Source organism: Hevea brasiliensis, chromosome 6, assembly GCF_030052815.1.
Source record: "Hevea brasiliensis isolate MT/VB/25A 57/8 chromosome 6, ASM3005281v1, whole genome shotgun sequence".
Taxonomy (NCBI): domain Eukaryota; kingdom Viridiplantae; phylum Streptophyta; class Magnoliopsida; order Malpighiales; family Euphorbiaceae; genus Hevea; species Hevea brasiliensis.
Window position 1 is genome coordinate 81,064,177 of NC_079498.1, and position 576,716 is coordinate 81,640,892.

A 576,716-nucleotide genomic window follows, 5' to 3' on the forward strand; every position below is an offset into this window, starting at 1 on the left:
TCGCCTTGCCCAACTATATCTCTGATAATATGGTAGCGCCTTTCTATGTGTTTGGATTTTGGGTGAGACCTTAGTTCCTTAGCCTGTATGACTGCTCCATTGTTGTCACAGTGTAGTGGAACTGCTGACTCAATGGAAGGAACTACTGTAAGTTCTGTCATGAACTTCTTTATCCAAACAGCTTCCTTTGCAGCATCTGATGCATCAATATACTCAGCCTCTGTAGTGGAATCTGTAGTCGTGCTCTGTTTGGAACTCTTCCAACTGACTGCACCTCCATTACAAACGAACACATACCCAGAGGTAGACTTTCTATCATCGACATCTGATTGGAAATCAGAATCAGTATAACCATCTTTCTTCAGGTGTCTTTGGAGACATCTCTTTAGAAAGGTGGATACCATGTCACACTGGTAACAATCCTCTCTTGGAATCAAGCATGTTAAATCTCTTTAACACCTTTTCCAAGTATAGACTTTGGGATAAACCAATTATTCTTTTCGCTCTATCTCTATAGATGCGAATCTTAAGAATATAGGTTACCTCCCCTAAGTCTTTCATGGAGAATGTATTTGACAACCATACCTTTATAGTCGTCAACATACCTGTGTCATTACCCATCAACAGTATGTCATCCACATATAAGACAAGGAAAGTGATAGCACTGTCACTAACATTCTTATATACACATGGCTCATCCTCATTTTTGATAAAACCAAAGGATTTAATGGCTTCATCAAAACGGATGTTCCAACTCCTCGAAGCTTGTTTCAACCCATAAATGGATCGCTTTAGCTTGCATACCTTGGAACCATCTTGGGATTCAAAACCCCTAGGTTGTTCCATGAAAATGTTTTCTTCAATGTATCCTTTGAGAAAAGTTGTTTTGACATCCATCTGCCAAATCTCATAATCATAGTACGCAGCTATTGCTAATAAAATCCTAATTGATTTAAGCATGGCAACAGGCGAGAAAGTCTCCTCATAGTCGATTCCTTGCCTTTGGCGAAACCCTTTCGCTATTAGCCTTGCCTTATAGGTCTCTACCTTTCCATCAGAACCAATTTTCTTCTTGAAAACCCATTTGTTCCCTATAGGTACAATACCTTCAGGTGGGTCAACAAGATCCCAAACTTGATTCTTATACATGGAATCAATCTCGGATTTCATAGCATAAATCCATTTTGAAGAGTCTATATCTGATATAGCTTCTTCATGGGTAAGTGGATCATCTCCATGATCTACTTCTTCATGAGTAGACAACTCTTGTTCTTCTTCATGAAGAAAATCATATCTCACTGGTGGGTGAGATACCCTGGTTGTTCTACGAGGAACAGCTGTAGATGTTTCATCAACGGGTATAGGTTGACTAGATGGATCTATATCCATCTGATTTGTTGGTTGGTCAGAATTCTCCAAATCTAACTCTATTTGCCTTCCTTTGCCTCCTTCTTGAACAAACTGTTGTTGAAGAAATGTGGCATCTCTACTTATCACAACCTTTTGTGAAGTAGGCAAATAAAAATAATATTCAAAACTATCTTTTGGATATCCAACAAATCGACCTTTTTCTGATCTGGTCTCCAATTTATCAGTGTTCAGCTTTTTGATATAAGCTGGACAACCCCAAATCTTAACATGCTTAAGACTTGGTTTTCTTCCATGCCATATCTCATAAGGTGTGGAAGAAACTGATTTTGATGGAATCCTATTCAGAATATACAAAGCTGATTCTAATGCAAATCCCCAAAAGAAGATTGGCATATCAGTATAGCTCATCATACTACGTACCATATCCAATAGGGTACGATTTCTCCTTTCAGATACACCATTCAGCTGTGGCGTTCCTGGAGGAGTCAGCTGGGAAACAATGTCGTGCTCTCTCAAGTATTCATGAAATTCAGTACTCAAATATTCACCTCCACGATCTGATCGAAGAGCTTTAATACTCTTTCCTGTTTGATTTTCTACTTCAGATTTAAATTCTTTGAACTTTTCAAAGGATTCATGTTTGTATTTCATCAAATACAAATACCCAAATCTTGATTTATCATCAGTAAAGGTAAGAAAATAATGAAAACCCCCTCTAGCTATTTCTTTAAATGGATCACATACATCACTATGTATTAGCTCCAAAATATTTTCAGCTCTTTGCCCTTGTCCAACAAAGGGTGATCTAGTCATTTTGCCCTGAAGGCAAGATTCACAAGTTGGAGTAAGCTTAGAGCTCAATGAGGATAGAATCCCCATTTTCTCCAGTTTTGCAATCCTATCTTCTGCAACATGACATAACCTTAAGTACCAAATATATTTTGAACTTGTGTTGGTTTTCACCATGGCATTGCATTCATTTAGATTGCTATACTCTGGCCAGTGGAAACACTTTCTTACTGGCAATGGAAACACTTTCCTGTTGGCAATGGAAACACTTTCTTGTTGGCAGTGGAAACACTTTCCTTTGCCTTTGTCAGCTTTGGTCTTCCTTTTCTGTTTAGCTATTTTCTTGGAAGGATTAGGAATCTGAAGTTTCTTTTTCTTATTGCCCTTCTTCTTATTGGACTTTCCAGCAAAAGAAGATGCAATCAAAGCTACCTCTTTTCCTTTATTGCCCGGTATATTCTTTTGGGCAATAACCAGCATGTTGAGTAAACCAGCTAAGGTGCATTCTTGTTTAGTCATATGAAAATTTGTCACAAAATTCCCAAAAGACTCAGGAAGGGACTGAAGGATCAAATCCATCTGTAGTTGGAAATCCATGTTGAAGTCAAGATGTTCCAACTGCTCAATCAGCTGAATCATCTTGTGGACATGATCCCCAACATTCTGTCCCTCAGACATCTTCATGCGGAACAGTTGCCTAGATATCTCATATCTAGCATTCCTACTATGCTCACCATACAACTCTTGTAGGTGAAGGAGGATCTCACTCGTACTTTACATATTCTCATGCTGCTTCTGTAACTTATTACTCATGGAAGCAAGCATGTAACACTTAGCTCTCATATCATGCTCCTTCCACTTGTCCAAAGTTTCATGTTCCTCATGTGTGGCCGCTGGAGGTAAGGGACCAGGAACATTTGAATCTAGAACATATCCTATATGTTCAAGGTTCAGGATAAGTTTCAAATTTCTTAGCCAATCAGACAGATTAGGTCCTGTCAACCTATTGTGATCAAGTATGCTTGCAAGGATATTGGATGGTGGTGGTTGTTTTGTGCTCATTTTTATCGTAAAAATTAAGCTGCAGAAAATAACCAGACTACTGACTACATGTATCATGTAATTAACCAAAATGATTATGGTCTTTTAATCAAATTGGTCCTCCCACTAACTTAGCGAATCCTACACTTCCAAAGTAGAAAACGGAAATCCTAGTTGGATGGATTTCTAGTGGGTGATTGAATTCTTATAATTCTATTGATCATCCTCAGGTACATCCATTATTGGAATTATAATAAACTATAAGTGAGCAACTCCTTGCCTATCACATCTCATGTGAGGTTCAATCCTTTACCTAGCCCCTAATGCTCAAAATCTCAGGTACAACCATTATTGACTTATCTTGCATTAGTTAAGTTGATCCCATTGAGCCAGTAATTATGTAAATAATTTTAATGTCCTCAGGTACATCCAATATTGGCCACCAAACCATTTACATATTTACAACATCTCATGCTTAACAATTATTCTTAAGAAAATCTCTTAAATTAATTGCATCTCATGCAACTATTTAAAATTTCTTAAAATAATTGCCCCAATGGAGGGCCTATGTTATAATTACTTTAATTACAGCATTTCCAACTTAATCATTTGTTTGGAAGATTTTATGGTCATACTAATTACTATTAAGGTCTCACTTTGCACATTATCCATTTAGCATGCATATATCATATAATTGCATACATTCCCATACATCTCATGCATTCATGGATAAGCAGTAAATATGGTATGATCATGGACTTTCTAAGGGATTCAATTCTGAGCCACCAAGAATTGAATCAGGGCATTCCTAGGTGCATTTCATTCATTCATTTTACAAGAGTTGCTGAAGGAGTACATAATCAACACTTGATCTTGAATTCCTCTCACTGGTCCCACCAATGCTCTTGACCTCCTTGAACTTCTTGCAATCCAATATTACATGGTAATCCTTGGCATACTAAGGCGAATTTACAAGAACTTAAATAAATGAAATTACAAGCCAAAAATTATTACAAACTTAATAATACATGCCCAAAATAAATTAAAATAAATTAATTAATTTACAATCTCAAAGAAACATAAAAGAAATAAATCCAATCACATTGGTCTTTTATAGTCCATGATCATTCATCATGCATATCACTATTTAACAATTAAATAAAACATACATACTTAAATTAAATTGAATATCTCATATTCAACTTAAAAATCCAGATTTGAATATGATTCAAATAAATTTAAAAATTCAGATTTGAATCTCATTCAAACAAATTTAAAAATTCAGATTTGAATCATATTCAAACATTTTTTAAAAAATCAGATTTGAATCACATTCAAATATTTTTTAAAAAATCAGATCTGAATTTTATTCAATCAATTTTAAAAAATCAGATTTAAATATGATTCAAACAACTTTAAAAATTCAGATTTGAATCACATTCAAACAACTTTTAAAATTTAGATTTGAATCACATTCAAACAATTTTTAAAATTCTGATTTGAATCATAATTTAATTGTGTGATAAAAATTCTAATTAAACAATTTAATTAGACATAAAATGGATCTTAGATCATACAATAATTGCACATTCACCATCTATTTACCTTTGCACACCATTGTGATGCATCAACCATGCGCACCATGGTGTTCATCATTTGTGCCGCCACCTTGACTTTGCAACCAGCAATAAACTTTTGATCTCAAGTTATAACATTGAATTCAAAAATTTTCACCTAGGGTCACATGCATCATGCAAGATTTATTTTTATCTATTTGATTTCAATGATAAACAACATATTAAAACTCTTTTAATATGTTTTTGGATCTGTATTTGCCATTTAAGATTTTAAAATTAATCAGATTAATTTTAGAACCCTAGATTAAATCAAGAACGATTACACTAACCTCTTAATGTACTGCAGCGTGTCTGCGCCTTTGAGATTCGTCTTCAGGACACCAGATGTTGTCCCTCTAGCTTGTCCACACCAAGAACACCTATGGCAGCCCTTGAACAGCTTCTAAAGCTTTTTCTATTAATTAGAAATTCAAGTTCTGTCTTTTAAGAGATTAGAGATGTAAACAGGACACTAGAAACAATTTCTAGCGTTCTTAATTCAAGAGATTGATGGCTAATCTCTTTGAATTGATGAGAGATGAAGAAGAATAGATGAAAACCCTCAAAGTGGCGTGACAAAGGAGAGGAGTGGCTGCTGGTTGCTTTTTCTTTTCATAACAACACTTAAATAGCTAGGTTAACACATTAAACCCTTGCCACATGTCACCCTTTGATTAGCTCTAGGCCCAATCACATTGTGCCAAGTGTCAAACCTATATTTAATCTTGATTTTAATCATCTTATATGATTAAAAAACATTTGGCAAGCTTATGTGTAATCCCATGTGTCACCATCTCATGGTGCCACGTGTCACCATCTCATGGTGCCACGTGTCACACTGTGAAATGACCAAAATGCCCTTGTGTCTTAATTTTGAGTTCTTAACCCAAAATAATTATTTTTCTTCTTCTAATTAATTTATATCAAATATAAATTAATTAATTAATTAATCTCTATTAATTAATTTCTCATTAATTAAATTCATATTTAAACACTTTAAATATAAATTTAATTTATACTACACATCCAATAATCTAGATTTGGTTTCAAGTCATGCTAGGGACTTTGCAATTTAATTGCAAATCAAACCTATTTAATTAATCAATTAAACTCTTTAATTAATTAATTAAATCATATTTAAATAGGTGATAACTTGTGTATGTGTGTGACTTACTAGGCTCATCACTAATTGGCAATGAGACATGATATCAACTCTTAATATCATCAGAACTCTTTCTTACCATAAATGATTTCTCTAAATCATTTTATGAACCTCATAGACCATGGTTAACACCTAGCATAGCATGCCATGGCCACCCAATTAGTAATAAGGTTTACCTTAAATGAACCTATAATCATATGTTACCATGCACTAGAATATCTCTGTTACAAAATCCCAACTCAAGCTGGAGTCATGGTTTATGTCAAACTCCATTTGCTATGAATATTATGTTCTCTTTTAATTCCAGTTCTTGATTAAAAAGATTTTCTCATCAAAAACTCTTTTCTGAATAAATCTATTCGTCATAGCCAGGAACTTGAAACATCAAGAACAATTAAATGAACATAGGATTTTATCTCTATTTACTTAGAGGAACAGATTCCATCTTGATCAACACTTACCTCCATATATAACTAGTAGGAGCCAACAGATGCCCATATAGCCATACACAGTATAAATATGAAAGCAGTATCAAACTCAAACTACCTATATATAAGATAACTGTGCTATCTCAGGTCTAAAGATTATATGCACTGATATGATTTATGACAAAACATTGACAAGAGTAAACTCCATGTGCTTGTCATAAGTGTCACTGGTTCGGCCTACTTATCATTTATAAGTGCCTATCATGTTTGTTATATGGCATGAGACTCACCATTCCATCTTATTTATATCTCATATAAATAACTTGGGAACAAACATGAATACAATCTTTCTGGATAAGTCATGTCCTTATTATGAAGTATCCTCGATTGTGAACCTATTTATGATACTTTGTGCTAGAAATATTGTCACTCATATTCTTAACAACTTAAGAATAATATTTCTAACAAAATATCAATGGACCTTTTCTATTACACATAAATATATTATGTAAACGGAAAAGTGAAAATGCCTTTTATTAATAAAAATATGTACAAGATACGTACTAAATGATATGCTCTAGGGCATACTACTAACCTATCCAAACTAGTCAACTAGGCAAACTAGGGCACATTACAAATTAATTGTTTAATTCTTCATTTTTTTGAGTTTACTAGTTATCATGCAATTCACAAGTTAATGTATATGTTGACCTTTTTAGGTAATATGGATAAGTTGATTCTAGCATCAACATGTCACAAATTGTAATTCAATATGCTGCCAATATAGTGTAATTTACCCTTTTCACAAGTTGGCATTCATTGCCAATTTACCTCAAGTATCATTTTATGTAATTACCAAATTTTCAGTTTTAGTGTGCTAGATTGGTCTAGCTTATTGTCCTATTTCTCTTGGTTTTTAGCTTCTGGTCAAACAAGAAAAATTGTAGCTCTATGTCTTATTGAACTTGTGGCAAAATTTCAGGTCATTCTGAGTTGTATAGACCAAAATATGGTCAATTTACGAAAGCTGGACAGATTGCACCTTTAGTGCAAAATTTGGTCAATTTTAGGTCACATTTAATTTTGGCAGTTTTGGTATCCAAACTTGTGCAAGCTATTTGACTTGGTTCTGGCCATTTCTGGGCTTTGGTGTCTTCATAAGAATTGTAGCTATATGTCTAAGCTATCCATGGTAAAAATTTCAGGTCAATTGGACCTGTTTTGAGTGAGTTATGGTCATCCTAATGACTACTGTTCATATGGTCAAAAATCTGAGTTTGCAAGGTTACCATTCCGGATTTGGTCATTTTTAAAGTCAGTTTCTAGGCAGAATTTTTGCAATATTTCTACATGAAAGTTGGCCTATTTGGTGTCTAGTTTTACCCTCCCATTGGCCTCATACCTATTGGGTTCACATTTTTTCACTTATGACCTAATTTAGGTGCTGCCAACACACACAACTCTCCTCCTTTCAATACTTCAATATTCAGTCATGGCACTTCTATGTATATTGTACACAATTCCAGCAAAGTATTTTGAACAGAACACTCAAGTGCTCAATGCACACAATACATCATTCAAGTTCAACATTTACTTCCACTAAAATTCAACATACCTCAATATCAATATTACACATACACTTTCATGGCAATTACATAAACTGCCCACCATTCAACACTATCATATTTCATTAATAAATTTCATAAACTCACACATAAATTCATGATATTTAAGGCTGCCCAACATGGCAGTTTACTAAAGCATCAAAGTCCCACATTTAAACCCTTAATTCAAGCACTAACATACACATACTTGGACATTAATCTACTATAACTTTCATTAGAGTTAATCAACCTTAATTCTCATCCATTAGAGGTAAGAAAAACTCAACTATAACAAACCTTCATGGCTGCCGAAAATGGACAAGTTCATATCTCTATATTTCCTTCCTTTCTCTTCACCAAATTACTCACCTCAACCTAAACACAAGGTTTACTAAAGCAAGGAAGAGGATTTGGACACTTACCTCTTGAGAGCTTCCCTTAAACTTCACCAAATCTCTTCCTTTTTGTTCCCAATATCTTCCCCAAGGTGAGTAGGGAAGCTTTAATGAAGGATCCAAGTGGAAATGATGGCTCGATCATGCACCAATGGAGCTTTGCATGTGGGGCACCAATGGTGCTTTCATGGAGGACAATTCGGCTGGTTGTTTGGGAGGAAGAAGATGGACTGAATTTCTATCCAAAATGGCTTCAATAGGTGTCCCAAAGCTTGAGTTAGTAGAGCACTAACTTGAATTAATAATTCATTAATCTTAAATTCCTTAATTTGCTCATTTGCCACTAATCTTTTACTATTTACATAATGTATCTCATTTTAATTTTTCATGACATTTTCAAAGTATAATATCATTTATTTTTAATGGACATTGAGGTCAAAAGGCAACTCTTGGTGTCAAATGACCAAAATGCCCCTCTTCAGGTTGTATTCCCGATTTTTCGGTAACACCGATTTTTATCTGTTTTTCGATTTTTCATTTTTCTTTGAACTAATTTATTAATTTTTTTTTGATATTTCTAGTGTCAATTACATTTCAATAAACCTTTAATTATGTCCCGAAATTTAATTTCGAGGGTTCCCCGCGGTCCTGGGGTTGGCAACAGCCTTCCTGGTGTGGTCACCCATCTCTGCGGTGCCGGCTCGTTTAACTTAGTTTCATTTCCTCTCTTTTATCTTTCTTTAATTTTTCTTTTATTTTATTTTTATTTATTTCATTATTATATGTCTGTTCACTATCACCGAAGTGTAGTTCCAGACATCCTAACTTGCCCGGACTGACATTAGGTCACCGGAGCAATAGAATGTACAGAACACGTACAGTGAGGATGTTACAACTAGAATTTCTCTGTTACAAAATTTCAATTCGAGCTGGAGTCATGGTTTATATCAAACCCCATTTGCTATGAATATTATGTTCTCTTTTAATTCCAGTTCTTGACTAAAAAGATTTTCTCATCAGAAACTATTTTCTGATTAAATCTAGCTGTCCTGGCTAGGAACTTGAAACATCAAGAACAATTAAATGAACATAGGATTTTATCCTTATTTACTTAGAGGAACTGATTCCATCTTGATCAACACCTACCTCCATATATAACTACTAGGAGCCAACACATGCCCATATACCCATACACAGTACAAGTATGAAAGCAGTATCAAACTCAAACCACCTATATACAAGATAACTATGCTATCTCAGGTCTAAAAATTATATGCATTGATATGATTTATGACAATACATTGACAAGAGTAAACTCCATGTGCTTGTCATAAATGTCACTGGTTTAGCCTACTTATCATGTATAAGTGCCTATCATATTTGTTATATGGCATGACACTCACCATTCCATCTTATTTATATCTCATATAAATAACTTGGGAACAAATATGAATACAATCTTACTGGATAAGTCATGTCCTTATTGTGAAGTATCCTCGATTGTGAACCTATTTATGATACTTTGTGCTAGAAATACTGCCACTCATATTCTTAACAACTTAAGAATAGAATTTCTAACAAAATATCAATGGACATTTTCTATTACACATAAATATATTATGTAAACGGAAAAGTGAAAATGTCTTTTATTAATAAAAACATGTATAAGATACATACTAAATGATATGCTCTAGGGCATACTATTAACAGCCATCTCCCTATTGAACTTGAGCATAAAGCTTACTGGGCAATTCAGATCCTAAACTTTGACCTTAAAGCTGCTGGTGAGAAAAGACTCCGACAACTGAATGAGTTGGAAGAAATTCGACAGGATGCATACGAAAACGCCAAAATTTTCAAGGATAAAACCAAAAGATGGCATGACAGGCACATAGCAAGGAAAGAAATAAAAGAAGGAGATCTTGTCCTCTTATTCAACTCTAGATTGAAACTCTTTCCAGGGAAGCTAAAATTAAGATGGTCCAGACCTTTCAATGTCACCCAAGTCTTCCCACACGGAGCAGTAGAAGTGTGGAATGAAACCTCAGGTGCATTTAAGGTCAATGGGCAGAGGCAGAAGCCTTACTTTCAGGGAGAACCCATAGAAATGGGAGTCAATTGCACCATCGACCATTCTACTGACAGACCATAAATAAGCAAAGTTCAACTAAAGACTATAAACAAGCACTTTTTGGGAGGCAACCCAAAAATTTTTTTGAACTTTTCTTTTTTCTCTTTTTTCATATTGATTTTTGTTTCATACTCATTAGCATTTCATTTTGTAGGATTTTTTGGAAAGGGGAGTAGAGAACAAGAGAGGAAAGGAATCACCAAGTCAAAACCACAAAAGGAAAAATTGGACAAAACCAGGGAAGTAGCTCAATTGCTAAACTTTACATCCATTTCATGTGTTGTGATGATAAAAATTTTTCATTTGACAAAAATTTGGAAAATCAGAAAATTAAACGGATTGTGTACTGGTTTTACACACCCCGTGTAACTTTCTGGAAGTTCATAAATTTCTTGCATTTTTAACTCTGAGGGAGACAGAAAGTTACATGGGTCCATAGCCCAATTTACACGGACTGTGTAATGTCTCTAGTAGAATAACTTAAAGCTAGGGAGTTCCACGGGCCTCCTTGTATTTGACACGGGCCCTGTAACATATCCAGTAAAGCAACTCGGAAGACAAAAAGTTACACGGGTCCCAGAGCTTATTTACACGGGCCGTGTACTACAACAGAATTTAAAATTTTCAGGCAGAAATTTACACGGCCCTACAGTCGGGACCCTTGTAGTGATACACGACCCGTGTATCATGTCGCAGATGTGACTCCTGGGGCACGAAATGCACGAAACGAAGAGTTCTAATGGCTCTTTAAATGCACCCCTCGCATTAAAACCATTCATAAAGGCAAAACCCTTCATCTCCACCCCTCCCAGCCTATAAAAACCTCTCAAATCTCATCTCCCTTCACCAAACCCTACTCTTCTCCTTCCTAAAAACTCATTAATGGCTCCTGCAAAGCGATCTGCGAGAAGAATCGGCTCTTCCTTGAGGCAAAGAGGAGAATCCTCATCTTCTCCACCTCAGCCGCCACCCCAACGCCCAAGAACAAGGGTAGCCTCTCCCCAACCATCTCAACTAGCCCATCCTCCACCGCAACCCCAACCACAAGCCACTCCACAACCTGAAATCTCCATTCCTTGGGGATTCTGTGATGATGCCCATAAGACAATGTGCACCCGACTTCACACCTGGAAAATAAGCTTTACCAAATACATGGATTTTCCGCTGCTGAAGCAAATTAGGCTGCAGAATGAAATCAATGGGCTACTCGATAGCATCGGGTGGAAAAGGTTCGCCCAACTCCAATTTCCAGCATACCGAGACACCACACTGGAGTTTTTAGGCAGTTTCAAGGCCACCTTATGGCCTACCGATAGGGAGGATAGGGGCAGGATTGAATTTTGCCTCCTTGGTGTCGACCGGGTGATGAACATAGATGAGTTCAATGCTATCTTCGACTTTGACAGCGTCGGCCACCAGGAGATCCCTAAGAATCGCATGCTCTACAACAACATCAACTTCTGGAGTTCCATTGCCCCAAACATGGAGCCATATAACTCCAGCAAGTCCAAATCCACGGGCATCACAAGTCTAGCCCTGCGCTACATGCATCGGTTCGCCGCCCACACCATTATGGGTTGTGGCTACAGCCTTGGCATTGTAAACGCCAACGAGCTATTCTTCTTATGGTGTATGGTCCCTGGACAGCGCTGTAGCACCGGCTTCTTTTTGTGCAACCATCTCTGCCACCTGTGTCATCAGTCTATCGGGCACATCGTGCTTGGTGTCCTTATCACAACCATTGCCCTCCACTTCAGCTTCATTCCAGGACATCACAAGCTACGTTCTGTCACTGGAACGTTAAGAATAGATCAAACCATCTGCATATCCATGGGGATATGTAAGAAGGTAGGCAACACCTGCTACCTATTGGATGTCGAAGGGAACACCATTCCTTGGAGAGACGAAGCACGAGAAGGACCTGGCGAGACTTCGCAGCCTCAAGAAGAAGGCCAAGAGCGGATGTTCCAAGAGTCCCCCGTTCAAATGCCTCCATACACACCACCACCAACAGATCTGGTCCTCGCATACCATATACAGCAGAATGCGAGCAATCAAGGACAGCCTCCAGGAAGCCTACAATAAATTGGACATGCTAATGGAGAAGCTAGATGATGAGGAGGAGGAGCCAGCATCGCCATCATCACCATCAGAGACCTTTTAGAGCTAGGACTATAGGATAGGATCTTTATTGTAATATCTTACATGCCTTAGTCCTAAGTTGCAATCATAGGTCTCTTTTATATGCTTAATGTCCAAACTATTCAATACCTAATAAATAATATGCTTCCTTATAATCTTTGTATATTTTCTCTGATTTTGCATATTATTTTAACATTGAGGGCAATGTCTAGTTTGAGTTTGGGGGGGGGGGGGGATACAAGTGCATTGCATATCATTACATGCACATCATTACATGCACGTCATTACATTGTTTAAATTCAGCTACATTATTCTTGTGTATCAAAATTTTTGAAAATTTTTGAAAAATTTTGGACTTTAAATTGTGAAACTTAGCACTATAACCAATTTCTAGTAAGCTAATAATTGGACTCCACGAGATAGAGGAATGAACGTATATAGATAGGTAAAAAGGGATTCTAACATGTTGTTTGTGAAGAAACTAATCTCTTTAATGGAACTAGACTAGTTAAACCTCTTTATAACTATTAATTTATCAAATTGAACTTGTAAAATTAGGAGAACAATTTTTGAAATACAAGCAAACCTAAAAAATGCCTCACTAGCTCTAGAACATATCTCTTGGACCTATCAAGGCAAAATCCTAGCATATGCTTGATGAAGAAATGATTAAGGCATTCTTTGCTATAACCTCACTAAGCCTTAGCCACCCCTAATTAAAATGTATATCCCCTGTAGCCAACTTGAAGCCTATATTTATCCCTTAGAATTTATTGCTTACTCATGTTATTTACCTAGCCCCTAACCTAAACACCTACTATACCCTTTTGAGGAAGGAAAATGCATAAGTAAATAGCATATTAAGTGTAAAAAAAAAAAAAAGAAAATGAAGAGAGGATGTAGAACTCAAGAAGGAGTGCAAGTGTGCAATTGAAATCAAGAAAAATTTGCCTTTCCAACCCAGCAAAAGCAATGAGTTTGGGGGAGAGGACAAAAGGGACATGAAAAAAAAAAGAGAAGAAGTCCCAAGATAAGTATCATGGAAGCATGCTTGGCACCATAAAAAACCAAAAACCCTCTTCTCCATACAAAATATGTAGAAACAAACTTAGTATACTTGGCATTTTATGCATACATGCTATCCTCATATTGCATTCCCTAAAAACCTTTCATTGGCAACCAAGTCATTATCCCCTTAGCCCCTTTACAACCCTTTTTAAAGACCTTTTGATCTTTTGAAAAGTGCATGCTATATTAGTGGAGATAATAAATTAAGATATGCCTATGGAGTTGGAATTGAGTCTCTTCATAACAATTACTCACAATAGGGGCAAATTTGGGGGAGTTAGTATTTCTCAAATCTATCCTGATAAAACAGGTTATTTGTGGCTTATTAATGGTCTCGTATAGAGAAATAGTTAGTTGAAACACCATGAAATGAGGTGAAGTTCCAAACAGGCAGCTAATAGAACCTTTATGCCTTGAAAGAGGGAAATTGGTATGAAGGTTGGAGGAGTTCAATTCTATGCTTATTAAATTGTTGGTTATATTCCTAAGTATCCCCTGAAATATGTTTTAAAACAAAGTTTTGCTTTACTTGAGGACAAGCAAAAGTTTGAGTTTGGGGGTATTTGATACACTTGAAATGTATAGATGGTTTTAAGCACATTTTTATACTATCTCATAGCATTTAGGCAAGTATTTTCATGCATAGTAGTTGATTTCATTAGTTTTTGTAATTTCTATTATCAAGCCTTTAATTTCATGTTTTCTGCGTCATTTCAAGTGTTTGGGTGAAGCCCCATAGTATAGGAGTGCAAAAGGAAGCTTGGAAAGGTCAAGAGACTGAGTATTGCTGCTGACACAAAGTACACGGGTCGTGTAAGCCAAGCCCTGGACCTGTGTAACCTTCTGCCAGAAGAAAGCCAGATAGCCAATGGAGAAATAAAAGTACACAGGTTGTGTAATTAGACCCGTGTAATCTGCAGGGACCCGTGTAAGTCTCTGCCAGGCATAAGCTTGAAGAACCTTATGGGAACAAAAGTACACGGCCCGTGTAACCAGGCCCGTGTAGTTGGCGTAGACCCGTGTAACTCTCTGTGCCAATGCAAGACTCCGCAGTTCCACTCCAGCAAGTTACATGGCCCTGGGTCGTGTAGTGACACACAGGCTGTGTACTATGCGGCAGCCAGTTTTATAACTCGAATTCCCGCTCTTGTTTCTGATTCAAATGAGACTCCTAAAGCCTTTTGGACTCAAAATGACCTAACCCTAGAGCAACCATTATAAATAGAAGAGAAAACATTAGAAAAAGGAGGCTCTCTTTTATCTTTTGACAGCACTTTTGAGGAGTTTTGAAGGAGAGAAATCCACACTCTGCATTCTCTCTAGCTGTCTCAAGGAGAGAAACATCAGTACCAAAAGGAGTTTTCCAACTGAGCTCCACAAGATCAAAGCTGCAAACTCTCTTCGGTTCTTTCATTTCATCTCCCTCGACAGATTTTTGTTGTTTTATTTTTTTTACATGACTTTCTTTTTATTGTTTTTACCTTTTATCATGATGTTTGCTGAACTCACCATGAGTGAGTAGTTTTCTTATTCTGGATTTGGGAGAGTAATGCTTGTAATTATTATTATGGATGAAAACTAAGTTTTATTTATTCGATTTGAGATTCGTTCCTCGATTTAATTTGTTATAATCTTAATGCATGCTATGTGCTGCTACCCACTTAGCCATGATTGTAGATGTTAATTGAAGGACTGAAAGGTGAAAATTAATATTAGAAAATCAAGATCTTGAACCTAGGAATTCTGACCTAGACATAGGCTGATACCTTTATGGAACTTCAAAATTGATCAAAGATCTTAAAGGATTTTAATTAATTTGATCACCATGAAAGTTGGGTTTGAGTTAATTAGAATACACCCTAGGTGCCTTGAGAGAGGATTTAGGATAACTTAGGACTGATTTCCATCAAGGAAAATGATCATCAATTCAGTAAATAAACGAAATAACATCCCTAGTAAGATTTAAGTGTGAAATCTTAATTCCAGAATTGTTTCAAATAAATCATTTCGTTTTAAGTTTACCATTCTAGTGTTTAAGGTTAACAAACTTCATTCCTTAAGTATTCGATAGTCTAGACAGTCAAAATTACTGTGTAGATTGGTACTTACTAATCAAATTCCTTGTGGGAACGATACTCTACTCATCACTTTATTACTTGTTAGCGATCCGTACACTTGCGGGGTTGTAAAACCAGCGAAACAATTATCTTGTGTATGTGTGTGACTCACTAGGCTCATCACTAATTGGCAATGAGATATGATATTAACTCTTAATTTCATCAGAACTCTTTCTTTCCATAAATGATTTCTCTAAATCATTTTAGGCATCTCATAGACCATGGTTGACACCTAGCATAGCGTGCCATGGCCACCCAATCAGTGAAAGGAGTGGAAGCATGGTGATTTGTTCATTAGAGCACTAACCTCTTTGATGCACTATGGATGTAATTGGCACCTTTAGGAAGCACCTAGGACCCCAAGTGTTATCCCTCTAGCTTTTCCACACCAAGATCACCAATGGGCAGCCCCCAATTTACTTCTCAAGCCTTTGCCAACCAATTATAAATTGGGTTTTTGCCTTTAGAGACGTAGTATATATGTATAGGACACTAGAAACAATTTCTAGCAATTTTAATTCAAAGGATTTTGAGCAATTCTCTTTGAATTGATGAGACAAGATGAAGAGGAGAGGGAGAGAGGTGTGCCACCACACTTGAGACAAAAATAAGAGTGTTATGTTTCTTCTTTTCTTTTCCCTTTTATATAATTAGGTCATTAAGTCACTTAAACCCTATGCCACATGTCACCACCTCATTGCATCTTATTTTTAATTGACTCAATCACATTAAGCCAGGTGTCAAAGCTAGACTTAATCTTGACTTTGATAATCTTACATGATAGGAAGACAAATGACAAGCTTATATGATGCCATATGTCACCATCTCATGGTGCCACATGTCACCATGTGAAATAACCAAATTACCCTTATATTGTAATTTTGAGTTCTCAACCCAAAATCATTATTTCTCCTCTTCAAATCAATTTATATCAAATATAAATAAATTAATTAATCTCTATTAATTAATTTCTCACAATTAAATTTATATTTAAACACTTTAAATATAAATTTAACTTATACTATACATCTAATAACCCAGATTTGGTTTCAAGTCATGCTAGGGACTTTGCAATCTTATTACAAATCAAACCTATTTAATTAATCAATTAAACTCTTTAATTAATCAATTAAATCACATTTTACTTGGTGATTATCTTGTGTATGTGTGTGACTCACTAGGCTCATCAGTAATTGGCAATGAGATATGATATTAACTATTAATATCATCAGAACTCTTTCTTACCATAAATGATTTCTCTAAATCATTTTAGGCATGTCATAGACCATGGTTGACACCTAGCATAGCATGCCATGGCCACCCAATTAGTGAAAGGAGCAGAAGCATGGTGATTTGTTCATTAGAGCATTGAATTTTAAAATTTTTCTTCTAGGGTTACATGCATCATGCCACATCTCTTATGTGCCTAATTAATTTCAATGTTCAATTTCATATTAAAATACTTTTAATATGTATTAGGATCTATGGTTGCCATTCAAGATTGTGAATTAGCAAATTAATTCATTTAAACCTTAGTTTAAAAGAGAAGTTAGAGCACTAACCTTTTTGATGCACTATGGATGTAATTGGCACCTTTAGGAAGCACTTAGGACCCCAAGTGTTATCCCTCTAGCTTGTCCACACCAAGATCACCAATGGGCAACCCCCAATTTACTTTTCAAGCCTTTGCCAACCAATTATAAATTGGGTTTTTGCCTTTAGAGAGGTAGTATGTATGTATAGGACACTAGAAATAATTTCTAGCAATTTTAATTCAAAGGATTTTGGGCAATTCTCTTTGAATTGATGAGACAAGATGAAGAGGAGAGGGAGAGAGGTGTACCGCCACACTTGAGACAAAAATAAGAGTGTTATGTTTCTTCTTTTCTTTTCCCTTTTATATAATTAGGTCATTAAGTCACTTAAATCCTATGCCACATGTCACCACCTCATTGTATCTTATTTTTAATTGACTCAATCACATTAAGCCAAGTATCAAAGCTAGACTTAATCTTGACTTTGATCATCTTACATGATAGGAAGATAAATGGCAAGCTTATATGATGCCATGCGTCACCATTTTATGGTGCCACATGTCACCATGTGAAATGACCAAATCACCCTTATGTTGTAGTTTTAAGTTCTCAACCCAAAATCATTATTTCTCCTCTTCAAATCAATTTATATCAAATATAAATTAATTAATTAATCTCTATTAATTAATTTCTCATAATTAAATTCATATTTAAACACTTTAAATATAAATTTAACTTATGTTATACATCCAATAACCCAGATTTGGTTTCAAGTCATGCTAGGGACTTTGCAATCTTATTGCAAACCAAACTTATTTAATTAATTAATTAAACTCTTTATTTAATAAATTAAATCTCATTTTACTTGGTAATTATCTTGTGTATGTGTGTGACTCACTAGGCTCATCACTAATTGGCAATGAGTTATGATATTAACTCTTAATATCATCAGAACTCTTTCTTACCATAAATGATTTCTCTAAATCATTTTAGGCATCTCATAGACCATGGTTGACACCTAGCATAGCGTGTCATGGCCACCCAATCAGTAACAAGGAATACCTTAAATGAACCTTTAATCATATGTTACCATGCACTAGAATCTCTCTGTTACAAAATCCCAATTCGAGCTGGAGTCATAGTTTATGTTAAACCCCATTTACTATGAACATTATGTTTTCTTTTAATTCCAGTTCTTGATTAATTAGATTTTCCAGCCATAAACTCTTTTCTGACTAAATCTGTCTTTTCTGGCCAGAAACTTGAAACATCAAGAACAATTAAATGAACATAGGATTTTATCCCTATTTACTTAGGGTAACAGATTCTATCTTTATCAATACCTATTTTTATCAATACCTATCTCCATATATAATTAGTAGGAGCCAACACATTCCCATATACCCATACACAGTACAAGTATGAAAGCAGTATCAAACTCAAACCACCTATATGAAGGAACGGAAGCGTGAAAAACACAAGATTATACCATTGAATTCAAAAAATTTCACCTAGGGTCGCATGCACCATGCAAGATTTTTTTTTATCTATTTGATTTCAATGATAAACAACATATTAAAACTCTTTTAATATGTTTTTGGATCTGTATTTGCCATTTAAGATTTTAAAATTAATCAGATTAATTTTAGAACCCTAGATTAAATCAAGAACGATTACACTAACCTCTTGATGTCTTTGCGTGTCTGCGCCTTTGAGATTCGTCTTGAGGACACGGATGTTGTCCCTCTAGCTTGTCCACACCAAGAACACCTATGGCAGCCCTTGAACAGCTTCTAAAGCCTTTTCTATTAATTAGAAATTCAAGTTCTGCCTTTTAAGAGATTAGAGATGTAAATAGGACACTAGAAACAATTTCTAGCGTTCTTAATTCAAGAGATTGATGGCTAATCTCTTTGAATTGATGAGAGATGAAGAGAAATAGCTGGAGAGGCTCAAAGTGGCGTGACAATTGAGAGGAGAGGCTGCTGGTTATGTTTTCTTTTCATAACCACACTTAAATAGCTAGGTTAACACATTAAACCCTAGCCACATGTCACCTTTTGATTAGCTCTAGGTTTAAGTGACCCAATCACATTGTGCCAAGTGTCAAACCTATATTTAATCTTGATTTTAATCATCTTACATGATTAAAAAAACATTTGGCAAGCTTATGTGTTATGCCATGTGTCACCATCTCATGGTGCCACGTGTCACTGTAATGAAATGACCAAAATGCCCCTGTGTCTTAATTTTGAGTTCTTAACCCAAAATAATTATTTTCTTCTTCTAATTAATTTATATCAAATATAAATTAATTAATTAATCTCTATTAATTAATTTCTCATCAATTAAATTCATATTTAAACACTTTAAATATAAATTTAATTTATACTACACATCAAATAATCTAGATTTGGTTTCAAGTCATGCTAGGGACTTTGCAATTTAATTGCAAACCAAATCTATTTAATTAATCAATTAAACTCTTTAATTAATTAATTAAATCATATTTAAATAGGTGATAACTTGTGTATGTGTGTGACTTACTAGGCTCATCACTAATTGGCAATGAGACATGATATCAACTCTTAATATCCTCAGAACTCTTTCTTACCATAAATGATTTCTCTAAATCATTTTATGAACCTCATAGACCATGGTTAACACCTAGCATAGCATGCCATGGCCACCCAATTAGTAATAAGATTTACCTTAAATGAACCTATAATCATATGTTACCATGCACTAGAATCTCTATTTTAAAAAATCACAACTCAATATGTAGTGATGGTTTATGTAAAACTACATTTTCTTTTAATATTATGTTCTCTTTTAATTCCAGTTCTTGATTAAAAGATTTTCTCATCGAAACTCTTTTACGAATAAATCTATCTGTCTGGCAGGAACTTGAATCTTCAAGTAAAATTAAATGTAGATAGGATTTTTTCTCTATTTACTTAGAGGCAGATTCCTTCTTGATCAACACCTACCTCCATATATAACTAGCAGGAGCCAACACATGCCCATATACCCATACATAGTACAAGTATGAAAGCGTTATCAAACTCAAACTACCTATATACAAGATAAGCTGTGCTATCTCAGGTCTAAAGATTATATGCATCGATATGATTTATGACAAAACATTGACAAGAGTAAACTCCATGTGCTTGTCATAAGTGTCACCGGTTCGACCTACTTATCATTTATAAGTGCCTATGATGTCTGTTATATGGCATGAGACTCACCATTCCATCTGATTGATTGCTCATATAACTAACTTGGGCTCAAACATGAATTCAATCTTACGGATAAGTCATGTCCTTATTATGAAGTATCCTCGATTGTGAACCTATTTATGATACTTTGTGCTAGAAATATTGTCACTCATATTCTTAACAACTTAAGAATAATATTTCTAACAAAATATCAATGGACCTTTTCTATTACACATAAATATATTATGTAAGCGGAAAAGTGGAAATGCCTTTTATTATTAAAAATATGTACAAGATACATACTAACTGATATGCTCTAGGGCATACTACTAACAATCTCCCACTAGCACTAGAGCCATTCATTACAATATCTTAGACCTATCTTCTCAAGATGTCGGTCTAGCGAGTGCGTGACATAGGCTTAGTGAATGGATCACCTGGATTTTCGGTGATGTTATTTCTGCATGGCTACATCGCCTCGCCCAACTATTTCTCCGATAATGTGGTAGCGCCTTTCTATGTGTTTGGATTTACGGTGAGACCTTGGTTCCTTATCTCAGTATGATGCTCCATTATTGTCACGATTGTAATGGAGCTGGCGACTCAATGGAAGGAACTCTTGTAAGTTCTATCACGAACTTCTTTATCAAAGCGACTTCTTTTGCGACATCGATGCGACAATATACTCGACCTCGATGAGTGGAATCTGCGATCGTGCTCTGTTTGGAACTCTTCCAACCGATCGCACCTCCATTACAAATGAACACATATCCAGAGGTAGACTTTCTATCATCGATATCGATTGGAAATCGTAATCGATATAACCATCCAATTGCAAGACTCCACCTCCATAAATCAAGAATAAATCCTTAATTATACTCAAGTACTTAATGATATTCTTGTGACTATCGATGTTCCAAACACGGATTGGATTGATACTGCTAGTCAAACTAACGACATATGCGATATCAGGCCTAGTACACAACATTACATACATTAAACTTCCAATAGCCAAGCATATGGAATCTGGCCATCTTATCTCTTTCTTCAGGTTTCTTTGGAGACATCTCTTTAGAAAGGTGGATACCATGTCTCACTGGTAACAATCCTCTCTTGGAATCAAGCATGTTAAACCTCTTTAACACCTTTTCCAAGTATAGACTTTGGGATAAACCAATTATTCTTTTAGCTCTATCTCTATAGATGCGAATCCCAAGAATATAGGTTGCCTCTCCTAAGTCTTTCATGGAGAATGTATTTGACAACCATACCTTTATAGTCGTCAACATACCTGTATCATTACCCATCAACAGTATGTCATCCACATATAAGACAAGGAAAGTGATAGCCTTTGTCACTAACCTTCTTATATACACATGGCTCATCCTCATTTTTGATAAAACCAAAAGATTTAATGGCTTCATCAAAACGGATGTTCCAACTCCTCGAAGCTTGTTTCAACCCATAAATGGATCGCTTTAGCTTGCATACCATGGAACCATCTTGGGATTCAAATCCCCTAGGTTGTTCCATGAAAATGTTTTCTTCAATGTATCCATTGAGAAAAGGCATTTTGACATCCATCTGCCAAATCTCATTATCATAGTATGCAGCTATTGCTAATAAAATCCTAATTGATTTAAGCATGGCAACAGGTGAGAAAGTCTCCTCATAGTCTATTCCTTGCCTTTGGCGAAACCCTTTCGCTACTAGCCTTGCCTTATAGGTCTCTACCTTTCCATCAGAACCAATTTTCTTCTTGAAAACCCATTTGTTTCCTATAGGTACAATACCTTCAGGTGGGTCAACAAGATCCCAAACTTGATTCTTATACATGGAATCAATCTCGGATTTCATAGCATCAATCCATTTTGAAGAGTCTATATCTGATATAGCTTCTTCATAGGTAAGTGGATCATCTCCATGATCTACTTCTTCATGAGTAGACAACTCTTGTTCTTCTTCATGAAGAAAACCATATCTCACCGTGGGTGAGATACCATCGTTGTTCTACGAGGAACAGCTGTAGATGTTTCATCAATGGGTATAGGTTGACTAGATGGATCTATATCCATCTGATCTGTTGGTTGGTCAGAATTCTCCAATTCTAACTCTATTTGCCTTCCTTTGCCTCCTTCTTGAACAAACTGTTGTTCAAGAAATGTGGCATCTCTACTTATCACAACCTTTTGTGAAGTAGGCAAATAAAAATAAAATCCAAAACTATCTTTTGGATATCCAACAAATTGACCTCTTTCTGATCTGGTCTCCAATTTATCAGTGTTGACTTTTGATATAATGTGGACAACCCCAAATCTTAACATGCTTAAGACTTGGTTTTCTTCCATGCCATATCTCATAAGGTGTGGAAGAAACTGATTTTGATGGAATCCTATTCAGAATATATAAAGCTGATTCTAATGCAAATCCCCAAAAGGAGATTGGCATATCAGTATAGCTCATCATACTACGTACCATATCCAATAGGTTTCGATTTCTCCTTCAGATACACCATTCGGTGTGGCGTTCTGGAGAGTCGGTGAGAAACAATGCCATGCTCTCTCAAGTATTCATCAAATTCAGTACTCAAATATTCGCCTCCACGATCTGATCGAAGAGCTTTAATACTTTTTCCTGTTTGATTTTCTACTTCAGATTTAAATTCCTTAAACTTTTCAAAGGATTCATGTTTGTATTTCATCAAATACAAATACCCAAACCTTGATTTATCATCAGTAAAGGTAATAAAATAATGAAAGCCCCCTCTAACCATTTCTTTAAATGGACCACATACATCATTATGTATTAGTTCCAAAATATTTTGAGCTCTTAGCCCTTGTCCAACAAAGGGTGATCTAGTCATTTTGCCTTGAAGGCAAGATTCACAAGTTGGAGTAGGCTCAGAGCCCAATGAGGATAGAATCCCCATTTTCTCCAATTTTGCAATCCTATCTTCTGCAACATGACATAACCTTAAGTGCCAAATATATTTTGAACTTGAGTTGGTTTTCACCATGGCACTGCATTCATTTAGATTGCTATACTCTGGCCAGTGGAAACACTTTCTTACTGGCAATGGAAACACTTTCCTATTGGCAATGGAAACACTTTCCTATTGGCAGTGGAAACACTTTCCTTTGCCTTCATCAGCTTTAGTCTTCCTTTTCTGTTTAGCTATTTTCTTGGAAGGACCAGGAATCTGAGGTTTCTTTTTCTTATTGCTCTTCTTCTTGTTGGACTTTCCAGCAGAAGAAGATGCAACCAAAGCTACCTCTTTTCCTTTATTGCCTGGCATATTCTTTTGGGCAATAACCAGCATGTTGAGTAAACCAGCTAAGGTGCATTCATGTTGAGTCATATGGAAATTTGTCACAAAATTCCCAAAAGACTCAGGAAGGGACTGAAGGATCAAATCCGTTTGTAGTTGGAAATCCATGTTGAAGTCAAGATGTTCCAACTGCTCAATCAGCCGAATCATCTTGTGGACATGATCCCCAACATTCTGTCCCTCAAACATCCTCATACGGAATAACTGTCTAGATATCTCATACCTAGCATTCCTGCTGTGCTCACCATATAACTCTTGTAGGTGAAGGAGGATCTCACTCGCACTATGCATGTTCTCATGTTGCTTCTGTAACTCATTACTCATAGAAGCAAGCATGTAACACTTAGCTCTCATATCATGCTCCTTCCACTTGTCCAAAGTTTCATGTTCCTTTTGTGTGGCCTCTGGAGGTAAGGGACCAGGAACATTTGAATCTAGAACATATCCTATATGTTCAAGGTTCAGGACAAGTTTCAAATTTCTTAGCCAATCAGACAGATTAGGTCCTGTCAACCTGTTGTGATCAAGTATGCTCGCAAGGATATTGGATGGTGGTGGTTGTTTTGTGCTCATTTTTATCAGAAAATTAACTGCAGAAAATAACCAGATTAATTAGTAAATGTATCAAGTAATTAATCAAAATGATTATGGTCTTTTAATCAAATTGGTCCTCCCACTAACTTAGCGAATCCTACACTTCCAAAGTAGAAAACGGAAATCCTAGTTGGATGGATTTCTAGTGGGTGATTGAATTCTTATAATTCTATTGATCATCCTCAGGTACATCCATTATTGGAATTACAATAAACTATAAGTGAGCAACTCCTTGCCCATCACATCTCATGTGAGGTTCAATCCTTTACCTAGCCCCTAATGCTCAAAATCTCAGGTACATCCATTATTGACTTATCTTGCATTAGTTAAGTTGATCCCATTGAGCCAGTAATTATGCAAATAATTTTAATGTCCTCAGGTACATCCAATATTGGCCACCAAACCATTTATATATTTACAACATCTCATGCTTAACAATTATTCTTAAGAAAATCTCTTAAATTAATTGCATCTCATGCAACTATTTAAAATTTCTTAAAATAATTGCCCCAATGGAGGGCTTATGTTATAATTACTTTAATTATAGCATTTCCAACTTAATCATTTGTTTGGAAGATTTTGTAGCCATCCTAATTACTATTAAGGTCTCACTTTGCACATTATCCATTTAGCATGCATATATCATATAATTGCATACATTCCCATACATCTCATGCATTCATGGATAAGCAGTAAATATGGTATGATCATGGACTTTCTAAGGGATTCAATTGAGCCACCAAGAATTGAATCGGGGCATTCCTAGGTGCATTTCATTCATTCATTTTACAAGAGTTGCTGAAGGAGTACATAATCAACACTTGATATTGAATTCCTCCCCTTTGGTCCCACCAATGCTCTTGACCTCCTTGAACTTCTTGCAATCCAATATTACATAGTAATCCTTGGCATACCAAGGCGAATTTACAAGAACTTAAATAAATGAAATTACAACCCAAAAATATTACAAACTTAATAATACATGCCCAAGATAAATTAAAATAAATTAATTAATTTACAATCCCAAAGAAACATAAAAGAAATAAATCCAATCACATTGGTATTTTATAGTCCATGATCATCCATCATGCATATCACTATTTAACAATTAAATAAAACATACATACTTAAATTAAATTGAATATCTCATATTCAACTTAAAAATCCAGATTTGAATATGATTCAAATAAATTTAAAAATTCAGATTTGAATCTCATTCAAACAAATTTAAAAATTCAGATTTGAATCACATTCAAACATCTTCAAAAATTCAGATTTGAATCACATTCAAACATTTTTTTAAAAAATCTGATTTGAATCACATTCAAATATTTTTTAAAAAATCAGATCTGAATTTTATTGAATCAATTTTAAAAAATCAGATTTAAATATGATTCAAACAACTTTAAAAATTCAGATTTGAATCACATTCAAACAACTTTTAAAATTCAGATTTGAATCACATTCAAACAATTTTTAAAATTCTGATTTGAATCATAATTTAATTGTGTGATTAAAACAACTAATTAAACACTTTAATTAGTCAAAGAATAGGCCTTAGATCATACAACAATTGCAGAATTAAAAGCCAAACCTTGAACCACCCAAGGAACCATTGTTGCCGCCACCAATGGTGGCTTCACCATGTGTGCCGCCACACCTCATGATCCCACCAGCAATGAATCTCTTGATCTCATGATCAAACACACAATTAAATTATATAATCAACAATCTAAATGGCAAATATAGTGGCTCTGATACCAATTGAAGGAACAGAAGCGTGAAAAACACAAGATTATACCATTGAATTCAAAAATTTCACCTAGGGTCACATGCACCATGCAAGATTTTTTTATCTATTTGATTTCAATGATAAACAACATATTAAAACTCTTTTAATATGTTTTTGGATCTGTATTTGCCATTTAAGATTTTAAAATTAATCAGATTAATTTTAGAACCCTAGATTAAATCAAGAACGATTACACTAACCTCTTGATGTGCTGCAGCGTGTTTGCACCTTTGAGATTCGTCTTCAGGACACCAGATGTTGTCCCTCTAGCTTGTCCACACCAAGAATACCTATGGCAGCCCTTGAACAGCTTCTAAAGCCTTTTCTATTAATTAGAAATTCAAGTTCTGCCTTTTAAGAGATTAGAGATGTAAACAGGACACTAGAAACAATTTCTAGTGTTCTTAATTCAAGAGATTGATGGCTAATCTCTTTGAATTGATGAGAGATGAAGAGAAATAGCTGGAGAGGCTCAAAGTGGCGTGACAATTGAGAGGAGAGGCTGCTGGTTATGTTTTCTTTTCATAACCACACTTAAATAGCTAGGTTAACACATTAAACCCTAGCCACATGTCACCTTTTGATTAGCTCTAGGTTTAAGTGACCCAATCACATTGTGCCAAGTGTCAAACCTATATTTAATCTTGATTTTAATCATCTTACATGATTAAAAAAACATTTGGCAAGCTTATGTGTTATGCCATGTGTCACCAACTCATGGTGCCACGTTACACAATCTGAAATTACCAAAATGCCCCTTTGTCTTAATTTTGAGTTCTTAACCCAAAATAATTATTTTCTTCTTCTAATTAATTTATATCAAATATAAATTAATTAATTAATCTCTATTAATTAATTTCTCATCAATTAAATTCATATTTAAACACTTTAAATATAAATTTAATTTATACTACACATCAAATAATCTAGATTTGGTTTCAAGTCATGCTAGGGACTTTGCAATTTAATTGCAAACCAAATCTATTTAATTAATCAATTAAACTCTTTAATTAATTAATTAAATCATATTTAAATAGGTGATAACTTGTGTATGTGTGTGACTTACTAGGCTCATCACTAATTGGCAATGAGACATGATATCAACTCTTAATATCATCAGAATTCTTTCTTACCATAAATGATTTCTCTAAATCATTTTATGAACCTCATAGACCATGGTTAACACCTAGCATAGCATGCCATGGCCACCCAATTAGTAATAAGATTTACCTTAAATGAACCTATAATCATATGTTACCATGCACTAGAATCTCTCTGTTACAAAATCCCAACTCAAGCTGGAGTCATGGTTTATGTCAAACTCCATTTGCTATGAATATTATGTTCTCTTTTAATTCCAGTTCTTGATTAAAAGATTTTTCTCATCAGAAACTCTTTTCTGAATAAATCTATCTGTCTGGCCAGAACTTGAAACATCAAGAACAATTAAATGAACATAGGATTTTATCTCTATTTACTTAGAGGCAGATTCCTTCTTGATCAACACTTAACTCAAAATATAACTAGCAAGAGCAAATTCATGCCCATATACCCATACATAGTACAAGTATGAAAGCAGTATCAAACTCAAACTACCTATATACAAGATAACTATGCTATCTCAGGTCTAAAGATTATATGCACTGATATGATTTATGACAAAACATTGACAAGAGTAAACTCCATGTGCTTGTCATAAGTGTCACTGGTTCGGCCTACTTATCATTTTTAAGTGCCTATCATGTTTGTTATATGCCATGAGACTCACCATTCCATCTTATTTATATCTCATATAAATAACTTGGGAACAAACATGAATACAATCTTTCTGGATAAGTCATGTCCTTATTATGAAGTATCCTCGATTGTGAACCTATTTATGATACTTTGTGCTAGAAATATTGTCACTCATATTCTTAACAACTTAAGAATAATATTTCTAACAAAATATCAATGGACCTTTTCTATTACACATAAATATATTATGTAAACGGAAAAGTGGAAATGCCTTTTATTATTAAAAATATGTACAAGATACATACTAAATGATATGCTCTAGGGCATACTACTAACACTATATACAAGATAACTGTGTTATCTCAGGTCTAAAGATTATATGCACTGATATGATATATGACAATGCATTGACAAGAGTAAACTCCATGTGCTTGTCATATGCGTCACTGGTTCGGCCTACTTATCATGTATAAGTGCCTATCATGTTTGTTATATGGCATGAGACTCACCATTCCATCTTATTTATATCTCATATAAATACCTTGGGAACAAACATGAATACAATCTTTCTGGATAAGTCATGTCCTATGTGAAGTATCCTCGATTGTGAACCAATTTATGATACTTTGTGCTACAAATACTGTCACTCATATTCTTAACAACTTAAGAATAGAATTTCTAACAAAATATCAATGGACCTTTTCTATTACACATAAATGCATTATGTAAATGGAAAAGTGAAATTTCCTTTTATTAATAAAATATGTACAAGATACATACTAAATAATATGCTCTAGGCCATACTACTAACAATCAGTAACAAGGAATACCTTAAATGAACCTTTAATCATATGTTACCATGCACTAGAATCTCTCTGTTACAAAATCCCAATTCGAGCTGGAGTCATAGTTTATGTCAAACTCCATTTGCTATGAATATTATGTTCTCTTTTAATTCCAGTTCTTGATTAATTAGATTTTCTTGTCAGAAACTCTTTTCTGACTAAATCTATCTGTCCTGGCCAGGAACTTGAAACATCAAGAACAATTAAATGAACATAGGCTTTTATCCCTATTTACTTAGGGTAACAGATTCCACCTTGATCAACACCTATCTCTATATATAACTAGTAGGAGCCAACACATGCCCATATACCCATACACAGTACAAGTATGAAAGCAGTATCAAACTCAAACCACCTATATACAAGATAACTGTGTTATCTCTGGTCTAAAGATTATATGCACTGATATGATATATGACAATGCATTGACAAGAGTAAACTCCATGTGCTTGTCATATGCATTACTGGTTCGGCCTACTTATCATGTATAAGTGTCTATCATGTTTATTATATGGCATGAGACTCACCATTCCATCTTATTTATATCTCATATAAATACCTTGGGAACAAACATGAATGCAATCTTTCTGGATAAGTCATGTCATGTGTGAAGTATCCTCGATTGTGAACCAATTTATGATATTTTGTGCTAGAAATACTGTCATTCATATTCTTAACAAGTTAAGAATAGAATTTCTAACAAAATATCAATAGACCTTTTATATTACACATAAATATATTATGTGAACGGAAAAGTGAAATTTCCTTTTATTAATAAAATATGTACAAGATACATACTAAATGATATGCTCTAGGGCATACTACTACCAAGATAGTCCCTACTGAAATAGACTTATGTAGGAGGTTTGAAGAGGGGCTGAACGATAATATCAAGCTCATGATAACAGCTTTGGGGATTTCAGACTTCGCAAAATTGGTTGAAGCTGCACTGAAAGTGGAAAGGGTTAGAATAAATGAGCAGAGCAAAAGAGATAGACAACAGAAAAGAGGTCCGAGTCAGACCAGTTCATCCTCTGCACCCAGTAAGAAGTTCAGAGGTCCTCCTACTCAGGGTTCTAGTCAGACACTAGGTTAGGGCCAGTCCCAGAGGCCTAGATCTCAGTTCACACCTAGGAGAGGCCAGTCCACACCATCAGTGGACAGCTCTCTAGGAACGGTGTATAGGAGACCAACCCCTGCAGTCTCTTCAGCCTGTCCACGCTGCCATAAGTGGCACAAGGGTGAATGCTGGTGAGTGACTGGGGGTTGCTTCCAGTGTGGGTCTACTAAGCACCAAATCAGAGATTTCCCAAGAAGAACTACTACAGTTGCTCCAGCACTAGCAGATAAACCTGCCCCTATAGCTCAAAGGGGTAGAAGGCTGAGTAAATTTGAGGCAGCTAGAACTTCACAGAGGCCAGCATTAGAGTCAGCTGAGAGGCTAAAGGCCAGAGTACCAGCAAGGGCATATGCTATGAGGGCACAGGAGGAATAAGATGCTCCAGATGTCATCAGGGGTATGTTCTCTCTCCATGACATACCTGTGCATGCATTGGTAGATCTAGGATCCACACATTCATATATTTGCATTGAGTTACCTGTAGAGAGGGGAATTCAAGTAGAGGTAAGTGATCAAGATATTCTAGTCACTAACCCACTAGGCCACAGTGTGGTGGTAAATAGAGTGTGCAAAGGTTGTCCATTGAGGATACAGGGGTATGAGTTCTCGGTAGACCTAATTGAATTACCCTTCCACGAGTTTGATGTCATCCTTAGAATGGATTGGTTGTCACGTCATCAGGCAATAGTGGATTGTAGATTGAAGAGGATTACACTGAAAACTCTTGAAGATGATGAGATAACAGTTATGGGGGAAAGGATAGATTTTCCATCTAATGTTATCTCAGCCACTGCTGTAAGGAAGTTAATTAGAAAAGGCTGTGAAGCATACTTGGCACACGTGGTTGACACTAGGCAGGCTAAGCTTGACCTATGTGACATACCTACTGTAAGTGACTTCCCTGATGTCTTCCCTGAAGAATTACCTAGTTTTCCACAGAAAGAGAAGTAGAATTTGCTATTGGGGTATTGCCCGGTACAGCACCAATCTCAATTGCTCCTTATAGGATGGAAGGAGTTAAAAATCTAGTTGCAGGAATTGCTGGATAAGGGGTTTATACGCCCCAGTGTTTCACCATAGGGAGCTTCGGTGCTGTTTGTGGAGAAGAAGGATGGGACATTGAGACTATGCATTGACTACTGGTAGCTAAACAAAGTAACTGTGAAGAATAAGTACCCGTTGCCAAGAATTGATGATCTGTTTGATCAATTGAAGGGAGCAGGCGTATTTTCCAAAATTGACCTCAAATCAGGGTATCATCAGTTGAGGGTAAAGGATGCAGATGTGCCTAAGACTGTATTTAGGACCCGGTATGGGCACTATGAATTTCTAGTGATGCCGTTTGGTTTGACAAATGCACCAACAGCTTTCATAGACCTTATAAACCGTGTCTTCCATCCATGCTTAGATCGGTTTGTAGTAGTCTTTATTGATGATATTCTGGTATATTCCAAGAACAAAGAGGAGCATGATGAGCATTTGAGAATTGTTCTGCAGACATTGAGAGAGAAGAAACTATATGCTAAGCTGTCCAAGTGTGACTTCTGGTTGAACGAGATTGCCTTTCTTAGACACATAGTATCAGCTGATGGGATTAGAATAGATCCTAAGAAGATTAAAGCAGTGATGGAATGGAAGCCTACCAGAAGTGCAACTGAAGTCAGAAGTTTCTTGGAGCTAGCTGGGTATTACAAAAGGTTTGTAAAGGGCTTTTTTTTGATAGCTACTCCACTGACTAAGTTGCTACATAAGAATGTAAAATTCGACTGGAATAACAATTGTCAATCTAGTTTTGAGAGGTTAAAAGTTATGTTGATAGAGGCACCAGTGTTAACACAACCAGTGTTGAGAAAAGACTTTCTAGTCTACAGTGATGCTTCCCATAATGGGCTAGGATGTGTTCTGATGCAAGAGGGGAAAGTGGTAGCCTATGGTTCCAGATAGCTAAGGCCACATGAGAAGAATTACCCTACCTATGATCTGGAGTTAGCAACGATCATTTTTCCACTAAAGATATGGAGGCACTACTTGTATGGTGAAAAGTGCTACATATACACAAACTACAAAAGTCTGAAATACTTGCTAACCCAGAAGGAGCTCAACCTTAGACAGAGGCGATGGATTGAGTTCTTGAAAGACTATGATTGTGTAATTGATTACCATCCTGGGAAGGCAAATGTAGTTGTTGATGCTTTGAGCAGAAAGTCCATTGCAGCATTGAGATCCTTGAATGCCCGTTTGTCTTTAGCTCATTATGGAGCTATTTTGGCTGAGTTGCAAGTAAAGCTAAACTTGCTACAGCAGATACAAGATGGGCAAAAGATAGATGAGAAGCTAATGATTATTATGTGTAGAATCACAGAAGGGAAAGAGACAGAATATGAGGTGAAAGCAGTGTTAGTAGTATGCCCTAGAGCATATCATTTAGTATGCATCTTGTACATGTTTATTAATAAAAAGGCATTTTCACTTTTCCATTTACATAATATATTTATATGTAATAGATAAGGTCAATTGATATTTTGTTAGAAATTCTATTCTTAAGTTGTTAAGAATACGAGTGACAGTATTTCTAGCACAAAGTATTAAAAATTGGTTCACAATCAAGGATACTTCACAATAAGGACATGACTTATCCAGAAAGATTGTAATCATGTTTGTTCCCAAGTTATTTATATGAGATGTAAATAAGGTAGAATGGTGAGTCTCATGCCATATAACAAACATGATAGGCACTTATGCATGATAAGTAGGCCGAACCAGTGACACTTATGACAATCATGTGGAAGTTTACTCGTGTCAATGCATTCTCATAAATCATATCAGTGCATATAATTTTTAGACCTGAGATAGCACAACTATTGTAACATCTCTATTTGTATAGCCTGGTATATTTCACTGTTTCGGTGACCGGTGTCGGTCCGGATAATTAAGGGGATTAGAATCACACTTAAGATAACTAGATAAGCTATAAACACAAATAATTAGTAATTGTCAATTCGTTAAGTATAAACAAGAAAAACAGAACATAAGAAGTTAAACGAGCCGAGAGTTACAGTGATGGGTGACCTTCTCGGGAAGGACTGCGAAGTCATTTTAAACTCGAATTTCGAACCGTAAAATGTAATGCTGCGGTCCTTAGGACCCTTACGAACACAGTGGAAAAGAGAAAATCACGAAAAGAATCTGTAAGCTACCAAATAATTAGGTCAGGGAGCCGGAAGAAATATTGAATTATTTGCATACCGGGTTGAACCGGCGAGGGGCAATTTGGTCAATTGACCCCGAGAGCTAACTCCTGACCTAACTGTCAAATAAAATCGGAGAAAAGAAAATTTCGGAATCGAGAATTAAATTAAAAAACTAATAGAAAAAAAAAGAAAATGAAAAAGTTAAAAAGGTGATGACATCATGCATGATGCCATAAAAATAATAATTAATATATTTAATTAATTAGATTTTTGGTCTTCCTAAAGACATAAAAAAAAAGAAAAGAAAGAAAAAAAAAAGAAAGATAAAAGGTCTTCTTCAAGCTGCCCTCACTCTCCCTCTCATCTCCATTAAAATACCTCCATTGAAGCTTGTATCCAAGCTTTGAAATCCTTACTAAACTTCAACTTCTCCTATAATTGCTTCATAAAAACTTGTTCTAGTCACTTGAGAATGAGATTGGTCATCAAAGAAAGAAGAAAAAAGGAAAGCTTAAAGACACCTAATAAGGTTAGTGATTTAAGATGCAAAATTAGTTTATTTGTTGTATTTTTAGCTTGATTAACTTGTAAATAAACTTAAAATGAAAAGAAAATTTGTTGAGGGACCAAACTGAAATTCGGCCAGCATGAAGGGGAGGGTGATTTGCATGGTTTGATTTATTTGAATGGGTATATGAACTTTAATTAGTTGTATGGTTATGATTAAAGGCATTGAAAGTAGCTAAATGCAAGAGTTTGTGAATTAGGGTTTTGGACATTAGGGTTTAGAGACTAAAAATGTGAGAAACTTGTAAATGATGTTTTGGGCATAATTTGAATCGAGAAATGGTCATTTGTGACCAAATAAAGTGTGTAGGAATGGTTGGAGTTAAGGCCAAATTCGGATTGAGTGTGGTCATGCTGCCAAGTCAACTTTGAAGGACCAAAAGTGAAAATTTACAAGTCTAATTGGTATGAGACCAATTGGGAATGAAAATAGACACTAAATGACACAATTTTCATTTAGGAAGCATGCCCAAAAAGTGACCAAAACCTAGTGAACAAATTGACCAAACTTGAAAAATCACAGTCTGCCTCTGTACAAACTAACCAAATGAACAGTGATTGTTCATTTAGCCATAACTCGAGCTAGGAAGGTCTAAATGATCTGAAATTTTACCAGTGGTTAGATGAGATATAGACTAAAACTTTAATGAAGAACACAAACCCAAATTATGCCATTAACCAAGTCATTTGGCCACCCAAAATTGGTGACCTAAAACTGTCAAAACCAAAATTACCCAGAAAATCTGGGTTGAGTCCAATCCGGCAGCCATGGTTCAAATGGCTATAACTTGAGCTACAAAACTTCAATTGGAGTGATTCAAAAAGGAGAATAAACTTAAGACAATAGGGAACATTTTCTTTAAAGAAATTTTTGCCAAACTCCAACAGTAAAGTGACCAATGGAATAGTGCAACCTTAGACATAAAAATTAAAAATTTATCAAATTTACCTAAAAGACTTAGAATTTGAATAAACAACCAAAACCAACAAATTTAGTGACCAAAATGTGGTATGTGGGTGAAGTTGGAATTCCCATACCTATTAAGCCTTAGAAAGTCAACAATTTGACTTGAATAGTATAGTGAATAGTAACTCAGAAACACAAAATTTCAAGAACGTCGAGTTTAGCACGTTAGAGCTAGGTAAAAGTGAAGTTAAATTTATTTTTGGATTTATGCTAAGTTATGGTACTGAAACACTATAAAATTTTGTGTTTTAGTTGAAAAGAATACTGGAAAAGAACCCGAGGAATCGAGTCAAGGCCAAGAGGTGACTCGCTTGAGGTTTGTGCACAACATCACTATGCTTTAAAATTTATTGATAAAGTGAATGAAATATGTATTTTACTTTTGCTTTGAATTATTGAAAGTTTATTTGTGACATTATTTATGATGTTTTGATTTAAATTGTGAAATGTGTATATTTGAAATAGCAATGTTTAGCAATTTGTTAAGATAAATTTTGAAAGCACAGTGTCATGACCATATATTTGAACACCTCACTAGCATGACTAGTGGGGGTAATTAGTTTTGAATTTGATTCCTTCTCTGGAGAAGTGTTGAGGTGTGTCAGTAGAAGAGGATTTGAATGGATATCCATATATTTGAGCTAGCTAGCCTTATGATGTGACTTCTCCTTAGCCTCTGGCTATTGAGATTATATTTGTTTCGAATGGCATGATCTAACTGTGGGTTTTATGAAATGTGTTTGATACTTCGAAATGAAATTATTTGGAATAAAATCTCATAATTCAAGTTTTGTGTTTAACTTGCATGCTTAGTTCAATTTTTGAATAAATGTGATTTAAATTCTGCATAAAGATTCTTTTAGTATGTTGTGCACCACTGAGTCCTAGTACTCAGCGATAGCTTTTATTGCTGTCGCAGATATAGAGACTAGAGGAGCAGCAGACTAAGCTGCTGAGGTGTGAGGATCTATCAGCTTGAAGTTATCGGGTATAATTTATACCCTGACTGTAAATATTTATTTTGATGTATGTATTGCACATAAATGTATGGACATGTAAATTGATTTTGAGCAGCTTGTACAAAGCTTGTGTAAAGTTTGTAATAAATTTTAGTTGAATTTCTCTTAATGTAAATCTTGTAATGATGTATATAAATTGTTTCATCCTTAATGAAATATGAATAGAACTATTTTATTTAAATTGAATGAAATGGATTGCTAGTATTTTGATGATCATTGAATAGTAGATTTGAAATTTGAAAGTTGATAAATGTGTTGAGAAATTGATTGAGATTGAGTATGAATTCGAAGCAGTGGTTGAAAAATTATTGGAAGTGCCTTTTTTTCAGGTATTTGAAGAACTATTTTCTCAAAATACAAACGGAACTCTGTCAAAATTTTTATAAAATTTGCGAAAAAATAAAATGGGCCAAAAATTTTAACTAGTTTTCAACTTGAAATAAATGATTAATACCTATTAGAAAATACTCACCACTTTTCAAAAATAAGAAAATTGTTTTAAAATCCCTTGTAGGGTATTTAATGAGTTATCGGTAGGTGAAGTTCGGTAGTTCATTAGGTATTCTACGGGATCATGTTATGCCTTACAGAGGGGTAAAGTGTGACAGCCATCTTGTATATAGGTGATTTGAGTTTGATACTGCTTTCATATTTGTACTGTGTTTGGGTATATGGGCGTGTGTTAGCTCCTACCATTTCCATATGGAGATAGGTGTTGATCAAGATGGAATATGTTACCCTAAGTAAATAGGGATAAAATCATATGTTCATTTAATTGTTCTTGATATTTCAAGTTCTTGGCCAGGACAGACAGATTTAATCAGAAAAGAGTTTCTGATGAAAAAATCTTTTTAATCAAGAACTGGAATTAAAAGAACATAATATTCATAGTGAATGGGGTTTGACATAAACCATGATTCCAGCTCGAATTGGGATTTTGTAACAGAGAGATTCTAGTGCATGGTAACATATGATTATAACTTCATTTAAGGCATTCCTTATTACTGATTGGGTAGCCATGGCATGCTATGCTAGGTGTTAGCCATTGTATATGAGATGCCTAAAATGATTTAGAGAAATCATTTATAGTAAGAAAATGTTCTGATGATATTAAGAGTTGATATTATATCTCATTACTTATTAGTGATGAGCCTAGTGAGTCACACACATACACAAGTAATCACCAAGTTAAATGTGATTTAATTGATTAATTAAAGAGTTTAATTGATTAATTAAAAGGTTTGGTTTGCAATAAGATTGCAAAGTCCCTAGCATGGCTTGAAATCAAATCTAGGTTATTGGATGTATAATATAAGTTAAATTTATATTTAAAGTATTTAAATATGAATTTAATTATGAGAAATTAATTAATAGAGATTAATTAATTAATTTATATTTGATATAAATTGATTACAAGAGGAGAAATAATTATTTTGGGTTGAGAACTCAAAATTAAAACACAAGGGTAATTTGGTCATTTCACAGGGTGACATGTGGCACCATGAGATGGTGACACATGGCACTATATATAAATTTGCCATTTGTCTTCATATCATGCAAGGTGATCAAAGTCAAGATTAAATCTAGCTTTGACACTTGGCTTAATATGATTAGGTCAATTAAAAATAAGATGCAATCAGGTAATGACATGTGGCAAGGGTTTTCAGTGATGACCTAATTATAAAAAGGAAAGAATGAAAAATAAAACATCACATTCTAATTTTTCTCAAAGTGTGCTGCCACCTAAAAGGCTCTCTTTGTGACACTCCTTACCCGTCTACTGTTAGTAGTATGCCCTAGAGCATATCATTTAGTATGTATCTTGTACATATTTTTATTAATAAAAGGCATTTTCACTTTTTCATTTACATAATATATTTATGTGTAATAGAAAAGGTCCATTGATATTTTGTTAGAAATTCTATTCTTAAGTTGTTAAGAATATGAGTGACAGTATTTCTAGTACAAAGTATCATAAATAGGTTCACAATCGAGGATACTTCATAATAAGGACATGACTTATCCAGAAAGATTGTATTCATGTTTGTTCCCAAGTTATTTATATGAGATATAAATAAGATGGAATGGTGAGTCTCATACCATATGACAAATATGATAGGCACTTATAAATGATAAGTAGGCCGAACCAGTGACACTTATGACAAGCACATGGAGTTTATTCTTGTCAATACATTGTCATAAATCATATCAGTGCATATAATCTTTAGACCTGAGATAGCACAATTATCTTGTATATAGGTGGTTTGAGTTTATTACTGCTTTCATACTTGTACTGTGTATGGGTATATGGGTATGTGTTGGCTCCTACTAGTTATATATGGAGATAGATGTTGATCAAGATGGAATCTGTTCCTCTAAGTAAATAGAGATAAAATCCTATGTTCATTTAATTGTTCTTGATATTTCAAGTTCCTAGCCAGGACAGATAGATTTATTCAGAAAGAGTTTCTGATGAGAAAATCTTTTTAATCAAGAACTGGAATTAAAAGAGAACATAATATTCATAGCAAATGGAGTTTGACATAAACCATGACTCCAGCTTGAGTTGGGATTTTTGTAACAGAGAGATTCTAGTACATGGTAACATATGATTATAGGTTCATTTAAGGTAAATCTTATTACTAATTGGGTAGCCATGGCATGCTATGCTAGGTGTTGAATAATATTTCCTTTTCTCAATCATTCATTTCATATGATATTCATATACAAGTCATAAATAAATATTCACTTTTTCATTCATAAACACAATTTCCACTATTTACATTAATACCAAAAAACATTACATGAGTCTCAATTATACATGAGAAAATAAAAGTTTGATTACATAATACCAAAATGAAACCTAGTGTCCTACCAATGCACTGAAGACAGTGAGGTGACACGGACACTATGCAGAGCTGCAGAAGGTCTCACCTAGTTTGTGGTCTACTGGGCTCTCTATCGGTCTCTCCAGAACCTACGCGTGGCAAAAAAAAGCAATGCGCTAAGCAATAATGCTGTCACACCCTACCCCTCTATAAGGCATGACATGATCCCGTATTATACCTAATGAATTACCAAACTTCGTCTACTGATAACCCATTAAATACACTACAAGGGATTTTAAACATTTTCTAATTTCTTTTTACAGTAGTGAGCACTTTTGACAGGTGTTAAAATATTTTTAACTGAAGTGAAGCCAAATAACAATTTTGAGTATCAATAATTTCTGTAAAAATTTTGGCAGTGTGCCATCTATATTTTGAATAAAACAGTTCTTCAAAAACCTGTAAAAAGCACTTCCAATATGTATTTCTTCAATCCCGAACTCCAATAATAGTTCAATATAATAAATTTATCAACATTTGTCAACTCAATTCAACAATAATTTTCCAGTGTTTCCAAAAGCTGAGATAAGAGAAATATGTTACAATATTTTATAAGCCAAAATAATTTACAATTTTAGTTTACAACTGCTCAAGACCAGTACAATATGTACACACAGAGCACATACATTACAATAAAAACTACAAAAATATGGTATACTCAATATACTCGGCGAAATCTCAAAATGTAGCACAAGCAGCCTACTCTGTTGCTCTGTTTGTCTGTCTACCTGTGACAGCAATGAAAAAGCTATCGCTGAGCCAATGTCTCAGTGGTGCACAACATTAAGAAAATACAATTTAAAACCATAAACCATAAATCATATGAACTGTGGATACTTAAAATCATAATTGAATTCAAAAGACAGTGAATGTCATAAAGAATTAAACTCCATTTCACAATATCACAATAAATATCAATAAATCACACACATAGCTTAATCATGATTCCATAGTCCAATTCGTCCAAAAAGCTGATGGCTAGTGAGGAATAACATAGCTAGCTAGCAAATAAATAAGTACTCATCCTATTCGTCCTAAACTGTCACACACCTCAGCACTTCAGTTAGAGAGGGAATTCAAAACCAATTCATCCCACCAGACAAGCTAGCGAGGAATTCAATCAAATATACATGATAGCTGTGGTTTCAAATCATTTGTAATGTTTTTCAATCAATAAGTATCCATCAAATTTCCATTCAAACAATTTTCCACAATTTAAAACAATAACATACAAATTGTCATAATTTATTTCAATTGAAAATTCAAAAGAAATAACTGTTGTGCACAAATCTCTGAAGTGTAACCTCTTGGCCCTGACTCAGTGTTTCCTTCCCCTTCCCTGAGTCTTTGCTAACTGAAACACATAATTTAAAGTGTTTCAGTACTCATTTAAACTGTCCCTGACAATAAGGTTCAATAATTAATTTATTTAGTACTATTACTTTTCTTAGTCAACCTATAATGTTGACCTTTGATGCACTCTAGGTGAATTAGGTTTAATGTTACCAAAATGTCACATTTTATATTCCTTTAGTATTGGTATATGTTACCAAATTTATTTTCAAGTGTATTGCATTTTATTGCAATTTATCGAATTTCGGTATGTTATTTTGACCTAGCCGGATGACCTAGTTCCCTCAGTTTTCGGTTTCTGGTTCGACTTACAAACTTATAGGCCTATGTCTTAGTGAACTTTTGCCATAAATTTTAGGTCATTTGGAGTTTACTAGACCAAGTTATGGTCATTTTCTATTCTTGGTCAGATTGCACTAAAATGGCAAACTTAGGTCATTTTTAGGTCATTTCCGGTTCTGACAGTTTTTATACCCGAACTTGTGCAAGCCTTTTGACTTGCTTATGATCCTTTCTAGGTTTTGGTGTCTTCATAAGAGTTGTAGCTCTATGTCTAATCTATCCATGGTAAACATTTCAGGTCATTTGGACCTGTTTTGAGTGAGTTATGGCCAAAACACTAACTACTGTCCAAATGGTCAATTTTCAGGTTTTGAAATCACTAATTCGGATTTGGTCATTTCTCAAGTCACTTTCTGGATAGAATTTAGGTAGGCTTTCTTCATGAAAGTTGGCACATTTTGTGCCTAGTTTCACCTCCAATTGGCCTCATACCAATTGGAGTCACACACTTAGGGTTATAGGCTCATTTGCACACTGCCCTCTACATGCCTCTTAAATACCAAATCAAACACATTTTTCCCAACTACATCTTCACTTCCCCGCACCATTCTGCATTTGGCACTAACCATAACCATTCATTACCATATATTATAGGTCAACTTGGACAGAATATAACAATTTCACAATGCACCAAATGCAGCCATAATTCGCAAGGTCCAAACCCAACAATATATACACGTAAACTTTCTAATTATTACACATATTTCCATTATCAATTTATATCACTACTATTCCATACATGTCACACCCTACTCCTCCTAAGATGTAACATGTTCCCGTAGTACACCTAATAAATTACCGTACTTCACCTACCGGTAACACATTAAATATACTACAAGAGATTTTAAAAAAATTTTCGTTCATTATGGAATTAGTGGGTAAAATTTTTTTTCAATTATTAAAAACCTTTATTTAAAGTCCAAACACAAATCAAATTTTTGGATATTTAAAATCTCCGCAATTTTTACAAAAATTTCGACAGAGTGCCGTCTGTATTTTGAGAAAACAGTTCTTCAAAACCTGAAAATAAAAACACTACTAATATTTTTCTCAATCACAACTTCATTTGCAACCACCAAACTTCAAATCAATAACAATGGCAACACTTCAACTCAAAATCCAAATTTCAAATTAAAAATTAATAACTCAAAATATTTCATAAACTCATGCACATTGCATTTTAAATATTTAATTTTCATCCACTATTAAATTTAAAAACACAAAATCTCAAAAATAATATTATTACAATTTTATCTGTACAACTGCTCAAACTACAGAGATACATATGCATACTATCATATTTACATCAAACTAAACTACCAGGGTATAGACAATACCCGCATGCAATTTCTTCAACCGTGCTCCTCTCGATCAGAGTACTCACTCTCTTGCTATGTCCTTTTCTCTATCTCATGACAAGAAGTTAAAGCTATCGCTGAGTATAAAGATACTCAGTGGTGCACAATAAAATGTAAAATGTATAATTTAAAACATTCATGAACAATTCATAATTCAAATATTTCACAATCATATTTCAAATTTTCAAATCACATTTATAACAAATCATAATTTTCAAAGCTTAACACAACACAACTTTGATCAAATAATTCAATAAAGATAGTGTTGCCAATAAATAACACAACTTAGGCCATGACACAAAATTTCCGAATATGCCGTGTGTACATCATGACAAGGCAAACACCCCCACTAATCGAAATCAATGAGGGAGGTGGCTAGCTAGCTAATGAGTACTCATCCAAACTCGCCCCTCAGACTGGGAAGCCAGAGAGGGAGGAAACTGATCAAATATCAAACTCACCCCACAAGTGGATGAGGAACATATTAATATTGCCATGCCAAGTGTGAATTAAAACAATTTAAATCAAGTTATTCAAATATTTTATGCGAAACACAATCAATTTCTAAAGTCAAATTTTCATTCACAGGTGGCAACACCGTAGTACTTAAAACCCATAATTAACACAAAAATTTCACAATGCAGAAAATTAAACAAGCTTCATTTCAAATCTCCATTGTAAAATAGGTAGCACAACATTCTCGAAATTCATAATAAAATAAACATATTCACAATGTATAACAAATCAATTTTCATTGTAAAAACTATAATTTATAAATTTTTGTGCACAAACCTCAAGCGAATCGCCTCTTGGCCTTGACTCGGTTCCTCGGATTCTTTTCCAATATTTTCTTCAACTGAAACACACAATTTTATAATGTTTCAGTACCATAATTTAACATAAATTCAAAATAAATTTAGCTTCACATTTACCTAGCTCTAACGTGTTAAATTCGACGTTCTCGAAATTTTGTGTTTTGGGTTACTATTCACTATACTATTCAAGTCAAATTGTTGACTTTTTAAGGCTTAATAGGTATGGGAACTCCAAATTCACCCACATACCACATTTTGGTCATTAAACTTGTTGGTTTTGGTCATTTTCTCAAAGCTTAAGTCATTTTGGCAAAATTACCAATTTTCGGTTTTGGTGCTCCGAAGTTGCACTGTTCCATTGGTCAATCTACTGTTGGAATTTGGTAAAACTTCCTTCATAGAAAATGTTCCTTATTGTCTTAAGTGTATTCTCATTTTTGGATCACCCCAATCGGAGTTTTGTAGCCCAAGATATAGACAAAATACAATTACTGTTCATGTGCACTGTTCATGCTGAGATTTTGGTTCTGGCAGATTTTTTGATCCAAATTTGTTCAGTAATTTGATCAAGTTAAGTTCATAATTTGGTCTAACTTTCTTCATATGAAATGTTTCACTATGTCTTAGGTTTCCATCGGTTCAAGAATCACCTAAATCCGAGTTTCCTAGAGAGAGTTATAGCCCTTCAAACATTACTGCTCAAATGGAATTCTGCAGAATCGCAGGTACAGTAACTCAACTTTGCTCAATAATTTGAATGGGTTAATGGCATAATTTGGGGTGGTGTTCTTCATGAAAGTTTTAGATCTATGTCATATCTAATTGCTGATAAAATTTCAGGTCAATTTGACCTGTCTAGCTCGAATTATGACTAAATGAACAGTTACTGTTCATTTGGTCAGTTTGTGCAGTGGCAGCCTACTCTCATTTCACTTTGGTCAATTGGTTCACCAAGTTTTAGTCAGTTTTTGGCCATGGTTCCTTAATGAAAATTGTGCTATTTTATGTCTATTTTCATCTCCAATTGGTGGCATATCAATTGGATTTGTAAAATTTGAGTTTTGGTCCTTCAAAGTGGGTTTGGTCATGCTTCCAGCAGCATGACCATTTGACCTACGAATTTGGTTTTCATTCCAACAATTCCCACACATCTCTTTTGGTCATTATTAACCATTTTTCATCTCATAATAGACCAAAGTCATCATTTAAGCATTTCTCCAAAATTTGGTTCACAAACCCTAGCATTCAAACCCTAACTCATACATTTCATGCAATTAACTACATTTAATGGTTTTAATGCTAATCAATCAACTAAGTAAGGTTCCTACACTCATTCAAAACCCTCAAACCATACAAAATCACCCTCCCTCCAAGCTGGACGAAATTTCAGTTTAGTCCTCTTCCAATTTTTATTTCATTTTAAGGTTATTTACAAGCTCATTACAACATCACATATGCATTTAAATGGAAAATAAGAAGTTTAGCATACTAACCTTAGGTGAAATCTTTGATCTTCAATCTTTGTTCCAATTTCTCCCTTTTTCTTTCCTCTATTCTTCCTTTCTATGGTAATTTAGAAGTTTTCTAGAGTTCAAGGTTTAAATTTATGGGAAGGATTCAAGTTATTCAAGCTTGAATAACTTATCAATGGTGGACAAACATGGAGGAGGGAGAGAGTGGCGTTTTTTTTGAAGAAGACTTGTGTTTTATTTTTTTTTCTTTTCTTTTCTTTTAATCTTATCCCTTTTTGAAGACCAAAATTCCCAAATTAATAAAATAATTTAATTAATCTTTTATGACATCCTTCATGATGTCATCACTTTTGACTTTTCTAACTTCTTTCTTTTTTTTTTTTCTATTTATTTTTTTCTATTAGTTCTTTAATTTAATTTTCGATTCTGAAATTTTCTTTTCTCCAATTTTATTTGACAGTTAGGTCAGGAGTCAGCTCTCGGGGTTAATTGACCAAATTGCCCATCGCCGGTTCATCCCGGTTTGTAAATAATCCAATATTTCTTTCGGCTCCCTGACCTAATTATTTGACTGGCTTAACAGTTCTTTTTCGTGATTTTCTCTTTTCTACTGTGTTTATAAGGGTCCTAAGGACCGCGGCGTCATATTTTATGGTTCGAAATTTGAGTTTAAATCGACTTCGCAGTCGTTCCCGAGAAGGTCACCCATCGCTGTGACTCTCGACTCATTTAACTTATTGTGTTCCATTTTTCTTATTTATACTCAACTAATTAACAATTACTAATTATTTGTGTTTATGGCTTCTCTTGTTGTCTTAAGTGTGGTTCTAATCCTGTTAATTGTCCGGACTGACTCCGGTCACCGGAATAGTGAAATATACCTAGCTATACAAATAGGGGTATTACAATACACATATGCTGCCATTTTTTGTACAATACTTCAACAACATTTCATGAACTTAAACATTACCAATTTCCATTATGAGGCTGCCCAAGTAACACATTCACATCAAACTTTCATTTTCACTTTTCCAGCTTACCATTCAATCTTTATACATGGAAATCAACTTCAATACATTTAAACACTTTAATCAATACCCCAAATCACCAAATACATGAAGAAAACAAGTTAACATATTAGACTTCCATAGCTGCCGAAAGGAGCTCAACCTAACTCATCAAAACTTCAACTTTTCTTCCATAAATCAACTCCTCACAACCTTAGTTACAATTTTAATGAAACAAGAAATGAAAACAATCACTTTACTCTTTTGAAGCTTCTTAAAAACTCACCAAAACCTATCTTTCTTGCTCCCTAATTGCTGCCCAAGTTGTATAGAACAACTTTAGTGAAGAAACCTAGAAAATTGATGGCTTGATGATAAGGGATTGGCCCTTGCATGGTGGACGGCCATGGGAGACTTTGGAGAGAACTTGGTTCGGCAATGGGGAAGAAAGGATGAAGAAAAAGGTTGTTTAGTGGAGGTGGCTTTCCAAAGCTTGGTTATGTGTCAATTATCATATGTTAGTGGAGCACTAAGTGATTAAAAAATCTAATTAAATGTTAAACTTTCATTTATTCAACATTATACCCATAATTTTCCTTATTTATACAACACATAATATTTCATTTTTTTCATGGCATTTTCAAACTTTATTACTATTGATTTCTAATGGACATTTAGGTCAAAAGGCAACTCGGGGTGTCAAATGACCACAATGCCCCTATTCAAGTTGTATTCCTGATTTTTCGATAACACCGATTTTTGTCGGTTTCTCGATTTCTCGTTTTTCTTTGTACTAATTAATTAATTTTTCTTTGACATTTCTAATGTCACTTATACTTCAATAAGTCTTTAATTATGTCTCAAAACTAAATTCCGAGGGTTCCCTGCAGTCTTGGGGTCGGCTATTGCCTGCGCCGTAACTTTCCTGTGCGGTCACCCATTGCTGCGGTGCTAGCTCATTTAACTTGGTTACATTTCATTGCTATTATTTTTTCTTCGTTTTTCTTGTATTTTCTTTCTTGTATTTCATTATTTTATGTCTCCTCACTAACATTTAAATGTAGTTCTAGGCATCCTAACTGTCTGGACAAACACTGGTCACCGGAACAGTAGAACGCACTACCAAACATAGGGGTGTTACAATTCTCCCCCCCCTTTAAAATAAATTTCGTCTCAAAATTTTACCTGGCATTAGCTTCTGAACAGCTGTGGGTGCTGTCTCCTCATGTCCTCTTCACGTTCCCAAGTAGCTTCCTGGCCTAAATAATGGTTCCACAGTACTTTGACAAGGGGTATCTGTTTATTCCTTAGTTGCTTCACCTCATATGCCAGAATCTCTACGGGTTCTTCCTCATATGAAAGGTCTGAATTTACCTCAATCTATTCAACTGATAGTACATGAGATGGGTCAGATCTGTACCTCCTTAACATGGACACATGAAAGAAACTGTGTATCCTTTCTAGCTCTGGAGGTAATGCTAATTGATATGCCAAAGGACCCACTCTTTCCAGAACCTCATATGGTCCGATGAAACGAGAACTCAGTTTCCCCTTTCTGCCAAATCTCATAATCCTCTTCCAAGGAGAAACTTTGAGGAATACCTTATCACCCACTTCATATTCTATATCTCTTCTCTTCAGATCAACATAGGACTTCTGACGGTCTGATGCAGCTTTGAGTCGATCTCTGATCAATATGATCTTTTCCTCTGTCTGCTGAACAATTTCTGGCCCAATCATCTTCCTTTCACCTACTTCATCCCAACATAAGGGAGTTCTGCACTTTCTGCCATACAAAGCTTCATATGGGAGCATCCTAATGCTTGATTGGTAGCTGTTGTTATAAGCAAACTCAATCAAAGGCCAGTGTGTATCCCAACTACCTTCAAACTCAATCACACAAGCCCGTAGCATATCCTCCAATATCTGAATTACCCTCTCAGACTGGCCATCTGTCTGTGGGTGGAATGTTGTGCTAAAGTTCAATCTAGTTCCTAGGGCTCTCTGAAGACTACCCCAGAATCTAGAAGTGAACCTAGGATCTCTATCTGATACAATTGATACTGGCACTCCATGCAGCCTTACAATCTCATTTATGTACAATCTGGCCAATCTTTCCAAGTCAGAGTCCATCCGATCGTAAAAATGAGCAGACTTGGTCAGTCTGTCAACTATAACCCACACTGCATCATGACTATTCTGTGTCCTTGGAAGTCCCATCACAAAATCCATAGTTATTCGTTCCCATTTCCACTATGGTACTGGCAATGGATGTAATAAACCAGTTGAAACTTGATGTTCTGCCTTCATTTGCTGACAAGTTAGGCATTTGGAGACAAAATCAGCTGCATCCCTTTTCATACCCATCCACCAGTAATGCTCTTTCAGCCCTCTGTACATTTTAGTTCCACTAGGGTGCATAGCAAAAAGAGACTCATGTGCTTCCTTCATAATGATCTGTCTCAAGTCAACATCATTAGGAACACACATTCAGTATTGATGTAGTAGTAAACCATCATCTCTCACAGAGAATTCAGGTTTCTTGCCCTGCTGGACTTCTTTCAGTAGCTTCTGATATTTTTCATCATTCGAGCGACCATTCGACCGATCAATCAATACCGGGCTGTACATGCCATGCAACTACCTGTCATCCTCATCATCAATCTCCAAACTGGCATGCTGTGCTTTCAACTCATGTACCATGGACAAAGGAGAAACTCTAAGACTTGCCATAGTCTTGCGACTTAAGGCGTCAGCCACCACATTTGCTTTCCCTGGCTGATAGTCTATTATAGTCAATAGTTTTCCTCACATTCGTAACATTTCTTTGTTATATCAGAACCAACTGTTCAAATTTTTACTTCCATAACTCTTTTTATCTTTCAATATCCTATAACTTACTTCCTTTTTATCTTCCTTTGTTTTTCTTGTATTTTCCTTTCTTGTATTTCATTATTTTATGTCTCTTCACTAATATTTAAATGTAGTTCTAGGCATCCTAGCTGTCTGGACAAACACTGGTCACCGGAATAGTAGAACGCACTACCAAACATAGGGGTGTTACAATTCTCCCCCCCCCCCTTAAAATAAATTTTGTCTCAAAATTTTACCTGGCATTAGCTTCTGAACAGCTGTGGGTGCTGTCTCCTCATGTCCTCTTCACGTCCCCAAGTAGCTTCCTGGCCTAAATGATGGTTCCACAGTACTTTAACAAGGGGTATCTATTTATTCCTTAGTTGCTTCACCTCATATGCTAGAATCTCTACGGGTTCTTCCTCATATGAAAGGTCTAAATTTATCTCAATCTATTCAACTGATAGTACATGAGATGGGTCAGATCTGTACCTCCTTAACATGGACACATGAAAGACACTGTGTATCCTTTCTAGCTCTAGAGGTAATGCTAACTGATATGCCAAAGGAGCCACTCTTTCCAAAACCTCATATGGTCCGATGAAACGAGAACTCAGTTTCCCCTTTCTGCCAAATCTCATAATCCTCTTCCAAGGAGAAACTTTGAGGAATACCTTATCACCCACTGCATATTCTATATCTCTTCTCTTCAGATCAACATAGGACTTCTGACGGTCTGATGCAGCCTTGAGTCGATCTCTGATCAATATGATCTTTTCCTCTATCTGCTGAACAATTTCTGGCCCAATCATCTTCCTTTCACCTACTTCATCCCAACATAAGGGAGTTCTACACTTTCTGCCATACAAAGCTTCATATGGGGGCATCCTAATGCTTGATTGGTAGCTGTTGTTATAAGCAAACTCAATCAAAGGCCAGTGTATATCCCAACTACCTTCAAACTCAATCACACAAGCCCGTAGCATATCCTCCAATATCTGAATTACCCTCTCAGACTGGCCATCTATCTGTGGGTGGAATGTTGTGCTAAAGTTCAATCTAGTTCCTAGGGCTCTCTGAAGACTACCCCAGAATCTAGAAGTGAACCTAGGATCTCTATCTGATACAATTGATACTGGCACTCCATGCAGCCTTACAATCTCATTTATGTACAATCTGGCCAATCTTTCCAAGCTATAGTCCATCCAGACTGGTAAAAAATGAGCAGACTTGGTCAGTCTGTCAACTATAACCCACATTGCATCATGACTATTCTGTGTCCTTGGAAGTCCCATCACAAAATCCATAGTTATTTGATCCCATTTCCACTATGGTATTAGCAATGGATGTAATAAACCGGTTGAAACTTGATGTTCTGCCTTCACTTGCTGACAAGTTAGGCATTTAGAGACAAAATCAGCTGCATCCCTTTTCATACCCATCCACCAGTAATGCTCTTTCAGCCCTCTGTACATTTTAGTTCCACCAGGGTGCATAGCAAAAAGAGACTCATGTGCTTCCTTCATAATGATCTGTCTCAAGTCAACATCATTAGGAACACACATTCAGTCTTGATGTAGTAGTAAACCATCATCTCTCACAGAGAATTCAGGTTTCTTGCCCTGCTGGACTTCTTTCAGTAGCTTCTGATATTTTTCATCATTTTGAGCAGCCATTCTGATCTGATCAATCAATACTGGCTGTACATACCATGTAACTACTGTCTGTCCCTCATCATCAATCTCCAAACTGGCATGCTGTGCTTTCAACTCATGTACCATGGACAAAGGAGAAACTCTAAGACTTGCCATAGTCTTGCGACTTAAGGCGTCAGCCACCACATTTGCTTTCCCTGGCTGATAGTCTATTATAGTCAATAGTCTTCCTCACATTCGTAACATTTCTTTGTTATATCTGAACCAACAGTTCAAATTTTTACTTCCATAACTGTTTTTATCTTTCAATATCCTATAACTTACTTCCTTTTGTACTAAACTATAAAATATTCTAACTTTTGAGTTTTAAATCCCTAAGTAGGATTTTCAAACTTATTTCTAACAATTAAATTCTGTCCTGGCATAACTATACCAAAACAGATGTCGTTGGTAACTATTCTCATCTTGGTGTACTATTGAGTAGTACGTAGCTCTACACAATAATCTCAAGTCAGTACTGTAATCTACAGCTTATAGTATAAACATCAAGAATATTGCATAGTTACAACGATACATCCCAATAGATCAAACTTTCCTATCTTTTATCCTTTTCGAATTCACTGAAATCCGAAACTTATTCTGATTACAATATCTATTAACAATTACTAACAGTAACATCTCTGCCTTCATCTAGAGCAATTCTATTACCGTATCTTACTTTTGCATCCTCTTGCCTTACATTAAGTAGGCTCGCCAATTAGCTTTATAATTTATGGTGTGTTAGAAAATACTGTTCGCCAATAAACTCTTCCAAAACTAATTTCACTTATTATCACAATCCTTATCTTAAAGGACTAATCACTAATGCATCAAAATTTATTCCCCTGTAAAGGAATAACAACAGAACATATAGTTCTAACAGGAACATAAAAGTATGCAGACCTTAGGTCAAATAATACATAAACGAAGAGTGCCATCCTTCTTCTTAACAAATAATACTGGCGCTCCCCATGGTGACACACTAGGGCGAATGAAGCCCTTTTTAAGTAGTTCTTGCAACTGTACCTTCAACTCCTTCAACTCTGCTGGTGCCATTCTGTATGGTGTTATGGAGATTGGATCCACTCTAGGCATAACATTAATTTCAAATTGCACCTCTTTTTCCAGAGGTAATCCTGGCAATTCATCAGGAAACACATCTGGAAAGTCATATACCGTAGGGATGTCCCTCAATGCTGGACTCCCCACTTGGGTGTCTACCACATGTGCCAAGTATGCTTCACACCCCTTTCTGATCATTTTTCTGGCTAGTGCAGTCGAAATGATGTTTGATGGCAATAGCTGCCTCTCCCCATGTATTACCACATCACTGTACTGAGGGAGACCAAAAGTGACTGTTTTTAGTCTACAGTCAATCATGGCGTGATGCCTGGCTAACCAATCCATGCCCAAGATGATATCATAATCTCTGAAGGGCATTTCAATGAGATCAGACAAAAAAGTATGTCCTTGGATCACCAAAGGACAATCCCTATACATTCTATTAACCCTGACCTCTTGTCCTAACGGACTTGTTACTAGCACCTCAAAGTCTATTTTTGTACATGAAACAACAATGCAATCAATGATGCTAGCACTCACATAAGAATGGGTAGAACCCGGATCAAATAACACAAATACATCTTGATTAAAAGTTGAGAAGGTACTAGCCACAACATCAGATGTCTCGGCCTCTTCTCTCTGTCTCATTGCATAGACTCTGACTGGAGCACTACCTTGCCCTGATTGATTCACTGTGCCTTGGCTACCTGCTGGGTTACCTCTACCCCTGCCTCTACCTCTGCTGGGTGGTTGTGAACCTCTGGTGACAGGGCTCTGAACTGACCCTTCAGCAGTAGTAGGAGGTGGTCCAACTCTGCGAGTACTGGTGCATTCCTTGGCAAAGTGTCCTATGCCTCCACAGTTATAACAGGCTCCTATGGCCTTGTAGCATGCCCTACCATGATTTCTACCACAAGTTTCACTTTGGCGGGGAAAGTAGGAACTTCTAGTTGTTCGACGACTGGACCTTGGTGGTCTCTGCCTTGATGATCCACCTCTGTTATATCCATGAGCTCGGGGCTCCTCAAATTCTTTTCTCTTCCCCAAATTACTGCTTGAGCTCTGACCCATAGGTTTCTCCCTCTTCTCTATTTCATGTTGCCCTTGTGGGGGTGGGGCCTGTACTTGGGCTTGGGCTGATAGATTATCAGCCATTTGTTGAAAGAAAGTGGCCATTTGCTAGGCCATTTATGCAGTAATTTATACCGGTAAAACTGGTACAGTTGGGCCTTCGACATTTTTGTGGAGCTGGAGCCTCAACTTGTACTTCTGCTATCACAGACTGTTCTATTGTCTCATTTTTCTCTTCCATATCTTTTCACAGGATTTTTTATTTCCTATACAACCAACACAAGGAGATTTCCTCCTGTTAGTGCATAATTATAATGTAATGTACTGTATGTATCAAACAATGACATTAAGCAGTTGTACTATAAAGAAAGAATATTCAAATTATAGGTGAAAACAGAATTTAAAAACTTTGCTCTGATACCACTTAAACATGTCACACCCTACCCCTCTGTAAGGCATAACATGATCCCGTAGTATACCTAATGAATTACCAACTTCGTCTACTGATAACCCATTAAATACACTACAAGGGATTTTAAAACTTTTCTTACTTCTTTTTACAGTGGTGAGCACTATTTACAGGTATTAAAAAAATTTTTTGAACTGAAGTGAAACAGCTAACACATTTGAAGAATTAACAATTTCTCAGAAAATTTTCATGAGTGCCATTTGTATTTTGAATAAAACAGTTCTTCAAAAACCTGTAAAAAGCACTTCAAATATATTTCTCAATCTCAACTCCAACATTTAATCAACACAATATGTTTCTCAACTCAAATCCACAATAATTTTTCAATATTTCCAAAGGCTGAGATAAAAGAAATATATCACAATATTTACAAACCAAAATAATTTACAATTTATTTTACAACTTCAATGTACAATTTTAATTTACAACTGCTCAAAACCAAGAACAATATATACATACAGTGAACATACATTACAATACAAAATGCAAAATATGGTATACTCAATATACCCGATGAACTCTCAGTGTAGTACTAGAGCACAGTTCGCCGCTCTGTCATTCCACTGCGACAAAGAATGGAAAGCTATCGCTGAGTAAAATTTACTCAGTGGTACACAATAACAATTTGAAATGCGATATATAAATCTTTTATTGACAATTCACAAATCAAATAATTCACAATTCCATTTCACAATTTACAAAGTTCATATAACACAAATTTGATCAAACAATTGAATAACACAGTTTTGCCAATCAATAACACTATTTGATCAAATAACTGAATAATACAGTTTTGCCAATCAATAACACCATTTGATCAAATAACTGAATAATACAGTGTTGCCAATCAATAACACAATTTAGGCTATGACACAATTTTTCCGCACATGCCGTGTTGTACACCACGACAAGACACACTTACCCCAATAATCGAAATCAATGAGGGAGGAAGCTAGCTAAATAATGAGTACTCATCCACACTCACCCCAGACTGACAAGTCAAAGAGGGAGAAATATAATCACACTCACCCCATAAATGGAGGAGGAACATAGTAACAGTGTCATGCCAAGTGTGAATCAAAACAATTCCAAATCACAATATTTAAATATTTCATACAAACCACAAATCATATTTTATCTCAAAATTTCCATTTGCAAAGTAGGCAACATAATAATTTCCAATTAAGATTCCCAAAGCCAAAACAATAAAAAATTATTCATAACTCGTTTTTCCAAATAAATTTTCTGGTAAAAGCAGTGAATATAAAAAATATTGTGCATTGACACAATTTAAAACAATAACATACAAATAATCATAATTTATTTCAATTGAAAAATTCAAAAGAAATAACTATTGTGCACAAACCTCTGATAACTGTCTCTTGGCTCTGACTCAGTGTTTCCTTCCCTTTCCCTGAGTCTTTGCTAACTAAAACACACAATTTGAAGTGTTTCAGTACTCATTTAAACCGTCTCTAACAATAAGGCTTAATACTTAATTTATTGAATTCTATTATTTCCTTAGTCAATCTAAGATGTTGATCCTCGATGCAGTCTAGGTGAATTAGGTTTTAATGTTACCAATGTGTCATATTTAATAGCCTTTTAGTGTTGGTACATGTTACCCAATTCATTTTCATGTATATTGCATTTTATTGCAATTTATCGAATTTCGGTATACCAATTTGACCTAACCGGATGACCTAGTTCTCTCGGTTTTCGTGTTTCGGTCAAAACTACAAACTTGTAGGTCTATGTCTTATTGCACGTGGGGCAAAATTTCAGGTCATTCTGAGTTATGTAGACCAAGTTATGGTCATTTTAGTATTGCTGGTCAGAATGTACCAAAATGGTCATTTTAGGTCACTTTTGGTTCGGCTAGTTTTTGGACCCGAACTTGTCCAAGCTATTTGGCTTGGTTCTGGACATTTCTGGGCTTTAGTGTCTTCATAAGACTTGTAGATATATTTATTAACTATTCATGGTAAAAATTTCAGGTCAATTGGACCTATTTTGAGTGAGTTATGGCCAAAACACTAACTGCTGCCCAAATGGTCAATTTTCAAGCCTTAAATGCACTAATCCGGATTTGGTCATTTTTCAAGTCACCTTCCAAGCAAAATTTTGGTAAGCTTCCTTCATGAAAGTTGGCACTTTTTGTGCCTAGTTTCACCTCCAATTGGTCTCATACCAATTGGAGCCACTCACTTAAGGTTCTAAGCCAAAATACACACTGCCCTGCAACATACCCTTCATCACATACTAAGGACACATTCAACACTTACCAAATCATTTCCTTCATGCCTTTTTTGGTTTATACCATAACATAAACACATTTTACTTCACATTGTTGGTCATCTTGGCAGCTTGTAATCACACTCAATATGCACATTATATTACAGAATTTTCCAAGTCCAAATTACAAACAATTTAACCACATGATAAGCTCATTTACATGTCCAAACTCAAACCCTTATACACATATACATGCTGCCATAACAAGTACCATAATTCAACAATATAATTCCATAAACCAAACCATGAAACAACATATTTTGGTCCATACTTCAAATTGTCGATTGTAATTTTCTTCAATTAGCTTTCCAAGCTTCCAAAATCAAGTGTACTTTCACATATACATTTAGTATACATTATCCAATTTATTCCTACACACTTAAATACTTCATCAATACTTTAATCTACCATTTAAATGCAAGGATAAACTGCCCTTATTGAAGTTCCATGGCTGCCAAAAATATACCTCTCCCTTAACTCATCAAACTTCAAAAATCCTTCCACAATTCAATTACCCATAACATCCATACAAAGTTTAATGAAACAATAATAAAAAATACATACTTATCACTTTTGAAATTCTTCAAAACCTCACCAAAACTTGATCTTCTTGCTGCCTATCTACTGCCCAAGTTGTGTAGAATAATTTTAGTGTAGGAAGCATTGAAGAATCATGGCTTGATCATGGGAAATGGGAGCTCAAAGGTGGGACGGCCTGGATGTTTTTCTTTGGGAGCATTTTGGCTGAATTTTGAGAGGGTTGAAGAAGATGAGCAATCTGTCCAAATGAAGGTTTAGTGGTCCACTTAAGTGAGGTGAGTGGGGCACTAAGTGAAGGTTAAATATTTATTTATTCTAAAGTTCCAAATTCTCACATTAAGCTCCCATCTTTTGCTATTTGAATTAGGTACCACCAATTTAATTTTTCATGACATTTTCCAAGTGTAATATCATATATTTTTAATGGACATTTAGGTGAAAAGACAACTCGAGGTGTCAAATGACCACAATGCCCCTGTTCGGGTTACATTCCCAATTTTTCGGTAACACCGAGTTTTGTCCATTTTTCGATTTCTCACTTTTTCTTTATACTAATTAATTAATTTTTCTTTGATATTTCTAATTGTATTTATACTTCAATAGATGTCTATTTAAGTCTTAAAAATATTTTCCAGGATTCCCTGCAGTCCAGGGCTAGTCAACGGTCCACGTCGCAACTTCCCGGTGCAGTCACCCATCGCTAGGGTTCTCGGCTCGTTTAACTTGGTTACATTTCATTGCTATTATTTTTCCTTTTTTTTTTCTTGTATTTCATTATTTTATGTCTCCTCATCTATATCTAAGTGTAGTTCTAGGCATTCTAGCTGTCCGGACAGACACTCGTCATCGGAATAGTAGAACGCACTACCGAACATAGGGGTGTTACAAGCTTGGTCAGTGGAGAAGCTAACATAGAAAACACTTTCACAAATCTGCGGTAATATACAGCTAAACCCAGAAAACTACGAATTTCTGTGATATTCCTGGGTGGCTTCCAATTAAAGATAGCTTCCACCTTGCTGGAATCTACCTTGATCCCTTCAGCTGACACAACATGTCCCAAGAAAGAGATTTCTTTCAGCCAAAATTCACATTTTGACAATTTAGCGTATAGCTGTTTCTCCCTCAAAGTCTGCAGTATAATCCGCAGATGTCTGTCATGCTCCTCTGCATTCCTCGAAGATATCAAAATATCATCAATAAACACCACCACAAACTGGTCGAGATATGGTCTGAAGATAGTGTTCATCAGATCCATAAAAGCAGCTGGAGCATTAGTTAACCTGAATGGCATTAGTAGAAACTCATAGTGGCCATATCGAGTTCTGAAAGCAGTTTTTGGAATACTCTGCTCTTGCACTTTCAACTGATAATAACCAGATCGCAAATCAATTTTGGAGAATACAGCTACACCCTTCAATTGATCAAATAGATCATCAATGTGAGGCAATGGATATCTGTTCTTTATTGTCGCTTTATTCAACTACCGGTAGTTAATACATAAGCGGAGAGTGCCATCTTTTTTCTTAACAAATAATACTGGCGCTCCCCAAGGTGATACACTAGGGCGAATGAAGCCCTTTTGAAGTAGTTCTTGCAACTGTACCTTCAACTCCTTTAACTCTGCTGGTGCCATTCTGTATGGTGTTATGGAGATTGGATCCACACCAGGCATAACATCTATCTCAAACTGCACCTCTCTTTCAGGAGGTAATCTTGGCAATTCATCAGGAAACACATCTGGAAAGTCATATACTGTATGGATGTCCCTCAATGCTGGACTCCCCACTTGGGTGTCTACCACATGTGCCAAGTATGCTTCACACCCCTTTCTGATCATTTTACTGGCTAGTGCAGCCAAAATGATGTTTGATGGCAAGAACTGCCTCTCCCCATGTATTACCACTTCACTGTACTGAGGGAGACCAAAAGTGATTGTCTTCAGTCTACAGTCAATCATGGCGTGATGCCTGGCTAACCAATCCATGCCCAAGATGATATCATAATCTCTGAAGGGCATTTCAATGAGATCAGACAGAAAAGTGTGTCCTTGGATCACCAAAGGAAAATCCCTATACATTCTATTGACCCTGACCTCTTATCCTAGTGGACTTGTTACTAGCACCTCAAAGTTCATTTTTGTACATGGGACAGCAATGCAATCAATGATGCTAGCACTCACATAGGAGTCGGTAGAACCCGGATCAAATAATACAAACACATCTTGATTAAAAGTTTAGAAGGTACCAGCCACAATATCAGATGTCTCTGCCTCTTCTCTCTGTCTCATTGCGTAGACTCTGACTAGAGCACTGCCTTGCTCTAATTGATTCACTGTGCCTTGGCTACCTGCTGGACTACCTCTACCCCTGCCTCTACCTCTATTAGGTGGTTGTGAACCTCTGGTGGTAGGATTCTGAACTGACCCTTCTACAGTAGTAGGAGGTGGCCCAACTTTACGGGCACTGGTGCAATCTTTGGCAAAGTGTCCTGTGCCTCTACACTTATAACGGGCTCCTGTGGCCTTGTAGCATACCCCACTATGATTTCTTCCACAAGTTTCACATTGGCGGGGAGGGTAAGAACTTCTGGTAGTCTGCTGACCAGATGGAGGAGGTCTCTGTCCTGAAAATCTTCCCCTACCAGACTTTTTACCACCTCTGCTGTGTCTCCCAAAGTTCTTCCTCTTCCCAGTAGGACCACTGGAACTCTGATCTACTGACTTTCCCTCTTTCTCTTTTTCTGTCTTCTCTGATTTCTTTTTCTCTGGGGCTGCTTCTGACTCAATTCTTTCTAATTCTAGTGTTTGAGAAATAAGCTCAGAGAAGTTAGTATGTTTGAATCCGACCACCTATAATCTGATACTAGGCTTCAAGCAGGTTTCAAACTTTTTACATCTTTCCCTGCTAGTAGAAAGGAGACTCCCTGCATAGTGGCTCAGGCGGGAAAATTCCCTTTCATATTCTGCCACTAATCTACTTCCCTGTTTCAGGCTTAAGAACTCCTGTAACTTTTGGTCCACATAGGCATCTGGGACATATTTTTGTCTGAACTCCCGCAGAAAGTCATCACAGGTTAGTACTGGAGGTTCCACCAAGCTATGAGGAATGGTTTTCCACTAGTCATACGCATCTCCCTGTAGTAGTGACACTGAATACTCAAATCTGAGCTCCTTCATACAATGTAGTTTCTTGAACACCCTATCCATTCTCTCTAACCATTGTTCTGCCTCTAGAGGATCTACTGTCCTCTTGAACTCAGTAGCCCCATATTTAATCAGCTTTTTATACTACCTAGCTGAAGACTGTGGTTGTACCACTGGTGTCTGCAGTGGGGCTTGGGTAGGCATGTTACCAGCTATCTATTGGAACATTGTAGCCATCTGCTGAGCAAACTGAGCAGGAAACTGTGGTACTGTAACACCCTCCCTGTAGCAATTCCGCACATTCTACTGTTCCGGTGATCGGTGTCGATCCGGACAGCTAGAACGTCCGGAAAAATATTTAAAATAAAGTGAGGAACCATAATTAACTCAAATATTAATAAGAAAAATTTAGAAAAAATTTTAGAAATAAAATACAACCAAGTTAAATGAGCCGGTGCCCTAGCGATGGGTAACCTAGTGAGAAGTTGCGGTTCTCGCAACTAGGAGCCCTAGACCCGGGGGAAAAATTATAAAATAATTTTTGGGACTCCAGAGAAGGGTCATTGAGGTTCTTATGGCATTAGAATGCCAAGAAAATACTTAGAAAATTTTTTCAATCGTTACAGACAATTTTGGCCCGTTAAGCCAAACGGAGGGCATTTTGGTCATTTCGTCTTCAGAGATGATTTTTGGCCGACTTGTCCAGTTAAGCAAATAATTATTATGATCTAAAATATGAATAAATATTGCTAAAAATTAAATTGGAAATGAGTAGAGAAGAAAAGAAAAGAAAATGAATTAAAATTACAATTTTGACCTCATGCTTATGTCACTAAGCACTCCCACCCAATCACCACTTGACAAAATAAATAAAAGGGATAAAAATGAAGCAAAAATGAGATAAAAACAAAGAAATCTGCTTCATTTTCCCTAATCAGCCGAATCAAGAGAGAAAGAGAGAGAAAAGGAAAAGAAAGAAAGAAAGGAAGAAGGAGAAGGAGATGAACAGTAGCAGAAACAGGGGTTCAGCAGGGCAGCATGTTTCTCTTCCGTCCAGGTGAGTTTGGCTCAACATCTACAACTGATTTTTGGATATGTTTGAGGTATGTATGTGTGGAAGTTATGGTTAAAATTTGGTGATTGTTCAACGGTTGGATTTGGAGAAATATATTGTTTAACACAGGCTGTCTGTAGGTTGAATTCTAAATTTTGGCTACTGAAATTTGAGAAAAATAAATAGTTAGGATGCTTATAAAATTATGAAATTTGGTACAAATGATATTTGGGATGTTGAGGCTGCTGTGTTAAAATTTGGTGAATTTTAGACTTGTGGTTTATGAGATATAAATTGTGTTGCATGAGCTGTCTGAGTAAGACTGATTTCTGCAAAAATTCAGATTTTGAAGGGTTGAATGAATGTTTTGATATCTCATGATATAGGGATGATTTGATGCTAAAATTTTTACTGATATTGTATAGGGATGTCTTAAATATATGGTTAAAATTTGGGATTTATCTAACGGTTAGATCATTATATATATATTTGAATGCACAAGCTGCCAGATTGGATATTAATGGGTTGTGGATTTAAGATTTATGATAGGAGTTTAGTCCAATTTAAGGGGAAATGCTGTTGAATTTTTATTGGATATTTAATTTAGGAAAGTGAAGTTATAATTGATTATGATTATTATGGTTCTAGGAGAAATCTTGAAGAATAACAAGCTCAAGGTTGGTTTCAAAAAGGTTAGTGCTAATTCATCCTTAAAACTTTGTATATATATATCATGTGGAGTATCAAATGAGGGTGAAATTAAGAGAATTGAAACAAGTTTGCATGAATAAATTCCACCAATTTTGGCAGCCTTAGGAGACATTAGGGTTTCATTGATTAGATTGAGTTATAGTTGTACATGGCTGCCATTGAACATAAATTAGATACTTTGATTCATTGATTGCATGTATATGGAGAATTGAAATGGTAGAGTTAGGGTTTGGGCACAAATTTGAGATTTTGTTTATGTAATGATGAAAGTGAGTTTTAATGGTCAATTAGTGACCATTTGGTTATGTGTAAACAAGAAATGAGGTGGTTTTATTAGTGGGAATTGCAGTTGGTGTGGCTGCCCATGGTGACCTGCAGAATTAGACATGAGTCCAGCAGGTTTGGGCAGCCATAACTTAAATTGTAGAGGTTCAATTGGTGTTTGGCCAATTGGACATGAAACTAGACACATAATGGCACAACTTTGGTGAAGAAACCATGCCCATAAGACCAAACCAAGTGGACCCAAAGCTTGCCCCAATCCGGGTGACTTGCAATCTATTTCTGCAGAATGACCAAATGAACAGTGATTGTTCATTTGGCCATAACTCAGTGTAGAATGGTCCAATTGACCTGAAATTTTACCAGCAATAAGATAAGATATAGACCAACAACTTTCATGAAGAAACCTACCCCAAATTATGACCAGAACCTATCCAACAAGGGAGTTGCAGTAACTGTTCACTGCATTGTAGATATGGTCAGTCCAGAAAAATTCCAATCCGGCCAGTTGTAGTTTTTGGACCATAACTTGAGCTACAAAACTCCAAGTGGAGTGATTCAAAAAAGGAAATTAAACTAGACAAAATAAGGAACAACTTTCATGTTGATCATTTTGTCAAATTCCCACTGCAAAAATGACTAATGGAATAGTAAAGGTAAGGTATAAAAACTGAAAATTCTGCTCAATTAACTTTAAACTTATAAATGGTATTGGCAACCAATACCAACAAATTTTGAATGCAAAATGTGGTATGTTGGGAGTATTAAAACCAATGTACCTATTGTCTATGCAAAAGTCAACATTTTAGTTGACTAATGAAATGAATAGTAACATTCAAACTTGAAATTCAAAAATTGTGAAACTTAAAAGTGCAAAATGCCCTAGTATGCCTAATGTGATTGGTTTGGATAGGTTGGCATGTCAATAGGGTTTTGATAGCAGTACTGCGTATGATATATGGCTTCATTGCCATTCTGTGATGTGATAGCCTATGGCTATACTGATTATGATGTTTTACTTGGCTTTACGCCTTGTTGCTTTTATGGCTTATTAGCCATTCTGTTTGCACACCGGGAGACACATTGTGACCGATGGTGTGACGGCCCGAGGTACCTGGTACCCAGTGCTAGTTTACCCGTTTATCCAATCCGGTCAATTTGTATAGGTTACTTGGGCATGGAAAAGTATAACTGTAATTGAACTGATTATTAAAAAAAATACGAAAATTAAATATCAGGAATGATTACAATAAAATACAAAGAAGCTCAAGATCATGAAGAAAATAATTAACAAAATGCATGAAGAAGTTAATATCATAAAACATAATTAGCCCTCGACTAAACAATAAGTTAGTAATTATTCATTTCTTATGAACACAATAGCTAGGAAATTATTATTTTTATTTGCATATTATATTTTCTTGTATTATTGGCACCACTAAGCTTTATGCTTAGCGCGTCGCTTTTGCAACGGGTAGGTACTGAAGATTTGGACAGAAGGCCCAGTAGACCACAGATTGGGTAAGGCCGTTCACAGTTCTGCATAGTGTCCGTGTCACCTCACAGACTACAGTGCATTGGTAGGACACTAGGTCCCATTTTGTATTTTGTGATTTTTGTAAATTTTGTAATTAAACTCTTATTTTATCATGTGTATTTGAAACAAATGTAATATAATTTTGTATTAATGTAAGTACTTGTAATTTGTGATTATAAATAACATATGAGAATTTATTTATGATTTGAGTCTAATGATGATGTGAAATGAATGAATGACAAATAGAGGAATTGTTAAGAAATTGTTGTAAATTGATATGATACAAATGGAGTTTGTGAATGATTGGAAATTATTGGAAGTGTTTTTAAATAGGTTCAGAAGAACTGTTTTTCCAATTTACAGCCGGCACTCTGCCGGATTTTCTATAAAAATTGCGTAAAAATTTAGATTTATCAAAAATTGTAAACAAATGATTTAAAAGGGATAAATTGTAATAGAACTATGAATTGGTGCTCCGGCACACTGAGTGGCATAACTTGCTTGGCTATACTATAGTCGGGTAAGGGGTGTCACAGGTACTGAGGGAACTGGTGCGGCTGATCCACTCACATTGTGTAGGGCTGGGGCATCCCCTTGTACCTCAGCCTCTATTGATTGATTGGCAGAACGATCCCCTTCTTCCATAGTCAATTTGAGGATCTTAGACCTCCTGAACAAATAACAAAAGGAGATTTCCTCCTGTTAGTGCATATTTATAATGTAATGTACTGTATGTATCAGACAATGACATTGAGCAGTTGTACTATGAAGAAAGAATATTCAAATTACAGGTCAAAACAGAATTTAAAAACTAGCTCTGATACCACTAAAACATGTCACACCCTACCCCTCTGTAAGGCATGACATGATCCCGTAGTATACCTAATGAATTACCAAACTTCGTCTACTGATAACCCATTAAATATGCTACAAGGGATTTTAAATCTTTTCTTATTTCTTTTTACAGTAGTGAGCACTTTTGACAGGTGTTAAAATATTTTTAACTGAAGTGAAGCCAAATAACAAATTTGAGTATCAATAATTTTTGTAAAAATTTTGGCAGAGTGCCATCTGTATTTTGAATAAAACAGTTCTTCAAAAACCTGTAAAAAACACTTCCAATATATATTTCTTCAATCCCGAACTCCAATAATAGTTCAACATAATAAATTTCTCAACATTTGTCAACTCGATTCGGCAACAATTTTCTAGTGTTTCCAAAAGCTGAGATAAGAGAAATATGTTACAATATTTTTACAAGCCAAAATAATTTACAATTTTAGTTTACAACTGCTCAAGACCAGTACAATATATACATACAGAGCACATACATTACAACAAAAACTACAAAAATATGGTATACTTAATATACCTGGCGAAATCTCAAAATGTAGCACAAGCAGCCTACTCTGTTGCTCTGTCCGTCTATCTACCTGCAACAGCAATGAAAAAGCTATCGCTGGGCCAATGTCTCAGTGGTGCACAACATTAAGAAAATACAATTTAAAACCATAAACCATAAATCATATGAACTGTGGATACTTAAAATCATAGTTGAATTCAAAAGACAATGAATGTCATAAAGAATTAAACTCCATTTCACAATATCACAATAAATATCAATAAATCACACACACAGCTTAATCATGATTCCAAAGTCCAATTCGTCCCAAAAGCTGATGGCTAGTAAGGAATAACATAGCTCGCTAGCAAATAAATGAGTACTCATCCTATTCGTCCTCAACTGACACACACCTCAACACTTCAGTCAGAGAGGGAATTCAAAGCCAATTCGTCCCACTAGACAAGCTAGCGAGGAATTCAATCAAATATACATGATAGCTGTGGTTTCAAACCATTTGTAATGTTTTTCAATCAATAAGTATCCATCAAATTCCCATTCAAACAATTTTCCACAATCTAAAACAATAACATACAAATTGTTATAATTTATTTCAATTGAAATTTCAAAAGAAATAACTGTTGTGCATAAACCTCTGAAGTGTAACCTCTTGGCCCTGACTCAGTGTTTCCTTCCCCTTCCCTGAGTCTTTGCTAACTAAAACACACAATTTAAAGTGTTTCAGTACTCATTTAAATTGTCTCTGATAATAAGGTTCAATAATTAATTTATTTAGTACTATTACTTTCCTTAGTCAACCTATAATATTGACCTTTGATGCACTCTAGGTGAATTAGGTTTAATGTTACCAATATATCACATTTTATAGTCCTTTAGTGTTGGTATATGTTACCAAATTCATTTTCAAGTGTAATGCATTTTATTGCAATTTATCAGATTTCGGTATGTTATTTTGACCTAACTGGACGACTTAGTTCCCTCGGTTTTCGATTTCTGGTTCGATTTACAAACTTGTAGGTCTATGTTTTAGTGAACTTTTGCCACAAATTTTAGGTCATTTGGAGTTTACTAGACCTCAACAACATTTCATGAACTTAAACATTACCAATTTCTATTATGAGGCTGCCCAAGTAACACATTCACATCAAACTTTCATTTTCACTTTTCAAGCTTACCATTCAATCTTTATACATGGAAATCAACTTCAATACATTAAACACTTTAATCAATACCTCAAATCACCAAATACATGAAGAAAACAAGTTAACATATTGGACTTCCATGGCTGCCGAAATGGAGCTCAACCTAACTCATCAAAACTTCAACTTTTCTTCCATAAATCAACTCCCCACAACCTTAGTTACAATTTTAATGAAACAAGAAATGAAAATAACTACTTACCTCTTTTGAAGCTTCTTAAAAACTCACCAAAACCTATCTTTCTTGCTCCCTAATTGCTGCCCAAGTTGTATAGAACAACTTTAGTGAAGAAACCTAGAAGAATTGATGGCTTGATGATGGTGGATTAGCCCTTGCATGGTGGACGGCCATGGGAGACTTTGGAGAGAGCTTGGTTTGGCAATGGAGAAGAAAGGATGAAGAAGAAGGTTGTTTAGTGGAGGTGGCTGTCCAAAGCTTGGATATGTATCAATTATCATATGTTAGTGGAGCACTAAGTAATTAAAAAATCTAATTAAATGTTAAACTTTCATTTATTCAACATTATACCCATAATTTTTCTTATTTATACAACACATAATATTTCATTTTTTTCATGGCATTTTCAAACTTTATTACTATTTATTTTTAATGGACATTTAGGTCAAAAGGTAACTCAGGGTGTCAAATGACCACAATGCTCCTATTCGGGTTGTATTCCCAATTTTACTAGCTCCAAGCAACCTTCAATCAACCCAACACTTGATTCGCCTCTTTGGGGCTACCAACCAGATTTTCTTTTCACTTTTCTTCCCACTTTCCTTAGGTTTTATGGCTGGCTATGGAGGTTTATCAAGGCTGCCAACTATTTTTGTGAAGGAATGTAATGGTTTGGAAGCTTGAAATGGTGTTTTAATGATAGGAAAATAAAAGAATTTGAGAGGAAATGGAGAAGAGAGGGTTGGAAGAGAGAATGGCTGGAGAAGAAGATGGCTTTTTTATTTTTTTTTACTCATTTATGTCCTTTTTATTTGTTTATTGTTGTCTCATGGTGATTGGTGGAGAGTTTTTAATGACATCATAATGATGTCATAATTTGAGTTTTATTTCATTTTCTTTTCTTTTCTTTTCTACTCATTTTCAATTCAAGTTTTAGCAATATTTATTCACATTTTATGTCATGTAAATTATTTATTCAACTGGATAAGTTGGCCAAAAATCATTTCTGAGGATAAAATGATCAAAATGCCCTCCGTTTGGCTTATTGAGCCAAAATCGTCTATACCGATCTAAAAATTTTCCTAAGCATGTAACACCCCGAACCTTTGAGTTATGAATAGTACAATTTTTGGTTTGTGACTAGTACTATTCAAAGACACCTTGAGGATAAAAAATAAATAGAAAATTAATTGAGATAGACACAATAAAAATTCAAGTGACCAAAAAATATAAGGACTCACCGGGTATATTGTAAAAAAAGGGATTATGACCCGATAAGGGGCATTTTGGTCAATTCACTTTAAGAGTTGATTTTGACCAAAATGTCAATTTAATTAAATGAAAATAAAATATTGAATTATGAAGAAATATTGAGGGAAAAACTAGAGTAAAAGTAAAAAGAAAATAAAAGAGGCATCTTTTGGTGGAATGGCCAGGAGAGTTGGAAGAACTCCAGGGTTAAGCGTGCTCGCTTGGGAGAAATCCTAGGATGGATGACCTCCTAGGAAGTTCCCCATTCCACCTATGGGACAAAACCGTGAGGCTTATGGCCAAAACGGATAATTCCTCTAGTGGTTGGAGCCTGATCGTAACAATTCTACATACATATGGAGGAAATCTCAAAAATCTCGAAAACTTTGATATCCATGAGGGAAAATGAAGACAACCCAGAAAGAAAAATGGACATAGAGAACCAAAGAATGGAAAGAAATGCTATTAGTCAAGCATATCTGATCTTACTCTATTTCATTAGTTAAAATAATTTACACACTCTCTTTTAAATAATAATAATAATAAGGCAGATCAAAGAATCTTCTTTTACTGCACTTGCATTCACATGAAACGAAGCTAACAGGTTTTCTAGGGTTCAATTCACCACAACTATGAAAGTTAAGATCTTTTATTCTCCATGGAAATCAACAACAAACTTAAAACCTAACTAAAGATTAATGTATTCTTTGACTAGTGGAAGCTCAATAATGGGCATGATTAATTAACTATTTTTTTTTTTGGAACTTTCTAAAATCTATTTTCTAGCAATATATTCTAATATAGCATTCTTAATTTGTCATTGGTTTTTAGTAGATGACTAAATATTATTGTCTCTCACATATCTTTAAATTCATAAATGTTATCTTGTTGGAAGTGTACTTTTTACTTTGTATACATGTAAAACTATAAAAGAAATCTACCAATTGGTCAAAAAAATTTCTTGAGTAGCTATGCTCACTACAAAATTAGAACATTAATTAATAGGATTCTTGGAATTTTAAGATAAAATATAACAAATTAAAGAGACTATTCGAAGGAAGGGAAGCCCATTTTTGTAGGGTTTTTTTTTTCTAAATTTTTTTTAATATCATTCAATTCACTACAAAATAATTTATTTATTTATTTGAATCTCATATGATTCATAAAACTTGATTCATTTACATTTTTAAAAATTTTCAATACTTATATTTTTTTAAAAATTTATATATTACCATAATTGAATAAGTAATAAAAAAATATAGAATTTCAAACATTGATTAATAATAATAAAAGAATTGAAATTCTAATGATGAGATGAATGTTAATCTCAATTTTTTTTTAAATTTAATTTTAAGTTTCAACTAATTAGAAAAATGCTTGAATTTAATTATTCATTACTCATAGCATTGAAGCCCAATATTCCCTTTCTATCTATAAAGCCCAGGCCCAGCTAATCTGATTGACTTTTCAGATGATGCGCGTGGTCTTGTCAAACTCTCTAGCACAGCGACTACGTTACACGCGCATCCTTTTGTAAAGCTGTGGGCTCTTTTTGTCTATTGGGTTGGGCTTAGGCCCAAAATTAAAATAAACCTTTTGGGTTATAGATATTCTAATCTAATAATTTTATGTTTTAACTTCTCTTTTTTATTTTTTATTTTTTTAACTTTTATTTTAAATAAAAATTAATTAAATGCAATAATAAGAAATTATCCTAATTTTTCTTTGCATAAGAAAAAAATTACTATAAAAAGAGTTCATTGGAGCTTCAAAAATTAAAGCTAACCAAAGGAAACTATTTCCAATAAGAGTAGTCGACAATTGAATTCAATTTTTTCTATTATTTTCGTATCTTAATAGTACGAAACGAAAAGAAACTTAACACTAATGTTTAAAAAAAAAATGAAAGAACTCTAAATTGTAAATCATAAATAAAAATAAAAAATAGAAATAAAAAATTAAATTATTTATGGTTTTTAATTTTTTTGGGTTTAGGTATATACTCTTGTGGTGGATTTTTTTTAGGTAAATACCCAGGTAAAAGAACAACTCAACTTTCAAATGTTGGCAGTAATTCATCAAGGTATATTTATACAGATTGAATTTAGATATTCATTTTTCTAATTTGAGACTTAAAAAATTTTATCGATAAAATTTGAAGACTTATTAATATTAATTCAGTTCATTATATACATAATTTGATCATCATATGTGCGCACGTGCGCGCGTATATAGTTTGAGTGGAAGCTTTAAACCTATCTATGTATGCCTAATCCTTGAGGGAAAAAAAAAAAATCTTTATGCAAAGTTAGGGATCAACTAAAATATACTATAAAAAAAATTTATAATTGAAATCAAATGTAAAAGAGAAATATTTCATGTGTAGAAACCAGAGATAAAATATTAAAGAAAGATGAAAATGGAGATGGAAGTTTTAGTGGCTGCTTACCTTTAAATTAGATTACTTTGAGCAACTCCCCATTGTATCTTTGCCTCTAGTGATTAGTTCCCCCATTTTATATATCATTACTTTTTGAACTTAAGACTATCTCCGTGCTTTGCCGATGTGGGATTTGCCTAAGGGACCTTTCTCCCCCCCTTTCAGGATTCAGCGTCCTCGCTAAGGTTTGCCCCACCATCGCCCAAGAGGACACGCGAGCGGCTCTAATACCAATTGTAACGATCATGCTCCAACCACTAGAGGAATTGTCCGCTTTGACCATAAGCCTCACGGTTTTGTCCCATAGGTGGAATGGAGAACTTCCCAGGAGGTCACGCGAGCGGCTCTAATACCAATTGTAACGATCATGCTCTAACCACTAGAGGAATTGTCCGCTTTGACCATAAGCCTCACGGTTTTGTCCCATAGGTGGAATGGAGAACTTCCCAGGAGGTCACCCATCCTAGGATTTCTCTCAAGCAAGCACGCTTAACCCTAGAGTTCTTCCAACTCTCCAGGTCATTCCACCAAAAGGCGCCTCTTTAACTCATCAAAACTTTCCTGGCACTGATCAATCCACTGAAATTTTACATCCTTCCTAAGTAGCTTAGTCAGTGGAGATGCTAGCATGGAGAATCCCTTCACAAACCTTCGATAATACCCATCTAAACTAAGGAAACTCCGAACTTCTGTGACATTTCTAGGTGGCTTCCAATTAAGAATGGCTTTTACTTTGCTAGGATCCACTTGGATACCCTCTGCAGATACAATATGCCCCAAAAATGTGATCTTCTTTAGCCAAAACTCACATTTCGATAGTTTGGCATACAACTGCTTCTCCCTCAAAGTCTGCAATACTATCCTCAAGTGTTTATCGTGTTCCTCTACATTCTTTGAGTACACCAAAATATCATCAATGAACACCACAACAAACTGGTCCAAATATGGCCTGAAGATAGTGTTCATCAGGCCCATAAAAGTAGCTGGAGCATTAGTCAACCCGAATGGCATTACCAAGAACTCATAGTGGCCATACCGAGTCCTAAAGGCAGTTTTAGGAATACTTTGCTCCTGTACTCTCAACTGGTAGTCTCAAGTCAATTTTGGAGAATATAGTTGCATCCTTCAACTGATCAAACAAATCATCGATCCGTGGCAGAGGATATCTATTCTTTATGGTCACCTTATTCAACTGTCTGTAGTCTATGCATAGGCGGAGAGTACCGTCCTTCTTATTCACAAATAATACTTGTGCTCCCCAAGGTGACACGCTAGGGCAGATGAAACCCTTATCTAACAATTCCTGCAATTGCACCGTCAACTCTTTCAACTCAGCAGGTGCCATCCTATAAGGAGTGATGGAGATTGGCTCCACACCAGGCATAGTCTCAATTTCAAACTGCACCTCTCTTTCCGGAGGCAATCCCGGCAATTCTTCCGGAAAGACATCCGAAAAATCCCATATTGTAGGAATATCTTTAAGATCTGGACTCCCCATATGGGTGTCTATCACATGAGCTAGATAAGCTTCACATCCCTTTCTAATCATCTTTCTAGCAAGTGCAGCTGAAATGATATTGGATGGCAATAATTGCCTCTCCCCATGTATCACTACGTCTGCATACTCGGGAAGACCAAAAGTGATCTTGTCTCTGATCGATCATGGCGTGATGCCTGGCTAACCAATCCATGCCCAAGATGATATCATAATCTCAAAAGGGCATGTCAATTAAGTCTGACAGGAATGTATGTCCTTGGATCACCAAAGGACAATCCTTATACAATTTGTTCACCCTAACCTCTTGTCCTAAAGGACTAGTCACTAGCACATCATAATCCAATTTCACACAAGGAATAGCAATAGAGCATGTAATACTAGCACTAGTATAAGAATGTGTAGAACCAGGGTCAAACAATATACATCTCTATCAAAAATGGAAAAAGTACCAGCCACAACATCTGATATCTCGGCTTCATCCCTCTGACGCATAGTGTACACCCTGACTGGTGCACCACTCTGCTCTGGTTGGCTCACTGTGCCCTGGCTGCTAGAAGTGTTACCTCTACCCCTGCCTCTGCCTCTACTAGTTGTCTGTTGTCCTCTGGAAGCAGAACCTTGAACAGATCCCTCAGTGGTAGTAGGCGGCCCAGATCTACGGGCACTAGTGCAATCTCTAGCAAAATGCCCACTTCCACTACAGTTGTAACAGGCTCCTATGGCCTTATAACATACTCCTCCATGAGTCCTGCCATAAGTTTCACAAGCACGGGTAGGAAAGGAACCCCTAGATGTCTGCTGTCCGGATCTAGGTGGCCTCTGCCCTGAGAATCTTCCCCTACTAGATCCTCTGTTACTTGGTCCCCCAAAGCTCTTCCTCTTACCCGAATTGTTACTTGGACTCTGACCTGTAGGCTTACTGCTCTTCTCTTTTTCAATGGTTACCTTCTCAGATGCCCTTTTCAGTTCTATCCTTTCCAATTCAAGGGCTTGTGATATCAACCCAGAGAAGTTGTCATGTTGAAATCTAACCACTTGCAATCTCAAACTAGGCCTCGAACTAGCCTCAAAACGTTTGCATCTGTCTCTACTGGTAGTGAGAAGGCTTCCAGCATAGTGGCTGAGGCGGGAAAAGTCTCTTTCATAGTCGGCTACAGTCCTGTTCCCTTGCTTCAAACTGAGAAACTCCTGTAGCTTCATATCTACATATGTGTCAGGAACATACTTCTGTCTAAATTCTTTGAGAAAGTCATCCAATGTCAACACAGGGGGCTCAACCAAACTGTGAGGAATGGTCTTCCACCACTCATATGCATCTCCATGCAGTAGAGAGACCGAGTATTCGAACTTCAAATCATCAGTGCAGTGCAGTTTCTTGAATACTCTCTCCATCCGTTCTAACCATTGCTCAGCTTCCAATGGGTCCACTGTACCCTTGAACTCTGTTGCCCCATACTTTATTAACTTGTCATATTGTCTGGCTGGGGATGGTGGTTGCACTGGAGGTGCTAATACAGGAGCTTGGACTGGTATATTGCCAGCCATTTGCTGAAATAATGCGACCATCTCTTTGAGCGAATCGAGCAGAAGCGCATAGGCGGGGCAGTGCGGTGACCCATCGACATTACGAGGAGCCGGGCCTCCCTTTACCTCGGTATTCGATTGTTCTCTGATGTGATCCCCCTCTTCCATACTGAATCACAGGGAATTCTACTCCCTGAACAACCAACACAAGGAGATTTTCCTTCATTAGTCCATATTTATGATGTAATGCACTATATGTATCAATTAATGACAGTTGAGCAGTTGTACTTATCAAAAATTTTCAAACATGCAATTTCAAAACTTGTATAAAAACCTGGCTCTGATACCAATTGTAACGATTAGGCTCCAACCACTAGAGGAATTGTCCGCTTTGGCCATAAGTCTCACGATTTTGTCCCATAGGTGGAATGGGGAACTTCCCAGGAGGTCACCCATCCTAGGATTTCTCTCAAGCGAGCACGCTTAACCCTGGAGTTCTTCCAACTCTCCAGGCCATTCCACCAAAAGACGCATCTTTTATTTTCTTTTCACTTTTACTCTAATTTTTCCCTCAATATTTCTTCATAATTCAATATTTTATTTTCATTTAATTAAATTGACATTTTGGTCAAAAATCAACTCTTAAAGTGAATTGACCAAAATGCCCCTTATTGGGTCATAATCCCTTTTTTTACAATATACCCGGTGAGTCCTTATATTTTTGGGTCACTTGAATTTTTATTGTGTCTATCTTAATTAATTTTCTATTTATTTTTGATCCTCAAGGTGTCTTTGAATAGTACTAGTCACAGACCAAAATGGTACTATTCATAACTCGAAGGTTCGGGGTGTTACAAGCCATGTATATATAAGAAGGTTAGTGATAGTGCTGTCACTTTCCTTGTCTTATATGTGGATGACATTTTGTTGATGGGTAATGACACAGGTATGATGACAACTGTAAAGGTATGGTTGTCAAATACATTTTCTATGAAAGACTTAGGGGAGGCAACCTATATTCTTGGGATTCGCATCTATAGAGATAGAGCGAAAAGAATAATTGGTTTATCCCAAAGTCTATACTTGGAAAAGGTGTTAAAGAGGTTTAACACGCTTGATTCCATGAGAGGATTGTTACTAGTGAGACATGGTATCCACCTTTCTAAAGAGATGTCTCCAAAGACACCTGAAGAAAGAGATAAAATGGCCAGGATTCCATATGCTTCGGCTATTGGAAGTTTGATGCATTCAATGTTGTGTACTAGGCCGGATATCGCATATGCTGTTAGTTTGATTAGCAGGTATCAATCCAATCCAGGTTTGGAACACTGGATAGCTGTCAAGAATATCCTTAAGTACTTGAGAAGAACTAAGGATTTATTGTTGATATATGGAGGTGGAGACTTGCAATTGGATGGTTCTACTGATTCTGATTTTCAATCAGATATCGATGATAGAAAGTCTACCTCTGGGTATGTGTTCATTTGTAATGGAGGTGCAGTCAATTCGAAGAGTTTCAAATAGAGTACGACTACAGATTCCACTATCAAGGCTGAGTATATTGCTGCATCAGATGCTGCAAAGGAAGCTGTTTGGATAAAGAAGTTTGTGATAGAACTTGCAGTAGTTCCTTCCATTGAGTTAGCAGCTCCACTTCACTGTGACAGCAATGGAGCAGTCATACAGGCTAAGGAACCCCGGTCTCACCAGAAATCCAAACACATAGAATGGCGCTACCATATTATCAGAGAAATAGTTGGACGAGGCGATGAAGCCATGCAGAAAATAGCATCAGCTGAAAATCCAGCTGATCCATTCACTAAGCCTATGTCACAAACTCAGCTAGACTGACATCTTGAGAAAATGGGTCTAAGATATTATAATGAATGGCTCTAGTGCTAGTGGAAGGTTGTTAGTAGTATGCCCTATAGCATATCATTTAGTATGTATCTTGTACATGTTTTTATTAATAAAAGGCATTTTCACTTTTCCGTTTACATAATATATTTATGTGTAATAGAAAATGTCCATTGATATTTTGTTAGAAATTCTATTCTTAAGTTGTTAAGAATATGAGTGACAGTATTTCTAGCACAAAGTATCATAAATAGGTTCACAATTGAGGATACTTCACAATAAGGATATGACTTATCCATTAAGATTGTATTCATGTTTGTTCCGAAGTTATTTATATGAGATATAAATAAGATGGAATGGTGAGTCTCATGCCATATAACAAACATGATAGGCACTTATACATGATAAGTAGGCCGAACCAGTGACATTTATGACAAGCACATGAAGTTTACTCTTGTCAATGTATTATCATAAATCATATCAGTGCATATAATCTTTATACCTGAGATAGCACAGTTATCTTGTGTATAGGTGGTTTGAGTTTGATACTGCTTTCATACTTGTACTGTGTATGGGTATATGGGCAAGTATTGGCTCCTACTAGTTATATATGGAGGTAGGTGTTGATAAAGATGGAATCTATTCCTCTAAGTAAATAGGGATAAAATCCTATGTTCATTTAATTGTTCTTGATGTTTCAAGTTCCTGGCCAGGACAGATAGATTTAATCAGAAAAGAGTTACTGATGAGAAAATCTTTTTAATCAAGAACTGGAATTAAAAGAGAACATAATATTCATAGCAAATGGGGTTTGACATAAACCATGACTCCAGCTCGAATTGGGATTTTATAACAGAGAGATTCTAGTGCATGGTAACATATGATTATAGGTTCATTTAAGGTAAACCTTATTATTAATTTGGTGGCCATGGCATGCTATGCTAGGTGTTAACCATGGTCTATGAGGTGCATAAAATGATTTAGAGAAATCATTTATGGTAAGAAAGAGTTGATATCCTGTCTCATTGCTAATTAGTGATGAGCCTAGTAAGTCACACACATACACAAGTAATCACCAAATTAAATATGATTTAATTAATTAATTAAAGAGTTTAATTGATTAATTAAATTGGTTTGGTTTGCAATTAGATTGCAAAGTCCCTAGCATGGCTTAAAACTAAATCTAGGTTATTGGATGTATAGTATAAGTTAAATTTATATTTAAAGTGTTTAAATATGAATTTAATTAATGAGAAATTAATTAATAGAGATTAATTAATTAATTTATATTTGATATAAATTGATTAGAAGAAGAGAAATAATTATTTTGGGTTAAGAACTCAAAATTAAGACACAGGGGTATTTTGGTCATTTCACAAGGTGACATATGGCACCATGAGATGGTGACACATGGCACTACACATAAGCTTGAGGTATGTCTTTTAATCATGTAAGATGATCAAAGTCAAGATTAAATATAGGTTTGACACTTAGCACAATGTGATTGGGTCAATTAAACCTAGAGCTAATCAAAAGGTGACATGTGGCAAGGGTTTTAAGTGGTAACTTAGCTATATAAGGAATAGGATGAAAAGAAAAAATACAAGCTGCCATTCATCTATTTTGTGCCACCACCCCTTGGCTGCCTCTCCCTCTCTTCTTCTTCATCTCTCATCAATTTAAAGAGATTAGCAAACAATCTCTTGAATTAAAAATACTATAAATCGTTTCTAGTATCCTGTTTACATCTGTAATCTCTCAAAAGGCAAAACTTAATTTTCTAATTCATAGAAAAAGCTTTAGAAGCTGTTCAAGGGCTGCCATTGGTGATCTTGGTGTGGACAAGCTAGAGAGACAACATCTGGTGTCCTAGACGCATCCTAAAGGTGCAAAACACACTACAGTGCATCAAAAAGGTTAGTGCACTTTTTCTTGATCTAATCTAGGGTTCTAATGAATTAATCTGTTAATTCTAAAATCTTAAATGGCAAATGTAGATTCATAAACATATTAAAAGAGTTTTAATATGCTGTTTATTATTAAAATCAAATAGATAAAAATAAATCTTGCATGATGCATGTGACCTTAGATGAAAAATTTTGAATTTCAATTATCTAAACTTATGTTTTTCATGCTTCCGCTCCTTCAATGGCATGATTTTCCATAAACCAGTTAGAAGGGTGTTGTGCCAATTGGAGTTTTATATGCAGTGCGGTATGCCCATAGTGCATCGTCTAACTTCAGACACCAGTCCTTCCTTGATCTATTTACAGTTTTCTCCAGAATTTGCTTCAGTTCCCTATTTGAGATTTCTACTTGATCGCTGGTTTGAGGATGATATGGTGTGGCCACCTTGTGAGTCACTCCATACTTTTTTAGTAGTGTTTTGAATTGTTGGTTGCAGAAGTGACTTCCTCCATCGCTGATTATTGCTTGTGGTGTGCCAAATCTTGTGAAGATGTTCTTCTTAAGGAACCTTGTGACCACTCTAGCATCGTTGGTTGGTGTTGCAATTACTTTTACCCATTTGGACACATAAGCAACTCCAACCAGAATATACTTGCTTCCACGGGAAGAGGGAAATGGGCCCATGAAGTCTATTCCCCATACATCAAACAATTCTATCTCAAGTATACCATGTAGTGGCATTTCATTCCTTCTTTAACTGTTACCTGTTCTTTGGCATTGATCACAAGCTAGCACAAAGGATCTTACATCCTTAAACAAATATGGCCAATATAACTCTACTTGCAAAATCTTGGTTGCGATTTTTGAGGTGCCGAAGTGTCCTCCATATAGTGATAAATGGCAGTGATGAATGATACTTTCCATAGCTTCCTCTGGTATGTATCTTCTTATTAGCCCATCATTACATCTCTTGTACAGTAGAGGTTCCTCCCATATGTAACATCTCACATCATGTAGGAATTTCTTCCTTTGCTGATAAGTCATGTTTGGAGGCAGTACCCTGCATACAAGAAAATTAACAAAGTTAGCATACCATGGAGCCTTGGAGAATGCAAGTAATTGCTCATCAGGAAATGAATCATCAATTGGCAAATCTTCGAAGTTCTCTGTGTACTCCAATTTTAGTCTGGAAAGATGGTCAGCTACTACATTTTTGAATCCTTTTTTGTCCTTAATTTCAAGGTCAAATTCTTACAGGAGTAGAATCTATCGAATCAGCCTTGGTTTTGCTTCCTTCTTGTTCAAAAGGTATCGAATTGTAGCATGATCTGTGAATACAATGACTTTTGATTCAATGAGGTAAGATCTAAACTTGTCCATTGCAAACACCACTGCTAGGAATTCCTTCTCTGTGGTGGCATAATTGATTTGCGCATCATCGAGTGTCTTGCTAGCATAATAAATAACATGGAGCTTTTTATCTTTTCTTTGCCCGAGCACTGCTCCAATTGCAAAGTCACTCGCGTTGCACATCACCTCAAATGGTAGCTCCCAATTTGGTGGCTGTATTATTGATGCTGATATCAGGGCTTCTTTGATCTTGTTAAAGGAGACAAGGCAATTTTCATCAAAATCAAAGGGAACATCTTGACTTAACAAGTTGGTGAGTGGCTTAGCTATTTTGGAAAAGTCCTTGATGAATCTTCTATAGAATCCTGCATGTCCCAAAAAGCTTCGCACTCCCTTGATTGATGTTGTAACATCCTCATTTTAGTAGCCCGTACATCCTACTATTTCGACGGCTAATGTCTGCCCTGGAAAGTCGGAATGTTTGAAACTAAACTTAATTGACAGTGAGGAAGCATAAAATAATGAAATATGTGATGAGAAAAATTAAGGAAAAATAAAAGAGATAAAATGTGACTAAGTTAAATGAGCCGAACCCATAACGATGGGTGACCGCACCGGAAAGTTAAGGCGAGGACCGTTGACTAGCCCTGGACTGCGGAGAACTCGGGAAAATATTTTCGGGACCAAATTAAAGGTCTACAGAGGTGTAATTGACATTGGAAATATCAAAGAAAATTTAGTAAGTCAATATAAATAAAAACGAAAATTTAAGGAATCGGCGGTACAAGGAGTAAATCGGTAGCACCGAAAAAGTCTGAATTTGACCCGAATAGGGGCATTTTGGTCAATTGACACCTAGAGTGGATTTTTGACCTAAATGTCCATTAAAAATAAGTGATATTAAATTTTAAAAATTTCATGAAAAATGAAATTATACATGAAATGCAATTAAAGAAAAATGAGTGCTGTAATTTGGAATAATTAAAAGTGAATTATTAAACTAATTAACCTAAGGTTAGTGGAGCATAATATATATTATTTAACCTAAAGATAATGGGGTATAAAAGGGCCATAGTGGACAGATTTCTTCACTAACTATTTCATTCTTCAACCTTCCTCTCCCATGGCCGATTTGAAGTTCTCCCAAGTTCATCCATGGACATCCATGAAGCAAGCTTCATCAACCCATGATCAAGCCATTTTTTCCTATAAGTTTCTTTACTAAAGTTGTTCTACACATCATGGGTAACACATAGGGAGCAAAAAGGGCAGCATTTGATGAAGTTTGATCAAGCTCCATAAAAGGTTAGTGCTAGTTTTTCATCCCTTGCTTCATTAAAGTTTGTATTAAGGTTGAGATGAGTTGGATGGTGAAGAAATTTGAAGGATTCGATGAGTTATTGATATATTCAATTTTGGACAGCCATGAAAGTTTATTGTAGTTGAGTTTTTCTTACCTATAATGGATGGAAATTAAGGTTGAATAACTTAAATGGAGGAAGTAGTAAGTTAAAATCTAAGTATGTGCATGTAGTGCTTGAATTAAGGGTGTGTAATGGAACCTTAATGCTTTGGGCAAACTGCCATGTTTGGCAGCCTATTAAACCATGAATTTGTGTGTGAACATGTAGTTAATAATGAAATATGCTAATGTTAAATTGGGGGCAGTAAGTGTAAGTGATATTGAAGTATGATTATGTTGAAGTGTATGTGTAATATTGACATTGAGATATGTTGAATTTTGATGGAAGTGAATGTTGAATTTAATGGTGAATTGTGTGCATTGAGCACTTGAATATTCTACCCAAAAGTGTTGCTGGAATTGTGTACAATATATATATGGAAGTGTTATTGATTGAATATTGAAGTAATGAGGAGGAGAAGGAATATCAAATTGGAAGTGTATGTGCTTTGTGCAGGTTGTGTATTGAAGGCAGTACTTAAATTAGGCCATAAGTGCCAAACTATGAACCCAATTGGTATGAGGCCAATGGGGGGTGAAACTAGACACCAAATAGGCCAACTTTCATGTAGAAATGTTGCCAAAATTCTGCCTAGAAACTGACCTTAAAAATGACCAAATCCGGAATAGCAACCTTGCAACCCAGATTTTTGACCATATGAACAGTAGTCCTTGGGATGACCATAACTCACTCAAAACAGGTCCAATTGACCTGAAATTTTTACCATGGTTATTTTAGACATAGATCTACAATTCTTATGAAGACAACAAAGCCCAGAAATGGCCAGAACTAAGTCAAATAGCTTGCACAAGTTCAGGTACCAAAACTGCCAGAACTAAAACTGACCAAATTTTGCACTAAAGGTGCAATCTGTCCAGCTTTAGTAAATTGACCATATCTTGGTCTATACAACTTAGAATGACCTGAAATTTTGCCCTGAGTGCAATAAGACATAGAGCTAAAATTCTTATGAAGACACCAAAACCCAAAAATGGCCAGAACTAAGTCAAATAGCTTGCACAAGTTCAGGTACCAAAACTGCCAGAACTAAAACTGACCAAATTTTGCACTAAAGGTGCAATCTGTCCAGATTTAGTAAATTGACCATATCTTGGTCTATACAACTTAGAATGACCTGAAATTTTGCTCCGAGTGCAATAAGACATAGAGCTACAATTCTTATGAAGAAACCAAAACCCAGAAATGGCCAGAACCAAGTCAAATGGCTTGCACAATTTCGGGTACAAAAACTGCCGAACCAAACGTGACCTAAAATTGACCAAATTTTGCACTAAAGGTGCAATCTGTCCAGCTTTAGTAACTTGACCATATCTTGGTCTATACAACTTAGAATGACCTGAAATTTTGCCCCGAGTGCAATAAGACATAGAGCTACAATTCTTATTAAGACACCAAAGCCCAGAAATGGCCAGAACCAAGCCAAATAGCTTGCACAAGTTCAGGTACCAAAACTGGCCGAACCAAAAGTGACCTAAAAATGACCTAAGCCTACTATTTTAGTGCATTCTGTCCAGCATTGGTAAATTGACCATATCTTGGTCTAAACAACTCAGAATGACCTAAAATTTTGCCCGCGCGCAATAAGACATAGACCTACAAGTTTGTAGTTTGGACCGAAACCCAAAAACCGAGGGAACTAGGTCGTCCAGCTAGGTCAAAATAGTACACCGAAATCCGATAAATTGCAATAAAATGCAATACACTTGGAAATGAAATTGGTAACATATACCAACACTAAAGAGCTATAAAATGTGACATATTGGTAACATTAGAATTAACTCACGTAGAGTGCATCAAGGGTCAACATTATAGGTTGACTAATGAAATGAATTGAAAGGAATAGTACTAAGAGAAATAGGACTTTAAGCTAGACAAATCTAGCACACAAAAATTGAGAAATTGACCAAATTTTGCACTAAAGGTGCAATCTGTCCAGCTTTAGCAAATTGACCATATCTTGGTCTATACAACTCAGAATGACCTGAAATTTTGCACAGAGTGCAATAAGACATAGAGCTACAATTTTGCTTCTTTGACCAGAAGCTAAAAACCAAAAGAAATAGGACTTTAAGCTAGACTAATCTAGCACACAAAAATTGAGAATTTGACATTTACATACAATGATGCTTGAAGCAATTTGGCAATGAATGCCAATTTGTAAAAATGGTAAATTGCACTATATTGGTAGCATATTGAAATGCAAATTGTGACATGTTGATACTAGAATCAACTTATCCATGATGTATAAAAAGGTCAATATTTTCATTGACCAGTGAATTGTGTAATGACCAGTAAACCCTGAAAATAAAAAAATAAATATTTAATCTTGTAATATGCCCTAGTTTGCCTAGTTGATTAGTTTGGATAGGTTGGCATGCCAATAGGATTCTGACAGCTGTTCTGTAAATGACTTTACGTCATACTGTGTTTTATGGCTTATTATGCCATATTATGATTTTAATAGCCTATGGCTATACAGTTTGTGTTATTATACTCGGCTTAATGCCTGATTGATTATATGGCTTTTTAGCCACACTGTTTACACAGGAGATACTTTGTGACCGATGGTGTGATGACCGTGGTACTAGGTACCCGGTGCTAGTATATCCGTTTATCGATGCAGTCGATGTATAGGCTATATGGGCAGTCATTTAAAACATTATTCAATTCAGGAAGCTAAGTATAATGAAATTTCAGTACAATTAAATTAAGTATTGAATGAATGAGTAAAAGAGATTAGCAAAAGAAACATAACAAAAATATAAATTGCAGAACAGTAGAGACTTGAAATACAATACAGTTAGAATAATTTGTATACTGGGTAGTATTACTGAAAAGTTATAAACTAAGCACTTCCAAAGAGGAACAAACTAGTATATAAGATCGTTGATACTAGAAATACCGTACCAAATTAAATTGATTCTTGAGTATCCGAATTATGATTTATTTCTTTCTTTAATTATATATATTATTTCTTGTTATACTATTGCACCACTAAGCAGAAATGCTTAGCGCGATGGAATTGCTTCCTCGCGCAGGTACTGAAGGTAAAACCAGTAGATTGTTGACTGAGATTTTTGAAGTCCAGATCTGCAGAAGTGTCAGAAGAGTTCAAGATTGTCACCTTCTCAGCAATGCATGTAGATAGGGCTCATAATTATACATGTTATGTATTTTGTTCATTCTAAGTATATTGTAATTTCATTTGTATATCTTGTACTTGACAAATTTATGTACTTAATTGGAAAATTATATAAGTTAATGAAAGGTAAGAATTTTGATGTCTGAATTGATTATCTAATCATAATGATTCTGAATGAGATTGAGTTTAAGAAATTTTGAGAAACTGATGAGATATTATTGAGATAAATTGAGCTATGAATTGGAATATGTTGTGAATTGTTTTTGGCAGGTTCAGAAGAACTGTTAGTCCAAATTACTGCCGGCACTCTGCTGGATTATCATTAAAATTTTTGAAATTTCCAAATTAGTCAGATTTTGATAAACAGTAAAAATAGCCTAAACCTAAGATAAAGTTTTTGAACAAGTAAATCAAGAACTATAATGAAATCAGATAAGATTAGGTGCTCCGGCACGCCGTATAGCACGCCTTGCTCGGCTACACTGTAGACGGGTGAGGGGTGTTACAGATGTTGGTGGTGGCATGTTTTCAATGATCTCAATTTTTACCTTATCAACTTCAATTCCTCTTTCTGATATCAAATGTTCTAGAACTATGCCTTCCCTTACCATGAAGTGGCATTTTTCCCAATTTAGGGCCAGGTTTGATTCTTCATATCTTTGCAATACCTTAGATAAATTGGCCAGGCAATCATCAAAAGTAGTTCCATAGACAGAAAAATCATCCATAAAACTTCCATGATTTCTTCAATATAATCAGAAAAGATAGCCATCATGCATCTTTGAAAGGTAGCAAATGCATTAAAAAGACCAAAAGGCATTATCCTATATGCAAATGTTCCATAGGGACAAGTGAATCTTGTATTTTCTTGGTCTTCTGGGTGAATAGGAATTTGAAAGAATCCCAAATACCCATCTAGATAACAGAAGTAAGGGTGTTTCGCTAACCTTTCTAACATTTGGTCGATGAAGGGGGAAGGAAAATGGTCTTTTCTAGTAGCACTGTTCAATTTCCTATAATCTATGCACATTCGCCAACCAGTGACTACTCTAGTAGGGATTAGTTCATTGTTTGCATTTTGGATAATAGTTGTCCCACCTTTCTTAGGAACTACATGTACTGGACTAACCCATTTACTATCAGAAATTGGGTATATGATACCTGCATCTAATAGTTTTAAAATTTCTTTCTTGACTACTTCTTTCATGTTTGGGTTAAGTCTTCTTTGGTGTTCGATAGTGGGCTTACTGTTTTTCCATGGGTATCCTATGCATGCAAATTGAAGGGTTGATTCCCTTCAGGTCTTCTATTTTATACCCTATGGCTTTGTTATGGATCCTAAGTTCTCTTAACAATTTTTCCTCTTCTAACTTAGACAGGCTAGCATTGATTATAACAGGATATTTAGAAATTGAGTTTAGAAATGCGTACCTTGTTAGTAGTATGCCCTAGAGCATATCATTTGGTATGTATCTTATACATGTTTTATTAATAAAAGGCATTTTCACTTTTTCGTTTACATAATATATTTATGTGTAATAGAAAAGGTCCATTGATATTTTGTTAGAAATATTATTCTTAATTTGTTAAGAAAATGAGTGACAGTATTTCTAGCACAAAGTATCATAAATTGGTTCACAATCGAGGATACTTCACAATAAGGACATGACTTATCCAGAAAGATTGTAATCATGTTTGTTCCCAAGTTATTCACATGAAATGTCAATAAGATGAAATGGTGAGTCTCATGCTATATAACAAACATGATAGGTACTTATACATGATAAGTAGGCCGAACCAGTGACATTTATGACAAGCACATGGAGTTTACTCTTGTGAATGTATTGTTATAAATCATATCAGTGCATATAATCTTTAGACTTGAGATAGCACAGTTATCTTGTATATAGGTGGTTTGAGTTTGATACTGCTTTCATATTTGTACTGTGTATGGGTATATGGGCATGTGTTGGCTCCTACTAGTTATATATGGAGGTAGGTGTTGATCAAGATGGAATCTGTTACCCTAAGTAAATAGGGATAAAATCCTATGTTCATTTAATTGTTCTTGATGTTTCAAGTTCCTAGCCAGGACAGATAGATTTATTCAGAAAAGAGTTTCTGATGAGAAATTCTTTTTAATCAAGAACTGAAATTAAAAGAGAACATAATATTCATAGCAAATGGGGTTTGACATAAACCATGACTCTAGCTCGATTTGGGATTTTGTAACAGAGAGATTCTAGTGCATGGTAACATATGATTATAGGTTCATTTAAGGTAAACCTTATTACTAATTTGGTGGCCATGGCATGCTATGCTAGGTGTTAACCATGGTCTATGAGGTGCATAAAATGATTTAGAGAAATCATTTATGGTAAGAAAGAGTTCTGATGATATTAAGAGTTGATATCATATCTCATTACCAATTAGTGATGAGCCTAGTAAGTCACACACATACACAAGTAATCACCAATTTAAATATGATTTAATTAATTAATTAAAGAGTTTAATTGATTAATTAAATAGGTTTGGTTTGCAATTAGATTGCAAAGTCCCTAGCATGGCTTGAAACCAAATCTAGGTTATTGGATGTATAGTACAATTTAACTTTATATTTAAAGTCTTTAAATATGAATTTAATTAATAAAGATTAATTAATTAATTTATATTTGATATAAATTGATTAGAAGAAGAGAAATAATTATTTTGGGTTGAGAACTCAAAATTAAAACACAGGGGTATTTTGGTCATTTCACAGGGTGACATGTGGCACCATGAGATGGTGACACATGGCACTACACATGAGCTTGCCATATGTCTTTTAATCATGTAAGATGATCAAAGTCAAGATTAAATATAGGTTTGACACTTGGCACAATGTGATTGGGTTAATTAAACCTATAGCCAATTAGAAGGTGACATGTGGCAAGGGTTTTAAGTGGTGACCTAGCTATATAAGGGAAAGAATGAAAAGAAAAATTATAAGCTGCTATTTTGTTTCATTGGTGCCGCCACCCAAAGCATCTCACCCTCTCATCTTCTTTATCTCTCAACAATTTAAAGAGATTTGCCAACAATCTCTTGAATTAAAAATACTAGAAATTGTTTCTAGTGTCCTGTTTACATCTGTAATCTCTCAAAAGGCAAAACCTGTTTTTCTAATTGATTGGAAAATCTTTAGAAGCTATTCATGGGGATGCCATTGGTGATCTTGGTGTGGACAAGCAAGAGGGACAACATCTGGTGTCCTAGGCGCATCCCAAAGGTGCCAAACACAACTGCAGTGCATCAAAAGGTTAGTGCACTTGTTCTTGATCTAATCTAGGGTTCTAATGAATTAATCTGTTAATTCTAAAATCTTAAATGGCAAATGTAGATCCAAAAATATATTAAAAGAGTTTTAATATGCTGTTTATCATTGAAATCAAATAGATAAAAATAAATATTGCATGATGCATGAGACCCTAGGAGAAAATTTTTTGAATTCAATGATCTAAACTTATGTTTTTCATGCTTCCGCTCCTTCAATTGGTATCAGAGCCACTATATTTGCTATTTAGATTGTTGATTATATGATTTAATTGTGTGATTTGATAATGAGATGATTAAATCATTGCTGGTTGCAATGAAAAAGGTGGCGGCATGGATGGGACTCCATATGTGCGCATGGTTTGTGCACTCCTTATGGTGCGCATGGTTTTGGGCAATGTTTGTGTAATTGTTGTATGATCTAATGCTCATAATTATGTTCATTTTATGTCTAATTAAATTTTTTAATTAGAGTTTTAATCACACAATTAAATTTTTATTTAAATCTGAATTTGAATGTGATTCAAATCTAAATTTTTAAATTTGTTTGAATGTGATTCAAATATGAATTTTTAAATTTTTTTGAATCATATTGAAATATGGATTTTTAAGTTGAATATGAGATATTCAATAATTTGAGTATGTATGTTTTATTTAATTGTTAAATAGTGATATTCATGATGGATTATCATGGACTATAAAAGACCAATGTGATTGGATTTATTTCTTTTATGTTTCTTTGGGTTGTAAATTAATTAATTTATTTTAATTTATTTTGGGCATGTATTATAAAGGTTGTAATATTTTTGGATTGTAATTTCATTTATTTAGTTCTTGTAAATTCGCCTTGGTATGCCAAGGATTACTATGTAATTGGATTGCAAGAAGATCAAGGAGGTTAAGAGCATTGGTGGGACCAGTGGGAGGAATTCAAGATCAAGTATTGATTATGTACTCTTTCAGCAACTCTTATAATATGAATGAATGAAATGCACCTAGAAATGACCTGATTCAATTCTTAGTGCCTAAGAATTGAATCCCTTAGAAAGTCCATGATCATACCATATTTATTATCCATGAATGCATGAGATGTATGGGAATGTATGCAAGTATATGATATATGCATGCTAATTGAATAATGTGCAAAGTGAGACCTTAATAGTAATTAGGACGACCACAAAATCTTCCAAACAAATGATTAAGTTGGAAATAGTGTAATTAAAGTAATTATAACATGGGCCCTCCATTGGGGCAATTATTTTAAGAAATTTTAAATAGTTGCATATGATGCAATTAATTTAAGAGATTTTCTTAAGAATAATCGTTAAGCATGAGATGTTGTAAATATGTAAATGGTTTGGTGGCCAATACTGGATGTGCCTGAGGACATTAAAATTATTTGCATGTTTACTGGCTCAATGGGATCAACTTAACTAATGCAAGTAAAGTCAATAATGGATGTGCCTGAGATTTTGAGCATTAGGGGCTAGGTAAAGGATTGAACCTCACATAAGATGTGATGGCAAGGAGTTGCTCACTTATAGTTTATTGTAATTCCAATAATGGATGTGCCAGAGGATGATCAATAGGATTATAAGAATTCAATCACCCACTAGAAATCTATCCAACTAGGATTTCCGTTTTCTACTTTGAAAGTGTAGGATTCACTAAGTTAGTGGGAGGACCAATTTGATTAAAAGACCATAATCATTTTGGTTAATTACATGATACATTTATTAATTAATCTGGTTATTTTTTGCAGTTAATTTTCTGATAATAATGAGCACAGAACAACCACCACCATTTAATATTCTTACAAGCATACTTGATCACATTAGATTGACAGGACCTAATCTCTCTGATTGGCTAAGAAATTTGAAACTTGTCCTGAACCTTGAATATATAGGATATGTTCTAGACTAAAATGTTCCTGGTCCCTCACCTCTAGAGGCCACACAAGAGGAATATGAAACTTTGGACAAATGGAAGGAGCATGATATGAGAGCCAAATGTTACATGCTTGATTCTATGAGTAATGAGTTACAGAAGCAGCATGAGAACATGCAGAGTGCGAGTGAGATCCTCCTTCACCTACAAGAGTTGTATGGTGAGCACAGCAGAAATGCTAGATATGAGATATCTAGACAGCTGTTCCGCATGAGGATGTTTGAGGGACAGAATGTTGGGGATCATATCCACAAGATGATTCGGCTGATTGAGCAGCTAGAACATCTTGACTTTAACATGGATTTCCAACTGCAAACGGATTTAATCCTTCAGTCCCCTCCTGAGTCTTTTGGGAATTTTGTGACAAATTTCCATATGACTAAACAGGAATGCACCTTGGCTAGTTTACTCAACATGCTGGTTATTGCCCAAAAGAATATGCCGGGCAATAAAGGAAAAGAGGTAGCTTTGATTGCATCTTCTTCTGCTGGAAAGTCCATAAGAAGAAGGGCAACAAGAAAAAGAAACCTCAGATTCTTGGTCCTTCCAAGAAAATAGCTAAACAGAAAGGGAAGACTAAAGCTGATGGAGGCAAAGGAAAGTGTTTCCACTGCCAGCAGGATGGGCACTAGAAAAGGAACTGCCTAGGGTATCTTGCTTCTTTGAAGGACAAGAAGGATACACCTTCGGAAGGTATGTCCATATCTTGTTATTTAGATTCTGATGATACTCATAGTTCATCTACAGCTTGGGTTTTAGATACTAGTGCCAGTTCTCACATTTTTTATGATATGCAGGAACTAGCAAATTGTAGCAGCTTGCATTCTCGAGATGTTAGACTCCGGATTGGCGATGGCTCAACTGTTGAAGCTTTAGCCATAGGATCTCAATATTTTTACATGTTTGGACAAGTTTTATGTTTGGATAATATTTTATATGTACCTGATGCTTTTATAAACATCATTTTTATATATAGTTTGACTAGAAATGGCTATGAATTTCAATTCACAGATGATGTTTGCAATATTTATTTTGGAAATAAATATGTTAGTTTTGGTTATATAAATGATGGTCTTTATTATTTGGATAATAATGACAAATACAAATCGAATGCAAGTGATCTAAATGAATGCAATGCCATGGTGAAAATCAATTCAAGTTCAAAATATATTTGGCACTTAAGATTAGGTCATGTTGCAGAATATAGGATTGCAAAACTGGAGAAAATGGGGATTCTATCCTCATTGAGTTTTGAACTTACTCCAACCTGTGAATCATGCCTTCAGGGTAAAATGACTAGATCACCCTTTGTTGGACAAGGGCTAAGAGCTAAAAATATTTTGGAGCTAATACATAATGATGTATATGGTCCATTTAAAGAAATGGTTAGAGGTGGTTTTCATTATTTTATTACCTTTACTGATAATAAATCAAGGTTTGGGTATTTGTATTTGATGAAATACAAACATGAATTTTTGAAAAAGTTGAAAGAATTTAAATTTGAAGTAGAAAATTAGACAGGAAAAAGTATTAAAACTCTTCGATCAGATCGTGGAGGTGAATACTTGAGTACTGAATTTGATGAATACTTGAGAGAGCATTGCATTGTTTTCTAGCTAACTCCTCCAGGAACACCACAACTGAATGGTGTATCTGAAAAGAGAAATCATACCTTATTGGATATGGTACGTAGTATGATGAGCTATACTGATATGCCAATCTCCTTTTGAGGATTTGCATTAGAATTAGCTTTGTATATTCTGAATAGGATTCCATCAAAATCAGTATCTTTCACACCTTATGAGCTATGGCATGGAAGAAAACCAAGTCTTAAGCATGTTAAGATTTGGGGTTGTCCAACTTATATTAAAAAGCTGAAAACTGATAAATTGGAAACCAGATCAGAAAAGGGTCGATTTGTTGGATATCCAAAAGATAGTTTTGGATATTAATTTTATTTGCCTACATCATAAAAGGTTGTGGTAAGTATAGATGTTACATTTCTTGAACAACAGTTTGTTTAAGAAGGAGGCAAAGGAAGGCAAATAAAGTTAGAATTGGAGAATTCTGACCAACCAACAGATCAGATGGATATAGATCCATATAGTCAAACTACACCTGTTGATGAAACATCTACTATAATTCCTCACAGATCAACAAGGATATCTCACCCACCAGTGAGATATGGTTTTCTTCATGAAGAAGAACAAGAGTTGTCTAGTTAGAATGCGATGAGATGGTGACACATGGCACTACACATGAGCTTGCCATATGTCTTTTAATCATATAAGATGATCAAAGTCAAGATTAAATATAGGTTTGACACTTAGTACAATGTGATTGGGTCAATTAAACCTATAGCCAATCAGAAGATGACATGTGGCAAGCGTTTTAAGTGGTGACCTAGCTATATAAGGGAAAGGATGAAAAGAAAAATTATAAGATGCTATTTTGTTTCATTTGTGCCGCTATCCAAAGCATCTCTCCCTCTCATCTTCTTTATCTCTCAACAATTCAAAGAGATTTGCCAACAATCTCTTGAATTAAAAATACTAAAAATCATTTCTAGTGTCCTGTTTATATATGTAATCTCTCAAAAGGCAAAACCTATTTTTTTAATTGATTAGAAAGCTTTAGAAGCTGTTCAAGAGGTTGCCATTGGTGATCTTGGTATGGACAAGTAAGAGGGACAACATCTGGTGTCCTAGGCGCATCCCAAAGGTGCCAAACACAACTGCAGTGCATCAAAAGGTTAGTGCACTTGTTCTTGATCTAATCTAGGGTTCTAATGAATTAATCTATTAATTCTAAAATCTTAAATGGCAAATGTAGATCCAAAAATATATTGAAAGAGTTTTAATATGCTGTTTATCATTGAAATCAAATAGATAAAAAAAAATCTTGCATGATGCATGAGACCCTAGGAGAAAATTTTTTGAATTCAATGATCTAAATTTATGTTTTTCATGCTTTCGCTCCTTCATACCTTAGCGAGGAGGGTAGAGGTTTAAGCTCTACTTGTTTGGCAGTTTTCTAGAGCTTACCTTTGGTTTGTTCCTCCTTCAACTTCTCCATCTCAGAAGCCTTAGCTAAGGGTAGGGGCGGATAAGCTGCTAACTGTTGTGCACAGGCTGCTATTTCTATATTTTCATCATCCACTGTGTGGTTGTGCACAATACATGCTTCAAGAGAATCTTTAGGATGTGTCTTATGAAATTCACTTTCAACTTGTTTGTCAATTATGTCAACCTTGAAGCATTCATCAGGTTCAATTTTGTGTTTCATTGTGTCGAACAAGTTGAACTCCACTTCTTCTTCTCCTACCTTGAGGGTTAGTCGCCCATTTTTGATGTCTATGATGGCTCCGACGGTTGCCAAGAATGGTCTTCCCAAGGTGATAGGAATTTGAACATCTTCTTCCATCTCAAGGACAACAAAGTCTACTGGAATGAAGAATTTGCCCACTTTGATAGGGATGTTCTCAAGTATGCCCACAGGATATTTAACAGATCAATCAACCAATTGCAATGAGATTGTCGTGGGCTTCAGTTCTCCGATCTCTAGCTTTTTGCATATTGATAGAGGCATTAAACTGACGCTTGCCCCAAGATCACAGAAGGCCTTGTCTATTTTCTTGTTACAAATGAGGCAGGGTATGGAGAAGCTTCTTGGATCTTTCAACTTTGGAGGCAGTTTGTTTTGCATTATGGCACTGCATTCCTTTGTTAGAGCTACTGGTCCATAGTCTTCTAGCTTTCTTTGATAGAATTTCCTTAAGAATTTTGGCATCGGATGGCATCTGAGAAAGTGCTTCAGTGAAGGGGATGTTGATATAAAGTTTCTATAAAACTTCTAAAAACTTCCCAAACTGCTTGTCCAATTTGGCTTTCTGAAATCTCTGAGGAAAAGGTAGGGGAGGCTGGTATGGCTCTGATAATTTTTTTGTCTTCCTTGTTTCCTCTTCCTGATATTTCTTAGCTTCTTTCTCCTTTTTCTCTACTTGGCCTTTAGATTTTTCTATGGTTTCCTCTGTCGGTTCTACCTCTGGTTGTACTAGAGTTCTCCCACTCCTCAGTGTAACTGCCTTACAATGCTCCCTTGGGTTCATTTCTGGTTGGTTAGCCAGTTTGCCAGCAGCCTTACTTGAAGAACTTGCTTGCTGAGCAATTTGATTCTCTAGCATCTTGTTATGAGTAGCAAGTTGGTCCATTCTAGAAGTCAACTGTTTAATCAATTCATTTTGTTGTTGTTAAGCTGCTAGGAATCCTTCCATCATGGTTTCCATGGTCATCTTCAGTTCAGGTTGTTAAGGTTGGAGATGTAGTGATGGCTGTGCAAAGTTTTGACCTCTGTTCTGAAATCTAAGGGGTGCTGGTGGTTTGTACCCTTGTTACTTATTTATTGGCTGGTTATGCTTATTGGACCATGCGAAATTTGGGTGGTTCCTCCATCCAGGGTTGTAAGTATTTGAATATGGATTGTTGGGCTGCCTCTGGTTAAAGTTTCCTCCATTATTCAAATAGTTCATCTGTTCTGTGGAGGGTTCATTGAAATTGCTGTATTCTGAACTCATGTATCGTCCTCCATAGTTGTCCTCATATTGACTGTTTGTACCAACTGCATTGGCTTGCATTCTTTCGAGTCTCTTTGTGAGTTGATCAAATTGAGCATTTATCATGCTTAGAGCGTCTACTTCCAGGACCCCTGCAGTTCTCCTTACATTTCCTCTTTCATTTGACCACTCATAATTATGGTATGCAACCCTTTCTAGAAGTTCAACGGCTTGTGTCACTGTTTTCTCCATTATATCACCTTCTGCAGCTGAATCAACTGTGCTCCTTATAGAGGGTAGTAACCCATTATAGAAATTTTGCACTAATAGCCAATCCTCTATGCCATGGTGTGGACATTCCCTCTGCAGGTCTTTATATCTTTCCCATGCGTCATAGGGTGATTCTCCTTCCTTTTGTCTGAAGGTGTTGAGCTCTTGTAACACCCCAAAGTTCGGTAGTGCGTTCTACTGCTCCGGTGACCAGTGTTGTCCGGACAGCTAGGATGCCTAGAACTACACTTCAATATGAGTGAGGAGACATAAAATAATGAAATACAAGAAAAGAAAATACAAGAAAAACAAAGGAAAAATAATAGCAAAGAAATGTGATCAAGTTAAGCGAGCCGGGAAACCTAGCGATGGGTGATCAGACCGGAAGTCACGGCGTGGACCGTTGACTAGCTACTGGATCATGGAACCCTGGAAAACATTTTTTGGACTTAAATAGAACCTTATTGAAGAATAAATATCATTAGAAAGATCAAAGAAAAATTAAATAATTAGTACAAAGAAAAGTGAGAAATCGAAAAACAGACAAAACCCGATAATACCGAAAAATCGGGAATGCCACCCGAACAAGGGCATTATGGTCATTTGACATCCCGAAGTATCTTTTGACCTAAATGTCCATTAAAAATAAATAGTATTACACTTAGAAAATGAAATGAAAAATTAATTGGGTGGTACCTAAAGTAAATAACTAAAATCATGGGTTAAATGTGGAATAAGTGGGAGTTAAGTTTATAAAATGATTAAATTTGTGAGTGGACCACTAATGCATAAATTAAATACATAATAGGGCAGCTGTAACTCCACTAAATCAGCAGAAATAGTCATCTTCTCCAAAACAACCAAAGTTGCCGAATTGAGAGGAAATGAAAAACACCATGGCCATTTTTCATGCAAGCTCTCTTAACCTCCCATTTTCAACTCCAATCCTTTAAGTTCCTTCACAAAAATGGTCTACACACCACAAGGAAGATATTGATACCAATTTTGAGAAGTTTGGTGAAGGTTTAGCAAGTTACAATTAAAGGTAAGTTTGCATTTTTGAGAAATTCTTTGTTAAAGTTTATGTTCATGTTATGGGTGTTAGATTGGTGAAGGAAAATTTTGAGTTTGAAGGGTTATTGTTGTTTTCATTTTGGACAGCCATGAGTCACGTTTTTGATGAGGTATTTGTGCATATAATTGATGAGAAATAATGTTAATCATGGTGATTTAGTAACTTAGGGAATTATTTCATGTTTATATGGTGAATTATGCACTTTGATGGAAATTGGTATATGGGACGGCAATGTGATGTTGAAGAATGGTTTGTGGCAGCTTGTGGACACTTGAGTAATGGTATATATTGAAGGAAGTGTGGGCAGAATATTGACCTAGAAGGATTGATGATATGTATGTAAATTAACATTGTAAGGTGTATGTAAAGTTTGTAATGTTTTGGTGTGTTTGTAATGGTACTTAGAAATTGTAATTGTGAATGATATTTGGTGTGTTGAGGGTGATTGGAATCTGCCCAAAATAATGCTAATGTAATGTAGAAAATGCTTTTGGTAATGTGCCAAAACAGTTTGGTAGGTAAGTAAACAAATGGCAAAGGTAAGTGTGTGTTTGAAGTTGGGGTGTGAAATGCATATTGAGGGCAGTGTATATTTTAGCCTATAACCTTGAATGTGTAACCTCAATTGGTATGAGACCAATTTGAGGTGAAACTAGGCACAAAGTGTGCCAACTTTCATTGAGAAACCATACCAAAATTCTGCTTGCAAGGTGATGTGAAAATGACCAATTCAGATTAGGTACACTTGAGACCTAAAACTGACCAATTGGGCAGCAGTGAGTGTTTAGGCCATAACTCACTCAAACCAGGTCCAATTGACCTGAAATTTTGACCAAGAATAGTTAAGACCCATACCTACAAGTCTTATGAAGACACCAAAGCCCAGAAATGACCATAAGCAAGTCAAACAACTTGCACAAGTTCGGGTCCAAAAACTGGCCGAACCAGAATTGACCAATTTGACCTAAATTTGACCTAACATGGTACCATTTGACCAGCAAGAGTGTAATGACCATAAATTGGTCTACTTAACTCGGATTGACCTAAAATTTTGCAATCGCGGTCCATAAGACCTAAATCTACAAGTTTGTAGTTTCGACCGAGACCAAAATTGAGGGAACTAGATCGTCCTGTTAGGTCAAACCAGTTGTCGGAATCCAAAGAATTTGCATTACAATGCACTAAACAAGGAAATGAGTTTGGTAAAACGTACAACCCTAAAATGCCATCGAATGTGACATATTAATAACGTTAAAACCTAATTTACCTAAAACGCATCGAGGGTCGGTATATTAGGTAATTGAGCAAATAATAGCCTTGATGAATTACTTATCGAACAATATCGTTAGAGACGCTTTAATTTAGTAATCAAACACTTCAAATTGTGTTTCTCGATACCAAAGACTCGGAAAAGGGAAGGAAACATCGAGTCGGACCAAGAGACAATTATCGAGGTTTGTGCACAACTAGCTTTCAACCGATTTTGCTCAATAATATTTCATATGATTAACTGTATGTTATTGTTTTAAGTTGTGTTTGTGCACAACTAGTTTTTAATTGATTTTGTTTTGAATATTTCATATGATTAAATGACATATTTTTCTTATGTATTATGTTTAACAAGCATTGGAATTAATTCAATGATTATTGAAATTGTTATAGTATGTATGAATTTAGCTTTGTGAAATGGTATTTCCACAGATATTAAGCATTGTTATGGATTGAATAAAGTATATTTTGGAAAATTGTGATAGAACATGTTTTGAATTGTGATGGTAATTTTCATGGAAAAATGCAAATTTATGATTTGAATTGTGATGAGCATAAAAATTATTGGATATTGGAATTGAATTTGAATCGAATTATATTGTGATTTATGCTCACTAAAAGGATTGTGATATTGTTTTATATCTCACTATAGATGCTTGACTAGGTTATTACCCGTCTCTCGCATTTGTTGAGAAGACAATGGAGTTAGTTGTGTTTTGATTACCATGGTACGTGCACAGGCTTAGATTTTCCTCTGATTTGAGGTTAGATCTAAGTTTATTTTATCGTTATGGCCCTTGCGGAAGATTCATTATTGTGATGGTACTGTGCACGATGATTCGACCTCCCCGACCATAGGGAGTTAGAATCTGATTCGACCTCCCCGACCATAGGGAGTTAGAATCACATCGAATATGGCCCTTTCGGATTAGTCTTGCATATTAGTGAGATAAAGATTGATTTTTGAGATACAGAATGGCTTTTGAATGGTAAGAAATTGTGATTTCAATTATGGTTTATGTATAATTGATTTTGTTGAATTACTTAAATGGTTAGTCATGATTTGATAAATTGAATTTTGTGATCAAAGTCATTTATACAAATGATTTACATTATTGGCAAATCTAATATTTTGAGTTTTGAAATTTGATGAGTATTGATTCCCAATTTACTTATCAGAAATTTTGTCAATGTATATTGTACTATGTTTTAAATTATAGTTGTGCACCATCGAGTTCACCACTCAATGATAGCTTTGTATCTCGTCGCAGTAAGAAGAGCATAGAGCGATAAGTAAATTTCCTTGAAGATATATTCAGATCACCTGGTATATCATATGTATACCCATGTACATAGGTTTTGATGTATGCATGTAATAATATATATGTAAATTATTTGAGCAGTTGTATAGAAACTCTTGTAAAATATTTTGGTATGTAATTAAATGTAAATTATTATAAATGTAAATTTGAGATTTCATTTACTTGAATAGTTTTGTATTATATTTCTTGTATCTCAGTCTTTGAAAAATCACTGCGGATTTGAGTTGAGAAAAATGTTGTGTTGAGAAATATGTTGGAGTTGAGATTTGCAAATACATATTAAAGTGCTTTTTACAGAGTTTTTCAAGAACTGCTTTATCCAAAATACAGAGGGCACTCTGCCAAAATTTTTAGAAATTCCAAATAATTTAAATGTGTCAATTCTATCACTTGTTCAAAAAGGTTTTAACACTGTAAATAGTGCTCACCATCAGAAAATAAGTAAGAAAAGTTTTTAAAATCCCTTGTAGTGTATTTAATGGGTTATCAGTAGACGGAGTTGGTAATTCATTAGGTATACTACGGGATCATGTTATGCCTTACAGAGGGGTAGGGTGTGACATGTTTTAGTGGTATCAGAGCAATGGTTTTAAAGTAAATTTTGAACTGTGAATTTGAAATCTTTTGTCGGTAACTACAACTGCTCAAATGTTTGATACATATAGTACATTTACATCATAAATGTGAACTAATGGAGAGGAATCTCCTTATGTTGGTTGTACAGGAATAGAAAATCTTGTGAAAAGATATGGAAGAGAAGAATGAGACAATAGAACAGTCTGTGATGGCAGAAGAACAAGCTGAGGCCCCAGCTCCACAAAATGTTGAAGGCCTGACTGTACCAGTTTTACCGGTACAAATTACTGCACAAATGGCTCAGCAAATGGCCACTTTCTTTCAACAAATGGCTGATAATCTGTCAGCCCAAGCCCAAGTACAGACCCAACCTCCACAAGGGCAACATACAATAGAGAAGAGGGAGAAACCTATGGGTCAGAGCTCGAACAGTAATTTGGGGAAGAGAAAAGAATTTGAGGAACCCCGAGCTCAGGGATACGATAGAGGTGGATCATTAAGACAGAGACCACCAAGGTCCAGGCGTCAAACAACTAGAAGTTCCTACCCTTCCCGCCAATGTGGAACTTGTGGAAAATATCATGGTGGGATATGCTATAAGACCTCTGGAGCCTGCTACAATTGTGGAAAACTTGGACACTTTGCTAAAAATTGTACTAAACCACCTCGATCTGCTCTCCGGATTTCACAGACCGTCAGTCAGAGTCAAGATAGAAATAGAATTAGTACTCCTCACCACTATAACATAGTGAATCAACCCGAATATGGTAGCACACCAGTCAGAGCATCCACTATGCGCCAAGGAGAAAGAGCAGAAACTTCAGATGTAGCTGCTGGTAAGTTCTTAATTTTTGAAAGAAACAATTAGTTATTATTTGATCCCAGCACTACTTAATTGTGTGTTAGTGTCAGAACTATATGTTCTGTTGCTATTCCCTTACAGGAGAATAAATTTGATGCGTTAGTGACTAGTCTTTTAGAATCAAAACTACAATAACAAGTATGATTGACATTAATCTTGGAAGAATTGCTAGCTAAAAGTATTTTCTAACATACCATAAACTATAAAGCTAATCGGCAAGCCTACTTAATGTAAGGCAAGAGGACCTAAAAGTAAGTTACAAGAATAGAATCGCTCTAGATGATTGGGCCAAAAAAATTGTCCAGCAGACAGAGGAAAAGATCAGATTGATCAGAGATAGGCTCAAGGCTGCATCAGACCGCCAGAAGTCCTATGTTGATCTGAAGAGAAGAAATATTGAATATGCAGTGGGTGATAAGGTATTCCTCAAAGTTTCTCCTTGGAAGAGGATTATGAGATTTGGCAGAAAGGGGAAACTGAGTCCTCGTTTCATCGGACCATATGAGATTCTGGAAAGAGTGGGTCCTTTGGCATATCGGTTGGCATTACCTCCAGAGCTAGCAAGGATACACAGTGTCTTCCATGTGTCTATGTTAAGGAGGTACAGATCTGACCCATCTCATGTCTATCGATTGAAGAGATTGAAGTAAATCCGGACCTCTCATATGAGGAAGAAACCATAAAAATTACGGCTTATGAGGTGAAGCGGTGAGAAACAAGCAGATACACTGGTTAAAGTCTTTGTGGAACCATCATTCAGCGAGGAAGCTACGTGGGAACGTGAAGAGGATATGAGGAGACAGCACCCACACTGTTCGAAACTAATGCGAGTAAAATTTGAGACGAAATTTATTTTAAGGGGGAGAGAATTGTAACACCCCAAAGTTCGGTAGTGCGTTCTACTGCTCCGGTGACCAGTGTTGTCCGGACAGCTAGGATGCCTAGAACTACACTTCAATATGAGTGAGGAGACATAAAATAATGAAATACAAGAAAAGAAAATACAAGAAAAACAAAGGAAAAATAATAGCAAAGAAATGTGATCAAGTTAAGCGATCCGGGAAACCTAGCGATGGGTGATCAGGAAGTCACGGCGTGGACCGTTGACTAGCCCTGATCGGGAACCACGGAAAACATTTTTGGACTTAAATATAACCTTATTGAAGAATAAATATGTTTAGAAATATTAAAGAAATATTAAATAATTAGTACAAAGAAAAGTGAGAAATCGAAAAGCAGACAAAACCCGATAATAGAAAAATCGTGAATGCCACCCGAACAGGGGCATTATGGTCATTTGACATCCCGAATTGTCTTTTGACATAAATGTCCATTAAAAATAAATAGTATTACACTTAGAAAATGAAATGAAAAATTAATTGGGTGGTACCTAAAGTAAATAACTAAAATCATGGGTTAAATGTGGAATAAGTGGGAGTTAAGTTTATAAAATGATTAAATTTGTGAGTGGACCACTAATGCATAAATTAAATACATAATAGGGCAGCTGTAACTCCACTAAATCAGCAGAAATAGTCATCTTCTCCAAAACAACCAAAGTTGCCGAATTGAGAGGAAATGAAAAACACCATGGCCATTTTTCATGCAAGCTCTCTTAACCTCCCATTTTCAACTCCAATCCTTTAAGTTCCTTCACAAAAATGGTCTACACACCACAAGGAAGATATTGATACCAATTTTGAGAAGTTTGGTGAAGGTTTAGCAAGTTACAATTAAAGGTAAGTTTGCATTTTGAGAAATTCTTTGTTAAAGTTTATGTTCATGTTATGGGTGTTAGATTGGTGAAGGAAAATTTTGAGTTTGAAGGGTTATTGTTGTTTTCATTTTGGACAGCCATGAGTCACGTTTTTGATGAGGTATTTGTGCATATAATTGATGAGAAATAATGTTAATCATGGTGATTTAGTAACTTAGGGAATTATTTCATGTTTATATGGTGAATTATGCACTTTGATGGAAATTGGTATATGGGACGGCAATGTGATGTTGAAGAATGGTTTGTGGCAGCTTGTGGACACTTGAGTAATGGTATATATTGAAGGAAGTGTGGGCAGAATATTGACCTAGAAGGATTGATGATATGTATGTAAATTAACATTGTAAGGTGTATGTAAAGTTTGTAATGTTTTGGTGTGTTTGTAATGGTACTTAGAAATTGTAATTGTGAATGATATTTGGTGTGTTGAGGGTGATTGGAATCTGCCCAAAATAATGCTAATGTAATGTAGAAAATGCTTTTGGTAATGTGCCAAAACAGTTTGGTAGGTAAGTAAACAAATGGCAAAGGTAAGTGTGTGTTTGAAGTTGGGGTGTGAAATGCATATTGAGGGCAGTGTATATTTTAGCCTATAACCTTGAATGTGTAACCTCAATTGGTATGAGACCAATTTGAGGTGAAACTAGGCACAAAGTGTGCCAACTTTCATTGAGAAACCATACCAAAATTCTGCTTGCAAGGTGATGTGAAAAATGACCAATTCAGATTAGGTACACTTGAGACCTAAAAACTGACCAATTGGGCAGCAGTGAGTGTTTAGGCCATAACTCACTCAAACCAGGTCCAATTGACCTGAAATTTTGACCAAGAATAGTTAAGACCCATACCTACAAGTCTTATGAAGACACCAAAGCCCAGAAATGACCATAAGCAAGTCAAACAACTTGCACAAGTTCGGGTCCAAAAACTGGCCGAACCAGAATTGACCAATTTGACCTAAAATTGACCTAAAATGGTACCATTTGACCAGCAAGAGTGTAATGACCATAAATTGGTCTACTTAACTCGGATTGACCTAAAATTTTGCACCGCGGTCCATAAGACCTAAATCTACAAGTTTGTAGTTTCGACCGAGACCCGAAAATTGAGGGAACTAGATCGTCCGGTTAGGTCAAACCAGTGTCCCGGAATCCAGCAATTTGCATTACAATGCACTAAACAAGGAAATGAGTTTGGTAAAACGTACCAACCCTAAAATGCCATCGAATGTGACATATTAATAACGTTAAAACCTAATTTACCTAAAACGCATCGAGGGTCGGTATATTAGGTAATTGAGCAAATAATAGCCTTCAGTGAATTACTTATCGAACAATATCGTTAGAGACAGTTTAATTTAGTACTGAAACACTTCAAATTGTGTTTCTCAGTTACCAAAGACTCAGGAAAAGGGAAGGAAACACTGAGTCCAGACCAAGAGACAATTATCAGAGGTTTGTGCACAACTAGCTTTCAACTGATTTTGCTCTGAATAATATTTCATATGATTAACTGTATGTTATTGTTTTAAGTTGTGTTTGTGCACAACTAGTTTTTAATTGATTTTGTTTTGAATATTTCATATGATTAAATGACATATTTTTCTTATGTATTATGTTTAACAAGCATTGGAATTAATTCAATGATTATTGAAATTGTTATAGTATGTATGAATTTAGCTTTGTGAAATGGTATTTCCACAGATATTAAGCATTGTTATGGATTGAATAAAGTATATTTTGGAAAATTGTGATAGAACATGTTTTGAATTGTGATGGTAATTTTCATGGAAAAATGCAAATTTATGATTTGAATTGTGATGAGCATAAAAAAATTATTGGATATTGGAATTGAATTTGAATCGAATTATATTGTGATTTATGCTCACTAAAAGGATTGTGATATTGTTTTATATCTCACTATAGATGCTTGACTAGGTTATTACCCGTCTCTCGCATTTGTTGAGAAGACAATGGAGTTAGTTGTGTTTTGATTACCATGGTACGTGCACAGGCTTAGATTTTCCTCTGATTTGAGGTTAGATCTAAGTTTATTTTATCGTTATGGCCCTTGCGGAAGATTCATTATTGTGATGGTACTGTGCACGATGATTCGACCTCCCCGACCATAGGGAGTTAGAATCAGATTCGACCTCCCCGACCATAGGGAGTTAGAATCACATCGAATATGGCCCTTTCGGATTAGTCTTGCATATTAGTGAGATAAAGATTGATTTTTGAGATCTGAGAATGGCTTTTGAATGGTAAGAAATTGTGATTTCAATTATTGTTTATGTATAATTGATTTTGTTGAATTACTTAAATGGTTAGTCATGATTTGATAAATTGAATTTTGTGATCAAAGTCATTTATACAAATGATTTACATTATTGTAGAATATTTTGAGTTTTGAAATTTGATGAGTATTGATTCCCAATTTACTTCTTGTAAATTTTGTCAATGTATATTGTACTATGTTTTAAATTATAGTTGTGCACCACTGAGTTCACCACTCGTGATAGCTTTGTATCTTGTCATGAGTAAGAAGAGCATAGAGCAGTAAGTAAATTTCCTTGAAGATATATTCAGATCAGCTCCAGGTATATCATAGGTATACCCATGTACATAGGTTTTGATGTATGCATGTAATAATATATATGTAAATTATTTGAGCAGTTGTATAGAAACTCTTGTAAAATATTTTGGTATGTAATTAAATGTAAATTATTATAAATGTAAATTTGAGATTTCATTTACTTGAAAAGTTTTGTATTATATTTCTTGTATCTCGGTCTTTGAAAAATCATCATGGATTTGAGTTGAGAAAAATGTTGTGTTGAGAAATATGTTGGAGTTGAGATTTGCAAATACATATTAAAGTGCTTTTTACAGGTTTTTCTGAAGAACTGTTTTATCCAAAATACAGAGGGCACTCTGCCAAAATTTTTACAGAAATTCCAAATAATTTAAATGTGTCAATTCTATCACTTGATTCAAAAGGTTTTAACACTGTAAATAGTGCTCACCATCGTAAAATAAGTAAGAAAAGTTTTTAAAATCCCTTGTAGTGTATTTAATGGGTTATCGAGACGGAGTTGGTAATTCATTAGGTATACTACGGATCATGTTATGCCTTACGAGGGGTAGGGTGTGACATGTTTTAGTGGTATCGAGCAATGGTTTTAAAGTAAATTTTGAACTGTGAATTTGAAATCTTTTGTCAGAACTACAATCGCTCAAATGTTTGATACATATAGTACATTTACATCATAAATGTGAACTAATGGAGAGGAATCTCCTTATGTTGGTTGTACAGAATAGAAAATCTTGTGAAAAGATATGGAAGAGAAGAATGAGACAATAGAACGATGCATGATGGCGGAAGAACAAGCCGAGGCCCCACTCCACAAAATGTTGAAGGCCCGACTGCAGCTTTACTGGTACAAATTACTGCACAAATGGCTCAGCAAATGGCCACTTTCTTTCAACAAATGGCTGATAATCTGTCAGCCCAAGCCCAAGTACAGACCCAACCTCCACAAGGGCAACATACAATAGAGAAGAGGGAGAAACCTATGGGTCAGAGCTCAAACAGTAATTTGGGGAAGAGAAAAGAATTTGAGGAACCCCGAGCTCAGGGATACGATAGAGGTGGATCATTAAGACAGAGACCACCAAGGTCCAGGCGTCAAACAACTAGAAGTTCCTACCCTTCCCGCCAATGTGGAACTTGTGGAAAATATCATGGTGGGATATGCTATAAGACCTCTGGAGCCTGCTACAATTGTGGAAAACTTGGACACTTTGCTAAAAATTGTACTAAACCACCTCGATCTGCTCTCCGGATTTCACAGCATCACAATCGAGTCAAGATAGAAATAGAATTAGTACTCCTCACCACTATAACATAGTGAATCAACCCGAATATGGTAGCACACCAGTCAGAGCATCCACTATGCGCCAAGGAGAAAGAGCAGAAACTTCAGATGTAGCTGCTGGTAAGTTCTTAATTTTTGAAAGAAACAATTAGTTATTATTTGATCCCAGCACTACTTAATTGTGTGTTAGTGTCAGAACTATATGTTCTGTTGCTATTCCCTTACAGGAGAATAAATTTGATGCGTTAGTGACTAGTCTTTTAGAATCAAAACTACAATAACAAGTATGATTGACATTAATCTTGGAAGAATTGCTAGCTAAAAGTATTTTCTAACATACCATAAACTATAAAGCTAATCGGCAAGCCTACTTAATGTAAGGCAAGAGGACCTAAAAGTAAGTTACAAGAATAGAATCGCTCTAGATGATTGGGCCAAAAAAATTGTCCAGCAGACAGAGGAAAAGATCAGATTGATCAGAGATAGGCTCAAGGCTGCATCAGACCGCCAGAAGTCCTATGTTGATCTGAAGAGAAGAAATATTGAATATGCAGTGGGTGATAAGGTATTCCTCAAAGTTTCTCCTTGGAAGAGGATTATGAGATTTGGCAGAAAGGGGAAACTGAGTCCTCGTTTCATCGGACCATATGAGATTCTGGAAAGAGTGGGTCCTTTGGCATATCGGTTGGCATTACCTCCAGAGCTAGCAAGGATACACAGTGTCTTCCATGTGTCTATGTTAAGGAGGTACAGATCAGACCCATCTCATGTACTGTCAGTTGAAGAGATTGAAGTAAATCCAGACCTCTCATATGAGGAAGAAACCATAAAAATTCTGGCTTATGAGGTGAAGCAGCTGAGAAACAAACAGATACACCTGGTTAAAGTCTTTGTGGAACCATCATTCAGCCAGAAGCTACGTGGGAACGTGAAGAGGATATGAGGAGACAGACCCACAAATTGCTCGTAAACTAATGCTGTGTAAAATTTCGAGACGAAATTTATTTTAAGGGGGAGAGAATTGTAACACCCCAAAGTTCTAGAGTGCGTTCTATCGCTCGGTGACGTGTTGTCCGGACAGCTAGGATGCCTAGAACTACACTTCAATATGAGTGAGGAGACATAAAATAATGAAATACAAGAAAAGAAAATACAAGAAAAACAAAGGAAAAATAATAGCAAAGAAATGTGATCAAGTTAAGCGAGCCGGGAAACCTAGCGATGGGTGACCGCACCGGGAAGTCACGGCGTGGACCGTTGACTAGCCCTCGGATCATGGGAACCACGAAAACATTTTTTGGACTTAAATAGAACCTTATTGAAGAATAAATATCATTAGAAAGATCAAAGAAAAATTAAATAATTAGTACAAAGAAAAGTGAGAAATCGAAAAACAGACAAAACCCGATAATACCGAAAAATCGGGAATGCCACCCGAACAAGGGCATTATGGTCATTTGACATCCCGAAGTATCTTTTGACCTAAATGTCCATTAAAAATAAATAGTATTACACTTAGAAAATGAAATGAAAAATTAATTGGGTGGTACCTAAAGTAAATAACTAAAATCATGGGTTAAATGTGGAATAAGTGGGAGTTAAGTTTATAAAATGATTAAATTTGTGAGTGGACCACTAATGCATAAATTAAATACATAATAGGGCAGCTGTAACTCCACTAAATCAGCAGAAATAGTCATCTTCTCCAAAACAACCAAAGTTGCCGAATTGAGAGGAAATGAAAAACACCATGGCCATTTTTCATGCAAGCTCTCTTAACCTCCCATTTTCAACTCCAATCCTTTAAGTTCCTTCACAAAAAATGGTCTACACACCACAAGGAAGATATTGATACCAATTTTGAGAAGTTTGGTGAAGGTTTAGCAAGTTACAATTAAAGGTAAGTTTGCATTTTTGAGAAATTCTTTGTTAAAGTTTATGTTCATGTTATGGGTGTTAGATTGGTGAAGGAAAATTTTGAGTTTGAAGGGTTATTGTTGTTTTCATTTTGGACAGCCATGAGTCACGTTTTTGATGAGGTATTTGTGCATATAATTGATGAGAAATAATGTTAATCATGGTGATTTAGTAACTTAGGGAATTATTTCATGTTTATATGGTGAATTATGCACTTTGATGGAAATTGGTATATGGGACGGCAATGTGATGTTGAAGAATGGTTTGTGGCAGCTTGTGGACACTTGAGTAATGGTATATATTGAAGGAAGTGTGGGCAGAATATTGACCTAGAAGGATTGATGATATGTATGTAAATTAACATTGTAAGGTGTATGTAAAGTTTGTAATGTTTTGGTGTGTTTGTAATGGTACTTAGAAATTGTAATTGTGAATGATATTTGGTGTGTTGAGGGTGATTGGAATCTGCCCAAAATAATGCTAATGTAATGTAGAAAATGCTTTTGGTAATGTGCCAAAACAGTTTGGTAGGTAAGTAAACAAATGGCAAAGGTAAGTGTGTGTTTGAAGTTGGGGTGTGAAATGCATATTGAGGGCAGTGTATATTTTAGCCTATAACCTTGAATGTGTAACCTCAATTGGTATGAGACCAATTTGAGGTGAAACTAGGCACAAAGTGTGCCAACTTTCATTGAGAAACCATACCAAAATTCTGCTTGCAAGGTGATGTGAAAAATGACCAATTCAGATTAGGTACACTTGAGACCTAAAAACTGACCAATTGGGCAGCAGTGAGTGTTTAGGCCATAACTCACTCAAACCAGGTCCAATTGACCTGAAATTTTGACCAAGAATAGTTAAGACCCATACCTACAAGTCTTATGAAGACACCAAAGCCCAGAAATGACCATGAGCAAGTCAAACAACTTGCACAAGTTCGGGTCCAAAAACTGGCCGAACCAGAATTGACCAATTTGACCTAAAATTGACCTAAAATGGTACCATTTGACCAGCAAGAGTGTAATGACCATAACTTGGTCTACTTAACTCGGATTGACCTAAAATTTTGCACCGCGGTCCATAAGACCTAAATCTACAAGTTTGTAGTTTCGACCGAGACCCGAAAATCGAGGGAACTAGATCGTCCGGTTAGGTCAAACCAGTGTCCCGGAATCCAGCAATTTGCATTACAATGCACTAAACAAGGAAATGAGTTTGGTAAAACGTACCAACCCTAAAATGCCATCGAATGTGACATATTAATAACGTTAAAACCTAATTTACCTAAAACGCATCGAGGGTCGGTATATTAGGTAATTGAGCAAATAATAGCCTTCAGTGAATTACTTATCGAACAATATCGTTAGAGACAGTTTAATTTAGTACTGAAACACTTCAAATTGTGTTTCTCAGTTACCAAAGACTCAGAAAAGGGAAGGAAACATCGAGTCGGACCAAGATACAATTATCAGAGGTTTGTGCACAACTAGCTTTCAACTGATTTTGCTCTGAATAATATTTCATATGATTAACTGTATGTTATTGTTTTAAGTTGTGTTTGTGCACAACTAGTTTTTAATTGATTTTGTTTTGAATATTTCATATGATTAAATGACATATTTTTCTTATGTATTATGTTTAACAAGCATTGGAATTAATTCAATGATTATTGAAATTGTTATAGTATGTATGAATTTAGCTTTGTGAAATGGTATTTCCACAGATATTAAGCATTGTTATGGATTGAATAAAGTATGTTTTGGAAAATTGTGATAGAACATGTTTTGAATTGTGATGGTAATTTTCATGGAAAAATGCAAATTTATGATTTGAATTGTGATGAGCATAAAAAAATTATTGGATATTGGAATTGAATTTGAATCGAATTATATTGTGATTTATGCTCACTAAAAGGATTGTGATATTGTTTTATATCTCACTATAGATGCTTGACTAGGTTATTACCCGTCTCTCTCATTTGTTGAGAAGACAATGGAGTTAGTTGTGTTTTGATTACCATGGTACGTGCACAGGCTTAGATTTTCCTCTGATTTGAGGTTAGATCTAAGTTTATTTTATCGTTATGGCCCTTGCGGAAGATTCATTATTGTGATGGTACTGTGCACGATGATTCGACCTCCCCGACCATAGGGAGTTAGAATCTGATTCGACCTCCCCGACCATAGGGAGTTAGAATCACATCGAATATGGCCCTTTTGGATTAGTCTTGCATATTAGTGAGATAAAGATTGATTTTTGAGATACAGAATGGCTTTTGAATGGTAAGAAATTGTGATTTCAATTATGGTTTATGTATAATTGATTTTGTTGAATTACTTAAATGGTTAGTCATGATTTGATAAATTGAATTTTGTGATCAAAGTCATTTATACAAATGATTTACATTATTGGCAACGAATATTTTGAGTTTTGAAATTTGATGAGTATTGATTCCCAATTTATTTATCAGAAATTTTGTCAATGTATATTGTACTATGTTTTAAATTATAGTTGTGCACCATCGAGTTCACCACTCAATGATAGCTTTGTATCTCGTCGCAGTAAGAAGAGCATAGAGCGATAAGTAAATTTCCTTGAAGATATATTCAGATCACCTCGGGTATATCATAGGTATACCCATGTACATAGGTTTTGATGTATGCATGTAATAATATGTATGTAAATTATTTAAGCAGTTGTATAGAAACTCTTGTAAAATATTTTGGTATGTAATTAAATGTAAATTATTATAAATGTAAATTTGAGATTTCATTTACTTGAATAGTTTTGTATTATATTTCTTGTATCTCAGTCTTTGAAAAATCACTGCGGATTTGAGTTGAGAAAAATGTTGTGTTGAGAAATATGTTGGAGTTGAGATTTGCAAATACATATTAAAGTGCTTTTTACAGGTTTTTCTGAAGAACTGTTTTATCCAAAATACAGAGGGCACTCTGCCAAAATTTTTACAGAAATTCCAAATAATTTAAATGTGTCAATTCTATCACTTCAGTTCAAAAAGGTTTTAACACCTGTAAATAGTGCTCACCACTGTAAAATAAGTAAGAAAAGTTTTTAAAATCCCTTGTAGTGTATTTAATGGGTTATCAGTAGACGGAGTTGGTAATTCATTAGGTATATTACGGGATCATGTTATGCCTTACAGAGGGGTAGGGTGTGACAGCTCTTGCAGTCTTTTCAGGTGGAAAATACCTTGCTAGAAAAGCTTGAGAGAGGTTTTCCTAAGTGGTAAACGTTCCAGCTGGTTGAGAAAGTAACCACTTCCTTGCTCTGTCCTGAAGGGAGAATGGGATTGCTCTGAGTCTTATTGCTTGATCAGACACTCCATTCATCTTGAATGTGTCACATAGGGCAAGAAAGCACTGGAGGTGATAGTGTGGGTCTTCTGTTGGTGAACCTACAAACCGGGTTTGTTGAATCATTAGGAGCCATACTGGTTTTAATTTAAAGTTGTTGGCTTCCATTGTGGGTCTAGTGACACTGGGTTGAAATCCTTAGACAAATGGAGCTCCGTAATCTCTCAAGAGTCTTGGTCTGTCATTATTATCGGCCATGGTTGGAATTTCAGGATCTCCTTGACCGTGCTCTTAATGTTTCCTATCCCTCCTGATGGCTCTCAGAGTTCTGTCTATCTCCGGATCACAGTAAAAAATTTCTTCTTCTGGCCTTGTTCTAGTCATATACCAGATCGGGCACCTGAGAGAAAAGAAGAGAAATACAACCAGTAAAATAAAATTAGATAATAAATATAATTGCTTAAATCATCTAAATTGCCTATCGCTTGATATTACTAAAGCCAAAAATCCCCGGCAACAGCGCTAAAAACTTGTTTCGCTGGTTTTACAACCCCGCAAGTGCACGGATTGCTAACAAGTAATAAAGTGATGAGTAGAGTATCATTCCCACGAGGAATTTTGATTAGTAAGTGCCAATCTACACAGTAATTTTGACTGTCTAGGCTATTGAATACTTAGAGAATGAAGTTTGTTAACCTTAAACACTAGAATGGTAAACTTAAAATGAAATGATTTATTTGAAATAATTCTGGAATTAAGATTTCACACTTGAATTTTAATTAAAGAGTTTAATTGATTAATTAAATAGGTTTGGTTTGCAATAAGTTTGCAAAGTCCCTAGCATGACTTGGAACCAAATTTGGGTTTTAGATGTATAGTATAAGTTAAATTTATATTTAAAGTGTTTAAATATGAATTTAATTATGAGAAATTAATTAATAGAGATTAATTAATTAATTTATATTTGATATAAATTGATTTGAAGAGGAGAAATAATGATTTTGGGTTGAGAACTCAAAATTACAACATAAAGGTAATTTGGTCATTTCACATGGTGACATATGGCACCATGAGATGGTGACATATGGCACCATGAGATGGTGACACATGGCATCATATAAGCTTCCCATTTGTCTTCCTATCAGGTAAGATGATCAAAGTCAAGATTAAGTCTAGATTTGACACTTGGCTTAATGTGATTGAGTCAATTAAAAATAAGATGCAATGAGGTGGTGACATGTGGCGTAGGGTTTAAGTGACTTAATGACCTAATTATATAAAAGGGAAAAGAAAAAAAGAAACATAATACTCTTATTCTCTTCCTCAAGGTGGCGACACACCTCTCTCCCTCTCCTTTTCATCTTGTCTCATCAATTCAAAGAGAATTACCCAAAATCCTTTGAATTAAAATTGCTAAAAATTATTTCTAATGTCCTATACACACATACAACATCTCTAAACGTAAGAACCCAATTTATAATTGGTTGGCAAAGGCTTGAAAAGTAAATTGGGGGCTGCCCATTGGTGATCTTGGTATGGACAAGCTAGAGGGACAACACTAGGGTCCTAGGTGTTTCCTAAATGTGCCAATTACATCCATAGTGCATCAAAGAGGTTAGCGCTCTAACTCCTCTTTTAAACTAGGGTTTAATTGAATTAATTTGTTAATTCACAATCTTGAATGGCAAACATAGATCCAAATAAATATTAAAAGTGTTTTAATGTGCAATTGAGCATTGAAATTAATTAGGCACATAAGAGATGTTGTATGATGCATGTAACCCCAAAAGAAAATTTTTGAAATTCAATGCTCTAATGAACAACTCTCATGCTTCCGCTCCTTCATATCTTTCTCCCATATCTGCTCAATCTGAAAAACTCTCTCATATTCTGCCATTGACGGCTATCTCTGCCTCAGACTGATAAATTCTCTTCTCCTCTCTTCCAGTTGCACATTACTAACATACTTCTTTCTAAACTCTGTGAGGAAAAATTCCCATGTGATCTGATCTGGCTGTACCTCCCTGGATACTATGTCCCACCACTAATAAGCATCATTCTGAAGCAGGGACACAACACCCTCTAGGTTTTGCTCTAGGGTGCAGTGAAGTTGTCTCAGTGCCCATTCTATTCTGTCTTTCCAGTTTTTAGCTATTGGAGGATCATCTTCCTTCTTACCCAGGAAATCCACAGCCCCATATTTTCTTAATTTCTCCAAATGGGACTTATATGGTGGTGGTGGAGGTTGTGGCTGTGGTTGTGGTATAGCCCCAGTCATCTGCCTGAAGAATTCTCCCTTGAGGCTAAATAGGTACTTCTTACACTGGTGGAGCAGGTTCTTTCCTGCCTCCAGCTTCAACCATGGGTGGAGCATGACTCTCCACCTCTTCCTCGACGGCTCTTTGCAATGTCCGGTCCATATCCTAACAAAAATAATAAAAAACAAACAGATCTGCATTAGTGTGACATCAACACTTACAAACGCAATGCATGGTATAAACTCTATCTAAACCCAAAAATGCCTAAACCGCGCTCTGATACCACTAAATGTGACACTCCTTACCCATTTACAATGTAGCCTAGTGAGGCATGTCACACTCGGTGTCGGAGTACTATAACTTATCTTATTTCATTCTTAAAAATCACATTTAATTTATGTAATTTGGGGTCAATTTATTAACTGGGGAAACTGACAGAGTTTCTCCTAAATATAATAATATTTGACGTTTTCCCACCTGTTAAAAATCTCAATAATAATTCCAATAACATAAATTTTCCACAATTTCAAGCTTCATCTTAATTTTTCAAACTCAAATTTTCATTCATACATTTCATACATAATTAAAATGGCACTCACATTTATAAATAAAAGACTCCATTTCATTAATTTACATAATTTAACAAGTAATTACATAAAGTCCATAATTTACATAACAAAATGAATACATAACTACAAAATGCAAAACTAGTAATAAGCCTAAAGGGTCCTACCCAAAATGCACTATAGTGGAGGTGACAACGGACTCAACGCAGATCTAGACTTTCACCCAGTTTGAGGTCTGTTGGGCTCTCTATCTGTATCTCTAGTACCTACGCGTGGCCAAAAGTGACGAGCTAAGCAATACAGCTTAGTGGTGCTAATACATAATAAAAATAAATTAAATAAATGAATATGCAGAAATTATATTTTTATTTCATGCAGACTGAAATTTGATAATTATTAGTAATATTATTAATTTAGTACTTTTTATATTCATTATTTGGTAATAAATTATTGAGACTTATTTTGGTTGCTCAAGTAACCTATACCAGTTGACTGGACTGGATAAATGGATAAACTGGCACTGGGTACTAAGTACCTTGGGTCGTCACACCATCTGTCACATAGTGTCTACCAAGTGTGCAACAGAACGGCTAACAAGCCATAATAATCATCAGACATAAGGCCATGTATATCAAGAGTATCAAAATGGCCAAAAGCCATAATATCACAAAATGACACTATATGCCATAAATCACGACATGGCATGAATATGCAGTACTGCTATCAGAACCCTATTGGCATGCCAACCTATCCAAACCAATCATACTAGGCATACTAGGGCATGCTAACAAAGTTAATTGGTTAATTCTTTGCATTTGAAGTTTGGTGGTTACTATTTACCTTACTGTTTATACAAAAATGCTAACTTTTTCATAATTAATAGGTATGCAAGTTCTAATTCCACCGAAATATCAAATTTTTGATTTTACATTTGTTGGCGTTAGTTGCCAATTTCAATTCAAAGCTCATTGGAAGTAATTCCAAAAATTCAAATTTGGTCACTTAGGTTTACTATTCCATTGGACCAATCTACAGTCAAAATTTGGCTAAACTTTCTTCATCAAAGTCGTTTCTTAATGTGTCTTATTTAATTCTCTTTTTGAATCACTCCATTTGGATTTTTGTAGCTCAAGTTATGGCACTTTTACCATAACTAGCCGGATTGGTCCATTCCTAGATTTTCTAGGCAGATTTGGTTCTGGCAGTTTTGGTGTCCTAAATTTGGCTAGCAATTCGAATAGGTTATGGTCAAAATTTGGGTTTCTGTTCTTCATAAAAGTTGTTCTAAATTATCTAAGATTTCCATGGGTTTAAGAATCAGGTCATTTGGACCTCTCTACACAAAGTTATGGCTATATGAACAAACACTATTTATTTGATCATTTTCCAGGTCCAGAATTGGGATACCCGGATTTAGGAAAATTTTAGGTTACCTTAAGTTGGTTTTCTGAGTAGGGTCTCTTCATAAAAAATGTGGAGTTATGTCTCTAATTTCACCTTCAATTGGCCTCACACCAATTGAAGTGACACAAGTCAAGTTATTGCTGCCTAAACACACTAGACTCAAGTTCAGAATTCTTAGCACATAGGGCAGCCTAACCCTTTCACCATTCAATGTCACAATTCATTCTAAATTAAGGTCAATTCACCTCAAATGGTCACTAATTGACCATTAGAACACCAATTAACCATCAATTTAACAAAACCCTAATTTAGCTCAAACCCTAATTCCCAAAGTTTCCAATCTTGCACTACACATAAAATTTAGGATTCTAATTCACTTATTCACATCAAAAGAAATCTCTACACCATTTTAATTCAATTGAAAGTCATCAAACCCTAGCATGTTCATGGCTGCCGAAAATGTATGGTATCCTAACTTGCACATTTTGTTTCAATTCTACCAATTTCTCATCATATTCATGATCTTAACAAAGAATACATAAAGAGAGAAAAGAGAATTGGCACCAACCTTTAGGTGAGCAAATTCCTAGCTTGCAAAACCTCTCTTTTTCTACTTCTTTTTGTTGCCTCAAGCTTGTTCAAGGTGCAAGGATTAATTTTTATGAGGGAAGCAAGTAGTTTTATGGTAAAATTGGGTGGGAAATAGAGCTTGAATTGAACAAAAATGGTGATCTCTCTCTCAAATGGGTTTCGGCTAAGGCTCTCAAGGAAGAAGAAAATGAATTTTTGTGTAATTATTTCCCTTTTTTGGCTGTTATACTTAGGCTTGTCTAATGGTGATTGGTTGAAAAAGTTTTAACTGCATCATCCTTCCTCATGCTTATGTCATAATTGAGTTTTAATTTTTATTTTATTTTATTTTCTTTCCCTCTCTTCTCTACTCATTTTTAATTAAATTTTTATCAATATTTATTCATATTTTATGTCATAAATCTCACTTACTTAAATGGACAAGTTGGTCAAAAATCATCTCTGAAGGTGAAATGACCAAAATGCCCTTTATTTGCTTACTAAGCTAAAATTGTCTGTACCGATATTAAAAATTCTTTTAGCATTTTCTTGGCATTCTATTATCATCTAAACCTTAATAACTCTTCACTGGAGTCCCAAAAATTATTTCACAGGGTTTCCCATGGGTCTAGGGTTGCTAATTGTCTTTACAGTTGCTAACTGTCTTTACAGTCGCTTCCCATTGGGTCATCCTGTAGGAACGGAAGCGTGAAAAACACAAGATTATACCATTGAATTCAAAAATTTTCACCTAGGGTCACAAGCACCATGCAAGATTTATTTTTATCTATTTGATTTCAATGATAAACAACATATTAAAACTCTTTTAATATGTTTTTGGATCTGTATTTGCCATTTAAGATTTTAAAATTAATCAGATTAATTTTAGAACCCTAGATTAAATCAAGAACGATTACACTAACCTCTTGATGTCTTTGCAATGTCTGCGCTTTGAGATTCGTCTTGAGGACACGGATGTTGTCCTCTAGCGTGTCCACACCAAGAACACCTATGGCAGCCCTTGAACAGCTTCTAAAGCCTTTTCTATTAATTAGAAATTCAAGTTCTGCCTTTTAAGAGATTAGAGATGTAAACAGGACACTAGAAACAATTTCTAGTGTTCTTAATTCAAGAGATTGATGGCTAATCTCTTTGAATTGATGAGAGATGAAGAAAAATGGCTGGAGAGGCTCAAAGTGGCGTGACATATGAGAGGAGAGGCTGCTGGTTATGTTTTCTTTTCATAACCACACTTAAATAGCTAGGTTAACACATTAAACCCTAGCCACATGTCACCTTTTGATTAGCTCTAGGTTTAAGTGACCCAATCACATTGTGCCAAGTGTCAAACCTATATTTAATCTTGATTTTAATCATCTTACATGATTAAAAAAAACATTTGGCAAGCTTATGTGTTATGCCATGTGTCACCATCTCATGGTGCCTCGTGTCACAATCGTGAAATGACCAAAATGCCTCGTGTCTTAATTTTGAGTTCTTAACCCAAAATAATTATTTTCTTCTTCTAATTAATTTATATCAAATATAAATTAATTAATTAATCTCTATTAATTAATTTCTCATCAATTAAATTCATATTTAAACACTTTAAATATAAATTTAATTTATACTACATCCAATAATCTAGATTTGGTTTCAAGTCATGCTAGGACTTTGCAATTTAATTGCAAACCAAATCTATTTAATTAATCAATTAAACTCTTTAATTAATTAATTAAATCATATTTAAATAGGTGATAACTTGTGTATGTGTGCGACTTACTAGGCTCATCACTAATTGGCAATGAGACATGATATCAACTCTTAATATCATCGAACTCTTTCTTACCATAAATGATTTCTCTAAATCATTTTATGAACCTCATAGACCATGGTTAACACCTAGCATAGCATGCCATGGCCACCCAATTAGTAATAAGATTTACCTTAAATGAACCTATAATCATATGTTACCATGCACTAGAATCTCTCTGTTACAAAATCCTAACTCATGCTGGAGTCATGGTTTATGTCAAACTCCATTTGCTATGAATATTATGTTCTCTTTTAATTCCAGTTCTTGATTAAAAGATTTTTCTCATCGAAACTCTTTCTCGAATAAATCTATCTGTCTGCCAGAACTTGAAACATCAAGAACAATTAAATGAACATAGGATTTTATCTCTATTTACTTAGAGGAACAGATTCCATCTTGATCAACACCTACCTCCATATATAACTAGTAGGAGCCAACAGATGCCCATATACCCATACATAGTACAAGTATGAAAGCAGTATCAAACTCAAACTACCTATATACAAGATAACTGTGCTATCTCAGGTCTAAAGATTATATGCACTAATATGATTTATGACAAAACATTGACAAGAGTAAACTTCATGTGCTTGTCATAAGCGTCACTGGTTCGGCCTACTTATCATTTATAAGTGCCTATCATGTTTGTTATATGGCATGAGACTCACCATTCCATCTTATTTATATCTCATATAAATAACTTGGGAACAAACATGAATACAATCTTTCTGGATAAGTCATGTCCTTATTATGAAGTATCCTCAATTGTGAACCTATTTATGATACTTTGTGCTAGAAATATTGTCACTCATATTCTTAACAACTTAAGAATAATATTTCTAACAAAATATCAATGGACCTTTTCTATTACACATAAATATATTATGTAAACAGAAAAGTGGAAATGCCTTTTATTAATAAAATATCTACAAGATACATACTAAATGATATGCTCTAGGGCATACTACTAACACATCCATCGTCGGAGTTACAGCTCATTTAACCTTAGTACATTTTATTGCTTAAATTTTTCCTTAATTTTTCTTATCATTATTTGGGTTATTTATGACTCCTCACTCTAGTTTAAATATAGTTCCAGACACTCTGGTCGTCCGGTCAGACATTAGTCACCGGAATAGTAAAATGTATGAACTATCTAAAGTGAGGGCATTATAAAATGACCCTTTCAAGTATCTTAAGGTGATCAAAATGATAGCAAATGAGTTTGGTGCTAGTGACAATAGGGCCATTCAAATGGCTAGCTTTACTGTGAAATGTAAAAAGGCAAAGGAATGGTACAAGGCCTATGTTGCTAATAAGGTTGACAGCATGGCCTAGTCTCAGTTGTTGGTAGAATTTACTAACTAGGCTTTCTTAGAGAGTTCTAGGGAGCTAAAGGTGGTAAAGTTCAAATAGTTAAGATAGTCTACTAGTATGAGTGTGGATGAATACACTGATAAGTTTATGGACATTCTACAGTATGTGGGGCAAGAGTATGATACTGATAAAAAGAAGGCTAAGAGGTAAACCTAGAGCCTACACTCTAGATACTCTTTATTGATTTTAGCTGCTGAAACCCATAGTTTTCATTTGATAATAGATGCTACAAGGAAGATGGAAGCGGGGGCTATCATTGAAGGGAGTCTAGATCTAAAAAGTACCAAGGCTGAATAGTCTGCCATTTTAAAGGCTATAGATGCTAGGAGGTTTAGTCAAATGACCAAAACTATTTTCACATTTGGGACTAAGAAGGAAAAAGGAGGGAAGTGTGGCAAGAAATAAAAGAAGAATAAGTTCTGGAGCATAATCAAGTCAAACCTCGAAAAGGGAAGCATATCTAGTTCGGGTTCTGATACTTTTGGTTGTGTTAGATGTGGGAAACCTCATCGAGTACCATGTCGGTTTGGAACCTTTGAGTGCTATAGATGTGGATAAAACGGACACATGTTGAGGGAGTGTCCCAATATGGAAATAATGGCTTCTCAACAAGTAGGGTCGGGCAGTGTGACCCAACCAAAAACAAGACAAACTTCTATGGGTCCCTCATCAAGAAGGGGATAGGGTAGAGGATAAGTTTTTCATCCTCTATAGTAGGTTTAACAACATTGGCTCGGATATTTACTATGACACAATAGGAAGCCAATACTTTTAACACTGTGGTATTAGGTAACCTTTGCATAGTAAGTTTCAATATGAATGCTTTGATTGATCCTTATGCATCACACTCTTTTATTAACCCTGATACAGTCCTAAGATTAGGATTGGTAGTCTCAAGTTTAGAATGTCCATTGCTTGTTAGTGGACCAAAGTGTGACCCTTTAATAATAGAAATAATATGTTATGCTTGTCTAGTGATGGTTGAGGATAGATGTTTTTAAGCTAGCCTATTAGTTCTGGAATTAACAAAATTTGATGTCATTCTAGGAATGGATTGGCTCTTAGCCAAATATGCTATCCTAGATTATAGAAGCAAGATAGTGGAGTTTAGAGGACAAGATGGGTCAATTGCAGTGTTCCAAGGAGATCAGGTAGCAACTGTAAAGGGAATGATCTCAGTCATATGAGCCAAAAAGATGCTCCAAAAGGATTGTAGAGAGTTTATAGCACATGATAAAGAAGTTGTTAAGAATAGAAGTGGACCGAGATAAGTTCCTATAGTAAGAGAGCTTCCAGATGTTTTTTCAAAGGAGCTACCTAGGTTGCCACTTAAAAAGGAGATAGATTTTAAAATTGATCTAGTGCTTGGCACTAGTCTCATATCTATCCCTCTTTATAGGGTGGCTCTTGTAGAGCTGAAAGAGTTAATGTCGCACCTTATCCCTTGTAAGGCATGACATGTTCCCGTAGCATACCTAATGAATCATCGAACTTCACCTACCGATAACCCATTAGTTATGCTACAAAGGATTTTAATACAAACCATAGCTTTTTATCTTATCAATTCTTTTGCGGAAAACTGCATGAGAATAGTTAAAATTCCATGTAAACATTCATTGGAAATAATGATAGACTAAATATTGCAAAAGTTGCATTTTCATAAGTCTCAAAGTAAAATACAAAATAGTTACAAACTCAAAATGTGATAGCAATGCAATGCTTTTAAATACAAACTGCTCCATATTCGTACATCCATACATATAGGTACAAAATACATTAAAAGAAAATTACAGGGGTATACCTACTATATATACCCATAATCAATACCAAATGCTGCTTCCAAGTCTCTCACTCGGTAGCCTTCTCCTTTCCCTTACTTGCGATAGCATAAAGAAGCTATCGCTGAGTATATCACTCAGTAGTGCACAATTAATAACTTTAAAACTTAAGGTAAAATACAATTTGTCAAAGCATAATAAATCACATTTTTCTTAAATATGAAAACTTCACAATAGTTCTAAGTCCATAAGAGCCATTTATTAGAATAACATTTCAAATGAGAAATCACACTTCATAAATCACAATTCACAAAGCATTAGTGTTGCCAACATCAACACACAGTTTAAGCCATGACACAAAATTTCACGATCAGTGCCATATTGTACACCACGATAAAGCAATCTCAACCTCACTAACCATTATTAATGAGGGAAGGGCTAGCTAGCTAATGAGTACACATGTAGTCTTACCCCACTAACCGTTATTAATGGGAGATATAATCAATATCAATTATGAACCCCAAGTAGCTGTTACTATTGGGGAGTTCCGAAAGGGACTGTCATGCTAACTGTGGTTTCAAAACAGTTTCTAAAAATTTCCCACTCAACAATCACATCTATAAACCAATAAACACATTTAAATTCATCATAATATCCATATAAAGGTGGCAACACCCAAATTTCTTAAATGCAAGAGAAAAACCATATTTCAGTCAAAGTAAACTTATTCAAAGGAAACTCATTCAATTTAACACATTTCAAGCAATTTACAAGTTTAAAAATGAAGAAAATATTAGTTGTGCACAAACCTTCAATAATTCTCCTTTCTCTTTACTCACTATTCCTTGTCCGTCCCAACCTCTTTCTCTACTGAAAATACACAAATAGAATGTCTTAATACGCATCTCAATTGCTGCCAAGAACTCATTACATGAATGTCTAATGCATCTCAAATTAGCTTTGCAAATTTTTGAAAATTTTGGTTTTGGACAACTTGGTGCCCCAATCTTTGAATCCAATTTTTACCTAGTTTTGATCATAATTTGGTGAGGTGTTCTTCATGAAAATTGTTCATCTAGGTCTTAACTTTATTTTCCTTTTTGAATCACCTAATTCGAAGCTATGTAGCTCAAGTTATGCCCAAAACACGATTACTGTTCACGTTACTGTTCATGCTGCATATTTAGTTCTGGCAGATTTATCAATCCAACTTCGTTCAGCAATTTGATCAAGTTAAGTCCATAATTTGGTCTAATGTTCTTCATACGAAATGTTATACTATGTCTTAGATTTCCATCGGTTCAAGAATTGCCTAAATTGGAGTTTTTTAGAGAGAGTTATGGCTGTGCAAAATTTACTGTTCATATGGTAAATTTGCAATTCTGTAGATTTAGTGATTCAACTTTGCTCAGCAATTTGATTAGGTTAAGTCCATAATTTGGCCTCAAGTTCTTCATATGAAATGTTCTACTATGTCTTAGGTTTCCATTGGTTCAAGAATCGCCTAAATCAGAGTTTTCTAGAGAGAGTTATGGCCATGCAAATTTACTATTCATAGGGTCAAATTCTGCAGGTCCAGATTTCTGTCTCCAAGTTCAAGGCTCATTTCGGATAGCTTAAGGTCATTTTCGGGGCAAGGTATCTTCACGAAAATTCTAGCCCTATGTCTTAAGTTTCGTTTCCAATTAGTTTCACACCAATTGGAGTTGTGTAGCTCAAGTTATGGGCTTCCAAACACACTGAATTCAGTGTGTAAAATTCTGCCCTAAGTTAAAATTTTCATTTCTTCAATTACTTCCACTAACCAATCTCAATTCACATTTAATTCACCCAAAATGACTATAATTTAGCATTAACACATCAATGGCACTTCCTAGCACAAAACCTACAATTTTCAAACACCAAAGTTTGCAATTTCCCTAATCCTACCATTTCATTATCTCCATTCATCAACCCAATGTCAATTCAAACTAAATAAACCTCAAATGACCATAATTTAACACTACACACACCAATTTTACTCTCTAGCACCAAAACCCAATTTTCTCATGAACTCTAATCTTCCATAATTTAATTTATGCAATCCCATGAAATCTTACTACTCCCAATCATGCATTCTACCTCAATTTAACTTATATTTATCATCAATTTAACTAAAATACATCAAAACCCTAATTTTTCCTAAGTTGGCCAAAACCCTAGTTTAGGTTCCATGCATGTTTCCTTTTAATTTCTCATGAAATTTCATCATAAGTTAACTTCATTCAAGGCTTATACAACTAATCTAACATGAAAAGAAACTTACCTCAAGTGACCACTTCTAATCTTTAATTTCTTCTAACTCTTTTATTCTCTTAGCTTCTAATCTCTCAATGAAAGATAAATTTGATGTTTTCTACCAATTAGATAGAAAACCCATGGGGAAAAAGTGGAGAAAATCAATGGTTGAGAGAGGTTGTAAGTGGAAGAATGAAGAGAGAAGAAAGAAAAGAGAGGGAGAGGAGGTGTGTGGAAGGGCAACTAAATGAGGGAGGGAGGAAGATGACTTCCTTTTATACTTATCCCAATTTTTGATTTATTTAATTAATTTTAATTGAGTTGTCCAAAGCCCATTGGTCCTAAAATTTCAATTGGGTCAAAATGGACATAAAATTCTAGATTTTTTTGTTTCTTTTATTTTCCTTTCACTTTATACTTGAATTCTTTTCCTAAAAAAATTATTCCATAATTCAATTCATTAATTTCACTTAAATTAATTAACATTTTGGTCAAAAGTCAACTCTTGAGGTGAATTAACCAAAATGCCCATCATCGGTTCATAATCCCTCTTTTTCAATCTACCCAGTGAATCTTTATATTTTTGGGTCACTTGAATTTTTATTGTGTCTATCTCAATTAATTTTCTATTTATTTTTGGTCCTCAAGGTGTCTTTAAATAGTACTAGTCACGGACCAAAAATGGTACTATTCATAACTCGGAGGTTCGGGGTGTTACAGTTAAAGAAATAGCTATAGGAGTTAGTAGAGAAGGGGATCATCGGACCAAGTAACTCTCCTTAGGGTGCTCCTATTTTGTTTGTGAAGAAGAAAGATGGATCCCTAACTCTATGCATAGACTATATATAGTTGGATAAAGTGACCACCAAAAACAAATACCCATTGCTCCGTATTGATGACTTATTTGATTAGCTAGTAGAAGCTTATTTCTTTAAGATAGACTTAAGGTTCGGATATCACCAATTAAGGATCAAGGAGATAGACATTTTGAAAACTGCTTTTTGGACTAGGTACAGGCATTATGAGTTTCTTGTGATGCCGTTTGGGTTAACTAATGCCCTAACTGCATTTATAGATCTCATGAATAGGGTGTTCAGACCTTATTTGGATCACTTTGTGATCATTTTTATTGATAACATATTAGTGTATTCCATAAGTCCTGAAGAACATGCACAGCATTTAAGAATGGTTCTACAGACTTTGAGAGAGCATTAGTTATATGCCAAGTTCTCTAAGTGTGAGTTTTGGCTGAAGAATATATCCTTTTTAGGACATGTAGTGTTAGAAAATGGAATTGAAGTGGATCCCAAGAAGGTTAAAGCAGTGGCAGATTGGCCGAGACCAACTACAATAACTAAGATCAAGAGTTTTCTAGGATTTGCTAGCTATTATAGGAGATTTGTGCCTAATTTCTCTAAGATAGTTACTCTAATGACTAGGTTAACTCAGAAAAATAAGAAGTTTGAATGGAGTGATCAGTGTAATGAAGCTTTCAGAAGCTTAAGGAATGTTTGATTATAGCACCAATGCTAGTTTTGCCTTCAGGCAATGAAGATTTCAGTGTTTATTGCGATGCCTCCAAAGTGGGTTTGGGATGTGTTCTTATGCATAAGGGCAGAGTCATAGCTTATGCTTCGAGGTAGTTAAAGAAGCATAAAGCTAATTATCCTACTCATAACTTAGAAATGGAGACCATAGTCTTTGCCTTAAAGATATGAAAACACTATCTATATAGGACTAAATGTAAAATTTTCATAGACTATAAGAGTCTCTAGTACATCTTTAATAAGAAAAAGCTAAATCTCAGATAAGGGAGATGGGTAGAGCAGCTCAATGATTATGATTATATCATCTAGGGAAGGCAAATGTTATTATAGATGCCCTCAATTAGAAATCATTTGGCAATTTGGCTCATATATCCATAAAAAGGTGGCCTATCTTGAATGAGTTGTACTAGCTAATTGGAGAGGAGTTACAATTAGAGTTATTAGCTAAGGGTACCTAGATAGTTCAGATGAAGGTGACACCAGAGTACTTAAGACAAGTGGCAGAGAGGCAGCACTAAGACCCATAGTTAGTGAAGATAGCTAAAATAGTGCAAAGGGTGAGAACCCTGAGATTCAATTTAATGGGAAAGGAATATTGAGATATGGCAATAGGTTACGTGCACTAAAATGATATCGGTCTCAAAGGGGACATTATGACAGAAGCTCATAATGCTAGGTATAGCATACATCCTAAAGTCACCAAAATGTATCAAAATCTAAAGAAGGTGTGTTGGTAGCCTTCCATGAAAAAAGAGATGGCATAGTTTGTGTCTGCTTGTGAAGTTTATCAGAGAGTTAAGCTAGATCATCCGAAGCTAGCAAGAATGCTTAACCCACTACCCATTAGCAATGGATTTTATTATGGGATTGCCAATAGCCTCTAATAGGCATGACTCGATATGGGTTATAGTGGATAGGTTGACTAAGACTACTCACTTCATTCTAGTAAGAGCTAACTATTTTATGGATAAGTTGGCTCAAGTGCATGTGGCAGAGATAGTAAGGCTGTATGGAGCTTCAGTGATGATAGTCTCAGATAGAGGACCACAATTCATATTAAGGTTTTAACACTGTCTTTAGAATGAGTTAGCTAATAGGTTGGACTTCAGCACAACTTTCCATGCCCAAACAAATGGTTAGTCAGAGAGGACTATGCAGACTTTGGAGGATATACTAAGAACGTGTGTACTTAACTTTGGAGGACTGTGGAAAAAGTATCTTCCTCTAGTTGAGTTTACATATAACAACAGCTATCACTTTAGAACTTGAATGGCACCATATGAAGCTCTATATGGGAGGAAGTGCAGGTCTCCTATGTGTTAAGAAGAAGTAAGTAAAAGGGCTTTAACAGGGATAGAGTTGGGGGAAATCACCAATTTAGCTATGAACATAATCAGGGAAAGATTGAAGACAGTGGCTTATAGGCAGAAGAGCTATGCAGATCTCCATAGAAAAGAAGTGATTTTCCAAGAAGGGGATATAGTTCTTCTAAACGTTTCTCTGATGAAGGGTGTCATCCAGTTTGGGAGGAGAGGCAAACTAGTTTCGAGGTATATTGGACAATATGAAGCACTGTAAAGCATAAAAAATATATCATATAAGCTAACCTTGCCACAAGAAATAGAGAGGATCCATATGATGTTTCATGTCTCTATGTTGAGGAAGTATGTGTCGGCCTCAAATAAGGTTATCAATGAACCCAACATGGAAATTTCAGAGGATCTTTCTTATGTTGAACAACCTATATGGATTGTGGACACATAGATAATGAGGTTGAGGAATAAGGAGATACCTATGGTCAAAGTCCTATGGACTCGCTATAACATGGAATAATGCATGTAAGAGACTTGTAATTCCATGTTACAATAATATCCTCACCTATTCTAGGCATGCTTTGCTATATTTGTCTTTGTTGTACTATATGTGTTCATGTTTATTATGTTATATTCGAGGACAAATGTTCCTAAGGGGGGAAATGTAACACCCACCATTTACCAATATCAGAATTTTAGTCATAGATTCCACAGATAAGGGAAGGGTGGATGCTAGTGTGTGTGTGTGTGTGTGTGTGTGTGTGTGTGTGTTTTTAAAAATGAAAATGTTTTAAAGGTTTTGATTCATAAAAGTTTATAAGTGCTTTTCTAAGCAGAAGGAACTTCGGTAGCCGAAGTCCCTTTTACTATTCAAATTCTTTTCAGACAGAATGGACTCTGGTAGCTGAAATTATGACTTTCGACAGTCGAAAGCCCCTCGACAAGGAGGGTATAAAATGGCTAATAGCTTGCTTTTCTATTAAAAATGAACTTGAACTCTCACTTCCCTCTCCCTTCAAGCTGCTATGTCACGCAAGTGGGGTTTTAAGAGGTTTAGTTGGCACTTTTCATGTTTGAAGCTTGATTTGTCTTCTAGGAAGTCAAGTAAGAGTGAAGTTTTAGCTTGAATAAAACATTCTTCCACCTTCTAGATCAAGAAAAGAGGTAATCCTTTTTTCTATTTGTAGAATTACCAGCATGGTTATGAGGTTAGGGATAGGTAGTTTTGCTTGCATATTGCTTTGGAGAGAAATTGAGTTAGGTAAAGTCATGGGTTATGCCTTGCATATTGGGTTGTCAGGTCTTTGATGCATTATCATGTGTTATTTTAAGTTTCTGTCAAAGCTTCTAGTATGTGTAAGCCTTTTATTACTAGTCTTCTTTGATAAACTTGAGAACTTTTGTTAATGTTAGGCTTAAAGTTGAAGTAAAACCTTGAATTCTTGTGCCTAGTGGATGCATCTGGAAGTTAAGTTTAATTTCAAGTTATTTTTAGCCTTAGACATGTATGTATATATTTGGTTTGTATTTTGCAAACTTGTGGTGAGTTTCGGTACTGTTGGGAGATTAATTATGCAGGTTTTTAACTTAGGAATTCTAGAAATTCCCAGGTTCAATTGCTGAAAGCTATTATTTTAGCAGCCGAAGTATACAATTTCTAGGAAAAATCTAGAAAATCTCTAGGTTCGATAGCCGAATTCTAAGACTTCAGCAGCAGTAGTGGCTACTGAACTAAAGGCTAGCCAAAGCCTGAAACTTCAACAGCTGAAGTGGGTTCTACTAAGCCTATTCTCCCTTCCCTTCTAAAGTTTCAAAACATGTTTTTATAGTTCCTCAAGGCCTAGAATAAGATGTTTTATATGTATATAGAGTTTTAGAGCCTTGTATAACTCTTTAAGATCCAATGTTTTAGGATTAAGCTTAAGGGACTCAGAAAGTCAAGGATCCGAAGATAGCTTCTATTCGAGTTAGGTGGTTGATAGGCTACAAGAGATGAGTATCTTTAACCCTAATAAATATAAATTCTTTAAATTGAAATCACAATCATCCCCATACATAATTTCATTGTTTATTAGGGGTACGCATCTAAATCACGAATATGTTGTAGTTTGCATTTTGTTGTTGATGCTTGATGAACCTTGGATGACCCACTGGCCTACCCCCATGTTTTGTATATGTTATGTTTATGGTGTGATCATACACGATCTGTGGTGTTAAGACAAGGTGAGGCCTAATAAGCCTTTAGCATACCGCTTATAAGCAAAAGTCCTAATAAGCCTCTGTATGAGCAGGGCATATTGGATATGTTACTTATTTAAAAGGAAGTTATGAGAAGCCTCTATGTGAGTCAAGCACATTAAATCTGGGAGACCACTGGTGACAAGTTCATCCTATGTGAAGTATTTATGTTGTAAAAATTCATCTGGATGATGCATTGCATATGTATGAAATGAGAAAGATAAATTACTTATATTTGATTAGTTTACTCACTGAGTTTGTGTAAGCTTACCCCTTTCCCCTAACCCTAGATGTAGGGCTGCAGGAGTAGAGAGAGATCTTAGAGAAGATAGCAGTAGGGAGAGTCTCAGTTTTGTTACATGTTCTAGTAACATTAATTTGGAAATGTAAATATTGATGGATAAATACTATGCTAGCTTGCAAAAGTTATGTTAAAAGATGTTTAAGTTGTATGTAATTGTATGTTACCATATTTTAAGCATTTTTTGGATGTTTAATGTATATGTGAAAGTCACACTTTGAGATCTTTATGAAAGGTTCAAATTTAGAATTACTATTTCACAGTTTATGTCATATGTTTCAAGGAAAGATGCAACGTGGGATTGACATGAATTGCTAAATTTATGGATGAGATGAAAATGTTTTATGTGTAACAGGTCTTTACACTTGCTACAAGTTCTGACAGCCTTAAGCTAGCCTGATCCCTAGCGCCAGTAACGGGCCCCCACTTGGGTCGTTAGACTTGTATTTCTTACTTCATGGAGTTTAATCAGGTTTATTAAGAGCTTCATATACCCATTCCCTTAAGTGCGAATATTAAGGTTCAACAATCTTAACGTGAACAAATGGTTGTCATGAGCTTCCTTACTGGCGTACCCCTAGAATTTGACACTACTAAAACTCATATCCTTTCGAGTAATGAGCTTTCTTCTTTGCATGAGACATTCATTAAGCTTTTTCACACTGAAACACCACAGTTTGTCTAACCTATTGCTAATAATGCTTTTATAAGTCATAATGAGGCTGGACGTCAGAATAACAAAAGTGGTTATTCAGGTAATAGAGGAAGGGGAAGTGACAATCATCCTAATAATGATTTTGTTAATCAAGATTCAGGTAGTATTGTAAGCTATTATTGTCATGAACCTAGCCACAAAAAGTGCCAACGCAGAAAACATCAAAATAAAAATTAGTGAGCTTGATAAGCAAATGTTGTTACTTCTAATGGTATAGTTTCATCCTCTTAGAAAAATATTGCAGTTTCTGTAGATGAATTTGCCCAATTCTCTCGTTATTAGGCACTATTAAAGGCCACTACTCTGCCTATTAGTGCAATCGTTGAGTCAGGTAATCCCCTACATGCCTTGTTTCATGCTTATAAAAATAGGTAATTGATTTTGATTTTATAGATCACATGAAAAGTAACCCTAGCCTCTTTTCCACTTCTCAATCTCACACCACTTCTTCTAAAGTTATGTTAGCAGATGGGTCAACCTCTTGTGTTCTTGGTTCTGGAATTATTAATCTAATTTCGTCAATTTCTCTATCCTCTGTTTTAAGTCTACTTGAGTTTTCTTTTAACTTAATTTCGATTATTAAAGTTACTTAAGCTTTGAATTGTTGTGTCTCATTTTTTCCTGATCATTGTCTATATCAGGATCTTACAATGAAGCAGATTATAAGTAAGGTCATAAGTCTTGTGGTCTCTACATTCTTGACACAAAGGTGCCAAGATCCATTGCTTGTTCCATTATCTTGACCCCTTTTAATGCGCATTGCAGGTTTGGACTCTCTCCGTGTCCTCCTTAAAGAAACCAAGTCCTCAATTTGAGAATGTTTCATCATTAAATTATGAGTCTTATCAGTTTGCTAAAAATCATCATCATCCTTCAGTGTCTAAAGTCAATAAACGAGCCAAGTTTCCTTTTGAACTAGTTTATTTTGACATTGAGTTCTTGCCACATTATGTCTAAGATTGGTTTTAAGTGTTTTATTACTTTTGTTGATAATTATTCCCATATGACTTGGTTATATTTAATGAAAAGTCATTTTGAGTTATTTTCTATTTTTTGCGCTAGAATAAAAACATAATTCACTAGTTTTGCACACACTTTAAGAAGTGATAATGCCAAAAAATATTTGTCTGGCAGCATTCAATCTTATATGACCTAGAATGGCATCCTTTATCAAACTTTATGTATTGATACTATTAGTTGTATGTGCCCAGGAGCATATATTAATCTTATACCTTGTAAATGACATTGTAAATATTTTAATGGCAATTAACATTTCATTTAAATGTTGCATGTTTCATATTATATTTATTTGAAATTGTCCATTAGCAATATGTTATATATTCTATTCTTATGAGATAAGAATATGAGTGACAGAATATATGGGATATTTGCTATAAATTAGAGTTCGTAACTAAAGGATATTTTGGTGGGCATATTATATCCAAAGACCTATCACCTCTGTTTATCTCCATTGATCAGTATAAGATACCGATGTATATGGAATGGTGAGTCTCATGCCATCTGATATATGATATCGAGATAAACACAGTGGGCACTTATATGATAAGTAGGTCGAACTTGTGACATACAGATGACATGAACGTGGCATTTACTCGAGTTAGTAAAATGTTATCTGTGTCATACTAGTGCATATAATCCTCAAACCTGAGATGACACGGTTGTCTCTTATATGGGTAGTTTGAGTTTGATGCCACTTATATATCTGTATTGTGTATGGATATTTCAGTGTGTGTTGGCTTAGATTGGTCATATGTTGGGACAAATGTTCATTCAAGAGAGGATCCATAGTCTTGAGTAAACAGGGTTAAAGGTCCTATGCGGATTTGAGTTGTTCTTGACAAGATTAAGTTCTTGGCCAAAACAGATGACTTTTTCAGGAAAGGTGTTTCCTTATGGTAAAGTCAAATATGTCAAGAATTAGATTTCAAATGATTGCATAAGATTCCATGACAAGGGGTTGGACTCTACTATGATCCTTAATGGGATTTGGACATAATACAAAAGGATTTTAGTGCATGGTGACATATGATTAAAGGTTCATATTTTAAGGTATTTCTTATCACTAAGTGGGTGGCCATGGCGTGCTATGCTAGGTGTTAACCATGGTATATGAGATGCCTAAAATGATTTAGAAAAATCATTTGCGGTCTGGAAGAGTTCCAATGATATTAAAAGTTAATATCATTTCTCATTGCCAATTAGTAGTGAGCCTAGTAAGTCACACACCTACACAAGTTAACCACCATGTATATAATGATTTAATTGATTAATTAAAGAGTTTAATTAATTAATTAAATAGATTTGGTCTGCAATAAGATTGTAAAGTCCCTAGCATGACTTGAAACCAAATCTTGGATACTGAAAGTATAATATAAATTAGATTTATATTTAAAGAGTTTAAATATAAATTTAATGGTGAAATTAATTAATGAAAATTAATTAATCAATTGATTTATATGTGATATAAATTAATTTGAGGCAGAAATTATAATTTTGAGTTGAGAACTCAAAAAAAATGCATACAAGGGCATTTTGGTAAAATCACATGGTGACAAGTGGCATCATGAGATGGTGACACGTGGCACTTATAAAAGTGTGCCATTTGTCTTCCATATGATGGAAGATGACATTTGATGATTTAATCTTGGCTTGACAAGTGGATTAATGAGATTAAGACGCACTAAAAGCTAGATTAAATGAGATCTTGACATGTGGCACTCAATAAATGCCTTTTGTCTTGCATATTTAATATAAGATAAGAAGAAGACAAAAATTAATTAAGAATTCTTCTTCTTCTTCCGCAAGGTGGATGACAACATGAAGCTCTCCATCTCTTATTTTTCTTCCATTGATTCACAAAGAAAAGCTTGTTTTCTTTTGAATAAAAAAATACTAGGAAGTGTTCCTAGTTAGCTACATCCAATATAACCCTACCTAAAGCAAAAGCCCCAACATTAAGTAGTTGGCAAATCACAAAAGGGAGAGGATAGGGGCTGCGATTGGTAGATCTTGGTGGTGCTTGTGGTGGACAAGCTAGAGAACTCCAAGTGGTGTTCTTAAGACTGCCAAAGGGAGCAAGAAGTTGATTCTACACCCCAAGAGGTTAAAGTCCTCAAAAACCCCTTTTAGTTAGGGTTTAGTTTGTTTAATTGTTAAACAATAATCCTTAATGGCAAATAAATGTTTGATGCATGTTAAAAGTGTGTTTTTAACATACTTTGGGTGTTTAAGATTGGTTAGGAGCATAATACACTTGGTATGTATGCATGAAACCCTAGAAAAAATTTTGAAATCCAATCTTTAAACCCGTTATCCATGTTTTCCGCTGCCTTAAGGTACGCCCTCTCAAAAAGGGGTTGCAGAAAGAAAAAATAGACATCTTCAGGTAGCCCAATCACTCCTTTTTTAAATGAAATCCCTATACATTTTTGGGTTGATGTGATCTCCATAGCCTATTTTTTAATTAATGGAATGCCATTTTTTGTACTTAATGGGGACATTCCATATGTTGTTCCCTTTCCTTCTAAGTTATTATTTTCCATTGAACTTAGAGTTTTTGGTAATACTTATTTTGTTAGTGATGTCCAACCTTAAGTCACCAAATTAGATCCAAAATCTAAAATGTGTTTTTTTTTTGGGTACTTTCATCTTAGAAAGGTTATAGGTGTCACACCTTATCCCTCTGTAAGGCATAACATGATCCCGTAGAATACTTAATGAACTACCGAACTTCACCTACCGATAACTCATTAAGTACCCTACAAGGGATTTTAAAACAATTTTCTTGCATTTTGGAAGTGGTGAGCATTTTGGTAGGAATTAAAAACCATTTATTCAAAGTTTAAATACTAGTAAAAATTTTTGTCCATTTTAATTTTGCCGCAAATTTTATAAAAATTTTGACAGAGTTCCGTTTGTATTTGGAGAAAACAGTTCTTCAAATACCTGAGAAAAACACTTCCAAAAATTTTTCACAACTCCCAACCTCCAATAGACCTCAAATCAACTCAATTCAATTCACTTCAAAATAATTTCACAATCTAATCAAAATTTATCATCACAAAATATTTAATAATTTCATTTACAAGTTATAAAGTATGAAATTCACAAGTACAAATATTAATTTAGAGAAGGAAATCCAAAAATAATATTATTACAATTTATTTACAACTGCTCAACTTTACATTGATACATACAACATTTCTATATTTACATCAAAATTAACTACAAGGGTATAAAATAATACCCGTACAAACAGACCAGTGTAGTCCTCAATTCGATAGCAGCTCACTCTGCTGCTTTCTCCTTGCTCTTATTTGCGACAGCAAAATAAGCTATCGCTGAGTATAAAAATGCTCAGTGGTGCACAATAAAAATTTGAAATGCAATACATAAATCATTCATTGATGAAACACAATTTAAATATTTCTCAAATTATCAAAGCTCATAATAACACAATTTAGTCAAATAATTTCATAAACACAGTGCTGCCAAAATCATACACAACTTAAGCCATGACACAAAATTTCCGATCAATGCCGTGTTGTATAATACGACAAAGCAATCTACAACCCCATTAATCGAAATCAATGAGGGAGGTGGCTAGCTAGCTAATGAGTACTCATCCGATCTACAACCTCAACTGGTAAACCAGAGAGGGAGGAAAATGAATGATCTCAACCCCATAAATGGAGGAGGAGTAATGTGATACTGTCATGCTAAGTGTGAACACAAAATCAATTCAAAACAATTTATTCAAATAATTTATTGGAAATCTGGTCAATTTTCAAAATCATATTCACAATCATAAATGGCAACACAATTCATAATTAACTCAAAAAAAATCAAATTTTCAAGAATCATATATTTAAACAAAAATTTCTGTGTACAGACCTGACGTGAGTCGCCTCTAGGCCTTGACTCAGTCTCTCAGAGCTTCCAAGTCTTTTTCAGCTGAAACACACAGTTTTGTAGTGTTTCAGTACCATAACTTAGCATAATTCCAAAAATAAATTTAACTTCACTTTTAACTAGCTCTATTGTGCTAAACTCGACGTTCTTGAAATTTTTGTGTTTCGGGTTACTATTCACTACACTATTCAAGTCAAATTATTGACTTTTTAAGGCTTAATAGGTATGGGAACTCCAACTTCACCCACATACCACATTTTGGTCATTAAATTTGTTGGTTTTTGTCATTTTCTCAAAGCTTAAGTCCTTTTGGCAAAATTGTCAAATCTTCAGTTTTGGTGCTCCTAGTTGCACTGTTCCATTGGTAATTTTACTGTTGGAATTTGACAAAACTTTCTTCATAGAAAATGTTCCTTATTGTCTTAAGTTTATTCTCATTTTTGAATCACCCCAATTAGAGTTTTGTAGCTCAAGTTATGGCTATTTGAACCATAGTTGTCGGATTGAAAACAACCCAGATTTTCTGGGCAATTTTGGTGCTGGCAGTTTTGGGTCACCAACTTGGGGTGGCCAAATGACTTGGTTGCTGGCAGAATTTGGGTTTGTTTTCTTCATGAAAGTTTTAGGTCTATATCTCATCTAACCACTGGTAAAATTTCAGGTCATTTGGACCTGCCTAGCTCGAGTTATGACCAAATGAACAAACACTGTTCATTTGGTCAGTTTGTACAGGGCAGCCTGGACTTATCCAACTTTGGTCAATTTGTTCACTAGGTTTTGGTCACTTTTTGGGCATGGTTCCTAAATGAAAATTGTGTCATTTTATGTCTATTTTCATCCCCAATTGGTGCCATATCCATTGGACTTGTAAAATTTCATTTTTGGTCCTTCAAAGTTGACTTGGTCATGCTGCCAGCAGCATGACCACACTCACTCCGAATTTAGCTTCAATTCCAATCATTCCAACACAACTCATTTGGTCATAAATGACCATTTTTCACTTCACAATAGGTCAAAGATACCATTTACTCATTTCTTACATTTTTGGTTCATAAACCCAAATGCTCAAAACCCTAAGTTTCCCAAAACCCTAACTTACTAACTTGTTGCATTTAACTAATTCAAAACATTTAATCATGATCATTCAACACCAATAAGCTCACATACACCTTTAAATTCACCAAGTTCATGCATACACATCCTCAAACCCTAATTGACTAAAATTTAGGTTTGGTCCTTCAACAATTTATTTCATTTCATTTTTCCACAATTTCTAGTGTAATTCAACTACTTAATTATGAATTTAAACATAATATTAAAAACTAACCACTAACCTCTTTTGTTGAATTTCTCCCTCTCCAAATCTTCTTTCTTTCCTTTTCTTTTTGTTGTCAAGATGCTTGTCAAAGTCCAAGAACAAGATTTACTTAAAGGAGTTAGGGAGTTTATAAAATAAAATCAAGCTTTTGAAAGCTTGAGATGGGTGTTAATGGTGGAAAGGAAATGAGAGAAATGAGAGAGAAATGGGTGACGGGAATGGAGGAGAAGTAATTAAATTTTTTTTTCTTTTTGTTTTCTTTTACGTATTTTGTCTTTAGGAAGACCATAAATTCCAATTTAATTAATTATATTAATTATGACTTTTATGGCATCATGCATGATGTCATGCATGATGTCATCACCTTTTTACTTTTTCATTTTCTCTTTTTTTTATTTATTTTTCTATTAGTTTTTTAATTTAATTCTTGATTCCGAAATTTTCTTTTCTCTAATTTTATTTGACAGTTAGGTCAGGAGTCAGCTCTCGGGGTCAATTGACCAAATTGCCCCTCGTCGGTTCATCCCGGTTTGCAAATAATCCAATATTTCTTTCGGCTCCCTGACCTAATTATTTGACTGGCTTAACAGTTCTTTTTCGTGATTTTCTCTTTTCCACTGTGTTCATAAGGGTCATAAGGACCGCAGCGTCACATTTTACGATTCAAAATTTGAGTTTAAAATGACTTCGCAGTCGTTCCCGAGAAGGTCACCCATCGCTGTGACTCTCGGCTCGTTTAACCTCTTATGTTCTGTTTTTCTTGTTTATACTTAACTAATTGAACATTACTAATTATTTGTATTTATGGCTTCTCTAGTTGTCTTAAGTATGGTTCTAATCCCCTTAATTGTCTGGACCGACATCGTCACAGACGATGAAATATACCAGCTATACAAATAGGGTGTTACAATTCTCCCCCTTAAATAAATTTCGTCTCGAAATTTTACAGTATCAATCTCTCGAGCATTTGTGGGTGTTGTCTCCACATGTCCTCCTCTCGTTTCCAAGTAGCCTCCTGGCCCGAATGATGATTCCACAGCACTTTTACCAATGGTATCTGCTTGTTCCGTAGCTGCTTCACTTCATAAGCCAGAATCTTTATGGGTTCTTCCTCATATGTGAGGTCTGGATTTACTTCAATTTCTTCTACTGGTAGTACATGAGATGGGTCTGATTGATACCTCCTTAACATAGACACATGGAAGACATTATGTATCTTCTCCAACTCTGGAGGTAGTGCCAAACGATATGCCAAAGGACCCACTCTTTCCAGAACCTCATATGGCCCGATAAAACGAGGACTTAGTTTCCCCTTTCTGCTGAATCTCATAATCCTCTTCCAAGGAGAAACTTTGAGGAAAACTTTCTCACCCACTGCATACTCAATATCCCTTCTTTTCAAATCAATGTAGGACTTCTGATGGTCTGATGCAGTTTTAAGTCGATCTCTGATCACCTTGATTTTCTCTTCAGTCTGTTGAACAATTTCGGGTCCAATCATTTTTCTTTCACCCACATCATCCCAACACAACGGGGTTCTACATTTTCTGCCATACAAAGCTTCATATGGAGGCATCCCAATGCTTGATTGGTAGTCAGCATTATAAGCAAACTCAATCAAAGGCAAGTGTGTATCCCAACTGCCCTCAAACTCAATCACACAAGCCCGTAGCATATCCTCCAAGATCTGAATTACCCTCTCAGACTGGCCATCTGTCTGTGGGTGGAATGCAGTACTGAAGTTCAATCTAGTTCCTAGGGCTCTCTGAAGACTACCCCAGAATCTAGAAGTGAATCTAGGATCTCTGTCTGATACAATGGATACTCGCACTCCATGCAACCTCACAATCTCATCGATGTACAACCTGGCCAATCTGTCTAAACTGTAGTCCATTCGGACTGGCAGAAAATGAGCAGACTTAGTCAGTCTGTCAACAATGACCCATACTGCATCATAACTCTTCTGTGTCTTTGGAAGTCCCATCACAAAGTCCATAGTTATTCTTTCCCATTTCCATTCTGGCACTGGTAGTGGATATAACAACCCAGTGGGTACTTGATGATGCTCTGCCTTTACTTGCTGACAAGTTAGGCATTTGGATACAAACTCTGCCACATCTCTCTTCATACCCATCCACCAATAATGCTCCTTTAGCCCTCTATACATTTTTGTACCACCAGGGTGCATGGCAAAAGAAGACTCATGTGCTTCCTTCAAAATGATCTGCCTCAAATCAACATCATTAGGAATACACATTACGCCTGGTGTAGCAAAGAAACCATCATCTCTCGATTGAGAACTCGGTTTCTTGCCCCGCGGACTTCTTCCAAGACCGATACTTTTCATCATTCTGAGCAGCCATTCTGATCTGATCAATCAACACTGGCTGTACATGCCATGCAACTGCTATCTGCCCATCATCATTAATCTCTAAACTGGCATGTAATGATCTCAACTCGTGTACCAAAGACAAAGGAGTAACCCGTAGACTTGCCATAGTCTTGCGACTTAAGGCGTCAGCCACCACATTAGCTTTCCCTGGCTGATAGTCTATTAGACAATCATAGTCTTTTATCAACTCTAACCATCTCCTCTGTCTCAAATTCAATTCTTTCTGGGTGCCCAAATACTTCAAACTCTTATGATCTGTGTAGATGTAACACTTCTCCCCATACAAATAATGTCTCCAGATCTTAAGAGCAAACACAATGGCTGCAAGCTCCAAGTCATGTGTCGGATAATTCCTCTCATGCGGCTTTAGCTGGCGTGATGCATAGGCAATGACATTTCGATCTTGCATCAACACACAACCTAACCCATTGTGAGAAGCATCGCTGTAAACTGTATATTCTTTACCCGGTGTAGGTAAAGTCATGACTGGAGCCTCTGTCAAACATCTCTTCAATTCATCAAAAATTTGCTGGCATTTGTCCATCCACTGAAATTTCACATCCTTTCTAAGTAGCTTGGTCAATGGAGATGCCAACATGGAGAATCCCTTCACAAATCGACGGTAGTATCCAGCTAACCCCAGAAAACTGCGGATCTCTATGACATTTCTGGGTGGCTTCCAATTAAGGATAGCTTCAATCTTGCTAGGATCTACCTTAATACCCTCTGCTGATACTATGTGCCCTAAAAAGGATATCTCCTTCAGCCAAAATTCACATTTCGATAATTTGGCGTATAGCTGTTTCTCCCTCAAAGTCTGCAGTACAATCCGCAGGTGTCTATCATGCTCTTCTGCATTCCTCGAATAGACCAATATATCATCAATAAATACCACAACAAACTGGTCGAGGTATGGTCTAAAGATAGTGTTCATCAGATCCATAAAAGCAGCCGGAGCATTAGTTAACCCGAATGGCATGACCAAGAACTCATAATGGCCATATCGGGTTCTGAAGGCAGTTTTAGGAATACTCTGCTCTTGTACTTTCAGCTGATAATAACCTGATCTCAGGTCAATTTTGGAGAACACAGCTGCACCTCTCAACTGATCAAATAAGTCATCAATGTGGGACAATGGGTATCTGTTCTTTATTGTCACCTTATTCAACTGCCGATAGTCAATGCATAACCGGAGAGTGCCATCTTTCTTTTTTACAAACAACACCGGCGCTCCCCAAGGTGACACACTAGGGCGGATGAAGCCCTTGTCAAGCAACTCTTGCAACTGTACTTTCAATTCCTTTAATTCTGCTGGTGCCATTCTGTATGGCGTTATGGAGATTGGGTCCACACCAGGCATAACATCAATTTCAAATTGCACCTCTCTTTCTGGAGGTAATCCTGGCAATTCATCAGGAAATACATCCGGAAAGTCACATACAGTAGGAATGTCCCTCAGTGCTGGACTCCCCACTTGGGTGTCTGTCACATGTGCCAAGTACGCCTCACACCCATTCCTAATCATTTTTCTGGCCAGTGCAGCTGAAATGATGTTTGAAGGCAATAGCTACCTCTCCCCATGAATTACTACATCACCATACTGAGGAAGACCAAAAGTGACTATCTTCAGTCTACAATCAATCATCGCATGATGCCTGGCTAACCAATCCATGCCCAAAATAATGTCATAATCTCTGAAGGGCATTTTAATTAAATCAGACAGAAAAGTGTGTCCTTGGATCACCAAAGGACAATCCCTATATAACTTATTTACCCTGACCTCCTGGCCTAATGGACTAGTTACTAGCACATCATAGTCCATTGGTACACACTGAATAGCAGTAGAACACATCACACTGGCACTAACATACGAATGTGTGGAGCCAGGATCAAATAACACATGTACATCTTGGTCAAGGATGGAAAAATTACCAACTACAACATCTGATGTTTCAGCCTCCTCCCTCTGACGCATAGTATACACTCTGACTGGTGTGCCACTGCACCGGGCCGTTAATGTGCTTTGACTTCCAGGAGTGTTATCAGGACCCCTACCTCTGCCTCTACCTCTAGCAGTTGACTGTGACCCTCTAGGTGCAGAGACTTGGGCTGATCCTTTAGATGTAGCAGAAGGTCTAGACCGGCGCGGACTAGTGCAATCTTTAGCGAAATGTCCGCTCCCTCCACAGTTAAAACATGCATCGGTGGCCTTGAAATAAACCCCACCATGAGTTCTCCTACAAGTTTCACACTGTCGTACTGATAGAGCTCCTCGGGATGCCTGCTGGGTCTGCTGACCAGATCGGGGTGGTCTTTGGCCAGAAAATCTGCCTCTGCCAGATCTACGGGAGCTGGATCCCCCAAACTGTTTCCTCTTTCCAAAACCACTCTCAGATGCTTGTCCCGTAGTCTTTTCAGTCTTTTCTTTCTCTTGTGTACCCTTCTTCACTGCCCCTTCTGATTCTATCCTTTCCAGTTCCAGGGCCTGTGAGATCAACTCAGCGAAATTCTGATGTCGGAAACCCACAACTTGCATCCTTAGATTCGGCCTTAACCCGGACTCAAACCTCTTACATCTGTCTCTGGGGGTGGAGACTAAGCTTCCAGCGTAATGGCTCAGTCGAGAGAAGTCTCTCTCATACTCTGCTATGGTTCTATCCCCTTGTTTCAAACTCAAGAATTCTTGTAACTTCATATCCACATATGCATCGGGGACCCACTTCTGTCGAAACTCCCTCAAAAAATCTGACCAGGTTAATATAGGTGGCTCAACCAGGCTGTGGGGGATGGTCTTCCACCATTCATACGCATCCCCTTGCAACAAGGAAATAGAATACTCGAACTTCAGCTCTTCCGTACACTGCAGCTTTCTAAAAACCCGTTCCATTCTTTCCAACCACTGTTCTGCCTCCAGTGGATCCACAGTGCCTTTAAACTCGGTGGCCCCAAATTTCATCAATTTTTCATATTGCCAAGCTGAGGGCTGTGGTTGTGCTACAGGTGCTTGCACTTGAGCTTGGGGTGGCACATTACCCGCCATTTGCTGGAAAAACGCAGCCATCTGCTGTACAAACTGAGCAGGGAACTGCGGTGCTAGAGTAGGAGCTGGAGTGGCTGACCCACTCACGTTCTGGAGTGCTAGGGCTTCTCCTTGAATCTCAGCCTCAACAGATTGTTCTTCGGAATGATCTCCTCCTTCCATTCCGTTTTCCCAAAATTTCTACTTCCTGAGATCAAACACAAGGAGGTTGACCTCCGTTAGTGCATATTCATGATGTAAATACGTCATATGTATCAATTAAAGACACTTGAGCATTTGTACTTATCAAAGAAATATTCACATGCATAGTCAAAATTTATTGCAAAACCATACTCTGATACCACAAAAACATGTCACACCTTATCCCTCTGTAAGGCATAACATGATCCCGTAGAATACTTAATGAACTACCGAACTTCACCTACCGATAACTCATTAAGTACCCTACAAGGGATTTTAAAATAATTTTCTTGCATTTTGGAAGTGGTGAGCATTTTGGTAGGAATTAAAAACCATTTATTCAAAGTTTAAATACTAGTAAAAATTTTTGTCCATTTTAATTTTGCCGCAAATTTTATAAAAATTTTGACAGAGTTCCGTTTGTATTTGGAGAAAACAGTTCTTCAAATACCTGAGAAAAACACTTCCAAAAATTTTTCACAACTCCCAACCTCCAATAAACCTCAAATCAACTCAATTCAATTCACTTCAAAATAATTTCACAATCCAATCAAAATTTATCATCACAAAATATTTAGTAACTTCATTTACAAGGCATAAAGTATGAAATTCACAAGTACAAATATTAATTTAGAGAAGGAAATCCAAAAATAATATTATTACAATTTATTTACAACTGCTCAACTTTACATTGATACATACAACATTTCTATATTTACATCAAAATTAACTACAAGGGTATAAAATAATACCCGTACAAACAGACCAGTGTAGTCCTCAATTCGATAGCAGCTCACTCTGCTGCTTTCTCCTTGCTCTTATCTGCGATAGCAAAATAAGCTATCGCTGAGTATAAAAATACTCAGTGGTGCACAATAAAAATTTGAAATGCAATACATAAATCATTCATTGATGAAACACAATTTAAATATTTCTCAAATTATCAAAGCTCATAATAACACAATTTAGTCAAATAATTTCATAAACACAGTGTTGCCAAAATCATACACAACTTAAGCCATGACACAAAATTTCCGATCAATGCCATGTTGTACACTACGACAAAGCAATCTACAACCCCATTAATCGAAATCAATGAGGGAGGTGGCTAGCTAGCTAATGAGTACTCATCCGATCTACAACCTCAACTGTTAAACCAGAGAGGGAGGAAAATGAACGATCTCAATCCCATAAATGGAGGAGTAATAATGTGATACTGTCATGCTAAGTGTGAATACAAAATCAATTCAAAACAATTTATTCAAATAATTTATTGGAAATCTCGTCAATTTTCAAATTCATATTCACAATCATAAATGGCAACACAATTCATAATTAACTCAAAAAAAATTAAATTTTCAAGAATCATATATTTAAACAAAAATTTCTGTGCACAGACCTGACGTGAGTCGCCTCTAGGCCTTGACTCAGTCTATCAGAGCTTCCAAGTCTTTTTCAGCTGAAACACACAGTTTTATAGTGTTTCAGTACCATAACTTAGCATAATTCCAAAAATAAATTTAACTTCACTTTTAACTAGCTCTATTGTGCTAAACTCGACATTCTTGAAATTTTTGTGTTTCGGGTTACTATTCACTATACTATTCAAGTCAAATTATTGACTTTTTAAGGCTTAATAGGTATGGGAACTCCAACTTCACCCACATACCACATTTTGGTCATTAAATTTGTTGGTTTTAGTCATTTTCTCAAAGCTTAAGTCCTTTTGGCAAAATTGTCAAATTTTCAGTTTTGGTGCTCCTAGTTGCACTGTTCCATTGGTAATTTTACTGTTGGAATTTGATAAAACTTCCTTCATAGAAAATGTTCCTTATTGTCTTAAGTTTATTCACATTTTTGAATCACCCCAATTGGAGTTTTGTAGCTCAAGTTATGGCCATTTGAACCATGGCTGCCGGATTGGAAACAACCCAGATTTTCTGGGCAATTTTGGTGCTGGCAGTTTTGGGTCACCAACTTGGGGTGGCCAAATGACTTGGTTGCTGGCAGAATTTGGGTTTGTGTTCTTCATGAAAGTTTTAAGTCTATATCTCATCTAACCACTGGTAAAAGTTCAGGTCATTTGGACCTGCCTAGCTCGAGTTATGACCAAATGAACAAACACTGTTCATTTGGTCAGTTTGTACAGGGCAGCCTGGACTTATCCAACTTTGGTCAATTTGTTCACTAGGTTTTGGTCACTTTTTGGGCATGGTTCCAAAATGAAAATTGTGTCATTTTATGTCTATTTTCATCCCCAATTGGTCCCATATCCATTGGACTTGTAAAATTTCATTTTTGGTCCTTCAAAGTTGACTTGGTCATGCTGCCAGCAGCATGACCACACTCACTCCGAATTTAGCTTCAATTCCAATCATTCCAACACAACTCATTTGGTCATAAATGACCATTTTTCACTTCACAATAGGTCAAAGATACCATTTACTCATTTCTTACATTTTTGGTTCATAAACCCAAATGCTCAAAACCCTAAGTTTCCCAAAACCCTAACTTACTAACTTGTTGCATTTAACTAATTCAAAACATTTAATCATGATCATTCAACACCAATAAGCTCACATACACCTTTAAATTCACCAAGTTCATGCATACATATCCTCAAACCCTAATTGACTAAAATTTAGGTTTGGTCCTTCAACAATTTATTTCATTTCATTTTTCCACAATTTCTAGTGTAATTAAACTACTTAATTATGAATTTAAACATAATATTAAAAACTAACCACTAACCTCTTTTGTTGAATTTCTCCCTCTTCAAATCTTCTTTCTTTCCTCTTCTTTTTGTTGTCAAGATGCTTGTCAAAGTCCAAGAACAAGATTTACTTAAAGGAGTTAGGGAGTTTATAAAATAAAATCAAGCTTTTGAAAGCTTGAGATGGGTGTTAATGGTGGAAAGGAAATGAGAGAAATGAGAGACAAATGGGTGACGGGAATGGAGGAGAAGTAATTAAATTTTTTTTTTCTTTTTCTTTTCTTTTAAGTATTTTGTCTTTAGGAAGACCATAAATTCCAATTTAATTAATTATATTAATTATGACTTTTATGGCATCATGCATGATGTCATGCATGATGTCATCACCTTTTTACTTTTTCATTTTCTCTTTTTTTTATTTATTTTTCTATTAGTTCTTTAATTTAATTCTTGATTCTGAAATTTTCTTTTCTCCGATTTTATTTGACAGTTAGGTCAGGAGTCAGCTCTCGAGGTCAATTGACTAAATTACCCCTCGCCGGTTCATCCCGGTTTGCAAATAATCTAATATTTCTTCCGGCTCCCTGACCTAATTATTTGACTGGCTTAACAGTTCTTTTTCGTGATTTTCTCTTTTCCACTGTGTTCATAAGGGTCATAAGGACCGCAGCGTCACATTTTACGGTTCGAAATTTGAGTTTAAAATGACTTCGCAGTCGTTCCCAAGAAGGTCACCCATCGTTGTGACTCTCGGCTCGTTTAACCTCTTATGTTCTGTTTTTCTTGTTTATACTTAACTAATTGAACATTACTAATTATTTGTATTTATGGCTTCTCTAGTTGTCTTAAGTATGGTTCTAATCTCCTTAATTGTCCGGACCGACACCGGTCACCGGAACAGTGAAATATACCAGGCTATACAAATAGGGGTGTTACAATAGGTGCTACTCTACCATTCTAAATCCCTATCTTGTTCAGATGTTACTTTCTTAGAGTATACACCTTTTTTTCCTCTTCTTTTATTTATGAGAATAAGGGGGAGGAAGATTATTTACTTATTTATACTGTAACATAATTTGTCAATACTCTTGATCTCCTATTGTAGCTCTAGCACTTGTTTAGCCACCTGTTGTTCATATCTATTCTTAATTCCTAGAGACACATGACTTATGTCCTCCTGTAGGCCCTTCGCCGTTAGATCTAGTATCTAGTTATCTCGATCCTAGTCTTAATCTTCTTATTGCTCTTTGAAAATGTAAGCAATTAGTGCACTTATCTTATTTCCTCGTTTGTTTCTTATGATTATATCTCTTCCTCTTCTAGTGTGCTTATTATATTATTAGATTCAATTTCACTTCCTGTAACACCCCTATTTGTATAGCCTGGTATATTTCACTATTCCGGTGATCGGTATCGATCCGGATAATTAAGAGGATTAGAACCACACTTAAGACAACTAGATAAACCTTAAACACAAATAATTAGTAATTGTTAATTAGTTAAGTATAAATAAGAAAAACAGAACATAAGAAGTTAAATGAGCCGAGAGTCACAGCGATGGGTGACCTTCTCGGGAATAACTGCGAAGTCGATTTAAACTCAAATTTCGAATCATAAAATATGACGCCGCGGTCCTTAGGACCATTACGAATACAGTGGAAAAGAGACAATCATGAAAAAGAACTATTAAGCCAGTCAAATAATTAGGTCAGGGATCCGGAAGAAATATTGAATTATTTGCAAACCGGGTTGAACCGGCGAGGGGCAATTTGGTCAATTGACCCCGAGAGCTGACTCTTGACCTAACTGTCAAATAAAATCGGAGAAAAGAAAATTTCGGAGTCGAGAATTAAATTAAAAAACTAATAGAAAAATAAATAAAAAAAAGGAAAATGAAAAAGTGAAGGGAGATGACATCATGCATGACATCATGCATGATGTCATAAATATTATAATTAATAAATTTAATTAAATTGATTTATAGTCTTTCTAAGACATTAAAAAGAAAAGAAAAGAAAAAAAAAATTAAAAGTCTTCTTCTTCCACCAAGTTGCCGCCCCACCTCTCCCTTAACACCACCATTACCGCATCTCCATGAAAGCTTGCTCCAAGCTTTAAATCCCCCATTAAACCCTAATTTCTTCCCCAATCACTTCATAAAACCTTATTTTCTTCCTTTGAGAAAGAGATTTAGCAAGAAAGAAAGAAGAAAAGAGGAGAAAAATTGAAGATTGAATATCAAAGTTGAGGTAAGCTATTTACTTTGGAATTTTGAGTTTAATACATGTGTTTATGATTAAATGAACTTAGAAACTAAAGAAATGAGATGAAATTAAATGTTGGAGGACCAAACCTAAATTTCAGTCAACTAGGGTTTTGATGTGTGTAGGCATGAGTTTGATAGATTTAAAAGTGTATGTGATCTTGTTTGAGATGAAGAAACATATATATAGGTATTGAATTGGTTAAATGCAACAATTTAGTGAGTTAGGGTTTTGGACACCTAGGGTTTAGAGGCAAAAATTTGGAGAAATGGTGAAATGATGTATTTGATCTAGTTTGAAGTGAGAAATAGTCATTTGTGACCAAATGAAGTGTGTTGGAAGTGTTGGAGTTAAGGTTAAATTCGGATTCAATGTGGTCATGCTGCTGGTAGCAGGACCAAGGTCCCTTTGAGGGACCAAAACTGAAAATTTACAAGTCCAATTGGTATGAGACCAATTGGAAATGAAAATAGACACAAAATGACACAATTTTCATTTAGGAATCATGCCCAAAAAGTGACCAAAACCTAGTGAACAAATTGACCAAATCTGGAAATTCTCAGTCTGACCTGTACAAACTGACCAAATGAAGAGTGTTTGTTCATTTGGCCATAACTTGAGCTAGGCAGCTCTAAATGACGTGAAATTTTACCAATGGACAGTTGAGGTATAGACCTAAGACTTTCATGAAGAACACAAACCTAAATTATGCCATTAACCAAGTCATTTGGCCACCCAAAGTTGGTGACCTAAAACTGCCAGAACCAAAATTTGCCCAGAAAATCTGGGTTGAGTCCAATCTGGCAGCCATGGTTCAAATGGCTATAACTTGAGCTACAAAACTCCAAATGGAGTGATTCAAAAAGGAGAATTTAGTTAAGACAATAGGGAACATTTTCTATGAAGAGAGTTTTGCCAAATTCTAACAGTAAAGTAACCAATGGAACAGTGTAACTTAGGACACCAAAATTGAAAATTTGCAAATTTGCCTAAAAGACTTAGAATTTGAGAAAACAACTAAAACCAACAAATTTAGTGACCAAAATGTGATATGTGGGTGAAGTTGGAATTCCCATACCTATTAAGCCTTAAAAAGTCAACAAATTGACTTGAATAGTGTAGTGAATAGTAACCCCAAAACACAAATTTTGAAGAACGCCAAGTTTAGCATATTAAAGCTAGGTATAAGTGAATTTGAATTTATTTTTGGATTTACGATAAGTTATGATACTAAAACACTGTGAAACTATGTGTTTTAGCTAAAAAGAATACCGGGAAAGAACTCGAGGAATCGAGTCAAGGCCAAGAGGTGACTCGCTTAAGGTTTGTGCACAACTAACTCTTTTGTTATTTTCCAATTCCAAATTGATTTGAAATAAATTTATTGTATGATTTATGATTTTTGTTGTGTTGAGAATTTTAACTTATTGAATGAAATTGTATAATTTGAATATAAATTTTCTTATGCATTTAAGGATTTATTGCATGGTTTTGAGGATTGCAAATATTAAGTTTGATGTGTTGCCAACTTTGAGCATGAATTTATAATGATTAAATATGTTGATGATTTGTAAACACTTTGTAAATAGAAATTGTTTTGAATATGATTTGAAATCACAGTTGACATGACAAAATTTGTTGTGAATTCTCATTAGCTTGACAAGTGAGATATCTCCTCCACTAGATGGGGCGAGTTACGTCCTCTCTGGCTTGCCAGTTGGGGAAGAATTTGAATGAGTACTCATATATATTAGCTAGTCTTTGTTTCTCCCTTTTAGCCTCGGTTATTGGGAGAATGTGAAATATTGTGGTGTACAACATGGCATCTATTTGAATTTTGGGTCATGGGTTCAACTGTGTGAATTGTTGGCAACGCCCTTTATATTATGCATAATTTGATAAATTGTGATTGAAATAAATAATTTGTTAATGATTCAAAATATTTCTGTACTGTTTCGGAATTTAAAAGAAATGTAAATAAATAGTTATTAATTGATCAAAATATTATTCAAATGAATAATTTACATGAATGAAAATAATGATTTTTGTATGTCATGGATTTTGAAGAATTTAGAAATTTTAAATTTTTATTCATTATGAATTGTTAAGAATAATTTGTATTAAGTTTTAAATTATTAGTTTGTGCACCACTGAGTTCACCACTCAGCGATAACTTTATATGCTGTCGCAAGTGAAAGAAAATATAGAGCAACTGAGCGAGGTTACTAAAAGACACGGTGAGATTATCCTCGGATATATCATAGGTATACCCTTGTACATTAACTTTTGATGTAATTCTGTAATCATATGTATGAAATTTACTTTGAGCAGTTGTACCAACTCTTTTGTAATATATATATTTCGATTGTAATCAAATACAAATTATTGTAATATTATCTTGAGATTTTATATACTTATAAAGTTTTGCATTATTAAATTTTAATGCTCCCATGAATGTGAAAATTAATTTGGTTACCTCAATGAGATGTTTTAAAGTTTGATTTAATTTAAACTGTGTATTGAATTGCTTATGTTGATTTGTGAAATGAGGATTGTTTGAATTTTGAAACTTGAGAAATTGGTTGAGATTGATTGTGAAATTTAAAGAAGTTGTTGAGAAAAATATTGGGAGTGTCTTTATTTCAGGTTTTGAGGAACTGTTTTCTCAAAATATAGACGGCACTCTGCTGAAATTTTTGTTAAAATTGCGGAGATTTTAAATATCTAAAAATTAGATTTATGTTGGACTTTAAATAAAGGTTTTTAATATCTGAAAAAAAAATTTTACCCACCAATTTAAAAATGAACGAAAATTGTTTTAAAATCCCTTGTAGTATATTTAATGGGTTACCGGTAGGCGAAGTACGGTAATTCATTAGGTGTACTATGGGAGTATGTTACATCTTACGAAGAGTAGGGTGTGACATGTTTTAGTGGTATCAGAGCAAAGGTTTTAAAGTAAATTTTGAACTGTGAATTTGAAATATTTTTTGATAAGTACAATTGCTCGAATGTTTGATACATATAGTACATTTACATCATAAATATGAACTAATGGGGAGAAATCTCCTTATGTTGGTTATACAGAAAATAGAAAAAAAAAATCCTGTGAATAGATATGGACAAAGGGGATAAAACGGTAGAGTAGTCTGATACAGCTAACGTACAAGGAGAGGCCCCAGTTTCGCAGAGCGTTGGAGGTCCAACTGCACCAGTCCCTCCTATACAAATTACTGCACAAACGGCCCAACAGATGGCCATGTTCTTTCAGCAGATGGCCATGGCCATGGCTGATAAATCTGTTAGGCCAGGCCCAAGTACAAACCCAATGTAACATCCTCCCGGTAGCAACTCCGTACATTCTACTGTTCCGGTGACCGGTGTTGGTCCGGACAGCTAGAACGTCCGGAAAAATATTTAAATCAAAGTGAGGGACCATAATTAATTCAAATATTAATAAGAAAAATTTAGTAAAAATTTTAGAAATAAAATACAACTAAGTCAAATGAGCCGGTGCCCAAGCGATGGGTAACCGGAGGGAAGTTGCGGTTCTCGCAACTAGGAGCCCTAGACCCGGGTAAAAATTCATAAAATAATTATTGGGACCCCAGAGAACGATCATTGAGGTTCCTATGGCATTAGAATGCCAAGAAAATATTTAGAAAAATTTTTCAATCGGTACAGACAATTTTGACCCGTTAAGCCAAACGGAGGGCATTTTGGTCATTTCGCCTTCAGAGGTGATTTTTGGCCGACTTGTCCAGTTAAGTAAATAATTAATATGACATAAAATATGAATAAATATTACTAAAAATTAAATTGAAATTTAGTAGAAAAGAAAAGAAAGAAAAAGGAGCTAAATTGGGAATTATGATGTCATGCTTAGGTAATTAAAAATGCTATGGCCAATCACATTAAAGCAAGACAATTAAAATTCAATAAAAACGGATAAATGAGGCAGAATTCCAGAAATTTCAGCAGCCCTTTCTCTCTTCAAAAAACGTCACCAATGCTCCTCCATTTTTGGTTTTTAAAAGCTTCAATTTCCATGCTTTCTTCACCCCAAAACTCCTTAGTCCCTTCACTAAAAACTTGTCTCTACCTCTTGGGAAGTGTTTGGAAGCCTAGAAAAGGAAGGAAAGTGAAGTTTTAGCTTGGAGAAATCTGCCCGAAAAGAGGTTAAAGTGAGGTTAGTGCCTACTTATATATATACTTCTTTGATTCCATGTTAGAAGCTTGAAATAAGTGAGAAATTGTAAATTAAATGAATAAAAGTTAAGTGTATGCATCCCTTGAATTTTTGGCAGCCCTAAGGAAGGATGAGTTTGATTGTTTTAATGAATTTAGAGTGGATAGAAATGATGTTTAAGGTATGAATATGCATGGATGTTGAACTAGTGTGCTAATTGAGGTTTATGGGTAAATTGAATTGGACATTAGGGTTTTGAGAAGTGAAAAATTGACTTGGCTTATGAAATTGTTAGAGAACATTTTAATGGTCAATTAGTGACCATTTTAGGTATGTTGACCATAAATTGGACTGAAAAATGGCATGGCAAAGTGAATGTGTAGGCTGCCCTAGGACAGCAGCAGGGTGACTGAAATTTCAGTCCACTTGGACTGCCATATCTTGGGCTGTGTTGGTTCAATTGGTGTTTGGCCAATTGGACATGAAACTAGGCTTATAATGGCACATTTTTGCTGAAGAAACCATGCCCAAAAGACCAAAGCAAGAGGACCAAAACTTGGCCCCAATCCGGATACCCTGCAAACAGCCCCTGCAGAAATGACCAAATGAATAGTAACTGTTCATTTGGCCATAACTCACTGTAGATATGGTCAATTGACCTGAAATTTTTACAGAAATAAGATAAGATATAGACAAACAACTTTTATGAAGGACACCAATCTAAATTATGCCATTAACCTAATCAAATCATTGAGCAAAGTGAAGTTTACTGTACTGAGATTTCCAGAATTTTCACTTGAGCAGTAATGTTTGGATGGCTATAACTCTCTCTAGAAAACTCGGATTTAGGCGATTCTTGAACCGATGAAAACCTAAGGCATAGTAGAACATTTCATATGAAGAAAGTTAGACCAAATTATGAACTTAACTTGATCAAATTACTGACCAAAGTTGGACCAAAATCTGCCAAAACCCAAAAGTGCAGCATGAACAGTGCACGTGAACAGTAAACTTATTTTGGCCATAACTTGAGCTACAAAACTCCAAATGGAGTGATTCAAAAATGGAAATTCAACTAGACAGAATAAGGAACAACTTTCATGTTTACCATTTCCTCAAATTCCCACTGTAAAAATAACAAATGGAACAGTAAAGATGAAGCACCAAATCTGAAAATTTTGTTCAATTAGCATTAAGCTTAGAAATGGTATTGGCAACCAATACCAACAAGTTTTAAATACAAAATGTGGTATGTTTGGGGTGTTAAAACCAATACACCTATTTTCTATCCAAAAGTCAACATTTTTGTTGACCAATGAGGTGAATAGTGACACCAAAACCAAAAATTGGCAATTTTGCCAAAATGACCTAAGCTTTGAGAAAGTGACTAAAACCAACAAGTTTTGAATGCAAAATGTGATATGTTGGGAGTGTCAAAACCAATGTACCTATTGTTTATGCAAAAGTCAATATTTTAGTTGACTAATGAAATGAATAGTGACATGAAAACTTGAAATTCAAAAATTGTGAAACTTAAAAGTGCAAAATGCCCTAATAGGCCTACTGTGATTGGTTTGGATAGATTGGCATGCCAATAGGGTATTGTTTTAGCAGTACTGCGAAAGGCTTTATGCTTGTATTCATGGCTTTATGCCCGTATTCATGGCTTTTATACCCGTATTCATGGCTTTTATGCCCGTATTCATGGCTTTTATGCCCGATTATGTGATATCATGGCTTTTTAGCCATACTGACTGCATACGTGGTTGACGTTCTGCGTCCCATGGTATGACGGCCCGAGGCACCGCGGTGTGTCCAAAGGCCAACGACACATTATCGATCGATCGTCAAAGATAGGTTACTTGGGCATGGAAAAGTATAACTGTGATTGAACTGATTATTAAAGAAAATATGAAAATTAAGTATCAGGAATGATTACAAAAATACAAAGAAGCTCAAGATCATGAAGAAAATAATTAACGAAATGCATGAAGAAGTTAATATCATAAAACATGATTAGCCCTCGACTAAACAATAAGTTAGTAATTATTCATTTCTTATGAACACAATAGCAAGGAAATTATTATTTTTATTTGCATATTGTATTTTCTTGTATTATTGGCACCACTAAGCTTTATGCTTAGCGTGTCGCTTTTGCAACGCGTAGGTACTGAAGATTTGGACAGAGGGCCCAGTAGACCACAGATTGGGTAAGGCCGTTCACAGTTCTGCATAGTGTCCGTGTCACCTCACCATCCACAGTGCATTGGTAGGACACTAGGTCCCATTTTGTATTTTGAGATTTTTGTAAATTTTGTAATTAAACTCTTATTTTATCATGTGTATTTGAAACAAATGTAATATAATTTTGTATTAATGTAAGTACTTGTAATTTGTGATTATAAATCACATGTGAGAATTTATTTATGATTTGAGTCTAATGATGATGTGAAATGAATGAATGACAAATAGAGGAATTGTTAAGAAAATTGTGTTTGTGAAAGGAAAAGCGAATACATAACTGTGACTTGTACATGATTATCACATGAGATAAATGATTGAGAAATGAATGGTGAAAAATGTTGAGATTTTGATATTGAAGTTTGAGAGTGATGAGATGATTGAATATGATCATAGAAAGTGTTTTTCACAGGTTCCGAAGAACCGTTTTCTCCATTTTTAGCCGGTATTCTGCCGGATTTTCTATAAAATTCTCGGAACCTCAAATAAATTATAATTTTGATAAATGGCTTAAATAAATTATATTTCACAAGTTATATTCAAAAGGAAGAATAAAAATGAATTAAGATAAAATAGAGTGCTCGGCACACTGAGTGGCATTGCTTGCTCGGCTACACTGTAGTCGGGTAAGGGGTGTCACACCCAACCCCCTCAAGAGCAGCATGAAAAAGAGAAAAGTGGGAAACCCATTGGTCAAAGTTCGAGTAGTAATTTGGGAAAGAGAAAAGATTTTGAGAGACCCCGAGCTCCTAAGTATGACAGAGGCGAATCTTCAGGGCGAAACAATCAAGAACCATTCGTCAAAGAACCAGAAGTTCCTACCCTATCCGTATCTGTGACGTTTGTGGAAAATTTCATGGGGGTATTTGCCATAGGGCCACTGGAGCCTGCTTCAATTGTGGTGGAATTGGACATTTTGCCCGATATTGTACTAGCGCACATCGATTTATGCCACATACTACACTAGAGGAATCAGTTCAAGATTCTGATTTTAGAGGCTCATTAATAGTCAGTAGGGGTAGAGGCAGAAGTAGAGACAACACTTCGGGTAATCCTCGCACAATGGACCAACCCGAGCAGAGGAATACATTAGAAAGAAGGAACGCCATGCATCGAGGGGAAGAAGTAGAGACTTCAGATGTAGTTGCCGGTATGTTCTTAACTTGTGAAAGGAATAATTATGTACTATTTAATTCCGGCTCTACTTGTTTATATGCTAATGCAAAATTATATGTTCTACTGCTATTCCCTTGCATGGAGATAAATTTTGATGTGTTAATAATTAGTTTTTTAGGAATTACGATAATTTTAATGGATAAGAATTACGATAATAAGCGTGAATGGAATTAATTTTGGAAAAGTTTCTAGTGAGAGACATCTCCTAGACTATGATAAATTATAAAGTTAATTAGTAAGCCTAATTAGGTAAGGCAAGAGGACCAAAAAGTAAGTTATAGCAATATATCTGCCCTAGATGGAAGTAAAGGTACTACTGTTGATAGATGCCAGTAAGTACCGTAATCAAAATAAGTTTAAGATATTAGTGGATTTGAAAGAAATAAGACATAGAGAAGTTTGATCTATTGGGATGTATCATAGTAACTATGCAATATTCTTGATGTTTGTGCTGTAAGCTGCAGATTACAGTACTGACTTAAGATTTATTGTGTAGAGCTACGTACTACTTAATAGTACATAAGGATAAGAATAGTTATAAATGACTTTCGCTCTGGTACAAATATACTAGAATAGAGTTTTATTACTAGAACTGAGTTTGAAAATCCTAATTCGGGATTTAAAACTCTATAATTAGAATATCAAAAGATCATGGTTGCAAGGTAGTGAGAGTTAAAGACTCCGTTACCCTAGCATGAATTATAGTACATCAAGAATTGTTATGGGACTAGAGATTTTAGCATGGTAAAAATTTAAAAATAACACCTATAGGGCTAAGTCATCTAGTCTCCGATATGGGGTTTATAGTTATTTTGATATTGCAATGGATCTTTTGCTCAAAGTTTAGTAAGGAACAGTATTCTACTTGTGTACCAGTAAGACATAAAATATAATTTTGTTCCCCTAGAAAAGATAGGATGCTATGGATGACAATTATAATTTATAAAACAGTTAAGAAATGATATTTTACTGGTAATAGTAATTCGATAGGAACTAGTTGGCTAGGTATTTTTTAGGAAGAGCACAATTTTATTGTGCGGATCATAAGGATTAGATTAGAATTAAAGAGAAACTTTTGAATAGCATGGGAAACAGGAGAGTCCAGTAGACTCCCTTCTTAAGATTAAAGAATTATTTATGGTTGAAAAAAAAAAAGAGTAATGATCGCAAATCAGCGGAAAATAAGCTATAGAATATTGATAGATAAAAGAGTTGTGGAAGTAAAAATTAGAATAGTTGGTGCGAATGTAATAAAGAAATGTTATGAATATTAGTTAAAGTGTTGACTAGAATGGTCAGAGGACCAAATCAAAGTAATATTGAAGTATAGTGGATTTATTATGGATGATAAGAGGTGTTAAATCAGAACTCGACAGTCAAGTTAAGGAAGAAGATAAGATTGAGGAATAAAATAATTAAAGTTAAGCTGTGGCAAAAAAAAACAAATAGAACAGTAAGAAATGAGAAAAACACTAGATGAGGAATTGCCACCAGGGAAAACAACCTACTTAAGATGCGTAACGATATCCCGAACTATTTTATCAAGAAGGAAATAAGTTAAACAAAAGCAAACAAGATAGTGCAAAATGGCACATAGGCCTTGGTCATAAATGGAGATGGTAAGATAATGGTTATGGACCTATGGCCAAGAAAGAGATAAGCAGTTCATATATGACCAACAAGGTCATTTAAAAAAAAAAAAAAAGAGACTACAAAGGAAAATATTTGCTAAAACAACAGCAAGAAAAGACTAAAATATTCTAAACTAAACTGAAGGTTGCATCAAATGATCAAGAGATTTGATAAGAAAAGAGTAAAACTAAGTTCTCACCCATAGGATCATACGAGGTCCTAGAAAGAGTGGATCCACTAGCACATAGATTTGCTTACCTCTAAAATTGAAATGAATTTGAATCTAACTTATGACAGAAGCTCATAAGAAACTTGGCACACGAGGTGAGTAATCATGAGTAAATAGTATTTGTTAAAGTGCTAAGGAACCATCATTCAGGCCAGGAAGCTACTTAGGAGCGTGAATAGGACATGAGGAGACAGCACCCTCAACTGTTCAGAGACTGATACCAGGTAAAATTTCGAGAACGAAATTATTTTAAGGGGGGGAGAATCGTAACACCCCTATTTGTATAGCCTGGTATATTTCACTACTCTGGTGACCGGTATCGGTCCGAACAATTAAGAGGATTAGAACTACACTTAAGACAACTAGATAAGCCTTAAACACAAATAATTAGTAATTGTTAATTAGTTAAGTATAAATAAGAAAAACAGAACATAAGAAGTTAAATGAGCCGAGAGTCACAGCGATGGGTGACCTTCTCGGGAACGACTGCGAAGTCGATTTAAACTCAAATTTCGAATCATAAAATGTGACGCCGCGGTCCTTAGGACCATTATGAACACAGTGGAAAAGAGAAAATCACGAAAAAGAACTGTTAAGCTAGTCAAATAATTAAGTCAGGGATCTGGAAGAAATATTGAATTATTTGCAAACCGGGTTGAACCGACGAGAGGCAATTTGGTCAATTGACCCCGAGAGCTAACTCCTGACCTAACTGTCAAATAAAATCGGAGAAAAAAAAATTTCGAAGTCGGGAATTAAATTAAAGAACTAATAGAAAAATAAATAAATAAAAAAAAAAGAAAATGAAAAGGTGAAGGGAGATGGCATCATGCATGATGCCATAAATATTATAATTAATAAATTTAATTAAATTGATTTATAGTCTTTCTAAGACATTAAAAAGAAAAGAAAAGAAAAAAAAAATTAAAAGTCTTCTTCCACCAAGTTGCCGCCCCACCTCTCCCTTAACACCACCATTACCACACCTCAATGAAAGCTTGCTCCAAGCTTTAAATCCCCCATTAAACCCTAATTTCTTCCTCAATCACTTCATAAAACCTTATTTTCTTCCTTTGAGAAAGAGATTTAGTAAGAAAGAAAGAAGAAAAGAGGAGAAAAATTGAAGATTGAATATCAAAGTTGAGGTAAGCTATTTACTTTGGAATTTTGAGTTTAATACATGTGTTTATGATTAAATGAACTTAGAAACTAAAGAAATGAGATGAAATTAATTGTTGGAGGACCAAACCTAAATTTCGATCAACTAGGGTTTTGATGTGTGTATGCATGAGTTTGATAGATTTAAAAGTGTATGTGATCTTGTTTGAGATGAAGAAACATGTATATAGGTATTGAATTGGTTAAAAGCAACAATTTAGTGAGTTAGGGTTTTGGACACCTAGGATTTAGAGGCAAAAATTTGGAGAAATGGTGAAATGATGTATTTGATCTAGTTTGAAGTGAGAAATAGTCATTTGTGACCAAATGAAGTGTGTTGGAAGTGTTGGAGTTAAGGTTAAATTCGGATTCAATGTGGTCATGCTGCTGGCAGCAGGACCAAGGTCCCTTTGAGGGACCAAAACTGAAAATTTACAAGTCCAATTGGTATGAGACCAATTGAGAATGAAAATAGACACAAAATGACACAATTTTCATTTAGGAATTATGCCCAAAAAGTGACCAAAACCTAGTGAACAAATTGACCAAATCCGGAAATTCTCAGTCTGACCTGTACAAACTGACCAAATGAACAGTGTTTGTTCATTTGGCCATAACTTGAGCTAGGCAGATCTAAATGACTTGAAATTTTACCAGTGGACAGTTGAGGTATATACCTAAGACTTTCATGAAGAACACAAACCTAAATTATGCCATTAACCAAGTCATTTGGCCACCCAAAGTTGGTGACCTAAAACTGCCAGAACCAAAATTTGCCCAGAAAATCTGGTTGGTTCCAATCCGGCAGCTATGGTTCAAATGGCTATAACTTGAGCTACAAAACTCCAAATGGAGTGATTTAAAAAGGAGAATTTAGTTAAGACAATAGGAAACATTTTCTATGAAGAGAGTTTTGCGAAATTCTAACAGTAAAGTGACCAATGAAACTGTAACACCCCTAAGTTCGGTAGTGCGTTCTACTGCTCCAGTGACCAGTGTTGTCCGGACAGCTAGGATGCCTAGAACTACACTTCAATATGATTGAGGAGACATAAAATAATGAAATACAAGAAAAGAAAATACAAGAAAAACAAAGGAAAAATAATAGCAAAGAAATGTAACCAAGTTAAGCGAGCCGGGAACCCTAGCGATGGGTGACCGCACCGGGAAGTCACGGCGTGGACCGTTGACTAGCCCTGGACTGCGGGGAACCCTGGAAAACATTTTTAGGACTTAAATAGACCCTTATAGAAGAATAAATATCATTAGAATGATCAAAGAAAAATTAAATAATTAGTACAAAGAAAAGTGAGAAATCGAAAAACAGACAAAATCCGGTGTTACTGAAAAATCGGGAATGCAGCCCGAACAGGGGCATTATGGTCATTTGATATCCCGAATTGTCTTTTGACCTAAATGTACATTAAAAATAAATAATATTACACTTAGAAAATAAAATGAAAAATTAAATTGAGGGTACCTAATACAAATAGCCAAAATGGAGTGAAAAATGTGTAAATAAAACATGTAAGCTTATTATATAGTTAAAATTGAGTGAGTGGGCCACTAAAGGAATATAATAGACACATAATGGGGCAGCTGTAACTCCATTATCCAAACAGAAAAGTTCATCTTCTCCAAAACACCAAACCAGCCGAATTGAAGGAAAGGAGAAAACCTCCATGGGCGTTTACATGCAACCTTCATCCACTCCCTCATTTCACCTCTAAACACTTAGGTTCCTTCATGAAAAATTGTCTACACATCATAAGGAAGAGTTTGATACCAAATTTAAGAAGTTTAATCAAGGTTTGGCAAGTTCCAACCATAAGGTAAGTTAACATTTTTGAAGATAGCTTTGTTAAATTTTGTGTACATGTTCTGGGTGTTGGTTTTGTGAAGGAAAATTTTAAGTTTGAAGAGTTATTGAGATATCCATTTTTGGGCAGCCATGTAATCATGTATTGATGAAGTATTTGTACATATATTTGATGAGAATTATGTTGGTTATGATGATTTAATAAACCTAGTGAATTACTTCATATGTGTATGGTGATTTTTGCACTTGGATGAAAATTGATGATTGTAGGACACTTTGGTATTGAGGAAGATTTTCGGCAGCTTGGGGATTCTTGAATAAATGTGTGTGTTCATGAAGGTGTTGGCAGAATTGTAGCATTAATGATTGATGGATATGTATATGAATTTGTTGTGTAAAGTATATGTAAAAACTAGTAATGTTATGTGTATGTGTAATTGTATTTGGACTTTGGGAATTAGAGTTATATTTGGTGTATTGAAGATAATTGTAATCTGCCCAAAGAGATGTTAATATGAAGTGGAGTATGGTTTTGGTAATGTACCAAAACAGATTTGGTAGGGAAGTAAACATATTGCAAGGTAAATGTGTCATTGATGTGTGTTTGAGCAAGGTAACTAAGGGCAGTGTACATTTTAGCCAATAAGTTTAAATGTGTATCCTCAATTGGTATGAGACCAATTGGAGGTGAAACTAGGCACAAAATGTGCCAGCTTTCATTGAGAAAACATACCAAATTCTGCTTGCAAGGTGACCTAAGAAAATGACCAATTCGGATTAGGTGCAATTAGGACCTGAAAAATGACTAATTGGGCAGCAGTGAGTGTTTAGGCCATAACTCACTCAAAACAGGTCCAATTGACCTGAAATTTTAACCATGAATAGTTAAGACCCATACCTACAAGTCTTATGAAGACACCAAAGCCCAGAAATGACCATAAGCAAGTCAAACAACTTGCACAAGTTCGGGTCCAAAAACTGGCCGAACCAGAGTTGACCAAATTGACCTAAAATTGACCTAATTTGATACCATTTGACCAGCAATAGTATAATGACCATAACTTGGTCTACTTAACTCGGAATGACCTGAAATTTTGCACCGCGGTCCATAAAACATAGATCTACAAGTTTGTAGTTTTGACCGAAACCCGAAAACCGAGGGAACTAAGTCGTCCGGTTAGGTCAAACTAGTGACCCGGAATCCAGCAAGTTGCAATAAAATGCACTAAACAAGGAAATGAAATTGGTAGCGTGTGCCAAACCTAAAACCCTATCGAATGTGACATATTAATGACACTAAAACCTAATTTACCTAGAACACATCGAGGGTCGGTATATTGGGTGATTAAGCAAATAAAGGTATTCAGTGAATAATAGCTTTCAGTGAATTAATTACCAAACATTATCGATAGAGACAATATAATTTAGTACTGAAACACTTCAAATTGTGTTTCTCAGTTACTAAAGACTCAGGGAAAGGGAAGGAAACACTGAGTCCAGACCAGGGAGACAGTCATCAGAGGTTTGTGCACAACAACTATTTCTCTTGAATTATTTTCAATTGAAATAAATATTGACTATTTGTATATTATTGTTTTAAATTGTGAAAATGTATTTGAATGGATATTTATTGCTTGAAAAGCATTGTAAATGATTTGAAACTGTGAGAAATTGTTTGAATGATATGGATGGATACTTATCGCTTAAAAAGCATTGTAAATGGTTTGAAATTGTGGAAAAATTGGTTTAGTGGGATTTGTGAAAATCAAAGTTAATTATGAATTGTGTTGCCATTTTGTGAATGAAATTATGACTTTGGAAATTTATTGGATTCTCACGAATCATTTGAATAAAATGTTTGGAATTGATTTTGTGTTGACACTTAGCATGACAGTATCGTATCATTCCTTCTCCATTTATGGGGTTGTGATCGTTTATTTTCCTTCTCCATTTATGGAGTCGTGATCGTTTATTTTCTCCCTCTCTGGTTTACCAGTTGAGGTGATCGGATGAGTACTCATTATATAGCTAGCTCCCTTCCTCATTGATTTTGATTAGTGGGGTTGTGATTGCTTTGTCGTGGTGTACAACGCGGCATTGATCGGAAATTTGTGTCATGGCTTAAGTTGTGAATGAATTGGCAACACTGTATTCTTAAATTATTCGACTAAATTGTGATATTATGAGATTTGATAATTTGTGAAATGGAGTTTAAATTCTTATTGACATTCACTGTCTTTTGAATTTAACTATGTTTCGATTACTGAGATTTAATGTGATATTGTGTTAAATTCTTTATGACATTTATTGTCTTGAATTTAATTATGGTTTTACGTATCCATAATTTATTTGAATTATGAATTGTGATTTAAATTTGTATTTGGTTAATGTTGTGCACCACTGAGACATTGTCTCAGCGATAGCTTTTTATTGCTGTCGCAGGTAGAGAGACAGACAGGTCAGTAGACTAGGCTGCTAGTACCGCCAGCGAGAGATTTTTGGGTATAGTGAGTATACCACATGTGGCATTTTGTACTGTAATGTATATTCACTGTATGTATATTTTGTTGTTGGTTTTTAGCAGTTGTAAATCCAAATTGTACATTTGACTTGTAAAATAATTATGAGTGGTTTTGGCTTGTACAAATTGTATTATATTTCTCATATCTCAATCTTTAAAAAATCACTATGGAATTGAGTTGATAAATTGTTGTGTTGAGAAATGTGTTGGAGTTGAGATTTGAAAATATATTGAAGTGCTTTTTACAGGTTTTCTGAAGAACTGTTTTATCCAAAATACAGATGGCACTTTGCCAAAATTTTTACAGAAATTCCAAATAAATCAAATGAGTTAGTTGTTTCACTTCAGTTCACCAAAGTCTTTAACACCTGTAAATAGTGCTCACCACTGTAAAAGAATTAAGAAAAGTTTTTAAAATCCCTTGTAGTGTATTTAATGGGTTATCAGTAGACGGAGTTGGTAATTTATTAGGTATACTACGGGATCATGTTATGCCTTACAGAGGGGTAGGGTGTGACAGAAACAGTGCAACTTATGACACTAAAACTGAAAATTTGCAAATTTGCCTAAAAGACTTAGAATTTGAGAAAACAACTAAAACCAACAAATTTAGTGACCAAAATGTGATATGCGGATGAAGTTGGAATTCCCATACCTATTAAGCCTTAGAAAGTCAACAAATTGACTTGAATAGTGTAGTGAATAGTAACCCTAAAACACAAATTTTGAAGAACGCCAAGTTTAGCATATTAAAGCTAGGTATAAGTGAATTTGAATTTATTTTTGGATTTATGACAAGTTATGATATTGAAACACTGTGAAACTATGTGTTTCAGCTGAAAAGAACACCGGGAAAGAACCCGAGGAATCGAGTCAAGGCCAAGAGGCGACTCGCTTAAGGTTTGTGCACAACTAACTCTTTTGTTATTTTTCAATTCCATTGATTTGAAATAAATTTATTGTATGATTTATGATTTTTGTTGTGTTGAGAATTTTAACTTATTGAATGAAATTGTATAATTTGAATATAAATTTTCTTATGCATTTAAGGATTTTTTGCATGGTTTTGAGGATTGCAAATATTAAGTTTGATGTGTTGCCAACCTTGAGCATGAATTTATGATGATTAAATATGTTGATGATTTGTAAACACTTTGTAAATAGAAATTGTTTTGAATATGATTTGAAATCACAGTTGACATGACAAAATTTGTTGTGAATTCTCATTAGCTTGACTAGTGAGATATCTCCTCCACTAGATGGGGCGAGTTACTTCCTCTCTGGCTTGCCAGTTGGGGAAGAATTTGAATGAGTACTCATATATACTAGCTAGTCTTTGTTTCTCCCTTTTAGCCTCGGTTATTGGGAGAATGTGAAATGTCGTGGTGTACAACACAGCATCTATTTGAATTTTGAGTCATGGGTTCAACTGTGTGAATTGTTGGCAACGCCCTTTATATTATGCATAATTTGATAAATTGTGATTGAAATAAATAATTTGTTAATGATTCAAAATATTTTTGTACTGTTTCAGAATTTAAAAAAAATGTAAATAAATAGTTATTAATTGATCAAAATGTTATTCAAATGAATAATTTACATGAATGAAAATAATGATTTTTGTATGTCATGGATTTGAAGAATTTAGAAATTTTAAATTTTTAGTCATTATGAATTGTTAAGAATAATTTGTATTATGTTTTAAATTATTAGTTTGTGCACTACTGAGTTCACCACTCAGCGATAGCTTTGTATGCTGTCGCAGGTGAAAGAAAATATAGAGCAACTGAGCGAGGTTACTGAAAGACACGGTGAGATTATCCTCGGATATATCATAGGTATACCCTTGTACATTAACTTTTGATGTAATTCTGTAATCATATGTATGAAATTTACTTTGAGCAGTTGTACCAACTCTTTTGTAATATATATATTTCGATTGTAATCAAATATAAATTATTGTAATATTATCTTGAGATTTTATATACTTATAAAGTTTTGCATTATTAAATTTTAATGCTCCCATGAATGTGAAAATTAATTTGGTTACCTCAATGAGATGTTTTAATGCTTGATTTAATTTAAACTGTGTATTGAATTGCTTGTGTTGACTTGTGAAATGAGGGTTGTTTGAATTTTGAGACTTGAGAAATTGGTTGAGATTGATTGTGAAATTTGAAGAAGTTGTTGAGAAAAATATTGGGAGTGTCTTTATTTTCAGGTTTTGAAGAACTGTTTTCTCAAAATATAGATGGCACTCTGCCAAAATTTTTGTTAAAATTGCGGAGATTTTAAATATCTAAAAATTAGATTTATGTTGGACTTTAAATAAAGGTTTTTAATATCTGAAAAAAAAATTTTACCTACCAATTTAAAAATGAACGAAACTTGTTTTAAAATCCCTTGTAGTATATTTAATGGGTTACCGGTAGGCGAAGTACGGTAATTCATTAGGTGTACTACGGGAGCATGTTACATCTTATGAAGAGTAGGGTGTGACACTTCCCAAAATGGTTCATGAAACTTTTATCTCATCCTAGTCAACAAGCTGCTATGGAAGAGGAAATGGTGGCCTTAGATGGTTATGGCACTTCGAAATTGGTCACTTTACTTGCAAGAAAGAAAGCTATTGGATGTAGGTGTTTGTAGTAAAGGTTAATCTTGATGGCTCTATGGCTCGTCTTTGATACATGCATTTTGCATAGTCATTTAGGTTAAATTTCATGGCCATTTCATTTATTTGTTAGTCACTTTAGCTAATTTTATTAGTTATTTAGATAATTTTCTATTTTTTGTTAATTTTTGGATTAATTTATAATTTGTTTTGTTTTGTAGGTGAAAATGGTGTTTTTAAGGGACTAAAAATTAATTGTGCCAGTAAAGAGTGATTCTTGGGGCCCAAAATATCAAAATAAAGCTTGAAAGTTGAAGAATGCAAAATTGCCAAAGTCTGCATAACCTACTGCACAACTTGTGTAGTTCTGCACAGGGAGAAGAAGCCAATTATGAGCCTGTCGAAACCTGCATAACTTATTGCATGACTTATGCAAATTCACGCCCTGCTTATGCAGCTTCACAGAAACCTGCATAACTTGCCACATAACTTATGCAGTCTCACGCTTTGCTTATGTAGCTTCACGGAGGGAACAACTGCTTTGGCTGAAACTTGCATAACTTGCTGCATAACTTATACAGTTCCACTCCTCACTTATACAGCTTCACAGAAAGAGCTCCCAAACCTACCAAAACTTGCATAACCAACTACATAACTTATGCAGTCTGCTTATGCAGTTTCATGGAGGACTCCAAAGCTTAAAAAATCTACACAACTAGCTTACATAACTTATACAACATCATGGGAAGCACTTGGAATCGCCAAATTTGCATAAAATCTGCATAAGAAGCTTGCACAACTTGTGCAATTCTTAATAATAAGCTGGTAGAAAGATTTTCAAACGTGAATCTTCACCTCAAACACACCATTTTAGGGTTACTAATCAGAAAAATATAAATAGTGTCCTTATCTCATTTTGGCCATAAGAAAAAAGAACAAGAAAGTGGAAGAGGCAGAGGAAACGTCAGAAAACAGAGTAAAAGGGGCGTCACTTCCCTTTTCTGGATCAGATTTGGATTCTTCTTCTTTTCTTCACCATTTTCTATCCTTTTTTGTATTGGGTTTCTTAGTTCTTAGTATATTTTCAAGTTCTATTTCCATATTTACCCAGAATCTTTTGTAATAATTATGGATAGTGAGTAGTTTTTTATAGATTCTGGAGTTGGGATGTAATATTTAAGATATTTTATGGATTTTGATTGGGTAATCCATATTTTGTGATTTTTATGAGGTTTTATCCATTTCTTGTGTACTTAATGACATGCTTAGTGTAGGATCCTATTAAGTATTGTTCTTAATCCGTGGTTGAAACACCGAAAGGAGAAAACCCTATGATAGATAATCAAGAAATTGGACTTAATTAACTTAGATCTAGAAATAGACTAAGGATTTAGAGGATTTTCAGATTAATTAAAGAATATAATGTGTCTTGATTAATTTTAACTCCACGAAAGTAGGATTAAGTTAATTAAGGCACTCTTTGTCTCACTCAAAAGAGTATTCAAAGGATTTAAGAATTAATCTCCTTGAAACCCATAATTTCCATAAGATTGGATAACCAATTTAAAAATCACAAAATAGCTTGAATATGAATCCCCAAACTCCGGAATCGCCCTTTTATCATTGTTAATTTTTAACTGAATTTAATTTCTTATCATTTTAATTCTTACCATATTTCAATTTACTCATTTTAATTTACTGCTAATTTAGTTGAATCTTCATATTAGTAATTAGATTGTTAATTTTGCATATATAAATTTCTCACCTCAAATTCTATTAATCTATCACTTAAATTTCAAAATTAGCTTAAATTAGTCAATTTTTATATCAAAAATTCAATCATTAACACAACTCTTCGAGGGAATGATATCTTTTCTATACTACTTGTATGATCCGTGCACTTATGGTTGGGCCACATCAAGTTTTTGGCGTCGTTGCCGAGGAGTTATTTGTTTAAGATTGAATTCTTGATTATTTCAGTTGCTTATAGTTTTTATCTTTGTTATCTTTTCATTTTATGTTTGTTTGTTCTTTTTAGGTACTCTTGATCTTTTATGAGAAGAGCTAGAAGCATAAGTAATACATCTCCATTGTTTAATCCTGAAATTGAGAAGTTTTGTAGAGCCAACAAGAAAGAAACCAGATAAAGGAAAGAAGCCTTGAGAACAGCTGAAATTGAAGCAGAAATGGCTAATGAAAGAGTTAGAATTGGTGGTGGCAATGGTGGAAAAAATCTAAACAATGAAATTGCAGCTCATGGTGAAGAAGTTGTAAACGCTAATGTGCCTAGGGGAAGCATGATGGATCATGCATTCCCTCGTTTTGATGATTTGAGAGAAAGCATAGAAAGACCAAGAATTGATGCAAATAGCTATAAGATGGATTTTAGGGTACTTCAAATGATTCAAAATTCCCAATTTGGGGGACATCCTTCAGAAAATCCATACACACATCTTAAGAAGTTTTGCTATGATTTGTGATATGCAAAAACAACTTGGAGTATCTAATAATGCAGCAAGATTAAAGCTATTCTCATTCTCTTTGAATGATAGAGCATTAGATTGGCTTGATTCTCTACCTCACAATTCTATTACAAATTGGGAGCAACTTACTGATGCATTTTTTGCACAATATTTTCCACCTGAAAAAACTCAAGAATTGAGGAATCAAATGACAACTTTCAGACCAAGAGAAGATGAAACTCTATGAATCATGGATGAGATGGAAGGAGTTAGAGAGATAATGCCCACATTATGCCATTCCAAAATGGATGATAAACCAGAATTTTTACACCAATGTTACTCCTGCAATTAGAGGGATTATTGATGCTCAAACAGAAGGAGAATTTATTATGAAGCAAGAAGATAAAGCTTATGAGCTGTTGGAGAAAATTGCAAAGAATACTTATCTTTGGAGTAGTCCAAGAGGGCCAGCTCCAACTCAAAAAAGGCAAGCTGCTGGAATGTATGACCTTGATCCATTCAACATGATTAATGCTGTAACACCCGTCACCCGTCTACAGTATAGCCGAGCAAGGCGTGCTACACGGCGTGCCGGAACACCTAGTCTGTGATTATTTCATTTCTTGAACTCAATTTGATTTTAAGAAGTCTTTTATGTAATATTCATATCATGCTGATACTATTGTCATACTTTAATAAAATCAGTGTTTCAAGACTGGTAATAAAAATTTGGCAAGATGCCGTCTATATTTAGGACAAACTGTCCTTCCAAACCTGTTGAAAACAGTTTAATATGATGATATCAAAATCTCGAATATTTTCACAGTCTCTATTTCTCAGTAAAGTCAATAGACTTTTACAGTCATTAAACAGTTCCATAATACAGTCCATAATAATTTAAATATATACAAAAAATCTCCATGTTATTTAATATGTACAAAATATTACAAACTTTAGAGCTTTCATAACATTATAAAATACAGGGCTAAATTTCAAATATACAACAAAAGTACAAAATAAAAGATATCCTAAGTCCTACCATGTATGCAATGCAGTGCAGATGACTCTGGACTCCTGTGCAGATCTGATGTCTCACCCGGTCGTAGGCTCTTTGGGCTCCCAGTTTGTGTCTCCAATACCTACGCGTTACAAAAGCAACGCGCTAAACAATTTTGCTTAGTGGTGCCAAATATAAAGAAATATACACTAAAATAAGGTAAATAAATTTATGGCATCGGTGTTCTTCACAATTGTTGATTCTACCTTTATTTGCTAACATTTTAATATCTGCTAATTTTGGTAGTGTTGTATATCAGAAGACTGAATTTATTTATTTAAATTTAATAGTACTTGAATTACTGCCCGTGTAGCCTATATACTGACCAGACTGGATAAACGGATATACTGGCACTGGGTACCTAGTACCTCGGGCCGTCACACCATCGGTCACAAAATATCTCCTGGTGTGCAAATAGCGTGGCTAAAAAGCCATATAATCAATCTGGCGATAAGCCAAAAATAAATACACAATATGTATAGTCGTAGGCTATTAAAGTCACAGTGCGGCATAATAAGCCGTAAAAATACAGTATGGCATAAAGCCATTTACAGAACAGCTGTCAGAATCCTATTGGCATGCCAACCTATCCATACTAGTCAACTAGGCAAACTAGGGCACATTATTAATTAATTGTTTAAATCTTCAATTTTTGGAGTTTACTAACTATTATATAATTCACAAGTCAATGCATATGTTGACCTTTATAGGTAATATGGATAAGTTGTTTCTAGCATCAATATATCAAAATTTATATCTCAATATGCTGTCAATATAGTGCAATTTGCCATTTTTACGTGTTGGCATTCATTGTCAAAATGCTTCAAGCATCACTGTAAGCAAAATGTCAAATTCTCAATTTTGTGTGCTAGATTGGTCTAGCTTAAAGTCCTATTTCCCTTGGTTTTTAGCTTCTGGTCAAAGAAGCAAAATTGTAGCTCTATGTCTTATTGCACGCGGGGCAAAATTTCAGGTCATTCCGAGTTGTGTAGACCAAGATATGGTCAATTTGCTAAAGCTGGACAGATTGCACTTTTAGTGCACAATTTGGTCAATTTTTAGGTCACTTTTGGTTCGGCAGTTTTTGTGCCCGAACTTGTGCAAGCCATTTGACTTGGTTCTGGTCATTTCTGGGCTTTGGTGTCTTCATAAGACTTGTAGATATAGGTCTTAACTATTCATGGTCAAAATTGCAGGTCAATTGTGAGTTATGGCCTAAACACTAACTGCTGCCCAAATGGTCAGTTTTCAGGCCTCAAATGCACTAATCCGGATTTGGTCACTTTTTAAGGTCAGTTTCTAGGCAGAATTTTGGCAACCTTTCTACATGAAAGTTGGCCTATTTGGTGTCTAGTTTCACCCCATATTGGCCTCATACCAATTGGGTTCATAGTTTGGAACTTATGGACTCATTTAGGTGCTGCCTTCAATACACAACCTGCACAAAGCTCATACACTCCCAATTTAATGCTCCTTCTCCTCCTCATTACTACAATATTCAATCAACAACACTTCTATACATATATTGTACACAATTCCAGCAAAAATTCTGGGCAGAATACTCAAGTGCACAAGGCACACAATATACCATTAAACTTCAATATTTACATCCATCCAAATTCAACATACTTCAATGTTAATATTACACATATACTTCAACATATTCATACTTCAACATCACTTACACTTGCTGTCCACAAATAGACATTAACATATATCATTAATAACCATATATTCACACACAAATTCATGCTATTAGGGGCTGCCAAACATGGCAGTTTGCTTAAGGCTTCAAGGTTCCATTTCACACCTTTAATCTAAACACTACATGTACATACTTATGCACAAACTTACTATAACTTTCATTTGAATTAATCAACCTTCATTTTCATTCATTAGAAGTAAAAATAACCCAAGCTCAACAAAGGTTCATGGCTACCCAAAAATGGACAAGTCCATTTCTCACTATTTCTTTCATTTCTCTTCACCAAAACACTCACCTCAACCTAAACACAAGCTTTACTAAAGCAAGGGAGGGATTTTGGACACTTACAACTTTTGATGCTTATCAAAACTTCACCAAATCTTGTTTTTCTTGCTGCCAATATCTTCCCCAAGGTGAGTATGCAAGCTTTAATGAAGGAAGGAAGTGGAAAGGAAGGCTAGAACATGCTTGCATGGAAGTAGAGCAAGGTGTGGCAATGGAGTCCTCCCATAGTAGAAATTCGGCTGGTTTGTGTTTTGGTGAAGAAGAAGTGGTTTCTGCCCACTAATGTCTTAGATAATGTCCCAAGGATTGAGTTAGTGGAGCACTAACTCTAAACTAATTGTTTAATTAGTTAAACTTTCATTATTTGCACCTTTAGCTCAATTATTTCACTATTTACATAATGTATCACCATTTAATTTTTCATGACATTTATAAAGTGTAATATAATTTATTTTTAATGGACATTTAGGTCAAAAGCCAACTCTAGGTGTCAATTGACCAAAATACCCCACTTCGGTTTACATTCCCGATTTTTCGGTAACACCGATTTTTGTCTGTTTCTCGATTTTTCATTTTTCTTTGTACTAATTTATTAATTTTTAATTAATATTTTTAGTGTCAATTACATTTCAATAAACCTTTATTCATGTCTCAAAATTAGATTCATAGGGTTCCCCGCGGTCCTGGGGTCGGCAACGGCCTTCCCGGTGCGGTCACCCATCGCTGCGGTGCCGGTTCGTTTAACCTAGCATCATTTTCTCTCTTTCATTTTTGTTTGATTTTTCTTGTATTTTCTTTTTATTTATTTCATCATTATATGTCTGTTCACTATCACCGAAGTGTAGTTCCAAACATACTAACTTGCCTGGACTGTTATTTGACTACTGGAGCAATAGAACGTACAAAATATGTACAGTGGGGATGTTACAACTCTTCCCCTCTAAATAAAAATTTCGTCCTCGAAATTTACCTGATGTGAAGAGCTGAGGGAACTGTTGCCTCATTGTCTCCTCGCTCTCCCAGGTTACCTCCTCCGTGTTGTGGTGTCTCCATAGGATTTTCACTAGTGGAATTGTCTTGTTTCTGAGCTCTTTTACCTCTCGTGCCAAGATTTTAATTGGTTCTTCTTCATATGTCAGGTCAGGTTGTACCACAATTTCTTCTGCTGAGATGACATGTGAAGGATCTCATCTGTATCTTCTGAGCATCGAGACATGGAACACATTATGTATCTTGTCCAGCTCAGGTGGTAAGGCTAATCGGTAGGCTACTGGTCCCACACGTTCAATAACTTCATATGGGCCAATAAACCTAGGGCTTAATTTTCCCTTTTTCTCGAATCTCAACACTTTCTTCCACGGTGATACTTTGAGAAATACATTCTCGCCAACTTCATATTCAATGTCTTTTCTCCTCAAGTCAGCATAAGATTTCTGTCAGTCTGAGGCAACTTTCAAATTGGCCTTTATCAGTTTCACCTTTTCCTCTGTCTGTTTTATCAGGTCTGGCCCCACTAGCTTATCTTCACCAAATTCAGTCCAACATACAGGTGTTCTGCATTTTCTCCCATATAGTGCTTCATAGGGTGCCATTTGTATGCTAGCTTGATAGCTATTGTTATATGCAAATTTTACCAGTGGAAGGTATCTGTCCCAACTTCCCTCAAACTCAATAACATAACTTCTCAGCATATCCTCGAGGACCTATCACATATATTCGGTTATTATTATCATTATCAGTTCAATTATTGTTTACAATAACTCAATGAGTTTCAAAATTTACCTGGATTATTCTTTCTGACTGTCCATCCATCTGAGGATGAAAAGCCGTACTAAAATGGAGTTGTGTGCCCAAGGATTCTTGTAATTTCTTCCAAAATCTAGATGTAAACCTCGGGTCTCTATCAGATATAATGGAAAGTGGAATTCCATATAGTCTAACTATCTCACTGATGTACAATTCTGCTAACTTTTCTAGTGAGTAGTCAGTTCTAACTGGCAGAAAATGTGCTGATTTGGTTAATCTATCCACAATCACCCATACTGCATCACGCTTCTTCTGAGTGAGAGGTAGACCACTGACAAAGTCCATAGTGACTCGGTCCCATTTCCATTCAGGTATGTTTATGGGCTGCAACAAACCTGATGGAACTTGATGTTCTTCTTTGACTTGCTAACAGGTCAAGCATCTAGTTACATGGTCAACTATGTCCTTCTTCATACCTGGCCACCAGTATTGGAGTTTCCGGTCATGGTACATTTTTGTGCTTCCTGGGTGCATAGCATACACACTGTTATGTGCTTCTTTCAGAATACTGGTTTTCAACTCTTTATCATCTGGTACACATACTCTATCTTTATAGTACAGGCACCCATTTTCCTTCACTTCATATTCAGTTTCCTTCCCCTCAGTGATTTTGCCCATGACAGCCATTAATTTCTCATCTGTCTTCTGCCCATCCTGTATCTGTTGTGACAGATTCGGCTTCACTTGCAACTCAGCCAAAATAACTCCATCATGAGTTAAGGATAGTTGGGTATTCAGAGATCTTAATGCTACAATAGATTTTCTGCTTAAAGCATCAGCGACTACATTTGCCTTCCCAGGGTGATAATCAATCACACAATCATAATCTTTCAGGAATTCAATCCATCGCCTCTATCTCAAATTAAGTTCCTTCTGGGTTGGCAGATACTTCAGACTCTTATGGTCTGTGTATATGTAGCATTTTTCTCCATACAAGTAATGCCTCCATATCTTCAATGCGAAGATAATTGCTGCTAATTCTAAATCATGAGTAGGGTAATTCTTTTCATGTGGCCTTAACTGCCTGGAAGCATATGCGACCACTTTCCCTTCTTGCATGAGTACACACCCTAACCCATTGTGTGAGGCATCACTGTAGACTTGGATATCTTCATCGCATATGTTACCCATCGCTTGGGCACCGGCTCGTTTGACTTGGTTGTATTTTATTTCTAAAATTTTTACTAAGTTTTTCTCATTAATATTTGAGTTAATTATGGTTCCTGACTTTAGATTAAATATTTTTCCGGACGTTCTAGCTGTCCGGACCGACACCGGTCACCGGAACAGTAGAATGTACGGAGTTGCTACCGGGAGGATGTTACAACTCTTCCCCTCTAATTTAAATTTCGTCCTCGAAATTTACCCAGTGTAAATAACCAAGGAGCTACTACCTCTTTATTTCTTCACCTTTCTGTATTATCCTACTTCACTTTCTCCTAGTCTCAATCCTATCCTCAAACAGTTATGTACTCATCCTTTTTCATCTTAAATATAGTCTCCTTCTTATTTCCATTCGCTATCTCATTGTCTCTTCACTCTCTTATTCCATACCTTAACCTAAAATAAACAGGAAATACAGATCTGCAATAGTGTCACCTCGACTCTTATGAATGCAATGCATGATATGCAGTCTATCTAAGTCCAGAAACGCCTAAACCGCGCTCTGATACCACTAAATGTGACACCCCTTACCCGACTACAGTATAGCCGAGCAAGTTATGCCACTCAGTGTGCCGAGCACTCTATTTTATCTTAATTCATTTTTTTATTCTTCCTTTTTAATATAACTTGTGAAATATAATTTATTTAAGCCATTTATCGAAATTATAATTTATTTGAGGTTCCAAGAATTTTAAAGAAAATCCGGTAAAATACCGGCTAAAAATGGAGAAAACCGTTCTTCGGAACCTGTGAAAAACACTTCCAATATTCATATATTCATATTCAATTACTCTCAAACTCCAATAATCATCATCTCAACATTTGTCAACCATTCATTTCTCAATTTCAATTCTCAATCATTCATCTCGTTTGATAGTCATATAACAGTCACAAATCAATATTCACTTTTCCATTTACAAACACAAATTTGCATTATTTACATGAAAATCAAAATACATTACATAAGTTTCATTACATATGAGAAAATCAAAATTTATTACAGAATGCCAAAATGACACCTAGTGTCCTACCAATGCACTGCAGAAGTTGAGGTGACACGGACACTATGCAGAACTGCAGGATGGACTTACCCAATTTGTGGTCTACTGGCTCTCGATCAGTATCTTCAGTACCTACGCGTTGCAAAAGCGACGCGCTAAGCATAAAGCTTAGTGGTGCAAATAATAAAATAGAAAGAAATAATATGCAAATAAAAATCATAATTTTTTTAGCCATTGTGTTCATAAGAACTGAATAATTACCAACTTAATGTTTAGTCGAGGGCTAATTACGTTTTATGATATTAACTTCTTCATGCATTTTGTTTATTTATTTTCTTCCTGATCTTGAGTTTCTTTGTATTCTATCGTAATCATTCCTGATATTTAATTTTCGTATTTTCTTTAACAATCAGTTCAGTTACAGTTATACTTTTCCATGCCCAAGTAACCTATACTGAACGACTGGACTGGATAACGGGTCGTTGGCACTGGACACCGCGGTGCCTCGGGCCGTCATACCATGGGACGCAGAACGTCAACCATGTATGCAGTCAGTATGGCTAAAAAGCCATGATATTACATAATCGGGCATAAAAGCTATGCATACGGGCATAAAAGCCATGAATACGGGCATAAAAGCCATGAATACGGCATAAAGCCTTTCGCAGTACTGCTAAAACAATACCCTATTGGCATGCCAAACTATCCAAACCAATCTTGTTAGGTATACTAGGGCATTTGATACTTTAAAATTCTTCAATCTTTGAATTTTAACTTTTGGTGTCACTATTCATTTCATTGGTCAACAAGAAAGTTGACTTTTGCATAGAAAGTAGGTACATTGACTTTGGCACTTCAAACATATCACATTTTTCATTTAAAACTTGTTGGAAGTGATCACCATTACCATTTCTAGGCTTAAACCAAGGGAACCAAAATTTTCAGTTTTTGAAGCTTAACTTTACTGTTCCATTAAGCACTGTTACAGTGGGAATTTGAGGAAATGGTAAACATGAAAGTTGTTCCTTATTTTGTCTAGTTGAATTTCTTTTTTTGAATCACTCCATTTGGAGTTTTGTAGCTCAAGTTATGGCCAAAATAAGTTTACTGTTCACGTGTACTGTTCATGCTGCACTTTTGGGTTTTGGCATATTTTGGTCCAACTTTGGTCAGTAATTTGATCAAGTTAAGTTCATAATTTGGTCTAACTTTCTTCATATGAAATGTTATACTATGCCTTAGGTTTTCATCGGTTCAAGAATCGCCTAAATCCGAGTTTTCTAGAGAGAGTTATAGCCATCCAAACATTACTGGTCAAATGAAAATCTGCAGAGTTGCAGGTTTGAACAGTAACTGTGACTGCCATTTGGGTTAGGTTCTGGTCATAATTTGGGGTAGGTTTCTTCATGAAAGTTGTTTGTCTATGTCTTAACTTGTTTCTGTAAAAATTTCAGGTCAATTGACTATATCTACAGTGAGTTATGGCCAAATGAACAGTTACTGTTCATTTGGTCATTCTGCAGGGGCTGTTTGCAGGGTATCCGGATTGGGGCCAACTTTTGGTCCACTTACTTTGGTCTTTTGGGCATGGTTTCTTCAGCAAAAATGTGCCATTATAAGCCTAGTTTCATGTCCAATTGGAAAAACACCGATTGGACCTACAAAGCCAAAGTTATGGCTGTGCAAATGGACTGAAATTTCAGTCACTCTGCTGCACTAATTGGGCAGCCTTCCATTTCAGTTTTGCCATGCATTAACTCACTTCAAATTATGATTAACTTGCCTTAAATGGTCACTAATTGACCACTAGAATGTCCATTAATCATTTCATAAGCCAAGTCAAATTTTCACTCCCAAAACCCTAGCTTCCAATCCATGAATCATGCAACACATCCCAATTAAGGTCATCAATCATTCATATGTCATTATCTAAGCTTGTATTTAGATTTTAGCCCAATAAAACTCATCAATTCCTCATCCTATAAGTGCTGGCCAAAATTTGCTTCTCAATTTCATACATGATTTTCTTCAATTTCTTAATTATTTATTCATATTCAAACTAAATTTCAATAAGTAAACAAGATTAGGAAGTTAATATGCACTAACCTTTTTGAAACCAACCTTGAGCTTGTTATTCTTCAAGATTTCTCCTAGAACCATAATAATCATAATCAATTATAACTTCACTTTCCCAAATTAAATATCCAATAAAAATTCAATAGCATTTCCCCTTAAATTGGACTAAACTCCCATCATAAATCTTAAATCCATAACCCATTAATACCCAATCTGGCAGCTTGTGCATTCAAATTTATATATAATGATCTAACCGTTAGATAAATCCCAAATTTATACCATATATTCTAGACATCCCTATACAATATCAGTAAAAATTTTAGCATCAAATAATCTCTATATCATGAGATATCAAAACATTCATTCAACCCTTCAAAATCTGAATTTTTGCAGAAATCAGTCTTACTCAGACAGCTCATGCAAAACAATTTATATCTCATAAACCACAAGTCTAAAATTCACCAAATTTTAACCCAGAAGCCTCAACATCCCAAATATCATTTGTACCAAATTTCATAATTTTATAAGAATCCTAACTATTTATTTTTCTCAAATTTCAGTAGCCAAAATTCAGAATTCAACCTACAGACAGCCTGTGTTCAACAATATATTTCTCCAAATCCAACCGTTGAACAATCACCAAATTTTAACCATAACTTCCACACATACATACCTCAAACATATCCAAAAATCAGCCATAGTTGTTGAGCTAAACTCACCTGGACGGAAGAGAAACATGTTGCCCTGCTGAACCCCTTTTTCTGCTACTGTTCATCTCCTTCTCCTTCTTCCTTTCTTTCTTTCTTTTCCTTTTCTCTCTCTTTCTCTCTTATTCCAGCCCGTATGAAGAAGGAAACTGCTGGTTTCCTTTTTTTTTTTTTTCTCATTTTAAGTCATTTTTATCTCTTTTCATTGGTTTGTCAAATGGTGATTGGAGGGGGCTTTTAAATGACATCATCATATGTCATAATTAAGCATTTTCCTTCATTTTCTTTTCTTCTTTTCTCTACTCATTTTCAATTCAATTTTTAGCAATATTTATTCATATTTTAGATCATTATAATTATTTACTTAACTGGACAAGTCGGCCAAAAATCACCTCTGAAGGCGAAATGACCAAAATGCCCTCCGTTTGGCTTAACGGGTCAAAATTGTCTGTACCGATTGAAAAATTTTTCTAGGTATTTTCTTGGCATTCTAATGCCATAGGGACCTCAATAACCCTTCTCTGGAGTCCCAAAAACTATTTTATAATTTTTCCCCCGGGTCTAGGGCTCCTAGTTGCGAGAACCGCAACTTCCCTCTGGTTACCCATCGCTTGGGCACCGGCTCGTTTGACTTGGTTGTATTTTATTTCTAAAATTTTTACTAAGTTTTTCTCATTAATATTTGAGTTAATTATGGTTCCTGACTTTAGATTAAATATTTTTTCGGACGTTCTAGCTGTCCGGACCGACACCGGTCACCAGAACAGTAGAATGTACGGAGTTGCTACCGGGAGGATGTTACACCTGTTCCTGGAGAGCTAGCCATTGAAGGGGTGGACTGGCCTCTCCTTGGTGCAAACTGAGATTTGGGCCTCTGTGGATCGACCACGACTTGGTGCTCTCTCAAAACTGAGTAGGCGAACCTCTGAATTTCTTACTAGGGGCGTAAGATGTACCGGCCCGACTCGACTTTTCTGCTGTCTGTCCCTTCTGTTCTGCTCATTCATTCAAACTTTTTCAACCTTCAGTGCAGCTTCCACTAACTTGGCAAACTCTGTAATCCCCAAGGCTGTAATCATTACTTTAATGTTATCATTGAGTCCTTCCTCAAATCTCTTGCATCTCTCTGCCTCATTAGGGACTATTTGCCGCCCATAGCGGCTCATCGACAAATTCTCTTTCATATTCAGCCACTGTCACTGTCTCGCGTAGGGTAATAAACTCCCTTCTCTTCTCTTCCAAGTATACATCGCCCACATACTTTTTTCTCGAACTCGTGAGAAAGAAATCCCAAGTTATCTGCTCGTGGCACCTCACTAGTTATCAGATCCCACCACCGGTATGCATCATCTTGCAATAGTGATACAACAGCCTTCCAAATTCTCGCTCGGAGTACAATGAAGTTGTTTCAAGACTCTTCCAGCCTGGCCCAACCGCCACCGTGATGTGAATCATCTTCCCTTTTGCCCAGAAAGTCCACTGCTCTGAACTTCCTGAGTCTCTCCATATGAGATTTTTGATGTGGAGGTGGCGGTGGTGGCATAACTCCTGCCATCTGTCTAAAGAACTCAGCCATTTGCTGAAATGTGGCTGATGCATTTGGTACTGGTGGAACAGGTTCCCTCCTGTCTCCTGGTTCAGTCATAGATGGAGCATGACTTTCCACTTCCGCATCAACCGCTCTCTGCGATGTGGAGTCCATATTCTGATCCAAATAACAAAACAAATCAAAAGATCTGCATTAGAGTCATCTTAACACTTACAATGCAATGCATGATATGCAATCTATCTAGGTCCAGAAACGCCTAAACCGTGCTCTGATACCACTAAATGTAACACCCCTCACCCGTCTACAGTATAGCCGAGCAAGGCGTGCTACACGGCGTGCTGGAACACCTAGTCTGTGATTATTTCATTTCTTGAACTCAATTTTATTTTAAGAAGTCTTTTATGTAATATTCATATCATGCTGATACTATTGTCATACTTTAATAAAATCAGTGTTTCAAGACTGGTAATAAAAATTTGGCAAGATGCCGTCTATATTTAGGACAAACTGTCCTTCCAAACCTGTTGAAAACAGTTTAATATGATGATATCAAAATCTCGAATATTTTCACAGTCTCTATTTCTCAATAAAGTCAATAGACTTTTACAGTCATTAAACAGTTCCATAATACAGTCCATAATAATTTAAATATATACAAAAAATCTCCATGTTATTTAATATGTACAAAATATTACAAACTTTAGAGCTTTCATAACATTATAAAATACAGGACTGAATTTCAAATATACAACAAAAGTACAAAATACAAGATATCCTAAGTCCTACCATGTATGCAATGCAGTGCAGATGACTCTGGACTCCTGTGCAGATCTAATGTCTCACTCGGTCGTAGACGTGCTGGGCTCCCCAGCTGTTTCTCCAATACCTAAGCGTTACAAAAGCAACGCGCTAAGCAATTTTGCTTAGTGGTGCCAAATATAAAGAAATATACACTAAAATAAGGTAAATAAATTTATGGCATCGGTGTTCTTCACAATTTTTGATTCTACCTTTATTTGCTAACATTTTAATATCTGCTAATTTTGATAGTGTTGTATGTCAGAAGACTGACTTTAGTTATTTAAATTTAATAGTACTTGAATTACTGCCCGTGTAGCCTATATACTGACCAGACTGGATAAATGGATATACTGGCACTAGGTACCTAGTACCTCGGGCCGTCACACCATCGGTCACAAAGTGCCTCCCGGTGTGCAAATAGCGTGGCTAAAAAGCCATATAGTCAATCTGGCGATAAGCAAAAAATAAATACACAATATGTATAGCCGTAGGCTATTAAAGTCACAGTGCGGCATAATAAGCCGTAAAAATACAGTATGGCATAAAGCCATTTACAGAACAGCTGTCAGAATCCTATTGGCATGCCAACCTATCCATACTAGTCAACTAGGCAAACTAGGGCACATTATTAATTAATTGTTTAAATATTCAATTTTTGGAGTTTACTAACTATTATATAATTCACAAGTCAATGCATATGTTGACCTTTATAGGTAATATGGATAAGTTGTTTCTAGCATCAATATGTTAAAATTTATATCTCAATATGCTGCCAATATAGTGCAATTTACCATTTTTACGAGTTGGCATTCATTGCCAAAATGCTTCAAGCATCACTGTAAGCAAAATGTCGAATTCTCAATTTTGTGTGCTAGATTAGTCTAGCTTAAAGTCCTATTTCCCTTGGTTTTTAGCTTCTGGTCAAAGAAGTAAAATTGTAGCTCTATGTCTTATTGCACGCGGGGCAAAATTTCAGGTCATTCCGAGTTGTGTAGACCAAGATATGGTCAATTTGCTAAAGCTGGACAGATTGCACTTTTAGTGCACAATTTGGTCAATTTTTAGGTCACTTTTGGTTCGGCAGTTTTTGTGCCCGAACTTGTGCAAGATATTTGACTTGGTTCTGGTCATTTTTGGGCTTTGGTGTCTTCATAAGACTTGTAGATATAGGTCTTAACTATTCATGGTCAAAATTTCAGGTCAATTGGACCTGTTTTGTGTGAGTTATGGCCTAAAAACTAACTGCTGCCCAAATGGTCAGTTTTCAGGCCTCAAATGCACTAATCAGATTTGGTCACTTTTTAAGGTCAGTTTCTAGGCAGAATTTTGGCAATCTTTCTACATGAAAGTTGGCCTATTTGGTGTCTAGTTTCACCCCATATTGGCCTCATACCAATTGGGTTCATAGTTTGGCCCTTATGGACTCATTTAGATGCTGTCTTCAATACACAACCTGCCCAAAGCTCATACACTCCCAATTTAATGTTCCTTCTCCTCCTCATTACTACAATATTCAACCAACAACACTTCTATACATATATTGTACACAATTCCAGCAAAAATTCTGGGCAGAATACTCAAGTGCACAAGGCACACAATATACCATTAAACTTCAATATTTACATCCATCCAAATTCAACATACTTCAATGTTAATATTACACATATACTTCAACATATTCATACTTCAACATCACTTACACTTGCTGCCCACAAATAGACATTAACATATATCATTAATAACCATATATTCACACACAAATTCATGCTATTAGGGGCTACCAAACATGGCAGTTTGCTCAAGGCTTCAAGGTTCTATTTCACACCTTTAATCTAAACACTACATGTACATACTTATGCACAAACTTACTATAACTTTCATTTGAATTAATCAACCTTCATTTTCATTCATTAGAAGTAAAAATAACTCAAGCTCAACAAAGGTTCATGGCTGCCCAAAAATGGACAAGTCCATTTCTCACTATTTCTTTCATTTCTCTTTACCAAAACACTCACCTCAACCTAAACACAAGCTTTACTAAAGCAAGGGAGGGATTTTGGACACTTACTGAAGGAACGGAAGCATGAAAAACACAAGTTTATACCATTGAATTCAAAAATTTTCACCTAGGGTCACATGCATCATGCAAGATTTATTTTTATCTATTTGATTTCAATGATAAACAATATATTAAAACTCTTTTAATATGTTTTTGGATCTGTATTTGCCATTTAAGATTTTAAAATTAATCAGATTAATTTTAGAACCCTAGATTAAATCAAGAACGATTACACTAACCTCTTGATGCATTGCAGCGTGTCTGCGCCTTTGAGATTCGTCTTCAGGACACCAGATGTTGTCCCTCTAGCTTGTCCACACCAAGAACACCTATGGCAGCCCTTGAATAGCTTCTAAAGCTTTTTCTATTAATTAGAAAATCAAGTTCTGCGTTTTAAGAGATTAAAGATGTAAACAGGACACTAGAAACAATTTCTAGTGTTCTTAATTCAAGAGATTGATGGCTAATCTCTTTGAATTGATAAGAGATGAAGAAGAAGAGATGAAAACCCTCAAAGTGGCGTGACAAAGGTGTGTGGCTGCTGGTTGTGTTTTATTTTTCTCATAACAACACTTATATAGCTAGGTTAACACATTAAACCCTTGCCACATGTCACCCTTTGATTAGCTCTAGGTTTAAGTGACACAATCACATTGTGCCAAGTGTCAAACCTATATTTAATCTTGATTTTAATCATCTTACATGATTAAAAAACATTTGGCAAGCTTATGTGTAACCCCATGTGTCACCATCTCATGGTGCCACGTGTCACACTGCAAAATGACCAAAATGCCCCTGTGTCTTAATTTTGAGTTCTCAACCCAAAATAATTATTTTTCTTCTTCTAATTAATTTATATCAAATATAAATTAATTAATTAATCTCTATTAATTAATTTCTCATTAATTAAATTCATATTTAAACACTTTAAATATAAATTTAACTTATATTATACATCCAATAATCTAGATTTGGTTTCAAGTCATGCTAGGGACTTTGCAATTTAATTGCAAACCAAACCTATTTAATTAATCAATTAAACTCTTTAATTAATTAATTAAATCATATTTAAATAGTTGATTACTTGTGTATGTGTGTGACTTACTAGGCTCATCACTAATTGGCAATGAGACATGATATCAACTCTTAATATCATCAGAACTCTTTCTTACCATAAATGATTTCTCTAAATCATTTTATGAACCTCATAGATCATGGTTAACACCTAGCATAGTATGCCATGGCCACCCAATTAGTAATAAGGTTTACCTTAAATGAACCTATAATCATATGTTACCATGCACTAGAATCTCTCTGTTACAAAATCCCAACTCAAGCTAGAGTCATGGTTTATGTCAAACTCCATTTGCTATGAATATTATGTTCTCTTTTAATTCCAGTTCTTGATTAAAAAGATTTTCTCATCAGAAACTCTTTTCTGAATAAATCTATCTGTCCTGGCCAGGAACTTGAAACATCAAGAACAATTAAATGAACATAGGATTTTATCTCTATTTACTTAAAGGAACAGATTCCATCTTGATCAACACCTACCTCCATATATAACTAGTAGGAGCCAACACATGCCCATATACCCATAAACAGTACAAGTATGAAAGCAGTATCAAACTCAAACTACCTATATACAAGATAACTGTGCTATCTCAGGTCTAAAGATTATATGCACTGATATGATTTATGACAAAACATTGACAAGAGTAAACTCCATGTGCTTGTCATAAGTGTCACTGTTCGACCTACTTATCATTTATAAGTGCCTATCATGTTTGTTATATGGCATGAGACTCACCATTCCATCTTATTTATATCTCATATAAATAACTTGGGAACAAACATGAATACAATCTTTCTGGATAAGTCATGTCCTCATTATGAAGTATCCTCGATTGTGAACCTATTTGTGATACTTCGTGCTAGAAATATTGTCACTTATATTCTTAACAACTTAAGAATAATATTTCTAACAAAATATCAATGGACCTTTTCTATTACACATAAATATATTATGTAAACGGAAAAGTGGAAATGCCTTTTATTAATAAAAATATGTACAAGATACATACTAAATGATATGCTCTAGGGCATACTACTAACAATCTCCCACTAGCACTAGAGCCATTCATTACAATATCTTAGACCTATCTTCTCAAGATGTCGGTCTAACTGAGTCTGTGACATAGGCTTAGTGAATGGATCAGCTGGATTTTCAGCTGATGTTATTTTCTGCATGGCTACATCGCATCGCCCAACTATTTCTCTGATAATGTGGTAGCGCCTTTCTATATGTTTGGATTTCTGGTGAGACCTTGGTTCCTTAGCCTGTATGACTGCTCCATTATTGTCACAGTGTAGTGGGCTGGCGACTCAATGGAAGGAACTCTCGTAAGTTACATCACGAACTTCTTTATCCAAAAGCGACTTCCTTTGCATCATCCGATGCAACAATATACTCACCTCTGTAGTGGAATCTGCAATCGTGCTCTGTTTGGAACTCTTCCAACCGATCGCACCTCCATTACAAATGAACACATATCCAGAGGTAGACTTTCTATCGCCGATATCCGATTGGAAATCGTAATCGTGATAACCATCTAATTGCAAGTCTCCACCTCTCTAAATCAAGAATAAATCCTTAGTTCTTCTCAAGTACTTAAGAATATTCTTGACTATCCATGTTCCAACTCGATTGGATTGATACCGCTAGTCAAACTAACAAAGATATGCGATATCCGGCCTAGTACTCAACATTGCTTACATTTAACTTCCAATAGCCAAGCATATGGAATCCTAGCATCTTATCTCTTTCTTCAGGTGTCTTTGGAGACATCTCTTTAGAAAGATGGATACCATGTCTCACTGGTAACAATCCTCTCTTGGAATCAAGCATGTTAAACCTCTTTAACACCTTTTCCAAGTATAGACTTTGGGATAAACCAATTATTCTTTTCGCTCTATCTCTATAAATGCGAATCCCAAGAATATAGGTTGCCTCCCCTAAGTCTTTCATGGAGAATGTATTTGACAACCATACCTTTATAGTCGTCAACATACCTGTGTCATTACCCATCAACAGTATGTCATCCACATATAAGACAAGGAAAGTGATAGCACTGTCACTAACCTTCTTATATACACATGGCTCATCCTCATTTTTGATAAAACCAAAGGATTTAATGGCTTCATCAAAACGGATGTTCCAACTCCTCGAAGCTTGTTTCAACCCATAAATAGATCGCTTTAGCTTGCATACCTTGGAACCATCTTGGGATTCAAATCCCTTAGGTTGTTCCATGAAAATGTTTTCTTCAATGTATCCATTGAGAAAAGCTGTTTTGACATCCATCTGCCAAATCTCATAATCATAGTACGCAGCTATTGCTAATGAAATCCTAATTGATTTAAGCATGGCAACAGGGGAGAAAGTCTCCTCATAGTCAATTCCTTGCCTTATAGGTCTCTACCTTTCCATCAGAACCAATTTTCTTCTTGAAAACCCATTTGTTCCCTATAGGTACAATACCTTCAAGTGGGTCAACAAGATCCCAAACTTGATTCTTATACATGGAATCAATCTCGGATTTCATAGCTTCAATCCATTTTGAAGAGTCTATATCTGATATAGCTTCTTCATAGGTAAGTGGATCATCCCCATGATCTACTTCTTCATGAGTAGACAACTCTTGTTCTTCTTCATGAAGAAAACCATATCTCACTGGTGGGTGAGATACCCTGGTTGTTCTACGAGGAACAGCTGTAGATGTTTCATCAATGGGTATAGGTTGACTAGATGGATCTATATCCATCTGATCTGTTGGTTGGTCAGAATTCTCCAATTCTAACTCTATTTGCCTTCCTTTGCCTCCTTCTTGAACAAACTGTTGTTCAAGAAATATGGCATCTCTACTTATCACAACCTTTTGTGAAGTAGGTAAATAAAAATAATATCCAAAACTATCTTTTGGATATCCAACAAATCGACCTTTTTCTGATCTGGTCTCCAATTTATCAGTGTTCAGCTTTTTAATATAAGCTGGACAACCCCAAATCTTAACATGCTTAAGACTTGGTTTTCTTCCATGCCATATCTCATAAGGTGTGGAAGAAATTGATTTTGATGGAATCCTATTCAGAATATACAAAGCTGATTCTAATGCAAATCCGCAAAAGGAGATTGGCATATCAGTATAGCTCATCATACTACGTACCATATCCAATAGGGTACGATTTCTCCTTTCAGATACATCATTCACCGTATGCCCCGAGGAGTCAACCGAGAAACAATGCCATGCTCTCTCAAGTATTCATCAAATTCAGTACTCAAATATTCACCTCCACGATCTGATCGAAGAGCTTTAATATTCTTTCCTATTTGATTTTCTACTTCAGATTTAAATTCTTTGAACTTTTCAAAAGATTCATGTTTGTATTTCATCAAATACAAATACCCAAACCTTGATTTATCATCAGTAGAGGTAATAAAATAATGAAAACCCCCTCTAGCCATTTCTTTAAATGGACCACATACATCACTATGTATTAGCTCCAAAATATTTTCAGCTCTTAACCCTTGTCCAACAAAGGGTGATCTAGTCATTTTACCCTGAAGGCAAGATTCACAAGTTGGAGTAGGCTCAGAGCCCAATGAGGATAGAATCCCCATTTTCTCCAGTTTTGCAATCCTATCTTCTGCAACATGACATAACCTTAAGTGCCAAATATATTTTGAACTTGAGTTGGTTTTCACCATGGCATTGCATTCTTTTAGATCACTTGCATTCAATTTGTGTTTATTATTATTATCCAAATAATAAAGACCATCATTCATATAACCCGAACCAACATATTTATTTCCAAAATAAATATTGCAAACATCATCAGTGAACTGAAATTCATAGCCATTTCTAGTCAAACTAGAGATAGAAATGATGTTCTTAAAAGCATCAGGTACATATAAAATATTATCCAAACACAAAACATGTCCAAACATGTAAAAAGATTTAGATCTTATAGCTAAAGCTTCAACAGTTGAGCCATTGCCAATCCGGACTCTAATATCTTGAGAACGCAAGCTGCTACTATTTGCTAGTTCCTGCATATCATTAGAAATGTGAGAACTGGCACCAGTATCTAAAACCCAAGTCAGTAGATGAACTATGAGTATCATCGAATCTAAATAACAAGATATGGACATACCTTCCGAAGGTGTATCCTTCTTGTCCTTCAGAGAAGCAAGATACTCAGGCGCTTCTTTTCCGTTGCCCATCCTTTTGGCAAGTGGAAACACTTTCCTTTGCCTCCATCGCCTTTAGTCTTCCTTTTCTGCTTAGCTATTTTCTTGAAGGACCAGGAACTGAGGTTTCTTTTTCCTATTGCCCTTCTTCTTGTTGGACTTTCCAAATAAGAAGATGCAACCAAAGCTACCTCTTTTCCTTTATTGCCCGGCATATTCTTTTGGGCAATAACCAGATGTTGAGTAAACCAGCCTAAGGTGCATTCTGTTTAGTCATGTGAAAATTTGTCACAAAATTCCCAAAAGACTCGTGGAAGGGATCAAGGATCAAATCCGTCTGTAGTTGGAAATCCATGTTGAAGTCAAGATGTTCCAACCGCTCAATCACCGAATCATCTTGTGGACATGATCCCCAACATTCGTCCCTCAGACATCCTCATACGGAATAGCCGTCTAGATATCTCATACCTAGCATTCCCTTTGTGCTCACCATACAACTCTTGTAGGTGAAGGAGGATCTCACTCGCACTGCATGTTCTCATGTTGCTTCAGAACTCATTACTCATGGAAGCAAGCATGTAACACTTAGCTCTCATATCATGCTCCTTCCACTTGTCCAAAGTTTCATGTTCCTCTTGTGTGGCCTCTGGAGGTAAGGGACTAGGAACATTTGAATCTAGAACATATCCTATATGTTCAAGGTTCAAGACAAGTTTCAAATTTCTTAGCCAATCAGACAGATTAGGTCCTGTCAACCTGTTGTGATCAAGTATGCTTGCAAGGATATTGGATGGTGGTGGTTGTTTTGTGCTTATTTTTATCAGAAAATTAACTGCAGAAAATAACCAGATTAATTAGTAAATGTATCATGTAATTAACCAAAATGATTATGGTCTTTTAATCAAATTGGTCCTCCCACTAACTTAGCGAATCCTACACTTCCAAAGTAGAAAACGGAAATCCTAGTTGGATGGATTTCTAGTGGGTGATTGAATTCTTATAATTCTATTGATCATCCTCAGGTACATCCATTATTGGAATTACAATAAACTATAAGTGAGCAACTCCTTGCCCATCACATCTCATGTGAGGTTCAATCCTTTACCTAGCCCCTAATGCTCAAAATCTCAGGTACATCCATTATTGACTTATCTTGCATTAGTTAAGTTGATCCCATTGAGCCAGTAATTATGCAAATAATTTTAATGTCCTCAGGTACATCCAATATTGGCCACTAAACCATTTACATATTTACAACATCTCATGCTTAACAATTATTCTTAAGAAAATCTCTTAAATTAATTGCATCTTATGCAACTATTTAAAATTTCTTAAAATAATTGCCCCAATGGAGGGCCTATGTTATAATTACTTTAATTATAGCATTTCCAACTTAATCATTTGTTTGGAAGATTTTATGGTCTTTCTAATTACTATTAAGGTCTCACTTTGCACATTATCCATTTAGCATGCATATATCATATAATTGCATACATTCCCATACATCTCATGCATTCATGGATAAGCAGTAAATATGGTATGATCATGGACTTTCTAAGGGATTCAATTCTGAGCCACCAAGAATTGAATCAGGGCATTCCTAGGTGCATTTCATTCATTCATTCATTTTACAAGAGTTGCTGAAGGGGTACATAATCAACACTTGATCTTGAATTCCTCCCACTGGTCCCACCAATGCTCTTGACCTCCTTGAACTTCTTGCAATCCAATATTACATAGTAATCCTTAGCATACCAAGGCGAATTTACAAGAACTTAAATAAATGAAATTACAACCCAAAAATTATTACAAACTTAATAATACATGCCCAAAATAAATTAATTAATTTACATTCCCAAAGAAACATAAAAGAAATAAATCCAATCACATTGGTCTTTTATAGTCCATGATCATCCATCATGCATATCACTATTTAACAATTAAATAAAACATACATACTTAAAGTAAATTGAATATCTCATATTCAACTTAAAAATTCAGATTTGAATATGATTCAAATAAATTTAAAAATTCAGATTTGAATCTCATTCAAATAAATTTAAAAATTCATATTTGAATCACATTCAAACAACTTTAAAAATTCAGATTTGAATCACATTCAAACATTTTTTAAAAAATCAGATTTGAATCACATTCAAATTTTTTTAAAAAAATCAGATCTGAATTTTATTCAATCAATTTTAAAAAATCAGATTTAAATATGATTCAAACAACTTTAAAAATTCAGATTTGAATCACATTCAAACAACTTTTAAAATTCAGATTTGAATCACATTCAAACAATTTTTAAAATTCTGATTTGAATCATAATTTAATTGTGTGATAAAAATTCTAATTAAACAATTTAATTAGACATAAAATGGATCTTAGATAATACAACAATTGCACATTCACCATCCATTTACCTTTGCACACCATTGTGATGCATCAACCATGCACACCATGGTGTTCATCATTTGTGCCGCCACCTTGACTTTGCAACCAGCAATAAACTTTTGATCTCATGATCAAACACACAATTAAATCATATAAACATCAATCTAAATGGCAAATATAGTGGCTCTGATACCAATTGAAGGAACGGAAGCGTGAAAAACACAAGTTTATACCATTGAATTCAAAAATTTTCACCTAGGGTCACATGCATCATGCAAGATTTATTTTTATCTATTTGATTTCAATGATAAACAACATATTAAAACTCTTTTAATATGTTTTTGGATCTGTATTTGCCATTTAAGATTTTAAAATTAATCAGATTAATTTTAGAACCCTAGATTAAATCAAGAACGATTACACTAACCTCTTGATGCACTGCAGCGTGTATGCGCCTTTGAGATTCGTCTTCAGGACACCAGATGTTATCCCTCTAGCTTGTCCACACCAAGAACACCTATGGCAGCCCTTGAATAGCTTCTAAAGCTTTTTCTATTAATTAGAAAATCAAGTTCTGCCTTTTAAGAGATTAAAGATGTAAACAGGACACTAGAAACAATTTCTAGTGTTCTTAATTCAAGAGATTGATGGCTAATCTCTTTGAATTGATAAGAGATGAAGAAGAAGAGATGAAAACCCTCAAAGTGGCGTGACAAAGGTGTGTGGCTGCTGGTTGTGTTTTATTTTTCTCATAACAACACTTATATAGCTAGGTTAACACATTAAACCCTTGCCACATGTCACCCTTTGATTAGCTCTAGGTTTAAGTGACCCAATCACATTGTGCCAAGTGTCAAACTTATATTTAATCTTGATTTTAATCATCTTACATGATTAAAAAACATTTGGCAAGCTTATGTGTAACCCCATGTGTCACCATCTCATGGTGCCACGTGTCACACTGCAAAATGACCAAAATGCCCCTGTGTCTTAATTTTGAGTTCTCAACCCAAAATAATTATTTTTCTTCTTCTAATTAATTTATATCAAATATAAATTAATTAATTAATCTCTATTAATTAATTTCTCATTAATTAAATTCATATTTAAACACTTTAAATATAAATTTAACTTATATTATACATCCAATAATCTAGATTTGGTTTCAAGTCATGCTAGGGACTTTGCAATTTAATTGCAAACCAAACCTATTTAATTAATCAATTAAACTCTTTAATTAATTAATTAAATCATATTTAAATAGGTGATTACTTGTGTATGTGTGTGACTTACTAGGCTCATCACTAATTGGCAATGAGACATGATATCAACTCTTAATATCATCAGAACTCTTTCTTACCATAAATGATTTCTCTAAATCATTTTATGAATCTCATAGATCATGGTTAACACCTAGCATAGTATGCCATGGCCACCCAATTAGTAATAAGGTTTACCTTAAATGAACCTATAATCATATGTTACCATGCACTAGAATCTCTCTGTTACAAAATCCCAACTCAAGCCGAGTCATGGTTTATGTCAAACTCCATTTGCTATGAATATTATGTTCTCTTTTAATTCCAGTTCTTGATTAAAAGATTTTCTCATCGAAACTCTTTTACGAATAAATCTATCTGTCTGCCAGAACTTGAAACATCAAGAACAATTAAATGAACATAGGATTTTATCTTTATTTACTTAGAGGAACAGATTCCATCTTGATCAACACCTACCTCCATATATAACTAGTAGGAGCCAACACATGCCCATATACCCATACACAGTACAAGTATGAAAGCAGTATCAAACTCAAACTACCTATATACAAGATAACTGTGCTATCTCAGGTCTAAAGATTATATGCACTGATATGATTTATGACAAAACATTAACAAGAGTAAACTCCATGTGCTTGTCATAAGTGTCACTGGTTCGGCCTACTTATCATTTATAAGTGCCTATCATGTTTGTTATATGGCATGAGACTCACCATTCCATCTTATTTATATCTCATATAAATAACTTGGGAACAAACATGAATACAATCTTTCTGGATAAGTCATGTCCTCATTATGAAGTATCCTCGATTGTGAACTTATTTGTGATACTTCGTGCTAGAAATATTGTCACTCATATTCTTAACAACTTAAGAATAATATTTCTAACAAAATATCAATGGACCTTTTCTATTACACATAAATATATTATGTAAACGGAAAAGTGGAAATGTCTTTTATTAATAAAAATATGTACAAGATACATACTAAATGAGCTCTAGGGCATACTACTAACAATCTCCCACTAGCACTAGAGCCATTCATTACAATATCTTAGACCTATCTTCTCAAGATGTCGGTCTAACTGAGTCTGTGACATAGGCTTAGTGAATGGATCAGCTGGATTTTCAGCTGATGCTATTTTCTGCATGGCTACATCGCCTCGCCCAACTATTTCTCTGATAATGTGGTAGCGCCTTTCTATATGTTTGGATTTCTGGTGAGACCTTGGTTCCTTAGCTCAGATGATCGCTCCATTATTGTCACAGGTAGTGGAACCGCCGACTCAATGGAAGGAACTACTGTAAGTTCTGTCACAATCTTCTTTATCCAAATACTTTCCTTTGCAAAGATCTCGATGCAAAGAATATACTCAGCCTCTGTAGTGGAATCTGCAGTCGTGCTCTGTTTGGAACTCTTCCAACTGACTGCACCTCCATTACAAATGAACACATATCCAGATGTAGACTTTCTATCGTCGATATCTGATTGGAAATCAGAATCAGTATAACCATCTAATTGCAAGTCTCCACCTCCATAAATCAAGAATAAATCCTTAGTTCTTCTCAAGTACTTAAGAATATTCTTGACAGCTATCCAGTGTTCCAAACCTGGATTGGATTGATACTTGCTAGTCAAACTAACAGCATATGCGATATCCGGCCTAGTACTCAACATTGCATACATTAAACTTCCAATAGCCGAAGCATATGGAATCCTGGCCATCTTATCTCTTTCTTCAGGTGTCTTTGGAGACATCTCTTTAGAAAGATGGATACCATGTCTCACTGGTAACAATCCTCTCTTAGAAATATTGTCACTCATATTCTTAACAACTTAAGAATAATATTTCTAACAAAATATCAATGGACCTTTTCTCTTACACATAAATATATTATGTAAACGGAAAAGTGGAAATGCCTTTTATTAATAAAAATATGTACAAGATACATATTAAATGATATGCTCTAGGGCTTACTACTAACACTTACAACTTTTGATGCTTATCAAAACTTCACCAAATCTTGTTTTTCTTGCTGCCAATATCTTCCCCAAGGTGAGTATGCAAGCTTTAATGAAGGAAGGAAGTGGAAAGGAAGGCTAGAACATGCTTGCATGGAGGTAGAGCAAGGTGTGGCAATGGAGTCCTCCCATGGTGGAAATTCGGCTGGTTTGTGTTTTGGTGAAGAAGAAGTGGTTTCTGCCCACTAATGTATTAGATAATGTCCCAAGGATTGAGTTAGTGGAGCACTAACTCTAAACTAATTGTTTAATTAGTTAAACTTTCATTATTTGCACATTTAGCTCATTTATTTCACTATTTACATAATGTATCACCATTTAATTTTTCATGACATTTATAAAGTGTAATATCATTTATTTTTAATGGACATTTAGGTCAAAAGCCAACTCTAGGTGTCAATTGACCAAAATACCCCACTTCGGTTTACATTCCCGATTTTTCGGTAACACCGATTTTTGTCTGTTTCTCGATTTTTCGTTTTTCTTTGTACTAATTTATTAATTTTTCTTTGATATTTCTAGTGTCAATTAAATTTCAATAAACCTTTATTCATGTCTCAAAATTAGATTCAGAGGGTTCCTCATGGTCCTCGGGCTCAAGAATCGCTTTCCTGCATCTACTGCTTAACCTAGCATCATTTTCTCTCTTTCATTTTTGTTTGATTTTTCTTGTATTTTCTTTTTATTTATTTCATCATTATATGTCTGTTCACTATCACCGAAGTGTAGTTCCAGACATACTGACTTGCCTGGACTGTTATTTGACTACTGGAGCAATAGAACGTACAAAATATGTACAGTGGGGATGTTACAAATGCAAAGTTTGATGCACTTACAGATATTTTGGCAAAGAAGTGGAAGATTTAAGTATGTTGGTCAGTTCATCATCATCATCTGGAAGTTCACAATAGATTGCCTGTGCAGAAGAAACAATGAGTTGTGGAGTAGAATATGGAGAGCAAGCTGCATATGTAGGTAATTATGGAAACAAACAAATGGGGAATCCTTACTCTCAAACATATAATCCAGCTTGGAGGAATCATCCCAACTTTTCATGGGGAAATCAGCAAAACCAAGTCCCAAATTAGAATTTTCAACCACAACAGCAACAAGGAATTCCATATCAGCAAAATAGGCAACCATTGCCTAATTTTCAGCAAAGAAACATGAATCCTCCACCAAAATAGCAAGAGCAAGGTTCTACCACGGAAGCTTTGTTACAATAGATTCTTGCTAACTAAACTAAGCATGATGAAGAGATGAAAGAAATGAAAGCAAGGCTATAACAGATGCAAACACATAACAGAATCCTGGAAAACCAGATTGCACAACAAGCATCTTCCTCGGGTATGAAGTCTTTGAAGGAGCGGAAGCATGAAAGTTGGTTCATTAGAGTAATGAATTTCAAAAATTTTCTTCTAGGGTTATATGCATCATACCACATCTTTTATGTGCCTAATTAATTTCAATACTCAATTGCATATTAAAACACTTTTAATATGTATTAGGATCTACGTTTGCCATTCAAGATAGTGAATTAATAAATTAATTCATTTAAACCCTAGTTTAAAAGAGGAGTTAGAGCACTAACCTCTTTTATGCACTATGGATGTGATTGGCACCTTTAGGAAGCACCTAGGATCCCAAGTGTTATCCCTCTAGCTTGTCCACATCAAGATCCCAATGGATAGCCCCTAATTTACTTCTCAAGCCTTTACAACCAATTGTAAATTGGGTTCTTACCTTTAAAGAGATTGTATGTGTGTATAGGACACTAGAAATAATTTCTAGCAATTTTAATTCAAAGGGAATGGAGTGATTCTCTTTGAATTGATGAGAAAAGATGAAGAGAGGAGAGGGAAAAATAAGTGCCGCCACACATAAGAGAGAATGGAGAGGGTAGCTGATTTTTTCTTATAATATCTCTTTATATAATTAGGTCAAGTAATCACTTAAACCCTATGCCACATGTCACCACCACATTGCATCTTATTTTTAATTGACATAATCACATTAAGCCAAGTATCAAAGCTAGACTTAATCTTGACTTTGATCACCTTGCATGCTAGAAAAAAAATGGCAAACTTATATGATGCCATGTGTCACCATCTCATGGTGTCACATGTCACCACGTGAAATGACCAAATTACCCTTATGTTGTAATTTTTAGTTCTCAACCCAAAATCATTATTTCTCCTCTTCCAATCAATTTATATCAAATATAAATTAATTAATTAATCTCTATTAATTAATTTCTCACAATTAAAATTCATATTTAAACACTTTAAATTAAATTTAACTTATACTATATGTAATACCCTCCCGGTAACCACTCCGTACATTCTACTGTTCCGGCGATCGGTGTCGGTCCGGACAGCTAGAACATTCGGAAAAATATTTAAACTAAAGTCAGGAACCATAATTAACTCAAATATTAATAAGAAAAATTTAGTAAAAATTTTAGATATAAAATACAACCAAGTCAAATGAGCCGGTGCCCAAGCGATGGGTAACCGGAGGGAAGTTGCGGTTCTCGCAACTAGGAGCCCTAGACCCAGGGGAAAAATTATAAAATAATTTTTGGGACTCTAGAGAAGGGTTACTGAGGTTCCCATAGCATTAGAATGCCAAGAAAATACCTAGAAAAATTTTTCAATCGGTACAGACAATTTTGGCCCGTTGAGCCAAACGGAGGGCATTTTCGTCATTTCGCCTTCAGAGGTGATTTTTGGCCGACTTGTCGCCTTTAAATTTCGCCTTTAAATTTTTCAATCGGTACAGACAATTTTTGGCCGTCATTTCGCCTTTAAATTTTCATGCTTCCTCACCCTAAAACCCTAGTTTCCTTTCACTAAAATTTGTCCTAGCACCTTGCATAATCTTTTGGCAGCCAAGAAGAAGAAAGAAAGTGAAGCTTTCTCAAGCTTGGATTGGCATACAACAAGGTTAGTGCATATATGTAGTTAAAATACATTAATTCCATGATTTAGGCTTGTAATGAATTAGAAATTGTGAAATAATGAAACAAATTCAATGTGTATCTCCACCAAAGAATTCGGCAGCCCTAATAGAGGGATGGTTTTTGATGTTTTTAATGGACTTAGCATGAATTGGAGGTTATGTTTAAGCTATATATCTACATAGATGTTGAACTAGGGTACTAAGTGAGGTTTATGGGTAAATTGCATTGGACATTAGGGTTTTGAGGCATGAAAAATTGACTTGGCTTACCAAACTATTAAAGAACACTCTAATGGTCAATAAGTGACCATTTGAGGTATGTTGACCACAATTTGAACTTAAAAATGGAATGGCAAAGTCAAGGTGGGAGCTGCCCTATGACAACAGCAAATGGACTGAAATTTCAGTCCAATTATACAGCCATAACATTGGCTGTGTTAGTCCAATTGATGTTTGGCCAATTGGAAATGAAACTAGGTTTATAATGGCACATTTTTGCTGAAGAAACCATGCCCAAAAGACCAAAGCAAGAGGACCAAAACTTGGCCCCAATCCAGACACCCTGCAACTGCCTCTGCAGAATTGACCAAATGAACAGTAACTGTTCATTTGGCCATAACTCACTGTAGATTTGGTCAATTGACCTGAAATTTTTACAGAAACAAGTTAAGACATAGGCAAACAACTTTCATGAAGGAACCTACCCCAAATTATGGCCAGAACCTAACCCAAATGGCTATGGCAGTCACTGTTCATGCTACTGTAGATATGGTATTTTCTGCAGAATGCAAATCCGGCCAGCTTGGGTTTTTGGACCATATCTGGAGCTACAAAACTCCAAATGGAGTGATTCAAAAAATGAAATTCAACTAGACAAAATAAGGAACAACTTTCATGTTTTATATTTCTTCAAATTCCCACAGTAACAGTGTCCAATGGAACAGTGAAGTTGACTCACCAAAACTGAAAATTCTGCTTGTGTTGAGTCACACTTTGGAATGGTATTAACACTTAATGCCAACAAGTTTTAAACACCAAATGTGGTATGTTGGGAGTGCCAAAGTCAATGTACACATTTTTATTCTAAAAGTCAACATTTTTGTTGACCAATGATGAATAGTGACACCGAAAATTTGAAATTCACAAATTGAAGAATTTAAAAATTTCAAATGCCCTAGTATACCTAACAAGATTGGTTTGGATAGTTTGGCATGCCAATAGGGTTCAGTTAGCAGTACTGCACATGGCAAAAATGTCATTCTGTGATTTCATGGCTTTTAGCCATTCTGACTTTACATTGAGACTTGGCCTTGTGCCTGAGATTATTTACAGCTTGGTAGCTGTTCTGTTGCACACCGGGTGATGCATATGCGACCGATGGTGTGACGGCCCGAGGTACTAGATACCCAGTGCCAGTTTACCCGTTATCCAGTCCAGTCCTCTAGTGTAGGTTACTTGGGGCAACCAAATGAATAAAAGTGAACAATGTTAACGAAATAATGAATATACCAACACCAAACAAAGAAAGCATACACATTCTATACACATTTATTTTCTTGCTGTTTTCTTTTATTATATTATTGCACCACTAAGCATTATTGCTTAGCGCGTTGCTTTTGCCACGCGTAGGTATTGGAGATCCCGATCGTGAGCCCAGTAGACCGCAGACTGGGTGAGTTCATCTTGTAGATCTGCACAGTGTCCGTGTCACCTCACTACCTGCAGTGCATTGGTAGGGCACTAGGTGTCATTTTGTCATGTTGATATTTTGTAGCAGATTTTTACTTTCTCATATGTATTTGAACTCATGTAATATATTTTGATGTTCATGTAAATAATGAAAGTTATGACTATGAATGCAAAATTTGAGCATGTATTTATCGGTTGTATATGAGAAATGGATGTTTGAAAAATGAAAAGATTATTGAGAATTGAAATTGAGAAATATTGTTGAGATTTTGGATATTGGAGTTTGAGATGATGGAATACAAATATTGGAAGTGTTTTTAACAGGTTCCGAAGAACTGTTTTCTCCATTTTTAGCCGGTACTCCGCCGGATTTTCTTTAAAATTTTCGGAACCTTAAATGAATAATACTTTTGATAAATGGCTTAAATAAATTGTATTTCATAAATTATATGCAAAGCATGATATAAATTAATTGAGGAATATTAGAGTGTGCCGGTACACCGTGTGGCATTACTTACTCGGGTATACTGTACACGGGTAAGGGGTGTCACATTTAGTGGTATCAGAGCACGGTTTAGGCATTTCTGAGCCTAGATTGAGTCCATACCATGCATTGCATTTGTAAGAGTCGAGGTGACACTAATGCAGATCTGTTTATCTTTCTTATTTTGAATAGGATATGGACCCTTCATCTCAGAGAGCCGTTGAGGAGGAAGTGGAGAGTCATGCTCCACCTGCAGCAGCTGAGACTGGAGGCATGAGAGAATCTGCTCCGCCAGCTCAAGCAGAGCTCGCCACCTCCACAGGCCATGTTCCAACAAATGGCCGACTTCTTTAGACAGATGGCTGGGGTAATGCCAGCACCACCACCACCACCACCACCAGCTCCACAGCAGAAATCACACCTGGAAAGGTTAAGAAAATTTGGGGCAGTGGATTTCTATGGCAAGAGAGAAGATGACTCTGTTGCAGCCGAGAATTGGTTGAACAGTACAGGCAGAGTACTAAACAACTCCACTGCACTCCAGAGCAAAACCTGGAAGCTGCTATATCCTTGCTGCAAGATGATGCTTATGAGTGGTGGGACACGGTATCCAGTGAAGTGCAGCCAGAAGTTATGACATGGGACTTCTTTCTCTCTGAGTTCAAGAAGAAGTATGTGGGTACTGTATACCTGGAAGAGAGAAGAAGAGAATTTTTTAATCTGAGGCAGACACCGTCGCTGGTGAGTATGAGAAGGAATTCGTCCGATTAAGCCGCTATGGAAGGGAGATAGTCCCTAATGAAGCTGAAAGATGCAAGAGATTTGAAGAGGGACTAAATGACAACATCAAGATCCAGCTCACTGCCTTGGGAATCACAGAATTTACCAAGTTAGTGGAAGCGGCAATAAAGGTTGAAAAAGTAAGAATTAGTGAGTGGACTAAAAGAGAGAGACAGCAGAAGAGGGGACCGGGTCAGTCTAGTTCAGCTCCTGCATCAGGGAAGAAGTTCAAGGGTCCTCCTGCACAAAGTTCAGCTCAGCCACAGGCTGTGGTCGTGATCAAGGGCCCAGTTACGCTTCACCCCTAGGAGAGGTCAGTCCACACCATTAGTGGGCAGCTCTCCAGGGATGGGGTTCAGGGGACCAGCCCCTGCATCTTCTGCATGTCCACATTGTCAAAAATGGCACAAGGGGGAGTGTTGGAGAGTAACTGGTGCCTGCTTGAGGTGTGGGTCAACAGAGCATCAGTTGAGAAACTGTCCACGTAGAACCACTACAGCTGCTCCAACACAAGCGCATGCACTGCCTCCCGCACTACGCAGAGGTAGAAAATCTGTAAACTGAGGTCATTGGACCATCACAGAGGCTGCATCCGAGCCACAGAGAGGCCCGACAGCACCACCCGCAAGGGCTTATGCTATAAGAGCTCAGAGGAGCAAGATGCCCTGCACGCCATCGTGGGTACGTTCTTCCTCTACACTACACCTGTGCATGCATTGGTGGATCCAGGATCCACTCATTCATACATCTGCATCAATCTACCTGTAGAAAGGGGGATACTGGTAGGGGAGAGTGACCAAGACATTCTGGTCACTAATCCATTGGGCCACAGTGTGGTAGTGAACAAAGTATACAAGGGTTGCCCTTTAAGGATTCAGGGATATGAATTCTTGGCAGACTTGATTGAGTTGCCTTTCCATGAGTTTGACGTGATTTTGGGAATGGACTGGTTGTCACGTCATCAGGCAATAGTTGATTGCAAATTGAAGAGAATTTCTTTGAAAACTCCTGAGGGTAATGAAATTACAGTTGTGGGTGAAAGGACCGATTTCTTGTCCAATGTCATCTCAGCCACTGTTGCAAGAAGAATGATGAGAAAAGGCTGTGAAGCCTACCTAGCACATGTGGTGGATACTAGGCAGGCTAAGCCAAACCTGAGTGACATACCCACAGTAAAAGACTTCCCAGAGGTATTTCCTGAAAAGTTGTCTGGTTTGCCACCAGAAAGGGAAGTTGAATTTGCTATTGAGACACTGCCGGGTACAGCACCCATTTCCATTGCTCCTTATAGGATGGCACCCACTGAATTGAGGGAGTTGAAAACTCAGTTGCAAGAGTTGCTTGATAAGGGGTTCATACGCCCAAAGGTGTCACCATAGGGAGCTCCAAAGGTCGCTTGTAAAGAAGAAGGATGGGACTTTGAGGCTTTGTATTGATTACCTGCAATTGAATAAAGTGATCGTGAAGAATAAATATCCGTTGCCTAGAATTGATGATCTGCTTGATCGGTTGAAGGGAGCAGAGTATTTTCTAAGATTGATCTCGGATCGGGTATCATCACCGAGGGTGAAGGATGTAGATGTGCCCAAAATCGCATTCAGACCGGTATGGGCATTATGAGTTTCTCGTGATGCCCTTTGGCTTAACAAATGCACCAAATGCATTCATGGACCTTATGAACCGTATCTTTCATCCACACTTAGATCGCCAGTAGTGGTCTTTATTGATGATATTTTGGTGAATTCCAAGACTGGAAGAACATGATGAGCATTTGAGGATTGTTCGCAAACCCTAAGAGAAAAGAAGTCAGATGCTAAGTTGTCCAAGTGTGACTTTTGGTGAATGAAATTGCATTCCTTGGACACATAGTGTCACCGATGGGATTAGGTGGATCCCAAGAAAATAGAAGCGATGATGGAATGGAAGCCTCCTAAACACAACTGAGGTCAGAAGCTTCTTGGGGCTAGCTGGGTATTACAGAAGATTTGTGAAGGGATTTTCCCTAATAGCTGCTCCAATGACCAAGTTGTTACACAAGAATGTCAGATTTGACTGGAATGACAAGTGTCAGACCAGTTTTAAGAAGTTGAAGGCTATGTTGACAGAGGCACCAGTGTTAACACAGCCAGTATCAGGAAAGGACTTTGTGGTCTACAGTGATGCCTCTCATAATGGGTTAGGGTGTGTGTTGATGCAAGAGGGGAAGGTGGTCGCCTATGCTTCCAGGCAGTTAAGGCCACATGAACAGAATTACCCTACCCATGATCTAGAGCTTGCAGCAATTATCTTCGCACTGAAGATATGGAGGCATTACTTGTATGGTGAAAAGTGCTATATTTACACTGACCACAAAAGCCTGAAATATTTGCCAACCCAGAAGGAGCTCAACCTTAGACAGAGGCGATGGATTGAGTTCCTGAAGGACTATGATTGTGTGATTGACTATCATCCTGGGAAGGCAAATGTAGTTGCTGATGCTTTGAGCAGAAAATCCATGACAGCTTTGAGATCATTGAATGCCCGTCTATCTTTGGTTCGAGATGGAGCTATTTTGGCTGAGTTGCAAGTGAGGCCAAACCTGCTACAGCAGATTTTAGATGGGCAGAAGGCAGATGAAAAGTTAATGGCTATTATGAGCAAGATCTCAGAGGGAAAAGAAACTGACTATGAGGTGAAAGCAGATGGGTGTTTGTACTACAAAGGAAGACTGTGTGTACCAGACGATGGGGAATTGAAAGCCAATATTCTGAAAGAGGCACACACCAGTGTATATGCTATGCACCCAGGAAGTACAAAGATGTATCATGATCTGAAACTCTAGTATTGGTGGCCTGGTATGAAGAGGGATATAGGTGACTATGTGACTAAATGCTTGACATGTCAGCAAGTCAAGGCAGAACATCAAGTTCCATCAGGTTTGCTACAGCCTATACGCATACCTGAATGGAAATGGGATCGGGTCACCATGGATTTTGTAAGTGGTTTGCCTCTCACCCAGAAGAAACATGATGCAGCATGGGTAATAGTGGATAGATTGACAAAGTCAGCACACTTTCGCGATTAGGGTGACTACTCACGAGAAGTTAGCGGTGTATATCAGTGAGATAGTTAGACTGCATGGAATTCCACTTTCCATCATATCTGATCGAGACCCAAGGTTTACATCGAGATTTTGGAAGAAGTTGCATGAATCCTTGGGTACACAACTCCATTTCAGCACAGCTTTCCATCCTCAAACGAATGGGCAATCTGAAAGAGTAATCCAGGTAAATAATTGAAACCAATGAAATTGATACAAATATTGAACTGAAATGATAATAATAACATGAAATATATGTCAGGTCCTTGAGGATATGCTGAGGAGTTGTGTCATTGAGTTTGAGGGAAGTTGGGATAGATACCTCCCACTGGCAGAATTTGCATACAACAATAGCTACCAAGCTAGCATTCAAATGGCCCCATATGAAGCACTGTATGGGAGAAAATGTAGAACTCCAGTATGCTGGACTGAATTGGGCGAAGACAAACTGGTAGGGCCAGACCTGGTGAAACAGACTGAGGAGAAAGTGAAACTAATCAAAGCTAATCTCAAGGTTGCCTCAGACAGACAGAAATCCTATGCCGACCTGAAGAGAAAAGAAATAGAATATGTGGTTGGCGACAAAGTATTCCTCAAGGTGTCACCATGGAAGAAGGTATTGAGGTTTGGAAGAAAAGGTAAGTTGAGCCCTAGGTTCATTGGCCCATATGAAGTCATTGAACGTGTGGGTCTAGTGGCCTATAGGCTAGCTTTACCACCAGAGCTGGACAAGATCCACAATGTGTTCCATGTGTCCATGCTCAGAAGATACCGCTCAAATCCTTCACATGTCATCTCCAGGGAAGAAATTGAAATACAACTGGATTTGACATATGAAGAAGAACCTCTACGAATCCTGGCTCGGGAAGTAAAAGAATTGAGGAACAAGCAAATTCCACTGGTGAAAGTGCTTTGGAGGCACCACAACACCGAGGAGGCAACTTGGGAAAGTGAAGAAACGATGAGGCAACAGTTCCCTCAACTGTTTGCATCAGGTAAATTTCGAGGACGAAATTTAAATTAGAGGGGAAGAGTTGTAATACCCTCCCGGTAACCACTCCGTACATTCTACTGTTCCGGTGACCGGTGTCGGTTCGGACAGCTAGAACGTCCGGAAAAATATTTAAACTAAAGTCAGGAACCATAATTAACTCAAATATTAATAAAAAAAATTTAGTAAAAATTTTAGAAATAAAATACAACCAAGTCAAACGAGCCGGTGCCCAAGCGATGGGTAACCGGAGGGAAGTTGCGGTTCTCGCAACTAGAAGCCCTAGACCCGGGGGAAAAATTATAAAATAATTTTTGGGACTCCAGAGAAGTGTTACTGAGGTTCCCATAGCATTAGAATGCCAATAAAATACCTAGAAAAATTTTTCAATCGGTACAGACAATTTTGGCCCGTTGAGCCAAATGGAGGGCATTTTGGTCATTTCGCCTTCAGAGGTGATTTTTGGCCGACTTGTCCAGTTGAGTAAATAATTAATATGACATAAAATATGAATAAACATTACTAGAAATCAAATTGAAAATGAGTAGTGGAGGAAAGGAAAGAAAATGAGGAAAAAGCTTAATTATGACATCATGGTGATGTCATTAAGAAAATTTGGACCAATCATAATTTAGCCATCCATTGACTAACAAATAAAGAGGCAAATAAAGATCAAAATAACACAAAATGCAGCAGCCATCCTCCCCAAAAGAAACCAGCCGAAACCCTAGTCCCATAGCCACCTCCATGAAAGCTCTTTCAAGCTTTAAATTTCCATGCTTCCTCACCCTAAAACCCTAGTTTCCTTTCACTAAAATTTGTCCTAGCACCTTGCATAATCTTTTGGCAGCCAAGAAGAAGAAAGAAAGTGAAGCTTTCTCAAGCTTGGATTGGCATACAACAAGGTTAGTGCATATATGTAGTTAAAACACATTAATTCCATGATTTAGGCTTGTAATGAATTAGAAATTGTGAAATAATGAAACAAATTCAATGTGTATCTCCACCAAAGAATTCGGCAGCCCTAATAGAGGGATGGTTTTTGATGTTTTTAATGGACTTAGCATGAATTGGAGGTTATGTTTAAGCTATATATCTACATAGATGTTGAACTAGGGTACTAAGTGAGGTTTATGGGTAAATTGCATTGGACATTAGGGTTTTGAGGCATGAAAAATTGACTTGGCTTACCAAACTATTAAAGAACACTCTAATGGTCAATAAGTGACCATTTGAGGTATGTTGACCACAATTTGAACTTAAAAATGGAATGGCAAAGTCAAGGTGGGAGCTGCCCTATGACAGTAGCAAATGGACTGAAATTTCAGTCCAATTATACAGCCATAACGTTGGTTGTGTTAGTCCAATTGATGTTTGGCCAATTGGACATGAAACTAGGTTTATAATGGCACATTTTTGCTGAAGAAACCATGCCCAAAAGACCAAAGCAAGAGGACCAAAACTTGGCCCCAATCCGGACACCCTGCAACTGCCTCTGCAGAATTGACCAAATGAACAGTAAATGTTCATTTGGCCATAACTCACTGTAGATTTGGTCAATTGACCTGAAATTTTTACAGAAACAATTTAAGACATAGACAAACAACTTTCATGAAGGAACCTACCCCAAATTATGGCCAAAACCTAACCCAAATGGCTATGGAATTCAGTGTTCATGCTACTGTAGATATGGTATTTTCTGCAGAATGCAAATCCGGCCAGCTTGGGTTTTTGGACCATATCTGGAGATACAAAACTCCAAATGGAGTGATTCAAAAAAGGAAATTCAACTAGAAAAAATAAGGAACAACTTTCATGTTTTATATTTCTTCAAATTCCCACAGTAACAGTGTCCAATGGAACAGTGAAGTTGACTCACCAAAACTGAAAATTCTGCTTGTGTTGAGTCACACTTTGGAATGGTATTAACACTTAATGCCAACAAGTTTTAAACACCAAATGTGGTATGTTGGGAGTACCAAAGTCAATGTACACATTTTTATTCTAAAAGTCAACATTTTTGTTGACCAATGATGAATAGTGACACCGAAAATTTGAAATTCACAAATTGAAGAATTTAAAAGTTTCAAATGCCCTAGTATACCTAACAAGATTGGTTTGGATAGTTTGGCATGCCAATAGGGTTCAGTTAGCAGTACTGCACATGGAAAAAATGCCATTCTGTAATTTCATGGCTTTTAGCCATTCTGACTTTGCATTGAGACTTGGCCTTGTGCCTGAGATTATTTATAGCTTGGTAGCTATTCTGTTGCACACCGGGTGATGCATATGCGACCGATGGTGTGACGGCCTGAGGTACTAGATACCCAGTGCCAGTTTACCCGTTATCCAGTCCAGTCCTCTAGTGTAGGTTACTTGGGGCAACCAAATGAATAAAAGTGAACAATGTTAACGAAATAATGAATATACCAACACCAAACAAAGAAAGCATACACATTCTATACACATTTATTATCTTGCTATTTTCTTTTATTATATTATTGCACCACTAAGCATTATTGCTTAGAGCGTTGCTTTTGCCACGCGTAGGTACTGGAGATCCCGATCGTGAGCCCAGTAGACCGCAGACTGGGTGAGTTCATCCTGTAGATCTGCACAGTGTCCGTGTCACCTCACTACCTGCAGTGCATTGGTAGGGCACTAGGTGTCATTTTGTCATGTTGATATTTTGTAGCAGATTTTTACTTTCTCATATGTATTTGAACTCATGTAATATATTTTGATGTTCATGTAAATAATGAAAGTTATGACTATGAATGCAAAATTTGAGCATGTATTTATCGGTTGTATATGAGAAATGGATGTTTGAAAAATGAAAAGATTATTGAGAATTGAAATTGAGAAATATTGTTGAGATTTTGGATATTGGAGTTTGAGATGATGGAATACAAATATTGGAAGTGTTTTTAACAGGTTCCGAAGAACTGTTTTCTCTATTTTTAGCCGGTACTCCGCCGGATTTTCTTTAAAATTTTCGAAACCTTAAATGAATAATACTTTTGATAAATGGCTTAAATAAATTGTATTTCATAAATTATATGCAAAAGCATGATATAAATTAATTGAGGAATATTAGAGTGTGCCGGTACACCGTGTGACATTACTTACTCGGGTATACTGTACACGGGTAAGGGGTGTCACACTATACATCCAATAACCTAAATTTGGTTTCAAGTCATGCTAGGGACTTTGCAATCTTATTGCAAATTAAACCTATCTAATTAATTAATTAAACTCTTTAATTAATCAATTAAATCACATTTTACTTGGTGATTATATTGTGTATGTGTGTGACTCACTAGGCTCATCACTAATTGGCAATGAGATAAGATATTAACTCTTAATATCATCAGAACTCTTTCTTACCATAAATAATTTCTCTAAATCATTTTAGGCATCTCATAGACCATGGTTGACACCTAGCATAGCGTGCCATGGCCACCCAATCAATAACAAGGAATACCTTAAATGAACCTATAATCATATGTTACCATACACCAGAATCTCTCTGTTATAAAATCCCAATTCGAGCTGGAGTCATGGTTTATGTCAAATCCCATTTGCTATGAATATTATGTTCTCTTTTAATTCCAGTTCTTGATTAATTAGATTTTCTTGTCAGAAACTCTTTTTTTACTAAATCTGTCTGTCCTGGCTAGGAACTTGAAATATCAAGAACAATTAAATGAACATAGGACTTTATCCATATTTACTTAGATTAACAGATTCCATCTTGATCAACACCTACCTCCATATATAACCAATAAGAGCCAACACATGCCCATATTCCCAAACACAGTACAAGTATGAAAGCAGTATCAAACTCAAACCACCTATATACAAGATAACTATGTTATCTCAGGTCTAAAAATTATATGCACTGATATGATATATGACAATGCATTGACAAGAGTAAACTCTATGCGCTTGTCATATGTGTCACTGGTTCGGCCTACTTATCATTTATAAGTGCCTATCATGTTTGTTATATGGCATGAGACTTACCATTCCATCTTATTTATATCTCATATAAATACCTTGGGAACAAACATGATTACAATCTTTCTGGATAAGTCATGTCCTGTGTGAAGTATCCTCGATTGTGGACTAATTTATGATACTTTGTGCTAGAAATACTCTCACTCATATTCTTAACAACTTAAGAATAGAATTTCTAACAAAATATTAATGGACCTTTTCTATTACACATAAATACATTATGTAAATGAAAAAGTGAAATTGCCTTTTATTAATAAAATATGTATAAGATACATACTAAATGATATGCTCTAGGGTATATTACTAACAATCTCCCACTAGCACTAGAGTCATTCATTACAATATCTTAGACCCATCTTCTCAAGGTGTCGGTCTAACTGAGCTTGTGACATAGACTTAGTGAATGGATCAGCTGGATTTTCAGCTGATGCTATTTTTTGCATGGCTACATTGCCTCGCCCAACTATCTCTCTGATAATGTGATAGCGCCTTTCTATGTGTTTGGATTCTTGGGAGACCGGGGTTCCTTATCTAAACAACCTCTTTTTTTGCAGCATCTGATGCAGCAATGTACTCGGCCTTTATAGTGGAATCAACAGTCGTACTTTGTTTGGAACTCTTCCAACTGACTACACCTCCATTACAAATGAACACAAACCCAGAGGTAGACTTTCTATCATCGAAATCTGATTGGAAATCAAAATCAGTATAACCATCCAATTGCAAGTCACCACCTCCATAAATTAAGAATAAATCCTTAGTTCTTTTCAAGTACTTAAGAATATTCTTGACAACTATCCAGTGTTCCAAACCTGGATTGGAATGAAACCTGCAAGTTAAACTAACAGTATGTGCAATATCCGGCCTAGTACACATCTTTAGAAAGGTGGATACCATGTCTTACTGGTAACAATCCTCTCTTGGAATCAAACATGTTAAACCTCTTTAACACCTTTTCCAAGTATAGACTTGGGATAAACTAATTATTCTTTTCGCTCTATCTCTATAGATGCGAATTCTAAGAATATACGTTGCCTCCCCCAAGTCTTTCATGGAGAATGTATTTGACAACCATATCTTTACAGCTGTCAACATACCTATGTCATTACCTATCAATAGAATATCATCCATATATAAGACAAGGAAAGTGATAACACTATTACTAACCTTCTTATATACACATGGCTCATCAAAACGGATGTTCCAACTCCTCGACACTTGTTTCAACCCATAAATGGATCGCTTTAGCTTGCATACCTTGGAACCATCTTGGGATTCAAAACCCCTAGGTTGTTCCATGAAAATGTTTTCTTCAATGTATCCATTGAGAAAAGCTGTTTTGACATCCATCTGCCAAATCTCATAATCATAGTATGCAGCTTTTGCTAATAGAATCCTAATTAATTTAAGCATGCCAACAGGCAAGAAAGTCTCCTCATAGTCGATTCCTTGCCTTTAACGAAATCCTTTCGCTACTAGCCTTGCTTTATAGGTCTCTACCTTTCCATCAGAACCAATTTTCTTCTTGAAAATCCATTTATTCCCTATAGGTACAATACCTTTAAGTGGGTCAACAAGATCCCAAACTTTATTTTTAGATATGGAATCAATTTCGGATTTCATAGCTTTAATCCATTTTGAAGAGTCTATATCTGATATAGCTTCTTCATAGGTAAGTGGATCATCTCCATGATCTACTTCTTCATGAGTAAACAACTCTTGTTTATCTTCATGAAGGAAACCATATCTCATTGGTAGGTGAAATATCTTGTTCGATCTATGAGGAATTATTATAGATGTTTCGTCAATAGATGTAGGTTGACTAGATGGATCTCCATCCATTTGATCTATTGGTTGGTCAGAATTCTCCAATTCTAACTTTATTTATCTTCCTTTACCTCCTTCTTGAATAAATTGTTGTTCAAGAAAAAAGGCATCTCTGCTTACCACAACCTTTTGTGATGCAGGCAAATAAAAATAATATCCAAAACTCTCTTTTGGATATCAAAAAAATCGACCTTTTTCTGATCTGGTTTCCAATTTATCGGTGTTCAGCTTTTTGATATAAGCTAGACAACTCCAAATCTTAACATGCTTAAGACTTGGTTTTCTTGCATGCCATATCTCTTAAGGTGTGGAAGAAACTAATTTTGATGGAATCCTATTCAGAATATACAAAGCTGATTCTAATGCAAATCCCCAAAAGGAGATTGGTATATCAGTATAGCTCATCATACTACGTACCATATCTAATAGGGTATGATTTCTCCTTTCAAATACACCATTCAGTTGTGGCGTTCCTGGAGGAGTCAGCTAGGAAACAATGCCATGTTCTTTCAAGTGTTCATCAAATTCAGTACTTAAGTATTCACCTCCATGATCTGATCGAAGAGTTTTAATACTTTTTCCTGTTTGATTTTCTACTTCAGATTTAAATTCTTTGAACTTTTCAAAGGATTCATGTTTGTATTTCATCAAATACAAAAACCCAAACCTTGATTTATCATCAGTAAAGGTAATAAAGTAATGAAAACCACCTCTAGCAATTTCCTTAAATAGGCCACATACGTCACTATGTATTAGCTCCAAAATATTTTCAGCTCTTAGTCTGTAACACCCCTCACTTGTCTACAGTGTAGTTGAACAAGGTGTGCTACATTCGGTGCCGGAGCACCCTATTTTATCTTACTTTAATCCTTTAAAAATTTTGTTCTCGTATATTTTAATATCAATTATTTTTCTATGGAGAAACCAGTGGAGTTTCCCCTAATTCTCAAATATCCATTCATGCACATACATCAATTCAACATACTTAATGATGTTTAAGTCTCATACTCATGTTCAAGACCACCCATATACAACTTAAATTCATTCAAAACTCATCAACACTTCCATCACTAAGGCTTCCAAAAATTTTAGTTGGTCCATACATGGATATGTTCCTTTAATTTCATGAATTTCTAACTAAATCCATACACTTAACTTCAAATTTAAAGAGAAAAATGGAGAGATATAGCACTAACCTTTTGATGAGCTAACTTGAGCTTGTAATTTTTCTCAATTTCTTCTTCAAATTGCTGCTGAAGGAACAGAAGCGTGAAAAACACAAGTTTATACCATTCAATTCAAAAATTTTCAACTAGGGTCACATGTATCATGCAAGATTTATTTTTATCTATTTGATTTCAATGATAAATAACATATTAAAACTCTTTTAATATGTTTTTGGATCTGTATTTGCCATTTAAGATTTTAAATTAATCAGATTAATTTTAGAACCCTAGATTAAATCAAGAACGATTACACTAACCTCTTGATGCACTACAGCGTGTCTGCGCCTTTGAGATTCGTCTTCAGGACACCAGATGTTGTCCCTTTAGCTTGTCCACACCAAGAACACCTATAGCAGCCCTTGAGCAGCTTCTAAAGCTTTTTTCTATTAATTAGATATTTAAGTTCTGCCTTTTAAGAGATTAGAGATGTAAACAGGACACTATAAACAATTTGTAGCGTTCTTAATTCAAGAGATTGATGGCTAATCTCTTTGAATTGATGAGAGATGAAGAAAAATAGATGAAAACCCTCAAAGTGGCATGACAAAGGAGAGGAGTGGCTGCTGGTTGCTTTTTCTTTTCATAACAACACTTAAATAGCTAGGTTAACACATTAAACCCTTGCCACATGTCACCCTTTGATTAGCTCTAGGTTTAAGTGACCCAATCACATTGTACCAAGTGTCAAACCTATATTTAATCTTGATTTTAATCATCTTACATGATTAAAAAAACATTTGGCAAGCTTATGTGTAATCTCATGTGTCACCATCTCATGGTGCCACGTGTCACACTGTGAAATGACCAAAATGCCCCTGTGTCTTAATTTTGAGTTCTTAACCCAAAATAATTATTTTTCTTCTTCTAATTAATTTATATGAAATATAAATTAATTAATTAATCTCTATTAATTAATTTCTCATTAATTAAATTCATATTTAAACACTTTAAATATAAATTTAACTTATACTATACATCCAATAATCTAGATTTGGTTTCAAGTCATGCTAGGGACTTTGCAATTTAATTGCAAACCAAACCTATTTAATTAATCAATTAAACTCTTAATTAATTAATTAAATCATATTTAAATAGGTGATAACTTGCGTATGTGTGTGACTTACTAGGCTCATCACTAATTGGCAATGAGATATGATATCAACTCTTAATATCATCAGAACTCTTTCTTACCATAAATGATTTCTCTAAATCATTTTATGAACCTCATAGACCATGGTTAACACCTAGCATAGCATGCCATGGCCACCCAATTAGTAATAAGGTTTACCTTAAATGAACCTATAATCATATGTTACCATGCACTAGAATCTCTCTGTTACAAAATCCCAACTCAAGCTGGAGTCATGGTTTATGTCAAACTGCATTTGCTATGAATATTATGTTCTCTTTTAATTCTAGTTCTTGATTAAAAAGATTTTTCTCATCAGAAACTCTTTTCTGAATAAATCTATCTGTCCTGGCCAGGAACTTGAAATATCAAGAACAATTAAATGAACATAGGATTTTATCTCTATTTACTTAGAGGAACAGATTCCATCTTGATCAACACCTACCTCCATATATAACTAGTAGGAGCCAACACATGCCTATATACCCATACACAGTACAAGTATGAAAGTAGTATCAAACTCAAACTACCTATATACAAGATAACTGTGCTATCTCAGGTCTAAAGATTATATGCACTGATATGATTTATGACAAAACATTGACAAGAGTAAACTCCATGTGCTTGTCATAAGTATCACTGGTTCGGCCTACTTATCATTTATAAGTGCCTATCATGTTTGTCATATGGCATGAGACTCACCATTCCATCTTATTTATATCTCATATAAATAACTTGGGAACAAACATGAATACAATCTTTCTGGAAAAGTCATGTCCTTATTATGAAGTATCCTCGATTGTGAACCTATTTATGATACTTTGTACTAGAAATATTGTCACTCATATTCTTAACAACTTAAGAATAATATTTCTAACAAAATATCAATGGACCTTTTCTATTACACATAAATATATTATGTAAATGAAAAAGTGAAATGCCTTTTATTAATAAAATATGTACAAGATACATACTAAATGATATGCTCTAGGGCATACTACTAACAGCTGCCTCAAGCTTGCTCTAGTGGTAAGGATTAATTTTAGTGAAGCTAGAAAGGGGTTTTATGGTGGTTTTGGGTGGAAATCAAGCTTGGAAGAAGTATTTCAATGGAGGATTTGAAGAGAGGGTCTTGGCTGGCTGAAAATGAGGGAGGAAGACAACAGATTTTTATTCAATTTTATCCTCTTTTAAATGTTTTAATGTGTGCTTGTTGAGTTCTAATTGGCTAACCACTTTTTATTGCATCATCATGATGTAATAATTGAGTTTTTAATTTCATTTTATTTTGTCTTTCTTTCTTTTCTCTTTTATATATTTTTAATAAATTTTTCTTCAATATTTATTCACATTTTATGTTATATAATGTATTTACTTAGCTGGACAAGTTGGTCAAAAATTGTCTCTAAAGACGAAATGACCAAAGTGCCCTTTGTTTGGCTTATTGAGCCAAAATCGTCTGTACCGATCTAAAAATTTTGTTAAGCATTTTCTTGGCATTCTAATGCCATCGAAACCTCAATGACTCTTCTCTAGAGTCCCAAAAATTATTTTATGAATTTTCTCCCGGGTTTAGGGCTTCTAGCTATGAAGACAGCAAGTTTCCATCAAGGTTACCCATCGCTAGGGTACCAACTCATTTAACTTTATTGTATTTTATTTCTTAAATTTTTCTAAATTTTTCCTTACCATTATTTAGGTTATTTATGACTCCTCACTCTAGTTTACAAATAGTTTCAGACATTCTAGCTATCCAAACAGACATTGGTCACCGGAACAGTCGAATGTACGGACTAGCTAAAGTGAGGGTGTTACAATTCTTCCCCTCTAATTTAAATTTGGTCCTCGAAATTTACCCAGTGTAAATAGTTGAGTAGCTGCTACTTCCTTATTTCTTCACCTTACCAGAGAAAATAGATCTGCATTAGTGTCACCCCGACTCATATGAATGTAATGCATATTATGCACACTATCTCTTTCCATCTATCTATGCCTAGGAACGCCTAAACTGTGCTCTGATACCAATAAATGTAACACCCCTCACTCGTCTACAATGTAGTCGAGCAAGGTGTGCTACATTCGGTGTCAGAGTACCCTATTTTATCTTACTTTAATCCTTTAAAAATTTTATTCTCGTATATTTTAATATCAATTATTTTTCTATGGAGAAACCAGCGGTGTTTCCCCTGTTTCTATTACTATTTGGCGTATTTCACTATTCACCTACTTGAAATTTCAACAATATTTTCAAAATAAAATCTCATATTCATCTCATATTTCAATATCATCCATGTATTTCAATTCTCATATTCATTTCCATCCACTTTCCTTCATACTCCATTCACATATCAAAATTCTCATATTTCCATTAATTTACATAATTTGCAAACTAATTGAATAAATTTACAATTTACATGATATAAAAATTAATTACATATGAACTAATCAATTTATTAATTTACATCACATAAATATTACTTAAAAATTCTTAGTTTACATTACAACATACAAAATATTTATAATATATAAAATATATAAAATGACTTATATTGGCCCTATCTACATGCATTACTGAGAAAGTGACAACCTTGAACCCTTCTAACACTTCTGCAGATCTGGACTTTAAAATCTCAGTCTAATATTCACTGGGTTTTGCCTTCAGTACCTGTCACACCTTACCCCTCAGTAAGGCATAACATGATCCCGTAGAATACCTAATGAACTACCGAACTTCACCTACCGATAACTCATTAAGTATCCCACAAGGGATTTTAAAACAATTTTCTTATTTTTGATAAGTGGTGAGCATTTTCTAATAGGTATTTAAAATATTTAATTAAAATCAAAACTAGTTAATATTTTTGGTCCATTTTATTTCTCAGCAAATTTTATAAAAATTTTGCTAGAGTTCCGTCTGTATTTTGAGAAAACAGTTCTTCAAACACCTAAAAAAAAGGCATTTCCAAAAATTTTCTCAACCACTACTTCAATTTCACAATCAATCTCAACAATTTCTCAAATCTCAAAATTCAATAGTCAACATTTCTCAATTTCCAAAATTCAATCATCATTAAAATAATATCTATCAATCTCATTCAAATTAAAATAAAACATTTTCATTCATTAAAGACAAATAATCTATATATACATCATACTAAAATCTACATTGGGAAAATACAAACTAAATTTTATTACAACTTTATACAAACTTTGCACAAGCTGCTCAAGACCGAATTTACATGTCCATACATTTATGTGCAATACATACATCAAAAGAAATATTTACAGTCAGGGTATAATTTATACCCGATAACTTCAAGCTGATAGATCCACAATCCTTAGCAGCTCAGTCTGCTGCTCCTCTATTCTCTAAATCTGCGACAACAATAAAAGCTATCACTGAGTACTAGGACTCAGTGGTGCACAACATACTAAAATAATCTTTATGCAGAACTTAAATCACATTTATTCAAAAATTTGACTGAACATGAGAATTAAATACAAATCATGCATTATGAGATTTTAATCCCAAACAATTTCATTTTGAAGTATCAAATCACATTTCATAAAACCCACAGTTAGATCATGCCATTCGAAACAAATAGAATCTCAATAGCCAGAGGCTAAAGAGAAATCACATCACAAGGCTAGCTAGCTCAAATATATGGATATCCATTCACATCCTCTTCTACTGGCACACCTCAACACTTCTCAAGAGAAGGAATCAAAATTCGAAACTAATTACCCCCACTAGTCATGCTAGTGAGGTGTTCAAATATATGGTCATGACACTATGGTTTCAAAACTTATCTTAACAATTTACTAAACATTGTCATTTCAAATATACATAATAACTTTCACAATTTAAATCAAAACATCATAAATAAAGTCACAATAAACTTTCAACAATTCAAAGCAAAAGTAAAATGCAATTAATTCAATATTTCTTCTGGCTCTCTGACCAAATTGCCTCTCGCCGGTTCATCCCAGTTTGCAATTAATTCAATATTTCTTCTGGCTCCCTGACCAAATTATTTGACTGGCTTAACAGTTCTTTTTCATGATTTTCTCTTTTTCACTGTGTTCATAATGGTCCTAAGGACTGTGGCGTCACATTTTACGGTTCGAAATTTGAGTTTAAAATGACTTCGCAGTCCTTCCCGAGAAGGTCACCCATCGCTGTGACTCTCGGCTCGTTTAATTTCTTATGTTCTGTTTTTCTTATTGATACTTAACTAATTGGACATTATTAATTATTTGTGTTTATGGCTTCTCTAGTTGTCTTAAGTATGGTTCTAATCCCCTTAATTATCCAGACCAACACCGATCACCGGAACAGTGAAATATATCAGGCTATACAAATAGGGGTGTTACAATTCTCCCCCCCTTAAAATAAATTTCGTCTCGAAATTTTACCTGGTATCAATCTCTGAACAGCTGTGGGTGCTGTCTCCTCATGTCCTCCTCTCGTTCCCAAGTAGCCTCCTGGCCCGAATGATGGTTCCACAGTACTTTTACCAACGGTATCCGTTTGTTCCGTAGCTACTTCACCTTATAAGCCAGAATCACTATGGGTTCTTCCTCATATGTGAGGTCTGGATTCACTTCAATTTCTTCCACTGGTAGTACATGAGATGGGTCTGATCGATACCTCCTCAACATAGACACATGGAAGACATTATGTATCTTCTCCAACTCTGGAGGTAGTGCCAAATGATATGCCAAAGGACCCACTCTTTCCAGAATCTCATATGGCCCAATGAAACGAGGACTCAGTTTCCCCTTTCTGTCGAATCTCATAATCCTCTTCCAAGGGGAAACCTTGAGGAAAACTTTCTCACCCACTGCATACTCAATATCCCTTCTTTTCAAATCAATGTAGGACTTCTGATGGTCTGATGCAGTCTTAAGTCGATCTCGAATCACCCTGATTTTCTCTTCAGTTTGCTGAATAATTTCGGGTCCAATCATCTTTCTTTCACCCACGTCATCCCAACATAACGGGGTTCTATATTTTCTGCCATACAAAGCTTCATATGGAGGCATCCCAATGCTTGATTGGTAGCTATTGTTGTAAGCAAACTCAATCAAAGGCAAGTGTGTATCCCAACTGCCCTCAAACTCAATCACACAAGCCCGTAGCATGTCCTCCAAGATCTGAATTACCCTCTCAGATTGGCCATCTGTCTGTGGGTGGAATGCAGTACTGAAGTTCAATCTAGTTCCTAGGGCTCTCTGAAAACTACCCCAGAATCTAGAAGTGAACCTAGGATCTCTGTCTGATACAATGGATACTAGCACTCCATGCAGTCTCACAATCTCATCAATGTACAACTTGGCCAATCTTTCTAAACTGTAGTCCATCCGAACTGGCAGGAAATGAGCAGACTTGGTCAGTCTGTCAACAATGACCCATACTGCATCATGACTCTTCTGTGTCCTCGGAAGTCCCATCACAAAATCCATCGTTATTCTCTCCCATTTCCATTCCGGTACTGGTAGTGGATGTAACAACTTAGCGGGTACTTGATGCTCTGCCTTCACTTGCTGACAAGTTAGGCATTTGGAAATAAACTCTGCCACATCTCTTTTCATACCCATCCACCAGTAATGCTCCTTTAGCCCTCTATACATTTTTGTGCCACCAGGGTGCATGGCAAAAGGAGACTTATGTACTTCCTTCAAAATGATCTGCCTCAAATCAACATCATTAGGAACACATATTCTGCCCTGGTGTAGCAGTAGACCATCATCTCTGATTGAGAATTCTGGCTTCTTGCCCTGTCGGACTTCTTCCAATAGCTTCTGATACTTTTGATCATTATGAGTAGCCATTCTGATATGATCAATCAACACAGGTTGTACATGCCATGCAACTGTTGTCTGCCCATCATCATTAATCTCTAAGCTGGCATGTAATGATCTCAACTCATATACCATAGACAAAGGAGTAACTCGTAGACTTGCCATAGTCTTGCGACTTAAGGCGTCAGCCACAACATTAGCTTTCCCTGGCTGATAGTTTATCAGACAATCATAGTTTTTTATCAACTCTAACCATCTCCTCTGTCTCAAATTCAACTCTTTCTGGGTGCCCAAATACTTCAAACTCTTATGATCTGTGTAGATGTAGCATTTCTCCCTATACAAATAGTGCCTCCAGATCTTAAGAGCAAACACAATAGCTGCAAGCTCCAAATCATGTGTCAGATAATTCCTCTCATGCGGTTTTAGCTGGTGTGATGCATAGGCAATGACATTTCGATCTTGCATCAATACACAGCCTAACCCATTGTGAGAAGCATCACTATATACTGTGTATTCTTTACCCGGAGTAGGTAAAGTCAGGACTGGAGCTTCAGTCAAACATTTTTTCAATTCATCAAAGCTCTGTTGGCATTTATCAGTCCACTGAAATTTCACATCTTTTCTAAGCAGCTTGGTCAATGGAGATGCCAACATGGAGAATCCCTTCACAAATCGGCGGTAATATCGGCTAAACCCGAGCGTGAATCTGTGATATTTCTGGGTGGCCTCCAATTAAGGACAGCTTCAATCTTACTTGGATCTACCTTGATGCCCTCTTTTGATACTACATGCCCCAAAAAGGATATTTCCTTCAGCCAAAATTCACACTTCGACAATTTAGCATATAGCTGTTTCTCCCTCAAAGTCTGCGGTACAATCCACAGATGTCTATCATGCTTTTCTTCATTCCTCGAATAGACCAATATTTCATCTATGAATACCACAACAAACTGGTCGAGGTATGGTCTGAAGATAGTGTTCATCAGATCCATAAAAGCAGCCGAAGCATTAGTTAACCCGAATGGCATGACCAAGAACTCATAATGGCCATAGCCGGTTCTGAAGGTAGTTTTAGCAATACTTTGCTCTTGTACTTTCAACTGATAATAACCTGATCTCAGGTCAATTTTGGAGAACACAGCTGCACCCCTCAACTGATCAAACAAGTCATCAATGCGGGGTAATGGATATCTATTCTTTACTGTCACCTTATTCAACTGTCGATAATCAATACACAAGCGGAAAGTGCCATCCTTCTTCTTAACAAACAACACTGGCGCTCCCCAAGGTGACACACTAGGGCGGATAAAGCCCTTGTCAAGCAACTCTTGCAATTGCACTTTTAATTCTTTCAATTCTGCAGGTGCCATTCTATATGGCATTATGGAGATTGGATCCACACCAGGCATAACATCAATCTCAAACTGTACCTCTCTTTCTGGAGGTAATCCTAGCAATTCATCAGGAAATACATCCGGAAAGTCACATACAGTAGGGATGTCCCTCAGTGCTGGACTCCCCACTTGGGTGTCTATCACATGTGCTAAGTATGCTTCACACCCCTTTCTGATCATTCTTCTGGCTAGTGCAGCCGAAATGATGTTTGATGGCAGTAAATGCCTCTCCCTGTGTATTAGCACATCACTATACAGAGGGAGACCAAAAGTGACTGTCTTCAGTCTACAGTCAATCATGGCATGATGCCTGGCTAACCAATCCATGCCCAAGATGATATCATACTCTCTGAAGGGCATTTCAATCAAATCTGACAGAAAAACATGTCCTTGGATCACCAAAGGACAGTCCCTATAAATTCTGTTAACCCGGACCTCTTGTCCTAACGAACTAGTTACTAGCACTTCAAAACCCATTTGCACACATGGAACAGCAAGTGAACAGACTATGCTAGCACTAACATATGAATGGGTTGAACCCGGATCAAACAACACAAATACTTCTTGTTCAGAGATAGAGAATGTACCAGCTACCACATCGGAAGTCTCAGCCTCTTCTCGCTGTCTCATTGTGTAGACTCTGGTGCCTCCCCTTGTCTTGGCCGATCGACCAACTGTGCCTTGACTGCCAAAAGTAGTGCCTCTACCTCTGCCTCTTCTTCTGCCAACAGACTGTGAACCTATGGGAGCAGGACTCTGAATAGATCCCTTAGCAGTAGTAGGAGCTGGACCATATATCGGAGACGGAGCACTAGTGCAGTCTTTAGCTATATGGCCCTTGCCTCCACAGTTAAAGTAGGCTCCAGTGGCCCAATAGCATTCCCCCCCATGAATCTTGCCACAAGTCTCACAGGGGCGGGCAGAATGTGAACCCCTGCTCGACTGCTGTCCAGACCTAGGGGGCCTCTGTCCAGAAAATCTGCTCCTACCAAATCTTTCACCTCGACCCCTGCTGGGTCTACTAAATTTCTTCTTCTTCCTAGAAGTCCCACCAGAACTCTGTTCTACTGACTTTTCCCCCTTGTCTTTCTCTGATTTCTCAGCTTTTTCTGATTTTTCTTTTATTGGGGTCGCTTCTGATTCTATTCTTTCCAACTCAAGTGCTTGAGACATGAGCTCTGAGAAGTTGCTGTGCCTGAATCCCACAACTTGCATCCTTATGCTAGGCTTCAAACCCGTCTCAAATCTCTTGCACCTTGCCTTGCTGGTAGAAAGGAGACTCCCCGCATAGTGACTCAAGCGGGAGAACTCCCTCTGATACTCTGCTACTGATCGGTTCCCTTGTTTCAAACTCAAAAATTCTTGCAGTTTCTGATCAACATATGCATCTGGGATGTATTTCTGTCTGAATTCTCTGATAAAGTCATCCCAGGTCAGTACTGGTGGTTCAGCTAAGCTGTGGGGGATGGTCTTCCACCAATCATACGAATCCCCTTGCAGTAGAGACACAGAATACTCAAACTTCAGTTCATCTTGGTAGTGTAACTTCTTAAATACTCTATCCATTCTTTTAAGCCATTTCTCTGCCTCTAAAGGTTCCACTATACCCTTAAATTCTGCAGCCCCATACTTCAATAATTTATCATACTGTCTGGCTGGAGGCAGTGGTTGTGCCACAGGTGTCTGGGGTGGAGCTTGAGTGGGCATACCCCCAGCCATTTGTTGAAACATTGCAGCCATTTGCTGTGCGAACTGTGCAGGAAACTGCGACATTTGTGGGGCTGGTGCTACAGATCCATTAACATTCTGCAAAGCTGGGGCTTCCCCTTGGGCCTCAGCTTCAACAGATTGCTCAACTGAGCGATCCCCTTCTTCCATCTCAGTTTGAAGTTAGGGTATCTCCTGAACAAATAACACAAGGAGATTTCCCTCCGTTAGTTCATATTCATGATGTAATGCACTGTATGTAACAATTATGGACATTGAGCGGTTGTACTTAACAAGAAAGACACAAATTCTCAAGTTAAAACATACTTCAAAAATTTTGCTCTGATACCACTAAAACATGTCACACCTTACCCCTCAGTAAAGCATAACATGATCCCATAGAATACCTAATGAACTACCGAACTTCACCTACCGATAACTCATTAAGTATCCTACAAGGGATTTTAAAACAATTTTCTTATTTTTGATAAGTGGTGAGCATTTTCCAATAGGTATTTAAAACATTTAATTAAAATCAAAACTAGTTAATATTTTTGGTCCATTTTATTTCTCCGCAAATTTTACAAAAATTTTGCTAAAGTTCCGTCTGTATTTTGAGAAAACAGTTCTTCAAATACCTAAAAAAAAGGCACTTCCAAAAATTTTCTCAACCACTACTTCAATTTCACAATCAATCTCAACAATTTCTCAAATCTCAAAATTCAATCATCATTAAAATAATATCTATCAATCTCATTCAAATTAAAATAAAACATTTCCATTCATTAAAGACAAATAATCTATATATACATTATACTAAAATCTACATTGGGAAAATACAAACTAAATTTTATTACAACTTTATACAAAATTTATACAAGCTGCTCAAGACCGAATTTACATGTCCATATATTTATGTGCAATACATACATCAAAAGAAATATTTACAGTCAGGGTATAATTTATACCCGATAACTTCAAGCTGATAGATCCACAATCCTTAGCAGCTCAGTCTCTAAATCTGCGACAGCAATAAAAGCTATCGCTGAGTACTAGGACTCAGTGGTGCACAACATACTAAAATAATCTTTATGCAGAACTTAAATCACATTTATTCAAAAATTTGACTGAACATGAGAATTAAATACAAATCATGCATTATAAGATTTTAATCCCAAACAATTTCATTTTGAAGTATCAAATCACATTTCATAAAACTCACAATTAGATCATGCCATTCGAAACAAATAGAATCTCAATAGCCAGAGGCTAAAGAGAAATCATATCACAAGGCTAGCTAGCTCAAATATATGGATATCCATTCACATCCTCTTCTACTGGCACACCTCAACACTTCTCCAGAGAAGGAATCAAAATTCGAAACTAATTACCCCCACTAGTCATGCTAGTGAGGTGTTCAAATATATGGTCATGACACTGTGGTTTCAAAACTTATCTTAACAATTTGCTAAACATTGTCATTTCAAATATACAAAATAACTTTCACAATTTAAATCAAAACATCATAAATAAAGTAACAATAAACTTTCAACATTTCAAAGCAAAAGTAAAATGCATATTTCATTCACTTATCAATGAATTTTAAAGCATAGTGATGTTGTGCACAAACCTTACGCGAGTCGCCTCTTGGCCTTGACTCGGTTCCTCGGGTTCTTTCCCGGTGTTCTTTTTAACTGAAACACACAATTTTATAGTGTTTCAGTATCATAACTTAGCATAAATCCAAAAATAAATTTAACTTCACTTTTACCTAGCTCTAACGTGCTAAACTCGACGTTCTTTAATTTTTGTGTTTTGGGTTACTATTCACTACACTATTCAAGTCAATTTGTTGACTTTCTAAGGCTTAATAGGTATGGGAATTCCGACTTCACCCACATACCACATTTTTGGTCTCTAAACCCTAATGTCCAAAACCCTAATTCACACTATCTTTGCATTTACTTGATTCCATGCCTTTAACCATAGTCATTCAACTAACTAAGGTTTATATACCCAATTAAATCCATCAAACCATGCAAATATACTCCCATATACATGCTGGCCAAAAATCATTCACGGTCCCTCAACAAATTTTTATTTCATTTTAAGCATTTTTCTAAGTTAACTAAGTTACACACACAAGTAATAAACTCATTTGCAACTTAAATCACTAACCTTTGTGTAGCAACTTCTAACTCCCCTTTTCTCCAATTTTCTTTCTTCTTTTCTTCTTTCTTTGATGACCAATCTTCTTCTCAAGTGATTAAATCAAGTTTTTATGGGAGAATTTAGGGTAAGGTAGGGTCAAATGGGTGTTTAAAAGCTTGTATTCAAGCTTTCATGGAGGAATCAATGGTGGGCTTATGGAGAACCTTGGCTGCCGAAATCTTGAGATAGGAGAAGGGTTTTATTTTTTTTTTTGTTTTTATGTAATTTAAGTCTTACTTTATGTATTTGAATGGGTCAAAAATTGTGGGAATTAAAAAAATAAATTTTTGACATCATTTTGATGTCATAAGGTGATGTAATTAACTTTTTCTTTTCTTTTCCTTTTTTTTTTATTTTTCCATTAGTTCTTTAATTTAATTCTCGATTCCGAAATTTTCTTTTCTCTGATTTTATCTGACAGTTAGGTCAGGAGTCAGCTCTCGGGGTCTATTGACCAAATTACCCTCGCCGGTTCATCCCGGTTTGCAATTAATTCAATATTTCTTCCGGCTTCCTGACCAAATTATTTGACTGGCTTAACAGTTCTTTTTCGTGATTTTCTCTTTTCCACTGTGTTCGTAATGGTCCTAAGGACCGCGGCATCACATTTTACGGTTCGAAATTTGAGTTTAAAATGACTTCGCAGTCCTTCCCGAGAAGGTCGCCCATCGCTGTGACTCTCGGCTCGTTTAACTTCTTATGTTCTGTTTTTCTTGTTTATACTTAACTAATTGGACATTACTAATTATTTGTGTTTATGGCTTCTCTAGTTGTCTTAAATATGGTTCTAATCCCCTTAATTATCTAGACTGACACCGGTCATCGGAACAGTGAAATATACCAGGCTATACAAATAAGGGTGTTACAGTACCTGCGCGAAGGAAATAAATCCATCGCGCTAAGCATTTCTGCTTAGTGGTGTAATAATATAACAAGAAATAATGAATACAAATAAAGAAAGAATCAAGCATTCTAAATATTCAAGTATCAATTTGATTTAAAATGACATTTCTAGTATTAACTATCTTATATGCGAATTCGTTCCTCTTTGGAAGTACTGAGTTTATAGCCTTACAGTAATAATATTCAATATACATTTTATTCTAGGAGTATTGTATTTGAGGTCTCTCTACAATTCTGCAAATTGTATTTTTGTTATGTTTCTATTGCTAATCTCTTTTTCACATTTTACTTAATACTTTCTAATGTTTTTAATTGCTAATATGCTTAAATAATTTCAATAATTTACACTGCCCAGGTAACCTATGACAGGCTGACTAAACTGGATAATGGGTCGTTGGCACTAGACACCGCGGTGCCTCGGACCGTCATACCATGGGACGCGGAACGTCAACCACATTTGCAGTCAGTATGGCTAAAAAGCCATGATAACACATAATCAGGCATAAAAGCCATGAGTGCGGGCATAAAGCCATGAGTGCAGGCATAAAGCCTTTCGCAGTACTGCTAAAACAAGACCCTATTGGCATGCCAATCTATCCAATCTGACACACGTGTCTAGGCAATACATGGGCACATAGTACCATTAAATGTTAATAAATTGTGTTTTATGATTTTATTATTTCATGACGAATTCCAATTATAATTTATAACATTTCAATTCTATTCCTAACAGAAGTATAAATTTTTAAAATACATTTCTACATAAATTTTGCCTTCATCATAATTCATATATTTATTCATTATATCATTTGTGTTGATCACAATTCACAATAATGGTTCTCATCTACCATTGTACTCAAAGTACTTCTCCTTTCTACAATAATGAGAACTAATGTCTCATTCATACATTAACATGATCCATTTATTCATTACACTATTTATATAATTTATCATTCATATTCCAAGTAATCCATGAATATTTCATGAATTTCAAATTTAGCTAAATTTTCCTTAAATCCTAGTATCACTCAAATTCAAAAATTTAAATCAACTATTTACATTATCTATATATTAACCATTATAATAGCTTTCTAATTTATTATACCCTTTCCTGTATCATTGGGGTCACTCAACTTCACCATTCACAATTTGCCTACCACATCCTATATTAACAACTATAATGGTTTTTATAGTTTGCTTTTCTATTTCACATAATTTAGTGGTTACTATTCATTTGACTATTTCCATTCAAAGGTTGACTTTTTGATTCATAATAGATTTGTTAAGCCTAAGTTCATCAATATACCATATTTTACATTTTATTTTTGTTGGCGTTGGTTGCCAAACTCAATTCCTAGTCTCCTAGGTTTTATTTCAAATTTTCAGAATTTGAGGTCCAAATTCATTGTTCCATTGGACCTTACTACAGTAAAAATTTGACAAAACTTTCTTTATGAAAGTTGTTCCTTTATGTGTCTTCTTTAATTCCCTTTTTTTAATCACTCCATTTGGAGTTTTGTAGCCCAAGTTATAGCCATTTTACCATAACTGGCCAGATTGACCTATACCCAGAATTCTGGGTAGAATTGGTTCTATCAGATTTGGTGTCCTAACTTTGATGGGCAATTTCATTTAGTTCTGGTCATAATTTAGAGTTATCGTCTCCATGAAAGTTGTCCTAAATTGTCTAAGCTTTCCATTGATATAAAATTTAGGTAATTTGGACATTTCTACACTGAGTTATGGCCAAATGAAAAAACATTGTTCATTTGGTCAATTTCCAGGACCAGTAGGTTGGTTACCCGAATTCAGTCAATTTTTAGGGTATTCTAAATTTGTCTTCTGGGCAAAGTTTCTTCATCAAAGTTGTGCCATTATGTGTCTAGGTTCATGTCCAATTGGATTTGCACCAATTGAACTTACACCACTCAAGTTACAGCTGCCCAACTTGCTGGACTCATATCCAACCCTACAGCTGCCCGACTTGCTGGACTCATATCCAACCCTACAGGTCACCTAAGGCAGCATACCTAACCTCAATTCCATTGGCATAAATCACTTCAATTCCTCATCAAATGCAGCCAAATGGTCACTAATTGACCATTAGGACTCCAATTCCACAACACATGAACAAAACCCTAACTTCATGCCTCAAACCCTAATTCTCAAATATCCATTCATGCACATACATCAATTCAACATACTTAATGATGTTTAAGTCTCATACTCATGTTCAAGACCACCCATATACAACTTAAATTCATTCAAAACTCATCAACACTTTCATCACTAAGGCTTCCAAAAATTTTAGTTGGTCCATACATGGATATGTTCTTTTAATTTCACGAATTTCTAACTAAATCCATACACCTAACTTGAAATTTAAAGAGAAAAATGGAGAGATATAGCACTAACCTTTTGATGAGCTAACTTGAGCTTGTAATTCTTCTCAATTTATTCTTCAAATTGCTGCCTCAAGCTTGCTCTAGTGGTAAGGATTAATTTTAGTGAAGTTAGAAAGGGGTTTTATGGTGGTTTTGGGTGGAAATCAAGCTTGGAAGAAGTATTTCAATGGAGGATTTGAAGAGAGAGTCTCGGATGGCTGAAAATGAGGGAGGAAGACAACAGATTTTTATTCAATTTTATCCTCTTTTAAATGTTTTAATGTGTGCTTGTTGAGTTCTAATTGGCTAACCACTTTTTATTGCATCATCATGATGTAATAATTGAGTTTTTAATTTCATTTTATTTTGTCTTTCTTTCTTTTCTCTTTTATATATTTTTAATGAATTTTTCTTCAATATTTATTCACATTTTATGTTATATAATGTATTTACTTAGTTGGACAAGTTGGTCAAAAATTATCTCTGAAGACGAAATGATCAAAATGCCCTCTGTTTGGCTTATTGAGCCAAAATCGTCTGTACCATTCTAAAAATTTTTCTAAGCATTTTCTTGGCATTCTAATGCCATCGAAACCTCAATGACTCTTCTCTGGAGTCCCAAAAATTATTTTATGAATTTTCTCCCTAGTTTAGGGCTTCTAGTGAAGACAAAGAAGTTCTCACAAGGTCACCCATTCTTTGAAGTCTACTCATTTAACTTCATTGTATTTTATTTCTTAAATTTTTCTAAATTTTTCCTTATCATTATTTGGGTTATTTATGACTCCTCACTCTAGTTTACAAATAGTTTCAGATATTCTAGCTATCCGAACAGACATTGGTCACCGAAACAATACAATGTACGGACTAGCTAAAGTGAGGGTGTTACATAGTCCTTGTCCAACAAAGGGTGATCTAGTCATTTTTCCCTGAAGGCAGGATTCACAAGTTGGAGTAGGGTCAGAACCCAATGAGGATAAAATCCCCATTTTCTCTAGTTTTGCAATCCTATCTTCTGCAACATGACCTAATCTTAAGTGCCAAAAATATTTTTAACTTGAGTTGATTTTCACCATGGCATTGCATTCTTTTAGATTGCTTGCATTCATTTTGTGTTCATCATTATTATCCAAATAATAAAGACCATCATGCATATAACCTGAGCTAATATATTTATTTTCAAAATAAATATTGTAAACATCATCTGTGAATTGAAATTCATAGCCATTTCCAGTCAAACTAGATATAGAAATGATGTTCTTAAAAGCAACAGGCACATACAAAATATTATTCAAACACAAAACATGTCCACACATGTAAAAAGATTTAGATCCTATGGCTAAAGCTTCAACAATTGAGTCATCGCCAATTCGGAGTCTAACATCTCGAGCATGCAAGCTACTACTGTTTGCTAGTTCCTGTATATCATAAGAAATGTGAGAACTGGCACTAGTATCTAAAACCCAAGCTGTAGATGAACTATGAGCATCATCAGCATCTAAATAACAAGATATAGATATACCTTCTAAAGGTGTATCCTTCTTGTCCTTTAAAGAAGCAAGATACTCTAGGCAGTTTCTTTTCCAGTGCCCATCCTTTTGGCAATGGAAACACTTTCCTTTGCCTCCATCAGCTTTGGTCTTCCCTTTCTATTTGGCTATATTCTTGGAAGGTTCTGGAACTTGAGGTTTCTTTTTTTTATTGCCCTTCTTCTTGTTAGACTTTCCAGTAGAAGAAGATGCAATCAAAGCTACCTCTTTTCCTTTATTGCCCGGCATATTCTTTTGCTGGGCAATAACAAGCATGTTAAGTAAACCAGCCAAGGTGTATTCCTGCTTAGTCATATGAAAATTTGTCACAAAATTCCCAAATGACTTAGGTAGGGACTGAAGGATCAAATCTGTCTGCAGTTGGAAATCCATGTTAAAGTCAAGATGTTCCAGCTGCTCTATAAGCTGAATCATCTTGTGGACATGATCCCTAACATTCTGTCCCTCAGACATTCTCATTCAAAATAGCTGTCTAGATATCTCATACCTTGCATTCCTACTATGCTCACCATACAACTCTTGTAAGTGAAGGAGGATCTCACTTGCACTCTACATGTTTTCATGCTACTTTTGTAACTCATTACTCATTGAAGTAAGCGTGTAACACATGGCTCTCATATCATGCTCCTTCCACTTGTCCAAAGTGTCATGTTCCTCTTGAGTGGCCTCTGGAGATAAGGGACCAGGAACATTTGAGTCTAGAACATATCCAATACGTTTTAGGTTTAGGACAAGTTTTAAATTTCTTAGCCAATTAGAAAGATTAAGTCCTATCAATCTATTGTGATCAAGTATGCTCGCAAGGATATTGGATGGTGGTGGTTGTTGAGTGCTCATTATTATCAGAAGAATAACTACAGAAAATAAATAGATTAATTAGTAAATGTATCAAGTAATTAACCAAAATGATTATGGTCTTTTAATCAAATTAGTCCTCCCACTAACTTGGCAAATCCTACACTTCCAAAGTAGGAAACGGAAATCCTAGTTGGATGGATTTCTAGTAGGTGATAGTATTATTATAGTCTTATTGATCATCCTCAAGCACATCCATTATTGGAATTACAATAAACTATAAGTGAGCAACTCCTTGTCCATCACATCTCATGTTAGGTTCAATCCTTTATCTAGCCCCTAATGCTCAAAATCTCTGGCATATCCATTATTGATTTATCTTGCATTAGTTAAGTTGATCCCATTAAGCCAGTAAACATGCAAATAACTTTAATGTCCTCAGGCACATCCATTATTGGGCATCAACTTATTTACATATTTATAACATCTCATGTTTAATAATTATTTTTAAGAAAATCTCTTAAATTAAATGCATCAAGTGTAAGTATTTAAAATTTCTTAATATAATTGCCTTAATGGAGGGCCCATGATATAATTTAATTATACCATTTCTAACTTAATCATTTGTTTGGAAGATTTAGTAGTCGGCTTGATTACTATTATGGTCTCACTTTTCACATTATCCAATTAGCATGCATATATCATATACTTTGCGTACATTCCCATACATCTCATGCATACATGGATAAACAATAAATATGGTATGATCATGCACTTTTTAAGGGATTCAATTCTGAGCCACCAAGAATTGAATCAGGGCATTCCTACGTGTATTTTATTCATTCATTTTACAAGAGTTGCTGAAGGAGTACATAATCAATACTTGATCTTGATTTCCTCTCACTGGTTCCACCAATGCTCTTGACCTCCTTGATCTTCTTGCAATCTAATTACATTGTAATCCTCGACATACCAAGGCGAATTTATAAGATCATGGACTTTAAAGTCCTCAAATAAATGAAATTACAACTCAAATTATTACAACACTTATAATACATGCCACCAAAAATAAAATTAATTATTTTACAACCCAAAGAAAAATAAAAGAAATAAATCTAATCACATTGGTCTTTTATTGTCCATGATCATCCATCATGCATATTACCATTTAATAATTAAATAAAACATACATACTAAAATTAAATTGAATATCTCATATTCAACTAAAAAATTCAGATTTGAATCTCATTTAAACAAATTTAAAAATTCAGATTTGAATCTCATTCAAACAAATTTAAAAATTCAAATTTGAATATCATTCAAACAATTGAATCAAAATTTGATTGTGTGATTAAAATTCTTAATTAAATAATTTAATTAAGTGTGGGCCTTAATTCATATTCAAAAATTGTATAAAGAATCACCAAACCATGCGCACACTTTAAATGTGAAAAACATATGCACACTTTCATGGATACAACACCATACCGCCATATTTATGAATGCAACTAGTAATGAATCAATCAAAATTGATTAAATCACACAATTAAATCTTATATTAAACAATTTAAATGGCAAATATAGTGGCTCTGATACCAATTGAAGGAGCGGAAGCATGAAAGTTGGTTCATTAGAGCATTGAATTTCAAAAATTTTCTTCTAGGGTTACATACATCATACCACATCCTTTATGTGCCTAATTAATTTCAATGCTTAATTGCATATTAAAACACTTTTAATATGTATTAGGATCTATGTTTGCCATTCAAGATTGTGAATTAACAAATTAATTTATTTAAACCCTAGTTTAAAAGAGCAGTTAGAGCACTAACCTCTTTGATGCACTGTGGATGTGATTGGCACCTTTAGGAAGCACCTAGGACCCCAAGTGTTATCCCTCTAGCTTGTTTACACCAAGATCACCAATGGGCAGCCACCAATTTGCTTCTCAAGCCTTTGCAAACCAATTATAAATTGGGTTCTTACCTTTAGAGAGGTTGTATGTGTGTATAGGACACTAAAAACAATTTCTAGCAATTTTAATTCAAAGAGAATGGAGTGATTCTCTTTGAATTGATGAGAAAAGATGAAGAGAGGAAGGGAGAAATAGGTGCCACCACACATAAGAGAGAATGGAGAGGGTGGCTAATTTTTTCTTATAACATCTCTTTATATAATTAGGTCCAATAATCACTTAAACCCTATGCCACATGTCACTACCACATTGCATCTTATTTTTTATTGCCTTAATCACATTAAGCCAAGTGTCAAAGCTAGACTTAATCTTGACTTTGATCACCTTGCATGCTAGAAAGACAAATGGCAAACTTATATGATGCCATGTGTCACCATCTCATGGTACCACATGTCACCATGTGAAATGATCAAATTACCCTTATGTTGTAATTTTGAGTTCTCAACCCAAAATCATTATTTCTCCTCTTCTAATCGATTTATATCAAATATAAATTAATTAATTAATCTCTATTAATTAATTTCTCACAATTAAATTCATAGTTAAACACTTTAAATATAAATTTAACTTATACTATACATCCAATAACCTAAATTTGGTTTCAAGTCATGCTAGGGACTTTGGAATCTTATTGCAAACTAGACCTATTTAATTAATTAATTAAACTCTTTAATTAATCAATTAAATCACATTTTACCTGGTGATTATCTTGTGTATGTGTGTGACTCACTAGGCTCATCACTAATTGGCAATGAGATATGATATTAACTCTTAATATCATCAGAACTCTTTCTTACCATAAATGATTTCTCTAAATCATTTTAGGCATCTCATAGACCATGGTTGACACTTAGCATAGCGTGCCATGGTCACCCAATCTATAGCAAGGAATACCTTAAATGAACCTATAATCATATGTTACCATGCACTAGAATCTCTCTGTTATATAATTCCAATTCGAGCTGGAATCATAGTTTGTGTGAAACCCCATTTGCTATGAATATTATGTTCTCTTTTAATTCCAGTCCTTGATTAATTAGATTTTCTTGTCAGAAACTCTTTTCTGACTAAATCTGTCTGTCCTGGCTAGGAACTAGAAACATCAAGAATAATTAAATGAACATAGGGCTTTATCCCTATTTACTTAGGGTAACAGATTCCATCTTGATCAACACCTACCTCCATATATAACTAGTAGGAGCCAACACATGCCCATATACCCATACACAGTACAAGTATGAAAGCAGTATCTAACTCAAACCACCTATATACAAGATAATTGTGTTATCTCAGGTCTAAAGATTATATGCACTGATATGATATATGACAATGCATTGACAAGAGTAAACTCCATGTGCTTGTTATATGTGTCACTAGTTCGGCCTACTTATGATGTATAATTGCCTATCATGTTTGTTATATGGCATGAGACTTACCATTCCATCTTATTTATTTGTCATATAAATACCTTGGGAACAAACATAATTATAATCTTTTCTAGATAAGTCATGTCTTGTATGAAGTATCCTCGATTGTCAATCAATTTATGATACTTTGTGCTAGAAATACTTTCACTCATATTCTTAACAACTTAAGAATAGAATTTCTAACAAAATATCAATAGACCTTTTCTATTACACATAAATACATTATGTAAACGGAAAAGTGAAATTGCCTTTTATATATGTACAAGATACATACTAAATGATATGCTCTAGAGCATACTACTAACAGTATTTCGGAAAACTTCCAAATCAGCTGGAAAACCCAAGAGAGCAGTATCAAGCTATCACTTTAAGGACTGGGAAGGTTGTAAACAATGGGAAGAGTGAAAAAAAGTGAGAAGAGAGAAAATGAGAAAGAAATTGATGAGAGTGAAAAACAAAAAAGTGAGGAAAAAAGTGCAGAAAAAGGTAAAAAGAAAGTTAAAGAGAAGGAAGAGAAGTATATACCTCCGGAGCCCTATAAGCCACAACTTCCCTTTCCACAAAGATTTCAAAAAGCCAAGCTTGATAAGCAATTTGGGAAGTTCTTAAAGGTTTTGAAGAAGCTATACATAAATGTGCCTTTCATTGATGCTCTTTCACAAATGCCCTCTTATGCAAAATTCTTGAAAGAAATTCTCTCAAACAAGAGGAGACTTGAAGACCATGAAACTGTAGTTTTGATAGAAGAATGTAGTGCCATACTTCAAAGGAAACTTCCTCCTAAGCTCAAAGACACTGGAAGTTTTTCAATTCCATGTCATATTGGAGAGTCATGTTCTATAAAAGCTTTAAATGATTTAGGGGCTAGTGTTAGCCTTATGCCCCTTTCCATCTATGAAAAGCTCAATATGGGAGATCTTACACCAACCCACATTTCTCTTCAGTTAACTGATAGATCAATTAAGTATCCAGAAGGGATTTTAGAGAATGTGCCTCTGATGGTTGGGAAGTTCTATATACCTGTTGAACTTGTCATTTTAGACATGAAGAGGATTCTAATATCCCAATTACCTTGAGAAGGCCCTTTCTAGCTACAGCAGGAGCATTAATTGATGTTAAGGGAGAAAAATTGACTTTTAGAGTTGGTGAAGATCAATTAGTTTTCAATATTAATAACACCATGAAGAAGCATCATTCTGAAGCTGATACTTGTTTGAGAATTGATATCATTGATGAGCTTATTGAAGAACATTTCAGAAAGAGATATCCGGAAGATCCACTTGAAAATTGCTTTGTTCATGGAGGAAGCATAGACAATGACAATCCTCATGTGGCTGCATATGCTCAACATTTGGAGGGTAGTCCACCATTCATTTCTGCTTTAGTTTTTTAACTTACACAGGAGGAAAAAGTTGAATATAAGAAACCATTATTCAAGGAAGAAGATGTACCTAAGGTAGAACTTAAGCAACTTCCTTCTCGGCTCAGGTATGAATTTCTTGGCCCTAATGACACTTATCCAGTAATTGTAAATGCAAATTTGAGCACTTTAGAGGTTGATAAGTTGTTAAGAGTCTTGAGGTAATATAGGAAGGTTTTAGGATATACCATAGATGACATTAAGGGAATTAGCCCACACTTTTGCATGCATAGAATTATTTTGGAAGAAAATTGCAAACCATCTATTGAACATTAGAGGAGGTTAAACCCAAATATGAAGGAAGTTGTTAAAAAGGAAATTTTGAAGTTGCTTGATACAGGGATAATATATCCTATCTCAGACAGTACATGGGTGAGTCCAGTACATGTTGTCCCTAAAAAAGTTGGAATGACAGTGGTTAAAAATGAAAATAATGAATTAATTCCCACTAGAATAGTGACTAGTTGGCGAATGTGCATAGATTACAAAAAATTAAATAATGCCACTAGAAAATATCATTTTCCACTTCGCTTCATTGATCAAATGTTAGAAATACTGGCTAGGCATTCTTATTTTTGCTATTTAGATGGATATTCAGGATTTTTCCAAATCCCTATCCATCCAAATGATCAAGAGAAAACCACTTTTACTTATCCATATGGAACCTTTGCCTATAGGAGGATGCCATTTGGGTTGTGTAATACACCAGCCACTTTTCAAAGGTATGGCAATCTTCTCAGATTTTATTGAAGATATAATGGAGGTTTTTATGGATGACTTTTCTGTTTATAGATCTTCATTTGACATATGTTTGGCCAATCTTTCTAAAGTTTTGTAGTGATGTGTAAACACTGACCATGTGTTAAACTGGGAAAAATGTCATTTCATGGTTCAGGAAGGGATAGTGCTTGGATATTTGGTGTCTAACAGGGGAACAGAGGTTGATAAAGCCAAGGTTGAAGTGATAAAAAAGATGCCCTCTCCCACCAATGTTAAAGGAATTCAAAGTTTTTTAGGGCATGCTAGGTTCTATAGATACTTTACTAAGGATTTTTCTAAAATAGCTAAACCTTTGTCTAATTTGTTAAGTCATGACACACCATTTGTATTTGACCAAGAGTGTTTGGATGCCTTTTGCAGGTTGAAGCAAGCTCTTATTACTATACCAATCATGCAACCACCTGATTGGAGTTTCCCTTTTAAAATTATGTGTGATGCTAGCAACTATGCAATTGGAGCTATTCTTGGTCAAAGGAAAGATAAGACAGCTTATGCTATTTACTATGCTAGTAGAACACTGGATGAGGCTCAGATCAATTATGCAACAACTGAAAAGGAATTCTTAGCAATTGTCTTTGCATTAGAAAAGTTCAGACCTTACATTATTGATTCAAAGGTGGTTGTATTTTCAGATCATGCTACCATTAGGTATTTACTCTATAAAAAGGAGGCTAAACCTTGGCCCATTAGGTGGATTTTGATGCTCCAAGAATTTGATTTAGAAATTAGAGATAAGAAGGGAGCTGAAAATGTAGTTGCAGATAATCTTAATAGGTTGAAATTGGATGATGAAGAAATGGATGCAGTCCCTATTGATGAATTCCTTTTGGATGAGCAACTTTTCTCTCTTGTTGCTAAATTGCCTTGGTATACAGACTTGGTGAATTATCTATCTTGTGGAGTTTTACCTCTTGGAATGACATGGTAACAAAAGAAAAAGTTTTTGCATGAGGCAAAATTTTATAGATGGGATGATCCTTTACTCTTTAGAAGATGTTATGATGGTTTGATAAGAAAATGTATTCCTGATGAGGAGATAGAGAGTGTTATGCATTATTGTCATGTTTCTGATTATAGAGGACACTTTGGAATCTCTAAAACAACTAGTAAAATTCTACAAGCTGATTTCTTTTAGCCAAACCTTTTCAAGAATGAGAGGAAATTGGTATTAGGATCTGATAAATGTCAAAGGAGTGGAAATTTGTCAAAAAGAGATAAAATGCCCCAAAATGGTATTCTTGAGGTGGAATTATTTGATGTATGAGGAATAGATTTTATGGGCCCATTTACTCCCTTATATGGCAATAAATACATTTTAATTGGATTTAACTATGTGTCAAGGTGGGTAGAAGTTATTGCAACTCCAACTAATGATGCTAAGGTGGTAGTGAAATTTTTAAAGAAATTTGTCTTGAATAGATTTGGAGCTCTAAGGGCTGTAATTAGTGATGGGGGTTCACATTTTTGTAATAAGCAATTTGAGAGTTTATTGAGGAAGTATGGTGTAGTACACAAGATAGCTACCCCATACCACCCTCATACTTTAAGACAAGTTTAAATTTCTAATAGGGAACTCAAACATATCTTAGAGAAAACAGTGAACAATTTTATGAAAGATTGGTCTATTAAATTATATGATGCTTTATGGGCATATAGGACTGCTTACAAAACCCCTATAGGAGCTATTCCTTTTAGGTTGGTGTATGGTAAGTCTTGTCATTTGCTTGTGTAGCTAGAGCATAGAGCATATTGGGCCATTCAGACTTTGAATTTTGATCTCAAACAAGTTGGTGAGAAGAGGCTATTGCAACTTAATGAGCTTGAAGAATTGAGGATGGATGCCTATGAAAATGCCTACATTTATAAAGAAAGAACCAAAGCTTGGCATGATAAGCATCTCAAGAAAAAGGAATTTAAAGAAGGTGATTAAGTTTGTTGTTCAACTCAAGCTTGAAATTGTTTCCTGGGAAACTTAAATCAAGATGGACTGGCCCATATAGAGTTTCTAAAGTTTTCCCTTATGGAGCAATTTAAATTTGGAGTGAAAAATCTAAGAATTTTAAGGTCAATAGGCATATATTGAAGCATTACATCATTGGAGAACCAATAAAGGGAGCAAGCTGTTACAAGCTCTCTAATCTCACACCTTCTTTTTAGTGAAATGCACCAAGAGTCCAGCTAAAGACTATAAATTAATGCTCTTGGGAGGCATCCCAAGTTCTTTTATTTTGCTTTTGTTGATTTACTTTTATTTGCATTACTTCTATTTTTATCTTAAATCTCCCCAAATTCAATTTTTGACATTGTTGAATTTGGTCTTTTGTAGATGTATTTTAAAGGGATGAAGATTGTTGCATTGCTGGGGAGTTACTCTTAATATGATATTTTATCTATTAACTCTTCCAAGATTGAATTATATTCATTACTTTCTATGCAGGATCCCTTATCGGCTTATGCAGAAAAGTTCTTCAATAAAAGTTTTGTAGTATATGCTACTTGCTAATTCTTCTTTGTTGAGGTTGGGTGTATTATCTTTTATATATATGTGCTTATCATGATGATATTATGGTGAGTGGGTCATTTTTGTGGTTTTGAACTTAATTGGGTTGTGTGATTCAATTTGGACACACTGCATTTAATTGGCATAATTTGGAGTGCCTATTTTCTTTAGTGAATAGGTGCAACTTTGTGTAGATTTTTATTGAGCATTAATGTGCTAAGCTGTTAATTTGCATGGTTTGAGTTGAAATGGCACTGTTTACACATATCTCTTATGCAGAACTTGCAATCACAAACTTGTATGGTGTAATTGAGATGGATTTTGCATTTGTTTATTTGTTTTTTATAATAATTTTTCATGATTTATGCTTCACAGGGTTGAATTTCTTCATTTCCATGCATTTTCCAAATTTGCAATGCGCTCTTATTATGATTTGAATCTTGTTTAATTGTGCATAAGTAACTGCATAACTTGTGCAGTTTTTGGGTTTCACTTTTCCTTAAATTTCTTTTCTGCAAAATCTAAATAAGTGTGTGCATAACTTATACACTCTTGCATAACTTAATTTCTTGAAATTCTCATTTCTGTGAAATTCTGCATAACCAAGTGCATAACTTATGCACCACTGCATAACCAAATTTCCTAAAATTTCTTTTCAGCCGAAATTTGCATAAGAGCTTGCATAACTTATGCGCTCTTGCACAACTAATTTTTCAGAAATTCCCATTCTTGTCGAAACCTGCATAAGAGCCTACATAAGCTATGCACATCCATTTTCACCTTATGCAAAAATCCACATGTCCTGTGCAAATAAAAAAATCTTCACACACCCAACTTCCCACCTTCTACTTCCCATAATTACTGATCACGACCACTCTTCTCCCTATTTTTCTCGGTATCATTTCTTCATTTCCCTCTCTTTTCGTCGACCAAAACCCTAATTTCTCCTCTATTTCTTTTTTTCTCTTCTTCCCTCCTTCATTCCCATCATCATCGACCACTCCCATGGAAACTCCACCCCTTTCCCCTCAAGGCTCTCCTCTCCAAGTCACTCCCCTCTCTATTCAAGGCCTAAATCCTGATTCCCCTCCACCACAAACCTCTCCTCCTCTCACTCAACCATCCACCTATAAAAGGAGAATTCGGTGCAAGAAAACCAGCCTCATCGCGTCTGCACCCCCTCCCACAAAGCGAAAAGAACCGCCCACCACTCCTATTTCTGAGCCTCCACCCAAAAACCCTAAGACTACGACTTCCAAACAAAAAGGGGCTAGTGCTTTTACCTCTCACCCGTAAGCCAAGTCTCCCTCCTCTAGCAAGAAGCAATGTTTAGCAACTACAACACAGGTATCTAAATTGCCTTAGCCTCTTCTTGATGCAACCCATAAGGAAACTTTTAAGTGTTTAAAGGACAGGAAAGTGCAACCCACTAAGTACATTTCTGAAGATGCCCTCAAATCTATTGGTCTATTTGATAGTGTTGTTGCTTATCTTGATGGTCTAGGTTGGATGGATTTTGTGCATAAACAAGAGTTAGTTTATCTAGCCCTAGTTTTGGAATTTATATCCTCCTTTTCTGCTACCTTAAAATTGCATGAGATAGATTACAAGCCAATTATGGAATTTAGGTGCTGTGGGTAGGATAGAGAGTTATCATTGGACCAATTTCATACTATCTTTGGGTTTGCTATTGATGGATCATTTAGGATCCCATATACAGGCACAGAGGTAGCAGATAAAGGAGTTTGGAATGTTGTTCAGTTTTGGAGAGATATTACAAACCAATCTCAGGGTTTTCATGCTGGCAGATCCAAGACATCCCAAATAACAGACCTAGCCCTTAGATTAATACATAGGCTTATTACTAGCACCATCTTGGGCCAAGGGACTAGCTCTAGTGCTGTTGGAAAATCTAACCTCTTTAAGCTTTGGTGTGCTTTTCACAAAGTCAAACTAACTCCTAGTTACTTCTTTTATGAACATGTGTTGCACATTGCTACCAAATCTATGGGTGATATTATCATAGGTGGGCTCATAACTGTTATAGCCAAACACTTTGGCTTTGACCAGGAAGAGCATCCCTTACCTGCACTTACAGATACTCTATATTTTGATGCTCCTCACTTATTCAAGACTGGCTTCAATTTGCCACCATCTGACACTACACAGCCAGCGACAGACACAGAACCATCTACACAGCCACAAAAACAATCTGCACCACCAGTCCAATAGCCTTCTGTTGATCCTGCATAACCTACACAGTCTACACAAGATATCCTAGCAGCATCTGCACAGCCAACACCCTTTGCAGCTGGACCATCTTCCTCCATAGCACCCCCTCCCTTCAACACTAAAGCCTTATTCACTTACTTTGAAAGGCTTAGTGATGATATATATTTTATGAATAGGAAGCTTGTCTCTAGTTTTGATACCCTTAAGGAGTGTCATGACCATCTTTTCGATCTCGTTATGGAGACTAGGGACAAGCAAAAAGAGTTGAAAGAAATGATGAAGCAGCTTATGACTTTTCTAGGTATGCCACCTCTACCTCCATCACCTCCTTTAAAGCTACCCCTTCAGCAGCAGCCACCTCCATCCAGTCCACTAGCAGCTCCCTTGGACAAGGGCAAAACCATGGAAATAGATTTTTTTTTTTTTTTTGCTCTTGTTTAGCTTCTAGGAATTTTTATTTTTAGATGTGCCAGAACAATTTTATTTTTTTTTTAATTCTATTTCCTTGAAATACAATTGGATGGATATCCCCTTGGTTTTTCATTATTTCTATTTGTCTTTGTTGTTCCTTTATGCAAGCTTGTCAATAGATTGTATATACTTACATACCTATGCAGTTGTTTTCAAGTTTTTCCTTGATATATCATTATGCTGCAGCTTTTCAGTATACTGCACCGGCTGTGAAACTGCTTATGCAACTAATTTTCAACTTATATTTCTCCTACATAGCTTATGCAACTCATGCTAGACTGCATAGCTTGAGCAGTCTCCTTATGCAACTATTCTGCAAAGCATTTATTCTGCATAGCTTATACAGCTTCCTTATGCATCATCATCATCTTTTCTATTTACATTTTAGATGCTAAATTACTGCTTTATGCCAGGTAACTCCTTATCTTTGCTTTTAAATTTAACAATTCCTAGTTATTCCTCTTTACTTTAAATTTTCATGCTGCACTGCCTTAGACATTGAGGACAATGTCTAATTTTGAGTTTGGGGGTGTGCATTTTGATTTTTGCTAAATTTTTCACATTTTGAGTACAAGAACATCTCATCCCACTCCATTTGTGTGTATATATATATATATATATATATATATATATATATATTGTAAATATTTTGCATACATATTACACATACATACATATATATTACATATACATACATATATAGCACATTCACATACACATTATACATTAATTAGAAATTGTACATATTGCATAAAAATAGATTTCTTCCATTTAGTTAATGCATTGCTCATTTTTTTTTTTTTTTTAGGAATCATGCATTCATGAAATAAAATTTTTGCCAAGTCCCTTTAGTTATGAGAGCTACTTAGTAGAGTGATTTAGCTTATCTTTGGTTGGGTTTGAGGATTGAAAGTTTCCTAAGAGCTACAAAGTTTTGAAGTGTCTATCCTTTGCCTATATCTTCTTAGCCAAAAAGCCACCCAACTAGTCATTTAGAGATAGAAGTGTTTAGAGGAAGCTATAGGATAAAAGGTAGTCAAGTGATGTCTTACCAATCCTAGAACAAATTTTTTAAACCTTTTGAGGTGAAATACTAGCTTGTACTTGAAAAGAGAGATGATTAGGCATTCTTTGATTTAAACCTTTTCATTTTAAATATTTGGCCTTTTCCCAATTAAAATTAACCCTTGTAAACCCCTTTGAGCCTTTATATTCCTAATTTTTCTTGAGACCCTTATTGCCACCTAACCAATGAACCAAACACTTCAACCCTTTTCATGAGAATAATTATTTATAATATTAGGTATGCTATAAAAAAAAAGAAAGAGAAAAAAATAATAATAAAAGGAAGAAGAAATGTTTGTCTTCTTGTAAAAGTGCTAGTATATGTGCTTTTCACTATTGTCATTCAAATTGAAAGAAATCCACCCAAAGTAATTAAAGGAAATGAGTTTGGGGGTGGTATTTTTAGGGACAATCATCAAGAGAAGATACAAGATACAAGCTTAAAGTATCAAAGTGTCCCTTCATTTTATGTATTTTGTAAAATATGCTAGCACTTGAAAATTCTCATTGTGAATTTCTCTCCTCTTTATATAAAAAGAAAAGAGAAAAAAAAAAGAAAAATTATAAAAAGAGAGAAAAAGAAAAAAAGAGAGGAAAGAAAAAAAATAAATAAGAAGTGTACCTTATGTTTTTAAGATTGAAAATATTCTCATGCTTTAAATACTTTTTACCCTTTTCTTCTTAGCCTCATTTTAAACCCCTTAGCCCCATTACATCCCTGAAAAGACCTTTGATCTCTTGATAGTACTTGCTACATTAGTGGAGATAGGAGTAGGGAGTTTGCTTATAGGATTGGAAATTCATTCACTCATTCATTAAATTCCATCATTCTATATAGAGACACTTTGGCTATTGATTGTTCTAAAATTCATGATTTCTCTTTTGAATGGTTGGTTTGGGAATTTTGGATGATAATTGACTTGATGGTTAAGCGGTGAAAGCATGGATAAGCATTAGATTCTTTAGATCTTGAAGGACAGGTATATGGATTGTTGGTATGGCTATAAATATGTTAAGTTACTTTAATAGGTGATTTTTATAGCTCTTTGGACAAGGCAACCCTAAAATTTCATTATATTTTAAAGTTTGCTTGAGGACAAACAAATATTTGAGTTTGGGGGTATTTGATACATGGATTTTGCATAGTCATTTAGGTTAAATTTCATGGCCATTTCATTTATTTGTTAGTCACTTCTAGCTAATTTTATTAGTTATTTAGATAATTTTTCATAATTGTTAATTTTTGGTTTAATTTGTAATTTGCTTTGCTTTGTAGGTAAAAATGGTATTTTTGAGGGACTAAAAAGTAATTGTTCCAGTAAGGAGTGATTCTTGGAACCAAAAATATCAAAATAAAGCTTGAAAATTGAAGAATGCAAAATTGCCAAAGTCTGCATAACCTACTGCACAACTTATGCAGTTCTACATAAGGAGAAGAAGCAAATTGTGAGCCTGTCGAAACCTACGTAACTTATTGCATGACTTATATAGATTCACGCCTTGCTTATGCAGCTTCACAGAAACCTGTATAACTTACTGCATAACTCATGCAGTCTCATGCCCTGCTTATGCAGATTCATGGAGGGAACAACTGCTGTGGCCGAAACTTGCATGACTTGCTACATAACTTATGCAGTTCCACTTCTCACATATGCAACTACACGGAAATAGCTAAGCATTTCTGCTTAGTGGTGCAATAGTATAACAAGAAATAATATATACAAATAAAAAAAGAAATAACTCATAATTCGGATATCCATGAATCAATTATTCTAACTGTATTGTATTTTAAGTCTCTAAGGTTCTGCAAATTGTATCTTTGTTATGTTTCTGTTGCTAATCTCTTTTACTCATTTCATTCAATGCTTAATTTAATTGTACTGAAATTTTCGTATACTTAACTTAACTTAACTGCCTGAATTGAATAATGTTTTAATTGACTGGCCACGTAGCCTATATACTGACCAGACTGGATAAACGGATATACTAGCACTGGGTACCTAGTACCTCAGGCCGTCACACCATCGGTCACAAAGTATCTCCCAGTGTGCAAACAGTGTGGCTAAAAAGCCATATAATCAATCAGGCATTAAGCCGAGTATAATAACACAATATGTATAGCCATAGGCTATTAAAATCATTGATGGCATAATAAGCCATAAAACACAATATGATGTAAAGTCATTTACAGAACAGCTGTCAGAATCCTATTGGCATGCCAACCTATCCAAACTAGTCAACTAGGCAAATTACGGCATATTACAATGTTACATATTTAATTCTTTATTCATAGGGTTTATACATCTTTATGCCTTTCACTGGTCAATAAAATTATTGACCTTTTTATGCATCACGGATAGGTTGATTCTAGCATCAACATGTCACAATTTACAATTCAATATGTTGTCAATATAATGCAATTTACCCTTTTAACAAGTTGGCATTGCCAAATCACTTCAAGTATCATTTAATGTAATTACCAATTTTCAATTTTAGTGTGCTAGATTGGTCTAGCTTAAAGTCCTATTTCCCTTGGTTTTTAGCTTCTGGTCAAAAAAGAAAAATTGTAGCTCTATGTCTTATTGCACTCGGGGCAAAATTTCAGGTTATTATGAGTTGTATAGACCAAGATATGATTAATTTACTAAAGCTAGACAGATTGCACCTTTGGTGCAAAATTTGATCAATTTCTCAATTTTTGTGTGCTAGATTTGTCTAGCTTAAAGTCCTATTTCTCTTGGTACTATTCCCTTCAATTCATTTCATTAGTCAACCTATAATGTTAACCCTTGATGCACTCTACATAAGTCAATTTTAATGTTACCAATATGTCACATTTTATAGCCCTTTAGTGTTGGTATATATTACCAATTTCATTTCCAAGTGTATTGCATTTTATTGCAATTTACCGGATTTCGTTGTACTATTTTGACATAGCCGGACGACCTAGTTCCCTCAGTTTTTGGGTTTTGGTCCAAACTACAAACTTGTAGGTCTATGTCTTATTGCACGCGGGGCAAAATTTTAGGTCATTCTGAGTTGTGTAGACCAAGATCTGGTCAATTTACCAATGTTGGACAGAATGCACTAAAATAGTAGGCTTAGGTCATTTTTAGGCCACTTTTGGTTCGGCCAGTTTTGGTGCCTGAACTTGTGCAAGCCATTTGGGTTGGTTCTGGCCATTCCTAAGCTTTAGTGCCTTCATAAGAATTGTAGATCTATGTCTAAACTATTCATAGTAAAAATTTCAGGTCAATTGGACCTGTTTTGAGTGAGTTATGGTCATCCTAATGACTACTATTCATATGGTCAAAAATCTGGGTTGCAAGGTTGCTATTCCGGATTTGGTCATTTTTAAGGTCAGATTCTAGGCAGAATTTTGGCAACATTTCTACATGAAAGTTGGCCTATTTGGTGTCTAGTTTCACCTCCCATTGGCTTCATACCAATTGGGTTTATAGTTTGGCACTTATGACCTAATTTAGGTACTGCCATCAATACACAACCTGCATAAAACACATACACTTCCAATTTGATATTCCTTCTCCTCCTCATTACTTCAATATTCAATCAATGACACTTCCATATATATATGGTACACAATTCCAGCAACAATTTTGGGCAGAATATTCAAGTGCTCAATGCACACAATTCACCATTAAGTTCAACATTCACTTCCACCAAAATTCAACATATCTCAATGTCAATATTACACATACACTTTAACATAATCATACTTCAATATCACTTACACATACTGCCCATAATTTAATACTAGCATATTTCATTAATAAACTACATATTCACACATAGATTCATGATTTAATAGGCTGCCAAACATGGCAGTTTGCCAAAGCATCAAGACCCATATTCAAACCCTTAATTCAAGCACTAACATGCACATCATTGGATATTAACTTACTACCACTTCCATTTATGTTAATCAACCTTAATTTCCATCCATTAGAGGTAAGAAAAACTCAACTACAATAAACTTTCATGGCTGTCCAAAATTGAATATATCAATAACTCATTGAATCCTTTAAATTTCTTTACCATCCAACTCATCTCAACCTTAATACAAACTTTAATGAAGCAAGGGATGAAAAACTAGCACTAACCTTTTTTGAGCTTCACCAAAACTTCATCAAATCCTCTTCTTTTTGCTTCCAACATACTACCCAAGGTGTGTGTGCAAGCTTTGATGAAGAAACTATGCTGAAATGAGGACTTGAACATGGTTGCATGGTGGTTGAAGTGAGGTCGGCCATGGAGTTTCCATGGGGTAGTTTCGGCTGGTTATTTCCCAAGCTTGAAGATGATGATTTCTGCCCAATTCCACTTTGATATATCCCATTTATTTAAGGTTAGTGGAGCACTAACCAATAAATTAATGTTTAATGATTTAAAAGTTTCCTAATTTGCACATTTAGCTCAATTCTTTCACTATTTACATATTGTATCCCATTTTAATTTTTCATGACATTTCCTAAGTGCAATATCATTTATTTTTAATGGAAATTTAGGTCAAAAGGCAACTCTAGGTGTCAAATGACCAAAACACCCCACTTCGGGTTATATTCCCGATTTTTCGATAACACCGATTTTTGTCTGTTTCTCGATTTTTCGTTTTTCTTTGTACTAATTTATTAATTTTTCTTTAATAATTCCAGTGTCAATTATATTTCACTAGACCTTTACTTACATCCCGGAATTAAATTCTGAGGGTTCCCCGTGGTCCTGGGGTTGGCAACGGCCTTCTCAGTGCGGTCACCCATCGCTGCGGTGTCGGCTCGTTTAACTTAGCTTTTCTTTTCTCTCTTTCATTTGTCTTTGATTTTTCTTGCATTTTCTTCTTATTTATTTCATCATTATATGTCTGTTCATTATCACCGAAGTGTATTTCTAGACATTCCGACTTTTCGGGGCAGGCATTAGCCGTCGAAACAGTAGAATGTACGGACTACGAAAATGAGGATGTTACAACTCTTCGCCTCTAAAAAGGAATTTTGTCCTCGAAATTTATCTGATTCAAACAACCGAGCTTATCCTTGTCTCATAATTTTATTCACTTTTCCATCATTTTTTTCCTCTGCCTTTAGTATTCCTACTCATGAAATTCTATTATTCATTAGTTTCTTGATCTCTCATACTAGGTTTCTTTACCGGTCCTTCTGTCTCTTTTACCAATTTCAACTCTGTTAAATTACCCTTTGTCTAGGTATTCTGCATTTATCTCATACAAGACCTTATACCTTGGTATCTTCATGCTTATTTAATAAATATCACTATACACAAACTCCATCAATGGAAGGTATCTATTCTTGCTTCCGGAGAGAGCATCAATACAATTTCTAAATGTATTCTCAAATACCTACATCATTCCTTTCTGTCAAAAATATTAAAATACTGATAAGACTCCATATCGATGTCCAAATATCTTCACCCTCAAGGTGTTCTTATCTAATTTATAGCCATACTAAATTCTCAAAGCTTATAGCAATTTTTGTGGTAATGGTAGTCCACATTAGTGTAACCGAGTCACTGACTCTAGCTACCTTAGAAGTGTAGCCTTTCGATAGGCTAGTTCTGAAGTTTTAAATTTCTGACTAGAATTTTCACATTTATTTCCCGTAATAGTACTCTATTCGGGCGTAACTGTATCAAATTATAGATTACTTACAAATATTCTTATTTTATTCTACCACGAGGAAGCACGTAGCTCTACACGATAATCTCATGTCGGTACTGTAATCTGTAGCTTACAATACAAACATCGAGAACATTACGTAGTTATTACATTATAACCTCATGAACTAGGTTTTCTACTTCTTTTTCTAATGCCCTCTGCGGCTCTAAGTCCATATCTTAACTTTGAATAATCAAAAGTAAACATATCTGCATTAGTGTCACCTTGGCACTTATGAATGCAATGCATGTATGCACACTATCTTTCCACTTATCTTTGCCTAGAAACGCCTAAACCGTGCTTTGATGCCACTAAATGTAACACTCCTCACCCGTCTACAGTGTAGCCAAGCAAAGTGTGTTACACGGAGTGCCAGAGCACCTGATCTTATCTGATTTCATTACAGTTCCTGATTTATTTATTCAAAAACTTTATTTAAGGTTTAGGCTATTTTTACTTTTATCAAAATCTAACTAATTTGGAAATTTCAAAAATTTTAACAATAATCCGACAAAGTGTCGGCTGTAATTTGGACTAACAGTTCTTCTGAACCTGCCAAAGACAATTCACAACATATTCAAATTCATAGCTCAATTTATCTCAATAATATCTCATCAGTTTCTCAAAATTTCTTAAACTCAATCTCATTCAGAATCATTATGATTAGATAATCAATTCAGACATCAGAATTCTTACATTTCATTAACTTATATAATTTTCCAATTAAGTACATAAATTTGTCAAGTACAGGATATACAAATGAAATTACAATATACTTGAATGAACAAAATACATAACATGTATAATTATGAGCCCTATCAAAAGCAACGGAAGCGTGAAAAACACAAGTTTATACCATTGAATTCAAAAATTTTCACCTAGGGTCACATGCATCATGCAAGATTTATTTTTATCTATTTGATTTAAATGATAAACAACATATTAAAACTCTTTTAATATGTTTTTGGATCTATATTTGCCATTTAAGATTTTAAAATTAATCAGATTAATTTTAGAACCCTAGATTAAATCAAGAACGATTACACTAACCTCTTGATGTACTGCAGTGTGTGTGCGCCTTTGAGATTCGTCTTCAGGACACCAGATGTTGTCCCTCTAGCTTGTCCACACCAAGAACACCTATGGCAGCCCTTGAACAGCTTCTAAAGCTTTTTCTATTAATTAGAAATTCAAGTTCTGCCTTTTAAGATATTAGAGATGTAAACAGGACACTAGAAACAATTTCTAGCGTTCTTAATTCAAGAGATTGATGGCTAATCTCTTTGAATTGATGAGAGATGAAGAAGAATAGATGAAAACCCTCAAAGTGGCGTGACAAAGGAGAGGAGTGGCTGCTGGTTATTTTTTCTTTTCATAACCACACTTAAATAGCTAGGTTAACACATTAAACCCTTGCCACATGTCACCCTTTGATTAGCTCTAGGTTTAAGTGACCCAATCACATTGTACCAAGTGTCAAACCTATATTTAATCTTGATTTTAATCATCTTACATGATTAAAAAACATTTGGCAAGCTTATGTGTAATCCCATGTGTCACCATCTCATGGTGCCACGTGTCACACTGTGAAATGACCAAAAATGCCCCTGTGTCTTAATTTTGAGTTCTTAACCCAAAATAATTATTTTTCTTCTTCTAATTAATTTATATCAAATATAAATTAGTTAATTAATCTCTATTAATTAATTTCTCATTAATTAAATTCATATTTAAACACTTTAAATATAAATTTAATTTATACTACACATCCAATAATCTAGATTTGATTTCAAGTCATGCTAGGGACTTTGCAATTTAATTGCAAACCAAACCTATTTAATTAATCAATTAAACTCTTTAATTAATTAATTAAATCATATTTAAATAGGTGATAACTTGTGTATGTGTGTGACTTACTAGGCTCATCACTAATTGGTAATGAGACATGATATCAACTCTTAATATCATCAGAACTCTTTCTTACCATAAATGATTTCTCTAAATCATTTTATGAACCTCATAAACCATGGTTAACACCTAGCATAGCATGCCATGGCCACCCAATTAGTAATAAGGTTTACCTTAAATGAACCTATAATCATATGTTACTATGCACTAGAATCTCTCTATTGCAAAATCCCAACTCAAGCTGGAGTCATGGTTTATGTCAAACTCCATTTGCTATGAATATTATGTTCTCTTTTAATTCTAGTTCTTGATTAAAAAGATTTTTTCTCATCAGAAACTCTTTTCTGAATAAATCTATCTGTCCTGGCCAGGAACTTGAAACATCAAGAACAATTAAATGAACATAGGATTTTATCTCTATTTACTTAGAAGAACAGATTCCATCTTGATCAACACCTACCTCCATATATAACTAGTAGGAGCCAACACATGCCCATATACCCATACACAGTACAAGTATGAAAGCAGTATCAAACTCAAACTACCTATATACAAGATAACTGTGCTATCTCAGGTCTAAAGATTATATGCACTGATATGATTTATGAAAAAACATTGACAAGAGTAAACTCCATATGCTTGTCATAAGTGTCACTGGTTCGGCCTACTTATCATTTATAAGTGCCTATCATGTTTGTTATATGGCATGAGACTCACCATTCCATCTTATTTATATCTCATATAAATAACTTAGGAACAAACATGAATACAATCCTTCTGGATAAGTCATGTCCTTATTATGAAGTATCCTCGATTGTGAACCTATTTATAATACTTTGTGCTAGAAATATTGTCACTCATATTCTTAACAACTTAAGAATAATATTTCTAACAAAATATCAATGGACCTTTTCTATTACACATAAATATATTATGTAAACGGAAAAGTGGAAATGCCTTTTATTAATAAAAATATGTACAAGATACATACTAAATGATATGCTCTAGGGCATACTACTAACAATCTCCCACTAGCACTAGAGCCATTCATTACAATATCTTAGACCTATCTTCTCAAGATGTCGGTCTAATCGAGTCTATGACATAGGCTTAGTGAATGGATCACCGGATTTTCACCGATGCTATTTTCTGCATGGCTACATCACCTCGCCCAACTATTTCTCCGATAATGTGGTAGCGCCTTTCTATGTGTTTGGATTTACGGTGAGACCTTGGTTCCTTAGCTCAGATGATCGCTCCATTATTATCACAAGGTAGTGGAACCGCCGACTCAATGGAAGGAACTATCGTAAGTTCTATCACGAACTTCTTTATCCAAATAGCCTTTTCCTTTGCAAAGATCTCGATGCAAAGAATATACTCACTTTGTAGTGGAATCTGCAATGCGTGCTCGCTTGGAACTCTTCCAACCGATCGCACCTCCATTACAAATGAACACATATCCAGAGGTAGACTTTCTATCATCGATATCCGATTGGAAATCGTAATCGGATAACCATCCAATTGCAAGTCTCCACCTCCATAAATCAAGAATAAATCCTTAGTTCTTCTCAAGTACTTAAGGATATTCTTGACAACTATCGATGTTCCAAACCCGATTGGATTGATACCTGTTAGTCAAACTAACAGCATATGCGATATCCGGCCTAGTACACAACATTGCATACATTAAACTTCCAATAGCCGAAGCATATGGAATCCTGGCCATCTTATCACTTTCTTCCGGTGTCTTTGGAGACATCTCTTTAGAAAGATGGATACCATGTCTCACTGGTAACAATCCTCTCTTGGAATCAAGCATGTTAAACCTCTTTAACACCTTTTCCAAGTATAGACTTTGGGATAAACCAATTATTCTTTTCGCTCTATCTCTATAAATGCGAATCCCAAGAATATAGGTTGCCTCCCCTAAGTCTTTCATAGAGAATGTATTTGACAACCATACCTTTATAGTTGTCAACATACCTGTGTCATTACCCATCAACAGTATGTCATCCACATATAAGACAAGGAAAGCGATAGCACTGTCACTAACCTTCTTATATACACATGGCTCATCCTCATTTTTGATAAAACCAAAGGATTTAATGGCTTCATCAAAACGGATGTTCCAACTCCTCGAAGCTTGTTTCAACCCATAAATGGATCGCTTTAGCTTGCATACCTTGGAACCATCTTGGGATTCAAATCCCCTAGGTTGTTCCATGAAAATGTTTTCTTCAATGTATCCATTGAGAAAAGTCGCTTTGACATCCATCCGCCAAATCTCATAATCATAGTACGCAGCTATTGCTAATAAAATCCTAATTGATTTAAGCATGGCAACAAAGCAGAAAGTCTCCTCATAGTCGATTCCTTGCCTTTGGCGAAACCCTTTCGCTACTAGCCTTGCCTTATAGGTCTCTACCTTTCCATCAGAACCAATTTTCTTCTTGAAAACCCATTTGTTCCCTATAGGTACAATACCTTCAGGTGGGTCAACAAGATCCCAAACTTGATTCTTATACATGGAATCAATCTCGGATTTCATAGCATCAATCCATTTTAAAGAGTCTATATCTGATATAGCTTCTTCATAGGTAAGTGGATCATCTCCATGATCTACTTTTTCATGAGTAGACAACTCTTGTTCTTCTTCATGAAGAAAACTATATCTCACTGGTGGGTGAGATACCCTGGTTGTTCTACAAGGAACAACTGTAGATGTTTCATCAATGGGTATAGGTTGACTAGATGGATCTATATCCATCTGATCTGTTGGTTGGTCAGAATTCTCCAATTCTAACTCTATTTGCCTTCCTTTGCCTCCTTCTTGAATAAACTGTTGTTCAAGAAATGTGGCATCTCTACTTATCACAACCTTTTGTGAAGTAGGCAAATAAAAATAATATCCAAAACTATCTTTTGGATATCCAACAAATCGACCTTTTTCTGATCTGGTCTCCAATTTATCAGTGTTTAGCTTTTTGATATAAGCTGGACAACCCCAAATCTTAACATGCTTAAGACTTGGTTTTCTTCCATGCCATATCTCATAAGGTGTGGAAGAAACTGATTTTGATGGAATCCTATTCAGAATATACAAAGCTGATTCTAATGCAAATCCCCAAAAGAAGATTGGCATATCAGTATAGCTCATCATACTACGTACCATATCCAATAGGGTACGATTTCTCCTTTCAGATACACCATTCAACCGTATGCCTGGAGGAGTAAGCTGAGAAACAATGCCATGCTCTCTCAAGTATTCATCAAATTCAGTACTCAAATATTCACCTCTACGATCTGATCGAAGAGCTTTAATACTCTTTCCTGTTTGATTTTCTACTTCAGATTTAAATTTTTTGAATTTTTCAAAAGATTCATGTTTGTATTTCATCAAATACAAATACCCAAACCTTGATTTATCATCAGTAAAGGTAATAAAATAATGAAAGCCCCCTCTAGCCATTTCTTTAAATGGACCACATACATCACTATGTATTAGCTCCAAAATATTTTCAGCTCTTAGCCCTTGTCCAACAAAGGGTGATCTAGTCATTTTGCCCTGAAGGCAAGATTCACAAGTTGGAGTAGGCTCAGAGCCCAATGAGGATAGAATCCCCATTTTCTCCAATTTTGCAATCCTATCTTCTGCAACATGACATAACCTTAAGTGCCAAATATATTTTGAACTTGAGTTGGTTTTCACCATGGCATTGCATTCTTTTAGATCACTTGTATTCAATTTGTGTTTGTCATTATTATCCAAATAATAAAGACCATCATTCATATAACCCGAACCAACATATTTATTTCCAAAATAAATATTGCAAACATCATCTGTGAATTGAAATTCATAGCCATTTCTAGTCAAACTAGATATAGAAATGATGTTCTTAAAAGCATCAGGTACATATAAAATATTATCCAAACACAAAACATGTCCAAACATGTAAAAAGATTTAGATCCTATGGCTAAAGCTTCAACAGTTGAGCCATTGCCAATCCGGACTCTAATATCTTGAGAACGCAAGCTGCTACTGTTTGCTAGTTCCTGCATATCATTAGAAATGTGAGAACTGGCACCAGTATCTAAAACCCAAGCTGTAGATGAACTATGAGTATCATCAGAATGGACATACCTTCCAAAGGTGTATCCTTCTTGTCCTTCAGAGAAGCAAGATACTCTGGGCAGTTCCTTTTCCAGTGCCCATCCTTTTGGCAGTGGAAACACTTTCCTTTGCCTCCATTAGCTTTAGTCTTCCTTTTCTGTTTAGCTATTTTCTTGGAAGGACCAGGAATCTGAGGTTTCTTTTTCTTATTGCCCTTCTTCTTGTTGGACTTTCCAGCAGAAGAAGATGCAACCAAAGCTACCTCTTTTCCTTTATTGCCTGGCATATTCTTTTGGGCAATAACCAGCATGTTGAGTAAACCAGCTAAGGTGCATTCCTGTTTAGTCATATGGAAATTTGTCACAAAATTCCCAAAAGACTCAGGAAGGGACTGAAGGATCAAATCCATTTGTAGTTGGAAATCCATGTTGAAGTCAAGATGTTCCAACTGCTCAATCAGCCGAATCATCTTGTGGACATGATCCCCAACATTCTGTCCCTCAGACATCCTCATACGGAATAGCTGTCTAGATATCTCATACCTAGCATTCCTGTTGTGCTCACCATACAACTCTTGTAGGTGAAGGAGGATCTCACTCGCACTCTGCATGTTCTCATGTTGCTTCTGTAACTCATTACTCATGGAAGCAAGCATGTAACACTTAGCTCTCATATCATGCTCCTTCCACTTGTCCAAAGTTTCATGTTCCTCTTGTGTGGCCTCTGGAGGTAAGGGACCAGGAACATTTGAATCTAGAACATATCCTATATGTTCAAGGTTCAGGACAAGTTTCAAATTTCTTAGCCAATCGCATGATTAGGTCCTGTCAACCTATTGTGATCAAGTATGCTTGCAAGGATATTGGATGGTGGCGGTTGTTTTGTGCTCATTTTTATCAGGAAATTAACTGCAGAAAATAACCAGATTAATTAGTAAATGTATCATGTAATTAACCAAAATGATTATGGTCTTTTAATCAAATTGGTCCTCCCACTAACTTAGCGAATCCTACACTTCCAAAGTAGAAAACGGAAATCCTAGTTGGATGGATTTCTAGTGGGTGATTGAATTCTTATAATTCTATTGATCATCCTCAGGTACATCCATTATTGGAATTACAATAAACTATAAGTGAGCAACTCCTTTCCCATCACATCTCATGTGAGGTTCAATCCTTTACCTAGCCCCTAATGCTCAAAATCTCAGGTACATCCGTTATTGACTTATCTTGCATTAGTTAAGTTGATCCCATTGAGCCAGTAATTATGCAAATAATTTTAATGTCCTCAGGTACATCCAATATTGGCCACTAAACCATTTACATATTTACAACATCTCATACTTAATAATTATTCTTAAGAAAATCTCTTAAATTAATTGCATCTTATGCAACTATTTAAAATTTCTTAAAATAATTGCCCCAATGGAGGAACTATGTTATAATTACTTTAATTATAGCATTTCTAACTTAATCATTTGTTTGGAAGATTTTATGGTCATTCTAATTACTATTAAGGTCTCACTTTGCACATTATCCATTTAGCATGCATATATCATATAATTGCATACATTCCCATACATCTCATGCATTCATGGATAAGCAGTAAATATGGTATGATCATGGACTTTCTAAGGATTCAATTGAGCCACCAAGAATTGAATCAGGCATTCCTAGGTGCATTTCATTCATTCATTCATTTTACAAGAGTTCTTTGAAGGAGTACATAATCAACACTTGATCTTGAATTCCTCCCACTGGTCCCACCAATGCTCTTGACCTCCTTGAACTTCTTGCAATCCAATATTACATGGTAATCCTTGGCATACCAAGGCGAATTTACAAGAACTTAAATAAATGAAATTACAACCCAAAAATTATTACAAACTTCATAATACATGCCCAAAATAAATTAAAATAAATTAATTAATTTACAATCCCAAAGAAACATAAAAGAAATAAATCCAATCACATTGGTCTTTTATAGTCCATGATCATCCATCATGCATATCACTATTTAACAATTAAATAAAACATACATACTTAGATTAAATTGAATATCTCATATTCAACTTAAAAATCCAGATTTGAATATGATTCAAATAAATTTAAAAATTCAGATTTGAATCACATTCAAACAACTTTAAAAATTCAGATTTGAATCACATTCAAACATTTTTTAAAAAATCATATTTGAATCACATTCAAATATTTTTTAAAAAAAGAGATCTGAATTTTATTCAATCAATTTTAAAAAATCAGATTTAAATATGATTCAAACAACTTTAAAAATTTAGATTTGAATCACATTCAAACAACTATAAAAATTCAGATTTGAATCACATTCAAACAATTTTTAAAATTCTGATTTGAATCATAATTTAATTGTGTGATAAAAATTCTAATTAAACAATTTAATTAGACATAAAATGAATCTTAGATCATACAACAATTGCACATTCACCATCCATTTACCTTTGCACACCATTGTGATGCATCAACCATGCGCACCATGGTGTTCATCATTTGTGTCGCCACCTTGACTTTGCAACCAGCAATAAACTTTTGATCTCATGATCAAACACACAATTAAATCGTATAAACATCAATCTAAATGGCAAATATAGTGGCTCTGATACCAATTGAAGGAACGGAAGCGTGAAAAACACAAGTTTATACCATTGAATTCAAAATTTTCACCTAGGGTCACATGCATCATGCAAGATTTATTTTTATCTATTTGATTTCAATGATAAACAACATATTAAAACTCTTTTAATATGTTTTTGGATCTGTATTTGCCATTTAAGATTTTAAAATTAATCAGATTAATTTTAAAACCCTAGATTAAATCAAGAACGATTACACTAACCTCTTGATGTCTTCGCAGTGTCTGCGCTTTGAGATTCGTCTTGAGGACACGGATGTTGTCCCTCTAGCTTGTCCACACCAAGAACACCTATGGCAGCCCTTGAATAGCTTCTAAAGCTTTTTCTATTAATTAGAAATTCAAGTTCTGCCTTTTAAGAGATTAGAGATGTAAACAGGACGCTAGAAACAATTTCTAGTGTTCTTAATTCAAGAGATTGATGGCTAATCTCTTTGAATTGATGAGAGATGAAGAGAAATAGCTGGAGAGGCTCAAAGTGGCGTGACAATTGAGAGGAGAGGCTGCTGGTTATGTTTTCTTTTCATAACCACACTTAAATAGCTAGGTTAACACATTAAACCCTAGCCACATGTCACCTTTTGATTAGCTCTAGGTTTAAGTGACCCAATCACATTGTGCCAAGTGTCAAACCTATATTTAATCTTAATTTTAATTATCTTACATGATTAAAAAACATTTGGCAACCTTATGTGTTATGCCATGTGTCACCATCTCATGGTGCCACGTGTCACACTGTGAAATGACCAAAATGCCCCTGTGTCTTAATTTTGAGTTCTTAACCCAAAATAATTATTTTCTTCTTCTAATTAATTTATATCAAATATAAATTAATTAATTAATCTCTATTAATTAATTTCTCATTAATTAACTTCATATTTAAACACTTTAAATATAAATTTAATTTATACTACACATCCAATAATCTAGATTTGATTTCAAGTCATGCTAGGGACTTTGCAATTTAATTGCAAACCAAACATATTTAATTAATCAATTAAACTCTTTAATTAATTAATTAAATCATATTTAAATAGGTGATAACTTGTGTATGTGTGTGACTTACTAGGCTCATCACTAATTGGCAATGAGACATGATATCAACTCTTAATATCATCAGAACTCTTTCTTACCATAAATGATTTCTCTAAATCATTTTATGAACCTCATAGACCATGGTTAACACCTAGCATAGCATGCCATGGCCACCCAATTAGTAATAAGGTTTACCTTAAATGAACCTATAATCATATGTTACCATGCACTAGAATCTCTCTGTTACAAAATCCCAACTCAAGCTGGAGTCATGGTTTATGTCAAACTCCATTTGCTATGAATATTATGTTCTCTTTTAATTCCAGTTCTTGATTAAAAAGATTTTCTCATCAGAAACTTTTCTGAATAAATCTTTCTGTCCTGGCCAGGAACTTGAAACATCAAGAACAATTAAATGAACATAGGATTTTATCTCTATTTACTTAGAGGAACAGATTCCTTCTTGATCAACACCTACCTCCATATATAACTAGCAGGAGCCAACAGATGCCCATATACCCATACACAATACAAGTATGAAAGCAGTATCAAACTCAAACTACCTATATACAAGATAACTGTGCTATCTCAGGTCTAAAGATTATATGCACTGATATGATTTATGACAAAACATTGACAAGAGTAAACTCCATGTGCTTGTCATAAGTGTCACTGGTTCGGCCTACTTATCATTTATAAGTGCCTATCATGTTTGTTATATGGCATGAGACTCACCATTCCATCTTATTTATATCTCATATAAATAACTTGGGAACAAACATGAATACAATCTTTCTGGATAAGTCATGTCCTTATTATGAAGTATCCTCGATTGTGAACCTATTTATGATACTTTGTGCTAGAAATATTGTCACTCATATTCTTAACAACTTAAGAATAATATTTCTAACAAAATATCAATGGACCTTTTCTATTGCACATAAATATATTATGTAAACGGAAAAGTGGAAATGCCTTTTATTATTAAAAATATGTACAAGATACATACTAAATGATATGCTCTAGGGCATACTACTAACACTTATGCCACTTCAGGCAGTGTGGACATGCAAAAGATGCTAGGGCTGGTCCCCTGAACCCCATCCCTGGAGAGCTGCCCACTGATGGTGTGGACTGACCTCTCCTAAGGGTGAACTGTGGCCTGGGCCCCTGAGACTGACCCTGACCCTGTGGCTGAGCTGAACTCTGTGCAGGAGGACCCTTGAATTTCTTCCCAAATGCAGGAGCTGAACTAGACTGACCTGGGCCCCTCTTCTGCTGTCTTTCCCTTCTGGTCTGCTCACTGATTCTTACTTTTTCAACCTTTATTGCAGCTTCCACTAACTTGGTGAAGTCAGTGATTCCCAGGGCAGTGATCATGATCTTTATGTCGTCATTTAGTCCCTCTTCGAATCTCTTGCACCTTTCAGCTTCATTAGGGACTATCTCCCTTCCATAGCGGCTCAATCTTACAAATTCCTTCTCATACTCGGCCACTGACAGCTGTCTCTGCCTCAGGTTAATAAACTCTCTTCTTCTCTCTTCCAGGTATACAGTACCCACATATTTCTTCTTGAATTCAGAGAGGAAGAAGTCCCAAGTTACAGCTTCTGGCTGCACTTCACTGGACACAGTGTCCCACCACTCATATGCATCGTCTTGCAGTAAAGATATGGCAGCTTCCAGGTTTTGCTCTGGAGTGCAGTGGAGTTGTTTTAGGACTCTGCCTGTTCTGTTCAACCAATTCTCGGCTGCAACAGAGTCATCTTCTCTCTTGCCATAAAAATCCACTGCCCCAAACTTTCTTAGTCTTTCCAGGTGTGATTTCTGCTGTGGAGCTAGTGGTGGTGGTGGTGCTGGCATTACCCCGGCCATTTGTCTGAAGAAATCGGCCATTTGCTGGAACATGGCCTGTGGAGGCTGAGCAGGCTCTGCTTGAGCTGGCGGAGCAGATTCTCTCATGCCCCCAGTCTCAGCTGCTGCAGGTGGAGCATGACTCTCCACTTCCTCCTCAACGGCTCTCTGAGATGAAGGGTCCATATCCTATTCAAAATAAGAAAAATAAACAGATCTGCGTTAGTGTCACCTCGACTCTTACAAATGCAATGCATGGTATGGACACAATCTAGGCCCAGAAACGCCTAAACCGTGCTCTGATACCACTAAATGTGACACCCCTTACCCGTGTACAGTATACCCGAGTAAGTAATGCCATACGGTGTACTGACACACTCTAATATACCTTAATTGATTTATATCATGCTTTTGAATATAATTTGTGAAATATATTTTGTTTTAAGCCATTTACCGAAATTATTACTTATTTGAGGTTCCGAAAATTTTATAGAAAATCCGGCGGAGTACCGGCTAAAAATGGAGAAAATAGTTCTTCGGAACCTGTAAAAAAACACTTCCAAATAATTTCCACACAATCCCAATTTCAATTCATCAATAGAGTCTCAACAATTTTTCAATTTTAGGTCTCAACAACCTTTTCATTTCTCAAACATCCATTTCTCAGGGTTCTCATATATAAACAACAATTAAATACTCAAATTATTTCCATACATAACCATAAATCTTTATTATTTACATAAACCTCAAAATACATTACATAAATTCTAAATACATATGAGAAAATAAAAATTTAATTACAAAATGACAAAATGACATCTAGTGTCCTACCAATGCACTGCAGGTGACGAGGTGACACGGACACTGTGCAGAACTGCAGGATGGACTCACCCAGTCTGCGGTCTACTGGGCTCACGATCTGTATCTCCAGAACCTACGCGTGGCAAAAGCAACGCGCTAAGCAATAATGCTTAGTGGTGCAATAATAAAATAACAAGAAATAACATAAAATAAATATGTATTGCATGTGCATGTTTTGTTTGTCATGTATTTGTATATCCATTCATTTATTTCTTTTTACTTTGCCTACTTTCATTCATTTGGTTGCCCAAGTAACCTACACTAGACGACTGGACTGGATAACGGGTAAACTGGCACTGGGTATCTAGTACCTCGGGCCGTCACACCATCGGTCACATATGCATCTCCCGGTGTGCAACAGAACAGCTACCAAGCTGTAAATAATCTCAGGCACAAGGCCAAATCTCAATGCAAAGTCAGAATGGCTAAAAGCCATGAAATCACATAATGGCATATTGCCATGTGCAGTACTGCTAACTGAACCCTATTGGCATGCCAAACTATCCAAACCAATCATGTTAGGTATACTAGGGCATTTGAAACTTTTAAATTCTTCAATTTGTGCATTTCAAGTTTTGGTGTCACTATTCACCTCATTGGTCAACAAAAATGTTGACTTTTGGATAGAAAATATGTACATTGACTTTGGCACTCCCAACATACCACATTTTACATTTAAAACTTGTTAGAATTGGTCACCATTACCATTTCTAACTTAAAACCAAGAGGGCAGAAAATTTCAGTTTTTGAAGCATATGTTTACTGTTCCATTAAGCATTGTTGCAGTGAGAATTTGAAGAAATGACAAACATGAAAGTTGTTCCTTATTTTGTCTAGTTAAATTTCCTTTTTTGAATCACTCCATTTGGAGTTTTGTAGCTCCAGATATGGTCCAAAAACCACAGCTGGCCGGATTGCCAATCTGCAGAATTGACCATATTTACAGTAACATGAACAGTGACTGCCACTGCCATTTGGGTTAGGTTCTGGCCATAATTTGGGGTAGGTTCCTTCATGAAAGTTGTTTGTCTATGTCTTAAATTGTTTCTGTAAAAATTTCAGGTCAATTGACCATATCTACAGTGAGTTATGGCCAAATGAACAGTTACTGTTCATTTGGTCATTCTGCAGAATCAGTTGCAGGGTATCCGGATTGGGGCCAAGTTTTGGTCCTCTTGCTTTGGTCTTTTGGGCATGGTTTCTTCAGCAAAAATGTGCCATTATAAGCCTAGTTTCATGTCCAATTGGCCAAACACCAATTGGACTAACACAGCCAAAGTTATGGCTGTGTAATTGGACTGAAATCTCAGTCCATTGCTGCTGTCCCTAGGCAGCATAGTCATTCCCTTTACCATGCTATTTTTCAGTCCATATTATGGTCAAATCTCCTCAAATGGTCACTAATTGACCATTAAAATGTTCTCTAACAATTTCATAAGCCAAATCAATTTTCACTCCCCAAAACCCTAGCTTCACATTATGTTTTCTACAAAATGCCTTAGTTAGCATACCAACTTATTATTCTTATGTTTATAAACTTCCAACATGATTCTAGTTCACTTCAAGCTCATCAAAAACACTCCTTCCTATTCCTTCACTAGGGCAGCCAGAATTCATGTACACATACACATGAGTTTTGTTCATTTAAATTACATTTTCTTACTAAATTCAAGTTCCCATTTATGAAATTAAAGAGTTTTAGGTATATAGTGCACTAACCTTGAATAGGGCAGATTTTTCCCAACTCAAAACTTCACTTTCCTTCGCTTTCTAGGCTGCCAAAAGGTTGTTTAAGGTGTGGGGTAAAATTTTAATGAAGAGAGGTTAGGGTTTAGTGGTGGAAACAAAGGAGAAAGGAAGCTTTTGGTTGCACATCAATGGAGGGAGAAGAGGAAGAAGTTTCGGCTGGTGAAAGGGGAGAGGGATGGCTACTGCAATTTTTGTTATTTTGGTCTTCTTTTAACCTCTTTTATTTGTTAGTCAAATAGTTGCTTAATTGTGATTGGTTGGTAATTTTAAATGACATCACAATGATGTCATAAATTGCATATGTTGCATTTTTCTTTTCTTTCCTCCACTACTCATTTTCAATTTAATTTCTAGCAATGTTTCTTCATATTTTATGTCATATTAGTTATTTACTCAACTGGACAAGTCGGCCAAAAATCACCTCTGAAGGCAAAATGACCAAAATGCCCTCCGTTTGGCTTAACGGGTCAAAATTGTCTGTACCGATTGAAAAATTTTTCTAGGTATTTTCTTAGCATTCTAATGCCATAGGAACCTCAGTAACCCTTCTCTAGAGTCCCAAAAATTATTTTATAATTTTTCCCCCGGGTCTAGGGCTCCTCGTTGCGAGAACCGCAACTTCCCTCCGGTTACCCATCGCTTGGGCACCGGCTCGTTTGACTTGGTTGTATTTTATTTCTAAAATTTTTACTAAATGTTTCTTATTAATATTTGAGTTGATTTTGGTTCTTCACTTAAGTTTAATTATTTTTCTGGACGTTCTAGCTGTCCGGACCGACACCGGTCACCGGAACAGTAGAATGTACGGAGTTGTTACCGGGAGGGTGTTACAATGCATCCTGGTGGTACCAAAATGTATAGAGGACTGAAAAAGCATTACTGGTGGATGGGTATGAAAAGAAATGTAGCAGAATTTATTTCCAAATGCCTAACTTGTCAGCAAGTAAAGGCAAAGCATCAAGTACCAGCTGGTTTGTTACATCCACTACCAGTACCAGAATGGAAATGGGAGAGAATAACGATGGATTTTGTGATGGGACTTCTGAGGACACAGAAGAGCCATGATGCAGTATGGGTCATTGTTGACAGACTGACCAAGTCTGGTCATTTTCTGCCTGTCTAGATGGACTACAGTTTAGAAAGATTGGCCAAGTTGTACACTGATGAGATAGTAAGACTGCATGGAGTGCCGGTATCCATCGTATCAGATAGAGATCCTAGGTTCACTTCTAGATTCTGGGGTAGTCTTCAGAGAGCCCTAGGAAATAGATTGAACTTCAGCATGGCATTCCACCCACAAACAGATGGCCAGTCTAAAAGGGTAATTCAGATTTTGGAGGACATGCTACAAGCTTGTGTGATTGAGTTTGAAGGCAGTTGGGACACACACTTGCCTTTGATTGAGTTTGCTTACAACAACAGCTACCAATCAAGCATTGGGATGCCTCCATATGAAGCTTTGTATAGCAAAAAATGTAGAACCCCGTTGTGTTGGGATGAGGTAGGCGAAAGAAAGATGATTGGGCCAGAAATTGTTCAGCAAACTGAAGAGAAAATCAGATTGATCAGAGATCGACTTAAGACTGCATCAGACCGTCAGAAGTCCTATATTAATTTGAAGAGAAGGGATATTGAGTATGCAGTGGGTGACAACGTATTTCTCAAGGTTTCCCCTTGGAAGAAGATTATGAGATTCAGCAAAAAGGGAAAACTGAGTCCTCATTTCATCGGGCCATATGAGATTATGGAGAGAGTGGGTCCTTTGCCATACCGTTTGGCACTACCTCCAGAGTTGGAGAGGATACATAACGTCTTTCATGTATCCATATTGAGGAGGTATAGATCTAACCCATCTCATGTACTACCAGTGAAAGCGATTGAAGTAAATCCAAACCTCACATATGAGGAAGAACCCATAGAGATTCTGGCTTATGAAGTGAAGCAGCTACGGAACAAGCAAATACCGTTGGTAAAGGTGCTGTGGAACCATCATTCGGGCAGGGAGGCTACTTGGAAACGAGAGGAGGACATGAGGAGACAGCACCCACAGCTGTTCAGAGATTGATACCAGGTAAAATTTTGAGAAAAAATTTATTTTAAGGGGGGGAGAATTGTAACACCCCTATTTGCATAGCCTGGTATATTTCACTATTCCGATGACCAGTGTCAGTCTGGACAATTAAGAGAAGTAGAACCATGTCTAAGACACTTAGATAAGCCCTGAACACAAATAATTAGTAATCGCTAAATAGTTAAGTATAAATAAGAAAAACAGAACATAAGAAGTTAAATGAGCCGGGAGTCACAGGAATGGGTGACCTTCCCGAGAAGTGACTGCGAGGTCAGTCTTAACCCAAATTTTGAACTGAAAAATGTGACGCCGTAGTCCTTAGGACTATTGCGAACATAGTGGAAAAGAGAAAATCACAGAAAAGAATTGTTAAGCAGGTCAAATAATTAGGTTAGGGATCCGGAAGAAATATCGAATAACTTGCAAACCAGATTGAAGCAGCGAGGGGCAATTTGGTCAATTCACCCCTAGAGCTGACTCCTGACCTAAAGGTCCAATAAAATCGGAGGAACGAAAATTTTAGAATGTAGAATTAAATTAAAGAAGAATGGAGAAATGAAAAAAAAAGAAAAGAAAAAGAGAAAAGTTTATTACATCATCCAAGTGACCCCACCATGACATCATAAATGATTTTAATTTATTGCAAATTTTAACTAAGTAAAATTTAAGATAATTATACATAAAACAAAGAAAAGAAAAAAAATAAAATCATTTCATTTCTTCTTCTTTGGTAGCCAATCTCTCTCTTTCCCTCTCCATTGCAAAACCTCCATTAAATCTTGATCTCAAGCTTTTGTTCCCTCACTAAACCCTACTTTACCCCCAAATTATTCCATCAAAGCTTGTTAACTTCACTTGGGAAGGTGATTGAGCAAGAAAGAAAGAGGGAAAAAGGAGAAGAATTGAAGATTGAAGTGCAAAGTGGAGGTAAGCAATTTACTTTGATAATTTTGGTTTCTTATTTATGTATTTAGCTCAAGTCACTTAGATATTAACTTAAAATCAAAAGAAAACAATTGTTGAGGGACCAAACATGAAATTCGTCCAGGTAGGGTTAGGGTTTGATGTGAATGAGTTTGATGGTCTTGAATGGTTATTTGAAGTGAATTAAGTGTATAAATCATGAATATACACTTTAAATTTGCATTAGAGTTGAAATGCATGTAACTAGGGTTTGGAGATTGTGAAAAATTGAAGAAAATTTTTAGAATTGGCCAAATGGTGTTATTGACCTTATTTGAGTTGAGAAATGGTCAATTGTGACCATTTGTGGTGTGTATGAATTGTTGGAACCAAGTTTTAATTGGGATTGGTGAGGGTCAATCTGTAGGTAGCTTGACCTAGGTCCATTTCAGGGACCAAAACTAAAAATTTACTAACCCAATTGGTGTGAGGCCAATTGGGAATGAAACTAGACACAAAATGGCACATTTTTTATTTAGGAATCATATCCAGAAAGTGACCATAACTTAGTGAACAATTAGGCCAAAGCCGAAATTGGCAAACTGACCTGTACAAAAATGACCAAATGAATAGTAGTTACGTAAATGACCATAACTTGGTCTAGGAAGGTCCAAATGACCTGAATTTCATACTGATGGAAAGCTGAGACATAGCTCTACAACTTTTATGAAAAAAAAAAACTCAAATTTTGACCATAACCTATTTGAAAAGCCACCTGCAATCAACCCACAAAAATTGCCATTATCCAGTGAATGCCCAGAATTCTGGGTAAAAGCAAATCCAGCTAGCCATGTTCAAATAGCTATAAATTAGGCTACAAAACTCCAAATAGAGTGATTCAAAAAGGGAAATAAAGTTAAGACAATAAGTAACAACTTCTATGAAGAAAACTTAGCCAAATTTCCACAGCAACATGACCAATGGAATAGTACAAAACAAGACATCAAATCTGGAAAATTGAAATTTGTACTTAGGAGACCTAAAATTTGAAGGAACAACTAAAACCAACAAAATTGGTAACCAAAATGTGGTATGTGGGTATAATTGGATTTTCCATACCTTTTAAGCTTAAGAAAGTAAATATTTTGACTTGAATAGTATCATGAATAGTAACCTCAACATAAAAATTTTCAAGAACGTAAGTTTAAGCATATTAGGGCTAGAGTTGAGCATATATGAGTTTAATTATTGGATTTATTATGAGATAAGATACTGAAACACTTTCAATTGTGTGTTTCAGCTGAAAAAGACCCGAAAAATCTAAGGGACTGAGTCAAGGCTTAGAGGCGACTCACATCAGGTTTGTGCACTATAAATTTATGCAATTATTTTATAGGTGAAAAGTTGAATTGTTATGCTTTATGAAATCACTGTGCTATTTATAAATTGTGTTGCCATTTTGTGACTGCAAAAAAAAAAAAAAAAAAAAAAAAGACTTTGGAAATTGTTTGGGATCTTTCCTAAATTATTTGAGTACTTTGTTTTGAATTGATTTTGTATTCACACTTAGCATGACAGTACCGCATTATTCCTCCTCCATCTATGGGGTTGAGATCGTTTATTTTCCTCCCTCTCTGGCTTACCAGTTGAGGTTGTAGATCGGATGAGTACTCATTAACTAGCTAGCCACTTCCCTCATTGATTTCGATTAGTGGGGTTGTAGATTGCTTTGTCGTGGTGTACAATGCAGCATTAATATAAAATTTTGTGTCATGGCTTAAGTTGTGTATGAATTGGCAACACTGTGTTTATTAAATTATTTGACCAAAATTGTGCTATAATGAGTTTTGATAATTTGTGAAATGTGATTGTGAAATATTTAAATTGTGATTTATCAATGAATGTTTTATGTACTGCATTTTGAATTTTTATTGTGCACCACTGAGTATTTTTATACTCAGCGATAGCTTATTTTGCTGTCGTAGATAAGAGCAAGGAGAAAGCAGCAGAGTGAGCTGCTATTGAGATAGAAGACTACATTGACCTTGTTGGTACAGGTATTTATTTATACCCTTGTAGTTATTTTGATGTAAATATTGTAATGTCATATGTATTAATGTAAAGTTGAGCAGTTGTACAAAAAATTGTAATATAGTATTCTGAATTTTCTTTTTGTAAATTAAGATATGTATTTGTAAATTAAATATTAAATGCAATGTGAATGAATTTATGAGGTATTTTGAAATAAAAAATTTTGATTGAATTGTGGACTTGAATTGCATTATGATGAACTAAGTTATTTTGGTGGTTGGGAGTTGTGAAAACAAATATTGGAAGTGCTTTTTACAGGTTTTTGAAGAATTGTTTTCTCAAAATACGGCTAGCACTCTGTCGAAATTTTTCCAAAAATTATGGACAAATAAAAATGGACAAAAATTTTTAGCAGTTTGAAATTTCAATTAAATGTTTTTAATTCCTACTAAAATGCTCACCACTTCCAAAATGTAAGAAAATGGTTTAAAAATCCCTTGTAGTGTACTTAATGAGTTATCAGTAGGTGAAGTTCGGTAGTTCATTAGATATTCTACAGGATCATGTTATGCCTTACAGAGGGGTAAGGTGTGACAGGCTCAATGGGATTAACTTAACTAATGCAAGATAAGTTAATAATGGATGTGCCTGAGATTTTGAGCATTAGGGGCTAGGTAAAGAATTGAACCTCACATGAGATGTGATGGGAAAGGAGTTTCTCACTTATAGTTTATTGTAATTCCAATAATGGATGTGCCTGAGGATGATCAATAGGATTATAAGAATTCAATCACCCACTAGAAATCCATCTAACTAGGATTTCCATTTTCTGCTTTGGAAGTGTAGGATTCGCTAAGTTAGTGGGAGGACCAATTTGATTAAAAGACCATAATCATTTTAGTTAAATACATGATATATTTACTAATTAATATGGTTATTTTCTGCAGTTAATTTTCTGATAATAATGAGCACACCACCACCATTCAATATCCTTGCAAGCATACTTAATCGCAATAGGTTGACAGGACCTAATCTCTCTGATTGGCTAAGAAATTTGAAACTTGTCCTGAACCTTGAACATATAGGATATGTTCTAGACTCAAATGTTCCTGGTCCCTTACCTCCAGAGACCACTCAAGAGGAACATGAAACTTTGGACAAGTTGAAGGAGCATGATATGAGAGCCAAGTGTTACATGCTTGCTTCTATGAGTAATGAGATACAGAAGCAGCATGAGAACATGCAGAGTGCGAGTGAGATCCTCCTTCACCTACAAGAGTTGTATGGTGAGCATAGCAGAAATGCTAGGTATGAGATATCTAGACAGCTATTCCGCATGAGGATGTCTGAGGGACAGAATGTTGGGGATCATGTCCACAAGATGATTCAGCTTATTGAGCAGCTGGAACATCTTGACTTTAACATGGATTTCCAACTGCAAACGGATTTGATCCTTCAGTCCCTTCCTGAGTCATTTGGGAATTTTGTGAAAAATTTCCATATGATTAAGCATGAATGCACCTTGGCTGGTTTACTCAACATGCTGGTTATTGCCCAAAAGAATATGCTGGGCAATAAAGGAAAAGAGGTAGCTTTGATTACATCTTCTTCTGTTGGAAAGTCCAACAAGAAGAAGGGCAATAAGAAAAAGAAACCTCAAATTCCTGGTCCTTCCAAGAAGATAGCTAAACAGAAAGGGAAGACCAAAGCTGATGGAGGCAAAGGAAAGTGTTTCCACTGCCAGAAGTATGGGCATAGGAATAGAAACTGCCCAGAGTATAGCAAGTAGTAGCAACTTGTAGTAACGAGATATTAGACTTCGGGTTGGCAAAAGCTCAAATTTTGAAGCTTTAGCCATAGGATCTAAATCTTTATACATGTGTGGACATGTTTTATATCTAAATAAGGTTTTGCATGTACCTGATGCTTTTTAAGAACATCATTTCTATATCTAGTTTGACTAGAGATGGTTATGAATTTCAGTTCATAAATAATATTTTCAATATTTATTTTGGAAATAAATATGTTGGTTTGGGTTATATGCATGATGGACTTTATTATTTAGATAATAATGTTAAATACAAATCTAATGCAAGCAATATAAAAGAATGCAATGCCATGATGAAAATCAACTCAATTTCAAAATATATTTGGCACTTAAGGTTAGATCATGTTGCAAAAGATAGGATTGCAAAGCTGGAGAAAATGAGGATTTTATCCTCATTGGGTTTTGGACCTACTCCAACTTATAAATCCTGCCTTTGAGGCAAAATGACTAGATCACCCTTTATTGGATAAGGACTAAAAGCTGAAAATATTTTGGATCTAATACATAGTGATGTATGTGGTCCATTTAAGGAAATGGCTAGAGATGGTTTTCATTACGTTATTACCTTTACTGATGATAAATCAAGGTTTGGGTATATGTATTTGATGAAATATAAATATGAATCCTTTGAAAAGTTCAAAGAATTTAAATCTGAAGTAGAAAATCAAACAGGAAAAAGTATTAAACCTCTTCGATCAGATCGTGGAGGTGAATACTTGAGTACTGAATTTGATGAATACTAGAAAGAGCATGGCATTGTTTCCCAGCTGACTCTTCCAGGAACACCACAACTGAATGATGTATCTGAAAGGAGAAATCGTACCCTATTAGATATGGTACATAGTATGATGAGCTATACTGATATGCCAATTTCCTTTTGGGGATTTACATTAGAATCAGTTTTGCATGTTCTGAATAGGATTCCATCAAAATCAGTATCTTTCACACCTTATGAGATATGGCATGGAAGAAAACCAAGTCTTAAGCATGTTAAGATTTGGGGTTGTCCAGCTTATATCAAAAAGCTGAACACAGATAAATTAGAAACCAGATCAAAAAAGGGTCGATTTATTAGATATCCAAAAGATAGTTTGGGATATTATTTTTATTTGCCTACATCACAAAAGGTTGTGGTACGTAGAGATACCACATTTCTTGAACAACAGTTTGTTTAAGAAGGAGGCAAAGGAAGGCAAATAGAGTTAGAATTGGAGAATTCTGACTAACCAACAGATCAAATGGATATAGATCCATCTAGTCAACTTACACTTATTAATGAAACATCTACAGCTATTCCTCATTGATCAACCAGGATATCTCGCCCACCAGTGAGATATGCTTTCCTTCATGAAGATGAATAAGAGTTGTTTACTCATGAAGAAGTAGATCATGGAGATGATCTACTTACCTATAAAGAAGCTATATCAGATATAGACTCTTCAAAATGGATTGATACTATGAAATCCGAAATTGATTCCTTATATAAGAATCAAGTTTGGGATCTTGTTGACCCATCTGAAGGTATTGTACCTATAGGGAACAAATGAGTTTTCAAGAAGAAAATTGGTTCTGATGGAAAGGTAGAGACCTATAAAGCAAGGCTAGTAGTGAAAGGGTTTCGCCAAAGGCAAGGAATCTACTATGAGGAGACTTTCTCGCCTGTTGCCATGCTTAAATCAATTAGGATTCTATTAGCAATAGGTGCATACTATGATTATGAGATTTGGCAGATAGATGTCAAAACAATTTTTCTCAATGGATACATTGAAGAAAACATTTTCATGGAACAACCTAGGGGTTTTGAATCCCAAGATGGTTCCAAAGTGCACAAGCTAAAGCGATCCATTTATGGGTTGAAACAAGCTTTGAGGATTTGGAACATCCGTTTTGATGAAGCCATTAAGTCGTTTGGTTTTATCAAAAATGAGGATGAGCCATGTGTATATAAGAAGGTTAGTGATAGTGCTGTCACTTTCCTTGTCTTATATGTGGATGATATTCTGTTGATAGGTAATGACACAGGTATGTTGACAACTGTAAAGGCATGATTGTCAAATACATTCTCCATGAAAGACTTAGGGGAGCAACCTATATTCTTGGAATTCACATCTATAGAGAAAGAGCGAAAAGAATAATTGGTTTATCCCAAAGTCTATACTTGGAAAAGGTGTTAAAGAGGTTTAACATGCTTGATTCCAAGAAAGGATTGCTACCAGTGAGATACGGTATCCACCTTTCTAAAGATATATCTCCAAAGACACCTGAAGAAAGAGATAAAATAGCCAAGATTCCATATGCTTCGCTATTAAAAGTTTGATGCATGCAATGTTGTATACTAGGTCGGATATAGCATATGTTGTTAGTTTGACTAGCAAGTATCTGTGACACCCCTTACCCGTCTACAGTGTAGCCGAGCAAGTTATGCCACTCAGTGTGCCGGAGCACCAATTTATATTTCTATTAATATTTATCCCTTTTAATTTATTTATTTTCAATTTTGATAAATCTGAATTTATCCGCAAATTTTATAGAAAATCCAGCAGAGTGCCGGCTCTAAATTGGAAAAACAGTTCTTCTGAACCTGTTTAAAAACACTTCCAAAATAATTTCCAAATTCAAACTTCATTATACACATTCAAGTCAATCTCAAACTCTCAATCTCAAATCACAATACTATTTCCAAAACTTTTCTGTTCACTTCATCACTTGAAGCATATTCACAATTAATTCTCAACATTTCATTTATCAACATATATTATGCAAAAGATCTCAATAATATGAAATTTCATATATTTACATTAATACATAATTACAGGAGTTTATAGTTACAATCCAAACTAATACAAAATGCAAAAATACAAAAGGGCTACCTATAGTCCTAATGTCCTACCAAATGCAGTGCAGATGTGAGGTGACTCTGAACCCCGGATCCAGCTCTGAAGGCTCACCCCGTCTGATGTCTACTGGGCTCCCCAGCTAGGTCTCTAGTACCTGCGAGTGGCAAAAGCGACGCGCTAAGTAATTCTGCTTAGTGGTGACAATATAAAATAAAATAAAATAGAATAAAATATGATAAAACAAATATGCAGAATGTGTGTTTACATTTTTTTGGGTAGACTTAATTTCTGGTATTATTTGTAGTATTATTCACTTAAAATTTGGTAAGGTTTATTATCATTGCCCGAGTAACCCATACTAGTTGACTGGACTGGATAAATGGGTAAACCGACACTGGGTACTATGTACCTCAGACCATCACACCATCAGTCACATTGTGTCTCCCGGTGTGTAACAGAACAGCTTATAAGCTGTAATAATCATCGGGCTTAAAACTCAAGTGTAATAATTCAAATAACATAGCCAAAGGCTATTATGTCACAGAATGGCATGGGAGCCATGAAACACAGAATGGCATGAAGCCATATGCAGTACTGCTAACAGAACCCTATTGGCATGCCAAGCTATCCAAACCAATCTTGTTAGGTATACTAGGGCATTTTACACTTTTGAGTTTTACTATTTTTTAATTTCAAGTTTTGGTGTTACTATTCACTTCATTGGTTAACCAAAATGTTGACTTTTGCATAGACAATAGGTACATTGCTTTTAATACTCCCAACATACAACATTTTGCATTCAAAATTTGTTGTTATTGGTTGCCCATACCATTTCTAAGCTTAATGCTAATTGAGCAGAATTTTCAGTTTTTATGCTTCATTTTTACTGCTCCATTGGTCATATTTAAAGTGGGAATTTGGCAAAATGATCAACATGAAAGTTGTTCCTTATTTTGTCTAATTGAATTTCCTTTTTTGATTCACTCCATTTGGAGTTTTGTAACTCAAGTTATGGTCCAAAAACCATAACTGGCCGGATTGAAATTTTTCTAGACTGACCATATCTACAGTGCAGTGAATAGTGAGTGCAACTCACTTGTTGGATAGGTTCTGGTCATAATTTGGGTTAGGTTCCTTCATGAAAGTTGTTGGTCTATATCTCAGCTTGTTTCTGGTAAAATTTCAGGTCAATTGGACCATTCTACACTGAGTTATGGCCAAATGACCAAATACTATTCATTTAATAATTCTGCAGAAACAGACTGCAGGTCACCCGGATTAGAGTAAGCTTTTGGTCCGCTTAGTTTGATTTTATGGGCATGGTTTCTGCACCAAATTTGTGCCATTATGTGTCTAGTTTCATGTCCAATTGGCCTTGCACCAATTGAACCTCTACAATTCAAGTTATGGCTGCCCAAACCTACTGGACTCATGTCCAATTCTGCAGGTCACCAAGGGCAGCCACACCAACTGCAATTCCCACTAATCAAACCACCTCATTTCTTGTTTACACATAACCAAATGGTCACTAATTGACCATTAAAACTCACTTTCTTCATTACATGATCAAAGTCTCCATTTTATACCCAAACCCTAACCCTAACATCTCAAATCATGTATTTAACTTGCATTTCATCAATCCACTTAGTGGGTACATATTGTGGATTGCCATATGGTCTTTTAACTTCATTAAGCTCAACACAATCAAACCCTAACCATGGCTGCCGAAAAATATGGGATAGCATACAAGTGGTTTTTAACAAATTTCCTTTGAAATTTACACTCATTCAAAGTCCTTAACATGAATTTAGAATAAAATCCATGGTTAGGTCACTTACGTCAAAGGAGTGAGATTTTCCCACTTGCTAAAGCTCTTGTTTTCCTCTTCTTTTTGCTCCCAAAAGAATCACCAAGGTGTAAGAGCAAGTTTTTGTGTTGACAATTAGGGTTTTTGGTGGAAGAAAGCTAGGGAAAATCAAGCTTGAAAAAGCTTGTTCATGGTGGCCATGGAGGAGGGGTTGACATTAAGAAGGAGAAGAAAAGAAGGTGTTCTGATTTTTTTTTCATTTCCAGCCCATTAGGTCTCTTTTAAACAAAGTTATGCCATGTGTCAAGATTGGATTGGTTGGGAGATTTTTAATGACATCATGATGATGTCATAAATCCATTTTCTTTCATTTTCTCTCCATTTCTTGTCTATTTAATTACAATTAAATTTTTGACAATATTTATTTATATTTTATGTTATATAAATTATTTATTTAACTGGACAAGTTGGCCCAAAAATCATCTCTGAAGACGAAATGACCAAAATTCCCTCCGTTTGGCTTAACGGGTCAAAATTGTCTTTACCGATTGAAAAATTTTTCTAAGTATTTTCTTGGCATTCTAATGCCATAAGAACCTCAATGACCCTTCTCTGGAGTCCCAAGAATTACTTTATAATTTTTCCTAAATTTTTTTTCTTATTAATATTTGAGTAAATTTTTAGTTCCTCACTTTAGTTTAAATATTTTTCCGAACGTTCTAGCTGTCCGGACCGACACTGGTCACCGGAATAGTAGACTGTACGAACTAGCTAAAATGAGGATGTTACAACTCTTCCCCTGTAAGAAAAATTTCGTCATCGAAATTTACTTGATGCAAACAGTTGAGGGAACTGTTGCCTCATTATCTCTTCACTTTCCCAAGTTGCCTCTTCAGTGTTGTGGTGCCTCCAAAGCACTTTCACTAGTGGAATTTGTTTATTTCTCAGTTCCTTCACTTCCCAAGCTAGGATTTGTATAGGTTCTTCTGTGTATGTCAAGTCCGGTTGGATTTCAATTTCTTCCATGGAAATGACATGTGAAGGGTCTGAGCGATATCTTCTCAACATAGAAACATGGAATACATTGTGTATTTTATCCAGTTCTGGTAGTAAAGCTAGCCGATAGGCCACTAGTCCCACACGTTCAATGACTTCATATGGGCCAATGAACCTAGGGCTTAACTTACCCTTTCTTCCAAATCTCAGTACTTTCTTCCATTGTGAGACTTTGAGAAACACTTTATCGCCAACTGCATACTCTATCTCTTTTCTCTTCAAGTCGGCATAAGATTTTTGTCTATCTGAGGCAACCTTCAAGTTAGCTTTGATTATCTTCACTTTCTCCTTAGTCTGTTTCACCAGGTCTGGTCTTACCAGCTTATCTTCACCCAATTCAGTCCAACACACAGGGGTTCTACATTTCCTCCCATATAGTGCTTCATACGGAGCCATTTGAATGCAAGTTTGGTAGCTATTGTTATATACGAATTCTGCCAGTGGGAGGTATCTATCCCAACTCCCCTCAAACTCAATGACACAATTCCTTAGCATATCCTCCAAGATCTATCACATAATTTTCATTGTTACTATCATTTCAATTTATTACTTGCAAAAATTCAATTAGTTCTTAGGTTTACCTGGATTACTCGTTCTGACTGTCCATCTGTCTGGGGATAAAAAGCAGTGCTAAAACGGAGTCGTGTGCCCAAGGCTTCTTGCAACTTTTTCCAGAATCTTGATATAAACCTTGGGTCTTGATCAGATATGATGGAAAGTGGGATTTCATGTAGTCTAACTATCTCACTGATATACAATTCTGCTAGCTTCTCTAGTGAGTAGTCAGCCCTAACTGGCAGAAAATGTGCTAACTTTGTTAATCTATCCACTATCACCCACACTACATCATGCTTCCTTTGGGTGAGAGGTAAACTACTAACAAAATCCATAGTGACTCGGTCCCATTTCCATTTAGGTATGCTTATAGGTTGTAGCAATCCTGATAGAACTTGATGTTCTGCTTTGACTTGCTGACATGTCAAACACTTAGTCACATAGTCAGCTATATCCCTCTTCATACCAGGCCACCAATAATGAGGCTTCAAATCATTATACATTTTTGTGCTCCCCGGGTGCATAACATAAACACTAGTGTGTGCTTCTTTCAGAATACTAGTCTTCAGTTCCCCATCATCTGGTACACACACTCTTCCTCTGTAGTATAGACACCCATCTGCTTTCACCTCATATTCTGTTTCCTTTCCCTTTGGAATTTTACCCACAATGGCCATTAGTTTTTCATCTGCCCTCTACCCATCTTGTATCTGCTGTAGCAGGGTTGGCCTCACTTGCAACTCAGCCAAAATAGCTCCATCTTGAGCTAAGGACAGACAGGCATTTAGTGATCTTAAAGCTGTGATGGACTTCCTGCTCAAAGCATCAGCAACTACATTTGCCTTCCTAGGATGATAATCTATCACACAATCATAGTCCTTTAGGAACTCAATCCATCGCCTCTTTCTAAGATTGAGCTCCTTCTGGGTTGGCAAATATTTTAGACTCTTGTGGTCTATATAGATGTAGCATTTTTCACCATATAAATAATGCCTCCATATCTTCAGTGCGAAGATAATTGCTGCTAACTCTAGGTCATGAGTAAGGTAGTTCTGTTCATGTGGCCTTAACTGCCTGGAAGCATAGGCGACCACTTTTCCCTCTTGCATCAATACACACCCTAGCCTATTATGCGAGGCATCACTGTAGACCACAAAGTCTTTCCCCGACACTGGCTATGTTAACACTGGTGCTTCTATCAACATAGCCTTTAGCCTCTCAAAAATGGCTTGACACTTGTCGTTCCAGCCAAATTTCACATTCTTGTGCAACAACTTGGTCATTGGAGCAGCTATAAGAGAGAACCCCTTCACAAATCTTCTGTAATACCCAACTAACCCCAAGAAATTTCTGACCTCAGTTGTATTTCTGGGAGGCTTCCATTCCATCACTGCTTCTATCTTTTTGGGATCTACTCTAATCCCCTCTGCTGATACTATATGTCCAAGGAAAGAGATTTCACTCATCCAGAAGTCACACTTGGATAACTTAGCATACAGCTTCTTTTCTCGCAGGGTTTGCAGAACAATCCTCAAATGTTCATCATGTCCTTCCCTGGTCTTGGAATACACCAGAATATCATCAATAAAGACCACTACAAACCGATCTAGATATGGATGGAAGATACGGTTCATAAGGTCCATAAATGCTGCTGGTGCATTTGTTAACCCAAACGGCATCACTAGAAATTCATAGTGCCCATACCGGGTTCTGAATGCAGTTTTTGACACATCTGCATCCTTTACCCTCAACTGATGATGCCCTGATCTGAGATCAATTTTTGAAAATACACTGGCTCCTTTCAACTGATCAAACAGATCGTCGATTCTGGGCAATGGATATTTGTTCTTCACAGTTACTTTGTTCAACTGCTGATAATTAATACATAATCTCAGAGTTCCATCCTTCTTCTTCACAAACAGCACCGGAGCTCCCCATAGTGACACACTGGGGCATATGAACCCCTTATCAAGCAACTCTTGTAACTGAGTTTTCAACTCCCTCAATTCAGTGGGTGCCATCCTATAAGGAGCAATAGAAATGGGTGCTGTACCCAGCATTACCTCAATAGCAAACTCGACTTCCCTTTCTGGTGGTAAACCGGGTAACTCTTCAGGAAACACATCTGGGAAGTCTCTCACTGTGGGTATATTACACAGGTTTGGCTTAGCTTGCCTAGTATCAACCACGTGTGCTAGGTAAGCTTCACAGCCTTTTGTCATCAATCTTCTTGCAACTGTGGCTGAGATAACATTGGACAGGAAATCTGTCCTTTCACCCACAACAGTGATCTCATTACCCTCAAAAGTTTTCAAAGAAATCCTCTTCAATTTGCAATCAACTATTGCCTGATGACGTGACAACCAGTCCATTCCCAAAATCATGTCAAACTCGTGGAAGGGCAACTCAATTAGGTCTGCCGAGAATTCATACCCCTGAATTCTCAACGGGCAACCTTTATACACATTATTCACTACCACACTGTGGCCTAGTGGATTTGTGACCAGAATGTCTTGATCACACTCCTCTACTGGAACTCCCCTCTCTATGGGTAGTTTGATGCAAATGTAGGAATGAGTGGATCCTGGATCCACCAATGCATGCACAGAAGTGTTGTAGAGGGAAAACATACCCCTGATGACATCCGGGGCATCTTGCTCCTCCTGAGCTCTGATGGCATAGGCCCTGGTTGGTATTCTAGTGTCTGGCCTCTCAGCTGACTCAGATGCAGGCCTCAGTGATGGACCAGCTACCTCAGGTTTACCAGGCTTCCTACCCCTTTGTGGTGCAGGAGCAGGTCTGTCAGTTTGTGTTGGAGCAACAGTAGTAGTCCTCTTCGGACAATTCTTGATCTGGTGTTCTGTCGATCCACACCGTAAGCATGCACCGGTCACTCGCCAACATTCCCCCTTATGCCACTTCTGACAGTACTGACAAGCAGAAGATGCAGGGGCTAGTCCCCTAAACACCGTCCCTGGAGAGCTGCCCATTGATGGTGTGGACTGGCCTCTCCTAGGTGTGAATGTGGTCTGGGCCCCTGAGACTGGCCCTAACCCTATGATGGTCCTGAACTCTGAGCAGGAGGACCCTTACTCTTCTTGTTGGGGGCAGAAAATGTACTGGACTGACCCGGACCCCTCTTCTGCTGTCTTTCCCTTCTATTTTGTTCATTGATTCTGACCCTTTCCACTTTTGATGCTGCATCTACCAGTTTAGCAAAATCCGTAATCTCCAGTGCTGTGATCATGACTTTGATGTTGTCAGTAAGCCCTTCTTCAAACCGTCTGCACCTCTCTGCCTCTGTAGGGACTATCTCCCTCCCATATCTGCTCAGTCTGATAAACTCACGCTCATACTCAGCCACTGACAACTGTCTCTATCTCAGACTGATAAATTCCCTTCTTCGCTCTTCTAAATACACTTTGCTAATATATTTCTTCCTGAACTCTATGAGGAAGAATTCCCAGGTGATCCGTTCAGGTTGAACCTCACTGGTTACTGTGTCCCACCACTGATATGCATCATCCTGAAGTAGGGACACAGCACCCACCAGGTTCTGCTCGAAGGTGCAATTTAGCTGTTTCAGCACTGTGATGGTTCTAACCAACCAATTTTCTGCGGCCATGGGATCATTTTCCCTCTTCCCAAAGAAGTCCACAGCCCCATGCTTCCTCAATTTCTCCAAATGAGATTTCTGTGGTGCTGGTGATGGTTGTGGCTGTGGTTGTGGTGGTGGGATTGCCTCCATCATTTGCCGGTAGAATTCAGTCATTTGCTGAAATAGAGCAAACTGAGGTTGGGCAGGTGCCTCAGCTGCTGGTAGAGCAGATTCTACCCTGCCCCCAGATTCAGCCCTTGGTGGAGCACGACTCTCCACCTCTTCCTCTACTGCTCTTTGCGAAGCAGGATCCATATTCTATTCAAAATAAGAAAATAAACAAATCTGCATCAGTGTCACCTCAACACTTACAAATGCAATGCAATGGTATGTACTCTATTTAGGCCCAGAAACGCCAAAACCGATGCTCTGATACCACTAAATGTGACACCCCTTACCCGTCTACAGTGTAACCGAGCAAGTTATGCCATTCAGTGTGCCGGAGCACCAATTTATATTTCTATTATAATTTATCCCTTTTAATTCATTTATTTTCAATTTTGATAAATCTGAATTTAACCGCAAATTTTATAGAAAATCCGGCAGAGTACCGGCTGTAAATTGGAAACACAATTCTTCTGAACCTGTTTAAAAACACTTCCAAAATAATTTCTAAAGCCAAACTTCATTATACACATTCAAGTCAATCTCAAACTCTCAATCTCAAATCACAATACTATTTCCAAAACTTTTCTGTTCACTTCATCACTTGAAGCATATTCACAATTAATTCTCAACATTTCATTTATCAACATATATTATACAAAAGATCTCAATAATATGAAATTTCATATATTTACATTAATACATAATTACAGGAGTTTATAGTTACAATCCAAACTAATACAAAATGCAAAAATACAAAAGGGCCACCTATAGTTCTAATGTCCTACCAAATGCAGTGCAGATGTGAGGTGACTCTAAACCCCGGATGCAGCTCTGAAGGCTCACCCCGTCTGATGTCTGCTGGGCTCCCCAGCTAGGTCTGCAGTACCTGCGCGTGGCAAAAGCGACACGCTAAGCAATTCTGCTTAGTGGTGACAATATAAAATAAAATAAAATAGAATAAAATATGATAAAACAAATATGCAGAATGTGTGTTTACATTTTTTTGGGTAGACTTAATTTCTGATGTTATTTGCAGTATTATTCACTTAAAATTTGGTAAGGTTTATTATCATTGCCCGAGTAACCCATACTAGTTGACTGGACTGGATAAACGGGTAAACCGGCACTGGGTACTAAGTACCTCAAACCATCACACCATCGGTCACATTGTGTCTCCCGGTGTGCAACAGAACAGCTAATAAGCTGTAATAATCATCGGGGTTAAAACCCAAGTGTAATAATTCAAATAACATAGCCAAAGGCTATTATATCATAGAATGGCATGGGAGCCATTAAACACAGAATGGCATGAAGTCATATGTAGTACTGCTAACAGAACCCTATTGGCATGCCAAGCTATCCAAACCAATCTTGTTAGGTATACTAGGGCATTTTACACTTTTGAGTTTTACTATTTTTTAATTTCAAGTTTTGGTTTTACTATTCACTTCATTAGTCAACCAAAATGTTGACTTTTGCATAGACAATAGGTAAATTGGTTCTAATACTCCCAACATACCACATTTTGCATTCAAAATTTATTGGTATTGGTTGCCCATACCATTTCTAAGCTTAATGCTAATTGAGCAGAATTTTCAGTTTTTATGCTTCATTTTTACTGTTCCATTGGTTATTTTTGTAGTGGGAATTTGGCAAAATGATCAACATGAAAGTTGTTTCTTATTTTTTCTAGTTGAATTTCCTTTTTTGATTCACTCCATTTGGAGTTTTGTAGCTCAAGTTATAGTCCAAAAACCACAACTGGCCGGATTGAAATTTTTCTGGACTGACCATATCTACAGTGCAATAAACAGTGGCTGCAACTCACTTGTTGGATAGGTTCTGGTCATAATTTGGGTTAGATTTCTTCATGAAAGTTGTTGATCTATATCTCAGATTGTTGCTGGTAAAATTTCAGGTCAATTGGACCATTCTACACTGAGTTATGGCCAAATGACCAAACACTATTCATTTGGTCATTCTGCAGAAACAGACTGCAGGTCACCCAGATTAGAGTAAGCTTTTGGTCCACTTGGTTTGGTTTTATGGGCATGGTTTCTTCACCAAATTTGTGCCATTATGTGTATAGTTTCATGTTCAATTGGCCTTGCACCAATTGAACCTCTACAATTCAAGTTATGGCTACCCAAACCTGCTGGACTCACGTCCAATTCTGCAGGTCACCAAGGGCAGCCACACCAACTGCAATTCCCACTAATCAAACCACCTCATTTCTTATTTACACATAACCAAATGGTCACTAATTGACCATTAAAACTCACTTTCATCATTACATGATCAAAGTCTCCATTTTATACCCAAACCCTAACCCTAACATCTCAAATCATGCATTTAACTTGCATTTCATCAATCCACTTAGTGGGTACATATTGTGGGCTGCCATGATGGTCTTTTAACTTCATTAAGCTCAACACAATCAAACCCTAACCATGGCTGCCGAAAAATATGAGATAGCATACAAGTGGTTTTTAACAAATTTCCTTTGAAATTTACACTCATTCAAAGTCCTTAACATGAATTTAGAATAAAATCCATGGTTAGGTCACTAACCTCAAAGGAGTGAGATTTTCCCACTTGCTAAAGCTCTTGTTTTCCTCTTCTTTTTGCTCCCAAAAGAATCACCAAGGTGTAAGAGCAAGTTTTTGTGTTGACAATTAGGGTTTTTGGTGGAAGAAAGCTAGGGAAAATCAAGCTTGAAAAAGCTTATTCATGGTGGCCATGGAGGAGGGGTTGATGTCAAGAAGGAGAAGAGAAGAAGGTGTTCTGATTTTTTTTTTTATTTCCAGCCCATTAGGTCTCTTTTAAACAAAGTTATGCCCTGTGTCAAGATTAGATTGGTTGGGAGATTTTTAATGACATCATGATGATGTCCTAAATCCATTTTCTTTCATTTTCTCTCCATTTCTTATCTATTTAATTGCAATTAAATTTTTGACAATATTTATTTATATTTTATGTTATATAAATTATTTATTTAACTGGACAAGTTGGCCCAAAAATCATCTCTGAAGACGAAATGACCAAAATGCCCTTCGTTTGGCTTAACGGGTCAAAATTGTCTGTACTGATTGAAAAATTTTTCTAACTATTTTCTTGGCATTCTAATGCCATAAGAACCTCAATGACCCTTCTCTGGAGTCCCAAGAATTATTTTATAATTTTTCCTAAATTTTTTTTCTTATTAATATTTGAGTAAATTTTTGGTTCCTCACTTTAGTTTAAATATTTTTCCGAACGTTCTTGCTGTCCGAACAGACACTGGTCACCAGAACAGTAGACTGTACGGACTAGCTAAAATGAGGATGTTACAGTATCAATCCAATCTAGGTTTGGAACATTGGATAGCTGTCAAGAATATCCTTAAGTACTTGAGAAGAACTAAGGATTTATTCTTGATATATGGAGGTGGTGACTTGTAATTGGATGGTTATACTAATTTTGATTTCCAATCAGATATCGATGATAGAAAGTCTACCTCTGGGTATGTGTTCATTTGTAATGGAGGTGCAGTCAGTTGGAAGAATTTCAAACAGAGTACGACTGCAGATTTCACTATAGAGATTGAGTATATTGCTGCATCAAATGCTGCAAAGGAAGCTGTTTGGATAAAGAAGTTTGTGACAGAACTTGCAGTAGTTCCTTCCATTGAGTCAGCAATTCCACTCTACTGTGACAATAATGGAGCAGTCATATAGGCTAATGAACCCCGGTCTCACCATAAATCCAAACACATAGAAAGGCGCTATCACATTATCAGAGAGATAGTTGGGCGAGGCGATGTAGCCATGCAGAAAATAGCATCAGCTAAAAATCCAGCTTATCCATTCACTAAGCCTATGTCACAAGCTCAGTTAGACTGACATATTGAGAAGATAGGTCTAAGATATTGTAATGAATGGCTCTAGTGCTAGTGGGAGATTTTTAGTAGTATGCCCTAGAGCATATCATTTAGTATGTGTTTTATACATGTTTTATAAATAAAAGGCATTTTCACTTTTCCGTTTACATAATATATTTATGTGTAATAGAAAAGGTCCATTGATGTTTTGTTAGAAATTCTATTCTTAAGTTGTTAAGAATATGAGTGATAGTATTTCTAGCACAAAGTATCATAAATTGGTTCACAATCGAGGATACTTCACAATAAGGACATGACTTATCTAGAAAGATTGTAATCATGTTTATTCCCAAGTTATTTATATGAGATATAAATAAGATGGAATGGTGAGTCTCATGCCATATAACAAACATGATAGGCACTTATGCATGATAAGTAGGCTGAACCAGTGACATTTATGACAAGCACATGGAGTTTACTCTTGTCAATGCATTGTCATAAATCATATCAGTGCATATAATCTTCAGACCTGAGATAGCACAGTTATCTTATATATAGGTGGTTTGAGTTTGATACTGCTTTCATACTTGTACTGTGTATGGGTATATGGGCATGTGTTGGCTCCTACTAGTTATATATGGAGGTAGGTGTTGATCAAGATGGAATCTGTTACCCTAAGTAAATAGGGATAAAATCTTATGTTCATTTAATTGTTCTTGATGTTTCAAGTTCCTGGCCAGGACAGATAGATTTAATTAGAAAAGAGTTTCTGATGAGAAAATCTTTTTAATCAAGAACTAGAATTAAAAGAGAACATAATATTTATAGCAAATGGGGTTTGACATAAACCATGACTCCAGCTCGAATTGGGATTTTGTAACTGAGAGATTCTAGTGCATGGTAACATATAATAAAAGGTTCATTTAAGGTATTCCTTATTACTAATTGGGTAGCCATGGCATGCTATGCTAGGTGTTAACCATGGTCTATGAGGTGCATAAAATGTTTTAGAGAAATCATTTATGGTAAGAAAGAGTTCTGATGATATTAAGAGTTAATATCATATCTCATTGCCAATTAGTGATGAGCCTAGTGAGTCACACACATGCACAAGTAATCACCAAGTTAAATGTGATTTAATTAATTAGTTAAAAAGTTTAATTGATTAATTAAATAGGTTTGGTTTGCAATTAGATTGCAAAGTCCCTAGCATGGCTTGAAACCAAATCTGGGTTATTGGATGTATAGTATAAGTTAAATTTATATTTAAAGTGTTTAAATATGAATTTAATCATGAGAATTTAATTAATAAAGATTAATTAATTAATTTATATTTGATATAAATTGATTAGAAGAAGAGAAATAATTATTTTGGGTTGAGAACTCAAAATTAAGACAGAAGGGTAATTTAGTCATTTCACATGGTGACATGTGGTACCATGAGATGGTGACACATGGCACTACACATAAGCTTGCCATTTGTCTTTTAATGATGTAAGATGATCAAAGTCAAGATTAAATCTAAGTTTGACACTTGGCACAATGTGATTGGGTCAATTAAACTAAGAGCCAATCAAGAGATGACATGTGGCAAGGGTTTTAAGTGATGACCTAGCTATATAAGGGAAAGGATGAAAGAACAAAAATGCAATCTGATTTTCTCAAAGAGGTGACGCCACCCTTGTCTTCTTCTTCCTCCCTTCTTTTTCATTTTTCATCAATTCAAAGAGAATTGCCAACATTCTCTTGAATTAAAATTGCTAGAAATCATTTCTAGTGTCCTATATACATCTATAACATCTCTAAAGGCAAAACCTTAATTTCTAATTGATTGGAAAGGCTTGAGAAGCTATTCAAGGGGCTGCCATTGGTGATCTTGGTGTGGACAAGCTAGAGGGACAACATCTAGCATTCTAGGTGCTTCACAAAGGTGCAAAACACAATTACAGTGCATCAAAATATTAGTGCACATGTTCTTAATTTAATCTAGGATTCTAATGAATTAATCTGTTAATTCTAAAATCTTAAATGGTAAATGTAGATCCAAAAACATATTAAAAAACATATTAAAAGTGTTTTAATATGTTGTTTAACATTGAAATCAATTAGGTAAATAATGAATCTTGCATGATGCATGAGACCCTAGAAGAAAATTTTTGAATTCAATATTCTAAACTAATATTTTTCATGCTTCCGCTCCTTCAGTAAGCACAACCTGTTGCCATACCTCAACACTCCTTTAATCTTACTTTTTTGTACCGCTTCTGTTATCCTTACCAACTCAGGTTCTTTATGTTGTTTCTCTGCTATTTGCATTAAGTACACTAGTGTCACCTTTATCTGAGCTATCCAAGTACCTTTAACTGATAACTCTAACTGTAACCCTTCTCCAATCCGTTAGTGTAACTCTTTAAAGATAAGCTACCTTTCTTCAGATATATAAGCCAAACTACCAAATGATTTTTGGTTAAGGGCATCCGCAGTAACATTTGCCTTTCTTAGATGGTACTATCATAATCATTGAGTAGTTCTACCCATCTCCTTTTGTTTGAGATTTAACTTTTTTTAGTTAAAAATGTACTAGAGACTCTTGTGGTAGGTGAGAATTTCACATTTAGCCCCATATAGATAGTGTTTCCACATCTTTAGGGCAAAGATTATATAGCCGTTATCTCTAATCCATTAGTGGGATAATTAGTTTCATGCTTCTTTAACTACTTTGAAGCATTTACTCTGCCATTCTGCATAAGAATACATCCCAAACCCATTATGGAGACATCACAGCAAATGGTGAAATCTTCATTGTCTGAAGGCAAAGCTAGCACTAGTGTTGAAATCAGACATTCCTTAAGCTTCTAAAAGGTCTCCTCACACTGATCATTCCATTCAAACTTCTCATTCTTTCGAGTTAACATAGTCATTAGAATCTCTATCTTAGAGAAATTAGGCACAAATCTCCTATAATAGCTTGTCAAACCTAGGAAACTCTTGATCTCAGTCACTATCATTGGCCTCGACCAATCTACCACTACTTCAACCTTCTTAGGATCTACTTCAATTCTCTACTTTGACACTACATGTCCAAAGAATGATATACTCTTCAGCCATAACTCACACTTAGAAAACTTTGCATACAACTGATGCTCCTTTAACGTCTAAAGAACCATTGTTAGATGTTGTGCATGCTCCTTAGGACTTCTAGAATACACTAAAATGTCATCAATAAAGACGATCACAAAGTGATCTAGATAAGGTCTAAATACCCTATTCATGAAAGCCATAAATGCAGCTAGGGCATTGGTTAACCCAAACAGCGTCACAAGAAACTCATATTGCCTGTACCTAGTTTGAAAAGTAGTCTTTAAAATATCCATCTCCTTGATCCTCAACTAGTGATATCCAGACCTTAAAACTATTTTAGAGAAATAACTAGCTCCTACTAGCTAATTAAATAGGTCATCAATATGGGGCAAAGGGTGCTTATTCTTCATGGTCACTTTACTCAACTATCTATAATCTATGCACAACCTTAGGAATCTATCTTTCTTCTTCACAAATAATACAAGAGCACTCTAAGGATATGTAACACCCCTATGTTCGGTAGTGCGTTCTACTGTTCTGGTGACCAGTGTTGTCTGGACAGCTAGGATGCCTAGAACTACATTTCGATATGAGTGAGGAGACACGAAATAATGAAATACATGAAAAGAAAATACAAGAAAAACAAAGAAAAAATAATAGCAAATAAATGTAACCAAGTTAAGCGAGCCGAGAACCCTAGCGATGGGTGACCGCACTGGGAAGTCACGGCGTGGACCGTTGACTAGCCCTGGACCGCGGGGAACCCTGGAAAATATTTTTAAGACTTAAAGAGACATCAATTGAAGTATAAATATCATTAGAAATATCAAAGAAAAATTAATTAATTAGTACAAAGAAAAGTGAGAAATCGAAAAAACGGACAAAACCCGGTGTTACCGAAAAATCGGGAATGCAACCCGAACAGGGGCATTGTGGTCATTTGACACCCCGAGTTGTCTTTTGACCTAAATTTCCATTAAAAATACATGATATTACACTTGGAAAATATAATGAAAAATTAAATTAGTGGTACCTAATGTAAATAGCAAAAATGGGGCATAAATTGAGTAATTAACACTTTAAAACATATAATATAGTTAATTTATGGTGAGTGGAGCACTATGGGTTAAATTAATCACTATGTGGGCAGGTGTAAATCCACTAAGTACTTCATCTTCAACCTTCATTCCTCCATGCCGAAATGAATCCTTCAAAATCCTCCATGGCCGAAACTTGAGAGAGCTTCCTAACCTCCTCCATTTCCAACCCAAACACCAAAGTCACTTCACAAATTTTGATCCCCACATCACAAGGAAGAAATAGATACTAAATTCAAGGGAGTTTGGTGAAGATTTAATAAGCCCCAACAATAGGTAAGTGTTTAAATTGATTTCTTTCTTAAGTAAAGTTTATGGGAAGCTTGAGATGAATGAATTGATGAAGAAATTTTGAGGTTTTGGTGAATTGTTATTATGTACTAGTTTAGGCAGCCATGGTAAGTAAAGAACTTGAATTATTTTTCACATGCAATTGATGGGTATTGGTGTTGATTAAAGTAAATCAAAGTTTAGTAGGTTAATTATTGGTGTATGTTAAGTTGAGCACTTGAGTTGGAAATGTATGTTGAGTTTGAATTCTATGCGGGATTGCCTAAATGGACAGCCATGGAATTGTACACTAAATGAAATATTATTACATGTATTGTGGAGAATTAATGTTGACTAATGTGATTTAAAGTTTTGATAAGTTAACTTCATGTATATGTAATGGTGGACCAAGTGGAGAATTGAGCTTGAAAGCAATGTTAGGAGGTTTACAAATGCGGAAGCTTGTTAACTCTTTGAAGAATGCTGGAATTCATGGAATTGTTTGATGAATTGTGGTCCTAAAGTTTGCCAAATATATATGTAAGTTAGTGGTGAAGATATATGTTATGATAGTGGAGAAGTTATATGTTATGATTAGGTGATTAAATTGTTGTAATTGAGTTGAAAAATTCTGCACTATATGGTGTATGTTGAGTGTGATTATAAGTTGCCAAAATGATCAACAACATATTGTGAAATATGTTTAGGTTATAGTACAAACCAAAATTGGCATGAATGTAGAGTTTGGTAAGTGTTAAAAGTGATCTTTGATGAGTATGAACAAAATGCAATAGGGCAGTTTGTGTTTTGGGCCTAGAACCTTAAGTGTGTGGCTCCAATTGGTATAAGACCAATTGGAGGTGAAACTAGGCACAAAATGTGCCAACTTTCATGAAGGAAGCTTGCAAAAATTCTACTTGTAAGGTAACTTGAAAAATGACCAAATCCGGATTAGTGCAATTAAGGCCTGAAAATTGACCATTTGGGCAGCAGTTAGTGTTTAGGCCATAACTCACTCAAAACAGGTCCAATTGACCTAAAATTTTGACCATGAATAGTTAAGACCTATATCTACAAGTCTTATGAAGACACCAAAGCCCAGAAATGACCATAAGCAAGTCAAACAGCTTGCACAAGTTCGGGTCCAAAAATTGGCCGAACCAAAATTGACCTAAAATGACCTAAAGTGACCAATTTTGATGCATTTTGACCAGCAATAATAAAATGGCCATAACTTGGTCTACATAACTCAGAATGACCTAAAATTTTGCACCGCCTGCAATAAGACATAGATCTACAAGTTTGTAGTTTTGACCGAAACCCAAAAACCGAGGGAACTAGGTCGTCCGGCTAGGTCAAACTAGTATCCCGAAATCCAGCAAATTGCAAGAAAACGCAATATACATGGAAATAAATTTGGTAACATGTACCAACTCTAAAAGACTATCGAATGTGACATATTAGTAACATTAAAACCTAAATTACCTAGAATGCACCGAGGGTCGACATATTAGGTTGACTAAGCAAATAATAGCATTCAGTGAATTACTTATCAAGCATTATCGTTAGAGACAGTTTAATTAAGTACTGAAACACTTCAAATTGTGTTTCTCAGTTAGCAAAGACTCAGGGAAAGGGAAGGAAACACTGAGTCAAGGCCAGGAGATAGTTATCAGAGGTTTGTGCACAATAGCTATTTCTTCTGAATTTTTTTTTTATTGAAATAAATTATGGCTATTTGTATATTATTGTTTTAAATTGTGAAACTGTGAAAATTTGTTTGAATGACATTTGATGGATACTTATTGATTGAAAAGCATTGTAAATGGTTTGAAACCATAGCTATCATGTATATTGATTGTATTCCTCGCTAGCTTGTCTAGTGGAACGAATTGAATTCCCTCTCTGGCTGAAGTGTTGAGGTGTGTGCCTGTTGAGGACTAATAGAATGAGTACTCATATTTTTGCCAGCTAGCTATGTTATTCCTCATTAGCCATAGGCTTTTGGGACGAATTGAACTTTGGAACATGATTTAAGCTATGTGTGATTTATTGATACGTATTGTAAGATTGTGAAATGGAGTTTAAATTCTTATTGACATTCACTGTCTTTTGAATTTAACCATGTTTTGACTTATTGAGATTTATTGTGATATTGTGAAATGAAGTTTAAATTCTTTATGACATTCATTGTCTTGAATTTAACTATGGTTTAAGTATCCACTATTTATATGACTTATGATTTGTGATTTAAAGTTGTATTTGGTTAGTGTTGTGCACCACTGAGACATTGTCTCAGCGATAGCTTTTCATTCTTTGTCCGCAGTAGACAGACGAGCGTGCAGACTAGGTCGCTAGTGTATCCAAATGAGAGATCATTGGGTATATTGAGTATACCATATTTTGCATTTTGTACTGTAATGTATGTTCACTGTATGTACATATTGTTCTTGGTTTTGAGCAGTTGTAAATTAAAATTGTACATTGAAGTTGTAAAATAAATTATGAGTTGTTTTGGCTTATAAAAATTGTACTGTATTTCTTTTATCTCAGTCTTTGAAAAATTATTGTGGATTTGAGTTGAGAAATATATTGTGTTGTTTAACTGTTGGAGTTGAGATTTAGAAATATATTGAAATATTTTTTTTTACAGGTTTTTGAAGAACTGTTTTATCCAAAATACAGATGGCACTCTGCCAAAATTTTTACAGAAATTACTAATAGTCCAAATGTGTTAGCTGTTTCACTTCAGTTCAAAAAGGTTTTTAACACTTGTAAATAGTGCTCACCACTGTAAAAGAAGTAAGAAAAGTTTTAAAATCCCTTGTAGTGTATTTAATGGATTATCAGTAGATGAAGTTGATAATTCTTTAGATATACTACGGGATCATGTTATGCCTTACAGAGGGGTAGGGTATTACAGGATAGGTACTCAGTCTAATGAACCCCTTACCACTAAATCCTACAGTTGTTTCTTTAACTCCTTCAGCTTTGCAGGAGACATCCTATAAGGAGGGATAGATATGAGTCTAGTGCTAGGCACTAGATCAATTTCAAAATCTTTCTCCCTCTTAGGTGGCAATCTAAGTAACTTTTTTGGAAACACATATGGAAATTCTCTTACTATAGGAATTGATCCTGGTCAACCTTTTTTTGCCATAACTTCTTTAACATGTGCTATAAACCCTCTACACCTTTTTCAAAGCATCTTTTTGACTTGCATGGCTGAGATCATACCCTTTACAAGTGCTACCTGATCTCCTTGGAACACTGTAACTGACCCATCTTGTCATCTAAGCTCTACTATCTTGCTTTTATAGTCTAAGGTAGCATAGTTAGCTGAGAGCCAATATATTCCTAGAATGACATTAAAATCTATCAATTCTAGAACTACTAAGTCAGCTAGAAAATGCCTATGCTCATTCATCATTGGACAAGCATAATTGATCATTTCGATTATCGAAGGGTCACATTTGGGTCTACTAATAAGCAACAGAAATTCTAAACTTGAGATTACCAATCCTAATCTTATGACTGTATCAAGGTTAACAAAAAAGTGTGATGCACCCAGATCAATCAAAGCATGCACATTGAAACTTCCTATGCAAAGGTTACCGGACACCACAATGTTAGAGGCATTGGCTTCCCGTTGTATCATGATAAAGATCTAAGTTGGTGCTATAGAACCCCTTCCCTGTCAACTTGTTGTGGAGGATGAAGAGCCTCATCCTCTACCCTGTCCCCTTCTTGATGGGGGACCCTTAAAAGTTAGTCTCGCTACTAGTTGGGTCACACTGCCTAACCCTACTTATTAAAAAGCTACCCTTTCCATATTGGGACACTCCTATGACATGTGTCCCTCTTGTCCACATCTGTAATACTTAAAGGTTCCAAACTTGCATGGTCTTTGATGTGATTTCCCACATCTAGCATAACCAGAAGTGTTCAAACTTAAACTAGATTTGCTTCCCATCCTAAGGCTCGACTTGATTCTATTCCAGAACTTATTCTTCTTTTGTTTCTTGCTAAACTTTCCTTCTTTCTCCTTCTTAGTCTCGGATGCAGAACTAGCCTTGGTCATGTGACTAAACCTCCCAGCATCTGTGGCCTTTGGAATGAAGGACTGTTAAGCCTTAATACTTTTTAGATCTAGACTCTCTTCAATGATAGCCCCATCTTCCATCTTCCTTGTTGCATCTATTATCGAATGAAAACTGTGGGTTTCAATAGTCAAAATCAAAGAAGAATATCTGGAGTGCAACCTCTGGGTGTATCTCTTAGCTTTCTTTTTATTAGTATCATACTCTTGCCCACATACTATAGGAGATCCATAAATTTATTTGTATGCTCATCTACACTTATACTAGCTGTCTGTCTCAACTACTCAAACTCTACCACCTTTAAGTCCCTAGAGCTTTCTAAGAAGGCCCAGTTAGTAAATTTTGCCATAAATTGAGACCAGGTCATGTTGTCAACCTTATCAGCAATAGAAGCCTTGTACCATTCCTTAGCCTTTTTACATTTCAAGGTAAAGCTGGCCATCTGAATGGCCTTACTGCCATTGGCACCTAATTCATCTACTATCATTTTGATCGCCTTAACATACTCAAAAGGATCATCTCCCTTTTTGTATTTAGATGCATCTAGCTTCAAGTAGTCCATCATCTTTACCTTATCTCTACCCCTTGTTCCAGTCTCTTATGTCAGAATTATTGGGGTTATAGGAGGTGGTAGTGGTACTTGCTCTCCTGTAACTCCCTCCATGGGTTTTGAGTTCCCATGGTGGTTGAAGAGCTATGAGGATATTATTGGAGAGGATACATGGGATATGGGTTAAACTGTGGGAAGTAAGGTGGGTAGGGCATGAAGGAGGGATACTGGGGGTAGCCCACAAACTCCAAAACTTACCTGTTATGGATAGCCATATCCAAACCCATATTCCAACCCTTGCTGAGGTGGGGACATAAATTCTACTCATCTTCTACCTCAATAAAATTGTCTTCTCCCACTCTTCCCATGCCTAAAGACTCAGGATTCTCACACTATTGTGGAAGACCAAGAGAACCCCTTTGTGCATCTTTTGACATTTTAGGTGCACTAAAGGTCTCCCTACTAACCTCAAAAGACCTTATTAAACCTCTTGAAGATTCTCCCCTTCCACTTTTACTTGCTCTCTCCCTGACAATAGGGTTAGCGGGTAGTGCTCCAATACCCTCTTTCTCGGGTGAGGCACTGGTCAACCTAGCGGACCATCTTAAACCTCATATTTTCTGAAAACAAACAAAAAGTGTTGAGCACATATAAAGTTCATGTGGAGTCTCATGAACACACATCATATCATCAAATAGAGCATGAAACATAGCACACATATAGCATACAACATATAATAAATAGGGACTTAACCCTACCGGATAAGTATTTTCCTAACTGTGCTAGTGAACATACTTCCTTTTCATACTCATCCTATGCATTTGCTAGTGTCTAGGTCTACTCATCTAACCTAGAGCTCTGAAACCAACTTTGTAATGACCCAAACTAGGGGTTGTTACGGGCGCTAGGGATTGAGTTAGCTTAAGGCTCCCGAAACCCGTAGCAAGCCTAAAAACCTATTAAACATAAACATAACCCTGTATCTCACAATCCAAGCACACTCCAAACTATTACATTTTAGTTTTCTCATTCATAAATTACCATAAAATTGGTTCAGAATTTAAACCTATACATACATAAAATCACCAAAGTGTAATTAGTTCAACATATATACTTAAAAAAAAGTTAGCTTAGATTACAAATATCCATAAATACATCACTTATACTTAAGGTACAACATTTATTAAAAACTTGAATACCAACACAATAAGTATTCCTTTACATATTACATGTCCACTAAACATACAATATACATATAAACATGTTACAGCTACGCCTGATGCTCAACCTCTAAAAGACTCTTCTACTCCTACACTTTTGCACCTGGGGGTCAGGGGAAAGGGTTGAGCTTACATAAGCTCAGTGAGTAAACTAACCAACATCAATTAATTATATCATTCATTTCATACATATGCAATACATCATCCAAATGAGTTTTCATATCATTAACATTCCACATAAGATGGACTTGTCACCAGTGATTCCCCAGATCCAATATTCTTGGCTCATATAGAGGCTCCTCAGGACTTCCACTTAATATATCCAATATGCCTGGCTCATACAGAGGCTTTTCAAGACTTTCGCTTAAAAGTAGTGTATTAGGATCTTATTAGGCTACCCTTACCACTACAGATTATGCATGATCACATCATAAACATAACATATACATAACATAGGGGAAATTAGTGGGTCATCCAAATTCCGTTATGCATTAACAACATTATGAAAAATGCAATATATTCGTATTTTAGATATATACACCTTAGTAAATAATGAAATGATGCATGTGGATGATCATGAATCATATTACTCACCTCATATAGCCTATCAATCACCTAACTTGAATGGTAGCTAGCCTTAGATATCCTCAAGTCTGATCCTACAAATATCAGAATCTAAGGAGTTATTTGAAGCTCTAGAATTCTACACATATAACAAACATCTTATTCTATGCCCTTAGGATCTATAAAATCATGTTTTGGAACCTTAGAAGAGAAGGGAGAATAGGCCTGGTAGAACCCACTTCAGCTGCTGGCCTTTTAGTCTAGTATAGACTGTGGCTGCCAAAGTTTGGGACTTTGACTACTGAACTTGGAAATTTTCTAGATTTTCCTAAGAAATTACATGCTTTAGTTGTAGAAACTATGACTTTTAGTAACTGAACCTAGGAATTTCTAGAATTTTCAAGTCGAAAAAATGCAGAATCCTTTTCCCATCAACACCCAAACTCACTTCAAGGTTTTGAAACTCAAACTAAACATATAAGCATGTCTTTAGGGCCTAAAACAACTTGAAATTATACTCAATTCCAACATACATCATCCAAGAACACAAAAACCTAGGTTTTCCCCAAAACTAACATAATATAAACAAGGATTCCCTCAAATCCATTAAGGGAAGCTAACCATTTAAGGCCCAAAACACTTAAACATGACTAAACTAACAATAAAACATGTAATTCCAAAATAAAATCACAAAATCCTAATCCTAATATGCATAAACTTCCCAAAACTCATCTTAACCATAACTTCACATGAAATTAAAGTTATAAAAACGAAATTCCTCATCAACATGCTTGGATCTTCCTATTAGATCAAGAAGAAAAGAAAGTTACCTCTTTTCTTGGAGCCTGGAAGTGAGAGAACCAAAGACCCAAAGCTTGAATCCGCTCCCCCAAGTTTCTAAATGGAAGAATTCACCTTTAAAACTTATAGATGTCAAGGAAATCTCTTCAAAAACCTTCTTGCATGTCTTCAAAAATTTAGAGAGAGAAAAGTGAGAGTTCAAGTTACTTTTGGACAAAAAGACAAGCAGTTAGCCTTTTATACTCTCATTGTTAAGGGACTTTCGGTGTAATAACACCAACAACTAAACATGCAAAAGCTAGTAGAGGAGCTTCTTAATGCCCTATGTGGTATATCACTACATACTTATGCATGGTAAGTTTAAGTTTTCTATTCTCAATTATATGTCATGTCTTTAACTTATGGTTGTATTTGAGATAACAATTTAGATATGTTAGTAAAAAAATATTCTTAAAATTTAGGACACATATGAGCGATATGTTAATGAAAACTAATATTTATTATATTTTAGATATAATATACATATATATATATATATATATATATATATATATATATATATATTATGTTTTAAATATAAAATTTAGATGAAAAACTATTGATTGAAAATAAGTTTACAGTTGTTGGTTTTTTGGAAGGAAGGATAAAAGCACAAATTGAGATTGAATGGTCTATAAATTGTTACACTTATTATTAACATTGCTGGCTAAAATCTGCTAAAGATTATAAATTTAAAATTCAAAAATATAATAGAAAATCTCAAAAATATGATAGAAGTTATTGGCAGCATCTTTTCAATTTTATTGGAGATGATCTTTATCTTCTTTTAACTTTTTATTTGCAGCAAATGAGACACTCCAACACTCCTCCTTGCATCGTTTGCTGCAGTTTTGAATTTGCCATCAAGCATCTTCATTCTTTAGCTTCTCTTTTAACAATCTTTTTTTTTTCCTGCATGTGCTTGCTTTGATGATGTTGTCGCTATTTTGAGACGATGACGGTCTCTTCATCATTTTTTTTTATAGTTTATGGACATGCTTAGGTCACTTGGCATTTTGTTACTCCTTGCTTGATTTTGTTTTGTTGGAAGTGTTTGACTACCTCCTCTTAGCTTGGTTTTGTTATTTTTGGAGAAGTCCTTGGCTTGGTTTAACTTGAATTAATTTTATTGTCTTTGGAGAAGTACTTCTTATTCTCCTCCTAGCTTGGTTTGTCTTGGCACGATGTTGTGCTTTTTTTTTTATTACATATGCAGATTGAATAACAAAAACCTTCCATACTGCAATCTTGCTTTTGGCTTGTGTCTAATTTGTTAGGCTTTTTTTTTTTTTCTCTATTTCTTCTTTTTCTTTTTTCATCTTGAATCTCTCATATTCACAGGCCATTAAAAAATTAGCTCTGATACCGGTGTTAATTTTTTGGAAGGAATGATATAAAAGAGCATATTGAGACAAAATGATTTACAAATTGTTACACTTTTTATTGATTGATTTTGTATTTATAAAAAAAATATAATATAAATTATTGGCAATATCTTTTCAAATTTATTAGAGATAATTTTTTCAACACTGAGTATTTTAGTCATTTAACTAATAAATAACGATAAATTGAATAAAATCATTTAATCGATGAAATCAAATATGAGAGGTTAAAAAATAAAAATAAAAATAAAGGAATTAAATTATATTTCTTTAGCATATATCAAAGCTAACTTATAATTTGCCAATAATTTTAATAGCTGCTCTGTTTTCTTCTTTAAGAATCTTCAAACGATGTAAGAATTTTTGAAATTATTATATTAATGTTAAACATCCATAAATTGTCTCACCGTGCTATGGGTTTTCATTTCCTTTCCTTTTCTGGAGAATACCGTATCAAAGAGGGGTCCATTCCTATTTCTGTTTATGACCTGCGTTTTGGATTGCATCATGTAAACATAAAGATTGCTCGATTAATGGTATTTTTAACTGCTTAAGAGTTAAGACCTTTTAGGACTCTGAGCTTGCAAGTCAGAAGTGGAGAAGCAGAAGGTAATGGAGAGAGAAAACAAAAAAGGGGGTGCTTCCAGTTCAACCACTGGTGGAGATGACTGATGTGGTTAGGGATATGATGGAGGTCATTGAGACTGTTGGATGCTATACTGGGTACAGTAGAACACACAGAAAAAGTGATTGAAGTTGGTGCGGAGATTGAAGCTGTTGGCACCTCTTTTGGAAGGGATAAAGGAAGTCTGACAAGTTGGTTTCAAGTGAGGATTTGAATTGCTTGCTTAATTTGAAGAAGGCAGTTCTCGGTGCCAAGAAGTTGCTCAAGAAATGTAGCTGTGGAAGCAACATTTATCTGGTTAGTATCTACTTTTCATCTATTGTGCTTATGTGTTGTGGGTTCTTTCTATGTGCTTGAGATTTGTGTTGAAATAAATCAAGCATTGGAGAGTGATGTAGTGATGGGTAGATTTCATTCTATATATGACAAATTAAATTAGGCTTTGGATGCTGTGCCTTACGATGAGTTTGGGATCTCAGTTGAAGTGAAAGAACAGGCAAGTCTCTCTTGTTAGTTGTTAATTTGCTTTTTGCCTTAAGTTTCTTGAGGATCTGTTAATTAGAAGCAGCAAGTCCTCATATGGTTAGATCTACTGATTAGAGAGAGATTTGCAAAATGAGGTGATCATTCATTTCATTTTCTCAATACTATACCTGGGTGTATACCTTGAATTTCATTAGTAAAATATGAGTTTTGCAGTTGAGGTGCTCAAATTTTTTTCACTCTCATCTCTATCATTTCACTGTTGATGTCATCACATATATAAGCTACATAGTGTTCCTTCATTATTTTCTAGCATATTTGACTAATAATAACTTTTGTTGTAAAGTAAGCATTTCCATTGGTCTTTTTTAATGGGTAATGAGATACTGTTAACCGCGAAAGGTGTTCATCAAGTGGTCTTTCTGAAGAATATGTTCACAAAGATGATCGGGAACTCATGATGTTTTTACTGGTTTATTTTCTTACTAATGCAATTTAAGGATGTGATTTGGGAATTAGCATTGTAATGCAACTATGGGTTACTTTAGGAATGTATTCTGGTTCAGTTGTTTAAGTGTTCTGTGTGAAAGTAGTCTCTGTAATTTTATTTTAAAATTTTCTGTACGTAATTATTTGTAAAGTTTGAGCTAATGCATATGCAACTTAAAAGAGCCAAGGGGCGAACTGACACACAAGATATAGAACTAGCAATGGATATAATGGTTGTATTCTCCAAAAAGGATGAATGTAATGTAGATAGTGCGATACTAAAAAGACTGGAGAACTACATACTATAAACAGTAGCCGTTAGAAAGCTAATTAAAGAGAGAGATGTCCGGAATGCAGAAAGCATACAACAAATAACAGATCTGCTAGGAAAACTCAAACAGATTGCAGGGGTCGATGAAACCATTGAGCTTGATGGTCCTATCTCCAAGAAGTCTTCGCAGGAGTTAATCTTTTCGCTAATTCCTCTTGAATTCCTTTGTTCAATTACTCTAGAGATCATGGTAGCTCCTAAAATTGTGGCAACAGGACAGGTAATATCACATTGAATAGCTATAGTATCCTTTCATCATATGCACAATAACATTTGGTTCATAAATTTTTTGTAATATAGCAACTTGTTTTAGCTTGATGAATCACCTTCCATCGATTTGGGGCACTATATGAACCAGACTGGACATAACAATTATTTTTTCAACCTGCTTTTACATGGACAACATTTTAAACTCATAGTTAAAATGGGTGATCAAATGAAATCAGCTGCTTTAATTTGAGTTTTCTACATGTAGGGTTGCTTTAGACCTTGGATAGTCTACTTGTAGAGATATAGATTTTTGAATTACTTGTACAATAATTTGCTTCAAAGTTGGAATATTTTAGTACTGTGCGTAAGTTATTCCTTGGATTTGCAAATAGCTTATGTGGAAAAGGTCTAGTGTCGCGTTATTCCAATTATTATCCAGATACTGTCATGTTCCAGTAACTGAAACTTGAGAAAAAATTTTGAGCTCTCATAGAATATGGAACTTATTTTAAAGTAGAATCACTGTTGCCATTTGAAATGTTTTGTAATCAGGTAAAGTCAAACAAATTTCCAATTTATATAAAAAGTGAAGCATAATTTTTCAAATTTTTTTTTAAACCTGCTCTAGAAACTGAAACAACACTTGCATCTGTCTTAGACTTATGAAAGGGAGAGCATGCAAAACTGGCTGAGTTCTAATCATCGAACTTGCCCAAAGACGAGACAAACTTTGGATCACTTGTCTTTAGCGCCCAATTTTGCACTCAGGAACCTTATATTACAATGGTGTGAAAAAAATAATTTTGAACTGCCTAAGAAGGATCTTTGCGAGGGGTATGATGGATCTAATGCTGAACTTATAAAGGAAATCTCTTGCTTGGTCGAAATTGGTCCTGCACTGAGCTTGATGTACAGAGAGGCAATTTTGAAGATCCGCATGCTCTCTAAAGAGAATCCAGACAACAGAGTTTAATTGCCAATATTGGAGCAATCCCTCCATTGTTTCATCTCTTGTCCTATCAAGACTCCATGCTTCAAGAACAACCTGCAACGGCACTGTTGAACCTGTTAATTGATGAAGCAAACAAAAGAATTATAGCAAGAGAAGGAGCCATTCCTGCTATAATAGATATCTTGCAAAATGGAACAGAAGAGGCTAGGGAAAACTCTACTGCAGCTTTATTTAGCTTGTCAATGCTTGATGAGAACAGAGTACTGGTGGGGACTTCGAATGGAATCCCTCCCTTGGTAAATCTTTTACAGGATGGGACAATCAGAGGTAGAAAGGATGCTGCAACTGCACTCTTCAACTTATCTTTGAACCAAACCAACAAGTTCAGGGCCATTAAGGCAGATATCATAACACCATGGCTTCATTTGCTTGGGGATAAAAACATAGGCATGATCGATGAAGCCCTCTCGATCTTATTACTCCTTGCATCACATCCTAAAGGAAGAAGTGAAATCGGAAGACTTTCTTTCATAAGAACTCTTGTTGAAATCATAAAAAGTGGGACTCCCAAGAACAAGGAATGTGCCACATCGGTTCTTCTCGAGTTGGGGGTAAATAATTCATCTTTCACTTTGGCTGCACTCCAGTATGGTGTTTATGAACATCTGGTAGATATTGCAAGATGTGGAACTAACGGAGCTCAAAGAAAAGCAAATTCACTGTTGCAGCACATGAGCAAGTGTGAACATATTCCATAAGCTTTTAAAAACTGTTGATGCCATTCTAGAATGTTTGTATTATAAAATTTTTGGAGTTGTTTTCTTCAATGGCCTTTCACTCAATTGTCCTTCAGATTATGCCAAAGTCTTAAGATTATGGATCCATTGAAAAACAGTAAATATGTACATTTTTATATATTTTTCCTACAAAGGTGGTTTCTCCATTAAGTGCTCGTTTGAGTAAGATCAATTCGATTCATGTAAAACTGCAAATGAAATATAAAAGACTTTGCCTAGCCATGCTTGGTCGCAATAGCTAAAAACATATAACTTATTGACAGATGTCAAGGTCGAGTATAACTTAAATTTAAGATTTGATTATCTTACATAACTTTAATATCATTCAGCTATAGCATATTAGTAAACGTGACTTGAACCTCAATTCTATTACACTTCAGTAAACTTCAAAAGCTTCTAGAGTTGATGGGATAGTCTTAATAATTTAACTCAATCAAAGAAATTCCATCGAAAACTGACTTCTTAGCCCATCTTGCCTTCTACATAGTCATAAAAGTAAAATTTTTGGCATGATAAATTGGAGAATCATCCACATTGATCAGCAAAAAGAATATGGTTTTGATAATGGGAAATTCATAATTTGGTCCTTAGGTTTTGCTTTATATTACACTTTAATCTCTAGATTTTTGAAAAATTAATTATTTAGTCTAAAGTTTTACCCTATATTACACTTTAATCCTTGAATTTTAGAAAATTAATTATTTAGTCTCTAAATTTTGCATTATATCACATTTTAGTCCCTATAATTTTAATATATAGAACAATTTAGTCTTTTTGCCAATTGATGAAATTGTTGTAAATATTAAAACTATAAGGACTAAATTATTCTTTATATTAAAATTAAAGAGACTAAATAATTTATTTCTCAAATCTAGGGACTATAGTATAATATAGTGCAAAACCTAGGGACTAAATAATTAATTATTCAAAGTTCAGGAACTAAAGTGTAATATAGGATAAAATCTAAGGACTAAATAATTAATTTTTCAATATCCAGAGATTAAAATATAATATAATTCAAAACTTAAAGAATAAATAATTAATTTTCTAAAATTTAGGGACTAAAATATAATATAGGGCAAAAGTCCCTTTAGTAATTTAATTCAATCAAAGAAATTCCATCTTGCACTCTTAGCCCATCTTGCACTCTAGATAGTCATAAAAGTAAAATTTTTGGCATGATAAATTGGAGAATTGTCCACATTGATCGGCAAAAAGAATATAGTTTAATAATTTAATTCGATCATTGGAGACTCATGACTTCCTCCTAGCCCATCTTGACTCTAGGTGGTCATAAAAGTAAGACTTTTGGCATGATAAATTGGAGAATATTCCACATCGATCGGCCAAAAAAAACAATTTTTTTTTGATACATCTGAAAGTTAAAAAAAAAAAATGTCATATGGCTAAACTAAATTAGCGTATATGTTAACCCCATATTAAAAAAAAAAAAGAAAAAGAACAAAAAAAAAGGAGGAAGCCCTATTAGGTCTAAATTAAATAGGAAGTTTTCATTGGTTGGTCCTCTCCCCCTATGAGGTGGATTAAGTTGGATACTACCAGGAGTGTGAAGCTTAACTCCAAAAGTGTGGCCGTTATGGGTTTTCTTAGACATGCTCAAGGCAAATGGTTAGGCGGCTTTGATTTGTAATCTCATTTTTGTGATGTGTGCATTATTAAGTTCTGGGGTGTTTAGAGAAGGGTTGAAATTATTTGGGATTTAACTTCATGTCAGTGGTGATTAATGCTTGTTGTTTCACGGAAAATATTTTATATATGAAATTTTTTTCTATAAAAATATTTTTATTATTTGATTGCAATGTCTAATTGAAAAAAATTTTTGTCTAGACTAAATTCATCATAAACTCAAAATATAAATATGTTAGACTCATGTATTTAATAGGTAGGTCTCACTATATATTTTGTGCCTTGAGTCAATAGTGAATCAGGTCTAGCTAAGAAAAATCCTGTTAAACTGATGATATATATTTATGTCATACATGTATAAGTATTTTCACATTCTAATAAAGATTGTTAAAGTTCAGGAAATGACTTCTTATTTTGAAAAAAAAAATCATTTTCCTTAAAAAGGATCAATTGTGCCAACCATCTCTCAACTTATGTAGTTATTTTATTTCAGTCACTTAACTTTAATTTGTGATAAGAAATGGTATAACTCCAAATCAAAAGCTAGCTCATGAGGAAAAGTTTGCAAATCCATATATATAACACCAAAGACCTCCCTGCAAAACAGATGTGGTACATATCATTCTCAACCCCTTTAAATTGAACGTTCTCATGAAACAATCAGGGTATGGCTCGTTCATCTCGATCTCTCCCAAAAAACATTAGGGAACCTTTGTACATGGCTCACCTGCCTATGTAGAGTGGGGCTCTAATACAGAATGATAAGAACTCGCCTAACTCCATCTCAAAAGTTAGCTTATAAGGGGAGGTTTTCAAATCCATATATATATATATATATATATATATATATATATATATCACCTAAGAACTCCCTGCATGCATCATTAATGATATAAACCCGCTTAACTCCACCTTAAAAGCTAGTTCATAAGGGAGGTTTGCAAATCCATTTATATAACACATAAGACCTCCTCACAGAACTGATATGGATGCATCATTCCTGACTTTTTTAGACTGAGCGTCATTGTGAAGCAACCTGGGTTATGACTCGTTCACCTTGACCTCTCCTGAAGAATGTCAGCAAATTTTAATACATTGCTCACTGACCAATGCAGAGTGAGGCTTTGATACGAAATAATATAAACCTGTCTAACTCCACGTTAAAAGCTAGCATGTTTTATTAAAATAAAAATTTTAACTTTAGTTTTGTTTCAAAAAAAGTCCTCTTAACTTGAAATAGCAGGTTTTTAGGTTAATTAAAAAGAATAACATTACCCTTTTGTCCTCTTTTTCTCTTTATTACTTTTATGATTAAATTAATTAATAATTATTATCAATAAAAATATTTTATTTTAACAAAATTTATTAATAAAATTATTAATTATATATGTTATTTATTATTAATTAAAATTTAATATGTAACAACTTCAAAAAACAATAATATAATAATAAATTTTAAATATTAAAATAATATTTTACTAATATTTATTTTTATATGAAAAATAATAAACAATAAATAATAATTTATAGATTTATTTTGATTTAATATTAATTTAGTGTTAGTAAAAAAAATTTATATGAAAACCTGTTATTACAAGTTAAAGAGACTTTTTCTAAAACAAAACTAAAGTTGATGGATTTTCATTTAATAAATTGAAGTTGGGCGACTAAAATGGATTAACCACCTAAATTGAGGAATAATTAATGTAATTTACTGCATTAAAAATGATATAGGGTTTTCATTTGGCTAAAAAAATATATATTTTTCTTTCACCTATTTTTTTGGTATCAAACACTAAAAAATACAAAATACAAAAGTATTTTTAGAAATTATTTTTTACAAAATAAAAGAAAGTTTAAGTTAAGGTAATTAGGTGACTTGTCAAGCCATCCTTGAGGGAGATTGTGTCTTAAGCTATGGTAGATCTCTTATTTCCTTTATACAAGCTTTAATGACACAAAGACTAGAAAGTCCAAATCAGGCATGTCTATTGGGAATTTAATTGTTTCGCTTATTGGTTGGCTCACTGTGCTCATTAGCTGCCCCATGGGTTATGGGATTTTCGTCCAGTGGTATGTTTATTACAACAAGACATATCATGATGGATGTTGTGTTTCCTCAGTTATTCTCAATTAATAGGCCAAAGGCCCATTTTAGCCCTTGAATTATAGTTCCTAAACAAAAGTTCTATATTTTTAAATGGGCTATATAAGCCCAAAGTTAGCAGAGTTCACCTTCCGTTAAATTTTTTTTTTTCGGTGGACACCTTCCGGTAACTTTAATCATATATGTCCCACTAATCACCACTCCATAAAACATAGTCCACTATTGCATTTCTTCAAATACCTTATGTGCAAACTCAATCCCTCCTCCACCACAGCAAATAATTTGTTTTTTGAACACTAAAAACAGTTGCGAATTGCTCATACAAATGTTCTTAAATGCATTACATACTTCTCAGTTCAATTAGAAAATATTTTCCCCTGAATAAATAATTCCTTATCTCATCGGGGATGCATTTAACTACAACAACTGTGCCATCCAAATTCATCAGATTACATGCTTTCCTATAAAGTGGAATAGAAACAAGCTATTTGTCATATCATATGCATGTTCAAGTTACCTTCAGCACCCATCAAATTGCAAGTTAAGAACTCTTGCAAAGAAAATGAGGCATAACCAAGTAATTAAATAATTATTTATCCCAATACAATCTTTAAATGTATGGTTTACATGATGATCCAAAACTGAGCTAAGAGAAAAGAAATAGCACAAAAGTAAAATAAAAAAAAAATTACTTAAAATCCAATTATGTTGTCGATTCAATCAACAACCTAATGCTAAAGTATGGATTTGAATATTGCCATCTTAAAACCCATACACAAGTTAAAACCTATCATTGAAAGTTGCAAAAGTTTCAACTCGATTTTGATTCTCAAAAATTCCTTAATGCTCTGCATACCCTTTAGGGAAGTCCTCCCACGCTTATGCTGCATCATACTAGCACTTTGTGCAGCTCTTAGGAGAAAATCAGCAATTGTTTCAAGGGTCAGCTTGGATCTCCCAATAGGTGTGGCAATCAACCTCGCTCGTTGATCCACAAAGACTGGATTTGTGACCCAACATAACTCGCAAACAACTTGCCTTCAAGCTTGTATTCATTTTTGTGAGAATAAGAAAGAAGAAGTATAGTCAATGGCGTAAAGATCAAAGGATGTGGAGATGAGTTTGGAGAGGATTGTTTAGGAGACCACAATCTAAGGATGTAGGCGGGAGCTTGGATGACCGCAATGGTGCAGATGAGTATGATTTAACAGAGTTAGCTGATCGTTTGATCACGTGATTCAAATTTGGGCCCCATTGCATTATTTTCAATACTTTTGGGGCTTTTATAGCCCATTTAAAAACATAGAGGGTCCAATTGACCTCAAACTTTATTTAAGGGTTCAATTAACTATTTGAAAATATTTCAGGAACTAAAATGAACCTTCGGTCCAATTAATATGTTGTCTTTTCTCTTTAAAAAAAGGGCAATTTTCTTGTGTTTGGTTCAACTTTCCTACTACATCACAAGATAAAAAAATTAACATGGTACGTAATTAATAGGGAAATGTTAAAAATGAAAAATCAGTATGATTAGGGATGGTAACGGATCAGATTTTTGTAATTATCTTATCCAACTAAATATTAATAGAGTGAATTTAGATAATGTACAATCAGGTTTTAAATAAGTTTGGGTTTTATATATTAGTTATCCATTATTTAAATTTATTTATATAAATATTTAATTAAATATAAAATTAAATATATGTTTTTTATAATAATATTTATAAACTTTATATTCTTTATTTTAAATAAAATAAAATTTAAATATTTATAAAATTGTTAAATTTTTAAAATATAAATTATTAATAAAAAATATTTTTTTATGTAGATTATTATTAAAATATATAAAATTAAAGGTGTTCATGTATTATCGGATTTAAAATAAATTTAGGTAATTAAGAATAAATTTTAGTAAAATTTAGAACAAATTTAAATTTTAAAAATATTAATCAAATTTAAATTTTAATTAAATAATTTTTGTATGTTTCCTACCCATTCTCGTCCCTAAACATGATTGTTTTCGAAGTGGTATTAAAGCCAAATCGCAGTCTTAAGTGGGAGTATTGGACAATTGTTTTACACTGGCTAGGAACGACTCGATCTTGTAATGCAATAATAGCCCAAAATGAGAGCCCACTTTTATCGTGTCTGTTAATGTATTTAGCCAACTCTCTTTCTAAATCTGCCCTATGAAAAATTCCTCTGAGCCAAAAATTCAATAGAAATTTACAAATTAAATATGGCTAGTGGAGGGTGACCGAAATACTATATTCTTCCATCGCAACGCTTCAGATCGCAAATGGCGTAATTCCACTTTTCTGCTAAGCGATGATAATGGCATTTGGCAAGAAGGTGAAGATAGTATTTATTATGTGGTTAGTTAGTATTATTCTTCGCTTTCTTCTAGTTCTAGTCCTACTAATATTGATGAATCAGAGGACACAATTGAGTTTGCTATTGATGCTTTTGTGTCTGATTTTCTCGTGGCTCCTTTTGTGGCTAATGAAGTTGTTAGGGCCCTTGAAAGCGTTAGGCCCAAATATATAGTACGCTAGCTTTGCTTTGCAGTCCCCATTAGGATATTGTTGGTGTTAATGTTGTCAGATGGTTCTGGACTACTGCTTACTCTAAATTATTTAGTACATATATGTACTCCATTGAGGTCGATGATTTGTGATGAGTTATCAACTTATTTGTATTTTGCCTTATGGAAACAATGCAGGATGGTTAACGTTTTTTTTTTTTTTTTTTAGTAATACTTTGGACAATTTCTAATTTTTCTAGGAAAAAAATGCAATGATATTAAAGTATGCCCATCATATGAATTTCTTCCATTCACAGGATGAAATTAGTTGTTTTGTGGCCTAGTAAATTGAGAAGCCTATATAAACCTCCCAGTGAAGAAAATTGATTAGAGAAAATTAAAAAACAAATAACAAATACACTTGAAATTTATTTATTCATATGAATCATCAAGAACATGAACACAGAATAATTCTACAGAGGAGCAGTAAACATCATGAACAAATCAATCGATATCAAATCCATTATTCAAGTGTAGCATCCTAATGTAATTGTAACTATTTTCTTCCCCTCTACACATTCTCAATAATAATCACGTATAATATTAATGATAACATTGATTAAAGAAAAAAAATTTAAAATTATTGACATATAGTGTTCTCAATTAACATATAAAAATGTAATCTTGATGGTCTCATGTGTGAAGCGGAGATCGATCACGCCTTAGTAGATTCACCTTCAAACCATGTTTCATGTACATGGTTAGAGCAAGCTTTGGCACCACATGATGATCTTGCACTACCTTTACATGGTAGCGATATATGATAGAGGCAGCAGCAAATTTCATTTGATAGTAGGCAAAATCTTTCCCTAAGCACAGCCGAGGGCCGCCGTTGAAGGAGGTGAATTTGTATGCAGATTCACTCATGAACCGACCATCTTTTAGCCACCTCTCTGGCCTGAACTCCCTGCAGTCCTTTCCCCATATTGCCTCCATTCTTCCCATTGTGTATATTGCATATATCACTTTTGTTCCTTTCTTCAATACAGTCCCATCTGGGAATATGTCATCCTCAACTACCTACAACATCAGAAAATTGATTTCTTAATGGCAGAAATAGGCAAAAGGAACATTTCCTATTGCATTAAATTAATTATGCTATTAGAATATCAAATAAACATAATTTACCCTAAATTTGTTAACCTAAAACTAGCTTCAATTGGAACTTCAACTAGAGACGATTCCAATTCTACTGAAGATAAAAATAATTTAAGTACGAAAATCCAAAGAATTAAAATATTTTCTCATTTAAAAGCGATTGATTAAAGTGTAATGAATTTAAAATAATAATAATAATTTAACACTCTTTAATTAAACCAAAATGACCACCTTGTAGCAATTGGATTCGTCTTCCCATAAAAAATTTGACCTATATCCAAACTCTGTTTAGGTATTTACGTATAGTCTATAGATTCTAAAGCTAAACCAGTCCCCAGTAATATTTTGTTAGATAACCAAGAAATTGACCAAATAATATTAATAAAACAGTAACAATTTCATTAAACAATTAGAAGCATGTTCACAATTCATAAGACAATTGGTAATTAATAATTCCCATATGCATGAGATATGCTCAATCTTATAATAATATACAGAATTTCTATGCTATTAATTGACTTTGTGATTGGCTTAGGGGAAAGAGCCCCTCATGGTCTGGGCGGCCCATTGGATAAGATCATATTTAAGAAGAAAAAAAATCCGAAAAAAAAAAAAAAAAAATTACCTCCTTGTGATCCACAGGCACTGAAGGATACAACCTCAAGGCTTCAGACAATGCAGCTTGCAAATAATCCATCTTCTTTATCTCTTCTGGTCTAAACACCAATGGACTTTTAGGGTCAAATTCTTGCCTCTCCTTTACTATCTTGCATATTTCAGCGAGAATTTTGTCCTCTACTAGAGAATGTTGATCAAGAAGCCAGAAAAACCAACTCAATGCCACTGAAGAAGTATCCCTACCAGCTAATATGAAGTTTACGCATATATCTCTCAAGAACTTGTCTGAAAATGGCTGTCCATTCTCATCTTTCAATCCCATAAACACCGTCAAGAGATCTGATCTTTGCTTCTTATCATTACTGATCTGCTCAGATAGTTCTTTCTTCCTTGTTCTTATCACTTTTTCTGCGAACTCATCAACTCCTTTTATCGATCTTTTTAGCTTCTTTTCAGCTCCCAAATCAAGATATCTCATGGCTTTCCATATACATGTTGGTGTAACAAAACGCATAACTGTGGCCTCGGTCGCATCCTCGAAGGCTCTAGCGAATGGTATTTGAGGCAAACCCAAACTCAAACATCCTGGATCAACCCCAAAAGCTATCATGCATACGTTGTCAAAAGTGAGCCTTAATAGAATATCTTGTAGATCAATCGATATTGAGTTGTTCACCACGTTTTCCAGGACCGGCAAGAGCCTATAATGGACAAGTTGAAGCAATGACTCCGTAGTTAGTAGCCTGAACTTACTTGAATGGAACTCAATGCTTGCCGTCTTCCGTTGCCTTTGCCAAGTCTCATCGTCGGCGTTGAATATCCCGTCCCCAAGGAGATCACGAACTGTCTCACGGAAATAGTGCCCTTTAGGGAAGTTAGGGAACTTTGTCTTGAGAAGATGTTCCAGGTTTCTTGGATCCGCAGTAACTACACAATTAAGACTGCTAAACCATGGCCCTTTGAATCTAAACGTCCCGTTTTGTTGGCAAAGTACGTGGGAAATCCACTCGTACATGTTGCCTCGAAGGCCCAAAACCAAGGAGGGTAGCATGCCTAGCACCGGCCAGATTGGTAGCCCCTGACGTTTCTTCTGCCTTAGAGAATGAATGGCAACGAAGACGAAAAGAGCAACGACAAGTTCTAAAACTTGAGCATTTCTCAAGAAAAATAAAAAGAATCGCCAAGAAACAAAGTTTCCGGCGAGCTCATCATAATCGGAGGAGGTAAGGTTGCTGCTAGGATTGATCATAGTGTTGGGATGATAGGAAAAGTGAGTATAATGCATGCAGTAGCGGTGATCATGTGTTATAAGCGAGTTAGTAATTTTCTTGGCGTGCAGTTTTTGTCCCAATTGGTATGATTTGGTGAGCTGAAAGGCGTGGGCTGGTGCTGCTGCTGCTGCTGCTTTTTATGTGACTAAACTGATTCTTGTACTTTTCTTGAAAGAGGGTTTAGGCCTTTCTGTCTTTGGGAAGATATCACCATTTGGACGAGTGGGATTGGGAATGAATCTGTTATATTGCTTGGTGCCAAAATAGAGTTACTAATGCGATTGACCCATTTCTTTGAGAGAATTTTTGGAGGATAGGAAGTGGGTGGCTATAGATAACCTAATAAGTGCACAATTTCTACTTGTTCCTTTGCTATTGCACGTTATTGATTCTAAAACAAAAATTATATTATTATTATTATTATTATTATTATTATTATTATTAAGGACTTGGTGGTTATTATTGTGGTTAAGCGTACAAAAGCCTATCAAATCAAAATCCAACCACCAGAATTTGTTTTAATAAACGTTGGCAATTTGGTATAGGTTTTAGGTTATCTTCACAGCCTAGAAAGAGAAGAAAAATGTTATCATGAAAATTTTATTGCTTCTTTTTATTGGTCCATTATCGATAATGTCAATAAGTGTTGATCTGTTAATCACTTGCTTAAGTGATGATTGAACAAGTTAATTGATTTATGATGATAATTCTGCAACAATTGATTGATAAAATCGTTCCATCACTATAAACAAAAACATTCAATGAATGCAGTGATAAAAAGAAACAATTAATTTTTTAAATAAAATTGACCTGCGATAAGTTAAAATGGAATTGTTATTAAATATACAATGAATGTTTAATATTATTGAACTTAAAATACATTGATAGTCTAAAATTCAAAAGCTTGTCCAATTATGTTAACTCTAATTTTTTTTAAAGGTAAAAGGCCTATTTTAGCCCTTTAAGTTATGTCAAATAATCATTTTAACCCTTAAAGTGTTTCGAGGTCCATTTAAAGCCCTCAACTTTTTAATACAACACGTTTAAGTCCAAAATTAACAATGATCGGCATATTTTGAATCCAAGTAGTGTCACGTGGTCACGCGACTGAGTATGTTCGTTTTCTTGCAATTGTTTTTTGTCTTCTAGTTCTTCAATCACAATTGTATAAATAAAGCCTAAACAAATTTCATAAAGTAGATTATTGATTCTTATGTTAGGTTTTGTGTGAAAGTGAAACTACAATTGATTCATTTTCATCATCTTCAACAAGGGTTAGTTCACGTAGAAGAGGGCAAATAGAAGATGTTGATTGATTGGTGAGGTGTTACTACCATGTGCTTGCAAAAATATGGACTACGTGGAAGGACACAAGTCCTAAAAGACGTGTTTTTGGATGTGTGAAATTTTGAGTTAGTGCATTTGCTAAATGAAATTAGATATTATTATTATGGAGTAACGTTAAATTCAGAAATGAGTAATGAGTTTGTGAATTTGGGTATGCAAATGCAGCATGGAGATTATAGAGGATGTGGATATTTTGATTGGATTGATGCTGAGGCACCTACTTAGGCGAATGATTTGATTAATGATTTGTTGAGACAAAAAAGAATGCTAGAATATGAGATTAAGGGGTTGAGGAAGATGCAAAGGCCTAGTATGGTTTTTGAAGAAATTGATATATTAATGGAAGAGCTAAAAGTATTAAAAGAAAGCAAGAAAGAAGAACCTGTGATCAAAGATACAAATAAGAACAAAAATGAAAAAATCTTGCTACTAGCATCGTTTGCCTCCTAGTTATTGTTTACAGCAATTTCTTTTATTAAGTAGGGGGTGTGAATGGAATGGATTATTTAGTTATGTTTTGTGTTAAATGGTAAGTTAGGGGCTAGATGGATTGTGTTTGTGAAGTATAATAGGATAGAATAGTTGTTGACGTAGTAAATATAGTGTAGTACCATTGGGACAATCAAAATGTTATGGATTTTAGTGCAAATTGAACTTATTCGCACTCTTTTGATATGGTAATAGAAGTTACCATGAATGGATTTGAATTACATGTGATTTCTATGTTGGAAATGGAGAGAAGGTGATAATGTAAACGAGTTATACCTTGGTGTAATTTCTTTCCTATAGCAGCATGAATTTGATAATTGGTTGAAAATGGATAAATGTCATATTTTTACTACAAAAGGTAACATACAATATTACCATCATGCAAGTTCACTTGGTTCAAATTGCTTGCAACAATAGGAGAAAAACCTAAATCAATGACAAAGTGTAATCTAAAAAAGAATTAATAAACAAAGCCTTCATAGATACCAAAACACACAAGTTTTACAAAAATTTGACGGAATGTAGATTGCATTCTGTTTACAAAAATTACATAAAATTAAGACGTGTAATCAAGCCAATATGAACATGAAAAACGCTACATATTTAACTAGAATCAGCAACACAAGAGAGACTTTATCTGCATCAAACTAGTACAAGCAAAATATTGGCATAATTATATAAGCTTGGTACAAAATGAGTCATTAGAACATAATAAAAATTCCATATCCTCAATATCAAATAGCACCACTTTTGCCCCTTTTAAAAGCCTTCACAATCTCTTTCTCCCTTTGTTCATTACGCTGCCTTATTGTCACATATGGTCTCCTTGCCCATTTCAATGCATGAGATTTGAAACCCAAATTCATAGGAGGTGCTCCAACCAGATACTCACTGAATGTCCTAATTTTCCTAGTTCTTGTTGATTCACCCTGAATGAAACTCTGTTACATACAAGTATCTTGACTAGTTGCAGTTCCTTCATTGATTATTTTCTTAGATTTCATAGATTGCTATGTATATTAATAATAAGATCATAAATTATTAAATGGTATGCATACTCTTCAAACATTCAAAGTTATGAAGTTAGATCAAATTGTCATACCTTATAAATCATCTGTCCAATTGACTCATCAACATGGAATCCCATTCTTGAGTTAAGTCCCTTTGGCTTCCTGTAGCACATTCCCCTAAATTCTTTAGCAGATGCCTTATTTCTTCTAGGAAATGGTTGAAAACTTGTTGATATAGTCATCGGGACATTAAGCCTTTGTATGTCACTCATTTGTATCATATAATCAGTTTATTAATATCAGAATAATTTGGAAATCTATATAATGTCAAATAATAAATCATTGAATAATAATAGTATTTACCACATTTGAATTTGGCAATGGTTGAGAAAATCCTCTAGCTTGCCTCCTAGTTTGTACACCTAGTCTTGCAGTAGTTTGTTTGCTTGGTTTTACAATCACTGCAAGTGCACAGATCGCCAACAGGTAATAAAGTGATGAGTAGAGTATCATTCTCATGAGGAGTTAAAAGCGTAAGTACTAAATTACACAATAATCTTAATTGTTTAAACTATCAAAAGTTGTGAGCAGGTAAATTCTAAACTAAACGAATGACTATTAAGAAAGAAGGTGAGTTTGGAAACTTGAAGAGAATTCTAATTATGTGAACAATTCTGAAATTTTAGATTTCACACCTTAACTTTGTTATAGTTTCAATCTCGCTTTTTCAATGGATTGAGTGTTTTTTTCTTTGATGGAAATTAATCCTAAGGTATCTTAGATCCTCTCTCAAGGTATCTAAGGTGTATTTTAATTAGAGCTAAACCCTACTTTCATTGGTGATTAGTCCTAATCAAAACCCTTTAAGATCTATGATTAATTTTGGAATTCCATAAAGGTTATCAGCCTATCTTTAGGTCAAATTTCCTAGATTCAAAATCTTAATTTTCCAATACTAATCTTCACCTCTCAGTTCATCAATTAGTATCTTAGATCATGACTAGGTGGGTACCATCACATAGCATAAAATAAGAGCACAAGAGATTGAATCAAAAAACAAAACTCAATTCTAATAAATAAAACTCAACATATATCCATAACAAAAGTCAAGAATGCTGCTTTCTTAATTCCAGAATTTTAGGAGTTACTCACTCATGCTGAGCTTGACAAACACAATATAAAAGTAAAAGCACATAAAACCAATATGAAGATTAAAAATAAAAGAACCAAGGGAGGATTCTGCAACTGTGAACTTATGGAACTTTGGTTGAGAAGTTTGTCCTTGGCACTGATGCGATCCTTCTTCAGGACGGCTAGGGTTCTTTAGGAAGGCTTCTTTCAAAACTCTTCCCTTTGTGTGTGTGTCTCTCCAAAAAGCTCTCTTTTATACTTTCTGCTAGCTTCTATTTATATTAAGCATCCTAGGGTTAAGCTTTAGAGTCCCAAAGGCATTAGAAGTCTAATTGGTATGCCAAAATAAGAGTTGGAGTAGGATTTAAAAAATTGTTGAAATGTAGTACACAGCCCGTGTGTCACTACACGGCCTGAGGCGTGTAATTTACTGGAGCTAATGGCTTCTTTCGGATGGAGGACAGTAAGTTACATGGGCCTTAGATGTTTGCATGGGTCAACTTACACAACCCGTGTACTTGTGAATACTCTGCTTACTTCTTCAAGCATTGGCGCTAGAAAGTTACACGGGTCTCCGAAGGTTACACAGACCAAGTTACATAGCCCATGTACTGTGGCTTTTCTGCACTTCTTCAAGTTTCACCAAGTAGGAGGTTACACGGGTCTGAGTCTGAGTTTACACGACCTGTGTAAGGTGCATCAGCAGCTTGCCTTGCTCCTTAAGTTCTTCCAAGCTCCCTCCTTTGCTCCCATGCCTTGAATTTCCTTCAGAACACCTAAAAATATGCAGAAAATATAGATTTTAGAATGCATCAATGAAATTTATAAAAAATAATGAAATAATCAAATATGCATGTAATTACATATCTAAATGGTATGAAATGTTATACAATTATGCTTAAAAATATTTATATAATACAAGTATATCAAATACCCCCAAACTCAAACTTGTGCTTGTCCTCAAGCAAATAAAAACTCTTTTTGAAACTCTTTTTAGGAGAAACTTAGAGACATAACCAATATTCCAACTTGCATACAATTGAACTCCTTCTACCTTTCATGCCAATTTCTCTCCTTCAAGACATAGAGACCTCAACAGCTGCCTGTTTAGAGCGAGCCTCACTTCCTTCATGGCGCTTCGACTAATTATTCCTTTATGCAAGGCCGTTAATAAGTCACAAATAACCTATTTCATTAGGATAGACTTAAGAAATACTTACTCCCCCAAGTTGCCTCTACTGAGTATAATTGTGGTGGGATTGATTCAATTCCAACTCCATAGGCATGTCTCAATTTCCTGTCTCCACTAATGTAGCATACACTTTCAAAAGATCAAAAGGTCTTTAAAAGGATTGTAATGGGGTTAAGGGATAATTATTTGGTTACCAATGAAGGGTTTTAAGGAGTACAAAAATGATGATAGCATCTATGCACAAAGTACTAAGTATACTAAGTTTATACTATTGGTTTTGTATAGAGAGGAGGGGTTCTTGGTTTTTATAGTGCCAAGCATGTTTCTATGATTCTTATCTTGGGACTTTTTTTCTTTTTTTTTTTTTGGGTTTTTTTCTGTCCCTTTTGTCCTTTCCCCCAAACTCATTGCTTTTGTTGGGTTAAAAAGGCAAATCTTTCTTTGATTTCAATTGCATACTTACACTCTTCTTGAGTCTTACCCTCTCCTTATATTTTCTTTTGCACTTGATATACCTATCCTTCATGCATTAGACTTCCTCAAAAAGGTGAGATAAGTGCTTAGGCTAGGAGCTAGGTCAATAATTATGGGTAAACAAAGAAAATCATGTAGGTAAAAATACAAGCTCAAGTTGGGTATGAGGGATATATTGTGACTAAAGGTGGCTAAGGCTTAACTAGGCTATATTAAAAAATGCCTTAATCATTTCTTCATCAAACATAAGTTAGGATTTTTCCTTGATAGGTCCAAGAGACATGTTCTAGAGCTGGTGAGGCATTTTTAGGTTTGCTTATACTTCAAAAATTTTCTCCTAATTTTACAAGTTCAATGTGACAGATTAATAACTATGAAGGGGTTTAACTAATTTAACTTCACTTAGGTGATTTAGGTTTTCACAAACAACATATTGAAGCCCTTTTTCCTATCCAGATACATTCATTCCTCAATTCGAGGGAGTTCAATCATTAGCTCATCAAAATTTTGATTATAACTCTAAGTTAAAAGCCTTTTAAAAAAGTCTAGAATTTTCAAAATTTGTAAAATTTTTTTAAATTTTTGATACATAAGTGCAATATGGATATAATTAAGCAGTATAATGAAATACAATGTGTAATTGTATAAATGCATGAGTGCACCCCCAAACTTAGAATAAGCATTGTCCTCAATGGCAAATAGAATAATCAAAGGTAAACAACATTAAAAATATACGAAAAAGAGCATCTGATTTATTAAGGTACAGAGGATGTGTAGAATAAAAAGATTAACAACCATGGACCTAGTATGCTAGAATTAAGTTCTATGTCAGTATAGTATATAAAAAAAAATGGCCTAATCGATGGTCCTATGGCTAAAAAGTCTCGGATGGCGAAGAGGGGGCATCTACATCTTGGTGCTCTAATATCATATCCAACTTATTATGGGCCTCTTGGAGACTTTCTTCCACTATGCGAAGCTAGTCCTCAAAAGTGGTCTCCAATGCCTGCATCCGAGCATCAATTGTAGCTTCCATCCTTTATAAGAAAGCAACCACGAGGTCTGTAGGGGGTGGTGTATAGGGAGGAACTCTAGCCGGGGAACCTTGCAAGATGGGGTTTGGTTCCTCTTATTGTTGTTGCTGCTGTGCTGCACTGGAGGATTCTCCTCTTTCTCTCCTTTCTAGTACTGCTTGGGGAATGACATTCCCTTTTGCATCAATTAAAAGGCATTGATCCCCTACTAGCCTACATATCCCCATAGAGATGCAGATGGTGTGGTTAATCTGAAAGGCACCAGTAATGGGGCATAAGCACATATGGGCAGGCACAAACCCAAAATGGACAACAATGGCAGTGATCATGCCACCCACTGTGATGTTTCCCATTGCTTAGTGGGATATCCATCGAAAGTGGTTACAGAGGAAGTAGCCGGTACTACAACGTTGGCTAGTCACCATGCACCATAGGAAGAATAGTTCACTGGCATTTACTATGCCCAAACTATCGCCATGCCCCATGATGGTGCGGGCAGCGAATTGGTGCATGTAGCGCAGAGCGGGGCTTGCTAACCCACTAGACTTGGATCTGCTAGAGTTATAAATCTCTGAGTTTGGCGCAATGGATTGCCAGAACTCAACATTGTTGTAGACTAATCTATTCTGTGGGATTTCCTGGTGTCCTAAACTATCAAAACCAAAGATGGCATTGAACTCATCCATGTTCAGGACACAGTCGACTCCCAAGAGGCGAAAAGTGATCCTCCCCCTATTACATTTGTCAGTGGCTAAAGGGTGGCCTGAAAACTCCCTAAGAGCTCCAAAATGGTGTCCCTATAGGAGGGGTAGTGGAGTTGGGCAAAGCGGGTCCAAACAATGCTATCAAGGAGCATATCCACTTTTTAGTAGGGCAGTATCCATGTATTTTGTGGATGAAATCTCGTAGTTATCAAGCCTGGAGAATAAATCTCGATGCTTGGTATTACAAAAGGGCCAAGCAATGGAGAATTTTGGTGCTGGTGGTTGTTGGGGTTGTGGAGTTTGTGATTGTGGTTCTTGTGGTGGTACTTGGCGAGTTCTTGGGCATTGGGGTGGAGGTTGATAGGGCAAAGATGGTGAATCACGACCTCTTAGTGATGAAGAGGCAACTCTACCTGCAGCTCTCTTTATTGGTGCCTTGAAAAGGGAAAGAAAGAGGAAATTTTTAGGGTTTGGAGAGGGAAATCAAGAATGAAAGAAAACTTATAGGGGAATATTTGGAAAGAGGGGGATTTATAGGAGTTTAAAGGGTAGGTAATGGTTAGAAGGCATTAAAAGGGGCGAAGATGGCATTTGGAATTGTCTTACCACCTCTTCGGTGTGCTACCTGCGACATTTTACCTGGGTCCGTGTATCACTACATGGCCCAACCCGTGTAACTTTCTATTTTTCTTGGTTCAGTTCTCAAGCAAGTACATGGGTTGTGTACTATTACACGGGGTGACCCGTGTAACTTTTTGCCTATGCATTCCTTTGTTTCTTACTTTACACGGGGCCATGTTATGAGGAAAAAAGCCAGTGTAAGTTTTTGCCCTTAGTTGTTCCAACCCTATCTTTCAAGTCCTCTGGTTACAAGGGCCGTATGTTTTCACACGGGGTGACCCGTGTAACTTTTTAGAGTGCCTATACCTATGCACTTTCAAAGTCCAAAATGTTACAAGAGGCATGCACCATTACACAGACTGACTTGTGTAACTTCCTGGGCAAAATTTTTGTGCTCTCTAAGGTTATTTTCTTATTCTAACTCTCCAGAAGGTTATGCTAACTTGTTTTATGTGAAAGAATTGAATGCAAGTAGGAGTTAGCAACAGAATACTCCCCTATTTTGTGGTTTCCTTTCTTATGTGGATTAGACTTGGTTATCTCCTCTTCCCTTTTACGTTCCTCTTATCCTATGTATGATGTAAAGAGTGGGGTGCCTATAAAATGAGAAATAACATAAAGAGAAGGAAATTAAAATGTAAAAATCTTGGGTTGCCTCCCAAGTAGCACTTGTTTATAGTCATTAGCTCAACTGTCTTTCAGCTTTATGATTGAATTGGAGGATTGCTATAGGATTGTGTGAATCTTTTCTCAATTGTATCTCCTGAGAAGTATGGCTTCAATGTTTGCCCATTAACCTTGAAGGCACTGGAGGTTTCGCTCCATATTTTTACTGCTCCAAGAGGGAAAATTTTAGTGACCTTGAAGGGTCTAGACCATCTTGACTGTAACTTTTTTAGGAAGAGCTTTAGCCTTGAGTTGAATAGCAGAACAAAGTCTTGTTTCTTGATTTATTTCCTGATTATGCACCTTTCATGCCATCGTTTGGTCCTATCCTTGAAGATCTTGGCATTTTTGTAGGCGTCTTGCCTAATTTCATCTAGTTCATTGAGATGTAGAAGTCTCTTTTCTCCAGCAGCTTCACGTCAAAATTTAAGGTTTGAATTACCCAATAGGCCTTATGTTCAAGCTCAACCAAGAGGTGGCATGATTTTTTATAAACCAAGCGAAAAGGGGTTGTTCTAATGGGAGTTTTGAATGCAATGCAGTAGGCCCACAATGCATCATCTAGTTTCAAAGACCAATCTTTCCTTGAGTGATTGACATTTTTTTCAAGGATTTGCTTCAGTTCCCTATTTGAAACTTTCACTTGACCACTGGTTTGAGGGTAGTAAGGTGTTGCCACTTTGTGAGTCACTCCATACATTTTTAGTAATATCTCAAATTACTGATTGCAAAAGTGACTTACTCCATCATTGATGATTGCCCTTGAGGTGCTTATATCTTGTGAATATGTACTTCTTGAGGAATTTGGTTACTACTCTGGCATCGTTTATTGGTGTGGCTATTGCTTCCACCCATTTTGATACATATTCAATACCAACCAGAATATACTTGTTTCCAAATGAAGATGAGAATGGACCTATGAAGTCTATTCCCCACACATCAAGCAGCTCTATTTCAAGTACACCATGCAGTGGCCTTTCATTCCTTCTTGAGATGTTTCTTGTTATTTGGCATTGATCACATGTCAGTACAAAGGATCGCACATCTTTGAATAGATTTGGCCAATAGAACCCTACTTGTAAAATTTTAGCTGTTATTTTTATTGTGCTTAGATGTCCTTCATAGGGTGATGAGTGGCAGTGTTGTAGGATACTCTTTACCTCCTCTAGTATGCATCTCCTTATCAAGCAATCATAACATCTCTTGTACAACAGAGATTCCTCTCATGTGTAGTATCTCACATCATGCAGGAACTTCTTCCTTTGCTGGTAGGACACATTGGGTGGCAAAACCTTGCATACAAGGTAATTAACAAAGTCAGCATACCAAGGGGCTTGGAAGATTATAAACAAAATTTCATCTGGAAAGGAATCATCAATTGGCAGGTCATCAAAGCTATCCCCATGTTCTTTTTTCTTGAGCCTGGATAGATGGTTGGCTACCACATTCTCGGTCCCCTTTCTATCTTTAACTTTAAGGTTGAATTCTTGTAGAAGTAGAATCCATCAGATCAACCTTGGTTTTGCTTCTTTCTTGTTCAGAAGGTACCTAATGGCAGCATGATCGGTGTAGATGACAACTTTGGAGCTAACCAAATAAGATATGAACTTCTCAACTACAAACACAACAGCTAAGAATTCCTTTTCTGTAGTTGAATAGTTAACTTATGCATCATTAAGTATTTTACTTGCATAGTAGATGGCATGAATTTTCTTGTCCTTTCTTTGTCCAAGCATTGCCTCTACTACATAATCACTGGCATCACACATTATCTCAAATGGCAGCTCTCAATCTGGTGGTTGCATTATTGGTGCTGAGATAAGAGCTTCTTTTATCCTATAAAATGCAATAAGTCAGCTTTCATCAAAGTCAAAGAGAACATTTTGATTTAGCAAATTAGTTAATGGCTTAGCTATTTTGGAGAAATCCTTTATGAATCTTATGTAGAAGCCTACATGCCCCAAAAAGCTTCGCACTTCCTTAACCGATGAAGGTGGTGGCATTTTTTTAATGATCTCTATTTTTGCCTTGTCCACTTCTATTCCTCTTTCTAAAACTAGGTGCCTAAGGACTATGCCCTCTCTCACCATGAAATGTCATTTTTCCCAATTAAGAACTAGATTTGATTCTTCACATCTTTGAAGCACTTTAGAAAGATTAGTTAAGCATTCATCAAAGCTGGTTTCATAAACAAAAAAATCATCCATAAAAACTTCCATTATATTTTCAATATAATCAGAAAAAATGGCCATCATGCATCTTTGAAAAGTTACGAGGGCATTACAAAGACCAAAAGACATTCTTCTATATGCAAATGTTCCATAAAGGTAAGTGAATGTGGTCTTTTCTTAGTCCGCAGGGTGAATGGGAATCTAAAAGAATCCAGAATACCCATTTAAATAACAGAAGTAGGAATGTTTAGCTAGCCTCTCTAACATTTGATCTATAAATGAAAGAGGAAAATGGTTTTTCCTGGTGGCACTATTTAGTTCTCTATAATCAATGCGCATTCGCCAACTAGTGATGACCCTAGTACGGATTAATTCATTTTATCATTTTTCACCACAGTCGTCCCACCTTTCTTAGGCACTATATGAACTGGACTAACCCATTTGCTATTAGATATTTGGTATATAATACCTACATCTAATAGTTTCAAATTTTCCTTTTTTACTACTTTTTTTTATGTTAGGGTTTAGTCTCCTTTGGTGTTCACTAGTGGGTTTACTATTCTCTTCCATAGGTATTCTATGCATACAAATGGAAGAATTGATTCCCTTGAGGTCCTCTATGGTGTACCCTATAGACTTGCTATGGGTCCTAAGTTTCCCTAAGAGTTTTTCCTTTTCTGCAGAATTCAGACTAGCATTTAAAATGATAGGATGTTTAGAATTAGAGTCCAAAAATGCATACCTTAGTGTAGAAGAAAGAGGTTTTAATTCTACCTATTTTATTTCTTCTTGAAGGTTGTTCTTGGGTTGCTCTTTCTGCAGATTTTCTACTAGAAGTGCTTGGACCAAAGGTAGAGGTGGATTTACCTCAAGTAATTCTGCATATGTTGCAATTTCTTTGTTCTCATACTCCACTATGTGACCATACACTATACAAGCTTCAAGAGGGTCTTCAGGATATTTCTTTTGAAATTCTTTCTCCACCAGCTTGTCTATGATGTCAACCCTTAAACATTCATCAGGTTCAGTCTTTTGCTTCAGTGCTTGGAACATGTTGAATTCTACCTCTTCATCCCCCACTTTGAGAGTTAGATGCCCATTTTTAACGTCTATGATTGCTCCAGTAGTTAACAAGAATGGTCTTTCCAATAAAATGGGAATTTGGACATCTTCCTCCATCTCCAGGATAACAAAATCTACTGAAATAAAAATTTTTTCCACTTTGATGGGGATGTTTTCTAGGATGCTAATTGGGTACTTGACAGATCTGTCTGCTAATTACAAGGAGATGGTAGTTTGTCTTAGTTCTCCCACATTCAACTTCTTACATATAGACATGGGCATTAGGCTCACGCTGGCTCCAAAGTCATAGAGGGCTTTGTTGATATTCATATTACCAACCAAGCATGGTATGGAGAAGCTTCCAGGATCTTTCAATTTTGAAGGTAGCTTGTTCTGTTGGATGGCACTACATTCTTCTGTTAGAGCAATTGTCTCATAGTCCTCCAGTTTCCTTTTCTTGGAAAGGATTTCCTTTAGACGTTTTTTTGTAGGAAGGCATCTGAGATAACGCTTATGTAAAGGGAATATTTATATAGAGCTTCTATAAAATCTCTAAAAATTTCCCAAACTATTTATCCAATTTAGCTTTTTAGAATCTCTAAAGAAAAGGTAAGGGGATCTGATAAGGTTCTAATAGTTTCTTTTTCTTCTTCTCTCCATTTTCTTTGCTTTCCTTAGTTTGCTTCTTTTTTTCCTCTTCTTGAACGTCTGGGTTTCTAGGAGTTTCTTCTTTTTGTTTTTGCTTTTCTTTCGGTTCTTGTAATGTTCCCCCACTCCTCAATGTGACAGCTTTACAATGTTCCTTGGGATTCATTTCAAGTTGACTTGGTAACCTTCCACCTTGTTTACTTGAAGAACTGGCCTGCTGAGCGATCTGATTTTTGAGCATTTTATTGTGGGTGGCTAGCTTATCCACTCTAGAAGCTACTTGCTTGATTATCTTATTTTGTTGTTGCTGCACTACTAAAAAGGTCTCCATCATGGACTCCATAGTCAACTTTGATTCTGCCTGTTAAGGTTGAGGGAGTGGTGGTTATTGCTGCATTAAATTTTATCCTCTATTCTGGAAACCTAGTGGTAGTGGCCTATATCCTTGCTATTTGTTTATGGGTTGGTTCTGAGAATTCTGTGAGTTGGACCATGAGAAATTTGGGTGATTCCTCCATCCAAGGTTATATGTGTTTATGTGTTGGAATATGGTTTATTGACCTACCTCTGGTTGAAGTTCCCTCCATTGTTCACATAGTTTAGTTGCTCTATGGAAGGCTCACTATAAAGATTGCATTCTAAAGTTGTATGACCTCCCTTATAGCTATCGCAAAACTAGTTACTTGCTCCTATTAAGATGGCCTGCATTCTGTTAAGTCTTTTGGTGAGTTGGTCAAATTGAGCATTAATCATACTGAGGGCATCCAACTCTAGATCCCCTGCTATTCTTCTTACATCCCTCCTTTCATTTGATCACTCAAAATTATGGTACGCAACCCTTTCTAGTAATTCCAAAGCTTCGGCTACCATTTTCTCCATAAGGTTTCCTCCTGCTGCTGAGTCAACTGAACTCCTTGTGGATGGTAGCAAACCATTGTAGAAATTCTGGATAAGGAGCCAATCTTCTATGCCATGGTGGGGACATTCCCTTTGAAGGTCTTTGTATCTCTCCCATGCGTCATAGAGTGATTTTCCTTTTGCCTGAAGGTATTTAGTTCTAACCTCAATTTTGCTATTTTTATAGGTGGGAAGTTTAACGCCCTCACCGTAGGTAGCCTGTACATTATACTGTTCCGGCGACTAATATCTATTCGGACAGTTAGAATGTCTGGAACTACTCTTAAACTATAGTGAGGAGGTATAAATTGATGGAATAAATGTTAAGAAAATATAGGAAAAATTTAGAGAAAATAAAATAAAATAAAATTAAGAGAATTTATTAATTGATACAAAAATATAAAAATAACCCGATATGCACTATGAAGGGCATTTTGGTCATTTCACCCCCAAAGGTGAATTTTGACCTAAATGTCAAATTAAAAATTTAGAGAATGAAATAATTAACATAAGTTAAATTTTATGAGTTGAATTAGAAAGAATAAGAAGAGAAAAGAAAAAGAAAATAAAAAGGTTTATGACAATTTAAAAAAAAATTAAAGTATCATATATAGAAAATATAAATACCCATAAGAAGACAAAACCCCACCAACTCATCTTCTTCTTCCTCTTCTCTCTCTCCTTGCCGTCTCCATTGGTTCCTTTCTTCCACCATTTTCATTCAAGCTTAAAGCTTTATTTTCTCCTCACTCACTCACCAAAACCCATAGTCTCCTTCATTAAAAATCAACTCCACCCCATAAGGAAGCTATTGGTAGCCATTAGAAGAAGGGAAATTGAAGTTTGCAAGTTGGGTCACAAAGGTAAGTGCAAGATACCACTTTCTTTCTTCTTTAAATTTTGTAAGAATGATGAGATGACTGAGTATCACATGAAAATGAAAACAAATGATAAGAAAATGAAATGCCCAAATTTTAGCAGCCATGGAACCCTTGGGGTTTGATGATTTTAAATGATGAAAATGGGTTCCATGAGAATGTTTGATAAGTTGATATGTTTGGGAATTTGAATGTGTAGTGTTTGTGCAAATTGGAACTTTGAAACTAGGGTTTATGTACATGATTTGGAAACTTTATGTAAATGCTTAAAATTGACCTATTGAGTTGAGATTGTTGCTTATAGAAGTACTATGCATGCCAATTAAAGTAAGGAAGTTAGAGGAAATTGAAAATTGGGAGTGCTTGTTTTCTACAGGTTTGGGACTCAATGAGTCCAGCATGAGTTTTGAACCATAACTGAAATTATGTGACTCCAATTGGTATGAGGTCAATTGGAGGTGAAACTAGACCCAAAATAGCCCATTTTCTATGAAGAAACCATGCCCAAATTCTGTCCAAAACTTAACCTTAAACATTGCCCAAATCTGGATGACCCTGCACAAAACCCAGAAAATGACTAAATGAACAGTACATATTCATTTGGTCAAAACTCCCCCAATATTGGTCCAAATAACCTGAATTTGATACCATTGGAAAGCTTAGACATAGGGCTACAATTTTCATGAAGACCACAGAACCCAGAAATGCAAAAAACTAAACCAAATTTCTGGCCTAATTTGGGTCACAAAATTGGCCAGAATTAGGTTGTCTAGAAACTGCTGGACAAAAACTTACCCGATCAGTTTTGGCAAAATGTCCATAACTTAGTCTACAAGAACTCAAATGTGATGAAACTAGTGGAAAAATCTCTAAACGACACAGATTTACAAAATTGGTATTTTTACCAAAACCCAGAAATTAAGAGAACTAGGCCAAATAGTTAGAACAATTCATTACATCAAAACCTAGAATCTGACCAAACTTCACTTGACCCCAGAACAGTCTTTTAGTCATAACTCCCATTAGAAAAATCCAATTGGGATGAGCCATACCTTTCCAAAAACCTAAGAAATAGGGCTACAACTTTGTTTCAGTAAACTTCCTTAAATTATGAATTTAAAAACCTCTAAAAGTGACCTGAAATCACTAACCTGAACTGAACACCTGTTGGCACAGGGTATATGAGTCCAGGTCAGTTAATTGGCCATAAATAATTCCACAAAACTTGAAAAATTGTGATTCAAATTTCTAAATGATCATAAGACATAGGAAAACAATTTCTATGAAGATCACCATGCCTAAAAGTGACTACAACATGTTCCATTAATTAGGTAAACTTTAAGTCCAAAAGCTACCTAGTTAAGGAACTAGAATCTGGAAATGAGTTAGTTATGGTTATCTGACTATAACTTGAGTTCTAGAAATCAAATTGACATGATTCAAAAAGGAAAATAAAGATAAGACATAGAGGAACAACTTCCATGAAGGAAGTGTGGCCAAACAGTGGCTACAAACTGATTATATGGATAGGCAAAAGTAAGACACAAAAACTGAAATCAAAGAAGGGTCTATGAGATAAATTATCTTATGGTAGGGAATTTAACCCTAACAAGCTATTAAACACTAAATCACATGAAAAAGGTATGTGGGACCTATTTTCCCACTATAAAATGATATGAATATTCAAATAAATATGTAATAATGTGTAATTGCCCATAGTATACTTAAACTTATTTATTTAGTTTGGATCGATTGGTATACCAATTAGGGACTACAGATAGCAGTACTGTCTACAGAGAAAATCAGGAACTGATAATATATGTCTGGTATGATTATTCTACAGGCATTATGCCTACTTACTGGCCATTGTGCCTAATTTTATTTCTGGCTTTACAAGCCTGACAGCTGGCCTCGTGCCTGACAGCTGGCCTCGTGCCTGATAGATGTATACAGGGTAAACATATGGCTGTCTAACCCGTATACTCTCGTGTATCCAGCTTTTATAATTTGTTATAGGTTTCTTGGGCACTGATAATAATTAATCAAGACTAAATATATAATAAGTAAATAGAAAAGATCCCGATAGATTTCAATTGTTCCAAAGTGAAATAAAAATGTAAAATACCTAGAAATTATGAATTTTCCATACATAGAATTATTATTTCAATTGTTTAGTTATTGTTATTATAAATTATGCACCATTAAGCGTTATGCTTAGCGCGTTGGTTTTCCACCGCGTAGGTACTAGAGATCAGCAGCCGCCACAGTAGCGTTCGGACAGAGTTCCGACCAAATCTGCCACAGTCTAGAGTCACCTCACCAGTCTTTTGTATTTTGATAGAGCCCATGTATAGACTAGTATTTTAGTTCATTATGTATAATCATGATGTATTTACTAGTTATGACGTAAATAAAAATTGTAATTACATATTTTGGATTGTAAATAAAGATATGAATTTCTGCATATGAATTTCTATATGAATGAATGAATGAACTTGAAATTGTATGAGCAGAAATGACATGATATGACATGTAGAGATATCAAATTATTTTTAATAGGTGACTAGTGGAACCCGCCAGATGCTAACAAAACAGAGGAGGCTCTATCCGGGTCTCCACAAAAACAAGTTATACAAAAAAAAAATTCCTCATATGGAATACCTATTTTTAAATGATATCAAAAATTCACAATGGATATGATAAGACAAGATAGGGTGCTTCGGCACTGAATGTGGCACTTCTTGCTTAGCTACACAATAGACGGGTAAGGGGCGTCACATTTTAGTGGCATTAGAGCAAAGGTTTAGGCGGTCCTAGACCTAGATAGTTAGAAATAGATAGAGTGCATCACATGCATAGGCCTTTAAATAGAGTCTAGGTGACACTAATGCAGATCTATTCTTTGTCTGTTTTATAGGATCGATGGCATTTGATCCTTCAAAGCACGGATCTCCAGGATCGATAGAGGAGGAGGTAGAGAGTCACGCACCCACACTTGCTCCTAGTAGGGAGCGAAGCAGTAGAGCCGAGTCATCCCGTGGTACTGCAGGGAGAGCACAGCAGGCCTTCCTGGAACATATGACTCAGCTATTACAAAAGGATGCTTATAGATGGTGGGTGACAGTATCGAGAGTGGTGCAGCCACCATAGATTACTTGGGAGTTCTTTCTGGCTGAATTCAAAAAGAAATACATCAGTCATGTGTACTTGGAGGCCAGAAGGAGAGAATTCCTGGCATTGAGATAGAGGTAGCTTACAATCTCTGAATATGAGCAGGAATTCGTGAGACTTAGCGGATATGCATTGGAGTTGATGCCCACAGAAACTGATAAATACAGAAGGTTCGAGGACGGACTGAATGATAACATCAGGCTTATAGTGACATCTCACCACTTCACCAATTTCTCTCTATTGGTAGCATCAGCCCTTGATGTGGAGAGAGTCAGAAATGAAGAGCAATCCAAAAAGGACAGGCAACACAAGAGGGGTTCTGGATCTGGTCAGTCCGGTTCAGCAAACACTGGTAGTAAGAAGCCCAAGGAGTCTCAGGGTCAGACTCAGGGCAGAGGTAAGAGGCAGAAATCTCAGTTTGCTCCACGAGGAGGAGGACAGTCAGGTGCATCAGTGGATAGTTCTCCGGGTTCAGCTACACGGGGATTGTAACACCCCTATATTCGGTAGTGTGTTCTACTGTTCCGGTGACTGGTGTTTGTCCGGACAGCTAGGATGCCTGGAACTACACTTAAATGTTAGTGAAGAGACATAAAACAATGAAATACAATAGAGGAAAATACAAGAAAAACAAAGGAAAAATAATAGCAATGAAATGTAACTAAGTTAAACGATCCAAAAACCGTAGCGATGGGTGACCGCACCAGAAAGTTGCGGTGTGGACCGTTGACTAGCCCTGGACCGCAGGGAACCCTCGAAAATATTTTTAAGACTTTAATAAACATCTATTGAAGTATAAATGACATTGGAAATGTCAAATAAAAATTAATTAATTAGTACAAAGAAAAACGAAAAATTGAGAAACCGATAAAAATCGGTGTTACCAAAAATTCAGGAATACAACCCGAATAGGGGCATTTTGGTCAATTGACACCTAGAGTTGACTTTTGACCTAATTGTCCATGAAAATAAAGTAGTGTTAAAGTTTGGAAATTACATAAAAAATTGAATTTGAAATGAAGTGGGATTAAGGGAAATTATGGGGTAAGAAAATTGAATAAATAAAAGTTTAATCAAACAAATAATTTCTTAATATTTAGTGGACCACTAAGCACTATATAAGGAAACAAATCAAAAAAAAAAAATTCCACTAACTTCTGCAACTCATCTTCTCCATTTAATTTCATCTTAGCCGAACCAAAGCTTGAAGAAGTCCTCCCATGGCCGCCCACCTTTCAAGCATGAAAACTCCATGATCAAGCCACCATTTCCCCAACTTGTCTTCATTAAAGTTTCTCTCCACATTGCAAGAAAGAAGTTGATAGTAATTTTAAGAGTTTTTGGTCAAGTTTGGTCAAGCTCACAAGAGGTAAATATCCATTTCTTCTTCCTTTCTTTGTTAAAGTTTGTGTTGGTGTTGTGGTGAGTTGATTTATGAAGAAATTTTGAGGTTTTGATGAGTTATGGAGGTGCTCCATTTTCGACAGCCATGGATATTGAAGAAGTTTGAGTTGTTTTCACTTTAATTTGATGGGTAATGAGGTTAATTAGAATGCTTAAATGTATAAGATGTTTTAGCCAATGTATTATATGTGTATGTGTGAATTGAGCAATTGAAATTAAGGGTTTGTAAGGGAAATTCAATACCTAAGTAAACTACCATTTTTGGGCAGCCATTAAAACCATGAAATTATATATGATATCATGAAACTTATTGATAAATTCTGGTGGTGATGATGTAGGGGCAGTTTATATGATTGAGGATGGAAGTTATATGTAGTGGTTAGGAGCATTCATGTGTATGTATTGCTTAGAATTGGATATTGTGAATTGGAAGTGTAATTGGTGCATTGTAAATTGGTTATATTCTACCCAAAGTTACTATAATGTAAAGTAATGAATGGTTGTGGTATGATACAAATGCAAAATTGTTTGGGAAGTGAAGTTATAGTTAGTTGAATGTGTGAATGGTTAATGCTTCAAAAATGTGTTAAGGGCAGTATGTGTTTTAGGCGATAAATGGAATTGTGTGACTCCAATTGGTATGAGGCTAATTGGAGGTGAAACTAGGCACAAAATGTGCAAACTTTCATGTTGAAAGCTTACCTAAATTCTGTCCAGAAAGTGACATGAAAATTGACCAAATCCGGATTAGTGACATTGCAAACCTGAAAATTTACCATTTGAATAGCAGTCAGTATTTTGGCCATAACTCACTCAAAACAGGTCCAAATGACCTGAAAATTATATGGTTGGAAGGCTTAGACATAGGGCTACATCTTTGTAGATCACAAAACCCAAAAATGACCATAAGCAAGTCAACATGCTTGCACAAGTTCGGGTATAAAAATTGCCAAAATCGGAAATGACCTAAAAATGACCTGAGTTTGCCATTTTAGTGCAATCTGTCCAGCAATAGTAAAATGACCATAACTTCGTCTAGTAAACTCCAAATGACCTAAAATTTGTGGCAAAAGTTCACTAAGACATAGACCTAAAAGTTTGTAATTCTGACCAGAACCCGAAAACCGAGGGAACTAGGCCATCCGGCTAGGTCAAAACAGTGTACCAAAATCCGATTAAATTGCAATAAAATGCAATACACTTGGAAATGAAATTGGTAACATATACCAACACTAAAGGACTATAAAATGTGACATATTAGTAACATTAAAATTAATTCACCTAGTGTGTATTAATGGTCAATATTATAGGTTGACTAATGAAATGAATTGAAGGGAATAGTACCAAGAAAAATTTAGATATTGGATTTTATTGTTATAAACAATTTAACTGAGTACTGAAACACTTTAAATTATATGTTTCAGTTGAAAAGGAAATTAAAAAGCATAAGGAACATTGAGTCAAGGCCTAGAGGTGACTCAAATCAGGTCTGTGCATAATACTTTTTATATTCACTGCTTTTACTAGAAAATTTATTTGAGAAAAGTTTATTGCCTATTTTAGAAATGGAAATTTGAAAATGAGGTTTGTTTGATTGTTGCCTGAATTACAATTGAACATTATAGTTTTAAATTGTATTTATGCACAATAACTTTAAATTATCGTTTTCCCATTGAAAATTTGATTAGTATGCATTGTGTTAATTATGGGTTTCGATAACTACTTTGTTGCCACTTTGTGAATGGAAAATTGACTTTGGAAATTGATTATGTTTTGCATGAAATATTTGAATAATATGATTTGAAATTGTTTTTGATTCACACTTGGCATGGCAGTCCTTTACTCTGTTCCTCCTCCACTTATGAGGTTGAGTTTGATATTTGATTATTTTTCTCCCTCTCTGGCTTTCTAGTTTAAGGTGAGTTTGGATGAGTACTCATTATCTAGCTAGCCACCTCCCTCATCGATTTCGATTAGTGAGGTGAGTATGTCTTGTTGTGGTGTACAACACGGCCTGTTCAGAAAAATTTGTGTCATGATCTAAGTTGTGTATTGATTGGCAACACTGTGTTATTAAATTGTTTAATCGAATTTGTGTCATATGAGCTTTGAAAATTGTGACATGAAATTGTGAATTATTTGAATTACAAATTGTTAATAAAAGTTTTATATACCGCATTTTAAATTGTTATTGTGCACCACTGAGTAAATTTTACTCAGTGATAACTTTTTCATTGCTGTCACAGGTAAACAGACAAATAAAGCAGCAGAGTAGGCTGCTTGTGATTTCGCTTTGGGATTTTGCCGGGTATATTGAGTATACCACTTCCTAGTAAATATTATTGTAATGTATGTGAACTATATGTATGTATTATACTTGGTCTTGAGCAGCTGTAAAATAAAGTTGTAAATTATTTTGGTTTGTCAAAATGTTGTATTACAATTCTCTTATTTCAGCTTTTGAAATACTCATTTATTTTGCACTTTATCTTTGGAATTGCTGAAAATGATATTGAATTGAGTTTGAACTGTGTTGAGGACACTGATTTGAGTTGAGCCATATTGGAGTTTGTGATTGAACAAATATATTGGAAGTGCTTTTTACAGGTTTTTGAAGAACTGTTTTACTCCAAATACAAACAGTACTCTGCCGAAATTTTTACAAAAATTATTGATACTTCAGATTTGTTATTTGATTTCACTTCAGTTAAAAAAAAAATTTACATATGTCAAAAGTACTCACCACTGTAAAAAGAAATAAGAAAAGGTTTAAAATCACTTGTAGTGTATTTAATGGATTATCGGTAGACAAAGTTTGGTAATTCATTAGGTATACTACGGGATCATGTTATGCCTTACGGAGGGTAAGGTGTGACATGTTTTAGTGGTATCAGAGCAAGTTTTTAAATTCTGTTTTGACCTGTAATTTGAAAATTTTTCCTTCATAGTACAACTGCTCAATGTCATGATTTGATACATACAGTACATTACATTATAAATATACATTAACGGGAGGAAATTTTTTTGTGTTATTTGTTCAGGAGGTATAATATCCTTTAATTGACTATGGAAGATGTGGACCATTTAGTCGATCAATCAATAGAGGCTGAGGTATAAGCGGAAGCCCCAGCCTTTCAAAATGTGAGTGGATCAGCCGCACCAGCCACCTCAATACCACAGTTCCCTGCTCAATTTACTCAGCAGATGGGTGCAATGTTACAATAGATGGTCGATAACGTGCCTGCTCAAGCCCCATTGCAGACACCAGTAGTACAACCATAACCTTCAGCTAGGCAGCATGACAAGCTGATTAAGTATGGGGCTACTGAGTTCAAGGGGACAGTAGATCCACTAGAGGCAGAACAATGATTAGAAAGGATGGAAAGAGTTTTTAGGAAGCTGCATTGCTCCGATGAGCTGAAGTTTGAATACTCAGTCTCTCTTTTACAGGGGGATGCATATGATTGGTGGAAAACCATTCTCCACAGTTTGTTGGAACCCCTAGTGTTGACATGGGACGACTTTCTCAGAGAGTTCAGACAAAAATATATCCCAGATGCCTATGTGGACCAGAAGCTACAGGAGTTCTTAAGCCTGAAGCAAAGGAACATAACAGTGGCAGAATATGAGAGAAACTTCTCTCAATTGAGTCATTATGCAGGAAGCCTGCTTACCACTCCTCGAGATAGATGTAAACATTTTGAGGCTGGGTTAAGGCCTAGTCTAAGAATGCAAGTTGTGGGGTTCTGACACCAGAATTTCTCAGAGCTAATATCGCAAGCCCTGGAATTGGAAAGAATTGAGAATGAAGAAACAGTTAAAAAATGCACAGAAGAAAAAGAGAAAATTAAAAAGACTACTGATCAAGTTCCTGATAGTGGGTCAGGAAAGAGAAAGCACTTTGGAGGATCTAGCTCACGCGAATCGGGTAGAGATAGATCTTCTAGACAGAAACCACCCCGATTGGATCATCAAACTCAGCAGAAACCTAGAAATGCACTGTCGGATTGACTTTGTAAAACTTGTGGTAAACCACATAGTGGGGTATGTTATAGAGCCATAGGAGCATGTTTTAATTGTGGAGAGACTGGTCATTTTGCTAAGGATTGTATAAATCCACGTCGTTCTAGATCATTTACTACACCAGAGGGATCAGCCCAACTTTCTACCCCAAAGAGTTCACCATCAGTTAGTAGAGGCAGAGGTAGAGGTAGGGGTAGTACACTTGGAAGTCAGAGTACTGTGAATCAGCCAGAACAGGGTGATGCTTCAGCTAGAATATACACTATATGACAGAGGGAAGAGGCTGAAACTTCTGACATTTTTGCTGGTACTTTTTCAATTTTTAACTAAGATATATATATATATGTATTGTTTGACCCGGAGTCTACATACTTTTACGTTAGTGCCAGCATTATTTGCCTTCCTGCTATCCCTCGTATAAAAATAAAAATAAAAATAAAATTTGATATGTTAATGACTAGTCCTTTAGGATCAAAACTACGATAATAAGTATGATTGACATTAATTTAAAAAAAAAATTTATCAGTTACCTAAAAGTAAGTTACAGTAATGGAATTGCTCTAGATGAGGGCAAAGATGTTACAGTTAGTAATTGTCAATGGATATTGTAATCAGAATAAGTTTTGGATATTAGTGAATTCAAGAAGGATAAAATATAGGAAAGTTTGATCTATTGAAATGTATCGTAGTAACTATGCAATGTTCTTGATGTTTGTATTGTATGCTACAGATTACAGTACTGACTTAAGATTATTGTGTAGTGCTACGTACTACTTGATAGTACACCAAGATGAGAATAGTTGCCAACGACATCTGTTTTAGTATAGTTATGCCAGGACAAAATTTTATTGTTGGAAATGAGTTTGGAAATCCTACTTAGGGATTTAAAACTTAAAAGTTAGAATATTGAAAGGTTATAGTTTAGTACAAAAGTAAGTAAGTTATAGAATATTAATAGATAAAAAGAGTTGTGGAAGTAAAAATTTGAATAGTTGGTTCAGATATAACAAAGAAATGTTACGAATATGAGTAAGATTATTGACTAGAATGATCAGAGGACCAATGATTAGATAAATAATTTTAACATGACCTCAATGGTCATTCAAGAAGGGAACATGAATCGAAATATTAGATAGAACGATAGTAAGAAAAGATTAGTGCTATATAAACAAAGTAAATGTTATATTAGATTGTTAAAAGTCTTATACAAATTCAAAGGAAAGAAGATTATATGATCATATAGAAAGGAGAAAATCTAAGTTCTCACTCCATAGGATCACACAAGGTCCTAGAAAGAGTGGATTCATTAGCACATAAAATTGCTTACCTCTAAAAAGGTGAAATGAATTTAAATTCAACGTATAATGGGGAAACTCATAAAAATCTTAGTACATGAGGTGAAGCAGCTGAGAACTAAATGTATACATTTGGTTAAGGTGTTATGGACCATCATTCAGGCTAGGAAGTTACTTAGGAACGAGAGGAGGATATGAGGAGGCAGCACCCATAGTTGTTCAGAGACTAAAATCAGGTAAAATTTCGAGATGAAATTTATTTTAAGGGGGGAAGAATTGTAACACCCCTATATTCGGTAGTGCATTCTACTGTTTCGGTGACCGGTGTCTGTCCGGATAGCTAGAATGCCTGGAACTACGCTTAAATGTTAGTGAGGAGACATAAAATAATGAAATGCAATAGAGAAAAATACAAGAAAAAGAAAGGAAAAATAATAGCAATGAAATGTATCTAAGTTAAACGAGCCAAAAATCGTAGCGATGGGTGACCGCACTGGGAAGTTGCGGCGTGGACCGTTGACTAGCCCTGGACTGCGGGGAACATTGGGAAATATTTTTAAGACTTTAATAAGCATCTATTGAAGTATAAATGACATTGGAAATGTCAAAGAAAAATTAATTAATTAGTACAAAGAAAAACGAAAAATCGAGAAATCGATAAAAATCGGTGTTACCAAAAAATTGGGAATACAACCCGAATAGGGGCATTTTGGTCAATTGACACCTAGAGTTGACTTTTAACCTAAATGTCTATGAAAATAAAGTAGTGTTAAAGTTTGGAAATTACATGAAAAATTGAATTTGAAATGAAGTGGGATTAAGGGAAATTATGGGGTAAGAAAATTGAATAAATAAAAGTTTAATTAAACAAATAATTTCTTAATACTTAGTGGACCACTAAGCACTATATAAGGACACAAATCAATAGAAAATTCCACTAACTTCTGCAACTCAACTTCTCCATTTAATTTCATCTTAGCCAAACCAAAGCTTGAAGAAGTCCTCCCATGGCCGCCCACCTTTCAAGCATGAAAACTCCATGATCAAACCACCATTTCCCCAACTTGTCTTCATTAAAGTTTCTCCCCACATTGCAAGGAAGAAGTTGATAGTAATTTTAAGAGTTTTTGGTGAAGTTTGGTCAAGCTCACAAGAGGTAAATATCCATTTCTTCTTCCTATCTTTGTTAAAGTTTGTGTTGGTGTTGTGGTGAGTTCATTTATGAAGAAATTTTGAGGTTTTGATGAGTTATGGAGGTGCTCCATTTTTGGCAGCCATGGATATTGAAGAAGTTTGAGTTGTTTTCACTTTAATTTGATGGGTAATGAGGTTAATTAGAATGCTTAAATGTATAAGATGTTTTAGCCAATGTATTGTATGTGTATGTGTGAATTGAGCAATTGAAATTAAGGGTTTGTAAGGGAAATCCAATACCTAAGTAAACTGCCATTTTTGGGTAGCCTTTAAACCCATGAAATTATGTATGATATCATGAAACTTATTGATGAATTCTGGTGGTATTGATGTAGGGGCAGTTTGTATGATTGAGGATGGAAGTTATATGTAGTGGTTAGGAGCATTCATGTTTATGTATTGTTTAGAATTGGATATTGTGAATTGGAAGTGTAATTGGTGCATTGTAAATTGGTTATATTCTACCCAAAGTTGCTATAATGTAAAGTAATGAATGGTTGTGGTATGATACAAATGCAGAATTGTTTGGGAAGTGAAGTTATAGTTAGTTGAATGTGTGAATGGTTAATGCTTCAAAAATGTGTTAAGGGCAGTATGTGTTTTAGGCTATAAATGGAATTGTGTGACTCCAATTGGTATGAGACTAATTGGAGGTGAAACTAAGCACAAAATTTGCCAACTTTCATGTTGAAAGCTTACCTAAATTCTGTCCAGAAAGTGACATGAAAATTGACCAAATCCGGATTAGTGACATTGCAAACCTAAAAATTTACCATTTGAATAGCAGTCAATATTTTGGCCATAACTCACTCCAAACATGTCCAAATGACCTGAAATTTATATGGTTGGAAAGCTTAGACATAAGGCTACATCTTTTATAGAGATCACAAAACCCAGAAATGACCATAAGCAAGTCAAAATTCTTGCATAAGTTTGTGTATAAAAACTGCCAGAATCAGAAATGATCTAAAAATGACCTAAGTTTGCCATTTTAGTGCAATCTGTCCAGCAATAGTAAAATGACCATAACTTCATCTAGTGAACTCCAAATGACCTAAAATTTGTGGCAAAAGTTCACTAAGACATAGACCTTTATAATTCTGACCAGAACCCGAAAACCGAGGGAACTAGGTCATCCGGCTAGGTCAAAACAGCATACTAAAATCCAATTAAATTGCAAGAAAATGTAATACACTTGGAAATGAAATTGGTAACATATACCAACACGAAAGGACTATAAAATGTGACATATTAGTAACATTAAAATTAATTCACCTAGTGTGTATTAATGGTCAACATTATAGGTTGACTAATGAAATGAATTGAAGGGAATAGTACCAAGAAAAATTTAGATATTGGATTTTATTGTTAGAAACAATTTAACTGAATACTTAAACACTTTAAATTGTATGTTTCAGTTGAAAAGGATATTGAAAAGCATAAGGAACACTGAGTCAAGGCCTAGAGGCGACTCAAATCAGGTCTATGCATAATACTTTTTATATTCACTACTTTTACTAGAAAATTTATTTGAGAAAAGTTTATTGCCTATTTTAGAAATGGAAATTTGAAAATGAGGTTTGTTTGATTGTTGCCTGAATTACAATTGAACATTATAGTTTTAAATTGTGTTTATGCACAATAACTTTAAATTATTATTTTCCCATTGAAAACTTGATTAGTATGCATTGTGTTAATTATGGGTTTCGATAACTACTTTATTGCCACTTTGTGAATGGAAAATTGACTTTGGAAATTGATTATGTTTTGCATCAAATATTTGAATAATAAGGTTTGAAATTGTTTTTGATTCACACTTGGCATGGCAGTCCCTTACTATGTTCCTCCTCCACTTGTAGGGTTGAGTTTGATATCTGATTATTTTCCTCCCTCTCTGGCTTGCCAGTCTAAGGTGAGTTTGGATGAGTACTCATTATCTAGCTAGCCACCTCCCTCATTGATTTTGAATAGTGGGGTGAGTATGTCTTATCGTGGTGTACAACACGGCATGTTCAAAAAATTTGTGTCATGACCTAAGTTGTGTTATTGATTGGCAACACTGTGTTATTAAATTGTTTGATCAAATTTGTGCATGAGCTTTGAAAATTGTGACATGAAATTGTGAATTATTTGAATTGTAAATTGTTAATAAAAGTTTTATATACCGTATTTTAAATTGTTATTGTGCACTACTGAGTAAATTTTACTCAGCGATTATTTTTTCATTGCTGTTGCAGGTAGACAGACAAATAAAGCAGCAGAGTTGGCTGCTTGTGATTTCGCTTTGGGATTTTGTCAGGTATATTGAGTATACTACTTCCTAGTAAATATTATTGTAATGTAAGTGAACTGTATGTATATATTATACTTGATCTTGAGCAGTTGTAAAATAAAGTTATAAATTATTTTGGCTTGTCAAAATGTTGAATTACAATTCTCTTATTTCAGCTTTTAAAATACTCATTTATTTTGCATTTTATCTTTGGAATTGCTGAAAATGATATTGAATTGAGTTTGAACTGTGTTGAGGACACTGATTTGAGTTGAGCCATATTGGAGTTTGGGATTGAACAAATATATTGGAAGTGCTTTTTACAGGTTTTTAAAGAACTGTTTTGCTCCAAATACAGACGGCACTCTACCGAAATTTTTATAGAAATTATTGATACTTCAGATTTGTTATTTGATTTCACTTCAGTTAAAAAAAAAAAAAATTAACATCTATCAAAAGTGCTCACCACTGTAAAAGGAAATAAGAAAAGGTTTAAAATCCCTTGTAGTGTATTTAATGGGTTATCAATAGACAAAGTTTGGTAATTCATTAGGTATACTACGGGATCATGTTATACCTTACAGAGGATGAGGTGTGATAGGGATCAGCCCCACCACCCACTTGTACATATTGTGGCAGGCCCCATAGAGGAGAGTGCAGATTGTTGACTGGTGGATGTTTCAGATGTGGGTTTACAGATCACTTCCTAAAGGATTGTCCACAGAGGAATGCTAGTGTTCCCACTGCTCCACCCCAGACAGAGAGACCTACCCCAGCAGCATAGAGGGCTAGAAGATGTGTGAGGCCGGATGCAGTTGGTACATCATAGAGGCCTACTGTAGAGACAATTCAGAGGAAGAAGACTAGAGTAGCACCTCGTACCTATGCTATGAGAGCTCGAGATGGGCCAGAGCCAGCTAATGTCATAAGGGGTACTTTCTCACTTTATGATCTATCTGTATGTGCCTTAATTGATCCTTGTTCCACACATTCTTATGTGTGTATTGCCCCACTTGTTGGTAGAGGGGTACAAGTAGAGGAGTTAGAGGAGGACATACAAGTTACAAACCCTTTAGGCCATAGTTTCATGGTGAAAAAGGTCTACAAGGGTTGTCCTCTGAGGACACAGGGTAATGAGTTTCCAGCTGACTTGATTGAGCTACTATTCTATGAGTTTGATGTGATATTGGCAATGGATTAGTTATCACATCATCAGGTAATGGTAGATTGTCGGCTAAAGAGGATGTCACTATAAACAATAGAAAGGGATGAGATTACAGTTGTGGGTGAAGGAACGAGTTGTCTTTCTACTATCATATTAGCCACAACATGCAGAAGAATGTTAAGAAAGGGGTGTGAGGCTTTCTTAGCACATGTGGTTGACACTAGGAACATTAACCCAAGCATATAGGAGATCCCTACCGTATGTGAATTTCTGGATGTGTTTTCGGAAGAGTTGCTGGGTGTGCCACCTGATAGAGAAGTGGAGTTTGCTATAGAGGTTATGCTGGGTACTGCACCAATCTCCATTGCTCCATATAGGATGGCACCTACTAAACTGTGAGAGCTAAAAGTTCAGTTATAGGAGCTACTAGACAAGGGTTTTATACGCCCTAGTGTGTCACCCTGGGGAGCACCAGTGCTATTTGTGAAGAAGAAAGATGGTACACTTCTGCTATGTATAGACTACCGGCAGCTGAATAAGGTGACTATGAAAAACAAATACCCTTTACCTTAGGTAGATGATCTGTTTGATCAGCTGAGGGGAGCTAGAATATTCTCCAAGATAGATCTCAGATCAGGCTATCACCAGTTGAGAGTGAAGGAGACAGATATTCCTAAGACTGCTTTCAGGACCCGGTATGGACACTATGAGTTTCTAGTGATGCCATTTGGGCTGACAAATGCACCAGCAGCTTTTATGGACCTAATGAACTGCATCTTTCATCCCTACTTGGATCGATTTGTTGTGGTCTTTATAGATGATATTCTAGTGTATTCTAGGAACTAGGAGGAGCATGATGAACACCTGAGAGTAGTACTACAGACACTGCAGGGAAAACAGTTGTATGCCAAGTTGTCAAAGTGTGACTTTTGGTTGGATGAGATATCCTTCCTTGGACACATTGTGTTAACAGATGGGATCAGGGTAGATCCAAAGAAGATTGAAGCAATAGTTAAACGGAAGCCTCCCAGAAATGTAACAGAGGTCAGAAGCTTTTTGGGGTTAGCTGGATACTACAAGAGATTTGTGAAGGGAATCTCCCTTATAGTAGCCCCATTGACTAAGTTACTATATAAGAATGCAAAGTTTGACTGGAATGATAAATGTCAAACCAATTTTGAGAAGCTGAAGGCTATGCTTACAGAAGCTCCAGTGTTGACACAGTCAGAGTCAGAGAAGGACTATGTGATCTACAGTGATGCCTCTCACAATGGGCTTGGGTGTGTTCTAATGCATGAAGGAAAAGTAGTTGCCTATGCTTCCAGACAGCTAAGGCCACATGAAAAGAACTACCCAACTCATGATCTGGAATTAGCGGCAATAATATTTGCATTGAAGATATGGAGGCATTACCTATATGGTGAGAAATGCTACATCTATACGGATCACAAGAGTCTGAAGTATTTGCCAACCCAGAAGGAACTCAATCTGAGGCAGAAGAGATGGATTGAATTCCTTAAAGATTATGACTGTGTGATCGACTATCACCTAGGAAAGGCAAATGTAGTGGCTGACGCACTGAGCAGGAAGTCCATGATGGCTTTGAGAGCATTGAATGCCCGGTTGTGTTTAGCATAAGATGGGGAAATTTTGGCTGAGTTTCTTATAAAGCCAAGCTTGTTATAGTAAATACAAGAAGCACAAATAAGGGATGAAAAGTTGCTAACTGTTATGGGTAGAACTCAAGAGGGGGAGGAGACTGACTATGAGTTAAAAAGAGATGGGTGCATGTATTATAGAGGCAGAATCTGAGTAGCAGGAGATGAGAAACTGAAGAAGAATATCTTAAAAGAGGTGCATAGTAGCTTCCATGCTATGCACCCAGGAAGTATCAAGATGTACCAAGACCTGAAAACACATTATTGGTGGCCTGGAATGAAGAAAGAGATTGGTGATTTTGTGACCAGATGTTTGACATGCCAGGAAGTTAAGGCTGAGCATCAGGTTCCATTAGGGTTGTTGCAACCTATATCCATACCAGAGTGGAAATGGGACCGCATCACCATGGATTTTATTACTGGGCTACCATTGACACAGAGGAAGCATGATACTATATGGGTGATTATGGATAGATTGATCAAGCCAGCTCACTATCTACTAGTTAGAGCCGATTACTCACTAGAGAGGTTAGCAATGATTTACATAGATGAGATAATTCGGCTACATGGAGTGCTAACATCGATCATATCTGACTGAGACCTGAGATTTACTTCGAGGTTTTAGAAGAGGCTATAGGAGTCTTTAGGCACTTAACTGCACTTTAGTACAGCTTTTCATCCATAGACGAATAGACAGTCAGAAAGAGTGATTTAAGTAACCCTTAGAACTTAATGAATTACTATAATTATTAAAGGAATGATAACAATGACCTGACACTAATGACATGAATGATATGATATGATAAGTATTGGAGGATAAGTTGAGAAGCTACATCATTGATTTTGAAGGAAGTTGGGAGAAGTATCTTCCTTTAGTAGAGTTTGCTTACAACAATAGCTACCAAGCCAGCATAAAAATGGCTCCATATAAAGCATTGTATGGAAGGAGATGCAGGACTCCCTTATGTTGGATAGAAATGGGGGAAGAGAAAGTAGTGGGCCTAGATTTAGTGAGACAGACTGAGAAAAAAGTGAAACTCATCCGAGACAATTTGAAAGCCGCCTCAGATAGACAGAAGTCATATGTCGACCTGAGGAGAAAGGATATAGAGTATGAGGTTGGCGATAAGGTGTTTCTCAAGGTATCACCTTGGAATAAAGTGTTAAGATTTGGTAAGAAGGGTAAGTTACGCCCTAGGTTTATTAGTCCATACGATGTCATTGAACGTTGTAGACACCATATTTTGGCCGACCTCCTAGGAGAAGGAACTTTTAAACTTTTGACTCTATTATCCGCTCTCAACCGATGTCCCTTAATCACAAATGGCTTTTCCGAACTCACCGATTGCTCGTTCCTGGAATAGACCGATCTCGCGCTCAAGATATTTGTTTTCCGATCTCTTATCAGATGGGTTCGAATCAATATTGGGTCTTCGGAACATCCAATCTTACCTACTAATACTCTCCGATCTCTCTATACAAATATTACAAAACTTTATTTGGCTAATGATGTGATCAGGCTTCTCGCTTAAATGCCCCAGATATTTCTTAAAATGAAGTTAAGGTTTCAATTCGGTCCAATAATGGTTCTGATCTTAAAAGTTCAAAGTCAATGTCAAACCTCTGCAATTCTAATATTTTAAAATTTCATCCGGTAGTCCGATCTCATGTTCACATATAGTGTTTTTTCGATCTCTTATCTACTAATTAGTAGTCGCTTTCAAGTTTAATGATCAAATACGCTCAATCAATTAAGTACTTAGACAATTTGGGATGCTTTCCAATCTCATCAAAGAAATTGAACAAAAAAGGGATTTCAATTCATTTCAAGATAAAAATATATAAAAGTCATTCAGCGGGTGGATCTCCCCCAGCCTGCTCCCCAGGTACATTATCAGCCCTCTGATCCTCTCCCTCTCTGTCCGGCTCCTCGTCACTCTCCTCTTCGGCCTCTGGAATGAGCTGATTCATCTAGGAGAAGTCCTCCTTAGGATAATGCTTCCTCAGCTCGGCCAAGAGGTCATTATGGGCGTTCACATATGCCCCAGCCTTTTTTGTTGTGCTTTCCTCTTCTTTGGCCTAGAGCTCCTCCTCTTTCGCCCGAAGTTCCTCAGCAAAACGAGCGAGGTCGGTAGATTGACCAGCTCAGGTGACTTTAAGTTCCTGCTCCACTTCAGCTATCTTCTCTTTGCAATGCTTCATCCGATCTTCCAGTCTGGCAATGTAATCATTGGCAGAGGAGAGTTGAGCTTGTGCAGCTGAGGCATCCTGGACCGCCTTAAGAATCTCCCTCTTTAAGGCGTGGGCTTTCTCTCGGATCACATGTTGATTGGCAATAGCCTCCAAACCCAAGCTCATTGTCTGAGTTAAAATATCGTCGATGCTCTCCTCTGCCAACCTATTTCGATCTTCTTGGAAGCAGATGGAGGCGCCCATGACCTTGGCTAGGCCAGGATTCCCTCGGGTGGAGTGGTTCCTTTCTAGCGATTGAATTAGGAGTTGAGCGCCCCGGGAAAGCGCCCTAACCATAGGACCAGAAGACTCCCCTTCCACATTGGAAGAGATCTCAGGAGGCGGGGGAAGTGGAAGTTTGATCTGCTGAGGAGGAGGAACAACGACCTCTACTTCTAGGACCGGCTGCTTCTGAGGTCGGGGAGGAGAGCTCGATACCTCTACCAATTCTCGCTAAGGAGTTTGAGCAGCAGTAACAGTGGCCTCCTTCATCGCTTGCACTTTTTGAGAGACCTCCCTCTTTCGCTTGCAGCTCTCCTTAGAAGTGTCACCACCCGCCATACCTGCACAGAGAAGAAGTTAGTGAGTTCACTAAGATTTAGAGGCTAGAGATATGGATTATACTAGGACCGAGGTTAAAGAGCTAAAGCTCGTAGTCTTCAGCGGTGATCAGCCACATCATCCACCACTTCAGTTCAGCCATAGCCGCATCTAAGCACGAGAATTTGTGGGTGGACGCTTGAGACTTTAACTCTTTCACCATGGCATCTTCATCCTTATTTAAGGTGATCTTCTTCAGAATCGAAGTGACCAGGTGTTGCCAACTCCATGGGATACCCTCAAAGTCATTCAGAATCTTGCTCCTCAATATAAAAAACCGATTCTTCCAGTTTTTCAGCGAAGAAGGGATATCGGTGAAGAGCCCGCAGTTCAGCTTTGCTTGAAAGAACCAAAATTTGTCGTCCTTCCTTCGGGTAAGCCTATGCAGTTCGGTGAAGACTTTAGCTGTGGGCTCCAGTTTCTTAGCTCGGCAGAGACCCCGAAAGACTACTAAAGTCCGCCAGGAGTGTAACACCCCTAAGTTCGGTAGTGCGTTCTGCTGTTCCGGTGACCAGTGCCGTCTGGACAACTAGGATGCCTAGAACCGTACCTTAATATGAGTGAGGAGACATAAAATAATGAAATACAAGAAAAGAAAACACAAGAAAAACAAAGGAAAAATCATAGCAAAGAAATGTAACCAAGTTAAGCGAGCCGGGAACCCTAGCGATGGGTGACCGCACCGGGAAGTCACGGCGTGGACCGTTGACTAGCCCTGGACTGCGGGGAACCCTGGAAAACATTTTTAGGACATAAATAGAACCTTATTGAAGAATAAATATCATTAGAAAGATCAAAGAAAAATTAAATAATTAGTATAAAGAAAAGTGAGAAATCGAAAAACAGACAAAATACGGTGTTACCGAAAAATCGGGAATGCCACCCGAACAGGGGCATTATGGTCATTTGACACCTCGAATTGTCTTTTGACCTAAATGTCCATTAAAAATAAATAATATTACACTTAGAAAAAATTAATTTGGTGGTACCTAAAGAAAATAGCTAAAATCATGGGTTAAATGTGGAATAAGTGGGAAGTTAGCTTAAAATATGATTTAATCTTGTTAGTGGACCACTAAGAACATTAAATGGATTAAATATACTCATAAGTGGGCAGATTTCTCCCACTCAAACCTCATCTTCCTCACTTAGCTCAACCATGCCGTGAATGAAGATGAAAGAATCCACCATTGATGTTTTGCATGAGCTCACTTAACCTCCCCATTTTCAACTCCAATCCTTTAAGTTCCTTCATAAAAAATGGTCTACACATCACAAGGAAGATATTGATACCAAATTTGAGAAGTTTGGTGAAGGTTTAGCAAGTTACAATCAAAGGTAAGTTTACATTTTTGAGAATTCCTTTGTTAAACTTTATGTTCATGTTATGGGTATTAGTTTTGTGAAGGAAATTTTGAAGTTTAAATAGTTATTGAGATAGCCATTTTTGGACAGCCATGGGGTCACACATTTGATGATTTATTATGCATATAATTGATGAGAAATAATGTTGATCATGGTGATTTAATATCCTAGTGAATTATCTCACATATATATGGTGATTTATGCACTTGGATGGGAATTGGTAAATTGTAGGGCACTTTGATGTGGAAGAAGGTTTTCGGCAGCTTGGGAATCCTTGAATAATTGTATGTATTGAAGGAAGTGTGGGCAGAATATTGACCTAGAAGGATTGATGATATGTATGTAGATTGATATTGTAAAGTGTATGTAAGATTTGTAATGGTTAGGTGTGTATGTAATGGTACTTAGAAATTGTAAATGTGAATTATATTTGGTGTGTTGAGGGTAATGGTAATCTGCCCAAAATAATGTTAATGTAAACTAGAAAATGCTTTTGGTAATGTACCAAAACAGATTGGTAGGGTATGGAAGTAAACTTTGCAAGGTAAATATGTGTTTGAAGTGGGGTGTGAAAGGCATAGTGAGGGCAGTGTACATTTTAGCCTATAACCTTAAATGTGTAACCTCAATTGGTATGAGACCAATTTGAGGTGAAACTAGGCACAAAATGTGCCAACTTTCATTGAGAAACCATACCAAAATTCTGCTTGCAAGGTGACCTAAGAAAATGACCAATTCGGATTAGGTGCAATTAGGACCTGAAAAATGACCAATTGGGCAGCAGTGAGTGTTTAGGCCATAACTCACTCAAACCAGGTCCAATTGACCTGAAATTTTAACCAAGAATAGTTAAGACCCATACCTACAAGTCTTATGAAGACACCAAAGCCCAGAAATGACCATAAGCAAGTCAAACAACTTGCACAAGTTCGGGTCCAAAAACTGGCCGAACCAGAGTTGACCAAATTGACCTAAAATTGACCTAAAATGGTACCATTTGACCAGCAATAGTGTAATGACCATAACTTGGTCTACTTAACTCGGATTGACCTAAAATTTTGCACCGCGGTCCATAAGATCTAGATCTACAAGTTTGTAGTTTCGACCGAGACCCAAAAACTGAGGAAACTAGATCGTCCGGTTAGGTCAAACCAGTGTCCCGAAATCCAACAATTTGCATTAAAGTGCACTAAGCAAGAAAATGACTTTGGTAAAACATACCAAACCTAAAACCCTATCGAATGTGACATATTAACGACACTAAAACCTAATTTACCTAAAACGCAACGAGGGTCGGTATATTAGGCGATTAAGTGAATAATTGAGTTCAGTGCATTATTTACCGAACACCATCAACAGAGACAGTTTAATTTAGCACTGAAACACTTCAAATTGTGTTTCTCAGTTAACAAGGACTCAGCAAAAGGGAAAGAAATACTGAGTCAGGACCAGGAGACAAATATCAGAGGTTTGTGCACAACAACTGTTTCTTTTGAATTATTTTCAATGGAAATAAATATTGACTATTTGTATATTATTGTTTTAAATTGTGTAAATGAGTTTGATGGACACTTATTGATTTAGAAATATTGTGAATGATTTGAAACTGTGAAAAATTGTTTGAATGACATTGATGGATACTTATTGATTGAAAAGCACTGGAAATGGTTTGAAACCACAGCTATCATGTATATTGATTGTATTCCTCATTAGCTTGTCTAGTGGGACGAATTGAATTCCCTCTCTGGCTGAAGTGTTGAGGTGTGTGCCTGTTGAGGACGAATTGGATGAGTACTCATATTTTTACTAGCTAGCTATGTTATTCCTCATTAGTCATCGACTTTTGGGACGAATTGAATACCTCATTAGCCATCGGCTTTTGGGATGAATTGAACTATGGATCATGATTAAGCTGTGTGTGATTTATTGATGTGTATTGTGAGATTGTGAAATGGATTTAAACTCTCATTGACATATGCTGTCTTTTGAATTCAAACATGATCTGACTTATGGAAAATTATTGTGATATTGACAAATGGAGTTTAAATTCTTGTTGACATTTATTGTCTTGAATTTAACTATGATTTTAAGTATCCACTATTTACATGACTTATGAACTGTGATTTAAATTGTATTTGGTTAATGTTGTGCACCACTGAGACATTGTCTCAGCGATAGCTTTATTCTTGCCGCAGTAGAGAGACATGGCAGAGCAGACTAGGCCGCATATACCTCCAAATGAGAGATTTTCGGGTATAACGAGTATACCACTTTTTGGCATTTTGTACTGTAATGTATGACACTGTATGTATATTTTGTTTTTGGTTTGAGCAGTTGTACATTCAAATTGTAACTTAAGGTTGTAAAATAATTATGAGTTGTTTTGGATTGTAAAAGCTGTGTTATATTTCCTTATCTCAGACTTTGAAAAATTTATATGGAATTGAGTTGATAAATTGTTGTGTTGAGAAATGTACTGGAGTTGAGATTTGGAAATATATTGAAGTGTGCTTTTTACAGGTTTTCTGAAGAACTGTTTTGTCCAAAATACAGATGGCACTCTGCCAAAATTTTTACAGAAATTTCAAATAAACCAAATGAGTTAGTGGTTTCACTTCAGTTCACCAAAGTTTTTAACACCTGTAAATAGTGCTCACCACTATAAAAGAAGTAAGAAAAGTTTTTAAAATCCCTTGTAGTGTATTTAATGGGTTATCAGTAGACGGAGTTGGTAATTCATTAGGTATACTACGGGATCATGTTATGCCTTCTGAGAGGGTAGGGTGTGACATGTTTTAGTGGTATCGAGCAAAGTTTTAAATTCTGTTTTCTGTTATTTGAATGTTCTTTCTGCATAGTACAACCGCTCAATATCATTGTTTGATACATACGATACATTCTGATATAAATATGCACTAACGAGTAAATATCCTTGTGTTATTGTTCAGAAAGCTAAGATCCTCGCATTGAATATGGAAGAGGGTGATCGTTGATCGATCGATCTATAGAGGTGAGGTGCAAGGGATGCCAGGCCTACATAATGCGGTGGTTCAGAAGACACGGCCCTGCGATCTGCGATTTCTGCTCGATTCGCTCGTGAGATGGCTGCAATATTCCAACAAATGGCTGTAATGCGCCTACTCAAGTCCCAATCTGAGACACGGTGGTACAACCACGGTCTCCTACGAGGCAATATGATAAATTGATGAAATATGGGGCTCAGAGTTCAAGGGGACAGCAGATCCTCTAGAAATTTGAGCAGTGGTTAGAGAGGATGGATAGGGTATTCAAGAAACTGCATTGCACAGAGGAGCTCAGATTTGAATACTCAGTGTCTTTGTTACAGGGGGATGCTTATGACTAGTGGAAAACCATTCCCCACAGTCTGGTAGAACCTGCAGTGCTAACATGGAATGACTTCCTCAGGGAATTCAGGCAGAAATATGTCCCTGATGCCTATGTAGACCAGAAACTGCAAGAATTCCTAAGTTTGAAACAGGGGGGCAGATCAGTGGCTGAGCATGAAAGAGAATTTTCCCGCCTAAGCCATTATGCAGTGAGTTTGCTTGCTACCAGTAGGGAAAGATGCAAGAGGTTTGAAACTGGCTTGAAGCCCAGTATCAGAGTACAAGTACTCGGCTTCAAACACACTAACTTCTCTGAACTTGTTTCTCAAGCCCTAGAGTTGGAAAGAGTTGAGTTTGAGACTGCTCCTGAGAAGAAGAGGTCAGAGAAGACAGAGAAAGAGGGAAAATCAGTAGATCAGAGTTCCAGTGGTCATACTGGAAAGAGGAAGAACTATGGGGGACATGGCAGAGGTGGCAAGAAATCGGGTAGGGGAAGATATTCAGGACAGAGACCTCCCCTATCTGGACAGCAGAGTACCAGAGGTTCCTATCCTCCCCGCCAATGTGAAACTTGTGGAAGATATCATGGTGGGATATGCTACAAGGCTATTGGAGCCTGTTATAACTGTGGAGGCACAGGACACTTTGCCAAGGACTGCACCAGTAGTCGCAGAGTTGGACCACCTCCTACTACTGCAGAAGGGTCAGTTCAGAGCCCTGTTACTAGAAGCTCACAACCACCTAGCAGAGGTAGAGGCAGAGGTAGAGGTAACCCAGCAGGCAGCCAAGGCACAGTAAAACAATCAGAGCAAGATAGTGCTCCAGTCAGAGTCTATGCCATGAGACAGAGAGAAGAGGCAGAGACATCTGATGTCGTGGCTGGTACCTTCTTAACTTTTAACCAAGATGTGTTTGTGCTATTTGATCCGGGTTCTACCCATTCTTATGTGAGTGCTAGCATCATTGATTGCATTGCTGTTCCATGTACAAAAATGGACTTTGAGGTGCTAGTAACAAGTCCGCTAGGACAGGAGGTCAGGGTTAATAGAATGTATAGAGATTGTCCTTTGGTGATCCAAGGACACACTTTCCTGTCTGATTTCATTGAAATGCCCTTCAGAGATTATGATATCATCTTGGGCATGGATTGGTTAGCTAGGCATCATGCCATGATTGACTGTAGGCTGAAGACAGTCACTTTTGGTCTCCTCGATGCTGATGTGGTAATACAAGGAGAGGCAGCTATTTCCATCCAACATCATTTATTTGCACTAGCGGAAAAATGATCGAGAAAAGGGTGTGAAGCATACTTGGCACATGTGGTAGACACCCAAGTGGGGAGTCCGGCATTGAAGGACATCCCTACGGTATATGACTTTCGACGTGTTTCTGATGAATTGCGGATTACCTCGGAAAGAGAAGTGCGATTTGAAATTAATGTTATGCTCGTGTGGATCCAATCTCCATAACGCCATACGTAATGGCACCAGCAGAGTTGAAGGAGTTGAAGATCTGATTACAAGAATTACTTGAAAAGGGCTTCATCCGCCTTTGTGTGTCACCTTGGGGAGCACCAGTGTTGTTTGTTAAGAAGAAGGATGGTACTCTCCGCTTATGTATAGACTACCGGCAGTTGAATAAGGTGACAATTAAGAACAGATATCCATTGCCTCGCATTGATGATCTGTTTGATCAGTTGAAGGGTGCAGCTATATTCTCCAAAATTGATCTACGATCTGGTTATTATCAGTTGAAGGTGCAAGAGCAGAGTATTCCAAAAGCGCTTTAACTCGATATGGCCACTATGAGTTTCTAGTAATGCCATTCGGGTTGACAAATGCTCCAGCTGCTTTTATGGATCTGATGAACACTATCTTCAGACCATATCTTGATCAATTTGTGGTGGTGTTTATTGATGACATTTTGATATACTCGAGGAGTGCAGAGGAGCATGACAGACATCTGCGGATTGTACTGCAGATTTTAAGGGAGAAACAGCTATACGCCAAATTGTCGAAATGTGAATTTTGGCTAAAAGAAATCTCCTTTTTGGGACATGTTGTGTCAGCTGAAGGGATCAAGGTAGATTCCAGCAAGGTAGAAGCTATCCTTAATTGGAAGCCGCCAGAACATCACGAGAAATTTGCGATTTTAGGTTTAGCTGGATATTACCGTCGGTTTGTGAAGGGTTTTCTATGTTATCTTCTCCAGACCAATTTGCCGGAAGGATGTAAAATTTGGTGGGTGATAAATGTCGTGAGTTTTAATGAGTTGAAGAGGTGCTTAGCGAAGCTCAGTTCTCACTTTACCTACTCGGGTAAAGAATACACGATTTATAGTGATGCTTCTCACAATGGGTTAGGCTGTCTTCGATGCAAGATCGGAATGTCATTGCTTATGCATCACGCCAGCTGAAACCGCATGAGAGGAACTACCCAACACATGATCTGGAGTTAGCAGCTATTGTTTTTGCTCTGAAGATCTGGAGACACTATTTGTATGGGGAGAAATGCTACATTTACACAGATCACAAGAGCTTGAAGTACTTAGGCACCCAGAAGGAATTGAATTTGAGGCAGAGGAGATGGTCACAACAACTGACTCACCTCTCCCTTATTTATACCCGTCTGAGCATTAAATGCTCGCGAAGTCCCAAGCGACGCATCGGTTAGAGGAACAGGCCGCTTCCTTGACACATCGCAAGAAGGTTCCAGAAACATAATAAAAAAATCGAATAAATGAGATCGGTTAACCAAGGTCTTCGGATTAAACAAACTTCCAAAACTGCGGATCAGCTAATAGCGATTCGTTTAGGGATCAGATCGGATACACATATAAGAGATCGGAAAATAACTAATGCAATAATAAAACAAAAACATTTAAATAAAAAATTTCATTTCATTTCCAAAAGATTGGATTACATCATTTGGGTGATCTCAAAAGATCGGGTTACATCATTGGGGCGACCTCTAAAGATCGGATTACATCATTTGGGTGATCTCTAAAGATCAGCACTACATTCTGCCTAGTTTAGGACTACTTCGGATGTTGGCCTATGTCAAAGTTTAGTCTTGTGGCTAAATCAAAAGATGTGTTTGATCAGAAAGCCAGCCACAAGTATTGGATAGATGAGCAGCTTAGATAGGGTGACTATGACTCTCATGATATTGAGCGGAGTCATCGCTGATGTCATCGACCAGTGCTGCAGTCGGGATGCCCAATGTGGTTGAGAGCCAAATGAACTTCAAGAGGCGGTCACCGATATTAAGATTGAAATTAGCAGTCCTCTTGTCCGAGATCGGTCTACCGATTGTACCGGTAGACCGATTCAAGATCGGCACAGCCGTCACTTTCAATCTTGATCGACAAATTAGTCTGCTTCCTTCACTGTCATTAGATGATGCTCTCCTAGTTCTCCAATCACCGGGGTCATAAATTTTCAGACGAGGGGTGAAAGAAACAGTCAGAAAAAGATCAAAATGGCCATCATAATTAGAACCATCACCGAAAAAGCTAGAATTGGGGAAGTGATGCATTGGGAATAAACTGATAAAGGGAGAAGTGAAGTGTGAAGGTGGTTTCCTATCGCTGCATATATATATATATATATATATATATATATATATATATATATATATATATATATATATATATATATATATATATATATATATATATATATATAGGGCCTTGGCATTTATTGCATACAAAAATTGAAGCGGGCGCATCGGTAACTGGAAAATTTATTGCTTTGACCAATGCAAGTCAGATAAAAAGGAAAGATCTAGAATGAGAAAGATCGGAAAAGGAGATGGTCATAATGGGAAGATCAAAAAAAATGAGAGGCGACCCATAGAGATCGAAGAATGTAGAAATAATGTCCAATTAACTCTCTTCATCGTCAGAGTCGAGTTAGTTAAAGCATTTGCAGGCCTGATTAGATTCTCACCGCACATCTCATCTGTAAGGACGCCCAGCTAGCGGCCAGACACCAAAACAGTTAAAGTAGTCCTATACACTTCGATCTCCACCATTGATCACAATCGTAAGGATGGATCTGGAGCCCTCGGATCAAAAAACAGACAACAGGTTTGGCACTTTTTATTCCTAGCCTTTGGATCTATCTTGTAAGGCCAGACCCTGAGCCGTTGGATTAAGAATAAAAAGGACGGATATTCTAAACGGAATCCTAACCCTCCATTTTGATTCTCTTTAATTCCCAGACATCAGATTATGTCCTTTTGAATCTGAACCCTCCGTCTCCCCCTGGCAAAGATCTTGACCCTCTATTTTGGGCACCCGTTCCCTATAAATACCTGCATGCAATACTGTAAAAGGGACGGACGAAAAAAAGGTGGTTGTGATTATAGTGGAAAGACTCTAAAATTTGATTCAGTTTTGCTACTTACCAGTATGAGCTTTTGTAGCGTTGAGAAACTGTAGAAACCAGTTTTCTTAAGTATCTTCATCGAAGGAGTTTTGAACCCTGAAATTTTCATTTTCAGTGCCTGTTCATTGCTCTGTAAAGCCATTCTCACTGCCCTAGCATCAGTATGACTCTCTAAACTCAACTTCATTCCAACCCCATTCTTATTACGTTGGGCAAGTTCGAGTCCTTCTGCTGTCAACTTTCACCTCTGCAGGACTTGTGGATACCGGAGTTAACTCATTTGTCTCCTCAACTTCCTACAGGTAAGCATCAAAATCGTTATTTTGTCAAATATCCTCGTTTTGTTTTCTCCAGCTTTCTTTTAAAATTTCTTTTACATCCAGTTGCACTACATCTCAAGATAGATTACCTAGGCCAATAGTTATTTCCAGTGTCTTCTTTTATTTCATTAGTAAATTCCATTTATCTTCATTTAGTTTTCTTTTCCGTCAAGAGTAGATGTTTGAGTCCTCAGCAGCTCGTAAATACGCTGAAGAGTATAGGTAAGACTATCTTAACAAGAGTTTTTGGGATTGAATAAATAAAAAATGATAAAGGAAAATAGGTATAGCAAAAGGGCTGAATAGGATGGGGAATAGAATTATGTTAAACAAGTAAGTCAAGAGGTTGGGCCACAGAACGAGCCTAGGTGATGATATAATAGATCGGGAATCAAAATAAGCCCAGATCCCGAGCAAGCAACTAAAAGAGATCGGATATCACTAATCGAAGAGTTCTAATAAAGTGATCAGGTGGAAGATCGGCAAAGAGTTTAGTCTTTCGTCCACTATCTAGTTATAAGGACCCGTAGGCTAAGAAAAGCTTTACATGGATTTCCTATGTCTTCGGTACTCTATTCCCATAAAAGGGGTCCAAAAGGACCCTTTACCTGAATCCTTAGTCCCAAGTTCTTACAAAACACAATTCAAATAAACAAATTAAGAGTTCGGGGGACAGTTCTTACCTGACCTCAGCCTAATTTTTTAAATGCAAAATATGTGGAGATCAGAGGAGAGTTCTTATCCGACATCTCCCGCTTAAATTTTAAATAAAATATACTAAGAGATCGGGGGAGAGTTCTTACCCGTATTCTCGGCTAAAATTTTAACAAAAGATGTGGAGATCGGAGGAGAGTTCTTATCCGATATCTCCCACTTAAATTTTGAATAAAATATACTAAGAGATCGGGGGAGAGTTCTTACCCGTGTTCTCAGCTAAAATTTTAACAAAAGATGTGGAGATCGGAGGAGAGTTCTTATTCGAAATCTTCTGCTTAGATTTTAAATAGAATACATTAAGAGATCGGCGGAGAGTTCTTACCCGAGCTCAGCTTAATTCTTAAACGCAATATATTAAAGAGATCGGAGGAGAGTTCTTACCCGAATTCTCGGCCAAAACCTTAATAAAATATGTGGAGATTGAAGGAGAGTTCTTATTCGAAATCTCTCATTTAAATTTTAAATAGAATACACTAAGAGATCGGGGGAGAGTTCTTACTCGAGTTCTCGACTAAAATCTTAATAAAATATGTGGAGATTGGAGGAGAGTTCTTATCCGAAATCTCCCGCTTAAATTCTAAACAAAATATACTAAGAGATCGGGGGAGAGTTCTTACCCGAATTCTCAGCCAAAATCTTAATGAAACATGTGGAAATAGGAGGAGAGTTCTTATCTGGAATCTCCCGTTGAAAGTTCTTAACAAAATACATCAAGAGATCGGGAGAGAGTTCTTACCCAAATACTCTCAACTTAAATCCAAACTAAAATACCATAACTTCAAAATTCACACTAACCCCCAACAAAATCTATTACATAACAACTATTTACTGAAGGGCCACCTCATGTACTCATGTTCTTGGGCTATCCTAATGGTGAAATATTAAATATTCCTTTCATCCGAACAAAGGATTGACATCATCATTTCAACCCCCTAATTATCAGTTTTAATTTATAAAGAGCATAACATTAAATCTGCTTACCCTCATTGAGGGACGAGGTGGGGTGCCTAACACCTTCCCCACCCGTATACGGACCCCGAACCTAGAATCTCTGTTTTTGAAGTGGTTTTTTTTTTTTTTAATTTCACTTTTACAAATGGTTTTCTTTAATTTCCCTCAAAATTAAAGTGGCGACTCCTTACTTTTCCCACTTCGATGAGTGTTCATCCAGGCGACTGTAAAAACCCTTACGACAGCTTGGCGACTTCACTGGGGACTGAACCCAAAATCTCTAGTTTAGAGGTCCAAAAGCAGATTTAATTTTATGCTCATTAATACCGTAATTGGGGGACTTAACTTACAAAATTCGAAAGTCTTTATATATTAATTGTTATTATTCTTTCTAACCATTTTGCTTGTTTTGATTGTCTTGTTTATCCCACAGCTATCTTCGTCTAAAAAAAAAAAAAGAAGAAAAACTCCCCTATACAGGGAAGAGGTAAATATGTCCCTTCACACACTGACTACTTACACGATGTCCTCACACACTTCAGCCCTATACCCAGGCTTTCTTACCCTTTTAGGAAATATGAGGGAGTCATGTAGCGGTACCCATGGGTTTTACCCCGTTAGTATCTGTGAAGGCTTCTGCTCAGATTGGAACTTGATCCATCTACTGTGATACCCATGGATTTCTCCCATTAGTATCGTGTTGGTGGAATGGGGCTCTACTGTTTACAGTAGGGATAATTTGGGAACTTGTGGCTTTAGAAAATTAGACCTTGAGCTAAACTATCACATTAACTAAAAGCCATAGCAAACTACCTTCTAAGATAGAACTATCCAATTAGATAGTACTTACCCAGTATTAGGACTCTCCCTATTTTGGGACAAAAGGGACATACTTGCTTTTACCTTACTCTATTTGTATTTTTAATTTTTAAATAATATGAGGGTAATTTTGAATCATACTGTTAGGATGATCTAAACACCTTCCTACTTTGATAGGTGTATAGATATTGCCACGCCATACAGTATAATTCAAAATTACCTGAATTTATTCTGCTAACGTATTTCCCCTGCAGAAATTATAAATTGGTGTCTGTAAAGGGTAAATGCAAACTTTAATGTGGCATCCTCGAGTCAGTCAACTGAAGGGGTTCCAAGGCAGGAACAGAATGCTAGACAATGGTCCAAACCGCTTCATGGTTCAGAGTCCCCACAGATTGATGGCACAGGGGCAGATATTGACCTATTACCTCCATTGGATCCAAGCAAGGTTGAGATTAGAATGACTGGTCTTGAGGATCCATCCAGCAGTTGGAAGTCTCTTCCCGATCATGTCAAGGCAAAGTTTGAGGAAAAGTATGGGAGGATTGCAACTTTGATACTGGTCAGGGTACAAGTCTCGGCATTAAAAGCCATGCTATAAACATGGAATCCCAAGTATGGGGTGTTCTCCTTCAACGATATTGATACAACTCCCACTATGGAAGAATATCAGGCACTGATAGAAATCCTTATACAGCATAGAATCGGATTTATCTACACCTTGAGCAGAGGCAGACCTGGAAACGGTTCACACATATACTTGGAATATCTGTAGAGGAAGCAAAGGTGAAGGAAACCATCAAGGGAAGCACACATGGGTGGTATTGGACTTACATCAAGAAGCATCTGGATCTGCACATTCAAAACAAGCAATGGGAACAGGCTTCGTTGACACTAGCTTTGGGAATTTACGGCTTGATCTTTTTTCCCGGGCCATTGGGAGTCATAACTCATAGCGTTATAGAAATGTTTTGGGCAGTAGAGAAGTAAAATGTCAACCCAATACCTGCAATTCTTGCAGAGACTCTCTTGATTCTAACCTATTGCCGACGACAGCGTAAGGGAACTATCAAGTGCTGCTCCCAATTGCTACATCTTTGGATCATCAGCTACATCTGTCCTTTGGAAACTAAGGGATTAACCTGGTATCCTGACTAGCCTCTCATTGAAAAAATGGTTAGATTGGCAATAAATTCGAAGAATGAACTACAATTGCAAGAGCAGATCTTAAGCTTCAACAGCCATAACTATTACTGGAGGAAGTTGTGGACTATGGGCCAGCCTATTTTGCTCAGTACAGGGGATAATCAATTGGTACCTTTGATCGGATTGACAAGATACACAAGTTACATCCCAGCTCTAGTAATGAGGCAATTTGGTTCAACCCAGTTCGCGCCTAATGTTGAAGGACTTCATTAAGCTCATTTCTATCATGAACCCGGCAGAGAGGAAGAGCTGAAAGCATTTCGCAAATCTTAGGAAAAGGTTACCATGGTTGAACGGTCACCTAAAGGGCCAAGTACCACAGAAGATTACCTCAGATGGATAACAAGCAGAGGCCAGGGGTATTAGGCTTCCAAACTAGCAGAGCCTAAGGGAAGCACGCCTCACCAGGAAGCTCTTTCAGAGGAAGTTAATGCCAAGTTGGTCAGCACTCTACAAAGTTCAAGTGCTAAGAACCATTAATTGCAGGAATGGATAAAGCAGTTGGAAGACCGACAGTAGATCCTGAAAAAGGAGGTAAAGAGGCTCAGGGAAGAAATGACAGTAGAAAAAGTAGAATTTGAGGAACAACAAGCACGGTGGGAGAAAGAAAAGACCTCGCTTCAAGGTGTAGTGAGAGAGGCAGGAGTTCAGAATGGCAAATTGCGAGAAAAGCTGGAATATCAGAAAATACTCATGGAAGAGTATAAGCAGGAAAGCAAAAAGAAGAAGCTTGAATTGAAGGAGCAGGCACAGCTTATCAATGACATTTTGAAAGAATGTGCTAAAGAAAGGAAAGATAATTAAAAACAAGCAGCCCTTCATCAAGAACTAAGGGAAAATGTTGACCGGCTAGAGGGAATGATAGCACAAGGGAAACAAGAGCTCCTGCCAGAATTTGAGTACTCCTTAAAGACATTCAATCCTGCCAGGTAAGAAGAAAGACTCTACGAGTACCTCAAAAGATGTCATTGTATTTTAAAGAGTCTTCCTGAACCTAGGCCATAAATGCTATGTATGAACACGTTAATTAATGAATTGTTTTGAACCATTGTTTAGCAAAATATGAACGAATAGTGTAACTCCCGTGGGAACTATCCTCGTTAGGGTTATACGAAAAGACAAATGCGTCATATGGACAAGTATCATAGACACGCATGCGATCTCGTCATTCATTGTTGGACTATCGAGCGATGCCATGATAAAGTTGACACAATTTACCTTCTTCAAACTCCACTTCGGCAATCATCTGCCACTGTATCCTTTGTTTAGTTAGGATCTTTAACTCTAATAGAATTTAAAATTAATTTAACAAATCTACCTATAAGAAATCAATATTGCTCCAGACAAAGCAAACCCAATTAAGCAAGTAGTTCAACCAAATAGAGTGTACTTAATGAGGTCCCGAGCGAAAAAGATAATGGAAGACCAAGAACAAGTACAGAACCTACAGGGACAATTTTCAGAATTGAGAGATCAAGTCTCAGAGCTGATGAAGCTAATGAAAGAGATGTCCCAAAACAGACCAACATCAGAACAAAATTTGCCACTACCTCCCCCACTCCCTACAATGGTTGATTCCCATCCAGCTTCAACCTCTTTCACTTTTCAACCTCCTATTTCAGATCCAACAATCACTGTTAACCCAGCACTCCCAAATAATGACTTACCCTTTTCCTATTTTCTAGCTGTCTCAAACGCTGAACCTCACCCTCCCATATAAATCCCTCTAGTTCACCCTGCAACTTATTTCCCAGCTAGGGGAATAGCTCATGTAGTAGGAGGAGAAAATAGAGCAAGAGAGAATGAGAAGTTGTCTGCACTAGAAGAAAGATTAAGAGCAATAGAGGGTCTGAATATGTATGGCTTAATAGATGTATCGTCACTGAGATTAGTACCAGATGTAGTGGTGCTACTCAAGTTCAAAGTTCCGGACTTCAACAAGTATATTGGAAATTCAGATCCTCGCATCCATCTGGCCACTTACATAGCCAAGATGTCCGCCCTCATTGAAGATGACAGGCTTTTAGTCCACTTCTTCCATGAGAGCCTCTCCAAGGCAGCTTTGAGGTGGTGCATACAACTTGATAGGAGCAAACTACGCTCCTGGAAAGATTTGGCTGATGCTTTCTTGAAGCAGTACAAGTTCAACTGCGATGTTGCCCCCACAAGGAGAGACCTCCAAAACCTGGTGCAGAGAGAAAGAGAAAGCTTTAAGGAATATGCCCAAAGGTGAAGAGAAGACAGCTGAGGTATATCCTCTAGTTACTGACAACGAACTCTGCTCTCTATTCATTGAAACCTTGAAGGCTCCGTACTTCAATCTGATGATCAAAAACACCTCCAATAGCTTTTCAGACATCATCCAAGCTGGCGAGAGAATTAAAGCTAACCTCAGGTTAGGACAGCTGTAGGAGTTGACTGAGAACTCTACAAAGAAAAATGCCAGTTTTGGAAAAAAGAAAGAAGGTGATGTACACTCCATCACTCGACAAGCTCAACCTCCATTCCCTCAAAGAAACTTCCAGCTATACCCTCCTACCCAAGGCCCGACAATTGCAAACATTCCACCCCCTTTTCCAAATTATCCTCACCCTCGCCCACAATACCGGCCGCAAGCTACTTACCAACCCATCACCTGCTCAACCTGTTCAACCAAGACCAACTCCTCCCCAAACCAACCCGAGACCACAAAGGAACCCTGATCCACCTCTCTCCCTTCCGCTCAGTGAAATATACCAATACCTCCTCGGTATAAATCAGATAGTGCCTATCCCCCTTGACCTGATTCAACCACCATATCCTAGGTGGTATGACGCTAGTACCCGATGTGAATACCATGGTGAGGCACTGGGGCACTCAACTGACAATTATGAAGCTCTCAGGGGAAGAATACAAGCCCTGATCAGAAACGATTGGTTAAAAATTGAGGAAAATAGCTCTCTTCCCAATGTCACTTAAAACCCATTGCCTAATCATGGTACAGGCAATGGTGTGAATATGATAGAGCCCGAGGGTGAAAGGTCAATTTTGGAGGTAGATCGGCTGATTCCTCATTTTAGGGAAATTTTTGCTATGGCAGTAAGAGAGGGATACCTTTGCCCTCAGGCATCTAGATCGGAAAGTGGTACAGGATGTCCCTACCATGGGGGAACAGCTGGTCATGAGCTGCATAACTATGAGGAATTCTGGTAGGAAGTCCAGAAGATGCTGTCGCTCAAAACTTTGAGATGTCAGTGGAGGTCAAGGATGGAGGGCGAAGTAAACACAGCCAGATTCAGCTGAGATGCCTCTACCCCCAACCCGAGATTACTCTTTTCTGCTCCCAGCACACCAACATCACCAGTACCACCAATAACAGTTATTCGAATCCTGCCTCAACTCCCAGTCACAAACACCCATGCAGTACCTTGGAATTACAATCTCCAAGTGTTTACTCAGGAGGCATCCAGCAGCACTTCAGCTCCTACCCTTAACCATACCCACGCTCAACCCATCCGCCCTCCTAAACCCTGCTTCGCTCCTCACAAGCACTTTAAAATGACCTACATAGGACCCTCCAAAAATGCTAGTCCCTAACCAAACCCAAAACCTATCACAACCAGCAACTCTCCCTCACAAGATCAAGAAGTAGAATTTATAACCCGTAGTGGGAGATGTTACGAAAATGATGAGAGGGAAAAGAAGAAGGAGAAAGTAAAAATGGGAGAGCCATAAGAAAGTACGGAGGAGAAGGCTGTGAGGGTTGAGAGAGAGGAGCCTGCTGAATCGAAAGAAGAGGAAGAACTACTGCTACAAATAATGAAGCTTTGTAGCTGAGTGAGTATGACATCATCGAGCAACTGAGAAAGACGCCTGCTCGAATTTCATTGTTGTCACTGATTCTAAGCTCGGAGGTGTATCGCCAAGCCTTGCAGAAAGTTCTGGACCAAGCCTTTGTGAACCCCGATATCACACCGGGGCAATTTGAAAAGATAGTTGGCCAAATTCAAGCGTCTAGTTTTGTCACTTTCTCGAAAGATGAGATAAACCCAGCTGGCATGAAGCACACTAAAGCTCTGCATGTGACAGTCAAATGCAAGGGGTGCATAGTTGCCAAGGTCCTGATCGACAATGGATTCGCCCTTAATGTCTTGCCTAATGCCACCTTGGCAAGACTACCTGTTAACCCGTCAGCTATACGCCAAAGTGCCATGGTTGTAAGAGCTTTTGATGGTACAAAAAGGGAGGTACTTGGGGACATCGATTTGCCACTGCAGATCGGGGCATGCACTTTCAACATCACTTTTCAAGTGATGGATATTGAGCCTGCATACACTATGCTGTTGGGGAGACCCTAGATCCATTCGGCAAACGCTGTGCCTTCAACTTTACACCAAAGGATCAAGTACATTATAGGCAGAAAAATCATAACAGTGAGGGGAGAAGAAGCCATGCTAGTCACCAAGCCTCAATCGGTTTCTTATGTGGAAACAACAGAAAGATCCTTGGAAAGCTCTTTCCAAGCACTAGAGTTACAAGGAACTACCCGGAGAGATGAAGGGGCTGCGGCTATGGTTGTGAAGGTGATGTTTAAAAGTGGCTATGAAAAGGGCAAGGGATTGGGCACCGCATTACAAGGAATTGTTGAACCTATACCGGCTATTCAGAAGATTGGCCGCTTCGGTTTGGGGTATGGGGAGGATGCTTTGGTAGACGGGAGATTCTGGATGAGAAACATTCTTCGGGATCAAAGGTTTGACCAAAAAGCAAGGAAAATGAAAGTTGTCCCGAGAATCATGGATGTCTTCACCAAACCGGTCACTGAGAATCCAGAAGAAAGTGAAGAATCTCCTGAAGAACCATCCATTGATGTCATACAGCTAGACTCCCTGTCCGAAGCACTAATCTCACCAATCATCGAGGGGCAAGAGCTTGATAATTAAGAAGCGGAAGACATTCATGTGCTCAATCTCGAGTAAAGTACACCTTTGTTATCAACACTTGATCATTTTGTCCATGGTGACAAGTGTAATGTTGTAAATGGACCCTTTTCTTATGATTAAAGTGTTAATAAATCAATAGATCATTTTGTATCCAATTCTCTTTTCCTTTTGCCATTAAAATCCATTTTTAATATACTTCATTTTCATTTCTCCAGGACCATTCAGCAATTTATACCTAATAATTCAATTGACTTAGAAATTCCTTATGTTAACTTTGAAACTCCCATAACTACCATTGGTTCAAGTGATTCTGAAGAACTTGTAGAACAATGGGGTGAAAGAGATGAACCTTCCCTGGTGCCTTGTGGGGATAAGATGCACACCATAAATCTAGGGACTGAGGAAATAAAGAGGGAACTTAAGGTTGTGGAAAATGGAGAGTTAGAGAGTATGGTCAATTTGCTCAAGGAGTTCCTTAATGTATTCTTATGAAGTTATGATGACATTAGTGGATTGGACCCTCAAATAATAACGCATAAGATCCCTCTGATTCCTGGGACAATTCCAATGAAGCAAAAGTTGAGAAGAATGAATCCCGACACACTGCTCAAAGTTAGGGATGAAGTCAAAAAGCAGTATGATGCTGGATTCCTAGAAGTGGTCAAATACCCTTAATGGATAGCTAACGTTGTCCCAGTAATGAAGAAGGATGGAAGAGTCAGGGTATGTGTTGATTACAGGGATCTCAATAAGGAAAGCTTAAAGGATGATTTCCCTTTCCCACACATAGATGTGCTAGTAGACAATGCTGTAGGACTGGGAAGATGTTCATACATCGACGGGGCATCCGGGTATAACCAAATCCCCATGGATGAAGAGGACAAAGACAAAACAGCTTTTATCACCCAGTGGGGGCTATTTTGCTACCAGGTGATGCCCTTTGGATTAAGGAATGCCGAAGCTACCTATCAGCATGCCATGATCACATTGTTCCACGACATGATGCACAAGGAAGTAGAAGTATAAGTGGATGATATGATCATCAAATCCAGAGGGGCAGAAAGTCATGTGCAAGTATTGAGAAAGGTGTTTGAAAGGCTCAGGAAGTATCAACTGAAGCTGAATTCGGCTAAGTGTGTGTTCAGGGCTAAATCTGGTAAGCTATTGGGATTCATAGTAAGCGAGAAGGGAATAAAAGTGGATCCAGACAAAGTTCGAGCCATTTAAGAAATGCCATCCCCAAAGACAGAAAGGGAGGTGTGCAGTTTCCTGGGAAAACTAAACTACATCTTGAGGTTCATCTCTAAACTCACTGCTAAAGCTTAGCCCAATTTCAAACTTCTCAAAAAGAATAAGACCACTCAATGGGATCATGTCTGTCAAGAAGCTTTTAAAAAGATCAAACAGTACCTATCAAACTCGCCAATATTGGTGCCCCCAGTGACGGGAAAGCCGTTGATTCTGTACATGATGGTTCACCAGAGCTCGATGGGTTGTGTTCTCGGATAGCACAATGACACGAGAAGAAAGAAAAGAGCCATCTATTATTTAACTAAGAAATTCAACAATTGCGAGTCGAGATACTCATTCCTAGAGAAAACTTGTTGTGCATTTTCATGGATGGCAAATTGACTCAAGCACTACATGTTGAATCCTAAAATGTGGCTCATCTCCAAAATGGACCCCATCAAGTATGTATTTGAAAGCCCGTTCGTGCCAGGGAGGATAGCAAAATGGCAGGTCATACTTTCTTAGTATGACATTGTCTACATGACCAGAAAAGCAGTGAAAGGGAGCGTGATTGCTGATCTCCTAGCTGAAAACCCGATCCCGGATTATGAAGCCCTGGATTTTGAATTTCCAGATGAGCATGTTAATGAAGTCAGTAGTGAGGACACAGAACCGAATGAAGTATGGGAAATGTATTTTGACAGAGCGGTCAATTTGTTCGATAATGGGATTGGGGCAATTTTGATATCCCCAGAAGGAAAACACTTCCCAATAGCTATCAAGCTAAGGTTCGACTACACCAACAACGTCGCAGAGTATGAAGCCTGTGTGATAGGTTTACAAGCTGCCATCGAAATGAAGATCAGGAAGTTGGAGGTATATGGAGATTCAGCCTTGATTATTTACCAAGTCAAAGGGGAATGGCAAACTAAAGACCCGAAACTGATCCTGTATTAAAAGTATCTCCCATAATTGATCAAGAAATTCGAAGAGATCTCCTTCACTCACCTTAACTGTGATAAGAACCAATTCACTGATGCCTTAGCCACTTTGGCTGTCATGACTCAGATGGAAGAGGGGCAGATAACACAGGAGTTGCAAATCAAAGCAAGGAGTGAGCCGGCGTACTGTTTCATGATCGAAGAAGAAATAGATGGCAAACCCTGGTATCATGACATCCAGGTCTACATCAAAACCAGGGAATATCTTCCCAGGGCAAGCAAAAATGAGAGAAGAATGATTAGAAGATTAGCACTGGGATACTTCCCTAGTAGGGAAATTTTGTACAAAAGGAGCTCCAATGGCGAATTGTTAAGGTGCGTTGATGCAAAAGAAGCAAGGAGGATCCTTTTTAAAACTCACGAGGGAAATTGCGCTACTCACACCAATGGGCATATGATGGCCAAGCAAATCATGAGACGGGGATACTTCTGGACTACGCTGGAAACAGACTGCATTGAGAATTTCGGAAGTGTCATAAATGTCAAATCTATGCTGATCCGATAAATGTTCCACCTCATCAGCTTTTTAATCTTGTCTCGCCTTGGCCTTTTGCAATGTGGGGCATCGATGTGATCGGTCCTATTAATCCCAAGGCATCCAATGGGCACATATTCATCTTAGTGGCTATTGACTACTTTTCTAAATGGGTTAAGGCAATGTCATATGCCCATATCACACAAAATACATTTCTCAAATTCTTCAAGAACAATGTCATCTATCGACATGGTCTTCCTAACGAAATTATCACTGACAATGCTAAGAATTTGAACAGTCCAAAGATCCGAAGTTTATGTGACCAGTACAAAATCTTACATCTTAATTCTTCGCCATACTGTCCTCAAATGAACGGAGCAGTGGAGACAGCTAACAAAAACCTCAAGAGAATAATCAGGAAGATGACCATCACTTATAGATATTGGCACGATATGCTTCCCTTCGCCTTTTATGCTTATCAGACCTCCGTAAGGACATCGACTGGGGTAACTCCATATTCATTGGTCTACGGAATGGAAGCTATTTTACCCATAGAGGTTGAGATTCCTTACCTAAGAATTTTGAAAGAGTCAGGAATTGACGAGTCAGAATGGGTTCAATCGAGGTTGGACCAACTAAATTTACTAGACGAGAAAGGACTAGCAGCAGTGTCATGGGCAATTGTACCAAAGGAAAATGGCTAGGGTATTTAACAAAGGCGTTTGCCCGGGCGAATTCCAACCAGAAGATCTGGTTTTGAAAAAGATCCTCCCAAATCAAAACGATCCCCGGCGCAAATGGTCACCAACTTACGAAGGGCCTTATGTGGTTAAAAAGGCATTTTCTGGCGGTGCGCTGATTTTAACTCATATGGATAGCGAAGAATTCCCAAGACCCGTAAATGCAGATGCTGTTAAAAGGTATTAAAAAAAATGTAGGAGTGAAAACCCGAAAGGGCACTCTTAGCAAAATGTGTGAAGGAAGGCGAAAACCCAAAAGGGCACTCCTAGCAAAATGTGTGAAGGAAGGCGAAAACCCGAAAGGGCACTTTCTGCAAAATGAGCAAAGGGTGAAAACCTGAAGGAGCATTTTGAAAAAGTGAGCCAAAAAAAAATCTAGGGGTGAAAACCTGAAAAAGGGCGCTCCTGGAACCAGAAAATGGAGAAATAAGGAAGAGAACCCAAGACCAGAAGAGGTAATAAGTCACCACGGTACGAACATTCGTCGGAAGATTACTGGAAATAATGGCAGTTAGGGGGATTCAAAGTTAGCAATAAGGAATTTGTGAGATCTATTCTTGTACATCTTTCCCTTTGAAATTGTACCATTGTTTTTAAGCCATAATAAAATTGCTCCTTCACTCTAATTTATTTTTCTTATCTACCTTTCATTTATGCGCTATTAATTCATTAAAACTTTATTATAAGATCAGGATTTGAATATTGATAACTTCATGTACTGTGCTATGAGATTTGCAGGAGATGAACGATGGCCGGCAAAAAAAAAATGTAGGAGTGAAAACCTGAAAGGGCGCTCCTAGCAAAATGTGTAGAAGAAGGTGAAAACCCGTAAGGGCGCTTTCTACAAAATAAGTGAGGAGCCAAAACCCAGAGGGACATTCTGAAAAAGTGAGTAAAAGGAGGAAGTTGCAGACCAAGCCTGGGGACTCGTTCTAACTCTGTCCATTAATCATCTATCTTCGGGACTTTGTTAAGTACACTTTGATTGGAGGAACATCTTGTGTAAGGTTTGCTTTGTGAGGACATTTTAAATTCCTGCTGTCAACCTATGGTTCCTTGATCCAAGTTGATTTTAATTTTTAGAATTTTAATTTTCAGTTATCAACCTCTGGTTCCTTGATCCAAGTTGATTTTAATTTTCAGTTATCAACTTCTGGTTCCTTGATCCAAGTTGATTTTAATTTTCAGCATTTTAATTTTTAGTTATCAACCTCTGGTTCCTTGATCCAAGTTGATTTTAATTTTCAGCATTTTAAATTTCTGCCATCAACCTCTGGTTCCTTGATTCAAGTTGATTTTAATTTTCAGCATTTTAAATTCCTGCCATCAACCTCTGGTTCCTTGATACAAGTTGATTTTAATTTTTCGCATTTTAAATTCCTGCCATCAACCTCTGGTTCCTTGATCCAAGTTGATTTTAATTTTCAGCATTTTAATTTTCAGTTATCAACCTTTGGTTCCTTGATCCAAGTTGAATTTAATTTTTCAGCATTTTAATTTTCAATTATCAAACTCTGGTTCCTTGATCCAAGTTGATTTCAATTTTCAGCATTTTAAATTCCTGCCATCAACCTCTGGTTCCTTGATCCAAGTTGATTTTAATTTTCAGCATTTAAATTTCCAGTTATCAACCTCTGGCTTCTTAATCCAACTTAATTTTAATTTTTAGCGTTTAATTTCCTGTTAATTTTACTTTTTGGCATTTTGATTTTCATCATTGATCTCTGATTTTGATATCTCGACCGCCCAAAATATGGGTCCGAATCTTTACATAATCCCTATACAAGAGAATTTCATTCCCTTTAAATAGGAATTATGTAAAGAGGGGCAGCTGTAGACAAATATTTTGGCCGACCTCCTAGGATAAGGAACTTTTAAACTTTTGACTCTATTATCTGCTCTCAACTGATGTCCCTTAATCACAAATGGCTTTTCCAAACTCACCGATTGCTTGTTCCTGGAACAGACCGATCTCGCGCTCAAGATATTTGTTTTCTGATCTCTTATCAGATGGGTTTGAATCAATATTGGGTCTCCGGAACATCCAATCTTACCTACTGATACTCTTGATCTTCTGTAAAAATATTACAGAACTTCATTTGGCTAATGATGTGATCAGGCTTCTCACTTAAATGCCCCAGACATTCCTTAAAATGAAGTTAAGGTTTCAATCCGGTCTAATAATGGTTCTGATCTTAAAAGTTCAAAGTCAATGTCAAACCTCTGCAATTCTAATATTTTAAAATTTCATCTGATAGTCCGATCTCATGTTCGCATATAGTGTTTTTCTGATCTCTTATCTACTGATTAGTAGTCGCTTTCAAGTTTGATGATTAAATACGCTCAATCAATTAAGTACTCAGACAATTTGGGATGCTTTCCGATCTCATCAAAGAAATTGAACAAAAAAGGGATTTCAATTCATTTCAAGATAAAAATATATACAAGTCATTCAACAGGTAGATCTCCCCCAGCCTGCTCCCCAGGTACATTATCAGCCCTCTGATCCTCTCCCTCTCTCTCAAGCTCCTCGTCGCTCTCCTCTTCGGCCTCTGGAATGAGCTGATTCATCCAGGAGAAGTCCTCCTCAGGATAACGCTTCCTCAGCTCGGTCAGGAGGTCATTATGGGCGTTCACATATGCCCCAGCCTCTTTTGTTGTGCTTTCCTCTTCTTTGGCCTGGAGCTCCTCCTCTTTTGCCTAAAGTTCCTCAGCAAAACGAGTGAGGTCGGCAGATCGATCAGCTCGGGTGACTTCAAGTTCCAGCTCCACTTCGACTATCTTCTCTTCCCAATGCTTCATCCGATCTTCCAGTCTGGCGATGTAATCATTGGCAGAGAAGAGTTGAGCTTGTGCAGCTGAGACATCCTAGACTGCCTTAAGAATCTCCCTCCTTAAGGCATGGGCTTTCTCTCGGATCACATGTTGATTGGCAATAGCCTCCAAACCCAAGCTCATTGTCTGAGTTAAAATATCATCGATGCTCTCCTCTGCCAACTTGTTCTGATCTTCTTGGAAGCAGATGGAGGCGCCCATGACCTTGTGTAACACCCCTATTTGAATAGCCTGGTATATTTCACTGTTCCAGTGATCGGAGCCGGTCCGGAAAATTAAGGGGATTAGAACCACACTTAAGACAACTAAAGAAGCTATAAACACAAATAATTAGTAATTGCCGATTAGTTAAGTATAAATAAGAAAAACAGAACATAAGAAGTTAAACGAGCCGAGAGTCACAGCGATGGGTGACCTTCTAGGGAAGGACTGCGAAGTCATTTTAAACTCAAATTTCGAATCATAAAATGTGACGCTGCGGTCCTTAGGACCCTTACAAACACAGTGGAAAAGAGAAAATCATGAAAAAGAACTGTTAAGCCAGTCAAATAATTAGGTCAGGGAGCCGGAAGAAATATTGAATTATTTGCAAACTAGGTTCAACCGGCGAGGGGCAATTTGGTCAATTGACCCCGAGAGCTGACTCCTGACCTAACTGTCAAATAAAATCAGAGAAAAGAAAATTTCGGAATCGAGAATTAAATTAAAGAACTAGTAGAAAAAAAAAGAAAGAAAATGAAAAAGTGAAGAGAGGTGACATCATGCATGATGCCATAAATCCTATAATTAATAAATTAACTAAAGTGATTTTTTTTGGTCTTCCATAAGACAAAAGACAAAAGACATAAAAAAAAAAAGAAACAAAGTCATCTTCCTCATCCTTGTGCCGCCCCATCTCTCTCTTCATTCTCACTCACTTTGTTCCACCATTTTTAAGGATTAGAAAGCTTGAATTTCCCTACTTACTTCCATAAATTCACAAAGTCCCAACATTAAAAATTCTCTTTACATGTTGAGGAAGCATTAGAGAGCAAAAAGAAGAAGAAAGACTTGAAGAAAGTAAAGCCTAGAAACCCTCCAAGCAAGGTTAGTGTTTATCCCTTAAACTTTTCTTTATATTAAGGATTAAATACTTGTATTAAGATGGAATTTGATGAAAGTTGAAACAAAATGTTAAGATAAGGGACCAAGCTGAATTTCGACCAGCATGTGTATGAGGGTATTATTGTATGGTTTGATGGATTTGAATGAGTATATGGGCCTCCATTAGTTGAATGATTATAGTTAAAAGCATTGAATTGGTTAAATGCAACAATTAGTGTGAATTAGGGTTTTGGACATTAGGGTTTAGAGACAAAAATGTAAGAAATTTGTAAATGATATTTTGGACCTAGTTTAAGGAGAGAAATAGTCAATTGTGACCTAATGAGGTGTGTTAGGAGTGTTTGAATCAAAAGCAAATTCGTATTGAGTGTGGTCATGCTGCTGGCAGCATGACCAAGTTACCTTTGAGGGACCAAAAATGAAAATTTACAAGTCCAATTGGGAATGAAAATAGACACTAAATGACACAATTTTCATTTAGGAAGCATGCCCAAAAAGTGACCAAAACCTAGTGAACAAATTGATCAAACTTGGAAAATCTCAGTCTGCCCTGTACAAACTGACCAAATGAACAGTGTTTGTTCATTTGGCCATAACTTGAGCTAGGCAGGTCTAAATGACCTGAAATTTTACCAGTGGTTAGATGAGATATAGACCTAAAACTTTCATGAGAACACAAACCCAAATTATGCCATTAACCAAGTCATTTGGCCACCCCAAGTTGGTGACCTAAAACTGCCAGCATCAAAAATTGCCCAAAAAATCTGGGTTGAATTCAATCCGGTAGCCATGGTTCAAATGGCTATAGCTTGAGCTACAAAACTCCAATTGGAGTGATTCAAAAAGGAGAATCAACTTAAGACAATAGGGAACATTTTTTAAGAAGGAAGTTTTGCCAAATTCTAACAGAAAAATGACCAATAGAACAGTGCAACCTTAGACACCAAAACTAAAAATTTATCAAATTTGCCTAAAAGACTTAGAATTTGAGTAAACAACCAAAACCAACAAATTTAGTGACCAAAATGTGGTATGTGGGTGAAGTTGGGATTGCCATACCTATTAAGCCTTAGAAAGTCAACAATTTGACTTGAATAGTGTAGTGAATAGTAACCCCAAAACACAAAATTTAAAGAACGTCGAGTTTAGCATATTAGAGCTAGGTAAAAGTGAAGTTAAATTTATTTTTGGATTTATGCTAAGTTATGGTACTGAAACACTATAAAATTGTGTGTTTCAGTTGAAAAGAACACTAGGAAAGAACCCGAAGAATCGAGTCAAGGCCAAGAGGCGACTCGCTTGATGTTTGTGCACAACGTATAAATTCTGCAAATTATTTGCTGCATATTGTTTTGAATGATTTGAAAAAGTGAATTGTGACATTATTTATGATGCTTTGATCTAAATTGTTGAAAGTTATTGTGTATGTTTGAAATGGCAATGTTTAGCAAATTGTTAAGATAAGTTTTGAAACCATAGTGTCATGACCATATATTTGAACACCTCACTAGCATGACTAGTGGGGGTAATCAGTTTCGAATTTTGATTCCTTCTCTGGATGAAGTGCTGAGGTGTGCCAGTAGAAGAGGATTTGAATGGATATCCATATATTTGAGCTAGCTAGCCTTGTGATGTGATTTCTCTTTAGCCTCTGGCTATTGAGATTATATTTGTTTCGAATGGCATGAGATAACTGTGGGTTTTGTGAAATGTGTTTTGATACTTCGAAATGAACTTGTTATACTTCGAAATGAACTTGTTTGCATCAAAATCTCATAATTCATGTTTTGTGTTTAATGCTCATATTTAGTCAAATTTTTGAATAAATGTGATTTAAATTCTGCATTAAGATTATTTTAGTATGTTGTGCACCACTGAGTCCTAGTACTCAGCGATTGTTGTTATTGCTATCGCAGATTTAAAGACTAGAGGAGCAGCAGACTGAGCTGCTGAGGATTGAGGATCTATCAGCTTGAAGTTATCGGGTATAATTTATACCCTGACTGTAAATATTTCTTTTGATGTATGTATTGCACATAAATGTATGGGCATGTAAATTGGTCTTAAGCAGCTTGTACAAAGTTTGTATAAAATTTGTAATAAATTTTAGTTTGGATTTTCTGAATGTAAATTTTGGTATGATGTATATATAAATTGTTTATCTTCAAAGAAATATGAATGTATGAAATTGATTGACAGTATCTTGACGATTGGTGAATTTTGAACTTGTGAAATTGGTTGAGATTGATTGTGAAATTGAAGAAGTGGTTGAAAAATTATTGGAAGTGCTTTATTTCAAGTGTTTGAAGAACTGTTTTCTCAAAATACAAACGGAACTCTGCTAAAATTTTTATAAAATTTGCGGAAAAATAAAATGGGCCAAAAATTTCAACTAGCTTTCAACTGTAATTAAATGTTTTGATATCAATTAGAAAATGCTCACCACTTGTCAAAAATAAGAAAATTGTTTTAAAATCCCTTGTAGGGTACTTAATGAGTTATCGGTAGGTGAAGTTCGGTAGTTCATTAGGTATTCTACGGGATCATGTTATGCCTTACAGAGGGGTAAGGTATGACATGTTTTAGTGATATCAGAGCCTGGTTTTTCAAGTATGTTTTAACTTATGAATTTGTGTCTTTCCTTGTTAAGTACAACTGCTCAATGTCCATATTTGTTACATACAGTGCATTACATCATAAATATGAACTAACGGAGGGAAATCTCCATGTGTTACTTATTCAAGAGATACCCTAACTTCAGACCAAAATGGAAGAAGGAGCTCACTTAGTCGAGCAATCTGTTGAAGCTGAGGCACAAGGAGAAGCCCCAGCTTTACAGAATGTCAGTGGATCTATAGCACCAGCCCCACAAATGCCACAGTTTCCTGCACAGTTTGCATAGCAGATGGCTACGATGTTTCAACAAATGGCTGGGGGTATGCCTGCTCAAGCTCCACCCCAGACACTTGTGGTACAACCACAACCTCCAGCCAGACAGTATGATAAGTTATTGAAGTATAGGGCTACTGAATTTAAGGGTACAGTAGACCTGCTTGAGGCAGAGTAATGGCTTGAAAGAATGGATAGAGTGTTCAAGAAGTTGCACTGCCAAGATGAACTGAAGTTTGAATATTCTGTGTCACTACTGCAAAGGGATGCGTATGATTGGTGGAAGACCATCCCCCATAGCTTAGCTGAACCACCAGTGCTGACCTGGGATGACTTCATCAGAGAATTCAAACAGAAATACATCCCAGATGCATATTTTGATCAGAAATTGTAAGAATTTTTGAGTTTGAAACAAGGGAATAGATCAGTGGCAGAGTATGAGAGGGAGTTTTCCGCTTAAGTCATTATGCTGGGAGTCTCCTTTCTACCAGCAAGGCAAGATGCAATAGATTTGAGACTGGTTTGAAGCCCAGTTTGAGAATGCAAGTAGTGGGATTCAGACACAGCAACTTTTCAGAACTTATGTCTCAAGCACTTGAGCTGGAGAGAATTGAATCAGAAGCAACCTCAGTAAAAGAAAAATCAGAGAAAGCTGAAAAATCAGAGAAAGACAAAGGGGAAAAATCAGTTGAACAGAGTTCTGGTGCTACCTCTGGAAAGAAGAAGAAATTTAGTGGACCCAGCAGGGGTCGAGGTGGAAGATTTGGTAGGGGCAGATTTTCTGGACAGAGACCCCCTAAGTTTGGTTAGCAGTCGAGCAGGGGTTCATATTCTGCCCGCCCTTGTGAGACTTGTGGCAAGATGCATATGGGGGAATGCTATTGGGCCACTGGAGCCTGCTTTAATTGTGGAGGCAAGGGCCATTTAGCAAAAGACTGCACTAGTGCTCCTAAATATGGTCCAGCTCCTACTACTACCGAGGGATCTATTCAGAGTCCTGCTCCCAGAGGTTCACAGTCTGTTGGCAGAGGAAGAGGCAGAGGTAGAGGCACTGTTTCTGGCAGTCAGGGCACGGTTGGTCAGTCGGCATAAGGAAGTGCTTCAGCCAGAGTCTACACAATGAGACAGCGAGAAGAGGCTGAGACTTCTGATGTGGTAACCGGTACATTCTCTATCTCTGATCAAGATGTACTTGTGTTGTTTGATCCGGGTTCAACCCATTCATGTGTTAGTGCTAGCATAGTCAGTTCACTTGCTGTTCCATGTGTCCAAATGGGTTTTGAAGTGCTAGTAACTAGTCCGTTAGGACAAGAGGTCCGAGTCAACAGAATCTATAGAGACTATCCTTTGGTGATCCAAGGACATGTTTTCCTGTCAGATTTGATTGAAATGCCCTTCAGAGATTATGATATCATCTTGGGCATGGATTGGTTAGCCAGGCATCATGCCATGATTGATTGTAGACTGAAGACAATCACTTTTGGTCTCCCTTTGTACAGTGATGTGGTAATACATGGGGAGAGGCATTTACTGCCATCAAACATCATTTTGGCTGCACTAGCTAGAAGGATGATCAGAAAGGGGTGTGAAGCATACTTGGCACATGTGATAGACACCCAAGTGGGGAGTCCAGCACTGAGGGACATCCCTACGATATGTGACATTTCAGATGTGTTTCCTGATGAATTGCCAGGATTACCTCCAGAAAGAGAGGTGCAGTTTGAGATTGATGTTATGCCTGGTGTAGACCCAATCTCCATAACGCCATATAGAATGGCACCTGCAGAATTCAAAGAGTTGAAAGTGCAGTTGCAAGAGCTGCTTGACAAGGGCTTTATCTGCCCTAGTGTGTCACCTTGGGAAGCGCCAGTGTTGTTTGTTAAGAAGAAGGATGGCACTCTCCGCTTGTGTATTGATTATCAGCAGTTGAATAAGGTGACAATAAAGAATAGATATCCATTGCCCCGTATTAATGACTTGTTTGATCAGCTAAGGGGTGCAGCTGTGTTCTCCAAAATTGACCTGAGATCAGGTTATTATCAGCTGAAAGTACAAGAGCAGAGTATTCCTAAAACTGCCTTCAAAACCCGCTATGGCCATTATGAGTTCTTGGTCATGCCATTCGGGTTAACTAATGCTCCGGCTGCTTTTATGGATCTGATGAACACTATCTTCAGACCATACCTCGGCCAGTTTGTTGTGGTATTCATAGATGATATATTGGTCTATTCGAGGAATGCATAAGAGCATGATAAACATCTGCGGATTGTACTATAAACTTTGAGGGAGAAACAGCTATACGCCAAATTGTCAAAGTGTGAATTTTGGCTGAAGGAGATATCTTTCTTGGGGCATGTAGTATCAGAAAAGGGCATCAAGGTAGATCCAAGTAAGATTGAAGCTGTCCTTAATTAGAGGCCACCCATAAATATCACGGAGATTCGTAGTTTTCTGGGTTTAGCTGGATACTATCGTCGGTTTGTGAAGGGATTCTCCATGTTGGCATCTCCATTGACTAAGCTACTTTAAAAAGATGTAAAATTTCAGTGGACGGATAAATGCCAACAGAGTTTTGATGAATTGAAGAAATGTCTGACTAAAGCTCCAGTCCTGACTTTACCTACCCTGGGTAAAGAATACACAGTTTACAGTGATGCTTCTCATAATGGGTTAGGCTGTGTACTGATGCAAGATCGAAATGTCATTGCCTATGCATCACGCCAGCGAAAACCGCATGAGAGGAATTATCCGACACATGATTTGGAGCTTGCAGCTATAGTGTTTGCTCTTAAGATCTGGAGACACTATTTATATGGGGAAAAGTGTTACATCTACACAGATCATAAGAGTTTGAAGTATTTGGGCACTCAGAAAGAGCTGAATTTGAGACAGAGGAGATGGTTAGAGTTAATAAAAGACTATGATTGTCTGATAGACTGTCAGCCAGGGAAAGCTAATGTTGTGGTTGACGCCTTAAGTCACAATACTATGGCGAGTCTACAGGTAACTCCTTTGTCTATGGTACATGAGTTGAAGTCATTGCATGCTAGCTTAGAGATTAATGATGAGGGGCAAACAGCAGTTGATGGCATGCACAGCCAGTGTTGATTGATCAGATTAGAATGGTCGCCGTAATGATCGAAATATCGGTCGTTGGAAAAAGTCAGCAGGCAAGAAACCGAATTCTCAATCGAGATGATGGTCTCATTGCTACACCAGGCGTAATGTGTGTTCCTAATGATGTTGATTTGAGGCAGATCATTTTGAAGGAAGCACATGAGTCTCCTTTTGCCATGCACCCTGGTGGCACAAAAATGTACAGAGGGCTAAAGGAGCATTACTGGTGAGTGGGTATGAAAAGAGATGTGGCAGAGTTTGTTTCCAAATACCTAACTTGTCAGCAAGTGAAGGCAGAGCATCAAGTACCTGCCGGGTTGTTACATCCACTACCAGTACTGGAATGGAAATGGGAGAGAATAACGATGGATTTTGTGATGGGACTTCCGAGGACATATAAGAGTCATGATGTGGTATGGGTCATTGTTGACAGACTAACCAAGTCTGCTCATTTTCTGCCAGTTCGGATGGACTACAGTTTAGAAAGATTGGCCAAGTTATACATTGATGAGATTGTGAGACTACATGAAGTGCCAGTATCCATCATATCAGACAGAGATCCTAGGTTCACTTTTAGATTCTGGGGTAGTCTTCAGAGAGCCCTAGGAATTAGATTGAACTTCAGTACTGCATTCCACCTATAGACAGATGGCCAGTCTGAGAGGGTAATTCAGATCTTAGAGGACATGCTACGGGCTTGTGTGATTGAGTTTGAGGGTAGTTGGGACACACATTTGCCTTTGATTGAGTTTGCTTATAACAACAGCTACCAATCAAGCATTGGGATGCCTTCATATGAAGCTTTGTATGGCAGAAAATGTAGAACCCCGTTGTGTTGGGATGACGTGGGTGAAAGAAAGATGATTGAACCCGAAATTGTTCAACAAACTGAGGAGAAGATCAGGGTGATCAGAGATCGACTTAAGACTACATCAGACCGTCAAAAGTCCTACATTGATTTAAAAAGAAGGGATATTGAGTATGCAGTGGGTGAGAAAGTTTTCCTCAAAGTTTCTCCTTGGAAGAGAATTATGAGATTCGGCAGAAAGGGAAAACTGAGTCCTCGCTTCATTGGACCATATGAGGTTCTGGATATAGTGGGTCTTTTGGCATATCGTTTGGCACTACCTCCAGAGTTGGAGAAGATACATAATGTCTTCCATGTGTCTATGTTGAGGAGGTATCGATCAGACCCATTTCATGTACTACCAGTGGAAGAAATTGAAGTAAATCCAGACCTCACATATAAAGAAGAACCCATAGAGATTCTAGCTTATGAGGTGAAGTAGCTACGGAACAAGCATATACCATTGGTAAAAGTGCTGTGGAACCATCATTCGGGCTAAGAAGCTACTTAGGAACGAGAGGACGACATGAGGAGACAGCACCCACAGCTATTCAGAGATTGATACCAGGTAAAATTTCGAGACAAAATTTATTTTAAGGGGGGGGAGAATTATAACACCCCTATTTGCATAGCCTGGTATATTTCACTGTTCCGGTGACCAGAGTCAGTCCGGACAATTAAGGGGATTAGAACCACACTTAAGACAACTAGAGAAGCTATAAACACAAATAATTAGTAATTGCCAATTAGTTAAGTATAAATAAGAAAAACAGAACATAAGAAGTTAAACGAGCCGAGAGTCACAGCGATGGGTGACCTTCTAGGGAAGGACTGCGAAGTCATTTTAAACTCAAATTTCGAACCGTAAAATGTGACGCTGCGGTCCTTAGGACCCTTATGAACACAGTGGAAAAGAGAAAATCATGAAAAAGAACTGTTAACCAGTCAAATAATTAGGTCAGGTAGCCAAAAGAAACATTGAATTATTTGCAAACCGGGTTCAACCAGCGAGGGGCAATTTGGTCAATTGACCCCGAGAGCTGACTCCTGACCTAACTGTCAAATAAAATCAGTGAAAAGAAAATTTCAGAATCGATAATTAAATTAAAGAACTAGTAGAAAAAAAAAGAAAGAAAATGAAAAAGTGAAGAGAGGTGACATCATGCATGACATCATGCATGATGCCATAAATCCTATAATTAATAAATTAACTATAGTGATTTTTTTTTGTCTTCCATAAGACAAAAGACAAAAGACATAAAAAAAAAAAGAAACAAAGTCATCTTCCTCATCCTTGTGCCGCCCCATCTCTCTCTTCATTCTCACTCACTTTGTTCCACCATTTTTAAGGATTAGAAAGCTTGAATTTCCCTACTTACTTTCATAAATTCACAAAGTCCCAACATTAAAAATTCTCTTTACATGTTGAGGAAGCATTAGACAGCAAAAAGAAGAAGAAAGACTTGAAGAAAGTAAAGCCTAGAAACCCTCCAAGCAAGGTTAGTGTTTATCCCTTAAACTTTTCTTTATATTAAGGATTAAATACTTGTATTAAGATGGAATTTGATGAAAGTTGAAACAAAATGTTAAGATAAGGGACCCAGCTGAATTTCGGCCAGCATGTGTATGAGGGTATTGTTGTATGGTTTGATGGATTTGAATGAGTATATGGACCTCCATTAGTTGAATGATTATAGTTAAAATCATTGAATTGGTTAAATGCAACAATTAGTGTGAATTAGGGTTTTGGACATTAGGGTTTAGAGACAAAAATGTAAGAAATTTGTAAATGATGTCTTGGACCTAGTTTAAGGAGAGAAATGGTCAATTGTGACCTAATGAGGTGTGTTAGGAGTGTTTGAATCAAAAGCAAATTCGGATTGAGTGTGGTCATGCTGCTAGCAGCATGACCAAGTTACCTTTGAGGGACCAAAAATGAAAATTTACAAGTCCAATTGGTATGAGACCAATTGAGAATGAAAATAGACACTAAATGACACAATTTTCATTTAGGAAGCATGCCCAAAAAATGACCAAAACCTAGTGAACAAATTGACCAAACTTGGAAAATCTCAGTCTGCCCTGTACAAACTGACCAAATGAATAGTGTTCGTTCATTTGGCATAACTTGAGCTAGGCAGGTCTAAATGACCTGAAATTTTACCAGTGGTTAGATGAGATATAGACCTAAAACTTGCATGAAGAACACAAAACCAAATTATCCCATTAACCAAGTCATTTGGCCACCCCAAGTTGGTGACCTAAAACTGCCAGCACCAAAAATTGCCCAGAAAATCTGGGTTGAATTCAATCCGGCAGCCATGGTTCAAATGGCTATAACTTGAGCTACAAAACTCCAATTGGAGTGATTCAAAAAGGAGAATAAACTTAAGACAATAGGGAACATTTTCTAAGAAGGAAGTTTTACCAAATTCTAACAGAAAAATGACCAATGGAACAGTGCAACCTTAGACACCAAAACTGAAAATTTATCAAATTTGCCTATAAGACTTAGAATTTGAGTAAACAAACAAAACCAATAAATTTAGTGACCAAAATGTGGTATGTGGGTGAAGTTGGGATTCCCATTCCTATTAAGCCTTAGAAAGTCAACAATTTGACTTGAATAGTATAGTGAATAGTAACCCCGAAATACAAAATTTAAAGAACGTCGAGTTTAGCACATTAAAGCTAGGTAAAAGTGAAGTTAAATTTATTTTTGGATTTATGCTAAGTTATGGTACTGAAATACTGTGAAATTGTGTGTTTCAGTTGAAAAGAACACCGGGAAAGAACCCGAAGAATCGAGTCAAGGCCAAGAGGCGACTCGCTTGACGTTTGTGCACAACATATAAATTCTGCAAATTATTTGCTGCATATTGTTTTGAATGATTTGAAAAAGTGAATTGTGACATTATTTATGATGCTTTGATCTAAATTATTGAAAGTTATTGTGTATGTTTGAAATGGCAATATTTAGCAAATTGTTAAGATAAGTTTTGAAACCACAGTGTCATGACCATATATTTGAACACCTCACTAGCATGACTAGTGGGTGTCGATTCGAATTTTGATTCCTTCTCTGGATGAAGTGTTGAGGTGTGCCAGTAGAAGAGGATTTGAATGGATATCCATATATTTGAGCTAGCTAGCCTTGTGATGTGATTTCTCTTTAGCCTCTGGCTATTGAGATTATATTTGTTTCGAATGGCATGATATAACTGTGGGTTTTGTGAAATGTGTTTTGATACTTCGAAATGAACTTGTTATACTTCGAAATGAACTTATTGCGTCAAAATCTCATAATTCATGTTTTGTGTTTAATGCTCATGTTTAGTCAAATTTTTGAATAAATGTGATTTAAATTCTGCATTAAGATTATTTTAGTATGTTGTGCACCACTGAGTCCTAGTACTCAGCGATGGTATTATTCTTTGTCATGATTTAGAGACTAGAGGAAGCGTGATGAGTCTTGAGGATTGAGGATCTATCAGCTTGAAGTTATCGGGTATAATTTATACCCTGACTGTAAATATTTCTTTTGATGTATGTATTGCACATAAATGTATGGACATATAAATTGGTCTTGAGCAGTTTGTACAAAGTTTGTATAAAATTTGTAATAAATTTTAGTTTGGATTTTTTGAATGTAAATTTTGGTATGATGTATATATAAATTGTTTATCTTCAAAGAAATATGAATGTATGAAATTGATTGACAGTATCATGACGATTGGTGAATTTTGAACTTGTGAAATTGGTTGAGATTAATTGTGAAATTGAAGAAGTGGTTGAAAAATTATTGGAAGTGCTTTATTTTAGGTATTTGAAGAACTGTTTTCTTAAAATATAAACAGAACTCTGCTAAAATTTTTATAAAATTTGCAGAAAAATAAAATGGGCCAAAAATTTCAACTAGCTTTCAACTGTAATTAAATGTTTTGATATCAATTAGAAAATGCTCACCACTTGTCAAAAATGAGAAAATTGTTTTAAAATCCCTTGTAGGGTACTTAATGAGTTATCTGTAGGTGAAGTTAGGTAGTTCATTAGGTATTCTATGGGATAATGTTATGCCTTACAGAGGGGTAAGGTGTGACACCTTGGCTAGGCTAGGATTCCCTCAAGTGGAGCGGCTCCTTTCTAGCGATTGAATCAGGAGTTGAGCGCCCCGTGAAAGCGTCCTAACCGTAGGACCAAAAGACTCCCCTTCCACATTGGAAGAGATCGGAGGAGGCGGGGGAGGTGGAAGTTTGATCTACTGAGGAGGAGGAACAACGACCTCTACTTCTAGGATCGGCTGCTCCTGAGGTCGGGGAGGAGAGCTCGGTACCTCTACCAATTCTCGCGAAGGAGTTTGAGCAGCAGTAATATTGGCCTCCTTCATCGCCCACACTTTTCGAGAGACCTCCCTCTTTCGCTTGTGGCTCTCCTTAGAAGTGTCGCCACCCGCCATACCTGCACAGAGAAGAAGTTAGTGAGTTCGCTAAGATTCAGAGGCTAGAGATATGGATTATTCCAGGACCGAGGTCAGAGAGCTAAAGCTCATAGTCTTCATCAGTGATCAGCCGCATCATCCACCACTTCAGTTTGGCCATAACCGCATCTAAGCACGAGAATTTATGGGTGGACGCTTGAGACTTTAACTCTTTCACCATGGCTTCTTTGTCCTTATTTAAAGTGATCTTCTTCGGAATCAAAGCGATCAGGTGTTGCCAACTCCATGGGATACCCTCAAAGCCGTTCAAAATCTTGCTCCTCAATATAAAGAACCGGTTCCTCCTGTTCTTCAGCGAAGAAGGGAGATCGGCGAAGAGCCCGCTGTTCGGCTTTGCCTGAAAGAACCAAAATTTATCGCCCTTCCTTCAGGCAAGCCTATGTAGTTCGGCGAAGACTTTAGCCATGGGCTCCAGTTTCTTAGCTCAGTAGAGACCCCGGAAGGCTACTAAAGTCCGCCAGGAGTTCGGATGCACTTGAGCTACCAAGACATGGTGGAACTTTAGGACGGCCTTGTGAAATTCGTCTAAAGGAAAATGGAGCCCAGCTTTCAGCTGCTCTTCGTATACCATGATGAGATCACCTTCATCAAAGAAGTGATCGGCCCGATGGTCGCCATGGCATTTGATCAGTTCAAAGGAGTCGATCCGCAGATTGTACTCCTGACTTATGGATTGTAGATCGGTTTCTCTCAGGATGGACAGTAGCTCATCAACTGGCAAGTTTTCCCTTCTCAAAAAGGTTCCTCGCTTCAGTCTCCCAGTCAGACCAGTAACCGGAATAATGGCCGTGCTCGGGCGTCCGCTTGGCTCAATCGCGTCGCCTTCTTCCGAGGTCCATGAAATATGGAGGGAAGGCAGGCTTACAGCTCTTTGACCCTTGGCACTGCTCATTTTTGGAAAAACAAAAATTAACCAAGAAAAGAAATCAAAACCCTTACTGGAGTGTGATTGGTGCCTGAAATCTTGAGAAAATGAGAGAAAATGCTCAGATTGCTAGGGAAGTTCTGAAAATGACATAAGGAAACAACTAACTCACCTCTCCCCTATTTATACCTGTTTGAGCATTAAATGCTTGTGAAGTCCCAAGCGACGCATCGATTAGCGGGACCAGCCACTTCCTTGACACATCGCAAGAAGGTTTTAGAAACATAATAAAAAATCAAATAAATGAGATCGGTTAACCAAGGTCTTCGGATTGAACAAACTTCCAAACCATGGATCGGCTAATAGCAATTGATTTAGGGATTAGATTGGATACACATATAAGAGATCAGAAAATAACTAATGCAATAATAAAACAAAAACATTTAAATAAAAAATTTCATTTTATTTCCAAAAGATCGGATTACATCATTTGGGCTATCTCAAAAGATCGGGTTATATCATTGGGGCGATCTCTAAAGATCGGATTACATCATTTGGGCGATCTCTAAAGATTAGCACTACATTCTGCCTAGTTTAGGACTCCTCGGATGCTGGCCTATGTCAAAGTCTAGTCTTGTGGCTGAATCAAAAGATGTGTTTGATCAGAAAGCCAGCCACAAGTATTGGATAGATGTGCAGCTCAGATACGGTGACTATGACTCTAATGATATTGAGCGGAGTCATCGCCAATGTCATCGACTAGGACCCAGCTGCAGTCGGGACGCCCGATGTGGTTGAGAGCCAAATGAACTTCCAGAGGCGATCATCAATATTAAGATTGAAATTAGCAGTCCTCTTGTCCGAGATCGGTCTACCGATTGTACCGGTAGACCTATTCGAGATCGGCACGGCCGTCACTTTCGATCTTGATCGGCAAATTAGTCCGATTCCCTCACTGTCATTAGATGATGCTCTCTTAGTTCTCCAATCGCCGGGGTCATAAATTTTCAGACGAGGGGTGAAAGAAACAGTCGAAAAAAGATCAAAATGGCCATCATAATTAGAACTATCATCGAAAAGGCTAGAATTGGGGAAGTTGTGCATTGGGAATAAACTAAAAAAGGGAGAAGTGAAGTGTGAAGGTGGTTTCCCATCGCTGCATATATATATAGGGCCTTGGCATTTATTACAAACAGAAACCGAAGTGGACGCATCAGTAACTAGAAAATTTATTGCTTTGACCAATGCAAGTCATATAAAAAGGAATGATCTAGAATGAGAAAGATCGGAAAAGGAGATGGTCATAATGGGAAGATCGGAAGAAACGAGAGGCGACCCATAGAGATCAGAGAACGTAGAAATAATGTCCAATTAACTCTCTTCATCATCAAAGCCGAGTTAGTTAAAGCATTAGGAGGCGTGATCAGATCCTCACCGCACATCTCATCTGTAAGGATGACCACCTAGCCGCCAGACGCTAAAACAATTAAAGTAGTCTTGTACACTTCGATCTCCACCGTTGATCACAATCGTAAGGATGGATCCGGAGCCCTCGGATCAAAAAGCAGATGAAAGGTTCAGCGCTTTTTATTCTCAGCCTTTGGATCCATCTTGTAAGGTTAGACCTTGAGGATTAAGAATAGAAAGGACGTTTATTCTGAACAAAATCCTGACCCTCCATTTTGATTCTCTTTAATTCCCAGACATTAGATTATGTCCTTTTGAATTTGAACCCTCCATCTCCCCCTGGCAAAGATCTTGACCCTCCATTTTGGGCACCCGTTCCCTATAAATACCTGCATGTAATACTATAGAAGGGATGAAAGAAAAAAAGGTGGTGGTGATTATAGTGGAAAGACTCTGAAATCTGATTCAGTCTTGCTACTTACCATTCTAAGCTTTCGTAGTGTTAAGAAACTATAGAAACCAGTTTTCTTAAGTATCTTCATCGAAGGAGTTTTGAACCCTGAAATTTTCATTTTTAGTGCCTGTTCATTACTCTGTAAAGCCATTCTCACTGCCCTAGCATCAGTATATTACTCCCCAAACTCAACTTCATTCTGACCCCATTCTCATTACTTCTGGCAAGTTCGAGTCCTTCTGCTGTCAACTTTCACCTCCACAGGACTTGTGGAGATCGGAGGAGAGTTCTTATCTGGAATCTCCCGTTGAAAATTCTTAACAAAATACATCAAGAGATCGGGAGAGAGTTCTTACTCGAATACTCTCAACTTAAATCCAAACTAAAATACCATAACTTCAAAATTCAAATTAACCCCCAACAAAATCCATTACATAACAACTATTCACTGAAGGGCCACCTCATGTACTCGTGTTCTTGGGCTACCCTAATGGTGAAATATTAAATATTCCTTTCATCCGAACAAAGGTTTGACATTATCATTTCAACCCCCTAATTATCAGTTTTAATTTGTAAAGAGCATAACATTAAATTTGCTTACCCTCATTGAGGGACGAGGTGGGGTGCCTAACACCTTCCCCACCCATATACGGACCCCGAACCTAGAATCTTTGTTTTCGAAGTGGTTTTTTTTTTTAATTTCATTTTTACAAATGGTTTTCTTTAATTTTCCTCAAAATTAAAGTGGCGACTCCTCACTTTTTCCACTTCGGTGAGTGTTCGTCCAGGCGATCGCAAAAACCCTTGCGACAAACATATGGGTCTAGTAGCCTACAGGCTAGCCTTACCACCTGAGCTGGATAAGATTCACAATGTATTCCATGTGTCGATGCTCAGGAGATACAGATCAGATCCTTCATATGTCATTTCAGCAGAGGAGATAATTGTACAACCTGATTTGACATATGAAGAAGAACCAGTCAGAATCTTGGCACGGGAAGTGAAAGAACTCAGAAACAAGAGGATCCCACTAGTGAAAGTCTTGTGGATACACCACAACATAGAAGAAGTGACATGGGAGAGCGAGGAAGCGATGATGCAGTAGTTCCCTCAGCTCTTCACATCATGTAAATTTCGAGGACAAAATTTTTATTTGGAGGGGAAGAATTGTAACGTCCTCACCGTAGATAGTCTGTACATTCTAGTGTTCCGGCAACAAATGTCTGTTCGAACAGTCAGAATGTCTGGAACTACTCTTAAACTATAGTGAGGAGGCATAAATTGATGGAATAAATGTTAAGAAAATATAGGAAAAATTTAGAGAAAATAAAATAAAATTAAGAGAATTTATTAATTGGTACAAAAATATAAAAATAACCCGATATGCACTATGAATGGCATTTTTGTCATTTCACCCCCAGAGGTGAATTTTGACCTAAATGTCAAATTAAAAATTTAGAGAATGAAATAATTAACATAAGTTAAAATTTATGAGTTGAATTAGAAAGAAGAAGAAGAGAAAAGAAAAAGAAAAGAAAAGAAAATAAAAAAGTTTATGACAATTTAAAAAAAATTAAAGTACCATATATGGAACATATAAATACCCATAAGAAGACAAAACCCCACCAACTCATTTTGTTCTTCCTCTTCTCTCTCTTCTTGCCATCTCCATTGGTTCCTCTTTTTCATTCAAGCTTGAAACTTGATTTTCTCCTCACTCACTCATCAAAACCCATAGTCTCCTTCATTAAAAATCATCTCCACCCTATAAGGAAGCTATTGGTAGCCATTAGAAGAAGGGAAATTGAAGTTTGCAAGTTGGGTTACAAAGGTAAGTGCAAGATACCACTTTCTCTCTTCTTTAAATCTTGTAAGAATAATGAGATGAGTGAGTATCACATGAAAGTGAAAACAAATGATAAGAAAATGAAATGCCCAAATTTCGGCAGCCATGAAACCCTTGGGGTTTGATGATTTTAAATGATGAAAATGGGTTCCATGAGAATGTTTGATAAGTTGATATGTTTGGGAGTTTGAATGTGTAGTGTTTGTGCAAATTAGAACTTTGAAACTAGGGTTTATGTACATGATTTGGGGACTTTATGCAAATGCTTGAAATTGACCTATTAAGTTGAGATTATTGCTTATAGAAGTGCTATACATGCCAATTGAAGTAAGGAAGTTGGAGGAAATTGAAAATTGGGAGTGCTTGTTTTCTGCAGGTTTGGGACTCAATGAGTCCAACATGAGTTTTGAACCATAACTGAAATTATATGACTCCAATTGGTATGAGGCTAATTGGAGGTGAAACTAGACCCAAAATAGCCCATTTTCCATGAAGAAACCATGCCCAAATTCTGTCCAAAACTTGACCTAAACACTGCCCAAATTCGGATGACCCTGCACAAAACCCAGAAAATGACTAAATGAACAGTACATATTCATTTGGTCATAACTCCCCCAATACTAGTCCAAATGACCTGAATTTGATACCATTGGAAAGCTTAGACATAGGGCTATAATTATTATGAAGACCACAGAACCCATAAAAGCCAAAAACAAAACCAAATTGCCGACCCAAATTGGGTCACAAAACTATCTAGAATTAGGTTGTCCAGAAACTGCTGGACATAAACTTACCGGATTAGTTTTGGCAAAATGGCCATAACTTGGTCTACAAGAACTCAAATGTAATGAAACTAGTAGAAAAATGTCCACAAGACATAGACCTATAAAATTGGAATTTTTACCAAAACCCAAAAATCAAGAAAACTAGGCCAAATAGTTAGAATAATTCATTGCATCAAAACCTGGAATTTGACTAAACTTCACTTGACCCCAGAACAGTCTTTTAGTCATAACTGAAGGAACGAAAGCGTGAAAAACACAAGATTATACCATTGAATTCAAAAATTTTCACCTAGGGTCACATGCACCATGCAAGATTTATTTTTATCTATTTAATTTCAATGATAAACAACATATTAAAACTCTTTTAATATGTTTTTTGGATCTGTATTTGCCATTTAAGATTTTAAAATTAATCAGATTAATTTTAGAACCCTAGATTAAATCAAGAACGATTACACTAACCTCTTGATGTGCTACAGAGTGTCTGCGCCTTTGAGATTCGTCTTCAGGACACCAGATGTTGTCCCTCTAGCTTGTCCACACCAAGAACACCTATGGCAGCCCTTGAACAGCTTCTAAAGCCTTTTCTATTAATTAGAAATTCAAGTTCTGCCTTTTAAGAGATTAGAGATGTAAACAGGACACTAGAAACAATTTCTAGTGTTCTTAATTCAAGAGATTGATGGCTAATCTCTTTGAATTGATGAGAGATGAAGAGAAATAGCTGGAGAGGCTCAAAGTGGCGTGACAATTGAGAGGAGAGGCTGCTGGTTATGTTTTCTTTTCATAACCACACTTAAATAGCTAGGTTAACACATTAAACCCTAGCCACATGTCACCTTTTGATTAGCTCTAGGTTTAAGTGACCCAATCACATTGTGCCAAGTGTCAAACCTATATTTAATCTTGATTTTAATCATCTTACATGATTAAAAAACATTTGGCAAGCTTATGTGTTATGCCATGTGTCACCATCTCATGGTACCACGTGTCACTGTAATGAAATGACCAAAATGCCCTGTGTCTTAATTTTGAGTTCTTAACCCAAAATAATTATTTTCTTCTTCTAATTAATTTATATCAAATATAAATTAATTAATTAATCTCTATTAATTAATTTCTCATCAATTAAATTCATATTTAAACACTTTAAATATAAATTTAATTTATACTACACATCCAATAATCTAGATTTGGTTTCAAGTCATGCTAGGGACTTTGCAATTTAATTGCAAACCAAATCTATTTAATTAATCAATTAAACTCTTTAATTAATTAATTAAATCATATTTAAATAGGTGATAACTTGTGTATGTGTGTGACTTACTAGGCTCATCACTAATTGGCAATGAGACATGATATCAACTCTTAATATCATCAGAACTCTTTCTTACCATAAATGATTTCTCTAAATCATTTTATGAACCTCATAGACCATGGTTAACACCTAGCATAGCATGCCATGGCCACCCAATTAGTAATAAGATTTACCTTAAATGAACCTATAATCATATGTTACCATGCACTAGAATCTCTCTGTTACAAAATCCCAACTCAAGCTGGAGTCATGGTTTATGTCAAACTCCATTTGCTATGAATATTATGTTCTCTTTTAATTCCAGTTCTTGATTAAAAGATTTTTCTCATCAGAAACTCTTTTCTGAATAAATCTATCTGTCCTGGCCAAGAACTTGAAACATCAAGAACAATTAAATGAACATAGGATTTTATCTCTATTTACTTAGAGGAACAGATTCCTTCTTGATCAACACCTACCTCCATATATAACTAGCAAGAGCCAACACATGCCCATATACCCATACATAGTACAAGTATGAAAGTAGTATCAAACTCAAACTACCTATATACAAGATAACTGTGCTATCTCAGGTCTAAAGATTATATGCACTGATATGATTTATGACAAAACATTGACAAGAGTAAACTCCATGTGCTTGTCATAAGTGTCACTAGTTCGGCCTACTTATCATTTATAAGTGCCTATCATGTTTGTCATATGGCATGAGACTCACCATTCCATCTTATTTATATCTCATATAAATAACTTGGGAACAAACATGAATACAATCTTTCTGGATAAGTCATGTCCTTATTATGAAGTATCCTCGATTGTGAACCTATTTATGATACTTTGTGCTAGAAATATTGTCACTCATATTCTTAACAACTTAAGAATAATATTTCTAACAAAATATCAATGGACCTTTTCTATTACACATAAATATATTATGTAAACGAAAAAGTGGAAATGCCTTTTATTATTAAAAATATGTACAAGATACATACTAAATGATATGCTCTAGGGCATACTACTAACAATCTCCCACTAGCACTAGAGCCATTCATTACAATACCTTAGACCCATCTTCTCAAGATGTCAGTCTAACTGAGCTTATGACAAAGGCTTAGTGAATGGATCAGCTGAATTTTTCAGCTGATGTTATTTTTCTGCATGACTATATCGCCTTGCCCAACTATATCTCTGATAATGTGATAGTGCCTTTCTATGTGTTTGGATTTTGGGTGAGACCTTAGTTCCTTAGCCTGCATGACTGCTCCATTGTTGTCACAGTGCCTTTCTATGTGTTTGGATTTTGGGTGAGACCTTAGTTCCTTAGCCTGCATGACTGCTCCATTGTTGTCACAGTGTAATGGAACTACTGACTCAATGGAAGGAACTCTCGTAAGTTACATCACGAACTTCTTTATCCAAAGCGACTTCTTTTGCAACATCGATGCAAAGAATATACTCACCTCGATGAGTGGAATCTGCAATCGTGCTCGCTTGGAACTCTTCCAACCGATCGCACCTCCATTACAAATGAACACATATCCAGAGGTAGACTTTCTATCATCGATATCTGATTGGAAATCAGAATCAGTATAACCATCCAATTGCAAGTCTCCACCTCCATAAATCAAGAATAAATCTTTAGTTCTTCTCAAGTACTTAAGGATATTCTTGTGACTATCCATGTTCCAAACTGGATTGGATTGATACCGCTAGTCAAACTAACAAAGATATCCGATATCTGGCCTAGTACACAACATTGCATACATAAAACTTCCAATAGCCGAAGCATATGGAATCCTGGCCATCTTATCTCTTTCTTCAGGTGTCTTTGGAGACATCTCTTTAGAAAGGTGGATACCATGTCTCACTGGTAACAATCCTCTCTTGGAATCAAGCATGCTAAACCTCTTTAACACCTTTTTCCAAGTATAGACTTTGGGATAAACTAATTATTCTTTTCGCTCTATCTCTATAGATGCGAATCCCAAGAATATAGGTTGCCTCCCCTAAGTCTTTCATGGAGAATGTATTTGACAACCATACCTTTATAGTCGTCAACATACCTGTATCATTACCCATCAACAGTATGTCATCCACATATAAGACAATGAAAGTGATAGCACTGTCACTAACCTTCTTATATACACATGGCTCATCCTCATTTTTGATAAAACCAAAAGATTTAATGGCTTCATCAAAACGGATGTTCCAACTCCTCGAAGCTTGTTTCAACCCATAAATGGATCGCTTTAGCTTGCATACCTTGGAACCATCTTGGGATTCAAATCCCTTAGGTTGTTCCATGAAAATGTTTTCTTCAATGTATCCATTGAGAAAAGTCGCTTTGACATCCATCTGCCAAATCTCATAATCATAGTATGCAGCTATTGCTAATAAAATCCTAATTGATTTAAGCATGGCAACAGGCGAGAAAGTCTCCTCATAGTCTATTCCTTGCCTTTGGCAAAACCCTTTCGCTACTAGCCTTGCCTTATAGGTCTCTACTTTTCCATCAGAACCAATTTTCTTCTTGAAAACCCATTTGTTCCCTATAGGTACAATACCTTCAAGTGGGTCAACAAGATCCCAAACTTGATTCTTATACATGGAATCAATCTCGGATTTCATAGCATCAATCCATTTTGAAGAGTCTATATCTGATATAGCTTCTTCATAGGTAAGTGGATCATCTCCATGATCTACTTCTTCATGAGTAGACAACTCTTGTTCTTCTTCATGAAGAAAACCATATCTCACTGGTGGGTGAGATACCCTGGTTGTTCTACGAGGAACAGCTTTAGATGTTTCATTAATGGGTATAGGTTGACTAGATGGATCTATATCCATCTGATCTGTTGGTTGGTCAGAATTCTCCAATTCTAACTCTATTTTCCTTCCTTTGCCTCCTTCTTGAACAAACTGTTGTTCAAGAAATGTGGCATCTCTACTTATCACAACCTTTTGTGAAGTAGGCAAATAAAAATAATATCCAAAACTATCTTTTGGATATCCAACAAATCGACCTCTTTACGATCCGGTCTCCAATTTATCGGTGTTCACTTTTGATATAAGTCGGACAACCCCAAATCTTAACATGCTTAAGACTTGGTTTTCTTCCATGCCATATCTCATAAGGTGTGGAAGAAACGATTTTGATGAAATCCTATTCAGAATATATAAAGTGATTCTAATGCAAATCCCCAAAGGAGATTGGCATATCAAGATAGCTCATCATACTACGTACCATATCCAATAAGGTACGATTTCTCCTTCAGATACACCATTCACCGTATGCGTTCTGGAGGAGTCGGTGAGAAACAATGCCATGCTCTCTCAAGTATTCATCAAATTCAGTACTCAAATATTCACCTCCACGATCTGATCGAAGAGCTTTAATACTTTTTCCTGTTTGATTTTCTACTTCAGATTTAAATTCCTTAAACTTTTCAAAGGATTCATGTTTGTATTTCATCAAATACAAATACCCAAACCTTGATTTATCATCAGTAAAGGTAATAAAATAATGAAAGCCCCCTCAAGCCATTTCTTTAAACGGACCACATACATCACTATGTATTAGTTCCAAAATATTTTCAGCTCTTAGCCCTTGTCCAACAAAGGGTGATCTAGTCATTTTGCCTTGAAGGCAAGATTCACAAGTTGGAGTAGGCTCAGAGCCCAATGAGGATAGAATCCCCATTTTCTCCAATTTTGCAATCCTATCTTCTGCAACATGACATAACCTTACGTGCCAAATATATTTTGAACTTGAGTTGGTTTTCACCATGGCATTGCATTCATTTAGATTGCTATACTCTAGCCAGTGGAAACACTTTCTTACTGGCAATAGAAACACTTTCCTGTTGGCAATGGAAACACTTTCCTATTGGCAGTGGAAACAATTTCCTTTGCCTTTGTCAGCTTTGGTCTTCCTTTTCTGCTTAGCTATTTTCTTGGAAGGACCAGGAATCTGAAGTTTCTTTTTCTTATTGCCCTTCTTCTTGTTGGACTTTCCAGCAGAAGAAGATGCAATCAAAGCTACCTCTTTTCCTTTATTGCCTGGCATATTCTTTTGGGCAATAACCAGCATGTTGAGTAATTCAGCTAAGGTGCATTCCTGTTTAGTCATATGGAAATTTGTCACAAAATTCCCAAAAGACTCAGGAAGGGACTGAAGGATCAAATCCGTTTGTAGTTGGAAATCCATGTTGAAGTCAAGATGTTCCAACTGCTCAATCAGCCGAATCATCTTGTGGACATGATCCCCAATATTCTGTCCCTCAGACATCCTCATACGGAATAACTGTCTAGATATCTCATACCTAGCATTCCTGCTGTGCTCACCATACAACTCTTGTAGGTGAAGGAGGATCTCACTCGCACTCTGCATGTTCTCATGTTGCTTCTGTAACTCATTACTCATAGAAGCAAGCATGTAACACTTAGCTCTCATATCATGCTCCTTCCACTTGTCCAAAGTTTCATGTTCCTCTTGTGTGGCCTCTGGAGGTAAGGGACCAGGAATATTTGAATCTAGAATATGTTCAAGGTTCAGGACAAGTTTCAAATTTCTTAGCCAATCAGACAGATTAGGTCCTGTCAACCTATTGTGATCAAGTATGCTTGCAAGGATATTGGATGGTGGTGGTTGTTTTGTGCTCATTTTTATCAGAAAATTAACTGCAGAAAATAACCAGATTAATTAGTAAATGTATCATGTAATTAACCAAAATGATTATGGTCTTTTAATCAAATTGGTCCTCCCACTAACTTAGCGAATCCTACACTTCCAAAGTGGAAAACGGAAATCCTAGTTAGATGGATTTCTAGTGGGTGATTGAATTCTTATAATTCTATTGATCATCCTCAGGTACATCCATTATTGGAATTACAATAAACTATAAGTGAGCAACTCCTTGCCCATCACATCTCATGTGAGTTTCAATCCTTTACCTAGCCCCTAATGCTCAAAATCTCAGGTACATCCATTATTGACTTATCTTGCATTAGTTAAGTTGATCCCATTGAGCCAGTAATTATGCAAATAATTTTAATGTCCTCAGGTACATCCAATATTGGCCACCAAACCATTTACATATTTACAACATCTCATGCTTAACAATTATTCTTAAGAAAATCTCTTAAATTAATTGCATCTCATGCAACTATTTAAAATTTCTTAAAATAATTGCCCCAATGGAGGGCTTATGTTATAATTACTTTAATTATAGCATTTCCAACTTAATCATTTGTTTGGAAGATTTTATAGCCATCCTAATTACTATTAAGGTCTCACTTTGCACATTATCCATTTAGCATGCATATATCATATAATTGCATACATTCCCATACATCTCATGCATTCATGGATAAGCAGTAAATATGGTATGATCATGGACTTTCTAAGGGATTCAATTTTGAGCCACCAAGAATTGAATCAGGGCATTCCTAGGTGCATTTCATTCATTCATTTTACAAGAGTTGCTGAAGGAGTACATAATCAACACTTGATATTGAATTCCTCCCACTGGTCCCACCAATGCTCTTGACCTCCTTGAACTTCTTGCAATCCAATATTACATAGTAATCCTTGGCATACCAAGGCGAATTTACAAGAACTTAAATAAATGAAATTACAACCCAAAATATTATAAACTTAATAATGCATGCCCAAAATAAATTAAAATAAATTAATTAATTTACAATCCCAAAGAAACATAAAAGAAATAAATCCAATCACATTGGTCTTTTATAGTCCATGATCATCCATCATGCATATCACTATTTAACAATTAAATAAAACATACATACTTAAATTAAATTGAATATCTCATATTCAACTTAAAAATCCAGATTTGAATATGATTCAAATAAATTTAAAAATTCAGATTTGAATCTCATTCAAACAAATTTAAAAATTCAGATTTGAATCTCATTCAAACAACTTCAAAAATTCAGATTTGAATCTCATTCAAACATTTTTTAAAAAATCAGATTTGAATCACATTCAAATATTTTTTAAAAAATCAGATCTGAATTTTATTGAATCAATTTTAAAAAATCAGATTTAAATATGATTCAAACAACTTTAAAAATTCAGATTTGAATCACATTCAAACAACTTTTAAAATTCAGATTTGAATCACATTCAAACAATTTTTAAAATTCTGATTTGAATCATAATTTAATTGTGTGATTAAAACAACTAATTAAACACTTTAATTAGTCAAAGAATAGGCCTTAGATCATACAACAATTGCAGAATTAAAAGCCAAACCTTGAACCACCCATGGAACCATTGTTGCCGCCACCAATGGTGGCTCCACCATGTGTGCCGCCACACCTCATGATCCAACCAGCAATGAATCTCTTGATCTCATGATCAAACACACAATTAAATTATATAATCAACAATCTAAATGGAAAATATAGTGGCTCTGATACCAATTGAAGGCAGGCGTGAAAAACACAAGATTATACCATTGAATTCAAAAATTTTCACCTAGGGTCACATGCACCATGCAAGATTTATTTTTATCTATTTAATTTCAATGATAAACAACATATTAAAACTCTTTTAATATGTTTTTTGGATCTGTATTTGCCATTTAAGATTTTAAAATTAATCAGATTAATTTTAGAACCCTAGATTAAATCAAGAACGATTACACTAACCTCTTGATGTGCTGCAGCTGTCCGCGCTTTGAGATTCGTCTTCGTGACACCGATGTTGTCCTCTAGCTTGTCCACACCAAGAACACCTATGGCAGCCCTTGAACAGCTTCTAAAGCCTTTTCTATTAATTAGAAATTCAAGTTCTGCCTTTTAAGAGATTAGAGATAAACAGGACACTAGAAACAATTTCTAGTGTTCTTAATTCAAGAGATTGATGGCTAATCTCTTTGAATTGATGAGAGATGAAGAGAAATAGCTGGATAGTCTAAAAGTGGCTTGAAAATATATAGGAGAGGCTGCTTGTTATATTTACTTATCATAACCACACTTAATAAGCTAGGTTAACACATAAAAACCTAGCAACAACTCACCTTTTGATTAGCTCTAGGTTTAAGTGACCCAATCACATTGTGCCAAGTGTCAAACCTATATTTAATCTTGATTTTAATCATCTTACATGATTAAAAAAAACATTTGGCAAGCTTATGTGTTATGCCATGTGTCACCATCTCATGGTGCCACGTGTCACACTGTGAAATGACCAAAATGCCCCTATGTCTTAATTTTGAGTTCTTAACCCAAAATAATTATTTTCTTCTTCTAATTAATTTATATCAAATATAAATTAATTAATTAATCTCTATTAATTAATTTCTCATCAATTAAATTCATATTTAAACACTTTAAATATAAATTTAATTTATACTACACATCCAATAATCTAGATTTGGTTTCAAGTCATGCTAGGAACTTTGCAATTTAATTGCAAACCAAATCTATTTAATTAATCAATTAAACTCTTTAATTAATTAATTAAATCATATTTAAATAGGTGATAATTTGTGTATGTGTGTGACTTACTAGGCTCATCACTAATTGGCAATGAGACATGATATCAACTCTTAATATCATCAGAACTCTTTCTTACCATAAATGATTTCTCTAAATCATTTTATAAACCTCATAGACCATGGTTAACACCTAGCATAGCATGCCATGGCCACCCAATTAGTAATAAGATTTACCTTAAATGAACCTATAATCATATGTTACCATGCACTAGAATCTCTCTACATAAAATCCCAACTCAAGCCGAGTCATGGTTTATGTCAAACTCCATTTGCTATGAATATTATGTTCTCTTTTAATTCCAGTTCTTGATTAAAAGATTTTTCATCGTAAACTCTTTTCTGAATAAATCTATCTGTCCTAGCCAGGAACTTGAAACATCAAGAACAATTAAATGAACATAGGATTTTATCTCTATTTACTTAGAGGAACAGATTCCTTCTTGATCAACACCTACCTCCATATATAACTAGCAGGAGCCAACACATGCCCATATACCCATACATAGTACAAGTATGAAAGCAGTATCAAACTCAAACTACCTATATACAAGATAAATGTGCTATCTCAGGTCTAAAGATTAGATGCACTGATATGATTTATGACAAAACATTGACAAGAGTAAACTCCATGTGCTTGTCATAAGTGTCACTGGTTCGGCCTACTTATCATTTATAAGTGCCTATCATGTTTGTTATATGGCATGAGACTCACCATTCCATCTTATTTATATCTCATATAAATAACTTGGGAACAAACATGAATACAATCTTTCTGGATAAGTCATGTCCTTATTATGAAGTATCCTCGATTGTGAACCTATTTATGATACTTTGTGCTAGAAATATTGTCACTCATATTCTTAATAACTTAAGAATAATATTTCTAACAAAATATCAATGGACCTTTTCTATTACACATAAATATATTATGTAAACGGAAAAGTGGAAATGCCTTTTATTATTAAAAATATGTACAAAATACATACTAAATGATATGCTCTAGGGCATACTACTAACAATAACTCCCACTAAAAAAATCCAATTGGGATGAGCCATACCATTCCAGAAGCCTGAGAAATAGGGCTACAACTTTTTTTCAGGAACCTTCCTCAAATTATGAATTTAAGAACCTCAAAAAGTGACCTGCAGTCACTGACCTGAACTGAACACCTGTTGGCACGGGGTATATGAGTCCAGGTCAGTTAATTGGCCATAAATAATTCCAAAAAACTTGAAAAATTGTGATTCAAATTTCTAAATGATCAAAAGACATAGGAAAACAATTTATATGAAGATCACCATGCCTAAAAGTGACTACAACATGTGCCCTTAATTAGGTAAACTTTAAGTCCAAAAGCTACCTAGTTAAGGAACCAGAATCTGGAAATGAGTCAGTTATGGTTATCTGACCATAACTTGAGTTATAAAAATCAAATTGACATGATTCAAAAATTAGAATAAAGATAAGACATAAATGAACAACTTCCATGAAGGAAGTATGGCCAAATAGTGGCTACAAACTTATTATATGGATAGGCAAAAGTAAGACACAAAAACTAAAATCAAAGAAGGGTCTATGAGATAAATTATCCTATGGTAGAGAATTTAACCCTAACAAGCTATTAAACACTAAATCACATAAAAAAGGTATGTGGGACCTATTTTCCCACTATAAAGTGATATGAACATTCAAATAAATATGTAATAATGTGTAATTGCCCATAGTATACCTAGACTTATTTATTTAGTTTGGATTGATTGGTATACCAATTAGGGACTACAGATAACAGTACTGCCTACAGAGAAAATTATGAACTGACAATATATGTCTGCTATGATTGTTCTACATGCTATGTGCCTACTTACTAGCCATTGTGCTTAACTTTATTTCTGGCTTTACAAGCCTGACAGCTGGCCTCGTGCCTGACAGTTGGCCTCGTGCCTGACAGATGTATACAGGGTAGACATATGGCTGTCTAACCCGTATACTCCCATGTATCCAGCTTTTGTAATTTGTTATAGATTTCTTGGGCACTGATAATAATTAATCAAGACTGAATATACAATAAGTAAATAGAAAAGATCCCGATAGATTTCAATTGTTTCAAAGTGAAATAAAAATGTAAAATACCTAGAAATTATGAATTTGCCATACATAGAATTATTATTTCAATTGTTTAGTTATTGTTATTATAAATTATGCACCATTAAGAGTTATACTTAGCGCATTGGTTTTCCATCGTATAGGTACTGGAGATCAGCAACCGCCACAACAGCAGCTGCCACAGTAGCATTCGGACAGAGTTCTGACCAGATCTGTCACCGTCCAGAGTCACCTCATCGGTCTTTTGTATTTTGGTAGGGCCCATGTATAGACTAGTATTTTGGTTCATTATGTATAATCATGATGTATTTACTAATTGTGATGTAAATAAAAATTGTAATTACATATTTTGGATTGTAAATAAAGATATGAATTTCTGCATATAAATTTCTATATGAATGAATGAATGAACTTGAAATTGTATGAGCAGAAATGACACGATATGACATGTAGAGATATGAAATTATTTTTAATAGGTAACTAGTGAAACCCGCCAGATGCTAACAAAACAGAGGAGGCTCTATCTGGGTTTCCATGGAAACAAGTTATACAAAAAAAAAAAAAAAGAAAATTCCTCATATGGAATGCCTGTTTTTAAATGATATCAAAAATTCACAATGGATATGATAAGACAAGATAGGGTGCTTCGACACCGAATGTGGTACTTCTTACTCGGCTATACAGTAGACGGGTAAGGGGCATCACAGGAAGTACCTTGCTAGGAAGGCTTGTGAGAGACCTTCCCAATTAGTAAAAGTACTAGCTGATTGAGAGAGCAGCCACTTCCTTGCTTTATCTCTCAATAAGAATGGGAATGCTCAGAGTCGAATGGCTTGATCAAAGACTCCATTCATCTTGAAAGTATCACATAGAGCGAGAAAGCACTGTAGGTGATAGTGTGGATCCTCCATAGGTGAGCCTCCAAATTGAGTTTGCTAGATCATCTGGAGCTATATTGGTTTAAGTTCAAAATTATTAGCCTCGATTGTAGGCCTAGTGATGCTAGACTGATATCCTTGAATATTAGGGGCTCCGTAGTCCCTCAGGGATCTTTGCCTGTTATTGTTGTTATTAGCCATAACTGGACCTTCAATAGCTTCAGGTTTGGGTTCTGGCTCTTGATTTCTTCTTCCTTTCCTAATGGTTCTAAAACTCTTATCTATTTTAGGATCCAATTCTAGCAATTCTTCTTCAGGTTTGGTTATTCTGGTCATGTACTAATTGCTGTCCCTGAAAGAAGAAAAAAGATAAATAAATCTAAAATAATAAAAGAATTACCTATTGTCTAATATTACTAAACTTTCCGGCAATGAAGCCAAAAACTTGTTTGCCTGGTTTTACAACCACTACAAGTGCACGGATCGCTAACAAGTAATAAAGAGATGAGTAGAGTATCATTTTCACAAGGAGTTAAAGGTGTAAGTACTAAACTATACAGCAATCTTAATTGTTTAAACTACCAAAAGTTGTGAGCGGGTAAATTCTAAACTAAACGAATAACTATTAAGAAAGAAGGTGAGTTTGGAAACTTGAAGAGAATTCTAATTGTGTGAAAAATTATGGAATTTTAGATTTCACACCTTAACTTTGTTATAGTTTCAATCTCGTTTTATCAATGGATTGAGTGTTTGTTTCTTTGATGTAAATTAATCCTAAGGTATCCTAAATCCTCTCTCAAGGTATCTGAGGTGTATTTCAATTAGAGCTAAACCCTACTTTCATTGGTGATTAGTCTTAATCAAAACCCTTTAAGATCTATGATTAATTTTGGAATTCCACAAAGTTATCAGCCTATCTCTAGGTCAAATTTCCTAGGTTCAAAATCTTAATTTTTCAATACTAATCTTCACCTCTTAGTTCATCAATTAGTATCTTAGATCATGATTAGGTGGGTACCATCACATAGCATGCAATAAAAGCACAAGAGATTGAATCAAAGAACAAAACTCAATTCCATTAACTAAAACTCAACATATATCCATAACAAAAGTCAAGAAACCTATTTTCTTAATTTCAGAATTTAAGGAGTTACTCACTCATGGTGAACTTGACAAACGCAATATAAAAGTAAAAGCACATAAAACCAATTTGAAGATTAAAAACAAAAGAACTGAGGGAGGATTCTATAGCTGTGAACTTTTGGAACTTTGGCTGAGAAGTCTGTCCTTAGCACTGATGCGATCCTTCTTCAAGACGGCTAGGGTTCCTTAGGAAGGCTTCTTTCAAAACTCTTCCCTTTGTGTGTGCGTGTGCCTCTCCAAAAAGCTCTCTTTTATGCTTTCTGCTAGCTTTTATTTATATTAGGCATCCTAGGGTTAAGCTTTAGAGTCCCAGAGGCACTAGAAGTCTAATTAGTGTGCCAAAATAGGAATTGGAGTCAGATTTAAAAGGTTGCTGAAATATAGTACACAGCCTGTGTGTCACTACACGACTGGGGCGTGTAAGTTACTAGAGCTGATGGCTTCTTTCGGATGGAGGACAATAAGTTACACGGGCCTTAGATGTTTACACGAGTCAACTTACATGGCCTATGTACTTATGAATGCTCTGCTTACTTCTTCAAGCCTTTGCGCTAGAAAGTTACATGGGTCTCCAAAGGTTACACGGACCAAGTTACATGGCCCGTGTACTGTGGCTTTTCTGCACTTCTTCAAGTTTCACCATGCAGGAGGTTACACAGATCTAAGTCTAAGTTTACACGACCCGTGTAAGGTGCATCAGTAGCTTGCCTTGCTCCTTAAGTTCTTCCAAGCTCCTTCCTTTGCTCCTATGCCTTGAATTTCCTTCAAAACACCTAAAAATATACAGAAAACATAGATTTTAGAATGCATCAATGAAATTTACAAAACCTAATGAAATAATCAAATATGCATGTAATTACCTATCTAATTGCTATGAAATATTGTACAATTATGCTTAAAAATATCTATATAATACAAGTGTATCATATTTTTCCTATGAAATATGAAAATTAAATTAAAATGCCATACTATAAACAAAATTACTAAATTATTTTGCTAGTCTCTTACTAGATTTCCTTCTGGTGATTGATTATTATTTATGGACATAGAGACTGTTGAATCAACTCTCTGAAATCAAATATATCAAATAATGCATCATCATCATCAAAATTGTATAATCAACTACATAAAATATTACTTTGTCACATATATCATATTTGCTCTTGGTGATTGGATAGAGCTACCAACAGTTAGATGTCCTGATGTGCGTTCACTTGAATTAGGATCATTGTCCTCTTAGATAAAAAAAAAATTACAATTGTAACTTTCCCAATGATACTTGACAAATGAATTAGATGTATTTAATTACCATATTTGTTTGGCCCATTTATTGTGATACTTCAACTAATGGATTGGTAATCTTCCTTTTAAGAGGCAATTTTTGCCTTTGCTTATATGGCATTGGGGAAGAAAGTTGAAGCATATCTCCATGTGAAAGTATAGGTGTTGGATCAACTCTTGCTTTATTTGGCTCAGGTGTTGGTTTTGCTGGTGCTGCATTGGTCCTTGAAAGAATAAGTGTTGACTCTGAAGGTTCCACATTAATTGGATGAAATGGATGTTTAGTTGGACAAGTTGATTTCTTATGCCCCCATTGATTGCAAATACTACACTTATTCTTCCCACCTTGCTTTGATAATTTTCCTTGCTTTGGCATCTTCTTAGGTTCATCTTTGCTCTTGTTCCTCTTTTTCTTAGGTCTCCCTAGCTGCCTTTTGTAAGCTGGTGGTTCAATTGGTGCAAATTCAGCAACGCTCTAGAATTTATTCCCTCTAACTGGTTGGATTGCATAATGGTAGCTCTTGAGATATGTTTCCCTATGATATCAATGATCAATGTACTACAAAGGGTCTTTCTTTTCATGGTTGATGACATAAATTGCATGAGGGTAGGGTATACTAGTTAAATCCCATGATCTACAAGTGCATTCCCTCTATCCAAAAAAACAGTGTGCCTATCACCCCTATGAGTTATCTGAAATCTATCGTCTCCATTAAAATACATAGTACACTAACTTCAAATCTTCATGTTTTCTTGAAATTTTCTCATACAATCTAGATTCCACTCATTAATCCATTTATCCACCACCCCTGCATCTCTTGTACCAATTGGCATATATATGTCTGCAACAATATCTGTGCTCAGCCTATGTCAAAATCTCTTGTATAGATGGAATCAGGCCCTACATTGTATACATTATCAAAATGTAAAACATAGTATCAACATTTATAAACATTGATATAAAACCATAAAAACAAAAAGATTTTAAAGCTAGTTACCTTTTGCACAAGCTACTGTAAAAGCCAATGCATAAACCAGCTTCTGTTATCCTAGTCTCCAGACAACCAAATAACCCATGCTATTGGATACATGTGGTTATTACCATCTTTTCCCATTGCACAATAACACTTGTCTCCCACACAAACCCTTTAAAAAACTCCCATTTAGCCCAATAATAGGTCGACACCCACTTAGCAATCCTTCTCTACATGCATTTAAGCAAACAAATATTCTATCAAAAATCCTTTTACATTGTAATAATCCTTCTTTGCTAAGCTCCACCTTACATATAAAACCTAGATTTGACATCTCAATCTCAACTGAGTAAGCCTCTATACCTGCATATTCTTCCTTGTAGCTCCCATTCATCTCCTTTAAAAATAATTTTTTTTAGAACATGAACCCTTAATTCCTCTTTTGCAAAATGTTTTAGCTCCCTAATCTTCATGTTAACATTTTGATAAATCCTAGTCTTAAAGTAATTTTCCAGGTCCATCCAATCTTGAGTAAGCTTGCTCCTATGATATATCTACAAGCCTCTTTTTTAATAACTGAAATTGTGCATATATTTTCTGTAACACCCTCACTGTAGCAATTTCGTACATTCTACTGTTCTAGTGACCGGTGTCGGTTCGGACAGCTAGAACGTCTCGAAAAATATTTAGACTAAAGTGAGGAGCCATAAATAACTCAAATATTAATAAGAAAAATTTAGGAAAAATTTTAAAAATAAAATACAACCAAGTTAAATGAGTTGGTGCCCTAGCGATAGGTAACCTAGTGGGAAGTTGCGGTCTTCGCAACTAGAAGCCCTAAACCCATGAGAAAATTCATAAAATAATTTTTAAAACTCCAGAGAAGAGTCATTGAGGTTTCTATGGCATTAGAATGCCAAGAAAATGCTTAGAAAAATTTTTCAATCGGTACAGACAATTTTAGTCTGTTAAGCCAAACGGACGGCATTTTGGTCATTTCATCTTTAGAGGTGATTTTTGGCCGACTTGTCCAGTTAAATAAATAATTATTATGATCTAAAATATGAATAAATATTGCTAAAAATTAAATTGAAAATGAGTAGAGAAAAGAAGAAAAGAAAATGAAAGAAAATGCTAATTATGACATCATATGATGTCATTTAAATTTCCTCCACCAATTACAATTTATTAAACTCATTAAAAGGGATAAGGAAAACCAAAACTTGACAAAAATATTCTGCTCCTTTCTTCCTCAAGTTGCCGCACCACCATGGAAGAGTTCCTCTTCCATTTTTCAAGCTTCCAAGCTTGAATTCCCACCCTTTCTCACCCTAAAAACCCTAACCACCTTCACTAAAAATTACACCCACACCAAGGAGAAGTGTTTGGCTGCCAAGAAATTTGAAGAAAGTGAAAAAAATTCTAAGGTTTCAACAAGCCAAGAGAGTGGTTAAAAAGGTTAGTGCACTAACTATACCCTTTTTCTTTCCTAAGCATGAAAAGCATGCTTGATTAAGTTGAAATGGCATAAAAAGAAAAGAAAACTTGGAATATGTTGAAGTTTCAATTTGTGGCAGCCCTAGGAAGTAAATGAATTTGATGGTTTTGATGATTTTGATTTAGTTAGTGAAGTTGATTAATGATGTTTAAGGCATTAGAAATCAAATTGCATGGATGTATGATTGAGATTGAAATTATAAGTTAGGGTTTTGACCTAACTTAGGGTTTTTGTATTATTACTTGGAATTTGATGATTTTGAGATGATTTAATGACCATTAGAAGTTCCAAATATTTCAAATGAAGTTTGTGGAGTTGGGAGAATTGAATTTGGGAGTGTTGATTCTTATGCAGGAAATTTGGACCTTTGAGTCCAATGTATTGTTTGAGCTATAACTGGAGTTGTGTTGCTCCAATTGGTGTGAGGCCAATTGGAGATGAAACCTAGGACAAAATACCCCATTTTTCATGAAGAAACCATGCCCAAATTATGTCCAAACCTTGACCAATCTACTATCTCAATTCGAAAATCTAAACACTGAACCCAGAAAATTGACTAAATGATTATCTGTTCATTTGGCCATAACTTCCTCTAGACAGGTCCAAATGACCTGATTTTTGTGTAATTCAAAATATTAGACATAGGACTACAACTTTCATTAAGAACACCAAGACCAGAAATGCCTCTAACCAAATGAAATTGCTGGCCCATGTGAGGTCACCAAACTGACCAAAACCATTCTTCCCAAAATTTCCTGGACTAAAGCTAACCCGACCAGTTTTGGCAAAATGGCCATAACTCGGTCTATAAAAATCCAAATGCAATGAAACCAATGGAAAAGGTTTTATAAGAAATAATGGCACAACTTTAGTGAAGAAACCCTGCTCAGAAAACCAAACCAAGTTGACTTGAAAATTATCCTAATCTGGGTGACCAACATGCTGTTCCTGGAAAATGACTAAATACACAGTGTTTGTTCAAATGGTCATAACTTAGTGTAAAAAAGGTCAATTGATTTGAAATTTTACCAGCAGAAAGATGGGGCATAGCCCTACAAGTTTCATGAAAAACACAAATCCAAATTCTAACCATAACCTAGTCAAATTGCCAACCAAATTTAGGTCACCAAATCTGGCAGAACCTAATTGCCCAGAAATTTTGGATACAGGTCAATCCGGCCAGTTATGGTAAAATGACCATAACTTGAGCTACAAAACTCCAATTGGAGTGATTCAAAAATGAAATTAAAGAAGACACATAAAGGAACAACTTTGATGAAGAAAATTTTGCCAAATTTCCACTGTAACAATGACCAATAGAATAGTAAACTTAAGGTATGAAATCTGAAAATTTTGAATAACATGAAATAAGCTTTGAAATGGTATTGGCAACCAATACCAACAACTTTAGAATGCAAAATGTGGTATCTTGGTGAACTTAGGTTCAATAAATTTATTATGTATTAAAAAGTCAACAATTTGAGTGAATAGTAATGTGAATAGTAATACAAAGACACAAAGTGTAAAAACTAAATTGGTAGAGGAAATTAAGGCATGAAATTTGGAATCCATAAAATGTTAATGGATTACTTGGAATAGGTAATTGAGATTTATACTCCCAACACTGATAGAGTTCATAATATATTAGCAATACAACTTGAAGTATGAAATGTAATTTACATGAATAGATTGTTAAATGTGTAAATGAGATTAAAGTGCCATTTGGGATTTAAGTTCCCATTAAGAGAGAAAGGAAAAATATTTTGAATACAATGATACATGTGAACCATTGTTTTGAATTGTGATCAATATGAATAACATAATGAATGAATAAATGAACCATATTAATGTATGAATAAGACATTAGTTCTCATTATTGTAGAAAGGAAAAGTACTTTGAGTACAATGGTATAAAAGGATAATTGATGTGAATTGTGATCATATAAATGATCAAATGAATGTATAAATTATAATTGAAATTTATCATGAAATAATGAAGTCATAAAACACAATATATTAATATTTAACGATATTATGTACCCTTGTATTGCCTAGACATGTGTGTCAGATTGGATAGTTTGACATGCCAATAGGGTATTATTTTAGCAGTACTGCGAAAGGCTTTATGCCTATATTCATGGCTTTATGCCCGTATTCATGGCTTTTATGCCCGATTATGTGATATCATGGCTTTTTAGCCATACTGATTGCATACGTGGTTGACGTTCTGCGTCCCATGGTATGACGGCCCGAGGCATCATCGGTCCAAAGTACAACGACCCGTTATCCAGTTTAGTCAGCCTTTCGTAGGTTACTTGAGCAGTCTAATTTATTAAAATAAGTTATGAATATTAGCAATTAAAAATGCTAGAAAGTAAATAAATGAAAAGAAGTTCTAAAATAAATTAGATTAGCTCTAAAAATTTGTTCCTTAGAATGATCTGAAGTAAATTAAACTAGTTCTAAAAATTTTAAATATTACGAAATGATTGTAAACAACTTAGAAAGCATCAAGGAAGTGATAAAAAGACAAGTAGAAGAATTATAACTTAAATAACATTACAAATGTGACTTTCATAAGAATATAAGTATAAGTATAAATTTTATATTTATTTATGCATTATATAAATGATTATTGTAAACTTATAAAAGAAGTGATTCTAGAGAGCAACATAAATGACGAAAGATATATTGTATGGAAAATTTCATATGAACCCAGTAAAATTCTTGAGTATAGAAAATATGCTCCAATTATTTTTACTTGTTATATTATTTCCTTGTTATATTATTGCACCACTAAGCAGCACTGCTTAGCGCGATGGATTTGTTTCCTCGCGCAGGTACTGAAGTTAAAGCTCAGCGAATACTAAACAGAGATTTTGGAGTTCTGATCTGCAGAGTGTTCAAGGTTGTCACCTCCTTAGCAATGCATATAGATAGGGCCCATATAGATCATATTATATATTTTGTACATTATAATTAGTTATTATTTGTAATGTAAACTATGAATTGTATGTTAAAATATAGATTATGGAATTGTAATTAATTTGTAGATCATGTAAATTATGGAATTATGTAAATTAAGGAAATTTGAAAATTTTGTTATATAATTTGAGAATGTTTACATATGAACTGAGTATGTGAATTACAAGAATTGAATGTGAGATGAATGTGATGAGCATGAATGATAAAGTATGGAAATGAATGTGAAATTGAATTATATAGAGAATATTTGAACTGATCAGATGATTATGATTAGTATGAATGAGATTTTTATTTTAAAATATTATTGAAATTTTCAAACAGGTGAATAGTAAAACATGTCAAACGATAATAAAATAGGGGAAACTCCATTAGTTTCTCCATCGAAAAATAATCGATATTAAATATAACGAGAACAAAATTTTTAAAGAAATAAAGTAAGATAAGTTAGGGTGCTCCAGCACCGAATGTAGCACACCTCGCTCGGTTACACTGTAACTGAGTGAGGGGTGTTACATTTATCGGTATCAGAGCGCGGTTTAGGCGTTTCTGGACCTAGATAGACCGCATATCATGCATTGCATTCATAAGAGTCGAGGTGACACTATTGCAGATCTATATTTCCTGTTTATTTTAGGTTAAGGTATGGAATAAGAGAGTGAAGAGACAATGAGATAGCGAAGGGAGATGAGAAGGAGACTGCATTTAAGATGAAAAAGGATGAGTACAAAACTGTTTGAGGATAGGATTGAGACTAAGGAGAAAGTGAAGTATGGTAACACGGAAAGGTGTAGAAGTAAGGAGGTAGCAGTTTGTCGATTGCTTATGTCAGGTGAATTTCGAGGACGAAATTTTTGTTAGAGGGGAAGAATTGTAACGCCCTCACTGTAGCAATTCCGTACATTCTATTGTTCCGGTGACTGGTGTCAGTTCGGACAGCTAGAATGTCTCGAAAAATATTTAGACTAAAGTGAGGAGCCATAAATAACTCAAATATTAATAAGAAAAATTTAGAAAAAATTTTAGAAATAAAATACAACCAAGTTAAATGAGTCGGTACCCTAGCGATGGGTAACCCAGTGGGAAGTTGCGGTCTTCGCAACTAGAAGCCCTAAACCCGTGAGAAAATTCATGAAATAATTTTGGGACACCAGAGATTGAGGTTTCTATGGCATTAGAATACCAAGAAAATGCTTAGAAAAAATTTTCAATCGGTACAGACAATTTTAGTCTGTTAAGCCAAACGGAGGGCATTTTGGTCATTTCGTCTTCAGAGGTGATTTTTAGCCGACTTTTCTAGTTAAGTAAATAATTATTATGATCTAAAATATGAATAAATATTGCTAAAAATTAAATTGAAAATGAGTAGATAAAAGAAGAAAAGAAAATGAAAGAAAATGTTGATTATGACATCATATGATGTCATTTAAATTTCCTCCACCAATCACAATTTATTAAACTCATTAAAAGGGATAAGGAAGACCAAAACTTGACAAAAATATTATACTCCTTTCTTCCTCATGTTGCCGCACCACCATGGAAGAGTTCCTCTTCCATTTTTTAAGCTTCCAAGCTTGAATTCCCACCCTTTCTCACCCTAAAAGCCCTAACCACCTTCACTAAAAATTACACCCACACCAAGGAGAAGTGTTTGGCTGCTAAGAAATTTGAAGAAAGTGAAAAAAAATCTAAGATTTCAACAAGCCAAGAGAGTGGTTAAAGAGGTTAGTGCACTAACTATACCCTTTTTCTTTCCTAAGCATGAAAAGCATGCTTGATTAAGTTGAAATGGCATGAAAAGAAAAGAAAACTTGGAATATGTTGAAGTTTCAATTTGTGGCAGCCCAAGGAAGTAAATGAATTTGATGGTTTTGATGATTTTGATTTAGTTAATGAAGTTGATTAATGCAGTTTAAGGCATTAGAAATCAAATTGCATGGATGTATGATTGAGATTGAAATTATAAGTTAGGGTTTTGGCTAACTTAGGGTTTTTGTATTATTGCTTGGAATTTGATGATTTTGAGATGATTTAATGACCATTAGAAGTGCCAAATATGTCAAATGAAGTTTGTGGAGTTGGGAGAATTGAATTTGGGAGTGTTGATTCTTATGCAGGAAATTCGAACCTTTGAGTCCAATGTATTGTTTGAGCTATAACTGGAGTTGTGTTGCTCCAATTGGTGTGAGGCCAATTGGAGATGAAACCTAGGACAAAATACCCCATTTTTCATGAAGAAACCATGCCCAAATTATGTCCAAATCTTGACCAATTTACTGTCTCAATTCGAAAATCTAAACACTGAACCCAAAAAATTAACCAAATGATTATCTGTTCATTTGGCCATAACTTCCTCTAGACAGGTCCAAATGACCTGATTTTTGTGTCATTCGAAATATTAGACATAGGACTACAACTTTCATTAAGAACACCAAGCCCATAAATGCCTCTAACCAAATGAAATTCCTGGCCCATGTGAGGTCACCGAACTGACCAAAACCATTCTTCCCAGAATTTCCTGAGCTAAAGCTCACCCGACCAGTTTTGGCAAAATGGCCATAACTTGGTCTACAAAAATCCAAATGCAATGAAACCAATGGAAAAAGTTTTATAAGACATAATGGCACAACTTTGGTGAAGAAACCTTGCTCAGAAAACCAAACCAAGTTGACCTAAAAATTATCCTAATCCGGGTGACCAACATGCTGTTCCTGGAAAATGACTAAATAAACAATGTTTGTTCAAATGGTCATAACTCAGTGTAGAAAAGTTCAATTGATCCGAAATTTTACCAGCAGAAAGATGAGACATATCCCTACAACGTTCATGAAGAACACAAATCCAAATTCTGACCATAACCTAGTCAAATTTCCAACCAAACTTAGGTAACCAAATCTGGCAGAACCAAATTGCCCAGAAATTCTGGGTACAGGTCAATCCTGCTAGTTATGGTAAAATGACCATAACTTGAGCTACAAAACTCCAATTGGAGTGATTCAAAAAGGAAATTAAAGAAGACACATAAAGGAACAACTTTAATGAAGAAAATTTCACCAAATTTCCACTGTAACAATGACCAATGGAACAGTAAACTTAGGGTATGAAATCTGAAAATTTTGAATAACATGAAATAAGCTTTGAAATGGTATTGGCAACCAATACCAATAACTTTAGAATGCAAAATGAGGTATCTTGGTGAACTTAGGTTCAATAAATTTATTATGTATTAAAAAGTCAACAATTTGAGTGAATAGTAATATGAATAGTAATACAAAGACACAAAGTGTAAAAGCTAAATTGGTAGAGGAAATTAAGGCATGAAATTTGGAATCCATGAAATGTTCATGGATTACTTAGAATAGGTAATTGAGATTTATACTCTCAACACCAATGGAGTTCATAATCTATTAGCAATACAACTTAAAGTATGAAATGTAATTTACATGAATAGTTTGTTAAATGTATAAATGAGATTAAAGTGCCATTTGGGATTTAAGTTCCCATCAAGAGAGAAAGGAAAAATGTTTTGAATACAATGGTACATGTGAACCATTGTTTTGAATTGTGATCAATATGAATAACATAATGAATGAATAAATGAACCATATTAATGTATGAATGAGACATTAATTCTTATTATTGTAGAAAGAAAAAGTACTTTGAGTACAATGGTATAAAAGGATAATTGATGTGAATTATGATCATATGAATGATCAAATGAATGTATAAATTATAATTAAATTTTATCATGAAATATTGAAGTCATAAAACACAATACATTAATATTTAACGATATTATGTGCCCTTGTATTGCCTAGACATGTGTGTCAGATTGGATAGTTTGGCATGCCAATAGAGTATTGTTTTAGCAGTACTGCGAAAGGCTTTATGCCTATATTCATGGCTTTATGCCCGTATTCATAGCTTTTATGCCTGTATTCATGGCTTTTATGCCCAATTATGTGATATCATGGCTTTTTAACCATACTGACTGCATACGTGGTTGACGTTCTGCGTCCCATGGTATGACGGCCCGAGGCACTGCAGTGTCTAGTGCCAACGACCTGTTATCCAATTAGTCAGTCTGTCGTAGGTTACTTGGGCAGTCTAATTTATTAAAATAAGTTATGAATATTAGCAATTAAAAATGCTAGAAAGTAAATAAATGAGAAGAAGTTCTGAAATAAATTAGATTAGCTGCAAAAATTTGTTCCTTAGAATAATCTGAAGTAAATTAAACTAGTTCTAAAAATTTTAAATATTACGAAATGATTGTAAACAACTTAGAAAGTATCAAGGAAGCGATAAAAAGACTAGTAAAAGAATTATAATTTAAATAACATTATAAATGTGACTTTCATAAGAATATAAGTATAAGTATAAATTTTAGATTTATTTGTGCATTATATAAATGATTATTGTAAACTTATAAAAGAAGTGATTCTAGAGAGCAACATAAATGACGAAATATATATTGTATGGAAAATTTCATATGAACCCAGTAAAATTATTGAGTATAGAAAATATGCTCCAATTATTTATACTTGTTATATTATTTCCTTGTTATATTATTGCACCACTAAGCAGTAATGCTTAGCGCGATGGATTTGTTTCCTCATGTAGGTACTGAAGTTAAAGCCCAGCGAATACTAAACAGAGATTTTAGAGTTCTGATCTGTAGAGTGTTTAAGGTTGTCACCTCCTCAGCAATGCATGTAGATAGGGCCCATATAGATCATATTATGTATTTTGTATATTATAATTAGTTATTATTTGTAATGTAAACTATGAATTGTATGTTGAAATATAGATTATGGAACTATAATTAGTTTGTAGATCATGTAAATTATGAAATTATGTAATTATTTTATAAATTATGTAAATTAAGGAAATTTGAAAATTTTACTTATATAATTTGAGAATGTTTACATATGAATTGAGTATGTGAATTACAATAAGTGAATGTGAGATGAATATGATGAGCATGAATGATAAAGTATGAAAATGAATATGAAATTGAATTATATAGAGAATATTTGAACTGATCAGATGATTATGATTAGTACGGATGATATTTTTATTTTAAAATATTATTGAAATTTTCAAACAGGTAAATAGTAAAACACGTCAAACGATAATAAAATAGGAGAAACTCCGTTAGTTTCTCCGTAAAAAAATAATCGATATTAAATATAACGAGAACAAAATTTTTAAAGAAATAAAGTAAGATAAGTTAGGATGTTCCGGCACCGAATGTAGCACACCTCGCTCGATTACACTGTAACCGGATGAGAGGTGTTACATTTTTACTTCTCTACTATGAGTTCATTCCTAAATATCTTAGCCTCATTGTTCTAGTCTCCACTCGTAGATTTTTTTTTTAATCTCTTTAAATCATTTTTTTTTTCTCTTTTATTGACATGGCTTCTTAACTTTTGTGCAACCCAACTAGTAAAGGTTAATGAGATTTAATATTAATGTAAATAGTGCATGTGAATGTATGATGGTATGGTTATTATTGGATTCTAGTGGCAGATCTATAACAAAGAATGGGGGGTTAACTGACCCCTTATTTTTTAAAATTTTCTTTGTATATGTATACACTTACGACCCCTCATAAATTTAATTATTGAATGCTCTTTTTGATAAAATTCAAGATTAGTTGAAATAAAAAAAATCACATTGTCCATTCAAAATTTTATTTATTTTTAAAATTTTATTCTAGTTTTTCAATAATAAACGTTATCAAAATAAAATGATATAATTTTAGGTGCAATAAATTGATAGATGATTTTAAGTTACTTATATAGAAATATCTTGAAAGCATTAATAATAATGTAATTTTTTTTTATAATTTTCAAAGTATTAAATTTCATTGATTTTAATTGTTCATTATATTTTAAATAATATTTTATTATTTATTTTTATATATTGACCCAAAAAAAATTTCTAAATGTGCCACTGTTGGATTCTGATCTTATCTATTGAAATAACAAGGCATGGATTTCTTGAATTGCTTTTTAGCCTATTTTAAATGGATAAAGCTCATAAAAAAAAAAATCACTTTTATAAGGCACAATGTATTTGTATTTTCTTACGTTGTCTTCTAAACTCTAAACTTGTAAATTATTTTTCTCCTCTAAAATGGATACTGGTTACATGAACAGCCTAACACTCCTTTGGATCTAACAAAAGAATTAAAAAGATTTATAGTTGAGTGAAAATTTGAGGACCCATTCACAGAAACCCTGCATAGAAGTGATGTCGTTTAGGCATATTTATTTTAATCTTTTGCAGCACAGGTTACAATAATTAGCAATGCTAATTATGGCTAATTGTGTGGACAAACCATTTTGTATTGCAAGATTATTATAATATGTCGTATGCAGAGTTATTATTTTATTTTCCAGGAAAGATTTATTATTATATTACTTAAACACCATGATAATGCTAGTAAATATTATTTTTTTTAATATATATATATTGATGGTAGGATTTAGATTCAACAAGCTGCATTGCCCCGCGCGACGCCGCGGTTATAAATTTTTCATCATTAAAATTTTCATAATGTTATTAATAAATAAATTTTTTTATGTATATATTTAAAACAAAATTATTTTTTATTAATTATTCTAAATGTTATTTAGTATTTTCATTTTTCACACACATAAAATATATTCAGACATAGTTTGGTAGAAAAAAAAATTATATTACTATGGTTTTATAAATTAATATGGTAAAATGAACGATTAAGGTTAATATTTTTTATGGAAAAAAAATTATATCTCTATTATTATGTTCATTATAATTAAATCTATAACACTATAATTTGCATTATATATTTAATGACAATTGAATAGATTATTTTTAGTTATTATAAATTAAGATATTGTATTTTGTAAAATTCATGTTGTTAAAATATTTATCTATAAACAAATAAAAATTAATGTCAATGATTTGAAATGGAGATTAATTTACAATCTCTATTCCTTATTTTGATCGAAAAGGTTGGAACACTTGAATGTCTCATTCTTAGGGTAAGTCAATTACATAAGTAAGTGAAAATATCCTAAAAGTGAATTATGACTCCATATTTTATTTTTGAAAAATTTTATTTTAAAGGAGGCTTCTAAATTTGACTGATAATAAAATTTATTTGAAAATTAAATTTAGCTTGAAAACAAAATTCTGATTGAAAAACTTTGAAAATTAAATTTGTTAAAATAAAATCTTGTTTGGAATGAAATTAACTTGAAAAATTAAATTTTTGACTTGTAAAATTAAAAAAAAAATGTTTGAAATGGACGATGAATCTTAAAATGGATCTTTATTTTTAAGAGTTTTTTTATTTTTATATATTTTTAAAACAACATTATTGAAAATAGAAGCCAAATGGATTTAAAAGGTATCAGTCATTTTATTAAATACAAATCTTGCTAAAAGAAATCAAGGATATATGTGATGCAAATGATATCTATTTAATATTTTATTAATTTCCTTCCTTTCCGTGATTAAAACTTAATACCGAGAAAGGTATCATTCAATTCCTAGGGATTCCAATAGATCGTAAAAACTTTCAACTCCCCATTGTTGATCCCATCATTGGTGTCCGAATGACCGAGAGTGTTATGTGTGTGGTGTGTCTAATTAATTATGAAATGCAACTTATAAATTAAACGCATACATTACTTACAAGTTGATTAAGAGATTTAGCAAGATGCTCCCAAAACTGGATTTTTCAAAATTCGTAGCTCTTGACCGGTTAAATAATTCACATACGAGAATAATATTACGTTTGAATTTATTATTATCTTTAGAATAGTTTAAGAGAAATTAATCTAATTATTTTGTTTAATTGGGTGTAAGACGAAATTATCATTATGCCCAACAAACTATTAATTATTATTTCTTTAGGTTTGAGATGTAATTATTATCGAACCCATGATCTTTACTTTATTTTGCGAGATTTAAGATGAAATTATCATTAAACCTTCAATTATTTTAGTTTTATTTGATTTATAGAGCTTAAGATGGAATTATTATTAAACTCTAAAATCTTGATTATTATCTGACTTATAAGATTTAAGACAAAATTATCATTAAACCCTAAAGATTTTATATACTTTATTTCAAATTTATAGGATTTAAAATGAAATTATTATTAAATCCTAATAATACTTTATATTTTTAAATCCTAAAGTCTAAGATGCAATTATCATTAGACCTGAAGTAATTAATTCTAAATTTTGTAATTAAAAAGATATAAGATGAGATTATCATTAGACCTAAAATTATTTTAATTTTATATTTTAGTGCATTTTATGGGGTTTAAGGTTATACTTATATTTAGGTGATGAAACTATCAACTAACCTAACAAATTTTAATTAACGATTGATTTCTTTTTTTTCAAATATGTTTAAGGTGAAATTACCATGAAATACTAATTAGGTTCCATGATGAAATTATCAATGAACCCAAAGATTTAATTAATTTATTTTCTATTGGATTTTAATAGGGCTTAAGAAGAACTTTCCATTAAAACCGAAAATTTAGATTAATTATTTAATAGGTTTAAGGTAACATTACCATTAAACCTAAAGCATTAATTATAAAATTTTATTTTAAATAGGATTTAAAGTGAAATTACCATTAACCCCAAATCTTTAATTTAGATTTTTATCTTTAGAATTTATGATAAAATTATCAATAAGCCTAACAAATTAATATGATTTTGTGAGGTCTAAAATACAATTATCATTAAATCGAAGATCTTGTTCCTTTAATCCAATTTGCTCATTTTCAATTTATTTTTTGTTTTTAGGATTTATGATCAAATTATCAATAAATCTCAACCAATCTTTTAATTAATATTTTTAATTACAAAGTCTAAGATGTAATTATCAATAGATCTAGAATAATTAATCTCAAATTCATGACAAACAAGGTCTAAGATGAAATTATCATTAGACCTCCTATATTTAAATTTTAATTTAATTTAATTTGTTTATTTACTTTGTTTTTCAAGATTTATGATGAAAATATTAGTAAATTCAAAATTTTAATTAATTTTAATTTTATTTATTTAATATTTATTTTCAGCATTTACAATGGAACTATCACTATTTTTTTTTTTAAATTATCTATCCAAACCACAATCCGCTGTAAAAACCCATTCTTTAAAAAAAATATCCGACTACTCCCAACTAACATAATACCACTTGAAGGCCTTATATTTAGACTCAACAAAAAAATAAAAGAAAATAATAATAATAATAATAAATAAAATAAATTAATTGATAAGATCTAAAATGAATTAACAAGTTTTTCATACTCTGTAAATTACAAATAATCCGAACACCTACATCTCATTTCAACATGATAGATAATTTTTAAACTCATAGAAAACTGAATAGTCAATTTATATATCAATAGATCATCCAACAGAGTACATTTTCAATCTATCTAACATTATAATTGGTTACCAACAAATAATAGTCAAGGTTTCCTTTTCTCAATCACTATCAAAGCAAAAAGAAATCAACTCAACAACTCAAAACAACATGAATTTTAAAGCTACAAATTTCAAACATCATCTTATCAAAGCCATAAATTTATTTATTTTAACAAAACCCATTAAGATTGAATGAAAATTAATCTAACATAGTTGTTTGGGATCAAGAAAGAGACCTTAATCCTTGGAGCAAAACTGAGAATTGGACAGAAGACAACTGATGCGAGAATCAAATCTTAGAGGAGACAACGTTTTTTCTTTGGAGAGGAAGAAGATGAATCCCCTTCTAAAAAAGCTAATGACGTTGCTATTAAGAGTTCTCAGAAGAGAATTTGTTCTCCCCTTTTAAAGAGAGGCTTTTATCTTTTCAAGAGAGTTAAAGGAAGTGGAAAAGTTCATCTTTTTACGTGGAACTGGGTTATTTTCAAGAGAGCAATCAAAAGGAAAAGGAAGAATTTCCTTATACAGGTAGATAAAAAGCTTAGGAAATTTAATAAAATTAATTCCTCATTAATTGATTTTATTTTCTTTTATTTCTGCAAAAAAAATGTATAACTAAAATTTAATGGCAACAAATTAAAACCCAATAGAATATTTCTTTTTCCTAAAATAAATAAATAAAATTTAGGATGAAATGAAAATATAAAATGAATCTCAGGAGCGAAATTAAAATCAAAATTGAATCCAAACAAACCTTTTAATTTGCACTTTTAATTAAATAATAAAAATAAAATCACTATTTGAGAACCAAAACTAAAAAAAAAAAGAAAATAAAAAAAGATTGAAATAAAAATGTCAATTAAAATTAAAACCGAAAATTCAAAATAAATTGATTATTTTTTCTTTTTCTTTTTTATTTTTCTATTTTATTTTATTATTATTTTTTAAAATTTATTTTCGATTTGGACAAAATATTATGTCTACGTATACTAGTAACCGTCCCCTTGTTCATAATATGGTTTCATCACATATAACAAGGATAATGGATTCTTCTAGATGTTCAACGTTGGAGTGATCTTCAAATAATCTTCTTCTTTATTTTTTTTCATTTAGAAAAATATCAGGTACAGCTCCAATGTCACTATTGATTCTCTGAACACACTAAATCAAAAAGCTTGACGTGTCTGAAAAAAATAAAGGAAAGAAACCATCCAATAGTGTCTTGGTGGTCAATTTCTCTCCTACTTGCCGAGAAATCATAAAACAAGAAGTTAGAGAAACAAATGACTTAAATAAGACAATAGATGCATAAGCAAACCTAATAGATTTTCTTTTAAATGTAAATTTCAAATCCAATTCAATGGAAATCACCTTCATATAAATTTCAAAATGAAAATTCTCAAAATTTTGTTCATCGTATTAATTTTTTTTTTCATTTTAAAATTATTTATTATTATAATAACTAAAATTAAATTCCAAACTAGTTAGGAGTTTGCTATATTTAACTCTATTTGAGATCAGTTCTGCATTAATATTTAAGTATTGCATATCTTTTAAAACTAAATTTCTCCATGTTATTTTAAGTCTCCTCATTTTCCTCAAATCGTTTCACTACTAATTTGTATTGATAGTGATAACATAATTACGTTTAATAAAATAAACTATACTAATAATTTCATGATCTAATTATACCTGAAATGATGTGTGACTCTAATGGCTTGTTTTGTATAAAGGAAAACTAGTGAAAGAAAAGTTAGTAGAATTGTAAGAAAAGTAAAATCACTATAGTTAAGAAAATTCTTATTTTCCTTACAATTCTTTTCCAATAGAGCAAGGTAAGAAAAGGAAGTAATTTATGTATTTTTTATGTTTTGATGGAAAGAAAAGTGAGGAGGAAAAAATTATTGCATTTGACTATTATGCCCATGTTGAATAAATAAAATTATATTAAAAGTTACTATGTTGAATAGTATGATATAATTTTATAGTTGAATATTATGATAGATTATTTATAATATTTTGTAGTTCAATAATTTTTTTTATTCAATATAGTTATTTATAATAAAATTATACTTAGTTGAATAATTATTTATTCTCACATGTCAAATTTATGTTTTTCTATATATATTTGAATAGATATTTTAATTATGCCTAACTTTAATTTGAAATTTAAAATTAAAGTAAAATAGTTTATAAAATTCAAAATTAAAATAAAATAAAATAAAAATTAATTTGTGAAAGTGCATGTAGGGGACAAAAGGGCATAGAGGGAAAACAAAAAAGATTAACAGTATTTTCCACTATTTTCTGCCCAGTTTAGATCAAAATAAAATGACTCAAAATACTCTTTTCCACACAAATCTTCACAATTTTTTTTCCTTTTTTTTCTCCTTCTTACAAAATAGGGGAATTAATTAGTTAAAATTATTATCTTGGTTGATTTGTAAATATTCTGACTTATTATTTATTGGGGTTTATTGATTTATGCATTTTTCTTTATTGATTTTGTTGTTGATTTCAGATTCTATTTGGGGAGAGAAAAATGAAGGAGATAAAAATTAGGGGGTGTAATGGAAGAGAGAGAGAGAAGGGAGACAAAAATGGGAAAAAGGAGAGAGAGAGAGAGAGATCAGATTGGGTTTTGGTTGGGGTTGGGGGGAGGAGAGGAAGGGAGAGAGATCTTATTGTGCTTGAAGCTTAAGTACATAACTTATAGATTCTAAAATCAACTCAACTCATTTATAGTATATGTATATGCTTATTAAGACAAGTTGAGCTCGAATTTGATATATTTTAAATAAATCAAGCTTGGACCTTAATGTTGAAGCTCGAATTAAGCTCGAGCTTATAAAAAAAAACTAGGAACTAAACTGAATGCCTAAACTATTCAAAACTTGACCAAACTCATATATGTGCCTAATGTACCTAAGCATGTGGCATGTTCAAACTTTTCATCTTGGAATTCTAATCAAGATGAACATGAGCTTTATTGCATGAATTATGCATGGATATGGGTTGTATCAATGTGGAAGAATTAAGCTTATTTAGGCTCAAGACTAAGCCTAAATGGAACACATTAATGGGTCAAGTTATAAGCTACATATGTAGGACTAAGAGGGGAAAGATCAAGTCCATGTTGGGATGACTTATTAGGCATGTATGGGGCTGCCTAGAATGGTTTAGTGTAGAAAAGTCAAAGCCCAGGTGCTATGGAAAGCTTACTTAGTGTATGGGCCTAATTGGTGTAGGAATTGAAGACCAAGCAAGGCTTGGAATTGGCCCAAGTCAAAGTGATGTTTTTGGCATGCTTGTAGGTCCAAGGTGGAGTCCACCAATCCTCGTGCAAGTAAGAGAATGAAGATTAAGTTTGAGACAATTCCAAGTTACACAAGGAGTTGACTTTTTCTCATAAAGTGGTGTATACCTTTCTCATTGGCTGCCAAGAACACGTGGTTTTCCTTTTTCAATTATATTTTATGTTTTCCTAATTAGTTTATGTTTTCCTAATTAGCTTTTATTTTCCTACTCCTAGTAAGGTTTCTTTGTAAAGCCTATAAATAGGCCTTTGTGTTTAACATTACAAAGAGATTTTGAGAGATTAATACAATTGAGATTTTTGCTTGTTTAGCCCTACACTTATCTCTTTGAGAGTGGCGTGCAACCTTGAGTTTTCTCACCTCTGGAGTGGCAATTTGCATTGCTCTTCATTCTTTGTGATGTGTTGCTTATCAAAGATTAGAGTGCAAGACCCTTGGTGTGTTCTTGGCGGCGTGTATACTTATCCAAGGAGACGTCAAGTTATTTTTCCATTTATTCCACCTTTCTTTCCATTGGATTTCATAGTTCTTTCTTAACTATTCCATTCGACCAACTTAGTCTAAAAACACCAAACTTTTCCATTTTGCCCAGATCATTTCCTAACCATAATTTTCATCAAAACCAACCTTAAAATACCCTAAATAACTTGTTTTAGCTTATGGAAATGTGATCTTCAAATCCAAACCCTAATTTTCCTCAAAATGTTTTTAGGTACTACTTTTAGTGAACCTTAACCAAACCTGCTTAGAATTCGTTCTAACTTTAGGATCACTGTAGATACATCCTATATTTTCCCTATATTAAATTTTAGGTCAAAATTTCATCGTTTACCTAATGATCTAAAGACTCACCTCAAATCGTCCCAATGGAAACTCTAGTTCTAAATCTATTTGAAAAATTTCAAATCTTTCCAAACCCCTAGTTTAATCTTTAGTATCATTATTTCATTATTAAATAACTCTAAATTAACCTTAGACCAGTTCATCCTTCATTGGTTGTTTGCTTCCTAAATGGTCATTCTTCTTTTATGGTTCCCTTTGGCACATCAGCACCTAATTTTCCTTTTCATTGTCTCTGCTAGGATAGGGGTGAGCACTATTTGGTTTAAAACCAAAATAATAGTTTAAACCGATTTAATTTGGTTCGATCTATATAGTAAATCGGTTTAGTTTGATTTTATTTTTTGAATTTTCGGTTTGTTTGGTTCTATTCAGTTTTGAAAGGAAAAATTTCTATTAAACCAAACTGAACTAAAATAAATAAAATATTATAAGCCCTATGAAATTTTAAGCACCTTTAACTCATTGGTTGGAGACTTTACCAAGCCATACACGTCCTGCATTCAATTCCCCACAATATAAATGTATTTCTTTTTTTGACAACCCATTTAACTAAATTAATCCTAATTGTCCATCTCAAATAATCTTAGCTATCCATATCCTACTATATAAACATAGTTTTCCTTACCCTAGCCTCCACCTCTAGATTCTACTTTTCTCCGGTTTTCTTCTTTTCTCCATTGTGTTGTTCTTTCTATCTCTTGATTTAGTCATTCTCTTCATTAAAGGAGAAAATAATATTGAATCTTCATTAAAAAAGAAAAGAAGAGAACTGATGACTTGCTTTTTTCTATGTTCTTTTCCTCTCGATCACACCATGCGCTTTCATTGATAAACACAGAGAGATCGAATGATGTTCTTCTCATTTATGGCCATTATATTGCCTAGAGGAAGCTCGATTAGGGGTTGGGCCACTCATTGAATATATATATATATATTTTATCGCTCTCTAGAAATATCTAGTTTGTTACTTTTGTGCCATTTTTGCTCTTATTTTGGAATATTGCTTGGTTCCAATTAATGTAATGGCATTGTAAATGAGTTGTAAAAATCTTGTTGGCATTTAGCTCAAAGAATATGAACTGATTTTTTTTTTTTTTTTTGGTATGTTCATGAATTTAGAGTCTGAGAGATTTAAAGATGGGTGCTCGATGTACTCTTTGGTTTTGTTATATTCTATTTGCTTATGATTCAAGTGATATTTACTATTTGTTTTTTGAGAAAGTGATAATTATTTTTTTTTCAATAATAATAACTTCTGGAACTCAATTTCTTGCCATTTTTGGTCCGTTTATTCATTTTAAGGGCCAAAACCAATTGAATCAAATCAAATTGAAAATTTTTGATTTTCTCATAAATTTAGTTTGATTTAATTTATATTTTTAATAATTTTAATTTATTTAATTTTAACAGTTCAATTCGATTTTGAAATGAACTAACTGAATGCCCAACCCTAAGCTAGAAAATTTAAGCAAATTGCATAATTTTTCAGTTATTTATATTAACGTTACATTTATCAAATAAAAAAAATATATTTTTTCATGGATTAGTAGATTCAAATAAATAAATTTTAGGTTACTTAAATATCAAATTGTGCAATTTGAATTGTTAAGACTATGATAGAGAGTGAACAAGGAAGATAGAAACTACAGAAAAATTAATTATAAAATATTAATTTTAATTAATTAAATATTTCTCAACAAGTTTCAAATTAATAAATAAAAAATATAATTTTTTAATCTTACAAAATGCTATGTCTAAAAAAATAATTTAACACAGAAATTTTATGTTACAAAATTAAAATTTAAAAATTTTATATTATAAATTAAAATTTAAATATTTTATTCTCACGATCCATATAATTTTCCCGATGACCATTCCACGTAGTGTTTAAAACGTGCATTGTCTGAGGATCATAAATGGACGTAGGCCTTTTTTTAAATTATTATTACTATTTTATGTTTAAATTAAATTATTCTTTTAGATCGACTTACAAAAAATATATTTTTCTTATTCAAACAAACTTTTCTAAAATATGCAAAAATTAATTACATGGAAATTCAAGTGGTTAGATACAGAGAAGAAGCAGACGAGAAATTCAAGTGGTTAGGAACTGGCTGCCATATGTATCAACCACGTGCCAAACGCTAATGTTATGTTTGGGAATTTTTAGGGAAAGAAATAAAATAAATAGCGAAAAATAATGGAGAAAAATATCGAGGGAGGATAAAATTATTCTCTCTTTTTTTATTTAGATATTAGAGAAAAAAAATGAAGATAAAAATTATTTTATAAACAATAAAATCTCTATTTTACTTTTAAATAAATTCAAACTCTTAAAATATAAAAATATAATTTCATCAACTGTTCTCTCAATTTCTTTTTAAATAAATAAATAAATTATATATATATATATATATATATTACTTTTCACCATCATTTCCATCTTAATTTTTCTTTCTTCCAATAAGATAAAAAAATAAAATTAACTTTCAAAGAATTTTTAATAAATAAATGGTATTATTTAAAATTTAAAATTTATTAAAAATTTATGCTAATAAAATTTTAAATTTTATATTTTAAATTTTAATATTTAAACATAATATTATTTTATTTTTTAATTTATTTTTCTTCCTTATCATCCTTTCATATGAAAATTAAAGATGCATTTGATAGAAGATTAAAAAATTAAGTATTAAATATTATTTTTATAAATTTAGCCTTTAAAATAATGATTATTAACTTTGATCCTAAAGTTAAAATTTAATATTTAATTTTTTAAGAAAGTATAAACACTAATTGTTAAAATGTTAACATTCAAAATTAAAAATTATAAAGATAATAACTACTCTTATAGGTCTCCCGCCAAACACGTTATAATTTATCTCACGTGCTCATCCATCAAAATCACGTGACATCTCCAACAGCCAATTAAAGAAGCGGAGAAAGTAGAAGCCTAAATGATCTTTTAAAAAATTGACTAATTTTGTTTTCTTATTTATTTTTTCTTATAAATTCAGACATATTCTACCTACAATTTACACAAAATGCCATTCTAACAACAACCAAATTGAAAATTCACGACGGAGACCGGTGGTTCCTATCGAGAAACCCCTCCAAAACCACTCTCTTCTTGTACTCCTCCGAGTTGAAATCCGGTTCGCTTGAAACCAAACCATTTTTCACGGTTCCATTCAGACTCGGTTTAACCTCGGCGGTTAACCGAGGAAAGAAATATAACCATGCACACGTACAAAGAATCGCACAAAACCGACCCAATAATAACATTATGATCAGAGTCACCATCACAATTGACATGCCAATCACTGGGTCGAATTTTTTATCGATTGCTCCATTTTCTTTTCTAACCCTTTTAGCACTTACCCGTGATTTTCCCCGCGGGTTTGGTGCCGGCAGAGATGTCGATCGGAGAACCGCGGTTCCATGGGACCTGTGCTCCGGTGAACTGGGTTGGCTGGAACTTACTCTTGCAGAGTCTATTTTCCGGCTGAAAGACAACTGTTTAGAAGAATCCATCACAGGATCCAAAAGTTTCCCATCTTCAAGGATGATGCTCTGTTCAGAACCATGCTTCGTCTGAAACAAAAGATAAAAAATGACATTGAATTTATTATTAAATTTGTTATCTGATTAATGGTCAATAAGAGTATGACAAAGAGTTCTAATTTGCATACCTCTTGAGGTCTGTCTTCAGTAGCTTGATCTGAAGCAGTATCAACTTCAGGGGCTGCCGGAATCTTATTTTGGGCTGCCGGATTTTTACGTTTTGAGGGGATCTCATCGGAGGGTTTCAGCTTCGGTTTTGAATTCCTTAAATTAGTCTTTCGAGTCTGTAGTCTCTCTGATATAGTAGAGTAGTCGACACGAAGAGTTTTGATGCCGGATTGTTTCAAGAGAAACGTCGTTGACCGGGAAAACCAATTATGCTTGTGAACAGTTTGTACAATTTTTACTGTTTTTTTCTTGGAAACATGCAGTTTCCCGGAAAATCCAAAGCAACCCAGATAGAGGGTCGTTTTGGCCTTGGGTTTTGGCTGCTGCTTCTCGTCCATAACAGAGAGGAATCACCGAGGACTTTGAAGAATAAAGACTGGGAACGGTTGGCATAATTGTTTGGATCACTATTTGTAGATAAGAAATGGGTGTGTAATAGTCAAAATAATGAAAATCAAGCCATAGAATATTACTATTACAATTAATATTAATATTAATATATATTTTTTTTATGTTGCAAAATTTGAATTGACAGAAAATTATTGTATATGTAAATGTAAATGTTATGATTTATGACTTGCGAGGGAAGAAATGGACTTCCTGCAGGCTTGGTCTTTGCTCTTACACGTTTTCAACTATTCTATGTCATCACCTTGATTTGATGCTATGCATTATGCATATACTATCGACAAATAAAATATTATTGGTATTTTGTTCTTGGATAAACAAATAATATTGATAATCTGTTTCTGCCAATTGCATTGTTTCTTATGCTACATTTGACAATAAAAAAGAAACAAGTGTTGTGAAAATATTAGTATAGTCCACATTTCAAGATTTTTTTTAATTGAATTTAATAATTTTCAAATTTAGGGAAAAATAATTTAATATTTTTATTATTTTTTAATTCTCATATATTAAGTAAAATAATGTTTTTATCCCTTAGTGTTTAAATAATTTAGTTGTTTACTTTTTTAATTTTTTAAAAGTGAAAGGAGGTTTTTTTTGAAAATTTAAAAATTAAAATATTATTAAAAATAAAAGTTTAAAGACAAAAGTATAAAAACCAAGATTTTCATAATAAAAATATTATAAATTTGAATATTATTTTAATGATATTCTAGAGGAGTCTATAAATTTAATATATATTATTTATTGCTATTATAAGTTTTAAACTTCATTATAAATTTTATGTTGCATTGGTATTTTATTTTAATTGACTAAAAATATTAATTTTAAGTAAGATATTTTATTCTTTTTAAATTGAATTAAATTAAATATATTTAAATTATATTATTATATTTGATTGGTGTTTAAATATATTACTAAGTAAAGAATAAAAATTATAATTAATTATATTATTTTATTATTTTAAGAAAGTAGGTAAGATATTTTGATTTGATATTAATTAAATAATGTTATTATTAAAAAAAAAAAGAAGATACATTTTGAAAATCTCTAGGCCCTTCTATTCTCGAATTTGTTTTCACTCTCCCCCTTCCCCATTAACAGTGAATGTCACACCTTATTTCTCTGTAAGGTATGACATGTTCCCGTAGAATACCTAATGAACTACCGAATTTCACCTACCGATAATTCATTAAGTACACTATAAGGAATTTTAAAACTATTTTCTTGCATTTTGGTAGGAATTTAAAATCATTTATTCAAAGCTTATAAACTAGTAAAATTTTTTGTCCATTTTAATTTTATAAAAATTTTGACAGAGTTTCGTTTGTATTTGGAGAAAACCGTTCTTCAAAAACCTGTAAAAAACACTTCCAATAAATTTTTCCTAACTCCCAACCTCCAAATATTCTCAAGTCAATACATTTCAAAATTCTCAAAACAAACTATTTCATATCATTCCATCAATATTGTATGCACAATTTAAATTTACAGATATACAATCCAAAAATAAAATTATTACAATTTATTATACAACTGCTCACTTTACATTGATACATACAACATCACAATATTTACATCAAAAGAACTACAAGGGTATAAAATAATACCCGTACAAAAAGATCAATGGAATCTTCAATATTGATAGCAGCTCACTCTGCTGCTTTCTCCTTGCTCTTATCTGCGATAGCAAAACAAGCTATCGCTGAGTATAAAAATACTCAGTAGTGCACAATAAAAATTTTAAATACAATACATAAATCATTCATTGCCAAAACACAATTTAAATGCTGCACAATTACATTTCACAAATTATCAAAGCTCATTATAGAAAAGTTTTGGGTCAAATAATTTAATAAACACAGTGTTGCCAATTCATACACAACTTAAGCCATGACACAAAATTTCCGATCAATGCCGTGTTGTACACCACGACAAAGCAATCTACAACCCCACTAATCGAAATCAATGAGGGAGGTGGCTAGCTAGCTAATGAGTATTCATCCGATCTACAACCTCAACTGGTAAACCAGAGAGGGAGGAAAGATAACTGATCTCACCCCATAAATGGAGGACGAATAATAAGATACTGTCATGCTAAGTGTGAATCAAAAATCAATTTCAAACATTTTATTCAAATGATTCGTGAGAAATCCAATAAATTTCCAAAGTCATGATTTCATTCACAAGATGACAACACAATTCATAATTAACTTCAAATTTTCATAAATCACACTAAATCAATTTTTCAATGACAAAATGCTCAAATAAGGTTTATTGTGCACAAACCTGACGTGAGTCGCCTCTAGGCCTTGACTCAGTCTCTCCGAGCTTCCAAGTCTTTTTTAGCTGAAACATACAGTTTCACAGTGTTTCAGTACCATAACTTAGCATAAATCCAAAAATAAATTTAACTTCACTTTTATCTAGCTCTAATGTGCTAAACTCGACATTCTTGAAATTTTTGTGTTTCGGGTTACTATTCACTATACTATTCATGTCAAATTGTTGACTTTCTAAGGTTTAATAGGTATGAGAATTCCAACTTCACCCACATACCACATTTTGGTCACTAAACTTGTTGGTTTTAGTCATTTTCTCAACACTTAAGTCTTTTAGGCAAAATTGTTAATTTTCAGTTTTTGGTGTCTAGGTTGCACTGTTCCATTAGTCACTTTTCTATTGGAATTTGGCAAAACTTCCTTCATAGAAAATGTTCCCTATTGTCTTAAGTTTATTCTCCTTTTTGAATCACTCCAATTGGAGTTTTGTAGCTCAAGTTATATCCAAATTACGGTTACTGTTCATGCTGCAGAATTTAGTTCTGCAGATTTATTGATCCAATTTCGTTCAGCAATTTGATCAAGTTAAGTCCATAATTTGGTCTAATTTTCTCATATGAAATGTTCTACTATGTCTTAGGTTTCCATCGGTTCAAGAATCACCTAAATCAGAGTTTTCTAGAGAGAGTTATAGCCATTGAAACTTTATTGTTCATATGGTAAATCTGCAGTTATGCAGATTCAGTGATTCAAATTTGCTCAGTAATTTGATTGGGTTAATGGCATAATTTGAGTTTGTGTTCTTCATGAACGTTTTAGGTCTATATCTCATCTAACCACTGGTAAAATTTCAAGTCATTTTGACCTTCCTAGCTCGAGTTATGACCAAATGAACAAACACTGTTCATTTGGTCAGTTTGTGCAGGGCAGCCTGCAATTTTTCAACTTTGGTCAATTTGTTTACTAGGTTTTAGTCACTTTTTGGGCATGCTTCCTAAATGAAAATTGTGTCATTTAGTGCCTATTTTCATCCCCAATTGGTCCCATATCCATTGGACTTGTAAAATTTCATTTTTGGTCCCTCAAAGGAAATTTGGTCATGCTGCCATGCTCCATCCGAATTTAACTTTAACTCTAACACTTCTAACACACTTAATTAGGTCACAAATGACCATTTCTCACTTCACATTAGGTCAAAGACACTATTTACAAGTTTTTCACATTTTTGGTCTCTAAACCCTAATGTCCAAAACCCTAAGTTTGTCCAATCTTCACAATTCATGTAATCTAAATATACAATTCACATATATAACATCTATTCACCAAGATTTCATGTTTAACCTAACTAAATACCATCAAAACCTTAAGGTTCCATGGCTGCCACATTCTTTCTTCCCTTATTTAAGCATGATTTCCTTTATTTCTAATGTAATTTCATCACACATAAACTTAAATTCATGAATTCAATAAGAATCTAAACTTGAAATTGCACTTACCTCAATTTGTAGATTTCCTAATTCTTCAATTCTTCTCCTCTTCTCTTCTTTCTTTCTTACTAAATTTCTTTCTCAAGGGAAAGAAATAAGGTTTTATGGAATAATTATGGGAGAAGTTGGGATTTGGTAAGGGTTTCAAAGCTTGAAGACAAACTTTAATGGAGGAATTTCCATGGAGATGAGAGGGAGAGAGTGTGGCGGCTTGGATGGGATAAGGAAGAAGACTAATTAATTTTTTTTCTTTTCTTTTCTTTTATCTTTTTATGTCTTAGGAAGACCCAAAAATCCATTTAATTAATTATATTAATTATGACTTTTATGGCATCATGCATGATGTCATGCATGATGTCATGCATGATGTCATCACCTTTTTACTTTTTTATTTTTATATTTATTTTTCTATTAGTTCTTTAATTTAATTCTCGATTCTGAAATTTTCTTTTCTCCGATTTTATTTGACAGTTAGGTCAAGAGTCAGCTCTCAGGATCAATTGACCAAATTGCCCCTCACCGGTTCATCCCGGTTTGCAAATAATTCAGTATTTCTTCCAGCTCCCTGACCTAATTATTTGACTGGCTTAACAGTTCTTTTTCGTGATTTTCTTTTTTCCACTGTTTTTGTAATGGTTCTAAAGACTGCAGTGTCACATTTTACGGTTCGAAATTCGAGTTTAAAATGGCTTCGCAGTCGTTCCCGAGACGGTCACCCATCGCTGTGACTCTCGGCTCATTTAACTTCTTATGTTCTGTTTTTCTTATTCATACTTAACTAATTGGCATTTACTAATTATTTATGTTTATAGCTTATTTAGTTGTCTTAAGCGTGGTTCTAATCCTCATAATTAGCCGGACCGACAACGATCATCGGAATAGTGAAATATACCAGACTATACAAATAGGGGTGTTACAATTCTCCCCCCCTTAAATAAATTTTGTCTCGAAATTTTACTTGGTATTAATCTCTGAATAGCTGTGGGTGTTGTCTCCTCATGTCCTCCTCTCGTTCCCAAGTAGCCTCCTGGCCCGAATGATGGTTCCACAGCATTTTTACCAATGGTATTTGCTTGTTCCGTAGCTGCTTCACCTCATAAGCCAGAATCTCTATGGGTTCTTCTTCATATGTGAGGTCTGGATTCACTTCAATTTCTTCTACTGGTAGTACATGAGATGGGTCTGATCAATACCTCCTCAACATAGATACATGGAAGACGTTATGTATCTTCTCCAACTCTGGAGGTAATGCCAACCAATATGCCAAAGGACCCACTCTTTCCAGAACCTCATATGGCCCAATGAAACGAGGACTCAGTTTCCCCTTTCTGCCGAATCTCATAATTCTCTTCCAAGGAGAAACCTTGAGGAAAACTTTCTCACCCACTGCATACTCAATATCCCTTCTCTTCAGATCAATGTAAGACTTCTGATGGTCTGATGCAGTCTTAAGTCGATCTCTGATCACTCTAATTTTCTCTTCAGTTTGCTGAATAATTTCGGGTCCAATCATCTTTCTTTCACCCACGTCATCCCAACACAATGGGGTTCTGCATTTTCTTCCATACAAAGCTTCATATGGAGGCATCCCAATGCTTGATTGTTAGCTGTTGTTGTAAGCAAACTTAATCAAAGGCAAGTGTGTATCCCAACTGCCCTCAAACTCATTCACACAAGCCCGTAGCATGTCCTCCAAGATCTGAATTACCCTCTCGCATCGCCATGCATGCGTGGGTGGAATGCGATCTTGAAGTTCAATCTAGTTCCTAGGGCTCTCTGAAGACTACCCCAAAATCTAGAAGTGAACCTAGGATCTCTGTCTGATACGATGGATACTGGCACTCTATGCAGTCTCACAATCTCATCGATGTACAACCTGGCCAATCTGTCTAAACTGTAGTCCATTCGGACTGGCAGAAAATGAGCAGACTTAGTTAGTCTGTCAACAATGACCCATACTGCATCATGACTCTTCTGTGTCCTCGGAAGTCCCATCACAAAGTCCATAGTTATTCTCTGCCATTTCTATTCTGGCACTGGTAGTGGATGTAATAACCCAGTGGGTACTTGATGCTCTGCCTTCACTTGTTGACAAGTTAGGCATTTGGAAACAAATTCTGCCACATCTCTTTTCATAACCATCCACCAGTAATACTCCTTTAGCCCTCTATACATTTTTGTACCACCATGGTGCATGGCAAAAGGAGACTCATGTGCTTCCTTCAAAATGATCTGTCTCAAATCAACATCATTAGGAACACATACTCTGCCCTGGTGTAGCAATAGACCATCATCTCTGATTGAGAATTCTGGTTTCTTGTCCTGTCGGACTTCTTCCAACAGCTTCTGATACCTTTCATCATTCTGAGCAGCCATTCTGATCTGATCAATCAACACTGGCTGTACATGCCATGCAACTGCTGTCTGCCCATCATCATTAATCTCTAAGCTGGCATGCAATGATCTTAACTCATGCACCAAAGATAAAAGAGTAACCCGTAGACTTGCCATAGTCTTGCGACTTAAGGCATCAGCCAAAATTCACATTTCGACAATTTGGCATATAGCTGTTTCTCCCTCAAAGTCTGTAGTACAATCCACAGATGTCTATCATGCTCTTCTGCATTCCTCAAATAGACCAATAAATACCACAACAAACTGGTCGAGGTATGGTCTGAAGATAGTGTTCATCAGATTCATAAAAGCAGCCGGAGCATTAGTTAACCCGAATGGCATAACCAAGAATTCATAATGGCCATAGCGGGTTCTAAAGGCAGTTTTAGAAATACTCTGCTCTTGTACTTTCAGCTGATAATAACCTGATCTCAGGTCAATTTTGGAGAACACATTTGTACCCCTCAACTGATCAAACAAGTCATCAATGCGGGGCAAGGGGTATCTGTTCTTTATTGTCACCTTATTCAACTGTCGATAGTCAATGCATAACTGGAGAGTGCCATTTTTCTTCTTTACAAACAATACTGGCGCTCCCCAAGGTGACACACTAGGGCGGATAAAGCCCTTGTCAAGCAACTCTTGCAACTGTACTTTCAATTCTTTTAGTTCTGCTGGTGCCATTTTGTATGGCGTTATGGAGATTGGGTCCACACCAGGCATAACATCAATTTCAAACTGCACTTCTCTTTCTGGAGGTAATCCTGGCAATTCATCAGGAAATACATCCGGAAAATCACATACTGTAGGGATGTCCCTCAATGCTGGACTATCCACTTGGGTGTCTATCACATGTGCCAAGTACGCCTCACACCCTTTCCTAATCATTTTTCTGGCGGTCTGGTGAAATGATGTTTGAAGGCAATAACTGCCTCTCCCCATGTATTACTACATCACCATACTGAGGAAGACCAAAAGTGACTGTCTTCAGTCTACAGTCAATCATCGCATGATGCCTGGCCAACCAATCCATGCCCAAGATAATATCATAATATCTGAAGGGCCTTTCATTCAAATCAGATAGAAAAGTGTGTCCTTGGATCACCAAAGGACAGTCCCTATATAATCTATTTACCCTAACCTCCTAGCCTAATGGACTAGTTACTAGCACATCATAGTCCATTGGTACACACCGAATAGCAGTAGAACACATCACACTAGCACTAACATACGAATGTGTGGAGCCAGGATCAAATAACACATGTACATCTTGGTCAAGGATGGAGAACATACCAGCTACTACGTCTGATGTTTCAGCTTCCTCCCTTTGACGCATGGTATACACTCTGACTAGTGCGCCACTGGATACTGGCTGGTTAACAGTGCTTTGACTCCCAGGAGTGTTACCAGGACCCCTACCTCTGCCTCTACCTCTACCTCTACCAGCTGGCTGTGATCCTCTAGGTGCAGAGACTTGGGCTGATCCCTCAGATGTAGCAGAAGGTCCAGACCAGCGTGGACTAGTACAATCCTTAGCGAAATGTCCGCTCCCTCCATAGTTAAAATATGCACTGGTGACCTTGAAACAAATCCCACCATAAGTTCTACCACAAGTTTCACACTGTCGTACTGATAGAGCTCCTCGGGGTACTTGTTGGGTCTACTGACCAGACCGGGGTGGTCTTTGGCTAGAGAATCTGCCTTTGCCAGATCTATGAGAGCTAGATCCCCCAAACTGTTTCCTCTTCCCAAAACCACTCTTAAGTGCTTGTCCAGTAGTCTTTTTAGTCTTTTCTTTCTCTTGTGTACCCTTCTTCACTGCCCCTTCTGATTCTATCCTTTCCAATTCCAGGGCCTGTGAGATTAACTCAGAGAAGTTCTGATGTCAAAAACCCACAACTTGCATTCTCAGATTCGGCCTTAACCCGGCCTCAAACCTCTTACATCTATCTCTGGGGGTGGAGACTAAGCTTCCAGCGTAGTAGCTCAGTCGAGAGAAGTCTCTCTCATATTCTGCTATGGTTCTGTCCCCTTATTTCAAACTCAGGAATTCTTGTAACTTCATATCCACATAAGCATCGGGGACCCACTTCTGTCGAAACTCCCTCAAAAAGTCTGACCAGGTAAGGACTGGAGGTTCTACCAGGCTGTGGGGGATGGTCTTCCACCATTCATATGCATCCCCTTGCAACAAGAAAATATAATACTCGAACTTTAGCTCTTGTGCACACTGTAGCTTCCTGAAAACTCGTTCCATTCACTCTAACCACTGTTCTGCCTCCAGTGGATCCACAGTGCCTTTAAACTCGGTGGCCCCAAATTTCATCAATTTTTCATATTGCCGAGCTGAGGGCTATGGTTGTGCTATAGGTGCTTGCATCTGAGCTTGGGGTGGCACATTTCCCGCCATTTGCTGGAAAAACGCAGCCATCTGTTGTGCAAACAGAGCAGGAAACTGCGATGCTGGAGTAGGAGCTGGAGTGGCTGACCCACTCACGTTCTGGAGTGCTGGGGCTTCCCTTTCAACCTCAGCCTCAACAGATTGTTCCACAGAATGATCTCCTTCTTCCACTCCGTTTTCCCAAAATTTCTACTTCCTGAGATCAAACACAAGGAGGTTGACCTCCGTTAGTGCATATTCATGACGTAAATATGTCATATGTATCAATTAAAGACACTTGAGCAGTTGTACTTATCAAAGAAATATTCATACACATAGTCAAAATTTATTGGAAAACCATGCTCTGATACCACTAAAACATGTCACACCTTACCCATCTGTAAGGCATGACATGTTCCCGTAGAATACCTAATGAACTACCGAATTTCACCTACCGATAATTCATTAGGTATACTATAAGGGATTTTGAAACTATTTTCTTGCATTTTGGAAATGGTGAGCATTTTGGTAGGAATTTAAAATCATTTATTCAAAGCTTATAAACTAGTAAAAATTTTTGTCCATTTTAATTTTATAAAAATTTTGACAGAGTTCCGTTTGTATTTGGAGAAAACCGTTCTTCAAAAACCTGTAAAAAGCACTTCTAATAAATTTTTCCTAACTCCCAACCTCCAACTATTCTCAAGTCAATACATCTCAAAATTCTCAAAACAAACTATTTCATATCATTCCATCAATATTGTATGCACAATTTAAATTTACAGATATACAATCCAAAAATAAAATTATTACAATTTATTATACAACTTCTCACTTTACATTGATACATACAACATCACAATATTTACATCAAAAGAACTACAAGAGTATAAAACAATACCCGTACAAAAAGATCAATGGAATCTTCAATATTGATAGTAGCTCACTCTGCTGCTTTCTCCTTGCTCTTATCTACGACAGCAAAACAAGCTATCGCTGAGTATAAAAATACTCAGTGGTGCACAATAAAAATTTTAAATACAATACATAAATCATTAATTGCCAAAACACAATTTAAATGCTGCACAATTACATTTCACAAATTATCAAAGCTCATTATAGAAAAGTTTTGGGTCAAATAATTTAATAAACACAGTGTTGCCAATTCATACACAACTTAAGCCATGTCACAAAATTTCCGATCAATGCCGTGTTGTACACCACGACAAATCAATCTACAACCCCATTAATCGAAATCAATGAGGGAGGTGGCTAGCTAGCTAATGAGTACTCATCCTATCTACAACCTCAACTGGTAAACCAGAGAGGGAGGAAAGATAACCGATCTCACCCCATAAATGGAGGACGAATAATAAGATACTGTCATGCTAAGTGTGAATCAAAAATCAATTTCAAACATTTTATTCAAATGATTCGTGAGAAATCCAATAAATTTCCAAAGTCATGATTTCATTCACAAGATGGCAACACAATTCATAATTAGCTTCAAATTTTCATAAATCACACTAAATCAATTTTTCAATGACAAAAGGCTCAAATAAGGTTTATTGTGCACAAACCTGACGTGAGTCGCCTCTAAGCCTTGACTCAGTCTCTCCGAGTTTCCAAGTCTTTTTCAGCTGAAACACACAGTTGCACAGTGTTTCAGTAGCATAACTTAGCATAAATCCAAAAATAAATTTAACTTCACTTTTATCTAGCTCTAATGTGCTAAACTCGACATTCTTGAAATTTTTGTATTTTGGGTTACTGTTCACTACACTATTCAAGTCAAATTGTTGACTTTTTAAGGCTTAATAGGTATGAGAATTCCAACTTCACCCACATACCACATTTTGGTCACTAAACTTGTTGGTTTTAGTCATTTTCTCAACACTTAAGTCTTTTAGGCAAAATTGTCAATTTTCAGTTTTTGGTGTCTAGGTTGCACTATTCCATTGGTCACTTTTCTGTTGGAATTTGGCAAAACTTCCTTCATAGAAAATGTTCCCTATTGTCTTAAGTTTATTCTCCTTTTTGAATCACTCCAATTGGAGTTTTGTAGCTCAAGTTATATCCAAATTACAGTTACTGTTCATGCTACAAAATTTAGTTCTACAAATTTATTGATCCAACTTCGTTCAGCAATTTGATCAAGTTAAGTCCATAATTTGGTCTAATTTTCTTCATATGAAATGTTCTACTATTCTTAGGTTTCCATCGGTTCAAGAATCACCTAAATCGGAGTTTTTTAGAGAGAGTTATAGCCATTGAAACTTTACTGTTCATATGGTAAATCTGCAGTTCTGCAGATTTAGTGATTCAAATTTGCTCAGTAATTTGACTGGGTTAATGGCATAATTTGGGTTTTTGTTCTTCATGAACGTTTTAGCTCTATATCTCATCTAACCATTGGTAAAATTCAGGTCATTTTGACCTGCCTAGCTCCAGTTATGACCAAATGAACCAACACTATTCATTTGGTCAGTTTGTGCAGGGCAGCCTGCAATTTTTCAACTTTGGTCAATTTGTTCACCAGGTTTTAGTCACTTTTTGGGCATACTTCCTGAATGAAAATTGTGTCATTTAGTGCCTATTTTCATCCCCAATTAGTCCCATATCCATTAGACTTGTAAAATTTCATTTTTGGTCCTTCAAATTTGACTTGGTCATGCTGCAGCAGCATGACCACACTCCCTCCGAATTTGACTTTAATTCCAACACTTCTAACACACTTAATTAGGTCACAAATGACCATTTCTCACTTCACATTAGGTCAAAGACACCATTTACAAGTTTTTTACATTTTTGGTCTCTACACCCTAATGTCCAAAACCCTAAGTTTGTCCAATCTTCACAATTCATGTAATCTAAATATACAATTCACATATATAACATCTAATCACCAAGATTTCATGTTTAACCTAACTAAATAACATCAAAACCTTAAGGTTCCATGGCTGCCACATTCTTTCTTCCCTTATTCAAGCATGATTTCCTTTATTTTTAATGCAATTTCATCACACATAAACTTAAATTCATGAATTCAATAAGAATCTAAACTTGAAATTGCACTTACCTCAATTTGTAGATTTCCTAATTCTTCAATTCTTCTCCTCTTCTCTTCTTTCTTTCTTGCTAAATTTCTTTCTCAAGGGAAGGAAATAAGGTTTTATGGAATAATTATGGGAGAAGTTGGGATTTGGTAAGGGTTTCAAAGCTTGAAGACAAACTTTAATGGAGGAATTTCCATGGAGATGAGAGGGAGAGAGTGTGGCGGCTTGGATAGGATAAGGAAGAAGACTAATTAATTTTTTTTCTTTTCTTTTCTTTTATCTTTTTATGTCTTAGGAAGACCCAAAAATCCATTTAATTAATTATATTAATTATGACTTTTATGGCATCATGCATGATGTCATCACCTTTTTACTTTTTTATTTTTCTATTTATTTTTCTATTAGTTCTTTAATTTAATTCTCAATTCCGAAATTTTCTTTTCTTCGATTTTATTTGACAGTTAGGTCAGGAGTTAGCTCTCGGGGTCAATTGACCAAATTGCCCCTCACCGGTTCATCCTGGTTTGCAAATAATTCAGTATTTCTTCCGGCTCTCTGACCTAATTATTTGACTGGCTTAATAGTTCTTTTTCGTGATTTTCTTTTTTTCACTGTGTTCGTAATGGTCCTAAGGACCGCAGCGTCACATTTTACGGTTCAAAATTTGAGTTTAAAATGGCTTCGCAGTCATTCCCGAGACGGTCACCCATCGCTGTGACTCTCAGCTCGTTTAACTTCTTATGTTCTGTTTTTCTTATTCATACTTAACTAATTGGCATTTACTAATTATTTATGTTTATAGCTTATTTAGTTGTCTTAAGTGTGGTTCTAATCCTCTTAATTGTCCGGACCGACAACGGTCACCGGAACAGTGAAATATACCAGGCTATATAAATAGGGGTGTTACAGTGAAGACTAGCACCATCAACAACTCTAGGTAAGGGCAGGATCTTGCTAACTAGTAGTGACGAGCAATGGGTGATGAGAGAGAGAGAGAGAGAGAGAGAGAGAGAGAGAGAGAACTTTGAAGACCATTTCCAGCCAACTTTGGCAATTGTTCAATGAAAAGAAGGTGGCATTGGACTCCTCACGTCCTAAGCATCCTTTTTTGACCAATGGTCCTCCATTTGGTAGCATTATCCAACAATGGTGAGCAAAGAAATCGCAATTTCTCAATTAGATTCTAGCCAATTCTATAACACCCCTATATTCAGTAGTGTGTTCTACTGTTCTGACGACCGATGTCTGTCCGGACAGCTAGGATGATTGGAATTATACTTAAATGTTAATGAGGAGACATAAAATAATGAAACACAATAGAGGAAAATACAAGAAAAACAAAGGAAAAATAAGAGCAATGAAATGTGATTAAGTTAAACGAGCCAAAAATCGTAGCGATGGGTGATCGCACCGGGAAGTTGCGGCGAGGACCGTTGACTAGCCCTGGACCGCGGGGAACCTTGGGAAATATTTTTAAGACTTAAATAAACATCTATTGAAGTATAAATGACATTAGAAATGTCAAAGAAAAATTAATTAATTAGTACAAAGAAAAACGAGAAATCGAGAAACCGACAAAAATCGGTGTAATTGAAAAATTCAAAATGCAACCCGAATAGGGGCATTTTGGTCAATTGACACCCCGAGTTGAATTTTGACCTAAATGTCCATTAAAAATAAGTAGTGTTGAATTTTGAAAATGCCATGAAAAAAAAATGAAATTCCATGTGTAGAATAATTAAGAGAAATTAAGGGGTAAAACTTAAGATAATTAAAAGTTTAATTATATGAATATTTAATTTACATTAGTGGAGCACTATGGAGTATTTAAATGCTTAAGTAGACAGCCATTTCCACTTTAATTCTCTCATCTTCAACCTCATATTCACTTTGCCGAACCAAGCTTTCTCCCAAACTCTCCCATGGCCGTCCACCATGCAATGGCCAATCCACCATCTTCAAGAAACCAATTCTTCTAAGTTTCTTCACTAAAGTTGTTCTATACAACTTGGTCAACACTTAGGGAGCAAGAAAGAAGGGTTTTAGTAAAGTTTTGGTCAAGCTTCAAAAGAGGTAAGTGTGTGTTTTCATTACTTGTTTCACTAAAATTGTAACTAAGTTTATGGTGAGTTAGATTATGGAAGAAGTTGGAGGATTTGTTGAGTTAGTGAATTGTTCAAACTTTGGCAGCCCTCATGTCCATGGAAGTTGATTTATTTCTACATGTAAATAATAGTTTGAGGTGTTGAATTAAGTGTTTAAATGTATTGGAGTTGATTTCCATGTATAAAGTTTGATTTGTAAGTTTAAAAAGTTAAAATGGAAAGCTTGATGTATGTGTATTATTTTGGCAGACTCGTGATGAAGATTTAAAGTGTTTAAATTCATGAAAAGGCTATTGAATTATGGTACTAAAAGTGGAAGCATATGTGTATGATTTAGTAGAGAATAAATGTGTAATTTGATGATGGAAGTTATATGTAATAATTAGGAGTGTTTATGTGTATGGGTTTGGACTTTGTGAATTATGATTGCATTTAGTGTATTGTGAAGTTGTTATATTCTGACCAAGTTGATCTAAATGTGATGTGTTGAGTGGTTATGGTATGGTACAAGTGCAGAATTGTGTGGGAAGTGAAGATATAATTAGTTGAATGTGTATTTGGATTGGTGCTTTTAAAATTTGTTAAGGGCAGTATATGTTTTAGGCTATAAATGGAATTGTGTGACTCCAATTGGTATGAGGCCAATTGGTGGTGAAACTAGGCACAAAATTTACTAACTTTCATGTTGGAAGCCTACCTAAATTCTGTCCAGAAAGTGACATGAAGATTGACCAAATCTGGATTAGTGACTTTGCAAACCTGAAAATTGACCATTTGGATAGCAGTCAGTATTTTGGCCATAACTCACTCAAAACAGTCCAAATGACCTGAAATGTTTACCATGGAAAGCTTAGACATAGAGCTACAACTCTTATGAAGACACCAAAATCCAGAAATGACCATAAGCAAGTCAAAATGCTTGCACAAGTTCAGGTATAAAAACTGCTAGAATCGGAAATGACCTAAAAATGGCCTAAGTTTGCCATTTTAGTGCAATCTGTCCAGCAATAGTAAAATGACCATAAATTGGTCTAGTAAACTGCAAATGACCTAAAATTTGGGGCAAAAGTTCACTAAGACATAGACCTACAAGTTTGTAATTCGGACTAGAACCTGAAAACTGAGGAAACTATGTTATCCGGCTAGGTCAAAATAGCATACCAAAATTAGATAAATTGCAATAAAATGCAATACACTTGGAAATAAAATTGGTAACATATGCCAACACTTGAGGGCTATAAAATGTGACATATTGATATCATTAAAATTTATTCCCCTAGAGTGCATCAAAGGTCAACATTATAGGTTGACTAATGAAAGCAACAGTACTAAATAAATTAATTATTGAACCTTATTGTTAGAAACAATTTAAATGAGTACTGAAACATTTTAAATTGTGTGTTTCAGTTGAAAAGGCTATTGGGAAGCATAAGGGACATTGAGTCAAGGCCTAGAGGCTACTCAAATCAGATCTATGCACAATACTTTTTATATTCACTATTTTTACTAGAAACTTTATTTGGAGAAATGAGTTATGAATAATTTTTTATTGTTTTGGCTTTGGGAATTTTATTTGAGAATTATAACTTGATTTAAATTGTTTTTGATTCACACTTGGCATGGCAATATCACTATGTTCCTCCTCCATTTATGGGGTGAGTTTGACTATATTCCTCCCTCTTTGACTTGCCAGTCTGAGGTGAGTGTGGATGAGTACTCATTATCTAGCTAGCTACCTCCCTCATTGATTTCGATTAGTGGGGTGAGTATGTCTTGTCGTGGTGTACAACACGGCATGTTCGGAAAAGTTGTGTCATGACCTAAGTTGTGTTATTGGTTGGCAACACTGTGTTATTCAATTGTTTGATCAAATTTGTGTTATATTAGCTTTGAAAATTGTGACATGAAATTGTGAATCATTTGAATTGTGAATTGTCAATAAAAGTTTTATATACCGCATTTTAAATTGTTATTGTGCACCACTAAGTAAATTTTACTCAGCGATAGCTTTTTCATTACTGTCGTAGGTAGACAGATAGACATAGCAGTAGAGTAGGCTGCTTGTGCTACACTTTGGGATTCTGCTGGGTATATTGAGTATACCATATTTTTATAATTTTTGTTGTAATGTATGTAAACTGTATGTATATATTGTACTTGATTTTGAGCAGTTGTAAACTAAAATTGTAATATATTTATTTCTTATCTCAGGTTTTGAACTACTTAGTCATTTTGTAGTCTATTTTTGGAAACACTGGAAAATTGATGTTGAATTGAGTTAACAAATGTTGAGAAATTTATTATGTTGAACTATTATTGGAGTTTGGGATTGAACAAATTTATTGGAAGTGCTTTTTACAGGTTTTTGAAGAACTGTTTTATTCAAAATACAGATGGCACTCTGCCAAAATTTTTACAAAAATTACTGATACTTCATATTTGTTATTTGGGTTCACTTTAGTAAAAAAAAAAAAAATTTAACACCTGTCAAAAGTGCTCATCACTGTAAAAAGAAATAAGAAAAGGTTTAAAATCCCTTGTAGTATATTTAATGGGTTATCAGCAGACGAAGTTTGGTAATTCATTAGGAATACTAAGAGATCATGTTATGCCTTACGGAGGGGGAGGATGTGACAAATTCGACCATCACCTAGATCATTTGATACCACCGATGGACTCCCTTCAATGTAAGCTTTAATTTGAGACCAACCCTACCTCAATCGAATCATTGAATGACAGAATGCACATAAGAGGGCCAAGATTAAATTGGCTAACATCAAATGATCAAAGAGGAATTTTGACAAACTGTGTTTGGGACTGTGACTAGAAACCTTTGGACTTTGCAAAAGTACCTTTGGATTGGCGATATCTCACAGCACTTCGGACCTAGTTTTTAGTTGGATTAGAGCGCCAACAGACCTGTCTTGCAATGTGGCCATGCTTATAATTATTCTAGTATTTTGGGACACTTTGAACATGTTTTAGGTAGCAGAATCAATGTCGGTAAGTGTTGTGTAAAATCTCACAAGTGTACAGATCGTGACAAGTAATAGAGTGATGAGTGAGTATCATCCCATGAGGATCGTGTTTGAGTACCAGACTACACAGTAATTATAATTATCTAGATTATCGAATTCATGGGAGAATTATAAACTAAATTAATTATGACTAGAAAGTAAGTGAGAGCATATTAACTAAACTGAAATATTAATGAATAAAAACATTCCAGAGCTAAGGGTTCACACTTCAATGAATCACAAAATCGTTTTGACTTATTAAATAAATTGTGAATTATTACTTTTAAGAAAATTAATCCTAAGTTACCTTAAATCCTCTCTCAAGGCATTCAAGTTGTATCTTAACCAACTCAAACCTTACTTTTGTAGTGCTTAAATTAATTAAGATCCATTAAGTTTTTTGACTAATTATTAACTCTACATAGAATTCCATCCTATCTCTAGATTAAGAATCCTAAGTTCAGGATCATATTATTACAATATTAATTTCCACGTTAGTCCTTAAATAATATATATAATCAATACTAAGTGAGTACCAACACATGACATGCATTAAGATCCTATGAAATTGAATCAAAGAACATAATACCCTATATATTAAATGACATTAAATAGAATCTATAGGTAAATTGAAAATGCTACATCCCTAACTCTAGAATAAAAGAAGCTATTCACTTATGGTGAGTTTTACAACTAAGCTTAAATAAAGGTAACACAAAGAAAACATCAGAAGAAATAGAATAAAAGAATCCAAAATGAGAGTTAGCAGCTTTGAACTTTTGGAACTTTGGCTAGAAATCTCTTCTATAAGTCTTGTTAATTGACCTCTTCCTCAGTAGAATTGGTATGCTTGAATGTAAAGAATCCTCTCCCCTTTATTCTCGACTTCTTATATTTATATCTGGTGTCTCAATTTAGAGTCCTAATAGCTTTGGAAGTCCTTTCAAACCAAGTATAAAGAAGAAAAGTCAAATTAGGACTTTTTGCTAATGGCCATTGCACAAGGAAGGCTTGTGTAGCATTGCACAAGGAAGGCCCTGTGATTCTTTGGACTATTTTGCCTTGAGCTTTTCAGAGCTATAGAAGGTTACACGAGATAAAGGGCAATACACGAGGTGCATTACATGATCTATATAGTTTGTCTTTAATAGTGTTTAGTTACACGGATGATGTAGTTTGTTTGCATGCCTGATACAATCCTTCTAGCCTCTTGTTGTTCACTTTTTGACCTCTGAACCTTTTCCAAACTGGTCATTGGCTCAAAAACTACATCAAAACACTTGATGTGATATAAAAATCAATGAAATGGGTTATATCTGCTAGTAATATGCTCTAGAGCATATCATTTATTTGTATCTTGTAAATATTTATTCTTTAATAAAGGCAAATATTCTTTTCTATTAATATAAATTATTTATGTTTAATTGAAAAAGGTCCTTTAATATATTGTTAGATGTTCTATTTTTAAGTTGTTAAGAATATGAGTGACAGATATTCTTGCATAAGTATTATAAATTTTGGTTCACAATCTAGGATACATCATAGGAGATGATTTATCTAGAAGGATTGTCATTTGTGTTTGCTTCCATAGATTAGTACGAGATGTTAATGGGTTGGCATGGTGAGTCTCATACCATATAACAAACATGGTAGGCACTCATATGATGAGTGGGCTGAACCAGTGACACTTATGACATACACATAGAGTTTACTCTTATCAATGCAATGTCATAAAAATCATACTAGTGCATATAATTTCTTAACTTGAGATAAAATAGTTGTCTTATATATAGGTGGTTTGAGTTTGATACTACTTTCATGCTTACACTAGGCATGAGTATATAGGCATGTGTTGGCTCTGACTAATTATGTATGGAGATAGGTATTAATCAAGATGGGATTCATTACCCTAAGTAAATAGGGATAAAGTTCTATATTTATTTAATTGTTCTTAATGATTTAAGTTCCTAGCCAGGACAGATAGACTTAGCCAGAAAAGAGTTTCTGACAAGAAAGTCTAACTAGTCAAGAATTGGAATTAAAATAGAACACAAGATTCAATGCAATTGGAGTTTGATATAAACCATGACTCCAGCTAGAATTGGGACTTTGTAATGGAGAGATTCTAGTGTATGGTAAGTATGCTAAAGGTTCATAAATCAGAGAAATAATTCATAACTAATTAGGTAGTTATAGCACATTATGCTAGATGTCAAATATGGCTTGTGAGAACTTGAATGAAATCAGAATTTCATTTTGAGTTTGGAATGATTCCAATAATATTAAGAGTTAATATTATTCTCATTGTTAATTAGTAATGAACCTAGTAAGTCACACACATAAGAGCAATTGATCAAAGCATAATTAATTTAAATTAATTGATTAAGGAGTTTAATTAATTAATTGAATTAATAAATTTTAGTTTGCAATTAGATTGCAAAGTCTCTAGCATGACTTGAAACTAAATCAATTCTTAGAAGTATTCAAGTTAATATTTAAAATGTTTAAATGTGAACTTGGAAATTAAATTAAAGAAAAAATGAAATTTGACTTGTCAAAGTAAGAATTTTAACCATGTTGACTTGGTAAAATGCTTACTTGGACTAAGTTTGACTAGGTCAACTTTGGGAGAAATTTAATTAATTAATGATTAATTAGTTAATTAAATGGCATGATTAATGATGATTAATTAAATCTTGATTTCTTAATTAATACTAAGTGTTGACAAATAGACCAATGAGAATGGGACAAAGCTTTTGATTAACCAATTAGAAGTCACCATTTATTAACTTGTATTAAATAAGAAATTAAGATATTTATCTAAGGGATAACAAGAAAATTAATATAGTCTTCTTCTCCCAAGTGAGCTGGCCATCCTTCTTCTTGCTTTCTCAAGTTTCATCTTCATCCTTGAAACCAAATTCAAGAGTACTAAGTGTTACTACTCTTGAATGAAGCCTTGAGAAATTGTTTCTCCTTACTTCCAATTAGAAATATATTGAAATACAACATACTCTTCCTCTCTTCTTCTTAACCGCCCCATTTGAAGAAATTAGAAGAGTTTCTTAGTTGATCAAGGAGCTTTGACTAAATGCTTGTGTGGACAAGCTAGAGGACTAACATTTGATTGTCTTCACTACCCAGATTTGGTGGGAATTGTTGATTATGTGCCAAAAGGGTGAGTTTATCTCCAAAACCCTAGCTTGGTATAATTTGGGGAAATTATTTCCTAATGGCAATTAGGCTTGATTAGCATTTGAAGCATGATTTAGTATGACTAAATGATGTGTCAATAGCTTAATGGGATTGCATGATGCATGAAACCCTAGGTTAAGGAAAAATTTTAAATTGCTAATTTCTGCATGTATTAATAAATTGTTCTTGTAATTGATGCATAACACTTTCAATTAGTATCAGAGCCACCCTAATTTACCATTAGGAACATTAATCATGTTATAGGCAGCTTGGGACAATGTCAGGTTACATGAGATGTGACTTGAACATATGTTAAATTAAGGTGAAAATTGAAGAAAAGCAAAAACCTGCTCCTAATTATGGTTCGGCCAAAATTAGTGTTTTTGCAAACAATTTTATTTGTTTGATTTGACTTGTTTAATGGCGTTTAACATGCATATGATGATGTTTAAAACCATTAGATAGCAAGAAAAATCACAAATTTTGAGTGAAGCACCATTATGCCAAGGTGGAATGTCCATTAGGTTAATGATGTGATCAAAGTATTTCATCAACTTTATGACTTTTCTAGGTGATTGAATTGTTTAATCTAAGTCCCAAATTGAATATAACATGAATATGAGTGTGATTCACGAGTGATTAGGTTAATTTTTGAATATATGATATTTAGGATTAACATATATGTTCAAGTGTTGAATATATGAATTGGCATGATGGGTGATCATAGACTTAGGAGACCAATGTGATTACTTCCTTATTTATTTCTATGGGCTTGTAATAATTATTTTAATTCTGATAAGGATTGTATCATAAGTTGTTGTGGTAGTTTCTTAGGTTTTATATTCATTTATTTGAGCTTGTATGCTCAATTCTTTTGTAATTTCACCTTGGTATGCCAAGGGTACTTTATGTAATTAGCTTAGTGATTCTACAAGAAGAAATGGAGTTCAAGCATTGATGGAGAACAGTGGGAGCACAAGACTTCAAGAGTTAGAGAATTGTGATCAAGCTATAATTAGATAGATGTTAACCTAGGATGCCTTGAATTCAATCCTTGTGGCTAGGATTGAATTTTCATAGAATAGTCCATGATCATGCCTTTTTACATTACCATTATATGAATGTATGTGTCTGATATATATTTTCATAATGAGTATGAGATATGCATGAAAAATTATTAATGTGCAAAGTGAGACCGAATAGTAATCAGGGTAGCCAAAGAAATCTTCCAACAAAATGATTAAGTTGGTAATGGTGTAATTTTGGAAATTGAATCATGGCTCTCCACTAAAGCAATTATTTAAGAAATTTTAAACACTTATATTGTTGGCTATGGTTACATAGGGATAATGTATTTGATTTAAGAGATTTTCTTGAAATAATTATTAAGCATAAGATATTGTAAGTATGTAAATACTTTGGTGGCTAAGAATGGATGTACCTGAGGTAATTGAGGTTCAAATTTGCATATTTACTGACTTAGTGGGTTCAACTTAACTAATGCAATATAGACCAAGAATGGATGTACCATAGGTTTTGAGCATTAGGAGCAAATAATTGATTGAGCCTCAAATAAGATGTGATGGGCAAAGAGTTGCTCACTTGTAGATTTTTATGAATCCAAGAATGGATATACCTAAAGATGATTAACAAGTCTATAAAAATTTAATCACTCATTAGAAATCCAACCCAACATGGATTTCCGTTTCCTACTTTAGAAGTGTAGGACTCGTTAAATTAATGGGAAGATCAATTTGATTCAAAGACCATAATCATTTCGGTAAATTTCTTGATACTATTTACTAATTTGAATCTTGCTATTTTCTGTAGTTTATAATCTAATAAAAATGAGCTCACAACCACAACCATCCAATGTGTTAGTAGGCATACTATATCATAATAGGCTTACTAAACTAAATTTCTCTTACTGGCTAAGGAACTTAAAACTTGTCCTAAATCTGAAACGTATTGGACATGTTCTAGGTTCAAAAGTTTCTAGTCCCTTACCTACTGGGGCCTCACAGGAGGAACTTGATACTTTGGATAGGTGGAAAGAATAGACTTAAGGGCAAGGTGCTACATGTTGGCATCAATGACAAATGAATTACAAAACAACATGAAAAGATGCAAATCCTCACTCACCTACAAGAGTTGTATGGTGAGCACAGTAAGCATGTAAGATATGAGATATCAAAATAGTTATTTAGAATGAGGATGATAGAGGGACAGAATGTTGGAGACCATGTTCACAAGATGATCCAGCTCACTAAGCCACTGAAAGATCTTGATTTTAACATGGACTTCCAATTACACACGGATTTGATCCTTCAGTCCCTCCCTAAGTCATTTGAGAATTTTATTACAAATTTCCACATGACTAAATAGGAGTGCACCTTGGTTGGGTTGTTGAACCTACTAGCCATCACCCACAAGAACATGCCAAGTAATAAAGGTAATGAGGTAGCTTTAGTTGCTTCTTCTTCAACTGGAAAGTCCAAAAAGAAGAAAGGCAACAAAAAAAAGAAGCCTTTTATTCCTGTTCCTTCAGGCCGAATAGCCAAGCCACAGAGAAAGAAGAAATCTGAAGGCATTGGAAGAGAAATTGCTTAGAGTATTTGGCAACTCTAAAAGACAAGAAGGATAAACCTTCTGAAGGCATGTCTATTTCGTATTATTTAGATTCAGATAATACTCCTAGTTCATATATAGCTTGGGTTTTAGAAACTGGTGCAAGTTCTCACATATGTTTTGATATGCAGGAACTAGCAAGCAGTAACAGCTTGCAGGCACAAGATGTTAAACTCAGAATTGGCAATGGAGCAACAGTTGCAGCCTTAGCCATAGGGTCTAAATCTTTGTATTTATCTGAATATGTTTTGTATTTAGATCATGTATTATATATACCTGATGCTTTTAATAACATTATTTCTATATCTAGTTTGATTAGAAATGGATATGAATTTCAATTAATGAATGACGTTTGCAATGTTTATTTTAGAAATAAAATTATTAGCATGGGTTATTTACATGATGGTCTTTATTATTTGGATATAATAATCGATACAAAAAAAATGCAAGTAATCAAATTGAATTTAATGACATAATTAAATCCAATTCTAGTCTAAAACATCTTTGACATTTAAGATTAGGTCAAGTTGCAAGAGATAGGATTGCAAAATTGGAGAAAATGGGGATTTTATCTTTATTGGGTTTTGATTCTTCTCCAATTTGTGAATCTTGCCTTCAAGGCAAAATGACTAGATCTCCCTTTATTAGACAAGGGTTAAGGGCTGAAAATATTTTAGAGCTAGTACATAGTAATGTGTACAGCCCATTTATAGAAATAACAAGAGATGGTTATCACTACTTCATTACCTTTACTAATGATAAATCTTGGTATGGGCATTTGTATTTGATGAAATACAAGCATGAATCCTTTGAAAAGTTTAAAGAATTTAAATTTGAAGTAGAAAAATAAATAGGAAAATTATTAAAACTCTAAGATCAGATTGAGGAGAAGAATAATTGAGTACTGAATTTGATGAGTTCTTAAAAGAACATAACATTATTTCTTAATTAACTCCTCCAGGAATGCCACAATTAAATGGTGTATTTAAAAGGAGAAACTGTACCCTATTAGATATGGTACGCAGCATGATGAGCTATACAAATTTACCAATCTCCTTATGGGGATTTGCATAAGAAATAGCTTTATATATTCTTAACAGAATTTCATCTAAATCAGTCTCTTCCACTCCATATAAGATATGGCATGGAAGACAACCAAGTCTTAAACATGTTAAGAATTGGGATTGTCTAGCTTACAATAAAAAGTTGAAGACTGATAAATTGGAAAACAAATCTAAAAAGGGATGATTTGTTGGGTATCCAAAAGATAGTTTTGGATATTATTTCTATCTTCCTATATCATAAAGGATTATGATAAGTCGAGATGCTATCTTTCTTGAAAAAGATTTTATTCAAGAAAGTGGCAAAGGACGATAGATAGAGTTAGAATTAGAGAATTCCGATCAATCAACAAATCAAATGGATATAGATCCATTTAGTCAGCTTAAACCTATTGATGATTTATCCACAACACTTGCTTGTAGATCAAACAGAATATCTCATCCACCAGAAAGATATAGTTTTCTTCATGAGCATGAACAAGAGTTGTTTATTCATGAGGAAATAGATCATGAAGATGATCCTTTAACCTAAGAAAAAGCTATATCAGATATAGACTTTTCAAATTGGATTGAGGCAATGAAATCCGAAATGGATTCCATGTATAAGAACCAAGTTTGAGATCTTATAAACCCTCTTAAAGTTATTGTACCTATAGGGAATAAATGGGTTTTCAAGAAGAAAATTGGTTCTAATGGAAAGGTAGAGACCTATAAAATATGACTAGTTACAAAAGGGTTTTGCCAAAGGCAAGGACTCGATTATGAAGAGACTTTCTCACCTGTAGCCAAGCTTAAATTCATTAGGATTTTATTATATATAGATGCATACCATGATTATGAGATTTTGCAAATGGATGTCAAAACTACTTTTCTCAATAGATACATTGAGAAAAATGTATTCATGGAATAACCTAAGGGTTTTGAATCTAAAGATGGTTTTAAAGTATGCAAACTAAAGAGATCCATTTATGGGTTAAAGCAAGCTTTGAGAAGTTGGAACATCAGTTTTGATGAAGCCATTAAATCTTTTAGTTTTATAAAAAATAAAGATAAACCATGTGTATACAAGAAGGTTAGTGGGAGCGTAGTCACTTTCCTTGTCTTATACGTGGTTGACATATTGTTAATAGGTAATGATGTCAGTATGTTAACTACTGTAAAAGTCTAGTTGTCAAATATATTTGCCATGAAAGACTTAGGGGAAGTAACCTATATTTTATGAATTTACATCTATAGAGATAGAGCAAAAAGAATGATAGGTTTATCTCAAAGTCTATACATGGAAAAGGTATTAAAAAAGTATAACATGCTTGATTCCAAGAGAGGATTGTTACTAGTAAGACACGGTATCCACCTTTCTAAGGAAATGTCTCTAAAGACAGCTGAACAAAGAGAGAAAATAGCCAGAATTCTATATGCTTCGGCTATTGGAAGTCTAATTTATTCAATGTTGTGTACTAAGCTGGATATTGCTTACGCTGTTAGTTTGACTAGCAGATTTCAATCTAATCTAGGTTTAGAACACTGGATTGCTATTAAGAATATTCTTAAGTAGTTGAGAAGAACTAAGGATTTACTCTTGATAGACGGAGGAGGTGATCTCCAACTAGATGGTTTTACATATTCTGATTTCTAATCAGATGTGGATGATAGAAAGTCTATCTCTGGTTTTGTGTTCGTATGTAATAGAAGTGCAGTTAGTTAGAATAGTTCTAAACAGAGTATAACTACCGACTCTACTACAGAGGCTAAGTCTATTGCTGCATCAGATGCTGTAAAAGAAGTTATTTGGATAAAGAAGTTCGTAATAGAACTTGGAGTGGTCCCCTCTATTTTATCACTAATCTCTTTATTTTGTGACAACAATGGTGCTGTGATTCATGCAAGGGAACCCCGATCTCATCAGAAATTCAGACACATAGAAAGGCACTACCACATTATCAGAGAAATAGTTGGGCGTGGTGATGTAGCTATGCAGAAAATAGCATCAGTTGATAATTCAACTGATCTATTAACAAAAGCCATGACACAAACACAGTTATACTAGCATCTTAAGAAGATGGGTCTTAGATGTTATAATGAATGGCTATAGTGCAAGTGGGAGATTATTAGTAATATGCCATAGAGCATATCGTTTATTTGTATCTTATAAATATTTATTCTTTAATAAATATAAATATTCTTTTCTATTAATACAAATTGTTTATGTTTAATTGAAAAAGGTTTTTTAATATCTTGTTAGATGTTCTATTCTTAAGTTATTAAGAATATGAGTGACAGAACATTCTTGCACAAGTATTATAAATCTTAGTTCACAACCTAGGATACATCATAGGACATGATTTATCCAGAAAGGATTGTCATTCGTGTTTGTTTCCACAGATTAGTATGAGATGCTAATGGGTTAGAATGATAAGTCTTATGCCATATAATAAACATGGAGAGTACTCATATGATGAGTGGGCTGAACCAGTGACACTTATGATATACACATGGAGTTTACTCTTGTCAATGCAATGTCATAAAAATCATACTAGTACACATAATTCCTTGGCCTGAGATAACACAGTTATCTTATATATAGGTGGTTTGAGTTTGACACTACTTTCTATTAGTAGTATGCCCTAGAGCATATCATTTAGTATGTATCTTGTACATGTTTTATTAATAAAAGGCATTTCCACTTTTTCATTTACATAATATATTTATGTGTAATAGAAAAGGTCCATTGATATTTTGTTAGAAATTCTATTCTTAAGTTGTTAAGAATATGAGTGACAGTATTTCTAGCACAAAGTATCATAAATAGGTTGACAATCGAGGATACTTCACAATAAGGACATGACTTATCCAGAAAGATTGTATTCATGTTTGTTCCCAAGTTATTTATATGAGATATAAATAAGATGGAATGGTGAGTATCATGCCATATGACAAACATGATAGGCACTTATACATGATAAGTAGGTCGAACCAGTGACACTTATGACAAGCACATGGAGTTTACTCTTGTCAATGTATTGTCATAAATCATATTAGTGCATATAATCTTTAGACCTGAGATAGCACAGTTATCTTGTATATATGTGGTTTGAGTTTGATACTGCTTTCATACTTGTACTGTGTATGGGTATATGGGCATGTGTTGGCTCCTCCTAGCTATATATGGAGGTAGGTGTTGATCAAGATGGAATTTGTTACTCTAAGTAAATAGGGATAAAATCCTATGTTCATTTAATTGTTCTTGATGTTTCAAGTTCCTGGCCAGGACAGATAGATTTCTGATGAGTAAATCTTTTTAATCAAGAACTGGAATTAAAAGAGAACATAATATTCATAGCAAAATGGGGTTTGACATAAACCATGACTCCAGCTTGAATTGGGATTTTGTAACAGAGAGATTCTAGTGCATGGTAACATATGATTATAGGTTCATTTAAGGTAAACCTTATTACTGATTGGGTGGCTATGGCATGCTATGCTAGGTGTTAACCATGGTCTATGAGGTGCATAATATGATTTAGAAAAATCATTTATGGTAAGAAAGAGTTCTGATGATATTAAGAGTTGATATCATGTCTCATTGCCAATTAGTGATGAGCCTAGTAAGTCACACACATACACAAGTAATTACCAAATTAAATATGATTTAATTAATTAATTAAAGAGTTTAATTGATTAATTAAATAGATTTGGTTTGCAATTAGATTGCAAAGTCCCTAGCATGACTTGAAACCAAATCTAGATTATTAGATGTATAATATAAGTTAAATTTATATTTAAAGTGTTTAAATATGAATTTAATTAATAAGAAATTAATTAATAAATATTAATTAATTGATTTATATTTGATATAAATTGATTAGAAGAAGAGAAATAATTATTTTGGGTTGAGAACTCAAAATTAAGACACAGGGGCATTTTGGTCATTTCACAGGGTGACTGTGGCACCATGAGATGGTGACACATGGCACTACACATAAGCTTGCCAAATGTCTTTTAATCATGTAAGATAATTAAAATTAAGATTAAATATAGGTTTGACACTTGGCACAATGTGATTGGGTCAATTAAACCTAGAGCCAATCAGAAGGTGATATGTGGCAAGGGTTTTAAGTGGTGACCTAGCTATATAAGTGTTGTTATAAAAAGAAAAATAATAACCAGCTGCCGCCACCCTTGAGGCTCCCATTCTCTCTTCTTCTTCATCTCTCATCAATTCCGAGAGATTAGCAAACAATCTCTTGAATTAAAAATACAAGAAATTGTTTCTAGTGTCCTGTTTACATCTTTAATCTCTTAAAAGGCAAAACTTGATTTTCTAATTCATAGAAAAAGCTTTAGAAGCTGTTCAAGGGCTACCATATGTGGACAAGCTAGAGGGACAACATCTGGTGTCCTAAAGACGCATCCCAAAGGCACAAATACGCTGCAGTGAATCAAGAGATTAGTGTATTTGTTCTTGATTTAATCTAGGGTTCTAAAATCAATCTGATTAATTCTAAAATCTTAAATAGCAAATATAGATCCAAAATCACATTAAAAGAGTTTTAATATATTGTTTATCATTGAAATCAAATAGATAAAATAAATCTTGCATGATGCATGTGACCCTAGGTGAAAATTTTTGAATTCAATGGTATAAACTTGTGTTTTTCATGCTTCCACTCCTTCAATTGGTATCAGAGCCACTATATTTGCCATTTAGATTGTTGATTATATGATTTAATTGTGTGGAATAATCATGAGATGAGAGATCCATTGCTGGTTGGATAAAGAAGTGTGGCGGCATGCTTGATCTCATCATCAATGGTGCGCCATCTTTGGGCTTCATGGTTAGCGCAAGGTTTGATTTTAAATTCTACAATTGTTGCCTGATCTAAGGGCTATCCTATGTCTAATTAAATTGTTTAATTAGAGTTTTAATCACACAATTAAATTTTGATTCAAATCAGAATTTTAAAAATTATTTGAATGTGATTCAAATCTGAATTTTAAAAGTTGTTTGAATGTGATTCAAATATGAATTTTTAAAGTTATTTGAATCATATTCAAATATGAATTTTTAAAGTTGTTTGAATAATATTCAAATCTGAATTTTTAAAAAATTGTTTGAATGTGATTCAAATCTGATTTTTAAAAATTATTTGAATGTGATTCAAATATAAATTTTTAAATTTGTTTGAATGTGATTCAAATTTAAAATTTTAAATTTATTTGAATCATATTCAAATATGGATTTTTAAGTTGAATATGAGATATTCAATTTAATTTAAGTATGTATGTTTTATTTAATTGTTAAATAGTGATATGCATGATGGATGATCATGGACTATAAAAAACCAATGTGATTGGATTTATTTCTTTTATGTTTCTTTAGGATTGTAAATTAATTAATTTATTTTAATTTATTTTGGGCATTTATTATTAAGGTTGTAATAATTTTGGGTTGTAATTTCATTTATTTAAGTTCTTGTAAATTCACCTTGGTATGCTAAGGATTACTATGTAATTGGATTGCAAGAAGATAAAGGAGGTTAAGAGAATTGGTGGGACCAGTGGGAGGAATTCAAGATCAAGTGTTGATTATGTACTCCTTCAGCAACTCTTGTAAAATGAATGAATGAAATGCACCTAGGAATGCCCTAATTCAATTCTTGGTGGCTCAGAATTGAATCCCTTAGAAAGCCCATGATCATACCATATTTACTGTTTATCCATGAATGCATGAGATGTATGTGAATGTATGCAAGTATATGATATATGCATGCTAAATAGATAATGTGCAAAGTGAGACCTTAATAGTAATTAGGATGACCATAAAATCTTCCAAACAAATGATTAAGTTGGAAATGCTATAATTAAAGTAATTATAACATGGGCCCTCCATTGAGGCAATTATTTTAAGAAATTTTAAATGCTTGCATAAGATGCAATTAATTTAAGAGATTTTCTTAAGAATAATTGTTAAGCATGAGATGTTGTAAACATGTAAATGATTTGGTGGCCAATATTGGATGTACCTGAGGACATTAAAATTATTTGCATAATTACTGGCTCAATGGGATTAACTTAACTAATGCAAGATAAGTCAATAATGAATGTACCTGAGATTTTGAGCATTAGGGGCTAGGTAAAAGATTGAACCTCACATGAGATGTGATGGGCAAGGAGTTGCTCACTTATAGTTTATTGTAATTCCAATAATAGATGTACCTGAGGATGATCAATAGAATTATAAGAATTCAATCACCCACTAGAAATCCATCCAACTAGGATTTCCGTTTTCTACTTTGGAAGTGTAGGATTCACTAAGTTAGTAGGAGGACTAATTTGATTAAAAGACCATAATCATTTTGGTTAATTACATGATACATTTACTAATTAATCTGGTTATTTTCTATAGTTAATTTTCTGATAATAATGAGCACAGAACAACCACCACCATCTAATATCCTTGCAAGCATACTTGATCGCAATAGGTTGACAGGACCTAATCTGTCCGATTGGCTAAGAAATTTGAAACTTGTCCTGAACCTTTAACATATAGGATATATTCTAGACTCAAATGTTCCTGGTCCCTTACCTCCAGAGGCCACCCAAGAGGAACATGAAACTTTGGACAAGTGGAAGGAGCATGATATGAGAGCTAAGTGTTACATGCTTGCTTCCATGAGTAATGAGTTATAGAAGCAGCATGAGGACATGCAGAGTGTGAGTGAGATCCTCCTTCACCTATTAGAGTTGTATGGTGAGAACAGTAGGAATGCTAGGTATGAGATATCTAGACAGCTATTTCGCATGAGGATGTCTGAGGGACAGAATGTTGGGAATCATGTCCACAAGATGATTCGGCTAATTGAGCAGCTGGAACATCTTAACTTTAACATGGATTTCCAACTATAGACGGATTTGATCCTTTAGTCCCTTCCTGAGTCTTTTGGGAATTTTGTGACAAATTTCCATATGACTAAATAGGAATACACCTTGGCTAGTTTACTCAACATGCTGGTTATTGCCCAAAAGAATATGCCGGGCAATAAAGGAAAAGAGGTAGCTTTGATTGCATCTTCTTCTGTTGGAAACCAATAAGAAAAAGGGTAATAAGAAAAAGAAACCTCAGATTCCTGGTCCTTCTAAGAAAATAGCTAAACAGAAAGGGAAGACTAAAGCTGATGGAGGTAAAGAGAAGTGTTTCCACTGCTAGAAGGATGGGCACTGGAAGAGGAACTGCCCAGAGTATCTTGCTTCTTTGAAGGACAAGAAGGATAGACCTTCGGAAGGTATATCCATATCTTGTTATTTAGATTCTGATGATACTCATAGTTCATCTACAGCTTGGGTTTTAGATACTAGTGCCAGTTCTCACATTTCTTATGATATGCAGGAACTAGCAAATAGTAGCAGCTTGCGTTCTCGAGATGTTAGAGTCCGGATTGGCAATGGCTCAATTGTTGAAGCTTTAGCCATAGGATCTAAATCTTTTTACATGTCTGGACATGTTTTGTGTTTGGATAATATTTTATATGTATCTGATGCTTTTAAGAACATCATTTCTATATCTAGTTTGACTAGAAATAGTTATGAATTTCAGTTCACAGATGATATTTGCAATATTTATTTTTGAAATAAATATGTTGGTTTAGGTTATATGAATGATGGTCTTTATTATTTGGATAATAATGACAAACACAAAATGAATGCAAGTGATCTAAATGAATGCAATGCCATGGTGAAAATCAACTCAAGTTCAAAATATATTTGGCACTAAGGTTATGTCATGTTCCAGAAGATAGGATTGCAAAACTGGAGAAAATGGGGATTCTTTCCTCATTGGGCTCTGAGCGTACTCCAACTTATGAATCTTGCCTTCAGGGCAAAATGACTAGATCACCCTTTGTTGGACAAGGGCTAAGGGCTGAAAATATTTTGGAGCTAATATATACTGATGTATGTGGTCCATTTAAGGAAATGGATAGAGGCAGTTTTCATTACTTTATTACCTTTACTGATGATAAATCAAGGTTTGGGTATTTGTATTTGATGAAATACAAACATGAATCCTTTGAAAAGTTCAAAGAATTTAAGTCTGAAGTAGAAAATCAAATAGGAAAGAGTATTAAAGTTCTTCGATCAGATCGTGGAGGTGAATATTTGAGTACTGAATTTGATGAATACTTGAGAGAGCACGACATTGTTTCCCAGTTGACTCCTCCAGGAACACCACAGCTGAATGGTGTATCTGAAAGGAGAAATCGTACCCTATTGGATATGGTACGTAGTATGATGAGCTATACTGATATGCCAATCTCTTTTTGGGGATTTGCATTAGAATTGGCTTTGTATATTCTGAATAGGATTCCATCAAAATCAGTTTCTTCCACACCTTATGAGAAATGGCATGGAAGAAAACCAAGTCTTAAGCATGTTAGGATTTGGGGTTGTCCAGCTTATATCAAAAAGCTGAACACTGATAAATTGGAAACCAGATCAGAAAAGGGTCGAGTTATTGGATATCCAAAAGATAGTTTTGGATATTATTTTTATTTGCCCACTTAACAAAAGGTTGTGATAAGTAGAGATGCCACATTTCTTGAACAACAGTTTGTTCAAGAAGGAGGCAAAGGAAGGCAAATAGAGTTAGAATTGGAGAATTCTGACCAACCAATAGATCAGATGGATATAAATCCATCTAGTCAACCTACACCCGTTGATGAAACATCTACAGATATTCCTCATAGAACAACCAGGGTATCTCACCCACCAGTGAGATATGGTTTCCATCATGAAGAAGAACAAGAGTTGTCTACTCATGAAGAAGTAGATCATGGAGATGATCCACTTACCTATGAAGAAGCTATATCATATATAGACTCTTCAAAATGGATTGATGCTATGAAATCCGAGATTGATTCCATGTATAAGAATCAAGTTTGGGATCTTGTTGACCCACTTGAAGGTATTGTACCTATAGGGAACAAATGGGTTTTCAAGAAGAAAATTGGTTCTAATGGAAAGGTAGAGACCTATAAGGCAAGGCTAGTAGCAAAAGCGTTTCACCAAAGGCAAGGAATCGACTATGAGGAGACTTTCTCGCCTGTTGCCATGCTTAAATCAATTAGGATTCTATTAGTAATAGCTGCATACTATGATTATGAGATTTGGCAAATGGATGTCAAAATAGCTTTTCTCAATGGATACATTGAAGAAAACATTTTCATGGAATAACCTAGGGGTTTTGAATCCCAAGATGGTTCCAAGGTATGCAAGCTAAGGCGATCCATTTATGGGTTGAAACAAGCTTCGAGGAGTTGGAACATCCGTTTTGATGAAGCCATTAAATCATTTGGTTTTATCAAAAATGAGGATGAGCCATGTGCATATAAGAAGGTTAGTGATAGCACTATAAATTAATTTTGATGGAATCCTATTCAGAATATATAAAGCTGATTCTAATGCAAATCCCCAAAAAGGAGATTGGCATATCAGTATAGCTCATCATACTACGTACCATATCCAATAAGGTACGATTTCTCCTTTCAGATACACCATTCACCGTATGCTCTCGGAGGAGTTAGCTGAGAAACAATGCCATGCTCTCTCAAGTATTCATCAAATTCAGTACTCAAATATTCACCTCCACGATCTGATCGAAGAGCTTTAATATTTTTTCCTTTTTTGATTTTCTACTTCAGATTTAAATTCTTTAAACTTTTCAAAGGATTCATGTTTGTATTTGATCAAATACAAATACCCAAACCTTGATTTATCATCAGTAAAGGTAATAAAATAATGAAAACCCCTTCTAGCCATTTCTTTAAACGGACCACATACATCACTATGTATTAGTTCCAAAATATTTTCAGCTCTTAGCCCTTGTCTAACAAAGGGTGATCTAGTCATTTTGCCCTGAAGGCAAGATTCACAAGTTGAAGTAGGCTTAGAGCCCAATGAGGATAAAATCCCCATTTTCTCCAGTTTTGCAATCCTATCTTCTGCAACATGACATAACCTTAAGTGCCAAATATATTTTGAACTTGAGTTGGTTTTCACCATGGCATTGCATTCATTTAGATTGCTATACTCTGGCCAGTGGAAACACTTTCTTACTGGCAATGGAAACACTTTCCTGTTGGTAATGGAAACACTTTCCTGTTGGCAGTGGAAACACTTTCCTTTGCCTTTATCAGCTTTAGTCTTCCTTTTCTGTTTAGCTATTTTCTTGGAAGGACCAGGAATCTGAGGTTTCTTTTTCTTATTGCCCTTCTTCTTGTTGGACTTTCCAGCAGAAGAAGATGCAACCAAAGCTACCTCTTTTCCTTTATTGCCTGGCATATTCTTTTGGGCAATAACCAGCATGTTGAGTAATTCAGCTAAGGTGCATTCCTGTTTAGTCATATGGAAATTTGTCACAAAATTCCCAAAAGACTCGTGAAGGGATCAAGGATCAAATCCGCTTTGTAGTTGGAAATCCATGTTGAAGTCAAGATGTTCCAACCGCTCAATCAGCCGAATCATCTTGTGGACATGATCCCCAACATTCGTCCCTCGACATCCTCATACGGAATAACTGTCTAGATATCTCATACCTAGCATTCCTGCTGTGCTCACCATACAACTCTTGTAGGTGAAGGAGGATCTCACTAGCACTCTGCATGTTCTCATGTTGCTTCTGTAACTCATTACTCATGGAAGCAAGCATGTAACACTTAGCTCTCATATCATGCTCCTTCCACTTGTCCAAAGTATCATGTTCCTCTTGTGTGGCCTCTGGAGGTAAGGGACCAGGAACATTTGAATCTAGAACATATCCTATATGTTCAAGGTTCAGGACAAGTTTCAAATTTCTTAGCCAATCAGACAGATTAGGTCCTGTCAACCTGTTGTGATCAAGTATGCTTGCAAGGATATTGGATGGTGGTGGTTGTTCTGTGCTCATTATTATCAGAAAATTAATTGCAGAAATAACCAGATTAATTAGTAAATGTATCATGTAATTAACCAAATATGATTATGGTCTTTTAATCAAATTGGTCCTCCCACTAACTTAGCGAATCCTACACTTCCAAAGTAGAAAACGGAAATCCTAGTTGGATGGATTTCTAGTGGGTGATTGAATTCTTATAATTCTATTAATCATCCTCAGGTACATCCATTATTGGAATTACAATAAACTATAAGTGAGCAACTCCTTGCCCATCACATCTCATGTGAGGTTCAATCCTTTTGCTAGCCCCTAATGCTCAAAATCTCAGGTACATCCAATATTGACTTATCTTGCATTAGTTAAGTTGATCCCATTGAGCCAGTAATTATGCAAAAAATTTTAATGTCCTCAGGTACATCCAATATTGGCCACTAAACCATTTACATATTTACAACATCTCATGCTTAACAATTATTCTTAAGAAAATCTCTTAAATTAATTGCATCTCATGCAACTATTTAAAATTTCTTAAAATAATTGCCCCAATGGAGGGCTTATGTTATAATTACTTTAATTATAGCATTTCCAACTTAATCATTTGTTTGGAAGATTTTATAGCCATCCTAATTACTATTAAGGTCTCACTTTGCACATTATCCATTTAGCATGCATATATCATATAATTGCATACATTCCCATACATCTCATGCATTCATGGATAAGCAGTAAATATGGTATGATCATGGACTTTCTAAGGGATTCAATTCTGAACCACCAAGAATTGAATCAGGGCATTCCTAGGTGCATTTCATTCATTCATTTTACAAGAGTTGCTGAAGGAGTACATAATCAACACTTGATATTGAATTCCTCCCACTGGTCCCACCAATGCTCTTGACCTCCTTGAACTTCTTGCAATCCAATATTACATAGTAATCCTTGGCATACCAAGGCGAATTTACAAGAACTTAAATAAATGAAATTACAACCCAAAATATTATTACAAACTTAATAATACATGCCCAAAATAAATTAAAATAAATTAATTAATTTACAATCCCAAAGAAACATAAAAGAAATAAATCCAATCACATTGGTCTTTTATAGTCCATGATCATCCATCATGCATATCACTATTTAACAATTAAATAAAACATACATACTTAAATTAAATTGAATATCTCATATTCAACTTAAAAATCCAGATTTGAATATGATTCAAATAAATTTAAAATTCAGATTTGAATCTCATTCAAACAAATTTAAAAATTCAGATTTGAATCACATTCAAACAACTTCAAAAATTCAGATTTGAATCACATTCAAACAATTTTAAAAATCATATTTGAATCACATTCAAATATTTCTTAAAAATCAGATCTGAATTTTATTGAATCAATTTTAAAAATTAGATTTAAATATGATTCAAACAACTTTAAAAATTCAGATTTGAATCACATTCAACCAACTTTTAAAATTCAGATTTGAATCACATTCAAACAATTTTTAAAATTCTGATTTGAATCATAATTTAATTGTGTGATTAAAACAACTAATTAAACACTTTAATTAGTCAAAGAATAGGCCTTAGATCATACAACAATTGCAGAATTAAAAGCCAAACCTTGAACCACCCAAGGAACCATTGTTGCCGCCACCAATGGTGGCTTCACCATGTGTGACGCCACATCTCATGATCCAACCAGCAATGAATCTCTTGATCTCATGATCAAACACACAATTAAATTATATAATCAACAATCTAAATGGCAAATATAGTGGCTCTGATACCAATTGAAAGGAACGGAAGCGTGAAAAACACAAGATTATACCATTGAATTCAAAAATTTTCACCTAGTGTCACATGCACCATGCAAGATTTATTTTTATCTATTTGATTTCAATGATAAACAACATATTAAAACTCTTTTAATATGTTTTTGGATCTGTATTTGCCATTTAAGATTTTAAAATTAATCAGATTAATTTTAGAACCCTAGATTAAATCAAGAACGATTACACTAATCTCTTGATGTGCTGCAGTGTGTCTGCGCCTTTGAGATTCTTCTTCAGGACACCAGATGTTGTCCCTCTAGCTTGTCCACACCAAGAACACCTATGGCAGCCCTTGAACAGCTTCTAAAGCCTTTTCTATTAATTAGAAATTCAAGTTCTGCCTTTTAAGAGATTAGAGATGTAAACAGGACACTAGAAACAATTTCTAGTGTTCTTAATTCAAGAGATTGATGGCTAATCTCTTTGAATTGATGAGAGATGAAGAGAAATAGCTGGAGAGGCTCAAAGTGGCGTGACATATGAGAGGAGAGGCTGCTGGTTATGTTTTCTTTTCATAACCACACTTAAATAGCTAGGTTAACACATTAAACCCTTGCCACATATCACCCTTTGATTAGCTCTAGGTTTAAGTGACCCAATCACATTGTGCCAAGTGTCAAACCTACATTTAATATTGATTTTAATCATCTTACATGATTAAAAAACATTTGGCAAGCTTATGTGTAATCCCATGTGTCACCATCTCATGGTGCCACGTGTCACACTGTGAAATGACCAAAATGCCCCTGAGTCTTAATTTTGAGTTCTTAACCCAAAATAATTATTTTCTTCTTCTAATTAATTTATATCAAATATAAATTAATTAATTAATCTCTATTAATTAATTTCTCATCAATTAAATTCATATTTAAACACTTTAAATATAAATTTAATTTATACTACACATCCAATAATCTAGATTTGGTTTCAAGTCATGCTAGGACTTTGCAATTTAATTGCAAACCAAATCTATTTAATTAATCAATTAAACTCTTTAATTAATTAATTAAATCATATTTAATTAGGTGATAACTTGTGTATGTGTGTGACTTACTAGGCTCATCACTAATTGGCAATGAGACATGATATCAACTCTTAATATCATTAGAACTCTTTCTTACCATAAATGATTTCTCTAAATCATTTTATGAACCTCATAGACCATGGTTAACACCTAGCATAGCATGCCATGGCCACCCAATTAGTAATAAGGTTTACCTTAAATGAACCTATAATCATATGTTACCATGCACTAGAATCTCTCACATAAAATCCCAACTCAAGCCGAGTCATGGTTTATGTCAAACTCCATTTGCTATGAATATTATGTTCTCTTTTAATTCCAGTTCTTGATTAAAAGATTTTCTCATCAGAAACTCTTTTCTGAATAAATCTATCTGTCCTGGCCAGGAACTTGAAACATCAAGAACAATTAAATGAACATAGGATTTTATCTCTATTTACTTAGAGGAACGGATTCCATCTTGATCAACACCTATCTCCATATATAACTAGTAAGAGCCAACACATGCCCATATACCCATACATAGTACAAGTATGAAAGCAGTATCAAACTCAAACTACCTATATACAAGATAACCGTGCTATCTCGTGTCTAAAGATTATATGCACTAATATGATTTATGACAAAACATTGACAAGAGTAAACTCCATGTGCTTGTCATAAGTGTCACTGGTTCGGCCTACTTATCATTTATAAGTGCCTATCATGTTTGTTATATGGCATGAGACTCACCATTCCATCTTATTTATATCTCATATAAATAACTTGGGAACAAACATGAATACAATCTTTCTGGATAAGTCATGTCCTTATTATGAAGTATCCTCGATTGTGAACCTATTTATGATACTTTGTGCTAGAAATATTGTCACTCATATTCTTAACAACTTAAGAATAATATTTCTAACAAAATATCAATGGACCTTTTCTATTACACATAAATATATTATGTAAACGGAAAAGTGGAAATGCCTTTTATTAATAAAATTATGTCCCAGATACATACTACATGATATGCTCTGGGCATACTACTAACAATCTCCCACGAGCACGAGAGGCATTCATTACAATACCTTAGACCCATCTTCTCAAGATGTCGGTCTAACTGAACTTGTGACAAAAGCTTAGTGAATGGATCAGCTGGATTTTTCAGCTGATGTTATTTTTCTGCATGGCTATATCGCCTTTGCCCAACTATATGTCTGATAATGTGGTAGTGCCTTTCTACGTGTTTGGATTTTGGGTGAGACCTTGGTTCCTTAGCTCAGATGATCGCTCCATTGTTGTCACAGCAGTAATGGAACTGGCGACTCAATGGAAGGAACTCATGTAAGTTCTCACATGAACTTCTTCATCCAAACGACTTCTTTTGCGATTCGATGCAAAGAATATACTCAACCTTCGAGTGGAATCTGCAATGTGCTCGCTTGGAACTCTTCCAACTGACTGCACCTCCATTACAAATGAACACATATCCAGAGGTAGACTTTCTATCATCGATATCTGATTGGAAATCAGAATCAGTATAACCATCCAATTGCAAGTCTCCACCTCCATAAATCAAGAATAAATCCTTAATTCTTCTCAAGTACATAAGGATATTCTTGACAGCTATCCAGTGTTCCAAACCTGGATTGGATTGATACCTGCTAGTCAAACTAACAGCATATGTGATATCCGGCCTAGTACACAACATTGCATACATTAAACTTCCAATAGCCTAAGCATATGGAATCCTGGCCATCTTATCTCTTTCTTCGGGTGTCTTTGGAGACATCTCTTTAAAAAGATGAATACCATGTCTCACTGGTAACAATCCTCTCTTGGAATCAAGCATGTTAAACCTCTTTAACACCTTTTCCAAGTATAGACTTTGGGATAAACCAATTATTCTTTTCGCTCTATCTCTATAGATGCGAATCCCAAGAATATAGGTTGCCTCCCCTAAGTCTTTCATGGAGAATGTATTTGACAACCATACCTTTATAGTCGTCAACATACCTGTATCATTACCCATCAACAGTATGTCATCCACATATAAGACAAGGAAAGTGATAGCACTGTCACTAACCTTCTTATATACACATGGCTCATCCTCATTTTTTATAAAACCAAAAGATTTAATGGCTTCATCAAAACGGATGTTCCAACTCCTCGAAGCTTGTTTCAACCCATAAATGGATCGCTTTAGCTTGCATACCTTGGAACCATCTTGGGATTCAAATCCCTTAGGTTGTTCCATGAAAATGTTTTCTTCAATATATCCATTGAGAAAAGCTGTTTTGACATCCATCTGCCAAATTTCATAATCATAGTATGCAGCTATTGCTAATAAAATCCTAATTGATTTAAGCATGGCAACAGGCGAGAAAGTCTCCTCATAGCCTTGCCTTATAGGTCTCTACCTTTCCATCAGAACCAATTTTCTTCTTGAAAACCCATTTGTTCCCTATAGGTACAATACCTTTAGGTGGGTCAACAAGATCCCAAACTTGATTCTTATACATGGAATCAATCTCGGATTTCATAGCATCAATCCATTTTGAAGAGTCTATATCTGATATAGCTTCTTCATAGGTAAGTGGATCATCTCCATGATCTACTTCTTCATGAGTAGACAACTCTTGTTCTTTTTCATGAAGAAAACCATATCTCACTGGTGGGTGAGATACACTGGTTGTTCTACGAGGAACAGCTGTAGATGTTTCATCAATGAGTATAGGTTGACTAGATGGATCTATATCCATCTGATCTGTTGGTTGGTCAGAATTCTCTAATTCTAACTCTATTTGCCTTCCTTTGCCTCCTTCTTGAACAAACTGTTGTTCAAGAAATGTGGCATCTCTACTTATCACAACCTTTTGTGAAGTAGGCAAATAAAAATAATATCCAAAACTATCTTTTGGATATCCAACAAATTGACCTCTTCTCGATCCGGTCTCCAATTTATCGTTGTTGACTTTTTGATATAAGCTGGACAACCCCAAATCTTAATATGCTTAAGACTTGGTTTTCTTCCATGCCATATCTCATAAGGTGTGGAAGAAACTGATTTTGATGGAATCCTATTCAGAATATATAAAGCTGATTCTAATGCAAATCCCCAAAAAGGAGATTGGCATATCAGTATAGCTCATCATACTACGTACCATATCTAATAAGGTACGATTTCTCCTTTCAGATACACCATTCACCGTATGCGTTCTGGAGGAGTTAATGAGAAACAATGCCATGCTCTCTCAAGTATTCATCAAATTCAGTACTCAAATATTCACCTCCACGATCTGATCGAAGATCTTTAATATTTTTTCCTTTTTTGATTTTCTACTTCAGATTTAAATTCTTTAAACTTTTCAAAGGATTCATGTTTGTATTTGATCAAATACAAATACCCAAACCTTGATTTATCATCAGTAAAGGTAATAAAATAATGAAAACCCCTTCTAGCCATTTCTTTAAACGGACCACATACATCACTATGTATTAGTTCCAAAATATTTTCAGCTCTTAGCCCTTGTCTAACAAAGGGTGATCTAGTCATTTTGCCCTGAAGGCAAGATTCACAAGTTGAAGTAGGCTTAGAGCCCAATGAGGATAAAATCCCCATTTTCTCCAGTTTTGCAATCCTATCTTCTGCAACATGACATAACCTTAAGTGCCAAATATATTTTGAACTTGAATTGGTTTTCACCATGGCATTGCATTCATTTAGATTGCTATACTCTGGCCAGTGGAAACACTTTCTTATTGGCAATGGAAACACTTTCCTGTTGGTAATGGAAACACTTTCCTGTTGGTAATGGAAACACTTTCCTTTGCCTTTATCAGCTTTAGTCTTCCTTTTCTGTTTAGCTATTTTCTTGGAAGGACCAGGAATCTGAGGTTTCTTTTTCTTATTGCCCTTCTTCTTGTTGGACTTTCCAGCAGAAGAAGATGCAACCAAAGCTACCTCTTTTCCTTTATTGCCTGGCATATTCTTTTGGGCAATAACCAGCATGTTGAGTAATTCAGCTAAGGTGCATTCCTGTTTAGTCATATGGAAATTTGTCACAAAATTCCCAAAAGACTGTGAAGGATCAAGGATCAAATCCGCTTTGTAGTTGGAAATCCATGTTGAAGTCAAGATGTTCCAACCGCTCAATCACCAATCATCTTGTGGACATGATCCCCAACATTCTGTCCCTCAGACATCCTCATATGGAATAACTGTCTAGATATCTCATACCTAGCATTCCTGCTGTGCTCACCATACAACTCTTGTAGGTGAAGGAGGATCTCACTAGCACTCTGCATGTTCTCATGTTGCTTCTGTAACTCATTACTCATGGAAGCAAGCATGTAACACTTAGCTCTCATATCATGCTCCTTCCACTTGTCCAAAGTATCATGTTCCTCTTGTGTGGCCTCCGGAGGTAAGGGACCAGAACATTTGAATCTAGAACATATCCTATATGTTCAAGGTTCAGACAAGTTTCAAATTTCTTAGCCAATCGCATGATTAGGTCCCGTCAACTGTTGTGATCAAGTATGCTTGCAAGGATATTGGATGGTGGTGGTTGTTCTGTGCTCATTATTATCAGAAAATTAATTGCAGAAATAACCAGATTAATTAGTAAATGTATCATGTAATTAACCAAATATGATTATGGTCTTTTAATCAAATTGGTCCTCCCACTAACTTAGCGAATCCTACACTTCCAAAGTAGAAAACGGAAATCCTAGTTGGATGGATTTCTAGTGGGTGATTGAATTCTTATAATTCTATTGATCATCCTCAGGTACATCCATTATTGGAATTACAATAAACTATAAGTGAGCAACTCCTTGCCCATCACATCTCAGGTGAGGTTCAACTTTTGCTAGCCCCTAATGCTCAAAATCTCGTGTACATCCAATATTGACTTATCTTGCATTAGTTAAGTTGATCCCATTGAGCCAGTAATTATGCAAAAAATTTTAATGTCCTCAGGTACATCCAATATTGGCCACCAAACCATTTACATATTTACAACATCTCATGCTTAACAATTATTCTTAAGAAAATCTCTTAAATTAATTGCATCTCATACAACTATTTAAAATTTCTTAAAATAATTGCCCCAATGGAGGGCTTATGTTATAATTACTTTAATTATAGCATTTCCAACTTAATCATTTGTTTGGAAGATTTTATAGCCATCCTAATTACTATTAAGGTCTCACTTTGCACATTATCCATTTAGCATGCATATATCATATAATTGCATACATTCCCATACATCTCATGCATTCATGGATAAGCAGTAAATATGGTATGATCATGGACTTTCTATGGGATTCAATTCAACCACCAAGAATTGAATCAGGGCATTCCTAGGTGCATTTCATTCATTCATTTTACAAGAGTTGCTGAAGGAGTACATAATCAACACTTGATATTGAATTCATCCCACTGGTCCCACCAATGCTCTTGACCTCCTTGAACTTCTTGCAATCCAATATTACATAGTAATCCTTGGCATACCAAGGCGAATTTACAAGAACTTAAATAAATGAAATTACAACCCAAAATATTATTACAAACTTAATAATACATGCCCAAAATAAATTAAAATAAATTAATTAATTTACAATCCCAAAGAAACATAAAAGAAATAAATCCAATCACATTGGTCTTTTATAGTCCATGATCATCCATCATGCATATCACTATTTAACAATTAAATAAAACATACATACTTAAATTAAATTGAATATCTCATATTCAACTTAAAAATCCAGATTTGAATATGATTCAAATAAATTTAAAAATTCAGATTTGAATCTCATTCAAACAAATTTAAAAATTCAGATTTGAATCACATTCAAACAACTTCAAAAATTCAGATCTGAATCACATTCAAACATTTTTAAAAAATCATATTTGAATCACATTCAAATATTTCTTAAAAAATCAGATCTGAATTTTATTGAATCAATTTTAAAAAATCAGATTTAAATATGATTCAAACAACTTTAAAAATTCAGATTTGAATCACATTCAACCAACTTTTAAAATTCAGATTTGAATCACATTCAAACAATTTTTAAAATTCTGATTTGAATCATAATTTAATTGTGTGATTAAAACAACTAATTAAACACTTTAATTAGTCAAAGAATAGGCCTTAGATCATACAACAATTGCAGAATTAAAAGACAAACCTTGAACCACCCAAGGAACCATTGTTGCCGCCACCAATGGTGGCTTCACCATGTGTGACGCCACATCTCATGATCCAACCAGCAATGAATCTCTTGATCTCATGATCAAACACACAATTAAATTATATAATCAACAATCTAAATGGCAAATATAGTGGCTCTGATACCAATTGAAAGGAACGGAAGCGTGAAAAACACAAGATTATACCATTGAATTCAAAAATTTTCACCTAGGGTCACATGCACCATGCAAGATTTATTTTTATCTATTTGATTTCAATGATAAACAACATATTAAAACTCTTTTAATATGTTTTTGGATCTGTATTTGCCATTTAAGATTTTAAAATTAATCAGATTAATTTTATAATCCTCGATTAAATCAAGAACGATTAAACTAACCACTTGATGTGCTGCAGAGTGTCTGCGCTTTGAGATTCTTCTTCAGACACGGATGTTGTCCCTCTAGCTTGTCCACACCCAGAACACCGATGGCAGCCCGTGAACAGCTGCTACAGCCTTTTCTATTAATTAGAAATTCAAGTTCTGCCTTTTAAGAGATTAGAGATGTAAACAGGACACTAGAAACAATTTCTAGTGTTCTTAATTCAAGAGATTGATGGCTAATCTCTTTGAATTGATGAGAGATGAAGAGAAATAGCTGGAGAGGCTCAAAGTGGCGTGACATATGAGAGGAGAGGCTGCTGGTTATGTTTTCTTTTCATAACCACACTTAAATAGCTAGGTTAACACATTAAACCCTTGCCACATATCACCCTTTGATTAGCTCTAGGTTTAAGTGACCCAATCACATTGTGCCAAGTGTCAAACCTACATTTAATATTGATTTTAATCATCTTACATGATTAAAAAACATTTGGCAAGCTTATGTGTAATCCCATGTGTCACCATCTCATGGTGCCACGTGTCACACTGTGAAATGACCAAAATGCCCCTGAGTCTTAATTTTGAGTTCTTAACCCAAAATAATTATTTTCTTCTTCTAATTAATTTATATCAAATATAAATTAATTAATTAATCTCTATTAATTAATTTCTCATCAATTAAATTCATATTTAAACACTTTAAATATAAATTTAATTTATACTACACATCCAATAATCTAGATTTGGTTTCAAGTCATGCTAGGGACTTTGCAATTTAATTGCAAACCAAATCTATTTAATTAATCAATTAAACTCTTTAATTAATTAATTAAATCATATTTAATTAGGTGATAACTTGTGTATGTGTGTGACTTACTAGGCTCATCACTAATTGGCAATGAGACATGATATCAACTCTTAATATCATTAGAACTCTTTCTTACCATAAATGATTTCTCTAAATCATTTTATGAACCTCATAGACCATGGTTAACACCTAGCATAGCATGCCATGGCCACCCAATTAGTAATAAGGTTTACCTTAAATGAACCTATAATCATATGTTACCATGCACTAGAATCTCTCTCATAAAAATCCCAACTCAAGCCGGAGTCATGGTTTATGTCAAACTCCATTTGCTATGAATATTATGTTCTCTTTTAATTCCAGCTTCTTGATTAAAAGATTTTCTCATCGTAAACTCTTTTCTCAATAAATCTATCTGTCTCCGCCAGAACTTGAAACATCAAGAACAATTAAATGAACATAGGATTTTATCTCTATTTACTTAGAGGAACAGATTCCATCTTGATCAACACCTATCTCCATATATAACTAGTAAGAGCCAACACATGCCCATATACCCATACATAGTACAAGTATGAAAGCAGTATCAAACTCAAACTACCTATATACAAGATAACCGTGCTATCTCAGGTCTAAAGATTATATGCACTAATATGATTTATGACAAAACATTGACAAGAGTAAACTCCATGTGCTTGTCATAAGTGTCACTGGTTCGGCCTACTTATCATTTATAAGTGCCTATCATGTTTGTTATATGGCATGAGACTCACCATTCCATCTTATTTATATCTCATATAAATAACTTGGGAACAAACATGAATACAATCTTTCTGGATAAGTCATGTCCTTATTATGAAGTATCCTCGATTGTGAACCTATTTATGATACTTTGTGCTAGAAATATTGTCACTCATATTCTTAACAACTTAAGAATAATATTTCTAACAAAATATCAATGGACCTTTTCTATTACACATAAATATATTATGTAAACGGAAAAGTGGAAATGCCTTTTATTAATAAAATTATGTACAAGATACATACTAAATGATATGCTCTAGGGCATACTACTAACAACTCACCCCAAGTGTCCAAAACACAATCCAAACATTCCAATACCTATTTAAGACCTTAAAACTAAAAGACTTCCTCCAAACTCACATGCATTCAAAAGGAACCTAAATTTAAGGTTCAAGAAACTTTAACATATACAAAATCAAGAAATCCTTATATTCAACTAAGGAAGTTAATCATTCAAGGTCTAAAAATACTTAGATTTGACAAAAATCAAGAACAATCCTTCATTTAGTATCCAAAAGCTAAGATTCAACATTAAAACACACTTCTAAGCAACATGCAACCTTCATTCTCAAAATCAAAAACGTAAAAGCCATACACACCTCACATACAACTGCACCCAACAACCTAGCCTACAAGAACACATTTAAATCCTTCTAAAAGATCAAGAGACAAGAGAATTTACCTCTTTCCCTTGAATTGAGAAGAATGTGAATCAGGGTCCTAGCATTAATCTACTTGCACCAGGCTTCCTCGAAGAAGAAATCAAGCTTCAAAACATGAAATTGCCAAGAAATTCTCCTTAGAATGGCCTTTACATGTCCAAAGAGTTGAAAGAGAGAGAGAAGTGAGAGTTCAAGTTACTTTTGGATAGAAAAGCAAGCTATTGACCTTTTGTACCCTCATTATCGAGGGACTTTTAGGTACTGAAAGTTATAGATCTGGCTGCTAGAGTCCATTATTTCCAAAAAGGATTTGAACAGTAAAAAGAGACTTCGATTGCTGAAAGTCCATGCTTCAGCTGCCGAAGTTCCTTCTACTCAAAATACACTTAAAAACTTTTCTTTAGTCAAAACTATTAAAACATTTTCATTTTTAAATACATTTTGAACACATCATATATATATATATATATATATATATATATATATATATATATATATACAGTTCTACCCCCATTCCTTTATAGGTGGAATCTTTGAATTTGCCAGAATATTTCATCTACAATAGAAATTCTGACATCAAGAAATGGTGGGTGTTACATTCTTCCTCCCTTAAGAACATTTGTCCTCAAATGTTAAAACAAACACATAACAACATGATCACATAAAGCACAACATAGACAGCATAGCAAAACATACCTAGAATAGGTGAGGATATTGGTGTAACATGGAGTCACAGGTCTCCCACATACATTCTTCCATGTTATGGCAATTCCATAGGACTTTGACCATTGGTATGTCCTTGTGCCTAAGCTTCCTTATCTTGTATCCATAATCCGAATAGGTTGTTTAACATAAGAAAGATCATCCAAAATTTCCATGTCTGGTTCCCTTATAACCTTGTTCGGATCTGATACATACTTTCACATTATAGAAACATGAAACATCTGATGGATCCTCTCCATTTTTGGCAGCAAGGCTAGCTTATAAGATACATTTTTTACCTTTTGTAGCACTTCATATGGTTCAATATACCTCAGAGCTAGTTTGCCTCTCCTCACAAACTGGATGACACCTTTAATCGGAGATACCTTTAAAAGCATCATATCCCCCTCTTAGAAAACCATTTCTCTTATATAGAGGTCTGCATAGCTCTTCTATCTACTAGCTGCTATCTTCAACCTTGCCCTAATTAAAGGCATGGCCTAATTGGTGATTTCCACCAACTCCATTCTTGCTAAAGCTCTTTCACCTACTTCTTCCTAACATATAGGAGACCTGCACTTCCTCCCATATAGAGCTTTAGACGGTGCCATTCTGATGCTATAGTGATAGTTATTGTTGTATGCAAACTCAACTAGAGGAAGGTACTTTTTCCATGATTCTCTAAAGTCAAGTACACACATTCCTAGCATATCCTTCAGAGTTTGTATGGTCCTTTTTGACTGTCCATCAATCTAAAGATAGAAAGCTATGCTAAATTCCAACCTAGCGCCTTACTCATTCTAAAGACAATGCTAAAACCTTAATGTGAATTGTGGTCCTCTATTAGAGACTAATGTCATTAGTGCTCGATGCAACCTTAATATATCTGCCACATACACCTGAGCTAACTTATCCATGGAATAGTTAGCTCTTACAGGAATGAAGTGGGTAGTCTTGGTCAACCTGTCCAGTGTAACCCATATTGAGTCATGTCTGTTAGAGGCTACTGGTAACCCCATAACAAAGTCCATTGCCACAATTTCCCATTTCCATTATGGAATGGGTAGTGGGTTAAACATTCCTACTGGCTTTTGATGTTCTGGCTTCACTATCTGACAGGCTTCATAAGCAAACACAAACTGTGCAATCTTTTTCTTTATGGAAGGCCACCAATACACCTTTTTTAGATCTTGATACATTTTGGTGGCTTCAGGATGGATGCTATACTTAGCATTATGAGCTTCTTTTTTAATGTCTCCCTTAAGCCTAATATCATCTGGTACATATAACCTATTGCCATATTTTAAAACTGCTTTCCCATCAAATTAGAACTCAGGGTTCTCCTCCTTTGCACCATTTCAACTATCTTCACTAACTCAGGGCTGCCTCTCTGTTACTTATCTTAAGTACACTGATGTCACCTTCATTTGAGCAATCTAGGTACCCTTAATTGATAACTCCAGCTATAACCCTTCTCTAATCAGTTGGTGTAACTCCTTCAATATAGGCCACCTTTCTACGGATATATGAGGCAAACTACCAAATGATTTTCGACTAAGGGCATCTATAACAACATTTGCCTTTCTCAGATGGTACTGGATGGTACAATCATAATTACTAAGTAGTTCTACCTATCTCCCTTATATGAGATTCAACTCTTTTTAGTTGAAGATATACTAGAAACTTTTGTGGTCTATGAAAGTTTCACACTTAGCCCTATATAAATGTGTCTCCACATCTTTAGGGCAAAGATAATGACCGCCTTCTCTAAATCATAAGAAAGATAATTAGCCTCATGCTTCTTCAACTACCTCAAAGAATAAGCTATTACTCTGCCATTTTGCTCAAAAACACATCCCAAACTCACTATAGAGGCATCATAGTAAATAGTGAAATCTTCATTGCCTGAAGCCAAAACCAACATTGGTACTGAAATCAAACATTCCTTAAGCTTTTGGAAGCTCTCCTCACACTGATCACTCCATTCAAACTTCTTGTTCTTCTGAGTTAACCTAGTCATTGGAGCAGCTATCTTAGAGAAATCAGGCATAAATCTCCTATAACAGCTTGCCAAACCTAGGAAACTCTTAATCTCAGTCACTATAGTTGGCCTCGACCAATCTGCCACCACTTCAACCTTTATGGGATCCATTTCAATTCCTTTCTCTAACACTATATGTCCTAAGAAAAATATGCTCTTCAACCAGAACTCACACTTAGAAAATTTTGCATATAACGATGCTCTCTCAAAGTCTGAAGAACCACTCTTAGATGTTGTGCATGCTCTTCGGGGCTTCTGAAATACACTAATTTGTCATCAATAAAGATGATCTCAAAGTGATCTAAATAAGGTCTGAATACCCTGTTCATGAGATCTATAAATGCAACTAGGGCATTAGTTAACTCCAATGGCATCACAAAAAACTCATAATGCCCATACCTGATCCAAAAAGCAATCTTTAGAATATCTCTCTGGTGGTAATCCAAGTAGCTCCCTTAGAAACACATCTAAAAATTTTCTTACCATAAGAACTAATCCTGATCCACCTCTATTTTCTATAACTTCTTTAACATGTGCTATACCTTCTACACCCTTTTCGGAGCATCTTTTTAGCTTGCATGACTGAGATCATAACCTTTACAAATGCTACTTGATCTCCTTAGAACACTGCATTTGACCCATCTTATCCTCTAAACTCTATTATCTTGCTTCTATAGTCCAGGTTAGCATAGTTGGCTGAATGCCAATCCATTCCTAGAATGACATCAAAATCTATCAACTTTAGAACTACTAGGTCAGCTAGAAAACACTTATCCTCAATCATCACTAGGCAAGCATAACAGATCATTCCTGTTACCAAAGGGTCACACTTGGGTCCACTAATAAGCAACAGACATTCTAAACTTAAGACTACCAATCCTAATCTTAGAACTGTATTAGGGTTAACAAAAGAGTGTGATGTACCCGGATCAATCAAAACATACATATTAAAACTGTTTATATAAAGGTTACCTGACACCACAGTGTTAGAGGTATTAGCTTCCTGTTGTGTCATGGTAAAGATCCAAACTGGTGCTATTGAACCCTTCCCTTATAAGTCTACTATGGAGGATGAAGAATCTCATCCTCTACCCTACCCTTTCCTAGTGAGGGACCCATAAAAGTCTGTCTCATTGCAAGTTAGGCCACACTGCCTGACCTTGCTTGTTAAAAAGCCACCCTTTCCATATTGGGACACTCCCGTGAGATGTGCCCCTCTTATCCACATCTTAACACTCAGAGGTTTTTAAAACTGTAAGATCAACGATGAGGTTTCCCACATGTAATACAACCAGAAGTATCTAAACCCGAATTAGATCTGCTTCCCATCCCATGGCCTGACTTAATTCTGTTCCATAACTTATTCTTCTTTTGTTTCTTGCCAAACTTCTATCCTTTTTCCTTCTTAGTCCCAGATGCAAAAATAGCCTTTGTTATATGACTGAACCTCCCAACATCTATAGCCTTCAAAATGGCAAATTGTTTAGCCTTGGTACTTTTCAGATCTAGACTCCTTTCATTGATAGCTCCAACTTCCATCTTCCTTACTGCATTTATTATCAAATGGAAGCTATGGGTTTTAGCAACCAAAATCAAGGAAGAGTATCTAGAGTGCAACCTCTGGGCGTACCTCTTAGCCTTTTTTCTATCAGTATCATACTCCTACCCCACATACAGTAGGAGATTCACAAACTTATTTGTTTACTCATCTGTACTCATACTAATTGTCTATCTCAACTACTCAAACTCTACCACCTTTAACTCCTTAGAGCTTTTTGGGAAGGCCCAGTTGATAAATTCTACCACAAACTGAGACCAAGTCATGTCATCGACCTTATCAGCAATATAAGCCTTGTTCCATTCTTTTGCCTTCTTACATTTCAAGGTAAAGTTGACCATCTAAATGGCCTTGCTATCACTAGCACCCAACTCATATGCTATCATTTTCACTAGCTTAACATATTGAAAGGATCATCTGCCTCCTTTTATTTAGTTGCATCCAACTTTAAGTAGTCTGTCATCTTTACCTTACCTCTACCACTTATCCTAGTATCTTGTATTGGAACTGTTAGGGTTGGAGGAGGTAGTGGTACTTCCTTTCCTGTAACTCTCTCCATGGGGCTCTGAGTTCCCATGGAGGTTAAAGAGCTATGGCAGTATTGTTGGGGAGGATACATGGGATATGGGTTAAACTATGAGAAGTAAAGCCGGTAGGGCATGAAAAAGGGATACTGAGGATAACTCGTAGACCTGGGATTTCCAAAACTTCCCTATTGTGGATAGCCATATCCAAACCAATAATTCCTCCCTTGCGAAGGTGGGGATACAAACTCTGATTCATCTCTTACCTCAACAGAACTGTTTTCTCCCACTCTTCCCATGCCTAAAGACTTAGGATTCTCATACTGTTGTGGAAGAACATGAGAACCCCTTCGTGTATCCGCTGACATTCTAAGTGCACTGGTAGTCTCCCTACTAACTTTAAAAGACCTTCTAGGGCCTCTTAAAGATGCTCCCCTTCAACTTTTGCTTACCCTTTCCCTGGTAACAAGGTTAACAGGTAGTGCTCTAATACCCTCATTCTCGAGTGGGGCATCGGTCAACCTAGCATACCGTATTGAACCTTGCATTTTTTAAAGGTAAACAATAAGTGTTAAACACACATAAAGTTCAAGTGGAGTCACATGAACATGCAACATATCATCAAACATAACACACGTATAACATATAGCATGTAACAAATAAGGACTTAACACTACCGGACATTTATTTCCTTAACTGTATTGGTGAACATAATTCCCTTTCATACTTATCCTATCCCTTTACTAGCATATAGGTCTACTCATCTAACCTAGAGCTCTAATATCAACTTTGTAATAACCCAAACTGGGGGCTATTATCGATACTAGCGATCGAGTCAGCTTAAGGCTGCCAAAACTCATAGCAAGCCTAAAAACGTATTAAACATAAACATATCCTTGTATCTCACAATCCAAGCATACTCCAAATCATTACACTTTAGTTTTCTCATTTATAATTAACATAAAATTGGCTCAAAATTTGAACCTTTACTTAAATAAAGTTAGTAAAGTGTAATTAATTCATACATACATACTGACATGAGGAGTTAGCTTTGATTTTAGACATACATAAATATATAACTTATACTTAAGATACATCATCTATCAAAACTTAAATACTAGCATAGTAACTATTGCTTTACATATCACATGCCCACTAAACATAAAACATACATAAAACCACTCTACAGCTACTCCTGCTACTCAAGCTCTAAAGTACTCTTCTACTTTTGCACTCCCACACCTAGAGTTATGGAAAAGGGGTGAACTTACATAAGCTTAGTGAGTAGACTAACCAACATCAATTAATTATATCATTCATTTCATACATATACAATGCATCATCCAAATGAGTTTTCACATCATAAACATTCTATATAAGATGAACTTGTCACTAGTGATTCCTTAGATCCAATATGCCCAGCTCATGCAGAGGATCCTCAGGACTTTTATTTAAAAGTAGTGTGCTAAGGGCTTATTAGGCCCCACCTAGTTTAAATACCATAGATTATGTACGATCACATAATAAACATAACATATACATAACATAGGGGAAACCAGTAGATCATCTAAATTCCATCATGTATCAATAACAATTATGTAAAAATGCAACATATTCATGCTCTAGATACATGCACTTTAATAAATAATGAAATGATGCATGTGGGTGATCATGAATCACATTTAAAGAATTTTGCATTTTTTAGGGTTAAAGTTACACAACTCTTGTATCCTATCAACCACCTAATACAACTAGTAGCTAGCCTCAGATCCTTATCCCTCAAGTTTGATCCAATAAAAATTGGAACCTGAGGAGTTATTATAAGCTCTAAAGCTCTATGTACACATCAAACATCTTATTCTAAGCCCTTAGTGTCACACCTCACACCTTACCCCTTCGTAAGGCATAACATGATCCCGTAGTATACTTAATGAACTATCGAGCTTCGTCTACCGATAACCCATTAAATACACAACAAGAGATTTTAAAGCAATTCTATTTCCTTTTAAAGGTGATGAGCAATTTTGACAGGTATTAAAAACTTTTAATTTAAGTTAAACCACATATCAAATTTTCAATCAATTTTAAAGTTTCCGCAAATTTTATAAAAATTTCGGCAGAGTGCCATCTATAATTGGGAAAAATCAGTTCTTCAAAACCTGTGAAAGCACTCCCAATAATTTTATTTCTCAACCCTAACCTCCAATATAATCTCAAATCCACATAATTCAACTAAGTCTCAATTCAAAATACACAATTCAAACATTCTCAAAAACAGTTTAATAAACTCATCAACATTGTGATTAACTTAATTTACATTAACAGATTTTCAATTTACAGAAGGAAAATAAAAAACAATATTATTACAGACTTAAGTGTACAACTGCTCATTTACTACATAGATACATATGGACAATATCATATTTACATCGACTAAATTACATGGGTATAAAATAATACCCGTACAAAAACTTCGGTGGAGTCCTTATCAACTTAGCAGCTCACTCTGCTGCTTTTTCTTTTCCCTTATCTGTGACAGCAAATAAAGCTATTGCTGAGTATTGTTTACTCAGTGGTACATAATAAAAATTTAAAGATGCTGAAAATAAAATATTCATTGATAAACAGTAATTCAAAGCCTTTCATAATCGCATTTCACAAATTAAATATCAACATTTATAATACCATTTTGTCAAATAATTTACAAATCACAGTGTTGCCGATCCATACACAACTTAGGTCATGACACAAAATTTCTGATCAATGCCGTGTTGTACACCACGACAAAGCAATCTCAACCCCACTAATCAAAATTAATGAGAGAGGTGGCTAGCTAGCTAGCTATATGAGTACTCATCCGATCTCGACCTCAACTGGCAAGCTAGAGAGGGAGGAAAGTAATGTATCTCAACCACATAAATGGAGGAGGAATATAATGGTATTGTCATGCTAAGTGTGAATCTGAAACTAATTTAAATCAAGTTATTTAATTATTTCATGCCAAATACAAATCAATTTTTATTTCAAATTTCCATACACAAAGGGCAACACAGTATTTCTCAAATCTAATAATTAATACAAATAGTTTACAATGCATATCGAAACCAAATTTTCAATTTGCAAATAGTAAAGCAAAATTTATTGTGCACAAACCTGGAATGAGTTGCCTCTAGGCCTTGACTCACTTTTCCTTATCATCCTTCTCAGTCTCTTTTTCAACTGAAACACCCATTTACAGTGTTTCAGTATCAAGTTTCATAATTAATCCAACAGTTAATTTCATGCATACTTGGATGTACACCTAAACTTGCTTAAAATGGAATTCTTTGAATTTGGTAAATTTGGGGTTACTATTTATTTCACTATTCAAGTCAAAATGTTGACTTTTTCATTGTTAATAGGTATGTGAATTCCAATTACACCCACATACCACATTTTGAGTGTCAAATTTGTTGGCATTAGTTGCCATTTCAATTTCTAAGCCTATTAAGAGAAATTTTAAATTTTCAGTTTTGGATCATTGTTTTCTACTGTTCCATTGGTCTAGTTATAGTGGGAATTTGGCCAACCTTCCTTCATCAAAGTTGTTCCTTATTGTCTTAGCTTTAATTCTCTTTTTGAATCACTCAATTTGGAGTTTTGTAGCTCAAGTTATGTTAATTTCAAGGTGGCTAGCCGGATTGGTTTTAACCCAGAATTCTGGGTACCAATTCTGTTCTGGCAGTTTTAGTGTGCCAAATGCGGCTCACTTTTTAGATGGGTTATGGTCAGAATTTGGGTTTGTATTCCTCATAAAAGTTGTAGTGCTATGTCTCAACTTTCCATCGGTATAAAATTCAGGTCATTTGGACCTTCCTACACCAAGTTATGAACAAACACTCTTCATTTGGTCATTTCTGTTCAGTGGCAGTGTGCTTAATTAGGGTTTGACCTAATTTTTCACTAACTTAAAGTCATTTTCAGGGCAGAGTTTCTACACAAAAATTGTGGCATTATGTGTCTAATTTCATCTCCAATTGGTCTCATACCAATTAGAGTAGCATAATTTCAGTTTTGGTCCTCTAAGTGGACCAAGGTCTGGCTGTCCAGAATTAGACCTTTACCAATCCGAATTCAATTTAACTTCTCACCATTCTAACACACTCTAATTGGCCCCACTTGATCATTTTGACTCTCAATTAGGTCAATTTGCCTCAATTTCAAAAAGCTCTAATTTTCCCCCAATTTCCCTAAGGTTATAAACCCTAATTTCTCAAATGATTTAATTAGTGAAATTAAAGTATATATTATACACCTACACACTAAATTAAACTTAAATACAATTTTAATTTCATCAAAATCAATCAAACCCTAATTCATTTCATGTTGGCCAAAACTCTCTAAATTCCCCACATAATGGATTTTGTTTCATTTTTCTTCAAATTCTACTTTATTTCAAGTGTATATGCATAAATTTAAAGAGAGATTAAGTGATTTATAACTAACCTCTTTGTTGAGTCTTTGAACTCCTCTTTTCTCCAAATTTTCCTTCTATTTCTTGCTCTTCTCTTATTTTCAAGATGCAAGGGTAATATTTAAGTAAGAAATTTGGGGAATTTATGGAAATTTTTAGGGTTTAGAAAGCTTAAATTAAGCTTTCATGGAGGACTTAGAGAGAGAGAGGTGGGAGAGGAGAGAGTGCTAGCTGGTTGGGGTTGAAGAAGACAAATGCAATTTTTTTTTTCTGTTATTTATGTGTATTTATCCCTTATTTGGACTTAGTCAAATAATTAATTAAATGGTAATTTATTTATGAAGTCATTTTGACATCATCATGATGATGTCATTAATCTTATTTTATTTTCTTTTCTTTTTCCTTTGTTTCCTCCATACTTCTTCAATTTAAATCTATATTCTGAAAATTTAATTTCTCACATTTTATTGGATGGTTAGGCCAAGAGTCACCTCTAAGGGTGAATTGACCAATTTACCCCTCGTCGGTCTGATCCGGTTTACCAATAATTCAGTATTTCTTCCGGCACTTTGATCTAATTATTTGACCTACTTCTAAACTCTTTTATGTGATTTTCTCATTTCCACTAGCTTCGCTATAATTTGTATGACTGCGATGTCACAATGTGTGACACCCCTTACCCGTTTATAGTGTAGCCGAGCAAGATATGCCACGCAGTGTGCCAGAGCACCATATCTTATTTCATTACAATTTACTCTTTCTTAATTTATTTATTTATTCATTTATTAGTCACTAAGTAAAATTTATGCCATTTTATTTATTTATTGAAATTATGAATTAATTTAAGGTTCTGAAAATTTTACAGAAAATCCGACAGAGTGCCGGTTAAAAATGGAGAAAACAGTTCTTCAGAACCTGTAAAAAAAACACTTCCAATACGTTTTCAATCATTCCCAAACTCCATTATATCAACAAAATCTCAATATTTCTCAACAATTCTTCTATTTCTCATTCATTCATTTCACATCATCATCATGCTCAAATCATAAATAAATTCTCATATGTTATTTATAATCATAAGTTACAAATACTTACATTAATACAAAATTATATTACATTTGTTTCAAATATACATGATAAAATAAGAGTTTAATTACAAAACTTACAAAAATCACAAAATACAAAATGGGACCTAGTGTCCTACTAATGCACTGTAGTCTGTGAGGTGACACTGATACTATGCATAACTATGAACGGCCTTACCCAGTCTATGGTCTAATGCGCTCTTAGTCTAAATCTTCAATACCTACGCGTTGCAAAAGCGACGCGCTAAGCATAAAGCTTAGTGGTGCCAATAATACAAGAAAATATAATATGCAAATAAAAGTAAAAATTTCCTAGTTATTGTGTTCATAAGAAATGAATATTTACTAACTTATTGTTTAGTCGAAGGCTAATTACATTTTATGATATTAACTCCTTGATGCATTTTTCTTAATCATTTTCTTGACGATTTTGAGTTTCTTTATTTTATTGTAATCATTCTTGATCTTTATCTTGATATTTAATTTCCTTATTTTCTTTAATAATCAATTCAATTATAATTATACTTATCCATGCCCAAGTAACCTATACAAATTGACCGGACTGGATAAATGGGTAAACTAGTACTGGGAACCAGGTACCTCAGGCTGTCACACCATCGGTCACAATGTGTCTCCCGGTGTGCAAACAGAATGGCTAATAAGCCATAAAAGCAATAAGGCATAAAGAAAAGTATAACATCATAATCAGCGTAGCCATAGGCTATCATCACAGAATGGCATGGAGCCATACATCATACGCAGTACTGCTATCAGAACCCTATTGGCATGCCAACCTATCCAAACCAATCACATTAGGCCTATTAGGGCATATTACAAAGTCATTTCTTGAATATTTGTACTTTATATGTAAGGTTACTATTTATTTCATTAGTCAACTAAAATATTGACTTTTTCATAGATAATAGGTATATTGGTTCAAATATCACCAACATACCACATTTTGCATTCCAAAGTTGTTGGCATTGGTTGCCAAATCCATTTCAAAGCTTAGTGTTAGTTATTCACAATTTTTAGATTTCAAGCACTAAGTTTATTGATCCATTGGTCATTTATACAGTAGAAATTTGGCAAAATTGTCTTCATGAAAGTTGTTTCTTATTGTGTTTAGTTACATTTCGTTTTTTGAATCACTCCATTTAGAGTTTTGTAGCTCAAGTTATGGCCTAAACACCATAACTTGCCAGATTGCAAATTTTTCCAGATTTTCTAGGCTAAACCAATTCTATAGTATTTTGTACACTAATTTCAGGTCAGTTTTTGAATATGTTATGATCAAAATTTGGGTTTGTTTTCTTCATAAAAGTTGTAGGTCTATGTCTCAGCTTTCTGCTGGTAAAATTTCAGGTCAATTGAACCTTTCTACACTGAGTTATGACCAAATGAATAAATACTATTCATTTGGTCATTTTGCCTAGGCAGAATGCAAGTCACCCAGATTAGGGCAATTTTTAGGTCAACTTGGTTTGGTTTTCTGGGAAGGGTTTCTTCACCAAAGTTGTGCCATTATGTGTCTAGTTTCATGTCCAATTGCCCTTGGACCAATTGAACCTATACAACTCCATTTATAGTTGGCCAAACCTACTGGACTCACAACTAGTTCTGCAGGTCACCAAGGGCAGCATGCCTAAGTTCTACTCCAACATCCTTACTCACTTCAATTCCTCCTCACACACATTCAAATGGTCACTAATTGACCATCGCAATGTTAACATACCATTACATGAGCAAACCCTAATGTTGTTCAAATGTCCAAATTTTCAAGGTTCATTCATGCATTACACTTGCATTTCACTTACTCTTACATATTCAATCACTCATCTCATGCCAAGGGCAGCTCATAACCACTTTGTTTCAAGTAATTTCTTCAAACCCTAACTACTCCTAAGCTGCCGAAATTATAGGGATGGACACACATAAGTGTTATTTTGTTTTTCTTACATTTTCTACTTATTTCATGCCAATAAACATGAATTAAATCAAAGGGGTAGGAGATTGGACACTAACCTCTTTTGCTAACTTTTCCAAGTCTCCAAAACTTTCTTCTTCCTTCTTCTTTTTGCTGGCTAGAGGTTTTTCAAGTTGCAAGATCACTTTTTAGTGAAGCAAGGTAGTGATTTCAAGGTGAGATGAGGTGGGATTTGAAGCTTGCTTTAGGCTACCATGGAGGTTGGGTTTTGGGAAGTGGGTGACGCCTGGTTTGGGTGAGGAAGGGCAGATGGATTTTGTTTATTTTTACCTCATTTTACCTCTTTTTAATTGGTTTTTAATAGCTTATTCAAATGTGATTGGTGGGAGCACTTTTAATGACATCATGGTGATGTCATAATTGACATTTTATCTCATTTTCCTTTCCTTTCTTCTTTACTCATTTTCAATTTAATTTTTAGCAATATTTTGTAACACCCTCCCGGTAGCAACTCCGTACATTCTACTGTTCTGGTGACCAGTGTCGGTACGGACAGCTAGAACGTCCGGAAAAATATTTAAACTAAAGTGAGGAACTATAATTAGCTCAAATATTAATAAGAAAAATTTAGTAAAAATTTTAGAAATAAAATACAACCAAGTTAAATGAGCCGATGCCCTAGCGATGGGTAACCTAGTGAGCAGTTGCGGTTCTCACAACTAGGCGCCCTAGACCCAGGGGAAAAATTATAAAATAATTATTGCGACTCCAGAGAAGGGTTATTGAGGTTCTTATGGCATTAGAATGCCAAGAAAATGCTTAGAAAAATTTTTCAATCGGTACAGATAATTTTGGCCCGTTAAGCCAAATAGAGGTCATTTTGGTCATTTCGTCTTCAGAGATGATTTTTGACCAACTTGTCCATTTATGCAAGTGAATTATATGACATAAAATATGAACAAATATTAATGAAAATTTATTTAAAAAAATGAATAAGCAATGAAAGAAAGGAAAATGGAAATAATGGGATTTATTACCTCATGCTTATGTAAGCATGAGGTAATTAAAAATGCTATGGCCAATCACAATTAAGCAAGACAATTAAAATGCAATAAAAATGGATAAAGGAGGCAGAATTCTAGAAACCAAAAAGAGCAGCCCCTCTTCTTCTTCAAGCCGTCTCACTCACCTCCCCACATTCCACCATTAACAAACCTTCCTCCCACCATTTTCCTAGCTTCCTTCCACTAAAAACCCTAATTGCTAACACAAAAATTCATTCTATCATCTTGGTGATTCTTGTGGGAGCAAAAAGAAAAGGAAACCAAGACTTTGAGCAAGTGGAAAATTCACTCCATAAGTGGTTAGTGACCTAAACCTTGAATCTCACTTTAATTTCATGTTTAAGAACTATATAGGTGAGCAAATGACCAAGAAATTTGATGAAAGACATTGGTATGCTAACCCTAAATTTTGGCAGCCATGGTTAGGGTAATATGGTGATAATTTTTGGGGAGCTAACATGCAAGTATGGCTGCCCTTAAAGTGTAACTTATAAGTGAATTGATAAATGCAATGATAATGCATGGTTTTGAATTGTTGAGTTAGGGTTTGGGTTGAAGAATGAGACTTGATCTTGTGATGATGGAAGTAGGTTTTAATGGTCAATTAGTGACCATTTGGTTTGGTTTGAATAAAAAATGAAGTGAATTGGGTTGTGGGATTTGAGGTTGATGTGGCTGCCTTGTGTGACCTGCAGGTGTGGCTGTGAGTCTAGCCTGTTTGGATAGCCATAACTTGACTTGTAGAGGTTCAATTGGTGTTTGGCTAATTGGACATGAAACTAGACACAAAATGGCACAACTTTGGTGAAGAAACCATGCCCATAAAACCAAACCAAGTGGACCAAAAACTTGCTCAAATCCTGGTGACCTGCAGGCTGTTTATGCAGAATGACCAAATGAATAGTGATTGTTCATTTGGCCATAACTCAATGTAGAAAAGTCCAATTGATCTGAAATTTTACCAGCAACAAGATGAGATATAGAACAATAACTTTCATGAAGAAACCTACCCCAAATTATGACCAGAACCTATCCAACAATTGAGTTGCATTAACTGTTCACTGCACTGTAGATATGGTCAGCCCTGAAAATTTTCAATCCGGCCAGTTGTGGTTTTTGGACCATAACTTGAGCTACAAAACTCAAAATGGAGTGATTCAAAAAAGGACATTCAACTAGACAAAATAAGGAACAACTTTCATGTTGATTATTTTTCCAAATTCCCACTGTAACAGTAACTAATGGAATAGTAAAGCCAAAGCTTGAAAACTGAAAATTTTGTCCAATTCACATTAAGCTTAGAGATGGTATTGGCAACCAATACCAACAAGTTTAAAATGAAAAATGTGGTATGTTGATGATACTTAAACTAATTTACCTACTGCCAATGCAAAAGTCAACATTTTGGTTGACCAATGAAATGAATAGTAATCATAAAAATTCAATTTCAAAGAATTACATAAATGAAAGTGTTAAATGCCCTAGTAGGCCTAATGTGATTGGTTTGGATAGGTTGGCATGCCAATAGGGTTCTGTTAGCAGTACTGCATATGGCTTCATGCCATTCTGTATTTGATGGCTTCCCATGCCATTCTGTGACATAATAGCCTTTGGCTATGATATTGAGTTGTTATACTCGAGTTTAATCCCCGATAATTATCACAGCTTATTAGCTGTTCTGTTGCACACTGGGAGACACAATGTGACCGATGGTGTGATGGTCCGAGGTACTTAGTACCCAGTACCAGTTTACCCGTTTATCCAGTCCAGTTAACTAGTATAGGTTACTCAGGCAGTATTAATAAATCTTACAAAAACTTCAATTGAATAATATTGCAATAACCATTTGAGACTTAGTTCACCCAAAAATGTAAACATACATTCTGTACACATGTTTTATTTTATTTTATTTTATATTGTCACCACTAAGCAGAATTGCTTAGCGCGTCACTTTTGCCACGCGCAGGTACTGGAGACATAGCTAGGGAGTCCAGCAGGCCTCATACAGGGTGAGCCTTCATATCTGCACTCAGAGTTCAGAGTCACCTCATATTGCAGTGCATTTGGTAGGACATTAGGCCATTTTGATATTTTGATATTTTGACATTTTGTATTTTGTAACCTTCTGTAATGTATATTATAAGTTCATGTAATTATGCTTTTGATGTAAGTATTTATGGAATATGTTCAGTAATAAATTGAGCATTTTTCATTGAGTTGATTGTGTTATGAATTGAATTAAATTTTTGAGATACTGAAGTGAATTGAGAAATGGTTGAGAATATATTGGAGGTTGATTGAGAATAATGTGATGATATTATTGGAAGTGTTTTTAATAGGTTCAGAAGAACTATTTTTCCAATTTATAGCCGGCACTCTGCCGGATTTTCTATAAAATTTGCGAAAAAATTTAGATTTATCAAAAATTATAAATAAATGAATTAAAAAGGATTAATTGAAATTGAAACATGAATTGGTGTTCCGACACACTGAGTGGCATAACTTGCTCGGCTACACTGTAGACGAGTAAGGGGTGTCACATTTAGTGGTATCAGAGCATCGGTTTAGGCGTTTCTGGGTCTAGATAGAGTACATACCATTGCATTGCATTTGTAAGTGTTGAGGTGACACTGATGCAGATCTGTTTGTTTTCTCATTTTGAATAGGTTATGGAACTTGCTTCGCAAAGAGCAGTTGATGAAGAGGTGGAGAGTCATGCTCCACCAAGGGCTGAGTCTAGGGGCAGGAGAGAATCTGCTCCACCAGCAGCTGAGGCACCTGCCCAACCTCAGTTTGCGCTATTTCAGCAAATGACTGAATTCTACCGGCAAATGATGGGGGCAATTCCACCACCACAACCACAACCACAACCTCCACCAGCACCACAAAAATCTCATCTGGAGAAATTACGAAAACATGGGGCTGTAGACTTCTTTGGAAAGAGGGAGGATGATCCCATGGCTGCAGAAAATTGGTTGGACAGAACCATCAGAGTACTGAAACAGCTAAACTGCACTTCGAGCGTAACTCGTGGGTGCTGTGTCCCTACTTCAGGATGATGCATATCAGTGGTGGGACACAGTGACCAGTGAGGTGCAACCTGAACGGATCACTTGGGAATTCTTCCTCACAGAGTTCAGGAAGAAATATATTAGTAAAGTGTATTTAGAAGAGCGAAGAAGGGAATTCATCAGTTTGAGACAGAGACAGTTGTCGGTCGAGTATGAGCGTGAGTTTGTTAGGATCGAGCCAGATGGGAGGGAAATAGTCCCTACTGAGGCAGAAAGGTGCAGACGGTTTGAGGAAGGGCTCAATGACAACATCAAAGTTATGATCACAACACTGGAGATTACGGATTTTGCTAAACTAGTAGATGCAGCATCAAAAGTGGAAAGGGTCAGAATCAATGAACAAAATGTATGGAAAGACAAAGAAGAGGGTCCGGTCACCCAAAGTGCATTTTCTCGCTCCCAAGAAGAAGAGTAAGGGTCCTCCCGCCGTAGAGTTCAGACCACCATAGGGTCGTGGTCGGGCCTCAGGGCCTGCATCAGTTCACACCTAGGAGAGGCTAGCCCACACCATCAATGGGCAGCTCTCCAAGGACGGTGTTTAGGGGACCAGCCCCTGCATCTTCTGCTTGTCAGTACTATCAGAAGTGGCATAAGGGGGAGTGTTGGCGAGTGACCGGTGCATGCTTACGGTGTGGATCGACAGAACATTAGATCAAGAATTGTCCAAAGAGGACTACTACTGTTGCTCCAACACAAACTGACAGACCTGCTCCTGCACCACAAAGGGGTAGGAAACCTGGTAAACCTGAGACAGCTGGTCCATCACTGAGGCCTCGTGATCCGAGTCACCGAGAGGCTAGACACTAGAATACCAGCCAGGGCCTATGCCATCAGAGCTCAGGAGGAGCAAGAAGCCCCGGATGTCATCAGGGGTACGTTTTCCCTCTACAACACTTCTGTACAAGCATTGGTGGATCTAGGATCCACTCATTCCTACATTTGCATCAAACTACCCGTAGAGAGGGGAGTTCTAGTAGAGGAAAGTGATCAAGACATTCTGGTCGCAAATCCACTAGGCCACAGTGTGGTAGTGAATAAGGTGTATAAAGGGTGTCCGCTGAGGATTTAGGGGTATGAATTCTTGGCAGACCTAATTGAGTTGCCCTTCCACGAGTTTGACGTGATCTTGGGTATGGACTGGTTGTCACGTCATCAGGCAATAGTTGATTGCAATTTGAAAAGGATTTCTCTAAAAACTTCTGAGGGTAATGAGATCACTGTTGTGGGTGAAAGGACAGATTTCCTGTCCAATGTTATCTCAGCTACAGTTGCAAGAAGAATGATGAGAAAAGGCTGTGAAGCTTACCTAGCACACGTGGTTGATACTAGGTAAGCTAAGCCAAATCTGAATGATATACCCACAGTAAGAGACTTCCAAGATGTATTTCCTGAAGAGTTGCCTGGTTTACCACTAGAAAGAGAAATCGAGTTTGCTATTGAGGTAATGCCAGGTACAGCACCCATTTCCATTGCTCCTTATAGGATGGCACCCACTGAATTGAGGGAGTTGAAAACTCAGTTGCAAGAGTTGCTTGATAAGGGGTTCATACGCCCCAGTGTGTCACCATGGGGAGCTCCGGTGCTGTTTGTGAAGAAAAAGGATGGAACTTTGAGATTGTGTATTGATTACCGGCAGTTGAATAAAGTAACTGTGAAGAATAAATATCCATTGCCCAGAATTGACGATCTGTTTGATCAGTTGAAGGGAGCCGGTGTATTTTCAAAAATTGACCTCAGATCAGGGTATCATCAGTTGAGGGTAAAGGATGCAGATGTGTCAAAAACTGCATTCAGAACCCGGTATGGGCACTATGAATTTCTAGTGATGCCGTTTGGGTTAACAAATGCACCAGCAGCATTTATGGACCTTATGAACCGTATCTTCCATCCATACTTAGATCGGTTTGTAGTGGTCTTTATTGATGATATTCTGGTGTATTCCAAGACCAGGGAAGAACATGATGAACATTTGAGGATTGTTTTGCAAACCCTGCGAGAAAAGAAGCTGTATGCTAAGCTGTCCAAATGTGACTTCTGGATGAGTGAAATCTCCTTCCTTGGACACATAGTATCAGCTGAGGGGATTAGAGTAGATCCCAAAAAGATAGAAGCAGTGATGGAATGGAAGCCTCCCAGAAATACAACTGAGGTCAGAAGTTTCTTGGGGCTAGCTGGGTATTACAGAAGATTTGTGAAGGGATTTTCCTAAATAGCTGCTCCAATGACCAAGTTGTTACACAAGAATGTCAGATTTAACTGGAATGACAAATGTCAGGCTATTTTTGAGAGGTTAAAGGCTATGTTAACAGAGGCACCAGTGTTAACACAGCCAGTGTCGGGAAAGGACTTTGTGGTCTACAGTGATGCCTCACATAATGGGCTAGGGTGTGTATTGATGCAAGAGGGGACAGTGATCACCTCTGCTTCCAGCGATTAAGGCCACATGAACAGAACTACCCTACTCATGACCTGGAGTTAGCAGCGATTATCTTCGCACTGAAGATATGGAGGCATTATTTATATGGTGAAAAATGCTACATCTATACAGACCACAAGAGTCTAAAATATTTGCCAACCCAGAAGGAGCTCAATCTTAGACAGAGGCGATGGATTGAGTTCCTAAAGGACTATGATTGTGTGATAGATTATCATCCTGGGAAGGCAAATGTAGTTACTGATGCTTTAAGCAGGAAGTCCATCACAGCTTTAAGATCACTCAATGCCTGTCTGTCCTTAGCTCAAGATGGAGCTATTTTGGCTGAGTTGCAAGTGAGGCTAACCCTACTACAGCAAATACAAGATGGGCGGAAGGCAGATGAAAAACTAATGGCAATTATGGCTAAAATTCCTGAGGGGAAGGAAATTGAATATTAGGTGAAAGCAGATGGGTGTCTATACTACAGAGGAAGAGTGTGTGTACCAGATGATGGGGAATTGAAGACTAGTATTCTGAAAGAAGCACACACGAGTGTTTATGCTATGCACCCGGGGAGCACAAAAATGTATAATGATTTGAAGCCTTATTATTGGTGGCCTGGTATGAAGAGGGATATAGCTGACTATGTGACTAAATGCTTGACATGTCAGCAAGTTAAGGCAGAGCATCAAGTTCCATCGGGTTTGTTACAGCCTATAAACATACCTGAATGGAAATGGGATCGGGTCACTATGGATTTTGTTAGTGGTCTACCCCTCACCCAAAGAAAGCATGATGCAGTATGGGTGATAGAGGATAGATTGACGAAGTCAGCACATTTTCTGCCAGTTAGGACTGACTACTCACTGGAGAAGCTAGCAAAATTGTATATCAGTGAGATAGTTAGGCTGCATGGAATCCCACTTTCTATCATATCTGACCGAGACCCAAGGTTTACATCAAGATTCTGGAAGAAGTTGCATGAATCCTTGGGTACATAGCTCCATTTCAGCACAGCTTTTCATCCTTAGACGGATGGGCAATCAGAAAGAGTAATCCAGGTAAACAACTGAAACCAATTGAACTAATGCAAATATTGAACTGAAATGATAATAATAACATGAAATATATGTCACGTCCTTGAGGATATGCTGAGGAGTTGTGTCATTGAGTTTGAGGGAAGTTGGGATAGATACTTACCATTGGCAGAATTCGCATACAATAATAGCTACCAAACTAGCATCCAAATGGCCCCATATGAAGCACTGTATGGGAGGAAATGTAGAACCCTAGTGTGTTGGACTGAATTGGGTGAAGATAAGCTGGTAGGACCAGACCCGGTGAAACAAACTGAGGAAAAAGTGAAAATAATCAAAGCTAACCTGAAGATTGCCTCCGATAGACAGAAGTCTTATGCCGACCTGAAGAGAAAAGAGATAGAGTATGCAGTTGGTGATAAAGTGTTTCTCAAAGTCTCACCATGGAAGAAAATATTGAGGTTCGAAAGAAAAGGTAAGTTGAGCCCTAGGTTTATTGGCCCATATGAAGTCATTGAACGTGTGGGTCCAGTGGCCTATAGGCTAGCTTTACCACCAGAACTGGACAAGATCCACAATGTGTTCCACGTGTCCATGCTCAGAAGATACAGCTCAGACCCTTCACATGTCATCTCCATGGAAGAATTGAAGTACAACCGGATTTGACATATGAAGAGGAACCTATACGGATCCTAGCTCGAGAAGTGAAGGAGCTGAGAAATAAACAAATTCCACTGGTGAAAGTGCTTTGGAGGCACCACAACATTGAAGAGGCAAATTGGGAAAGTGAAGAGATGATGAGGCAACAGTTCCCTCAACTGTTTGCATCAGGTAAATTTCGAGGACGAAATTTAAATTAGAGGGGAAGAGTTGTAACACCCTCCCGGTAGCAACTCCGTACATTCTACTATTCTGGTGACCAGTGTCGGTCCGGATAGCTAGAACATCCGAAAAAATATTTAAACTAAAGTGAGCAACAATAATTAACTCAAATATTAATAAGAAAAATTTAGTAAAAATTTTAGAAATAAAATACAACCAAGTTAAATGAGCCGATGCCCTAGCGATGGGTAACCTAGTGAGAAGTTGCGGTTCTCGCAACTAGGAGCCCTAGACCCGGGGGAAAAATTATAAAATAATTATAAGGACTCCAGAGAAGGGTTATTGAGGTTCTTATGGCAATAGAATGCCAAGGAAATGCTTAGAAAAAATTTTCAATCGGTACAGACAATTTTGGCCCGTTAAGCCAAACGGAGGGCATTTTGGTCATTTCTGTAACACCCCTCACCCGTCTACAGTATAGCTGAGCAAGGCATGCTACAAGGCGTGCCGGAACACCTAGTCTGTGATTATCTCATTTCTTGAACTCAATTTGATTTTAAGAAGTCTTTTATGTAATATTCATATCATGCTGATACTATTGTCATACTTTGTTAAAATTAGTGTTTCAAGACTGGTAATAAAAATTTGGCAAGGTGCCATCTATATTTAGGGCAAACTGTCCTTCCAAACCTGTTGAAAACAGTTTAATATTATGATATCAAAATCTCATATATTTTACAATCTCTATTTCTCAGTAAAGTCAATAGACTTTTACAGTCATTAAACAGTTCCATAATACAGTCCATAATAATTTAAATATATACAGAAAATCTCCATGTTATTTAATATGTACAAAATATTACAAACTTTAGAGCTTTCATAACATTATAAAATATAGGGCTGAGTTTCAAATATACAACAAAAGTACAAAATACAAGATATCCTAAGTCCTACCATGTATGCAATGCAGTGTAGATGACTCTGGACTCCTGTGCAGATCTGATGTCTCACCCGGTCGTAGGTCTGCTGGGCTCCCCAGCTGTGTCTCCAATACCTATGCGTTACAAAAGCAACGCGCTAAGCAATTTTGCTTAGTGGTGCCAAATATAAAGAAATATACACTAAAATAAAGTAAATATAGTGTTTACAAATTTTTGGTGGTGCTGTATGTCAATAGACTGGATTTAGCTATTTGAATTTAATAATACTTGAATTACTGCCCATGTAGCCTATATACTGACCAGACTGGATAAACGGATATACTGGCACTGGGTACCTAGTACCTCGGGCCGTCACACCATTGGTCACAAGGTGTCTCCCGGTGTGCAAGTAGTGTGGCTAAGAAGCCATATAGTCAATCTGGCGATAAGCCAAAAATAAATACACAATATGTATAGCCGTAGGCTATTAAAGTCATAGTGCGGCATAATAAGCCGTAGAAACACAGTATGGCATGAAGCCATTTACAGAACAGCTGTTAGAATCCTATTGGCATGCCAACCTATCCATACTAGTCAACTAGGAAAACTAGGGCACATTATAAATTAATTGTTTAATTCTTCAATCTTTGGAGTTTACTAACTATTGTATAATTCACAAGTCAATGCATATGTTGACCTTTTTAGGTAATATGGACAAGTTGTTTCTAGCATCAATATGTCACAATTTATATCTCAATATGCTGCCAATATAGTGCAATTTACCATTTTTACAAGTTAGCATTCATTGCCAAAATGCTTCAAGCATCATTGTATGCAAAATGTCAAATTCTCAATTTTTGTATGCTAGATTGGCCTAGTTTAAAGTCCTATTTTCCTTGGTTTTTAGCTTATGGTCAAAGAAGCAAAATTGTAGCTCTATGTCTTATTGCACGCGGGGCAAAATTTCAGGTCATTCCGAGTTGTGTAGACCAAGATATGGTCAATTTGCTAAGGCTGGACAGATTGCACTTTTAGTGCACAATTTGGTCAATTTTTAGGTCACTTTTGGTTCGGCAGTTTTTGTTCCCGAACTTGTGCAAGCCATTTGACTTGGTTCTGGTCATTTATGGGCTTTGTTGTCTTCATAAGACTTGTATATATAGGTCTTAACTATTCATGGTCAAAATTTCAGGTCAATTGGACCTGTTTTGAGTGAGTTATGGCCTAAACACTAACTGCTGCTCAAATGGTCAGTTTTCAGGCCTCAAATGCACTAATCCGGATTTGGTCACTTTTTAAGGTCAGTTTCTAGGCAGAATTTTGGCAACCTTTCTGCATGAAAGTTGGCCTATTTGGTGTCTAGTTTCACCCCATATTGGCCTCATACCAATTGGGTTCATAGTTTGGCACTTATGGCCTCATTTAGGTGCTGCCTTCAATACACAACCTGCACAAAGCTTATACACTCCCAATTTAATGTTCCTTCTCCTCCTCATTACTACAATATTCAATCAACAACACTTCTATACATATATTGTACACAATTTCAGAAACAATTCTGGGTAGAATGTTCAAGTGCTCAATGCACACAATCCATCATTAAGTTCAACATTCACTTCCACCAAAATTCAACATACTTCAATGTTAATATTACACATATACTTCAACATATTCATACTTCAACATCACTTACACTTGCTGCCCACAAATTGACATTAACATATATCATTATATTCACACACAAATTCATGCTATTAGGGGCTGCCAATCATGGTAGTTTGCTCAAGGCTTCAAGGTTCCATTTCACACCTTTAATCTAAACACTACATGTACATATGCACAAACTTACTATAACTTTCATTTGAATTAATCAACCTTCATTTTCATTCATTAGAAGTAAAAATAACTCAAGCTCAACAAAGGTTCATGGCTGCTGAAAATGGACAAGTCCATTTCTCACTATTTCTTTTATTTCTCTTCACCAAAACACTCACCTCAACCTAAACACAAGCTTTACTAAAGCAAGGGAGGGATTTTGGACACTTACCACTTTTGATGCTTATCAAAACTTCACCAAATCTGGTTTTTCTTGCTGCCAATATCTTCCCTAAGGTGAGTATGCAAGCTTTAATGAAGGAAGGAAGTGGAAAGGAAGGCTAGAACATGCTTGCATGGAGGTAGAGCAAGGTGCGGCAATGGAGTCCTCCCATGGTGGAAATTCGGCTAGCTTGTGTTTTGGTGAAGAAGAAGTGGTTTCTGCCCACTAATGGCTTAGATAATGTCCCAAGGATTGAGTTAGTGGAGCACTAACTCTAAACTAATTGTTTAATTAGTTAAACTTTCATTATTTGCACCTTTAGCTCAATTATTTCACTATTTACATAATGTATCACCATTTAATTTTTCATGACATTTATAAAGTGTAATATCATTTATTTTTAATGGAGATTGAGGTCAAAAGGTAACACTAGGTGTCAAATGACCAAAATACCCCACTTCGAGTTACATTCCCGATTTTTCGGTAACACCGATTTTTGTCTGTTTCTCGATTTTTCGTTTTTCTTTGTACCAATTTATTAATTTTTCTTTGATATTTCTAGTGTCAATTACATTTCAATAAACCTTTATCTATATCTCAAAATTAAATTCAGAGGGTTCCCTGCAGTCCTGGGGTCGGCAACGGCCTTTTCGGTGCGGTCACCCATCGCTGCGGTGCCGGCTCGTTTAACTTAGCATCATTTTCTCTCTTTCATTTTTGTTTGATTTTTCTTGTATTTTCTTTTTATTTATTTCATCATTATATGTCTGTTCAGTATCACCGAAGTGTAGTTCCGCATATACCGACTTGCTCGGATCGTTATTTGACTATCGGAGCAATAGAACATACAAAATATGTACAGTGGGGATGTTACAACTCTTCCTCTAAATAAAAATTTCGTCCTCGAATTTACTGATGTGAAGAGTCGAGGAACTGTTGTCTCATTGTCTCCTCGCTCTCCCATGTTGCCTCTTCCGTGTTGTGGTGTCTCCATAGGATTTTCACTAGTAGAATTGTCTTGTTTCTGAGCTCTTTTACCTCTCATGCCAAGATTTTAATTGGTTCTTCTTCATATGTCAGGTCAGGTCGTACCACAATTTCTTCTGCTGAGATGACATGTGAAGGATCTGATCTGTATCTTCTGAGCATCGAGACATGGAACACATTATGTATCTTGTCCAGCTCAGGTGGTAAGGCTAATCTGTAGGCTACTGGTCCCACACGTTCTATCACTTCATATGGGCCAATGAACCTTGGGCTTAATTTTCCCTTTTTCCTGAATCTCAACACTTTCTTCCACGGTGATACTTTGAGAAATACCTTCTCGCCAACTTCATACTCAATGTCCTTTCTCCTCAAGTCAGCATAAGATTTATGTCGGTCTGAGGCAACTTTCAAATTGGCCTTTATCAGTTTCACCTTTTCCTCTGTCTGTTTTATCAGGTCTGGCCCCACTAGCTTATCTTCACCCAACTCAGTCCAACATACAGGTGTTCTGCATTTTCTCCCATACAGTGCTTCATAGGGTGCCATTTGTATGCTAGCTTGATAGCTATTGTTATATGCAAATTCTGCCAGTGGAAGGTATCTGTCCCAACTTCCCTCAAACTCAATAACACAACTTCTCAGCATATCCTCGAGGACCTATCACACATATTCAGTTATTACTATCATTATTATCATTATTAGTTCAATTATTGTTTACAATAACTCAATGAGTTTCAAAATTTACCTGGATTATTCTTTCTGACTGTCCATCCGTCTGAGGATGAAAAGTCGTACTAAAATGGAGTTGTGTGCCTAAGGATTCTTGTAATTTCTTCCAAAATCTAGATGTAAACCTCGGGCCTCTATCAGATATAATGGAAAATGAAATTCCATGTAGTCTAACTATCTCACTGATATACAATTCTGCTAGCTTTTCCAGTGAGTAGTCAGTTCTGACTGGCAGAAAATGTGCTGATTTGGTCAACCTATCCACAATCACCCATACTACATCATGCTTCTTCTAAGTGAGAGGTAGACCACTAACAAAGTCCATAGTGACTCGGTCCCACTTCCATTCAGGTATGTTTATGGGCTGTAACAAACCTGATGGAACTTGATGTTCTGCTTTGACTTGCTGACATGTCAAGCATCTAGTTACATGGTCAACTATGTCCTTCTTCATACCTGGCCACCAGTATTGGAGTTTCAGGTCATGGTACATTTTTGTGCTTCCTGGGTGCATAGCATACACACAGTTATGTGCTTCTTTCAGGATACTGGTTTTCAAATCTTTATCATCTGGTACACATACTCTATCTTTATAGTATAGGCACCCATTTTCTTTCACTTCATATTCGCTTCTTCCTCGTTGATTTTGCCCATAACAGCCATTAATTTCTCATCTGTCTTCTGCCCATCCTGTATCTATTGTAACAGATTCGGCTTCACTTGTAACTCAGCCAAAATAACTCCATCATGAGTTAAGGATAGTTGGGCATTCAGAGATCTTAATGCTACAATAGATTTTCTACTTAAAGCATCAGTGACTACATTTGCCTTTCCAGGACGGTAGTCAATCACACAATCATAATCTTTCAGGAATTCAATCCATCGCCTCTGTCTCAAATTAAGATCCTTCTGGGTTGGCAGATACTTCAGACTCTTATGGTCTGTGTATATGTAGCATTTTTCTCCATACAAGTAATGCCTCCATATCTTCAATGCGAAGATAATTGCTGCTAACTCTAAATCATGAGTAGGGTAATTCTTTTCATGTGGCCTTAACTGCCTGGAAGCATATGCGACCACTTTCCCTTCTTGCATGAGTACACACCCTAACCCATTGTGTGAGGCATCATTGTAGACTACAAAGTCTTTTCCAGATATTGGCTGTGTTAACACTGGTGCCTCTGTCAACATAGCCTTCAGCCTCTCAAAACTGGCTTGACACTTGTCATTCCAGTCAAATTTCATATTCTTGTGCAATAATTTGGTCATTGGAGCAGCTATCAGGGAAAATCCCTTTACAAATCTTTTATAATATCCAGCTAACCCCAAGAAACTTCTGATCTCAGTTGTATTTCTGGGAGGCTTCCATTCCATCACTGCTTCAATCTTCTTAGGATCCACTCTAATCCCTTCAGCTGATACTACATGTCCAAGGAATGCAATCTCATTCAACCAGAACTCACACTTGGACAATTTAGCATACAATTTCTTCTCTTTTAGAGTCTGCAGAACAATTCTCAAATGCTCATCATGTTCTCCTTTATCCTTGGAATACACCAGGATGTCATCAATGAAGACCACTACAAACCGATCTAAGTGTGGATGGAAGATACGGTTCATAAGGTTCATGAATGCTGCTGGAGCGTTTGTTAACCCAAATGGCATCACCAGGAATTCATAATGCCCATACCGGTTCTAAATGCAGTCTTAGGCACAACTGCATCCTTAACCCTTAGCTGATGATACCCTGATATGAGATCAATCTTAGAAAACACACTGACTCCCTTCAACTGATCAAACAGATCGTCAATTCTAGGCAACGGATACTTGTTCTTCACTGTTACTCTATTTAACTGCCGGTAGTCAACACATAACCTCAGTGTCCCATCTTTCTTCTTTACAAACAGTACCAGAGCTCCCCACGGTGACACAGTGGAGCGTATGAACCCCTTGTCTAGTAATTCTTGTAGCTGGATTTTTAACTCTTTCAATTCAGCAGGTGCCATCCTACATAGAGCAATTGAAATTGAAGTTGTACCCGGCATAATCTCAATAGCAAATTCAACTTCCCTTTTTGGTGGCAAACTGGGCAATTCCTCAGGAAATACCTCAGAGAAATCCTCATCAGGGGTATGTCGACAAGTCAAGTTTACCCCGCCTAGTGTCAACCACGTGTGCCGATAGGCTTCACACCCTTTTCTCACCATCTCCTTGCAAATCAGAATGAGATGACATTGGACAAGAAATCTGTCCTTTCACCCACAACTATTATTTCTTCGTTCTTAGCAGTTTTCAGAGAGATTCTCTTCAATTTACAATCTACTATTGCCTGATGATGGGATAACAGTCCATTCCCAAAATCATATCAAACTCATGGAAAGGCAGTTCGATTAAGTCTGCTAAGAACTCTTTCCCTTGAATCTTCAATGGACAGCCCTTATACACCTTGTTTACTACCACACTGTGGCCTAGCGGATTTGTGACCAGGATGCTTTGGTCACTTTCCTCCACTGGTATTCCCTTTTTTACGGGCAGCTTGATACAAATATATGAATGAGTAGATCCAGGATCTACTAATACATGCATAGAAGTATTATAAAGGAGGAACATACCCTTGATAACATATGGAGCATCCTGTTCCTCCTGTGCCCTTATAGCATAGGCTTTGGCTGGTTTTCTGCCTTTTGCTCTCTCCACGCATTCTCGACACGTGTTTCGTGGAAGTACCGGCCGCTCAAATTTACCCGGCCTTCTACCCCTTGAAGCTGGAGGGGCAGGCCTATTAGTTGATATTGGAGTGGATGTAGCAGTTCTGCGAGGACAATCTCGGACTAGGTGGTCTGTAGATCCACACCGTAAACAAGCACCTATCATCCTCCAACATTCACCCTTATGCCATTTTTGGCAATGTGGGCAAGCAACAGATACTGTTGGGGCTGGTCCCCTGTATCTTGTCCCTGGAGAGCTAGCCATTGAAGGGGTGGACTGGCCTCTCCTTGGTGCAAACTGAGATTTGGGCTTCGTGGATCGACTCGACTTGGTGCTCTATCAAACTCGAGTAGGCAAACCTCGAATTTCTTACTAGCGTAAGATGTACCGGTCCGACTCGACTCTTTTCTCGCATCTGTCCCTTCTGTTCTGCTCATTCATTCTAACTTTTTCAACTTTCAGTGCAGCTTCTACTAACTTGGCAAACTCTGTAATCCCCAAGGCTGTAATCATTACTTTAATGTTATCATTGAGTCCTTCCTCAAGTCTCTTGCATCTCTTTGCCTCATTAGGGACTATTTCCCGCCCATAGCGGCTCAGTCTGACAAATTCTCTTTCATATTCAGTCCATCACACTGTCTCGCGTAGGGTAATAAACTCCCTTCTCTTCTCTTCCAAGTATACACTGCCCACATACTTATTTCTGAACTCAGTGAGAAAGAAATCCCAAGTTATCTGTTCTGGTGGCACCTCACTAGTTACTGTATCCCACCACTGGTATGCATCATCTTGCAGTAGTGATACAACAGCTTCCAAATTCTGCTCTGGAGTACAATGAAGTTGTTTCAAGACTCTTCCAGTTCTGTCCAACCAGTTTTCAGTTGTGATAGAATCATCTTCCCTTTTGCCCAGAAAGTCCACTGCTCCAAACTTCCTGAGTCTCTCCATATGAGATTTTTGATGTGGAGGTGGTGGTGGTGGCATAACTCTTGCCATCTGTCTAAAGAACTCAGCCATTTGCTGAAATGTGGCTGATGCATTTGGTACTGGTGGAACAGGTTCCCTCCTGTCTCCTGGTTCAGTCATAGATGGAGCATGACTTTCCACTTCCTCATCGACCGCTCTCTGTGATGTGGAGTCCATATTATGATCAAAATAACAAAACAAATCAAAAGATCTGCATTAGAGTCATCTTAACACTTACAATGCAATGCATGATATGCAATCTATCTGGGTCCAGAAACGCCTAAACCGTGCTCTAATACCACTAGATGTAACACCCCTCACCCGTCTACAGTATAGCTGAGCAAGGCATGCTACACGGCGTGTCGGAACACCTAGTCTGTGATTATCTCATTTCTTGAACTCAATTTGATTTTAAGAAGTCTTTTATGTAAAATTCATATCATGCTGATACTATTGTCATACTTTGTTAAAATTAGTGTTTCAAGACTGGTAATAAAAATTTGGCAAGGTGCCGTCTATATTTAGGACAAACTGTTCTTCCAAACCTGTTGAAAACAGTTTAATATTATGATATCAAAATCTCATATATTTCACAATCTCTATTTCACAGTAAAGTCAATAGACTTTTACAGTCATTAAACAGTTCCATAATACAGTCCATAATAATTTAAATATATACAGAAAATCTCCATGTTATTTAATATGTACAAAATATTACAAACTTTAGAGCTTTCATAACATTATAAAATACAGGGCTGAATTTCTAATATACAACAAAAGTACAAAATACAAGATATCCTAAGTCCTACCATGTATGCAATGCAGTGTAGATGACTCTGGACTCCTGTGCAGATCTGATGTCTCACCCGTCAGAGGTCCGCTGGCTCCCAGCTGTGTCTCCAACACCTACGCGTTACAAAAGCAACGCGCTAAGCAATTTTGCTTAGTGGTGCCAAATATAAAGAAATATACACTAAAATAAAGTAAATAAAGTGTTTACAAATTTTTGGTGGTGCTGTATGTCAGTAGACTGGATTTAGCTATTTGAATTTAATAATACTTGAATTACTGCCCGTATAGCCTATATACTGACCAGACTGGATAAATGGATATACTGGCACTGGGTACCTAGTACCTCAGGCCGTCACACCATTGGTCACAAGGTGTCTCCCAGTGTGCAAGTAGTGTGGCTAAGAAGCCATATAGTCAATCTGGCGATAAGCCAAAAATAAATACACAATATGTATAGCCGTAGGCTATTAAAGTCACAGTGCGGCGTAATAAGCCGTAGAAACACAGTATGGCATGAAGCCATTTACAGAACAGCTGTCAGAATCCTATTGGCATGCCAACCTATCCATACTAGTCAACTAGGCAAACTAGGGCACATTATAAATTAATTGTTTAATTCTTCAATCTTTGGAGTTTACTAACTATTGTATAATTCACAAGTCAATGCATATGTTGACCTTTTTAGGTAATATGGACAAGTTGTTTCTAGCATCAATATGTCACAATTTATATTTCAATATGCTGCCAATATAGTGCAATTTACCATTTCTACAAGTTGGCATTCATTGCCAAAATGCTTCAAGCATCATTGTATGCAAAATGTCAAATTCTCAATTTTTGTATGCTAGATTAGTCTAGTTTAAAGTCCTATTTCCCTTGGTTTTTAGCTTATGGTCAAAGAAGCAAAATTGTAGCTCTATGTCTTATTGCACGCGGGGCAAAATTTCAGGTCATTCCGAGTTGTGTAGACCAAGATATGGTCAATTTGCTAAGGCTGGACAGATTGCACTTTTAGTGCACAATTTGGTCAATTTTTAGGTCACTTTTGATTCGGCAGTTTTTGTGCTCGAACTTGTGCAAGCCATTTGACTTGGTTCTGGTCATTTCTCGGCTTTTGTGTCTTCATAAGACTTGTATATATAGGTCTTAACTATTCATGGTCAAAATTTTAGGTCAATTGGACCGGTTTTGAGTGAGTTATGGCCTAAACACTAACTGCTGCCCAAATGGTCAGTTTTCAGGCCTCAAATGCACTAATCCGGATTTGGTCACTTTTTAAGGTCAGTTTCTAGGCAGAATTTTGGCAACCTTTCTACATGAAAGTTGGCCTATTTGGTGTCTAGTTTCACCCCATATTGGCCTCATACCAATTGGGTTCATAGTTTGGCACTTATGGCCTCATTTAGGTGCTGCCTTCAATACACAACCTGCACAAAGCTCATACACTCCCAATTTAATGTTCCTTCTCCTCCTCATTACTACAATATTCAATCAACAACACTTCTATACATCTATTGTACACAATTTCAGCAACAATTCTGGGTAGAATGTTCAAGTGCTCAATGCACACAATCCATCATTAAGTTCAACATTCACTTCCACCAAAATTTAACATACTTCAATGTTAATATTACACATATACTTCAACATATTCATACTTCAACATCACTTACACTTGCTGCCCACAAATTGACATTAACATATATCATTAATAACCATATATTCACATACAAATTCATGCTATTAGGGGCTGCCAAACATGGCAGTTTGCTAAAGGCTTCAAGGTTCCATTTCACACCTTTAATCTAAACACTACATGTACATACTTATGCACAAACTTACTATAACTTTCATTTGAATTAATCAACCTTCATTTTCATTCATTAGAAGTAAAAATAACTCAAGCTCAACAAAGGTTCATGGCTGCCGAAAACGGACAAGTCCATTTCTCACTATTTCTTTTATTTCTCTTCACCAAAACACTCACCTCAACCTAAACACAAGCTTTACTAAAGCAAGGGAGGGATTTTGGACACTTACCACTTTTGATGCTTGTCAAAACTTCACCAAATCTGGTTTTTCTTGCTGCCAATATCTTCCCCAAGGTGAGTATGCAAGCTTTAATGAAGGAAGGAAGTGGAAAGGAAGGCTAGAACATACTTGCATGGAGGTAGAGCAAGGTGCGGCAGTGGAGTCCTCCCATGGTGGAAATTCGGCTGGTTTGTGTTTTGGTGAAGAAGAAGTGGTTTCTGCCCACTAATGGCTTAGATAATGTCCCAAGGATTGAGTTAGTGGAGCACTAACTCTAAACTAATTGTTTAATTAGTTAAACTTTCATTATTTGCACCTTTAGCTCAATTATTTCACTATTTACATAATGTATCACCATTTAATTTTTCATGACATTTATAAAGTGTAATATCATTTATTTTTAATGGAGATTGAGGTCAAAAGGTAACACTAGGTGTCAAATGACCAAAATACCCCACTTCGGGTTACATTCCCGATTTTTCGGTAACACCGATTTTTGTCTGTTTCTCGATTTTTCATTTTTCTTTGTACCAATTTATTAATTTTTCTTTGATATTTCTAGTGTCAATTACATTTCAATAAACCTTTATCTATGTCTCAAAATTAAATTCAGAGGGTTCCTCATGTCCTGGGGTAAGAACGGCCTTCCGTATGGGTCACCCATCGCCATGCAGGCTTACTCGTTTAACTTAGCATCATTTTCTCTCTTTCATTTTTGTTTGATTTTTCTTGTATTTTCTTTTTATTTGTTTCACCATTATATGTCTTTTCACTATCACCGAAGTGTAGTTCCAGACATACTGACTTGCCTGGACTGTTATTTGACTACTGGAGCAATAGAACATACAAAATATGTACAGTGGGGATGTTACAATTTTGTCTTCAGAGATGATTTTTGACCAACTTGTCCATTTATGCAAGTGAATTATATGACATAAAATATGAACAAATATTAATGAAAATTTATTTAAAAAAAATGAATAAGCAATGAAAGAAAGGAAAATGGAAATAATGGGATTTATTACCTCATGCTTATGTAAGCATGAGGTAATTAAAAATGCTATGGCCAATCACAATTAAGCAAGACAATTAAAATGCAATAAAAATGGATAAAGGAGGCAGAATTCTAGAACCAAAAAGAGCAGCCCCTCTTCTTCTTCAAGCCGTCTCACTCACCTCCCCACATTCCACCATTAACAAACCTTCCTCCCACCATTTTCCTAGCTTCCTTCCACTAAAAACCCTAATTGCTAACACAAAAATTCATTCTATCATCTTGGTGATTCTTGTGGGAGCAAAAAGAAAAGGAAACCAAGACTTTGAGCAAGTGGAAAATTCACTCCATAAGAGGTTAGTGACCTAAACCTTGAATCTCACTTTAATTTCATGTTTAAGAACTATATAGGTGAGCAAATGACCAAGAAATTTGATGAAAGATATTGGTATGCTAACCCTAAATTTTGGCAGCCATGGTTAGGGTAATATGGTGATAATTTTTGGGGAGCTAACATGCAAGTATGGCTGCCCTTAAAGTGTAACTTATAAGTGAATTGATAAATGCAATGATAATGCATGGTTTTGAATTGTTGAGTTAGGGTTTGGGTTGAAGAATGAGACTTGATCTTGTGATGATGGAAGTAGGTTTTAATGGTCAATTAGTGACCATTTGGTTTGGTTTGAATAAAAAATGAAGTGAATTGGGTTGTGGGATTTGAGGTTGATGTGGCTGCCTTGTGTGACCTGCAGGTGTGGCTGTGAGTCCAGTCTGTTTGGACAGCCATAACTTGACTTGTAGAGGTTTAATTGGTGTTTGGCCAATTGGACATAAAACTAGACACAAAATGGCACAACTTTGGTGAAGAAACCATGCCCATAAAACCAAATCAAGTGGACCAAAAACTTGCTCAAATCCGGGTGACCTGCAGGCTGTTTCTGCAGAATAACCAAATGAACAGTGATTGTTCATTTGGCCATAACTCAATATAGAAAGGTCCAATTGATCTGAAATTTTACCAGCAACAAGATGAGATATAGACCAACAACTTTCATGAAGAAACCTACCCCAAATTATGACCAGAACCTATCCAACAATTGAGTTGCATTAACTATTCACTGCACTGTAGATATGGTCAGCCCTGAAAATTTTCAATCCGGCCAGTTGTGGTTTTTGGACCATAACTTGAGCTAAAAAACTCAAAATGGAGTGATTCAAAAAAGGAAATTCAAGTAGACAAAATAAGGAACAACTTTCATGTTGATCATTTTTCCAAATTCCCACTGCAACAGTAACTAATGGAACAGTAAAGCTTGAAAACTGAAAATTTTGTCCAATTCACATTAAGCTTAGAGATGGTATTGGCAACCAATACCAACAAGTTTAAAATGAAAAATGTGGTATGTTGATGATACTTAAACTAATTTACCTACTGCCAATGCAAAAGCCAACATTTTGGTTGACCAATGAAATGAATAGTAATCATAAAAATTCAATTTCAAAGAATTACATAAATGAAAGTGTTAAATGCCCTAGTAGGCCTAATGTGATTGGTTTGGATAGGTTGGCATGCCAATAGGGTTCTGTTAGCAGTACTGCATATGGCTTCATGCCATTCTATATTTGATGGCTTCCCATGCCATTCTGTGACATAATAGCCTTTGGCTATGATATTGAGTTGTTATACTCGAGTTTAATCCCCGATAATTATCACAGCTTATTACATTGCTCTGCACACTGGGAGACACAATGTGACCGATGGTGTGATGGTCCGAGGTACTTAGTACCCAGTACCAGTTTACCCGTTTATCCAGTCCAGTTAACTAGTATAGGTTACTCAGGCAGTATTAATAAATCTTACAAAAACTTCAATTGAATAATATTGCAATAACCATTTGAGACTTAGTTCACCCAAAAATGTAAACATACATTCTGTACACATGTTTTATTTTATTTTATTTTATATTGTCACCACTAAGCAGAATTGCTTAGCGCGTCACTTTTGCCACGCGCAAGTACTGGAGACATAGTTGGGGAGTCCAGCAGGCCTCATTGAAGGAACGGAAGCGTGAAAAACACAAGTTTATACCATTGAATTCAAAAATTTTCACCTAGGGTCACATGCATCATGCAAGATTTATTTTTATCTATTTGATTTCAATGATAAATAACATATTAAAACTCTTTTAATATGTTTTTGGATCTGTATTTGCCATTTAAGATTTTAAAATTAATTAGATTAATTTTAGAACCCTAGATTAAATCAAGAACGATTACACTAACCTCTTGATGTACTGCAGCGTGTTTACGCCTTTGAGATTCGTCTTCAGGACACCAGATGTTGTTCCTCTAGCTTGTCCACACCAAGAACACCTATGGCAGCCCTTGAATAGCTTCTAAAGCTTTTTCTATTAATTAAAAAATCAAGTTCTGCCTTTTAAGAGATTAAAGATGTAAACAGGACACTAGAAACAATTTTTAGCATTCTTAATTCAAGAGATTGATGGCTAATCTCTTTGAATTGATAAGAGATGAAGAAGAATAGAGGGAGGGCTGCAAAATGGCGTGACAAAGGAGTGTGGCTGCTGGTTGTGTTTTATTTTTCTCACAACAACACTTATATAGCTAGGTTAACACATTAAACCCTTGCCACATATCACCCTTTGATTAGCTCTAGGTTTAAGTGACCCAATCACATTGTGCCAAGTGTCAAACCTATATTTAATCTTGATTTTAATCATCTTACATGATTAAAAAAAAAAACATTTGGCAAGCTTATGTGTAATCCCATGTGTCACCATCTCATGGTGCCACGTGTAACACTGTGAAATGACCAAAATGCCCCTGTGTCTTAATTTTGAGTTCTTAACCCAAAATAATTATTTTTCTTCTTCTAATTAATTTATATCAAATATAAATTAATTAATTAATCTCTATTAATTAATTTCTCATTAATTAAATTCATATTTAAACACTTTAAATATAATTTAATTTATACTACACATCCAATAATCTAGATTTGATTTCAAGTCATGCTAGGGACTTTGCAATTTAATTACAAACCAAACCTATTTAATTAATTAATTAAACTCTTTAATTAATTAATTAAATCATATTTAAATAGGTGATAACTTGTGTATGTGTGTGACTTACTAGGCTCATCACTAATTGGCAATGAGACATGATATCAACTCTTAATATCATCAGAATTCTTTCTTACCATAAATGATTTCTCTAAATCATTTTATGAACCTCATAGACCATGGTTAACACCTAGCATAGCATGCCATGGCCATCCAATTAGTAATAAGGTTTACCTTAAATGAACCTAAAATCATATGTTACCATGCACTAGAATCTCTCTGTTACAAAATCCCAACTCAAGCTAGAGTCATGGTTTATGTCAAACTCCATTTGCTATGAATATTATGTTCTCTTTTAATTCCAGTTCTTGATTAAAAAGATTTTCTCATCGTAAATTCTTTCTCAATAAATCTATCTGTCTGGCCAGAACTTGAAACATCAAGAACAATTAAATGAACATAGGATTTTATCTCTATTTACTTAGAGGAACAGATTCCATCTTGATCAACACCTACCTCCATATATAACTAGTAGGAGCCAACACATGCCCATATACCCATACACAGTACAAGTATGAAAGCAGTATCAAACTCAAACTACCTATATACAAGATAACTGTGCTATCTCAGGTCTAAAGATTATATGCACTGATATGATTTGTGACAAAACATTGACAAGAGTAAACTCTATGTGCTTGTCATAAGTGTCACTGGTTCGGCCTACTTATCATTTATAAGTGCCTATCATGTTTGTCATATGGCATGAGACTCACCATTCCATCTTATTTATATCTCATATAAATAACTTGGTAACAAACGTGAATACAATCTTTCTGGATAAGTCATGTCCTTATTATGAAGTATCCTCGATTGTGAACCTATTTATGATACTTTGTGCTAGAAATATTGTCACTCATATTCTTAACAACTTAAGAATAATATTTCTAACAAAATATCAATGGACCTTTTCTATTACACATAAATATATTATGTAAACGGAAAAGTGAAAATGCCTTTTATTAATAAAAATATGTACAAGATACATACTAAATGATATGCTCTAGGGCATACTACTAACAATCTCCCACTAGCACTAGAGCCATTCATTACAATATCTTAGACCTATCTTCTCAAGATGTCAGTCTAACTGAGTCTGTGAAATAGGCTTAGTGAATGGATCAGCTAGATTTTTCAGCTGATGTTATTTTTCCGCATGACTATATCGCCTTGCCCAACTATATCTCTGATAATGTGATAGTGCCTTTCTATGTGTTTGGATTTTGGGTGAGACCTTAGTTCCTTAGCTCAGATGATCGCTCTCCATTGTTGTCACAAAGGTAATGGAACCGGCGACTCAATGGAAGGAACTACTGTAAGTTACATCACGAACTTTTTTTATCCAAACGCTTCCTTTGCAGATTTGATGCAAAGAATATACTCGCTTTTGTAGTGGAATCTGCAAATGTGCTCTGCTTGGAACTCTTCCAACCGATCGCACCTCCATTACAAATGAACACATATCCAGAGGTAGACTTTCTATCATCGATATCTGATTAGAAATCAGAATCAGTATAACCATCCAATTGCAAGTCTTCCACCTCCATAAATCAAGAATAAATCCTTAGTTCTTTTCAAGTACTTAAGGATATTCTTGACAGCTATCCAGTGTTCCAAACCTGGATTGGATTGATACCTGCTAGTCAAACTAACAGCATATGGGATATCCGGCCTAGTACACAACATTGCATACATTAAACTTCCAATAGCCGAAGCATATGGAATCCTGGCCATCTTATCTCTTTCTTCAGGTGTCTTTGGAGACATCTCTTTAGAAAGATGGATACCATGTCTCACTGGTAACAATCCTCTCTTGGAATCAAGCACGTTAAACCTTTTTAACACCTTTTCCAAGTATAGACTTTGGGATAAACCAATTATTCTTTTCGCTCTATCTCTATAGATGCGAATCCCAAGAATATAGGTTGCCTCCCCTAAGTCTTTCATGGAGAATGTATTTGACAACCATACCTTTATAGTCGTCAACATACCTGTGTCATTACCCATCAACAGTATGTCATCCACATATAAGACAAGGAAAGTGATAGCACTGTCACTAACCTTCTTATATACACATGGCTCATCCTCATTTTTGATAAAACCAAAGGATTTAATGGCTTCATCAAAACGGATGTTCCAACTCCTCGAAGCTTGTTTCAACCCATAAATGGATCGCTTTAGCTTGCATACCTTGGAACCATCTTGGGATTCAAATCCCTTAGGTTGTTCCATGAAAATGTTTTCTTCAATGTATCCATTGAGAAAAGCTGTTTTGACATCCATCTGCCAAATCTCATAATCATAGTACGCAGCTATTGCTAATAAAATCCTAATTGATTTAAGCATGGCAACAGGCGAGAAAGTCTCCTTATAGTCGATTCCTTGCCTTTGGCGAAACCCTTTCGCTACTAGCCTTGCCTTATAAGTCTCTACCTTTTCATCAGAACCAATTTTCTTCTTGAAAACCCATTTGTTCCCTATAGTTACAATACCTTCAGGTGGGTCAACAAGATCCCAAACTTGATTCTTCTACATGGAATCAATCTCGGATTTCATAGCTTCAATCCATTTTGAAGAGTCTATATCTGATATAGCTTCTTCATAGGTAAGTGGATCATCTCCATGATCTACTTCTTCATGAGTAGACAACTCTTGTTCTTCTTCATGAAGAAAACCATATCTCACTGGTGGGTGAGATACCCTGGTTGTTCTACGAGGAACAGCTATAGATGTTTCATCAATGGGTATTGGTTGACTGATGGATCTATATCCATCTGATCTGTTGGTTGGTCAGAATTCTCTAATTCTAACTCTATTTGCCTTCCTTTGCCTCCTTCTTGAACAAATCGTTGTTCAAGAAATGTGGCATCTCTACTTATAACAACCTTTTGTGAAGTAGGCAAATAAAAATAATATCCAAAACTATCTTTTGGATATCCAACAAATCGACCTTTTCTCGATCCGTCTCCAATTTATCGTTGTTCACTTTTTGATATAAGCTGGACAACCCCAAATCTTAACATGCTTAAGACTTGGTTTTCTTCCATGCCATATCTCATAAGGTGTGGAAGAAACTGATTTTGATGGAATCCTATTCAGAATATACAAAGCTGATTCTAATGCAAATCCCCAAAAGGAGATTGGCATATCAGTATAGCTCATCATACTACGTACCATATCCAATAGGGTACGATTTCTCCTTTCAGATACACCATTTAGCTGTGGCGTTCCTGGAGGAGTCAGCTGAGAAACAATGCCATGCTCTCTCAAGTATTCATCAAATTCAGTACTCAAATATTCACCTCCACGATCTGATCGAAGAGCTTTAATACTCTTTCCTGTTTGATTTTCTACTTCAGATTTAGATTCTTTGAACTTTTTAAAGAATTCATGTTTGTATTTCATCAAATACAAATACCCAAACCTTGATTTATCATCAGTAAAGGTAATAAAATAATGAAAACCCCCTCTAGCCATTTCTTTAAATGGACCACATACATCACTATGTATTAGCTCCAAAATATTTTCAGCTCTTAGCCCTTGTCCAACAAAGGGTGATCTAGTCATTTTACCCTGAAGGCAAGATTCACAAGTTGGAGTAGGCTCAGAGCCCAATGAGGATAGAATCCCCATTTTCTCCAGTTTTACAATCCTATCTTCTGCAACATGACATAACCTTAAGTGCCACATATATTTTGAACTTGAGTTGGTTTTCACCATGGCATTGCATTCATTTAGATTGCTATACTCTGGCCAGTGGAAACACTTTCTTACTGGCAATGGAAACACTTTCCTGTTGGTAATGGAAACACTTTCCTGTTGGCAGTGGAGACACTTTCCTTTGCCTTTATCAGCTTTAGTCTTCCTTTTCTATTTAGCTATTTTCTTGGAAGGACCAGGAATCTGAGGTTTCTTTTTCTTATTGCCCTTCTTCTTGTTGGACTTTCCAGCAGAAGAAGATGCAACCAAAGCTACCTCTTTTCCTTTATTGCCCGGCATATTCTTTTGGGCAATAACCAGCATGTTGAGTAAACCAGCTAAGGTGCATTGCTGTTTAGTCATATGGAAATTTGTCACAAAATTCCCAAAAGACTCGTGAAGGATCGAAGGATCAAATCCGTTTGTAGTTGGAAATCCATGTTCAAGTCAAGATGTTCCAACTGCTCAATCAGCCGAATCATCTTGTGGACATGATCCCCAACATTCTGTCCCTCAGACATCCTCATACGGAATAGCTGTCTAGATATCTCATACCTAGCATTCCTGCTGTGCTCACCATACAACTCTTGTAGGTGAAGGAGGATCTCACTCGCACTCTGCATGTTCTCATGTTGCTTCTGTAACTCATTACTCATGGAAGCAAGCATGTAACATTTAGCTCTCATATCATGCTCCTTGCACTTGTCCAAAGTTTCATGTTCCTCTTGTGTGGCCTCTGGAGGTAAGGGACCAGGAACATTTGAATCTAGAACATATCCTATATGTTCAAGGTTCAGGACAAGTTTGAAATTTCTTAGCCAATCAGACAGATTAGGTCCTGTCAACCTATTGCGATCAAGTATGCTTGCAAGGATATTGGATGGTGGTGGTTGTTTTGTGCTCATTTTTATCAGAAAATTAACTGCAGAAAATAACCAGATTAATTAGTAAATGTATCATGTAATTAACCAAAATGATTATGGTCTTTTAATCAAATTGGTCCTCCCACTAACTTAGCGAATCCTACACTTCCAAAGTAGAAAACGGAAATCCTAGTTGGATAGATTTTTAGTGGGTGATTGAATTCTTATAATTCTATTGATCATCCTCAGGTACATCCATTATTGGAATTACAATAAACTATAAGTGAACAACTCCTTGCCCATCACATCTCATGTGAGGTTCAATCCTTTACCTAGCCCCTAATGCTCAAAATCTCAGGTACATCCATTATTGACTTATCTTGCATTAGTTAAGTTGATCCCATTGAGCCAGTAATTATGCAAATAATTTTAATGTCCTTAGGTACATCCAATATTGGCCACTAAACCATTTACATATTTACAACATATCATGCTTAACAATTATTCTTAATAAAATCTCTTAAATAAATTGCATCTTATGCAACTATTTAAAATTTCTTAAAATAATTGCCCCAATGGAGGGCCTATGTTATAATTACTTTAATTATAGCATTTCCAACTTAATCATTTGTTTGGAAGATTTTATGGTCATTCTATTTACTATTAAGGTCTCACTTTGCACATTATCCATTTAGCATGCATATATCATATAATTGCATACATTCCCATACATCTCATGCATTCATGGATAAGCAGTAAATATGGTATGATCATGGACTTTCTAAGGGATTCAATTCTGAGCCACCAAGAATTGAATCAGGGCATTCCTAGGTGCATTTCATTCATTCATTCATTTTACAAGAGTTGCTGAAGGAGTACATAATCAACACTTGATCTTGAATTCCTCCCACTGGTCCCACCAACGCTCTTGACCTCCTTGAACTTCTTGCAATCCAATATTACATGGTAATACTTGGCATACCAAGGCGAATTTACAAGAATTTAAATAAATGAAATTACAACCAAAAAATTATTACAAACTTAATAATACATGCCCAAAATAAATTAAAATAAATAAATTAATTTACAATACCAAAGAAACATAAAAGAAATAAATCCAATCACATTGGTCTTTTATAGTCCATGATCATCCATCATGCATATCACTATTTAACAATTAAATAAAGCATACATACTTAAATTAAATTGAATATCTCATATTCAACTTAAAAATCCAGATTTGAATATGATTCAAATAAATTTAAAAATTCATATTTGAATCTCATTCAAACAAATTTAAAAATTCAGATTTGAATCACATTCAAACAACTTTAAAAATTCAGATTTGAATCACATTCAAACATTTTTAAAAAAATCAGATTTGAATCACATTCAAATATTTTTTAAAAAATCAGATCTGAATTTTATTCAATCAATTTTAAAAAATCAGATTTAAATATGATTCAAACAACTTTAAAAATTCAGATTTGAATCACATTCAAACAACTTTTAAAATTTAGATTTGAATCACATTCAAACAATTTTTAAAATTCTGATTTGAATCATAATTTAATTGTGTGATAAAAATTCTAATTAAACAATTTAATTAGACATAAAATGGATCTTAAATCATACAACAATTGCACATTCACCATCCATTTACCTTTGCACACCATTGTGATGCATCAACCATGCGCACCATGGTGTTCATCATTTGTGCCGCCACCTTGACTTTGCAACCAGCAATGAACTCTTGATCTCATGATCAAACACATAATTAAATCATATAATCAACAATCTAAATGGCAAATATAGTGGCTCTGATACCAATTGAAGGAACGGAAGCGTGAAAAACACAAGTTTATACCATTGAATTCAAAAATTTTCACCTAGGGTCATATGCATCATACAAGATTTATTTTTATCTATTTGATTTCAATGATAAATAACATATTAAAACTCTTTTAATATGTTTTTGGATCTGTATTTTCCATTTAAGATTTTAAAATTAATCAGATTAATTTTAGAAGCCTAGATTAAATCAAGAACGATTACACTAACCTCTTGATGTACTGCAGCGTGTTTGCGCCTTTGAGATTCGTCTTCAGGACACCAGATGTTGTTCCTCTAGCTTGTCCACACCAAGAACACCTATGGCAGCACTTGAATAGCTTCTAAAGCTTTTTCTATTAATTAGAAAATGAAGTTCTGCCTTTTAAGAGATTAAAGATGTAAACAGGACACTAGAAACAATTTCTAGCGTTCTTAATTCAAGAGATTGATGGCTAATCTCTTTGAATTGATAAGAGATGAAGAAGAATAGAGGGAGGGCTGCAAAATGGCGTGACAAAGGAGTGTGGCTGCTGGTTGTGTTTTATTTTTCTCATAACAACACTTATATAGCTAGGTTAACACATTAAACCCTTGCCACATGTCACCCTTTGATTAGCTCTAGGTTTAAGTGACCCAATCACATTGTGCCAAGTGTCAAACCTATATTTAATCTTGATTTTAATCATCTTACATGATTAAAAAAAAACATTTGGCAAGCTTATGTGTAATCCCATGTGTCACCATCTCATGGTGCCACATGTCACACTGTGAAATGACCAAAATGCCCCTGTGTCTTAATTTTGAGTTCTTAACCCAAAATAATTATTTTTCTTCTTCTAATTAATTTATATCAAATATAAATTAATTAATTAATCTCTATTAATTAATTTCTCATTAATTAAATTCATATTTAAACACTTTAAATATAAATTTAATTTATACTACACATCCAATAATCTAGATTTGATTTCAAGTCATGCTAGGGACTTTGCAATTTAATTGCAAACCAAACCTATTTAATTAATTAATTAAACTCTTTAATTAATTAATTAAATCATATTTAAATAGGTGATAACTTGTGTATGTGTGTGACTTACTAGGCTCATCACTAATTGGCAATGAGACATGATATCAACTCTTAATATCATCAGAACTCTTTCTTACCATAAATGATTTCTCTAAATCATTTTATGAACCTCATAGACCATGGTTAACACCTAGCATAGCATGCCATGGCTACCCAATTAGTAATAAGGTTTACCTTAAATGAACCTAAAATCATATGTTACCATGCACTAGAATCTCTCTGTTACAAAATCCCAACTCAAGCTGGAGTCATGGTTTATGTCAAACTCCATTTGCTATGAATATTATGTTCTCTTTTAATTCTAGTTCTTGATTAAAAAGATTTTCTCATCAGAAACTCTTTCTCAATAAATCTATCTGTCTGCCAGGAACTTGAAACATCAAGAACAATTAAATGAACATAGGATTTTATCTCTATTTACTTAGAGGAACAGATTCCATCTTGATCAACACGTACCTCCATATATAACTAGTAGGAGCCAACACATGCCCATATATCCATACACAGTACAAGTATGAAAGCAGTATCAAACTCAAACTACCTATATACTAGATAACTGTGCTATCTCAGGTCTAAAGATTATATGCACTGATATGATTTATGACAAAACATTGACAAGAGTAAACTCCATGTGCTTGTTATAAGTGTCACTGGTTCGGCCTACTTATCATTTATAAGTGCCTATCATATTTGTCATATGGCATGAGACTCACCATTCCATCTTATTTATATCTCATATAAATAACTTGGTAACAAATGTGAATACAATCTTTCTGGATAAGTCATGTCCTTATTATGAAGTATCCTCGATTGTGAACCTATTTATGATACTTTGTGCTAGAAATATTGTCGCTCATATTCTTAACAACTTAAGAATAATATTTCTAACAAAATATCAATGGGCCTTTTCTATTACACATAAATATATTATGTAAACGGAAAAGTGGAAATGCCTTTTATTAATAAAAATATGTACAAGATACATACTAAATGATATGCTCTAGGGCATACTACTAACACGCATACAGGGTGAGCCTTCATATCTGCACTCAGAGTTCAGAGTCACCTCACATTGCAGTGCATTTGGTAGGACATTAGGCCATTTTGATATTTTGATATTTTGACATTTTGTATTTTGTAACCTTCTGTAATGTATATTATAAGTTCATGTAATTATGCTTTTGATGTAAGTATCTATGGAATATGTTCAGTAATAAATTGAGCATTTTTCATTGAGTTGATTGTGTTATGAATTGAATTAAATTTTTGAGATACTGAAGTGAATTGAGAAATGGTTGAGAATATATTGGAGGTTGATTGAGAATAATATGATGATATTATTGGAAGTGTTTTTAACAGGTTCAGAAGAACTGTTTTTCCAATTTATAGCCGGCATTCTGCCGGATTTTCTATAAAATTTGCGAAAAAATTTAGATTTATCAAAAATTATAAATAAATGAATTAAAAAGGATTAATTGAAATTGAAACATGAATTGGTGTTCCGACACACTGAGTGGCATAACTTGCTCGGCTACACTGTAGACGAGTAAGGGGTGTCACATATTTATTCATATTTCATGTCATAATAATTATTTGCATAACTGGACAAGTCGGCCAAAATCATCTCTAAAGACGAAATGACCAAAATGCCCTCCGTTTGGCCTGACGGACTAAAATTATCTGTACCAATTGAAAAATTTTTCTAAGCATTTTCTTGGCATTCTAATACCATAGAACCCTCAATGACTCTCCTCTGGAGTCCCAAAAATTACTTTTATGAATTTTCTCCCGGGTCGAGGGCTCGTAGTTGCGAGAACCGCAACTTTCCACTGGGTTACCCATCACTAGGGCACCGGCTCATTTAACTTGATTGTATTTTATTTCTAAAATTTTTCCTAAATTTTTCTTATTAATATTTGAGTTAATTATAGTTCCTCACTTTAATTTAAATATTTTTCGAGACGTTCTAGCTATTCAGACTGACACCGTTCACTGGAACAGTAGAATGTACGGAATGGTTATAGTGAGGGTGTTACAGCTCTTCCCCCCTAATTTAAATTTCGTCCTCGAAATTTACCTGACTTAAGTAATTGTGGAGTTGCTACCTCTTTGCTTCTTCACTTCCTTGTATCGCCTCATCCATGTCTGGGTTTGGCTCCTCCTGAGCTTCCATAGCATATACCTGTGGTGCCACCTTGACTTCGGGCCTTTCAACTGTCTCAGAAACAATTTTTTGTGAAATGTCAGCCATCTCTGCTCTACCCGATCTTTTACCCCTTTGAATTGTTGGGGCAGGTCTATTAACTTGTACTGGAGCTATTGAACCACTCCTCTAAGGGCAATCTCTTATAAAATGATTCGCAGCCCCACACTTGAAACACTTTCTAGTTAATAGTCGACACTCCCCTCTGTGTCTCCTACCACAGTGCATACATTCAAGCACTGGGGCTGATCCCCTTGTTATTGTGCTTGGGGAGCTAGCTATAGATATTCCAATCTGGCCTATCTGGCCCTATGTCTGATCTTGTGAACCAGAACCCTTAAACTTCCTACTATCAGTTGGTATACTTGACTGCCCTAGTCCAAATTCCCTCTTATGCTGCCTATCTTTCCTATTTTGTTCACTTACTCTGACCCTTTCCACTTTCAGTGTGGCTTCAACTAATTTCGTGAAGTTCGTAATCCCCAAGGCAGTGATCATTATTTTAATGTTGTCATTTAGCCCCTCTTCAAACCTTCTACACCTCTCTGCTTCTGTAGGGACTATCTCTCTTCCGTAGCGGCTTAGTCTGACAAACTCCTTCTCATACTCCGCTACTGATAGCTGCCTCTACCTCAAGCTAATAAACTCTCTTCTTTTGTCTTCTAGGTACACACTTCCCACATACTTCTTAAATTCAACGAGGAAGAAATCCCAAGTTACCAGTCCTGGTCGGACTTCACTAGATATAGTGTCCCACCACTGATAGGCATCATCTTGAAGTATGGACACAGCACCCTCCAAGTTCTGCTCTGGGGTGCAATGCAGTTGCTTCAATATCCTTATGGTACGATCTAGCCAATTCTCAACCGCCACTAAGTCATCTTATTTCTTACCATTGAAATCTATAGCCCCAAATTTTCTCAGTTTTTCCAGATGGGATTTTTGCTATGAAGGTGGTAGTTGTGGCATAACCCTAGCCATCTGTCTAAAAAATTCAGCCATTTGCTGAAACATAGCCGGCGGAGGCTGTGCAAGCACTGCTAGTGCTGGTGGAGCAGGTTCTCCTTGGCCCCCAGTCTCAACTGCAGATGGAGCACGACTCTCCACTTCCTCATGTACTGCTCTCTGTGACGTGGGATCCATATCCTAATCAAAATAAGAAAGACAAACAGATCTGCATTAGTGTCACCTCGACTCTTACAAATGCAATGCATGGTATGGACTCTATCTAGACCCAGAAATGCCTAAACTGTGCTCTGATACCAAATAAATGTGACACCCCTTACCCGTCTATAGTGTAACTGAGCAAGATATGCCACACAGTGTACCGGAGCACCATATCTTATTTCATTACAATTTACTCTTTCTTTATTTATTCATTTATTAGTCACTAAGTGAAATTTATGCCATTTAATTTATTTATTGAAATTATGAATTAATTTAAGGGTCCGGAAATTTTACAGAAAATCCGACAGAGTGCCGGCTAAAAATGGAGAAAACAGTTCTTCGGAACCTGTGAAAAAAACACTACCAATACGTTTTCAATCATTCCCAAACTCCATTATATCAATAAAATCTCAATATTTCTCAACAATTCTTCTATTTCTCATTCATTCATTTCACATCATCATCATGCTCAAATCATAAATAAATTCTCATATGTTATTTATAATCACAAATTACAAATACTTACATTAATACAAAATTATATTACATTTGTTCAAATATACATGATAAAATAAGAGTTTAATTACAAAACTTACAAAAATTACAAAATATAAAATGGGACCTAGTGTCCTACCAATGTACTGTAGTCTGTGAGGTGACACGAACACTATGCAGAACTGTGAACGGCCTTACCCAATCTGTGGTCTAATGGGCTCTCAGTCTAAATCTTCAATACTTACGCATTGCAAAATCGACGCGCTAAGCATAAAGCTTAGTGGTGCCAATAATACAAGAAAATATAATATGCAAATAAAAGTAAAAATTTCCTAGTTATTGTGTTCATAAAAAATGAATATTTACTAACTTATTGTTTAGTTGAAGGCTAATTACATTTTATGATATTAACTCCTTCATGCATTTTTGTTAATCATTTTCTTGACGATTTTAAGTTTCTTTATTTTATTGTAATCATTCTTGATCTTTATCTTGATATTTAATTTCCTTATTTTCTTTAATAATCAATTCAATTATAATTATACTTTTCCATGCCCAAGTAACCTATACAAATTGACCGGACTGGATAAATGGGTAAACTAGCACTGGGTACCAGATACCTCAGGCCGTCACACCATCGGTCACAATGTGTCTCCCGGTGTGCAAACAGAATGGCTAATAAGCCATAAAAGCAATAAGGCATAAAGCCAAGTATAACATCATAATCATTGTAGCCATAGGCTATCATCACAGAATGGCATGGAGCTATACATCATATGCAGTACTGCTATCAGAACCCTATTGGCATGCCAACCTATCCAAACCAATCACATTAGGCCTACTAGGGCATATTACAAAGTCATTTCTTGAATATTTGTACTTTATATGTAAGGTTACTATTCATTTCATTAGTCAACTAAAATATTGACTTTTTCATAGATAATAGGTATATTGGTTCAAATATCACCAACATACCACATTTTGCATTCCAAAGTTGTTGGCATTGGTTGCCAATTCCATTTCAAAGCTTAGTGTTAGTTATTCACAATTTTCAGATTTCAAGCACTAAGTTTACTGTTCCATTGGTCATTTGTACAGTAGGAATTTGGAAAAATTGTCTTCATGAAAGTTGTTTCTTATTGTGTCTAGTTACATTTCTTTTTTTGAATCACTCCATTTGGAGTTTTGTAGCTCAAGTTATGGCCTAAACACCATAACTTGCCGGATTGCAAATTTTTCCAGATTTTCTGGGCTGAACCAATTCTATAGTGTTTTGTACACTGAATTCAGGTCAGTTTTTGAATATGTTATGATCAAAATTTGGGTTTGTTTTCTTCATAAAAGTTGTAGGTCTATGTCTCAGCTTTCTGCTGATAAATTTCAGGTCAATTGGACCTTTCTACACTGAGTTATGACCAAATGAATAAATACTATTTATTTGGTCATTTTGCCCAGGCAGAATGCAAGTCACCCAGATTAGAGCAATTTTTAGGTCAACTTGGTTTGGTTTTCTGGGAAGAGTTTCTTCACCAACGTTGTGCCATTATGTGTCTAGTTTCATGTACAATTGGCCTTGCACCAATTTAAACTATACAACTCCATTTATAGCTACCCAAACCTGCTGGACTCATAACCAGTCCTACAAGTCACCAAGGGCAGCATGCCTAAGTTCTACTCCAACATCCTTACTCACTTCAATTCCTCCTCAAACACATTCAAATGGTCACTAATTGACCATTTCAATGTTAACATACCATTACATGAGCAAACCCTAATGTTGTTCAAATGTCTAAATTTTCAAGGTTCATTCATGCATTACACTTGCATTTCACTTACTCTTACATATTTAATCACTCATCTCATGCCAAGGGCAGCTCATAACCACTTTGTTTCAAGTAATTTCTTCAAACACTAACTACCCCTAAGCTGTCGAAATTATAGGGATGGACACACATAAGTTTTATTTTGTTTTTCTTACATTTTCTACTTATTTCATGCCAATAAACATGAATTAAATCAAAGGGGTAGGAGATTGGACACTAAATTCTTTTGCTAACTTTTCCAAGTGTCCAAAACTTCCTTCTTCCTTCTTCTTTTTGCTGGCTAGAGGTTTTTCAAGTTGCCAGATCACTTTTTAGTGAAGCAAGGTAGTGATTTCAAGGTGAGATGAGGTGGGATTTGAAGCTTGCTTTAAGCTTCCATGGAGGTTGGGTTTTGCAAAGTGGGTGACGCCTGGTTTGGGTGAGCATATGGCTTTTGTTTATTTTTACCTCCTTTTATCTCTTTTTAATTGGTTTTTAATAGCTTGTTCAAATGTGATTGGTGGGAGCATGACATTTTATCTCAATTATAAACAGTAATTCAAAGCCTTTCATAATCGCATTTCACAAATTTAAGATCAACATTTATAATACCATTTTGTCAAATAATTTACAAATCACAGTGTTACCAATCCATACACAACTTAGGTCATGACATAAAATTTCCGATCAATGCCGTGTTGTACACCACAACAAAGTAATCTCAACCCCACTAATCGAAATCAATGAGGGAGGTGGCTAGCTAGCTATATGAGTACTCATCCGATCTCGACCTCAACTGGCAAGCTAGAGAGGAAGGAAAATAATCTATCTCAACCCCATAAATAGAGGAGGATTATAATGGTACTGTCATGCTAAGTGTGAATCCGAAACCAATTTAAATCAAGTTATTCAATTATTTCATGCGAAACACAAATCAATTTTTATTTCAAATTTTCATACACAAAGGGCAACACAGTATTTCTCGAATCTAATAATTAATACAAATAGTTTACAATGTATATCTAAACCAAATTTTCAATTTGCAAATAGTAAAGCAAAATTTATTGTGCACAAACCTGGAATGAGTCGCCTCTAGGCCTTGACTCACTTTTCCCTATCATCATTCTTAGTCTCTTTTTCAACTGAAACACCCAATTTATAGTGTTTCGGCATCAGGTTTCACAATTAATCCAACAGTTAATTTCATGCATACTTGGATGTACACCTAAACTTGCTTAAAATGGAATTCTTTGAATTTGGTAAATCTGGGGTTACTATTTATTTCACTATTTAAGTCAAAATGTTGACTTTTTCATTCTTAATAGGTATGTGAATTCCAATTACACCCACATACCACATTTTGAGTGTCAAATTTGTTGGTATTAGTTGCCATTTCAATTTCTAAGCCTCTTAAGAGAAATTTTAAATTGTCAGTTTTGAATCACTGTTTTCTACTGTTCTATTAGTCTTGTTACAGTGGGAATTTGGCCAACCTTCCTTCATCAAAGTTGTTCCTTATTGTCTTAGCTTTAATTCCCTTTTGAATCACTCTATGTGGAGTTTTGTAGCTCAAGTTATGTTAATTTCAAAGTGGCTGGTCGGATTGGTTTTAACCCAGAATTCTAGGTACCAATTCTGTTCTGGCAGTTTTGGTATGCCGACTGCGGCTCACTTTTTAGATGGGTTATGGTCAGAATTTGGATTTGTATTTTTCAGAAAAGTTGTAGTGCTATGTCTTAGCTTTCCATCGGTATAAAATTCAGGTCATTTGGACCTTTCTACACTAAGTTATGAACAAACAATTTTATTTGGTCATTTTTGTATAGTGGCAATGTGCCTAATCCGAGTTTGACCTAATTTTTCACTAACTTAAAGTCATTTTCAGGGCAGGGTTTCTACACAAAAATTGTGGCATTATGTATCTAATTTCATCTTCCATTGGCCTCACACCAATTGGAGTAGCAGAATTGCAGTTTTAGTCCTCTAAGTGGACCAAGGTCTGGCTATCCAGAATTGGACCTTTACCAATCCGAATTCAATTTCACTTCTCACCATTCTAACACACTCTAATTGGCCCCAATTGATCATTTTGAGTCTCAATTAGGTCAATGTGCCTCAATTTAAAAAACCTCTAAATTTTCCCCCAATTTCCCTAAGGTTATAAACCCTAATTTCTCAAATGATATAATTGGTGAAATTAAAGTATATATTATACACCTACACACTAAATTAAACTTAAATACAATTTTAATTTTATCAAAATAAATCAAACCCTAATTAATTTCATGTTGGCCGAAATTCCCTAAATTCCCCACATAATGGATTTTGTTTCATTTTTCTTCAAATTCTACTTTATTTCAAGTGTATATGCATAAATTTAAAGAGAGATTAAGTGATTTATAACTAACCTCTTTGTTGAGTCTTTGAACTCCACTTTTCTCCAAATTTTCCTTCTATTTCTTGCTCTTCTCTTCTTTTCAAGATGAAAGGGTAATATTTAATTAAGAAATTTGAGGAATTTATGGAAATTTTTAGGGTTTAGAAAGCTTAAATTAAGCTTTCATGGAGGACTTAGAGAGAGAGAGGTAGGAGAGGAGAGAGTTCCGGCTGGTTGGGGTTGAAAAAGACAAATACAAATTTTTTTTCTTTTATTTATATGTATTTATCCCTTATTTTGACTTAGTCAAATAATTAATTAAATGATAATTTATTTGTGAAGCCATTTTGGCATCTTCATGATCATGTCATTAATCTTATTTTATTTTCTTTTCTTTTTCCTTTGTTTCCTCTATACTTCTTTAATTTAAATCTATATTTTGAAATTTTAATTTCTCACATTTTATTGGACGGTTAGGTCAAGAGTCACCTCTAAGGGTGAATTGACCAATTTGCCTCTTGCCGGTCTGATCTGGTTTACCAATAATTCAGTATTTCTTCCGGCACCCTGATATAATTATTTGACCTACTTCTCAACTCTTTTTTGTGATTTTCTCATTTCCACTAGCTTCGCAATAATTCATATGACTACGGTGTCACAATGCCCCATACGAAATTAGGGTTACAATTGACCTTGCAGTCACTTCCCGGTACGGTTACCCATCGCTGTGACCCCTAGCTCATTTAACCTTTTATACTCTGTTTTTCTTATTTGTATTTTACCTTATAGTCATCACTATTAATTTTTATTCAGGGCTTTTCTAGGTGACATAAATATGGTTCTAAGCCTCTTGATTGTTCGGACCGACATTGGTCACCGGAATAGTAATATATATACAGGACTATACATGTAGGGGTGTTATACTTAGCAACCATTAAATCATGTTTTTGAACCTTGGAAGAGAAGGGAGAATAGGCTTGCCAGAACCCACTTCTACTGTCGAAGTTTTGGACTTCGGCTGCTAGAGTCTTAGGCTTCGACTACTGAAGTCTTAGGCTTCAGCTAGCCTTTTAGTCCAGTAGCAACTGTGGCTGTCGAAGTCATAAACTTCGGCTGCTAAACCCTTAAGGCTCAAAAGTCCCTTTTTGTCTAGTAGCCAATGTGGTTGCTGAAGTCTTGGACTTCAGCTACCAAACTTAAAAATTTTTCAAATTTTCCTGAGAAACTACATGTTTCGGCTACCAAAATAATGGTTTTTGGTAGTATGGGAATTTCTAGAATTCCTAAGTTAAAAACCTACAGAATCCATCTTCCATAATCACCCAAACTCACCCCAAGTTTTCAAAATGCAATCCAAACATTCCAACACCTATTTAAGACCTTAAAAAACTCAAAAACTTCCTCCAAACTCACAAGCATTCAAAGGGAACCTAAATTTAAGTTTCAAGAAACTTTAACATATACAAAATCAAGAAATCGTTAGATTCAACTAAGGAAGTTAATCATTCAAGGTCTAAAAACACTTAGACTTGAGAAAAATCAAGAACAATCCTTCATTTACTATCCAAAGCCAAGACTCAACATTAAAACATACTTCTAAGCAACATGCAATCCTTATTCTCAAAATGAAAAACTTAAAAAAATATACAAACCTCACATGCAGCCACACCTAACAACCTAGCCCTTTGCATGTCAAAAGAGTTGAGAGAGGGAGAGAAGTGAGAGTTCAAGTTACTTTTGGATAGAAAGACATGCTGTTGACCTTTTATACCCTCACTGTCAAGGGACTTTCGGGTGCTAGAAGTCATAGTTTCAACTATCAAAGTCCATTATGTCTAAAAAGGATTTGAACAATAAAAAGGGACTTTGGTTATCATAAGTTCATGCTTTAGTTGCCAAAGTTCTTTCTGCCCAAAACACACTTTAAAACTTTTCTTTGGTTAAAACCATTAAAACATTTTCATTCTTAAATACATTTGAATACATCACTCATACATATACATATACATATACACTTCAACCCCAATTCCCTTATTGGTGAAATCTTTGAATTTGCCAGAATATTCCATCTACGATAAAAATTCTGATGTCAAGAATTGGTGGGTGTTACATTAAGGAACTTGATTACTACTCTTGCATCAATGGTTGGTGATGCGATTGCTTCTATCCACTTGAAGATATAGTCAAGACCAACTAAGATGTATTTATTCATGTATAAAGATGAAAATGGACCCATGACGTATATTCTCCATACATCAAAGAGTTCTACTTCAAGTATTCCATGCAAGGGCATCATATTCCTGAAGGAGCGGAAGCATGTTGATTAGTTCATTAGAGCATTGAATTAAAAAAAAAAAATTTCTTCTAGGGTTACATGCATCATACCACATCTCTTATGTGCCTAATTAATTTCAATGCTCAATTGCATATTAAAAGACTTTTAATATGTATTAGGATCTATGTTTGCCATTCAAGATTGTGAATTAACAAATTAATTTATTTAAACCCTAGTTTAAAAGAGAAGTTAGAGCACTAACCTCTTTGATGCACTATGGATGTAATTGGCACCTTTAGGAAGCACCTAGGACCCCAAGTGTTGTCCCTCTAGCTTGTCCACACCAAGATCACCAATGGGCAGCCCCCAATTTGCTTCTCAAGCCTTTGCCAACCAATTATAAATTGGGTTTTTGCCTTTAGAGAGGTAGTATGTATGTATAAGAGACTAGAAATAATTTCTAGCAATTTTAATTCAAAGGATTTTGGGCAATTCTCTTTGAATTGATGAGACAAAATGAAGAGGAGAGGGAGAGAGGTGTGCTGCCACCTTGGGGAAGAGAATAAGAGTGTTATGTTTCTTCTTTTCTTTTCCCTTTTATATAATTAGGTCATTAAGTCACTTAAACCCTATGCCACATGTCACCACCTCATTGCATCTTATTTTTAATTGACTCAATCACATTAAGCCAAGTGTCAAAGCTAGACTTAATCTTGACTTTGTTCATCTTACATGATAGGAAGACAAATGGCAAGCTTATATGATGCCATGTGTCAACATCTCATGGTGCCACATGTCACATTGTGAAATGACCAAATTACCCTTATATTGTAATTTTGAGTTCTCAACCCAAAATCATTATTTCTCCTCTTCAAATCAATTTATATCAAATATAAATTAATTAATTAATCTCTATTAATTAATTTCTCACAATTAAATTCATATTAAACACTTTAAATATAAATTTAACTTATGCTATACATCCAATAACCCAGATTTGGTTTTAAGCCATGCTAAGGACTTTGCAATCTTATTGCAAACTAAACCTACTTAATTAATTAATTAAACTCTTTAATTAATCAATTAAATTACTTTTTACTTGGTGATTATCTTATGTATGTGTGTGACTTACTAGGCTCTTCACTAATTGGCAATGAGATATGATATTAACTCTTAATATTATCAGAACTCTTTCTTACCATAAATGATTTCTCTAAATCATTTTAGGCATCTCATAGACCATGGTTAACACCTAGCATAACGTGCCATGGCCACCCAATCAGTAACAAGGAATACCTTAAATGAACCTTTAATCATATATTACCATGCACTAAAATCTCTCTGTTATAAAACCCCAATTCAAGCTGGAGTCATGGTTTATGTCAAACCCCATTTGCTATGAATATTATGTTCTCTTTTAATTCCAGTTCTTGATTAATTAGATTTTCTTATTAGAAACTCTTTTCTGACTAAATCTGTTTGTCTTGGCTAGGAACTTGAAACATCAAGAACAATTAAATGAACATAGGATTTTATCCCTATTTACTTCGGGTAACAGATTCCATCTGGATCAATATCTATCTCCATATATAACTAGTAGGAGCCAAAACATGCCCATATGCCCATGCACAATACAAGAATGAAAGTAGTATCAAACTCAAACCACCTATATACAAGATAACTGTGTTATCTCAAGTCTAAAGATTATATGCACTGATATGATATATGACAAAGCATTGACAAGAGTAAACTCCATGTGCTTGTCATATGCATCACTGGTTCGGCCTACTTTTCATGTATAAGTGCCTATCATGTTTGTTATATGGCATGAGACTCACCATTCTATCTTATTTATATCTCATATAAATACCTTGGGAATAAACATGATTACAATCTTTCTTAAAAAGTCATGTCCTGTGTGAAGTATCCTCGATTGTGAACCAATTTATGATACTTTGTGCTAGAAATACTATCACTCATATTCTTAACAACTTAAGAATAGAATTTCTAACAAAATATCAATGGACCTTTTCTATTACACGTAAATATATTATGTAAACAAAAAAGTGAAATTGCCTTTTATTAATAAAAAATGTACAAGATACATACTAAATGATATGCTCTAGGGCATACTACTAATAATCTCCCACTAGCACTAAAGCCATTCATTACAATATCTTAGACCCATCTTCTCAAGATGTCGGTCTAACTGAGCTTGTGACATAGGCTTAGTGAATGGACCAGCTGGATTTTTAGCTGATGCTATTTTCTGCATGACTACATCGCCTTGCCCAACTATCTCTCTGATAATGTGGTAGCGCCTTTCTATGTGTTTGGATTTCTGGTGAGACCGGGGTTCCTTATCCAAACAGCCTCTTTTGCAGCATCTGATCAAGCAATATACTCGGCCTCTGTAGTGGAATCAGCAGTTGTACTCTATTTGGAACACTTCCAGCTGACTGCACCTCCATTATAAATGAACACAAACCCAGAGGTAGACTTTCTATCATCGATATCTGATTGGAAATCAGAATCAGTATAACCATCCAATTGCAAGTCACCACCTCCATAAATCAAGAATAAATCCTTAGTTCTTCTCAAGTACTTAAGGATGTTCTTGACAGCTATCCAGTGTTCCAAACCTGGATTGGATTGAAACCTGCTAGTCAAACTAACAGCATGTGCGATATTCGGCCTAGTACACATCATTGCATACATCAAACTTTCAATAGCCAAAGCATATGGAATCTTGGCCATTTTATCTCTTTTTTCAGGTGTCTTTGGAGACATTTCTTTAGAAAGGTGGATACTATGTCTCACTGGTAACAATCCTCTCTTGGAATCAAGCATGTTAAACATCATTAACACCTTTTCCAAGTATAGACTTTGGGATAAACCAATTATTCTTTTCACTCTATCTCTATAGATATGAATTCCAAGAATATAGGTTGCCTCCCCTAAGTCTTTCATGGAGAATGTATTTGACAATGATACCTTTACAACTGTCAACATACCTATGTCATTATCTATTAACTGAATATCATTCACATATAAGACAAGGAGAGTGATAGCACTATCACTAACCTTCTTATATACACATGGCTCATCCACATTTTTGATAAAACCAAATGACTTAATGGCTTCATGAAAATGGATGCTCCAACTCCTCGAAGCTTGTTTTAACCCATAAATGGATCGCTTTAGCTTGCATACCTTGGAACCATCTTGGAATTCAAAACCCCTAGGTTGTTCCATGAAAATGTTTTCTTCAATGTATCCATTGAGAAAAGCTATTTTGAAATCCATCTGCCAAATCTCATAATCACAGTATGCAGTTATTGCTAATAGAATCCTAATTAATTTAAGCATGGCAACAGGCGAGAAAGTCTCCTCATAATCGATTCCTTACCTTTGGCGAAACCCTTTCGCAACTAGCTTTGCTTTATAGGTCTCTACCTTTCCATCAGAACCAATTTTCTTCTTGAAAATCCATTTATTCCCTATAGGTACAATACCTTCAGGTGGGTCAATAAGATCCCAAACTTGATTCTTATACATGGAATCAATTTCAGATTTCATAGCTTCAATCCATTTTGAAGAGTCTATATCTGATATAGCTTCTTCATAGGTAAGTGGATCATCTCCATGATCTATTTCTTCATGAGTAAATAACTATTGTTCATCTTCATGAAGAAATCCATATCTCATTAGTGGGTGAGATATCCTGGTCGATCTGCGAGGAATTACTGTAGATGTTTCATCAATAGGTGTAGGTTGACTACATGGATCTATATCCATTTGATCTGTTGGTTGGTCAGAATTCTCTAATTCTAACTCTATTTGCCTTCCTTTGCCTCCTTCTTGAATAAACTATTGTTCAAGAAATATGGCATCTCTGCTTACCATAACCTTTTGTGATGTAGGGAAATAAAAATAATATCGAAAACTCTCTTTTAGATATCCAACAAATCGACCCTTTTCTCTGGTTTCCAATTTATCAGTGTTCAACTTTTTTATATAAGCTGGACAACCCCAAATCTTAACATGCTTAAGACTTGGTTTTCTTCCATGCCATATCTCATACGGTGTGGAAGAAACTGATTTTGATGGAATCCTATTCAGAATATGCAAAGCTGATTCTAATGCAAATCCCCAAAAAGAGATTGGAATATCAGTATAGCTCATCATACTACGTACCATATCTAATAGGGTACGATTTCTCCTTTCAGATACACCATTCAACTGTGACATTCCTGGAAGAGTCAACTGGGAAACAATGCCATGCTCTTTCAAGTATTCATCAAATTCAGTACTTAAGTATTCACCTCCACGATCTGATCGAAGAGTTTTAATACTTTTTCCTGTATGATTTTCTACTTCAGATTTAAATTCTTTGAACTTTTCAAAGGATTCATGTTTGTATTTCATCAAGTACAAATACCCAAACCTTGATTTATCATCAGTAAAGGTAACAAAGTAATGAAAATCGCCTGTAGCCATTTCCTTAAACGGACCACATACATTACTATGTATCAATTCCAAAATATTTTCAGCTTTTAGCCCTTATCCAACAAAAGGTGATCTAGTCATTTTGCCTTGAAGGCAGCATTCACAAGTTGGAGTAGGTTCAGAACCCAATAAGGATAAAATCCCCATTTTCTCCAGCTTTGCAATCTTATCTCCTGCAACATGATCTAATCTTAAGTGCCAAATATATTTTGAACTTGAGTTGATTTTTATCATGGCATTACATTCATTTAGATTGTTATACTCTGGGCAGTTCCTCTTCCAGTGCCCATCCTTTTGGTAGTGGAAACACTTTCCCTTGCCTCTATCAGCTTTGGTCTTTGCTTTCTATTTAGCTATCTTCTTGGAAGGTCTTGGAACTTGAGGTTTCTTATTCTTATTGCCGTTCTTATTTTTGGACTTTCCAACATAAGAAGAAGATGCAATCAAAGCTACCTCTTTTCCTTTATTGCCCGGCATATTCTTTTGGGCAATAACAAGCATGTTAAGTAAACCAGCCAAGGTGCATTCCTGCTTAGTCATATAGAAATTTGTCATAAAATTCCCAAATGACTCAGGTAGGAACTGAAGGATCAAATCCGTCTGCAGTTGGAAATCCATGTTAAAGTCAAGATGTTCCAGCTGCTTTATAAGCCGAATCATCTTGTGGACATGATCCCCAACATTCTGTCCCTCAGACATCCTCATTCGAAATAGCTGCCTAGATATCTCATACCTAGCATTCCTCCTATGCTCACCATACAACTCTTGTAGTTGAAGGAGGATCTCACTTACACTCTGCATGTTCTCATGCTGCTTCTGTAGCTCATTACTCATAGAAGCAAGCATGTAACACTTGGCTCTCATATCATGCTCCTTCCACTTGTCCAAAGTGTCATATTCCTCTTGAATGGACTCTGGAGGTAAAGGACCAGGAACATTTGAGTCTAGAACATATCCAATACGTTCTAGGTTCAGGACAAGTTTTAAATTTCTTGGCCAATCAGAAAGATTAGGTCCTGTCAACCTATTGTGATCAAGTATGCTCGCAAGGATATTGGATGGTGGTGGTTGTTGTGTGCTCATTATTATCAGAAAATTAACTGCAGAAAATAACTAGATTAATTAGTAAATGTATCAAGTAATTAACCAAAACGATTATGGTCTTTTAATCAAATTGGTCCTCCTACTAACTTGGCGAATCCTACACTTCCAAAGTAGGAAATGAAAATCCTAGTTGGATGGATTTCTAATGGGTGATTGAATTCTTATAGTCTTATTAATCATCCTCAGGCACATCCATTATTGGAATTACAATAAACTATAAGTGAGCAACTTCTTGCCCATCACATCTCATGTGAGGTTCAATCATTTATCTAGCCCCTAATGTTCAAAATCTCAGACACATCCATTATTGATTCATCTTGCATTAGTTAAGTTGATCCCATTAAGCCAGTAAACATGTAAATAATTTTAATGTCCTCAGGCACATCCATTATTGGCCATCAACTATTTACATATTTACAACATCTCATGCTTAATAATTATTCTTAAGAAAATCTATTAAATTAAATGCATCACATATGAATATTTAAAATTTCTTAAAATAATTACCTCAATGGAGGGCCAATGATATAATTACTTTAATTATACAATTTCCAACTTAATCATTTGTTTGGAAGATTTAGTGGTCGGCTTAATTACTATTATGGTCTCACTTTGCACATTACCCATTTGGCATGCATATATCATATACTTGCATACATTCCCATACATCTCATGCATGCATGGATAAACAATAAATATGGTATGATCATGGACTTTCTAAGGGATTCAATTCCAAGCCACCAAGAATTGAATCAGGACATTCCTAGGTGCATTTCATTCATTCATTTTACAAGAGTTGCTAAAGGAGTACATAATCAACACTTGATCTAGAATTCCTCCCACTGGTCCCACCAATGCTCTTGACCTCCTTGATCTTCTTGCAATCCAATTACATAGTAATTCTTGGCATACCAAGGCGAATTTACAAGAATATGGACTTTAAAGTCCTTAAATAAATGAAATTACAACCCAAATTATTACAATACTTATAATACATGCCACCAAAATTGTGACACCCCTTACCCGACTACAGTGTAGCTGAGCAAGTTATGCCACTCAGTGTGCTGGAGCACTCTATTTTATCTTAATTCATTTTTAAGATAGTTTTCAATATAACTTGTGAAATATAATTCATTTATTAAAATTGTAATTTATTTGAGGTTCCGAAATTTTTTTGGAAAATCCGGCAGAGTACCGGCTAAAAATGGAGAAAATAGTTCTTCGGAACCTGTGAAAAACACTTCCAATATTCACATTCAATCATTTCCAAACTCCAATATCAAAATCTCATCAATATTTCTCAATTTCAGTTCTCAACATTTGTCAACCATTCATTTCTCAATCATTCATCCATCTCATATGATACCATGCATATATCATAGATAAACATTCACTTTTCCATTTACAATCACACTTTACATTATTTACATGAATATCAAAATATATTACATAAGTTTAAATATATATGAGAAAATAAAATCAATTACAAAATACCAAAATGACATCTAGCGTCCTACCAATGCACTGCTGACAGTGAGGTGACACAGACACTATGCAGAACTGTGAACTGCCTTACCGAATCTGTGGTCTCACGGCCCTCTATCCAATCTTGGTACCTACGCGTTGCAAAGCGGCGCTAAGCATAAAGCTTAGTGGTGCAAATAATAAAATAGAAAGAAATAATATGCAATATAAAAATCATAATTTCTTAGCCATTGTGTTCATAAGAACTAAATAATTACCAACTTAGTGTTTAGTCGAGGGCTAATCTTGTTTTATGATATTAACTTCTTCATGACTTTTAAGTTTCTTTGTATTCTATCGTAATCATTCATGATATTTAGTTTTCGTATTTTCTTTAACAATCAGTTCAATTACAGTTATACTTTTCCATGCCCAAGTAACCTATACAAATTGACCGGACTGGATAAACGGGTAAACTAGCACTGGGTACCAGGTACCTCGGGCCGTCACACCATCGGTCACAATGTGTCTCCCGGTGTGCAAACAGAATGGCTAATAAGCCATATAAGCAATAAGGCATAAAGCCAGGTAAAACATCATAATCAGTATAGCCATAGGCTATCACATCACAGAATGGCAATGAAGCCATACATCATACGCAGTACTGCTATCAGAACCCTATTGGCATGCCAACCTATCCAAACCAATCACATTAGGCCTACTAGGGCATTTGATACTTTTGAATTCTTCAATTTTTGAATTTCAAGTTTTTATGTCACTATTCACTTCAATAGTCAACAAAAAGTTGACTTTTGCATAGAACATAGGTGCATTGGTTTTAACACTCCCAATGTACCCCATTTTACATTTAAAACTTGTTAGTTTTGGTCACTTTCTCAAAGCTTAGGTCATTTTGGCAAAATTGCCAATTTTTGGTTTTGGTGTCACTATTCACCTCATTGGTCAACAAAAATGTTGACTTTTGGATAGAAAATATGTACATTGACTTTGGCACTCCCAATATACCACATTTGGCATTCAAAACTTGTTGGCATTAAGTGTTAATACCATTTCTAAGTTTAAACCCACACAAGCAGAATTTTCAGTTTTGGTGAGTCAATTTCACTGTTCCATTGGACACTGTTACTGTTGGAATTTGAAGAAATGTAAAACATAAAAGTTGTTCCTTATTTTGTCTAATTGAATTTCCTTTTTTGAATCACTCCATTTGCAGTTTTGTAGCTCCAGATATGGCCCAAAAACCCAAGCTGTCCGGATATGCATTCTGCAGAAAATTACCATATCTACAGTGCATGAACAGTGACTGGAACCACTTGTTTGGATGGGTTCTGGCCATAATTTGGGGTAGGTTCCTTCATGAAAGTTGTTTGTCTATGTCTTAACTTATTGCTGTAAAAATTTCAGGCCAATTGACCAAGTCTACAGTGAGTTATGGCCAAATGAACAGTTACTGTTCATTTGGTCAATTCTGCAGAGGCAGTTTCAGGGTTCCGGATTGGGGCCAAGTTTTGGTCCTCTTGCTTTGGTCTTTTGGGCATGGTTTCTTCAGCAAAAATGTGCCATTATAAGCCTAGTTTCATGTCCAATTGGCCAAACATCAATTGGACTAACACAACCCAAGTTATGGCAGTGCAAAGGGACTGAATTTTCAGTCCCTATGCTGCTGTCCATAGGCAGATTTCACCTTCACTTTACCATCCAATTTTTCAGTTCTAATTAGGGTCAACCTACCTAAAATGGTCACTAATTGACCATTAAAAAGTTCTCTAACCATTTCCTAAGCTAAGTCACAATTTCACCTTTCCAAACCCTAATGTCCAAACCAATTACTCATAAACCTTGATTAACATGCTTAGTTCAATCTCCATGCATATTAATACCTTAACCATGATTTCCAACCACTCTAAGTCCAACAAAACACTCATTTTTATTCCTTCAATAGGGCTGCCAAAATTCATGGCATTCATACACATAATTTTTATTCATTTTAGTTACAATTCCTAACTTATTTCAAGTCACTATCATGGAATATAAGAGTTTCAAATGAATAGGTGCACTAACCTTAGGAGGGCAGAATTTTCCCAAGCAATTCCTTCACTTTCTTGGCTTTTCTTGGCTACCAAACACTCCTACAAGGTGTGTGGACAAGTTTTAATGAAGAGACCTAAGGGTTTTAGGGTAAGGAATCAAAGATTGGAAGGTATAAAAAAATAAAAGCTATGGAGGAAGAAACTCACGTTTTGGCTGGTTGAAGATGAAGAAGAAAACCATAAATTTTTGGTCTATTTTTGACTCTTTTAAGTGTTTTAAGATTGCTTGTTAGATGGTGATTGGTTGGGAGTAAGATAATGACATCATGTGATGTCATTATCCTTAATTTCCACTATTTTTCTTTTCTTTTCTTTTCTACCACATTTCAATTTAATTTTTAGCAATATTTATTCATATTTTGAGTCATAATAATTATTTACTTAACTGGACAAGTCGGCCAAAAATCACCTCTGAAGGCGAAATGACCAAAATGCCCTCCGTTTGGCTTAACGGGTCAAAATTGTCTGTACCGATTGAAAAATTTTTCTAAATATTTTCTTGGCATTCTAATGCCATAGGAACCTCAATGACCCTTCTCTGGAGTCCCAAAAATTATTTTATAATTTTTCCCCCGGGTCTAGGGCTCCTCGTTGCGAGAACCGCAACTTCCCTCCGGTTACCCATCGCTTGGGCACCGGCTCGTTGAACTTGTTTGTATTTTATTTCTAAAATTTTTACTAAATTTTTCTTGTCAATATTTGAGTTATTTATGGTTTCTCACTTAATTTTAAATATTTTTCCGAACGTTCTAGCTGTCCGGACCGACACTAGTCACCGGAACAGTAGAATGTACGGAGTTGCTACGGGGAGGGTGTTACAAAAATAAAATTAATTATTTTATAACCCAAAGAAAAATAAAAGAAATAAATCCAATCACATTGGTCTTTTATTGTCTATGATCATCCATCATGCATATTACCATTTAACAATTAAATAAAACATATATACTAAAATTAAATTGAATATCTCATATTCAACTAAAAAATTCAGATTTGAATCTCATTCAAACAAATTTAAAAATTTAGATTTGAATCTCATTTAAACAATTGAATCAAAATTTAATTGCTAGATTAAAATTCTTAATTAAACAATTTAATTAAGTGTGGGCCTTAATTCATATACAACAATTGTATAAAGAATCATCAAACCATGCGCACACTTTAAATGAAAAAAGCATGTACACACTTTCATGGATACAACACCATGCCGCCACATATATTGTAACACTCCTCACCTGACTACAGTGTAGCTGACCAAGGCGTGCTACACTCGGCACCGGAGCACCCTATCTTATCTTACTTTATTCTTTTAATAATTTTTTTCACGTTACAATTTAATATCAATTATTTTTCTAAGGAGAAACCAGCGGAGTTTCCTCTGTTTCTATTACCATTTGGCGTATTTCACTATTCACCTGTTTGAAAATTTCAACAATAATTTCCAATAATAATCTCATCCATACTCATATCATCATTTCAAAAATCATTATGTAATTCAAATCCATACTCATTTATACAAATTCATTCATGCTCCATTCTTATAGCAAAATTCTCAAATTTGTATTAATTTACATAATTTGCAACTAATTACATAAATCCTTAATTTACATGATATACAAATTAATTACAATTTGCTAATTTACATTACAATATAAGAAATAAATAACATACACATAATACATGATATGCTTAATGTGAGCCCTATCTACATGCATTGCTGAGGAGGAGACAACCTTTGACACTTTGCAGATCTGGACTCCAAAAATCTCAGTAATTTGTCCACTGGGTTTTATCTTCAGTACCTATGTAACGATCGGGCTCCAACTACTAGAGGAATTGTCCTCTTTGGCCATAAGCCTCACGGTTTTGTCCCATAGGTGGAATGGAGAACTTCCCAGGAGGTCACCCATCCTAGGATTTCTCTCAAGCGAGCACCCTTAACCCTAGAGTTCTTCCAACTCTCTAGGCCATTCCACCAAAAGGCGCCTCTAGTGATTAGTTTCCTCATTTTATATATCATTACTTTTTGAACCCAAGACCATCTTCGTGCTTTGCCGATGTGGGATTTGCCTAAGAGACCTTTCTCCCCCCATTTCGGGACTCAGCGTCGTCGCTGAGGTTTGCCCCACCATCGCCCAAGAGGACACGCAAGTGGCTCTGATACCAATTATAACGATCGGGCTCTAACCACTAGAGAAATTGTCCGCTTTTGCCATAAGCCTCACGGTTTTGTCCCATAGGTGGAATGGAGAACTTCCTAGGAGGTCACCCATCCTAGGATTTCTTTCAAGCGAGCACGCTTAACCCTGGAGTTCTTCCAACTCTCCGGGCCATTTCGCCAAAAGGCGCCTCTAGTGATTAGTTTCCTCATTTTATATATCATTACTTTTTTAACGCAAGATCATCTCCGTGCTTTGCCGATGTGGGATTTGCCTAAGGGACCAAATTGACTACCATCCTGGGAAGGCAAATGTAGTTGCTGATGCTTTAAGCAAAAAATCCATCACAGCTTTGAGATCATTGAATGCCCGTCTATCTTTGGCTCGAGATGGAGCTATTTTGGCTGAGTTACAAGTGAGGCCAAACCTGCTATAGCAGATTTTAGATGGGCAAAAGGTAGATGAGAAATTAATGACTACTGTGAGTAAAATCTCAGAAGGGAAAGCAACTGACTATGAGGTGAAAGCAGATGGGTGTCTATACTACAAAGGAAGACTGTGTGTACCAGATGATGGGGAATTGAAGGCCAATATTCTAAAAGAGGCACACACCAGTGTTTATGCTATGCACCTAGGAAGTACAAAAATGTATCATGATCTGAAGCTTCAGTATTGGTGGCCTGGTATGAAGAAGGACATAGCTGACTATGTGACTAAATGCTTGACATGTCAACAAGTCAAGGTAGAACATCAAGTTCCATCGGGTTTGCTACAGCCTATACACATACCTGAATGGAAATGGGATCGAGTCACCATGGATTTTGTAAGTGGTCTACCTCTCACCCAAAAGAAGCATGATGCAGTATGGGTGATAGTAGATAGATTGACGAAGTCAGCACACTTTCTGCCAGTTAGGACTGACTAGTCACTGGAGAAGTTAGCAGAATTATATATCAGTGAGATAGTTAGATTGCATGGAATCCCACTTTCCATCATATTTGATTGAGACCCAAGGTTTACATCTAGATTTTGGAAGAAGTTGCATGAGTCCTTAGGTACACAACTCCACTTCAGCACAGCTTTCCATCCTCAGACAGATGGGCAATTAGAAAGAGTAATCCAGATAAACAATTAAAACCAATTGAACTAATACAAATATTAAACTGAAATGATAATAATAACATGAAATATATGACAGGTCCTTGAGGATATGCTGAGGAGTTGTGTCATTGAATTTGAGGGAAGTTGGGATAGATACCTCCCACTGGCAGAATTTGCATACAACAATAGCTACCAATCTAGCATCCAAATGGCCCCGTATGAAGGGTTGTATGGGAGGAAATGTAGAACTCCAGTATGCTGAACTGAATTGGGTGAAGATAAACTGGTAGGGCCAGACCTGGTGAAACAGACTAAGGAGAAGGTAAAGCTAATCAAAGCCAAATTGAAGGTTGCCTCAGACAGACAAAAATCCTATGCCGACCTGAAGAGAAAAGAAATAGAATATGCAGTTGGCGACAAAGTGTTCCTCAAGGTGTCACTATGGAAGAAGGTACTGAGGTTTGGAAGAAAAGGTAAGTTAAGCCCTAGGTTCATTGGCCCATATGAAGTCATTGAACGTGTGGGTCCAGTGGCCTATAGGCTAGCCTTACCACCAGAGCTGGACAAGATCCACAATGTGTTCCAAGTATCTATGCTCAGAAGATACCGCTCAGATCCTTCACATGTCATCTCTGTAATACCCTCCCGGTAGCAACTCCGTACATTCTACTGTTCCGGTGATCAGTGTCGGTCCGGATAGCTAGAACGTCCGGAAAAATATTTAACTAAAGTGAGGAACCATAATTAACTCAAATATTAATAAGAAAAATTTAGAAAAAAATTTAGAAATAAAATACAACCAAGTTAAATGAGCCGATGCCCAAGCGATGGGTAACCCAGTGGGAAGTTGCGGTTCTCGCAACTAGGAGCCCTAGACTCGAGAGAAAATTCATAAAATAATTTTTGGGACTCCAGAGAAGGGTCATTGAGGTTCCTATGGCATTAGAATGCCAAGAAAATATTTAGAAAAATTTTTCAATCAGTACAGACAATTTTGGCCCGTTAAGCCAAACGGAGGGCATTTTGGTTATTTCGTCTTCAGAGATGATTTTTGGCCGACTTGTCCAGTTAAGTAAATAATTATTATGAAATAAAATATGAATAAATATTACTAAAAATTTAATTGAAAATGAGTAGAAAGAAAAAGAAAAAGAAAATGAAAGAAAATGCCTAATATAACATCATACATATGTCATCATGATGTAATTAAAAAGCCCCAACCAATCAAAATTCAACAAGCCTTCTTAAAACAATTAAAAGAGACAAAATGGACCAAAAAATTCTGGTGTTTCTCCTTCTTCTTCAGCCAGCCGTGAGTTCTCTCCCTCTTCTTCCATAACTCTTATTCTCTCATACCTTCAATCCTTTGATTTCTCACCCCAAATTCTATAAAGTCATTCACTAAAATTTGTCACCCAACCTTGCTAGAGTGTTTGGCAGCCAAGAAAACAAAAGAAAGTGAAGAATTTACAAGAGAAAATTCTGCCCTACTAAGGTTAGTGCCATCTTTCTCTTTCTTCCTTTGGATATCCATGTTAAAACATTAAGTTAGGCTAGGAAATTGTGGAATTGAAGAAAATTAAGCATGCTAGGGTAAATGGTGAATTTCGGCAGCCTATTGGGGGTGGTGATTTTGATTGTTTTGATGGGCTTAGAGTGGACTAGAGATGGTGTTTAAAGTGTTTATATATATTGATAATGAATTAGTGTGTTTAACTAAGGTATGTTGTGTGAATTGGAATGGGAAATTAGGGTTTTGGAGAGAAACTTGAAATTTGCTTATGTAATGGTGAATGAACATTCTAATGGTCAATTAGTGACCATTTTAGGTAAATTGACCATAATTTGGAGTGAATTATAGCATTACAAACTGATTTGGTATGCTGCCTAGTGAAACCAGCAGGTTTGGATGTGAGTCCAGCCTGTTTGGACAGCTATAACTTGGGCTGTGTAAGTTCAATTGATGTTTGGCCAATTGTACATGAAACTAGACACATAATGGCACAACTTTGGTGAAGAAACCATGCCCATAAGTCCAAACAAAGTGGACCAAAAACCTGCCCCAATCCGGATGTCCTGCAACCAGTTTCTGCAGAATGACCAAAAAATAGTGATTGTTCATTTGGCCATAACTCAGTGTAGAATGGTCCAATTGACCTGAAATTTTACCAGCAACTAGCTAAGATATAGACCAACAACTTTCATGAAGAAACCTACCCCAAATTATGACCAGAACCTATCCAACAAGGGAGTTACAGTCACTATTCACTGCACTGTAGATATGGTCAGTCCAGAAAAATCCCAATCTGGCCAGTTGTGGTTTTTGGACCATAACTTGAGCTAAAAAACTCCAAATGGAGTGATTCAAAAAAATAAAATCAACTAGACAAAATAACGAACAACTTTCATGTTTATCATTTCTCCAAATTCTCACTGCAACAGTAACTAATGAAACAGTAAAAATAGGGTAAGAAAACTGAAAATTCTGCTCCATTAACTTTGAGCTTAGAAATGGTATTGGTAACCAATACCAACAAATTTTGAATGCAAAATGTGGTATGTTGGGAGTATTAAAGCCAATGTACCTATTGTCTATGCAAAAGTTAACATTTTGTTGACTAATGAAAGGAATAGTAACACCAAAATTTGAAATTCAAAAATTGTAAAACTCAAAAGTGTCAAATGCCCTAGTATACCTAACAAGATTGGTTTGGATAGTTTGGCATGCCAATAGGGTTCAGTTAGCGATCGCACATGGCATTATGCCATTCAGTGATTTCATGGCTTTTAGCCATTCGACCTTGTGTTGAGATTTGGCCTTGTGCTCGATGTTATTACTTATTAGCCGCTCACACCGAGATACATATGTGACCGATGGTGTGACCCGAGGTACTTGATACCCAATGCCGATTACTGATTATCCATCCGATCGTCCAAAGATAGGTTACTTGGGCAACTAAAAATGAAAGTGGATAAATTTAATGAAATAATGAATATAACCAGTACAAAATAAGTACGACTACAAATACTCAACGAAAATTTATTTACAATGAGACATCAATACATTCACTACATATTTATTTTCTGTTATTTCTTTTTATTTTATTATTGGCACCACTAAGCATTATTGCTTAGTGTGTTGCTTTTGCCACGCGTAGGTTCTGGAGATACTGACCGAGAGCCCAAAGAGACCATGCATCGGGTGAGACCTCCTGCAGCTCTGCATAGTGTCCGTGTCACCTCACCGACGTCAGTGCATTGGTAGGACACTAGGTTTTATTTTGATATTTTGTAATTAACTTTTATTTTCTCATATGTAATTGAAACTTATGTAATGTATTTTGGTATTAATGTAAATAGTGAAAATTGTGTTTATGAATGGAAAAATTGAGTATTTATTTATTGCTTATATATGAATACCATGAGAAATGAATGATTGAGAAATGGAAATGATTATTGGAAGTGTTTTTAACAGGTTCCGAAGAACTGTTTTCTCCATTTTTAGCCGGTATTCTGTCGGATTTTCTATAAAAATTTGCGAAACCTCAAATAAATTTATGACTTCAATAAATGACTGAAATGAATTATATTTCACAAATTATACTCCATAATTATGAAAAAAAAAATAAATTAGGAAGAATAAAAAATGATTAAATTAAAATAGGGTGTTCCGGTACACTATGTGGCATATCTTGCTCGGCTACACTGTAGACGGGTAAGGGGTGTCACAATCTCCATGGAAGAAATTGAAGTACAACCGAATTTGACATATGAAGAAGAACCCATACGGATCTTGGTTCGGGAAGTGAAAGAGTTGAGGAATAAGCAGATTCCACTGGTGAAAGTGCTTTGGAGGCACCACAACACCGAGGAGGCAACTTGGGAAAGTGAAGAGACGATGAGGCAACAGTTCCCTCAACTATTTGCATCAGGTAAATTTCGAGGACGAAATTTAAATTAGAAGGGAAGAGTTGTAACACCCTCCCTATAGTAACTCCGTACATTCTACTGTTTCGGTGACCGGTGTCGGTCCGGACAGCTAGAACGTCTGAAAAAATATTTAACGTCCGAAAAAATATTTAAACTAAAGTGAGGAACCATAATTAACTCAAATATTAATATGAAAAATTTAGAAAAAAATTTTAAAATAAAATACAACCAAGTTAAATGAGCCGGTGCCCTAGCGATGGGTAACCTAGTGGGAAATTGCGGTTCTCGCAACTAGGAGCCCTAGACCGGGGGAAAAATTCATAAATTAGTTTTTGGGACTCCAAAGAAGGGTCATTGAGGTTTCTATGACATTAGAATGCCAATAAAATGCTTAGAAATGTTTTTTCAATCAGTACAGACAATTTTGGCTCAATAAGCCAAACGGAGGGCATTTTGGTCATTTCGTCTTCAGAGATGATTTTTGACCAACTTGTCCAGTTAAGTAAATAATTATTATGACATAATATGTGAATAAATATTGCTAAAAAATAAATTGAAATTTAGTAGACAAGAAAAGGAAAGAAAATTAAAGGAATTAGAATTATGACATCATTATGATGTCATTAAAAATCCTCCCACCCAATCAAACTTTGACACATGGCATTAACTTATTTAAAATGACTTAATGGGCAGAAAAGAAGAAAGAAAAATCAGTTGCTTCTTCAACCTTTGGGCAGCCAAAAAACGTAGAGAGAGAGAGAGAGAGAGAGAGAGAGAGAGGAAAGAAAACTCCATGGAAGCTTGATAAAGCTTGAGCTAACCCACACAAATCACCCCAAAACCCTAGCTTCCCTTCACAAATATTTACCCTTACACCTAGAGCATGTCTTGGGCAACAAAAAGCAAGAGAAAAATAAGAGTTCTCAAGCTTTGGCAATTAGCTAAATCAAGGTTAGTGCCTGTCGCAAGGTGTTTTGCGGTCGCCTGAACGAACCCTCACCGAAGTGGGAAAGAATGAGGAGTCGCCACTTTAATTTTGAGGGAAACTAAAGAAAACCATTTGTGAAGATAAATTGAAATGAAACCACTTCAAAACAGAGATTCTAGGTTTGGGGTCCGTAAACGGGTGGGGAAGGTGTTAGGCACCCCACCTCGTCCCTTAATAAGGGTAAGTAGATTTAACTTTGCGTTCTTTATAAATTAGTTAGGAGGGCTTGAATGGAAATGTTAATCCTTTTGACAAAAGGAATATTTGATTTTTCACTAAATTCGGATTACCCAGATGCATAAGTAAATGAGACAACCTTAGTGAGTTACTGTTGTATGTTAGTTTTGTTTGAAGGGCTATTGGGTTAAAATTAAATTTTGGGGATTGGATGTGGACTTTCCTCCGATCTCTTTTAAATATTTATTAAAGTTTTAGATTGAGAACCGGATAAGAACTCTCCTCCGATCTCTTTTAGACATATTTTTTTTTAATTTTAGATCGAGAACCAGATAAGAACTCTCCTCCGGTCTCTTTTGAATATTTGTTAAAATTTTGGTTGAGAACCGGATAAGAACTCTCCTCCGATCTCTCTTAGACATTTTTTTTTTAATTTTAGATCGAGAACCAGATAAGAACTCTCCTCCGGTCTCTTTTGAATATTTGTTAAAATTTTGTATGAGAATCAGATAAGAACTCTCCTCCGATCTCTCATATTTTAATGGGGGTCGGATAAGGACTTTTCCGACCAATTGAAGTTTGATTACAGCTATACATTATAAGAGCTTAAGACCAAGGGTTCTACTATTCACGGGTGTCAGGGGTCGGAATAAGACTTCTTTTAATTCCTTGATACCTCGTGGCTAGACAGGGGATACTGAACTGAATTTTACCGACCTCCTGAGTGGCCGCCTAGCCAATACCCTTTTGATACCCGATCTGTTCCATTCATTTAGCTAATATTTAGTCTTATTTCGCTTTGTGACATTTTCCCAATCGTTTTCTATGTTAGCCTAATACTTTACTATTTTCCTGACTTGTTATCCGAACCTTCTATTATTTCAAAGAAACGCTTAAGGTACCATTACCTACATTTTACCCGACCTTTTATACACTACTCGAGACTAGAAGACTTACATTCAGAAATAACAAAGATCAAAAAGGATGGACTGATCAACAAAGAAGTAACCCGAGAGTAACCTTCTTCGTATTCTTTAGCGCAATATAAACTTAGAGAAAACTACGTACATAAAAGGGCAAAGGAAATACGTAAAATAAGAACGAGCAATTAATGAAATGACAATATGAGCATTCACCTGTAGGGAGCCGAATCTACTAAACTAAGTATGGAATGACCAAAATGTAATAGGACTGCAGATTGATAACCGGAAAGTTAAGGTTCGCCTTGAAACTAAAGATGCTTTGCTAAAATGCCATCGGGTCGAAATAATAACCGAGTTTAAATGGGGTTGAGCCTGAACAATGGGAGTGGAAATAAAGAAAATAAAGAGCTGAAAATGAGAGCACCACAGGATAATGAACGAACTGAAATAGAGAGTTTCAGTATTCGAGAATCCCTTTTGCAAGAAAACACTCTAGAAAACTGGTTTCAAAAGTTTTTCTTATGAAAGCTAAAAAAAAAAAAAAATAGCAGAGTAACGAACTGAATTAAGTTTCAGAGTTCTTCCACTATAATCACTGCTCTTTTTTCTTCCCTTTTTTTTTTAAACAGTTTTCATGCAGGTATTTATAGGAACCGGGAGCTTCCCATGAAGGGTCAGGATCTTCCTTGAGGGAGATGGAGGGTCTGGATTTCGAAGGACATGATCGGATGCTTGAGAATTAAAGAGAATCAAAATGAACGATTGAGATCATTCTCAGGGTACTTGTCCTTTTCCTCTTTTGATCTGACGGTCCCAAACTTTGCTGACCTGGGCGATCCAAGGACTGGGAATAAAAGGCGCCAGCCTTGTCGTCTTCCTCTTTGATCCAAGGGCTCCTGGCTCGTCCTTACAAGTGGGATTGGGATGTACAGGACTGTCATGACATACTCTGGTGCCTGTCAGCATTGTGGGCAATTCTCAGGCGTGCGATGGGGATCTCATCTGCAACGCTTTAACTACCTCGGCTCTGATTCTGACGACAGTTACTGGGATTTGTCTTATTCTCCTTGCCTTCCGATCTCTCCTCTTTTCCGATCTTCTTAATACGCTCCTTTTTCGATCTTTCATACCAGCCTTCCCTCTTCCGATCTCTATTATTCCGGTCCTCCCCTTAATTAGGTCTGGTCCAGTCAAAGCATTAATTTCCCTCGATTCCCAAAGCGTTCGCTTCATTTTCTGCTTAGCAATAAATGCTTGATCCTCCTCTATATATACCCCTGACAGAAAAAAAACTTTCCTCATTCGATTTTCCTCTGTTTTCCTCATTACTTCCCTGTTCTAACTGTTCCGGCAGTAGTTCCGGCCATGATTGTGGCTTTTGATTCTTTTTCGATGGACCTCTTTATTCCCCGACTGAAAATTTATGATCCCGGTGATCGAAGAATTATGATAACCTCATTCGATGACAGTGGGAGAACCGGACTAACTTTCCGACCTGAATCGAGGAACTCAATCTCATTGATCTCGAATCGTTCGACCGATACAAATGGCGAACTGATTTCGGGCGAGAAGACTGCTAATATTCCCCTTAACACCGGTGACTGCTCTTTGGCATTCATCTGGTTCCTCACCACACTGGGTGTTCCGACAGCGGCTCGATTTCGAGCGGTAACTTTGATGACGACCTCTCTCATTCTCATGAGAGTCATAATCCCCCTATCTAAGCTGTACATCTATCCGATGTCAACAGCCGGTCTCCTGGTCAAACACATCTTTTGACTCAGCCACGAGACTAGGCTTTGACATAGGCCTTTTAGATAGGATGTTCCACCGGTCTCTAGAGATCGTCCAAATGATGTAATCTTTCAATGTAATCCGATCTCTAGAGATCGCCTGAATAATGTAGTTAGACCTTTAATGTAATCCGATCCCTAGAGATCGCCCAAATGATGTAATCCGATCTTTTGGAAATAAAAATTTTATTTTGTCAATTAACATCTTATTATTATTGCATTGATTATTTTCCGATCTCTGATGTGTTTATCCGATCTGGTTCCTAACTGAACAACCCTTAACTGATCCGTCTTTCCAAACATTCGCCTTAATTAGCCGATCCCTAACTAGCCGGTCTCTCCTTATGGAATTTTGGAATATTCGTGAGACGTGTCAGAACAGCTGGCGAGTCCCGCTAACCGATGCGTTGCCTGGAACATCATGATATAAATAGGGGTGGGGTTAGCCAGTTGCTCTCTTATGCCATTTTCAGTCTCTCGCGAACAACTTCAAAATTCTCTCATTTTCTCAAGTTCTTCCGACTCCGATCAAGCTCCGGTAAGGGTTTTGATCCTTCTTTTAGTTTAAATTCTTTATTTCCTTTGAAAATGAGCGGCGCCGAAGGTTAGAGAGCGGAGAGCCCCCTTTCTGTTCACGTCTCATGGTCATCAAACGAAGTCGAAATGGTTGGACCAAGCGTGCGACCAGAACCTCCTAGGGTCTCCATTCTAGTTCGTGGGCGGACCGCATCATCAAGGCTTGTACCTTCTTCAGGGAGGGAGAATCTTCCTATGGACGAACTGCCATCAATCTTGCAAGAAACCGACCTGCAGTCGTTCAGCCAGGAGTACAACATCGAGCCTGATTTGTACGAGCTCATCCGGTGTCACGGCGATCTTCGTACCGATCACTTCTTTAAGGAGGACGATATGACCATGGTGTATGAGGAACAATTAAAAGCCGGGCTGCGGTTCCCACTCGATGACTTCTTCAAAGAAGTCCTAAAATATCACCAAGTGTGCATAGCCCAGGTTCACCCAAACTCCTGGCGGATCCTAGTAGCCTTCAACGGCCTTTGCCGAGCCAAAGGGATCAGACCTACAGCTAAGGTATTCACCGAACTACATCGACTGACTCGTCAAAAAGACGAGTAGTATTGGTTCTTCCAGGCAAAACCCCATTGTGGGCTTTTTACCGACCTGCCTTCCTCCCTGAAAAATTGGAAGAACCGCTTCTTTATCTTGAGGAGCAAAATACCGAACGACTTTAAGGGTTTTCCTCGCAGCTGGCGGCACCAGGGCCCCTTACTCCCGAAGCGTAACACCCTGAATAGAGAAGAAGGATTAATAGTGATGGAGTTGAAGGATCAGGCGGGCCGAGAGAAGTTTTCTTGTTTAGATGCAGTGACGGCCGAGCTGCACCATTGGAATATACAGCTGGTCACCGGCCAAGATCGTAGGCTTCAGCTCTCTGACCTCGGCATCGGTATTTTCTACATCTCAGATCTCAGGACCTTAGCGATCTCACTGACCTCTTCTTTGTGCAGGTATGGCAAGCGGCGAAGCCTCCAAGGAGAGCCGGAAGTGAAAGAGGGAGATCTCTCGAAAGGTATAGGAGATGAAGCGAGCTGAGGAAATGCAGACATCCAGGCATGAGCTCGGGGAAATACAAGAAGGCTCATCTCAACCTTTGGGACCGGTGGTCGTAGAAGTGGTCCGATCCCCTCCTCGCCGAGAAGAGCCGCCTCCACCTCCTCCAGTTGCTCCGAGCACAGAAGGGGGTCCTTCTCAACCTCCTGTGAGGGCTCTTTCCCGGGGTGCTCAGGTTCTTATCAACTCACTGGAGAAGAACCGGACTGTTCGGGAAAACCCTGGTTTCGCTAAGGTCCTGGGGTCTTCCATCTGCCTTCGAGAAGATCGGGATAGGTTGTCTCCGGATAGTCTTGATGACGTCTTGACCAGATCGATGAGCCTGAATGTGGAATGCTTAGTGAACCAGCACATAGTCCGGGAGAAGGCTCACCGCCTGGGTAAGGAGGTCGAGAAGATGGGTCATGAGGTGGCTTCTCTCCGATCTCAACTTTCATCCGCTCAGGACTACATATCTCAATTTGAGGGGCGAATGAAGTTCTATGAGGACAAGCTGGCCGAGCAAGCTCATGTTCTAGCTGAGCGAGATCATGCTCTTGGAGAAGTTCAGGTGCTCCAAGCCAGCGAAGTTGCTCTCCTTACTGAAGAGCTCAGAGCAAAAGAAGAAGAGGCGATGACACGGGAGGTCGGTGCTTATGTGAGTGCTCACAGTGATCTCTTGGCCGAGCTGAAGAAGCGTTACCCCGAAGAGGACTTCTCCTGGATGGTCAACCTGGTTCCCAAGACGAAAAGGAAAGCGAGGAGGAGGCCGATGGTGAGAGAGGAAATGAGCCAAATGTAGATCAGGCTGGGGGTGATCCTCCAGCCAAATGACTTATACAAACTTTAATATGAAATGAAGTCTTCTTTTTGTTCAGTGAATGAATGTGATCAGAAAATCTCTAAATTATTTAAACACTTGATTGTCTGAGTATATTGAAATAACTAAAAGTGATTATTAATCTAAGTGTAAGAGGTCAGAAAACACAATAAGCATGAGATCTGCAGGGAACCAACGCTAAACGGGACTTGATTAAAATTGGAAATTTGGCTTGAACATTTAAGATCGGGATCATCATTAAACCGGATTGGAACCTTAACTTGATTATTCCTAAACTTTTAAAAGGGAGGTCGGCAATAAAATTGGTGACATAAAGATCTAGTGTTGGTTCAATTTTGTTTGATAAGAGAGATCGGGAATGTAGTTGACTGGTCAGGAAATTTGACAATTGGCTTGAGAGATCAGTGAGTGATTTGAGAGACCGGTAAGGCTTTAACTGATATGAGGACTTAGCATTGATTCAATTCTCTGTGAAGAGAGATCGGAAATGTGGTTAAACGGCAAGGAGAGATCGGAAATGTAATTGGCTGGCAAAGGGAGACTTAGTGCTGGGGATCGGTTTCGAAGTTTATTGATTCTGGGGATCGGCCGAAATATGGTGTTGACAGTGCCCCTCTTTACATAATTTCTATTAAAGGAAAAAAAAAATTTTCCGTATAGAAATTATGTAAAGATTCAGACCCATATTTTGGGCGATTAGAGCCTACTTAAGTCAGTGACCTAGAGATGCTAGAAAATTAAAATCAACTTAAATCAAGGAACCAGAGGTTGATAACAGGAAATTTAAATTGCAGGAAATTAAAATCAACTTACATCAAGGAACCAGAGGTTGATAACAGGAAATTTAAATTGCGGGAAATTAAAATCAACTTAGATCAAGGAACCAGAGGTTGATAACAGGAAATTTAAATTGTAGGAAGTTAAAATCAACTTAGATCAAGGAACCAGAGGTTGATAACAGGAAATTTAAATTGCGGGAAATTAAAATCAACTTAGATCAAGAAACCAGAGGTTGAAAACAGGAAATTTAAATTGCAGGAAATTTAAATCAAATTAGATCAAGGAACCAGAGGTTGATAACAGGAAATTTAAATTGTAGGAAATTAAAATCAACTTAGATCAAGGAACCAGAGGTTGATAATAGGAAATTTAAATTGCGGGAAATTAAAATCAACTTAGATCAAGGAGGTAGATAACAGGAAATTTAAATTGCAGGAAATTAAAATCAACTTAGATCAAGGAACCAGAGGTTGATAATAGGAAATTTAAATGCTGAAATTAAAATCAACTTAGATCAAGGAACCAGAGGTTGATAACAGGAAATTTAAATTGCGGGAAATTAAAATCAACTTAGATCAAGGAACCAGAGGTTGATAACAGGAAATTTAAATTGCAGGAAATTAAAATCAACTTAGATCAAGGAACCAGAGGTTGATAACAGGAAATTTAAATTGCGGGAAATTAAAATTAGCTTAGATCAAGGAACCAGAGGTTGATAACAGGAAATTTAAATTGCGGGAAATTAAAATCAACTGACATCAAGGAACCAGAGGTTGATAACAGGAAATTTAAATTGCAGGAAATTAAAATCAACTTAGATCAAGGAATCAGAGGTTGATAACAGGAAATTTAAATTGCCGGAAATTAAAATCAACTTAGATCAAGGAACCAGAGGTTGATAACAGGAAATTTAAATTGCAGGAAATTAAAATCAACTTAGATCAAGGAACCAGAGGTTGATAACAGGAAATTTAAATTGCAGGAAATTAAAATCAACTTAGATCAAGGAACCAGAGGTTGATAACAGGAAATTTAAATAGATCAAGGAACCAGAGGTTGATAACAGGAAATTTAAATTGCGGGAAATTAAAATCAACTTAGATCAAGGAACCAGAGGTTGATAACAGGAAATTTAAATTGCAGGAAGTTAAAATCAACTTAGATCAAGGAACCAGAGGTTGATAACAGGAAATTTAAATTGCGGGAAATTAAAAATCAACTTAGATCAAGGAACCAGAGGTTGATAACAGGAAATTTAAATTGTCGGAAATTAAAATCAGCTTAGATCAAGGAACCAGAGGTTGATAACAGGAAATTTAAATTGCGAGAAATTAAAATCAACTTACATCAAGGAACCAGAGGTTGATAACAGGAAATTTAAATTGCGGGAAATTAAAATCAACTTAGATCAAGGAATCAGAGGTTGATAACAGGAAATTTAAATTGCGGAAAATTAAAATCAACTTAGATCAAGGAACCAGAGGTTGATAACAGGAAATTTAAATTGCGGGAAATTAAAATCAACTTAGATCAAGGAACCAGAGGTTGATAACAGGAAATTTAAATTGCAAGAAATTAAAATCAACTTAGATCAAGGAACCAGAGGTTGATAACAGGAAATTTTAATTGCGGGAAATTAAAATCAACTTAGATCAAGGAACCAGAGGTTGATAATAGGAAATTTTAATTGTGGGAAATTAAAATCAACTTAGATCAAGGAACCAGAGGTTGATAACAGGAAATTTAAATTGCAGGAAATTAGAATCAACTTAGATCAAGGAACCAGAGGTTGATAATAGGAAATTTAAATTGCGGGAAATTAAAATCAACTTAGATCAAGGAACCAGAGGTTGATAACAGGAAATTTAAATTGCAGGAAGTTAAAATCAACTTAGATCAAAGAACCAGAGGTTGATAACAGGAAATTTAAATTGCGGGAAATTAAAAATCAACTTAGATCAAGGAACCAGAGGTTGATAACAGGAAATTTAAATTGCGGGAAATTAAAATCAACTTAGATCAAGGAACCAGAGGTTGATAACAGGAAATTTAAATGCTGAAAATTAAAATCAACTTAGATCAAGGAACCAGAGGTTGATAACAGGAAATTTAAATGCTGAAAATTAAAATCAACTTACAAAGCAAGTCTAATCCCGACACGAGGAATTCTTCCCTGATGAAGTGTACTTAACAGGAACCCGAAGGCCGATGGTTAATGGAAGGCGAGTTGACTGGACCTACGAGCTTCTTTTCTTCGGATGCCCTCTTTTCTGTTCTTGACTTTCTCCTTATTTTTGCGAAAAGCGCCCTTGCGGGCTTTCACTTTCATTTGACTAGAGGCGCCTTTCCAGGTTTTCACCTCTATTTTTTTTTTTTTTTTTTTTTTTTTTTTTTTTTTAGGCCATTCCCTGCAAATCTCATAGTAAAGTACGTGAGGTTATCAATTTTCAAATTCTAATCTTATGGTGAAAATTTTGATTGATTAATAGCGCATTAGAGATTGAAGAAGGATAGTATTAAAGAGTGAGTATACGGGAAAGATAAAAGCAAAATGAATAAAGTATGGGTTTATTATGGTTTTAAGAAACAAAGACAGAGTTTCAAAGAAAAAGAGTACAAGGATAGATCTCACATATTCCTTGTGGTTAGCTTTGAAGTCCCTTAACTGCCATTGTTTCCAGTACTTTGAAGCCTCATGACGGTTTATTTCCCTTCCCGGTTTCATGCTGCTTTCCTTATTTCTCCCTTTTGGTTCTTGGGATGCCCTTTCGGGTTTTCACCCCTAGATTTTTTTTTTTTTTTTTTTAGGCTCGCTCTTTTAGGATGCCCTTTCGGGTTTTCATCCTTCACTCATTTTACAGAAAGCGCCCCTTCGGGGTTTTCGCCTTCTTTCACACATTTTGCTAGGGGCGCCCTTTCGGGTTTTCACCCCTACTCCTCTGTTTTGTTTGTTTTTTTTTTTTCTTTTTTTTTTCTTTTAGGCATAGTATCTCTTGACGGTGTCAGCATTCACAGGTCTTGGAAATTCTTCACCGTCCATGTGGGTCAAGATCAAGGCTCCTCCAGAAAATGCCTTTTTAACCACATAGGGTCCCTCGTAGGTTGGTGACCATTTGCCCCGGGGATCAATTTGATTTGGCAGCACTTTTTTCAGAACTAGGTCCCCGGGTTGGAATTTGAGTGGGCGAATGCTTTTGTCAAATGCCCTAGCCATTCTCCTTTGGTATAACTGCCCATGACATGCTGCTGCTAACCTTTTCTAATCCAGCAAGTTTAACTGATCCAACCTCGACTGGATCCATTCTGACTCATCAATCCCCGATTCCTTCAGAATCCTTAGGGAAGGAATTTTAACTTCAATAGGTAATACCGCCTCCATCCCATAAACCAGTGAGTATGGAGTTGCCCCGGTTGAGGTCCTTACCGAAGTCCGGTATGCGTGAAGAGCGTAGGGAAGCATATCATGCCAATCCCTATATGTGACCGTCATTTTCCGGATTATCCTCTTGAGGTTTTTGTTTGCGCCTTCCATCGCTCCATTCATCTGGGGGCGGTACGGGGAGGAATTGAGATGTCGGATCTTGTATTGATCACATAACTTCTGAATCTTCGGACCATTCAAATTCTTGGCATTGTCAGTGACGATTTCGTTAGGGAGACCGTGCCGACAGATGATATTATTTCTAAGGAATTTGAGAAATGTGTTCTGTGTGATGTGAGCATAGGATGTCGCTTCGACCCATTTGGAGAAATAGTCGATGGCTGTTAGGATAAATCTGTGCCCATTGGATGCCTTGGGGTTGATGGGACCAATCACATCAATGCCCCACATTGCGAAAGGCCATGGTGAGACGAGGTTGAACAATTTTTGAGGCGGAACATTTATCGGATCTGCGTAGATCTGACACTTATGGCACTTTCGAAAGTATTCAATGCAATCCTTTTCCATGGTAGTCCAGAAATATCCTCTTCTCATGATTTGCTTAGCCATCATATGCCCATTGGCATGGGTTGCACAGTTTCCCTCATGAGTCTCGAAAAGGATTTTCTTTGCCTCCTTTGCATCCACACATCTCAACAATTCACCGTTGGAGCTCCTCTTGTATAGGACTTCTCCACTGGGGAAGTATCCCAATGCTAACCTCCGAATCATCCTTCTTTCGTTTCTACTTGCCCCTGAAGGGAATTCTCCGGTTCTGATGTAGACCAGGATGTCATGGTACCAAGGTTTACCGTCGGGTTCTTCCTCAATCATGAAGCAGTATGCTGGCTCACTTCTTGCTTTAATCCTTAATACCTGAGTCGTCTGCCCTTCCTCCATTTGAGCCATAACAGCCAGGGTGGCCAAGGCGTCTGCAAATTGATTCTTGTCTCGACTAAAGTGAGTGAAAGAGATTTCATCGAACTTCTTAATCAGCTCCAGTAAGTACTTCTGATATGGGATTAGCTTCGGATCCTTAGTTTGCCATTCTTCCTTGACTTGATAAATGATCAGGGCTGAGTCTCCATATACCTCCAACTTCTTGACTTTCATTTCGATGGCAGCCTGTAAACCCATCACACAAGCTTCGTATTCTGTGACATTATTGGTGCAATCAAATCTCAACTTGATAGCTATCGGGAAGTGTTTTCCATCCGGGAATACCAATATAGCTCCGATTCCATTGCCGGACAAATTGACAGCTCCGTCGAAATACATTTCCCATACACCCGCTGGCTCTTCTTCTCCACAGTCCACTTCGTTAATATGCTCATCAGGGAACTCAAAATCCAGAGCTTCATAATCCGGGATAGGATTTTCTGCTAGGAGATCAGCGATCATGCTACCTTTCACTGCTTTCCGGGTCATATAAACAATGTCGTATTGGGAGAGTATGACTTGCCATTTAGCTATCCTTCCTGGCACGAATGGGCTTTCGAATACATACTTGATAGGATCCATCCTGGAGATGAGCCAAGTCTTGTGATTCAACATGTAGTGTTTGAGGCGATTTGCCGTCCAGGCTAACGCGCAACAGGTTTTCTCTAGGAAAGAGTACCTTGACTCACAATCGTTGAACTTCTTGCTCAGGCAATAAATGGCTCTTTCCTTTCGGCCAGTATCATCATGTTGCCCCAAAACACATCCCATTGAGCTTTGTTGGACTGCCATATACAGAATCAGAGGTCTTCCAGTTACTGGTGGAACCAATACTGGTGGGTTTGATGGGTACTGCTTAATTTTATCAAAGGCCTCTTGGCAAACTGAATCCCATTGGGTGTAATTGTTCTTTCGGAGTAGTCTGAAAATAGGCTCAGCCTTGGCAGTGAGGTTAGAAATAAATCTCGATATGTAGTTCAACTTTCCCAGAAAACTGCGCACCTCCCTTTCTGTTTTTGGGGATGGCATTTCTTGAATAGCTCGAACTTTGTCTGGATCAACTTCTATTCCCCTCTCGCTCACTATGAATCCCAACAACTTTCCAGATCTGGCTCCGAATATGCATTTGGCAGGGTTCAGTTTCAGCTGATATTTCCTGAGTCTCTCGAATACTTTCCTCAGCACCCGCACATGGCTTTCTTCTCTCCGGGATTTGATGATCATATCATCCACATACACCTCCACTTTTTTATGCATCATATTGTGGAATAATGTGACCATTGCACGCTGGTAGGTAGCACCAGCATTCTTTAACCCGAAAGGCATGACCCGATAGCAAAATACTCCCCATTGAATGATGAAAGTAGTTTTATCCTTGTCTTCCTCGTCCATTGGGATCTGATTGTAACCTGATGCCCCATCAATACACGAACACCTGCCCAATCCCGCAGCATTGTCAACTAACACATCAATGTGAGGGAGAGGGAAATCATCTTTCAAGCTCACTTTATTAAGATCCCTGTAGTCAATGCATACCCTGACTCTCCCGTCCTTCTTCATCACCGGGAAAACGTTAGCTACCCATTGGAGATATTTGACTACTTCTAGGAAACCAGCGTCATACTGTTTCTTGACCTCATCCCTAACTTTGAGCAGTGTGTCAGGATTCATTCTTCTTAATTTCTGCTTTACCGGGATGGTCCCCGGAATTAGGGAATCTTGTGCGTTACTATGTGGGGGTCCAATCCAATCATGTCATCATAGCTCCAAGAAAATATGTCTAGGGACTCCCTGAGCAAACTGATCATATTTTCTAATTCTTCACTCTCCACAACTTTAAGTTCCCTTTTCTCTTCTTCCGTGCCTAAGTTTATAGTGCACGTTTTGTCTCCACAAGGCACTAGGGAAGGCTCATCTCTTTCGTCCCTTTCTTCTGTGAGCTCCACCTCAGAAACACTTGAAGTAATGGCAGTTATAGGGATTTCAAAATTAACCAGAGGAATTTCTGAGACTATTGAATTATTAGGTGTTAATTGATGAATGGTCCTGAATGAACGAAAATAGAATATATTATAAAGCTGGATTTCAAAAGGAAAAGAGAGAATTGGATATATAATGTGCTATTAATTCATTAACATTTTTAACATAAGAAAAGTGCCCATTTACAATATTACACTTGCCACCATGGACAAAATGGTTAAGTGTAGATAACCGAAGGTACTTTACTCGAAATTTAGTACAGGGATGTCCTCTGCCGCCCAGTTGTCCAGTTCTTGCCCCTCAGCCATTGGCGAGATCAGAGCCTCATACGAGGAATCCAGGTGGATGACATCGATGGATGGTTCATCGGGTGACTCTTCAACCTCTGTCGGATTTTCAATGACCGGTTTAGTGAAAACTTCCGTGATGCTCGGGACTACTTTCATTCTTTCGATTTTCTGATCGAATCTCTGATCCCGAAGTTGGTTCCTCATCCAGAATCGCCCATCCGTGAGGGCATCTTCCTCATAACCCAAACCGCAGTGGCCTATCTTCTGGATAGCCGGTATAGGTTCAACAATCCCTTGCAATGCGGCACCTAGGCCTTTACCCTCTTCATACCCATTCTTTGACATTATCTTGGCTACCATAGCCATAGCTCCATCATTTCTGGTTTCTTGTAATTTGAGGGCCTGGAAAGAGCTTTCCAACGACTCCTCGGTAGCTTCCACATAAGGAAGTGATTGTGGCTTGGTGACCAAAATGGCTTCTTCCCCTCTAACAGTGATGATTTTGCCGTCCATGATATACTTTATTTTCTGGTGCAAAGTCGAAGGAACGGCATTCGCAGAATGGATCCAAGGCCTCCCCAGCAACATAGTGTAGGCCGGTTCAATGTTCATCACCTGTAATGTGACGTTGAAGGTGCATGCGCCAATTTAGAGGGGCAAATCAATGTCCCCCAGGACTTCTCTTCATGTACCGTCAAAGGCCCTTACCACCATAGCACTCTGACGTATATTGGATCGGTCAACCAGCAATCTGGCCAAGGTAGCACTGGGCAGTACATTGAGTGCTGATCCATTATTAATAAGGACCTTGGCCATTATACAACCTTTACATTTTACTGTCACATGTAGGGCCTTAGTATGTGCTAAGCCTGCAGGATCTACCTCGTCTTCTGAGAAAGTAACAAAACTGGATGCTTGGATTTATCCCACTATCTTCTCAAACTGCCCCGGTGTGATGTCGGGGTTTACAAAGGCCTGATCCAGGATTCTCTGCAAGGCTTGTCGGTGCACCTCTGAGCTCAGGATCAGCGATAACAGTGAAATTCGGGTCGGTGTCTTTCTCAACTGTTCCACCACATCATACTCACTCTGCTTCATTATTTAGAGCAGCAGCTCTTCCTCTTCTTTAGGTCCGGCGGGTTCTACCTCCTCTGTTTTCTCAACCTCCTCTTCCGTACTTTTCTGTAACTCTCCCATTTTTACTTTCCCTCTCTTCTTTTCTTTCTCTTCGTTCCCGTAACACCTCCCACTCCGAGTTATAAACTCAACCTCTTGCTCAGGTGGAGAGGATCTCGTGGCAGTGATGGGCTGAGGATTAGGTTGGGGAGTAACACTGCTGGTAGGTCTGGCATAAGTCATTTTGAAATGCTCATGAGGGGTGAAGCACGGTTTTGGAGGTGCCGAGGGTGAAGCATAGGTGCGGTTAGGAGTTGAAGTACTGCTGGATGCCTCTTGAGTGAAAACTTGGAAATTGTAGTTCCAAGGCACAGCGTGAGTATTGGTGACAGGGAGCTGAGGCAGAGTTCGGATGACTATTACTGGCGGTGGTGGTACTGGGGCATCGGGAGCAGAGAAAGTTAGTCTAGGATTTGGGGTTGAGGTATTCTGGCCAAACCTGGCGGTATTTACTTCACCTTCCACTTTCGACCTCCTTTGGCATCTCAAAACTTTGAGGGACAGCAAGTTCTGGACCTCTTGCCGGAACACCTCACAATCTCACAGCTCATGATCAGCTGCACCCCCATGGTAAGGACATCCCGTATCCTTTACTGATCCTAATACCTGAGGGCAAAGGTAACCTTCCCTCATCGCCATGGCAAAAATTTCCTCAAAGTGAGGAATCAGCTTGCCTACCTCTGGTGTCGACCTCTCCCCGTCTGATCCTATCATGTTTACACCATTGCCAGCATTATGATTAGGCAATGGATTTGAGGTAACATTGGGGAGGGAACCATTTCCCTCAATCTTCAACCACCCGTTTCTGATTAAGGCATGCACTCTCCCTCTGAGTGCTCCGCAATTATCAGTTGAATGCCCTTGTGCCCCCCCATGATATTCACAACGGGCGGTGGCATCATACCACCTGGGGTATGGTGGCTGGATCGGGTCTAGGGGAACTGGTACCATTTGGTTTATACCGATGAGGTATCGGTATATTTCACTGAGTGGGAGGGGAAGGGGTGGATCAGGGTTCCTTGGTGGTCTGGGGTTGTTTTGAGGTGGCCTGGTTTGGGTAGGTGGAGGAGGTGGTCTGGGTTGGTAATTTGTAGGTGGTGGGTATTGTGGGCGCGGGTGTGGATAATTTGGGAAAGGAGGTGGAATGTTTGTGATTGTTTGGCCATGAGGGGGAGGATATGGCCGGTAGTTATTTTGAGGTAGTGGGGAGTAGTTATTCTGCCGGGTGAGGGAATGCACATCACCCTCTTTCTTTTTGCCAAAATTGGCAGTTTTCTTCGCAGGATTCTCAGTCAACTTCTGCAGCCGTCCCAACCTTAAATTAGCCTCTATTCTCTCACCAGCTTGGATAATATTCGAGAAGCTGTTGGAAGTGTTTCCGATCATCAAATTGAAGTAAGGAGCCCTCAATGTCTCGATGAACAGGGAGCATAATTCATTGTCGGTCACCGGAGGATATACTTCTACAGCCTTTTCTCTCCATCTTTAGGTTATTCTTTGAAGCTTTCTCTGTCCCTCTGCACCAGGTTTTGGAGGTCTCTCCTCGTGGGGGCTACATCACAGTTAAATTTGTACTGCTTTAAGAAGGCATAAGCTAAATCCTTCCAGGAGCGTAGTTTGCTCCTATCTAACTGTATGCACCATCTCAAGGCTGCGCCGGAGAGACTCTCGTGAAAGAAATGGACGAGAAGTCTGTCATCTTCTGTCAAGGCAGACATTTTGGCAATGTAAGTTGCCAGGTGAATGTGGGGATCTGAGTTCCCAGTGTACTTATCGAAATCTGGGACTTTAAATTTGGGTGGCACTATCACATCTGGCACCAATCTAAGTGAAGCCACATCGACTAAACCGTACATGTTCAGACCCTCTATTGCTCTCAATCTTTCCTCTAGAGCAGAAAGCTTTTCATTTTCCCTGGTCTTATTTTCTGCTCCTACTGCATGAAATACTCCTCCAGTTGGGAGATGAGGGTTGGAGTGGACTGGAGGGACTAAGGCTGAAGGGTATGGTTCGTGATTAGAAACAGCTGGATAGTAGGAGAAAGGTGGGTCATTATTTATGGTAGCCGGGTTGACAGTGATTGTCGGGTCCGGGATAGGTGATTGAAAGGTAAAAGAAGTTGAAGCTTGGGACGGATCATTTGTTGTAGGTGGTGGAGGAGGTAGTGGCAAGTTTGGTTCTGAAGCAGGTTTATTCTGGGACATCTCCCTCATTAGTCTCATGAGTTCTGAGACCTGATCTTTCAGCTTGGAGACTTGCCCTTGTAGATTCTGTACTTGTTCCTGGTCTTCCATTATCTTCTTTGTTCGGGATCTTGTTAAGTACACTCGTTTGGGTTGAACTGTGCGCCCGGTCAAACTTGCTTTGTTTGAAGCAATGTTGATTTTCTGTAGGGAATAAAAAGAAATTTTTAGTGAATCTTGATCAAAATTAAATAGGGTCCTGATGTGGACAAAGGACACGGTGGCATCTAAGAGCCAGAAATGAAATCTGCAGAAGGATAATTGCATCACTTTTATCTTGGCATCGTTCAATAGTCTGGCTGTGAATGACTGGATTGAACACGCCTCTATGGTATTTATCCATATGGCGCTTTCAACTTTTCGCATAACCCTAACAAGGGGATACCTACGGGAGTCATACTATTCATTCACAATTTGCTAAACAGTGGCCCAAAGTCATTCTATTAATTGAATAGTTCATACATGACATTCTTTACATTGGCCTAGGCTCAGGAAGGCTCTTTATAATGAGATGACATTTTCTGAGATATTCGTAAAGCCTTTCTTCTTGTCTGGCGGGGTTGAATGTCTTCAGAGCGTACTCGGATTCAGGTAGGAGTTCTTGTCTTCCTTGTGCTATCATTCTCTCCAGCTGGTCAACATTCTTTTTCAGCTCCCGATAAAGAGCAGCTTGTCTTTCTTTTTCCTTCCTCTCCTTAGCACATTCTTTCAGAATGTCGTTGATGAGTAGTGCTTATTCCTTTAATTCGAGCTTCTTCTTTTTGTTTTCTTGTTTGTAATCTTCTACGAGTATCTCTTGGTATTTCATTTTTTCCTGAAGCTTACTATTCAGTACTTCTACTTCTTTTACCACAGCTTGGAGAGAACCTTTTTCATTTTCCCACCGTGCCTCTTGCTTTTCGAAGCCCATTTTTTCGGCCCTTGCCTCTTCCCTGAGCCTTCTCACTTTTCTTTTAAGGTTTTGCTATTGTTCTTCCAGTTGCTTTATTTGTTCTTGCAGTTGTGAGTTTTCGATGTTTGCCTTTTGTAGGGAATCGGCCAAATGATTGCTAGCTTCTTCTGATAAGACGTCTCGGCGAGAGTTGCTGTCTTCGAATTTTGTTGAATCTGCAGTTAAGTGTTCTTGGTCCCTGTCAGTCCTCCATTTAAGATAATCGCCCGTGGCACTTGGACCTTTAGGCGACCTCTCTGTCAGAGTGATGTTTTCCCAAGATTTGTGAGCCATTTTCAACCCTTCTTCTTCCTTGAGCTCATGGTAGAAATGACCTTGGTGGTATTCTTCAATGTTGATTCTGGACTGTGTTGAGCCAAACTGCCTCATTACCAATGCCGGAGTGTAACTTGTGTATCCAGTCACTCTGATTAGGGATACCGATTGATTATCTCCCGTGCTGATCAAAAAGGATTAACTCGACGTCCACAGTTTCCTCCAACAGTAATCATGGCTATTGAAACTCAAAATCCATTCCCGCCACTACTGTTCATTCTTCGGACTGATTACTAACCGGGTCATCTTCTCGATGAGAGGCTGGTCAAGGTACCAAGTCAATCCCTTTGTCTTCACAGGACACATATGACTGATAATCCAGAGGTGCAACAATTGAGAACAACACTTAATGGACCCCTTGCCTTGTTGTCTGTAGTAAGTAAGGGTTAAGAAAGTCTCGGCAAGAATTGCAGGCATTGGATTGACCTTCTGTTTCTCTATTGCCCATAATATTTCTACAACACCGCATGTTATGATTCCGGAAGGTCCAGGGAACAAGATCAAGCCGTAGATTGCCAAAGCGAGCATCAATGAAGCTTGGTCCCACTATTCATCTTGAATGCATTGATCTAACCATTTCTCGTGGTAGGTCCAATAGCATCCATGCATGTTCCCTTTAACAGTTTCTTTTGCCTTTGCTTCTTCCGGGGGAATTCCCAACATATGTGCAAACCGTTTCCAGGTCTGTCTATGTTCGTGGTGTAAGTAGATCCGATTCTGTGTCGAGCAAGGAATCTCTAGTAATGCCTGATATTCTTCCATAGTGGGAACAATATCAATATCGTTGAAAGAGAACACCCCATACTTATGATTCCAAACTGACAACATGGCTTTTAATGCCGAAACTTGAACTTTGACCCGTATTAAGGTCGCAATCCTCCCATACTTTTCCTCAAAGCGTGCCTTGACCTGGTCGGGAAGTGACCTCCAACCATTAGATAGACCCTCAAGACTATTCATCCTGACCTCAACTTTGCTTAGATCCAATAAAGGCAGTGAGTCAACCTGCACTTTGGTGACATCATTTTGTGAGGGTACTAAACTATGAACTGACTTGGGCCATAGTTTGGCATTCTGAACTTCTTCTGCCGACTGACTCGAGGATTCCATATTAAAAATGATGCTTATCCTTTTACAGACCTTAATTTGGTGATGCCTGTAGGAAAAATTTGTTAGCGAGGTAAGTTCGGGTAATTTTGAATTATACTGTTGGCAAAGTGACACCTACACACTTATCAAAGTAGGAAAGCGTGTAGGTCTTTCCAACAGCATAATTCAAGATTACCCTAAAAATAAGAACAAAAGAAAACACAAACAGAGTAGGGTAAGGGTAAGTATGCCCCTTTTGTCCTATAATAGGGAAAATCCTAGTACCGGGTGGGTGCTACCTAACTGGATAGTTCTATCTTATAGGGTAGCTTGCTACGGTTTCCAGCTATCGTGATAGTTTAGCTCAAGGTCTAATTTTCTAAAAGCCACAGGTTCCCGAATTGCCCCTACTGTAAACAGTAGAGCCCCATTCTATAACCATGATATTATCGGGAAAATTCCACGGGTATCACAGTGGATAGAACGAGTTTCAATCTGAGCAGAAGCCTTCACGGATACTAACGGGGTAGAACCCACGGGTACCGCTACATGACCCCCTCCTACATTCATAAAAGGGTAAGAAAGCCCGGGTATAGGGCTGAAGTGTGTGAGGACATTATGTGGGTGTTCGGTGTGTGAAGGGACACCTTTACCTCTTCCCAATATAGGGGGATTTTTCTTTCTTTTTTCTTTTTTAAACAAAGAGCACTGTGGGAAATAAAACAAGCAAGACAAACAAAACAGTTAGCTGGAATAACAATAATTAACGTATAAAAAATTGCCGAGTGAGCCCACCTAACTATGATTTGATTGAAAAATTAAATCTACTTTTGGACCTCTGGACCGGGGTTAAGTTAAAATGAGTCCCCAGTGGAGTCGCCAGGCTGTCGCAAGGTGTTTTGCAGTCGCCTGAACGAACCCTCACCGAAGTGGGAAAGAATGAGGAGTCGCCACTTTAATTTTGAGGGAAACTAAAGAAAACCATTTGTGAAGATAAATTGAAATGAAACCACTTCAAAACAGAGATTCTAGGTTCAGGGTCTGTAAACGGGTGGGGAAGGTGTTAGGCACCCCACCTCGTCCCTTAATAAGGGTAAGTAGATTTAACTTTGCATTCTTTATAAATTAGTTAGGAGGGCTTGAATGGAAATGTTAATCCTTTTGACAAAAGGAATATTTGATTTTTCACTAAATTCGGATTACCCAGATACATAAGTAAATGAGACAACCTTAGTGAGTTACTGTTGTATGTTAGTTTTGTTTGAAGGGCTATTTGGTTAAAATTAAATTTTGGGGATTGGATGTGGACTTTCCTCCGATCTCTTTTAAATATTTATTAAAGTTTTAGATTGAGAACCGGATAAGAACTCTCCTCCGATATCTTTTAGACATTTTTTTTTTATTTTAGATCGAGAACCAGATAAGAACTCTCCTCCGGTCTCTTTTGAATATTTGTTAAAATTTTGGTTGAGAACCGGATAAGAACTCTCCTCCGATCTCTCTTAGCCATTTTTTTTTTTAATTTTAGATCGAGAACCAGATAAGAACTCTCCTCCGGTCTCTTTTGAATATTTGTTAAAATTTTGGTTGAGAACCGGATAAGAACTCTCCTCCGATCTCTCTTGAGTATTTATTAAAATTTTGGTTGAGAACCGGATAAGAACTCTCCTCCGATCTCTTTTAAACATTTTTTTAAATTTTCTAAGCTTGAGGATCGGATAAGAACTCTCCTCCGATCTCTCATATTTTAATGGGGGTCGGATAAGGACTTTTCCGACCGATTGAAGTTTGATTATAGCTATACATTATAAGAGCTTAAGACCAAGGGTTCTGCTATTCGCGGGTGTTAGGGGTCGGAATAAGACTTCTTTTAATTCCTTCATACCTCGTAACTAGACAGGGGATACTGAACTGAATTTTACCGACCTCCTGAGTGGCCGCCTAGCCAATACCCTTTTGATACCCGATCTGTTCCATTCATTTAGCTAATATTTAGTCTTATTTCACTTTGTGACATTTTCCCAATCGTTTTCTATGTTAGCCTAATACTTTACTATTTTCCTGACTTGTTATCCGGACCTTCTATTATTTCAAATAAACGCTTAAGGTACCATTACCTACATTTTACCTGACCTTTTATACACTACTCGAGACTAGAAGACTTACATTCAGAAATAACAAAGATCAAAAAGGATGGACTGATCAACAAAGAAGTAACCCGAGAGTAACCTTCTTCGTATTCTTTAGCGCAATATAAACTTAGAGAAAACTACGTACATAAAAGGGCAAAGGAAATACGTAAAATAAGAACGAGCAATTAATGAAATGACAATATGAGCATTCACCTGTAGGGAGCCGAATCTACTAAACTAAGTATGGAATGACCAAAATGTAATAGGACTGCAGATTGATAACTGGAAAGTTAAGGTTCGCCTTGAAACTAAAGATGCTTTGCTAAAATGCCATCGGGTCGAAATAATAACCGAGTTTAAATGGGGTTGAGCCTGATCAATGGGAGTGGAAATAAAGAAAATAAAGAGCTGAAAATGAGAGCACCACAGGATAATGAACGAACTGAAATAGAGAGTTTCAGTATTCGAGAATCCCTTTTGCAAGAAAACACTCTAGAAAACTGGTTTCAAAAGTTTTTCTTATGAAAGCTAAAAAAAAAAATAAAAAATAGCAGAGTAACGAACTGAATTAAGTTTCAGAGTTCTTCCACTATAATCACTGCTCTTTTTTCTTCCCTTTTTTTTTTAAACAGTTTTCATGCAGGTATTTATAGGAACCGGGAGCTTCCCATGAAGGGTCAGGATCTTCCTTGAGGGAGATGGAGGGTCTGGATTTCGAAGGACATGATCGGATGCTTGAGAATTAAAGAGAATCAAAATGAACGACTGAGATCATTCTCAGGGTACTTGTCCTTTTCCTCTTTTGATCTGACGGTCCCAAACTTTGCTGACCTGGGCGATCCAAGGACTGGGAATAAAAGGCGCCGGCCTTGTCGTCTTCCTCTTTGATCCAAGGGCTCCTGGCTCGTCCTTACAAGTGGGATCAACGGTGGAGATTGGGATGTACAGGACTGTCATGACATACTCTGGCGACTGTCATGACATACTCTGGCGCCTGTCAGCATTGTGGGCAATTCTCAGGCGTGCGATGGGGATCTCATTTGCAACGCTTTAGCTACCTCGGCTCTGATTCTGACGACAGTTACTGGGATTTGTCTTATTCTCCTTGCCTTCCGATCTCTCCTCTTTTCAGATCTTCTTAATACGCTCCTTTTTCGATCTTTCATACCGGCCTTCCCTTTTCCGATCTTTATTATTCCGGTCCTCCCCTTAATTAGGTCCGGTCCGGTCAAAGCATTAATTTCCCTCGATTCCCGAAGCATTCGCTTCGTTTTCTGCTTAGCAATAAATGCTTGATCCTCCTCTATATATACCCCTGACAGAAAAAAAACTTTCATTACTTCCCTGTTCTAACTGTTCCAGCAGTAGTTCCGGCCATGATTGTGGCTTTTGATTCTTTTCCGATGGACCTCTTTATTCCCCCACTGAAAATTTACGATACCGGTGATCGGAGAATTATGATAACCTCATTCGATGACAGTGGGAGAACCGGACTAACTTTCCGACCTGAATCGAGGAACTCGATCTCATTGATCTCGAATCGTTCGACCGATACAAATGGCGAACTGATTTCGGGCGAGAAGACTGCTAATATTCCCCTTAACACTGGTGACTGCTCTTTGGCGTTCATCTGGTTCCTCACCACATTGGGTGTTCCGACAGCGGCTCGGTTTCCAGTGGTAACTTTGATGACGACCTCTCTCATTCTCATGAGAGTCATAATCCCCCTATCTAAGCTATACATCTATCCGATGTCAACAGCCGGTCTCCTGGTCAAACACATCTTTTGACTCAGCCACGAGACTAGGCTTTGACATAGGCCTTTTAGATAGGATGTTCCACCGGTCTCTAGAGATCGTCCAAATGATGTAATCTTTCAATGTAATCCGATCTCTAGAGATCGCTCGAATGATGTAGTTAGACCTTTAATGTTTTTCGATCTCTAGAGATCGCCCAAATGATGTAATCCGATCTTTTGGAAATAAAAATTTTATTTTGTCAATTATCATCTTATTATTATTGCATTGATTATTTTCCGATCTCTGATGTGTTTATCCGATCTGGTTCCTAACTGAACAACCCTTAACTGATCCGTCTTTCCAAACATTCGCCTTAATTAGCCGATCCCTAACTAGCCGGTGTCACACCCTACCCCTCTGTAAGATGTAACATGATCCCGTAGTATACCTAATGAATTACCAACTCCGTCTACTGATAACCCATTAAATATACTACAAGGGATTTTAAAAACTTTTCTTACTTCTTTTACAGTGGTGAGCACTATTTACAGGTGTTAAAAACCTTTTTGAACTGAAGTGATAGAGCTAACACATTTAAATTATTTGGAATTTCTGTAAAAATTTTGGCAGAGTGCCATCTGTATTTTGGATAAAACAATTCTTTAGAAAACCTGTAAAAAGCACTTCAATATGTATTTGCAAATCTCAACTCCAACATATTTCTCAACTCAAATCCATAGTGATTCTTAAAAGACTGGGATACAAGAAATATAATACAAAACTATTCAAGTAAATGAAATCTCCAATTTACATTCACGATAATTTAATTTAATTACATACCAAAATATTTTACAAGAGTTTTTATACAACTGCTCAAATAATTTACATACATATTATTATATGCATACATCAAAACCTATGTACATGGGTATACCTATGATATACCTGGAGCTCATCTGAAAGTGTCCTCAAAGCAACTTAATCACTGCTCTATGCTCTTCTTACCTGCGACAGCATGCAAAGCTATCGCTGAGTGGTGAACTCAGTGGTGCACAACTATAATTTAAAACATAGTACAATATACATTGATAAATTTTACAGTAAATAATTTGAGAATCTGAATACTGATCAAATTTCACAACTCAAAATATTCATTGCCAATAATGTAAATCATTTGTATAAATGACTTGGAGCACAAAATTCAATTTATCAAATCATGACTATCCATTTAAGTAATTCCAACAAAATCAATTATACATAAACCATAATTGAAATCATCATTCCTTACCATTCAAAAGCCATTCTGTATCTCAAAATCATTATGTATCTCAAAAATCATACTGTATCTCAAAAGTCATTATGCATCTCAAAAACCATGTTGTATCTCAAAAATCAATCTTTATCTCACTAACTATGCAAGACCAATCCGAAAGGTCCATATTCGATGTGATTCTAACTCCCTATGGTTGGGGAGGTCGAATCAGATTCTAACTCCCTATGGTCGGGGAGGTCGAATCATCGTGCACAGTACCATCACAATAATGAATCTTCCGCAAGGGCCATAACGATAAAATAAACTTAGATCTAACCTCAAATCAGAGGAAAATCTAAGCCTGTGTACGTACCATGGTAATCAAAACACAACTAACTCCATTGTCTTCTCAACAAATGAGAGAGACGGGTAATAACCTAGTCAAGCATCTATAGTGAGATATAAAACAATATCACAATCCTTTTAGTGAGCATAAATCACAATATAATTTGATTCAAAGTCAATTCCAATATCCAATAATTTTTTATGCTCATCACAATTCAAATAATAAATTTACATTTTTCCATGAAAATTACCATCACAATTCAAAACATGTTCTATCACAATTTTCCAAAACATAATTTATTCAATCCATAACAATGCTTAATACTTGTGGAATACCATTTCACAAAGCTAAATTCATACATACTATAACAATTTCAATAATCATTGAATTAAATCCAATGCCTGTTAAACATAGTTCATAAGAAAATATGTCATTTAATCATATAAAATATTCAGAACAAAATCAGTTAAAACTAGTTGTGCACAAACCTCTGATGACTGTCTCTCGGTCTAGACTCAGTGTTTCCTTCCCTTTTCCTGAGTCTTTGGTAACTGAGAAACACAATTTGAAGTGTTTCAGTACTAAATTAAATTGTCTCTAACGATAATGTTCGATAAACAATTCATTGAATACCTTTATTTGCTTAATCACCTAATATACCGACCCTCGATGCGTTCTAGGTAAATTAGGTTTTAGTGTCATTAATATGTCACATTCGATAGGGTTTTAGGGTTGGTACGTTTTACCAAAGTCATTTCCTTGTTCAGTGCATTTTAATGCAACTTGCTGGATTCCGGGATACTAGTTTGACCTAGCCGAACGACCTAGTTCCCTCAGTTTTTGGGTTTTGGTCAAAACTACAAACTTGTAGATCTAGGTCTTATGGACCGCGGTGCAAAATTTCAGGACATTCCGAGTTAAGTAGACCAAGTTATGGTCATTATACTATTGCTGGTCAAATGGTATCAAATTAGGTAAATTTTAGGTCAATTTGGTCAACTCTGGTTCGGCCAGTTTTTGGACCCGAACTTGTGCAAGCTGTTTGACTTGCTTATGGTCATTTCTGGGCTTTGGTGTCTTCATAAGACTTGTAGGTATGGGTCTTAACTATTCATGGTTAAAATTTCAGGTCAATTGGACCATGTTTGAGTGAGTTATGTCCTAAACACTCACTGCTGCCCAATTGGTCATTTTTCAGGTCCTAATTGCACCTAATCCGAATTGGTCATTTTCTTAGGTCACCTTGCAAGCAGAATTTTGGTATGTTTTCTCAATGAAAGTTGGCACATTTTGTGCCTAGTTTCACCTCCAATTGGTCTCATACCAATTGAGTTTACACATTTAAACTTATTGGCTAAAATGTACACTGCCCTTGGTTACTTTGCTTAACACACATCAATTACACACATTTACCTTGCAATATGTTTACTTCCCTACCAAATCTGTTTTGGTACATTACCAAAACCACATCCCACTTTACATTATCCTCACTTTGGGCAGATTACAATTATCTTCAATACACCAATTAAAGTTCACATTTACAAAGTCTAAATACAATCACATACACACCTAAACATCACTAATTCTCACATACACTTTACAAAATAATTTCATACACATATCCTTCAATCCTTAATGCCACAATTCTGTCCATATCTTCATGAACACATACACTTATCCAAGAGTACCAAGGCTGCCGAAATTGTCCTTCAACATCAAAGTGTCCTACAATTCATTAAATCCCATTCCAAGTGCAAAATTCACCATATACATGTGAAGTAATTCACTAGGTTATTAAATCATTATGATCAACACCATTCTCATCAAATATATGCACAATTATTTCATCAATTACATGACTTCATGGCTGTCCAAAATGAACACAACAATAACTCTTCAAACTCAAAAATTTTCTTCACAAATCCAACACCCATAACATGCACACAAAACTTAACAAAGCTATCTTCAAAATACTAACTTACCTTATGGTTGGAGCTTGTTAAACCTTGCTTAAACTTCTCAAATTTGGTATCAAACTCTTCCTTGTGATGAGTAGACAAACTTTCATGAAGCCACTTAAGGGATTGGAGTTGAAAATGGGGAGGTTAAGTGAGCTTGTATGAAACGCCCATGGAGTTTTCTCTCACCTTCATTCACGGCAACTTTGGTACAATGGAGAAGATGAAATTTTCTAATGGTGTAATGGAAGTACACCTGCCCCACTATGTGTTTAATTAATCCTTTAATGGTCCACTAACTCCAAATAATCATATAATAAGCCAATTGTGCATTTATTCCACATTAACCCGTGATTTTAGCTATTTGTATTAGGTACCACTAAACTAATTTTTCATTTTATTTTCTAAGTGTAATACTATTTATTTTTAATGGACATTTAGGTCAAAAGACAATTCAGGATGTCAAATGACCATAATGCCCCTGTTCGGGTGGCATTCCCGATTTTTCGGTAACACCTGGTTTTGTCCGTTTTTCGATTTCTCACTTTTCTTTGTACTAATTATTTAATTTTTCTTTGATCTTTCTAATGAGATTTATTCTTCAACAAGGGTCTATTTAAGTCCTAAAAATATTTTCCAGGGTTCCCTGCAGTCCAGGGCTAGTCAACGGTCCACGCCGTGACTTCCCGGTGCGGTCACCCATCGCTAGGGTTTCCGGCTCACTTAACTTGGTTACATTTCTTTGCTATGATTTTTCCTTTGTTTTTCTTGTATTTCATTATTTTATGTCTCCTCACTCATATTGAAGTGTAGTTCTAGGCATCCTAGCTGTCCGACAAAGATCTGGTCACCTAATGAGTAACGCACTACCGAACTTAGGGGTGTTACAATTCTCCCCCCCTTAAATAAATTTTGTCTCGAAATTTTACCTGGCATTAGTCTCTGAACAGCTGTGGGTGTTGTCTCCTCATATCCTCTTCACGTTCCCAAGTAGCTTCCTGGCCTGAATGATGGTTCCACAGCACTTTAACCAGGTGTATCTGTTTGTTCCTCAGCTGTTTCACCTCATAAGCCAGAATTTCTATGGGTTCTTCCTCATATGAGAGATCTGGATTTACTTCAATCTCTTCAACTGATAGTACATGAGATGGGTCTGATCTGTACCTCCTTAACATGGACACATGGAAGACATTGTGTATCCTTGCTAACTCTGGAGGTAATGCCAACCGATATGCCAAAGGACCCACTCTTTCCAAAACCTCATATGATCCGATGAAACGAGGACTCAGTTTCCCCTTTTTGCCAAATCTCACATTCCTCTTCCAAGGAAAAACTTTGAGAAATACTTTATCACCCACTGCATATCCAATATCTCTTCTCTTCAGATCAACATAAGACTTCTGACGGTCTGATGCAGTCTTGAGTCTATCTCTGATCAATTTGATCTTTTCCTATGTCTGCTGAACAATTTCTGGCCCAATCACCTTTCTTTCACCTACTTCATCCCAACATAAGGGAGTTCTGCACTTTCTGCCATACAAAGCTTCATATGGAGGCATTCCTATGCTTGATTGGTAGCTGTTGTTATAAGCAAACTCAATCAAAGGCAAGTGTGTATCCCAACTACCTTCAAATTCAATCACACAAGCCCGTAGCATATCCTCCAATATCTGAATAACCCTCTCGATCGCCATCCGTCTGCGGGTGGAATGTCAGGTCTTTGAAGTTCAATCTAGTTCCTGTGGCTCTCAAGACTACCCTAATCTAGAAGTGAACCTAGGATCTCTGTCAGACACAATTGATACTGGCACTCCATGCAATTTTACAATCTCATATACTTACAATCTGGCCAATCTTTCCAGGCTATAATCCATCCGAACTGGCAAAAAGTGAGCAGACTTGGTTAGTCTATCAACTATAGCCTATACTGCATTATGACTATTCTGTGTCCTCGGAAATCTCATCACAAAATCCATAGTTATCTATTCCCTTACAATGTTTCATAGAGTGCCACTTGTATGCTAGCTTGACACTTATTAATGTATACAAATTCTATTAGTGGGATGTATCTGTCCCATCTCCCCTCGGATTCAAGGACAGAAGTTCTCAGTATATTCTCGAGGGTTTATTACATTTTACAGGTTATTATTATCATTTCATTTCATTATTTATAGAAACTCAACGAGTTTTAAAATTTACCTGAATCACTTGTTTCGACTGTCCATCCATCTGAGGATGATAAGTCGTACTGATATCTCTAAGCTTATAGCAATTATTGTGGTACAGGTAATTCACATTAATGTAACCGAGTCACTGACTCTAGCTACCTTACAAGTGTAGTCGTTTGATAGGCTAGTTCTGAAGTTTTAAATTTCTGACTAAAATTTTCACATTTATTTCCAGTAATAGTACTCTATTCGGGTGCAACTGTATCAATTTATAGATTACTTACAATTATTCTTAATTTATTATACCACAAGGAAGCACGTAGCTCTACACAATAATCCCGTGTCGATCAGAATCTATGACTTACAATACAAACATTGAGAACATTATATAGTCACTATGTTATAACCTCATGGGCTAGGTTTTCTAACATTTTATCTTTCTCGAATCCACTAATATCCTAAATCGATTCCGATTACAATATCCATTAATAATTACTAACAGTAACATCTTTGCCCTCATCTAGAGCAATTCTATTACCGTAACTTACTTTTCGGTCCTCTTGCCTTACATTAAGTAGGCTTGCCAATTAGCTTTATAATTTGTGGTATGTTAGAAAATACTTTTAGCTAACAATTCTTCCAAAATTAATGTCAATCATACTTGTTATTATAATTATTATCCTAAAGGACTAGTCACTAATACCTCAAAATTCATTTCCATGTAAAGGAATAATAACAGAACATGTAGTTCTGACACTAACACACAACTAAGCAGTGCTGGGATCAAATAATAACTAATTGTTTCTTTCAAAAATTAAGAACTTACCAGCAGCTACATCTGAAGTTTCTGCTCTTTCTCCTTGGAGCATAGTGGACGCTCTGACTGGTGCGCTACTATATTCGGGTTGATTTACTGTGTTATAGTGGTGAGAAGTACCAACTCTATTTCTATCTTGACTCTGACTGACGGTCTGTGAAATCCGGAGAGCAGATCGAGGTGGTTTAGTACAATTTTTAGCAAAGTGTCCAAGTTTTCCACAATTGTAGCAGGCTCCAGAGGCCTTATAGCATATCCCACCATGATATCTTCTACAAGTTTCACATTGGCGGGAAGGGTAGGAACTTCTAGTTGTTCGACGACTGGACCTTGATGGTCTCTGTCTTACTGATCCACCTCTATCATATCCCTGAGCTCGGGGTTCCTCAAATTCTTTTCTTTTTCTCAAATTACTGTTCGAGCTCTGACCCATAGGTTTCTCCCTCTTTTCCATTTCACACAGCCCTTGTGGGGGTTGGGTTTGTGCTCGGACGAGTGAGCATTAAATGCTCGGACGAGTGAGCATTAAATGCTCGGATGAGTATAAATAGGGGTGGGGTTAGCTAGTTGCTCTCTTATGCCATTTTCAGTCTCTCGCGAACAACTTCAAAATTCTCTCATTTTCTCAAGTTCTTCCGACTCCGATCAAGCTCCGGTAAGGGTTTTGATCCTTCTTTTAGTTTAAATTCTTTATTTCCTTTGAAAATGAGCGGCGCCGAAGGTCAGAGAGCGGAGAGCCCCCTTTCCGTTCACGTCTCGTGGTCATCAGACGAAGTCGAGGTGGTTGGACCAAGCGTGCGACCAGAACCTCCTAGGGTCTCCGTTCCAGTTCGTGGGCGGACCGCATCATCAAGGCTTGTACCTTCTTCAGGGAGGGAGAATATTCCTATGGACGAACTGCCATCAATCTTGCAAGAAACCGACCTGCAGTCGTTCAGCCAGGAGTACAACATCGAGCCTGATTCGTACGAGCTCATCCGGTGTCACGGCGATCTTCGTGCCGATCACTTCTTTGAGGAGGACGATATGACCATGGTGTACGAGGAACAATTAAAAGCCGGGCTGCGGTTCCCTCTCGATGACTTCTTCAAAGAAGTCCTAAAATATCACCAAGTGTGCATAGCCCAGGTTCACCCGAACTCCTGGCGGATCCTAGTAGCCTTCAGGGGCCTTTGCCGAGCCAAAGGGATCAGACCTACAGCTAAGGTATTCGCCGAACTACATCGACTGACTCGTCGAAAAGACGACGAGTATTGGTTCTTCCAGGTGAAACCCCACTGTGGGCTTTTTACCGACCTACCTTCCTCCCTGAAAAATTGGAAGAACCGCTTCTTTATCTTGAGGAGCAAAATACCGAACGACTTTGAGGGTTTTCCTCGCAGCTGGCAGCACCAGGGCCCCTTACTCCCGAAGCGTATCACCCTGAATAGAGAAGAAGGATTAATAGTGATGGAGCTGAAGGATCAGGCGGGCCGAGAGAAGTTTTCTTGTTTAGATGCAGTGACGGCCGAGCTGCACCATTGGACTATACAGCTGGTCACCGGCCAAGATCGCGGGCTTCAGCTCTCTGACCTCGGCATCGGTATTTTCTACATCTCAGATCTCAAGACCTTAGCGATCTCACTGACCTCTTCTTTGTGCAGGTATGACAAGCGGCGAAGCCTCCAAGGAGAGCCGGAAGTGAAAGAGGGAGATCTCCCGGAAGGTATGGGAGATGAAGCGAGCTGAGGAAATGCAGACACCCAGGCATGAGCCCGGGGAAATACAAGAAGGCTCGTCTCAACCTTCGGGACCGGTGGTCGTAGAAGTGGTCCGATCCCCTCCTCGTCGAGAAGAGCCACCTCCACCTCCTCCAGTTGCTCCGAGCACAGAAGGGGGTCCTTCTCAACCTCCTGTGAGGGCCCTTTCCCGGGGTGCTCAGGTTCTGATCAACTCACTGGAGAAGAACCAAACTGTTCGGGAAAACCTGGGTTTCGCTAAGGTCCTGGGGTCTTCCATCTACCTTCGAGAAGATCGGGATAGGCTGTCTCCGGATAGTCTTGATAACGTCTTGACCAGATCGATGAGCCTGAACGTGGAATGCTTAGTGAACCAGCACATAGTCCGGGAGAAGGCTCACCGCCTGGGTAAGGAGGTCGAGAAGATGGGTCATGAGGTGGCTTCTCTCCGATCTCAACTTTCATCCGCTCAGGACTACATATCTCAAATTGAGGGGCGAATGAAGTTCTATGAGGACAAGCTGGCCGAGCAAGCTCATGTTCTGGCTGAGCGAGATCATGCTCTTGGAGAAGTTCAGGCGCTCCGAGCCAGCGAAGTTGCTCGCCTTACTGAAGAGCTCAGAGCAAAAGAAGAAGAGGCAATGACACGGGAGGCCGGTGCTTATGTGAGTGCTCACAGGGATCTCTTAGCCGAGCTGAAGAAGCGTTACCCCGAAGAGGACTTCTCCTGGATGGTCGACCTGGCTCCCCAAGACGAAGAGGAAAGAGATGAGGAGGCCGATGGTGAGAGAGGAAATGAGCCAAATGTAGATCAGGCTGGGGGTGATCCTCCAGCCGAATGACTTGTACAAACTTTAATATGAAATGAATTCTTCTTTTTGTCCAGTGAATGAATGTGATAAAAAAATCTCTAAATTATTTAAACACTTGATTGTCTGAGTATATTGAAATAACTAAAAGTGATTATTAATCTAAGTGTAAGAGGTCAGAAAACACAATAAGCATGAGATTGGCAGGGAACCAACGCTAAACGGGACTTGATTAAAATTGGAAATTTGGCTTGAACATTTAAGATCGGGATCATCATTAAACCGGATTGGAACCTTAACTTGATTATTCCTAAACTTTTAAAAGGGAGGTCGGCAATAAAACTGGTGACATAAAGATCTAGTGTTGGTTCAATTTTGTTTGACAAGAGAGATCGGGAATGTAGTTGACTGGTCAGGAAATTTGACAATTGGCTTGAGAGATCGGTGAGTAATTTGAGAGACCAGTAAGGCTTTAACTGATATGAGGACTTAGCATTGATTCAATTCTCTGTGAAGAGAGATTAGAAATGTGGTTAAATGGCAAGGAGAGATCGGAAATGTAATTGGCTGGCAAAGGGAGACTTAGTGCTGGGGATCGGTTTCAAAGTTTATTGATTCTGGGGATCGGCCGAAATATGGTGTCGACAGTGCCCAATTTATTCTCTCTCTCACTCAATTCATGTTTAAGGACATGATATAAGTTGAAATTGTAAGTTTAATGCATAAATTGTACTTTGAGAACTTGGAGACTTGAACAAAATTAAGGTTTGCTCATGTAATGGTATAGGAACATTGTAATGGTCAATTACTGACCATTTAACTATATGTGATGAGGAATTGAAGTGATTTAGGACAATGGAATTGAAGTTAGGTATGCTGCCCTTGGTGACCTGTAGGGCTAGGTGTGAGTCCAGCAGGTTTGGGCAGCTGTAACTTGAAAGGTGTAGGTGCAATTGGTGCAAGGCCAATTGGACATGAAAATAGACACATAATGGCATAACTTTGGTATAGAAACCCTGCCCAGAAAACCAAGACAAGTTAACCTAAAAATTGCCCTAATCCAGGTGACTTGCATTCTGCCTGGGCAAAATGACTAAATGAATAGTGTCTATTCATTTGGTCATAAATCAGTGTAAAAAGGTCCAATTGATCTAAAATTTTACTAGCTGAAAGCTGAGACATATACCTACAACTTTCATGAAGAACATAAATCCAAATTCTGACCATAACTTAGTCAAATTGCCAACCAAACTTAGGTTACCAAATCTGGCACAACCAGTTTTGCCCAGAATTTTGGATTCTGTCCAATCCGGCCAGTTATGGTTTTTAGGCCATAACTTGAGCTACAAAACTCCAAATGGAGTGATTCAAAAAAGGAAATGTAACTAGACAAAATAAGAAACAACTTTAATGAAGACAATTTTTCCAAATTCCTATTGTAAAAATGACCAATGGAACAGTAAACACAAGACTTGAAATCTAAAAATTTTTAACAACTAACATTAAGCTTAGAAATGGTATTGTCAACCAATACCAACAACTTTAGAATGCAAAATGTGGTATGTTGAGAGTATTAGAACTAATGTACCTATTGTCTATGCAAAAGTCAACATTTTAGTTGACTAATGAAATGAATAGTAACACCTAAACTTAAATTTCAAGAATTGTAAAGTTTAAAAGTGTAACATGCCCTAGTACACCTAGCAAGATTGATTTGGATAGGTTGGCATGCCAATAGGATTCAGTTAGCAGTACTGCACATGGCATTATGCCATTCTGTGATTTTATGGCTTTTAGCCATTCTGACATTATGTTGATACTTGGCCTTGTGCCTAATGTTATTACAGCTTATTAGCTGTTCTGTTGCACACCGGGAGATACATATGTGACCGATGGTGTGACAGCCCGAGGTACTTGATACCTAGTGCCAGTTTACACGTTTATCCATTCCAGTCATCTAGTATAGGTTACTTGGGCAACCAAAAATGAAAGTTGATAAATTTAATGAAATAATGAATATAACAAGTACCAAATAAATAAGACTACCAATAATTATCAAAAATTTGTCTGCATGAGACATCAATACACTCACTACATATTTATTTCCTTTTAGTTCTTTTTATTTTATTATTGGTACCACTAAGCATTATTGCTTAGCGCGTCACTTTTTGCCACGCGTAGGTTCTGGAGAGATAGACAGAGAGCCCAGCAGACCACAGACTGGGTGAGGTCACAGATCTGCCTAGAGTCAGAGTCACCTCTCATCTACAGTGCATTAGTGGTAGGACCTTTAGATCCCTTTTGAAATTATGTTTTTGCATTTTGTAATAGGTAGTAGTTTGTGATTTGTAAATTATGAACTCATGTAAATAGTAAATTTATGTAATCATATGTTGATGTACATATTTTGAAGAATTTTGTTAATTAATATAATTTGAGAATATCTTCATGAAATTTTAGTTGATTTTGAATTTGAATGAAATTGTGGATTAATGTTGAGAACTTGAAATGATTGTTATCTTAGTAGTATGCCCTAGAGCATATCATTTAGTATGTATCTTGTACATATTTTTAATAATAAAAGGCATTTCCACTTTTCCGTTTACATAATATATTTATGTGTAATAGAAAAGGTCCATTGATATTTTGTTAGAAATATTATTCTTAAGTTGTTAAGAATATGAGTGACAATATTTCTAGCACAAAGTATCATAAATAGGTTCACAATCGAGGATACTTCATAATAAGGACATGACTTATCCAGAAAGATTGTATTCATGTTTGTTCCCAAGTTATTTATATGAGATATAAATAAGATGGAATGGTGAGTCTCATGCCATATAACAAACATGATAGGCACTTATAAATGATAAGTAGGCCGAACCAGTGACACTTATGACAAGCACATGGAGTTTACTCTTGTCAATGTTTTGTCATAAATCATATCAGTGCATATAATCTTTAGACCTGAGATAGCACAGTTATCTTGTATATAGGTAGTTTGAGTTTGATACTGCTTTCATACTTGTACTATGTATGGGTATATAGGCATGTGTTGGCTCCTGCTAGTTATATATGGAGGTAGGTGTTGATCAAGAAGGAATCTGTTCCTCTAAGTAAATAGAGATAAAATCCTATGTTCATTTAATTGTTCTTGATGTTTCAAGTTCCTGGCCAGGACAGATAGATTTATTCAGAAAAGAGTTTCTGATGAGAAAAATCTTTTAATCAAGAACTGGAATTAAAAGAGAACATAATATTCATAGCAAATGGAGTTTGACATTTGATGAATACTTGAGAGAGCATGGCATTGTTTCTCAGCTGACTCCTCCAGGAACGCCACAGCTGAATGGTGTATCTGAAAGGAGAAATCGTACCCTATTGGATATGGTACGTAGTATGATGAGCTATACTGATATGCTAATCTCCTTTTGGGGATTTGCATTAGAATCAGCTTTATATATTCTGAATAGGATTCCATCAAAATCAGTTTCTTCCACACCTTATGAGATATGGCATGGAAGAAAACCAAGTCTTAAGCATGTTAAGATTTGGGGTTGTCCAGCTTATATCAAAAAGCTGAACACTGATAAATTGGAGACCAGATCAGAAAAAGGTCGATTTGTTGGATATCCAAAAGATAGTTTTGGATATTATTTTTATTTGCCTACTTCACAAAAGGTTGTGATAAGTAGAGATGCCACATTTCTTGAACAACAGTTTGTTCAAGAAGGAGGCAAAGGAAGGCAAATAGAGTTAGAATTGGAGAATTCTGACCAACCAACAGATCAGATGGATATAGATCCATCTAGTCAACCTATACCCATTGATGAAACATCTACAGCTGTTCCTCGTTTGCTATGAATATTATGTTCTCTTTTAATTCCAGTTCTTGATTAAAAGATTTTTCTCATCAGAAACTCTTTTCTGAATAAATATATCTGTCTTGACCAGGAACTTGAAACATCAAGAACAATTAAATGAACATAGGATTTTATCTCTATTTACTTAGAGGAACAGATTCCTTCTTGATCAACACCTACCTCTATATATAACTAGCAGGAGCCAACACATGCCCATATACCCATACATAGTACAAGTATGAAAGCAGTATCAAACTCAAACTACCTATATACAAGATAACTGTGCTATCTCAGGTCTAAAGATTATATGCACTGATATGATTTATGACAAAACATTGACAAGAGTAAACTCCATGTGCTTGTCATAAGTGTCACTGGTTCGGCCTACTTATCATTTATAAGTGCCTATCATGTTTGTTATATGGCATGAGACTCACCATTCCATCTTATTTATATCTCATATAAATAACTTGGGAACAAACATGAATACAATCTTTCTGGATAAGTCATGTCCTTATTATGAAGTATCCTCGATTGTGAACCTATTTATGATACTTTGTGCTAGAAATATTGTCACTCATATTCTTAACAACTTAAGAATAATATTTCTAACAAAATATCAATGGACCTTTTCTATTACACATAAATATATTATGTAAACGGAAAAGTGGAAATGCCTTTTATTATTAAAAATATGTACAAGATACATACTAAATGATATGCTCTAGGGCATACTACTAACACCTTGAACATATAGGATATGTTCTATATTCAAATGTTCCTGGTCCCTTACCTCCAGAGGCCACACAAGAGGAACATGATACTTTGGACAAGTGGAAGGAGCATGATATGAGAGCTAAGTGTTACATGCTTGCTTCCATGAGTAATGAGTTACAGAAGCAACATGAGAACATGCAGAGTGCTAGTGAGATCCTCCTTCACCTACAAGAGTTGTATGGTGAGCACAAAGAGAATGCTAGGTATGAGATATCTAAACAGCTTATTCCGTATGAGGATGTCCGAGGGATGTAATGTTGGGGATCATGTCCACAAGATGATTCTGATTGAGCAGCTTGGAACATCTTGACTTCAACATGGATTTCCAACTACAAACGGATTTGATCCTTCAGTCCCTTCCTGAGTCTTTTGGGAATTTTGTGACAAATTTCCATATGACTAAACAGGAATGCACCTTAGCTGAATTACTCAACATGCTGGTTATTGCCCAAAAGAATATGCTGTGCAATAAAGGAAAAGAGGTAGCTTTGTTGCATCTTCTTCTCTGGAAAGTCCAACAAGAAGAAAGGCAATAAGAAAAAGAAACCTCGATTCTGGTCCTTCCAAGAAAATAGCTAAACAGTAAAAGGAAGACTAAAGTCGATGAAGGCAAAGGAAAGTGTTTCCATCGCCAAAAGGATGGGCACTTGGAAAAGGAACCGCCAGAGTATCTTGCTTCTCTCAAGGACAAGAAGGATACACCTTCTAAGGTATGTCCATATCTTGTTATTTAGATTCGATGATACTTATAGTTCATCTACGCTTGGGTTTTAGATATCTGGTGCCGCTTCACATTTCTAATGATATGCAGAACTAGCAAACAAGCGACTTGCATTCTCAAGATATTAGAGTCCTGATTGGCAATGGCTCAACTGTAAAGCTTTAGCCATAGGATCTAAATCTTTTACATGTTTGGACATGTTTTGTGTTTGGATAATATTTTATATGTACTGATGCTTTTAAGAACATCATTTCTATATCTAGTTTGACTAGAAATGGCTATGAATTTCAGTTCAGATGATGTTTGCAATATTTATTTTGGAAATAAATATGTTGGTTCGGGTTATATGAATGATGGTCTTTATTATTTGGATAATAATGACAAACACAAAATGAATGCAAGTGATCTAAAAGAATACAATGCCATGGTGAAAACCAACTCAAGTTCAAAATATATTTGGCACTTAAGGTTATGTCATGTTGCATAAGATAGGATTGCAAAATTGGAGAAAATGGGGATTCTATCCTCATTGGGCTCGAGCCTACTCCAACTTGTGAATCTTGCCTTCAAGGCAAAATGACTAGATCACCCTTTGTTGGACAAGGGCTAAGAGCTGAAAATATTTTGGAACTAATACATAGTGATGTATGTGGTCCGTTTAAAGAAATGGCTAGAGGGGGCTTTCATTATTTTATTACCTTTACTGATGATAAATCAAGGTTTGGGTATTTGTATTTGATGAAATACAAACATGAATCCTTTGAAAAGTTCAAAGAATTTAAATCTGAAGTAGAAAATCAAACAGGAAAAAATATTAAAGCTCTTCGATCAGATCGTGGAGGTGAATATTTGAGTACTGAATTTGATGAATACTTGAGAGAGCATGGCATTGTTTCTCAGCTGACTCCTCCAGGAACGCCACAGCTGAATGGTGTATCCGAAGGAGAAATCGTACACTATTGGATATGGTACGTAGTATGATGAGCTATACTGATATGCCAATCTCCTTTTGGGGATTTGCATTAGAATCAGCTTTATATATTCTGAATAGGATTCCATCAAAATCAGTTTCTTCCACACCTTATGAGATATGGCATGGAAGAAAACCAAGTCTTAAGCATGTTAAGATTTGGGGTTGTCCAGCTTATATCAAAAAGCTGAACACTGATAAATTGGAGACGGATCGTAAAAGGTCGATTTGTTGGATATCCAAAAGATAGTTTTGGATATTATTTTTATTTGCCTACTTCACAAAAGGTTGTGATAAGTAGAGATGCCACATTTCTTGAACAACAGTTTGTTCAAGAAGGAGGCAAAGGAAGGCAAATAGAGTTAGAATTGGAGAATTCTGACCAACCAACAGATCAGATGGATATAGATCCATCTAGTTGTTAGTAGTATGCCCTAGAGCATATCATTTAGTATGTATCTTGTATATATTTTTAATAATAAAAGGCATTTCCACTTTTCCGTTTACATAATATATTTATGTGTAATAGAAAAGGTCCATTGATATTTTGTTAGAAATATTATTCTTAAGTTGTTAAGAATATGAGTGACAATATTTCTAGCACAAAGTATCATAAATAGGTTCACAATCGAGGATACTTCATAATAAGGACATGACTTATCCAGAAAGATTGTATTCATGTTTGTTCCCAAGTTATTTATATGAGATATAAATAAGATGGAATGGTGAGTCTCATGCCATATAACAAACTTGATAGGCACTTATAAATGATAAGTAGGTAACCGGTGACACTTATGACAAGCACATGGAGTTTACTCTTGTCAATGTTTTGTCATAAATCATATCAGTGCATATAATCTTTAGACCGAGATAGCACAGATTATCTTGTATATAGGTAGTTTGAGTTTGATCTCGCTTTCATACCTGTACTCTGCAGGGGTATATGGGCATGTGTTGGCTCTTGCGAGTTATATATGGAGGTAGGTGTTGATCAAGAAGGAATCGGTTCCTCTAAGTAAATAGAGATAACAGCCTATGTTCATTTAATTGTACTTGATGTTTCAAGTTCTGCCAGACAGATAGATTTATTCGTAAAAGAGTTTCGATGAGAAAATCTTTTAATTAAGAACTGGAATTAAAAGAGAACATAATATTCATAGCAAATGGAGTTTGACATAAACCATGAATCAAGCTTGAGTTGGGATTTTGTAACAGAGAGATTCTAGTGCATGGTAACATATGATTATAGGTTCATTTAAGGTAAATCTTATTACTAATTGGGTGGCCATGGCATGCTATGCTAGGTGTTAACCATGGTCTATGAGGTTCATAAAATGATTTAGAGAAATCATTTACGGTAAGAAAGAGTTCTGATGATATTAAGAGTTGATATCATGTCTCATTGCCAATTAGTGATGAGCCTAGTAAGTCACACACATACACAAGTTATCACCTATTTAAATATGATTTAATTAATTAATTAAAGAGTTTAATTGATTAATTAAATAGATTTGGTTTGCAATTAAATTGCAAAGTCCCTAGCATGACTTGAAACCAAATCTAGATTATTGGATGTGTAGTATAAATTAAATTTATATTTAAAGTGTTTAAATATGAATTTAATTGATGAGAAATTAATTAATAGAGATTAATTAATTAATTTATATTTGATATAAATTAATTAGAAGAAGAAAATAATTATTTTGGGTTAAGAACTCAAAATTAAGACACATGGGCATTTTGGTCATTTCACAGTGTGACACGTGGCACCATGAGATGGTGACACATGGCATAACACATAAGCTTGCCAAATTTTTTTTTTTAATCATGTAAGATGATTAAAATCAAGATTAAATATAGGTTTGACACTTGGCACAATGTGATTGGGTCACTTAAACCTAGAGCTAATCAAAAGGTGACATGTGGCTAGGGTTTAATGTGTTAACCTAGCTATTTAAGTGTGGTTATGAAAAGAAAACATAACCAGCAGCCTCTCCTCTCAATTGTCACGCCACTTTGAGCCTCTCCAGCTATTTCTCTTCATCTCTCATCAATTCAAAGAGATTAGCCATCAATCTCTTGAATTAAGAACACTAGAAATTGTTTCTAGTGTCCTGTTTACATCTCTAATCTCTTAAAAGGCAGAACTTGAATTTCTAATTAATAGAAAAGGCTTTAGAAGCTGTTCAAGGGCTGCCATAGGTGTTCTTGGTGTGGACAAGCTAGAGGGACAACATCTGGTGTCCTGAAGACGAATCTCAAAGGCGCAGACACGCTGCAGCACATCAAGAGGTTAGTGTAATCGTTCTTGATTTAATCTAGGGTTCTAAAATTAATCTGATTAATTTTAAAATCTTAAATGGCAAATACAGATCCAAAAACATATTAAAAGAGTTTTAATATGTTGTTTATCATTGAAATCAAATAGATAAAAATAAATCTTGCATGGTGCATGTGACCCTAGGTGAAAATTTTTGAATTCAATGGTATAATCTTGTGTTTTTCACGCCTCCGTTCCTTCACTAGTCAACCTATACCCATTGATGAAACATCTACAGCTGTTCCTCGTAGAACAACCAGGGTATCTCACCCACCAGTGAGATATGGTTTTCTTCATGAAGAAGAACAAGAGTTGTCTACTCATGAAGAAGTAGATCATGGAGATGATCCACTTACCTATGAAGAAGCTATATCAGATATAGACTCTTCAAAATGGATTGATGCTATGAAATCCGAGATTGATTCCATGTATAAGAATCAAGTTTGGGATCTTGTTGACCCACCTAAAGGTATTGTACCTATAGGGAACAAATGGGTTTTCAAGAAGAAAATTGGTTCTGATGGAAAGGTAGAGACCTATAAGGCAAGGCTAGTAGCGAAAGGGTTTCGCCAAAGGCAAGGAATAGACTATGAGGAGACTTTCTCACCTGTTGCCATGCTTAAATCAATTAGGATTTTATTAGCAATAGCTGCATACTATGATTATGAGATTTGGCAGATGGATGTCAAAACAGCTTTTCTCAATGGATACATTGAAGAAAACATTTTCATGGAACAACCTAAGGGATTTGAATCCCAAGATGGTTCCAAGGTATGCAAGCTAAAGCGATCCATTTATGGGTTGAAACAAGCTTCGAGGAGTTGGAACATCCGTTTTGATGAAGCTATTAAATCTTTTGGTTTTATCAAAAATGAGGATGAGCCATGTGTATATAAGAAGGTTAGTGACAGTGCTATCACTTTCCTTGTCTTATATGTGGATGACATACTATTGATGGGTAATGATACAGGTATGTTGACGACTATAAAGGTATGGTTGTCAAATACATTCTCCATGAAAGACTTAGGGGAGGCAACCTATATTCTTGAGATTCGCATCTATAGAGATAGAGCGAAAAGAATAATTGGTTTATCCCAAAGTCTATACTTGGAAAAGGTGTTAAAGAGGTTTAACATGCTTGATTCCAAGAGAGGATTGTTACCAGTGAGACATGGTATCCACCTTTCTAAAGAGATGTCTCCAAAGACACCAAGAAAGAGATAAGATGGCCAGATTCCATATGCTTGGCTATTGGAAGTTTAATGTATGCAATGTTGTGTACTAGGCGGATATCGCATATCTCGTTAGTTTGACTAGCAGGTATCAATCCAATCCAGGTTTGGAACACTGGATAGCTGTCAAGAATATTCTTAAGTACTTAAGAAGAACTAAGGATTTATTTTTGATTTATGGAGGTGGAGACTTGCAATTGGATGGTTATACTGATTCTGATTTCCAATCAGATATCGATGATAGAAAGTCTACCTCTGGATATGTGTTCATTTGTAATGGAGGTGCGATCGGTTGGAAGAGTTCCAAACAGAGCACGATTGCAGATTCCACTCATCGAGGTCGAGTATATTCTCGCATCGATGTCGCAAAGGAAGTCGCTTTGGATAAAGAAGTTCGTGATGTAACTTACGCAATTCCTTCCATTGAGTCGCCAGTTCCATTACAATCGTGACAACAATGGAGCGATCATCTGAGCTAAGGAACCAAGGTCTCACCGTAAATCCAAACACATAGAAAGGCGCTACCACATTATCAGAGAATTAGTTGGGCGAGGCGATGTAGCCATGCAGAAAATAGCATCAGCTGAAAATCCAGCTGATCCATTCACTAAGCCTATGTCACAGACTCAGTTAGACCGACATCTTGAGAAGATAGGTCTAAGATATTGTAATGAATGGCTCTAGTGCTAGTGGGAGATTGTTAGTAGTATGCCCTAGAGCATATCATTTAGTATGTATCTTGTACATATTTTTAATAATAAAAGGCATTTCCACTTTTCCGTTTACATAATATATTTATGTGTAATAGAAAAGGTCCATTGATATTTTGTTAGAAATATTATTCTTAAGTTGTTAAGAATATGAGTGACAATATTTCTAGCACAAAGTATCATAAATAGATTCACAATCGAGGATACTTCATAATAAGGACATGACTTATCCAGAAAGATTGTATTCATGTTTGTTCCCAAGTTATTTATATGAGATATAAATAAGATGGAATGGTGAGTCTCATGCCATATAACAAACATGATAGGCACTTATAAATGATAAGTAGGCCGAACCAGTGACACTTATGACAAGCACATGGAGTTTACTCTTGTCAATGTTTTGTCATAAATCATATCAGTGCATATAATCTTTAGACCTGAGATAGCACAGTTATCTTGTATATAGGTAGTTTGAGTTTGATACTACTTTCATACTTGTACTATGTATGGGTATATGGGCATGTGTTGGCTCCTGCTAGTTATATATGGAGGTAGGTGTTGATCAAGAAGGAATCTGTTCCTCTAAGTAAATAGAGATAAAATCCTATGTTCATTTAATTGTTCTTGATGTTTCAAGTTCTGCCAGACAGATAGATTTATTCGTAAAAGAGTTTCGATGAGAAAATCTTTTAATCAAGAACTGGAATTAAAAGAGAACATAATATTCATAGCAAATGGAGTTTGACATAAACCATGACTCCAGCTTGAGTTGGGATTTTGTAACAGAGAGATTCTAGTGCATGGTAACATATGATTATAGGTTCATTTAAGGTAAATCTTATTACTAATTGGGTGGCCATGGCATGCTATGCTAGGTGTTAACCATGGTCTATGAGGTTCATAAAATGATTTAGAGAAATCATTTATGGTAAGAAAGAGTTCTGATGATATTAAGAGTTGATATCATGTCTCATTGCCAATTAGTGATGAGCCTAGTAAGTCACACACATACACAAGTTATCACCTATTTAAATATGATTTAATTAATTAATTAAAGAGTTTAATTGATTAATTAAATAGATTTGGTTTGCAATAAAATTGCAAAGTCCCTAGCATGACTTGAAACCAAATCTAGATTATTGTTTTTATTTTTTAAATTAAATTTATATTTAAAGTGTTTAAATATGAATTTAATTGATGAGAAATTAATTAATAGAGATTTATTAATTAATTTATATTTGATATAAATTAATTAGAAGAAGAAAATAATTATTTTGGGTTAAGAACTCAAAATTAAGACACACGGGCATTTTGGTCATTTTGTACAGTGACACGTGGCACCATGAGATGGTGACACATGGCATAACACATAAGCTTGCCAAATATTTTTAATCATGTAAGATGATTAAAATCAAGATTAAATATAGGTTTGACACTTGGCACAATGTGATTGGGTCACTTAAACCTAGAGCTAATCAAAAGGTGACATGTGGCTAGGGTTTAATGTGTTAACCTAGCTATTTAAGTGGGGTTATGAAAAGAAAACACAACCAGCAGCCTCTCCTCTCATATGTCACGCCACTTTGAGCCTCTCCAGCTATTTCTCTTCATCTCTCATCAATTCAAAGAGATTAGCCATCAATCTCTTGAATTAAGAACACTAGAAATTGTTTCTAGTGTCCTGTTTGCATCTCTAATCTCTTAAAAGGCAGAACTTGAATTTCTAATTAATAGAAAAGGCTTTAGAAGCTGTTCAAGGGCTGCCATAGGTGTTCTTGGTGTGGACAAGCTAGAGGGACAACATCGGTGTCCTGAAGACGAATCTCAAAGGCGCACGCCGCAAAGACATCAAGAGGTTAGTGTAATCGTTCTTGATTTAATCTAGGGTTCTAAAATTAATCTGATTAATTTTAAAATCTTAAATGGCAAATACAGATCCAAAAACATATTAAAAGAGTTTTAATATGTTGTTTATCATTGAAATCAAATAGATAAAAATAAATCTTGCATGGTGCTTGTGACCCTAGGTGAAAATTTTTGAATTCAATGGTATAATCTTGTGTTTTTCACGCTTCCGTTCCTTCATGTTAATGTTGAGACCATGTTGATGGTTATTGGAGTTTGAGAATGATTGGAAATGATTATTGGAAGTGTTTTCACAGGTTCCGAAGAACTGTTTTCTCCATTTTTAGCCGGTACTCTGCTAGATTTTCTATAAAATTTTCGGAACCTCAAATAAATTATAATTTCAATAAATGACTTAAATGAATTATATTTCATAAATTGTACTTCATAACTATGAAAAAAATAAATTAGGAAGAAAAAAAATGATTGAATTAAAATAGGGTGTTCCGGTACACTGCGTGGAATATCTTGCTCGGCTACACTGTAGGCGGGTAAGGGATGTCACAACCTGCACGAAGGAAACAATTCCATCACGCTAAGCATTGCTGCTTAGTGGTGCAATAATACAAGAAGGAAATAAAATATAAATAAAGATAGAAACAAAACATAATTCTGATAATTAAGATTTATTTATACTTCACATGCGGTTTCTAAAATTTAATATGTTTTATCCTAATTTAGTCTTCTTTGGAAGTGTTTATTTCGCCAATGTACAGTAATAATGTACATAGAAAAATGATCTAAAAATAATAAATTTATGCTTATATTATTATGTAAGTCACATTTGCAATATTTATGTATGTTATAATTTTCTTTGCTAATCTTTTAGCATTTTCTCAATACTTTCCAGGTTGTCTCAGATTATTTCATAATAAGTAAATTTTAATATCGGTCCAGTTCATTTCGATTTTTTCTAATAAATAACTATTCTAATTTATTTTAGGTCATCTTACTCATTTATTTAATTTCTAATATTTTTAATTACTAATATTCTTAACTTATTTCAATAAATTTCACTGCCCAAGTAACCTATGACAAGCTGACTAAACTGGATAACGGGTCGTTGGCACTGGACACCGCGGTGTTTCGGGCCGTCATACCATGGGACACGGAACGTCAACCACGTATGCAGTCAGTACAGCTAAAAAGCCATAATAACACATAATCGGGCATAAAGCCCATGAGTGCGCGCATAAAGCCATGAATACAGGCATAAAGCCATGAGTGCGGGCATAAAGCTATGAATACAGGCATAAAGCTTTTCGCAGTACTGCTAAAATAATACCCTATTGGCATGTTAATCTATCCAATCTGACACACGTGTCTAGGCAATACATGGGCACATAGTACTATTAGGAGTTTATATGTTTCATCATTTCATTTTATTTTTCATTTATATTTTTATAGCATTCTAATTTTGTTTATAGTGGAAGCGTAATTTCCAAATTCATATTTCTAGGTAATTTATGCATTCATCGTAATATTCATACTAATTACAATTCATATTCATTTGAT

General features: G+C 35.9%; 2 protein-coding genes and 1 pseudogene across 2 annotated transcripts; 1 reads left to right on the plus strand and 2 right to left on the minus strand.

Moving 5' to 3' along the window:
* The first annotated feature begins 288,027 nt into the window (after positions 1 to 288,027).
* LOC110634220 (U-box domain-containing protein 15-like) lies at positions 288,028 to 291,740 on the plus strand (annotated as a pseudogene).
* A 6,517-nt stretch (positions 291,741 to 298,257) lies between these two features.
* LOC110634217 (cytochrome P450 86B1) lies at positions 298,258 to 301,091 on the minus strand. Its single transcript, XM_021783162.2, has 2 exons — positions 299,644 to 301,091; positions 298,258 to 298,940 (listed from the first exon to the last, which is right to left on the minus strand). The coding sequence occupies exons 1-2, from the start codon at positions 300,919 to 300,921 to the stop codon at positions 298,554 to 298,556; spliced, it is 1,665 nt and encodes a 554-aa protein (XP_021638854.2). The 5' UTR covers positions 300,922 to 301,091; the 3' UTR covers positions 298,258 to 298,553.
* Positions 301,092 to 412,646: 111,555 nt separating this feature from the next.
* On the minus strand, positions 412,647 to 413,893 carry LOC110634221 (uncharacterized protein At5g23160). Its single transcript, XM_021783164.2, has 2 exons — positions 413,381 to 413,893; positions 412,647 to 413,282 (listed from the first exon to the last, which is right to left on the minus strand). The coding sequence occupies exons 1-2, from the start codon at positions 413,756 to 413,758 to the stop codon at positions 412,764 to 412,766; spliced, it is 897 nt and encodes a 298-aa protein (XP_021638856.2). The 5' UTR covers positions 413,759 to 413,893; the 3' UTR covers positions 412,647 to 412,763.
* Positions 413,894 to 576,716: the final 162,823 nt, after the last annotated feature.

What these genes read in the sequence shown, in the direction of transcription:
- LOC110634221 (XM_021783164.2), bottom strand. Translation starts at nt 413,758, where the DNA reads ATGGACGAGAAGCAGCAGCCAAAACCCAAGGCCAAAACGACCCTCTAT. An exon ending in CTGAAGACAGACCTCAAGAG is followed by an intron (nt 413,283 to 413,380) that starts GTATGCAAATTA and finishes CTTTTGTTTCAG; the next exon opens with ACGAAGCATGGTTCTGAACA.
- LOC110634217 (XM_021783162.2), bottom strand. Translation starts at nt 300,921, where the DNA reads ATGCATTATACTCACTTTTCCTATCATCCCAACACTATGATCAATCCT. An exon ending in TGCCTGTGGATCACAAGGAG is followed by an intron (nt 298,941 to 299,643) that starts GTAATTTTTTTT and finishes CTGATGTTGTAG; the next exon opens with GTAGTTGAGGATGACATATT.